This window comes from Sus scrofa, chromosome 2 (assembly GCF_054392235.1).
Source record: "Sus scrofa isolate SSC_HxYL_T2T_F1_AM1 chromosome 2, Sscrofa_HxYL_maternal_Yorkshire_Landrace_v2.0, whole genome shotgun sequence".
NCBI classification, from domain to species: domain Eukaryota; kingdom Metazoa; phylum Chordata; class Mammalia; order Artiodactyla; family Suidae; genus Sus; species Sus scrofa.
Window position 1 is genome coordinate 67,484,482 of NC_139384.1, and position 559,979 is coordinate 68,044,460.

The window sequence follows — 559,979 nt, forward strand, 5'->3', positions numbered from 1 at the left end:
AGGGGTGCCAGCAGCCTGCCCCAAATTCAGCTGCCCCAGGCCTGGCAGTGGCCACAGCCCCAACACTTTCTCAATGAAAGGTATTTGGCAGCGGAGCCTGACACCTCATCACTCTCAGCCTGGAAGCCAGCTTCTCCTGCCAGCTACAGCGGGAGGCACCCCCACTCCTGCTTTTCCCCGGGACCCCAACAGGCAGGCCCAGGGTCTGCAATGCCTCAGGTTGAGGCCTTCCCCTGGGAGCTTCCCTGTCAGCCGCGGGGGGTGATGAAGGTGGACACAGTAAGTTGGGATAAATGCACATGCCTCTGACTCTGGGCCCTCAAAGCATCTCTCCTCTCTTGTTCATCACAACCTATCCAAGGAGAGGCTGGGGTGCTGACATCCAGGGCCTCCAAACCCTGTCTCCAAGCAGAGCCCAGGGGTCCACCTTCAGAGATTGGGGTTTGCTAGATTCTCCCAGACCCTGCAGGCCCTAGGTCTGCCCCCTGGGCAGGGGTAAGTGTTCCCAGGAAAGGAATGGGCTAAATAAAAGTGTGCGTGAGAGCTAGAGAGGTCATGGGTTGTTAGTTGGAGAATTCTCCAGATGGACAAGAGCCTGCAGGCCATGTGCACAGAGTGTGGACCCCAAGGATGTGTTGGGGTCTGGGTGTGAGCCTCTCTCCTCAGGCCAAGCTCTCCCTGGGCCCCCATTTTTGGCACAGAGCTGATACCTCTAAACACTGGACAGGTAAGTGGTAAGGTGAACGGGAGGGGTGGGGGTGAGCAGATGGGGAGTGGGCAGGCAGGTGGCAGAAGGAGAAGTGGGTGGGTGGATGTGCAGAAGACCTGAGCACGCCCTGCACTCCAACTCCCTGCAATCACCTTTTTCCCAGGGCAATCGGCCAGGCACAGTGTTCTCCATTCCAGGCCCCCAAAAATGCCACATAGAGGCCTTCCAGGGGCCCATACCTCCAGGCCAAGGGAGTCTCACTCATGTTTTGTTTGTTTGCTTAGGGCCACATCTGCATATGGAGGGTCCCAGGCTAGGGGTGGAATCAGAGCTATGGCTGCCGGCCCACACCACAGCCACAGCAATGCAGATCCGAACCTAGTCTGCCACCGACACCTTAACTCACTGAGCAAGGCCAGGGATCGAAGTCGCATCCTCATGGATCCTAATCAGGTTCATTAACCAGTGAGCCATAATGGGAACTCCTCATGCATGTTCTTGAGGGAGCTGCTGGGCCATCCATTGAGTCCCCTCTCCTTCCAGGATACACTCCAGGGCCTGGGCAGCCCTTCACCTCTCCTTTGGGGATCTCAGTTTCTCTGTCTGGAAAATAGGGGTGTGGTCAGAAGAGCACCTGCCCTTTGGGGTGTCAGGACCACTTGCCTGGCCAAGCAAGTGATAGAAGCAAGTGATGGTTCCAAAGCCTCCAGCCTGAGAGCCTCGGTGAGCTCAGAGGGCTCAGGACCATGGCCTGGGGCAGCCTGATCACTGTGTGGTCAAGGCGTGGCTAGGCCTCAGCTGGGTGGGACCTGAGGCATGGCAGCTGTGGCCCTGGCTGAAGAAGTCCAGGGCGGGCTCAATTCCTACCTCCTGGGGCAATCATCCCTGCCAGGGCCCCTCCCTGCCCACTGTAGCCCCTGGGCATGTGGCCAGGTGGGAGCCACTGACCACAGCCAGGCAAGGAGGAGAAGGCCAGGGCAGCAGCTGCTACTGTGTTCAGCAGTCAGGGCCGCTCATGAGTCGGCTCCACACACACGTGTCACAGACACACTTCTGTGGGCGTTGGCTGGGGTCCACATGCCTGCCTGAGGAGTGTCAGGAGCCTCATGGGGGGGGGGGGGCCTCCAAGTTGCTTACACACCAATGTCCGTGTGTGCTTCTGGCCTGTTCATGCCAGCCAAGGTGCAGCTGGATCCAGGAACCCCAGCCTCCCTCCTTCTCTCCCCAAGACTGACACCATGAAATGGAAATGAAGCATCTTTAATTGATTCCCTGCCCTGACCCCCTGGGGAACCTCCAAGCACCAAACATGTAAGAACTGTGCCCTCCAGCCCCAGAGCCAAGAAGCCTCTTCCCCAGACCTTCAATGGGCCACGTCTATACCCCTGACTCACACCAGCGACCAGCCTTGCGGCCTGTGTTTCAATAAATAACCCCAAGAACAAAGCTCAGGGTAGAGGGCCCAGTAAAGTGCCCAGCTAGGCAGAGAAATCTAAAGGAGTAGACTATCTGAAATCAGGGTCAAAACACATGAAATCAGAGCTGGCAGGTGAGCTGGGAAGGATTCCCTGGGGGCCTCAGTCGTTTGCCTGCCCCCAGGACGCTGGCTCCCACAGTCAGGACAAACTCCACTTCAGGTCATACAACAATGATCATCTGCCTGGCATTTCCACCATCTGACCTGACTCAACTCTGGGCAGGGGAGCAGGGTGCCCAGATACCTGAAGAGAGAGTGAACATCTGGAGAAGGGGGGGGCATTGGTGAGACTTCCCAAGGACAAAGGAGTCTAGAGCAAGGCAGAAGAGCAAGGCTGGGGCCCAGGTCACTGCCGGGCCCTGCCCCGGCGGGTGCGGAGGGGGACAGAGGCTCGGGCCTGTGCCCGGGCCACCTCACCCATCTCCCTGCGGATGTCACCAAGCGCTGTCGATGGGGACTCCAGTAGCCTCTGGAAGAGGCTAGGCCGGCCCGCTGCTGGCTCCCGGCACTGAAAGGTGACGGCTGTGCCAGCATCGGCCTTCATCTCCCTGGAGAAGCCGTCAGAGGAGCCATCAAAGCAGCGGCCAATGGCGATTTCCTTGGCCAGCCTTGGGCTCTGGTCAGTGACCGTATAGACACCATAGTTGTGACCCAGAGGGTCCAGCGGGGCCAGCATGGAGAAGGCAGCCAGGTCATCAGCTGGTGCAGGTGGGGGGTGCCGGGTCAAGTAATCCTGCAGGAGCCCGTTGACCGCCACACGCCGGCAGCTGCCCTGGGGCATTATGGTCACCAGCGTCCTGTCCACCTGACGCTGGTCGAACAGCATCCCTCCGCACTTGAACTCCACGCAGGCAGCAGACATGCTAGGGCGCTCGGGGTCTCGGACACTGCGGGCATCCCGCAGCCCATAGAGCTGGCCCTGAGTCCGCGGGTGGCTGCCGCCCGCATTGTGGGAGCGGACCATGTACTCCTGGGGGCCCTGGATCTTCACCTTGAGAAAGCAGGCCCGGAACTCCTGCGGATTGGGCCACCAGGCCAAGAGATCTCCAGTCCAGGAGGCCGGAACACCCTCGCGGAAGGGGACCACGTTGTACTCGTACTTGTCCGCCTCCACGCGAGCGAAGCGGAAGTGGTTGGCGGTCACTGGGGCCTCCTGGCACTCTCGTAGGTTGCGCCACGGGTACACGGGGCCGTTGGCCTCGTCCGGGTCGCCAGATCTAGGTTTGGCGAGGTTGATGCGGAAGCCATTGCGTTTGAGAGAGGGGTCATCGTGGTCAGTTCTGCGATAACCGAGCTTGTCCAAGTAGGGCTGGGCCACGCCCACGGTGGCCGGAAGGGGGCGTGGCCTGGACGTGGCGGGCTCCAGCTCCTCCCCGCCCAAGGTAGCGGTAACCAGGGCAGTGTAGGCGTCCGGCCGGTCTGTGTCGCAGAAGGCCGGGAGGCAGGCACCATTGGGGCCAGTGACAGCACTGTCAAAGCGGCCCCAGGCGCGGGGATTGGCGGAGAAGCCTGGGGCGGGCTCCAGGTTGACAAGTGTGACCACCACGCCCTCCACCTGCTCATTGGGCGTAAACTTGTCGTTGGCGTAGGCTCGCACCTTCACGAAGCAGCGGCGGCGCTCAGGCACGTCTAGGTTGAACAGACGCCGTTCTCGGATCTCCACGTTGCCGACCAGGAAGACCCGCTCCTCCCGACGGACCCGCTGGGCCGCCGACCTCTCACGCTGGAAGCCGCTCTCTTCTTCCCACAAGCCCGTGTCAGGGTTCAGCGACCACAGCTTCAGGGCCTCCACGTGGCCAGCCATTCGGATCTGGCTGGCAGCCACACGCACGGCCACCGGCCCAGTCTGCAGCTGCTCTGTGGAGTCGGGGGCCCGGAGGTCCACCGAAAACATGCCGTAGGTGCGCAGTGGAGCCAACTCCCCGTCACTGTCCACGAAGCGCAGGTCACTGGGGGCAGCAGCCGCCGAGGTGAGATCTCGGGGGTCCACAAATGTCACCCGGGCCTCCACAGACCCCACATAGGGTTCACCATCGGCTCTGCGGATGGCGCCTGGCGGGATGACCAGCTCGCCTAAGGGGGCCTCATCTTCCAGCTCTCCGAGAGGTATGGTGTTGCTCTGGCTGGCATCTAAGATGACAGGGGCTTTCTTGCGCATAGCCTTGACCTCGTGGTACACGCCTGCACCTCGAGGGTCAAAAGGCAGGACTCTGACAGTGTCCACAAACTGGCCGCTGGTGTCCACGAAAGTAATTACCAGCCGCTGAGTAGAAGGTGCCACCTCGAGGGTGAAGTCACCCTGGTAGGATGTGAAGCCAATGGGTTCCCGGCCCAGCAGAATCCGGGCGAAGCGCAAGGGCTCGCCAGAGTCAGCGGCCACCACACGTCCCCGGATCAGCCCCCGACGGGGCAGACATTTCTGGCAGCCACATTCAGCCACTATCTTAACTGGGAGGTTGTAGCCAGAGCAACGGATCTTCCGGCTCTCCAAGCGGCGGACAGAGCAGCAGCGGGAGCCTGCATCCCCACACCGGGGGCTCGAGCCTGTGGCACTGGGGCAGAGGGTGTCAGGGCAGAGGCCTACATCCAGGTAGGTGGGGCCACTGCCCGGCTGACTGCAGTCATCTGGAAGCTTGATTAGGTGTTCTCGGGGCTGGGGGTCACAGGCTGGCTGACCTGGGGCTGTGGAGCAAGAAGTCAGCCAGATCTGGGTAAGGGAGAGAGCTCCATCAAAGCCAAGGTTGGGGGCCTGGATTAGGGTCAGAGGCTCAACCAGGGGGCTGTGGAGGCCTAGGATGGGACTGAGTAAGGTCAGAGATCAGTCCGAAGTTGGGGTGCCCTCTGAGGTTGAGTTTTAGCTGGAATTGGGGCTCAGTTTGATATCAGGGCTTGCTCAGGGTTGGAGGGCAGTTATTGAGGATACTCACCAAGCACGGTGAGCCGGGCAGTGCCCGAGCGCACAGCCCCTGCATCATTCCATGCTTTGCAGTGATAGGTGCCTGCCTGGTCTGGGTGAAGCCCATGCAACTCCAGGTGGGCCCCGTACCTATGTGTTCGCCTGTCCAGCAAGGTCCCATTGTGGAACCTGGGTGGAGGATGAGCAACACCATGGGTGCCCTTGGCACGGGGGAGAGGCTGCATCTGCCCCACCCTGCATGCAGCATAGGGAGGTTGCAAAGCAGCACGTATCACAGGAAGCCCATTGCAACCCCAAAGCTGTGCACGAGACCCTTGAGCAGGGGGCAAGCCACTCACCAGGAGTATTTCTTGGGTATGGGGGTGCCTGAGGCTTTGCAGCAGAAGGTCACATTCTGGCCAGCCTCTCGAACTCGGGACTCAGGTTGCTTCACCAGGTAGGGCTTTTCTGGGGGCAAAGGCAGTAACGTTCAGGGCCCTGCCCCCATTCCAGCTTCTCTCAATGATCCTTCCTAAGAGCAGGGCCCCATCCTTTCCCTTACAGTGACGCCTTTTTTCACATGAGCATTTTCTGTTGGCCCGCCCCCTACCCAAGTTCACCCCAAATCTGCTGGAATTATGCCCTTAATGCTTAATCTTAATGCTTCCCTTTGCAACTCCACGTCTCACCTCGCATCTTCTCCAATGACTTACTTCTTTCTCCAATGATCTCACTCGCCATCACATCATTCCGGGTGCTTGGTGTCATCCAGAATGCCCTCCCCAGTTCCTCAGCCCCCTCATCTTTCTTGACTCGAGGCACTTACCCAACTTCTTAAGGACAACAGTGACCACAGCAGATATGGAGCTGTTGGCCTGGGCCTGGGCCATGCCTGCAGAGAAGCCATCCATTTGGGCACTGACGTTGACTCGGCTGCTGGCACAGACTCCAGGCATCCGGAATGTTCCATGGGCATTGCTAGTGGCCACAGTGCCAGGCCAGTCTCTCAGGGAGACCCTGGCTCCTGGCAGTGGACGCCCAGTTGGGGTGACCACTGAGCCCAGGAGGATGTGGTCAGGGCACCCACAAATGTTGAGGCTGCACCCTGGGCAGGGGAGGACACAGGAAGGCAAAGGACACTCTTGACCCCCTCCTGGGGAGGGCTTTCCTGTCACTCAACAAAGGTACCTAGACACCCTCCTGGCCTTGTCCGCCTCAGAGTCCTCAGCATGGATCTGCTTGGAGCTGCCCCTAGTATGAGGGGGACCTTGGGTTGAATGGTCAAGCCTGGGCCAAGGGGTGGGACTTGGGGTCCTAGTGTGAGGAAGATGCCCTGGAGGAGGGAACAAAAGTGGTGACTCTCACAGAACAGAGAGACTCCTTCTAGTGCAAGAGAAAATGTTCAGGCAGGGGCTGGGGGCCCAGCGAGGGGCTGAGTCTTGGGCCCAGAACATCTCCCGCTCGTCCCAATCCTGTGGTTTCTCCATAAAATGGAAAATTCCACTGGAAATTCAGGGCAGAGGCACGGAGAAGGCCGAGCCAAGCAGGGTAGGGTGGGGACCCCACCACCCCATTGGCCACCGTGCTCCCCCACCCTGCCGCAGGCTCTGCTGAGGCAGACTCCAGACCGTGTTTGTGGAGGCCAGACCTGATTGGAATTTCCAGTCGCCTCCTGGCTGGCCTGGTGTCCGGCCCTGGGAGGGCCTGGGCATCGTGTCTGCCAGGGTGTGAGCGCGTGTCAGCGTGGGCGTGGGGGACAGGCGGAGCCTGCGAATGCCACGCCTGTGTGCACCCTGTGTGCATAAGCCAGCTTCAGTGTGTCCACGTCGGCCGGAGCATCCGCACACTCCGCCATACACACAGAGAAAGCACCTCCTTAGATCTGCCCGCGCCTGAACATGATCCCAACGGCGTCCACCGATCCAGATGTACACATTTACCAATGTTCCTCAGGGGCCCAGAAGGGAAGGAAAAGCCAATCTCCATGTGGTCCAAATTCTGGCCCTCCAGGCTCCGCCCCTACAACCAGGCCCCGCCTCCTCACTCTCCCATTAGGCTCCACCCCAACCAGCCCCTCTAGATACTGCCCCACCCCTACACCCAGTCCCTGCCTCTAACCCAACTATCTCCTCCAGGCCCCGCCCCTCCTACCTGGACATGGAGACCTTATACACTTCTGCGCCTCCAAGGGACGCCCGGGACATGCATCTCCAGCGGAGCTTGGGCAGCGGCGGCGGCGCAAGCGACGGCCTGGCCCGCAGCTTCCCGAACAGGGACCCCAAGGGCCCCATGCGCCCCACGTGGCCTCTGCGGAGAGGGCAGGGATGGGGGCATCAGGTGACCGCCCACCCCAGGAATTGCACCTCCTGGAAATCTGGTGACAATGTGGGATTGGAGGAGGCTCCCATCTTGGGCATCCGAAGGCAGGTAATATAGAGAGAAGTCCTGCCCATTGCCTGCATCAGTGCTTCCCCAAGGGCACAGGTCGAAGGCGCAGTTGGGGTACCGCTCCGCCCCCGCCAAAATAAGCCTAGCTGTTCTCCCAGGGTCTCACACACCTCTGGGACTCAAAACACGCCCCCACAGAACAGAGCAGTTATAGGTGAGCAAATGAGGGCAGCGAGAGGGAGGTACGTTCCTGGGGGACCCTTCCAGACCCCTAACTTCCCAAAGCCCCTCCTCTGTCGGTCCCGCCCTCTCCTGGGGCCTTGTTCCTAAAGGGCCCCGCCTCTTCCCGGCCACGCCCACATCTATACGGCCTTGCCGGATACCCAGCACCATCCCTTCTGGCCTCAACCACCTTCGACCGGTCCCCGCCGCCCCCTCAGCCCCGCCCTCACCGAGCGGGCAACGGAAGCGCACGTGGTAGTTGGAGCAGCGGCGGCCGCGGGGCTGCTCGCGGTTGAGGCACCAGAAACCGCGCGTGGGGTTCAAGTGTACTCGCTCGCCGACGTCTGATGGCAGGGCCCAGTCCGTGGTGCGCGCCTCCAGCGCCAGCGGCCGCGGGCACACGCGCGCCGGCCCGTAATAAAAGCGGATCGCGGCCAGGCTCTCAAAGTCACCGTCGCCGCCCGGGTGATCCACGTTGAACCAGGACGTCCACTCGCTGGCCTCTGCAGGCACCGCATTCTCTGGGACCCGGGCCGTAGCCGGTCGGGCCCCATCTGTGCATGCAGGGGCCGGGGTTGCCTCCTGACCACCCCCATCTGCGTGGTAAGGGCCGTACCTGCTGTTTAAGCGGGTCCCCCTCCCCCCAAAAGTGCAGGGGCTAGCCCAACCAGCCCCGATCCAGAGCCCTCAGGGCAGAAGGAGCTGTAAAGGGATCAAGGGAGGTTGGATACCTCTTGCACCGTCCCTAGTTCTGCTGCTCAGTACCTGAGCTGACCCATGAGTGCATGCTGAGACCTTGCCACTGTCTCAACAGCCCTCACCCTCAGGATTCAGAACCCCTGAGGTTTGAGGAGATATAAGGCAGCAGGAAGAGCCAGGGCTAAGACCAACCCTTCCTGACCTTGCTCATCACCCAGCTGAACCCATCAGGCAACCTCTGTTCCACAGAAGCCAGAACATGTCCTGGCCTCCCACAGGTTAGCGTCTGCCTCCATCAACGCCCCAGGGGGTGGTCGCTCTTTTTCTGAGTCAGGAGCAAGTCAAATAGAACCTTCCTAGTCAGGAAGCTAGAGACTCGGGTTCCAGAACTCCTGCTTCCTTGCCTGAACTGGGCTGTTTGTCGTCCCCCCCCTCCCCGCCAATCCACCCTGGTTTCCTCCCTGATATATAGCCTGGGATCTCACTTCTCTGCTCCTAAAACTTAGACCTCTTAGGGCTCCAATTCCAGGGCCTGCCATGCCCAGGAACCAGGTCCATCCTAGGTTCTTCACACAGCTTGTGGCCCCTCCTCTCATCACTGCACCAGCCAGAGCTCACAGAGAGTCCACAGCAGAACCCAGACTCAGACCTAAGCTAACTCACCTTCCCAATCTTCCAGGGCTGGTGATGGCTGGCCAGGGCGCAGTGATGGACCTTCAAGGTCCCATGCAGTTGCTGTGGGCTCCTCAGGGGTGGTTGTGCCTGAGGAAGGGGGGAAGGAGGAAGCATCTTGATAGGGACCTCTGTGAACTCCTGTTTTGCAAGGTACTGCAACAATCTTCCCCCATTCACTGGGGAGAAGCCAGAATCCAGCTCTGGCTGAGCCCAAGAACAGCAGCACCTTCTTCTCCAGGAAGCCTCCCTATGACTCCCCCCTAACACACACACACACCCTAATCTTTCACAGCCCCATGCCCCACTCTGACACTGTCCTGGCTCCATAGATTTGGGAAGTCTGTGTGCGCTCTGCTTCCCTAGAGTAGAACTCCCACTGACTGTATTCAGTGGTCATGAAATGAGTTCAGTTGGCTGTGCCCCTGCCCTCATGTTGATCTGAATTCCCCTTTATCTGTTTGCTGGCTAGAAGTCCCTCCCTCAGTCTACCTTGCATCCCTGTGTTTGGGATCCAAGCTGCCAAAGGGAAATCCTTGGAATCTAGCCTGGCTTCTCTGGCCTCAAGTTGTCTGAGATAGCCAAGTTGGGCAATGACCACTGGCAAGTCCCTTCTCTCTTGGAGTCTCATTCTCCTCATCTGAGAAATGGGCCCAGTCCCCCCACTCCACTGAGTGTTCCAGAGATGGGAATTTCTTTCCTGAATGGGGTGTGTGTGAGTGTGGTTGGGTGGGTGTGGAAGAGAGAAGGCGTTAGGTGAGAGGGGACAGCTCTGACCCCTTCATCCTGGGGCTAGGACTGGATTATTCAGGGTTCAAACGCTGTGGCCGAGACAGGTACCCCGCAGTCCTAAGAATCCAGAAGAACCTGAAGTTCATATCTACATTTGGGGCACCCCTATCATCCCTTGGAAGAATGGAGCTCCAGAGCAAATGAGGTCTGCTCCTGCCCCAGGTGGTCCTGGAGCTCTGCCTCTCCCTTGCCCCCTCACTCCACCCACCACCCCCCCAGGACTGGCAAAGGGGTTGCAGGCCTGAGGAAGAGAATGGGTCCCTTGGTTCTGTCTCCAGACGCGGCTGCGTGCCAGGCCCTCTGCCAGAAGTTCGGACGCTTAGGGAGCTGGGCTGGAGTTTGGGGGCGCCTCACCTCGGGCCCCCGCCAGGTGTGCGGCGGCGACACAGAGGCAGAGCAGTGTCGGCAGTGACGCCATGGCCGGTCCGAAAGTTGGAGGGAGGGTCCCGGCTCCGCTGCGCACTCTGGTCGGACTCCCGCGGGTCTGGCAGCCACTGGGGCTGAGGATGGGGGAGGGACGCGGCCGCAGGCCACGCCCCGTCCAGGCCACGCCCCGTCCAAGCAAAGCTCCCTGGCCCGAGGTGACCGGTGCTCAGACAACCTCTCTGGGCTGCCCCCCTCGGTGCGTCCGGCCGTACCTCCGCCCTCAGGCTGGCCTGCGTCCCCTAGTCGCCGGCTTGAAGTCCCCCCCTCCATTCTCCACGTTGGATCCCAAGCTGCCTGGGGAAGTGCCTCTTGGAATTGAGCCTGGTGCTGTCGGAATCTTTGCGCTTCAGGCCGCCCTTTAGGCAGCTAGAAACCCTCTATCGTGTCTAACTTTGATTCTGTTGGCTTTAGGCCACGCCGAGCCGGTTGAAAATCCCACCCTTAATCACCCTCCAATCTTCTGGCTCGAGTTTTCTCGGAGGCCAGCGGGAAGTCCCGTTTTATGTCTACCCTCCATCCCTCCCGCCTCGGGCCACCAGGGGGCCGGTGGGAAGTTCCTCGCAGAGGTCGCCCACCCCCAAGGCAGACCCTGCACACACAGGAGGCCCAGGCGAGGTGGTGGCAGTACGTCTGTTTATTGGCGCAGTCCCAAGCCGTGTAGGCGAGGGTGGCTTTCAAAGCGCCGCGATGCATTCGGTGCCTGTGTATCCTGGCAGGCACAGAGCGAACTTTCGGCGCACGTCGTCGGGCACGAACCGGCCGGCCACGAAGTGGTGGCGCCCGGAGAAGCGGCCGGCGCAGCGCTTGGGCGCCGCCAGGGATACCAGCACGTCGGGCCGTAGCCCGTCCTCAGAGTCGCCGCCGGTCTCTGGGTCCCAGCCTGAGAGAGGAAGGATGGGAGCCAGGCATCAGGAGCTGGGAGGGCTACTCTCTGTCAGACAAGAGTACTCCCATCCCACTGCCCACTTCCCCTTCTCCTTCAGGCACAGCCTCTGCTCTGACATGAGTCTTGGTCAGACCTGCCTCCCCATAGAACTGAGCCTCTGCCTTCAGACCAGTTTCTGCCCTTCTTTGGAGATGTTTCCCTCCTCCTCTGACCAGAGCCTCTGCCCAGTCTTCCTTCTCCTTGACTCAGCCTCTACCTTCAGACTATATCATTTCCACCTGTTGCCCTTTCCCAATAGACCTATGCCTCTGCCTTCTGACCCCATCCCTCCCTCCCTATCAATCCTGAGGCCCCCCCACACACACACTTAGATGGGAGTCTCTTTCCACACAGGCTTCCAAGCCAGCCTCCTCCCTCTGACAGATCCCCACTTTCTACTTGAGGACAGACTACTGAGGCAAGCCTCCCACACCAGACTTGTCTCTTTGCCCCAGGTTCTTGCCTCTGTCAGGACACATTCTCCTCTCCTCCCAAACTGAGCATCTATCCTCCTCCCTCTGCCTAGAGGCTCTTCCCTCTGACCTGACATCCCTGCCTTCATCGTTAGACTAGATCTTGCCTTTTGATTTGGCACAGCCCTGCCCCTCCCTCACTGGGCTGCAGCCTCTGCCACCTCTCAGATGAGCCTCCACCTTCAGACTAGGGACTTTGCCTTCTCGCCTGCCTCTGACCTGTCTGGAGCCAGTAACTAAAAGCCTCCCTCTGACTTTAAGCCTTCCTTCTCTGACCCTAGCCTCCACTCTCAGACTAGAGCCCCTAATAACCTCTTCTGACCTAACAGGGTGACCCTCTCTGCCTTGTGCTATCCATTCTGATGTGAGCCCGAAGCCTCCCTGCTCTGACCAAGCAGCCCACCTCCTCCCTTAGCCCACCACCCCAGCTCTGTGGCATCCTGCTGATAAGACCCTGGGGTCTTGTAGGCCAGCGGAAGTCCCCTGAGTCTGGCCACCCCCGTGGAGGGTCCGGCTGGCCAGAAGCTGTTTGTTCCGTCTGCCCGTTGCCTAATGGCTCCAACAGGCATGGGGCGGCGGCCAGGATGGGCGAGGCTTTGCTGAGTGAGCTCACGTCTGCCCTGGCGACTGAGCCAGGGTGGGCAGCAGGCACGATGTGAGGTGTGAGGGGGAGGGGACCCAGGGTCATCAGGGCACCAGCCTGGGTCTTTCCCCATCCAAAGGATGGGTATGACCCTCAGCCACACCCAGAGTGCAGGATCCATCCATGCTGGGGAAACTGAGGCTCGGGGTGGCAGACAGACTGGGACCTCAAGAAGCCAGGGTACAGGTGGCCTCCACCCAAGCCCCCCAGGTCTTGACGCACCCCCCTCCACCTGGCATGCCTGAGGGAATGTCCAGGCTCACAAGGGGGATGGACAGTAGCTTGAGCGTGGCCAGCGCACGTGTGCAGGGGCCCCCAACCTCGCTAGGCTCCACACTGGGGCCCAGCACAGCATCCACCACCAGCCTGTAGGCATCGTTGATGAGCTGAACCTGGGAGGACACACAAGGGTCAGAGGGTGGCCTTGAGGCCCTGTCCTCCATTGCCCCCCTCAGGTGCCACCCAGGCTGACCTCTGTGGGCAGATAGGACAGGAAGGGGATGTCCATCTTCTCACACTGGATAGTCAGGTCCCGATGCAGTGGGTCCAGTGAGCGTGTGGGGTAGAAGATGGTTGGTTCATATTCCTGTGGAGAGTGGGAAGGGGTCGGCACTGGGTGGGGGTGCCTTCCAAGCTCTCCACTGGGCCTCTGACCCCAGATCTGGGTCCCAGGCAGTGGAGCAAGCACCGGGGATGTTCTGTAATCTGACATGCCTTAACCTTCCCCCGGGACACTAACAAGAGGAGGAAGTGATTTCTGCAGGGCTGGAGTGTAACACTGGGAGGCTGAGGAGATCCTTGCTACTCACGAACACCCGCAGGTGCCGGGCACAGACCAGCCCCACTGCCCCATTCTGCTCCGGGCCGCACACGACCAGCACTGTCCTCTGCTTCCGGGAAAGAGCCAGCAAAGGGAACACCTGGCAGGGCACAGCAAAAGCAAAGGCATGGGGCTCAAACTCCTCCTTGCTCTAGTGGGGAAACTGAGGCCCAAGTGGAGGAAGGGCTAGGGTTTAGGCCTGGGGGCCAGAGGACAGGAGGAGACGCATTCTGGGAGAGGCATGGGGCCCCTGGGGGGCCTCAGTTTCCTTGCTGGAGAGGCAGAGTCCTTGCCTCAGGCTCTGCCAAGCCAGAGCAGAAACGTGCCTCCAGCCACCACCGGCGCCCGGAGTGCGGTTTGTTTATTCTCGGCCTGAGCTGCAGACATTCTTCCACCTTTTTCCACTGCAGTGGCTGCCCCTCCCCCGCCCATGTTTCCAGGCTTCCATCCCTCCTGGAGGCCCCAAAGTGTGTGTGGGGGGGGCTGGGGAGGGGGGTGTTTTTCCAACTCACCATGCCCTGTCTCTTTCCAGCCATCCCTCTCCATCAGCCTCCATCTTCCCCTCCCTTCTATCTCTGTATCTCTCAGACTATGTCTCTCCCCATCTGTTTCTCTCAGTCTGTCTTTGCCCTCTGTCTCTCTCTCGATCTCTATTTCTCATATTTTCTGTGTCTCTGTGGGCCTGTGTATCGCTCTCTTTAAGAGTCTCAGCCCTGGAGTTCCCATCGTGGCTCAGTGGTTAACTAATCTGATTAGGAACCATGAGGTTGTGGGTTCGATCCCTGGCCTTGCTCAGTGGGTTAGGGATCTGGCGTTGCCGTGAGCTGTGGTGTAGGTCACAAACGCGGCTCGGATCCCAAGCTTCTGTGGCTGTGGCGTAGGCAGGTGGCCACAGCTCTGATTCGACCCCTAGCCTGGGAACCTCCATATGTCACAGGTTCGGCCCTAGAAAAGACAAAAAAAAAAAAAAAAAAAAAAAAAAAAAAAAGTCTCAGCCCTACTCTGACTCTGTGGCTTCAGCTCCCTTTCCTCCCCCAGTCACAGTTTGCTTCTATCAAATGGGAGCAACAGTGGCTCTCTAAACTCCAACCACATGGAGGGAAAGCTATTTCCTTTTTGAGTCTCCTCCCCAAAGTCTCAGCAGGGTCTGGACCCACCATGATCATGCCTATGACCCATCACGCCATGCCCAGACCCGTGACCAAGTCAGGGAGAGTGACAACATCCAGCTGGCTGGGACCGAGAGGCCTCTGGACAGACACAGAGCTTTCAATGCAAAACCAGGCATGAGTTTACTACACCGGGTTTTCTTTTGTGGCTTTGAATGTCATCCTTTTCTTCTCCTCAGGATATATTTCACTTGGAAATAGGAATGTGTGAGTTAAAAAAAAAATGAGTCCACATAAAGATACTGAGTTTTTAAAAAAGTATACAGTGGTAATAAGAAAAAGAAGGGGAGGAAGAGGGACAGGGTTACATGCTGGAGCCCCGGCTCGATCAGTCACTTTTCTAAGTCATTTGTGTTTATTCATTGGTGTCAGTTTATTACCCTTTCTTCAGAGGAGGAAAAGTCAAGCCAGGGTGGTTTGGCAACATGGTGCAAGGCATTGGATAGTGGCCTTGTCGTTGTTATTACTCGAGTCTTTTGCAGGCACCTTGCTCAAGACCTAGGGGTTTGCCCCAGAGCTGGACATAGATCTACTTCCAACCCCCGGGGCCCTGTGAAGACCCGCTGCCCACTCCTGGGTCTTGGTTCCCCTACCCGTGGGAGGGAGTCATTTGGACGTGCCGACTTCAGAAGCTGATGTCCCCTGTGCCCAAGACCCAGGAGGTGGCAGAGGCAGGCAGTCATGTCTGCACCTCAAGGGCCCCAGACTCATCTCTGCGGTAGCCTCCAGGTCTCTGGGGGCCCTCATTTCTGTCCTGACGTTTACTGACACCCTGGCCTGGGCCAGTGATGATCCTCTCCAGACCTCAGTTTACCCATCTGAGTGATGGACTGGAGTAGCCCCAAGCAGAGGGGCTTCTTAAAGCAGAAATGACTATCCTGGTCATGGGGGGTCATGCAGCTAAATCCTCTGCTCTGGTGGGCTGACCTTCCAGTTGGGGTCAAGGTTGAGGATCAGGGGTCAGGTACCTTGGTCACAGCCACAGCACTAGCATGGCCACACCACTCCACCAGCTGCTGCCGCCCAAAGCGATAATCTTCCAGCAGCTCCCGCTCCAGGGCAGCTGCCTCTGCGGTGCTGGGGGTCAGAATGGGGAGAGAAGCTCAGAGAGACAGAAAGACTTAAGAGACAGAGTCTCGGAGCCAGAAGTGTGCCACCCCTGTTCTGGAGCCAGGTCCTGATGCCACCCCCCACCTCTGTGCTCAGAGCCATAGACCCTCCCTCACTTTCCCCAAACCTCTGGCACTCAGCTGAAAGAAAGCCTGCCGGGCAGCAGGAGTTTTGAACACAAGCCTGGGGTGCAGGAGCCCTCTGCTGGTAGAAGAAGCACATGGCAGTGCAGGTTGGTTCTGTTGCCCCCAAAGCATGGAAGATCTAGCATGACCCAGACGCTCCCAGCCCGCAAGGCAGGAGGAAACCAGAAAGGGGAATGGAGCATGAAGGACTTAGTTGATGGGGGTGATGCATAGACTTCAGACAAAGGAAACCATTGAGCAGAGGGGTCCAAACTGGACGGGGGTGCCTGGGAGAGGTGGGTTTTGAAGGCTACAGGAGTTTGGGGAGGTGGGATGTGGGGCCCACAGCTATGAGACTCATTGATGACCTCTCTTTAGGGACAGTGATAAAATTTAAATAATTGTGGCCAGAGAGACAGAGCCAACTTGCTTGAGATGAAGCTCTGTCACCAACTTGCTGAGGGACTGAGGTCCGTCTCATCTCTCTGAGCCTTGCTTCCTCCTTTGCAAAAGTAAATGCAGGACAGGCTGATAATTTTTGAGGCTCGGTGCCTCAAAAATTAAATGTGGGGCCCCTTTATCAATAATTATTAAGACTTTTAAGATGGCAGAGCATTAAACTGAATGTTGGGCTCTTCCAAGAACAGGCTGCAGAGCCTTGGCGGCAACAGAGAGGAAGAGCTGGCATTGAGGATCAGATGTCCTTCATTCTAGAATTGGGTTGGAGCAGCTGGGCAGGGTCTAAACCCTGATGCCAGTTTCCCCTAGAAGGACCCCTTCAAGCTGGGAAAGGGCATCTGCTCCAGCCCAACACTGCAGAGTGTAATAATAATAATACGAATACTAAGGTCTAGGCTCAGAAGAGTTGGAAGAACATACAACCACTCAGAGAAGCAAAATGGTTTACCCAGAGGCATGCAGGAAGCAAGCTGGAAAACTGAGCTTTCCATCCTTGGTGTCTGTCTCCAGAGCCATGTTTGGGGTATAGAAGCAGAGGCAGACGTACAGACGGCAGAGTGTTGTTGGGGTAAATCTTGGGGTAACTTTTTTTTTTTTTTGGTCTTTTTGCCTTTTCTAGGGCCACTATCTGCGGTATATGGAGGTTCCCAGGCTAGGGGTCTAATCAGAACTGTAGCCACTGGCCTATGCCAGAGCCACAGCAATGTGGGGTCCGAGCTGCATCTGCGACCTACTCCACAGCTCATGGCAACACCGGATCCTTAACCCACTGAGCGAGGCCAGGGATTGAACCCGCAACCTCATGGTTCCCATTTGGATTCATTAACCACTGCGCCACAACAGGAACTCCACTGGGGTATCTTTTTTCAGTCCTGTGAGTAGGAAACCATAACTATCTGGTCAATTCTGCAGTGTGACCAGGCCGGGAAGCAGGACGGGCAGAGGTGGGAAGGGAGGACTGCTGTGGGAAGGGGAGTCGGGGGGCTTCCTGTTGGAGCTGGGCTGGAGCACTGTGGGAGGTAATCCAGCAGGCAAGAATGGTGAGGCACAAGGCCCTGTGATAGAAATGAATTTGACAGGTTCAAGGGACAAAAAAGAGGCTGGTATGGCTAGAGAGAAGTTAGTGGTTGAAGATGAAAAACTTGGTCAGAAAGACACTTTGGGGGTCTCACACGGGTGGAGGCTTAAGGCAAGGTGACATGCCTTGTCACCTCGGCAAGCAGAGCCAGACTCAAACCCCACTTCATTTGTGGCTGATGTTGCAGGAGGTCGAAGGACCAGGTAGGGAAAAAGAGTTCATGGTGGGGCCAGATAATGAGCGCCCCAGGGGAGACCAACCCATCTCCCGGAAAGAATATCGCAGGTGCTCCAGGAGCGTGGCTGGTTCCTCCATCTCCACCTTGTGACAACTCTGCGGCCCTAACAGGAGGCTGGGGGAGGACCATCCATTCCTTCTTTTCCTCGGTTCCAAAGCTTTGACCTCCAATTGGAACATTATCTTCCTGCCTAATTAGTCACTGGAGTGATAACTGGGACTCCACAGGCAGGAGGGCAGTTCTGGCTTAGGAGCCCAGGGGTGGGGGCAATAACAGCTCTGGGTAGGAGAGGGGATAGGACAGAGCTGGTGTGGGACTGGGAAGCAGTGCTCAGTTTGGGAGGGTGCCTCTTTTTTTTGGCCATACCTACAGTATGTGCAAGTTCCTGGGCCAGGGATTGAACCAGCACCACAGCAGTGACAATGCTGGATCCCTAACCCACTGTGCCTTGCACAAGGGAACTCCATGAGGTTGCTCCTTGCTTCTCCCAACCTTAGCCCCCAGATGAGAGGAGCTGCAAGGCCCCAGGTTTTCTTCACCAACCCCAGAAGGGCTGAGGTGACCTGGTTTCAAAGGGGACTGGGCCTGACACTCTCAAAATGCTCTGGGAGGGGCCAGTTTGGAGGTTGAGCTCTGAGACCAAGGAGCCTGTGCCAGACACTCCCTGCTTTCTCAGCTCCATCCACTTCTCCCCCCTCGTGGTTGCCCACCAATCTCCACCCAGCATTGCTCACCTGGCTGCCTACCAGTCTCATGCCCCCTAAACTCAACACGAGCTGCAGGGGCTTTGAAAACTTGAACAACAGATTTCACAGCCCCTCCACCCCCCCGCCATCCCAAACCTTCTTCTTCTTCTTTTTTTTTTTTTTTTTTTGTCTTTTTTGCATTCACGGCATATGGAGGCTAGGGGTCTAATCAGAGCTAGGGGTCTAATCAGAGCTGTTGCAGATCCAAGCCACATCTTTGACTTACACCACAGCTCATGGGAATGCCAAATCCTTAACCCACTGAGTAAAGCCAGGGATTGAACCCGCAACCTCATGGTTCCTAGTTGGATTTGTTTCCGCTGTGCCATGACGGGAATTCCATCCCAAACCTTCTTAAGGACTCTCAGAATTCAGAGAATACTCAAATTCCTCACCATACCTACAATGCTCCCCATTATGTCTCCAACCTCAGCCTCCTCTCTCCAAGTTCCACTGCTACTTACCACACAACACCCCATCGCTCCTTGGCTGGCGTTTGAGGCCCCATTGTCCCCCACACTACATGAAGTCACAGCTCCAGCTTCTAGATCATTTTCTTCCTCCTGCCTAGCATGCACTGGGTCTCTAAGCTTCTTTGTCTGGACATCAGCCAGTCAACTACACAGTACCTGCCTGGAGAAGAAGGGCTGAGGGGACAGTGAGCAGGTAGCCGCACAAGAGGCTGTTGGATCTGGTTTACAGTGAGGTCTACTGCCCTGCTTGGGGTCCCATGTCATAAGGACTTAGAGGACACAGGATGACGACTCAGGACAAGGTGAAAGGCACAGCCACAGCTGCCAGCTCCAGATCCCAAATTCATCAACCCACTGGCAAGTGGCGCACGTATTTAAAAACTGCCTTAGCCCCAGCTCAGCCAGTAGCTTCCCTCCACAGGTCTGTTTTCTTCTCTGGAAAAGGGGTTAGTAGCAGATGGACTACCAAGTGAGGTGTGAGCATTTGAGGGGCAAAAAGAGCTCTGCTCTTCCCAGATGTAGGACAAAAACCTACATCTGGAGGGTCCCTGGAAAGATGGAAAGGGGGAGGTGGGCCCTCCTTGGGCTGTGGGGTGATGGGGTAACAACCAGTGGTGCTGATGAATAACTCATGAGGGGCGGGCCTGCTGCGGATGCCATTTCCCTGGCAACGCGGCTTCAGAGGCTTAATCTTTCCAGTGCAATGTGGGACGGGCCTAGGATTCTCCTCGCCTCATCTCAGCCACAGCTCTGCCTCTGATCTACAGTCCCTGGTCCCCCCAGGGCCTCTCCCCGACTGACCTGAGAAAACGCCGCTCCTCAGGTGCCTCCGCTACGTCCGGGCCAGTGGCGCTGCTCATGGCGGAGGCGATCTGGTGCTGCGCAGCACGGCCACGGCTGCCACAGCCTCTTAAGTGCATCCTTGGGCAGAGTGGGTGTCCCCTCTCCTCCCGCCCGCCCTGTGTGTCCGCCAATCACGAGAGGCCGCGAAGGCGCTGCGTGCTGCTATTGGTCGATAAGTGCAAGTGGACTTAACCCCTTTGCGCCAGAAACTGGAGCTGTCTCCTGGGATGGGTGGAATCCCAGGCAGAGAAACAGTCTGAAGGCACATTGATGGGCCACATACCCCTGCTGTGGGATCCTGGTCTGTCCGCCCCCTCTACCCCGGTGTTCTTCTATGCAGGTCCCCCACCCACTCCTGTTCCCCAGTTTGAAGGAGTGGGCTGCTGACGAGCAGAGCTTAAACAAAGGTGGAAAAAGTCCAGGCTTATTTGGTAGCAGAGGCAGGAGGGCTACTCAGGGGCCACCTGATTGGCATCTTCTGCTTAGTCCCCATACATCCTGGGACACCCCCTACCGACGCCCACCACTCAGTCGCTGGGACACAAGCAGGCCAGTCTTCAGAGCGTTTATTCTCTCCGGTGGGGAGGGGGTGGGGTCGGCTGTCCTGAGAGGGGGAGGTTCCTACGTGTACCATATGAAGCCATAGGTGGCGCTGAGAATCTCTTCATTGGTCCGCAGCCCATAGAGCTCACCCATCATTGGGGTGACCCAGCGCGTTGTGTGGAACACGGACTCGCCCACCTGTGGGAGAGTGAGCATGTGTGAGGGTGCAGTTCACCCCTTCAGCCCATGTAGCCTGCTGGGACCCCACCAGGCCTGTTAGCCACTATGCCCACCCCAAAAACTGCTGCCTTCCCCTTCTGGCACCTGCCACCCACCACCCCTCTGCCCCAGGTTTTCTGTAGGAGGCTGTGTTTCTGCAACAGCCTAGACCCCTGCCCTCCTCCCAAGGACCCACCTTCCAGTCCGGCACATCCTTCATGATGATTGCCTCCTCCTCCAAGTTCTCCCGAAGCATCTGGAGAACTCTGCAAGGACAGAGTGGGAGGTGGGGGACAGTCCTGTCCACCCCAAGGGGCCCCAGCCTAGAACCTGCCAGAATAGCCACCGCTCCACCTCCCCATCACCTCCCACAGCTTTCAACCCCACACAGGCCACAGGCTGACCCCTTTGCTTTTCTTTCTTCTCCATGGCAAACTCCGACTGTCCTCCTGCCCCAGTGCCCCCTCTTCCAGAAGCCTTTCCAGTCTCCCTCTTGGGTCTCTGCTGCAAGTCAAACTTAGCGCCCTCTCCAAGCATGACAGCAGCCCTCGGAGCCACATGCAAGGACATGGCTTTGGTCCCCATGGGCATTCTGGCCTTGTCTGCGATGCAGGCTGGGGCACTCAGGCCTGTAACTGCCCGACCCTGGCCCCAGTGGCCCACCTCCGGTCCTTCTCTGCCTGAAACAGAGGCATCAGTGCAATTCGGGCCTCGAAGTCCTCGATCTGCAGGCGCCTGTGAAACCCCAAAAACAACACTCGGATCAGATCACTGTGGGATGGAGGGCAGATGATGCAGCTATTGGACTCGCATGACCCTGGAAAGGGGTTAGGGAGAGAGGCAAGCAAATGGGAAGGACTTGGGCAGTGGGCTCTGCCCACCAGGAGCCCAAGATGGTAGGGGAGGGCAACACAGAGCTGGCACAGGCTGCATCAGTCTACAAGACTGCTGGCTTCACACTTTCTTCTCAATCAAAAAACTTTTTTTTAAATCCTAAAAATAGCCCAGGCTTGATGATTGCAGTGAGCCAAGGGGGAGGTTATTATCAGGCTCTGAACCTCACAAAACCTCATCCCTTTCATCTCAAAATAACCAAGGGGTGTGAGCATCCTAGGCAGTTCTTTTCTACTCCAATTTTTGGCATCTTCCAAACCATGAGCCCCACCTATGGGAGGTGGGGATGGGGGTTGGGAGAGGGGAGTAGAGAGAGCAGTGCCCAGTGATGTAGCCCAGGGAGTCTCTGGCCCTGTCCCCTCATCACCAGGAACCTCACAGCGACACAAGGAAGGGTTGAGGTGAACTTCAGACCCCACCTCAACCCTTCCACCCCTCCCAACCCCAAGGACGCAGAGTGGTAGCCCCCCTCCAGGCTGCTACCCTTGCCACAGCTGCACACTGTGGTCACTACTGTGTCCCCCGGGGAGACTGCCCTGATCTTGCCCATCCAGTGTGAGGGCCCCTAGCATCTACAACCTACCAGGTGCTCCTGAGTTCACTCAACAATGCTGAGTGCTCTCCATGTGCTGAGCCTTCTCCAGCACTTCCCTCGTTGGGAATGAGCAAGTTGAAGGTGGCTGATAAGGACACATGACACAGAGTGGTGGAGGAGTCCAGCTAGTTGGGAGCCAATGAGAAGGAGTTACCTAGCAGGGCGTCGAGAAGCTTGGAAGTGGTCAGTGTCCAAACCAGGCCACTGTCTTGCATGATCTGCTTTTTAAGCCCTTATATCCTCACTTCCTGACACCAGTGACAAAAAAACAGTGAGAGTGCATCTCGGGCCTGACTTTCACCTCTGCCAATGGGTAGTGCTAACCTGGACCCTTGGGGACCCAGTGGTGGACACTGAGGGCACCTAGTGAGCATGTGATGGAGAGCTCTTTGTTCACTAGTCACTTTTTTTTTTTTTTTTTGGTCTTTTGTCCTTTTAGGACCGCACCCACGGCATATGGAGGTTCCCAGGCTAGAGGTCGAACTGGAGCTGTAGCCACTGGCCTACGCCATAGCCACAGCAACGCCAGATCCAAGCCGCATCTGCAACCTACACCACAGCTCATGGCAACGCCAGATCTTCAACCCACTAGCAAGGCCAAGGATCGAACCTTCAACCTTATGGTTCCTAGTCGGATTTGCTTCTGCTGCGCCAAGACAGGAACTCCTCACTAGTCATTCTTCGAGAGTAAAGCCCAGAAATGGACTTGCTGGGTCAGGGCCAGCCCTCCCCGAGGCCTTAGGGGTTGACAAAGGGCCACAAGGTACACTAAGCCCACAGGGACATGTCCTCACCCTCACCAGGGCAGGGCCTACCTGCGCTCACGGTTCCACTTCATCATGCTCCAGTATCCGAAGAGCAAGGTCCCGATGCCCACAGCGAACATGCTGTAGCCTGTGGGGAGAAGGGCGCCAGCTCAGCACTTGCACGTGGGATGGGCCACCTTGTCCATTCTTCTCCTAAAGCATAATCCACTCACCACACAAATACAGAAATCCAAATGAGGGGGAAGGTGAGAGCCCTCACCAGTCCCCTCTCAGGGATGGCCAGTATTGTCTCTAGTGTGTATTTTTTGACTACCTTTTTTTTATCTCTGTGGCAAGTTCACTGGCCCCCTCCCTTGGACACTGCCCCCCACCGCTGTAGACCCACCCATTCACCCACCCTGCAAGACAGCAGACACCAGGCTGTGAGGCTACTGTGACTTCAACACCTATGCCCCCATGCCAGGATTCCCGGAAGGTACAGGCCAGGCCGGGACTGTGGGAGGGCCTGAGAATCTAAATGTTTATGGTTGGGTGGCTCTGGACTTGCCATTTATTAGCAGGCTGTCTGGTTCCCCGACAGCCAGTCAGCCCCCATGTGTCCACAGGCTGGGTCCCAGCTCCAAGGTGATCCTAGCTGCCTGGGCCACCTCCCTGGGTGCTTCCCACAGGGGGCTGGATGGGGCTGCTGGAGGCAAGCAGTGCTCTGCAGGGGCTGCCCAGCCACCCCCATGGCTCCCAGGGTGCTGCTGCCTCCCAACCCAGTGGGATTGAGACCCTTCCCGGGGCCCCAGGAGACAGAAGCTGAGATGAATATTTACTGAGCACCCAAGGGCACCTGCACTGGAATTCTGACTGACAGGCAGTGGGCCTGCTGGGGTCTTCAGGGAGGTCTGGATGCCTGGGGTCTGGCTAGGGCTGGTTCATCCCACATCCCCCTATCTTTCCAGCCTTGGTCTCTTTTCTGGACAGGTTTCCTGGCTGGTGGGATGAACTAACAAGTTCAGCCAGGCCAAGCTCCAGTTAACACCCAGTAAAGGACCAGCAAATGGTAGATAAAGCCTCTCCATGGGCCTCATGGGGGGGACAAAGTGAAGGTCCTTTCTTCTTCAGCTCGGCTCCTGCACAAGTTTCACCTGCTGGACCCAGAGATAAATGAGAAACTGGCTCAATTAGTTCAACCTGCTAAAAACATGAGCTCATGGAGTTCTCTCATGGCTCAATGACTTAAGGATCTAGTGTTGTCACTGCATCAGCTCGGATCACTGCTGTGACATGAGTTCACTCCCAGGCCTGGGAACTTCTGCATGCCATGGGTGTAGCCAAAAAAGAAAAACAAAACAAAACCAAAAAACATGAGCTCAGAGTAAGACATTTCCATGTTACGGGGGACAAGGTGGCAAGGGTACCCTAGTTTCTGTGCTTAGAGGCAGGACCTCTGAGAGGCCCAAACACCCAGGACCAGCTCCCAGTGCACCCTCAGCTCTTACACACTGGCTGCCCACCTGCATGGAGCACTTGATGTTCCCTCGATTGGGTGGGAACGTTTCTTTGCAATAGCAGTAGAGAGGGACCCAGGGGCTTCCTCTTCTGACCCAGCCCCAGGGAATAGACTGTCCTTGTGAGTATCCCTTGCCCCCAATACCAGGCACCCAACTTTATAAGTTCAAGACTAAGGTAAGGTGGCCTTTACAATGACGCAGCTCTAACTCATCTACCCCTTGCTGATAGTGGTGAGGCTGAGGCTCCAGGCCCTCAGGGCGTGTCTGTGCCTCCAAAGCTGCCAGTCTGGTGGGAGAGGCCAATGAAGGGCATGTCTGGAAGGAGATGCGAGCCGTTTGTAAAAAAGACCTAAATAAATAAAAACGCATCGTGTGGTCACGCATCAGATCCTAACACTGTCCAGGAGTTCCTGTCGTGGCACAGTGGAAACAAATCCAACTAGGAACTGTGGGTTCCATCCCTGGCCTCGCTCAGTGGGTTAAGAATCCAGCCTTGCCAGGAGCTGTGGTGTAGGTCACAGACGCGGCTCAGATCTGGTGTTGCTGTGGCTCTGGCGTAGGCCAGTAGCTACAGTTCTGATTCGACCCCTAGCCTGGGAACCTCCATATGCTGTGGGTGCGGCCCTAAAAGGACAAAAGACAAAAGACAAAAAAAAAAAAAGAACTTAACATTGTCCAGACGGCAGCACTCTCCAAACTGAGGCACAGATTCAACAGAGTCCCCAGCAGAATCCCAATCTTGCCCTCACAGTCCCAAAGAAAGTGACAAGCAGAGAGTGAAATTCATATGGAAATACAAGGGACCAGAATAGCTGAGACAATTCTGAAAAAGAAGAACAAAGTTGGAGAACTCTTCAAACTATTACCTCGCAGCTGTGTGTACAAGACAGTGTGCACTGGCATAAGGACAGACTTGTACATCGATGGAACAGAGCTGAGAGTCCAGAAATAAACCCTCACATTTATGGTCAATTGATTTTGGACAAGGGTGCCAAGATAATTCAATGGGGAAAGAACAGTCTTTTCAGCAAATTGGACAACTGGATAGGCACATGCGAAAGAATCAAATGTGCTCCTTCCTCCCTCTATACACAAAAATTAACTCAAAATGGATCAAAGATCTCCATGCAAGAGCTAAAACTATAAAACTCTTAGGAAACAGAGATGTCAGTCTCTGTGACCTTGGATAAGGCCATGGTTTCTTAGATTTGACACTGGAAGCACAAGTGACAAATGAAAAAAATAGATGAATTCGACTTTGTTGAAATTTAATTCTTTTGTGCTGCAAATGACACCATCAATGAGCTGAAAAGGCAACTCACAGAGTGGGAGAAAGTTTTGCAAATCATATATCTGATAAGAGAAAGATATTCAAAATATACTAAAAAACTCAGATACCACCTCACACCTACTAGGATGGCTAAAGTGAGTAACAGTGTTGTCCAGATGTGGAGAAACTGGAACTCCCATACACTGCAGGTGGAAATGTAAAATGGTACGATCAATTTAGAAAACAGTTTGGCAGTTTCTCAAAATGTTAAGTGGAGTTACCATATGACCCAGCAATCCCACTCCACCTAAGAGAAAGGAAACAAATGCTCACACAGAAACCTGTACAGGAATGTTCATGGCAGCAGTTCTTAACAGCCAAAAGTTAGAAACAACTCAAATGACCATAAAGTGGTAAATGGATACATAAAATATGGTCCAGCCATACAAGAATATTATTCAGCCTGAAAAAAAGAACGAAGCACTGAAACATACAATATAAACATTAAAAACATGTTCAGTGAGAAAAGCCAGACAAAAAAATACACATAGTAAACAATTCCATTTATATGAAATGTCCAGAAGAAGTGAATCCATAGAGACAGAAAGCAGATCAGTGGTTGTCAGGGGCTGAGGGAAGAACGTAGTAATGGCTAATGGGTATGAGATTTCTTTTTGGGGTGATGAAAATGTTGTAAACATTTTCAAAGTTCTGAAGATTCATTAGGTGCCATCACTTAGTTGTGATGGTTGCACAACAATGAATAGACTAAAACTCAGTTATGTGTACATATGAAATGGGTGAATTGTATGGTACAGTTCAATAAAAATGTAAAAGACATAAGAAGAAAAGAAAGGGCCACTTGCTGGGTACAGGAGGGAGTGGAGAAAGGAGAGCTGGGCATGAGAGAGGAGGGGAAAAGGTGGTAATAGTAGTTATATTGGGAGCAGTGGACTAAAGGTGGCCTGAGCCACACATTCTGGGATGCTGGCAGTAACTGGAGAGAAGGGGGAGAGCATGCCAAGTTTGCGATCACAGTGCCTTGACAAGAGCACTTTTGAGGCAAGGCTAGAGGAGGGCCTGGAGGACAGAGAATGAGGGCAGGCACAGGACAGAGTAAAGGGCTTTTACTTTTTTTCTTTTTTTTTGGGGGGGGGCCTTACCCACAACATATGGAGGTTCCCAGACTAGGGGTCTAATTGGAGCTGTACCTGTGGCCTATGCCACAGCCACAGCAATGCAGAATCCAATCTGTGTCTTCAAACCTACACCATGGCTTATGGCAATGCTGGATCCTTAACCCACTGAGCAAGGTCAGGGATCAAACTTGTATCCTCATGGATGCTAGTCAGGTTCGTTAACCGCTGAGCCATGATGCGAACTCCTAAAGGGCTTTTACATTTGCGGTTCCCTCTGCCTGGGAAACTCCTTCTCAGAGAGGTGATTCAGCCCACTCTGGCCAGGGACTCTGGCAGGCCTTTCCATTGGCTACAACGGGAAATTATGGAGTGATGTGTCTGTCTCCTCAGCTGGATCCTGAGCTCCTCAGGAAAGAACCCAGCACCATGGATGCACTCAATAATTACTGAATGTAGGTACATAAACAAAGACCACACTCCAGAAGGGAATATCTTCCCTACAGCTCTGCAGCCAGGAAAGAATGGGGTGGGTCTGTATATGCTACAACAAAAGGAGGTGTAATGAGCTGAGATTAGGAGACCCAATCCCAGGCAGTGGTTTACTTAGGGCACATGGGAGGGAGGCACTTCTAGGTCATGAACTGGAAGAGCAACAGGATAAAGGCCACATTTGTGATTTAAAAATAAAAGAGAAGCTGACTGGAGTTCCCGTTGTGGCTCAGTGGATTAAGAATCCAACATAGTATCCATGAGGACATGGGTTCAATCCCTGGCTTTGTTCAGTGGGTTAAGGATCCAGCATTGCCACAAGCTGTACTGGAGGTTGCAGATGCCAGCTGGGATCCAGCAATGCTGTGGCTGTGGTAGGCTGGCAGCTGCAAGCTCTGATTTGACCTCTAGGCGGGGAACTTTTATATGCCATGGGTGTGGTTCTGAAAAAAAAGAAAAAAAGGAAAAAAGAGAGAAGCTGACTGTGGAGATCCCAGGAAGACCCAAGGGCTGGGATCCCTACATAGCCTGGTCTGGATGCATGTCATAAAAGTATACATGGAGTTCCCGTCGTGGCTCAGTGGTTAACGAATCCAACTAGGAACCATGAGGCTGCGGGTTCGATCCCTGCCCTTGCTCAGCGGGTTAAGGATCTGGCATTGCCATGAGCTGTGGTGAGGGTCGCAGACACGGCTTGGATCTCACATTGCTGTGGCTCTGGTGCAGGCCAGTGGCTACAGCTCCGATTAGACCCCTAGCCTGGGAATCTCCATATGCCACAGGTGTGGCCCTAAAAGACAAAAGACAAAAAAAAAAAAAAAAAAAAGTATACATGTATAGACAAACCTCATGCCACACACTCAAGGGGTGTACTGGCTTGTTGAGTTCCCATGTGGTGCGAATTGAGTGCCCATGTGGTGCCAAACCTAGCCTGTAACCTATTTTTCTATAGCCCTCTGGCTAGGAACACTTGGGTTTGTAAAGCTGTAAAGCAGTAAAGCAGTAGCAGCAAAGACCACCTGGCCAGCAAAGCATGAAATATTTATCTGGCTCTTTACATAAAAAGTTTGTCAACCTTGGTTCCACATTACAAAAAAGCCAAGAAAGGGCAGAGAAGGACTTGAGTACATGAATTTTTCACTATCTGAATTAGAACTTTTTTTGCCTATGAATTTTTTTGCCTTTTAATTGAGGCAAAATGTGCACAGGACGCACTTTTAAATGTAAAGTTCAATGAGTTACAACAAAGTATTCTTAACTCTTCTTTACATTTTCTGTATTTCTCCGTTAATCCTGAGTGCAGAGTATGGGTGCCTTTTACTTTCTCTCTTACATTTTACCCAACAAAAAATTTTAAGGATGCATATTCCTGGGATATCCTGCAGGTGGGGCCCCCAGCGAGGAACCACCGCACAGAACATCTTTAAAATTCCCTCAGTATTCCGGGTTTCAGCCCCAGCTTTGCTCTGGATGGCCCTGGTGGGAGGTCACATCCTCTCTCGGGTCTGTTTCCCCACCAGTGAACCGAGAGCGTGGCGGAAGGCTCTCCGCACGGGTTAAAAAATTAATCTGTTTAATTACGAAGTGGGAATAATTAACAGGACTGGCCTCCTGGGCTGTTAACGAGAAAGATGTAAAGGGCTTGGTAAACGCTCGAACAAACTGCAGCAGTTGTTCTTAATGTCACTAGTGAAGGTATCTGGGATCCCGGGGAAAAAGCAGGCGCGCTAGACTCCCCGCGTCCCAACCCCGCCGCGGCGCCCAGAGGGCCTAGACCCTGACACCCCGGCACAGGACGACACTGACCCGACAGTCCTCGACGTGGGAGGTTCCGCTTGTAGTCGATAGGGCCATAGCCCCCTGGTGGGGGCATGTCCTGCTTCACCTTCGATGCCGCCATACTTGCAGTACCTTGCACTTCCGGTCGGGAAAGGAAGTTACACAACGTATGCCTCCACCATAAGGAGCGTGGCGGAAGCTGCCGCGCAGGTCTAGGACCTAGCCGGGAAACCTGGCGCTCTGCTGCACCTACCCCAGCGCGTGGTAAAGCTCCGGCAGCTGGGCGGGACAATGACTGTGCCGCCTAGCTGCAGCCAAAGAGTATCGGCTCCCAAATAGGGCGTGGCTCAATCAATGTCAACGCCCTCAACAGGCTAGGGCGCCAGGGTCTTTGCACCAAAGCACTTCCCATTCACCTTCCCTATGAGACGACGTGCAGACCAGACAATCCCCAAGCGCCGGATGGAGCCAGGTCTCTTTCCCATTTTCTCCCCTTGGGGGGCCTCCTCAGGGTCTGGGCTGGGCACATGAAGTTGGGGGTCGGCTGCTCCTCAGCTTCGGACGCCATGAGCTGCCCCAATCCTGGGCACGGATTCCACTTCTAGTGGTAGGGACCCCTTGATAGTGTCCTCTCATCAGGAACTGAACCATTCGGAGCGATTATGAGTCACAAAGCCCTACGGTCTTAGGGAGCACCACAGGACAGGGTCTGGGGGCCCCCACCCCGAGGCGGGGTGACGCCCGCAGTCACTTCACAAGGCAGAAATTGTTACCTGGGCAATAAAAGGCACCGCGGCGGCGGGGGCCCGGGAGTGGGCACATGGGGGTGCGGGTGTGCAGGTGCCAAGCGCCATGGGTTAGGCCCGAGATCGGAGTCCGGCCGCCCCCCGACAGCAGCCGTCTCCTGCTCCCCACGCGCCCCAGGCGCCACCATGTCGGGCGACAAACTTCTGAGCGAACTCGGCTATAAGCTGGGCCGCACAATAGGCGAGGGCAGTTATTCCAAGGTAAAGGTGGCTACATCCAAGAAGTACAAGGGCACAGTGGCCATCAAGGTGGTGGACCGGCGGCGCGCGCCGCCCGACTTCGTCAACAAGTTCCTGCCACGAGAGCTGTCCATCCTTCGGGGCGTGCGGCACCCGCACATCGTGCACGTCTTCGAGTTCATCGAGGTGTGCAACGGGAAGCTGTACATCGTGATGGAGGCGGCCGCCACCGACCTACTGCAGGCCGTGCAGCGCAACGGGCGCATCCCAGGGGGGCAGGCGCGCGACCTCTTCGCGCAGATCGCCGGTGCTGTGCGCTACCTGCACGACCACCACCTGGTGCACCGCGACCTCAAGTGCGAAAACGTGCTGCTGAGCCCTGATGAGCGCCGCGTCAAGCTTACCGACTTCGGCTTCGGCCGACAGGCGCACGGCTACCCGGATCTAAGCACCACATATTGCGGCTCAGCCGCCTACGCATCGCCCGAGGTACTCCTGGGCATCCCCTACGACCCCAAGAAGTACGACGTGTGGAGCTTGGGCGTCGTGCTCTACGTCATGGTCACCGGGTGTATGCCCTTTGACGACTCCGATATCGCTGGCCTGCCCAGGCGCCAGAAGCGCGGCGTTCTCTACCCTGACGGCCTCGAGCTGTCCGAACGCTGCAAGGCCCTGATCGCCGAGTTGCTGCAGTTCAGCCCGTCGGCTAGGCCCTCCGCCGGCCAAGTAGCGCGCAACGGCTGGCTGCGTGCTGGGGACTCCGGCTAGAAGCCGGGGTTCCCACTATTCCCGCTGCCCCGAGCACTGCGCAAGCGCAGCGTACGCGCAAGAAGCGCGCTTCCGGAGTTCTGCGAAGCCGCCGCGCACCGCTGCGCACGCGCCCTTCCCCTCATCCCAATTCTTTCGATGCCGGGGGCCTCGGTGGCCCTTGTTCGGAATCTAGCTCCTCCTCCACAATCCCAAGAGCGGGAGGGCTCATGCCCTTCCTCTATACCCCAAGAGAAGCCCAGAGAGGGACCCGGACAAGAGGAGAGAGAAATTTTGCGCCATGCGGAATGAGCGACGGCTACGCGAGGGACGGTGCCTGCTTAGAGCAACTGCTGGCGAGCGGTCGTCCGCGGAGAGCCTCGGTCCCCAGCCAGACGCGCATGCCAGTGAGGGAGGGCGCGCTGCAGGTGCTGCCTCCCTTGGAATTTGCAATAAACTCGCTCTTTCTAGCACCTGGCTCTAGCAATGGCCCGCTTTTATGGAGCTTAGCGGGAGGGGATCCCTCCCCGGGGACAGGCTTTCTATTTTAGGAAAAGGCTTGTGGAGGTTCTTGCTCTAAGAAAAAAGGAGTTGGGAGGATTTGAACCCCCGCCTTTTGGGCTTCCCACCTTAGGCAGACTTGAAGGGGCTTTGGAATCATCTCCAGTGTGACGATGGTCCTGGGAATGGAGATGATGAACTGGGAAGCAAAAGGACCCCAGCACCCTTTTGGTGTTTAAGGGTGGACCGGCGAGGGATAGGGGCCGCCTGTCTCTACAGAAACTGAGCATTTCCAAAAGAGGAAATTGAGGCCCAGACAGGTATCACTTGCCCAAGAACAGCTGAGATTTGCACCCGGATGTGTAAGAAGTGCGGCAGGGAGGTGGAGGAAGCTCTCCTTAGTGAGGGCCCCTTGTTTGGTGAGGGTAGAAGTCTGTTGTTTGTTTGTTTGTTTGTTTTGCTAGGGCTGCAGCTGCAATATATGGAGGTTCCTAGGCAGGGGTCTAGTCAGAGCTACAGCTGTCAGCCTATGCCACAGCAACACCAGATCCAAGCCGCATCTGCCGCCTATGCCCACAGCTCGGGGCAGCTCTGGATCCTTAACCCACTGAGTGAGGCCAGGGATCGAACCCACAACCTCACAGTTTCATTTCCACTGCGCCATGACGGGAACTCCAAGGGTAGAAGTCTGGGTGGAGAGTCAAGGGTGAAGTCCTCCTGCTGGCTTCATTCTGTACTCTCTTCATTCGTGCATTTATCGAGTGCCTGCTGTGTGCCAGATCCTGGGACTCAGCCAAGTGGTTTGGATCCATCCCTGCCTCAGCGATGGAGCGAGTAAAATAAAAGAATGTCGTTAAAATAAGATAATCGTAAGTTGTGCTAAATGCCACATTGGGGGTGAGCAAGGAGGGACTGAAGTAAGGACTTTTGAACTGAGCTGAGAAGGAATCAAAGGCTGAAAACAGCAGAAGGAAAGTGTTCCATGTGTTCCTAAGACAGGGTGGAGCTGATGTGTTGAATAATGCCAGGGAGCTCCTGTGGCTGGAATGGAGGGGAAAAGGAGGTGGAGAGGTAAAGATGTGTGTCTGGTGTCTGGACAGGGACCCCATAGGGCCTGAGGAAGATCAGGGGGGTTAATTTGCCCATGATGAGGTCACTGGCTTTGGTGACAGTGGCTACTGTCATTTGGGGTGTGTTGGAAACACCTCCCTAAGCCTTTATCCTACCTGCCTCCACCTGAGCCCAACACCCCTGAGGAGGGTTGTCAACTTGTGGGTCTGACCATCCCCCATCCCTACTCATTCACCCTCCATGGCTCTTGGGTACACTGGTGATTATGTGGCAGATCTCCTCTCACTGCCTTCAATAGACTGTGGTGTGGGTGGGAGGGATGGACTGGGGATTTGGGATTGGCATATGCACACTGAGGTATAGGACATGAATAGCCAACGGGGACCATACTGTATAGCACAGAGAACTCTACCCAGTATTCTGTGATAATCTATGTGGGAAAAGAATCTGAAAGAATGGATATATGTTTATGTATGACTGGGTCACTTCGTTGTATGGCAGAAATTATCACAACCTTGTAAATTAACTACAGTAAAACTTAAAAAAAAAAAAAAAAAGACTGTGACCCCATCCCCTTCATTTGCAGAGAAAGAAACTTGAGGCTAAGTGATGGCAAATGCCTTGTTCTGATCCTGGCTGGGACAAGATGTGATAGAGCTGAGATAGAGAACCTAATCTTGGTTTATGCTAGAAGAGCACCACTTCTCACACAGGTCATGCCTCAGGCTCCCTACCTGGAAAATGAAGATGGGAATCCACCCTCAGTATTGCTGGAAGGGCCATGGCTTACTGGAAGAATGTGCCCAGGGCTCCCACCACACTCAGAATAAAACCCATATTCTTTTGCCTTGCCCCCAAGGTCTGGCCACACTATTCTCCTTTGTCCTTGGCCTGCTTTTCTTGGTGTCACCTCCAGCCTGCTTCCATTCCCTGTACCACTTTACCCCCTTTATTCAAGATTTGGCCTAAAAAGTTCACCTCCCCCGACACCCTCATTCTTTCCCTCCTTGCCCTTGTCACTAGGTGTGATCCCAATGCCTGGGGCATCGCATATGCCTTCTTCTACCCATTGATTAATCTATTTAAGCAGTGGGTTTAGGGATCCTTCTGCTTCATGGCCACAGACCCATGACTCAGTTCAGAGGGAACAAGGTATCAGGGACAAGGGCCAGTGCCCCCACCTGTTAGCTGGAGAAGATGGTTGAGACTCATCCCTTGTCCACTGAAGAACTTGTGCCTGACCCAGCAAAGACTCACTTGAAGGCTGACTATGGAACCCCAAAAGTGGGCTTCTCTCAGCCAGTGTTGGGGCATGGGGTACAAGTGGAGTAGGACAGGCTTGAGTTTGATTTCAGTCATGTTCTCTACCAGTTCTGTGCCTTGCCCAGGTGAGACTAAGCTGGCCATGGCCACTGGGGAGAGCCGTCAGCCCCCAGTCCAGAGGATTCTCCAATAACAAATGGCAAAAATAGTAGCAGTTCCTATTGTGGCTCAGCGGGTTAAGAATCCAACAAGTATCCATGAGGATGCGGGGTCTGATCCCTGGCCTTGCTCAGTGGGTGGGTTAAGGATCCAGCATTGCCGTGAGCTATGGCTGTGGTGTAGCCCAGAGGCTGCAACTCCGATTCAACCCCTAGCCTGAGAACTTCCATATGCTGCCGGTACAGCAGCCCTAGGAAAAAAAAAAAAAAAAAAAAAAAAAACCAAAGGCAAAAAGCACCAAGGAGAAAGAACAGGGTGACATTATTTTATGCACAATGGAATTCAAACTGCTCATAGATCTCATTTTGTGGATAAAATTTTGAAATAGTGTGTCAATCTCTAAAGACTCATTTTAACCATAATTGTTCATTTTGGGACTCTGCAACATCATCCTACAGCAGATACCCAATGCCCTGCCTAGTCTGAAAAGCACACCACTCTGGGATGGAGGCTGGTGATGGCTAGAAGTCAGCCTGACAGGCAAAACCGGCACTCCCCCAGCACTGCGGGTAAAAAGGCCACAAAACTCCTGGCAGAGATGGTGGCTCCAAAGCCAGGTTACCACACCCAGTTGGGAGGTGAGATTACCATGGGAAGTGAGATCTGAAAGCAGCCCAAGAAGCAGGTGACCTATCCTTTTGCTTGCCAGTTAACAAAAGGTCACCCTGCTGTACCTTTCCTAGTCTACAAGCTGCCCCTAAGGTGGGATGAAAAGAATGCGGGGAAACCAGAGCCGAGGGGATGAAAGAAAAATACAGCCAACACATCATCCATTTCTTTATTGTCCTTCAGATTCTAAAATTTCCTCATGACACAATGTATAACCATTGATTCCAGCCTCTTTGTTTATTGGAACTTCTATTCCGGTTTGGTGGCCACCTTTTTTTTTTTTTTTTCAAACATTTATTATCAAAGACTTAGAGTCACAATAAATACAAGTGACAACCTCCTCCCCCCACCAAAACAAACCATCTCCCAAATACCCTACACTAGTGTAACTGTCTATTACACTTTCTTTGTTAAAGATTATAAAACTTCAGCTGTCCTTTTTTAAAAAGCTCAGTCCAAGTTCTTTAGGCAAATGCCATGTGCAGCATAACTAGGCATCAAAGAAAAACCCTATGGTAGAGCAGCAAGGACTGTCTTTCTCATTATTTACACCCGTGATGAGAATTATTTATACAGAAACTCCTTCCTGTGTCTCTGTCCACAGGAGAGTGACATGTGGGACACAGCATGGGTATACTGTCACCTTTCATTCCCTCTGCACTGGAGTGAGCTTTTGCTTCATGAAGGCCTCAGAGTACAGACAGCACCAGAGTCGCACCCCCCACCCCCTGCCTCCTGGAGAAAAGCCACTCTTGACCTTGTCAAAGGTGTGGATCCCCACAGTACATGTGGGACACTGAGGACTGGAATCCTCATGACATGGTCAGGATGGCCAGAGCCAGAGGCAGCTCCAAGTGGACACAAGTTTATCTGTGAGCATCCATGTGTACAAGTGGTTCCACACATATGCAGCCACTTCCAAAGGGGAAGAAGTGAACTTGATGAACCCCACACCCCAGCCCACATAACAGCTGATGTTTTGACTATTTTCCAGTTGGTGTCAGGGGTTCCTGTCACAGATGGGGCAATTACAATCATCATTTGAGACTGGGGGCTCCCATAATCTCTGGTTCTCCTCTCAGCCTACACTCCCAGTTCTGAGGGCTTGGCTTTTGGGCTGGGAGAATACCTTTAACATTGATATCCTCCCCAAACTCAGAGAGGTATTTAATGCCTTTTCTTCGTAAGTTTCATCACAAACCACTCACTTGAGGCTTATCATAGAAGTTACACTGAAAGGGGAAACTAAAGGAGAAAAAGAAAGGGGAGGAGATAGAAGTTTTGAGACAATAGAAATGAACTAGTAAAGATTAAGGCATCTCATCTTCTTGACCCCATTTAAAAAAGTTACATTTACATCACGTGAGTCCTTCCTATGGGAATGTCCCCACAAATTGTAAATGCTTGGCTAGAGGCAGAGACAGGGTCAGGTCCAGCCATCCCGTCCTCTGCCTGCGGTGATCAGTTTGTACTGAACTCACAAGGCCCATTCAACAGCCCAAAGAGAGAAGTCTGGCCAGGTGAGGTGAGAAGATGGTTCCTGAGCATGGTGGAGGCTGAGGTTCTGATGAGGACAGGGGTGGGGGCCAACATGAGTGGCTTCGTTCAGGGCCCTGGAGTCATGGACCTAGTCAGCCCCTGAAGGGATGCAATAACCATGGTGTACCCCCTAGTGCAGCGGTGACCTTGACCCAGACACCTGATCCAGAGTTACTGCATAGAACTGAGGTCAGTTTGCCAGGGGAGACCAGCCAGGCACTCCTTCTTGGAGGATTTGGAAAATTTGGCCCATGTCATTAAACAGAGAGCGCTAACAGCTCAGTGTAGTATAAGACAGGTATTTATTTGCCAGGCACACAGAAAAATTTGAGGAATAGAAATGCTTGCATACTCTTGATTTTTGGTGTAAAAACACACCCTTCTCCCCCCTCCCCCAAAGGTCAATTTTTCCTTTTCCCCCAAATCCCTGGATCTTGGAATGAAAGCCACCCTTCTCCTGCCCTCCCCTCCTTCAGCCCACCTACATTATGCACTCAAAACAAAAATCAATGAGAAATTTAGGGTTTTACACAACAAAAAATTAGAACACTTTGCAAAATCAGGTCTTCTACTGTATGTCAAAAATGTCTTCTAAACACTGATATTCACACAACATGAGAGGGGGGGTTAAATGAGCCTTTATTAGAATGTTGCAGCAGTGTATTCAAAGGTGGCCCTACAAAATAAGGATTTTAAATTAAGTTCCTAACTGCACAGACAGGAAAACCAGGGCTGGGGCTGAAGTGGGGAGCAGTATACCCCATCTCCACAACCGTGTGTGCATACACGTGACACCCTCACATCTGCACAGAATGGGCTCAAGTGCAGCACACACACAACAGCTTCTGCCTTTCCTCATGGACGAATTTTTAAAGATGGGAGAAACCAAAACACAACACAACTAAGAGCAGACCTGATCCTTTGTAATAAGACTGCAGATTCTAGAGAATATTCTTTTTAAAAAGGCAAACCCCTGGCAGCGTAGCCCTGCTTTAAGGGAAGGTTCTAAGCTAGACCCAAACATAAATCCTGTAGTCTGGGGGGTGCAGGGGTGCCTCTCTACCCTGACACACCTGATGAGCACAGGTCAGGGCTTAATATGTTGTCCATCAACATAAGTAGGAAAAGAAAAGGAAAAAATTTAATAAAATACACCACCACAACAACAAAAAAACACAACAGCCAGCCCTTCCAACTTCCCGCTCAGGCTCTGGATGTCGCTGCTGATTCTCTCCTCCCTTCTCCAATGGTGATGCTCGGCTTTTCGGGATCCTGGGCTCTCTGGCTGGGTCTGGGTTGTAGTTTGTTCTTCTGCTAACTGTGGAAAGTTGGGGGTCTCCGGGATAAGCAGCAGCAGAGGCCTTCTGCTTGAGCAAGGGCTGGGTGGTCAGCAGCCCACTCTTCTGGGCATTGGGGCCGTGCTTGGCAGGCAACCCTGGGTCTGCACGGTTTACATTAAACTCCATCATCGTGAGGTGATTAAAAAAAAATTGTCAACCTAGAGAGTGCCATGAAGGAAGGCAGTCAAAGATCAGGAGACTAAGACGGGGAAAAGCAAAAACAAAACAGAATGCTCCACTCAACTTCAGAAGCCCCGGGCGCCATTGCCCGAGCATGTCACAGTGTCTAGGGTGAGCCGTCCGTGTATCCTGAAGGGGGCCGAAGGGGAGGGCCAGGAGCAGAACCAGCCCCTGAGGTCCACTTTTCTGCTGGTGTTGGGCAAACTAAAGGCAAAGAAAGGAAGAAAGCCCATGGGAAAGGTCCCCCAGTAATAATCCTGGTCCACCTATGAAGTGGCCCCTCCAGCCACGAGAAGACTTTGCAGCCAAGATCGGAGCTCTCACTTCCGAAGCACGGCCTGCGCTTGCTGGCCCTCTCGGGGAGCAGGGTGTCTTCCCAAGTAGAGGGTGGGTGGGGCCAGGTGGGAGGGAGGAGGGAGCCTGTTCTCCACTGGGCCTGGCTCGCACTATTTCCATGTGGCCGACTGGGGGATGGAGCGTGGCGGGATCATGTCCAGGAGGTACTCCCGCTGGCGGTCCACAGCTGAGGAGGTCTTGTGCACTGCCAAGCTCGGGCTGACAAATGCAAGGGCCCCACCTGTAACAGAACAGAGCAATGGGCCAGGACAGCCCCAATCAGGGGAAGGCTCCTGGGAGGACCCCAGCCTCAGCTGGGCCCACTGAGCACAGCTGGTACAAATCCCAGCCTTGAGGCTGAAGAGAATAGGTCAGGAAGGATAAATTAGGAGGGTATGACTAACATATATACACTACCATACATAATATAGATAAGCAACAAGATCCTACTGTCTTGCACAGGGACTCAATACTCTGTAATAACCTATATAGGAAAAAAATCTGAAAAAGAATGGATATATGTATATCTGACTCACTTTGCTGTACACCTGAAACTAACACAGTATTGTAAGCCAACTATACTCCAGTAAAATTTTTTATTTATTTATTTTTGTCTTTTTGCCTTTTCTAGGGCCGCTCCTGTGGCATATGGAGGTTCCCAGGCTAGGGGTCTAATCGGAGCTGTAGCCACCGGCCTACGCCAGAGCCACAGCAACGAAGGATCCGAGCCTCATCTGCCACCTACACCACAGCTCATGGCAATGCCGGATCCTTAACCCACTGAGCAAGGGCAGGGACTGAACCCGCAACCTCATGGTTCCTAGTCGGATTCGTTAACCACTGAGCCACAATGGGAACTCCAAAATTTTTTATTTTTGAATTTAATAACTCAGCTGCCTTTACAACATTTCCAGCCTCTAGCATAGTAACCCTACACAGAGGGCAATCAGAGATTCCATCACCTACCAGAAAACTGAAGTGTTTACTGCAGTGCCATTTACTTATGCATTAATTAATTAATTATTATTATTATTTTGGTCTTTTGTCTTTTTAGGCCCGCACCCACGGCATATAGAGGTTCCCAGGCTAGGGGTCGAATCTGAGCTGCTGTTGCCGGCCTAATGCCACAGCCATAGCAACACGCCAGATCCAAGCCGTGTCTGCGACCTACACCACAGCCCCCAGCAATGCTGGATCCTTAACCCACTGAGCAAGGCCAGGGATCGAACCTGCATCCTCATGGATCCTAGTCAGGTTTGTTAACCACTGAGCCACGACAGGAACTCCCACAGTACTATTTAGAACAGTGAAAAATTTTAACTGAATTGTGCAACTGGACAATTCGGTATGACAGAATACTATGCGGCCATTACAACTCATTCTGTCCTCAAAGAGTTTTTAATGATATGGTAACATTCTCTTATTAAAACATTAAGAGGGATACAGAATGGTAAATACAGCATGACCTCTCTGTAGGATACTTCTTGTTTATAATAATTTTGTGCTGGCCTTTATACACACGACAAATAAGTGAAGAGGCAGACTGAGGGAAAGTATCTTAGTTCTCCTGGGGTAGACAATGGCCATTGCCATTATCTTCTTTTTGTATTCTCCAAATTTCCTCAATGAACAAGTATCACTTGTACATTTGGAAATGAAGAAATGAACTCTCATCCTCCAAACAGCATGCTTAGGTTTTGGGCTGGCCTGTGGGTAAGGACTGCCCTGGAGTCCCAGATGCAGTAAGGACTAGAGTCACTGTGTTACCCAAAATTATTTTTGGTGGGTTAATGTATTTTGTGGAACAAAGGCAAACACACCACAGATCCCTCCCAGAGCATTCAAGGTCAGCACTCCAGAGACCTGCTGCCAGGTCCTGCCCAGTCTCCCTCAAACTACCATCATGAAACCCAGGATAAGCAGGAACTCTAGCAGAGCCATTGTGCGAAATTCTGCTCTTAAGCCATATACCTAAGCTTGTATTTGACATTTCCCACTTATTTCACATACTTCCAAATTTCCCACAAAAGGAATTTCTGACCAGACTCTGAGGTCTTAGCTGTAATCTCAAATAGGCTGAGCCAAAGCATATCTGGTTTGTTTACAAATTCTCTCCGCTCTCTAGGTAGCTGGGGATTCTTCTGCAGTTGGATAAACTTCTCTGGGCTCACTCTCTTCTGGAAGGCTCTGATACTTAGGCATGTTTTTAACTTGTGGTCAGCTGCACGCACAACCGGTTTCTGTGTTTTGTTTCCACCAAAAACCCAGCTTTCCCACTAGTGAGATGGACCTCATGAGGGACACAGAGGCCAAGGGCAGTCCCAGAACACTCACTCCAGTGAGAGCTCTCACCGGTCTCCTCCTCTCAGCCCTTTGTGCCTATGTTTCACTTTCCCATTACTGATGGATACAAGAAATATTTAACATTCGGAGTTCCCATTGTAGTGCAGCAAAAATGAATCCGACTGGTATCTGTTACGATGAAGGTTCAATCCCTGGCCTCACTCAGTGGGTCGGGGATCCGATTTTGCCGTGAGCTGTGGTTTAGGTCACAGACGTGGCTCGGATCCCACGTTGTTGCAGGTGTGGCGTAGGCTAGCAGCTGTATTGACACCTAGCCTGGGAACTTTACGTGCTATGGGAGCAAAAAAAAGGGAAGGAAGGAAGAAATATTTAACTTTCATCTTAAGGTCAGTACATAAATAATAAAAGTAGGGAAAATAGTGTGGGGTATGACTGAGGAGTGATCACTTGAGGGTCACCACCTCCCCTGGGTTGTTCTTCAAATGCCATCTCCTCAGAGGCCTCTGCTGCCCACCTCAGTTAAGGTCTCAGCCCCTGTCCCACCCTACCACTGCTTGCATCTCATTCTATTTTGCGCTTTGGGTCACATGACTTGTCCAAGCCACAGGGCAGAACGAGGGTTCCCACAGAGCAGGAAATGAAGGACACTGGGTGAGCAAGAAATGAAGTTAGTGCACCATGAAAGGTACACTGTAACAACAAAAGCAGACATTCTCTAAGGCAGGAAGAGGCAGGAAGTGAGTTTGCAAAATGACCATCTATGTTTATAGGAGTCCACTGCCTCAACTGGTTCTGTCCTACATTTTGGGTCAGAAGCTGAGAGTCTGGGTATTGAGAGTGGAGATACTGAGAGTGATTAGTATTTTCTAGCACTCCCATTTGTTCAGGGTGTCTTATTTAGTGAACAGAAGAGATAAAGAGAGTCAAGAGGCAGCGCTCTCAGGAAGCAGGTCTGTGGGTTCAGGACCATTTCTGTTCACCTGTGCATGTGCACGTCTTTGTTATAAATAAAGAACAGATAGACTCAACCCCAGCAAGATCCCCACTGTGAGCCCCACAGGAGCTGCCCACCTGTACTCAGGGGTGCCTTCTTCCAGTTGGAGGTGGCGTTGCCCTTGCCGGCACTCACAGCTCTTTCGGAATGTCTGCCGGTCCTGCTGACAAGGGCTGTGGCCGAGGCTGCATTCTGCAGTTTGGGTGACTGGCTGAACGTGTGCAGGATGCCTCGGGGTGTTGTGGCGGAGCCCCGGGACAGCTGGCTGGAGGCCTACAGTGGAAAGAGGGGGCAACAGCTCATGTGGGGAAGGGGGCAACAGAAGTCAAGATGCTCACCGCAGCCTCTCCTTGATCTGGCTCACCTCTTCCCACCCACACGGGATCCCTAAAGTCCAAAATCAGGAGACTGGGTAAATTACACTGAGGTGGGAGGGGAAGGAGGAAGGGAAAGAGAGAGAGACAGACACACAGACAGACGCAGGCAGCGTGACAGTCGGCGACTGACGTGGTCACGGTCTGGGGCGTGAGGGCTGGTTGGTGGTGCGGTGCAGGGAGCTCCCAGCACCGCAGTTCTGACCTGTAGCACAGCCCCGTTACTCCAGTCGCGGGCCTCTCCTGAGCGGAACGCCAACTTACGCCGCGGTTTTATGACCTACACAAATGGGGGTTGAAATCGAGGTCAGAACTGTCCAGAGGCTGGCCTAGGGTGACCTAGAATGACCAAAGGGCAGCAGCTATGGCCGCGCGAGGCCCAGTCCCCACGGGATAATTTCCTTAGGGCAGTGCAGCCACCCACTATGTAGGGATCTTGAGAAGATGTGTTTATTAGTGAATTACAAATGACTTCCAAGGACACACACAAAAAAATTGCCAACAAGGAGCTTTGGGTCTATAGGGGATGGGAAAGCAAAGCATTGGGGGGGAAAAAAAAAAGCCAAAAAAAACTTGATTTCAAACTTGCTTCTCTCAATTTAGCTAGAACATTTCTTCCAAACGCCCCTTTTGTTTCTCAGTGTGGCTTTCAGAAAAGTCCTTTTAGACAAGAAGTTCTTGTCAGCCGGCACACTGCAAGTGAAAGCGATAAAAATCTAAAGAAACTGCAAATTAGTATTTTCACCACCAAACACCACCATTAAATGCAATTTAGACGCATAGTTAAAACCAGGCATATTATGGCCGAGTGTAGGAGAGAATGTCAGAACAACTTCCCGCCAAGGGAATGAGGACTCTCTCCTGGAAGGCGAGGCAACCCAGCCCATGTTCTCAGGCTGCAGCTCTGGCTCCCACACAGGACACTCACCTGCTTCAGTGCGGGGTGTGGGGCGGCAGCAGGCTCCGCCTTGGCCTGCGTAGGGGCAGCGCCCTGCTGTAGGAGGCGCTGCTCAATCTCTTGCTCCTGCTGCAGCGCCTTCACGAAGGCAGCCTTCAGGCGGCTGGTGTGCTCCACCTTTAGTGCCTTTTTCTGGTTGGATGCCATGCAGTTCTCACACATGATGGCGCCACCCTTTTCCTCCCGCCAGCGGCACGTGAAGTCCGTCTTGCACTGTGCACACATGTAGGGCTCCCGGGACAGCACAACAGCAGCTGACATCCTGCCCGCTGCAGAGAGAGACAAGTGTGGCTTGCATCAGAGGAACAGGAACACCACAGTCAGAGCCCAATCTCTCCCAGGCTGGACGTGGATGCAGGAAGACAGGGGCAGCACCCTGGGCCACATGGCCCAACAGACATCAGGACACCAAAGCTTCAGGCAACGTTTGCTCATTTGGCAAACATGTATTGGGTGCCAAATGTGTATGGACACTGGGCCAGCCTCAGGGAAGTTTGCCAGCCAAAGCAAAGGTGAAATACTTTTGAAAAACTGGGCTAAGTATCCTTGATAACAACTCCCAAAGATGTTACTGCGATCAGGTTGGCTTCTCTAGACTGTCTTTCCTACCCACAGTGCAATGAGAGGTCTCATGGGCACAGTTTCAACCCTCGTGCACTATGTCACCAACGGAGAGGAAACAGTGACCACTCCAGGCCCCACCTTGTCATGCCGGGCACCCTTGCTAGTGGACAAGTTAACAAAGGACTAATCTCCTCGGTGAGCGCTCATGCCGGCAGGCACTGGGCCTGATGTCTTGTGGGCATCAGGGTGCCCGATTCCCAATGCAAATTCTGAGGGGGCACCCTCACCCACTGTCCTGAAGAAGAAACCAAGGCCAGGGAGATGAAGTGATTTGTGCACGGCCAGTCAGTGTCAAGGCCAGGACGCATACTCAGCTGCCCTGAGAGACGGGAACTCAATGACTCTTTGGTCAGCTACAGGAGGAGTGAGGAAAAGCCATGAAAAGCACCCTCTTAGGTGTGAGGTCAATATTTTCTTCAGTATGTACAGATTTGTGTGTATACAGACACACATATTTTTAATTTTTTTTTTTTTTCTTTTTGGCTGTACCCACAGCATGTGGAAGTTCCCAGGCCAGGGATCAAATGTGAGTTGCCGCTGCAACCTACACCAAATCCTTAACCCAATGTGCTGGGCCAAAGATCGAACCCACAAGTGCCACAGAGACAACACAGGATCCTTAACCTGTACAACAGCAGGAACTCCTCAATGTATAAATTTGTCATGCAATGTGGGGTACCTCTTGTTCCTATCTTTTCTGTGAACAGCACTTAAGAGTTTAACTGCTTCTTTGGTATTATGGATCATGACGCTGAGAGACCCTCAGCCTCCCTCTCTAGCCTTGGGCCTGGCAAAGTTACCCCTACCTGCTGAGGGACTATGTAGGATACAACTATAGCCACATGGCCCAACATAGAGAAATGGCCCACAGAGAAACAGAATGTCACCTGCCCAAGCCACCCGAGGCCCCCAGACTATAGCTAACATCCTCTGGTAACAAGAGCTTTTCTTCTTTCACATGTCCAACCACAGAGGACCTGGTTCCTGCTATGGCCTGTGTGACCAGTGCCAGGAGACACCTCACGCAGGATGCAGAGCCTCCTCTCATTAGTCCCTGCTTCTTTATTTATTTATTTATTTATTTATTGATAACAGGAGAGAGAGACTGACACCTGATGAGAACGAGTGGAGACAGACTAGTCAGGGAGAGCAGATGCCCAGCACCTGCTGGCAAATACAGGCAAGTACAGGATGGGCAGACATCATATCCTAACTCAGGTCTCCTGACTGCTACACTACAATGGCTTTTCAGCAGCTCTTTTAACAACTTTACCTCATAATAAAGGAGACATTCGAGGGATGCAGACACACCCAGGCTGTGTTCAGAGCCCACATCCCTCCCCACTGGGCCTGGCTCTGTGACTCCACAGACCCGAGGTAACTTGACAGGTGGAGTCCACCAGGCCATCCCCTGCCCTGAAGAGGTTACAACTCTGTCTCCTCCTCAACTAAGAATCTGATGGGATCATGTGGGGAATGGATTCAGGCTAGCTGCCCAATAAACGTCACCATGAGTTCAATCTCAGGGCAGAAGACCCTCAGTTCAGCATCTGCTAGAGGACCCCCAAGGGCCAACCTGGCCTCCTGCCTCCTCCTGTTCCAGTAACTGTTTTCAATCACTACTCTATATATGCTCTTTTATTCATAAAACCTCTTAACATGCAGGTGTGCTTTCCAAACTGCTCCCAAGAAGGGTAGTAAAATGAGCCTGGTCCAGGCACAGGAGTCCCTCTCCCATTTTGGTGACTCAAAGCACTCACGACTTTAGAAAGTTCTACCTCTGCAGGACGACCACACTTACCTGAGAGCCCTGCCTGGAAGCAAAGCCTGCCAGCCTCACCTCCTGCAGGCACTCCTCACCCCACTGCCTCCTCGCCTCCCCCCAGTGGCACACCAACATCACAGCGCCGTTGCTGCTTGTCCTCCTGTGCAAGTGCTAGAGTCTCAGGCCTCACCAGGGCCTAGCTCTCAGAAGTAGCCCCATCAGAAAGAAGGTACCTGTGGTATGTTTAAGAAATTATCCAAAACTTCTAAGAAGCAAAGAAATGATGACAAAATGTCGTCTATAAGACAGTTGTGGGTATACCACAGGCCTGCCAACATGTGTTGTGCATCGAAAACAATCTACAGGATGGAAATTTCTATGGCAGGAGATGAACATGACCCTGGGCTCAGGTTCTCCTCACCTTGCGTCTCCAGTAGGTTCTGCACGACCTCCTCCAGGCCGACCAGGTAAATGAATTCGTTGTTGGCAGCGCTAGGCAGGAAGTTCATCTCTGGGGCAGGGGGCTTGGGAGGGGGGATTTCAAGCAGCGTCTTCTCCAGCTGTTTGCGCAGTGCAAGCTTGGCGGCTGCCTGTCGACTGGCTGGAGAATCAGCAGAGGTGACCACAGAGGCCACGCTGGTGGGGGTGGAGTTGGCCTGAGCAGAGGTGGCTGTTGTCCCTTTCAGCGATGCTGGGGAGGGCTTTTGGGAGACAAAAACCTGGTGAGGGTGCTTGGGGGTTTCTGCCCTGAGGAAGGCCCCACTTTTGCACTCACAGCCCAAGTGGGCACCATTAGCTACACCAATAAGTTCTTATAAAAGTGACTCTGAGCTTCTTGACATCAACATGCAGCAGGAAAAACTGCATTAAACTCATTTCTCGGAGATGACCAATCTTATAAATACACTTGTTGAGGTTTAGCTGATATCCACTAAACTGTACCTTCAATATCTGCAATTTCCTACACTTTGCCACCTGAGGACACCCATGAAGGTATCACCAGGACAGGGAGCACCCCTTTGGCAACCACCCCCCTCCCAGGCAGCATGGCCATTGTCCTGTTACTATGGTCTGGATCTCCTTCCAGCACAGGTTTGAGTGGCCTCCTTCCTCAAAAAGCTTGCAGTGGTGGCTCACTACGGCATCAATGGTATTTCCATGAGCAGCTTTGCTGCCCCTGACCTTTCACCTTTCTCAGTCCTCACTACTCCTCCATTACCTCATCAGTGGCTCACATTCCATCGTCTCCTTGCTCCAGTCCACGTGTCCTCTACAAGACTATCAAATACTCTTCCTCAAACTTGGTGCTGACCATGTTAGTGCTCTTAGCTTTGTGGGGTTGAGGACTCTTGTGGAAATTCGGAGGAAAACTGTGTACACCATCTCCAGGAAATCGCACATACCTGACACCTCGTATGCAACACATCATGGGGCTGAGGGAACCCAGGATGCTTGCCCAGGACCTAGTCCAAGCGGTCTCCAGAGTGGAGCCAGACTCGCCAACATAGAGAATGCCCTAACTGCACCCTGTGTTGGCTACCCTGGTCTCTAAGCAGCCAGTTCCTCCCTGTCTCCCTCGCAGGTTCCCCTGGCCCCAAAGGGAGCAGAGCAGCACTTCACCACTGCCTGACTGGTTTCCATCCTCATGGCATGAGAACAAGGTGTGGCACACAGTAGGAATTTGACCAGCATTTATAGAGTGGATGAAACTATCTGCACAGGTCAATCTTTTCGCTCTGCCCAGAACATCGCCATTTAGGTGGCAGGACTGTACTTAAAACTGACTTTAGAGGAGGCAGGGAGGGGACACTGCCCAGAGCCCTGCTGAGAAAGGCGGGCAAGGATGCACCACACCAAAGGAGGAAAAGAAACTAACTTGCACGTCAACAAAAGCCCTTGGAGACTTAGTAATTTCATCTTTCAAAGAGGATCTCACTTGCTTCCCACCTGCTGTCCCTGGTACCATCTTCCCCTCCCCCTGTTGGCTGGGGACAAATCCTCCCCATCTCTGAGGCTCTATATAGAGGTGAAGGGATGCATGGCTAAAAATAGATGTGCTGGTGCTGTGGGGACATCTGCAGCTCTCTATACGTGTCTGTGCCTGTAGTGGGGGAAGAGTGGGGAGGGCTTTGGTACGCCCTCCCCCTAACCCAGCAGCCTCCAGGTTCACTGGATGCCTCACTTGGCCTTAGCTATCCCCCAAAACCCTATGTTCCACAGGCCAGTGGCCCCCACCCCTCAGCCTTCCCATATCTCAGCTCAGATCTGCAACCCTCACCCTCTCAGCAGCTATCCACCTCTGCTAGATGACAGATAGCAACATAAGACTCCTGCCAATGACTTTCACACCCTAACAAGCTCCAAGGAGACGGTACAAACATCCATGGGATGGATTATCCAAGACCTCACCTGGCTCCAAGGGAGCAGGCAAGTCACACCACACCACCCTGGAGACATGAGTATGTCCCAGGACTGTGGGCCATCAGGGGGGCAGCTGCAACCCTCACCTGTGGGATGTTGACGAGCAGACTAGTGTTGGGGACGTTGGCGACACGGATGAGGCCCTGTTGGATGATCCTCTGCCCCTGAATTTGCACACTGGGCACAGATGCCCGGGGAGCCAGAAGGAGTGGCGGCGGCCCTGTGCTGGAATGTTGTCTGATGTTGTGGATTTGCTGTCAGGGTGTGCGGGGGGGAGACAAGACAATGAGAGGGACGATGAGGGAGGGAAGGGAAAGGGCTCCCAATCTGAGAACCAGGAAGGGTCGTTTGAGAGGTGAATGGTCACCTCGGGCTGCCCAAATGCACCCCGGCCCCTTAAGCACTCGCTCTGCTCACCTGGGCCCCCCTGACGAGTGGGGGCATGACGACCTGTGAGCTCGCCTGTGGCCCTAACTTGGAGGATGTCTGCTGTCCACCACGGACCAGGGGTGGTGGGATGACACTGCCAGGCATCCGAGTTGAAGAGGTCTGTTAATGATACCAATCCTCAGATCTCAGATGGCTTTTTAAACAAACAGGTTTGCTATTTATAAAAACACACACTCATTCAAAAAAAAAAAAAAAAAAAAAAAGGTAGCGGTAGAGAAAATAAAAGCTAAAATGCTTATTTATTCTAAACACAAAAGAACCAGGAACAAAGACTCCCGACAAGAGCCATGCAAACCTGGGCTCACTCATAACACGGGGACTCAGGCCTGTTTGAGGGGAGGTGGGCCCCTGGCCTGACCTTTGTCCCATGGCTGGAAATGGGGGCTCTGCTCATCTCATCCTGTACGTCCCAGTATGTGAGCCATGCTGAGATGAGGCCCTGCTGGGCCATACAACTGTCCTCAGGAAGTTGGGCTAAAGGGAGCCCAATCTGCCTAGGATCTTGGTCCTATCCAGTCTCACTAGGGGCAGTCATGGGAGAGGCCATTCCAGAAGCTCTGTGAATTGTTCATGATGTCCATGGGGCCCAATCTGAGTATAGCAATGCGAATATGCTTTACTTGGGGGGCTGCCCACTGGAAGGCCTCACTCCAATCTAATCAGAGGGAACAGGTGGCCTTTTGCAGAAACTGGATCAGAGCTGCTCAGGAGCATAATACAGAGGGAACACTGACCTGAAGAGATGGCTTGCCGGAAGGAATGTTCTGGGTGCCTCGTACAAGCGGGGGAGGGGTGGTCACGGAGCTCCCAGTGGAGCCTGCAGGCTGCAAAAGAGCAGAACAAGTGGGAGATGAGAGGGCCACCAAACCTGCTGCTCCCACATGTAATTCTGACAGAGAAGCACTGCTTTTCTTCCTCTTCCAAAGGGATCAGGCTCTCCAACGTTCTGCTTCCTGCCTGCCAAGTTTGCTGAGGCAGGAACTGACATGTTTGAAATAGGCAAAGGAGAGATTTTCCAGTACCCTTTACCCCCTCCCACTTGAGGGGGGCTGGTGGTGCTTGGCATCACTATGGCTCAGGTGCTGTCCCTGCCGTCCAGGGAACAGGAAGGGCTGATGATAGTGGCTGAGGCAAAGGGCCCTGGGCCTGGAGAGGTTAATCCAAACCTTAGTGAGAAAATGCTAGGTCCAGGTCCTTCTAAAGTCACATATTCTACTAGAGAAAGGATAGTGACAGACTTGGTTCACTTCACCAATTGTTAAGCAACTGACAAGGAAACAAGTAATGAGCAGGCTTTTGTCCATCGGATATTAATAGATGCCAGGCTCCATCCACTTGTTTACTGGGTGGGGGTGGGAGCTCAAACAAATTCCGAGGTCAGACCTGTGAGTGTCTTTCTGTCCTGCTCCCTTAAGGGGATACATGTTCTACACACTGTCAGCTTGTGCTACCCGAGATTACTTCCTGGTTCACCTGACAAAGTGGACAGAACATAAGAAAGGGTAGCTTCATCACAGACCAGGAACCTTCCCACAAGGGGGCACCAAAGAAGCCCAACAAAACAAACGTGACCTTGCCCTACTTGGTGAGGTGCCTTCAGAAGCAGCACAAGGAGTCTGGGGCATCAGGAGAGTTAACAGCAAAAGCCCCAGGACAGAGCCCCTGGGGCCATGCTATGGTGCACCCTGTGACATTCAGTTATTTGTCCACAAAACCACAGCAGCCCCTGTCAGCCAGCAGAGCCATCTACAGAGCCAAGACAGAGCTCTTAACCCAGAAATCTGCCCCCAGCACCTTCAAAGATTGCTCTACATTTCCTTGATGGAGTCTATAGGGAATGAGTTTTACATACTCTGATGAAGAATATTCTATACAAAAATGTACTCTTATATCCTCTACACTAAATCCAAAATGTGAACCTGAGTCTGCAAATTTTCAGTTCAGACCTTGACACTCACGGTCCTGAGGATACCCGAGCCCTCACGACCAGCCTTTCTGGCTCCTGGCGCTGCAGTGGACCAAGGAAATGACCATGGCTCTCCGTCCCTGGTTCTAAGTGATTCTCACTGACCCCTGAGAAGGCAACAGATGTGTACACACCTTTTGCGTGGTGGTTTCCTTTTGTATTTGACTCTGCCGCAACTTTTTCAATAAAACGAGTTTTGCTTCTTCTAGTCTTAACTCTTCTTTCAGTTGCTTAATCATCCTTTCTCGTTCTTCAGGACTGCTCTTCTATATGAGCAAGAGAACAAAGGTTGAGGGGGAGGGCTGGGGGCCGGGGAACATAGGCCCCACTGTTGCCAGCTCCACGGTGGGGTCGTTCCCAGGGTGGGGACAAGGCTCACCATGAGGGCCTCGGTGCTGGTCTCCTTCAAGGCCTCCTTGGTCAGCCCATTCACCCTGGGGCTTGCAGGCTGCTCGTTGTCAGAGAGCACAATTACGTCGGGGGAAGGGGCTCTCCTCTCAGACTTCATTTCACTGTGGAGCAGGGACAGCAAGTTGTTAGAGTGCCCCAACTGTGCCAGACAACATTCCCTAGAGCCCCAGACGCCATGTCTGCCCACCCAGGCTGTCTTCTCTTACTGCACTTATCATGTGGCGGTTCCCACTTGCCAGTCTGTTGCTGAACCCTTCAAAAGCCAGGGCTATTCTTGGTGCCCAATTCTGTGTCCCTAGGACTGAAGACATCTACATGTCCAAAGGTGACACAGTTATTTTAGAAAACACCACAGCTTTCTCTACCATGTGGCTCAGTACTTAATAAAAACACTAGGTCCCAGATCTTGAGCCTGCTACTGGGGCTCCTACCTGCCCATGTTGGAGGCCACCTGATAGTTAGAGTCCAACCCCCACACGAATCAGCCTTTCCTTTACTCAACTCAGTCTCGCCGACAGCCTTCACATCTGGACAGCCCACCTGCCTGCCCCCAGAAGACGAAGGGCTGATCCACATGCTGTCAGCCTACACTCTAGCTCCTGGGCATGGAGTCTCACCACCTCACAAGGTGGCCAAGGCTGCCTGTTGGATAGTCCTTCCTGAGCTACACGTGGCCTCTTCATCCTGCCAGTGACAATGTGATAGCAGCAGTTGCACGTTTTGAAATCAACTAGAACACAGAATACATTTTCTCTCACAGATCTGGGTACTTTCCAATCAACCTGATCTGCTCAGAAACTAGTTCCCAGCCACCACTGCCTATTACCCTCTCTCCCTCTTACCCCAAATCCTACCACCCAAGTCCCCTAGGACATATATTTAGATCTAGTCATGCTAGGCTTCTACTACGGTGTTAGTAACTCCACACATTAGAACCAACAGGTCCTACAGATAGCACTTAGCCCCGAATCAATAGCTCTGTTTGCTGAGGGCACAATGTAAACTTCCTGGCCTCAGCATCTGTGTTGAAGGAATCAAATATATCTATTAACAGGAAAACCAGCCTAGGACTGAATTCATCCGCTAGGTGGCTCTGTGACCCAAAGAATAAACTGAATGAAGTTAACTGGGAGTAATGGCTCTAAGTTGTCCCACTCCTTCCACCTAAGCAGGGGACAGTTATAGACGGAGAACTTGTGTTTTAACATCCCAGGGAACCACCTTTTCTATTCTTGGAGTGAGCCATGTCCTTAGGCAAGGATTGGCACAGAGGACCAGACACTGAGGGTTTGCTGACTCCCCTGCTCCCCCAATATAGCGTTCTCCCCAGCCCTTCCTAAAGCTGCATGGCTGCTGTGCCTCAACACTTTCAGCCCTGATTCAATTTAACCAGTGCAGTTGCTAGATGGTCTTCAACAAGAGACCAGGAGTGAATGAGAAGACTTCCATTTTAAGCTAAAGAATCCCCTCATAGGAGTTATCAGCCAACTTTCTCATGCCCTGGAACTGGTTTTCTTTCTTTCTTTTTTTTTTTTTGCTTTTTAGGGCTGCACTCGAGGCATGTGGGTTTCCAGGCTAGGGGTCTAATCGGAGCTACAGCTGCCAGCCTATGCCACAGCCACAGCCATGCCAGATCTGAGCCGCGTCTGGGACCCACACCACAGCTCACAGCAACATGGCTGGCTTTCTATAAAGTAACTCAGGGTGTTTTACCACGGCCTTATCCAACTAAAAACCAATGCAATTCAGGAACCACCCCTCTTCATGTCCGTGTGTCCCCCTGTTAATTGTCAACTCAGCCCAAGATCAACTTTGGGGGCTCCAATTCCAGGTTCTCTGAACACACTAAGACAGTGAGCAGACACAAGGCTCCAGCACAGGAGCTGCACACAGGCAGAGCAGCAGCCCAGGCAGAACCACATCTAGAGTTACAGACTGCAGGCACTTCTTGAGTAAGAGTGCACTGAGATAATGGTAATAATCCACAGGGACTTATCACGTTTTATCTCACTGAGTTTTATTAGACATCTTCCAAAAGTAAGATGTCTAATAAAACTCAAATTTGCCTGAGGGACGAGGATAGGGTTTGGGACTGAGAGCATGTGGAAGCTGACGCTCCCTGAGATGGCCACTCTGACCACAGCACTCCCAGATCCCATCTTGGACTGAGACTAATCAATAACTCGTCCAAGACATGACATCACCTCCCATCAATGATCACTCAGCATCCCAGCAGCCAGCAGGGAGTGAACTTCCTGTATGCTAATCAGGCCACCAAGAAGTCATGTGACAAAGGCATTTCCCGCTTTGGTCATGTGACCCTTTAACTGTGCCTTCCAACGTGAAAACCATGGCAACAGCCAGTTCTAACCAGTTTGTGACAAGCAGCCTTCATTTTGAGAAGTGAGGTAGGGTTCAGGTGCTGTCAGAAAATGGAGGCGCCCAGCTCGCCCTGGGGCTGCCAGGCTGCAGGCACTTCCTGTGTGGTCCTGGCCCACAGGCGACTGTTGGTGTGTTACAGGGACCTGGTTTACCTCTTCCAAACACAGAAGGGCCACCAGCTCTACTAGTTTCCAACAGGAAAAACTTTCTTAAGCTGAATTTTTACAGCAAAGGTGCTTCAAGTCTCTGAGTACCTTCCCACGGAGTTCTTTTAACTTGGGAAAAGAATACCCATTTGACAAAGGCTCAAAATTATCATAAGCATTCTTTTTTAAAAAAAGTGTTTTAGGAGTTCTCCTGTGGTACAGTGGGTTAAGGATCCAGCACTGTCACTGCTGTGGTGTGGGTTTGAACCCTGGCCCGGGAACTTTTGCATGCTGTGGGTATAGCCAAAAACATAAGAAAAAATAAAATGAAAATCCCTGGAAGCAGGCCAAGCTGTTAGGAAAAAAAATGGTCTCACTCCTTCTCCCCTTGTATGCCGGACACAGCTAAACAAACACAAAAGCTCTGCTATCTGCCAGGAACTTGAAGAGAAGGTAGGAATTAGAAAATTAACTTGAGATAAGATCCCTCCAACCACAGCACCAAACTATCAGCCCATTGCTTACCAATTAGTGGTCATTGCGAGGTTAATATTTAGTGTCCCGCTGGCCCATGCCAGGGGAAGCAGTCTCATCAAGGGAACACAGCTCTGACAGGCCTGGCTATCCTAGGAAGGCACACTTGATCCACATGCGTTCATTTATTTCCTCACTTCTACTTGCTGAAAGCCAACTTAAGAGGCAGGTGCTGTGCCAGATAGTGGGGAGAAGCCCTTGTGTAAAAGCAGTTCCTTAAGGTCCACCAGGAGGGAGAGGCACAAATGGGGGTATGCCCGCAGGCAGGATTGCACCACTACCCACCTCAGCACACAGAGCAGCAGGGCAGTTTTGCTAGAGCACATTATTGCCCTAGATCTGCTTGATCAAAGCCTGCATTTTAGTTAAGGTCCCTGAGATTCCCGCATAAACTAGGGAAATAGCAGAAGACTGTGTGGGCCCAGTAAGGCCTCGGGCCACAAATTGCTCCTCAGGGCTGGCCCAGGGAGACAGTAGGGCCAGCAGCCTACTCCCTGCCAGAATCATCCCACTTCCCCCTCATCTTCTGGGCTGGCTGGATAGGAAGAGACAGGTGGTCGCTAGCTGTTTAGAGGTGAGGTGGAGGGGCTTTACTAAACCCAGTACCAGTCTCAGCTGCTCTCTCAGAAAACACTAGTCTTGGCCCTCCAGACCCCAGCCCCTGAATGAACCCCCTGCTTGTACTCACAGGTAAGTCCTGTCGTGGGCTCCTCCCACCTTCACCATTGGTCCCTCTGAGGAACATCCCTCCACCATGCTCCTGTTTTCCTTGTAAGCCCCAACTCAACCTTCAAGATGCATTTCAAATCTGTGCCCAAAGAAAAGTCCCTGGCTGGCCCAGTCCTCCCACCCCCAGGCCCTGGAAGCATAGTCAACCCTACTCCACGGCACTCATGGGACCCAACCCCTACAGCAGCATGAACGTTAGGGGAACCCTTAGCCCTGCCCCCAAATGTCCATCCTCTGGGCAGGGAGCTCAGGGTGGAATTCTGGGGGCTTCCACTCAAGGGCAACACAAGCCTAAACAGAACCAGCTCACCAGGAACCAGCTCACTCTCACCCTCACCTTCATCCAAGGAAAGTGCCTTTGCCTTCCTACAAGGTGCCATTACGGCGGCCCTATGACAAGTCAGCTCACCCTACCACAGCCTTCCAAGGGTGATGCTGTCATTGCCCATTTGACAAGCAAGTTTCTTCCACCCCAAGCTGGGGCCAGAGGCCATCACAGACACCCATGGTCCCACTTGGAGCCTATTACCACAAGGCTGGAGTCCTGCAGCTTCTGGTGAGGGACAGGGTGTTCCCAGTGTGGCCAACAAGCAAAGGACAAAGAAAGGAAGGGGTCCAGCCCTGGTGGACTCCTGTTTGACCCACCCCCAGAATAGGAGCTAGGCTCCCCATGTCAGCTGGAGGGGCAAGACTCTCCTCCTAGTGCCATTTTGGGTAGGGGAGATGCCATAGGGCTTCCTCCCAGAACAGGCACTGTGTACCAGGCCTGCACATACTGAAAGGTATGGGGGGTGTGTGTGTATGTCGTATTCCCACAAACTTCTCACTTGGTTCTGCCTCTTGCAAGTGAGAAGCCCAAGGCAAGACACTTTCCCTCTGTGTATCTTACAAGGCTGGGGACATTAACTCCAGCCCCACTGCCCCTCAGCATTGCTGGGTGAGGTGAGAGTGTCAAGGAGGCTCAGACACTCTAGGAGGCCATCAGGGTGGTTCAGGCCCCAACTGAAGCAGTAAGAGGCTTCTCACTGTGAATATGAACTTGGCATATAGCAGACAATTGACTGTTGAGGGTAACACTTGAATAACCTGAGTCCCAAGACTCTGACAGATGTTAAGGAAGAGTCCAAATACTCATGGGTGACAAAACACCATACAGAGGACCACCACACTACACCCTTACGAGGCCGTATGTTTGGCCGAGAAGCGCACCATGGAGGCAGCTCATTCCAACTTAGCTGTCCTTCCCCATGCTCACATTCTCATGTTCAATCCCATCCCTGGGACCTGGGCTGCTGTTGCGCCAATCTCTGAGGCCAGGAGTGAGGAATAGAGAGGAAGCAATGATACAACTTCTGAGGCAAGGTCATAGCCTTGAAAGCTAGCTTAATGCTTGGGCCCTCAGAAGAAGTGCTCTGGGGGTGGGCTCTGAATGTGCTGAGACAACCCCAGCATAGGACACCAAGCTAGCTGCACGACAAGAGGGTCACAGAGATAAACATGAAGATGGGCCCAGCCATCACATATGAGGAAGAAAGCCACTGAGGACATCCAGGCCAACTGACATGGGCCTACAAAGATGAGAGCCCAAACTGTACCCAGCTGGGACCAGCCAACCACCAAATCAGACATATGCTACACCAATACAGAATTACTTTAAATCACTCAACTGGGAGTTCCCGTTGTGGTGCAGCAGAAACAAATCCAACTAGTATTCCTGAGGATGCAGGTTCAATCCCTGGCCTCTCTGAGTGGGTTAAGGATCCAGCGTTGCTGTGAGCTGTGGTGTAGGTCACAGATGTGGCTCAGATACCATGTTGCTGTGGCTATGGTATAGGCTGGCAGCTGCAGCTTTGATTCAACCCCTAGCCTGGGAACTTACATATGCCAAGAGTGTGGCCCAAAAATAAAAGAATAAAAATAAATAAACCATTCAACTAATGAGTCCAATAGCCCAGCTCTGCCACCAGGTAGCGAGTCTACACCACTATACTCCACAGCCTCCCTCACACTGTCCCCAACAAGGCTACCCACTATCTATAAAAATATATTTATATTTAGGGCCACACCCACAGCATATGGAAGTTCCCAGGCCAGGAGTCAAACTGGAACTATAGCTGCTGGCCTACACCGCAACTCACAGCAATGCCAGATTCTTAACCCACTGAGCAGGGCCAGGGATCAAACCTGCATTCTCATGGATACTGGCTGGGTTCATTACCGCTGAGCTAGAACAGGAACTCCAAGGCCCCCCTCTCTAAATACTACCATGGGACAACGCAGGAAGAAATAGAGTGGGAAAGAAAAGGTTTACCCAAGTAACCATCCCTGATGAACCCCAAAGCCTCCCAAAAGGACCAGAAGCTGTTCTCTAGACATGGAGGTTGCCCAGGACAGATACAGACTTGGAAGAGATTGGAGCACGGCACAGCAGAAGTACAGAGTTGCTCAATGAATAATGGGAGTGGGAGTTCCTGTTGTGGCTCAGCAGTTAACGAACCTGACTGGATCCATGAGAATGCGGGTTCGATACCTGGCCTCGCTCAGTGGGTTAAGGATCCAGCGCTGCTGTGAGCTGTAACGTAGGTCGCAGACGCAGCTCAGATCCCACGTTGTAGTGGCTCTGGCAAAGGCCAGCAGCTACAGCTCTGATTAGACCCCTAGCCTGGGAACCTCCATATGCTGCAAGTGCGGCCCTTAAAAGACCAAAAAACAAACAAACAAAAAGAATGAAAGAAAAAAAGAAAAAAGAAAGGGAATGAACAGAGGGCTGCACAGGAGAGGAGGGGGCCGTATTCCAGCCTGGGAGCCTCATTGGTGGCTTTAGGCACCATCGGGAGTGGTGTCTAAGTCAAAGTTGGAAAGTAATTCCACACACTTAATCCAATGAGCACCCCCATTCTAGAAATACTTCTAGAAAAGTACTAAAAAGAGAAAAAATATCCCAATTCCTGGGTTAGTCCTACTATCTGGCAACATGTTGCTGGCAGACCTTTGCATACTGGGTTACTCGAAAGACATGCCACAGGAATCTTTCACAGTGCTGCTCATTGGGACCCCACAACAATCCATCCTCCTTTCCCAAGGGGCCTTGTCCACACTCAATGTGATTAGAAAGAGAATTCTGTTGTATGCAGACAGAGGCTGTGCCCTCAAAGCCAAAGACTTGCCTGCCCTGGGAGGTTGGTGGGTCCTGACTGCTACCTGGTTCCTGCCTTGTCCCTGGAGCCCACCTGCTTCCCGCCTGCCCACTGTAGCCCCTCTGAGAGTCTCTTGGCTCCCTTGGGCCCCTCTGCAATTTTGATTCCCTTCTTGGCATTCATTACCACTTCTCCCAGCCCTGTAACTTGACACCCTTTTGGCTGGGATGTCAAGACAAAAGCCCAGAGCCTGCTTTGTGGGGGCCAGGAAGTCAGAATACATTTTGCTTCTAGGCCACAGAGGCCACAGAGGTGAGCAGCTGGGATGGGATGTTTGAAACCCAGCCATAACTCTTCCCGGAAACTCCAGGTCCAGATATTGCTCTGGAAATCTGTTATGGCCCACCCTGCCACAGCTACAGCTGAACATCTCAGAAGAAAAGGAGGGAGCACGTGTGACCAGGGTCTAGCCTCCAGAGCCCATACCCCCCCTCCAGAGTCCCCAGCACAGAGATGAGCAGTCCAAGGGCACAGGCGGCTGCAATGGAAGAGCACTGTGCCATCAGCAAGGCCAAGAGGTATTCAGCCTGTCCTGCTGGGGCTCCTTCTAGGAACACAGGAGCCCAGAGAAGTCACACAGCTGGGCCAGGAAGACTTAGAGGACCTCACCGGGACCTGAAACAGGACAGGGGCTAGCCTCAGGGATGTGCACAGTTAACTGCAGAAACAATACAAGGATGGGCAGAAGAGAGAGCTCCCTGCGCCAGCAGCTGGCAGTGGCTGCATAGAAAGACCTCAATATCAGATGGCAATGGAGCAACCTGCAAGGCCAGCACCCACCCAAGGACGTCACTGCAGCACAACTCTGCCAGCAGGCAAAATGTTCTAGCCAGGACACCACCAGGAATGCTAACTCTCATTTACCATGCTCTCTGCTCAGAAATTTCGGAAGGGGTACTTGTTAGAAATGACAATAAGAGAAATGAAACAATGATCTACATCAGATTTGGAAAAATCGCCCAGAATGTTTGCTGATCCTTTACCATAGCCATCCCTACACCAAGCACCAAGATGCATGCTTCCATATGACCCTCTCAACTGCTCAACTGCCACCCATATCTAAAGATAAGGAAAAAATCTAAAGAGAGTGACTTCTGAGGTCACACACTCATGGCCTGCAGATAATCTGTGCCACAACAGCCCAAGCTCCTACGGACCCTTGGCAGGCCTGCCCAATTCTGGCATGCCAAAGGCTGCCGTGTGCACCTGTACTGCACTGGGATGTGGCCCCCTGTCCTGGTCAGACTAGCTGGGCACCCACGGCCTGCAGGGGGCTCAAAAGCATCTTAGAAAAGGAAGTACAGGCCAGGAGAGGATATGTCCCACATAACTGTCAATTCTAAGGCCTCTAACTTGGGTTATCAAATACCATTTCTGGACTAGGTTGGAGGAGAAAATATTTTTATCTATACTTGAAGGATCCTGGACAGCCAGCAGTATTTGCATAGAGTCCCTGAGGTGATGAGAAAAGTCACTTGTGTGCAGATAATATCACACACGAGAAACAAACACTGCTTTCCAGCTTGCAATAACCACAGCTCTTGTGATAAATCGAAAATGCTCCATTTGCCTGGAGTTTTCTTGCCCTCCCTTAAATACCTGTGTTCCAAACTGCTGGATCCTCCCCCATCACCCCCTGACAAATCCTAGGGGATGTCCTCCCAAGATGGTTCGGGTGTCCCTCACCCCCCACCAGACCTGCTCCAGCTGCTCTGAGCAAAGCAGCTATGAGACTCCACCCACATTAGCCATGAGGAGCAGGGTGGGGGGCTGGGCACTCCTCTATGGCTGCAGGGTCCTGGCCCAGTTTCCAAACCTCAAAAAGCACACTAAGGGCAGCCCTCATCACCTTTTCTGCCATAATTTTAGCTCTGAATGATTCATCTGGCCACCTGCCCTGTAGTCTGAGGTCTCAGGGGACAAGGTCCCAGGGCTGAGGGCTTCTCTTCCTCCCACTGTCTGACTCCAGCAGGCCATTAACCATTGTCCTGCCTGAGATGTGAGCTCAGAGCCCTGAGCCCTGCTGAGAATCTCTGCCTGTGCTTACACTGGATAGCCCATTTAGAACTCGTCTGTGCTCCTCCCAGCACGGTCCTCAGGACCCCTTCAGGGGCTCTGGGCTCTGCCGGGTTGTTGTAACATTGAGATGATATTTGCCTTTTTCTCCAAGTTGGGACAGCTGCACCAAACTGTGCCAAGATTCAGTGTCATCATGGAGTAGACAATGCTCTGGATGAAGTACAAGCTATTGATTTTATTAAAATACAGCACTTGAGTACATGTCTTTTTAATTTTCTGTGACAAGATAAAGCACTCTTGCTGTGTGTACTGAAGCAGAACACTCATCAAAAACAAAACAAAACAAAACAAAAAACACATGTTTGAGCGTTCACAATGTTTGAAGGATGGATGGACAGACATGCTGTTATTCAGACTTTCCCCAAAATGGTTAAAGCATAGCCTGTTCACTTCAAGGAAAACAATTGATAATATGTGTCACCAATGATAATGTCTAAAATTTCAACAAACAAAATGTAGAATTTTGGAAAACTTGTGAGCCCAATAGCTTCCCAACAGATCAAATAATTAATCTGATTTTGTGATATTGAAAAATGAAATGTATATTTGAAAGATCTCTGTAACTCAGTAAACTAATATTCTAATGTCCAATGGCATTACAAACTCAAATATAAGTAAAAGATCATTCAGGGGGAGAAAAGACAAATCTAAAAGAATTCCAAATAATTTGCACAGATGCTCCACCATCAAAGAGGTGGAACATGACTCCCCATCCCTTAGGTGTGGGTTGTAAATAGTGACTTCCTATTTTCTAGAGCATGCAAAGAGAGGAAGAAAATAACTTTACAGTGGAGACACCTGATAGACACCACCTCAGCCAGGTGATCAAGGTCAACATCACAATGCTAAGTCATAATGACAACATATGCCCTGGACACATGTATAATGAGAAGGCACTTCCCCTCTGAGGTCCTCCTCCCCAAAGCCCAGTCCAACCACAAGAAAAACACCAGACAAATTCCTACTGAGGGCCATCCTACAAAACCTGACTCAAAACTGTCAAGGTCATCAAAACCAAGAAAGTCTGAGAAGCTATCTCAGCTTAGAGGAGCCTAAAGAGACATCACAACAAAATGTCACGTGAGATTCTGGAACAGAAAAGATAAAAATCAGGAAATCTGAAAAGACAGTATAGATTTTGGTTAACAGTAACTACTTGTGGGAGTTCCCGTTGTGGCTCAGTGGTTAAAGAATCTGATTAGGAACCATAAGGTTGTGGGTTCGATCCCTGGCCTTGTTTAGTGGGTTAAGGATCCGGCGTTGCCATGAGCTGTGGTGTAGGTCACAGACGTGGCTCGGATCCTGAGTGTCTGTGGCTGTGGTGTAGGCTGGCAGCTACAGCTCCGATTCGACCCCTCGCCTGGGAACCTCCATATGCTGCGGGAGTGGCCCAAGAAATGGCAAAAAGACAAAACAAAACAAAACAAAACAAAACAAAACCCCAGTAACTACCTGTGACATATGTTCCACAGTAATCTGTTAACAGTGAGGGAGACTGGGGTAGGGGGTACAAGAATGATCTTTACAACTTCTCTGTAAGTCTAAAACAATCCTAAAATTTAAAGTGTTTTTTGTTTGTTTGTTTGTTTGTTTGTTTTTTTAAACTGTTCTGTTCAGAGTAGAAGAGACTGGAGTTCCCGTTGTGGCACAGTGGTTAACGAATCCGACTAGGAACCATGAGGTTGCGGGTTCGATCCCTGCTCTTGCTCAGCGGGTTAAGGATCCGGCGTTGCCATGAGCTGTGGTGTAGGTCGCAGATGCGGCTCGGATCCCAAGTTGCTGTGGCTCTGGCGTAGGCTGGTGCCTACAGCTCTGATTCGACCCCTTGCCTGGGAACCTCCATATGCCACGGAGCGGCTCAAGAAATGGCAAAAAGAGAAAAACAAAACAAAACAACAGAGTACAAGAGACTGATGGATGTTAATATAACCAAGTACAAAAACTTGACTGGGTTTCAGAGGCTACAGCACAACTAACCATTAGGAACGGCCACTTTGTGTTTTGGTGCTGCATTAAAGGAACAAACACACAATTATCTAAAAAGACTAACCAAACACTCCTCCCTGCTCCAACTGCTTCTCTGTGTGAGGCTAGATTTTCTTCACATGCTTCAATCCTAATGACATAAGAGACTGAATGCAGAAGCAGATTTTATTTATTTATTTAGTCTTTTTTTTTTTTGCCATTTCTAGGGCCACTCCCTCGGCATATGGAGGTTCCCAGGCTAGGGGTCGAATCGGAGCTGCAGCCACCGGCCTACGCCACAGCCACAGCAATGAAGGATCCAAGCCACGTCTGCAACCTACACCACAGCTCACGGCAACGCCAGATCCTTAACCCATTGAGCAGGCCTAGGGATCAAACCTGAAACCTCATGGTTCCTAGTCGGATTCATTAACCACTGAGCCATAACGGGAACTCCCAGAAGGAGATTTTAGAATCCACCTATTTACTAAAGAGATTTACAAAATAGTTATTTTTTAAACAACAACAAAAAATGTTCATTACACTAACATGTGATGATGGGCTTATTATTGTCATTTTAAACTAATAAGTATTTTCAAATTTTCTAACAAAGTAAATTTTAAGATATTTTCCACATGACCAAATGTTCTCTGGGGGCCAAGAAATGGAAAACGGGCCATGTCAGTGCTTTCAGCAAAGGGTTTCCCATCCCCATGGCAGAGGCCAGTAAGAGCAAAGGCTCCCAAGTGGAGTCCTTCTGGCATGTCACAACCCAAGTGGCTTTTGCTTGCTTCCAAAGTTGTGTTTTGAAAAGCAAGACATACTAAAAATTTAATAGGACTCACCTCATATGTGCATCTTTATTTCCCCTATAAAAATCTATTCAATTACAAGCCAACAAAATTTGGTAACCTTGTTCTTGTGGCCTTGAAAGCAGCAACTGTACAGGCCCCAGTTACCCAATTCACAAAGAACCTGGCACTGCCCAGGGCAGCCTGGACACGCTGCATCCACAGAGCAGGAGGCCTGGTACAGACTTCCCATGGAGGTCAGGCCCCAAAGCCAGCACACCATCCTGCATCTTATGCCTCACTCCCCCAATACCGCCATTCTTCAGGCAAAGGCATCTCCTCCAGCATGTCTACCTCTACTCTCACACGCAAGCATCCAGCAAGCTTCTGAGCCTCACCCAGGTCCAAAGAATCAACTCTCCCTGCTCCAGAGGGTGGTCCATGGCCTGCCCTTCCCAAGCCATCAACCCAGCCCTGTTCCCACCACCACCATAGGCCTCCTTAGGCTCTGACTCCAAGCAAACCAAGGGTTCCAGGGACGTGGACCCCTCAGCAGCTGTATTTCTGGTCTGTGAGCTTCCCGGAACTTGCCACTAGGGCTGTTCTTTCCCACAGAGCCCAAGGATACTGTAAGTCCTCTTTTTTATTTCTGCTTTTCAGGGCCACACCCACGGCATATGGAGGTTTCCAGGCTAGGGGTCTAATCGGAGCTACAGCTGCCGGCCTATGCCAGAGCCACAGCAATGCAGGACCTGAGCTATGTCTGTGACCTACACCACACACAAGAGATCGAACCCGAAACCTCATGGTTCCTAGTCAGATCCGTTTCTGCTGCACCACGACAGGAACTCCACTATAAGTCCTCTTGAAGGAAGAAAATGCTTCGTGCCTAGATTGGTTGTTTTCTTAGAACACCGTTGTGTTAAAGCTACTTCTGAAAGCTGTAGAGGCCCTGCCTTAAGGAACCCTGCATGTCACCAGTCCCAGATCTCAGTCACTATGTCAACTAGGTCTCAGTTCCCCAAGACCCAAAAGATTTTTAATGTGATTACATCACAACTATTTTTAAGGTTTAAGCTCTAAAAATAAGCACTCTTATGTCTTGGGACACTTACGGCTGGGAAGGGGACATGCAGTAACGTCTGGTATGTCTCCCATCTCTCCACCCATTAGATGGTCCCCACCTCCTTCACACCCCACTCCCAGAGGCAGGCCTATCCACGGAGCTGGACTGGCCACAGGGGACTCAGCTCTTGCTCTCACTCTCTCTCCAAGGCTCCTTTCCACCACTGCTGTGATAAAACTTATTAGACCACGCCTGGAGCTTCTGAGGCTTGAGAATGACCACCCTCACTTCAGAGTAGATGGTGGGCTCCAAGGGTAGGGTGAAGTGTCCCAGGCTGCACAGGAGTGTGAGGGAAATGGAACTGTCCGACAACCACATTCTTTTTTTTTACCACTTGCTGCTCCTACCCACTGCCCCCTTCAGGCTCACAATTTACAATTCAAGTGTTCATCTTCTTGAGAAAAAAAAAAAAAAAAAGAAATCTCTTGCAATCAAGTCAACCCTCCTTTTCCTTCCAGGGCACTTTCTACTAACTAAGAAAATACTCCTTTCCTAATGTAACTCCTACTTGCCCCACCTGGGGCCACACACACATGCCCTTGGAAGGTGCCAGGTAGTCACTCCTGTCTCTACCCATTCTAAACAGAGCTCCTTTCAACCCACTTCTTCACTAGGTTAGGTGGCCATGAGGGACAGAATGGGATCCCCTGGGGCGGCACACTCCCATCCCCACCCCCAGTGTTGGTTACGGTTCTGGTACACCTGCTGTCATCATGTCAGAGAAACTGGCTACAAGATAAAAAGCAATGCATATAAAAGCATTTCAGCCTTTGCAGCCAAGGACTGGTCAGACACTCCCTCACATACCCCACAGGAAGAATGTTTAAACAATCCACTAAAGTAGTGAGGGAACCAGTTGACAAGATGAAGAGCCTGTCAGTACATGACAAAGCACTAGCAGGAATATATGTCATGAAAGGGTATCAGAAACTACAATTGTAGAACTATACCAAATAATTTCAAAATAAGGAAATAATCTACTTAATCTGCCAAAAGAAGAGTTCCTAACTGCTCAACAAACAAGCACTTTCAGGTACTTACCTGATGACTATACACAGTAGCGTTCCGGTTCCTGTCAGGGCAGCCACGCAGTAATATCCCCAGAAGGTGGGCACTATCCAGTGAGAAACCATTCCCTCCATAGCCAGAGGAGGGCGCCGTAAAGGCAAGGGGGAAGTAGAAAATCTACGGAGCTCCTTACCTGTCACCAAGCTGCCTCACCCTATGCCCTATGTGAGCTAGGTCACCCTCTCGAGTTAGAAAGAGGGTACCCAGAGTATGTCACTCTGACATCCCCAAAAAATAGAATTATTTTCAGAAGTACAGGTGCACTTCTCAAATTTCAATTATTACAAACCTGGTATAAAATATGGCCCAGAATAAAGATAGGTGGACAGAGAAAGAACTGGGAATGAGGAGCCCTGAAGGAAGGAGAGAGGCAGAGAACCAAGAGGAGACAGAGAGAGGCCACAAAGGTTTGGAGAGGCAGAGGAGTACAGAAAGAGGAACTAATTTCTGAAGGAACATACCTCTCAGTCCCCCACCCCGAGCTGAAATGCAGGCGGGCTATGGATTCCTAGTTGGAGCTGATGGACTTGCTCCCTGAGGCTGCTCTTCTGGAAATCACCCAGCAGCAGACAGAGAATTAGCAAGGGAAAGGCCAGCCCACAACAGGTGCTGGGGAGGGGCTGGGCTCCAGAAAGCCTCCCACAGAGTGCCAGAGCCCCCCATTGAGGGGAGTGATGGTCACACTAAAGGAACAGGCTACAAGCCTTCTGAAGCTCTCACACAAGATAAGACTGGTGAGAAGACTGTACATAGGAGAACTGGAGTGAGGGCCACAACCACGACTACTCTGGCTGTGGGAAAACCTGAGCCCTTTCCAGAGCCATCATGCCCATAGCTGTGTCACATTCCCCCAAATCACTCAAGGATGCACATTCCAGCAGACAGCTGGCCGGCGGGTCAGGCACAGCTGCAGTGAAGCTTGGCTGGGTGAAAAGGGTAGGAGGAGGCTCAAGTCTGCACGCAGCCCTGGAAGACCCTCCACCCAACCCCACCCAGAAAGCTGAAGCAGCAACCACTGCTGGCCTCACCCTCTGTCGTGGAAGAAGGGTGACAGTCAAGCCAACAGCCCAGGACCTCGACTCAGTCCTTTATGGAGACTGGTTAAAACTAAAGACTGACAACACCACATGAGAATGAAGCAGCTAGACCACCACATCTAACATTTTGGGGGGAAGATGTGACAATTCCTTTAAAACAACTCAACATACATCTACCCTGTGACCCTGGCAATTTGACTGCTAAGTATTTAGCAAGAAAAATAATGATCGATGACCATGTGAAGACTTTTATAGGAATGATCACACCAGCCCCAAACTGGAGACCACCTGGTATCTGTGGACAGGTGAAAGGATGACCACCCATATCCACACAGGATTGGCTCAGAAAAATCCTGACACACACAACAGGGAGAATTCCAAATCACGAATGAGAAGCTAGAACCCACTAGGCAAATACTGCATGATTCCATTTCTAGGAAGTTTGAGAAGAGGCAAGATTGGAGAGAGTGGGAGAATACACCCAGTCAGGGAGGGCAGAAAATGTATGGATGGCTCCAGGGAACCTTCTGGGGATAAGATTCTGTATCCTAATAAGGCTCTGATCTACATAGGTGGATACATGTGTGAAAGAAAATCGCAGCAGAAGCTCCCATGGCAGCCAATGGCAGTACCTCCAGGCAGGGCAATGCAACCCCAGTGTTTACTTATCCTTCCTCTCCCAAGAGGCTGCTTATAAAGTGTGCATCCAAATAAGGACTCTCTCTACCTATAACCTATGGAGTCATCTTGGAAAAGTTAAGTGATACATAACCATTTCCCATGGGCTCCATTTCTCTACAAAACAGAAAAGGCCATCCACAAAACCCCACATTATAGGCAACAAGCAGAAGCACGACTGTATTACTTTCAGATTCATTTTCACTTTGGAAGAGGACTCAAGCATTACATGGATGTGGATGAAGTGGCTCCCATACCACACTCACCACTGTGGGTGGCTAAGCCCTGTCTTAATAGCAGATGATCTACCATTGAGATTCTTGACCCTCCAATACCAAAGTCCCAAAAGAAAGATGGGGCAGTGTGATTCTGTCATCGAGAATATCAACTTCAATAAAGGTGCCCTGCACTGTAGGCCTGGTGAACAAAGGGAGCTTTTGATGTATCTTATACAATGTTAAAGCTTGCAAGAAGGAAGAAAGCCAAAATAACTAAAGCCAAGATCAGCTCTAATGATTCAGATGCTACTGTCAGCTCCCAAGAGGCACCAGACCTCAGGGGGGATAAGAATACACATCAGAGTTCCTCCCACCCACATGGTGGGTGTGACAGACCTTTGGTCCAAGTAAAGCCCTGTCCCACAGGAAAAGAGAGGCATGATGAAAAACGGGGAAGGGAAAGAAGGTGACACATAGCTGCCTGAAGGCTGCACACCCCAAAGGAAGCCAGGGGAGGAAGTCACCAGGACACCGGCCCCACACATCCATCAAGGCCCACGTAGTAGGAGCTGAGAAGAAGAAATGGGACTTCAAGTCTGCCCCTGCTCTGCCTGTGAGACTCCAGACGCCCCAGCCCTGTTTCCTTCCAGGTAAAATAGGAAATAGAAACGGTTTACTTAAGGCACCCAATGACTTCCACTCCTGATGAGCCACACCCCTAAAGTCAAGTCTCCCCAACACCCCTGCATGTTCTTTCATACTACAGTATCCCACAAAACCACTAAGTCAGATCCTGTCCTATCATTTCTGCCCCCAGGAACCAGAATGGTACCTGTCACAGACAATCCAGGGGGAGTTGGCATCTCAGCAAAAGGCACACACAAACACGTTTTCAGTGAAGAGTGGTATGGTGGGGGGAGGGGCGGGCCAGTCACGGGACTACTACCCCACAAAGGTCCAGGGCAACCAAGGGGCCCCGTCCTCACCTCCTCACCTTTCAGGTGCAGAAGCTTGAGAAGAGAATCGTTTTACTAAGTTAAATGTTCCTCTACCCAAGGCCCAGGAGGTATTCTCCCCTGTGTGTGTCTCAAGTTATTTCTGAAGATCAACAATTTGTGACAGAGAGTTTCGTCTGTAAGGAGTAGAATCTACTTACCTCAGAAACCAAGCAGAGAACCCAAACAGTTTCCTGTCAGCCCCAGCTCCAGCCTCCTCCAACAGAATTGGGGTGGGGCGAGGGCAACATGTGTTCATGATCTTTGGGGATGGTCTCACAAGGCCAAGAGGCTCAACTTCCACCTCTGTGGGTTTCTGTTTTTCCATGAGCACACTTATGGATGACAGAACGGAAACCAAAGTATTTTAACCTCATTTATTTTTTTCTAACATCCATTTTTTTTTTTTTTTTGGTCTTTTCTAGGGGCACTCCCGCAGCATATGGAGGTTCTCAGGCTAAGGGTCTAATTGGAGCTGTAGCCGCCGGCCTTCAACAGAGCCACAGCAATGCGGGATCCAAGCCGTGTCTGCGACCTACACCACAGCTCACAGCAACACCAGATCCTTAACCCACTGAGCAAGGCCAGGGATCAAACCTACAACCTCATGGTTCTTAGTCGGATTCGTTAACCACCGAGCCACAACAGGAACTCCTCTAACACACATATTGAGGTATAATTTACATACCACAAAATTCATCCATTCTAAGAGTATAACTCAACAACTTTTAGTAAATTTAGAGTTGTACAACTATCCCCCACAATCCAATTTTATTTTATTTTTCTCTTTAGGGCCGCACCTGCAACACACGGAAGTTCCCGGGCTAAGGGATGAAATGGAGTTGCTTCTGTGACTTATGCTGCAGCTTGGGACAAGGCAGGATTCTTAACCCACTGAGAAAGGCCAGGGATCGAACCTGCATCATCATGGATACAATGTTGGGTTCTCAACCAGCTGAACCACAATGGGAATGCCACACTTCAATTTTTTTTTTTTTTAAGGGCCACACCCACAGCATGTATAAGTTTCCAGGCTAGGGGTCAAACTGAAGCTACCGCTGCCAGCCTACACCACAGCAAGGGCAGATCCAGGCCACATCTCCCACCTACACCATAGCTCATGGCAACACCAGATCCTTAACCCACTGAACAGAGCCAGGGATTGAACCCGAGTCCTTATGGATACTAGTATGGTTCATTACTGCTGAGCCACAACAGGAACTTCCACAATCCAATTTTATTTTTGTTTTTTGTCTTTTTAGGGCTGCACCCGCAGCATATGGAGGTTTCCAGGCTAGGGGTCAAATGGGAGCTACAGCTGCCAGCCTATACCATAGCCACAGCAACGCAGGATCTGAACCACGTCTGTGACCTACGCCACAGCTCAACGGCAATGCCGGGTCCTTAACCCACTGAGCGAGGCCAGGGATTGAACCCACAACCTCATGGCTCCTAGTCGGATTCATTTCCACTGCGCAACGACGGGAACTCCCACAATCCAATTTTAGAACACTTCCATCACACCACCAAAAGTTCCCCTGTGCCTGTGAGTTGGTCATCACTGCTCTCAACAACCCCCACCCCAGACAACCATTTGATTGCTGTCTGTCTTTCTGAGTTTCTTTTTGGGACACTCTATAGATGAAATTATACAAATATGTTGTCTCTGGGTCTAGGGTCTCCCCCTTGGCATGGTGAGTCTGAGGTTCATCCATGCACATTGTCAGTAATTCTTTCATTGCTGAAGAATAATTCACTGCATGGATAGAGCACATTTTGTTTATCTGTGGCTATGTGGATTGTTTCCACCTTTTGCCTATTATGAATCACACTGCTCTAGACACCCATGTACCTATGTGTGAACACACTTTCATTTCTCTTGGGTACAATCCTTGAATAGATTGCTGGGTCACGTTATAATTTCATGTCTTTCTTTTTTGGGGGGCCTCTATCTGTGGCATATGGAAGTTCCCACGCTAGGGGGTGAATTGGAGCTGCAGCCACAGCTTACACCACAGCCACGACACCACTGGATCCTTAACCCACTGAGTGAGGCCAGGGATCGAACCCACGTCCTCATGAATACTAGTTGGGTTCTTAACCTGCTGAGCCACAACAGGAACTCTTCATGTCCAGCTTTCTAAGAAACTGTCAAATTGTTCATGCCATTTTATGTTCCTACCAGCAATTTATCAAGGTTCCAGTCTCTCCACATCCTTGCCAAAAACTTGTTCGTCTTTTTTATTACAGTCACCCTTTTTTATGACCTAGTGTATGGTCTACTCTGGAGAATGTTCCATGTGCACATGAGATGTATTCTGCAGTGTTCTACAGAATCCTATTAGCCAAAGTGGTCAACAATGCTCTTCAAGTCTTTGAGAATACTGCTGATTTTCTGTTTAGTTGCTCTATCAGTTTACTGAGAGAGGAGTATTAAAATCTCTATAATGTATGATTGTCTACTTCTATTAGCAGTCCTATCAGTTCATACCTCAGGCATTTTGGGGTATGTTTTCAGGTACATGCACATTTGTGACTGCTATATTTTTTCGGCTGTACCATTAAAAAATGTCCTTCATTGGCTTTAAGAGTATTTTTGGGGCGTTCCCATCATGGCTCAGTGGTTAACGACTAGGAACCATGAGGTTATGGGTGTGATCCCTGGCCTTGTTCAGTGGGTTAAGGATCTGGCGTTGCCATGACCTGTGGTGTAGGTCGCAGATGCAGCTCAGATCCAGTGTTGCTGTGGCCCTGGTGTAAGGCCGGCGGCTACAATTCCCTAGCCTGGGAACCTCCATATGCCGCAGAAGCAGCCCTAGAAATGGCAAAAAGACCAAAAAAAAAAAAAAAAAAAAAAAAAAAAAAAAAGAGTATTTTTGTTTTAAAGTCAATTTTATATTAATACAGTCATTCTAGTTTTCTTATGGTTACTTACGGTATATCCTTACCCATCCTTTTACCTAAGTATCTAAGGGATGTCTCCTAAAGACTATATATAATTAAGCTACTATCTTGCTCTTTTTATATGGTCTGATGATCTCTACCCCCTTTTTATTAACACTGTTTTTTTAAATTAAAGTGTGGTTGATGTTTTTTTTAAATCTCTGCCTTTTAATTGGGATATTTAGATCATTCACATTTAAATGGATAGATTTACATTAGTCATTTTACTATTTGTTTTCTATATACATTCGTTCTTTTTTGTTCTGTTCATCATTGAGTGCCTCCTTTTGTGTTAAATATTTTTTAATGTACCACTAAATTCTGTCGATTTTTTATATCTTGAAGTTCTTCCAATAGTTGCTCTAGGGATTAAAATAATCATTTTATTAATTTATCACAATCTGCTTCAGATTAACACTAACTTGATCCTGGTAAATTGTAGAAACCAGAGGTCCCGTTGTGGCTCAGTGGTTAACGAATCCAACTAGGAACCACAGGGTTGCGGGTTCGACCCCTGGCCTCGCTCAGTGGGTTGAGGGTCTGGTGTTGCTGTGAGCTGTGGTGTAGGTCGCAGATCCTGCAGCCAGAGGCTACAGCTCCAATTAGACCCCTAGCTTGGGAACCTCCATATGCAGCGGGTGCGGCCCTAGAAAAGACAAAAAGACAAAAAAGAAAAAAAAAAAACAAACAAAAAAAACCCCAAAAACAAAAAAAAACCCCAAAAATGTAGAAACCACATTCTAATACAGGTCCATTTCGTTCCTTCTCTTTTGTACTATTATTGTCACACATATTATATCTATATGTTATAAAGACAACAGATTGTTCTATGCCTTTGGTCAATTCCAGAAAGCTGAAATCGTTATTTCTGTCGATTCTATCCAGTGTTAATTTTTTATACGATGTTACGTCTTTTACCTAAGAAATGAGAAAAAAATAAAGTCTTTTATGTTAGCCAACATATTAACCATTTCCAGTGTTCTTTATTTCTTCCTGTGAACTGAAGCTACCAAAATATCATTTCCTTTCAAGCCTGAAGAACCAGCAAGTCTGCTGGCAACAAATTCTCCCAGGCTTTTGTTTATCTGAAAATGCCTTTTTGCTTTCATTTCTGAAGGGCAGTTTTGTTTTGTTTCAGCCCTGCCACGTCATTCGGAAGTTCCCGGACCAAGGTTCAAACCTGCAACACAGCAGTGACAAGGCTGGATACTTAATCCACTGAGCCACAAGGGAACTCCCATTTCTGAAGGGCAGTTTTGATGCATCTAGAATTGAGTTTTCTTCAAGTACTTTTAATGCCATTTGGTTACCTTTTTGTTTCCATTTGATATCTTAGATGATAAATAAGCTGTTAGTTACATTAATGCTTCCCCTGTATGTGATAACTTGTTTTTTTCTTGCCACTTTAAAGATTTTCCCATTCTCTCTGGCTTGCAACAATTTGGCTATGATATATCTAGGTACAGATCTCTTTGCATTTATGCTACATGAGGTTTGTTGAGCTTCTTGGATAAGCTTCGCCTCAAATCCTTTTTTTTTTTTTAGGGCCACACCTGTGGCATATGGAAGTTCCCAGGCTAGGGGTCAAAGCTACACCTGCCGGTGTATATGACAGCCACAGCAATGTGGGATCCGAGCCGCGTGTGCAAAATCTACACCACACCTCATGGCAACGCCAGGTCCTTAACACACGGAGCATGGCCAGGGATCAAACCTGAAACCTCATGGATCCTAGGTGGGTTCGTTAACCACTGAGCCATGAAGGAAACTCCTCAAATATATTTAGACCATTGTTTATTCAAAGAGTTTTTCTGTCTTGTCCCAACCATGCTGCAACCTTGAGCTAATACAGCCACTGTCCCTCCCTACTTGTCCATCTCCAAAACTGTCACTTTAACCAATAAGGCCACTACATTTTACCACTCTAAATTGAGTAAGTCCCTCCTCCCCCATGCAGAGAATCTGTTGGCCCTTACAGCCTGTACTGGCTAAGCAGAACCTCCTTACCAATTAGAGCTGGGGAGAGGGCATGAATGGAGCCCCAGGCCAAATACCACAGAGTCTCATTGCTTTTACCCAGAGTTCATCAGTTTCTTAGATGCAAATCTTCCTCAGATTGCTGTATGCTTCTGGTCAATTTCCAGAGTGCCGAAATGGTTGATTTAGGGACTCAATGCCGTCTTTTTCTTTTTTCTTTTTTAAGGGCTGCACTCATGGCACATGGAAGTTCCCAGGCTAGGGGTTCAACTGGAGCTGTAGCTGCTGGCCTACACCATGAACAATGAGGCTAGGGGTTCAATCCCTGGCCTCGCTCAGTGGGTTAAGTACGGATCCGGTGTTTCCGTGAGCTGTGGTATAGGTCGCAGACTCGGCTTGGATCCCGTGTTGCTGTGGCTGTGGCGTAGGCTGGCAGCTATAGCTCCCCATTTGACCCCGAGCCTGGGAACCTCCATACACTGCCAGTGTGGCCCTAAAAAAAAGAAGGAAAAAAAAGAAAAAAATGCCAAAGAACAATGGAAAGGGGACTGTAGCGAAGGAGAACTCATCCCACTCCTCGTGCTCAAAATCTCCCCAATGTAGCTAAAAAATTGTCTTATTTATTTAAAATCACCAGTCACTTCCTTAAAGAAAAAGGAAATTCTCTTTGCCAGAAGCCATCCGAAACTCCCTCTAGTCTTCAATATGCCCAAATTGAGTCATAAGTACAGGACAGCATGAAAGAAGCAGCTTTGAAAAAGAGTCAAATAGAAATCGTAGAACCAGAATACTATATAGTACTGAATTAACTATTCCAACATTCAACCATGAGTAGATCTCACAAATATGCTGAATGAAAGCAACCAAGGGGTACAAATTATGACTCCGGTTTCAGGAAAAAAAAAAAAAAAAAAAGTACACATGGGCATAAGGTTGCCAGTAATGCACTGCTTCTTTTCTTTCTTTCTTTTTTTTTTTGGCCACACCTGTGGCATGCAGAAGTTCTAGAGATGGAACTTAAACCACAGCAGTGATAATGCCATATCCTTAACCCACTGCACCACCTTGGGACTCCATGTTCTGTTTCTTGATTTGAGCTATAAGGATGTGTTCAGTTTATAGTTTGTGAAATGTATCCCATATCACATGTGTGCTTTCATTATGTAAGCTATACCTCAAATGAAATTCTCTATATGGAGTTCCCTATCATGGCTCAGTGGAAATGAATCTGACCAGTATCCATGAAGACACAGGTTCAACCCCTGGCCTTGCTCAGAGGGTTAAGGATCTGGCATTGCTGTGAGCTGTGGTGTAGGTAGCAGACATGGCTCAGATCTGGAGTGGCTGTGGCATAAGCTGGCAGCTGCAGCTCCAATTTGACCCCTAGCCTGGGAACCTCCATATGCCAAGGGTGCAGCCTTAAAAAGACCAAAAAAAGGAGTTCCCATCATGGCTCAGCGGAAAGGCATCTGACTAGTATCCATGAGGACGTAGGTTCAATCCCTGGCCTCACTCAGTGGGTTAAGGATGTGGTGTTGCCGTGAGCTGTGGTGTAGGTCACAGACATGGCTTGGATCTGGCTGTGCTGTAGGTCAGCAGCTGCAGCTCTGATTCGACCCCTAGTCTGGGAACACCCATATGCCTCGGGTGCAGCCCTAAAAGAAAAAAAAAAAAAAAAGAAAAGAAAAGAAAAAGGAATTCTCTATATGGAGGTTACCAAGGGATGTCCTGAGCTAGATACTCTCAACAAGGATCCAAAGACTGCTTCTAGTAGCAGAAAGAGTAGCCACTCTCTCTAGAAAAGATTACCATTTTAGAATGGCTTATGGGCTGGACTTGATCCTATGATTCCATCAAAATTCACAACTATACTCCTCCAACAAATTAAACAGAATATTCTATATGGGAACTGGAGAAGACACTAGCTCTATATGTAACACCTTATTTTAAATGAAGCTTAAACCTGCAGAGGAATTGTTACCAATACTTCTTTCCCTCACCACAAGTCATGCACCAGGGTCAATTCAAGGTACACATTTGTTACCTAGAGATGCAAAGCAGAGATTATTACCCATTTTACAAATGAAGAGCAGAGATTACCACCCATTTTACAAATGAAGAAGCACAGGCTAAGATAATTTGCCCAACATCTGTGATTGAGCCCCAACTCTGCCTAAAGCCAGGCACTTCCTACAATCTCACATTGCTTCAGGAACATCCTGGGGTATCTCTAGTCCCACAGGAGGACTCTTGCTCTGAGTGCTTGGGTTAATCTCTGTTTCCTGCTCCCCCGAATCCTTTCATGCTCCTTTAACGCTTAACTTCTCCATCACAACTCACTGGTCTGCTCTACAGAGGAGCACAGTGTTTACAGGAGAAAATATATACCAGGAGCCTAGGGACATAAGAGGGGCCTAGCAAATCTCCACAAATGTAGACTCCTCCTTCTCCTCACCCGAGACACTGCTGAGGACCAAGTCAGAGGGAGAGAAAGTAGACCTAAACTTACAATTTTATTTCTAGAATTTAAAAGAAGACTCCGGTTTTAGAACATGCACTTTTAAAAGCAAAGTGAGATAGAAAAGGCCCTTCTGGGTAGCACAAATAAAATCAGAGTAAGATGCTTCACCAGTAGGAGGAGGTTAGATTTTCTCATTTATCTTGAGGAGATTAGAATTTTTAAAGCTAAGACGATCTCTGAAGCCCTTAGGAGGTCAATATTCTGGGTCCCCAAATGAGTTTAACACAAAGACTCCAGGTTGGGGCCCCCCTGTAGGGTCTGTCAATAGAAGAAAGTGAGGAGCAGGCAAGTTCCCCAGACCTGCATTTCCACCCTTCATCCGACTAGGGGCAAAGAGATGTGGGGGAGTTGGCCAGGGCAGTCTGCAGGGGAGACAGGGAAGTAGACAAGGGATGGACCACAGAGAAGCTATAGGGCTTCTCAGAAGGCCAGAGTCACACTGACATGCCCACAGTGGGAGAGCTGGCTCGTGGAACATATGGGTGTGAATATTCTGCAAAGAATGGCTCTCATGAAAGCTCTGAAGGGAGGGGTAACAGCAGTAGCTATGCCTGAAGTTCTCTTTACATGGAGAAATTCTCTTTAATCATTCTTTCTGAGTGAAGAAACAGGGTAGTACATTGACTCTCATTTCTTTCACGCTTTTCCCTTAAGAATCTCACGAAAGCTGAGGATTGGTAAAGTTACTCTTGAAGCAATCAGTATCGATTAGGAAGAAACCAAAGAGCACATCAACCAAAGCCTTGAATAGAGTAGCCCCCTCCTCCGTGATGCACCACCTAGGAGGAGTGGTGACACACTTGAGAGAGCTGAGCTCCCGAGTCTGCCCCTAGTCAAGTGACGCAGGCAGGGTATAGCATTCCCCAGATCTAAAAAGGTGGGAGGCAGAACCAAATGAAAAACTCAAGTCTTCCTACAAACCAAAAGCTTTGAGTTGGACAGCAGGGACAAGTTTGGTGAAGACCTGCTGCCAAGCAGAGGAACCAGAGGATACCATTGCTCCCATCCTGTGAGACCCACATTCTATACTACAGATGCCTGGGCCCCAGGGCCCCAAGAGGGAGGTCCCTTGGCCGGACAGTCAGGGAGGTGCCAGGGCTGGAGCCCACAGCCATCTCCATGACAACCAACCAAAAGCTGCTTCTTGCAGGCCTGGTGACAGCTTCACCCCCACCTCCTCACACCCAGGCCTGTACCTGACATTTCTGGCCCCTCCTGCTCACCTGTTCGAGGTTCGCATGTCCACGGGTCCATCAGCCACCTGCCCTTCGCCTCTGCCCACGGCCACTGCCTCTGTCCCCCTCAGCAATCCTTGGGCTGGGGCTGCTCCTGGCTCAGGTGTCACTCTCATGTCTCCGTCAGCATTTAAATCTGAAGGCAACACTCCTCTCTCCATTTTTATTTTCTTGCTCTCCACATCATCCTCTGCTGGGTCTCGTTCAAGCGCTCGTTTCTGACTCCGTGTTCGGCATGCTTCTTCAGTCATTCTGAACTTTAGGGGAAGGAGAAAATGTGACATTTAAACTTGGTACAAGAAAGTTGCTACTTTCTTACAAACTTTTCATAGTGTCAACTTAGAGTGTTTTCCTCCCCATGTGACAATGACAGAAGTAGGCACCACAAATGAAGGGCTCCCCCCAAACACTCCCAGAACATTTCCTCACTGCCTTGGGGAAAGCTAGGAAAGGAACACACAGCAACTGGCAAGCCAAGTTATGCACTGCCCTGCCTGGAGCCAGAGACCTCTGCAGGGATCTATACAGGAACTAGATGCTTATCAAAAAGACTGGGGAAATTCCTGCTCCAAACTCAAGAGCAAACAGAAGAAAACGGTTCTAGATGAACTCCCTGCCAATGGCATCCTGGGTACCTACACTGGATTGGCGGTATCTGGGATCCAGGAAACAGGGACCACACTGTTCCTGGAGCAGAGTCACAGCCCGGATCCAGCCCTGCACTGTGCTGATATAGTTTGACCCTTCTCCCCTTCATTGAAGAGAGGCCTTCTCATTCCCTGCTCACCTTGGGGGGGGGGGGGAGGAGAACAGGGCCACATTTAACCCCTTGACTGCCGAGGAGGTAAACTCTGAATGGAGTGAGGACTGGCCCATCACTATGCCAGTACCCTGTACCTGCAGCATATACATATCTTAATTTAAAGAAGAAAGAAAAGACGAAAAGAAAAAAAAAAAAAAAAAAAAAAAAAAAAGCTGAGTCAGTTTTTGATCCCATGACATCACTGGGCTCCACATGACCCTTCCCAGGATTCAGTCTGAGAGACAAAGCACTTTCCAGAAAACCGGTCTGAACCGGTTCCAGACAACAAGCTGAAGTGTTGTTAACCCTCACGGAGACAGGAGGGAAGACTGCAGTGTTGTCTGTCTGCAGAGAGACTGCTGGCATTCTACAACGGAGTCTGGTACACAGGTACTCCCTCTTAAAGGGGCCGCTCAGAGCCCAGCCTTGATGTCCCAACGGGACAGGACATGTGAAGCCAGACTTCAACAGTCAGGGTCTAAAAAGCCATGAGCATTCATCAGAGGACAAAAAGAGAATTTAGCTGCCAGGCTCCTGAAGTCCCTGGGTACCAGTTCTCCATAGTACAATCTGCCCACATCTACCAACATGAGGTCCAGGGAGGAGTACACTATTTGAGCCCCTCAGAATCCCAATTCACACCCATAGCGTGCCTATACTGAAGACCTCTCAGCTCTGTGTCTAAGCAGGCAGAGCAGCCTCCCCAGTAAATACCCTAGGGAGCCTGTCTTGGGAAGGATCAGGCAGACCAGTCTCAGAGCCCGCTTTCTGGGAGACTGTGGAGAACACAGAGTAATGAAAGGTCCACTTCACCATATGTGGGACACACTCCCGAGATGACTCATTTGCAACCTTCTTAAAGGAACCAATTTCACAAATGAGCAACAGTGCAGGGCCCTTGCCTTGGACTCAGACCAAAAGGACAGAAAGTGACAGCTGATTCCTGCTACTGGCATAGAAGGCAGAGTGGCTGTCTGACACGTTAGGCCAACATGGCCCAGCCTGGGCACTCAGACATCTGCTCGTATGGGGTCCAAAAGAGTTGAATCAAACAGGTTTTCCCATAGCCATGCCACTCCCCAGGGTGCTCACCATTCCAGGCAAGACTTGAGAACTTTAAAGCTCAAAGGCACAGGATACCAACTTGGCCTCCATCTGCCCCCTCTCCTGTACCACACCTCAGCCCTCAGCCATCCCTCTATCCCTCTGCTCTCACCAAGATCTCCCCAGCCCCAGCCCCACCCCATGCACTACAGTTCTCATCTGGGTCTCCTTGTTGCCTCAGAAGGAAGCAAGGGATGCTCCCATGCCCTTCTTAGACTAAAGTTCTAGTTTCTGGAGTTCCCGTCGTGGTGCAGTGGTTAACGAATCCGACTAGGAACCATGAGGTTTCGGGTTCGATCCCTGGCCTTGCTCAGTGGGTTAAGGATCTGGCGTTGCCATGAGCTGTGGTGTATGTAGGTTGCAGAAGAGGCTCGGATCCCGTGTTGCTGGGGCTCTGGCATAAGCCGGTGGCTGCAGCTCTGATTCGACCCCTAGCCTGGGAACCTCCATATGCCGCAGGAGCGGCCCTAGAAGAGACAAAAAGACAAAAATACATAAAGTTCTAGTTTCTGTCCTTCTCCAACATGCCTTTACCACAAATGCTATCAGCCTGCTTACTGAGTCCATCTGTCCTGTCTCCTCATGAGCTACAGGCCAAGTCACTGCCCTGAATGCCGATCGCCCTCCCCTCCTCTCCCTCACTGTGGGAGGGTGGATCACTTTTCCTTTGGGCACTGCCTGAACAACAGGAGCGCCTCGAATGTTGGGGGAATTGAATGCAGTGATTTCAGCGGCCACAGTGGATTGTAGGTACCTGCAGTGGATTGTAGGTACCTGCATTCCCAGGATCAAGGAGTCAATTGGGAATAAAAGACAAGAGGAGATCAGGACCTCTGGCAAGGAGGAACTCCACTGGAGTCAGTGGAAATTCTGCCCCTAAGGGAGAACCTCCCAGTCTGGCCTGGTGAGGCAGGGAGTCTGAGGTGAATAGGGAGAATGCATCCTCCCCAATACTGCACTCAGACTTCCCCTCAATGCTTTCCCATTCCACCTCTGCTCCAGCCAGGCAGGCCCCACACCCCCAGAGCCAGCACGGCCCCCAGCCTTGTAAGCCCAGACTCACTGAACCCCAGACTGCATTAAGTCATCCCTTCCTCCCAACTGCCCACATGGATAACAGGGGGCTGACAAGGAGGTCTCTGCACATCAGGTCATCAGACCAGTGAGTCAGTGCCCAAGTGACCTCACTTCATCGTCACTGGTGTAGGACAAGCAGATCATAAGGGGCGAGAGTGGAGCCTCATATCCACAGGGCTATTCCCTCCAGCCCCAGCTGCCACTATAGGCCACAGGGGCACTCTGGTTCTGATCTGGGTCCCCACCAGAAGACCTAGGAGACAGCCTGCTGGTGCTGTGTGCACTGTTAGAGCAGCTCACTCTGAAGCTGAGGGGCTGGAACTCCGCCAACCCCAGGCACGCCCAGTGCCTCTGGCAGGCGGGCTGCTGCGGTGGGGGTAGCTGCTGCACCCCTCCCCCACCACACGAAGGACAAGCACAGCTGGAGGGGGCGGGGCCAGCTGTGGGGGGAAGGCGCCTCCTTGGGTGAAGCCTCCTCCAAGAGAAGGCAGTTGCCTCAGTGCCCACATGGGGCCTGCCACTGGCCAATCCCTGGCACCGCCAGGCGATTCCTCCTGGGAAGGGCAGGTGTTGGTAAGGAGTGGCTCCTCCCTTCTCTCAGCAGGAAGGACTAGTGCCCCAACCAAGCATGTTAGGGCTGTCTGCCACCGCCCTGCAGGCAAAGAGGGCAGGGACAGGGAAAAAAAGCTGTCAGGAAGAAACTAGCCTTGAGGAATGAACTATGACCCAGGAATGAAGCAAAAGTGACAATTTCTGCAAAAAGCATTGAGGAGGTGCATTTGAATACTTTCTAAAGAGCAAGTGAAGAGCTTGGATTATCCCAACTAGCAAATTAGGATCTGCTTCAAAACTGCTGGCAAGTGAGGGGAGAAAAATGAAGGGATAGCAGCAGCAACAGCCTAAGTTCCACCAGAGGCCCAAGGAGGAACTGCTGGCTCAGAGAGAGCAGCACCCCCTCAACAAGGCAGGATCTCTAGACGGCTACTGAGTGCAGGGACAGACTCTGTCCTGACAGCACCAAGCCCACTGTAAAAATGCAAAGATGCAGCCAGCAGGGCTGTAAAGCCGCCAGAGGCACAGGCTGCTTATATGGGAAGCAAGGTTAGATCCCAGGTGGCCTCAGACCCTCCTTCTCACTCTCTCCAAATGCAACGTGGCTAGGGAGGCAGGATGAAGCCCGAGTCTTCCTCAGGCCTGAGAACGTAGGGTTCACAAGCACACAGCCCAGACCAATCCCAGGATGATGGGGTTACCAAGTCCCAGGCAGAATGCTATCACAGTGCTTTCGGTCAGATGTAAATTTCAATTGCTTCTACCAAAACATGCTTTATTTTAGTAAAGATGTCACTTTCTAACTGGCCTGAGAACCTCAGGTCAGAAAATCTGTTCTGGAGTTCCCGTCGTGGCGCAGTGGTTAACGAATCCGACTAGGAACCATGAGGTTGAGGGTTGGTCCCTGCCCTTGCTCAGTGGGTTAACGATCCGGCGTTGCCGTGAGCTGTGGTGTAGGTTGCAGATGTGGCTCGGATCCCGCGTTGCTGTGGTTCTGGCGTAGGCTGGTGGCTATGGCTCCAATTAGACCCCTAGCCTGGGAATCTCCATATGCCGCGGAAGTGGCCCAAGAAATAGCAAAAAAAAAAAGAAAGAAAATCTGTTCTAAAACAACTCCAAAAGGGTGAACTACGCTGTGGTATGAACCAATCTTTTTAAAACAGGACCTGGGAGGCCAATACTCCCCACACAGGCCAGGTAAATCATCTCTTGATGATTCAAAGGAGAGAGAGAGAAACTAGGTATAAGTCAGAGCCAAAACCCTGAGATTGCTATTAATACTCTCTGTACTAGGAAATGCCATTTATACTATACTGTTATTAACATGCCAGCAGGAACACTACTAGTAATACTCCTATTTCAGGCATGAAGAAAAAGGGGCTTAAGAATAGGTGCTTGGGAAAAATAACAGAACCAACGCTCTGAAAAGTCAACAATGAGGAGTGCTTTTTCCAGAGCCCAAAGAAGGAAGTGAGTATGAGGAGGGGTAAGAAGGAGGGCGCTGAGTGTAGAGTGACCTCAAGTGGAGCAGAGAGGGTGGCGGGGGTGTGTTGAGGGTAGGGGTGGGACCGATTTGTTGTAAAGAATCACGTGGCTGACTTGGGGACACACTGGGGTAGAGGGTAGCAGGGGGAACAGACAGGGTACTTCTGTGGCTCAGGATAGGAAGGGGATAGAGCAGAGAAGAGACATGACCAAATGCTGGGTGTATTTTAGAAGATACAGACAACGCAACATACAAACAGCTGGATGTGAGGTGAGAAAGGGTTGCTTTGATTGTTTTTGTGTGAGCAACTGGAAAAACGGAATTGACTCTCTGAGATGGGGAAGGAGCAGATCTGGGGGAAGAACGCTGGGAGTGGGAGTGGAATAGTTTGGAATGCAGAGAGGCTTTAAGAGTGTCTGCTGACAGGTAGAGGCCTATACACTGGGCAGGGTGGCATGGAATGAAGGGCCTGTGAAGCAACTAATGCAGAGTTGAGTGACAACAGGGTCCAGAAGCCAGACTCACTAACCACTGGCAGAGCTCTATCAGCCTGCAGCTAGGTGCCCACCACCAGAGTACCCCCAAAGTAGTGGCACGGCACAGAAAAGACTCCAGGCTCTGGTGGTCCCCAAGTTAGGATTGTGCCACCTCTCTGCATGGCCTCCCTGAGGCTAGGAACCTCATCTACCCTCCCCAAGACAGTGGCCTGAGGAAGCTTCCAAAGCCGAGTCCCTGACCAACATACCCTCCAGGAATCTCCCATGTTCTTGAGGGTCAAACCTAGGTACATGGGGAGAGGTAGAGGAGAGAAGAGATAAGCTGTGTTTTGTGCCTGCAATCCCTGGCTGACAGGCACACGTCTTCCCTCCCAGAACAGAGACCCCACTCTGCTCAGGCCTGGGCAACTTCCGAATGCACATTTCTTTCTTTTTTTTTTTTTTTGTCTTTTAAGGGCTGCACCCGTGACATATGGAGGTTTCCAGGCTAGGGGTCTAATCGGAGCTGTTGGCACCAGCCTACTATTCCAGAGCCACAGCAATGCCAGATCCGAGCCGCATCTGCAACCTACACCACAGCCCACAGCAATGCCGGATCCTTAACCCACTTAGCAAGGCCAGGGATCAAACCCACAACCTCACGGCTCCTAGTCGGATCCATTTCCGCTGCGCCACGACGGGAACTCCCGAATGCACTTTTTTTTTTTTTTTTTTTTGTCTTTTGTCTGTTGTTGTTGCTATTTCTTGGGCTGCTCCCGCGGCATATGGAGGTTCCCAGGCTAGTGGTCCAATCGGAGCTGTAGCCACCGGCCTACGCCAGAGCCACAGCAACGCGGGATCCGAGCCACATCTGCAACCTACACCACAGCTCACGGCAACGCCGGATCGTTAACCCACTGAGCAAGGGCAGGGACCGAACCCGCAACCTCATGGTTTCTAGTCGGATTCATTAACCACTGCGCCACGACGGGAACTCCCCGAATGCACATTTCTGAGTGACAGTGGCAGGGATACAGCAGCTGTGTCCTGGAAGGAACTCACACCAAAAACACCAGTTCTCCAGTTTTAAATAAAACCAAACCTCATTAAGGCCGTCAAGTATAAGGATGCAATTTAACTTGGGAAAGAAAAAGTTGACTGTGAAAGCCAGTGTCCCCACCTCCCACCCCCGCCCCACCAGACACAGCAGAGAACAGAGGATGGACCTCAAGGAGCAACTGGCTGGGGGAGCTTGTCATTCTCTGAGCCTCAGTTTCCCCATCCTTACCTCATAAGCGTACTCTGTGAAGAGACAGAGTGGACATTAGTAGTAACCTGAATGAGAAAATCGAGTCACAGAATGGTATACCATTCACATGGTTTTAAAGTGCTAATAACCTACAGAAAGAAATACTAAAAGTTCACTAAAATCGAAAGAGAAAGAAACTGGACAAAAATCCACAAGACTCATCTCTGAAGAGTGGATTACTAAGAAACTTTCAATATCTGTATTAAACATTTCTTTTTTTTTTTTTTTTTTTGTCTTTTTGCCATTTCTTGGGCCGCTCCCGCAGCATATGGAGGTTCCTAGGCTAGGGGTCGAATCAGAGCCGTAGCCACCGGCCTACGCCAGAGCCACAGCAACTCGGGATCCGAGCCACGTCTGTGACCTACACCACAGCTCACGGCAACGCCGGATCGTTAACCCACTGAGCAAGGCCAGGGATCAAACCCGCAACCTCATGGTTCCTAGTCAGATTCGTTAACCACTGCGCCACGACAGGAACTCCCTGTATTAAACATTTCTGTATTAAATTCCTTCTCTTAACAGTGACTATCAGTTTCTTTGTATTCAAAGAAAACAAAGATAAAAAGGAAAGCTAGAAACACTCCCACCTACAGAAGCTGAGAACTGAAAGAACAAGTGTTATGGGGGTGGGGAGAGGGGAGAAGGCCCCGAGGGGAGGGAGGCCTCCACCCAACCCAGCCTGGCCAGAAGGCACCTGTGCCGTATGGCAGACACATGGCCAGCTCCTCCAGCAGAGAGAACAAAGAACCCAAGATGAAGTGTAACCTTCAGTGAAGCAAGAGGGGACACTGCTGCCACTTTCCCGTTTATTTTTGGCAAATGTTTATGCAGCTTAAAAGTCCACCTTCTGTGTCACCTGCTACAGTGACTCCAGCCCTAAGCAGTAAACCCAAAACCCTCAACTCATTCCCACAGCCTAGCTTCTACCTGGGTCACTAGTGGTCCCAAGTGGCCATCAGGACACAGCATCAGTGGGAGCTCACTCTGAGGAGACCCATAGCCCACACTGTCCCAGGACTGCCCACAGCAACAATCCCCATACAGCCTGGTGGGTCAACGTTAAAATTCTTTTGCGGCAGCAGCTTTTCCCCATTCATCTTCACTTTCAGTGTGGAGCAAACAGTACGGGGTCAGTATGTGCTACTGAGTTAAACTGACATTTCTATAAATTAGCTTCATGAAGTGTATGATTCCTAGGGCTGCCTACAAGGCAAAATGTAGCAAACAAGACAAGTGCTTTCATTAAAAACTTCTGCATTCTGACTTTCTGGAAGGCAAGTGTACTGAAATGGAGTCTCACAGATTGAGGTCAAAGGCAGAAACAGAAATCCAGGGAGAAGGTCCAGGCAGAACAGCACGGACCAAGTCACAGAGGAGGGAGAATCTCAGGAAGGCCACAGGTAGTCCTGTGCTAAAAGTTTCCTCATAAAGAGAGCTAATTCTTACTGACTAAAGCTGAGTTCTAAAACCTTAGTTGCCTGAAAACTTAAGATGCTCCAGAAGTACATGTGTTTTCTTTCTTTCTTGGAGCTCCACCTGGCTAGGAACTCCTTGGGCCTTCAAAGACCTAGACCGAGAAGACAAGGAGGACAGACTCTCCCTGCAGCAGTCTTATGACTTGGATGGGGGCGGGCCGTGCCCATACACATGGGGGCAGAGAGATGGCTGCCATTCACCCAGAGCCTCCGTGGGTAGAAGACTAGCCTGTAATCCCACAAAAGATGGGGAAACCCAAGTCTAGTGGGCCTAGAACCTAGATCTAACACTCTTTTTCTACTTGGCATTCTCAAAAGCTGCCCACTGTGGACCACTCTACTGCACAATCTAAAGGCCTTTTGTTAATTCATGTTTAAATGGTTTTCACCTGGAGAGACAAGCACATGGTGGGGCCAAAATGACACTTGCCAGCTGTCCTCAAATGCCACAATGGCAGCCTCACCTCAGAGAATTAAGATTTGCCCTGTCAGGAATTCCCGCTATGGTGCAACGACATTGGTGGCATCTTGGGAGCACCAGGTTCAATCCCTGGCCTGGCACAGTGGGTTAAGGATCCGGTGTTGCACAACTGTGGCTGGGGTCGCAACTGTGGTTTAGATCTGATCCCTGGCTCAACTCCATATTCCTTGGGGCAGCAAAAAATGGAAAAGAAAAAAAGATTTTCACTGCCATGAGTTGGGGCTGTGGAAGGACCCACGGGGAAGCCTGGCCTGGGAAGACCTCGGAACCTTAAGGTATGAGCCCCCTGTTATCAGACATCACTGCCTCCCACAAGGTAATAGGCCATGTGACAGCAGGGCCATGCCATCAATGTTCCTGGTGCATCCCCAGCTCCAGGAGAGTGCCAGCCACACAGGAGGTGCATATCAAACATTTGATCAATAAACAAATATAGGTTTTATAGAGAGGAGCTCAGAAGATCTGGGGAGGGGGCAGACAAGATACTTCAGTCTCCCTTTCAGCACTGGGATTCTCAAATCTTAACCCAAGTTTAATGCTCCTTTGTTGTTAATAGAAATGCCGGGTCTTCTTTTACAGGCAAAACACCTAACACTGACTAAGCATTTACCCTACATGGATCATCTTGGGTGCAAGCCCTGTCTTACTGGTAGGGAAAAAGGCGGGTGAGGGTCACACAGCAAGTGGGTGAGACAATGCTGGGAACTGAAGCCCATGCTCCTCCAAACAGCGCCCACTCCAACACTCAGAGTCCAGCATAAGCCACTCAGAGTCAGGCATAAGGTTTCCAAAGGACACCAGAAGCTCCTCACAAGCAGGAAATCGGACTTAACATTTGACATCTCAATCTGCCCCATGGGGTCCAGATGAGATATTAAAATGTTTATTACAACCTTTTTGAGTGTTATGAGTGAAACCACACCTTTTGCTGTCTGCTTTCAAAGTGCAGTAAGTTCCGCTGGGACACAACATATGCATTCCTAAGCTACCATCTGGTGCAAAATCACACAACAAAAACACAGTGCTTGGGAGTTCCTGTCATGGCTCAGCAGTTAACGAATCTGGCTAGCATCCATGAGGAGGCTGGTTCAATCCCTGGCCTTGCTCTGTGAGTTAAGGATCCAGCGTTGCCACGAGCTGTGGTATAGGCCAGCAGCTACAGCTCTGATTCGACCCCTAGCCTGAGAACCTCCATATGCCATGGGTACGGCCCTAAAAAGAAAAAAAAGACACAGTGCCTGTGGGAACTATGGGGTTAGGGCACAACACCCCAAACCTTCATCAGTGACATAAAAAAAGTTAGGAACCTGATTTTTTTTTTTTTTTCTTGTCTTTTTGCCATTTCTTGGGCCGCTCCCATGGCACATGGAGGTTCCCAGGCTAGAGGTCTAATCGGAGCTGTAGCTGCCAGCCTACACCAGAACCACAGCAGCGTGGGATCTGAGCTGCGTCTGCGACCTACACCACAGCTCACAGCAACGCCGGATCGTTAACCCACTGAGCAAGGGCAGGGATCGAACCTGCAACCTCATGGTTCCTAGTCGGATTTGTTAACCACTGCGCCGCGACGGGAACTCCCAGGAATCTGATTTTTATTTATTTTTTTTTATAAAATCTTTTTTTTTTTTGTCTTTTTGCTATTTCTTTGGGCCGCTCCCGCGGCATATGGAGGTTCCCAGGCTAGGGGTCGAATCGGAGCTGTAGCCACTGGCCTACGCCAGAGCCACAGCAACGCGGGATCTGAGCCGCGTCTGCAACGGAATCTGATTTTTAAATGGCAGCACATGGAGTTCCTGCCTAGCACAGTAGGTTAAGGATCTGGCATTGTCTGCAGCAGCTCAGGGAGCCGGTCTATCTGGTCTATCTCCAGCCCAGGGGTGGGTGCCACAGGTCGCAGGTTACAGCTGCAGCTCAGATTTGATCCCTGGCCCAGGAACTTCCATATGCCACAGGGGTGGTCAAATAAATAAATGCTAACAGGTTAAACAGCTAAGAAACATACAAATGCTGTCTGAAGCCTGGTGTCCAATGCCTCACCCAGGGGAAGATCTGGAGTTTGCTGTGACTGTGGGTGGGGTGCAGTTTCTCAGTTACAGTGACGTGCTGGAGGGAGGTTGTCTGACCCAGAGGGGAGTTGCCCAAAGGGGGCTTGATGCACATCTGGGGTGTGTGCATTTTGCTCTGAGGTACTGGCAGGTGCTTTTTAAGCCGGGAGCAGTTTTCTGGATTCATCTAGTACCAGAGTCAGCAAACTTTTACTTAAAGGGACACAGCAAGTATTTTCAGCTCTTCAGGCCATTCAGTTTCTGTCCTGATTACTCAAGCTCTGCAATTGTGACAGTTTGTTCTCAAATGCATGGCTGTGTCCCATTCAAACTCTAGTTACCCAAACATGCCATCAGCCCATGGGCCACAGCTTCCCAACCCCTAGATCTAGTATTTCTCCTGGATAAAATCATGCATAGCCAAACACAGCATGCATGTCATGCTCCAAATGTGTCCTAATATACCAATAGTGTTGAAACAAATCTGCTTTTCCAAAATAAGCATTATAGCAGAACTGACAACAGAGAAAAATGGTTTCAAAAAAAGGACGTGAGAAGTTTCCGTGTGGCTCAGTGGTAACAAACTCTACTAGTATCCATGAGGACACAGGCTCGATCCCTGGCCTCACTCAGTGAAAGGATCCAGTGTTGCTGTGAGCTGTGGTATAGGTCACAGACACAGCTCGGACCTGGAGTTGCTGTACTGTGGTGTAGGCCACCAGCTACAGCTCTAATTCAACCCCTAGGCTTCCATATGCTGCAGGTGCAGCCCTTAAAAAAAAAAAAAAAAAAAAAGGATGTGAATGTGTAAATTCAATCCAAGCCCAAGACTCAAAGTTAACCCTTTCCACAAGTCAGAAATAATTTAGTTACAGAAAGTACCAAGTGCAGACTGTTTACTATAGGATCAGTCTGTCCCACTACATGAGTCAATTTTACACCATCTTAAAGGTCCCACACTCTCTCAAGAAAAATTGGCCCCTGACAGAAGGAAATTACATGCTATAAACCCAATTTTTGCAGTGGATAAACCTTTAATCCAGTACAGAAACAAGCAGTTCCTGAGTACACGTTCCTGAGCATCAGACAGAAGCTCTAAGCAAAAACACAGAGGTTGAGAATGACCTATTTGGGGGGTATTAAGCCAGGAAGGGAAATTTGAATCAAGCGCACTGGGACTCAACCATAGAGCCAGGCTTCTAGATAACAAGGACTAATCTTTGCCCTTGAGAGCTGGGGAGAGGGGAATTTTCTGTGCCAGGGAAACCCTAAGAAGAGCTCTTTGCCTGGTTTGGGGGGAGGGGCAATTAGGGGACCCTGAAGGACAGAGGTCCACACCATACTGCCCCCACCCAACCCACTCCAGAGCAGATGGGTAGTGTCATCAGTCTGGCACTGAGATTAAGGATGCAAGTGTCCACTGGGCTCCTGATCCAATTGTCTCAAGAAGAATGAAAACTATTAAGTATGGAAATGAGATTCCACGAAGGGACCAGAATCACCAACTTCTAAACCAAGTGAAGGAGCCCAGAGCCCTGAAGGGCCCTGTGTGGATCCTTGCACACCTATGCCACTTCAACCCACACTTCGCCCAAGACAAATAATTTTGTGCCTGGGTGGAGTAGCAGTGTTTTAAAATTACTAGCACTGCAACCATGATCGTTTCTACTACTCCTTTATGGCTCACAGTAATTTAACCTTTCAGAGAAGGGGAAGAACTGCTGTTTATAGTTGTTTACCTGAGTGATATGTGAACCTGGAAGGGAACTTCTATGACATCAAGCTTGGTCAGTTACTAATGACGGGGAACACCCTCTTTCCAAGTTCACAGCCCATCTGGACACTGACAGGCTTCCAATACTGATGCTGCACCAGATGGTGATGTCCAGGGGCCAGTGACCTGGAGTGCCACCTCTTTGGAGGGCAGGAGTATCTCAGGGTTCCCTGACTTCATGAGGGCATGGACCCAGTAAGGACTGTGAGACATGTATGCCAATCACCATCTTGTTACAAGTCAACACTGGAAAAGGAATCCTCCCTGCTGATCCAGAGGAGGAGGGGAAGAATCTGGAAATGCTTCATTTGAGTTGGGCCCCAAGAGTAGAATCTAGATTTGCAGAGATGCAAGAGGGAGAAAGAAATGGTAGCTAAGAAGGTGAAGTGGTGAAAACAATATACAAGTGCATGAAAACCCATCTCCAAAGAAAGTAGGTGAAATTAAATAAAAGTACATACAAACTTTTAACAACTTTTAAAGATGAAATGAGGTTGCTTAGAAGGAACAAACATCCCCCATTACAGAGAGGCCACTTATTCAATGTGAAAGGTTAGCAATGACAACCAGGCCTTCCACAGGCTTTCCTGGGCTACAGGTACCCTGCAAGAGTCCAGGGACTGGAGGTGGAGTCGGGATCCTGACCAGCCATCAGTTTGTGGAGAATCAGGGGAGTTGGAACCTTTAATTGGGTCCTAAAGGACAGAGGAGGGGAGTGCTGAGAGCTGCGAAATGGCAGAGAGTATACTCCCAAAAGCCACTTGCACACACGCAACTTCAATGAGTTGCCTGCAGTCACTTCCTCAATCATGTAAGGTGATGAGCACTGGTGCAGTCCAGTACTCTCGGGGATTTCTCTGCCTCCAGCCCCAGAGAATCATTCTACCTAACCCTTCCAGGAAGAGATACCATTTGCAAGGGAGGTACACAATTTGCAGATACAGGAGTCAAAAGGTAAGGTTAAATTAATTCAGGAGCCTCCTCCTAAAAGGGTACTTCTATCATGCCAAGTGTCCCAAATGCCACACTCAATATGAAATGCTAATGATCCATTAAACATAAGGCCATCACCACCCAGAGAAGTCATGTAGGTAAAGTCAGACCAAGACAGTCATCCTATCAGGTCATCTTCAGTCCTTGGTTCAAAAACCACCCAGAAAAGTTCACATGTGGTGCAGCAGGTTAAGGATCCAATGTCATCATTGCAGGCCTCAGGCTGATCCCTGGCCTGGGAACTTCCACATGACAGCCAAGAAAAAGAAAGAAAAGGAACCACTCAGATAGGTAGGTATGTAGATTGTTAGGACTGAAAAGAGGGAGTTCTTTGTGGCACAGCAGGTTAAGGACCTGGTGTTGTCACTGCTGTAGGTACAGGTTCCATGTTCCATCCCCTGGCCTGGGAACTTCTACATGCTTCAGGTACAGCCAAAAAAAAAAAAAAAAAAGACTGAAAAGAGTTACACACACACACACACACACACACACACACACACACACACAGCACCTCAGGCTTTTACATTTATAAATAAACACACATTTACAATTTGATTTTTTTTTTTTTAAGGTGGAGGACATGTAAATAAACACAGCCTCTAAAATAATGCTTTTGGGGGATATATTTAAAAAAATTAATCTAGAAAGCAGCAACTTTAACACAGTCACCATCAACGCTTCCAAAATAAAATCTTAATGGCCTTCAAATTCCCAAAGGCAAATCCCATGTAGACCTACTCAGTGGAAAAAGGCATTGACAGCATCTCAGTGTAGTACCACTTGTGGGAACAGTAGGCCTGGGGACAAGTCATCTCTAGAAAAATCAATGGTCACTGCCTTCAATGAAGTTCATGCTAAAGTAACAACCAGCCTTCTGGTGGCACACCCAGCCACTCAAACTCACCCAGAGGACATGCAAGGCCAGACCTGAGAGAGCCAAGTCCCTAGACCTCAACAACCATCCTCCCTCCCTGAGTCACGGGGGTGGAGCAGCTAGAGAAAGATGCACAGATCCTGTTTGGGATGCTGGTGTAGGGAGTATGCTTTTATCTTCCCCCAGACACAATCTCCTAAAAACTTCTGAAAGAAGGAATACCACTGAGCAGACAGGCCGCACAGATCCCACTAAGGTGTGTCTGCAACTCAGCCCCATGCCGTGGCCTCTACATGCCCCTTCCCTGTGACGTGAGACACGTATCTACACCTCCACGTCAAAGCCCACAGTAGGACAAAGTACACCTAAAAGGATCACACTTTAAGAAGGGGACAGACTAGCAGCAAGTATTTTTTTAAAACTGCTGATGGCACCCCCGGGCTCACTTTAGAGATAAGGACTTAGATTTTGTGTCTATTTTCTCATAAGTGTTCAGTAAGCACCCAATGCTGCCCACCTGGAAGTGGCCCCAAATGAGTGGCTGAGTCTCTAATGGCTGGGGCCTGAGTCCAAAGCCCAACCCCTGAGGCCCTAGAGAGAAAAACAGATGTTGCCAGAAAGCACGATATAGAAATAAAGGTGCCACCCACCTGTGGAGGGAACTCTGAACAATATAACATGTCCACAGGGAAATGGTGACCAGGGGAACTTTGGTGCAGAATGTCACTGTGAGGGATGGTTGGCCGAGTTTCCCTCCCACTGGAAAGGGCCAGTCCTCTGTCCTTTCCCAGCTCCCAGCTGCCTCCCAGCTGAGCCTCCTTGGCCCACAAAGGTTATGCCTAAAATTTCTATATAATCTGCAACAAGCCCATCGAGTGCCACATCACAAAATGGGAAGCCTTAACCCTTCCAGGGCTGCCTCCCCAGGACCCCTCCAGGACGCAGCCCTGACCACCAGCTCCATTGAGCTGGAAATGGCAGGGAGGTTTGCATAGCAAATTCCAGGAAGGGCCAGAAAAGCCTTCACCATTCCTGGGAGGGAATGTGAGTGTAAAGTAGGAGAAACCAAAGTGCATCTTTTGTAATTTTTATCAGGACACCCAACAATGTGGTGACGCCATCGCCTAGAGGCCTTTCCTAGACTCCTTTGTCAAGCATGTCCAGTGGGGAAAGAACCAGTGACTGCCCCAAAAGGATCAGCGGCATCAGGGAAGCCTACATCTAGGACTAAACTAAGTTTCTGGTCTCAATGAAGCCCATAGGCCTAAGAAACAGTTCCTACTGATGAACAGTTCTTGCAGCTCTTCCTGCAGAGTTGTGAGACCTGGAATTGAAATCCTAATTCTTGGAGTTCTCTTGTGGAGCACTGGGTTCAGGATCCAGTGTTGTCACTGCAGCAGCTTGGGTCACTGCTGTGGCACAGGTTTGATCCCTGGCTGGGGAACTTACACATGCCATAGGTGCAGCCAAGAAAAAAAGAAATCCTACTTTTCTCCTCCACCCTGTAAGTGGAAATCTTTCCCTTTGTCAGGCATTTGTTCTGGGTATAGACACCTACAGCAACCTCCAGGCAAAATAGCCAAGCTGACTTGGAGGGTATCACATGAGTAGTCATTTTATAAAGCATGCTACTCAAGGTAAAAATGACGCCTCACCCCAGCCAAGGCCCTGCCAGCCTCTCTAACCTGTCTATTGTCATCTCCCACATGTCCCCCTACCCCTGGACTTCATTCTCTCAGCTCTAGCCACAATGATATCCTAGCTACTCCTCTGAAAGCCAAGTTCACTCCCACCTCAGGACCTTTGTACTTGCTACTCCCTCTACCTGGAAGGTAGACACACACACAATCACTCTCTTTCTTCCGATTTCAGCCAAAACATCAAAGTGACATTTATTTCCCCTCCACACAGGCCCTTCAGTGGATCTCTACCTCCCTTCCCATTTCATCACCACTTAACATTCTACTTATTCATCTCCCCCAACAAAAACAGAAAACATCTCTTTGTTCAGTACTACAGTCCCAGAGCCCATGACGGTATAGGTGTTCAATACATATTTGTTAAACAGATAAGTACTTTCAAAACTCCCAGCTATGGCAGCCCCTTCCTGGTTAAGTAAGCCAAAATGTCTTCATGTAAACAGAAAATGTAAGGAAAAAAAAAAAAATAAACAAAACCTTAACTTCTAACCACATACAAAAATTATCTCAAAATGGGTCAAAGACCTAACTACTAAAATCTAAACTTACAAAACTCTTAGAAGGCAATATGAGGGTAAATTATGGCCTTTGATTTGGTAACAGATTCTTAGGTGTAACACCAAAAGCCCAATAACAACGAAAGAAAAAAGATAAACTGGACTTCATTAAAATTAATTCTTCTGTGAAAAAGAGTGACAACCCCACAGAATGATAAAAAAATATTTGAAATCACATCTCTGACAAGGGTCTGGTGTCCAGAAAGAACACTTACAACTTGGAGTTCAAGATGTGGCTCAGCGGTAACCCAACTAGTATCCATGAGAACTCAGGTTTGATCCTTGGCCTCGCTAAGTGGGTCAAGGATCCAGTGTTGCCGCAAGCTGCAGTGTAAGCGCAAATATGGCTCAGATCCTGCACTGCTGCAGCTGTGATGTAGGCCAGCAGCTGCAGCTCTGATTCAACTTCCATGTGCCATAAGTGTGGCCATAAAAAGAAAAGAAAGAAGAAGAACACTTAACAAACCCAATTTAAAAAAAAAATGGGGAGAGTTCCCATAGGCACAGCAGAAAATGCATCAGACTAGGAACCATGAGGTTTCAGGTTCGATCCCTGGCCTTGCTCAGTGGGTTAAGTATCTGGCATTGCTGGCAGCTATAGCTCCGGTTCGACCCCTAGCCTGGGACCTTCCATATGTTGAGGGTGCGGCCCTAAAAGGACAAAAGATAAAAGGAAAAAAAAAAAAAAAAAATGGGCAGGAGTTCCCAATAGTGGCTCGGTGTCAACGAATCTGACTAGCATCCATGAGGATGAAGGTTCAATCCCTGGCCTTGCTCAGTGGGTTATGGATCCGGTTTTGCTGTGGCATAGGCCAGCAGCTACAGCTTCGATTCAACCCTTAGCCCAGGAACCTCCATATGCTGCGGGTGCAGCCCTAAAAAGAAAAGAAAAAAAAAAAGGGCAAAGAACTTGAAAAGACATTTCTCCAAAGACATACAAACAGCCAATAAGCATAGGAGAAGAGGGTCAGCAGCATTAGTCATTAGGGAAATGCAAATTAAAACCACACCTACTAGGAAGACTATTTAAAAACAACAACAACAACAACAACAAAAAACAGGAAAATAAGTGTTGATGATGTGGAAAAATTGGAACCACCATACATTGCTGGTGGGAATGTAAAATGGTGCAATGATGTGGAAAACAGTCTGGCAGTTTCTCAAAAAGTAAAATACAAAATTACCATATGACTCAGCAATTCTACTCCTACTTATATATCCGAGAGACACTGCAACAAGAACTTGTACACAAATGTTAAAAAGCAGCACTATTTACAATAGTTTAAAATGAAAACCTTCAGCAGGGATTCTGGAATTGCGTGAGCTATGGTATAGGTCACAAATGCAGCCTGGATCCCGAGTTGCTGTGCCTGTGATGTAGGCTGGCAGCTACAACTCCAATTTGACCCCTAGCCTGGGAACTTCCATACGCCACAGGTGCAGCCCTAATTTAGAAGAAAAAAAAAAAAAAGGCTAAAAAAATAAAAATAAAAACAAATACACTGAGTTCCTGTTGTGGTGCAGCGGAAACAAATCCGACTAGGAACCATGAGGTTTCAGGTTTGAGCCCTAGCCTTGCTCGGAGTTGCCATGAACTGTGGTATAGGTCGCAGACGCAGCTCAGACTGGCATTGCTGTGGCTGTAGCACATTTTTGTAGGTCATTTTCGATCTTCAACACTGAACACAAGGCCAGTCTCTTGGCACATGAGTATATATGTAGCTGCTGAGTGAACAGGCCCCTTGACAGGTAAAATTCAAAGGCGGACACCACTTCCATTAGCCCAAACAGGCAGCCAGCCTTGCCCTCAGTGTGCACGCCAACAACCACATACAACATGGACGTTGTGTAGAGGCTATATAGATGCCTCAAGACTCTCAAGGACCTAGCCCTCTTCCTGCCTTGCTCCTCTCTGTGCCCACTGAGCCTTGGGTAGCAGGAAGGGGGAGCCCCCGGTAATCATAGGCTATGGTTAAACTGAAAAGTGGAACAATCAATGATTTTCTGGGCTGACTTACACCCAAAACAAAAAGTACAGAAGCTGGCATATTTATACATCTTTAAATAATAATTGCTCAAGGGTGTCTGATGTGGACCATCTCCTGCCACAACCATTCACATTCCAACCTTTTCCACCAAGCTCCCTTCAACTACTGGGTTCAGAGAGGCAGGGCAGATAGAACAGCCAAGATGGCATACACAAATTCCCTCCTGAACCCCCAAACTGACTGCTTTGTAATGTTACAGCTATGTCTTCTTTGCTGGCCCTGTGACAGAAAAAGAGGAAATTTTATTCATTCATTCATCAAGTATTTATTGCTTGGACCATGTACATCTTAGTTAACGAAGGACCAGGCAGTGGCTGGGGTACCCAGCCTGGGGTATCTAGCTACCCAGGACCTCAGAGAACCCTAAGCCGGCCCCAATGCTATCAGACAATTCTCTGGGCTGTTGGACAACGGATAGTTACTCATTCCACAGGGCTGCAGATAAACCTTCTCCCAATGTAAAGTTCCAAGATTTTTAAACGCTAATGTCTAAAGAGAGTCTGCTGACAGCCAAACACTAAAGCCACTCTCTAGGTGGCTAACCCACTGCATGCTGCCATTAGCACCAGGCAAAGGGTACCATCAACACCAATGGTCCTCAACTAATTCTAGGAAACCAGCACAGACTTTGAGTCATTTTTGTCTCCAAAAAACTCTGAGGGCCTAGGGTAGGACTGAGAAGGACATAAAATGGTGCAGTCACAATGACAACAGTCTGGCAGTTCCTCAGAATATTAAAGACCCATTACCCAATAATACCACTCCTAGGTATATTTCTTTCTTTCTGTCTGTCTTCTTAGGGCCACACCCATGGCATATGGAGGATCCCATGCTAGGGGTCAAATCAGAGCTGTAGCAGCCAGCCTACACCACAGCCACAGCTATGCCAGATCCTTAACCCACTGAGTGAGGCCAGGGATCAAACCCACGTCTTCATGGATGCTAGCTGGGTTCATTAACCACTGATCCGCCAGGAACCCCTCACTCCTAGGTATTATTTCCAAAGGAATGATGCATCTGCACAAATTTGTGTATATAAATGTTCACAGTACTATTCATAATTACAAAAGGTGGAAACAGCCCAAATTTATCCCAGATGAATGGATAAACTAAATGTGGTCTATCCATGTAATGGAATATTACTTAGCCATAAAAACTGATGAAGCACTGACTCACACTACAAAGTGGATGAAACTTGAAAACATGCTGAGAATGAGAAGCCAGACACACATGGTCACACGGACTGTATGATTCTACTGACATGCAGTGTCCAGAACAGGCAAATCAATAGAGATAGAAAGTAGATTAATGGCTGCCAGGGGCTGAGGAAGAGGGACTGCTAATGTGTATGGGGTTTCTTTTTGGGGTGACGAAAGTATTCTGGAACTAGAGAGGTAATAGTTGCACAACTCTTGAATATACAAAAACATCACTCAACTGTATACTATAAATGAGTGAATTATATAGTATGCAAATTGCCTCAATTAAAAAAATTAATCACTATTTTGTTAGGAAACATTCTAGAAATATTTTCCTGACACCAGGATTAACTGACCATTTCCATACTTTCTTGCTATATGCAGATAAGAAACCTCATAAACTGACCCTCAACCCTTGTCATATATTTGTACTCAGCCCAGCAGGTGAGTCCAAGCAGCCAGTTCTTAGCCCATGCAGCTGTGACACTGTTAGAAAGGAATACACCCCTTGAAAAGTCACCAAGCCAGCTGATCTTAAGAGGCAGCAGCTAACCTACTGAGGAGGCCTCCAAGCTGTCTCTGTGGTCTAAGACGTCTCTCAGGCGTACATTTTTTTCCAGGTAGGCAGCCCTGGCCCAAAATATCACTGGCTGGGCCCTGATAGTAAAAGACAAAACCCCACCTGGGTGTTGGGCTCTGCCCTACTAGGTCCCAAAAGCCCTGGACAGTCTCCATCTGAGAACCCTAAGCAGTGGGGGGGATAGTTCAGCTCCTGCACAGGCAGAGTAGAATGAAGGCAATCAGATCCAAGCACTGGTGCCAGGGCCCTGCACCAAAGATGGCGGTGAAGGATAAAGTCTGGAGTTTCCGTTGTGGCGAAAGGGAAACGAATCCAACCAGTATCCATGAGGATGCGGGTTTGAGCCCTGGCCTTGCTCCAGCACTGCTGTGAGCTCTGGTGTAAGTCACAGACACAGCTCAGATCCTGTGTTGCTGTGGCTGTAGCACAGGCTGGGAGCTACTGCTCCGATTCGACCCCTATGTGGGAGGATGCAGCCCTTTTTAAAAAGTGAGAGAAAAAAAGGAAAAAAAAAGATACATTCTAACCATTTCAACCAGCACTGGGAAATCACAAGAACAGCCAGAGGACAAAGGCCACCCAGCCAGGATTATCCACTGCCCCAGTCATCACAGAGAACAGCTCATTCTACTTGGGCCTGGGCTTTTCAAACGAGTGAGACAGATTCTGAGATGCAAGGGGAGAGCAAGCAGCATTCCTGGAGAAGGTAAGGTGTGGCAACCCTGTGGAGACAGCCCAGCGTGCAATCCCAGGGGGAATTAACCTCCTCCTTCTCCTCTAGAAGCTGACCATCAGCTTCTGAAGTAGGGCTCTGTTTCAAATGTCCAAGGATCTGAATGAGGCCTCTGTTCCACAGATACCAGACTCTAAGAACTCACCTGGCTTCTGGGCATGGGAAGGTGGTCCTACCAGCCGGCCATTGTGGGAGCTATGTCAAAAGGCAACTTCTGTCAATGTACTGGCCAACCTAAAGCAAAAAACAGAGGAAGAAACACTGAGTTTCCAAGGAAAGTTTCTAGAACATACAGTATTCAGCAAGCTACAACTGACAGCTGCCTGGGATTTTAATTTTAAATGTCTCCAATCCCTGGATTTACATAGTGGAATTCTAGATTTCAACCAGAGCCCTGCCTCTGTTACCTTCCACAGGAGGGCAAGCTGAGGAAATCAATTTCCACCAGTCTCTGATGTATGACCCAATAAGGTGCTAACCAATAAACACTAACATCCTAGACACTAAAGATTCCATCTTTAGCAACAGGGATGGAGACAACAGGTGGTTCACAACCACATGCCAACATTCTGAATACACAGAAAATGGTTCAAGGTTTTGATTATAATAGTAATGACATTAACAGCAAAAACAGAAATACTAGCATTTAATAGATGTTTAGTAGTGAGTTCCACGTACTCTGCTAAAATTCAGTACCTCTTTGAACCTCCAGGAAATCTAAGGGTAAGTTATACAATTATCCCCATTTTACAGACAGGGGACCTGACATGTCCTGATATTCAGGAATCTGCCCGAGTCACCCAGGTATCCCTCTCCAGATATGACCTCTCCCCTCCCCCAGTGCCCACCCCCTAACACACAAGGAAATCACCCACAATTTCAGGTAGTGCAGGGTTTGCCCTAAAGAAGCCAAGGGCATGAGGTGATTGGGAACAGACAAACTTCACCTCCCACATAGAAGCAGCTTTACCACCACAGGGAAACTGAAGCTTCACCCAGGGGTCATCTTCAAAGGGCTTACACTGCCCAGGGAGGAAGTGGCTGCCTGTTACATAGACAGGAAAACCAAGGCTAAAGAATGATCAGGAACTCTCCCAGAGTCACAGAAAAAGCATGGCCCCAGGACTTCCCCTCTTCTGTGACATGAGATGTCTGGGGCTCTGGGCATAGAAGCTGAACCTAGTGAACCTGCCAAATCTCAGACTCCCAGGCAGCTGTCAGTTGTAGCTTGCCGAATACCATCGGTATCACTTCTGTTGTCATTCCTTGCACCCACATGACTTCCAGGAGCTTGCTCTGATATGAAACCTTTTTTTTTTTTTTTTTTTTTTTTTTTGCTTTTTAGGGCCACACCTGCAGCATATGGAAGTTCCCAGGGAAGGGGTCAAATCAGAGTTGCAGCTGCCAGCCTAGACTACAGTTCACAGCAACACCAGATCCTTAATCCACTGAGCGAGTCCAGGGATTGAGCCCACGTCCTCATGGATACTAGTCAGATTTGTTACCACTGAGCCACGACGGGAACTCACAACAATTCACAGCTCGTGGATGGTGAAGTAAACACAGGGGAACTTGCAAAACAAGCAAATATCAGTGAACTCTATGGAAAGAACCTTGGGTACCAAGGAACACACAGCATCACCCTCAGTAAGACCCAGGGCTGGCTGCAGCCATCACCAGGGCTAGCTCCTAGGGAGAGGGGCTCTTTCTACCACTCATTTTGGTCCCATTCATGCCAGGAAATGCAGCAGGTGCCATTAATCCTCTGGAGCCCGAGGCCTCTCTCTGCCACAGAGGGGTAAGCCTCAAGTGGGCACCCTGGATTTTCCAAGCACTTGTCTTTGGGATCAAGGTCAATATAAAGAAGTCAGCAATATTTCTACACAGTGAACTTAAAGCACTAAAAAAAAATTGGAGAGTTTCCTGGTGGCACAGTTGGTTAAGGACCTGGCATTGTTACTTAAGCCAGGATCTGGTTGTGGCTTGAGTTGCTACTGTAGGGCAGGTTTGATCCCTAGGCCAGGGAACTTCCACGTGCCAAAGATACCTTACCCCCCCAAAAAAATGATTAATACTAGCATAAACATGAAATACTTGAGGATAAAAATTTTAATTTTAAAAAATTTGCAAGAACTATAACCTGAAACTACAGCAAGACATTCATTACTAAGAGAAATCAAAGACAATATAAATAAATAGAAACACGACTTTTCCATGGGTCAGAAGGTGTCAATTCTCCAGTAAACTGACCCATAGATTCAAAGCCTCAATTAGAAACTGCTAACATGTTTTACAGAAAAAACAAGCAGTTTTTTCATTAATTTCAAAATTTATATGGAAATGCAAAGCATCTAGAACAGTAAAACACTGAAAAGAAGGAACAAATTTGGAAGACTTAACAAACCTGATTTCAAGAAATATTATAAAATTACAGTAACTAAGAGAGTGTGATATGGATGTAAAGATAGACAAGTGGATAAATGAATAGAATACACCCATACACAGACAGACATGATTTTTGACAAAGACGCAAGTACCCTAATTCCATTCACAAGACATACTGGACAATATTTCTCTGAAGTGTTAACACTGCAAGGAGGTCATTTTATTTATGTATTTATTTTTGGCTGAAACAGCAGCATATGCAAGTTCCTGGGCCAGAGAAGACCAGATCCTTAACCCACTGTGCAAGACCAGGAATCAAACCAGCACTGCCACAGAGACAAAGCAAAACTTTAACCCACTACACCACAGTGGAAACTCCAGGAAGGTCACTTTAATCTGTTATCATAATGCACACAGTGCATTTCGGGGCAGCATACATAGGAAGTTTTGTTTTGTGTTTTTTTTTTTTGGGGGGGGGGTCTTTCTGCCTTTTCTAGTGCCGCTCCTGCAGCATATGGAGGTTCCCAGACTAGGGGTCGAATCAGAGCTACAGCTGCCGACCTACACAAAGGCACAGCAAAAGCAACGCCAGATCTGAGCTGCATCTGCGATCCACACCACAGCTCACAGCAACGCCAGATCCTTAACCCACTGAGCAAGGCCAGGGATTGAACCTGCAACCTCATCATTCCTTTATTTTTTTTATTTTTTATTTTTTTGTCTTTTGTCTTTTTGTCCTTTTTGTTGTTGTTGTTGTTGTTGTTGTTGCTATTTCTTGGGCCACTCCCGCGGCATATGGAGGTTCCCAGGCTAGGGGTCGAATTGGAGCTGTAGCCACCGGCCTACGCCAGAGCCACAGCAACGCGGGATCCGAGCCGCGTCTGCAACCTACACCACAGCTCACGGCAACGCCGGATCGTTAACCCACTGAGCAAAGGCAGGGACCGAACCCGCAGCCTCATGGTTCCTAGTCGGATTCGTTAACCACTGCGCCACGACGGGAACTCCAACCTCATCATTCCTAATCAGATTTGTTTCCGCTGCACCACGATGGGAACTCTTTGAGTTGCCCTTCTTGACCAGACTACCTGTCATCCAGTCCGTCAGCAAATCCTACTGATTTTGCCCACAAACACATCTGGGGTCCAACCACCTCTCACACCTCCACCAGCCACATCATCCCTCCCTTGTGAGGACAGAGGTCTGCAAACTGGACTCCCTGCTTTCACTTCTCAGCTCAAACCCCTCCAAAGGCCCTGCACTCACTCAGAGTTAAGCTCCATCGTCTCCTGGCCTCAGAGGTATGCCCACACTCCTCCAGCCATGTTGGCCTCCTAGCCATGCCTAAAACACATCAGGCACCCTTCCACCCTGGGGTCCTTTTATGTTTTCAACAAAATCCCAGATACTCTATCATTTTAACAATTCTTCAATTTGCATCCCAAGTTGAAAATGACCTTTGAAAATGGAAATACCAGGAGTTCCCGCTGGGCACAGCGGAAATGAATCTGACTAGTATCCTTGAGGACGCGGGTTTGATCCCTGGCCTTGCTCAGTGGAGCAGGGATCCAGGTTGCTGTGAGCTGTGGTGTATGCTGCAGACATGGTTCGGATCCCTGCTCTTCCCCCCCATCCCCCTTGCTGTGGCTGCAGCTTCGATTAATCCCCCAGCCTGGGAACCTCATGCAGAGGGTGTGGCCATAAAAAGCAAAAAAAGCAAAGAAATAAAGAGAAGAAAAGAAAACATAACTACCCACCAATAATCCCTGAATGTCAACAAATTCCCAGTCCATATTCAGCGCCACATGATTTCTCAAAAACTTCTATAAACAGCTGTTCTAACGGTAGGTGCTACACCATTTGTGCTAGCTGATCTCTTTGCCTTGATCATTCTCCCCTAGATGGTGGACTCCTCTGTGAACCCCCAAAAACACTGCTCAAATGTCTCCTTTGAAGAGGCTCACTCTGCTTACCCTACCCCATTTCTCCCACAGCCTTGGCCCCTCCTCAAAACACAGCTACCCTATCTATGGACTTTCTCACCCAGCAAGAACATAAATGCTGCAAGGAAAGAGGTGTCCATCTGCCTGGTACCTGATTTCATTTCAAGCACCTACAACAGTGTCCAACACATACTGGTGCTCAATAAGTATTTACAGAATGAATAAGCAGAGAAGATTTAACACTGAAGGAGAAGGAACCAATCTGAGGAATTCACACAGCAACAGCCCCTTGATACAATTAGTGCAAAATTCATAAAGGAGCAGAGACCACTTAGCACCATCAGAACTGGGAACATTTCTGTAAACTGCAATCGCTTTTCACTGATATATCATTAGGGCTGCTTTGCCATCTACCCTGCATTGGCTGGGTTTAGAGAGCTTTTACTGTTTTTATTTCCAACCCATACATTTAAAACAGTATCAAGTAACCCTTAAGTACACAATTACCAACTCATAAGAGACTCTTCTGCTCCCTTGATAAATCATTATGGTTTGGCTTTGACCCTGCACCTGGGTACTCTACTCACATGCATACACACACAAAACCCCGAATCTGCAACCCACCCAAACACAACAATTTCCCAATCTGAGGGAGAGCACTCTCAGTGAGAAGGCAATGACTGGTGATTTACATGAAATCCAGTCACCGCACTCTAGGCAACAGAAGTCCATTGTTGCCATTTCACCCTCTCCAGCTCAGGTAAGTGAGGTCGGCTCCCTTTTAACTTAAGGGAAGGAGGCCCTGGCCAGACACTGGCTGTTGTCTAGGGAGCTCCAGTTCCTCAGAGAGGCTCAAGTTGCAGTGCCTGTGGCCAGTCGAAGAACAGCTCTCAGGGACCATGAGCACCCGAAGGGGAAGCCGGGGCTCTCCAAGAGCCCCCAGAGGGCCCCATATCCCTTCCAAGATCTGGCCCTATGGAAGCGGCACATCTCTAGTCTCCTCCTACCATTATCTGCATTCACCCATCACTTGTGCAATCTCTGAAATTCTTCAATTGTGTCTACACCCAAATATTTATCACCCTAGGTCCAATTCAGTCTTGGAACATGACATTAAGCCATTAAACCAAGGATACCATTCACCTTTTCCCACCCATAAAGCCCACTTTTTCCACACAAAATTAGCACTCCCCATCACCCTAGGCCCTCTATGCTGACAGTCTTAGCAACTGCACTGCTAATTGTCAAGGAGAGAAACTCCCCAGCTGGCCCTATGAGAAAGGGAGAAAAACTAAGGCAGGGCAACAGTGGATTGTATCAAGGAAGCATAGAGGTAACACGCCTCTGACACGTGATGACTGGTTAGAGAGGATTAACCTAGGCCAGGTGTCAGCAAACTACTGCCTGGGCCTCTGCTGAAAGATTATCCTGAGATACAGCCAAGCCCACCAATGGTTACACCACCTTTGGCTGCTTTCACCTACAGGGCAGAGTTGAGTAGTGGTGACAAAGACAGGACAGCCTCAAAAGCTGAAAATATGGACTATGTGATCCTTGAAAGCAGGAGGGAACTGTGGCCTGAATGGGTTGTGCTGAGCATTAAAGGCACAGGGGTGATGCAGGCAGAGCAGCATGCCTGAGACAAGAAGTCAGAGCAGAGGCACAGCAAGAAGGTGCTCTGGTTCCAAGTCAGCCCCAGAGGACAAAGTACCTACTCTCCCCAAGGCACAGAGCCTCATTAACCCTATATCCCCACAGAGTGAGGATAAGCATGACTAGGCAGACTAGAGAGGCAAAGAACCAGCCCCATGAGGGCCAAGGAGCCAACAGTGAGGCCAGCCGCACAAGCCCATCCCTGGCAACCAGAGCTGGCCAGTCTCCACTATCAACCCAAAACATCCACTGGGGAACATGACCTCCAGACCCCAATCTGCCCTTGCCTGTCCTCCCTCAGCCACAGTAACCATGGCCTCACTAGGTGACCATGGCCTCCCCACACCATGTCAATGCAGATGTTCCCAAAGCTCCTTAAAACCTTCCATTGCTTCCCCACACGTCATCACAGTCATTAAGGCACTACCTGTTTAGACCCAGGTGACCGTATGAAGTCATGTGGCACTCACATATGTATGTAGACACATACCATGCTCCAACCACACTAGCCTTGTCTCAAGTCATCATATCCACCATATCTGTCTTCCTCCACTGGGGCTTTGTGCATGCTGTGCTCACTGCCAGGAAGAGTGCTTCCTTCCCCACACTCATCTTTCAAACTCAAAATATCAGTTACTCAGGCCCCTCTCTCCTCCCATCCCCAAGACTACAGCCCCATCACTTGGCTTGGCTGAGCGTGACATCTAACATCAAGCATCCCACTAGATTTTCTCCCCCAAACACTATAATCCACAAGAGGAAGGGCTCTTGCTCATCTCCTTATCCAAGGCCCAGTGAAGCATGGAGAAGAAATGGCAAAATAGTGTTGTCCTCTGCAAGTTATAAACACCCAACCACTATGTTTTCACCACCAACTTGGTGCAAATACGTAACAATAGAAATATAACATCAGGAAGACGAAATATGGAGATAGCCAAGGCCACAGCATCACCACCACCCCTGGGAGGCCCAGAGCTTCCCAGTGGAGGAGCTCTCCCCAACTCCCTCACGTGGCTGTTTGGAGAAAGCCATTTGGAGATTGTTGCAGGCCTCAATGGCCTTGTGTGGAAGGGCCTCCCTTGTCACCTCAGAGAAGTGTGAGCTACCCCAGCACCCAACCCATTCACCCACACTCTGCACTCCCCTCTTCCTTTCCTATTGCCAGGATTCCATATCCTTCCCTTAAAAAAAAAAGTCCTTCCAACAGACCCCCTCCCTCTCAAAGACTTGACTCCACCACTCCCCTCCTATCCCCTGAGCATTGTAGGCATCCCTCCCATTCACACCATCAGACCATCCTGATGATGATGAGTCCTCTTGATGAATCATGCCCAACCTACTGCTCAGCCACAACCCTCCTGACTGATGAAATCTGTCCAGCCTCAGGCCAAATCCAACTGTGAGCCCCTGGGAGCCCACCTAGCACCCCAGACCTCAAGATCATCCTGAAGACCAAGTGACAGGCCATGGCTCCAGGCAGGCTCTCAAACAGGAGCAACTAGTTCTTACTTTGACTACTATAATTAATGTTGTTCCCCAAAATATTTTGACTCTTTATAACGAGGTTCCTTTCAGTGTTTCCACCCTCGCTCCCCAGCAGCTGCCCAGGCAGCCCACTAGTCAGTTCAAAACTTCAGATAAACCGCCATATTTAAAAAGCCCAAGAACTGGAGTTCCTGTCGTGGCACAGCGGTTAACGAATCCGACTAGGAACCATGAGGTTGCGGGTTCAGTCCCTGCCCTTGCTCAGTGGGTTGAGGATCCGGCGTTGCCATGAGCTGTGGTGTAGGTTGCAGACGCAGCTCGGACCCTGCGTTGATGTGGCTCTGGTGTAGGCCGGTGGCTACAGCTCCAATTCGACCCCTAGCCTGGGAACCTCCATATGCCGCAGGAGCGGCCCTAGAAAAGGTAAAAAGATAAAAATAAATAAATACATAAAATAAAATAAAATAAAATAAAATAAAATAAAATAAAATAAAAAGCCTAAGAACCAAATGTTCACATCTAGACAAGTCTGAGGCTTTAGTGTTTGAAGTGTTTAGCATTAGCGCATTATGATATCAAAGAACACCCTCAAGAAAATGCCACAAGAACAAAAGAGGAGATAACTTCTGTGTTAGTAACAAGGACCTACCAACTGGTGTCTCCCCCTCTGTGTATACACACCAATATGTGCCATACTAAGGGAATTCTCTAACAAAGAGCCACAGGAAAATAAGAAATACCTTCACTCTCTGTGCAGAGCACTGGATCAGATAAGACCTCAAATGTTCATGGACAATGCTCCTCCTACACACCCTGCAGACTCCATGAGAGGAAGTACACCCAGACGCCACCCCTCTGGGGACCAAAGAACACCCACGGAACCATGCTGCCAAGATGATGTTACAATGAGCCTTCTAGAACCACACATCTTTTTCTTTTCTTTTTTTAATCCCCTAGTATCTGGCATAAGGTAGGCCATCAAAACACGAATGCCTTTGTACTTTCTCCGTAAGCAAACTCTTTAAGGATGAAATGTTTGCTCTCATAAGGATGCATGATATTTTGAATTCAGAAAAGTCTTTTTTGGAGTTCCATCATGGCTCAGTGGTTAACGAATCCAACTAGGAACCATGAGGTTGGGGGTTCGATCCCTGGCCTCACTCCATGGGTTAAGGATCCAGCGGTGCTGTGAACTGTGATGTAGGTTGCAGAGGTGGCTGGGATCCTGCATTGTTGTGGCTGTGGTATAGGGTAGCAGCTGCAGCTCCAATTCAACCCCTAGCCTGGGAACTTTCATATGTTGCACATGCGTTCCTAAAAAGCAAAACAAAAAAAAAAACAAAATTTACTGTCTTAGTCACTTTTAAGTGTACAGTTCAGTGTATTAAGTACATTCATACTGCAAACAGCTATCACCACCATCCACCTCCAGAACTTTTTCACCTTGCAAAACTGAAACTGTCCCCATTAAACACTAACTACCCATTTTCCCCTCCCTCCCACCCCTAAGCAACCACCATCCCACTTTCTGTTTCTATGAATTTGACTACTCTAGGTGCCTCATGTAAGTAAAATCACACAAGAGTTCCCTTCGTAGCTCAGCAGTTAACGAACCCGACTGGGATCCATGAGGATGCAGGTTCGATCCCTGGCCTCACTCAGTGAGTTAAGGATCCGGCATTGCCATGAGCTCTGGTATAGGTCACAGATGAGGCTCGGATCCCGAGTTGCTGTGGCACAGGCCAGAACTGTAGCTCCAATTGGACCCCTAGCCTGGGAACTTCCGTGTGCCACAGGTGCGGCCATAAAAACCAAAAAAAAAAAAAAAAGGGTAGAATCATACAGTGTTTGCCCTTTTCTGTCTGGCTTATTTCACTCAGCACAATGTCTCTTTGAGGTAGGATGACAATCATTTTAACCTTTTGGGACCTAAATGTGTACAGAACAAAAAGCTCATGGGCCCAGTATACCCACAACCAAACTGTATGGCTCTAGAAACCTGTTTCCCAGAGCAATCAGGTTCCTGACATGCTCCACTATCAAATAGTCCTTCCTCTACTCCCCAAATAAACTGCACAAAAAGGTACTGGAAAGACTTAGAATAATGAGATGAAAGCAGCACCAAGTATGTTACACTTCAGAAGGACTTCAAGTATAGCAAGCCTCACCCCAGCTCTTACCTCCCAAAGCACTCTCTCTCCTCAGGACATACCTATTGCAGCCTCATCTGACGGCCATGAACCAAAGGAGTAAAGAAATGCCTTTCAGATGGATGACAAAGATGATTAACTCGTCTTGGGCACAATCTTCTCCTGTAAGTAGGAGCCAGAGGTATCATAACACGACTCAAACCTATTCCTTTAAGAACCCTAGATAGACTCAGGAACACTTACAACAGGCCCACGAGGGGTGTGAGCCCTTAGTTCTAGACATGTCAAACTCTAGAAAGGGAGACATGGACAGTTAACTCAAATAGTGCACAACCAATCAATGTCACTCAAGAAGGAAATACTGCACACTCCTTCCAAGGTCTGAGCACAAAACCCACCTGTCTTGTGAGGGAGAGTCGGGCCCAAGGAAGTCTTGACAGTGGCCAAGTCCCACGGATGCTGTGTGGAAAACCAGTAACACCAAGTGACTGCACTCGGGGAACTCAACTCGGACAGAGGGAGGCATTTCATTGTCAATCACTTCAGACAGAAATGCCCTGAGCACCCCAATTATCACTGTGGTTAACTCCTCCAGAATAAGAAAAGGGGCAAAAATAATTTCCTGGGGTCCCCCACCTAGTTTGGTTTGGGCAAACAGGGTAGTCTCCTTTCCAAACAGACATGTCTCTATATGACCTGTGACTGCAGACTAGGCAGTGTCATCCTGTGGCAACTAATAAAGGCTCGGAGGCTGAGGGGGCAGCTGAATCTCTAGGACCAACTGAAATAGAAAAACTTTAGAGTGAGGATCACAAAAAGCCCCGAATGCAGATCTCCATCATTTCAGGTAGCCTAACCAGGAGGCTATCACAGCAATGGCCTCAATCCCAAGAGGCAAAATCCAGGCAGCCCCCAGCCACACAGCATCTCAACCACCTGTATCAGCTGTATCAGCATTAATTTTCACGTCAAAAAATAAAACTTTCAGAAATTCCTATTGTGGTGCAGTGAAAATGAATCCAACTAGTATCCATAAGGATTCAGGTTCAATCGCTGCCCCTGATAAGTGGCTTGGGGGTCTGGCATTGCCATGAGCTGTGGTGCAGGTTGCAGATGTGGCTCGATCCTGTGTTACTGTGGCTGTGGTGTAGGCTGGCAGCTGCAGCTCCAATTCTGCTGCTGGCCTGGGAACTTCCATAAGCCTCGGGGGTAGCCCTAAAAAAGCAAAGAAAAGAAAGAAAGAAAAAGAAGGAAAACCTCCAGTCATTCTATTCTTGTGGCAAGTTTTCTTGAGTTTGGTTTGGTTTTGTTTATTTTGTTTTGTTTTTTGGCTGCCCCACGACCTATGGAGTTCCTGTGCCAGGGATCAGATCCAAGCTGCAGTTGTGACCTACATCACAGCTGCAGCAACATCAGACCTTTGAACCCACTGTGCCAGGCCAGGGACTGACCTGCATCCTGGCACTGAAGAGATGTCACCAATCCTGCTGCGCCATGGCAGGAACTCCTCTGGAGTCGTCGTCCCCCCCCCGCCCCCGCTTTTTCTTTTTTTGAGGGCCATACCCGCAGCATCTGGAGGTTCCCAGGCTAGGGGTTGAATCAGAGCTGTAGCCACTGGCCTACACCACAGCCACAGCAATGCCAGATCCAAGATACTTCTGCAACCTACACCACAGCTCACGGCAACACCAGATCCTTAACCCACCGAGTGAGGCCAGGGATCAAACCTGCATCCTTCTCATAGATGCCAGTCAGATTCATTTCCACTGAGCCACGATGGGAACTGCGAATTTGTTTTTTTTTTTTTTTTTTTTTTTTTTAATTTGTTGTTGTTGTTGTTGCTATTTCTTGGGCCGCTCCCACAGCATATGGAGGTTCCCAGGCTAGGGGTTGAGTTGGAGCTGTAGCCACCGGCCTACGCCAGAGCCACAGCAACGCGGGATCCGAGCCGCGTCTGCGACCTACACCACAGTTCACGGCAACGCCGGATCGTTAACCCACTGAGCAAGGGCAGGGATCGAACCCGCAACCTCATGGTTCCTAGTCGGATTCGTTAACCACTGCGCCACGACGGGAACTCCCGAATTTGTTTTTAAAGAAGTAACACCTTGGAGTTCCTGTCATGGCACAGCACAAACAACAAACAAATCTGACTAGGAACCATAAGTTTCCTAAAAAAAAAAAAAAAAAAAGAAGCAACACCTTAGTTATCACACAGGTATAATCTTATAATCTCCTGGAAACGCAAGAATCTTTCACCAATGTACAGGGTGTCCTCTGCTGCCTATGAAGGGTCCAGGGCCCTGGTCACAGGCACAGGGTGGCCGTGGGCCTGTGTGTGCTGAGAAAGTAGAAGTGAAGCACCAGCTGAGCACCTTCTCCAAGTCCCCATCTCTGTGAGGACACTGGCACCAACCCTGATCTGCATATTCATGGACATGGCAGAGACCAGCAAATTACCGTAAGTCTTTCTGAGCACCAACATGAAGGCCATAGGCTGAGCCTAGATGTTACGTCCTCACTAGCCATCTTCAAACAGGTGGTCCCAGTGAATAAGCAGCTAAGTTCAGCACAATCTGGTAACTAGGACAGATGCTTCCCACAAGTTTAAGAACCAGTATTGTACTTTCTGGAACTGGAATAGAAAAGGGCGGACTTGTTCAAGATCATGAAGGGAGGAGTGTTACAGGCTGGTCCCACTGTATACAAATGAATACCTACCTGAGGGGAGAAACTTCATGGTCCTGTCCTACTCACAGTAGTTCACATAGCTTATCCTTGTAAGGTCCAAATAAGACTATTTTCGTCAGTCAGCAGCAAGCAGGATGGCAGAATTATCACCAAAGAAATGCAAACCAGGCACACCATAATGTCTGGAAGAGGACCTCCCTCCAGTTTTCACCTCTAAAGCCCATTCTCCTACTCCCCTAGCCCCTCATCCCTGACCGGAAGGGCCCCTGTGGCACTTGGGCACTTCCTGGGAGAAAGGTTACTGCCGAGGAAAGTACCCACCAGCTGTCCAACTGCAGCCTCAGGTGGCCTCTACCACCTGGATCCTCATGAAGGGTCCCATCATCCAGGCTGGCAACAAGAGACTGGGAATAAATGATTGAGGTCTATGTAAGGTAGTAGTTTCCAGGACACCAGGAAGCAAGGTCAAACCTTCAAGATACCTCCTCGTTGAGTTTGGGACAGAACGGTGGCCTTGGAAGAATTCTGGAAATCCAGTCTGATGGTGGGGGTCTTAAAAAATACAAAACAACCTCCAACCATGTGACACCAAAGCTTCCTAAAAAGCAGAATTCAGTTCCTCTGACCATTTGTCAGGGGCCAGGTCAAACAGTAAAAATCATCTAATAACTTCTAAGATGTGGCTGGAGTCATCCAACAACCATGTCACAGCACTGATGGCCCTGACTGAGGCCACGTATTCAGCCCAGGAGCCCCAAGGCCTCATCATGGCAAGGTCCAGGCCAACAAGGTAGTTCCCAGCCCAGGCTGCTTCATCACAGCCACAAACTCTGATGTTGTATTTTAACAATCACAAAAATTGCATGACTGATTAAAATCCTGCGAAGTTCAAAGGAAGAAACCACAACAACGGCAATATCTATCAGTAAATCACGGCTTGCACTAACAAGCCAATTAAAAACAAATTGAGAAATAACGTGAAAAGACACCACATCTCCTGACAATGTACCCAACAAAAAAAGCACTATCAGAGGACATCAGGAACAGAGGGGCTCCATAGAGAGGGTGTTTCAGGGAACTATCAAACTCTCCTCATCACTTCCAGCCCTTATAGAGTAAACTGAGCCCAAGATGGAAGATGTAGAGCTTCCCCAAGGTCTCGGAGGCAGCAGGGAAGAGGGGAGGGTGGACTATGTGGCGCTTCTCTAGGCCATCAGAGCTTCCCAGCACCCTGAATGGACATTTCCCATCACTTTATCCTCTTGCTGGCTGGGAAGAGTTCTGCTCAACTCAGCCAAAGAGCTAGTATCAAGGGAGCAAGCAGGAAGGAAACTGTGCTGGGGGTCAGACACCTGGAGAAGCCTACTCCAAGAGGAGAGAGGCAGCAAAGGCCAAACCCCCAGCCCCCATCAAGGCTTTAAAAGAGTGAAAGGCCTGCCTCCTGGGATCCAACAGCAAGAAGACCAGAATTTTGAAATATGCTTGGCTTCTGCTACCTTGAGTCAGAATTTTCCTTGCTGGTAAGAGATTTCAGTACTACAACTGATGTGCTATTAAGTACAATGCAAATGTCATGTGAATCTCAGTCTTAACAAAGAAACCTGCAAGGACCAGTCTTGGACTGTGCCCTCAGTGGAACGTTGCCTTCGTGAGACTCACTCCAGAGTAAGCCAGGAACCTCACAAAATGCAAGACTCTGACATACGAAGCCCACATCCAACTTGGACTGAAATGTCTTTCCTCTTTATAAAAACACTAGAGTTCCTGCCTGTGTCAGGCTACACTCCAGCTGGAGGGGCCCTCGCACACACACACACCAGTACATATAGAGCCATCACACACATGTACAAGCAAATGCATGTGTGCACACAGAACCAATATATATATATATATATAGACCACCACATGGCACTTTTCCTCCAGACAAAGGTACACTTCTAAGCTGTCAGTTATTAAGAACACAGATCACATTCCAGAGAAACACTGTCCTAAGTGGGGTTCAGGTTCCCAAGCAGCCCAAAAAGTCCACCTTACTCCAATGTCCTCAAAGCACAGTCCTGCCAATACAACTCAAACCAAGCAAGACATCCCCTGGGAAGTCACCTCAAGTCACAGACCACTAGCCCTCTCTGAAAGGGGGCTGCAAGGCCAGCAAGATCAAAAGGTACAAGGAGAAGGAGAGGAGGGGCAGTGCCACAGGGGCAAGGGGGAGAGGGGTTGTTGTGCAAACCCTCATTCCATACGGCAAATTCAAAGACTGCCAGCTTTGCAGAGGACCTTTCAGCCTCCTCCTAGGCCCACCCCACTGTCGTGCTCTGTCACTTGCCACCTCACACAGACCCAGGTCCACCTAACCATCCAACACAAAGATCCAGCCTGAGACCCAGGTCCTGCAGGTCGGTTCCCAACACCTCAATGACACTGCTGTTAGAGTGGGGGGCTCCGCTGTCCTCCATGATCCAGAACTCCTCATCAGTGCTCATCAGGCTTTGGTGGCACAAAAGAGGGAGGGTCTGACTCTTCATTGAGAAAGCTACCACTGGGCACAGAGATTCAAACCACTGCAGAAAAGCCCAGACAACAATGTCAGGAACAGAGAAAAGTGATTCTCTTGAAGTGATTCTCTTTAAGTAAGTGATTAACACGCTGACAAGAGATTTTGTTACTAAATGAGGAAAAAGAAAACTGTAACAGTGGCTAACAATTATTGAATTCTTTATTTGGTGTGAGGCATGGTGCCAGTACTTTACATGCCTGATTTCATTTAATCCTCATAACCACATAATGAGGTACTACCAATGCTACTCACAGTTCACATGAGGGACTGACTATCACTGATGCCCATACTTGACAGGTGAGAAAACGGAGGCTGAGAGAAGTCAAGGTGATAGGCCAGGGTCTCAAGATTAAAGAAGTTAAATAGGGATCCAGGCACAGGTCAGCCATCTCCCAGACCCAGGCTCAAATCTGAACCGCCTCAAGACAGTCTGACTCTAAAACCATCCTAAGGCTGGATCCTTCCTAAAGCTCTGGGAAATTTTCCTAAAGCAATGAGCAACACACCTTCAATTCCTCTTGTAAGAGCACACTGACTTAACCTTTTACTGAATTGCTGGAAACCTCCTGGAAGATTGAGCCTTGTTGTGCAAACCCTTATTCCACACAGCAAATTCAAAGACTCGAGTGCGTCTTCATCTTCCGTAAAAGGCACTAAAACCCTCAGAGATTGACAATACATATTCTGAGCCACTACCTGCCAGGGTACAAGCCAAGGAAAGGAGCTTAAAGGATCTGATCAACACCGCAGCCTGAGTCATAAACTAGGACTTTTTCATCTTCACGGTGTGAGATGTACGTGCAAGTCAACCATACTCTTAGCACATCTCAGAGCAAACCAGGGATTCTCGGCATAGAGCACGTGTGCAGAATTATCTTCTTTCCTTCCATCAGAACAAGACAGCACTCACACGTGAGGCAAGGAACAGAACAGACACAGACCAGTGAGAAGACAGGTTCCCTGGCCACTGACACAGCAATGAGAGCAAGGACAGCAGAAGACACATGGCCCAGGGGACATGGAGCTTGGAGGACAGCCCAGGTCCTGCAGGGAGGGCTTCCTAAGGTGTGATAGCCAAGGAACATGCTGAGCTACTGCACATGAGGCACCAGGCTGCTGCCCTCATCTAACTTACCAGATTCCTCATTCCTACCCTCGACTTCAAAAATCAGGACCCTGATGTTATCTTGGTCATCACCAGGCAGAAGCCACTCTCGGATGCAAGCCATTTTCTTCCAAATGCCAAATCCCCAAGGCCTCTCTCCTTTCTGAGTCCAAAACCCTCCCTACTCTCAAAACCAGTGATGTCATTCGGCAGGACACCCAACCGTCTTCTCCCCTGAACTCTGCCAGAAAAGTCAGCATTTGAAAACATTTCAGTAATGTATGAAACCGGGAAACTTTCTCAAACTAGGAAGCAGCAGCTGTTGGAATAATTCATGTGGATTTTTCAGAGAATCTTCTTAATCACTCTAGATCTGTCTGGAAGTGTCCAAAACCTCAAGCTGGAAAATTCTCAGAATCCATAAAATGCTGATTACCAACCAGCACCCCAGGACACAAGAATCACATCAAGCCTCTTCCTGGTCCCTCTAACTGCTACAAAGCTCCTTCTCAGGCTATTAAGGGTTGTATCCCTCTAATTTCCATCCGTTATTGCTTCATTCTTGGGAACAGAGTAGAACAAATTTGTATATATGAAACAGTCCCTCAGATACTCTAATCTTTCATCTGCTATTTATCACACTTTCATGTAACACAAAGCACTATTAGGAGTTCCTGTCGTGGCGCAGTGGTTAACGAATCCGACTAGGAACCATGAGGTTGCGGGTTCGGTCCCTGCCCTTGCTCAGTGGGTTAACGATCCGGCGTTGCCGTGAGCTGTGGTGTAGGTTGCAGATGTGGCTCGGATCCCGCGTTGCTGTGGCTCTGGCGTAGGCCGGTGGCTACAGCTCCGATTCAACCCCTAGCCTGGGAACCTCCATATGCCGCGGGAGCGGCCCAAGAAATAGCAACAACAGCAACAACAACAACAACAGAGACAAAAAGACAAAAAAAAAAAAAAAAAAAAAAGCACTATTAGTTTGGGGAGGACGAGACATAAGGACAAATCAAGTTCTTCACTCAGCCCCCAGAGCCACCTGAGAGGTGGCAGGGTCAAAGACACACCCCTCCAGTTCATGAGGGTCCTGGATCCTGATGGTTACACAGGATTGCTAGACTTCAACCACTGTGTTCTCCAAGTGAAGCAAATATCAGCCATCCAGAGCCACAGGCTGGGCTGTCTCACTAATGCTCACCTTCTCCCAGTCAGTAGACACAATCTCGGGCCATCCTCTCCAGGACCCAGCTCACCTCACCTTTGCTCCAACTCAGCACCCTTAAAACTGAAGACCCACTACCTCAAGGCCTGTGTCACCTTCCAGTCCTCACTCAGCTGCCACCTCTGAGACACGCTGCTGCCCCATTCTTCCTCTTTCCCAGGGCACCCTCGCTTATGTAGCAGATAGATTCTCAAGGACAGAAACAGGCCATCTCATGCATCACCAGAACTCGGGGCAGAGGATGGGCCAAGCAAGGAAGGGATCCCAGCCACTGAATGGACAGATGACTTGTCCTCAACCCCTGGTATCCAGTCAACCTCCCACCCCATCTCCACACACAGTGTCTCTGGCACCTGTCTCTGCCTTTTATTCTGCATTAGGTAAATTCAAGGCCATGTTAGTTCATGTCTGCCTCTTATCAACGGCCCTTTTACCTCACTGACTTCCCTGACCGTGTCAAGTATACATGTTCCTCCTCACAAACCTCAGGGCTCTCTACGCTTTTAGGATCAAGTGTAAACAGCCTTCCATCTAAGATCATCAATAATAACACCTTTTTTTTTTTTTTCCCTGCACCTGCAGCATACGAGAGTTCCTGGGCCAGGGATGGAATCTGAGCCACAACGCTGATCTATGCCACAGCTGCAGCAAGTCCGGATCCTTAACCCACTGAGCTGGGCCAGCAGTGACCAGAAACACTGCAGAGACAACGCTGGATCCTTAACCTGCTGCACCACAGCAGGAACTTCAACAATAACCATTTTTCAACTTTCTTCTCCACTAAGATTTTCCATAAACCCTGAGGTCCAAGAGGGTGATCTGCCAACTCCAACCCTTCCTGTTACTCCAGTGCAGGGAACACTCCTTGTGAACAGTCTAGTCCAGCCCAATGAACCTTCTCCACAATAGCTATAGGACCCTGGGACCAAGGAAACCATCTCTTCTCAGAATAGTGTGCATGGAGGGCACAGATCAGACACCCCATCTTTCTCACATCATGGCATATAACAAAAATTATATTTGTATAATGCACTTCAGCAGAATGTGGGCTACTCACAACCTGAGGAGCTGACCTGGAGCTGGAACCATGTGGCCAAAAGTACATCTCTGGCACCCATCTCAGCCAGCTGGCTCTGCTTACAGACTCCTACAGCCAGCATCTCCAGCTCTGGTCATTTCACTGTGTGGTGATGAGCAGCCAGTGCTGCCATTTCACTCCATGAGGCACCTATCAGAGTAGTTTAAGCTCTTAAATGTCAATGGGTTAACTTTTTTTGGAGGGAGGGAGGGCATGCCCAGGGCATACAGAAGTTTCAGGGCCAGGGATCAAACTCAAGCCACAGCAGTGACAACACCAAATCCTTACCTACTATGCTACCAAGTAACTCCTAATAGGTTAGCTTTTTTAAAAACCTTTTGTTTTTTGTCTTTTTAGGACTGCACCCACAGCATATGGAAGTTCCCAGGCTAAGGGTTGAATTGGGACTGTAGCTGCCAGCCTAGACCACAGGCACAGCAATGAAGGATCCAGACCGTGTTTGAGACCTACACCACAGCTCATGGCAATGCTGGAAGCTTAACCCACTGAGCAAGGCCAGGGGTTGAACCAACGTCCTCATGGATACTAGTCAGGTTGGTTACAGCTGAGCCATGACAGGAATTCCTAAGATAACTTTTTTTTTTTAGGGCTGCAGGTGCAGCATATGGAAGTTCCAGCTAGGGGTGAATCAGAGCTACAGCTGCCGGCCTACTCCACAGCCACAGCAACTTGGGATCCAAGCCAGGTTTGTGACCTACACCATAGCTCGGAGCAACACCAGATCTTTAACCCACTGAGCGGAGCCAGAGATTAAACCCTCATCTTCATGGATACGAGTCAGGTTCTTAACCCATTAAGCCACAACAGGAACTCCTCAAACAACTTTTTAAAAAATAGCCAGCTCTGGAGTTCCCATTGTGGCTCAGTAGTTAATGAACCTGACTAAGATCCATGAGGACGTGGGTTCGATCCCTGGCCTCACTCAGTGGGTTAAGGATGCAGCGTTGCCATGAGCTGTGGTGTAGGTCGAAGATGCGGCTCTGATCTGGTGTTGCTGTGGCTTTGGCGTAGGCGGGTAGCTATAGCTCTGATTAGACCCCCTAGCCTGGGAACCTCCATATGCTGCAGGTGCAGCCCTAGAAAAAGGCAAGAAGACAAAAAAATAAGTAAGTAAAAAATAAAGACAGCCCTGAGCGTCCAGAAGCACCCTGAGTTTTCTGCTGTGTCCTGTCCCATCCTCACATTAGAGACATCATGATGACCTCAAAAGACAGTCTTGAGGAAAGAAACCTGTCAATGGACCTCTATAAATAAAAGGAAGAAGAACCTAAAACAAAACAGAAAATACTGGAGTTCCCGTCGTGGCTCAGTGGTTAACGAATCCGAGTAAGAACCATAAGGTTGCAAGTTTGATCCCTGGCATGGCTCAGTGGGTTAAGGATCCAGCGTTGCCGTGAGCTGTGGTGTAGGTTGCAGATGCGGCTTGGATCCCACGTTGCTGTGGCTCTGTCATAGGCCGGCAGCTACAGCTCCAATTCAACCCCTAGCCTGGGAACCTTCATATGCCACGGAAGTGACCCAAGAAATGGCAAAAAGACAAAAAGACAAAAAATATAAAAATAAAAAATTGCCATGGAAAAATAAGGATGAGTGAGATCAAACTAGAAGCTCCAGGAGGGAACACAGATCTATATTCCCCTCTCTTCTGCAAGGAAACCCAAGGCAGGCCACCCCTTCTTTCAGTCCTCAGTTTCCAATTTGTAACATCAAGGGCTGCTGCAACTCTTCTTGAAGTCTGAATGCTGCCTGCTAAGTTCAGCAAAACAGCACACAGAAGCAAGCTAGTCTCAGGTGAGTGTTAAACTTGCCTGTTGCCCAGGGACCAAAAATAGTTACATTTCTAATGCTCTGCCTGACAAATATAAATGGACAGTAAGGCTGCAATTACGTGTCAATCCAGACCCAATCTGCTGATATCCTTGACCAAGAAAGCTTCAAAAGCAGACCAAGCAATGTCTACTACAGACACCTGAGGTTCCTGCCTCCTCCCCAGACTTTAGTATCAGGAAATGTTGCCTGTAAGGTTGAAAGAGATAAAAAGTTTCAACAATAAAAACTTTAAAGGTTTGGGAGGGGAGGCAGCAGAGAGATGACCCACATACAAACTGCTGAGAAGGTCAACTAATCAAACAAAAGTGTTAAGGAAAACACTAATCAAACCCTCGAAATCGCCCAGGCTTCCAGTAGGTATGAGAATCCCAGGGAGGGATCCGACTCCAGAATCCTCTGAAAGAACTGTCTGCCTTTGAAAGGGGTTGGTATTAACCCTTTACATGCACAAGAATAATACAGGAGAGAACAGAAAATGAAGTTCAAGTGTTCTATCAATGATATGAAAGTCCTGAGAATATCAAGAGTCTGCAGTGACTCAACCAATTCAATCAATGCCTTCAAACCAAGGATTCAGTGTGCCATGTTCCTACCTTTCCCAAACCATTGAGCATCTGCAAAAAAACATGTTTCCTTAGTGGATATATTAAAGTTGTTAACAAGCAAAAGTTTTCAGAACCAGCTGGCAGTGAGCCTGCCCAACACACACAAGAAAAATGAAAATCTGATATTACTGCCACAAAAGTCCACCAATGGAAATTCAAGTGACATATTGGCCTGAAACCTGTTCACCTCCAAGGTCATGGTGAGCACCTGCCTCTAAAGTAAGATTGTGTTGAGTAAAGTTTAACAGCCACTGACTCAAAGGCTAATTGCACAAAACAACTAGGATTGGAGGAAATGTTATATTGGGATTATATGCAGATTTAAGACCACAAATTTTTTCATTTCCCTTCCAGATAACCTAACCAAACTTTTGAGGTGAGATCTCCTTACAATGAGTTTTGAAGACCTCCAAATTGTTAGGTTATGGTGGGATTCTGTTAAGGAAAATCTAGCTTTTCCATCTGAGTGTTTCATTGTATGTAGTAATTGAGATGTGAAACCCCAGGGGGGATCATCATGTTGTTATCTGGGCAGAGAAGAATTTTGTCTCAGAGATAAGTGAAGAAGCAAGGGCTGGGATACCCCTGACTACTTTCAAACATTTCTCACTTGCCCTCACAGCCATCCCATGAAGTTAAGGATACAGTCCCCATCTATCAATGGGAAAGCTGTGGCTAGGCAACCTGCCCATAAGCCAAAGAACAGTAAGCTATAGTCAGATCTGTCAAATTTCCAAGCCGGCTAGAGAGCTGTAAGTGCAGAAAAAGGACAGGATTCGGGGCCAGTCCCTCCCATTTGCCACTGCAACCTACTTCCACCCCACCCCAGAGTCCACTCAGGGACAAAGCTAGAGGTACAGGGGCCCCTCCTGGTTCTCAAAGGGAAGACCCCATGAGAGATCTGCCTACCAAACAAACATCTTGCCATCTTACAGATGGAGGAGCTGTCCCTAAAAGTCAGGATGTGTGGTTCAGCAAGCCCAGGGTCAGAAAAACGAGCTGTTATCTCCTTTGCCCTGGTAAGGAACCGCCAATCCAGCCATTCTCAATCTCCAGGGAGGCACCAAGGCTAGTGGGAAAAACCTTCATAGTGTGAAATCAGAAAGACTGGAGCCCAGTCCCAGCTGTAGAAAAATTAGCAAAGTGACCCTATCAGCCTCTGTAGAGACTTCATCTTCTTCCAACCGAAATGTTAAGGACAGGCACATAACAGACAGTGATTAGTTTGTCCCACAAGCATGGAGGTGCTCTACACACGACAAGCAGAGCAGTCATTAATGCTTTGGGGCTCTGCCTCACCTGTTCTAGTTGCAATGGTGCACTCAATGAACTCCAATTAATTGAGCAGGTACACACTAGGGGCTGTTCCATACCACTTGTATTTATTATCTCACTCCCAACTCAGCCATTCAAGGTAGCCATTACTACCTCCTTTATAGAAATGGGGAAGAGGTCAAGTCACTAACTTGGTCAAGTCCCTAATAAGTGGCCAGGTGAAGCTCACACCTAACCTAAGGCAAAGCCAGGGCGGCCCACAACACCCTACAGGGAACTACTGCCCAGGAACTGGCTCACAGCCTCCCCAGAACCAGGAGCCAAGTGGCCATCATTCTGCAGCAGTATTTTTTAAAAGTTTGCTCAGAGGTATTACCTTTAGGATGAATTAAGGGGTTTTTTTGTTTTTCTTTTGTCTTCTTAGAGCTGCACCACGGGCAATCAAAGTTCCCAGGCTAGAGGTCAAAATAGAGCTATAGCTCCCGGCCTATGCCACAGCAGCAACAATGCCAGATCCAAGCAAGCCTCGTCTGCAACCTACACCACAGCTCATGGTAACGCCAGATCCTTTAACCCACTGATCAAGGCCAGGAATCAAAACCACATCCTAACAGAAACTACTTCATTACTGCTAAGCCACAACAGGGACTCCAGGTTGAGCTAGCCTTAAAGGTTTAAACCAAAAGACCTGACCAGCAAGGCAGGTCAAGTGGTGTCAGGTCTGAAGACAGATATGCAGGAGGAATGACTGAAGGAGTCTTCAAACAAATGAAGACTTTCTCTCAAATTTCACACTGCCTCTGCCCCTTTCCCTCCCTGCCCCTGACTGCAGCTGCACCTGGCTATCTCTGAGGCCATGCAAACTCAAAGTCCCATAGCTTCAAAACCTTCCCCCAAACTCCAGTCTCAAATTGCTGGAAGTCCCCTTTCGGGTATCGCCCATCCCTTGCCAGCACATTCTACCTCAGATGCTGGCCTGTGTTCCTTGGAGGGATATTAAGTCTTCAGTCCTTTTCATGTAAGGAATCCAAGAACTGGGAATGAGGGGAACAGGAAAGCAAGGCCCCTGACAAACTCCCCTGTAAAACAAGTACTTTTGTGAAGAAAAGAGAAAAGTGGGTGCAGTGCACTGAAGCTGCAAAGACCCTTTCCCACATACCCTGGAGGGTTCTGGAGGATCCTCAGTCACTTCCTAAGGCTACCTGCAGGTATTCAATTAGAGTAAGTCTCTGTGCCTTCCAAAAGACTAACCTACATTTTCTTCAGACAAAAAGAGGTCAAAAATACAGCCTAAAAAGCAAGGGGAGGGGCAAAAAGCACACGGTTTGACATTCCTCTTGACTAAAAAGTCCTGGATCATGTTTTCCAGAATCCATAAATATGCTAGATCTGCCCCCGGCTGGTACTTTTGTTTATAATAACACCAGTCTCACTACTTCCGCCTCACTGCCACCACTTCAACTCCCGTCTTTTTTTTTTTTTTTTTTTTTTTAAATCTCTACCTTCTTAACATGCTGCCTTCCTAACTCAAGGAAAAGATGTAGTGTTGCAGTTCGCATATAAAATAAGTTTTGTTGGCGTTCCCGTGTTGGCATAGGGGAAACAAATCCAACTAGGAACGATGAGGTTGCAGGTTCAATCCCTGGCCTTGCTCAGCGGGTTAAGGATCCAGCATTGCCGGGAGCTGTGGTGTAGGTCGCAGATTCGGCTTGGATCCCGCATTGCTGTGGCTGTGGTGTAGGCCAACAGCAACAGCTCCAATTAGACCCCTAGCCTGGGAACCTTCATGTGCCACAGGCGCAGCCCTAAAAAGACAAAAAATAAAGTTTGTTGCCTGAAAGAATAGCAATCTAAGGCCAGACTGTCTAACTTACCTCCTAAAACGGCTCAGATAACAGCATCCATTCTAATAAACAACCACACTTAGCAGGCAGCACAGTTCTGTAAGCCTCAAACTATGACACTGCCAACTTGTTCTTCTGGTTCTGCTGCACTTCCCCACTCAACAACTGTTACAAGGAAATCCCAATGATGCTCTATTACCCCAGGATGACTGCTCATGAAGACCTCACCTACTCACTTGTTTCAATAATCTTCCTAGTTTTCTACAATGAGCATAAATTAACTCTATTAACGAGGGGAAAGAAAAGTCTAGGGAAAATAGCCTTGTCTGTTCCATTTGATGGCACAGAAACACACCAAATCTAAACAAGTAGTTCTCTAGATGAGCATTTGAGTTGCCCACACTTTGAGAAGTTAACACATGACAGTCCTTAACTAGATTCAGTGGTAAGGGCATTATAGTTTTGTCTCTCAGAAATTGATATGTTCAAGACTTTGCAGGTCACTTTTTTTTTTTTTTTAAATGGCCATATGCATGGCACATATAAGTTCCCAGGCCTGGGACTGAATCGAACTCACAGCGGCGCAATGTTGGATCCTTTAACCCACTATGCCAGGCCGGGGATAAAACCAACCCAAGCCTCCAAAGCAACATGAGCCACTGCAGTTCTTTCCCTGGCCCTGTAAGTTTTTCCAAGTTTATGAGATTAGTAATGATTTCTCTCCCACTTATCTTACAGTAAACTCCACTGAGCAGGGATGCCTAGCACAGTGCCAGAGGCACAGTTTGCACATTGGTATTTATCGAATAAATCAATACACAAATCACTACTTGCAATGCCAGAAATCTACAACTGATGCAAAGTAAGTGAGAAGAACTATTAAAGAGTTGTGAACTGTAGCTTTTAAAATGTACAGAGTTCCCTTGTGGCACGGAGGTTAAGGATCCAGTGTTGTCACTCCAGCGGCTCAGGTCCCTGTGGCACAGGTTCAATCCCTGCACCTGGGAACTTCTACGTGCTCTGGGTGTGGCCAAAAAATAAAATAAAATGTTGTATTAAATTTAAAATGTTCCTGGAGTTCCCGCTGTGGCTCAGCGGTAACAAACCCGAACTAGTATCCATAAGGATGCAGGTTTGATCCCTAGCCTTGCTCAGTGGGTTAAGAATCCAGCATTGCCAGGAGTTCCCGTCGTGGCACAGTGGTTAACGAATCCGACTAGGAACCATGAGGTTGTGAGTTCGATCCCTGGCCTTGCTCAGTGGGTTAAGGATCCGGCATTGCCGTGACCTGTGGTGTAGGTCGTAGGTCGCAGACGTGGCTCGGATCCCGCATTGCTGTGGCTGTGGCGTAGCATTGCCATAAGCTGTGGTGTTGGTCGCAGACTCAACTTGGATCTGGAGTTGTTGTGGCTGTGGTGTAGGCTGGTAGCTGCAGCTCTGATTTGACCCCTAGCCTGGGAACTTCCATGTGCCATGGGTGAGGGTGCGGCCCTAAAAAATAAATAAATGATCCTTATTTAAAAAAAAAAAAATTAGGAGTTCCCGTCACAGTGCAGCGGAAACAAATCCGACTAGGAATCATGAAGTGGCAGGTTTGATCCCTGACCTCGCTCAGTGGGTTAAGGATCCAGCGTTGCCGTGAGCTGTGGTGTAGATCACAGACGAGGCTCAGATCTGGCGTTGCTGTGGCTCTGGCATAGCCCAGCAGCTGTAGCTTCAATTGGACCCCTAGCCTGGGAACCTTCATATGCCGTGGGTGCGGCCCTAAAAAGACAAAAAATAAAAAAATAAAATAAAAATCATAAAATACAGACACCAAAAAGTTTGTGGGAAAAAAAACTATTACTACTTAACCCTAACCCAAAGATTTTGTTGACATCTTTGTACAAATCCTTCCAGGATTTTTTTCTACCAAGGGCAGCATTACTTTTTTCCTAGCTATCAAAATATAAGATTGTAGGAGCCAACAAATGATACGGCATTAATAGAGATGACTTGACATTTAAAAAAATGATGTCATCTGAGCCAAAATAACAATGCCTCCAAATCATTAATACAGGAGCCATCCTATTCTCTACACCGCATCCAAGATGAGAGGTACTCCTCTGTAAACATCAGCTTCAGAATTTTAGGAGAGTGATAGGGATGAAAGAGAAAGGGAGTTAGGAGAGGGTCTAGCATATCACTCTCAAAAATCCCCAAGCTAAACTGCTTCCTCTAGAAAAAGGTCAACTTTTCTGAGTTATGGGCTACAGAAGCAAAGGGGTGACTCTGCGGCTTGATTCCTAAAAGCCAGCAGGTAACTCTGCTCTCTGAGGACAAAGCAGGGCTGGAAATGGTGTCACCAGGTCATCCCCAAACTGCAAGCAGAGGTTGTGTTTTAGAGGCTCCCAGGAAAAAACTCACAGACTGGCCTTGTAAACAGGCGCATCCCTGGGCTCTGGTGCCCCCAGAGGGCAGGTACAAACCTAGCTCTGCCTCTCCACTCCGCAGTCTTGAGCAAGCAACCTAGTCTCTGGAAGCTTCAGTTTCCTCATCTGTAAAGTGGAGACTATACCTGCCCCTCCCATAAGATTAGTAGGAGTACTGAAATATGCCTGTGCTTGGCACACAGTAGGCTCTTAAATCAAACTGGGGCCAGTAATGATTAGCCCTCCTCCACACTTGTTGTCAGATCTAATAAGATACTGATCTTAGCTAGCGAACTGACCTGGTGCCAGCAAACACCAGTTTACACAAACTAACTTAAAAGAAAACTTGTAACCACTACCAGAGGAAAGAGAACATCAACAGGACAGTGGGTCTGAGGACTGAAGCAATTGAACAGAAGGCTGTGTGTCCCTCAGTTTCTCCGTACTGCCACAGCCAGAAGGTGGTGTCACTGCGAGAAAAAGACACACAAAACCAGAGACTTAACCAGTACTGTGTACTCCAAAGAAAATTGAGAGAAGTAAAAGGGTGAGGAAGAGAGAAAAATTAAAGACTCAAGTGACTCACTCGGACTTTGAGCTAAAGAATCCAAAGCTCTTAAGATAAGGATGAACTACACACCTAAAGGCGTAGGGTCAGATACACAAAATTAAGCAGTCCGTGCAAAATTCCCAGGGCAGGGCAGAAACGTGCACCCAACGTGTCATTCAGTTCCTAAGGGAGGAGTCCCCATTCATTTCTGGGTCCCGGTATTTATGCACACACCAAGTGTCAATCAGCTTTAGGGTAGGGCCCTGCCCATAAGCCTTTCCTTGTTGAAGTGATCAATTCCGACTCTTGGCAATAATCCCTTTAAAAGGCCAGCTGCAGCTGTCTAGTCACTGATGCCGACCCTTTCCAGGTGGGAAAAAAGAAATCAATACAGCCAACGCCTAGATGGGGAGGCAAATTTAAAGTGTAGGGCCCCGTGAAAAGCTGGAACCCAGATGGGGGAAGGGTCCCGCGGCTCCCAGGGTCAGGCAAGAAGGGCGCGGGCAAGGGGGAGGACCGGCCCTGCAGGCGTGGGCGCGCGGGGACTCTTATTCTGACACGGGATCTGCAGCCGCCGTCGCCGTCGCCGCGGGGTTCAGCGCCGCGGCCCCGCCCGCCTACGACCCCCACCTCCCGCCCGGGACCCCCGCCCAGCGCGCCCACGTGCCGCCGCCCCCCTCCCCGCGAGTCCCGGCCGCTAGAAAGCGGCGCCTCGCTGCCCTGCCCCTCCCCCGGCCCCAGAGGGAGCGCAGGAGGAAGGGGGGCGACGCCGCGACTTTCCAGGACCCCCGCCCGGCTCGGCCCCCACGTGCCCGGGCAGCGTCGGAGCGCGGAACTTTCCAGGGCAGCGCGATGAAGACGCTCCCGGAATACAAGGAGTAGAACTCGCTTGCTCTCACTTTTCCGCGCTCACACTGGGGTCCTTCACAGCCCCCCCTGACCCTCCTACCCTGCCCAGCCCGCGCCGCCCCCGCCGCTCCAGTCTCCATCGCACGACCCCAGCCCCCCGACCCCCGCCAAGTTTGGTCCAGAACTTACCCGGCTGCGGGCCGGCCGGGCCCGAGGGCAGTGCGCGGGTTCAAGGAGCCGTGGGGCCGGGGTCGGGGTCGCCTGCGGGGCCGGGCGGCCGAGGGGCTGGGGGCGCCGGGCCGCGCGCGCTCGCTCCGCCTTTGGGGCCGCCCGGGCCCGCGGCGCTCGCTCCGCCGGTCCGCCCGCCCGCCCGCGCCGCCGGCCAGATAATGCGCCCCTCGGCCGCACACATGGAGCCCGGCGCCGGCGTCACCGCCCGGGACATGCGCACCAGGTCAGCGCGCCCGGCCCGCGGCCCCCAAAACACCGGGGAGCTCTTAAAGGCGACGCTGCCCGCCCGCGCCCGACTGGGCGGGGCCTGATGGTGGTGGGCGGGGCCTGGCGGTGGTGGGCAGGGCATGTTGGCCGGCACCTCCCCGGAAGCACCGCCCCTCCCGACTGCGCTCCAAGGGACGCCCTGCCCCGCGCGTAGTTTTCCCACGAGGGCTCTGGCCGGCTCCCGTCGCAGGACCGAGGGGTCCTCGCCAGCTCACCCGCTGCAGAATCGGGCCGGCCGCGCCCAGGGCTGACTCACGACGCGCTCACTGCTGACCTCGCTCCAAATGAGCTGAGAGACCTCAAACAACTCAGCTGCTTCTGAAAACAGAAGTTAGAATGCCACCCTCTTGGGGTCGTCACACAGAAGCTCCCCTCCAGGGGATCGGCTGAACCATCACTCCTCCAGCGCAATAGAGTTCCACAAAGTAAGCTCCATACCCACCCACTTAAGACACTTGGGGGATGACTGCTCTCCCTCTCCAGTTACCTCCCAATCTGCCCCCTGTGCCTCTGGGAAAAGGTGACACCCCCCAAGAGAAGCAAATCTGCACCCCTTCCCTCTCCAGTGATTTGGAGGAAACACAGTCTAACCCGAGAGAGAATGGGCTTTGGATGTGTTCAACTGCCTAAGGCAAACACAATTTTAATAGGGAAAATAAAAATATCCTATATCACAACAAGGCTCTCAAGATTAGGTTCTGAAGAGTCACCCAAAAAGGGCCCTTCCATGTTCTTTTTACAGCGTTAGGCCAAATACTTCATGATGACACACAAAGGATCCTAACTAGTGGCTTTCCCAAATTTTTAAAACAGATCATACTTCATATTCATACACGTGAAACAAATTGCACCAAACATACCTTTACTAGTGAAATGTACTCTGATACTTTCTACTCTATTTTAAAAAGAGAATCAATGTAATTCCAACTCACAATTGGTCTTGACCCCAAACTTTAAAAACACTTAAAGTAGAATTCGTTTTACAAATAGATTTTTGTTATATGCCCACAGCTCAACAAGTTCAAAAAAGCCCATTTTAATTGTGTTAAGTTTCACACCTAAATGGCAACTCTTTGTTGCTAATTCCACCCCCCCACTCACCTCCAAAATTTTCCAATTACTTAATGCCAACATCTGGCACAACCTCCTCAAGAGCAAAAAAGAAGCACTCCTCAAACTAAAAATGATACAAAATACAAACTGTTGACCCCCAAACACCTTCCTTGACCCAGTTTTGTCAGTGATTTGCTTTGCTACAAAGAAATTCAAATGTTCAAGTTCAAAAACCAAACAAAAAGTTTATTCTCAAACAGGTGACTTAGCAAAGGAATGCGGGAAGCTCATAAGCAAAGATAGTTTAAAACAAAATCCATGATTTTCACTCTTAATTCAGCAGCTGTATATTTTGAGAACTGCTTTACGCTACAATAATTAATCAGGTGATGTACATTAAAGCAATACAAGCAAAATATTACCTCACTGCTCCTCACCTGGGTCTTGATTAATGCCAACTTAATTAACTAAAAACAGAGCAAAGTGTGGTCAGGTGGGAGACCCAAGACATGGGACTGACGTAGGGATTTCAGAATCTAAGGTGGCAAACCCTGTGCAAGTCACCAAGGTGACAACCACCCTGTTTTAAAGAGGGAAGCATCAGCTGTGACATATTAATGACACACCCCTATGGACTGAGATGTGCACTGGTGACAGGTGGGCTGCTCCAGAGGACAGTGCCAACTTCTCCAGCTGGAAAAGCAGGGGTGGGAGTGGGGTGAAATACTTACAGAGTTTATTTTTGTGGAGGAAGAAAGGGCCAGCTGCGTAGATGGAAAAATCAACAGTGAATCCAGACCTGTCTGGGGTCCCTGATGCTCAGGCAGGTAAATGTTAAGGCTGCTTGGCCTGAAGACCTGTGCCTATCGTACTGGACTAAATGGTAAATAGCTGAGCTGGCTTATTATGAAATATGATGCAATCACCTTCAGATGCCATTCTAAAACCGAAGAAACTCTAAGAGACAACTAGGGAAACATTATTTCTCTGGAAGTTTTTTCCCTCTGCCCTAAGAACAAGTCAATCAGTTAATACTTAAGGATGTCCATGCTGAGAAAACTCCGATTCAAAAAGATACATGCATCCCAGTGTTCATAGCAGCACTATTTACAAGTGACAGAAAAGCAACCTAAGTATCCATCAACAGATGAATAAAGATTTTATATACAGATGTATATAAACAATGGAGTATCATCCATAAAAAAGAATGAAATGATGCCATCTGTAGCAACATGGATAGACCTAGAGATTATCATATTGAATGAGAAAGACAAATATTGTATGATATCACTTACTTGCAGACTGTAAAAATAGGAGTTCCCGTCATGGCTCAGCGGAAATGAATCTAACTAGTATCCATAAGGTTCGATCCCTGGCCTCACTCAGTGGGTTAAGGATCCAGCACTGCCATGAGCTGTGGTATAGGTCACAGACATGGCTCCAATGCCAAGTTTCTGTGGCTATGGCATAGACCAATAGCTACAGCTCCAATTGGACCCCTAGCCTGGGAACTTATATAGGCCGCAGGTGCAGCAGTAAAAAGAAAAAAAAAAAAAAAGAAAAAAGAAAAAAGATACAAATAAACTTATTTAAAACAGAATTAGGGGGGGTTCTGGTTGTGACACAGTGGAAACAAATCCTACTAGTAACCATGAGGTTGAGGTTCAATCCCTGGCCTCACTCAGTGGGTTAAGGATCCGATGTTGCTGTGACCTATGGTGTAGGCTGCAGACATGGCTTGGATCCCGCATTGCTGTGGCTCTGGCATGGGCTGTGGCTCTGGCGTGGGCCAGCGGCCACAGTTCAGATTCAACCCCTAGCCTGGGAACCTCCATATGCCAAGGGTGCAGCCCTAGAAAAGACAAAAAGACAGGAAAAAAAAAAAAGTTAAGGCTTTTGCGACAACACACTGTAGCCACATAGAGTATAGTAGGTTTGAGCTTTTTTCATAGTTACCCTGTCATGCTTCAGGAGGCACTGCAAGTCCATATGGTACACCAAGGTGATGCAGCAGCAGAAGCAGCAGTGTAAGGCTATGATGAACTAAGGGAACCCACTGAGGAAAATCAGCCAATCCAGGAACCTTGGATCATAAGCCCTCAGTGGAGCCTGTGGCTCCAGTATAGACTGGTTTGCTCATGGGCAGTATGAACTGCCATAGATAGCTATCCAAACTTGGGTGCCAACTTCAAAGGGGGCAGTCGGCCTTGATATTATTCTGTAACGACTATCTTTACTAAGCACCTACAACAACCCAGCCACTTCTTCATGCTTACCATCTCCATCCCACAAATGAGGAAACCAAGGCTCAAAGAGGTTAGGCCACTTGTAGTTAGGCCACCCTCCTGAGGTCACAAAGCCAGCAAGTGGCGGAATCTGGAATTCTGACTCTGAAGTTTCTACTGTACACAGGGCCTCCCATGGCACTTTTACAAAGCAACAAAGACAATGGACAGTAAACCATTCTTGAAGAGCACATTCTTGCATGATATTCTCTTGTGGTGCAGCAGGTTAAGGATCCAGTGTTGCCACTGCAGTGGCTAGGGTCGCTGCTGTGGCATGGGTTCGATCCCTCGGCCTGGGAACTTCCGCATGCCATGGGTGCAGCCAAAAACAAAAATAAAAAAAGAGCACACTCTTGCAGAAGGATCTATCTACCATTTCCTCCTTAAGTTCTATACACATCTCCAAAGCAGCCCCCTGCAGGCAGGCTCCTGTAGGGAACACCGGTGATAATGTGACAGGAAACCATCCTGTTAATCACCCTGCCAGACAGTCCTGAGTTTGTGAGTTCATGAGCTGAGCCTCCAGAACTGCTAAGTGCAGGTCCACTGGTAGCTCCTAACTCTGACAAAGCAAGTTACTGAGCAAAAAAATGAGAACCTGAATGTGTTTTCTATGCTCAAACTGGAACCCAAGAACTCAGCCTGGAGGGCGGGGAACAGGAAGTGAAGAGAAAGCAAGCATCCACTTCCCAAGGGCAGCAGAGCCCAGAGGTGGGAGCCTGATCACATGCACAGTTGCATTACTTGTCCACGCCCACTTCCGGCCTGGGCCTTCCTCTTTACCTCAGGAGTCTGTACTAGAGTGGAAGGCAAGAAAAAGAAGACAGACTACCAGATACTCTCCTCATAATACACTCCCTCTCCCCTGGAGCCTGGGCCCTGAACGAGTATCCACCCCTGCTCTCTGGCTCCACTTCTCACAAACACACTTAAGAAGAACACTGGTCACATAACTGACATATGTGGACTAACACAAATCTGGCCACAACGTAGGAAAGGCAAAATAGCCCTTCCTCAGTCCTAGTACAAGAGGAAACCCTAGCACAGAGGGAACTCTGTCCACCAAGAACCTACCAGTATACAGCAGAGCAGTCTATTTAAAATCTCACTTTTCCTATGCCATAAACAACAGCCAAGCAATACCCTTATCTGACTTTTTTTTTTTTAGATTTCCAACAAGGTGGGAAAGGCTTTTAGAGCCATTTATCTTTTTGCATAATATGCAGTGCCATGAAAAAAAGCCACAGGATTCCAAAAACATACTGCCACCAACTTCAGGAAAAGTAAAGCTGAAAATGCTTCTGGCAATAATCATTCCACACCCTCTCTTCCAGTCTCTCTAAGACTACAGCCACAGCCATCCAGGATCAAGCAGTGCCAAGAGCCAACAATCAACTAGGAAAACACCATAATTTCTGCTTCCTTTCAGAGGGAGGAAACAGAAGCAAGGAGCCCAATGAGGAAATCAGAAAGGTAGTTAAGGTTTCACTTTCAAACTTCCAAGAAACTCCATCCCAAGCTCCCAACATCCAGGGATATTCCCAAAGAAGTTCTGAGATATTCTTTCATTCATTTGTTCATTTACCTGTCTGTGACTGGGATGTAATCTCCTTTAGGGCCAAGTGCATCTGTCCAACTCACTGTTAGGCACCCAGCACCCAGCGTGGTGCACCTGGCACTTCACTGGCATACATTTATTGCTGAATTATTTGCTAGCATAGGAAGTTACAAGAGCCAGAAAATGTCACACTTTCTATTTTTCAATCTAAGTTGCATTTAAAAAAGAAAAAAACAAAAACAAAAACAAAAACAAAAAACAACTTACGGCCACACAGGAAAACCTGTGGTAAGTAAAGCTCCTGAGTGTTCAAAAGTCCTGTATAGGCCAGTTTGGAGGGATAAATTCATATTCAAACGATGCACCAATATAAACAAAGGCAGCCAGGCTGCAGAGAGGCTAAAGCCAAACTTAATACTAGAAATTCAAAATAACAACATCTACTCATTTGGATGGAAGGACTCCATATGGTAGTTATTTCCCAATTCCAAAAGACGTCAGCTTCTTTCTTATCATCAAAATCCCACAGGGATTTAATGCCCCCAGTGCTGTCTCCAACAGGAAGGAAATCCTGACTTCCCTAGCTATTTCAGTTATATAAATCAACAGTTTATCATCCAGAGATAGAAGCTGGGCAGTATTAGGACCCGCATGCCTTTTAGAGCCGCCCACCAACGGATAACCACGTTACATTACATCTAATAAATGTACCTAGATCAATATCATTTCTAACTATCCAAGGGTTTTTATTGCTGTAAGGATCTTTCAATTGAAAAAAAAAGTTTAAAACTTCCTGTTAGATAAAAGAGACTTGGTGGTGGCGCCACCATCCACCAGAGTGAAGTCTGTGGCACACAAAAGGCAGCATAATTTCAAAAGGGATAATAATCTCTTTAAAGTTGTTTATCTTATCTTTTATAATTTTAAAATAATAAGCTTTGCTCCCTTCCCATATAATGGAATAAATGTCCTTAAAAGAATTAGGAGAAATTTAAGATTGGCAGATATTTCTTGGTTTCAAAAGTATCACTGTGTGTGTGTGTGTGTGTGTGTGTGTGTGTGTGTGTGTGTGTGAGAGAGAGAGAGAGAGAGAGAGAGAGAGAGAGAGAGAGAAAGGGGTGGAGAGAGAAGGAGAGACAGAGGGAGGGGAGAGGGGGTATTTCGAGAGAGGGAAGAAAATCCTGTTCAAACTTAGGAGCAGTGCAGTGGGGGCCTAGTTCAGATTTTCACCCACTATTCCTCCCTCACCTAGGTTTTAGTTATCAGAGGCAAGTGCAATCTGTCCCCACATGAATAAGTGAACAAGGCTGGGCCCAATTCACCAGCCATGATTTTAAAGCTTTCAATAATTACTAAGAACTCTCTCTCGAGTTCCCATCGTGGCGCAGTGGACTAGGAACCATGAGGTTGCGGGCTCAATCCCTGGCATAGCTGAGTGGGTTAAGGATCTGACACTGCCATGAGCTGTGGTGTAGGTCACAGATGCAGCTGGGATCATTGCTGTGGCTGTGGCTGTGGCATAGGCCGGCAGCTGTAGCTCCAATTCTACCCCTAGCCTGGGAACTTCCATATGCCAGGGGTGCAGCCCTAAAAAAAAAGCAAAAAAAAAAAAAAAAAAACTCTCTCTCTTCAAAAAAAAAAGGAGTTCCTGTGTGGCTCAGCAGGTTAAGGATCAGGCGTTGTCACTGCAGTGGCTGCTATAGCGCAGGTTTGATCCCGAGCCCAAGAATTTCCAAATGCCAAGGGTGCAGCCAAAAAAAAAAAAAAAAAAAAAGGAAGAAAAAAAAGTCTCACCCCCAGAGATTGAGTTGAGTTAACATCTCCACAACTCCCTGAACCACTGGGATCTCAAGGTGAATTCTGATTTCCTAAGCCACAAACTCAAAATACTATTATTTGTGTGGCAACAAATACCTTTGTATGCCACTTTTCCAGTCTTTTGTCCCCCAATCTGATCCATTACCCTGAAAGAATGGTTCCTTTTTCCAAGGTTCTAATGTATAAGAAGAAATCACTCATCAGGTAACTGCTGCATATCACTCAGTCAAGCAGTCCCAAAATACGGCCTATGATCCTTTCTACTTCACCTTCATCTTCTTCTTACAATTCAAGTTTGTTATAATCTTCTCTCTTGCCTGGGGTCTAATTATAGTAATACATCTCCTTGGCCCTAACTCAAAAATTACCCCATTTTACAGAGAGAAAAATCAAGGCCAAGGCAAACACAAACCACTGCTACACAGAAAATCCATCCCCCACCCTTTTTTTTTTTGTCTTTTTAGGGCGGCACCACGGCTGATGGAGGTTCCCAGGCTAGAGGTCCAATCGGAGGTGTAGCCACCGGCCTACACCAGGGCCAATGCTGGATCCAAGCCATGTCTGCAACCTACACCACAGCTCACAGCAACACCGGATCCTTAACCTACTGAATGAGGCCAGGGATCAAACCCGTGTCCTCATGGATGCTAGTTGGGTTTGTTAACTGCTGAGCCACACAACAGGGACTCCGCAAATCCATCTTATATCTGCTATATGAACACATAAAAATGCTGCTAGACCCAGGTGGGCAGTGGGTTTTGCAAGAGACAAACCAAGTTTCTTTCTCTTTGTTCTTCAGGCATATTTAGCCTTGGCAAAATGTCAAGTGCTTCCTGGCCTGGGAGTCCAGGCCAGAACCCTAATCTCCTGAGCACAGCAACCGCCCTTTATTGTACGCCAATCATGTACTAGGTCCTGTGCTGGCTGCCTCCTGTTCATTATCTCAGATTCATTCATTCACACATCTAGGAAGCACCTCCCAACTGTAGGCAACTTCACACACATTCACAGAGATGAATATTTTCTAACATGCCATCAAATATTTTATAACATGCCAATCTTGTGCCGTAACTTATCCAAGGCCACACAACTAGGAATGACAGACCCAGAATTTGAATCAGGTCCTTCTGACTTCAAAGCTCCCCCTTCCCTAACAGCTCATCTTTCTGGTCCTATGGGTTTCATTCAAATAACAAATATGCGCCAACACTTCTCTGCCCTGTCTCAGGGCACCTTAAGCCCTGAGCTCCCCATCATCTTTCCCCTGCCCCTCAGGGCAGTGCCTTCAGTTGACCAGGAAGAGGCAGCAGAGGAGCAACCAGGTCTGCAACAGCTTCCTGCCTGGACTTGACTACCCCAGGAGCAGAGGGCCCAGGAAACTCTCCAAATGCTTCTCCACAGAAGAAAATAGCTCGAGTTGAAACTTGTGTCCACATGGTCCACCGACAGATTTAGAACTCAAATTATAGCCTCGGCGGGAGTCTTCACAAAGAACTCAAATTAAGCAAGACCCAGATGGAAATGAACAGGAGAGAGACAGCCTTAAGTCAAACTGTAAAGTGAACTGCAGTTCTAGCAGAGTCAAAGGGAAGAACTTGTTGAAACGCTAAATTGAACAGAAGTTCAGGCTGTATTTCAGAACTCTGCTCCAAGAACGTTCTCTCCACGTTTTTAGCCTGAGACTTGTGCGTGGACACGAAGTGGTTACAAGTTACTCAGGTTTCAAACTGAGTTCATTCCTGTCCTTTGGACCATCTCTCAATGCCAGCATTCATCTACTTGGGCTCCAGAGAGCTCTGCGTTTGGCAAAACAGATAAAATTAGCTACTGGAGTGAACTTGGAATTCAGGGTGGGCCATTAAAAAAAAGTACACATGAGATTTGTAAAAGCCATGTAAAAACTTCCTTTGGGCCAGGCTGAAGTCACCCCAAACTTAGAAAAATGAATTCAAATCCCCTGTTCCTTGCCTCCCTTCCACTCTTCCTGGATCTAAGGTGACCCATTTCCTGCTTCTTGCCCTGCCTTTCAAACCAGAGTGGCCCACAAACAAGGATTCTCCAGAGATCAAGGGGTAAATCAACGGGCCTAGGAAGAGAAGACACAGCAGGAATACCTGAAGGAAGGGTTTTCGTCTCCTTTTTGGGGGATAAGGGGGTGGGAAAGGTGAGTTACCCTATGCAGAGGGAGGACTGAGGGATGGGACAGGAAGTAGATCTGTCCCACAACTTGAAAATGTGATAGTGGGCAGCGGAGCGGGCAGGGGCAGGGGCCGGGGTGGGGGTGGGGGGGTAGTTGTTAATGATACTCCAGCCCTGTCCCTCCTGCCTCTACAATGGCCTGACAACACTGTGGTTCCCCATGGCTCAAAAACAGAGTAATAACCAAGATTGCTATTTAGCAACAGCTCCTGCTCCCCCAAATCTAGCAGGTCTTAAATGATGAGGGAAAACAGTGTTTTCTGCCTGTCTCCTGATTTCCCTTCCAGCCACAAAATCTTCCAGGTCCCTGAGGAGGTAAGAGTTCAGAGAATACCCCTAATCTAGAGACAAAGAAGATTGGGGGGGGGGGGCATTTCTGATCCTCTCCTTCCAGAACGGAGAGAAATGGGTACAGAAATTGTGGAACCCTGAAGTTAGGACTCCAAGGAGAAATGAGGGAAGAGTTTCTCCCTTAGCGAATGGGGAGAGAAACCTCAGGAAAGGGGGAATGTCCTCAGGCAAGTAGGAGGGGAAATGCCTGGGAATGCAGGGGGACCCTTCAGAGAAGTGAAGAAATCCACTGTGTCTTCCATCAGAGAGGAGATATCTTGGAAAAGTGGAGGCATATTTCAGAGAAGTGAAGAGCTGTAGGAATGGAACATTTCGAATTAGGTGGGGAACCTCTGAAGAAGCCAGGGACTCCTCCAAACATCATGGCATCCACAGATTAGAAAGTGATCCCCAGAAAGGAAATGATTTTGGAAAAATGAGGAACATTTCCTCAGACAAATAAGGATCCAATCAGATGTATGGGCCTTGGGTGGGGGGGCTTCAGGAAAATGGAAGTATTTATCAAAAACTAAGGGGTCCCAGAGTTCCCGTGGTGGTGCGGGGGAAAAGAATCTGAAGGTACCATGAGGTTGAAGGTTCGATCCCTGGCCTCACTCAGTTGCTTAAGGATCTGGCATTGCTGTGGCTGTAGTGTAGGCCTGGAGCTGTAGCTCAGATTTGACCCCTAGCCTGGGAACCTCCATATGCCACGGATGCGGCTCTAAAAAGCAAAAAAAAAAGTAAGGGGTCCCATCCAAAGTGAGAACAGTTCAGAAAAGTGGGGAACACCTCCAAGAAGGATTCTGACAGAAGCAGGAACACTTCAGATTAGTTGGGGGACACTTGAGAAAAGGAGGGTGTCACCCAAAGAAGCGGGAACAGAAAAGCCAGGAGAGCATCGCAGAAAGGTAGGGGGCAAGGGGGACCTATGAAAAGTGAGAGACACCACAAAACATCAAGGGCAAAAAAAAACACAGAACAGTGGGACAATATCTCACAGAAGCAGGGATCTCCTCAGAGAGGTGGGGATCCCCCAGAGAATTCAGGGGGAGGGTCCCCTAGAAGCAAAGATGTCTCCTGAGAGAGGTAGGGGTCCGTCAGGGAAGCAGGGGATCGCCTATGACAGGGGGTCCCAGAAAGGCAGGAGGTCACTCGGAGAAAGCAACCCCTCGGACAAGCAGGGGTCCCCTTTAAGAAGCTGGGAGGGGGAGTCTCAGACAGCTCCGGTCCTCAGAGAAGGGGCTCCCCAGCGAAGCAGGAGGTTCCCTCAAAGAGACAGGGGATCCTCAGGGAAGGGAGGATCCTCTCAAGAGGCGGGGTCCCTCAGAGAAGCGGGTCCCCTCAGACAAGGGGGTCCACGCAATGGAAGAGGCCCCCTCGAAGAAGCGGAAGCCCCAGAGAAGCCCCGGGCACCGGAAGCCGGGGACCCGCCAGCAGCGACGCCGGCCCCTCACTCACCGAAGTTGCTCGGCGCCTCTGCGGGCGACTGCTGGGGTCCCGGGGGGCCTCGGGTGGCAGGGTCGGGTCCGGTCGGCTCAGGTCCCGTGCGGCAGCTCCCTCAGGTGGCGCCCGCGGCGGCGACGGCGGCGGCGACAAGACGACGGACGGTCGACCGACGGACTGCGCGGGCGGCGCGGGGCGCGTTCGGGCGGCGGGGGTGCGCGTGCGCGCGCCGGGGCGCTGACCCCGGGCGGGAGGAGCCGCCGCGCCGCGCTCGGAGCCGCCGCTCCGTCTCGCCGCTCAGTCTCACACTGAAATTGCCCGCTTCGCCGCCCGGCTTCCCCGGTTGCTAGGCAGATTTCGTCTCGCACACTTCCGGGTTGAGGCGCGTCTCACCGAGTGGCGGCGCCTCAGGCCAATGAGGTCCGGCTAGGGTTCCCGGGATCCGCGCCCCAGAGAGGGCGTGGCCAGCTTCATGACGGACAGCGCCTTGCGGCCAATGATCGCGCGGGCCGGCTGGCCCTCGGGATCGCGCCGGGGGCCTGGGCGGGCCTGGAGAGGCGGGATGAGATGACCGACATGTGGTCTACCAATGGGAGAGTGGATCCGGACTCAGGTCCAGTCAGGGCGCTGCGGGGGCGGGGCTTTAGCTTCAGGGTCGGAGCACCGCAAGAGGCGGGGTCTAGGGGACGCGTCAATCCGTGGCCAGCTCGCTCGGACACTGGAGGGGGGTTCCGTGGGGATGCCTGGCGGCCAACAACTGACTGGACAGGGGGTTCCCCGCAGTGCTCAGCAGGGGCGCCCCACCCACAATGCACCGGAGGCGGCCTGGGCCGGGCGGGCGTGGGGCGGTTACGGTGGGCGGGGCAGCAGGAGGCGCGCTCCGAGGACACTGGGCGAGCTGTGGCCCTGCCTTGTTCCCGAGGGGTTTCATTGCCTCTGGGTTCTTTTCAGGTTAGAGTCACGGGCTCGACCCTATTCTGAGGAGACTGTTACGGATTCTTGCCCCTAGCCTGCGTTCTGAGGGGAACCTGCAAGAATCTTAGCCCTCGCCCCTTCTGAGAAGAGTTTTAGCGATTCTTGCCCTGCCCATTTTTCTGAGGAGAGTTGCCAGGATAAGAATGATTCTGTACAGTCGGGACCCCAGCTCTCTGTTCTAAGAAAACTTCTCGAGATTAGCGCCCCTGTCCTTTACTGAGGAGAACTTGAGGGACCTCAGGACCCACTGCCTTTGCTGGAGAGTATTTGGGGAACATACCCTGCCTCTTTTGTGAGCCCTAGTGGGGGCCTTCTCCCTCTGTGATCTGAGGGGCGGTGGGGGCCGCATGTCCCTGGCCTTCATTTCTGAAGATACCTTGGGAAATTCCTAACCTGTAAGTCCCTCCTCTGACAAGGAGAAATTTGGGACTTAAAGCACACTTTCTCTCTGCAGAGAGGAATTGCAGGAGACTTGTGGTCCCTCACCCTTTTTACTCAAGAATTGCCAGGCGGTTGCGGTCCCTGCACTTTTTCAAAGCAATATTTGAGTGTTGCAGGAGTTTCTCTTTTCCTAAGAAGTGCAACCGTTTGACCCTTCTGTCCTAGAAGAGTTACCCATTTAGCCCTCTTTTTTTGGGGGGGGATTTTTTCCAAGCAGCTGTCCACTCTTCCCCAAGGGTCAAATCTGTGGCTCTTCCTAATTCTGTCCCCTGTCAGGCTCTTCAGCCCCACTTTCCTTCTCTCCTGGGTGGGGCCCTTCCAAAAAGCATTCTTGCCTGCCACCTATCCCCAGACAAAACGAAGCAGTCACCCAGACTCTGATGTCACATGAACCCATGGCCTACTTCTGTCTTCTCCCAGTTTGTCTGAACTCCTCCCCTGACTTACCCCCCAAAGAACCTAAGTTATGCCCTTTGTAAGCAATCAAATAAATGTCCATTGATTCAAAGGTGAAGAAAGCGGCAATGAGAAAGATCCACAATACTCTAAGGATTCAATATGGCAAAACTTTTATTGCCCCCACTTTCTGCACAGAAGTGTGTAAGATGCTGAGATGTCTGAATTATAGGATGGAACTTTTAAGCCAAGATGAACGCAATGAAGGGAAACAGGCCTATTAGACAAGGCAGACTGTTATACTAAAGAGACACCAGGAATATGTTGTAGGAATGTAGAGGAGGAAGTAATTAAATGAGATAATGGATGTGAAAGTGCTTTGTAAACCTTGAAGCAGGGTACCCATGTAGAAAGGATTATTGTTATTGTTACAAATGGGCTGACATTCCTGGAAGAAAAGTAAAAAGTAAATTCTGAGAGTCAGAGTGATGGGAGGTTGGCAGAGAGCCCTGTGGGGCTTGACTCCCTGAATGAGCTCAGCCTGGACCCAAATGGTAAGGCTGACTGAGTCCTTGGCTAGAGAAGAAAGTCACTGGAAACATAAAGACACCGTGTTCCCAGAGGGCCTTGTTTGCTCTTCTGCTGTAGCACTTACCATATTCTGCAAATGTCTAAGGTGATCTGGGTGGACAATAAATACTTGGACTTTGGTGGTTGGCAGAACTGGGTTCGAACCCACGCCTGCAACTCGCTAGCTAGATTACTTTCCCCAGCTATATCAGAAATGAGAACACCTGTCTCCAAAGGTTGCACTGAGGACTGTGAGCTCCTGGTACTCAGAAGATTTTTGTTTCATTCCTGTCACTAACTAGGATGCTTTCCAAGAGCAAGAATTCAGCCTTATTCATTTAAGTAATCTCTCAGTGCTTTTGTAGTTCTGAATTAAACTAGGATCAAAGAGCAGCTCATTGTCCAACCCCTTCATTTTATATATGAGAAACTGAGAGGCCCAGAGGGTAACCGTGACTTGTTCACATCTCTCTGCTACTTTATGGCTAGATCCTAAACTTGCATTTTCTTAATCTCACTTTTGGCCTCTGTGCAGAAAAAATGAGAAGGAAGGAGACCAGTGCCCTTGAATCTTTGTGCAAAGCATGTAAGGACCCAAAGTTCCCTGAACCTTATCTCTCGCTTAGGCAAGCTGTGAGAACGTTCTGGATACAGCTCTAATAGAGTCCCCAGACTCAAGAGCAAAGAATAAATAGGGGCCCTGACCAGGGTCAAGGCCACCTAAATTAACTTTATCAAAGGGAAATTGCAAATGAAGTCAGCGTATTTCAGAGCTACTCTAGGTGATTTCCAGACTGATCCCTGCAAATGTCAGGACCTATAATTACATCTCACCTTTTCCTTTAAAGAATGCACAGAATTTCTCTGATTATCTGAGAAAAGGCATTGCCTAGAGGCAGAGATGTTGGATCAGGGATGTCCGTGAAGTCCAGTACTAGGCATAAATGAGAGTCCTATTTGGCTGGAAAATTGTACCCTCAAAGAATCAAAGGCAAATCATCATTTATCAGAGAGAGGGAAATGCCCCAGCAAAATGGAAAAATGGATGACTTGAACACAGTTTCTGACATTAAAAAAAAAAAGAAGAAGAAAAGGGCATGACCCATACCATGGGCTTTCCTTTCCACAGTGGTGGCAGCGATTGCATCTCTCTGCATCAAGGCGTGTCCCTTCCTGGGTCTGGGAAATCATGTGGGCAAACTGGCTAAGTGACATTCACATCCAAATAGGGATATGGGAACTGAGCCAGGTAAATGCACAGGCAGCAAGGAAGGCAGGGCCTCAACGGTAGTTAGAAAAATGAGGATCTGGTAGGTGCCAGCCTGCAGAGACATTCTCTTGGTTTTGTGGCCTTGGACAAGGAAGAGTGTTCACTGACAATGAAAAATGACAGCTGGTTAATACCGGTGAAAAGGGTACTAAGCACAAATATGAAAGCCCTCTAGTGTCACTCAATGATTGTGGCAGTTCAGGTACACATAGTGAACTGCCCCTCCATCATCACCTCCTAAGATTTCTGGACTGCCTAATTCATTTGGTTTGCCAAGCACTGTGAGGTTCACATGTATGAATTGCTAATCTGCTGAAACTCGCATCCTTTGGCAGGTCCATTGGAATCAGCATTGGTTCTCCCATGGAAAGGGTGGTGAAAAGCCAGTATCTATTTCCGGAGAGAAATAGAACCACCAAATCAAGAGGTTGGCCTAAGTTGTCCTCTTGCTTCCCCAAGAGAAAGTTATATAGCCCTTGATTTATCCAGGGGTAGGGAGCAGAATATAGCTTTATTGGTAATGGTTGGCCAGAAAATCTAGAATTGAGTCTAAATAGAGTTCAGGAGTCCTTTAAGCCAGATATTTTTTATAGATCGCTAGGTCAAAAACCTGGACTCTAGTAAGAAATCTTACCTAGTTCTTACTGACACAGTTAAGTGGAATTTGTGATAACCCTTTTCTTTTTTTTTTTTTTTTTTTTTTTTTTTTTGCCATTTCTTGGGCCGCTCCCACGGCATATGGAGGTTCCCAGGCTAGGGGTCCAATCAGAGCTGTAGCCACCGGCCTACACCAGAGCCACAGCAACGCAGGATCCGAGCCGGGTCTGCAACCTACACCACAGCTCACGGCAACGCCGGATCGTTAACCCACTGAGCAAGGGCAGGGACTGAACCCGCAACCTCATGGTTCCTAGTCGGATTCGTTAACCACTGCGCCACGACGGGAACTCCATAACCCTTTTCTGAAGCAAGAGTGTTATCTGTCTATACCTACATGTCTACAGCCTAGAAGACTTCTAAGGCAAAACAGTGACCTCCCCAATGAGGAAGGAAAACTTTTCTGAACAGGAAGAGTTCATCTCAGACACAGGTGGCCACTTCGTATGCAGAAAGGAGGAGCCAAATCCAGACTTATTGCTGCCCTGGGAGGAGAATACACCTTGAGATTCTGTTAGATCTGAAGGCCTTTAACATCCCAGACGCGCACTTAAATCTGAGTCTAAAACCCAGGTCAAGGCTTTCGTCCTGCTGCATTTCATGCCCTTCTTTTGGAGTTCCCTGGTGGCCCAGCAGGTTAAGGGTCTGGCATTGTCACTGCTGCAGCTTGGGTTGCTGCTGTGGCGTGGGTTTGATCCCTGACCCAGGAACTTTCATGTGCTATGGGCACAGCCAAAAAAACAAAAACAGGCATTCCCATTGCGGCTCAGTAGTAACAAACCCGACTGGTAACCATGAAGATTTGGGTTCAATCCCTGGCCTCACTAAGTGGGTTAAGGACCCGGCGTTGCCATGAGCTGTGGTATATGTTGTAGACGTGGCTCAGATCTGATGTTGCTGTGGCTGTGGCGTAGGCTGGCAGCTGTAGCTCCGATTCGACCCCTAGCCTGTGAACTTCCATATGCCACCGGTGTAGCCCTAAAAAGCAAGAAAATATCACTGCCTTGAGACAACAGCCCTGTACCCAGGGATGGAAGTAACTCCAAGGGGCATGTGTGTATCATGCTTGTGGAGCTCACTGCTTTCATTCCCTCACCATTCTCTCCTCCTTGTCAGGCTGGTGTCTAATCCTGCCACTAAAATCTCTCTCCCAAGTTACCGAGAACTTAATGATTCCCATTCCAGGAATTCTTCTTGGTGTGCATTTTCTTTCTTTCTTTCTTTTCTCCTTTCTTTCTTTTCTCCTTTCTTTCTTTTCTCCTTTCTTTCTTTTCTCCTTTTTTTCTTTTCTCCTTTCTTTCTTTTCTCCTTTCTTTCTTTTCTCCTTCCTTCCTTCCTTCCTTTCTTTCTTTCTTTCTTTCTTTCTTTCTTTCTTTCTTTCTTTCTTTCTTTCTTTCTTCCTTTCCTTCTTTTTAAATTATTTTTAGGGCCACACCTGCAGCATATGGAGGTTCCCAGGCTAGGGGTTGAATAAGAGCTATAGTTGCTGGCCTATACCACAGCCACAGCAACACTGATCCTTAACCCACTTAGCAAGGCCAGGGACTGAACCTGTGTCCTCATGGATGCTAGTAAGATTTGTTTCTGCTGAGCCATGATGGGAACTCCTGGTGTGCATTTTTTCCATTCTCCAGAATCTAGAGGACACTCCCTCCTCCTTGAAATATCTTCCATTGGCTTCCAGGGAACTCGATTCTTCTGATCTCCTGTTCGGGCTCTGTGCAGTTTCTTCCTGGAAATTCTACCGGGATGCTCATCTCTTGCCATTCTTTGCCCTCTGTGTTTTTCAAAGAATAAATCCCTTTCTGGAGAGGGATTCTATGAGAACTCACAGATCTGTATTTCCAGTATGCCCAAGTGCCTGTCCAGGGTCTCCTTCACCTCCAGATTGTTCCACAAGTATGTGACTCAAACATGACCAAATATCAGACCAAATCTGATCTCTCTCTTGCTTGCTTTTTTTTTTTTTTTTTTTTTTTGGTCTTTTCTAGGGCTGCACCTGTGGCACACGGAGGTTCCCAGGCTAGGAGTCTAATCAGAGCTGTTGCTGCCGGCCTATGCCACAGCCGCAGCGACGTGGGATCCGAGCCACATCTGCCACCTACACCATAGCTCACGGCAACGCCGGATCCTTTACCCACTGAGCAAGGCCAGGAATCAAACCTGCAACCTCATGGCTCCTAGTCAGATTCATTAACCACTGAGCCACGAATGGAACTCCTGATTTCTCTCTCTTTAACCCACCTCCTATTGGTTAAACTAGCTGACCTTTGTCATTTTTTTTTTCTGCACCAGTGTCAGTTTCCCAGTGTTCCAGGCTGAAAGCTCTTAAATCTTCAGAGGTCTCTTAAATATCACTCATCCAGCTCAAACTTAGTTACAAAATGTTATGATTTGTCCCCTTACTTTTCTATCTATTCTTTTCTGTTCCCATTTCTTACACCCATACCTGAACTGTTATGTCTAAGCTATCAGACTAATTTCTCTTATATCATGGACCATGTGACACTCGTACTCAAAGAAACTTCCTTCTTTTTTTTTTTTTTTTTTTTTTTTTTTTTTAGGGCCACAGCTACAGTAGATGGAGGTCCTCAGGCTAGGGTTTGAATCAGAGCTGAAGCTGCAGGCCTAAGCCATAGCAATGCCAGATCTGAGCCGTGTCTGTGACCTACACCACAGCTCACAGCAACGCCAGATCCTTAACCCACTGAGTGAGGCTAGGTATTGAACCTCCATCATCATGGATACTAGTCAGGTTCATTAACTGCTGAGCCATGATGGGAACACCAAAAACTTCCTTCTTGGAGTTCCCCTCGTGGTGCAGTGGTTAACGAATCCGACTAGGAACCATGAGGTTGCGGGTTCAGTCCCTGCCCTTGCTCAGTGGGTTAACGATCCGGCGTTGCCGTGAGCTGTGGTGTAGGTTGCAGACCCGGCTCGGATCCCGCGTTGCTGTGGCTCTGGCGTAGGCTGGTGGCTACAGCTCCGATTGGACCCCTAGCCTGGGAACCTCCATATGCCGTGGGAGCGGCCCCAAGAAATAGCAACAACAACAACAACAACAACAACAACAAAAAGACAAAAAAAAAAAAAAAAAAAAAAAAACTTCCTTCTTAAGGAATCTGTATTATATATATATATATATTTTTTTTTTTTTGCTTTTTTTCGGCATATGGAAGTTCCCTGGCTAGGAGTCCAATTGGAGCTACAGCTGCCGGCCTACAGCACAGCCACAGAAACACAGATCTGAGCCATATCCATGACCTGTACCACAGCTCATGGCAACACTGGATCTTTAACCCACTGAGCAACGCCAGGGATTGAACCTGCAACCTCATGGTTCCTAGTCGGATTCGTTTCTGCTGCACCACAATGGGAATTCCTTGTATTGTTTTTTGAATTGGGAAGAAAAAAAAAAACATTAAAAAGAGACCTCCATCACCAAAAGGTAAATGCTGAATCTTGGCTTAGCATTTGAAGCACTCTCCTTGCCCCTCCCTTCACTAGTTTCTTCCTGGGGTGCTTTCTTAGGAATAATACTTTGTGGAGTTTCCGTCGTGGCTCAGCAGTTAACGAACCTGACTAGGATCCATGAGGATGTAGGTTCAATCCCTGGCCTCAATCAGTAGGTTAAGGATCCGGCGTTGCTGCGAGCTGTGGTGTAGGTCCCAGATGTGTCTCAGATCCTGCACTGCTGTCACTCTGGCAAATGCCGGCGGCTACAGCTCTGATTCGACCCCTAGTCTAGGAACCTTCATAGGCTGCAGGTGTGGACATAAAAAAAAAGGAATAATACTTTGTGAGAAGTTCCCTGGTGGCCAAGGGGTTAAGGACTTGGCGTTGTCACTGCTGTGTCTCAGTTCAATCCCTGGTCTGGGAACTTCTGCATGCCACAGCCATGGCCAAAAAATAATACATACATACATACACACATACATACATAAGACTCATTGTGTCTCAGCATGTTAAGAATCCAACTAGTATCCATGAGGATGCAGGTCTGATCCCTGGCCTAGCTCAGTGGGTTAAATGATCCAATGCAATATTGCCGTGAGCTTCAGTGTAGGTCTCAAATGTGGCTTGGCTCTGGTATTGCTGTAGTTGTAGTGTAGGCAGGCTACTGCAGTTCCGATTTGACCCCCATACGCATTCAAACTTCCGTATGCTGCAGGTATGGCCCTAAAAAAAGAAAAAGAAGAAAACATTAAATAAACACTTTGGGAGTTCCCTGGTTGTCTAGTGGTTAGGATTCAGCACTTGTACTGCTGCAGCCTAGGTTCAACCTCTGGTCTGGGAACTTAGATCCCACATCAAGCCACTGCACGCTGTGGCAAACAAACAAACAAACAAAAAAACTTGTGTTGGAGTTCCCATCGTGGCTCAGCAGTTAACAAACCCAACTAGGAACCATGAGGACGTGGATTCAATCCCTGGCCTTGCTCAGTGGGTTAAGGATCCAGCATTGCTGTGAGCTATGATGTAGTTTCCAGACAAGGCTCAGAGCCTGTGTTGCTGTGGCTGTGATGTAGGCCTGAGGCTACAGCCCCAATTGGACTCTTGCCTGGGAACCTCCATATGCCAGGGGTGCAGCCCTAGAAAGACAAAAAGAGAAAAAAATTGTGTTGATTAGTGCATAATTTCCCACACTGAATTCTATGGGACATCAGAATGACCCAAAATATCAGTAGAGATTCTGTGATAAGTTTCCCTGCTAAAGAAAAATTTTTTTCACCCAGAGGATTGCACTAAAACTTTAATACTGGTAATACATGATGTGATGTATTACAACCCCCCTTGAGCACGTGATGGTTCCTTTTCTCCTTTTTCTATGAGTACCCATTAATATCCTGAAGAACTCACATTCAGTAGAATGCCGTTCATGGTCTGAATGGGGCTGGTTTGGCACACTGCCCTTGTCTAAGCCAGCTTCTGCCTCTCCTATTGCATCTTCCTCTCTCAAGAGTTGTATGAAGTCAAGATAAATAGCCTCATTTTGGAGGGAGACAACTGAGGCTCAGGGTTTTGTTTCTGTTTTTGCTTTTTGTTTATGCCATGCCTGAAGCATGTGGAAGTTCCTAGGCCAGAGATCGAAACCATACCATAGCAGCGACCTGGGCCACTGCAGTGAAAACACCTGATCCTTAACCCACTGCACCAAAAAGGAACTCCAAGGCTCAGGGTTTTTTATTCAGCCAGGATCACAAATTAAAAAAAAAAACAGGAGTTCCCGTCGTGGCGCAGTGGTTAACGAATCCGACTAGGAACCATAAGGTTTCGGGTTCGGTCCCTGCCCTTGCTCAGTGGGTTAAGGATCCAGCGTTGCCGTGAGCTGGGGTGTAGGTTGCAGACCCAGCTCGGATCCTGCGTTGCTGTGGCTCTGGTGTAGGCCGGTGGCTACAGCTCCGATTCAACCCCTAGCCTGGGAACCTCCATATGCCGTGGGAGCGGCCCAAGAAATGGCAAAAAAAAAAAAAAAAAAAAGACAAAAAAAGACAAAAAAAAACCCCCAAACAAACAGAATCTACATCTGAATTCTAATTCTGAACAAAAATCCACAGCTCCTATATTTATTTATTTATTTTTTTTTTTTTTTTGTCTTTTGTCTTTTTGTCTTTTGTTGTTGTTGTTGTTGCTATTTCTTGGGCCGCTTCCACGGCATATGGAGGTTCCCAGGCTAGGGGTTGAATCGGAGCTGTAGCCACCGGCCTACGCCAGAGCCACAGCAACGCAGGATCCAAGCCGGGTCTGCAACCTACACCCCAGCTCACGGCAACGCTGGATCGTTAACCCACTGAGCAAGGGCAGGGACTGAACCCGCAACCTTATGGTTCCTAGTCGGATTCGTTAACCACTGCGCCAGGACGGGAATTCCCACAACTCCTATAGAGCCTTTCCACCTGCTGAGACCGCAAGCATGTTGGTAACTAACATGTTTATATAATCCTCGGGGTTTTTTTTGCATTTTGTATTAAATCACTATACAAAGTGAGTAGGCTGGCTTGTCTTTCCTTTTCTTTCTTTCTTTCTTTTTTTTGTCTTTTTTTAGGGCCACACTCGTGACATATGGAGGTTCCCAGGCTAGGGGTCGAATCAGAGCTGTAGCTGCCAGCCTACACCACAACCACAGCAAGGAGGGATCCAACATCTGTGACCTATACCACAGCTCATGGCAACACCAGATCCTTAACCCACTGAGCAAGGCCAGGGAATGAACCTGTGTCCTCATGGATGCTAGTCAGATTCCTTTCCACTGAGCCACGTCGAGAACTCTCTCTTTTTTCCTTCTTCCCTTCCTCCTTTTCTTTCCTCCCTCCTTCGTACTCTCTTTCTTCACTAGATAATGCATTCTCAGAGGATTAGAACTAGGTAGATATACACATAGAGCAGACTACATTTAAACAATAAGTGCTTATTAGTTCATCTGCCTTAATGCCTGCTCAGCTCTCCCCTTCCCGTCCCCTCTTTTTGTAGATAATATCATGTAAGGACTGTCAGAACCAAGAGGAAGTTAAGAAATCAGCTAGTCCATCTTCAATATTTCCCAAATGAGGAGGCTGCAAAGAGGATGTGACTTGACCAAGCTCAGCAGCAAGGCAAGAGCTGAGCTGATCTCTCAGCAGAGGCAGCCTGAGTCTTGAAGGCCACAGAGACTTGCTGCACCATCGTCGTTGTTAAACTCCAGCCACAGAACAGGCGGTATCCTGTCTCCTGTCTTGAGTGGAATTCAGGAGCCCCCAGGGAGCTCTGGGCAGTTATGGGCCACGCCCCGTGGGTCACTCATGTGCCTTTGTGAGAGAAGTTTCCTTGTCACTGCCCAGCTGCTTCCTGCCTCCATGTTAAGGCCTCCAGGCGGGCCTGCGGGGGAAGCAGCCATCAGCGCTCCCTGCCTTTGGCTTCCACCCAGACTGGGCCAAACTCGTCCTTCCTGCTGCTGCTCAGCCTCTGACACATCTGCTCACCAAGGCCCTGGTCCTCTTTATGAGAATTTTTTCTTGGATTGTTGTCAAAGCTTAGACAAGAAAGCCAAGACCCAGGAGAGACATTCCCTCAGACATATAGAATCTATAGAAACGTGTCTGGTCAGCACAGATTCTCCCCTCTTCTTTCCCTATGGCGGGCTTGGGGCTGGCCCCAGGCAAGTGGCAGGGTGAGTTGTGAGGGTGGAATGAAAGAGGATACTTAATGCCTCCATCTCTCAAAAATTCCTCATTCATTGGTATATTCATTAATTCCACTTTTTTTTTTTTTTGGTCTTTTGTCTTTTTTGGGCCACACCTGCTGAATATGGAGGTTCCCAGGCTAGGGGTCCAACCATTGGCCTACACCACAGCCACAGTAATGCCAGATCTAAGCCACATCTTCAACCTATACCACAGCTCACAGCAACGCTGGATCCTTAACCCACTGAGCGAGGCCAGGGATCGAACCCGTCACATCATGGTTTCATTTCCGCTGCATCAGGGAGGGAATTCCTATTCCACAAATATTTAATGGACCCCCCTACGGAGGGCTGGGCACTGTGCGGTTGCACTGTGGGCAAAGGTGCCAGGGATGAGGCATCTCTATCTTACCTTGACCTTCAGACCTGCTGGCCCCACTCCCACAGGTGGCCACCATCATCACTTCCTCCAGAGAGGTTCTAGTCCATGCAGAGATGTATGGTGTCCACTTAGATTTTGTGCACACATAACGCCATGGTGCACGTGCTTTGATCTTTGAATGAAAATTTCTGGTGGCCAGTACTTCTCACCATAGAGGCAAGTTACCATCCTCAGTTAATGGCCTGGGACCATCTTTTGGGTTAGGGTTCAACTTCTAGAATATTCCTAACAGCCAACATTGCTGTTTAGTATAGAAAGTCCTAGAAATCCCTGCATTGGGGCCTGAGGGGAAATGGTCCTTGGATCCTTGGAGCCAGGGATATTTCTGTATGTCTTGGGTTAGGAAAGGCTGAATGGCAAATTTTGCTTAGATCTGGAGAGTAATTTGTCTTCTTTCTAGTGTAGGAGTCACTAGTACCAGTGGTCTGGAAACCACTCCTGGTCCAAATAATGCTGAGGGCCAGGAGTAGGCAGCTTAGGGGGAAATGGGCTGTGACAGGAATTTCAGTGCAAGGGCCCAGGTTCTCCATTGGAGTGGTCAGAGGCCTGTGTCAGATAGGTCTAGATGCCATGGTGAGCAAGTCAACTGGGAAGGAACAGACTGAAAACGAAGTGAACCACGTGACTTCAACCACTGATTATGCTGCTGAAGAAAAATCACCAGGGGGAAGTTCCTCTGTGGCACAGCGAGTTAAGAATCCAGAATTGTGGTATGTGGGTTCAGTCCCTGGTCCGGGAACTTTCACGTACCTTGGGTTCAACCAAAAAAAAAAAAAAAAAAAAAAAAAGTCACCGAGGTAGTTCCCAGGTGGCTCAGTGGGTTAAGGATCCAGCATTGTCACTGCTGCAGCTCGGGTCACGGCTGTGATCAGTTTCAATCCCTGGCCCAGGAACTTCTGCATGATGTGGGCATAACCAAAAAAAGAAAAAAAAAGTAACCGGGGTGTGACACAGTGCTTGGAAAAGACTCTGGTAGGGGCTGGTCTTAGGGGCTTGTGAGCATGTGGATTTGAGGAGAGACTTGAATCTTTTGCTGTTGTTGTTTTTTTTTCTCTTTCTTTCTTTCTTTCTTTCTTTCTTTCTTTCTTTCTTTTTTTTTTTTTTTGGCCACCCAGTGGCATATGGAGCCTCCGGGCCAGGGATCAGATCCCAGCCATAGTTGAAACTTAAGCTGCAGCTGTGGCAACACCAGATCCTTAACCCACAGTGCCAGGCCAGGGATGGAAATTCCATCCCTGCCTCCCAGAACTCCCAAGATACTGCCGATCCTGATCCTGTTGCACCACAGCAGGAACCCCAAGACCTGAATCTTAACAAAGATTCAGCCTGGGGATGAGCATTCTGGCCAGAGGGTATCAGCGGGTGCCACAGTCCGAAGGGCACCAAGCACAGGGCAGAGAGCAGCTGGCAAGCTAGTGGGCAAGAATGTAGGACAGGTCAGCCCACATGGAAGGTCTGGGAGGAAACAGGATTTTATTATTTTTTTCTTCTTCTTCTTTCTTTTTTGGCTGCCCCATGGCATACAGAATTCCTAGGCTGGGATCAGATCTGAGCCACAATTGCGACCTAAGCTAAAACTGTGGCAATGCCAGATCCTTAAATCTGTGCCGGGCCTGGGATCAAAACCTGTCCTGGCACGACAGAGACACTGCTGATCCCGTTGTGCCACAGCAGGAACTCCAGGATTTTATTCTGATAGGAAGAAGTAAGTGCGCTACAAAGCTGTGAGCTCTGTTTCCCACTGGTAAAATTCCTTTTTTGGACTTGGTAACCTTTCAGCTCTTTGGTTTCATGCCTACATCCTTTTATTCAAAGATGTTATTGAGGAGTTCCCGTCGTGGTGCAACAGAAACGAATCCGACTAGGAACCATGAGGTTGCGGGTTCGATCCCTGGCCTCGCTCAGTGGGTTAAGGATCCAGCATTGCCATGAGCTGTGGTGTAGTTCGCAGATGCAGCTCGGATCTGGCTTTGCTGTGGCTGTGCTGTAGGCTAGTGGCTACACTGATTCAACCCCTAGCCTGGGAACCTCCATATGCCGCAGGAACAGCCCAAGAAATGGCAAAAAGACAAAACAAAACAGAAACAAAACCAAAATGCCTTCAGCATCCCCCGCATCACAGAAATGTATCATGTTGTAAGGGGAGGTTTCTTGGACCGCCATATATAGCTTCTGGCCTTTTATTTTTCTTCTTTTTAGGGCCATACCCATGGCATGTGGAAGTTCCCAGGCTAGAGGTCAAATCAGAACTACAGCTTCTGGCCTACGCCACAGCCACAGCAACACGGGATCCGAGCTGCATCTGTGACTTACACCACAGATCACGGCAATGCCAGATTCTTAACCCACTGAGTGAGGCCAGGGATCGAAGCCACAACCTCATGGTTCCTAGTCTCGTATTTGTTTCAACTGCACCACAGCGGGAACTCCAGGTTCTAACCTTTTTTTAGGGGGGTGGTGAGAAATGAGGGGAGCATGTTCGGTGCTCATCTATCATCCTTACCTACAGTGTGGCTGTGAGCCCTGAGGTAAATTTTGAAAGTTGAAAGAAGCCAGAGAGAGACAATATGACCATGGGGTCCTTGTTCTATCATGGGGGCTGAGTTGACGCTGCCCTGGAATCTGTCTGTGTTCAAAGCCCACCTGGCCCTGACTCTGCAGACAAGGGACTTGAATGTCCCACAGCCAGGGCAACTCCAGGCATGGCCTGTGGCTGTTCCAGAACACAACCAGGGAGGGGCAAAATAATCCCTGAAAAATAATCTCCTTAAGTCAAGGTTTTGGGTCTCAGGAAAACGAGATTCTGAGAGAGAAACAGATCCTGTGAATGAAAGATTCAGGTATGGTCCTGCTGGGACTGCCTTCTGTTGGTGCCAGGAAACAGAGGAACTTTCCAGAGACAGGAAGAACTTCTTGGAGAGTTGAACTCCCTTTTCCTGAGGAAAGGGGTGTCTTTAGGAAACAGTGTGGTGGCCTGATAGCCACTGGGCATGGCGTTAGGGATGCAGTATTAGGATTGGTAGCCCAGCTCTGAGACATCTATTCCAATTAGTTTGTGATGGTGTCAGGAGGGCTCTGGCTCTTGGTCACCATGTTATACAAGGGGATTAGTGATGCCATCTCTGTCACTGTCACCCTCTGACCCACACCCTTGCCTCACTTTCAGTCCTGTCTGCACCACCCTCACCCCTGAGTTCAGTTTTGGGAAGTGGGCCTAAATGTGGTGGGAGCAGTAGAACCTGAGGGGACTCTCCGCTGGACAAGAGGGCTCAGTTGCTTTCGCCGTCTGTCAATGTTCTCCTGGACGTGACCCAGGTGTCACCTGTGCTTGAGGTGGCGGTGGGCATGTGTGGCAGTCCCTGCCCTCTGGAATACCACAGGCAGCCCTGATGCTCACCCAGCATCCTGTCTGGAGTAGCCAGACACGAGGGCTGCCCATTTCCTCCCCACAGCCTTAGTGGCTGTGTTGTAGAAGTAGGAAACATCATTAGGCTGCCCATCTCTGACTGGCTAGGCTGGAGGAGGTCTCCTCTCTGTCCTATCACAGATCCCCACACCCTCACCCCAGGTCCCCTGGTCGTCCCATCCTAGTGTGCTATTCCTCTCTCATAGACAAGACAGCACTCATTCGAGGTCCACCATAGAGCTCCTGGTAGAATATTCACTCCCTGAGGGCAGGGACTTTGTTTGATGTGGTTCCTGCTGTGTCTCCAGCACCCAGCATCCAGTAGGTGCCGAGTAAATGTTTGGCAAGTAAATGAAGGAGTGAATAGTGTAGCCTTGACACCTGGAGAACCATGGGGCTCAGGGGCTCTGACCTCACATATTACAGGAAGGGAACTGCAAGGCCCTACGGTAAAAGTCAGCCCACATCCTTGCAAATGAGGACAGAGCCATGCTACACTAGGGTCTGGTGACATTCAGCCTAGACTTCCCAGCCTGCTTGCCCTGCCTGATGGGGACACTGCCCCGGGTGTCCGCGCCCCCTGGTGGCCAAGGTCGCAGCAAGCCGGGCCACCAACAGCAGCTGACAGATGACACAGATGACAGAGTGGGAGATACACTTCCGGTTCACATTACTTCTGAGCAGCTTGTACTTAACCCTTTAGGGAAGCTTTTGTGTTCGGAACCCTGTAGTAGCAGGACATTCTCCAGGGCCACACAGATACTCGCTCTGGACAGAGCTTGCCTAACTCCAAGCTGCACAGACACTAGATGTTGAGAACTGTGGTTAGAAACAATACTCGAGGAATTCCCATTGTGGCTCAGCAGAAATGAATCTGACCAGTAACCATGAGAACACAGGTTCAACTCCAGGCCTCACTCAGTGGGTTAAGGACCCAGCATTGCCATGAGCTGTGGTGTAGGTTGAAGATGCTGGGGCTTGGATCCTGTGTTGCTGTGGCTGTGGTGTAGGCCAGCAGCTGCAGTGCCAGTTCGACCCCTAGCCTGGGAATCTCCATATGCTGCTGGAGTGGCCCTAAAAAGAAAAAAAAATGTCAAAGCAAAACAAAACACGTTTTGTTGACAAAATGACAAAGATCTAGGAATCTGAGAGCTTTTCTGCATACACGACAGGGACAGGACAAATAAGTGCTGACCTGTCTACTGCAAACTCCTAATTTAGGGTAAGAATGTCATGATTTAATTTTATTTTTTCCCAAGCCAAAGCTCAATTTTATTTTATTTTTTTTTGGCCTTTTTCCAGGGCCTCACCCTCAGCATATGGAGGTTCCCAGGCTGGGGGTCTAATCGGAGCTGTAGCTGTTGGCCTACACTACAGCCACAGCAATGCCAGATCCGAGCCACATCTGCGGCCTACACCACAGCTCACGGCAATGTGGGATCCTTAACCCACTGAGTGAGGCCAGGGATTGAACCTGCAACCTCATGGTTCCTAGTCAGATTTGTTCACCGCTGTGCCACGATGGGAACTCCTCAATTTTATTTACACTCATCCCAAAGCACATGATTTGGGGCTAGAGGGCAGGTCTCGGGGGGAGGAGGCCATAGAGGACAGTAGTGGGGTGTAGAAGAAGAGCAGGACAGTGAGCACAGGTGCGTCTCTCTTCCGCTGTCTTCCATGGGCTCCCACATATTCCTGGGCAGAGGTAGAGATGCAGTCTCATTCAGTATTTGTACTTGGATACCACAAGTACAAATGATGAGTCCAGCCAGTCCTGCCACGCCCTGGGCCATGCCTCCAATAATGCCATGCCCACTAGTCCATCTTTCGTCATGGCCTTGTCAATGAGCTGTTCTAGTTCCTCGGCCTGGTTGTTCTGCGGCTCTGTCTGCAGCAGCCCTTGCACACACTTTAGGGCCTTTTCATATTCCTTGAGCCAGTAGTTCCCTACAGCCAGGAAAAGACACAATCCTACTGTTCCTCTTTGTTCCTTTTGGGCAGCAGCTCCTCCAGCAGAGCAAGGCCTTTACAGATGCCACTGCTGTACTTGCACCAGGCATCAGGCATATTCAAACTGTGAGATCTTGAGCTGCTGCCTTCTCAGACTGAAATTTCCTTTCAAACTTCAGCAGATCCTTCACAGACACCAACTCACTCAGCACAGCCTCCATGGCCGCCATTCCCGTAATCCTCAAAACGCAGATGCTACTGTGCCACAGCTTCCATGGCCCCAAGAATGTTGTGATTTGGGAGTTCCCTTCGTGGCTAAGTGATTAACAAACCTGACTAGGAACCATGAGGATGTGGGTTCAATTCCTGGCCTCACTCAGTGGGTTAAGGATCTGGTGTTGCTGTGAGCTGTGGTATAGGTCACAGATGTGGCTTCGCTCCTGCATTGTTGTGGCTGTGGTGTGGGCTGGCAGCTGCAGCTCCAATTAGACCCCTAGCTGGGAACTTGCATATGCTGCAGGTGCAGCCCTTTAAAAAAAAAAAAAAAGAAAAGAAACTGACTAGCATCCCTGAGGATGCAGGTTTGATCCCTGGCCTTGCTTAGGGGGTTAAGGATCCGGCGTTGGCCAAGAGCTGCATCATAGGTCACAGACACGGCTCAGATCCCATATTGCTGTGGCTATGGCGTAGGCCAGCAGCTGTAGCTCTGATTTGACCCCTAGCCTGGGAACTTCCACATACCACAGGTGTAGCCCTAAAAAGCAAAAACTAAACAAAACAAAAAACAATGTCGTGATTTTAAACGTGACATTTGTTGTACCAGCCATAATGCACTCAGAGTATCGTATTTTTCATAAAGCATCACTTTATGAAAGTGGCCCTTTATTTTCAGATCCTTGAAAAAGTATCAAAAACATCAAAGTGCTAAAAAAATGAAATTCACAAAGAAATGAATCTTTCCCCAACCAATTGCCTTGTAATCTCACCATGCGAGCATGAATTTGTGGCAAAATACTTTTTTTTTTTTTTTTTTTTTTTTGGTCACACTCATGGCATGTGAATGTTTGCAGGTCAGGGATCAAATTTGAGCCACAGCAGTGACAATGCTGAATCCGTAACTGCTAGGTCACTGGGGAGCTCCTGTGGTGAAACACTTTTGAACTTGCCAATAATCCACATCCCCCGATCCCAGGACCAGCGTGGAGTGGGGGAGGCTGGGAGATGGGAGGGAGGGGGCCTCTGTTCCTTGTCCCGAGGGGGGTGGGGGCCCCTGCCCTCCTCTGACCTCAGTAGGGGTCAATTTCCACTTGCACCTCTGAACTAACTGGGATTGTATTGGAGAAGAAGCCGGCACAATTTAAATCAAGGAAGGGATGTGAGGTGCTGGGCAGGTGTCCACAGTGGCATCTGCTGGACCTACCCATCATGTGCCAGGACATTCCCTAGTGAAACCCAGCAGCCACAAGGAGAGTGCCCCTGGTAGGTGGTTAGGTGGGAGGGAGCAGAGAATGTGCTGGGACCATTCAGGGAGGCTGGGTGGCAGCCAAGTGGGAGACATGACTGGGGCTCAGGGAGATGGAGAACATGCCAAGGAACTGGCACACCAGATTTCTGAGGATTGAGGTGTGTGTGTGTGTCAAACACTAGTAATGACCCCTTCCCCAGGTATTTGATGCTCAGGCCACCTGCTAGCCTCTGTGAGACTCATTTCTGTCCTCCCCTCAGCACTGTGATCGCTTTCTGGCTGAGTGCCTAACACCTGCTTCCTAACTGTGTTCTGCAGACCCCAAGAGTCTCTCTGTACCGTGTCACTGTGCCGGGGATCCTTCTAGGCAGGGCTGTCAAATTGCCCACACGTTTAGTGGCTAGCAGTTCTGCCTTGGGACCATGGCCCAAAGGAGTCCTCAGAAGTGCCCCTGGGAGCAGTAGGTTAAGGAGCCAGCATCATCACTTCAGCAGCTCAGGTGGCTGCTATAGCTCAGGTTCAACCCCTGGCCTGGGAACTTCTACAAGCCAAGGTAACAGGAAAAAAAAAAAGCGCCCCTGGAAGGGAGCAGTAAGGGCCACCTGGGCATCATCTCAGGGCACAGGGTTGAGAGCAACATAAGGGCCTTGATGCAGCATGGGTGACAGCCTGGTACCATTCACACATAGAAAAAGCAGGGCACAACCCAAGAGAATTGAAAACACGTATTCAAACAAACAAGCAGCACTATTCCACAGCAGCATTATTCACAATAGCCACAAGGGTGAAGCAACCCAAAGCCCATCAATGGATGACTGAATGAAATGTAATCTATCACATTATCCAATGGAACATTATTCACTCATAAAAAGGAATGAGGCACTGGTACATGTTACAACATGGAAAAACCTCGAAGACACAGGCTGAGTGAAATAAGTCAGACACAAAAGGACATGTTATATGATTCCATTTATATGAAATGCCCAGAACAGTCAAATCCCTAGGGACAGAAAGTAAATTAGGGGTTGCCTGGGGCTGGGGGGGAGACGGAACAGGGAGTGACTGTTAGTGGAGAAGGAGGTATCCTTTTGGGGTGATGAAAATGCTCTGAAACTAGACAGAGGTGCTGGCTGTACACAGTAAGTATATTTAATGCCACTGAATTGTCAATGTTAAATGTTAATTTCATGTGACTTTCACCTCAAAATGGGAGGAAAAAAAAGCCTGAAAAACAAAACAAATCCCAGAAGGCTGTCTGTGGCAAGGGCTAGGAATGGGCAGTGCCATGGGCCTTGCATGCCATGTCTCGGGGGCTCCATGTCCTTGAAGCAGGGCCGGACTGAGAAACACCATCATTAGAGGGGAAGAAGATTCAGGTTTCTGCCAGGTCCTCCAGTCCAGCGTATGGGGCTCTGCATCTTCACACTTTGTTGTTACAGCAGAAGTCCTGGAGGCGGCACTGGCTGGGAGTGGAAGGTTAGAGTCTCTGGGTTGGCACACATGAAGGGCAAAGGCCACAACAAAGACACAGTGAGTGATGGCTCCTGCAAGTTATTTTACTTTGAATATATAGGAAAGGAAATCTACAAACAAGAAACTATGTTCTATGGTTATATCTTTTAAACAATGTTTTGTATTTACAATTTTTTTTCCTGATTAAAAGCACCAGCTGAAGATATAGGCTGCTAAAAACAGAAGATATTACAAACTCATTAAAAGACAGTATGCCAAACATACTTACTAAAAACCCTTAAAGGAAAAGAAAACAATACAACCAATATATTTACCCACTGTGCCAGGCAGCCCTTTCTGGTTTCCCTGTCTGTGTTCCCAGTAAGTGGGACGGGGAGTGCTTACCCCAGGGAGAGGACCTTGCCTCACCTGCGGGCAACTGTGGGGATCCAACAGGGGAAGCAGCTATGGCCAGCAAAGACCCCAGCACCTCCTGACCAGCGCCCCCAGGCTTGTAGGTCCTGAGGGAGGAAGTGAGAGGTGCAGAGGAGCAGTCTAACAGCTTTCAACACTTTACCGGTGAGCAGGAATCTTTCTGCTACTCCTTTGCATCCATGTATGCTAAGGGTTTGGAGTTTTAATTTATGTTTCTTCTAAACACTTGCTATTTGACACTAGGTGTAATGTCTCCCTGGGGGCTTGCTTGCTGCCTGTCTTAAATTCTTATGATTGAGTCAGCAACTGTGAGGCACTGAATTTGGACTCACAGGAAGGTATGTATGACAGCTTTATGTAACTGAAAGGTGCTGCAGCCAAGGGGAGGTTCAAAGCTCACTTGCGCGCGTGCATGCGCGCGCACACACACACACACACACACACATGCATGTACACATGGGTTGGCTTCCATAAAGCTAGAGTGGAATATTAAATACCAAGTACTGAATTTTTAACTGTAAACTTAAGAACTTATCCTTAACTTTACATATACATAGAAAACAGAGTGGTCTCTAAAAGCACTTTAACATCAGTTTTGAGGTTCTTATTTCAACTGCTTTACGTACAAAAAGACCTAGAAGCAAAGAAAGGCTTAAATAAATACTCAAACAGGATGTAAAGCGTGATTGAAGAAATGTGGGTCTGGAGAGGTCAGACAGTGTGGAGTCCAGGCCTGCAGGTGCGCTGGTAGCCAGACAGGGAAGCCGCCCTGGGGTAGAGGGGAGGACCTGGGAGGCACCTTCAAGCGGGGAGGAAGACAGAATGGGGACGGCTTGTAGCCAGGTGTTACACCCTCCTTTGCAGGCCTCACAGGCCCAGCCAGAGGTGTCATCGAGGGGGCAGCCCTGGGGAGCATGCCACAGGGCCAGACTCTTTCAGGTAACCCAGGATAACACAGAGAGGGTGGGTCCTCTTAGGACAAAGACTCGGCCAGCCCATCCCTTCAACTGATGGTTCACTTCCATGCCTGTTGCTGGCCCCCAAGTGGGAAGCAGGGCCCTGATGCAGGCCTATGAGGGGAGGGCCCAGAGCAGGGAGGTCTCTGAGAGCCCTGCTTGTGGCTAAGGCACACCCAGGCCTCAGGGCCCAAGCAACTGACCTGAGCGATCCCAACATTCCTTTCGTCACAGACAGTGAGGCTTAGAGAAGCAGCCTTCACAGTGTTGGGTAACAAGACTTAAACCAATAAGCAGCCCTAACTAGCAAAACCACTCAGCACTCCTCATCAGGGAGACGCTCCCAGGTGCAGGAAGCTAAAGGGAGCAGCTGCCTTCACTGTCCCAATGCCACCATCACCTGGGGCACTTCCTCAACTACCCAAGAGGAACACAGAACCATGAACGGCTGTCTGGGCCCGGCACAGCCTCCTGGGGTTCAGCTCAGGAAGCGGTTTCAACGCTGTCCTAAGACCCACTGCAGATAGGTCTCCTCCTCCTTCCCCCTGAGAATAGGGCAGGGGGCCAAGGGAGCCTGCAGGCTGGTGGAGCTTTAGGTGTCTACGAACATTCGCTGCCTAGGAGGCAGCAGAGTTGCCTGAAAGCAAGTCCCTTCGGTCTGGCACCCTGAGTTGGGCTGAGGAAAGCCCTCTCCTTCTCCCCCTCTTCCTGCTCTATTGACGCTGAGAGGGGGAAGGTGGCTGGTGCAAATACAGGAGCGTCAGCTCCAGCCACCACACACGCATACACATGCATACATGTATGGGGTATACAAGCACGTGCACACCCATGGCTGGATAGTGAATCCAGTCAAGGTGCAAATGTTTGGAAGCTAAGTTCCTGGGTCCCCCAGGGCCCCTAAACAGAGGCCCCAGCTGCCAGAAGGAGGGACTCTGGACAGAAAGGCATGCTGGGAAAAGCATTGTGGTGGGACATGTGTTTTTGTCCCTGATGTGTGCAATCACTTCTTCCCTCTAATTTTGAGCCAAAAATTGGCATCTTGCCTCTGGGCACTGGAAGTTGCTGTGAGCAGTGTAAATACTCCAGCCCAGCACAGAAGCCCAGGAGATGGAAGTCATATGGTGATACCCTAATGGTGCTGACTACCTCTGCATGCAGGATCAGGACCTAGCCAGTGGCCAGCACCCCACTCCCCACTCAGACACACTCTCTTGAAGATATGACTCAGACGTGGAAGTAGGACTGGCAGTTCAAGTCCATTTTGAAGGATGGCTCTGGAAAGTCGGCTCCAACATCCCACATGCAAGCCTCAGCACACAGGCTCCTGGTACTCGGCAAGAATGGCCAGCCGGCCTTTCCTGGGAGGATGAGAATCAGCCCTCCACACTCCCCAGGGACTTGGAAGCTCTGGAGACAGTTGGGAAAGAAGCCTGGGGACGGCCACACCAGCACACCTCCAAGGAAAGCTCAAGTGCCGTCTCGGTGCAAGTCGGGAACACACCAGGCCCCATGGAGCCCCGAGAAGCTGAGTGGCCCCTTCCAGGGGCCTCACAAGAGGCTGGCCAGGCTGGTATTGGGTCCATTCTGAGCTTGGAACTGCAAAGGAGGCGGGCCGTCTGTCCACTGCAGGGGGAAAGGACACACAAGTGAGGTCCTTCCTAGAGAGGAGCAGGAGTGTGCTGGGCTGCACTCCTGCGCCTGGAATGCTGCCCTCTTCAGGTTAGTCACCAGCCAGGGCCCTCCATCTTCCACCCCGAATCAGATGGGCCTCCAGGAAGCAGCCTACATCACCCGCTTGGGTGACAGGTGCCATCCTGCCCATCCAAGGAGGCTCCTGAGGCTAGGCTGAGTTAGGGACTGTTGGAGAGGTACAAGGAGAGGGCAGCCAAGTGTGCACTTCCCTCCTCAGGAAGCATGCTCTCCCTGCCAGGGCACTGGGGAACACTATAGGCCAGGTGAGCTGGCCCCGAGGAGCAAACCAGCACCCTTGTTTTGTCCTCCCCACTCTGTGCTCGTACCGTGATGAGGTTGTGTTCGGGGAGGCTGCAGGCTTCAATGTGGTCCTGGAGCAGCTGCTGTGAGAAGTTCTGGTGCATCTGGGCGGCTTCATGGGCATCCATGGCATTCCCGCAGGCCTTGTTCAGGTCTGAAGGTGGCATACGTGCACAGGATGGGCCTGCTTTGGCCTGCCACTGCCCCCAGACCCTCCCCTCGGGTGTGGGTGGAGCCCTAAAGTCACACCCCAGCTCCACCAGTGGGTTCCTGTGTGCCTAGCACATCACTTGCCCTGAGCCCTATTTCAGGGTCAGCAAAGCCCACTTGCCAGAAGCCCTCACACACGTTCCATATCCTTGAAGGTGAATGAGCAGCAAGGCCCACAGGGGCTGAGAGAAGGGCTGGTAGGGAAGTGAGAGCCCTTGGGGCTCTCTGTGGATGCTGGCCCAGTCAGGGCACCCAGGAGCTCACTGGGAACAGGGCATCTCACTGAGGCAGAAAGACTGAACAGATGTACAAAGTCCATCGCAGTTGGGAGCAGTATGTGCTCTACCTCCTCCCCAGGGCCCTGGGTGAGTCTATGGACATCAGTTTCAAAATCTGTAAATGGGAGAGTAGAAGTAACACCACTGACACCTGCTGAGTGCCCTTCCGGTGCCCACAGCACCCTGGCTGGTCCTGCCTGAAAAGGCTGACTGCCATTCCCATTCATGGGAAAGAAACTGAGGCCAAGCATCAGGAGTCCCAGAGACAGAATCGGACTCTGTGTTGATCTCACTACATGAATGAGCCCACTGCCCTCAAACAGGGTCTTCTGAGAAGACTGAGAATGTGCCAGAACTGGGATTATGGTCTGCAGAGGCCTAGTCTAAAGCAGAGGCTGAGAAGGGCTTAACCAGCATCTTCTAAGCCCAGAAGCCCTGATTTCTTACTCACCTCTTAGCAAGGCTGATGACCACAGCTGCACTGACATGTCTGGGATCTTGCTGGCCAGTTGCATGGCGGGCACCACCATGTTGTTACTCTCCTGTCAATGAAGAGCAGCAAAAGAATTGAGGTGGGGGGGGTGCCTGTGGCTGATGGTAGGGACAGCTTGGGTCACACCTGTGACCTCCTCCTAATGCCCGGCAAATTCCTACACCTACCTCAGAGCCTATCTTGGATAATTTTTTGTCTTTTTTTTTTTTTTTTTAGGGTCACACCTGAGGCACATGGAAGTTGCCAGGCTAGGGGTCAAACTGGAGCTGTAGCTGCTGGCCTACACTATAGCCACGGCAATGCCAGATCTGAATCGTGTCTGCTACCTACACCACAGCTCATGGCAACGCCAGATCCTTAACCCACTGAGCAAGGCCAGGGACTGATCCCACATCCTCATGGATACTAGTCGGGTTTGTTACCACTGAGCCATGATGGGAACTCTGAGCCTATCTTAAATGACCCTCTCTGAACTACTCCTTGACCACCTTGGGGAAAAATGAAACGTCTCCACTCCTTGGCTTGGCATATGCCCTCCTCACTGGGGCACAGTCAGGGGCAACTCTATGTGCCTTTGTCTTTCTAACAAGAGAAAAAGGACTGGCAGCAGTTAGCTCTGGACCCTTATCAGGAACTGATTAGAAATACAGATTCAGGAGTCCTCAGGCTGGGAAGAGGCAGCAGTCTGTCTTGGTGGGGACAACGAGGGTTGAATGGACAAAAGAGAGAGGAAGAGAAGTTTCTGTTATAGATATGAGCCCGCTCTTGTGGGAGGCCACCTTGTGCACAAAGGGCTGTGGGGCATCAAAACACATTAACCCTCCAACTCTGATTCCACCATGTGATTCCAACAGCGCCACCCTCCCAATCCCCAGTATGAGCTGAGTGAGAGCCACTGGGGGCTGTAAACATCCATCCTTGACCCTGCAGTGACCAGGAGCACTGCTCTGACTCCACCCAGCCCAAGGACCTCAAGCCTGCTGGCCTAAGTGTTGGGTTCAGGGTGACAATGGGAGAACTTCCTACGGGGCAACCCATTGCAGCCTGAGGAACTCTTGGCATGTAGCCCAGAGACATATAAAGCTTCAAAACCAATTCCTGAGGCCCGCGTTCAAAGCAGCCACGGCTGAACGGGGTATGCCTCCAAAGAGACACTAAAGCCCAATGACTTTATGCTGCCCTATGGCCAGCACCTCAAAGATGAGCTCTAGGTGGGTCTCAAAACTTTTCGAGGAGTTCCCATTGTGGCTCAGCAGGAATGAACCCCGACTAGTATCCATGAGGGTTTGGGTTTGAGCCCTGACCTCGCTCAGTGGGTTAAGGATCTGGTATTGCCATGAGCTGTGGTGTGGGCTGCCCACTGGCTTAGATTCCATGCTGCTGTGGTGTGGCATAGGCCGGCAGCTACAGTTCCCATTCAAGCCCCCAGTCTGGTAACCTCCATATGCCACAAGTGCAGCCCTAAAAAGAAAGAAAGAAAAAAAAAAACTTTTCAAAATTGAACCAAGCTCTTCTAAGATTTCAGAATGCATGGCAGAACAGGAAAAACTACTCTCATCCTATAAGCCTAGGCTGGGCCTCTGGAAGCTGCTGAGAGGGAGTTCCCTTTGGCTCAGGCCTCCTCGTGACAGCTTGGGGGCCACCCACAGAACCTGGTTTTGAAGACTGGTATGATCCTGAGAGGTGTTCTGCATGAGGCCTCCTGCAAACTCGCAATGCCCACGAATGCTCTGGCCCTAGCAGATTTAGTCTCCCTTAGACCTGGAGTTGCTAGGCCTTGGGTTCGAGGACTCTTGGTGGCTTCACACTAGCCACTGTGAGCCAGGCACACAGGGAGCAGCAGAGGTTCCCAAATAAAATAAGCTCTATAATTTGCTTTGAAATTGCAAGAACATGAACCAGGAGCTACAGCTGAAAAGCTGCTCCGCCCATCCTGTCCCACTAAAGGAAGGTTCTGGACAAATGGGAACCAGCAAGGTCCGGGTCTGAAGCCTGGGTCTGCAGTTTGGAGCTGTGTGACCTTAATCTCCTCATCTGGAAATAAGGTAATCACAGCTACTACACCAAGACACAAGGCAGGTGACCTGCCTTCAGTGACAACTCATGCTGAGCCCTTTGTCTAACCCTCAGATGCAAACTGAGGCCACAGTCCTCCTGTGCTCAGTGAGTAGGGTGACAAGGTGTCCTAAGAGTGGAGCTACACTCAGAAGGGAGATCCCAGTACTGGTCCTCCTCCTTTCAGGGTGATGATGCCCCTGGGGTTCAGGCCAGAGCGGCAGGGCATGTCTGCCTCTGCCAATGCCTGTCACATGATTGGGGGGAGGGGGACACACCAGGCTCGTTAAAAACACTCATTCTTTGGAAGCCCTGGAATTTGATCAGATAAAACTTCATGAGCTAAGAAAAGTGCTCTGCATTATCTGTTCCCAATAAACAGCTCAAGTGAGTTGGGCTAAATTACAGTGCTGATACTGCTTAAAAATTCTAATAGTTGGAAGTCCCTGCATGACACAGCAGGTTACGGATCTGGCTCTGCCACAACTGCTATGTGGGTCACAACTGTGATGTGGGTTTGATCCCTGGCTTGGGAACTTCCACATGCTGAAGGCATGGCAAAACAAACCAACAAAACAAACTCATGGCCATTAAGAAAAAGCTCCAACACAGTGGTGCAGAGAAAGATAAGAGATAAAATTATAAAACGGCCTAATAAATAAAACTTATTTAATGGAAAGAGCTGGAAGACAGAAGACACATGATGATTTTCTCCTTTGCTTCTCAGACTTTCTACGATGAACAAGTCATATTTTATATTGACAAATGTTATCTTAACACGATTAAAGACTGGAGTTCCCACTGCGGCACAGAGGAAATGAATCTGACGAGTATCCATGGGGATGTGGGTTTGATCCCTGGCCTCATGCAGTGGGTCAGGGATCCAGCGTTGCTGTGAGCTGTGGTGTAAGTCTTAGATGTGACTTGGATCTGGCACTGCTGTGGCAACTACAGTTCAGATTCAACCCCTAGCCCAGGAACTTCCATGTGCCACAGGTGTGGCCCTAAAAAGCAAAAAAATTAAAGGCCTCATGAGGTTGATGGTTTAGAGTAGGAGATGATGTACATACATCCCCAGATGAGGAGACCTGGAGTCAACTGATTCCACCAGAGACCAGCTGGCCCCGGTGAGGACCAGCCCTAGCCCCAGGGAGTAGTGTCCGTGAAGGTGAAAACACAGGGTGCCCTGAGGACACCATGTGTGATGGGCAGAGATGGAATCCTTGGCATTGTGGCTGAGACGACATACCTCTTTGTCCCCAGGTATTAACACAGGAATCTGTCCTCAGTTTTGCCAGCTCTAGCTCCCTTGAGCCCTGCGGCTTTGCCTGATAACTGCCTGTGGCCAACAATGACTCTGCTGCCCCACAGATACACCCCCCTCAGGGATCCAAAGCTCCCCCAGCCCTGCCCACCCAAGCTGTTTGAGCCAGGGTATCTCTGTCCTGGCTGAGCCCCATGGAGCAACGGGAGATAAGGGGTCACTGAGATGTGACTGTTGGGGGCACAGGATGGGAGGCACTTCACTGCTGGGGTCTCCCTCTCCCCCGAGTAAGCACCACACTGGTCTCCTATCCTTCACCCTAGCCCGACACTCACCCTATGGTTTCCCAACACATAGAAGATGTGGCCCAGGAGGACAAGGGAGCAGGCTGTGAGCCGGTTCAGGTCCTCTGCGTTGGACATCTTCAGGGTTTCCCGTAGAAATCGCCTTCATGAAAAGAACAGATGCTGAGGCCCCATTGGGAAGGCTTTGGAGGAAAAGGCAGCAGTAGCCTTGGGGCTCTGGGCAGAGCCCATCCAGCAGAGGGTGGGGAAAGGGGACCTGAACATGAGCTTTGCGGGTGTAATAAACACCAGGAGGTGCCCTGCTTGGGGCTCCTGCCCTCTCCCAGTACTCACTTGGCCTCATTATAGCGTCCCTGGAAGAAGGAGAAGAGCCCACGCACGTAGAAAGCTGCTGCTCGGAGGCAGTGCGAGCTGAAGGGAGAGTGGAGTGTCACACCTTGGTGGGGTCTTTGTGAAAGTGGCAGATTTATAAGAGAGGAATGGGAATGGGTGTGCAAGTGTTGGGGTACATGGCAGCCTGGGGCCCCACAGGCGCTCATGCCATCCCAAAGACCATAGAACGCATAAAGTAGTTGGTAAAGTGGAACTCGGGGCCTGGGGCTACCTACCTGACAGGGAAGCTGTGGTCTGGATTGATCCTCTCCAACAAACTGTACAGCTGTGAAAGAAATGTCTACAAGTTAGGATACTTCTGCATTTCTAAATATGAGAGTTCAGCCCCAATGTGGCAGTAAATTGACTAGAGCTGCCTACAACTCCCTGACACACCTCAAATCTCACACCTGTGGGCAACCTGCCAGGAGAAGGGGCAGGATCTGTAACATCACTGATGTTTTAGGTTCCCTTTGGCTGTCATATGGAGGGTGGGTCTGGGGATGAGGGCTGAAGTGGGCTGAAGCAATGCTCTCATAGTCCCTTCAGGAGTCAGACATTGGGGCCGGGTTGGGGTAGGGGGAGACGCAAAGGAGCCAAACTCCTCCGAGACCTGCCAAGGCCACACCAGGCCCTCATAACCCTGCCCACTGTGCTTCCTGACTGCTGGAACGGATGGACTGGGCTTTCTGCCCAAAGTATGCAAACCAACCAGTAATCTAGGAATGCAGCTAGGCTTTTTGTAGCCCAGAGATGATAGCGGCCTGAACTAAAAAATGAAAGCTGTGAAGAATTCCCATTATGGCTCAGCAGGTTAAGAACCCGACATAGTATCTGTGAGGATGCAAGTTTGATCCCTGGCCTTGTTTAGTTGGTTTAAGGATTCGGCATTGCTATAAGCTACAGCAGAGGTCATAGATGTGGCTCAGATCTGGCACTGCCATGGCTGTGGTGTAGGCTGGCAGCTGCAGCTCCAATTTAAACCCTAGCCTGGGAACTTCCATATGCTGCAGGTGTGGCCCGCTCCCCCGCCCAACTTCAAAAAAAAAAAGAAAAGAAAAGAAAAGAAAAAGAAGAAGAAAGGGTGGAGACATGTAGCTAAATCTGAGATACTCTTGAGGAAGGATCCCAGGGCTAGGGGAGAATCAAAGGGATGAGGAGGTGCTGCAAGGGGAAGCTAGTGGGAGGGTACTTATCCTGCGAGGGCAAGCTCTGGACTATCTCTCCACCCCAGCTGCCTAGGACGCCAGAACAACCTAGGGGCCTATGCAGATGGCAGTCCAAGCTGTTGTTCCTCAGAACTGAGCTGCGAGGGCTCACTGACATTCTAGAACAGACAGCTCAAGGTAGAAGAAATTGTTGTTTTTTCCCTTTCAATCGCCCTGAGGCATATGGAAGTTCCTGGGACAGGGATGAGTCTGAGCTGGAGCTGTGAACTACTCCACAGCTGCAGCAATGCTGGATCCTTAACGCACTGTGTCCAGCTGGGGATTGAACTGGCGTCTCCACAGAGACAAGCTGGACCATTAATGCACTGTACCACAGTGGGAACTCCAAGTTGTTTCTGAGGGAACCAACAAAACTTGGCTCATTTTCAGTAGGGAGAAGGGTTCATTTCTGTTTTAGACTTAGCTTCCCCCAGCCATGACTATGCTCTGACTGCATGAGACACCTTGCTGGAAGGCAAGAACCCTGGGGTTACTGAGATTTACTGGTGCCCAGGACAATACTCCCCACCCCCCCCCTCCAAATAAGAGTTGAAAGAAAGGATACCAAACATGAAGCATGTCACCTACTACCTCTTGGTGTCTATTTCCTTCCCGTATATACACACTCGCCAGGTTGGTCACGATGAAGGCCCACAGCTCCTGGTGATTGGTGAGCTAGAATGGGAGACAAAACGTGGTAGGGGGCTGAGCTCAGCACAGTCATGTCAGAGAGGCTACTTGGAGGTATCAGAGTCATGTCTTTACTCTTTTCATCCCAAACACACAGACCTTGCCTCCAACATCCAGGAACAACAAAAACTGTTAGTTCTTTTCATTATAAAACCATCATCCATGTTATGGAGAATTCAGGAAACAGAGGAAGAAAAAAAAAAAAAAAAGCCTCCTTTGATCCTGCCCTCAGAACACATTACTGTTTGGGCTATTCTCTACTGTCTCAGTACTGACACATGGGTGGCCCATCCCTCCACACGACAGGTAGTGACCCCAGGATCCCAGCATATGCTGATACAGCAGAGGAACACGCTGGTCCTGCGGGAGGCAGGTCCCTGCCAGGAAGGCTGCTGAAGCTGTTAAGAGGCTAGACGGCTCATGGTGGACAGACCACTGTCCCCAGTACTTCTGGGGAACAAGAATGGCCACAAGAGAGACCAACCTGGATGGGCTGAGCTTTCCCAGTGGGGCTGAGAGAGCATAGCTGTGCAAGAGGCCAAGGGTGCCTAGGAAGCACAGACCACACCTGGAGGACCCTGGAAGGTGTCAAGAAGGTCCAGAGGGTCTCCTGACCAGAGCAAAAATACTCCAAGATATTTATCCCAGGACCACAGAAAAAGTATGTTTGGGGTCAGGGGGAAGCGGGGTTTGGGCTCTAGTCCTGGCTGCACCATCTTCCTCCTAGGCTGGTGGCAAGGACTCCCTGGGGCACACACCATTCATTGGGAATTCTGATGTTGAACCAAAAAAGTAGCAGCCATTTATAGGAAGTGGGATGGGGAAGAACTTCATAGGGCCATGGGCAATGTGGGCTGATCCTGACACACTGCAGTGAGCAGCAGCAGCTGACCAAGGTCCCAAGCAGCTGTGACAGGACTGGGAACCATGAGTGAGAGCAGCTGAACAGGCCATGGCACCGGCTGGAGCCTGCCTTGAACAGCTTCCCCATGGCTGCCCTCTTGAGTTGGCTGAGGAAACCCCGCCCCAAGCTGGCCAGAAACACCCTCGCTCATCAAGCTGTGCTGCCAGTGCTGGCCTCGTCTGCCTCTGAGTAGCCCAAGAAGGCCCTGCATAAATGGTACATCACGGTCACAGCAGGTGTCAGGCTGAAAGTTGTGGAGTCACCTGCTGACCATGGTTTTGTGTGGCTGTTGTCCTCATCACAGACCATACCCGACTGCTTACTGAGAAGCACCGCCTGCCCCATAAAGTGAGGGCCGGCACCTTACCCGCAAAGCTGTGGTGAACTGGGCTTCTGCGTTGTCCATGCAGTTGACAGAGACACAATACAGGCCCTGGAAAAAGAAGGTGCTGAGGGCTCAGAGCCACACGCAGCTTGCCCAGAGCTGCACGGCTGCACCCAGAAGAGCCTGACAAGTGGTGACTCTACTGAGCCAACTATATCTAAGCTTACTTTTTTTTTTCAGGGCCACACCTATGGCGCATGGATATAAGTTCCCAGGCTAGGGGTTGAATCAGAGCTATAGCTGCTGGCCTACACCACAGCCACAGCAACACAGGATCCAAACCATGTCTGCAACCTACACCACAGCTCATGGCAATGCTGGATCCCCGACCCACTGAGCAAGGTCAGGGATTGAACCTGCATCCTCATGGATACTAGTCAGATTTGTTTCCACTGCACCACAACAGAAACTCCCTATATCTAAGCTTTATCTTGACAAACTAGGAGGAAGATGGCCTGTTTAATTATTCCTGCCTCCTGGGACCAAAGTCAAGTTGGACTTGATGAAATGCTTGACAGAATGAGGCCCACTAGGAAGATTCTAAATCTTGCGTGGAGTGATGGATATGCAGTTATTCACTGAAAGGATTCAAGATCCTGACTGGGGTAGTGGTCAGAGGTTACTCACTGGGGTGGGGCCAGGGATGGATAGCCCTCACACACTCACCAGCAGTGTATGCAGCTGTGCTGCATGGTTGGAGAAGAGCCGGGGGGACTGCTGGCACAGCTGACAGACCTGGGAGATCTGCCGGGAGAGAGAATGTCTGATGTCACAGGGTCTGTAATGTGGGACCCAGTGTCCTGGCAGCAGTGGGGAGAGACCCAAAGCTGGTGGGTGTGCCCTTACCCCACAAAGGCACAAAGTCCCAGCAGATGTTCCCACTTGTGAGGATTAGGTGCAGCCTTGACCTCTTTGAGGCCAGTGACCCTAGTCTGTTACCCGTCTTCACCTCCCTTTCCAACTTGGGTCTCAGCCATACAGCACCTTCACCCTACTCAAGGCCCAGCACCCTTTCAAAAAGGTGGCAATCGGGGATTATGAATTACAGGACAGGAGGGGGTGTTAGGATTGTCATCAGAGGATTCTAAATCCCAAGACCCCATGTTCCTTGGGCATGCAAACTTTCAGGGAAAAAACAGTTTATCTGTATCAGATTCTCTGATCAACTGTGTCCAGGCAGGGCTATGGACTGCCAGGTTAAGCCAAATGACATACACAGACATGTCTTGCCGATACACACCGGACACATTTACACTCTCCTGTGTGACACCCTCCACAACCCAGCACACTCAAACCACCCTACCCCTCAGCCTTCCCATTCTGTGTGTGCAGCCTCCAGTGCCTTACCTCCTGCAGGGCAGTGGCCTTGTGTCCTGTGACGAGTCTGCACATGATGATGTGCTCGAGCAGGATCACTTGGAAGGAGGACAGAATGGGGCTGCAGTCGAGCACTGGGGGAGAGAGGCAGGAGTGAGCTCTTGAAATGCAGGTTGAGGAGACAACTGAGGAGACACTGACCTTGGGTCCTGACTGACTCCTGGGCCTTCGAGCCCTCCTGCACACCGGCACCTCAGCTACCTGGGGCTGAGCGCACTTGCTCTGCTAGGCGCTGGCCCAGCATCCAGTCTGTCACTTTACTCAGTTCCAATGGGACCCTCAAACAAAAGGGTTCATCTCCCTGTCCAGGTGAGGAAACAGGCTCACAGCCAGGCTTTGGTGACCAGGGTATTATTCTAAGAGTAAGACATTCCTGGAGGGATTCGTCTTCCATCCGCACTCCACCCTGACCCAGCTGAATGAATGCTCAAGGGCACACTGGACACAACAGGTTCTAGAAAGGTTGAAGATGACTGGGAGGGTGAGACCAGGCAATAGGCCTCAGTGGGGGGTACCCCAGTTTTTGGCTGCCCTGAGCAGCTATCCTCTTATTGGAACCAGACAGCACTTTCCCAACTCATCTGGAGGGAAAGAACCACAGTCCCCTCGGGTATTGGTTCTCTGGCTCTAAGCCTCCTCCCCAGCAGCATTTGGCAAGGGTACAGGGAGTGAATATGGTCAGCAGGGGTGCATGCCAGCCAGGGACACGTGGAGCTCTGGGTTCCTGCTAGTCCCTGATCCCACAGGATGGATTAGTTAAGCAACCAGGAAGAACCCAAGACTTCCAGAGGACCTGCTGTCCGTCATTTCCAATCCCGACCTTACCCTGAGGGCAATCCACGTCACAACGCTGATAACAGACATCAAAAGCAGACACTGCTTTTTCAACTGAGCACTGCTGTCTCAGCAGGCCCCATCCAATGGAGTCCCACTAACCCTCTCAGCTACCTTGTGCAGTGAGGGGGACAGGACAGAGATGGCACCACCTCCTACCCTCCTGCCCTGGGGATCAGGGATCCAGTCTAGGCCTGGCCTGCTCTACCCACACTTGGATTATCCCCATCTAACAACTGGGGTAATTAAGACCCATATGGCAGGGACTTGTGCTGCAGTCTTTCAAGGTCCTTCAGACCCAGCATAGGAGGTGGTGGTTGAGCTGCTACCAAGGGGTTGCTCAACCCACTGAGCCCCACAGAGCCTGACTTACTCTTGAGCTTCTCCAGCTGCATGAGGGCCTTGTCTGTGTATTTCTGTGCCTTCTCTAGGTAGCCGGCTTGCATGGAGTGCATCACAGTCACCTGGTGACAAGATCAGATGACAGCAGTCACTGGGGCCCTCTTCTCTCTCACCTGGGCCCCTGGGCCCTGGCCCATCCAGGGACTCACCAGGTAGACAAGCACGCACATGTGCTCCTTGGGCAACCAGTGGAAGAGGTCAGCAGGATTGCTGGGCAAGATCTCGTCATCATGCAGTGTGGAGATGGTCTGGATGCACTGCTGCAGCTGCTTTAGGCAGGGCTTCACGCTTTTCACCTGCAGCAGACGAACAGCACTGCACACCTGAGTGCCTGTCCGCTTCCACCAGGTGCCAACCACCCCTAGAGGTAGGTCCCCACAGTGGCAACCAGCCAGGTCCTGTCTGCCCATCGACCCCTCAGCCCTTTCTTCCCAGGAGCTCCTGCCACATCCACCACCTGCAAGATGCCCACTCCTAGATGGGTCAGCCAGTTTTCAAGGTAACGGGGCAGGGCCAGATGGGTCACCTGTGGGACTGACGCTCAAACACCACCCAGCACTGGGCCCAACACCAAGGCCAGGGAGAGGCCTATCCAAAGACCCTGTAGCAGCTGCATTTCCTCCTTCCTGCAGTGACCACAAGAGAGCAGGACAGCACTGGTTATCCTGCGGGGTGGAAGTAGCCACTGGAGGCCCTGCAGGTGCCATGGTTTGTCTGTACAAACTGCTCTCTGCACCAGGAAGTTTTCCCAAGGCCCTATAGGCTATTTCTGCGTTAGCCGTTAGCACCCCATGAGAGTGTGCTTTTGTTCCTATGCACTGAGTGAAACGCTTGGCCCAACAGGCAAAGGTGGGTATAGGTAGGGGAACTAAGGAAACCCCTTACCAGTGAGAGGCCGACTTGGCACTTTCTGGGGCCTTCACTGCCACCAGGCTCCGCCTGTGGTCATCACTGTGATAGGGTGGGGAAGGTAGATAGGGCAGCACACCTCCAAAAGGCTGAGACATTCACCCATGTACAGGTACAGCTGCTCCCCAACCATATGAGAATTACAGAGTTGTATCTCAGACCCGGCTGATCCTCTCAGTCCCTACACAACCCCCACAAAGCTGTCATAGCTGGCAGGGTGGGGGTGGACAGACACTGCTTGAGCACCTGTTGTATGCCAGGCCCCATGCCAGAATTCCCAGTCTATTTTCTTGTATTCCCCAAACTGCCCTGGAGGCCTTTTGACCATTCACACAATAATTGGATGTGTGCGAAGTCACAACGACTTCCGCTGTAAGGGCAGGAACAAGACAGGCCCATTCTTGGAGTGCCCTCTGCCCAAAGGGGCAGAGTACTCATGCGAGAGCACTACTGGGCTGTGAAGGAACTGAACCCTAAATGACAGCTGTGCCCCAGAGCTGATGTCTTAGCCAGAGGTCCACCCACCACCCGCCTGCTCCCCAGCAGCCTTCGTGTGAGAAGCACTACACACCTGCCCAGCATCCAGGTAGTGGGTCACCTGGAGCACCAGGAAGAAGACACGCAGAGACTCTTTCTGGATGGGGTTCCCTTGCCAGTTCTCAACTATCTGTCCACAGAGGGTCAGCAGCGGGTGGACTTCCTGCAACTTGCGCTCCATCAGTAGCAGCTGAGGAGGGAGAGGTGCACGTGCTGAGTCCCTTCTGGTACAGGGCTGCTGGCCACCTGCCCATGTGCTGTGGGACTGCTGGCACCTCGAAGGGAGGGTGAAAAGCCAGGCTGGAACCCAGGAATAGGCAGCTCCAGCCCAGGCTGCTCCGTCCTCAGCACAAATTCCACAACCTGGAATTTGAGTTTTGCCTCTGAATCCAGCTGGGGGACAGGGGCCTGCCATGCATGAGGATCTGGGCATTTGAGGGGCCACAGCATGGCGAACAGGCGAGGTCTTGGCAGACCCTGTGGGGACCCGGCCCCTCATCCACCACACTAACCCCATCTCACCCAGCCTCCACTTACCATCCCTTTGCTGAGCAGGAATAGTGCCCTGGAAAAGAGAGGGGTAATCAGGTCTGGGAGGCTCAGGCCATCTCAACATTCACAGGGACCCAACGAGCCACCTCTGGGACAATTAAGTGGATGACAGTGGACCTTGGCCAACTACGTTTGTTTTATTTATGAGAGTGCTCTATTTTGTTCTACACCTTTTTCTTTAGCTTTTCCCTTGCTTACTCATGTGGTTCAAAAGCCCAGAAGACAGGGAGTTTCCATTATGGCTCAGCAGGTTAAGGACCCAACGTAGTCTCCATGAGGATATGGGTTTGATCCCTGGCCTCGCTGAGTGGGTTAATGATCTGGCGTGGCCCCAAACTGGTGTATGTCACAGATGCCATTCAAATCTGGTGTTGCCATGGATGTAGTACAGGCCTGCAGCTTCAACTCTGATTCAACCCCTAGCCTGGGAATCTCCTGTGCAGTGGGTGCAGCCATTAAGAGGAAAAAAAAGCCCAGAGGCAGAAACAGGTGCTCAGAAAATATAGTCAGGGTACAAGATAGCACATCCATCATAATCTCTCTCGATAACAGCAGATCATGGGTTTCACGTCAGTGGACAGCATAGGGTGGGGCAAGGAGAGAAGAGGAGCAAGTGATCAGGCTCAAGTGCCTGAACCCAAATCTGAGCCTCACCAGGCGCCTGCTGTGCCCCAATTCCTTATCTGAACCAGCCATGCCTCATCAGGCTCTCCTAAAGGTTGAGGGGATGAAACTCAGGAAGCCTAGGCATGTCATCAACTTCGCTGCTGTCTGGTCTGTCCCCACCCTTGGGGATGGCGAGGCCAGGAGATTTCTAGTGTTTCTCCTAAATCTATCTTAGCTTTCTAAATGAACATGTACTGCTGTCATCAGCAAGAAAAAATAATAAAGTGAACACATAAAAAGTTTAGGAACAGTTAAAGTAGCAGAGGAGGGAGCCAGAGCAGCCCAGTCTCAGCCCAGCCTCTGGGAGCTCATCAGGGCATGGCCACTGCTTTTAGGATCAGCTGTGGGGCTATGGTCACATAAAGCCAGAGGTCCCCAGTTTCTTCAACATCTAAGTCTTTGCCCTGTCAGTCTGTGTAAAGTTCCCATGTGCTGCGGCTGACATTCCATCAGGTGAGCAACGTTCCAGCTGAGGAGACTGAGGTGGGGTGTGAGGTCATAGTCACACAGTGAGAGATGTCTATGTTCCTGGCCACCTTGCCATTCCTTGTCACCTCATGGTGTGGACACTCTAGGCTCTACTGTCTGACTGTTGAAATTTAAGGCCTAGAACTTCATGTCAAGGTTCCCATACTTTCACATCACTAGGCCCTAAGTCCAGGATCAGAAGTTCTGTGTTGGAGTTCCCGTCATGGTGCAAGGGAAACGAATCCGACTAGGAACCATGAGGGTGCAGGTTCCATACCTGGCCTTGCTCAGTGGGTTAAGGATCAGGCGTTGCCGTGAGCTGTGGTGTAGATCGAAGACAACGTGGCTCAGATCTGGCGTTGCTGTTGCTGTAGTGCAGGCGGGCAGCTACAGCTCTGAATAGACCCCTAGCTTGGGAACCGCCATATGCTGCAGGTGCGGCCCCCCTGCAAAAAAAAGACACACACACACAAAAGTTCTGTGCTAGGTGACCTGTAAGCACCATGTCCTGGTGAAGCCCACCCACGTCACGCACCCACAGTGGTACAGAAGCCTCTCTGAGGACACTTGTGAGTAAATATGTGCAGTGTGCAGCCATCCCACCACCCTGTACCTAGTGGTGGCTACAGCACAAGAAAGACAAAAAGGGCCAGGAATATGGGGCCATGCTATGTGATAGTGTCCATGCCAGGGCAGGAGAGCCAGGGGATGAGAGCTTGTAGGGAACTGTGTGGACTCCTGTTGAGTACTCCAAAGTCCAGAGCCCAGAGTTAGTGATGGTTTTGTCCCAACAACCCCTTGGGACAAGCTTAGATTGTCTTATAGAATCTTCCAGGATTCCAATGCATACAACAAAATAAGAGTACTGTTGCTTGGAGTCTGTCTACTACAGAGGATCTCTTTGGGAAAAAAAAAGACAGACTAGAGGTCCTCTTAAAGGGTGCACAGTGATGCACTGGTAGCCTCTGACCCCTGACCTCAATGCCAGGGCTCTAGTCTCCAGACATCCTAAGTAGTTTCATGTATAACATGAACCTATGTACCTTCTTCTACACGAACGTTCACTTACTCTGTCTCTTGCTGTGTATCTAAAATCTCCTGGGTGCCCCCTAATTGGGGGCCCTGGATGCCAAGCACACTGCCCACACTCTCTACAAGCACCACTCTTGCACCTGCGCCACAAAGGTGATCTGATCAGCCCAGCAAATCATACAAGCCCCTCCTCCCCTTTTTTCTTTTTACAACTGCACCTGCAGCATATGGCAGTTCCCAGGCTAGGGGTCGAATCGGAGCTGCAGCTGCTGGCCTATGCCACAGCTTGCGGCCACGCAGGATCCTTAACCCACTGAGTGAGGCCAGGGATCAAACCTGCATCTTCATGGAGACTATGTTGGGTTCTTAACACAGTGAACCACAATGGTTAACTCCCCATACAAGCCCTTTTTATTTCAAGAGATACCAGAAACATGCAAGTGCTAATAGTGCTGAGAACGCCAGCTGCTCTTCACCCTCACAGCCAACTCAACAACTTACTTCACCAACCAATGGGGCAAAAGCTTCTCAGGGCTGCCTTACCTTTTTTTTTTTCTTTTCCCAATCTTTTTGCCTTTTCTAGGGCCGCTCCCACAGCATATGGAGGTTCCCAGGCTAGGGGTCTAATTGGAGCTGTTGCTGGCCTATGCCAGAGCCATAGCAATACGGGATCTGAGCCACGTCTACGACCTACACCACAGCTCACGGCAATGCTGGATCCTTAACCCACTGAGCAAGGCCAGGGATCGAACCCGAAACCTCATGGTTCCTAGTTGGATTCATTAACCACTGTGCCACAACGGGAACTCCCAGGGCTGCCTTACTTTGCATGTCTCTTACTATATGTAATGGTAGTCATTTCACGTTGAAATGCCATTTCTATTTGTTGTCCAGGATCAAGATGGCCAAACTCTTTCCAAGGAAAAGGAGGAAGGGCCCAGGGTGAGGGTGCCTACCGTGTATACTCGGATCCTACCACCCGGGCGTATTCGGCCCCCACACCTAGGAGGTCACAGGCTGACACCAGGTCCTTCTCAAGTGTGTGTAGTTGCTGAAAAGGAGAAAGAGCAATAGCCCTCACTTCCAAACTGCTTGCTTTACAATACCTGACTCTACTGCTTTGTTGGCAAGTTAAAATGGACCTCCCTACACATCAACAAAATTACCTCAGTGTCAGTTTCGAGCTAAATTAAGCACATTATCTCATCAACATTAATTGCTTTGGGTAAAGAACTCCACTTTACTTACAGTGTACATCATCTAAGCTCAATAGTGCATAGAGCCAACAGTTAACACTAACAGGCGCAGACCCCTCCAGGGCCATGAGAGTATGTCTTCATGCTGCACAGGTACCCTCAGGGGCTGGTCACAAGGGAAGCAGCCAGAGAAGCCTCAAACAAGGAGGGACTCTTTCAGGGGTAAGTGTCTATGGGAGTTTCAAACCCAGCAGCCTCAACGAGCTGAAAGGGGGGGACACCTGTGGGGCCTGGGTTTGAGATCTTGGGTTCTGTGCTCACAGCACCCACCAACTCTGTGACCCAAGGCAGGTGACTCATTGCCTGGCCTGCTTCCTCCTCTGCCAACAGGCACAAGAGCTCACGGGAAGGTTAAAGGAAGACAGTTCAAGTACAGGGCAGGTGCAAGCCTAGGGGGGAGGTAGGAGCTCTGGTACGTGAGCTCTTCTCAGCAGGAAACCTTCGGAGCCAAGTCCTCCTGGCATTTAGGGGTTCCTGGGGTTGGGGGGAGGGGCAGGGGACACTTTCAGGCCAGGGCCCACTCTGTGCACAGGTGGGTGATGAGGCCTTATCATGGAGGGTGAGCAAAAGGTGGCCTGGTAAGCAAGCTGTGTCAGGATTAGGAGAAGCTAGAGGCTAGCCAGTGAGGGAGGTGTGGGCAGGGCCCAGGATCAAGAGGCACTCTTCACTATGGAGTCTACCCAGCCCCCGGCCTGCAGGCTCCTCCACTTAGGCAGGAAAGCCGTCCAGACAGTGCCCCCTGTTCCACCACCTGAGGATCTCAGAGTGCAGGGACCAGGCATCACCTACATTTGAGGAGCTTAAAGGAGGCTGGGGGCAGGGGGGCTGTGTGGAGCCCAGGGTGAGGTTACATACAGCAGGCCCCAAAAGTGGGCTCTAGGAGAAAAGGCTTGACTCCAGCATCCACCGCCCAAGAGGCAGCCCCTTGGAATCTCACCATCTCTCTCAGAAAATAGAGTGGAACTATGGCAAGAAATGTTCCTTAAATTTTGATGAATGCAGGCCAAAGAGAGCACCAGGAGGGAGGGGAACATGAAGACTAGGCCCCGAGTCAGCTCAAGAGGAAAGATACTCTCACCAATCACCCTGGGTGCTGCTGAGTGAGAGGCCTGTGCCAGAAGTACTGCCAGGGACAGTCTGGAGGGGACTTGTGAGCAGGTCAAAGAAATATTCCTATGTCCCTACCAGCTCAGTGTAGCAGCCTGAGGAAGAACCTGTGTATCCCACAGTCTGCTTATTTGTATTGGGGGCAGCTGTGCCCCAAGGTCACGGCCCCAAACAGGCACCCACGCATCTCGGCCAGGCCTGCAGTACTCACAGCAAGCTGGAAGAGCAGGCGGCAGTGCCAGTACGGGGTCTGTTGTGAGATCTGGATTGCTTTCCGCAGCAGTGGCTTTGCTGCATCAACAGAATTCTGAAAGGAAACAGTCAAGTTTGGGGAGGAAAAAATAAGCTGGCAGCAAGCTGGATTCCTTATGCAGCAGCTGCACAGCCAGAAGGCCATTCCTGTTCACACTTACCAAAGGATTTCTAGGTTGCCAATTTGCTTGATTAAAGAAGAAAAGATATTTTATTAGACTCACTGGCTGGGAAGTCTCTGCATTGATCTTAAAATAACTCCCTATTCAACTAAACTGAATGTAGCTTTAGTTCAAAATCCTGAACAGTCAACTAATTGCCACCTTTCCCACTCTGCAACCAGAGAGAGGGGTCAGGGCCAGCAAGCAGGTCACTGCTCAAAGTGGGGAAAGGAAATTTTCAGCTACATCTGAGATCAGGAACCAGCTGAAGAAGGTAAACTATATGCACTTGTTCAGGAACTAATCACCTTTAGCCTAGGAACAAGGCTGTTTTCCAACAATCTTCTGTAGAAAAAGATTCTGCTGGCTTTTGTTAGCATGTGATCACCCACGGATGCCCCACGCCAGGTGCAAGAGACAGTGACAGAAGTGTTAAAAGCCAGAAGGGAGTCTACTCCTGACAGTCCCAATCTGCCATTGTGCAAAAGGAGAAAGAGTTTGCTTTCCAAAACCTTCATAATGTTCTTACCTCTTGACAGTATAATTCAGACAAAAGACTTGCTGCTTCAAATTTAACATCTTCAAACTGTGGGATCTAGTGATGTCCAGTTAAGGAAGTAGAAACAATGCAAAACGGTCAGTTTAAAAGGGGAGTTCCCGTTGTAGCTCAGCAAAAAACAAAACGGACTAGAATCCATGAGGATATGGGTTCAATCCCTGGACTCACTCAGTGGGTTAGATATCTGGCGTTGCCATGAGCTGTGGTGTAGGTCGAAGATGTGGCTTGGATCCCGCATTGCTGTGCCTGTGGTATAGGCTGGCAGCTGGAGCTGTGATTTGACCCCTAGCCTGGGAACTTCCATAAGCTACAGGTGCAGCCCTAAAAAGCAATAAATAAATAAATAAATAAATAAATAAATAAATAAATAAATAAAAGGGTCACAGCTCAGGGTTCTTACATGGCAGAGGCTGGCCCTATAGGCATTTCCCCCCCCCAAACCCCAAGTTCACATATTCCCCCCTCCAACAATCCCTGAGCTTACTGTTAGCTAGGTGTGGAGGCAGGTGCTGGGGCATGAGGAGGAGCACAGCACCCAGGGAGAAGCTGCTGGTCTGAAGGGGCAGCCATGGTTACGCAGGGATGCTCCAGGTGGTCTGTAGGGTCAAAGCCCAAACCCATGAAGGGCATTATAGGTGGGATGGAATTCAAGATTATAACACATTCTATTTATTTAGAAGGTGCTTTCCTTAAAGGGAAAAGTACTAAGAAAAGGATACTTGCTGTGATATCAACCACTGAAAGAGAAAGAAAAAAGGATTAATTCTCACCCAAATGCTTAGCACCTACTTCACTGGCTCCGCTTTGGGGTTTACACAGGTTGTCTTGTCACCAAAGGCTGCAGGTTTAACACTTGCTGCAGGTTTCCTATTTAACGTGGGAAGATGGCCTGCTCAGCCTGAGAGAGTGGGTTTGTTCTCCTTCTAACCCAGCAACCAGTGTGTGTACAGGGAAAGGGAATATGCACTTGCTCCCCTACTGATAGGCTTCCTGTCCTCCATGCTCTGGAGTCCAAGTTGGAGACCTCTTCCATTATGGTAGCAATGCTTCAGAAGTGTAAGGGGCTAAAGATTAAAAAAAAAAAAGAAAAAGAAAAAAAAAAGAAGTGGAAGGGGCACAGAGGGGCCACTACATGTCACTCACTGCAGTACACCAAGAGCGAATCATGACAGGAGGTATCAATCAAAGTTAGAGAGTTGGTCTGTGGGTGTTCATCTTTCTGGGAGAAGTTAACATTTAAAAGATGCTTGAGGGAGTTCCCTTGTAGTGCAGCATGTTAAGGATCTGGCATTTTCACTGCAGCAGCTCAGGTTACTGCAGTGGTATGAGTTTGATCCCTGGCCCAGGAACTTGGAACTTCCACATGCTGCAGCGAAAAGAAATGATGCTTGGAAATGAGCTAAGGTTAGCCTCAGAGGGGAGGGAGGAACTCTCTAGGAAGGACTGGTGTGGGCACCCCCCAGGTGTGACAAGCGGGTAGCACAGATGATTCTAAGATCTGAGCTCAGAGATTCTGGTGGTGCAGCAGGTTAAGGATCCAGCACTGTCATTGCTGTGGCTCAGGTCACAGCTGTGGTATGGGTTCAATCCCTGGCCCTGGAATTTCTGCATTCTATGAGTGCAGCCAAAAAAACAAAAAAACAAAACCCCCAAAAAACCCCACCAGATATGAGCTCACCAACTACAAGCTGAGATGTAGTTCAGACAACAACATGCTCCCTCTTGGGGATAACTGTGACCTGGAGTTTCACGTTCTAACAGACGGTCCCAGGGCAGTCCACCACACACACTCACAACAGTCTGTCAGACCATCCGGGACTCAAGCATACACCTGACATCCTGTAAACATTCTCAGAGCCTTAGCGATTGCTGGAAGGCAGATCCAGAGCCCAGAAGACTCTGATTCGCTATACCCTGTGGGAGAACAGTGTATGTGGAGGTGGGTGTGGGGGGTTGGGGTATCTGGTGCTAGGCCTTGCTGGGTGAGGATGTGGGTATGGGAGTTGCCAGGCAAAGAAGGAAGACAAAGAAGAGCCTGTGAAAACAGTACAGAAGCAAGGGAGGTAAGGCTGGAAGGCACACTGATTCTCTGTGCCACTCATAGAGCAGTGGTTACTGGGTCAAAGTATCCTGATGTCACCCCTGGAGTCTGACCCAGACAGAGGCATAAAACAAAAGCACCCAATCAGATCCAAGTTTTAAGACCATCCTAGATGCAGCAAAGGATGCAGAGGGAGGAGAAGGAGCAAGAGGAGCCAGAGGCCCATGGATCTGATGGCCCCTAGGAAGAAGTGCCACTGAAGCCAGGGGGGCAGCCTTGGGGCTAGAGAGGTTTCTGGGGCTCAATGAGTGGTAGCCAGGGAAGTCACCAAAGAGGCTGGGGAATACTTGGAGTTGGTCTAGAGACCAGCTGCCTAAAAGACACAGGTGGGCCAGTAGGGGGAGCTGTGGGAGTGGAAGAGAGGGACTGAATAACAGAGGGAATGACAGAGCACTGGAGAGCCACTGGGCTCCTGTCTGTTGCCTGTCTGTCTGTCTCTCACACATGCACAGAATCTAGGCAAAAGGCACTCTGCAGCCAGGCACCCAAGGCCGCCCTGCAACAGGATCAGGAGGAGTTCAAGGTCCCCAGAGGGATGGGGCCAGTGCCTGCTGTCAGGAGTATGGCCCCAGAGGTGAGGCTCCTCAGCTGCAGGCTCTCTACAGGGACAGTGAAGACAGGCCCAGTTCCAGCCACAGTGAGGTGGAGAAGTTGGTAAACACAGAAATTAGGGCTTTCTTTTCTTTTCTTTTTTTTTTTTTCAGCCATGCCTGCGGCCCATGGCATGTGGAAGTTCCTGGGCCAGGGAATGAACTAATACCAGAGAAGTGACCCAAGTGGCTCCTTACTCCAGTACCTTACTCCAGTACCTGCTTTCCACAGAAGCCATTCCTCCCCACCAGGAAGGGTGGTTCAGCAAGAGATGCTCCAGAAGGCTGCCAAGTAGAAGGAGGGACAAGACCCCATAGAGGAAAGCATGTGATTGAAAAGCTGGGTTAGGGACACGTAAAGAACTGGTCCAACCTCATGATTCCGCGGTTCCATGATGCAAGCTCCACATGCAAGACCTACCTTAGGCAAGACCTCCATGCTCAAGGGGAGCCCTTTAGAGTATAGGGTGAATAAAGAGAACTGACACACACGAAAAACATACGCCTCCCACGTGAAGCTGTGTGGTTTGCTCTCAACAACCCATCCTGGGTAGCCAAGGCTGAGCGGGCTCATTTAACCCACAATGCACAGCTAAGTTTCCAAGTCAAGCTTGGCCAAGCCTCAGGACTTGGCATAAGGCTGACCCCATCTATGTGTCACTGTCCTCCAACAAGATGAAGAGGGCAACAAGACAAGAGGTGAAACCCCTCCAGTGGGGTGAAGATGTCTTTGTTCTGAGTCTGACCCAGGGATGCTCTCCCTACTGCACAAAGCACACTCTAAATCCAGAGGTGAGGACAGCCCATGAAGACATGTCCATAGTGGGTGGACTGTGAAGGGACAGCCAGTTGCCTACTGCCTGGGGAGAACTCCACCACGGTACTTCTCTACCACCTTGGTCTGTGCCGCTAGGCTCAGGCCTACTCGTGCCCATCAGAGGTGTCCTTATTTGGGGATTTTGTGTGGTTAACATCTGTTGGGTAGACACTTGTGTTGGATCCCACTGACATCTTTTCTCTACGAGCCAGATGTGTCTGTTAATGATTAGTTTCTGTCTCTGCCACTTCCGTCTGTTTTCTGACTGAGGGCTACAGAAAGAGCATCACATCCTCTGGGGCCTTTGGTGACTAATGAAAGAGCAGGGAAATAACATGTCCAAAGGTTTAAGACTCGAGCCTTTAAGATTTAAGACTTGAGCCTTTAAGGAGTTCCCGTCGTGGCACAGTGGTTAATGAATCCGACTAGGAACCATGAGGTTGCGGGTTCGGTCCCTGCCCTTGCTCAGTGGGTTAACGATCCGGCGTTGCCGTGAGCTGTGGTGTAGGTTGCAGACCCGGCTCGGATCCCGCGTTGCTGTGGCTCTGGCGTAGGCCGGTGGCTACAGCTCCGATTCAACCCCTAGCCTGGGAACCTCCATTTGCCGCGGGAGCGGCCCAAGAAATAGCAACAACAACAACAACAAAAGACAAAAAGACAAAAAAAAAAAAAAAAAAAAAAAAGACTTGAGCCTTGAGCCTTTAAGATTTAAGACTGCCTGCCAGTGTGAGAGGCTGTCAGGAGTGCTGCTCTAGAGGCCAAAGGATGAACTTTGAGGCGTAGATCTACATGGGAATTAGCAACACTCCAGTCCTGGAGGAGCTGAATCCTAGTGGTCCTGAGCATCCATTTCCCAGGGCCATGACCTGCCACCATTCTCTCATGCCTGTACTATGGCCCCCACCTTAAACACACACAAATAAGGAATGTTAGATAAAGCCCTATAAATGTGCCTCATCATGGTTCGGAGCCTCTAGTGCCTAGAATGGGCTGACACACAGGAGGTTCTTGGGAAACATTTGTAGCATGAATGATAACTTTCCAGCATCATCAGGAAATGAAGGGAGTTCCCAATGTGGCTCAGTGGTTAATGAATCCGACTAGAAACCATGAGGTTGCGGGTTTGATCCCTGGCCTTGCTCAGTGGATTAAGGATCCGGCGTTGCCGTGAGCTGTGGTGTAGGTTGCAGACGTGGCTCAGATCCTGAGTTGCTGTGGCTCTGGTGTAGGCTGGCGGCTACAGCTCCGATTAGACCCCTAGCCTGGGAACCTCCATGTGCCACAGGAGTGGCCCTAGAAAAGGCAAAAAAAAAAAAGGAAATGAGGGCTTCCTTAAGCACAAATGGCACAGAACTGAGGCTTAGGCCTTTCAAACAGGAAATCCAAATTTCTAAATGGCACCAGACATCTCCTAGTCTTTGAACATCACTGCTTCTTGCTCAGGCATCAAGGTCGATAATGCCTTGAGCTATCCCTAAGATGATCCACTCCTGAAGCCACAGGACTAGCTCCATGTCAGGGTGAGCCAGTCATTTCCCCAGGATCATCAGTCAGAAGCCAACAAAATCACTTTGCTAATCTTTTTAACATTTGCAACATAAATTCATGAATCAGAGATCTATAGATATTAGAAAATATGTCTATCTCAGAGTTCCCATTGTGGCTCAGCAGTAAGGAACCTGAGTAGTATCCATGAGGATTTGGGTTCGAATGCTGGCCTTGCTCAGTGGGTTAAGGATCTGGAGTTGCTGTGAGCCTGAGGGTAGGTTGCAGACGTGGCTTGGATCTGGAGTTGTGGCCAGCAGCTGCAGCTCTGATTTGACCTCTAGCCTGGAACTTCGATATGCTGAGGGTGCAGCCCTAAAAAGAAAGAAAGAAAGAAAGGAGTTCCCCTTGTGGCACAGTGAAAACGAATCTGACGAGGAACCATGAAGTTGTGGTTCAATCCCTGGTCGAGCTCAGTGGGTTAAGGATCCAGCATTACTGTGAGCTGTGGTGTAGATCGCAGATGCAGCTTGGATCCTGTGTTGTTGTGGTTGTGGTGTAGGCTGACAGCTGTAGCTCTGATTCAACCCCTAGTCTGGGAACCTCTACATGCCGCGAGTGCAGCCCCCTTCCCCCCAAAAAAAGCAAGCAAGAAAAAAAAAGGTAAGCATTTGATTACTTGCAGGTAAGATAGCCGTAGACTCATGGGCTAATAAATTAGGAAGCAGAAATTAAGGAGTACCTGACCAGCACAGTTTGGAGCTGCTTTCTAAGTCAGACGAGCAACCACTAAAAAGGAGCCCCACTGCAAATGCAGAGAAAGCAAATATGACATCAACATGGTTGCTGCAGTCAGAAAAGACCATTGTCCAAAAAATGACTTCCTGGATTATAACAAATACCAAACAATCCATTCCTAAAAAGTTACATTTATCCCTCTATAGATTTCAAATCAGGAAAGCCTAAGGATGATGAACTCTCCAGGTTAAGGGATAAAAAAGAACGTAATCAAAAGTAAGAAAGCAGGAGTTCCCGTCATGGCGCAGTGGTTAATGAATCCGACTAGGAACCATGAGGTTGCGGGTTCGGTCCCTGCCCTTGCTCAGTGGGTTAACGATCCGGCGTTGCCGTGAGCTGTGGTGTAGGTTGCAGATGTGGCTCGGATCCCGCGTTGCTGTGGCTCTGGCGTAGGCCGGTGGCTACAGCTCCGATTCAACCCCTAGCCTGGGAATCTCCATATGCCGCGGGAGCGGCCCAAGAAATAGCAACAACAACAACAAAAAAAGACAAAAGACAAAAAAAAAAAAAAAAAAAAAAAAGAAAGCAGGAGATAAATACACATCTAAGTACAGACATGTAGATTGCACAATGGAAGTGCAATGACTGAAATGGAACTGTCTGCTTGAAAAACAGCGAAAATAGACAAGATTGAAAATTCACACAGGATTAGGTGTGCAGCAAGAGGAAAGATAAGGTGAAATGAAATGAAAAAGAACACAATATGACAGAATGTGCCAAAATGGCTTCAAGAATTATCTAGCTAAGAGATTTCTGAGTAAAGTGACATCCCTTATAATCACAAACTATTTAGTCAAGAAGTCCCAGAGCAGTCAAGAATTCTGCGGATATATCCACATCACTGCCAAAACCATAATCAAAAAGGGAAGGCTCTCAGCTGAAGTGTCTTGTGTACCATAATAGTTACTAGATCTGCTGGGCAGACCCAGGGAATGAGGCAGCTAGAATGGAACTCTGAAGGCCTGCAAGAGTTGTTGGCTGCAACATCAATAAGGCTGCCAAGGAAGGAGAGAAACACCATCCAAGCCTCTGATGAGAACCCTTAACAAATGAATTGATGAAGGAGATGGGTGAATGTATTACATACTCCTTTTGGAAACCTTATAAATAATCATCTAACTACACACACACACACACACACACACACACACACACACACACACACACACGTATGCGATTACCAATGAGATTAGGGTCTCTAATAGAGAAAGCAAAAGATAATGAAAATAATAGAAGAAAATAATAGGGAAGGCGAATGTAGTACTAAGTTCAGAGGCCAATTAAAGTGTTACCACATTTTCTAGTAAGCAAGTGGAAGTGATCTCTAAAAATGGTTTGCTATTCACTTGACCCAGAAAATCCCACAAAATCATGCAAATCAAAAGGTTCAACTCTTGGAGTTCCCATTGTGGCGCAGTGGAAATGAATCCAACTAGGTTGCAGGTTTGATCCCTGGCCTCGCTCAGTGGGTTAAGGCATTGCTGTAGCTCCAATTAGACCCCTAGCCTGGGAACTGCCATATGCCGAAGGCATGGCCCTAAAAAGCCAAAAAAAAAAACGGGTTCAAATCTTCATGTTCACTTCAAGAAAACTTGTAAAACTGTCCTGGCCATTAACGCAATGCATATCCTAAAAGTCACCAAGTATCTGAAGGATATCACTTTAGAGAAGCAATGTGTGCCATTCCATAGTTACAATGGTGGAACTGGTAGGAGTGCCCAGGCTAAACAGCGAGGCTGGACACAGGGTTTATAGATCATAAAGGGTGCTGAATTTTTTTTCTTTCCATTTTTAGGGCCAAACTTGTGACACATGAAGTTCCCAGGCTAGGGGTCAAATCCGAGTTGCAGCTGCCAGCCCATACCACAGCCACAGTAATGTGGGATCCGAGCCACATCTGTGACCTACAGCACAGCTCTTGACCAACACCTTAACCCACTAGGCAAGTTCAGGGATTGAACCCGCATCCTCATGGATACTAGTCAGGTTCTTCTTCGTTCGTTCTCTTTTTTTTTTTTTTTTAGGGCTGCACCTGTGGCATATGGAAGTTCCCAGGCTAGGGGTCAAATCCGAGTTGCAGCTGCCAGCCTATACCACAGCCACCTCAACACAGGATCCAAGCTGCATCTGTGACCTACACCACCGCTCACAGCAATGCCAGATCCTTAACCCACTAAGTGAGGCCAGGGATTGAACCTACTTCCTCAGGGATACTAGTTGGGTTTGTTACTACTGGGCCATAACTGCAATTCCCTACTGGTCAGGTTCTTAACCTGCTGAGCCACAAGGGGAACTCCAAGAATGCTGAATTTTTGTTCTACATGGTCAAAAATGCAGAGAGTAATGCTGAACTTAAGGGCTTAGATGTAGATTCCCTGGACATTGAGCAAATCCAGGTGAACAAAGCCCCCAAGATACGGCACAGGACTTAAGAGAGCTCATGGTCAGATCAATCTTTAAGTGAATTCTCCCTGACTTGTGAAGATATCTTTACTGAAAAAGAGCAGACTGTTCCTAAGCCAGAAGAAAAAGATATCACAAAAGAAACTGAAGAAATAAAAAATTAGGCCTGGCAAAAATAAATGCACATAAAAGTAAAAAAAAAAAAAAAATCTTAACCTATAGCACTTAGTAGCTAGAACAGCAAAGGGAATGATCAAGAAGAAAATAGCTCTCAAATATCTGGGAGTCATTTACCTTCCTTTTAAAAAGGGTTTGTTGTGAGTGCCCACTGTGGTGCAGCGCCAGGATGGAGCCTCCATCCTCTGCTGCGCACAGCACATAAAGGATCTGGTATTGCTGCAGCTACGGATGTGGATCAAAACTGCAGCTTGGATCTGATCCCTGGCCTGGGAACTCCATGTGCTGTGGGGCAGCCAAAAAGGGGGTTTTCTTATTACTCTAGATTGGTTCCCTGAAAAGAAACTGGAAATTATTATTTATTTGCTATTTTAGGGCCGCACCCGAGGTATATGGAGATTACCAAGCTAGCGGTCGAATTGAAGCTGTAGCCACCAGCCTACGCCACAGCCACAGCAACATGGGATCTGAGCCGAGTCTGCAACCTATACCACAGGTCACGGCAGGGCTGGATCCTTAACCCATTGGGCAAGGCTAGGGATCAAACCTGCATCCTTGTGGATCCTAGTTGGGTTTCTTAACCATTGAGCCACGAAGGGAACTCTGGCCCTTCACCCTTTAGGAGCAACCCCTGCTGGGCATAATGGGTTAAAGGATCTGGCATTGCTGGAGCTGTAGTGTAGGTCACAGCTGTGGCTCAGATTCAATCCCTGGTGGGGCCATTAAAACAACAACCACAAAAAACAGAACGTGTGGTATATATACACGATGGAATATTACTTAGCCATAAAAAAGAATGAAATAATGCCATCTGCAGCACATGGATAAACTTAAAGATTATCATACTAAGTGATATCTTACTTAGAGAGAGAGAGATGAATGATATCACTTATATGTGGAATGTAAAATATGATACAAATGAACTTATTTACAAAACAGAAACACACTCACAGACTGAAAACAAACTTATGAAGAGTTCTCTTGTGGCACAGAGGGTTAAGGATCTGGTGCTGTCACTGGATCATCCCAGGTTGCTGTTGTAGTGTGGGTTTAATCCCTGGCCTGGCCTGGGAACCTCCACACGCCCCAGCGTGTCCAAAAAAAAAAAAAAAAAAAAAAAGAAAGAAAGAAAACTTATAGTTACCAAAGGGAAGGGGCAGGAGAAAGATAAATCAGGAGTCTGGGATTAGCACATACAAACTACTATATATAAAATAGGTTAATAAGGTACTACTGCAAAGCATAGGAAACTGTATTCAGTATCTTGTAATTTAACTGAAAAGAATATGAAAGTACATGTATATACATAGAACTGAATCATTTTGCTATACACTAGAAACACAGCCTTGTAAGTCAACTACATAAAAAAAAAAAATATAAATAAAACTTATAGGCATACCCACAGCATATGGAAGTTCCCTGGCTAGGGATTGATTGAACCTATGGTGCAGCTACGACCTATGTGTCAACACTGGACCCTTTTAACCCAGTGCACTGGGCCAGGGATGGAACCTGTACCTCCACAGTGACCAGAGGCTCTGGAGTCAGATTCTTTTTTTTTTTTTTTTTTTTTTTTTGTCTTTTTGCTATTTCTTTGGGCCACTCCCGCGGCATATGGAGGTTCCCAGGCTAGGGGTCGAATCGGAGCTGTGGCCACCGGCCTACGCCAGAGCCATAGCAACGCGGGATCCGAGCCGCGTCTGCAACCTACACCACAGCTCACGGCAATGCCGGATCGTCAACCCACTGAGCAAGGGCAGGGATCGAACCCGCAACCTCATGGTTCCTAGTCGGATTCGTTAACCACTGCGCCACGACGGGAACTCCTGGAGTCAGATTCTTAACCCATTGCGCCATGGCAGTAACTCCAAGCAAACCACTTCTAAATGACGAACATATGATTCTTTACCTAGTAGAGAATAAAAGTAAAAAATAAAGGTTGAAAACTGTCTGATATGGAAAAAACACAGAATAAAGAATGAAGATTAAAGAAAGCACGCCTGCATTGCAAAACAAAAGGAGATCACAAACAACCACACAAATCAGTGCAGAGAATGGCACTTTAACTGAAATCTGGACAAACTTCCAGCTGGGGGATGCACCTGACAGAAAGAAGGGAATTTCCAGGTATAACAACATTGGGAGCTATGGAGGGGACCATATGGCTCTGTTGAAGACCCCACAATATTTAGGGTTCTGTAGCATTGAGGGAAAATTCTCCACAAAGATAAGGATTTAAATTATGGGTCCAAAAAATAATTTAAAAATAAGTCCTTGCAGAATAAAATAAATTTTGGGTCCATAAGCCAAGCAGCTACAAGGAGGCATGGCTGCTTCCCCTCCACAATGCTGAGTGGGCAAAATGTGGGAGAAAGATGATATACACAGTGACTATGAAGCTCTTCTAGGAACAGAGTGAATGGAAAGTAAGAAGTAAAACTGTTTCTGCTTGCACATAACATGATACCACATAGAGAAAATCCCAGAGATGTCACCAAAAAAATGTTAGAACAAATCAATTCAGTAAAGTTGCAGGATATAAAACTAATATACAGAAATTTATTGTGTTTGCATACACTGATTGATAAACTATCAGAAAGAAATTAAGAAAATCCCATTTAAGATTATGTGAAAAAGAATAAAATAGCTACGAATAAATCTAACCAAGCAGGTAAAAAAGTGTGCTTGAAAACTCTAATAAGACACTGATGAAAGAAACTGAAGACTACAGAAATGAATGGAGAAATATACTGTGCTTGTGGGTTGGAAGAATATCGTTAAAATGACCATACCACCCAATTTACAGATTCAGTGCAATCCTTCTCAAAATACCAATGGTGTTTTTCACAGAACTAGAACAAATAATTATTAAAAAAACAAAAAACAAAAAAAGCCAAAACCCACAAAAGATGCTGAATAGCCACAGCAATCTTGAGAAAGAAGAACAAAGCTGGAAGTATCATGCTCCCTGATTTCAAACCATACTACAGACCAACATTCATCAAAACAGTACAGTACTGGCACAAAACAAATATATCAACCAATGAAAGAAAACAGCTCAGAAACAAACCCACACTTACATAGCAGTACCCTCTCTGATACCAATCTTCACAATATTTTTTTGCATCTGTTTCCTCAAGCAAGGGAAACAAAAGCAAAAATAAACAAATGGGACTACAACAAACTAAAAAAAAAAAAAAAAGCTTTTGCCTACCAATGGAAACTGTCAACAAAACAAAATGGCAGGCAGACTACTGAATGGGAGAAGATACAGCTGTCCTTCAGTATCTTCAGGGGATTGGTTCTAGGAATTCTTATGCATACCAAAATCCACAGATGCTCAAGTCCCCTAAATATTTTTATTTTTTTTTTTATTGAAGTACAGTCGACTTACAATATTGTGTTAGTCCCTAGTGTACAGCAAAGTGATTTGGTTTTACATATTTATATACACACACATATATGTATATGTATGTATATATTACATGTGCATATATATACACATGTGTACACATGCACACACAGGTGTACACACACACACACACACACCCCTGCATCTTTTTTTTTTTTGTCTTTTGTCTTTTTAGGGCCACACCCAGGGCATATGGCAATTCGCAGGCTAGGGGTCTAATTGGAGCTGTAGCTGCCGGCCTACACCAGAGCCACAGCAGTGCGGGATCCGAGCTGTGTCTGCGACCTACACCATAGCTCATGGTAATTCTGGATCCTTCACCCACTGAGGCCAGAGACTGAACCAGCATCCTCATGGATGCTAGTGGGGTTTATTAACTGCTGAGCCACGATGGGAACTCCAACACCCCGACATCTTCTTTATCCATTTCTCTGTTGAAGGTCATTTAGGTTGCTTCCATGTCTTGGCTACTGTAAATAGTGCTGCTAGGAACACTGGCCTGCATTATTTTTTTCAAATTAAGAGTTTTCTCCAGATATATGTCCAGGAGTAGGATTGCTGGATCTTACATCAACTCTATTTTTAGTTTTTTAAGGAATCTTTATACTGTTTTCTGTAGTGGCTGCACCAATTCACATTCCCACTAACAGTGTAGGGAGGACAGTTCCCTTTTCTCCACAGCCCCTCCATCATTTATTTATTTATTTATTTGCTTTTTAGGGCCACACCGCTGGCATATAGAAGTTCCCAGGCTCAGGGTTGAATCAGAGCCAGAGTTGCTGGCCTACACCAGAGCTCATGGCGATACTGGCCAGGGATCAAACTAGCATCCTCATGGACACTAGTCGGATTCGTTTCTACTGTGCCACAGTGGGAACTACTGCCCGCATTTATTTTGGAAGACTTTCTTTCGATGGCCATTTTTGATTAGTGTGAGGTGATGCCTCACTGTAGTTTTGATTTGCATTTCTCTAATAATTAACAACACTGACTATCTTTTTGGTCATGTGCATGTCTTCTTTGGAGAAATGTCTATTTAGGTACAAGCCCCTTATGTAAAATGGTGTAGTACAAAGAATACAGTTGGTCCTCAACATTATTTACAATAGCCGAAATATGAAACAACCTAAGTGTTCATTGGTGATTGAATGGATAAAAAAAAGATGTGGTATATATACACGAGGGAATAATACTCAGCCATTAGAAAAAGAAATCTAGCCATCTTCGACAACATAAATGGATCTACAAAGTATTTTACTAAGTGAAATAAGCTGATCAAAGAAAGACAAACAATGTATGATCTCACTACATAGGGAATCTAAAAGACAAAACAGCCAACAAAATGAAAACAGACTCATAGATACAGAGAACATATGGTGGTTGCCAGACGGGAGGTGGGTGGTGGGGATGGGTGAAATAGGTGAAGGTAGTTAAGAGGCACAAACCTCCAGTTATAAAATAAGCAACCCATGGAGACATACAGCATTAAGAATATGGTCAATAATACTGTAATACCTGTATGGGGACAGATGGTTCCTAAACTTATAACAATGATAATTTCATACTGCATGCAAATGTCAAATCACTATGTAGTACACCTAAAACTAACACAATATTGTATGTCAACTATAATTCAATTTAAAAAAGTTAAAGAAAAGAGAAATAGGATGAATGGCCCGGAGACAAGAGAAGGGAGGTGACAGGTTTTGTTGTTAATTGAGAGAAAGGAGAGCTTCAGAACCAGTGCTTCTATCACCAGGCCTGGGCAGTTACAGCCTCTAGCCTTCCCACACGCAAGGAAGTCTGACACTTCATTTGATCTCAGCTTCATCACTTCCCTGACATCAATCGGTCACTGGTAGCTCAGGTACTCTAAAGGATTGAACTGATACTCTGAGTGGTTCTCAAGGCTTGCTCCCCAACCTCATTCAGGCCTCTATTCAACTGTTACTCCTACAAATAGAGACTCCATTACTACTGTGCCACAAATAGCTCCCCATCAACTCCCACCTTCACCCTGGTCCACATTTTCCATGGTTCTTCTATCACTCCTTAACCTTTTACGAGACATTCATTATTTGTCTCCCTCACAAAACATGGCTTACATGGGCAAGGGCTGTTTCAGTCATCTGATTCCCAGCAGCTAGAATAGGGCTTTGCACCTGGTGTGAGCTGACTAAATATCTGCTGAATTAATGAAAGAAAAAAACTCACAAAAACAACAATGATTTGTTACCTAGGCATGGAAACTGGTGATCTCAAGCCTAGGTTTGAGCCCAGTTTTGTTAATAATTTGCTTTGTGGCTTTGGGCAAATCATTTCACCTCTCTGGGACTATACTGTCTCATTTCTGAAACAAGGAAGTAGACCATGCAAAGACTAAAGTCCCTTTCCAACTCTTTACAGTCTGCAAAACAAAGATCTGATTATTCTCCTGAAGGCAACTTGTTACTAATTATAGGTGGTTTCAGATTTATCTCAGATGAAGAAATTTCTCTGAATTGAAGTTAATTCTATTCAAGAAATCTCTCCTTTAAGCAGAATAAAACTGGGTAAATGTTAAATGGAGACATGAACTGACAGGAGCTAAGAAGTGTTGCTGTGGGAAGAAACCACAGCCAGAAAGGGCAGAATGACAGCCACTTTTCCACATTCTTTGAGGTACCAAGATCCCAAAAATCAACATGGGGAGATGGGGCCTGCTCTCTGAAGGGGATGGACTAGTGAATGGTGGGGAAAAGAGGAGTCACCAGTGGATATGGCAAAAGCAGGAGGCCCCAGCCCTGGAATCAAGACATCCCTCCCTCAGTTTTGCCTCCTTCTAGGACTTCAAATGAGCAACTCTAGGCTCTGAGCCTCTGCCTCCCACCTATGACTCTCCTCATCAATGATGTGGGGCACAATAACCTCCAGACCCTTCTCAGACATGCGTGTCCTGAGAGAGGATGCCTTCCTAGATTTCTTCAGAGACCTAACTTCAGACTCTCAAGGGATGCCTGGACTGTCACCTGGACCTGAGTCACCTCAGAAGGGCCGGCCTGGAGGCATCCCCATAGGTGCTATCTTGAAAACCTTAAGAATTTGGGGACCCTGTTGCTTCTAAAAGAGACAGCTGTCGGAGTACTCGGAGCAGGGTCCTAGGCCTCTGCCTGTCACCAGACACTTTAAGTAAGGTACGGGACGAGGCCCTCGGGTCCCCTGAGAGGCTGACGTCTTCGGGGTCTTGCTGCTTGTGCGGAAGTCACGCCTCAGGCCCCCGAGAAGTGACCCAGGCGTCCCCGCACGCCAGGGTCGCGACCCGTCAGCCCAAGCACGGAAAGGAGCCCCGCGCCTCCTCCCTCGCGGCCCGGCCCGCGCTCACCGCCTTCTCTAGGTGGCTGCGCGCCTGCTCGCTGTTCTTGGTGTGGTGGTAGAGCACAGAGCCGAGCTGCAGGTGCGTCCGGGCCTCGATGCGCTGCGGCGGCTTGAAGGGGAACACGGCCTGCAGGCAGTGAACACACAGGCGGATCTTAGGCGGACTGGAAGTGCGGAAGTGCTCGGCGAAGCCCAGAAGAGCCAGGTACCACGACTCGGCCGCTTCGGCCTGCGCTGCCTGGGCTGCCGCCGCCTGGGCCGCCGCAGCCGCCTGAGCCGCCATTTTGGCTCCACAACAACAAGCCGCCGCCACAGGGAGGCGGAAGCAGGCGCGTGGGGCGGGGCCGGGCGCTCCTCGCGTCTCTCGCGAGAGCCGCTGTACAAAGCAACCTGGAACATGTAGTTTGTATTTGGAGTGGCCGTGGCTCCGAGAAAGTCTGAGAAAAGGCGACACCTTCTGTTCCTCAGGACTGAGACCGGAGTGTGTCTATGGACTGAAGTTTGCATTCCTGGCGGGAAAACCCTCAGGTGTCCAAGGAATGGCAGGGCATGGCTTGCCGATATGGACTACATCTCCCATCAGGCAATGCGCACTATAACTGGCCCCCCTCCGGTGGCGCCCGAGCATTGTGGGATTGGATGAGTCTCAAGATGGACAACCGGGATGTTGCAGGTAACAGCCCCCGCCTCCCCTCAGGCGTTCGCCTGAATCCTCCGGCTACGCGTCTTAGCTTCGCCCTCCTCTCCGGCCTGCTAAACTCACTGGCCTTTAGCCTCAGCATGTAGACAGCCGGAAGCGGCGGCTTCTGCACCACCCCCGTCTGCCGAGATCCAAGACCTAGTTGCTACCTACCCCCACCCCCACCCCCGCTGATTTGCTGAGAACGCCGGCTTTCCTTAAAAGCCGTCACCGGGATCTGCCCTGTGCCGCTTTTCCGATATAACCACCCTCAGGGCTGCTGCAAGCTCAGCTCCCCGAGCCAGCGGCAACCTTGGATTGTCCTGCTCCTCTCTCTTAGCAGCTCCCGCCTGGCCTGTATCCCACTTTCTGAAGAAGCTGCCTGAACACTTTCGTGCATCTTTCGAGCCCCCAGTTTACCACAAGCCTTGTCTTTCCTTGTCTACCCACCTAGACTGAGGTGCATTCAGCAGATATTCATTGTACTAGGCACTGTACTAGGTAGAGAGGATGCAATGGTAACCAAAACAGGGCCTTGCCTTCCTGAAGGTTACTTTCTCTTGGGGCGTCGGACAATGCACCAAAGAAGAAATATTTACAGAGACTGAATTATGATGATGTGAGGCAGTGGAGGTGGAGGCTGCTGATATGGGTAGTCAAGGAAACCTTTCTGAGTAGAAGATAATTAAAATAAGAAGATGCCAGTTGTAGGAGGACCTGCAGGGTAGAGGGAGACAGCAAGTGCCAAGGCTTCCAGGGCTTGCTATTTAATGAGTGTCAGGGGGAGTTCCTGTTGTGGCTCAGTGGGTTAAGAATCTGATGTTGTCTCCCTGAGAATGCAGGTTAGATCCCCGCCCTTGCTCCGTGGGCTCCAGTGCTGCTGCACTGTAGGTCACAGATGCAGCTAGGATCCCATGTGGCTGTGGCTGTGGTGTGGGTCAACAGCTGCAGCTCGGATTTGACCCTTAGCCCAGGAACTTCCATGCACTGCAGGTGCAGCCCTAAAAAAAAAAAAAAAAAAAAAAGTGTTAGGAATGAAGTGGAAGTGGGGAGGGGAGCCATCTCTGATAGGGCCTTGAAAATCTGCTTTCAGAATTTGGATTTTATTTTTATTTTGAGTCCCATGGGGAACCTTTGTGATGTCGTCTTCATCTGCACAGCTACCACTCTTCTGAAAACAGCATTGTCTTTTTTTGGGGGATGGGGTCTTTTTTTAGAGCTGTACCTACTGCATATGGAAGTTCCCAGGCTAAGGGTCAAATCAGAGCTGTAACTCCTAGCCTACACCACAACAATGCAGGATCTTTAACCTACTGAGTGAGGCCAGGGATCGAACCCAAGTCCTCATGGATACTAGTTGGGTTTGTTGCCACTGAGCCACAATGGGAACCCCCAACACCATTGTCTTTTGCTTGGAGTAAGTAAGCCTCTTCTTTGGTGTCCTTCCTGCCTATGAGTCTATGTCCATTGCGTAGGCAGAATGTCTAAAAAATAAAAGTAGCCATTGGATCTTGTCAGCTTAATACTCGCTGGTCACTTCCTAAAGCCCTTTCAGTAAAACCCAGACTTCCTATCTCCACCCCTACCCCCACCCCCCACTACCCCCACCCCTAGAATCATCGATTTAGGCCACATTGGACCCTTGCTGGTCCTTGAATGCACCAGGCTTCTTCCAGCTTGGGGTTTTGCATCTGCTGCGTAAGGAAGTTCCTGGCCAGGGATGGAACCCAAGCCGCTGCAGTGACAGTACTGGATCCTTAACTCCATATGCCACAAGAGAACTGCATCTCTTTTTAATATGCCCAGATCACTGTACTTGTGGCTTTTCAGGAAGCTGGCTTTTTATCTTTTTGGTTTTGGCTTAAATGTTGCCTCTTCTAACTTTTGTTTTTTTTTTTTTTTTTTTTTCCTGCCTGTCCCAGCACCTATATAGGTGCTCCTCTATTATTCTTTCTCACCTTTTTGGTTTTCAGCAGAGAGCTTTTATCAGGATTTTGGAGCTACTTTTTATGTCAAAAGTCTTTTGTTTTCTAAGCCAGAGATGAATCCCACACGGACAGAGGCCCCATCTGTTGTGTTTAGCACCAGGAACAGTACCTGGTACATAGCTCAGTAAATGTTTGCTAAATAAATGAAGGATCAGGGAGTTGTTTCATGGCTCACCTGGTTAAGGATCCAGCATTATGACTGCTGTGGCTCTGGTTATGGCTGTGCACAGGTTCGATCCCTGGCCTGGGAATTTTCACATGCTGCAAGTGCAGCCAAAAAGAATTTTAAAAATTAAAAAAAAAATACATGAAAAAAACAGACACGTGAATGTCAGTTGCTGTAGGTACAAGTATTGGGGCTGCTCCTGTAGCAGCTGCTGGGCATGCTTGTGAAGCAAAGGTGATTTCTGATGTACTTCTTTCCCCTCCCTAGGAAAGGCTAACCGGTGGTTTGGGGTTGCCCCTGCCAAGTCTGGGAAAATGAACATGAACATCCTTCACCAGGAGGAGCTCATTGCTCAGAAGAAACGGGAAATTGAAGCCAAAATGGAGCAGAAAGCCAAGCAGAATCAGGTGGCCAGCCCTCAGCCCCCGAATCCTGGCGAGTAAGTCTCCCCCTGAGGCTGGATTAGGGTCTTAGAGGATCACCAGCAGAGGGTTTTGCTTGAGAGAAAAGTTGAGATGTCCCTGCATCCAGCCACAGATAATGCAAGGAGGGACACAGTTGCACACTTTGACGAGGCTTGGTGTGGCAGAAGAAAAGCGAGCAGTGTGTGGGAGCCCAGGTGATGGCTACCAACTCTTTCACTCAGTGGTTATTTACTCCTGACTGGTTTTGGGCCGGGGGCCAAATGTCTAGCAGGGAACAAAAAGCCAGATCCCATTTCCACCTTTACGGGGGTCACAGTCAACTAGCCAGGGGGAGTCCTAGTTATACCCCTAAAGCTGCTGGTGGGTAACATGAGGCAGTATGGGGAGTTCCTGTTGTGGCTCTGTGGTTAATGAATCTGACTAGGAACCATGAGGGTGCAGGTTTGATCCCTGGCCTTACTCAGTGAGTTAAGGATCCAGCGTTGCCGTGAGCTATGGCGTAGGTCGCAGACGAGGCTTGGATCTGGTGTTGCTGTGGCTCTGGTGTAGGCGGTGGCTACAGCTCTGATTAGACCTCTAGCTTGGGAATCTCCATATGCCATGAGTGCAGCCCTAGAAAAAGACAAAAAGACAAAAAAAAAAAAAAAAAAAAAACAGACAAAAAAAAATAAAGTGAGGCAGTATGTTTCCAGATGTAGTGGTTGCTGTAGGGATGCAAAGAGGCTCTGCCTTCTGGAGGCACAAGCAGCACCAGGAAGAGCTTCCCTTTGAAGAAGCAGGAAAAGGGCTGAAGAGGGCAGAAAGGGAGGAGAGCCCTTGTATGTCAGGTGGCTTGAGCTACTATGCCAAAGGGGCTGTTTCTGAGCCAGGCAGAGGGTAGCTCAGGCAGCGTTTCCTTCTGACCATCCTGAGAAGCTCTGAGGTTACCAATTTTGAGCAGGGTGACAAGATCGAAGAATTTCAGGCTGGAGATTGATAGAGAGGCAACCCCCTTGTTCTGCAGTCTAAAGTATGAAGCATTTTAATCCTCTAAAGCTTTGTTCAGAACAAGGCAACCCCCTTGTTCTGCAGTCTAAAGTATGAAGCATTTTAATCCTCTAAAGCTTTGTTCCAGCTCTCACCTTTTCTAAGGGTCTGTGGCCTCCTTGAGGTCAGGACTTTGACCTTATTCTCGTTGGAACCAGGCCCTGGCACCTTACTGCACTTTGAATGATCGGTGGGTGGGCTTGTGGGTTCTTGCCCTTGGAGTTATGGAAGGACTTGCACCAAGATGGGAAAGGCCTGTAGGATTGCTTCCAAGAGGGCCCCCTGGAGGCTGCTGGATCCCAGTACCAGGACCCGGCAGCCAGAAGGGAACATTAGGTGCATGGTACACGTAGCTTTGGAAATAAGGTTGTTTTCCCTGTTGTAAAAGCTTTGAACACCTTAGAACTTCTTGCTGCAGAAATAAGAAGCACTCAGGTTGCCTAAAGAGAACCATTTTGTTATATTCTTTTCCCACATCATTGCTTTGTTTCAGTAAATTGGGATCAATCTCATGTGCCGCTTTCCCTCCCCTATTACGTAAAGGAAAAGTTCCCCCTGCTCCCACATTACAATGCTTTAGAACCATTATAGAAGTTTTATTTATTCTCATTAAGATACAAGTTATATACCATAGAATTGACTATACAACTTAGTGATTTTCAGTATATTAACAGCATCGTTCAACTATTACCACTAATTCCAAAACATTTTGTTACTCCAAAAAGAAACCCCATACCCATTAGCAGTCACTCCCCATCCTGCCCCTCTCCCAACTCCTAACAATGACTAATCAACTTTCTGTCTGTGTAGGTTTACCTGTTCTAGATATTTCATGTAATATGCAGCCTTTTCTGTCTGACTTTTTTCACTGGACATGATGTTTTCAAGAGTCATCACTTTGTAGCATGTTTCAGGACTTCATTCTTTTTTTTTTTTTTTTTTTTGTGGCTGAATAATTTTCCATTATATGGATAGACCATGTTTTGTTTATCTGTTCATCAAATGCCATCATTTAATAACTGTGTATTACCCCACTTCCATTTGTACTGGGTAGTTTTCAAGTGCTTGAGATGCTGCTGCCCCCAAGTATTTTCTTGTTTTTCATTGTCTCTGCCTTCTTTCTTTCCCTTCTGAGGGAGGTACACGCAGCATGAGACAGGGCCAGGGTCACCAGAAGGCCCTGCTTGTTTAATGCCTAAGCTAGTTATCAGCAGAACCTTCTCTTTCATATAAAATAACTTTTACTGCATTTTTTTATCCCCAACTTTAAAGACCATTCATACATGTGCTAGAAAATCTGGGAAATAGAAAAGAAAATGAGGAAAAACTAAAATCACTTGTAACCCTGCAATTCAGAGACAAGTGCTGGTGTAATTTTGATGGGTTTCTGTAAAAATTTTTCAGTCGAATATATTTTGACATAAGTGGAACCATACTGTAGATACTGTTTTACATCCTACCTTTTTGTTTTTCGTTTAACATTGTGTTTGGTTACGTTTATTTATAAAACTAGGCAGACATTCATTTGCCTTATGGATGTCCTATAATTTATTTAACCAGTGCCCCCTGTTCACTACTTAGGTTTTTCTTTACTTTGACTTCATTAGAACAGATTTCTAGGAGGATAAAACCTAGTTTTAAAGGAAAAAGTTCAGGCGTTCCCGTCATGGCGCAGTGGCTAATGAATCCACCTAGGAACCATGAGGTTTTGGGTTCGATCCCTGACCTTGCTCAGTGGGTTAAGGATCTGGCTTTGCTGTGAGCTGTAGTGTAGGTTGCAGACTCAGCTCGGATCCCACGTTGCTGTGGCTGTGGTGTAGGCCAGGGGCTACAGCTCTGATTCGACCCCTAGCCTGGGAACCTCCATATGCTGCGGGTGCGGCCCTAGGAAAGGCAAAAAGACAAAAATAAAAAAGGGAAAAGTTCAGATCTGTGGGCTTCCTGAGCTTTTACAAATTGTTGGGGGTGTCTGTATGATGCAAATGGCTTTGAAAGCATCACAGAGGGGGAGTTTCTGAGGTTGGAACAAAAGAGTATGTTACAGTAAAAAAAAAAAAAAAAAGGAAGAGGTAGAATATGTGGTGTGATCACAGCCTTATTTCTTTCCTTCTACTTCAAATCTAAGGAGCAGAGTGAAGAACTATACCAAAGTGTTAATAGTGGCTCTTGTGAGGGGAGACTTATTTTTAGTTTTCTCCTTGCCTTTTTAAAAAAATTTTAGTGGCCTCTACTCCAGCATGTGGAAGTTCCTGGGGCAGGGACTGAATCCAAGCTGCAGCTTTGACCTACACTGCAGCTGTGGCAATGCTGGATTCTTTAACCTACTGTGCTGGTCTGGGAAATGAAACCGTGCCTCCTCAGTGACCTAAGCTGATTAGTTTCTTAACCCACTGCCCCGCAGCAGAAATTCCTCCTTGCTTTCTACATTTCTGTTTTTTCCATATTCCCATTTGCTCATAACAAGCCTTTATCACTTTTATGATAAGGCAAAATGAATTTGAAGTAAACATTTAGGCTCCTGGGTTTGCTTTTGTGGTTTGTTAAACATAAATTTTTCTGGAGTTCCTCCTGTGGCACAGCAGGATCAGTGGCATCTTGGGAGCTCTGGGATTCAGGTTCGATCCCTGGCCCAGCACAGTGGGTTAAGGATCCAGCGTTGCTGCAGCTGCAGTTTAGGTTGCAACTACAACTCAGATCTGATCCCTGGTCCAGGAACTCTGTGTACCATGGAGTGCGCAAAAAAATTTTTTTTCTTTTTTGAAAGTAAAGCATGTTAGCAAAAAGACAAGAGAGAGAAAGTAATAAAAACATGAAGTTCCTGTGTAGTTCTCCCACCAAGAGTTTGCTTTGGGTGTTTTCCCTGTGCACATGTGATACCCACAGAAGTGCTGGCTGACCAGGCCCAGAAGTGTGGTCACACACAGGTATAGACACAGGTCCTGCCTTTGAGAACTTGAAAGTCTAGCTGGGAGGACAGTCGTGGAAGCCAGTGAGAGCCTGGATGATTAGTTAACAATAGGCACGGCAAGTGCTGTGCAGGAGAGCAGGTGCTTTTGAGCCTTCTTGTTGGGGGAGGCCCTCTGGACGTGGAGCGTCAACAGGCAGGTAAGACAACATCAATACAGGTAGTATTGCTTTGACTAGAGTGAGATTGTTCCATCTTACAGTTCTGAAGGCTGCTCGGTGAACTCAGTAGTTCCCTGACATCTTTGGGGGCCTGTTTTAGGTCCCATTAGATGAGAACATGGCGGGGGGGCTGAGACTGGTAAGGTGTGCTTCCCTCCTCTCCTGTCAAGGTTTACCCTCTCTGTTCTCTGTCTTGGGTCTAGAATTGCAAACGCACACAACTCTAATGTCTCCAACAAGTTTGCCAACGACGGCAGCTTCTTGCAGCAGTTTCTGAAGTTGCAAAAGGCACAGACCAGCACTGGTGAGTGAGGTCACCCTGTCCCATGTCATCTCCTCCTAGAGCTCCCTTTGCTCTCTCCCAAGGGTCCCTCAGCACCTCAGAAACGCCAGGTCTCGCCTCAGACTTGTTCCTCTCATCTGCCATTCATTGAGCACCCTCAATGCCCAGGGGGAGAGTGCATACCTTGCCCTCTGGGTGCTTACCCCAAAGGAGTGGAGACAAGCCAGGTTTTGATCCAGGGGTTCAGGGGCCAGGGCTAAGCACGCCCCAGGGATGTGGGACTATGGCCTAAGGTAGAGTGGTGCTAGGTGCAAGGAACAGGGCCCTCTTCTGTATGTGGGGCTGCCTGGCCCACAGGAGTCCCATGGGATATGCCAGATGTGAGAATCACCACTTGTGAGAAGCCTGCACAAGTTGTGCAATTTACCAGTCTCACATTTACTATAGGAAAGTTACTAGTGAAATAGTTGATCTTCAATCTTTGTCAGGTTCCCTAGGTAACAGTTAAGAAAGCCTAAGGGCCAAATTTGCCCACAGAGAGGAAGGAGGGGCTTTGTGGCTCTTTACTGCAGGGTCTCAGGTTGTGAGTTGTGTTTGAAAAATCCCAAATAGGCTGGCTCCAGCCCGTCACTGACAACCAGAGGGAGTGATTGTAACCTGTACGTGGGGATTCAGGTCTTAACTGGAAGAGCTGCTGCATTCTAGGCTGTGGATGCAGGTGTCAGGAGCAAAGTTGCTGACCTCCGTGGGCTGGGTGACCATGACAGGTCGTTCCTCTCTGATCCTCAAGCTTCCTCCTCTGTAAAATGGGATGGCATAGCAAGACAAAAGGAAAAAAGAAAAGAAAAGAAAGATGGGGGTGGCGTCCTCTCTGAGTGCTTCTAAGCACCCACCACCTGCCAGTGCTGTGCTAGAAGCTGAGGACCCAGGCTTCAGGGTCTCAGGGCATGCAGGTTAGGCGTGAAGATGGGGAAACCCATGCCACAGACCTTGAGTGTGGATATCCTTCCTTGCATCCCAAGATCCGCCCCCCAGCGCGCCCATTGCCCCACCTCGTGTGCTCCCCCGCCCTGGGAAGAGGCCACCCCTCATCAGCAGCCTGCCAGGCCAGGTGAAGAACTACGTGCATGCCAAGCAGCTGCCTGTGGCCAGCCGCCCAAGCGTCTTCCAGTCTCCTGATGAGGATGAGGAGGAAGACTATGAGCAGTGGCTGGAGATAAAAGGTAAGGTGCAGGGGCTGTCTCCCTCCTTCCACAGCTGCTTCTCCAGCTCCACAGACAGGATACCTGGTCAGTAGGGAAAGGTGCAGCTAGGGCTGTGGGTTGCTGGGGGCTGTGGTCAGGGAGTGCTGCCAGGCATCCAGGCTGAGCCAGGGGTCAGGGGGAGGCCCTTTAGGGTCGGGGGGGTGGAGAAGGGGTGGGGAGCGGAGCGTGGGGAACGTGGAGGGGCTGCAGGGTGTGGGCTTCATCTTGGGAGCGGTGGGACCCATTGTTCATTCACGTGGGGAGTGGTCTCCACAGGGGGACATTCTCAGGGGAGCGTTCAGTCCTGGAGGAGGAGCTCCTCTATGCAGGTTATCTGTCCCCACTAGTTTGGGTCAGAAGTATGAGCCTGCAGGTTGTGTTGTCCTGCCCAGAGAGAGACAGTCATTGGCCTTTTGTGAGCCAGTTCACTCAGGTGGCCCCATACTAGAGGAGGATAGGGGGTGGTACTCCTACTACATCCAGCTGTGTCCCTATTCAGAACGAGACCTCCATATATACCTTGAGATATATGGAGTCGTGGGCCCGGGCCACCTCTGCTCCAGGATGGCTGGCACAGTCATGTTTCCCCGACAGTGAGGACAGATAGCCTCTAAACCTCTTGCTCTGGATGAGGATGCTGGCTTCAGGCCATGCATCCAAACAGATCAGTGACTAACCTCAGACCTTGTAGTGTTAGTCAGAATGGAGCCACTGAGTGGGGTGTTTCCTCACAAAGGTGCCCGGGGGCTCCAGCATTACTCTGCTGGGAACTGCTACTTTACGAGGGGCAGTGGGTGGCAAGGGTCCTTGAAGCTTATTATGGCCTGCTGTTGATAAGGAAAGCACCTGTGCTTGTAGAGTGACCAAGTCAGGGTTTTTGCTAAGCACGTGGGAGGAGAATTGAGGCTAAGGGGAAAGGAGGGCACAGAATGACCCGAGGACTTCCTGTAGGTTTTCCTTAGGCCACACATTGTACTATTCCCCTCTTCCTCCCAATCTGAGCTTCCTGGCAGTATAGCAACAAGGGGAATAAGGCTGGCCACAAGCTCAGTGTCTAACCCTATTGCCAAGAGGAGCAGATGTTCCTAAGCGCTGACTGACATCATGAAATTTCTCTTGGGAAAGTTCCCATTGTGGCTCAGTGGTAACGGACCCAACTAGTATCCATGAGTACACAGGTTAGATCCCTGGCCCTGCTCAGTGGGTTAAGGATCCAGCGTTGCTGTGGCTGTGGTGTAGGCCAGCAGCTGCAGCTCTGATTCAACCCCTAGCCTGGGAACTTCCATATACCGTGGGTGTGGCCCTAAAAAAAGACAAACACAAAAAAATAGGGAGCTCTCATTTGAGGGATGAAAGCTATATAGTGGCTGACAGCCTCAGAAACATGCTAGCAATAAATATAAAAGGAAGTTTCATGTGGCTCAAAGTGGAGGCTAATACAAAACAAAAATATGTATTTTAGCTCTGTTCGCTGAAAATGCTCCAAGGTAATGATTAAGCCCATTGCAGTGAGTGTCTCTAGCACCCAGATGTAGATCTGGAAATACACTTGCTTACTCACGGAAACCAGGACTTCTTGGAGAAATGGCCGGCTCTAGGTCTGGGCAGGAAGAGTTTGAGGTGATCCTGAAGTGCCCTGTCCCAGCAGATAGCAAGGAGGCCATCAGAGACTCTTGGGGTCATACCCAAAGGCCTCAGGAGCCAGCTTGAAGAGGCTCCACCAGCCACAGAGGGGATGATGGAGCTTCTCTGATGACATTAATTGCATTGGATTGAAACCAACCGATGTCTTTAAATCAGAGTTTGTAATGATATTTTTAAAAAGAATTTGTCACCTTTAAAGGATGAAAGGGGACTGATTTATTATATTGAACATTGGTAAATGAAAGAATTGAGCATTCCAAAAAAGGAAGGGGAGGCTGACTGTTTTCCGACGTCTCCCTCTCAGCCTGGGGACTGTCTTGGCCTTTGGGAGGCTCACACATTTTTCTCCCCCCAGCATGTCTCGCAAAGACTGTCTAGACCGACTCACCCCTCATCATGGTGCTTTGTGCATGGACCCAGGACGCCCGACAACCTCCTGCATTTCACCCTCTTCTCCCCCCACCCCTCTGTCCTTGTGGTCCGTAGAGAGAGTGTGCCTGTTGACTGTGGGGTGTGTGAGTTGAACCCCAGTACTGACAGCCTCCTTAAAGTTTCACCCCCAGAGGGAGCCGAGACTCGGAAAGTGATAGAGAAATTGGCCCGCTTTGTGGCAGAAGGAGGCCCCGAGTTAGAAAAAGTAGCTATGGAGAACTACAAGGATAACCCGGCGTTTTCGTAAGTATTTCTGGGAGGGGAAGGCCACTGCTACTTAAATGTTCTTGCCACACGTTAGTACTTGCAGATGTTCTTGTAAAGCCCTAGTGGCAACTGAGGCTGGCCGGGGCTGGGTGCTTACTTGCGCGGGCTAGATACTGTTCGAGTGCTTTCTAATTCATACCAGAGGTTGCAGAGGGCTCCAGTGTGATGTGGAGACTTACTTTGGGGCCCCATCGAGGCATCTCTGCTCACCAGCTTGCTTTTACACGCCTTCAGAAGCTGCATGGGTCCACCCATCCTTGTAGCTCATCTCCTACTCTCTGTTTTGCAAAATTCTTCTCCAGGTTTTTGCATGATAAGAATAGCAGGGAATTCCTCTACTACAGAAAGAAGGTGGCTGAGATAAGAAAGGAAGCACAGAAGTTGCAGACAGCCTCTCAGAAAGGTAGGTGGGTGAAGGGGAGGTTCTAGGGAGGTGTGTGGACAAACCATGCCCCTTGTGGAATTTGTTTCCTTTCCTGGAGCATGGGGTGGCATCGACAGTGCAGGTCTATATCCCCACTTCCCCGCCCCCAGGTATGCTGGGGCCAGCACTGCCCTCCCTGCCAGTGTTCTAAGCAGTGGGGAAATCTAAGGGTCAGAGTAAAGTCAAGGCCATATCCAGGAGCTCTGCCCTGTGCATGTAAAGAAAGCACAAAAAAGTAATACTTGCTTCTTGGTTCATGGTCATTTTCACAAGTGCTGATCAGCATCTACCTCATGCTGGGCACTGAGGACACCTAGGGACAAATGCAGTGCCTGATGCTTGTGGAGGGAGGGCCGGGAGACAGAAATGGTCAGCTGCTGAGATCTTGGTAGGGTGAGTGTCGGGAGGGTGAGATGGTGGCTGGTCTCCAGCTGTGATGAAGTAAAATCCCAGCCAGGGGGGCAGCAAGGGGGATTGATGTTTAGGCCGAATATGGGCCACATAGTCTGTCACCTGCAGCCCCTTGCCCTGACCTTCCCCAGAGGTGGGCCAGGCCCATCCCCCCATATAACATGGTTCGGGGGTCGGGGAAGCAGCTCCCAGCAGAAAGGTTAAGGTGGGGGTTCCCATCTCTCCTCCAGACCTCCACTCACATTCTATTGCCATGTCCCAGTGTGTGTCCAAAACCCCCAGGTCTATGGGGTGGGAAGGGGGCAGGGCATGGGATGGGTGGGTGGAAGCTCAAGATATGTTATTATATTAACTCTGGTGCTTGGTTCCAGTGCAGTAATCTGATTCCCATTTGCCTGTTTTTCTTTGTATTGTTTCTAAAATAAACCCCTCTTGTTGCCCGTGGGGTTCTTAGCAGAAATTAGGCTGTTGGGTGTGGTGAGTTGAGCTCAGTACTGACAGCCTGCTTAAAGTTTCACCCCCAGAGGATGAAGAGGTCAAGAACCTCGCAGAAAAGTTGGCCAGGTTCATAGCGGATGGGGGTCCTGAGGTAGAAACCATTGCCCTCCAGAACAACCGCGAGAACCAGGCATTCAGGTAAGGAGGGGGACCCACTGGGGAGGTAACCTCTCACCCTAGTCACAGCTCCCCCAACTGAGAGAACAGGCTCAGTTGTGGTGTTGAGGCTTGCTCGAATCCCATGGCAAGAAGTTGGCATGGCCAGGACTCGGGTCCAGGAGTTTCTCACCACAGAGTTTAGCACTGCCACCCAATAGGCATTCCTCAAGTGCACACTGAGGCCCAGAATTGTCTCTGAAGCAGGTGTGTGGGCACTTTTGAGGCCTCGTGTTTTCCAGGTGCCTCATGGAGAAGGTCTCTAGCACTTGGCTTGCTTCCTTTGTGACAGAGGGAGATAGGCTTTTGAGTGGGAACTCACAGAGTTGTTCACTCTGTGTACTTTTAGGGTCTCATCTTTATGACAAAAGAAATGGCAGGAAAGGCTGAATGTCATGCCTCAAGCGGGTACCTCAGGAGGGGGAATCACCAGCCTGTGTGCAGGTTCCACAGAGGGAGTGGGACAAGCATCTTGGACTCCCTGCTGTTCCCAGCCATGAAGTCACAACCACTCCCTTAGGCTGAGTCTGTGGTCACTTGCTCCCACATTCATTGGGTGGGTTCAGCAATGAATGCTCTTCATTGCTGCTCTTTGTTGGGGAAAGCTGGTGTGTGGGTAGGGCAGTCACTGCTGCAGGGCAGGGACCAACAGAGGTTTTGTGAGGTAGACGCTAGATCCGTTGTGAGGGTGATACACTTGTGAAGACACTTTCAGCCACCGGTAACACAAGTCCCTAAGGAGACGTCATGGCACTTAGAACAAAAAATGCTGGAGCCGTCTGGGCTGGTTGATGCGGCAACTCTAGACACCATCAGGGACTTGGGAAGAAGGAAGCAGGAGTGGATACTGGGCAGGCGGCCAGTTGCATCTACTACATGTGAGCGAGCATGAGCTAGACACACAACAAAGTGAAGGGCGTCTGGAGGAACTGCCACCCAGGAGTGAAGCAGCAGAGATGGCGGGCGCTGTGTCATCATGGCAGGGGTGCAGGGTGAGCATTGGCATGGTTGCACATGGGCTGTGGAGCTGGGCAGGACTAGGTCCCAGAGGGCTCAGGTATTCAGTGAGAGCCTTTGGAGGGTCTGTACAGGGAATGACAGGGTCGACTGTGCTGCCAGGAGTTCCCATTGTGGCACAGCAGATACAAATCTGACTAGTATCCATGAGGATGTGGTTTGATCCCTGGCCTCGCTTAGTGGGTCAGGAATCCAGCATTGCTGTGAGCTGTGGTGTAGGTTGCAGGTTCGGTTTGCATCCCATGTTGCTGAGAATGGTGTAGGTTGGCAGTTGTAGCTCTGATTTGACCCCTAGCCAGAGAACTTCCATATACCACTGGTGTGGCCCTAAAAAGCAAGCAAGCAAACAAACTGTGCTTCCAGGGTCATTTAGCCACAGTTGTGAAGGTGGTCACACATACCAGATTGAGGCACATGGGGGCAGAGGGGAACCATCAGATGGGACTAGGTCTGGGGGAGGGCTGTTGAGGGCTTCAGGTGTCCCTGTGTCTGGTACCTGGGCAGCCGTAAGCTTTCGTGGGGGCCGTGGAGTATAAGTTTAATTTAAACAGGAAATTTACTATACTGTCACTTATCTTGAGAAGGGCTTATTAAAAATCTATTTCAGGCAAAGTGGGTGAGGTAATGGAATTTTCTGCAAAGCTTGGATCCCAGGTGGCTCTCTCCTGTCATAAGGGTCCAGGGCTCAGCAGCTGTATCCATGCCTTTCTCCCAAGTATAGAGATGTTTCAACAGGAGTTCCCGTCGTGGCTCAGTGGTTAACGAATCCAACTAGGAACCATGAGGTGGGTTCGATCCCTGGCCTTGCTCAGTGGGTTAAGGATCTGTCGTTGCCGTGAGCTGTGGTGTAGGTTGCAGACACGGCTCAGATCCCGAGTTGCTGTGGCTGTGGCGTAGGCCAGCGGCTATAGCTCAGATTCGACCCCTAGCCATATGCCGCAGGAGCAGCCCAAGAAATGGCAAAAAGACGAAAAAGAAAAGAAAAAAAAAAGAGATGTTTCAACACAAGGATCTCAGGCCTTCCCTGTAGCCATTGCCCCTTGTGGGAGCATTGCTTGCAGGCATCCACCTTGTTGGGTGTGACTTTGTTGGAGGCAAGAGGGTAACGCCAGTGGTAAGGACAGAACCTGAGGGTATCTGGCAGAGAAGTAGCTGAAGGTGACCATTGTGGTCTGGGGGAGCTCATTTCTACCCTAGAGCTGAACCACACTCCATGCATTGGGGGAAAAGTACACGAGGGATGATCAGGTATCTGGGCCTGGGAAAAGCATGTGGCTTCACACCAAGCAGACTGTTTCATCTCCATGTGGGGTCAGGTACAAGGCAGCCCCTCTCATTCCCAAATCTAACAGCCACCTCATGTTCCTGCCACTCTTGGCCCTTCCTTGCTCTCCTGATTTCCCAGCAGCTCTGTGTTTTGGGAAATAATCATAATAGTTGTGCTCATTTTGTAAAAAAAGCTGGAAATACTCGTTCCTTTGACCAGTCATCCCACCTCTAAAATGCCATTCCCAGAAGTGATGTTTATATGTGTATGTATATATGTAACACGGTCGTAGTCATGCAAAATTAGTAATACATTGACCGCCAGCCCCAGTGGACTAAACTACAAATACATCTCCCCAGTGGAATTATGGCCATCAGCTTGGCAAAGGTGGTAGCAGCCTCCACACCGCATGTGGCTTTGACACATCACCTGGGTAAACCACATTGTTCTTTACAACAACCTGGCATGCTGGCCTCTTATAGGTGAGGTAAACAAGGCAAAAAGGCCAGTCAGTGGAGTGCATACACCACCATGCTACATTGCATTCGGACAGGAAAGCCTCATGTGTTAAGAAATTTTTTAAAAATCAGGATACAGGAGTTCCCGTTGTGGTGCGGTGGGTTAAGAGTCTGGCGTTGTCTTTGTGGCAGTGCAGGTTTGATCCCCAGCCTGACACAGTGGATTAATGATCCAGCAATGCCGCAGCTGTGGTGTAGGTCACAGCTGTGGCTTGGATTCAGTATCTGGCCTGGGAACTTTCATATGCTGCAGGTTCTGCCAGAAAAAAAAAAAAATAATAATAATAAATAATAATAATCAGGAAACAGAAAATAGAATCACAGCTTCGTTCGAATAAATCTGCACTGAAAAAAAAGTATGGTAGGAAGGACAGGGTTAACTTTGGTTAACCCTGGGAGTGAGGTCACTCCAAGTAGAGGGGTCTTTGTTGTTGAATCTCGTGCACCAGTGCCTGGGGCCCCCAGTTTGCTGTTACCCCCCCCACCCCCACCCCATAGACAGCTATACCCTTGAGGGGTTCTTAGGTGCTGCCTCTGTGTGAACTGGCAGGTGAAGCCAGGAAGAGGCTTGTGAGCCTAGAGGAGACCCACCCCATCAGGAGCTTCCTGGCTGCCCCAGTGAGCCAGTCCCCCAGTCTGCTTTTCTTGAAGGAACCAAATCACTTTAAATCCAGGTTCTAACTGCCACAAATCTTTTTTTTTTTTTTTTTTTTTTGTCTTTTTTGCTATTTCTTGGGCCGCTCCCGTGGCATATGGAGGTTCCCAGGCTAGGGGTCCAGTCGGAGCTGTAGACACCAGCCTACGCCAGAGCCACGGCAACGCCGGATCGTTAACCCACTGAGCAAGGGCAGGGACCAAACCCGCAACCTTATGGTTCCTAGTTGGATTCGTTAACCACTGCGCCACTATGGGAATTCCCAACACAAATCTTTTTTTTTTTAAATCCAGCTATCTGAAGTTCTTCCCTCTTTGAACAACTTTTTGTTTTTGTCTTAATTTTTTTAAGATGTTTTATTTTAGAGCAGTTTTAGGTTCACAGCAGAATTGAAGGGAAGGTATGGAAGCTTCCCGTGTACCTTCTTAAACCCACACACACGCACAGTCTCCCCCATTATCAATGTCCCCCACCAGAGTAGTATATTGTTATAATTGATGAACCTATGTTGACACATCATGATCAACTGAAGTGTGTCATTTACATTAGAGTTCATTCTTATGTATTCTTTTTCTTTCTTTCTTTCTTTTTTCCTTTTTACTGGCTGCACCTGTGGCATGTGGAAGTTCCCAGGGCAGAGGTCAAGTCGAAGCTGCAGCTGCAGCCTATGCCACAGCTACAGCAACTCTGGATCCTTAACCTGATGAGCCAGGCCAGGGATTGAACCCTCATCCTCACAGTGACAATGTTGGGTCCTTAATCCACTGAGCCACAACAAGAACTCCCTTGATGTGTATTCTATGGGTTTGGGCAAATGTACAGTGACATGTATCATATGATACACAGAATGTTCTCACTGCCCTTAAAATTCTTTGTGTTCTGTCTATTCATCCGTTCTTCCTCCCTAACCTCTGGCAACTACTGATCTTTTTACTGACTCTGTAGTCTTACCTTTTCCAGAATGTCATATAATTGGAATCATAGTATGTTGCCTTCTTGAATGGGCTTCTTTCACTTAGTAATGTGTATCTAAGGTTGCTCTGAGACTTTTTTGGCTTGAGAGCTCATTTCTTTTTAGCACCACAGTTTATTTGTCCATTCACCTTTTGCAGGACATCTTGATTGCTTCCAGATTTTTGCAGTTATGAACAAAGCAGCTGTAAACATCTCTGTGCAGGGTTTTTGTGTGGACATAAATTTTCAACTTTTTTTTTTTTTTTGCTTTTTTTTGCTTTTTTAGGGCCACACCCACAGAAGTGTAAGAAACTGCCAAACTGTCTTCCAAAGAGGCTTGTACCATTTTCATTCTCCCTAGCAATGAATGAGTTTTAGTAGCTCCATGTCCATATCAACATTTGATTTGTCAGTGTTTTGGATTTTGGCCATTCTAATAGATGTGTAGTGATAGTCATTGCTTTACTTTTTTTTTTTTTTTTTTTTTTTTGTCTTTTTAGGGCCACACCAGCGACCTATGGAGGTTCCCAGGCTAGGGGTTGAACTGGAGCTGTAGCTGCTGGCCACAGCCACAGCCACAGCCACTCGGGATCCAAGCTGCGTCTGCGAACTATACCACAGCTCACGGCAATGCTGGATCCTTAACCCACTGAGTGGGACCAAGGATCGAACCCAAGTCCTCATGGTTACTAAATGGGTTCGTTAACCACTGAGCCACGACAGAAGCTCCTCATTATTTTAATACATATTTTCTTGATGACATTATGTGGAGCATCTTTTCATAATCTTTATTTGCCATCTGTAAATCTTTGGTGTGGTGTGTGTTAAGGTCATTGCACCCTCCCTTTTCTATTTATTTATTTTTTGCTACACCCTTGGCATTTGGAAGTTCCCAGGCCAGGGATCAAATCCTTGTTGCAGCAGTGACAATGCCAGATCCTTAACCCACTGAGTCACCAGGGACTTCCAATTCGCCCATTTTTTAACTGGTTTTTTTCTTTTTACAGACACACCTGTAGCATGTGGAAGTTTCCCAGCCAGGGGTCAAATTGGAGCTGCAGTTGGGGTCTCTGCCACAGCTACAGAAACACGGGATCTGAACCACATATGCGACCTATGCCACAGCTTATAGCAGTGCTGGATCCTTGACCTGCTGAGGGAGGCCAAAAGATCAAACCTGCATCCTCACAGAGACAACGTTGGGTCCTTAATCCACTGAGCCACAAGGGGCTTGTTTTGTTATTGTTGGATATTAAGAGTTCTTTGTATATTTTGGGTAACAGACTTTATCAGATGTGTTTTTTGCAAATATTTCTCCTAGCCTCTGACTTGTCTTCTCATTCTTTTGACAGTGTCGTTTGTAGAGCAGAAGTTTTTAATTTTAATGAAGTCCAGCTTATCATTTGCTTTCATGGATCATGCCTTTGTTGTTGTATCTAAAAAGTCATTACTAGAGTTCCCATCGTGGCTGAATGGTTAATGAATCCGACTAGTATCCATGAAGATGCAGGTTTGATCCCTGGACTTGCTCAGTGGGTTAAGGATCCAGCGTTGCTGTGGGCTGCAGTGTTGGTCGCAGACACAGCTCAGATCGCACTTTACTGTGGTTGTGGCATAGGGTGGCAGCTGCAGCTCCAGTTTGACCCATAGCCTGGGAACTTAGAGATACTGCGGCTGTGGCCCTTAAAAGACGAACACTAAAAACGAAAAAAATAAAAAGTCACTGCTGTACTCAAGGTCATGTAGGTATTTTCCCATGTTTTATAGTTTTATCTTTTACATTTAGGTTAGTGATGTGTTTTTAGTTAATTTTTGTGAAAGTTATGAGGTCTATGTCTAGATTCTTTTTGTCATTGTTATATGTGGACGTCCAGTTCCAGCATGAATTTGTTGAAAAGGCTATCTTTGCAACAGTGTATTGCTTTTGCTCCTTTGGCAAGAATAAGTTGACCATATGTATGTGGATTTGTTTCTGGGATCCTTATTCCATTCTGTTGACCTGTTTGTCCCTTTGCTCACCAGTACCCCACTGCCTTGATTACTGTACCCTGCAGCATTTGGAGGTTTCCCAGGCTAGGGTTTGAATCGGAGCTGTAGCCACTGGCCTGCGCCACAGCCAAAGCAACGCCATATCCAAGCCACATCTGCGACCTACACCACAGCTCATGGCAACACCAGATCTCTAACCCACTAAGTAAGGCCAGGGATTGAACCTGCATCCTCATGGATACCAGTCAGATTTGTTTCCGCTGAGCCATTATGAGAACTCCTTGATTACTGTACCTTTATAGTAAGTCCAGAAGTTAGGTAGTGTCTGTCCTCCAACTTTGTTCTTCTTCAATATTGTGTTGGCTGTTGTGGGTCTCTTGACTCTGTATAAACTTTATTTATTTATTTATTTTTTTGTCTTTTTGCTATTTCTTTGGGCCGCTCATGCAGCATATGGAGGTTCCCAGGCTAGGGGTCGAATCAGAGCTGTAGCCACCAGCCTACGCCAGAGCCACAGCAACGCGGGATCCGAGCCGCGTCTGCAACCTACACCACAGCTCACAGCAACACTGGATCCTTAACCCACTGAGCAAGGGCAGGGACCGAACCCACAACCTCATGGCTCCTAGTCGGATTTGTTAACCACTGCACCACGACAGGAACTCCTGTATAAACTTTAGAATCAGTTTGTCAGTAACTTCAGAATAACTGATTTTTTTTTTTTTTTTCTGTCTTTTTGCCATTTCTTGGGCCGTTTCCATGGCATATGGAGGTTGCAGGCTAGGGGTCGAATCGGAGCTGTAGCTGCCAGCCTATGCCAGAGCCACAGCAACACAGGATCTGAGCCGCGTCTGCAACCTACACCACAGCTCATGGCAACGCCGGATCCTTAACCCACTGAGCAAGGCCAGGGATCAAACCCACAACCTCATTGTTCCTAGTCGGATTTGTTAACCACTGTGCCACGACGGGAACTCCTGATATTTTTTTTACTTCATTTTTTTTTATTACTCAAATGAATTTATCACATCTGTAGTTGTATAATGATCATAACAATCTGATTTTACAGGATTTCCATCCCACAAGCCAGACACATCCCCTACCCCCCAAACTGTCTCCTCTAGAAACCATAAGTTTTTCAATGTCTGTGAGTCAGCATCTGTTCTGCAAAGAAGTTCCGTCTGCCTTTTTTTCAGATTCCACATGTCAGTGAAAGCATTTGATGTTGGTGTCTCATTGTATGGCTGACTTCACTTAGCATGATAGTTTCTAGGTCCATCCATGTTGCTAAGAATGCCGGTATTTCGTTCTTTTTAATGGCTGAGTAATATTCTGTTGTGTATATGTACCACAGCTTCTTGATCCACTCCTCTGTTGATGGACATTTAGTTTATTTCCATGTCTTGGCTATTGTAAATAGTGCTGCAATGAACATTGGGGTACATGTGTCTTTGCAAGTTATGGTTTTCTCTGGATAGATGCCCAGGAGTGGGATTGCTGGATCAAATGGTAGTTCTATGTTTAGTTTTCTGAGGAATCTCCATACTGCTTTCCACAGTGGTTGCACCAATTTACAATCCCATCAACAGTGTACTAGGGTTCCTTTTTCTCCACACCCTCTCCAAACTTATTGTTTGTAGACATTTTGATGATGGCCATTCTGGCTTGTGTAAGGTGGTACCTCATAGTGGTTTTGATTTGCATTTCTCTAATAATGAGTGATGAGGAACATCTTTTCATGTGTTTCTTGGCCATCTGTATGTCGTCTTTTGAGAATTGTCTGTTTAGATCTTCTGCCCATTTTCTGATAGGCTAGTTTGTTTTTTTGGTATGGAGCTGCAGAAGTTGTTTATAAATTTTGGAGATCAGTCCCTTGTCAGTTGATTCACTTGCAAAGATTTTCTCCCATTCTGTGGGTTGTCTTTTCTTTTTTTTTAGAGTTTCCTTTGCTGTGCAGAAACTTTGAAGATTGATTAGGTCCCATTTGTTTATTTTTGTTTTTATTGTCAATACTCTAAGAGGTGGATCTGAGAAGATGTTGCTGTGGTTTATGTCAGAGAATGTTTGGCCTATGTTTTCCTCTAAGAGTTTTATAGTGTCTGGTCTTATACCTAGGTCTTTCATCCATTTGGAGTTTGTTTTTGTGTATGGTGTTAGGGAGGGTTCTAATTTCATTCTTTTCCATGTGGCTGTCCAGTTTTCCCAGCACCACTTATTGAACAAGCTGTCCTTTTTCCATTGTATATCCTTGCCTCCTTTGTCATAGATTAGTTGGCTGTAGGTGCGTGGGCTAAATTCTGGACTTTATATCCTGGTCCACTGATCTATATTTCTGTCTTTGTGCCAGTACCATACGGTTTTGATGATTGTTGCTTTGTAGTATAGTCTGAAGCCTGGGAGCCTGGTGTCTTTGGCTATTCTGGGTCCATTGTGTTTCCAAAGAAACTTTAGAATATTTTGTTTGAGTTCTGTGAAAAATGTCCTTGGTAATTTGATAGGGATTTCATTGAATGTGTAGATTGCCTTAGGTAGTATAGTCATTTTGATAATATTAACTCTTCCAGTCCACGAGCATGGTATATCTTTCCATCTATTTGTGTCATCTTTGATTTCCTTCATCAGTGTCTTATAGTTTTCAGAGTACAGGTCTTTTGTCTCTTTAGGTAGGTTTACTCCTAGGTATTTTATTCTTTTGGATGCGATGATAAACAGGATTGCTTCCCTAATTTCTTTTTCTCCTCTTTCATTGTTATGGTATAGAAATGCCGTCAATTTCTGTGTATTAATATTGTATCCTGTGACTTTGCCAAATTCGTGGATGAGCTCTAACAGTTTTCTGGTAGAGTCTTTAGGTATAGTACCATGTCATCTGCAAATAGTGATAGTTTTACTTCTTCCTTGCCAATTTGGATTCCTTTTATTTCTTTTACTTCTCTGATTGCTGTGGCTAGGACTTCCAGAACTATGTTGAAGAGTACTGGCGAGAGCAGACATCCTTGTCTTGTTCCTGATCTCAGCGGAAATTCTTTCAGCTTTTCACCGCTGAGAATGATGTTTGCTGTGGGGTTTGTCATATATGGCCTTTTTTATGTTGAGGTAGGTTCCGGCTATGCCCACTTTCTGAAGGGTTTTTATCAGAAACGGGTGTTGGATTTTGTCAAAGGCTTTTTCTGCCTCTGTTGAGAGGATCATATGGTTTTTATTCTTCCATTTGTTAATGTGGGTATCACACTGATGGATTTACGGATATTGAAGAACCCTTGCATCCCTGGGATCAATCCCACTTGATCATGATGTACAATCCTTTTAATGTATTGTTGGATTCGGTTTGCTAGTATTTTGTTGAGGATTTTTGCATCGATGTTCATCAGTGAAATTGGCCTGTGGTTTTCTTTTTTGTGGTATCTTTGTCTGGTTTTAGTATCAAGGTGATGGTGGCCTCATAGAATGAGTTTGGGAGTATCCCTTCCTCTGCAATTTTTTGAAATAGTTTCAGAAGGAGAGGTGTTAGCTCTTCTCTAAATGTTTAATAGAGTTAGCCATCTGGTCCTGGACTTTTGTTTGTTGGAAGTTTTTTAATCACAGTTGCAATTTCAGTTCTTGTGATTGGTCCATTCATCTTTTCTATTTCATCTTGGTTTAGTCTAGGAAGATTGTACTTTTCTAAGAATTTGTCCATTTCTTCTGGGTTTTCCATTTTATTGGCATATAGTTGCATATAGTAGTCTCTTATGATACTTTGTATTTCAGTGATGTCCATTGTTACTTCTTTTTCATTTCTAATTTTATTGATTTGAGTCCTCTCTCTTTTTTACTTGCTAAGTCTGGCTAGGGGGTTTATCAATTTTGTTGATCTTTTCAAAGAACCAGCTTTTCATTTCATTGATCTTTCCTATGGTTTTCTTTGTTTCTATTTCATTGATTTCTGCTCTGATCTTTATGATTTCTTTCCTTCTACTAACTTTAGGTCTTGTCTTTTCTTCTCTCTCGAGCTGCTTTAGATGTAAAGTTAGCTTGTTTCTTTGAGCTTTTTCTTGTTTCCTGAGGTGGGCTTGTATTGCTATAAACTTTCCTCTTAGAACGGCTTTTGCTGCATCCCATAGGTTTTGGAGTGTCGTATCTTTGTTGTCATTTGCTGCCTGGTACTTTTTAATTTCCTCTTTGATTTCTACAGTGATCCATTGGTTGTTCAGTAGCATGTTGTTTAGTCTCCACGTGTTTGTGTTTTTTGCATTATTTTTCTTATTGTTGATTTCCAGTCGTATAGCATTGTGATCAGAAAAGATGCTTGATATGATTTCAGTTTTCTTAAAGTTACCAAGGTTGGATTTGTAGCCCAGGATATGATCCATCTTAGAGAATGTTCCATGTGTACTTGAGAAGAATGTGTATTCTGTTGCTTTTGGATGGAATGTCCTATAAATACCTATTAAGTCCATCTGGTTTAATGCATCATTCAGGGCCTGTGTTTCCTTATTGATTTTCTGTCTGGTTGATCTGTCCATTGCTGTAAGTGGGGTGTCAAAGTCCCCCACTATGATTGTGTTGTTGTCGATTTGTCCTTTATGGTTGTTAGCAGTTGCCTTATATATTGTGGTGAACCTATGTTGGGTGCGTAGATATTTAAAATTGTTATATCTTCTTCTTGGATTGATCCTTTGATCATTATGTAATGTCCTTCCTTGTCTCTTGAAATATTCTTCATTTTAAAGTCTATTTTGTCTGATAAGAGTATTGCTACTCCAGCTTTCTTTTGATCCCTGTTTGCGTGAAATATTTTCTTCCATTCTCTCACTTTCAATCTGTGTGTGTCCCTAGAAGTGAAGTCGGTCTCTTGAAGATAACGTATATATATGGATCTTGTTTTTGTATCCATTCAGTCAGTCTATGTCTTTTGATTGGGGCGTTTAGTTCATTAACATTTAAGGTAATTATTGATATGTATATTCTTATTGCCGTCTTATTAATTGCTTTGGATTTGCTTTTGCCGTTCTTTTTTCTTTCCTTCTTCTCTTGTTCTTTTCTGCCTATAGAAGTTCCTTTAGTGTTTGTTGTAAGGCTGGTTTAGTGTTGCTGAATTCTCTCAGCTTTTGCTTATCTGTGAAGGTTTTGATTTCTCCTTCATATCTGAATGAGAGCCTTGCTGGGTAGAGTAATCTTGGTTGGAGATTTTTTCCTTTCATCATGTTAAGTATATCATGCCACTCCCTTCTGGCCTGCAGATTTTCTGCTGAAAAATCTGCCGATAACCTTATTGGGATTCCCTTGTATGTTATTTGTTTCTTTTCCCTAGCTGCTTTCATGATTTTCTCTGTCTTTAATTTTTGTCAGTTTGATTAATATGTGTCTCTGGGTGTTCCTCCTTGGGTTTATTTTATATAGTACTCGTTGTGCTTCCTGGATTTGAGTGATTCCATCCCCATATTAGGGAAGTTTTCGGCTATTATCTCTTGAAATATTTCTTCTGTCTCCTTCTCTCTCTCTTCTCCTTCTGGCACCCCTGTAATATGCATGTTGGTGCGTTTAATGTTGTCCCAGAGTTCTCTGAGACTCTCTTCATTTCATTTCAGTCTTTTTTCTCTTTTCTATTCCACATCCGTTATTTCCGCTAATCTGTCCTCCACCTCACTTATTCGTTCTTCTGCCTCCTGTATTCTGCTGTTAGCTGCTTCTGGTGACTTTTTTCAGTTATTGTATTTTACATCTCTTGTTTAAGTTTTATATTTTGTATCTCTTTGCTCAGTGTTTCCTGTATGTTTTCCATCTTTGCCTCCAGTTTATTTCTAATGTCTTGCATCAACAGTCTAAAGTCTTTTTCCTGGAGGCTGGAAATCTCCTCTTTGCTTAGCTGATATTATGGGATTTTTCCTTTCTCCCTCATCTGAGTTATAGTTCTCTGTCTTTTCATTTTTATAGGTTTTTGGTGTGGTGACCTTTTTACAGAGAGTAGAATTGTAGCCTCTCACTTCTGATGTCTGCCCCCCTGTGGCTGAAGTTGGTATGGGGGGCTTGCTGTAGGCTTCCTAATGGGAGGGGCTGATGCTTACCCCCTGGTAGGTGGAGCTGATTCTAATCCCTCTGTTGGGTGGGGTTTAGTCTCTGGATGGGATTAGAGGCAGCTGTGTGCCTGAGGGGTCTTTAGGTAGCCTGTTTACTGAGGGGTGGGGCTGTGATCCCACCTGGATTGTTGTTTGCCCTTGGGCTTCTCAGCAGCAGAGTGAGGGGTAGGGCCAGATTTTCCCAAAATGGCCACCTCCAGAGGAAGGTATGGCTGCTGAATATTCCTGGGAGCTTTGCTTTCAATGTCCTTGCCTCACAACAAGCCATGTTCACCCCTGTTTTCCCAGGATGTCCTCCAAATACTGTAGTGAGGTTTGACTCAGATTCCCATGGAGACTTTGCTTTGCCCTGGGACCCAGTGCACGTGAAAGTCTGTGTGTGCCTTTTAAGAGTGGGGTCTCCGTTTCCCCCAGTCCCGTGGAGCTCCTGCGCACAAGCCCCACTGGTCTTCAATGCCAGATGCCCCAGGGGCTCTTTCTCCCCATGCCAGATCCCCACACATGAGAGTTTGATGTGGGGCTCAGAACTCTCACTCCTGTAGCTGAGTCTCTGTGAACCAGTTAGTTTCCAGTCTGTGGAGCTTCCCACCCAGGAAGTATGTGGTTGTTTATATGGTGAAATTGCCCCTCCTACCTCTTGATGTGTCCTCCTCTTTTTCTTCTGGAATAGGATATCTTTTTTAAGGTTTCCAGTCCATTTGGGTGAAGAGTGCTCAGTCTTTAGTTGTGAATTTAATTTTGTTGTTTTTAGGAGAGAAGTTGAGCTCCAGTCCCAGAATAACTGATTTTGATTAGAATTGTGTTGAATCTAGAAATCATGTTGGGAATAACTGATATCTTGACAGAGTTGGATCATCCTTTCTGTGAACATGGAATATCTCTTCATTTATTTCATTCTTGAATTTGTTCATCAGAGGTTTTTTAGTTTTCCTCGTATAGATTTTGTATATATTTTTAGGCTTATACCTAACAATTTCATTTTGGGGAATGCTAGTGTAAATGGTATTTGTGTTTTTAATTTCAAATTCCACTTCTTCATTGCTGGTATATAAGAACGTCATTGACTTCTGTAGATTAATCTTACATACCGCAGGAGTTCGCGCCGTGGCTCAGTGGTTAACGAATCCGACTAGGAGCCATGAGGTTGCTGTGGCTCAGGCATAGGCCAGTGGCTACAGCTCCAATTAGACCCCTAGCTTGGGAACCTCCATATGCCATGGGAGCAGCCCTAGAAATGGCAAAGAGACAAAAAAAAAAAAAAAAAAACCCTTACATACTGCAACCTTGCTGTAATAGCTTTTTAGTTCCAGGAGGGGGTTTTTGTCTATTCTTTCATCTGTTTTTTCTATATAGACAATTATGTCATATCTTTCCCTTCTCAATCAGTATACCTTCTATTTCCTTTTCTTGTTGCATTAGCTAGTGTTTCCAGTATGGTGATGAAAGGCATTGGAGAGGGAAGAATATTCTTGTTTCTCTTCTGACTGGAAAAACTTGAAGTATGATGTTAGCCATAGGTTTTTTGGTAGATATTCTGTATTAAGTGGAGGAAGTTCTATATTCCTAGTTTACTGAGAGTTTTTCTCATAAATGGGTATTAGATTTTGTTAAATGTTTTTTTCTCTAGTGATTGATATGACCATGTCATTTTTCTTTTTTTAACCTATTGATTTGATAGATTGCATTACTTGATTTTCAAATGTTTAACCAGTCTTATATGCCTAGGATGAATCCCACTTGGTTGTGGTGTATCATCCTTTTCATACATTAGTGGATGAGGTTTGCGAATATCTTATTGAGGATTTGTACATCTATGTTCATGAGAAATGTTGGTCTGCAGTTTTTGTCTGGTTTGGTATTTGAGTGAATTAGGAAGTATTTTCTTTGCTTCTGTCTTTTCAAATGGATTGTACAGAATTGGCATAGTTTCTTCCTTTCATGTTTGGTAGCATTCACTGGTGAATTTTGGAAGGTTGTTAACTACTGATTTAATTTCTTTAATAGCAATAGACCTGTTCAGACCTTCTTGTGTGATTTCTGGCAGGTTTTATCATTTCAGATTTGTGGGCATAGAGTTGTTCATAGTAATCCACAGTAATTTTAATCTCCATAGCATCTGTAGTAATGGCCCCTTTTTCGTATCTGTTATTAGTAATTTGTGTTCTCTTTTTTTTTCTTAGCCTGGCTAGATTAACAGTTTTGTTGATATTGTTTCTTTTAATTTCTACAAATGTTCCTCACTTGGTTTTCTGAAGTGTGTACATGCTTGTACCGTGACCCAGGAGTACAGAGAAGATGCCATAATCACCTTGTCCCTCCATCCCACCTTAGGTACCAACGTTAGTGGGTCTGAGAGTCCTTCCATTCTTCTCCCTGCTTTCATGTTGAAATAATCTGTGGGTTTTTTCTGCTAAAGTTCTTTCATAAAAAGGAATTTACATGGAGTTCCTGTTGTGGCTCAGCAGAAATGAATCCAACTAGGAACCACGAGGTTGCAGGTTCAATCACTGACCTTGCTCAGTGGGTTAAGGACCTGGTGTTGCCATGGGCTGTGTTGTGGGTCACAGATGTGGCTCGGATCTAACATTGCTGTGGCTGCGGCATAGGCCGGCGGCTACAGCTCCAATTCGACCCCTAGCCTGGGAACTTCCATATGCCATGGGAGCAGCCCTAAAAAGGAAATTAAAAAAAAAAAGAAAGAAATTTACAGTGTTCTTGAGCCTGTATGTTGCATTGCAGTATAGCATTGTCCTATGACTATCATTCCAAGTTCATGAATGCAAGTCTAACCCCTTGTTAAGAGCTGTGTGATCTCTGCTGTGTACAGGTTTTGCTGTGTGGAGCTGGGCTGTGACTCTTCCTCTGGTGTGGACTCCAGAGGTAGGACTATTGGCTTAATACGTACATAGTCTGAGAGATGCTGGGCAGATGCAGCAGGAGCTGCAGCCTCTGCCAGCTCTGAACTCAGCACCACCTCCTCTGCACTTGGGGACCTATAGCTTCCAGTAAGGCTAGCTGTGAGCTCTCTGTCTGTTCCAGTGTTCAGTGTCTTTGTTTTGGCTCTTTCCACTGTTGATGCCTTTCAAGGATGCATCAGAAAGGAGCACAGATGTGCCCAGCTGTCAGTTTGTGGACAAATCCAGCCCTCTCTGGCAGCAGGTGTCTCTCAAACCTCAGGATTTCTTTGTTTGTAAGCATCAGTGCACTCAACTAGGACTGCAGGGGGAAAAGCTCCGCAGAACCTGGGGAAGGTCTGAGGGAGGCTGTGCCTTCTCCTTCCAGGCAGGGGATCAATGATAGTGTGACTGGGGTGGAGGCTGTAATTCCCTGGTGGCCTAGTGAATTAAGGATCCAGCATTGTCGCTGTGGGCTTAGGTCACTGCTGTGGTGAGGGTTCAATCCCTAGCCCAGGAACTTCCGCATGCTGTGAGTGTGACCAAAAAATAAAAGATAGGGTAGGGCCTTGGAGTGGCCCTCATCTTACAGGAACAGCGTCATGACAGGCTGTGGGCCTGTCACACTGTTCCTCACGTTTGGGCCAACAGAGCCAGTAGCCACTGCAGCCTGTCAGGGCAGGAAGTCATGGTAGAGACCTCCATGTGACATGAGTCTCAAATGACCCTGGCCTACTTGGGTGTCCCTACACAAAGCCCAAGCTGCTTCTGACCTAAACCAAGGGTAGGGGGCTGAAATCCAATGATGGTGTGTTCTCCTCTCTCCTTTGCAGCTTTCTGTATGAACCTAACAGCCAAGGGTACAAGTACTACCGCCAGAAGCTAGAGGAGTTCCGGAAAGCCAAGGCTGGTCCCACAGGCCCCCCCATGGCACCTGACCTTGGACTGAAGCATACGTCTCCTCCTGAGACCCCCTTGGGGTCCCTGCCCACTGCCACTGCCTGCCCCATCTCATCTGCCCCCTTGCCCACCATCAACCCATCTTCAGCTGCCCCGGGGAAGCTGGCCAGCACAGCCACTATGAAGAGGAAGCGAAAGAGCCGATGGGGGCCTGAAGAGGACAAGGTAGAGCTCCTGCCTGCTGAGCTGGTGCAGAGGGATGTGGACGCCTCTCCCTCACCTCTGTCAGGTGGGCCACCCCCCCTCCCAAGCCTTTTAGGAAGGTCTGATATCTTTCACTAGTGCAATGTTTTCAACATTCATTGTGTTGTAGCATGTGTCTGAATTTCATTTGTTTCTGTGGCTTAATTGTATCCCAGTGCATGGATAAACATTTTGTTTATCCATCCATCAGTTGTTGGAAGATGAGTTGTTTTCACCTTTTGGTGATTGTCAGGAGTGCTGCTGTGAACATTAACATACAAGTACTGTTTGTCTCTGTTTGTTTGTTGTTTTTTTAAATTGAAGTATAGTTGATTTATAATGTTGTATTAATTTCTGCTGTACAAGTGCTATTTGGATCCCTGATTTTAATTTTCTTTGGTACATACCTAGGAGTGGAATCACTGGGTCATACGGTAATTCTCTTTAACTTATTGAGGACTCGCCAAACTGTTTTCCACAGCAGCTGCACAATTTTACATTCCCACCAGCAGTGCATAAGGGTTCCACCTTCTTCGTGTTCTTGCCTTATTATTATTACAGCTATCCTAGTAAGTGTAAAGTGAAGTCACACTGTAGTTTTGATTTGCATTTTCCTGATGACTAATGGTGTTGAGTGTCTTTTCTTGTTCTTATTAGTCATTTGTATAGTTTAGTTGGAGAAATGTCTATTATAGTCCTTTGACCATTTTTTAATAGGGTTGTTTGTCTTTTTGTTGAGTTGTAGGAGTTGTTTTAGATATTAACCTGTACTCAAGATATATGATTTATAAATATTTTCTCTCATTTCATGGGCTCTATTCTCACCTTCTTAAATTTTAGTAAAGTACAATCTACCTTTTCTTTTGTTGCATATGATTTTGGTCCTAAGAACCCATAGCCACATCTAAGGTCTTGAAGATTTATCTCTTTTTTCTTCTAAGGGTTCTGTAGTTTTAGCTCTTAAATTTAGTTCTTTAATCCATTTTGAGTTAGTTCTTATATAGGATATAAGGTAAGGGTCCAGCTTCATTCTTTTGCATGCAGAGATCCAGTTTTCCCAGCACCATTTGTTGAGGAGACTTGTTCTTTCTCTATTGAATGGTTTTAACACCCTTATCAAAAAATCCATGTGGTGTAAAGGGTTTATTTCTCTATTCTATTATACTGGTTTGTATGTCTATCCTTATGCCAGTAGCACACTGTTTTGATTACTGTAACTTTGTGGAAAATTTTTAAAAATAGAGACCGTCAGTCTTCCAACCTTGTTCTTTTTCAGGCTTTGGCTCTTCAAGGTCCCTTGAGTTTTCATATGAATTTTCAGATTGGCTTTTCCATTCCTGCAAAAAACATCGTTGGGATTTTGATAGGGATTGCATTAAATTTGTAGGTTGCTTTGGCTAGTATTGACATGTTAACTATTTAAGTTTTCTAGTGGCTGTGGTGTAGGCCAACAGCAACAGCTCCGATTCGACCCCTAGCCTGGGAACCTCCATATGCCATGGGTATGGCCCTAGAAAAGACAAAAAGACAAAAAAAAATTCCATTTCTAAGTTTTCTAATAAGAGAACACAGGATATCTTTCCATTTATTTAGGCTCGCTTTCATTTGTTTCAACATGTTTTGTATTTTTCTCGTTCACGTCTTGTACCTCTTTAAGTTTATTCCTAAGTGAGTTATTCTTTTTGATGTTACTGCAAATGGAATACATTTTCATTTCCTTTTTAGATTATTTGTTAGTATAGAGAAATACAATTGCTTTCTTTTGTGTTACGTATCTTTTAACTTTGCTGAGTTCATTTATTTGTATAATAGTCTTTAAGGTTTTCTACATATAAGATCATGTCATCTGCAAATAAGAATAGTTTTATTTCTTCCTTTCCTGTTTGGATGCCTCTTACTTCTTTTTCTTGCCTAACTGCTCTGGCTAGGACTTGCATTGCTATGTTGAACAGACGTGGTGAAAGCTGGCATCCTGCTTCATTTCTTACATTAAGGGAAGAGCATGTGATCTTTCATCATTAAATATGATGTTTGCTTTGCGTTTTTATAGGTGCCCTTTATCATGTTGAAGAAGTTCCTAGTTTATTGAGTGTTTTTATCATGAAAGAGTTTTAGATTTCATCAAATGCTTTTGCTGCATCAATGGAAATGATCATTTTTCCATCATTCTTTTTCTTTTTTTTCTTAACAGCCACATTTGCAGCATATGGAAGTTCCGAGGCTAGAGCTCAAATCAGAGCTGCAGCTGCCAGCCTACACCACAGCCATAGCAATGCCAGATCCAAGCCACATCTGCAACCTGGGTCGCAGCCTTTGGCAATGCCAGATCCTTAACCCACTGAGTGAGGTCAGGGATAGAACCCATATCCTCGTGGACGCTATGTTTGGTTCTTAACCTGCTGAGCCATAACAGAAACTCCTTTCTTTTATTCTGTTGTGGAGTATGACACTGACTGATTTTTGTATGTTGAACCACTCTTGTTTGCATTCCTTGAGTAAATCTCACTCCATTATAGTAAATAATTATTTTACCATGCTGATGGATTTGGTTTGCCGCATATTTTGTTGTGTATTTCTGCCTCTATACTTAGAAGGATTATTGGTCTGCCTTTGTTATCAGGGTAATGCTGACCTCATAGAATCATTAGGAGTAATTCTCTACTTTAATTGTTTGGAAGTACTTGAGCAGAATTGAGATTAGTTCTTTTAAATCTGGGATAGAATTTAACAGTTGCACTTTTCTTTGTCAATTGGGCTGATTATTGATTTCAGTTTTCTTACGTACTCTAAGTCTAGTCAAATTTTCTGTTACTTCTTGAGTTAGTTTTGCTAGTTTGTGCCATTCTAAGAATCCGTCCACTTTGTCTAGTTATCCAGTTTGGATAACTAGTTATCTAGTTATCCAGTTACACATTTGTTTATAGTTACTTTCTTTTTTTTTTTTTTTCTTTTAGGGCCGCACACGTGGCATGAGGAAGTTCCCAGGCTAGGGGTCGAATTGGAGCTGTAGCTGCTGACCCACACCACAGCCACAGCAACGCCAGATCCAGGCCTTGTCTGTGACCTGCACTATAGCTCACAGCAACACCCGGATCCTTAACCCACTGAGCGAGGCCAGGGATCGAACCTGCGTCCTCATGGATTCTAGTCAGATTCATTTCCACTGAGCCACAATGGGAACTCCTATAGTATTTTCTTAGAATTCTTTTTATTTTTGTAAAGTCATCAGTAATGCAGTATTCCCCCCTTATCTATGCTTTTCCTTTCTGTTTTTTTCACCATCAACCATGGTCCAAAAATATTAAGTGAAAAATTCCAGAAATAAATAATATGTTTTAAGTTGCATGCCATTTTGAGTAGTATGACGAAATCTTGTGCTGTCCACTCCCCCCACCTGCGATTTGAATCATCCTTTTGTTCAGCATATCCCACCTGTTAGTCACTAGTATTGCTCAGTTATCAGATTGACTGTCATGGTATAATAGTGCTTACATTCTGATATCTCTTATTTTGCTTAATAATGGCCTTAAAGCACAAAAGCAGTAATTCTGGCAATTCACACATGCCTAAGAGAAGCCATAAAGTGCTTTCCTTTAAGTGAAAAGGTGAAAATTCTTTTTTTTTTTTTTTGCTATTTCTTGGGCCGCTCCCGCGGCATATGGAGGTTCCCAGGCTAGGGGTCGAATTGGAGCTGTAGCCACTGGCCTATGCCAGAGCCACAGCAATGGGGGATCCGAGCCGCGTCTGCAACCTACACCATAGCTCACGGCCATGCCGGATCGTTAACCCACTGAGCAAGGGCAGGGATCGAACCCGCAACCTCATGGTTCCTAGTCGGATTTGTTAACCACTGCGCCACGACGGGAACTCCGAAAATTCTTGACTTAAGCAGAGGTTGCCAAGATCTATAGTAAGAACAAATCGTCTATCCGTGAAATTGTGAAGAAGTAAAAAGAAATTTGTGCTAGTTTTGCTTTTGTATCTCAGACTGCAGAAGTTATGGCCACAGTGTGTGTTAAGTGCTTATTAGTTAAGATGGAAAAGGCATGGAGTTCCTGTTGTTGCTCAGTGGGTTAAGGACCCAGTCCACTGTGTGGATGCAGGTTCTATCCCTGGCCTCGCTCCGTGGGTTAAGGATCCGGCATTGCCACAAGCCGCAGCATAAGTTGCAGATGCAGCTTCGGTCGGGTGTTGTGGCTGTGGCATAGCCACTGTTGCAGCTCCAATTTGATCCCTGGCTTAGGAACTTCTATATGTTGCAGGTGCAGCTGTAAAAAGAAAGGGGGAAAAAAAGATGGAAAAGGCGTTATGTTTGTACAGTGTTTTGAGAGAGAGAAACCACATTCACATAATTTTTATTACAGTGTATTTTTATAACTGTCCTACTTTATTAGTTATTGTCATTAATTTCTTTTTTTTTTTTTTTTTTTTTGTCTTTTGTCTTTTTAGGGCCGCACCCGCGGTATGTAGAGGTTCCCAGGCTAGGGGTCTAATTGGAGTTATTGCCGCTGGCCTACGCCAGAGCCACAGCAACACCAGATTCAAGCTGCGTCTGTGACCTACACCACAGCTCACAGCAATGCTGGATCCTTAACCCACTGAGTGAGGTCAGGGATCAAGCCCACAACCTCATGGTTCCTAGTCAGATTCGTTTACGATGCGCCACGACGGGAACTCCTGTCATTAATTTCTTACTATGCTTAATTTATAAATTAGGAGTTCCTGTCATGGCTCAGCAGAAACAGATCTCACTAGCATCCATGAGGACGCAGATTTGATCCCTGGCCTCAGTGGATTAAGGATCCGCCGTTGCCATGAACTGTGGTGTATTTTGCAGACACGGCTCAGATCCCGAGTTGCTGTGGCTGTGGTGTAGGCCAGCAGCTACAGCTCCAATTTGACCCCTAGCCTGGGAACCTCCATATGCCTTGGGTGTGGCCCTAAAAAAGACAAAAAAAAATTATAAATTAAACTTTATCATAGATATGTATGTATGTAGTATGTAGCATCCACTGGGGGGATCTTGGAATGTATCCTCTGCAGATAAAGTGGGACTACTGTATCCCCACTTTCATTTTTTATTTTAATATTTGAGTGTTTTATCTTTTTTCCTTAGGCAGTCTGTCTTAAAAATTGTCCATTTTATTGAGCTTTTCAAAAAAACCAACTTTTGGTTTTGTTTACTTTCTCTCGTGTATTTCTATTTCCTGTTTGATTTATTGCCACTCTAATCTTTATTTCCTTCTGTTAGCTTTAAAATTAGTTTGCTCTTGTTCTGGTTCCTTAAGATATACAGTTAGGGAGTTCCCATTGTGGCGCAACGGAAACAAATCTGACTAGGAATCTTGAGGTTGCAGGTTCGATCCTTGGCCTCACTCAGTTGGTTAAGGATTTGGTGTTGCCATGAGCTGTGATGTAGGCTGCAAACTCGGCTCGGATCTGGTGCTGATGTGGCTGTGGCATAGGCCGGCAGCTGTAGCTCTGATTCTATCGCTAGCCTGGGAACCTCCATATGCCGCAGGTATGGCCCTAAAAAGCAAAAACAGAAACAAACAAAAAAGATATACAGTTAGGTTATTGATTGAAGAGCTGTCTTTTTTAATATCAGCATCTAAAGTTATAAATTTCCCTTTTGGCCTTGCTTTTTGTGTACCCCATAAGTTTTGGTGTGTGTTGTGCCTTTTTGTTTATTCATCTCTAAGCATTTTCTAATCTCTTGTGATTTCTTCTTTGACCCACTGGCTCCTTAAGAGTGTTGATTAGGGAGTTCTCTTGTGGTGCAACAGGTTAAGGATCTGGCATTGTCACTGCAGCAGCTTGGGTTGCTGCTATGGCTTGGGTTCAGTCCCTGGCCTGGGAACTTCCACATGCCGCAAGTGTAGCCAAAAAAAAAAAAAAAAGAAAGAAAACTGTGTTGTTTAGTTTCCACGTTTGTAAGTTTTTCTTTTGTTACTGGTTTCTAGTTTTATTCCATTGTGATTAGAAAAGATACTTGGTATGATTTCAGTTTTTTAAAATTTATTAAAAAAAAGTGAGTCTTGTACAGACAGCATATAGAAAGTCCTCTTTTCTCCCTTAAACTTTAAAGTATATGGATCCATTCTTGTCATAGAAGGCTCAGGAAATGCACAATGATAAGCTCAATAATTGGTACCATCAGTTTTGCACAGTTATCTCCAACTTACCTCTCCTCGACAGCTTTCAGGGACAGCCATCGTATGGCCTTATTTCTCGTTTTCTACCACAAATCCACAAGGGTGGGAGTCTGTTGTCATTATATTTTTCAGATGATATTTGTGACTCATAAATGGCCACCTCATGCTACCTGTCTGACTTTCTCGGCACGCAGGTTGTGCCACCAGCAGAACCCTTTCAACCTCTCTCACTTCATTTTGACTGGAGCTGGACACACAAGCACCTAGATGAGTCGTATGTGTCCTAGCACCAACACCTACAACGATGGACTGGGAGGAAAGATAGCTCACTTAGGTCACAGGGCTGGCCTCTTGGCCCTACCTGCCCAGCTCTGAGAGTGTTTTCTTGCTTAGTGCCTCCCTGGCGCAAAGAGAAAAGCTATTGACTGAAGAGTTTGGGGTTTTTTTTTCCTTCTTTTTTTCTATAGGGCCACACCCAAGACATGGAAATTCCTAAGCTAGGGGTCAAATTGGAGCCGTAGCCGTCAGCCTACACCACAGCTATGGCAACACCAGATCTAAGCCATATCTGTGACCTAGTCCAAAGCTTGCAGCATGCCAGATTCTTAACCTGTTGAGTGAGGCCAGGGATCAAACCTGCATCCTCATGGATACTAGTTGGGTTCTTAATCTGCTGAGGAACTCCTGACCAAAGAGTTTAGATATCGGGGCTCTAGATAGCACCCCTACCCAGGGTTGAAGTACCCAGGGTCAGATTGCTGCTTAAGTGCCAAACCTAGTGCCCACCGTAAAGGAGAGTGCTCAGGTGTGACTGTTTCTCTGATGCACGCACATGCCAGCTCTGAGGTCATGTGCCTGAGGTCCTACCTAAGCTGGTGAAGAAGTGTCCTTCACAGTCTAGGGGACAAGTAAAGGCTCTAAAGTCTCAGGTTCAGGCTCAAGTCCCATTGGCCCACATTTTACGCAGGGGAATCTGGGCAGCTCTCCCCTGCATGCTTACTAATGAAGTGACCCAAGGAGGAAAGGGACTGTGGGCATGCTCCAGACACATGGCAGGTGCTCAGACTTGAGCTCCTTTGTTTTCTCCATGGGGCTCTCCAACTTCCTTCACAGCCCCCACAGACTGAGGAGGGATTGGGAGCATCTGCAGGTAAAGCCCCAGCCCCAACCCCAGTGAGCTGGGAAGACCTGGATCTTTCCATCCTCCCGCAGGGGTCTCTGCACCCTGTTCTGCTTGGCTTTTTCCCCGGGAAGCCACTACCTGAGAGGTGTTTCTTTCCACCACCCAGATGGGGCCATTGCAGCATCTTCATATGAATTAGTGTTGCGGGCTCCAGCCAAGCTCCAAAGCTAAAGCCAAATTAAATGTCAGTTGCTTTAAATATGGTTGGCTGCCTCCCCAGAAGGAGCTGACAGAGCCACACAATTGAGTCTTATGCCAGACTCCCAGCCTGTGTTTCTACACCGGGTGTCTATTCATTGTAGGGCTTTACTTTCAGGAGCTTGTGTGCATGCACAACCAGCTTTCATGTCTCTGGCTTTGCAGATTACCCACTGTCACCTATTAACCATGTGACCTTGAGTGAGGCCCCAGGCCTTATGAGTTCTGGTGTCAGCATCTGCAGTGAGGGTCATAGAGCCTGCCAGAGGGGGCATATGGGGATGAAATTGAGTGCATGTGATAGAGCAGAGCAAAGCCCTCCCAAGGTTAGGTGACATGCATACTAACTGTTCCAACTTAAGGGTCCTGCCATATGCACCAGATGCCACACATCAATACATGGGCTCTGCCTCGCATGCAGGTACAGGGCTGGGCCCATGTCCAATGCTGACCAGCCTGTGTCTTGTTTCTAGTTCAGGACCTCAAGGGTCTCGGCTATGAGAAGGGGAAGCCCGTGGGTCTGGTAGGTGTCACGGAGCTGTCGGATGCCCAGAAGAAGCAGCTGAAGGAGCAGCAGGAGGTAAGGCCATGGGGGGCAGGGGAGGCAGGCTCTATAGGGACTGATGGAGTATTATCCCACCCCACCCTGTGGTGCAGCAGTCATGGTGTATTTTTTCTGAGCCTCCCTGTGCCAGATATATCCCACACAGGGGAGAGGCTCTTGGACAGGCAGATCCCTGTCAATGGCATGCCACCCCTGAGGACCCTCCTTAGCCCACAGTTGGGCCCAGAGCCCAGGCCTTCCCACACTCCCTGGGTAGCCCCTGCAGCCAGTGCTGCACAGTTACTCCCCACTGCACTTGTGGGCTGCTCCCAACTGAATCATCTCCAAATAAGTTTTCCTTACAGTTCCCTCCAGTTTTCAGTCCAGGATAGGCCTGTGTGACACTGGGTGTCCTAAACAATGTGATGGCTGCTCAGTTGATGTTGGGCAGTGTTGGAGTCAGTGTTGGCTCATCAGGGAGTTCCGTGGCCAGGACATAGACAGCTAGAACCATTGGGACAGCTTACCTGAGCCCCCTCCTCCAGGCTGGAAGCCCCATCATGTCACCCTCAAAACCCCTCAGGGGCAGGAGCCCACATTGCCTTCATTTGGTCCACAGTGATGGCGCCCATGATGTTCCAGATTCCAGGCCAGGCTCTGAGCAAAACAAGAGAGGTCCTCCCTGTTCAAAACAGAGATTCAGGGGACTAGAGCATGTCCTGACATGGGACTTAGTGTCTTCCTGAACACTTGCTCCAAGTACTGCTCATGTACCTGCCCCAGGGAGCAGGGGAGAGGGGTGCCCAACATGCACAGGGGAGGTGAGGGGGTAGCCTCCTGCACGTATGGTGCATGGCCTTGCTCACTGGCGCGTGCTGCCCACAGATGCAGCAAATGTACGACATGATCATGCAGCACAAGCGTGCAATGCAGGACATGCAGCTGCTGTGGGAGAAGGCGCTGCAGCAGCACCAGCATGGCTATGACAGCGACGAGGAGGTGGACAGCGAGCTGGGCACCTGGGAGCACCAGCTGCGGCGCATGGAGATGGACAAGACTCGGGGTGGGCCCAGGCTCAAATTACAGTGGTGGGTGGCAGGGGCTGGGTGAGGCCTTGCCTTCAGGGCACTGCAGGCTCAGGAAGCCTCACTCATCTGCCTGGGAGGTGCCTGGAGGCACTGCATGGGTGTCATAAGCCACCTGCCCAGCCTTTGAGGCTTTGAGCAAGAGACTTGCCTTCTTTGTGCCTCGGTTTTTTTTGTGGTAAAAAGATGATCCTCAGCGTGTTCACTGGCATTTGAACATGGTACCCAGAAGGGCTGCTTGGGAGAGCAGGGACCCAGGTCTCTCAGCTAGTTGCCTCATTCCCCATGACCCCAGACTCCCCCCAAGACTCCTTCCTCTCACCTTTACCCCATCTCTGAGCAGAATGGGCAGAGCAGCTGACGAAGATGGGCCGGGGCAAGCACTTCATTGGAGACTTCCTGCCACCAGACGAGCTGGAGAAGTTCATGGAGACCTTCAAGGCCCTGAAGGTAGACCGGGCAGGGCCCCAGGCACCAGTCCCTGCTGTGGGCCTGTCTAGCATGCAGCCTGCGCAGTGTTCCCAGCCCTTCCTACTGCCTCCTTATGTGGCAGGCGCTTGCAGTGGTCTCAGGGCCCCCCTCGCTCACAGGAGGAGTTGGGCCCTCTTGCCTCAGGAGACATCTGCTTATGACAGATGCCATCTGTATAGGGAATTAGCAAATAGTAGCTCAGCTGCTACTTTAGAAACATTCCCTAGGGCTTAAGGGAAATTCTGCTTCCAGTGGAGCCAATTAAGTGCAGTTTATAGGCAAAGCACTTCTCAGGTAGACAACCCCCAGGTACTGGGCTCTCCAGAACGAAAACATTACTCCTATCCTGCCTTTGCACTCAAGAGGAGGTGCAAGGTCTCACGTCATCTTTTGGGGTTTTATAAAACTGCTTTGTACTGCCTAATCTCATTGACCACAGCTTCTTTTTAGCACTCTAGGTAACAAATTGTTCTTGGAACATGGGATTTTTTTCACTGATGAATCGTTAAATCTTGCCCTTGGTAGACAAGACCTGTGTGACCTGTCACCTTGCCTTCTTTGGCTTGGCCACCAGGGAGCTCAGCACTGCTTCTGGCCTTGGGGACCCTAAGAAGGAACAGCTTGATCTTGGGCAAGCAGATGGGCAGGTGGTCCCAGCAGCCAGTGAGGCCATGTAGGGGTGCAGTTTCAGGCCAGAGCTGGAACTGGGAATGTCTGCAGCCCTAGTGGATGACAGCCACCTCCTTGCCCTGCAGGAGGGCCGGGAGCCTGACTATTCAGAGTACAAAGAGTTCAAGCTGACGATAGAGAACATCGGCTACCAGATGCTAATGAAGATGGGCTGGAAGGAGGGCGATGGCCTGGGTTCAGAAGGCCAGGGCATCAAGAATCCAGTCAACAAGTGAGTATGGCCTCCATTGCCAGGGTGGGAGTTGGGGGTGCTGGATGAAAAGTCCCACGTGGAGATACAGGGCCAGGCCTGGGTCCATTCCCATTGGCAGCATGGAAGTCTGGGGTATGGACTCTGGTGACTGGGCCGTTGCGCTCTTCATATTCCCACAGTACCAGGAGTGTCCCGGACATTTGTTACCCAACCCAGCATAGCTCCCTCATTGAGCTGCATTGAGGTGCTGCTGCTGAGCCCAGCTGGGTTGGGCAAAGCCTCCCTACCTCAAGCTCAGACCCCTCACTCTCTTTCCCACCTGCACCAGCCCGCTACCCTGCTCACACTGCCCATTGCCCCCATGCAGGGGCACCACTACAGTAGATGGTGCTGGCTTTGGCATTGACCGGCCAGCTGAGCTCTCCAAGGAAGATGATGAGTACGAGGCCTTTCGCAAGAGGATGATGCTGGCCTACCGCTTCCGGCCCAACCCCCTGGTGCGTGCATCTCTGTCCCCCTATGTTGCTTTTGGCTGGGCCTCCACAGTTCCTCCACTGTAGGTGGGTGGTGGTACTGGTAACAGAAGTATTCCTCTTTCTTCAGTCCAGCTAGGCTCCCCTGCAAACCACCCACCTCCTCCACTTGTGTGCTAGCCTTCCTCCCCTCACCAAAGCCTGCCCTCCCTTCTAGAGGATGTGCGTTCAGCTATTGCTGGTAGGTTCTAGAGGGGAGGAACTGCTATCTTTCTTTAGCATAGCATAACCCCCTCCTCTTTTAATCTTTCTCACTTCCCACAGAACAACCCCAGACGGCCTTACTACTGAGTGTTCTGGAGAAATGCACAAATGTACTTTCCTAAAGACTGTCCCTGGACTGTGGAATGTTCCGGCCTGTGTTCCTGCCTGCCTTTCTCATTGTCTCAAGTGTTGTGCTGTGTATTAAAATCCCAGTGCTTGCCTGCCATGGCAGCCTGGTCTTGCCATCAACAGAAACCCCTCCTCTTCCTTAGCAGCAGGGCTGGGCTGGGCAGGTGGGGACAGCACGCTGCTGTGAAGGCTCCCCAGTTTCTGAGGAATCCTGGAGAACCACCTGGACCTTTGTCTACTCATGGGGTCCCCCATCGACCTGGGTTGAGTTGAGGGAAGGACCTTGGCAGCCAGGCAGCCAAGCCTTGGCTGCCCCTGGGCCGGGTATGTCAGGGACTTCCCAGCCTAGCCCTGTACTGCAGGAGGCTGGGGAGGGGTCTCCAGGTAGGGCCCAGTCCTCCCTCAGACCCACAAAGCAGGTGACCCAGGGCACACCTATGCCTGCCACCTCTCTGGCAGGTGGCATTTACAGGGCCCTCCACACACAGCAGACCAGGCCTTAGCTGCCCAAGCTTCCCCATCTGCCTTTCCTTGGTCCTTCAAGTGTGGTGAACTCGTGAAGGAGGGGAGACTAGTGGGTAGCCCAAACCAAGATGTGTGCTGAGAGCTGGCCATGTCTCTAGAGCCTCGCATTTGTGCAGAAACTCTCTTGGGGTATCAGGCCCCTCAACTCACCCACCCTGCCCCACAGAAGGACCCTGTGAACTCTTGGGGCCTGAGGATTCAAGATGATGTCAGCCTTTGGGCAATTCACATAGTCATTTGGCAAACACCGAGCACTGACCATGAACCACGTGGTTGGGATCCGCCCCTGGACAGCCAGTCTGCTGGGGACATGGCCATGAACCCGTAACACAGTTTGAGACCAATAAATGCCATAAAGAGGAAACAGGACCTGTGGTGGAGGTGGCCTGGTGAGTGTCTAGGGTCTAGGGTCTGGGAGTCTCAGCAGCAGACCTCAGGCTGGGGTGACATACTATCCTATCTCCCCTCTGTGGATGCTGTACTCTTGGCAGGGCAAGGATGTGACATGGAGTCTGCCCACATGGCCAGAGTCCTGAGCATGAAGATATAGCTCTGGGCAGCTAGAGGTTCCAATGATGGGTACCCTAGGTCTCAGTCTCAAACACCTTGCTCTCTAGGTCAGTCACCCCTTTTTTTAATTCTCAGTGACCAGAAGGCTCACCAGATTCAGACTGTGGTTTTTAGCCCCAGCCAGGGGGAGAGGTGGAAGAGGAGGCCTCCAAATGCTATATGAGTGTGCAGGCACCTCACAGATAGGGGTTGCAAGGCCAGACTCCTAGACAGAGCTGCACCAGACACCCCAGGCCTCCAGGGGTCAGAAGTGGGGCTGGAGTAACAGGGAGAACTACCTGGAGGAGGCGTTACTGGGATCTGCTTTAAGAAATGAAGAAATATGCAAGGTTCCATCTTGCAGACAGGAGGGAAGCCTGTAGGATATTGGCACCACCAGAACTGGGAAAGGTCTAGAAGTCTTGACTGGAGATTCAAATCAGCTCAGAGGAACCTAAACTTCAGGCCATAGGCAAGGAGGCACCCGGGGAGGGAGGCTCTCAGGTCAGTGGCCAGAAGATTGTTGTCATCCAGGCTCAGAGATAGGACCCAACTGGCGTGGGGTGGGGGTAGGGGTATGGCAAATGTGAGAGAATATTCCCCCAGCCCTAGACTCAGAGTCCTCCTGGGGCGGGAATCAGGTGGGCACTGTTAACCCTGTTTCCTGCAGCCACAGGCAAAAATCCAAGGCTAGTTTGAGAGGCTGACAAAAAGCTGTCTCATAATTCTCTCTCCACCCTGTAGACCCCTCCCTGGTCCAGCCCTGCCCCTTGCATTCCCCAGTACCCCCCCCACACACTGGCCCCCCATTTGAGCCCAGGTGGCTCAGAACTCTCCCCAGCCCACTCCACCCTGCTCGGTGACCCCTACCAAGCCCCAGCCTTAGCTGCTTTTCTGCTGCTCAGCCCCAAGCCTTAGCTATTCCTCCCAGGAATACCATTCCCAAACTTCTTACCAAACTGGCTCTATCCCCACTTTATAATCTCAGCCAACCCTTGGCACTGTCCCTCGGTCTCCTGAGTTGGGGTTCAGGCTACATGTAAGGAACACAGCACAGAATCACGGAGACCAACGGATCCCCAACCTAGGGCCCTGGCCGTCTGCCTTGAATCGTGGCCCCCACCCCGCCCAGTCAAAACCACACTTGGAAATGTGTTTAAATTTGTCTGTGGCCACTGCATGAAAACTCAAATCCCAGGGAAATAGAACTCTGCACCCAAGCGGATGAGATTCCTCTCTCAGTGCCCACAGACAATGCCCACTTAATCCTGCGCGGGAGGGAGGTCTGGAGAGTGTGAGAGTTTAAAAGGGGACCCATTCAGGATCTGGGTCGAGGATGTGTCGCCGCCGGTGCCTCAGGATGAAGAAAGAAGTGCAGAACGAGGCCCAGAGAACGAATTCCCTTGAAGTGAAGTTGCCAACCAGGGTGCGGGGGGAGCTCTCCAGAACACACACAGAAGTGGAAGCACCCTGAGGCATAGTGTTTTAGCCTTAGAAGAGGGAAACAGGCTGATTGGCGGGGATTGCCACTGGGGACCGCGCCGGCTAGGCAGTCGGGGGCGGGGAGGGGCCACTGCGAGAGGGAGGGGCCCCAGCGGCCGCAGTTGGGCGAGGAAGCTGCGGGGGTCGACCTTTGCGCCAGGCGGGGCCGGGTCGGGTTGGGTCCTTGGCAACTCTTCACCCAGAGGCACCGCCGCGCAGGAGCCAAGCCGCCGCTATGGACGTCCCGCCGCTGGCGGGCAAGATCGCAGTTCTGTCGCTCGGCGCCCTCCCGTTGTCCTACGCGCTCAACCACCTCTCGGCGCTCTCATAGTGCGTTTGGGGAGGGGCCTGGGAGGCCTCGTCGGGGGCGGCTGAGCGGGGGCCGGGGCGGGGGGGTGGTAGGAGGGAGCCGCGGAGGCTAGGGGCAGGATGTGCGGGCGCGGGAGAGCCCTGTGCTCCCGCGCCGCTCCGTCTGGAGAGGATGGGGGGCTGGGTCAGAAAAACCCTCCACCTCCAGTCGGAAATCCCCTTCCAGTCGCCCCGGAGCTGTGTGGTGTGGTTGAGGGCGCTCCCTGGATGTTTGGGGCCTGGGGAGGAGGCACTTTGAAAAGCACAGCCCCCAGCAAAGCAGAGTTTTGGAGAGTTTCTGGAGTTTTCCCAGGGATGTGCCCAGCACAGGCTCCAAGGGTCAAAGTATTGCCCCAGATAAGGCCCCAGTGACCCGGCTCTTGCCACACCACACTCTCTGCTGCACCACCCCTACCAGCCGGTCCCTCCATCACTGGTCTTAGGCCTGGGACTTTCTTCTCTTCAGGGCTGGCCCACCCTGTCCCTAGCCTGTTTCCTCTACATACCTGGACCTCTCCTGTCCCTGTATCCTAACCTCAACTCAGATCCAGCCACCCTGAGAGGCATTCACAAGCCCCTCACACTCCCAAACCCAGCACGACTCAAGACACAGGATAGAGGGAATCTTGACTGGATTTGGCTTCTTGGGTACACATTCCTGGCTTCATCCCCCTGGAGACCGAGTGATCCAGGTTGAACATCATCCTAGATCTCATCCTATAGTTAAAATTAAGAATTACAGATTGGGGTGTTACCTTTGTGGCGCAGCAGAAACAAATCCAACTAGCAACCACCAGGATGTGGGTTTGATCCCTGGCCTCGCTCAGTGGGTTGGGGATCTGGCGTTGTGGTGAGCTGTGGTGTAGGTCTCAGACATGGCTTAGATCTGGCGTTGCTGTGGCCAAGGCATAGGCCGGCAGCTGTAGCTCCGATTTGACCCCTAGCCTGGGAACTTCCATATGCCCCAGGTGCAGCCCTGAAAAGCAAAACAACAACAACAACAAGGATTACAAATTGTGTGCTGAGACCCTGGTCTGGTCTCATCTGATTACCGTAATTGTCACTGTTGGTAGGATGGGGCCAGGAATGGGGATCCTAGGGGTGAGAGGGGTTCAGGAGAAGGTAGGGTCCTGGAGTGTGAGGGAGAATGTGTGAACTTGGATAGGTCTCCTGCCCTCTCTGTGCCTTGGTTTGCCAAGTGTTGGGGGCTGCCCAGAGACCTAGCTTCTTATTTCTGCAGCTGGTTAACCTACCTTATCAGGTTGATGGGAACAGATCAGGGCAGGGGTGGGGTGGAGTTGATAGAAACATTTGGACTTTACCTGGGAGGAGTCAGGAGCTTCAGGCAATGAGGTATACGGAGCTGAGCACAGAGACCCTCTGTCAGGTGTGGGCACTGGGACTGGCCACAGAGGGTTGTGGAGTTGTTGAATGACTGAGAAAATTGAGTCACACACATCAGCAAGACTGGATAGGGAGTTCCCTTTTTGGCTCAGTGGGTTAAGAACCTGACTAATATCCATGAGGATGTGGGTTTGATCAGTGGGTTAAGGATCCAGCATTGCTGAAAACTGCAATGTAGTTCACAGATGTGGTTCAGATCTGGCATTGCTGTGGCTGTAGTGTGCCATAGGCCAGCAGCTGCAGCTCCAATTTTTTTTTTTTTTCTGCAGCTCCAATTTGACCCCCTAGCCTGGGAATTTCCACATGCCGCTGGTGTGGGCCTGAAAAGACAAAGGAGTAAAAAAAAAAAAAAAAAAAAAACGACTGGATAAATCATATATTCAGAAGAGGTTGGAGTTCTTGCTGTGGCATGGTGGCTTAAGGATCCAGCATTACCACAGCTACAGTGTAGGTCAGAGCTGTATCTCAGATTCGATCCCTGGCCCAGGAACTTCCGTATGGCTCAGGCATGGCCAAAAAAGTATAAAAGAAAAGAAGGGGTTGACAGATTCTCCCTCTTTATCTGGCCAACATCAGGCAATGATCGTGTGTGTGTGTGTGTGTGTGTGTCTTTTCTAGGACCACACCTGCGACATATGGTGTTTCTCAGGCTAGGGGTCTAATCAGCCGTAGCCGCCGGCCACAGCCACAGCCACAGCAATGCCAGATCCAAGCCACGTCTGCAGCCTACACCACAGCTCACAGCAATGCCAGATCCTTAACCCACTGAGCCATGACAGGAACTCCAGACAATGATCTTTTTTGAGGAGTCAGGGAGGTCTTCCCTGGAGTAATGTAGATGGGCCATGAACAATGAGTAGGAGTTTGCCAAGTGGAAAGAAGACTTTTGGAAGGAGTTTCTAGGAGGAGGAAATAGCTAGGCCAAGAGCCTGATGATGGGAAAGGGGAGTTTTAGGGAACGGCTCTCCTGGGCCAACAGGTGCCTCCTCTTCTGGAGCTTCCTGGAGTCTGCTCTTGCCCTCACTGGGGTGGGGCCTCAGCAAAGAGCCTGGCCTTCCTGACTTGGTTTTCCTCTCCACAGCTCCCTGGGGGTGGTGTTGATGAGCGCCCTGATCCTGGGTCTGCTATTCTTGGCTATATACAGCTTGTCCCGCAGTGACATTTACTACGACCCACTCTATGCTGGTGAGTTGGTGGGAGCGTCCTGAGGAAGAGTGACTGTCTGGGTAAGGGCCTCCTCCATCAGACTAGCAGTTTTTGAGAGGCCTTCATCAGGCTGGAGAACTTTCATTTATTGGGGAACCTCAAGGGGCCTCCCCCTTCCGACTTGGGGCTCCTGAGGGCAATTCAATGCCTTTCTTATTAGACTGGGGACCCCCCAAAGACAGGGACTGTGCCTCCCCATGAAGCGGGGCTGCTGGACATATGCCTGTGGGATGGGATCTGGGAGCAGTTTTGTGAGGAAGCCTTGCCTGGAATCTGGGTCCCTGATCGGCAGTCTCAGGCCCCGCCCACCCCTGGTCTGTACTCTGCCTACATCCAGCCCAAGCCCCGCCTACTCTCCCTGTAGTCTTTGCAGTCTTCGCCTTCACCTCCGTGGTGGACCTCCTTATTGCTCTCCAGGAAGATGGCTATGTGGGAGGCTTCATGGAGTTCTACACTAAGGAGGTATGTAGGGCGCTGTCTGGGATGCCCGCTGCCCTGCTGCGTGTCTGAGCCTTGCACCTACCTCTGCAGGGTGAGTCATACCTTCGCACAGCACACGGGCTCTTCATCTGCTACTGGGATGGCATTGTTCACTACCTCCTCTACCTGGCCATGGCCGGTGCCATCCGTAAAAGGTGCATGGGGCTGACAGGGTGGCACCTGGATCCTGGGAAGGAAGTTGAGTCCTTAGTTGGGAAGGTCCCAAGCCAGGGTGAAGCCAGAAGTGTCTGAAGGAGAAATCAGGAAGCCTCTCCAGGGCTCTAGGCAGGGGTGGCCAGAAGGATCCTGGTCACAAGTGTCAGTGTTGGTGGGCTCTCTTCTCCTGTACCACCCTGTGCCTGGGCAGCCAATACTGTCCTTGGACCAGATCTGACTATTCATTTCCTCATTCACCTCCTCGCTGTCCCTTCTGTCCTGGGGTGAAATGAGGGATCCAGAGCTGGGGAGCCGATGGGTCTCTGGGGGGACAAGTATCTGCTGGTCACCCCTCTATCCCCTGCCCAGGAAAAGGTACCGGAACTTTGGACTCTACTGGCTGGGATCCTTTGTCATGAGCCTCCTGGTCTTCCTCCCAGGAAACATCCTTGGTAAGGACTTGGCTCTGAGGAATCCTGTCTCCCTGGGCTGGGTCACTGTCCTGTGCCTAGAAGCCTCCTCTTACCCTCCCCAGTGTCTGCAGAGCAACTCCTCCCGCCCCTACACCTCTCCATTCACAGCCTAAACCATCAACCTTCCCCCACTTATCCCTGTTTTCCTCCTGGAGGGGTAGAAGCACATTGCAATTCCTCCCCAGGCTACTGGTCCTTGACCCAAGGGACTTGGCCCAGAATGCTCTTGACACATGAAGGGATTTTTAAAGTGGATTCAGAGGGCAGAGTGAAAGCTCCATAGGTAAGTCTTGGGAGGTGGAACAGAGGACACAGCCAGGGATGTGGGGATGGCTGTGCAAGATGAATACCCAGGGTATTTCCAGGGGGAGCAAAGAACAACTGGAAGTGTAAGAGCTGTGTCCAGAAGGTAAACTGAGGCAGGCCAGGCTGAGGGGCATAGACATCATCTTATAGATCCTGGGGAGTCAGAGATGTTAGAACTTGAGCAAGGATGGCATTTGTGAATCACAGCTTCCAGCCAGGGGCTCTGATGTGGCCCAGCTAAAGGGTGTGGCTAGGAGTTCCTGTTGTGGCACAACGGGATCAGCAGCGTCTCTGGAGCACTGGGTCTCAGGTTGGATACCCCGCTGGCACAGTGGGTTAAGGATCCAGAGTTGTGGCAGCTGGAGCATAGGTCACAACGGGGGCTCAGATCAGCTCTGATCCCCGGTCTAAGAACTCTATATGCCGCAGGGCAACAACAACAACAAAAAGAATGAAAAATTGGAGTTCTGTTGTGGCTCAGCAGTAATGAACCCGGCTAGTGTCCATGAGGACACAGGTTTGATCCCTGGCCTCACTCATTGGGTTAAGAATCCAGCATTGCTGTGAGCTATGGTGTAGTTTACAGACATGCCTCCAAATCCTGCAATGCTGTGGCTGTGGTGTACAGCTCCGATGTGACCCCTAGCCCGGGAACTTCCATAAGCCCCGGCTGTGGCCCTAAAAAGACAAAATAAAATATAAATAAGTAAATAAATAAATAAATAAAGGCTCGTAGTTCCCGTTGTGGTGCAGCAGAAACGAATCCGACTAGGAACCATGAAGTTGTGGGTTTGATCCCTGACCTCACTCAGTGGGTTAAGGATCCGGCCTTGCCATGAGCTGTGGCATAGGTCGCAGATGCGGCTCAGATCCTTTGTTGCTGTGGCTGTGGTGTAGGCCAGCAGCTGTAGCTCCGATTGGACCCCTAGCCTGGGAACCTCCATATGCCGCAGGTGTGGCCCTAAAAAGCAAAAATAAAATAAAATAAATAAATAAATAAGGGGTCCAGCTAGGCCTGGGAGTGCCTCACTGAGTGATACCCTGTCTCTCCTCTATGGCAGGCAAATACAGCTCAGAGATCAGGCCCACCTTTTTCCTCACCATCCCCTACGTGCTGGTCCCATGCTGGGCTGGCTTTAGGGTCTTCAACCAGACCCAGGCATCAACCTGCTGCACCCCCAACATGGTGAGTGCCTTGCCCCCAGATAGGCCTTGTGCCAAATGCCTAAATGCACCCCATTCAAATTGATTCTGGTCAAAGACATCATCTTCTCGGAAGGATCTTCTTGGTCATTAGGGAAGAAAGGATGAGTCTTCCTTGAATGCCAGTTGGATGCCAGACTTCTTATGCCGTTTCTCATGGGGCAGGTGCAGGAGGAGCAAAGAAAGAGCCTTCTGTGGCGCCCAATTGACCTGGCCCTCATCATATATCTCACTTTTGCTGCATTCTTCACCCTCTTTCGGGGCCTGGTAAGTCACTGGCCAACCTACCTGCCTCAACCCCCTTCCCCAGCCTATCCTTTCATCCTTTGTGTTCTGTGTTCTTTTTCTTTCTTTCTTTCTTTCTTTTTTTTTTTTTTTTTGTTTTTTTGCCATTTCTTGGGCCGCTCCCGCGGCATATGGAGGTTCCCAGGCTAGGGGTCAAATCGGAGCTGTAGCCACCGGCCTACGCCAGAGCCACAGCAACGCGAGATCCGAGCCACGTCTGCGACCTACACCACAGCTCACAGCAACGCCAGATCGTTAACCCACTGAGCAAGGGCAGGGACCGAACCCGCAACCTCATGGTTCCTAGTCGGATTCGTTAACCACTGCGCCACGACGAGAACTCCCTGTTTTTTTTTTTTGCTTTTTAGGGCCATACCCTTGGCATATGGAAGTTTTCAGGCTAGGGGTCGAATCAGAGCTACAGTTGCTGGCCTATACCACATCCACAGCAATGTGGGATCCATGCCACGTCTGCAACCTACACCACAGCTCATGGCAACGCCTTATCCCTGACCCACTGAGCGAGGCCAGGGATCAAACCTGCATCCTCATGGATACTAGTCAGATTCGTTTCCACTGTGCCGCAACAGGAACTACCCATCCCCCGTTTTTTTCATCCTTTGTGTTCTTTATCTTGTGCAAAAAGCCACTGATCTCCCATCTGATCATCTAGGGAAGTTCATCGAGTCTAACCTGAGTATTGCATCACAGAGCCTCATTCCAGCTCAATATCTGTGGATTCTTAACCAGAGGAGAGAACCAAGGCTAGGGGAGGAGAGAGCAAGGGGTATGGACCCCTCTTGGGAGGGATGGGAAGGCTTCATGTGGGAGGGATGTTTGTGGTAGACTATTGGTTTGTCTGTTGGCCTCAGGTGGTGCTTGACTGCCCCATGGATGCCTGCTTTGTCTACATCTATCAGTATGAGCCATACCTGCGGGACCCCGTGGCCTATCCGAAGGTGCAGGTGAGAAGGCAGGTGGAAAGAGAGGGCCACAGTCCTGGTGTGGTTAGAGATCCACTGGGCCCCTTTGAAGCATATGCCAGAAACACAAGTCAAACTGGCAGAAGCACAAATAGAATGTATTGTCCTACTAGAAAAGTGTAGGTGTTCCTACTATGGCACAATGCAATCAACAGCATCTCTGCAGCAACAGGACACAGGTTCAATCCCATGCCCTGTACCATGGGTTAAAAGATCTGGTGTTGCTGCAGCTGTAGCATAGGTCCCAACTGTGGCTCGGATCTGATCCCTGGCCCATGAACTCTATATGCCTTGGGGAAGCCAAAAAGAAAAAAAGGGGGGAAAAAGTCTTCAGGTATGGCTGGATCCAGGAGCTCAAGAATGGTTCTCTATCTAGGTTCTGCTGTCTTTGCATGTCTCCACTCCCAGGTGGTGCCTTTGTGATATGGCAGAGACAGACTTGGGTAGCTTCAGGCTTCCATTTGCCCTACTTAGCCAGCACAGAGGAACCCGAGCCCTTAAGTACATCTTAGGCAAGCTCTGATTGGTCAAGTTTAAATCACATGCCCATAGCTGATTATTATGGCCAAGACAACGCTGTGGTGTTCTGATTGTCCAGACCAGGGTCACATGTTACTTCTGGAGTAAGGTGGGTGGGCTCAGTGTGTGGGAGTGGGGTGAGGCGGAACCCAGGGAAATAAAGGAGCAATTTGCACAGAGGTGAGATGTGCAGAGAGCCCCTATTCTGGGCGGAGTGTGAGGCTGGCCAGATCCTCCCTGGGGCCACCACCTGAGGGGTATCAGGAGGCTCAACTGGGGAAGCCATTTATTCCATCAGCTGTGTGCCCCTCAGATGCTGGTGAATATGTTCTATGTGCTGCCCTTCTATGGCCTGGCTATCTATGGCCTCATCTTTCCTGGCTGTTCCTGGCTGCCAGACTGGACCTTGGTGTTTGCTGGAGCCATTGGCCAGGTGAGGTGGAGTGGCATGGGGTAGGGTGGGTAACTGCCTGGGGAAGAAAGTTCCTGCCTACTCATTGATTGCTTTTATGCTCACCCTGGGCAGGGTGATGCTAGGTCCCTGACAGACTCCAGCCCCAGCTCAAGATTCCCTAATGTAGAGAAGAAAGAGCTAGACACATACACTCCCAACCTCAAAAGGTCAGAACTGAAAATAGGGAGGGCTAGAGACTGAGAGGGATTCCAGAGGGGAAAGATTTCTTAGAAGAGGGGGCATAGGAACTGGGCTTTGTTGTATAGGTATGAGTTCTTCAGGCTAGGAAGGGCATTCCAGGAATGGGAACAACATGAGGAAATGTACAGAGGGGGACAGTGTTTTAGCAGAACCATAGTGTAGGTAAAAGTAGAGGCAAGATAAATTGGCAACTCACTCTATGCTAAATGCTTTGACCTGCAGGCTTGGGGACTTGTGCTGAGAAGTGGGGAGGGAGCTGTGGAAGGGGCAGTGGGGTTCCAATCAGAACTGGGGGCTTGTTTCTGGGTTCCCAATGGGAAGTGGTAAAGCAGAGGAAACCAGAGCGATGTCTATTCAATATATTATTATTATATCTCTTGGGGTAGAATTGACAGGATTCGTGTCAAGGGCAGCTATCTGGGATGGGGAAGACCAGGAGGAAAAGGTTGTCTCAGGTCAGAGAGGGTGGAAGGTCCAGCAGATGGAGTGGAGATGGTCCTGGTCAGGCAGGTGGGGAGAGGCCCACAGATAGATGGCTTGGGATAGACAAGACATGTGGGGGAGTTCCCGCTGTGGCTCAGCATTTAAGAACCTGACTAGTATCCATGAGGATGCAGGTTCCATACCTGGCCTTGCTCAGTGGGTTAAGGATCTGGTATTGCCATGAGCTGTGGTGCAGCTGTAGCTACACCTGTAGCCTGGGAATTTCTATATGCTGCAGGTGTGGCCCTAAAAAAATAATATATAGACCTGTGGGGAAAGGGATATTTAGAGGCAGATGGACTGAAGAAGGGAGCCGGATAGGTCAGCAGAGCCAGTGAAATATGGATGGGGACCTTCTGGGCTCCCCAGAGTGGGATGCTGGTGATACTGGAACTTGTTCTTTCTTGGTGTGTGACATCCATCCTCCCTGTGTGGCCACCAGGCACAGTTCTCACACATGGGTGCCTCCATGCATCTACGCACGCCCTTCACCTACCGTGTGCCTGAGGATAACTGGGCCTGCTTCTTCACGTGCAACCTACTGTATGCGCTGGGCCCCCACTTGCTGGCCTTCCGCTGCCTGTGGCGCCCTGCCTTCTTCCTACACCCGCCTCCTGGCCCCCCAGCCCACCACGAGAAGCAGCACTGAGGGGGCCAAGAGACTCCCCAAGACTCTGTTTACATGCCCAGCCAGCCCTGCCCCTAGAAGGCTGTTTTGGGATTTTTAGAGGAGGAGGTGTATCTCTGGGTGACTTCAGTTCTGGCTATGGTGATTTCAGGCCAGTGGGTGGGATGGGGGTGGAGGGGCCCAAGGGCCGGTTGTTCGAGCAGAGAGGGCCACAGCCATACTCAGCTATCACCTCACCCAAACCACACATGGACACCCTCCCAGAATTCATCCATTGTTTCCCCATGGATCCTTTTAGTAAAAGTCCTTTTGATGTATAAAATGTTGCTCTGAGTGTTTCAAGGGGCAGGGGCAAGGGACCCTCTTCTCAGACCCTACAAGGTCCCATTCATCACTGCCGGCATAACCATCAGGAGCTGGAGGTGTCAGATAGCAGAAGTCTGCCTCTGGTTGGTGTGCACAGCCCCATCTTCCAGATGGGGAAAACAGAGGCCCAGAGACCTGCCTGAGGTTGCAATCAGGAGAGAAGAGTCCAAAGTCTAAGCTCTACCAATAAATTTTTATAACAAATAGTGTGGCACAGTCATTAAGCATCCACTGTATACCACGCCAATGGCTAACCTCACATGCTCTGTGGTTGCTCTCACCCCACATTCCAGATGGGGAAACTGAGCCTGAGGGAGGTGAAGGTCCTGGTCCAAAGTCATGCTTCCTGGGTGCACCTGTATTAGGCATCCAGCTCCAGCCCCTTCAACCACAGAGCCCATAACCCTGCCTCTGCTATCTGACTGGCTCATATTTGGGAGAAACTGAAGCTAGGCAGGCAGCCAAGAAGTAGGGGGAAGGGCTCATTGTCTCCTGGTTTGATTTTTGAACTTGAGTGAAGATCCAGGTTTAGGGGTAACCCCTGTCCAGAGTGGATCAGGAGTTTGATCAGACTCCCCTGTTTCCAGCCCCTGCCAACATTTATTAGCTACCTATTGTATGTCTAGCCATTAGATCATCACCAAAGACCCAGCCATCCATATCTCAGATGTGGAAACTAAAGCATAGAGTGAGGGGCAGAGTCAGATTTGGACCCACTGCTGCAGGTTCCCTCCGCGCTGTGTATGACTGTTCTAGGGCTTCCATCTCACAGAGTGAGCACCCTTTGGCTGCTGGAGCCACGGGTCCTTTGATGGCCACCCAGTGACTGATGGGAAAACAGACCTGCAAGTCAAGCCAGGTTACTTAGTCCCGCTGCTCACATAGGGCATCATCAGGCCCTCCTCCATTTTAAACATAAACTGGCCCAAGCAGGGGCTGGAACCTGGCTCTGCACCCACTGTTCAGGGCAGTTTTTCCTCAGTCTGTGACTGTCATCACCTCTCCCTGGAGCAGGTGCCACTACGTCCCCTTTAACGCCCCCCCCCCCCCCCCCCCCCCCGCCACGTCCGCCTCCCTCCTCCCCTTGCAGGCAGACGCCGGGATTGCGCCGCCTGCAGGGACCTGCTCAGTCCTTCCCTAGTGTGCGGGAAGCGCAGTCCCGGCCGGCGCAAAGGGGCCGCTCAGCAGGGGCCGCACCGGCAGGATGGTGAGTGGGGCCAAGGGATCGGTAGGTCCTTCTCTGGGATTCTCTTTCCGTGTTTCTGAATCTACATCCCTCAGTGTTTCTTCAGTCCCTCTCTCACTCTGGTCTCTCCCATCTCTATCTCTCACCTTATATGTCTTTTTCTCCCACTCTCTCCCCTCTCCTGCCTCTCTTTCTCTTATTCCTCTGTCTGTCCCTACTTTTCTCTCCCTCTTTTTTTTTTTTTTCCTGATCGCCTTTCCCAGATATTCCCTCAGAGTCTGTCTCCCCCTACCCCCGTGTCTCCCATTTCTCTGTGTCTCTTGTTCTCTCTCTTTTATCTGTATTAGTCTCTGTTTTTCCCTCTCTATCTCTCTCTCCATCTGTCCTTAACCTTCTCTATGTCTCTCTCCCTCTGGCAGTCTCTTCTGTTTCCCCCTTTGTATCCGTGCCTCAGTCTTTCCTTCCTCTTATCTGTCTCTTTCCTTCTTTGTCTCCATCTCTCCCTGCCTTTCTCTCTCTTTCCCTGTTCTCACCCTCTCTCTGTGTCTTTCCCTCTTTGCCTCCACCACCCCCTCGTCCCCCCAACCCCCATCTGAACGGGTTTGCTGCAGTCTCCTGGCGCACGGATAACCTTGCCGCTGCCGCTGCTCGAGCTCCTCCGCTCCTCCCCTCTCCTCCCAATCCCGGACCCGGGCCAGAGACAGAAGGGGGCGGGGCTCCGAGCCTCGGTTGTTTGGGTCAGGGGGTCAGGCAGTTTGCCCGCGCAGAACTAAAGGAGAGTGAGTGCAGGGGGATGGGCTTTGCTCAAGGGCAAGGGTCTGAGGTCCTGGGAGAGTTGGGGGTGCGTGGGAGGGTCTGCCAGCCTTCTCCTTGGGGGAGTCCTCTGGGACCCTGGCCCGGTTGGGGACCTAGGCATGTAAGAAGTCCTCGCTGCGTGGAAGGAAGGCCAGGGGGCTAGTCTTCTGAAAGGCAAAGGACTGGAGGTTGGACTGAGCTCTCTGTGCCCCCAGGTGTGTGCTCGGGCGGCCCTCGGTCCTGGCGCGCTCTGGGCGGCGGTGTGGGGATTCCTGCTGCTCACCGCCGCCGCGGAGGCGCAGCGCGGCCGGAAGAAGGTCGTGCACGTGCTGGGTGAGTCAGGGCCGTGGAAGCGGATCTTGCCCGCAGAAACCGTGGCGAGGTAGAATCGCCGGGGTACGTGGAGGGAGGGTGCTGGGCGTTCTGATGCCCACAGTCCCCGCCCAGCTCCTCCCGTTCTGAATCCCCGCCCCCTCTCCAATCCTCTTGCGGGACTGATCTCCTGGCCCCCACTCAAGTTTTCTTCCCACATCCCCTTCCCTGGATCCTCCTCCCCAGGTTCCCCTGCCCCGCCCCTAACCTCTTCTTAACCCTCCTTGGTCGCCCACAGAGGGGGCGTCGGGCTCCGTGGTGGTGCAGACGGCGCCAGGGCAGGTGGTTAGCCACCGAGGTGGCACCATCGTCTTGCCCTGCCGCTACCACTACGAGGCAGCCGCTCACGGCCACGACGGCGTCCGCCTCAAATGGACCAAGGTGGTGGACCCGCTGGCCTTTGCTGATGTCTTCGTGGCGCTGGGCCCCCAGCACCGGGCGTTTGGCAGCTACCGTGGGCGGGCTGAGCTGCAGGGTGATGGGCCCGGGGACGCCTCTCTGGTTCTCCGAAACGTCACGCTGCAGGATTATGGGCGCTATGAGTGTGAGGTCACCAACGAGCTGGAGGATGACACTGGCATGGTCAAGCTGGACCTGGAAGGTGATCCACCTGTGGGCAGGATGAGGCGATTTTCTAAGGGAGGAGGGAAGAGGGTATTACAAAGGACAGAGACCAAAACAAGTTGGCTTGAAGGAATTTAGAGTCTTAGTGGGGTAGGATAATGGTTATGATTTGGGGTGATTTTACTACCCCGGGATATTGGCAATGTCTAAAAGCAGGTTGTGGTGCTATTTAGTGGGCAGAGGTCAGGAGTGCTGTGAAACATCCCACAATAATATCCCTCACAGCAAAAAATAATACAGTCTAAAATGTCAGGAGTGAAGATGTTGGGAAACCTTAAGATAGGATCTAGCACAGAGAGATCCAGACACTCACATCACGAATCCCTCCCTCAGCTCTGTTTCCTTGGGTAGGCTTTTCTTGGACAAGTTTCCCCTGATGGAACCCAAAAGCAGTGCCAAGCTTCCACCTTTCCAACTTGACAATTGATTTCCTGTAGTGCTAGCTAAAGTCCCAGAGTTCTCCCTCACTGGCCCAGCTTGAGTCATGTGCCTGTTCTTGAGCCAATCACTGTGTCTGGAAGATGGGATGCTCTGATTGGCTGACTGTGGAGTTGGGAAGTGGGGTTTCTATCCGAAGACTTCCCTCCCATCTGGTTTGCCTTCAGCAGCCCACCTTAGAAGATGTTAGGGGAGATTTCAGAGCCCTCACTTGCTGAACTTTACCACAATGGAAAATGGCAACAATATAGCTCTCCTGTTGGATGTTTATTAATGTGACAGATATGTAGTTGAAGAGCTCTCTGGAGCCTCTCATTTATTTTTCTCCCAAACACTGACAGAGATGCTATTATCAGCAGATGGGCAACTGGTTAGAACCTTGACCAGGGCATGTACCAGTGAGTGGCAGAGCCAATACTTGAACCCTTGTTAGGCTCCAGCTCTTCTCCCTGATCTGTTTGAGCCTTCCTGCATCTGCACCCTCAAGATCCATACCTCAAACACAGACACACAGAATGCTCATGAACTGAACTGACAGTGATTCTGATAAGGGATGAGTTATAAGAACTAAAGATGAAAGGGAAACCAATGGGAACAGTCCCAGGAAATCAAAGACGTCTTGGCCCAGAGTCAAACTTTCAGGATCTCCCAGTGTGGGGGAGTCAGCTCTTTGGGCTCAGGACTTGACCAGAAGTCTCTCTACTGCTGAGAGAATGTCACACAGAACTGAATGGAGGGGGGTTGTGGGAGGTGAGTTTTGAAGGATGAATAGTAGTTCAACAGGTGGAAAGGTGGAAAGAACATGAACAAGTATGTTAAGGGGGAGAGTCAAGTGAATCCCAAGCTTAAGGTAAAGGGAGTCATGAGGGGTGTGAGCTGGGGAAAGGTATCGTTAGGTCTGAGGCCAGAGTGATGGGTGGACTGGAAGGCCTACGCTGAAGTCACATGGCACTCCAGATGTCAGGTGGGTGGGGGTGAGCTGGGGGGCCCGGGTTGATCCTCCTCTGTCCTCTCAGGCGTGGTCTTCCCTTACCACCCCCGTGGAGGCCGCTACAAGCTGACCTTCGCGGAGGCGCAACGCGCGTGCGCTGAGCAGGACGGCATCTTGGCCTCAGCTGAGCAGCTGCACGCGGCCTGGCGCGACGGACTGGACTGGTGCAACGCGGGCTGGCTGCGCGACGGCTCTGTGCAGTACCCGGTGAGCCAGCCCCGGGAGCCCTGCGGCGGCCTGGGCCAGGCCGGGAGCGCCGGAGCTGGCGGCGGAGTTTCGGGGGGTGTGCGCAACTACGGCTACAGGCACAACGCCGAGGAACGCTACGACGCCTTCTGCTTCACGTCCAACCTCCCGGGTGCGTAGTTCCCACCCGCGGCGGGGGGCCCCGCCCACGAGACCCCACTCGTAGACTAGCTTCTGCTTCGTACCATTCCTTCTCAGACTCTTTCCCACTCCGCCCAGTTCTCTCTCTCCCGGCCCTTCCTCTTCACACCAGCTCTCGGGGATCTGGACGCTTCCCTAGTAATGCCCGGATCCCTTCCCAAGTACAGCCTCGGCGCGTCAATCACACATCGCCTGGCACCAACACTACTCTTGTCGAGACTGGAGTCCCAGGCGGCAGGGGAGGAGGTGTTTCTGAACCCTGAGGCTGAGGCCTGGGCTGCAGGTGGGAGGGCGGCCTGAATCTCGAGGAAGCCGGGTCCCAAGAGCAGCCCTAACCACTCCTCCCTAACCCCCCTGCAGGGCGCGTGTTCTTCCTGAAACCTCTGCGGCCCTTGCCCTTCTCGGGAGCAGCCCGCGCGTGCGCGGCTCGCGGCGCGGCCGTGGCCAAGGTGGGGCAGCTGTTCGCCGCGTGGAAGCTCCAGCTGCTGGACCGCTGCACCGCGGGCTGGCTGGCCGACGGGAGCGCGCGCTACCCCATCGTGAACCCGCGCGCGCGCTGCGGCGGCAGCAGGCCAGGCGTGCGTAGCCTAGGCTTTCCAGACGCCGCGCGCCGCCTCTTCGGCGTCTACTGCTACCGCGCGCCAGGTGCGCCGGACCCGGCACCGGGCGGCTGGGGCTGGGGCTGGGCCGGAGGCGGGGGTTGGGCCGGAGGCGCGCGCGACCCCGCCGCCTGGACCCCGCTGCGCGTCTAGGCCTGCGCTGTGGACCGCTGGGGCGCTTGGCGGCTGGCCGAGTGCCCTTCAGCCCCTTGGAGACGAACCACACCTCTGGAGGCTGGCCATGCCTCTTGCGGTCCTTGAACCCTGGCCACGCCCTCTGAGGTTCCTAGAGACTGGCCAGTCCTGGGAGCCAAGTCCCCTGGAGATAGACCAAGACCCACCTTTCCTGGACAGCGGACTTCACCTCCTATCCCAGCTTTCTCCAGGAGACAGGGAACACCTCTGAGAACCCCTGGAGACCAATAGACCTTGAGGTCTCCTGAACACTGGACATGCCTCCAGAGGGCTTCTGAAACTACCCCCATGGTCACCTGGAGGCTGGACCCCCGGGATTATCTGGAGACTGACCACACGTCCAATGCATCTCCCTGGAGATCGAAGGTCAGACCTCCTAAGGTCACCTGGACACCGAACCATCTCCCCATCACCTGTAGAGAAACCAGAAACCTCAGAATTCATCAGTTGACCATGCCCAGGTGGTCACATGAAGACTGTGGGCCTCTTCCTTAGGGTGACCTGGAGATTGGTTACTCCCATTCTCCCCCCTTCTCTCATGAGTCTGCCAAGGTTTCCAGAGTAACAGGCCATGTCCCCAGATCACCATGGAGAACACCCTAACTCCTCTAGTGTCAGGGGAGACCACCTTTGTCTGTCCCTGTTAAGACAGATTGACACGGGCATTCTCCTATGAGGCAGCATGTTTAGGATCCAGCATTGTCACTGCAATGGCTTGGGTCACTGCTGTGAGGTGGGTTTGATCCCTGGTGGGGGAGCTTCAACATGCTGAGGTGTGTGGCCAAACCAAGAAACAAACAAAAAAGGCAATTGACACGCCCTGGCAGCCATGCCCCATCCCTCCGGGGTCTCTCTGGAGGCCTTCACCTGATAGCCCCTTTCCTGGCTGTCACCAAAGAGTCCATCTCCCCAGCCCAGGGACCTGTAAAATCCATGTCATTTTCTATGGAGACAAGCTGCCCCACTTCCCTTTGTTACCAAGGCAACCAGCCCAGCTTCGACCTGTCACCTAGAGTCAGACAGCCCTTCCTACATCAGTCACACCCATGGAGATATTGCCTCCCTCCTCCAGCTGTAACCATGGATACCATGCTTTTCTCATATCACTGGCCTTCACCCCAGAGACCTGCAGCTCCACTCCCACTGTCCTCATCCTGACAAACAGCCATGGAGACCATCCTCTCACCCAGCTGTCCTGGGAATGATCCAACTTTCGGTTCTCCAGCTCTCACCATGGAAACAGGCTGCTCCTTTCTGCAGGGCACCCCAGCTTCTTGCCGCCCTCCAAGCTCTGCCCTCAGGTGGTTTGGACCCCACAGCTGTAGCCATGGAGACCAAACTCTGGTGTCTGAGGTAATACAACACCTGTCCCCGCAAGGCTTTCCCTTCTTGGTAGGGCACACCCCTCCAAACTGTCACTATAGGGACTGTCAACGTCATTCCCATGACAACTGACTTTCCAGTTCTCAGGAACTTCTTGCCATGGGCCAGAACTGTGTCCCTGCACCAAATGGGCTGCCCCTGCACCAAACGGGCTGCCCCTGCACCAAATGAGCTGCCCCTTCACCAAATGGACCCACCTCCAAGCAGTATCCCAGACCTGGCTGGATTACTTTAGCTGCTGGACACCCTTCATTTGCACGCTAATTATATTCCAGACAACAGCTGTGCACGAGACCCCTTGCAACACTCAGATGAGCAAACTGAGGCTCTGGCGTGCCCCTACCCTTTGTGCTGTGCAAGCACGGGGCTCACTCTCTCTCTGAGACCACATCTCCATTCTCACTGAGCCCCTCCCTCCTTTCCTAACCTCTTTCCCATAACATTTCCCTTCTTAGAGATCCAGGAGAGATGGAATTGTCTTTAAACCTCAAAATCCCCTCTGAGTTCCAGGTTCTAAGGGGTGATTCCTGCTAAGAAGTCAAGACTCAAACTCTCCAGTGTTAAGAGGCAGTGTCAAGGGACACTGTCCATGAGCAAGGCCACCCCAGCTTTTGGATACTCTAGATCGAGGTCTTGCCTGGAATACCACTGGGGTTCCTCCTGGAGCCCTCCTTACTGTCACATCCATCTCCAGGAAACCCATCTGAGGGTTTTGGGACTGGGTGTTCCTGGGTTCGAATCTTGCCTCTGTGACCAAGTGACAAAACCCCTGATCCTTTTTCCTTCTCTGTACTAGGGCTGTTCTAAGGTCCCAGTGAGTGCAAAGTGTACAGCAGGGGCTCAATAAATCTTTTTTTTTTTTTTTGATGAGTGAGAAAACACAGCAGCTGGTGAGTAATTACTTCATACATGCACTTTGGTGTACAGAATGTTTTCCATTTGGGGGGGTGTGTGGTGATTCATTTGGGAAATATCTCCTCTCATTCTTTGGGACCATTCCTTCTCCCCAGTCTCCCTCTTCTCTCCCTTACCCCCACCCTGCCCTCCCTCTCTCCCTTGAGCCACCTCCCATAGATCTGGCCCTTCTCAGCTCTGTCCTAATTGGGTCACTAACAAATCCAGTGGTTCTTCTCAGTCCCCTGGGAACAAAGTGTATGAAACTGGAGTTGGAGTTCCTGCATCAGGAAGGCAGGCTGCACATTTTCCCAGGAATGGGAGTGGAGCAGGTGGGGAAATTTGGGCTGAGGAATATTCAAAGTTTCTAGGAGAGAGTTTACGTTGTGGCTCAGCAGGTTAAGAACCCGACATAGCGTCCGTGAGGATGTGGGTTTGATCCCTAGCCTTGCTCAGTGGGTTAAGGATCTGGTGTTGCCGTGAGCTGTGGTCTAGGCTGGCAGCTGCAACTCTGATTCGAGTTGCCAAGGAACTTCCATATGCTACAGGTGTGGCTGCAAAAAGAAAAAAATAAAAATGTCTCTGGGATACAAAGAAAGGGAGAAGAGAAAAAAAGTGTAAATGTCTGATATGGTTGTGGAGATGGGATGGTCAGGTTAACTGCTCATGTTCTAGTATCAGAGGGGATTGAGCTCCCAGAGAGTCAAACCACTCATGTGAAGCCAAGGTCCAGCCCCTTGGTTAGACTGCCTTAGGTTCCAGCTGGGCCTTAGCTTTCTTGACTAGAGGAACAGTGAGGGGCATTTTTCTGGAGACGAGTGCATGAGGTTTCTTTCATCCTGCCTTTTTCCCTGCTGACCTTCTTTCTCCCTTCCATGGGGTTCCAGCATCCTGGCTTGGCCTCCGTTTGGTGAGTTCCCCTTCTCTCATTCTGAGAGAGTCAAAGAGGCTGACCACTGGACAATGAGTGCCAAGGCTCATCTTCCGGGACAACACTTATTGGTCCAGGGGATGGACATGGACTCAGGGAGACCAGTGAGACACAGTCTCTGGGATTTTGATGGACTTTTGGGACCATGGGAACCCTCTTTCTGCTGGGGCCTCTGCACTGTTGGAGTGGAGGTCTTGAGGACCTCTGGAGAAGACCTAAGGATGGCAACTTGGACAGAAACCCTCCTGAAGCTAGATATTCAGAAAAATGTCTTTTTCCTGTCTTCCAGCACCCAGTGCACTTCTCAGGAACATCTAAAATTTCTTACATGTCCTTCCAAAGATGTTTTATGTTCATTCAAATAATCACGCATATATAATTTCCCCCCTATTTTTATATGAATGAAAATATGCAACATATTTTTTATGTTTTAAAACTTCACATAATGTAAAACTCACCATTGTAAGCATTTTTTTTTTTTTTTTTTTTGTCTTTTGTCTTTTTGTTGTTTTTGTTGTTGCTATTTCTTGGGCTGCTCCCGCGGCATATGTAGGTTCCCAGGCTAGGGGTCGAATCGGAGCTGTAGCCACCGGCCTACGCCAGAGCCACAGCAACGTGGGATCCGAGCCGCGTCTGCGACCTACACCACAGCTCACGGCAACGCCGGATCGTTAACCCACTGAGCAAGGGCAGGGACTAAACCCGCAACCTCATGGTTCCTAGTCGGATTCGTTAACCACTGCGCCATGACGGGAACTCCCTTTTTTTTTTTTTTTTTTTTTTTTTTTTTTTTTTTTTTTTTTGTCTTTTTGCTATTTCTTTGGGCTGTTCCTGTGGCATATGGAGGTTCCCAGGCTAGGGGTCGAATCGGAGCTGTAGCTGCCGTCCTACGCCAGAGTCACAGCAACACGGAATCCGAGCCGCATCTGCGACCTACACCACAGCTCACGGCAACGCCGGATCGTTAACCCACTGAGCAAGGGCAGGGACCAAACCCGCAACCTCATAGCCCCTAGTCAGATTCGTTAACCACTTCGCCACGACAGGAACTCCCATTGTAAGCATTTTAAAGTCTTCAGTTAAGTGGCAAGTAGTGCATTCAGTGTTCTGCAACCATCACTTTCATTTTCATCATCCCAAAGAAAATCCCATATCCAGTTAGCAATCACTCCCCATTCCTCCCTCCCCACTCCATGCCTCAACAACAGCTAATCTACTTCCCATCTCTTTGGATTTGCTTATTCTTGATATTTTGTATAAGCGGAATCCTACAGTATGTGTCCTTTTGTGTCTGACTTCTTTCACTCACCCTTATATATCTATAGATAGATAGATAGATAGATAGATAGATAGATAGATAGATAGGTAGGTAGATAAATAGATGGATAGATTTTTTTGTTGTTGTCTTTTCTAGGGCCGCGCCCGTAGCATACGGAGGTTCCCAGGCTAGGGATCTAATCGGAGCTGTAGCCGCCAGCCTACACCAGAGCTACAGCAACGCGGGATCTAAGCCGCGTCTGCGACCTACACCACAGCTCATGGCAACACTGGATCCTTAACCCACTGAACAAGGCCAGGGATTGAACCGGCAACCTCATGGTTCCTAGTTGGATTCGTTAATCACTGAGCCATGGTGGGAACTCTGTACTCACCCTAATATTTTTGAGGTCCACCCACATTGTAGTGTGTATCAGTGCTTCATTCTTTTTTAATGGCTGGATAATATATACTTATCACATCTTCTTTATTCTTTTATCAGTTAATTGACATTTGGATTGTTTTCACCTTTTGGCTGTTGTGAATAATGCAGCTATGAAAATGTGCGTGCCGTATATACTTTTCCTTTTTTTTTTTTTTCTTTCTCTTTCAGCTGCATCTGGAAGAGAAGTTCCCAGGCCAGGGATTGAATCTAAGCTGCAGCTGTGACCTACACCATAGCTTCAGCAACGCGGGATCCTTAACCCACTGTGTCACAGTGGGAACTGCAAAACACTGGGTTTTTTTCGTCTTTTTTTAGGGCTGCACCCTCAGCATGTGGAGGTTCCCAGGGGTCCAACTGGAGCTGTAGCTGCTGGCCTATGCCACAGCCACGGCAACGCCAGATCCAAGCCGTGGCTTCGACCTATACCACAGCTCTCGGCAATGCTGGATCCTTAACCCACAGAGCGAGGCCAGGGATCAAACCCACAACCTCATGGTTCCTAGTCAGACTCGCTTCTGCTGTGCCACGATGGAAACTCCAAAACTTGCTGTTTTGATAGTGATCTCCAACTCTTCTTAGAGGTGGGGTCAATTTCTACCCTACTAGTAACAGATGTACTTGCCTGTTCCCATATATCTTCACCAGCATCTTGTGTTAGTACTTTTTACCTTAGACAACCTAATAGTTAAAAAATATTTCATTGTGGTTGTCACTTGCAATTCAGTTCTTATGTGAAGCAGTTCATCCTCCATTTTGACCTTAGATGCAGGCTGTTGAGAAAATCATATATCATTCTTACTTCAGGTAAATTGTCATCATTGATCTATGCAAGGCCCGTCTCTTCTGAGATTTGTTTATTCCCTTTAATCCTTTAATTTATATGACTTTGTTTGTGTGTCTTGGTGTTCTTGAAAATTGTGTATTATGTTGTTGAGCATATGTTGTATGGGTCACCTGCATTTCCTTTTCTTTGAGCTGTTCATATCCTTTGCCCATTTGGCTATTGAATTGTTGGATTTTTTTCCCTGTTGACTTGTAGGAGCTCTTCATATATTAAGACGAGAATTTTTTTTTTTTTTGGCTGTGCCTGTGGCATGTGGAGGTTCCCAGGCCAGGCATCAAATGTGAGCCCTTCAGCTGCAACCTACAACCATAGCTGCAGCAACACTGGATCCTTAACTCACCACACCACAGCGGGAGCTCCCCCAGGGCAACAATTCTTTTATCTCTAATTTGGAAAATTGCTTCCAAGCTCATTGACTTCGTTTGTGTTGTTTGTGGCCACTATTTCTCATTATAGCTCTAACTTCTCACTATAGCCCATATGGCCCTGAGTGATCCATCCTCTGTCTCTCTGACTCATCTCTTTCTACTCCACCTCTATCACTCCACTCCACTCTATGGACTCTTTGCTATTTCCCAAATGAACCATGTTCCCTTCTGCAAGAGGATTTTTGCCTTTGCTCTTCCCTCTGCCTAAAAATCTCTTTCTTTTTTCCCTTCCTGGACTAATTAATGCTACTCCTCCTTTAGATTCCATTCACCTCCTCTGGGAAGGCTTCTCTGACCACCTCCCAGGAGCCATGTCTATTCATTTCCCTACTCTCTTCCCAGCACCCAGCATCATACACAGCACACAATAGCTGCTCATTGAGTCCTTGCTGAGGGTATGAAGGAAGGGAGGTGTCAGGAGGCAGGTTGAACTGTTAAAAAATTTTATTAAAATGTCCAAGAAGTACATTAATATCCACAGTGTCAGATACCACAGACCCACAGAACACTGCAGCTGACAGCGAAACCAACGGAACCCAAAGCTGTTCACGCGCACACACTCACACGCATGCCACGCACGCGGCACACGCAAACACACACGCATATCTCAAAGGGAAAGACCAAAAGACAAACCACCCACTTTAGAAAAGATCAGAGCCCCCTTTCACCACTGAGCTGGGATGGGGGCAGGGCAAGGGGCTAAGGGGGCCAAGCGCAAGGGGCATAAACCAAGACCCCCCCAAAAAAGTTGCATCCTCAGAGCACCTCCCAACACTCCAAACAAAGGAAAATTCTTTTGTGATATGGATGACTGAAGATGTGTTACTGTTTTTATATTTTTTAAATCAAGAAGAACTATCAAAGCTAGAAGGTAAACCTATATCCCTGGGCTTTCTCAACAATAACCATAAGGTGCAACAGTGGGTTATGTCTAGAGCAGGGAAGACTAAAGACCACGGCCAAGGAAGAGGGTCTAGTTTGCCCTTCTTAATCTCTTCCTAAATCTTTCTGTGTGTTAGAGCATGGTTATGTTTTAATTCCTTCTCCTAACATAGACAGCCGGGTTAGGAGTCAGACAGAGGCAGGACCAAATCCTTATTCCTGTTTTGCAAGCCAGTGCCTTTCTCTTATCTGAGCCTCAATTTTGTCTTGTGTGAAATGGGGAAATAATGGTTTCTAAGTCACTAGGCTGTTGAGAAGATTCAGGGAGGTGGTGTGTAAGTCCTTAGCATGGTATCTACTTCATAGTTGTCAACTATGATTATGACTTCCTGGGAGGGATATAGGCTCAGCCAACACATTTTTTTCTCTACCGAATCCTTAGATGGACCAAATATTTGCTTATTTTTCTCTCCTACAGAGGGCCATTCTTCACTGATTTTTAACACTAATCCACAGATGTTACCCACGCTAGCGGGTTTGAGAGTGGACAAAGGACATGGAGGAAAATCTGTGGACCTTTCCTGCCAGAGATCAGAAAGCTAAATCCTGACTTCTGGCTTGGGGAGATCTTTTACAGGTTGCAGATTCTGGGGAGGAAGGCAAGGTGAATTCTTTGCCACTTAAAAAATTTAAAAATCAAGAGGAAAAAAATACGTGTGGTGTTTCGGTTTTTAACACTATGCATCTCTCTACATGACTGCAGGCAGATGCTACTACTTCAAGTTTTAAGTATTTCTAGTCCACCAGGCAATGAATGGAGACAGGGATGTGGTGGGGGGAGGGGAGGGGCAGGACCCAGGGCAGGGGCACTATCAATGTCTGCTTGGGCACTTAGCTAGAAAACTTGGCACTCCTTGGTCCAGGAAGGAGGTTCTTTGTCTCCCTGAGAAATGGAGGGGGAAGAAATCTGGGCTCGTTGAGCCCCAAACATCCTCTCATCTGTGTGTGTGTATAAAATTCCCACACATGCAGAACCACCAAATCTCAGCACTGGACTAGACCTGGGAGGGCAAGCAATACAGCTTCCCTTCATTGCCCACAAATGGCTCTGACTACTCTGACCCCTAACTCGGAGGACAGGGAGGGAGGTTGTCCTAGAAATATTCCTAATATTTAGTACATAGGAATCTCCACACCCAGTTGATCCACCAAGACTAGGGACCAAACTTGGGCTGAAGTCCAAGGTAAAGGAAGAGCAGTCCTTAAGTTCAAGCAGTGTCCTTCCATGTAATTTTCTGCTCGCAATGCCAATGACCTTCACTAAAGGACTTCAGCCTCAATTTTAAGACATCTGACAGTTTAGTAACTCTGAATCTCAGGTGGTAAAAGAAATTCCTTAATGAGAATCCAAACACACATTCTTGCACCCTCATCAAAGCCTTATTTCAGCAACTGGCAATCAGCCTTGCCAACAAAAGACTAAACAAGTGCAAAGAATGATCTTTGCCAATTGTGCTTCCCTCCTCTGGGAGATGCTCCCAGAGTTCAGCCTGACTAGAACTGACTTTTCAGACACATGGCTACACCTGCCAAGAGGACCTTGTGTATGTAAGAAAAAGGAGAGAGGATCTTTTTACAAGCAGTTATGTATGGGCAGGGGGGCGGGGCGGGGGGGGATGTGGTTTGGGGCTCAGGGGCTTCCAGACCCTCTTGTTTCTCTCTGGGCTCTGTCTCCCCAGGTAAAGGCTCCAGGGGAGGTATGGGAAAAGGGTTGTGCTTTCTTTTGCCTGGTTCTTCAGCAGAAATTCCCTTCTTCCTTCTCCCAGTCCTCCGCAGGGTGTTTCTTGTGTTTTCTGCGCTCCTTGCGCGATTTGTGGTGACGATGCTGGTGGTGGTGTTGGTGGTGGTGGTGGTGTCGCCGCATCCGATGGGACCGTCTGGCTGCAGGGAAGTGAGGGAAGACAGGGAAATGGCAAAAGCTGGTGAGAGGTGGGTGGCCTGATGCGGCAGGCCTCCTCAGGGGGGGAGGGGGGAATGGAGGAAAAACCAGGCAGCCTGGTAAGTTCTCACTTATCTACAGGCTGTATTATCAAGCAGACATTCAGCCAGGTCAATATGTGTGGTCAGGATATGTTTAACTGGAGACTAGAAATAGTTGGAGATTTGTACTGGGGTGTCTGAAGGAAGCCACTTACGCTTGGTGCAGACGATTTGGGGCCAGTCCCATTTGCCATTGCTCCGGCACCGGATGGTGGCCATGTGGTGCTGGGCGAATCCTTCGTCACACTGGTAGCGTACGGTGGCATGGACATTATACTTGGCCTTGCGGGCACCAATGGGTGAGGCATTCTCCACTGTTGGAGGGGGACCACACAGCACTGGGGACAGAGGAATCTCCAGTTAGAGAAGTGGACAGGACTGGAGCTGAACTGGTTTCATCCCTTGTTGAAATGAACCTTCAACAGGTCCTGCCTTTTACCCAGCTGTGACCTCAAAGGGCTAGAAGTGAATATGTCTGTCTTCTTGACCCAGACCAGGAGCCCCTGAGGGACAGGAGCCTCCTGGACACACCCTGCCCCCTAATTCTTATGCATGATGGGAATGAAGGAGATGGGAGGCAAGAATAATCTGAACAAGTGAAAGGAAGAAAGGATTTTAAAACTGGCAAAGAAACAGAAGCAAGAATGAAGAAAAGTATAAAAGAAAAGTGGACATGAGAATCCATTAAAATGTTTCCTTAATATGTAAAGAGCTCTTACAAATCAATAAGACCAATGAGCCAATAGAAAACTAGGCAAAGGAGATAAACAGCAGGTCACAGGAAAGCAAATATATACATATAGCTTATCAACATATGAACAGCTGGTTATTCTCATCCTCAAAGAAGTGCAAACTATGATAATAAGGAGATACTGGATTTTTTTCAGGAATTGGATGAACAAAGAACAAAAAGTTTGAGAACACATGGAGTTGACAAGGGTGCTAAAGAGTGAAAATTGGTCTGGACTGACTCCTACATTTACATACTGAAAACAATGAACCAGTGACTATAAGAGGCAGGAGGGAAGTGGGGGTGGGAGAAGGGGGGAGGGAGGATAGCAGCATACCTGTGCCCTTCTTACAGACATAGGGGAGGTTGTAGTTGCAGGGAACATCATTCCAGCGCCCACTCTCATGTGCAACCATCACCACACAGTCCTCCCCGCCCGCGAAGAAATTGTCGGGCTGGTTCTCCCGCCAGTTCTCATATTGCTGTAAGAATGGGGAGCAGGGGTTGCTCAGGGAACCAGCATCCTGGCCCAGGCTCTGGCACTGGCACTGAGGGACTCCCCTGGCCCAACCACTCAAACTCCTAGGGACTCAGTGTTCCCATCTTTACAATGAGCACTGTTCTGCTTGCCCTGATGGTGGCTGACACTGCAGTCAAAGTCAACCCTCCTCTGGCTGCAAGGCTTCAGTGCTCTCCTCCCTGGGACTTCTGCTTCCTGTATCATTCCCTGATAATCCTCTTTCCACATGGATCACTCACTGTTCCAGAAACAGATGAACAAAAAGGTGACCTCAAAGTGAAAGTCCAGGAGGGCTTCCCTGAGGAGGCAATAGGAGAGGTAAAGACTCAAGGACAAGGAAGATGTGGGCAGGGAACATAGTTCTAAGCAGAGGGAACAGCTAGTGCAAGGACCCAGAGGCAGGGCTGAGATTGTCCTGTCTGGGGAACAGAATAGAGGCCAGAAGGGCTGAAGCTGCTTAATCCAGTTCAGCTGTGGTCACAAAGTAAGCAGGGTCCAGTTCTCATGGTAGAGGAAGGGAGACAGATTTTTTTTTCCTTTTTTTTTTTTTTTTTAAGGGCCGCATATGGAGGTTCCAAGGCTAGGGGTTGAATTGGACCACAGCCACAGCAATGCCAGATCCAAGCCACAACCTACACCACAGCTAGTGGCAACACCAGATGCTTAACACACTGAGCAAGGCCAGGGATCAAACCTACATCCTCATGGATCCTAGTTGGGTTCATTAACCGCTGAGCCATAATGGGAACTAGATTTTTTTTTCTAATTGTGATAAAATTATAACATAAAATTTACTATTTTAACCATTTTTAAGTTTCCAGTTCACTGACATTAATTAGATTTACAAAGCTGTGCAACCATCACCACTGTCTCTTCCCAGAATATTTTCATCACACAAACAGAGCTCTGTACTCATTAAACTGTCACTCACCAACCATCCTCCTCCCAGCCTCTGCAACCACTGGTCTACTTTATGTCTCTATGGATTTGCTTATTCTAGATATTTTGTGTAAATGGAATCATACAATGTGACACCTTTTATGTCTGGGCTTTTTTCACTGGGCATAATGTTTTCAAGTTTTATCCACACTGTAGCATGCATCAGTGCTTTTTTTGTTCTTTTTTTTTGGCCACACCCGTGGCATTTGGAAATTCTCAGGTCAGTGACAGAATCTGAGCTGGAGCTGCAACCTAAGCCATAGCAATGCCAGATCCTTAACCCACTGCTCTGGGCTAAGGATGGAACCAGTGCCTCCATAGAGACAAGATGGATCATTAACCCACTGCACCACAGCAGGAACTCCCTGTTTCTATTATTATTTTTATTTTTATTTATTTATTTATTTTGCTTTTTGCTTTTTAGGGATGCACCTGCGGCATATGGAAGTTTCCAGGCTAGGGGTCAAATGGGAGCTGTAGCTGCTGGCCTTATGCTACAGCCACAGCAACATGCGATCCAAGCTGTATCTGCAACTGACACCACAGTTCACAGCAATGCTGGATCCCCAACCCACTGAGTGAGGCCAGGGATTGAACCCGCATCCTCATGGATACTAGTCAGATTCATTTCCACTTCACCACAATGGGAACTCTTGTTTTTATTTATTTTTTATTAATTTTTTTGGCTGTGCCCACAGCATGTGGAAGTTCCTGGGCCAGGGATTGAACCCATGCCACAGCAGTGACCTGAGCCACTGCAGTGATAATGCCTGATCCTTAATCCAGTGTGCCACAGGGGAACTCATTTAATTTAGTATTCATTGTGTGGACGGACCACATTTTGTTCATCCATTCATCCATGGACGGTCATTTTGGTTGTTTCCACCTTTTGGCTACTGTGAATTATGCTGCTGTGAACATGGATGTACAAGTATCTGTTTGAGTCCCTGCTTTCACTTCTTTTGGGTGTCTATTTAGGAGCAGAATTATTGGTTCATGTGGTAATTCTAGGCTTAACTTTTTGAGGAAGTGCCAGACTGTTTTCCACAGCAAGAGGTGATAGATTTTTTTTTTTTTTTTTATCTTGAGAGAGCTCAAAGCAAGATCTGATGTATGATTTTTTTTTGGCTGCTCCTGTAGTGCATGGAAGCTCCTGGACCAGGGGTGGAACCTGCACCATAGCAGTGACCAGAGTCACTGAGGTGACAATGCCAGATCCTTAACCTCATGCACTACAAGAGAACTCCATGATGCTTTATTTATTTATTTTTTCGGGTCTCACTATTGGCATATGGAAGTTCTCAGGCTAGGGGTCAGATTGGAGCTGCAACTGCTGGCCTACATCACAGCCACAGCAACACCAGATCAGAGCCTTGCCTTTGACCTATGCCGCAGCTTGTGGCACTGCCAGATTCTTAACCCACTGAGTGTGGCCAGGGCTCAAACCCACATCTTCATGGATACTAGTTGGGTTCTTAACCCAAGAGCCACAACAGGAACTCCCTGATGTATAATTTTTAAAAAGTCTCTGTGGGGAGTTCCTTGGTGGCATAGTGGTTAAGGATCTGGTGTTTTTTCTGCTGTGGTTCCAGTCACTGCTGAGGTTTGGTTTTGATCCTTGACCCAGGAATGTTTGCATCCAGTGGGCATAGCCACAAAAAAAGAAAGAAAGGAAGGAAGGAAGGAAGGAAGGAAGGAAGGAAGAAAGAAAGAAAGTCCTGGGAGTTCCCGTCGTGGCGCAGTGGTTAACGAATCCGACTAGGAACCATGAGGTTGCGGGTTCGGTCCCTGCCCTTGCTCAGTGGGTTGACGATCTGGCGTTGCCGTGAGCTGTGGTGTAGGTTGCAGACGCGGCTCGGATCATGCGTTGCTGTGCCTCTGGCGTAGGCCGGTGGCTACAGCTCCTATTCAACCCCTGGCCTGGGAACCTCCATATGCCGCGGGAGCGGCCCAAGAAATAGCAACAACAACAACAACAAAAGACAAAAGACAAAAAAGACAAAAAAAAAAAAAAAAAAAGAAAGAAAGTCCTTATGTACAGGGTTACTTTTGGGGTACTGAAAATATTCTGGAACTAGATCAAGATGATGGCTGCACGATACTATGAGAGTACTAAAGTCACTGAATTCCACACTTTAAACCGATTAATTGCATCAATTTATTATTATTATTATTTTGCTTTTTTAGGGCTGCACCTGTGGCACATGGAGGTTCCCAGGCTAGGGATCTAATCAGAGCTGTAGCTGCTGGCCTACACCACAGCTCACCGCAACGCCAGACCCCTAACCCACTGATCAAGGCCAGGGATCAAACCCACAGCCTCATGGTTCCTAGTCAGATCCATTTCCACGGCACCACAATGGGAACTTCTAAACTGATTAATTTTATATTATGTCAATTTCAACACAAAATTTTCCAGAGCTGCCAGGTAAAGGGCCAGGAGAGTAGGTAAGAAGTGGTGAGGATGGGGAGCTGCTGCAGGCGTCCACCTGAGTGCTGAGGGAGGCTGCACAGGCAGGGGAAGGTAGGGAAGTAGGCTCACTTGAATCCATGGCTGGAGGACTAGACAGAATAAGCTAGATGGAGATGTCAAACCAAGTTCGAGGTTTGAAGCCTCAATCACTGGGTAGACCGGCAGTTTACAGGGCTGGGAAGTCAGGGGTAATTAGGGTTTCACTGAAGTTCCTTTGCCAACTCCAGCCTCTCAGAGCCTCAGGGACTTTGGATTGCCACCTTTGGTGATGATTTTGCACAAGACAGTAAAATCAAGCCAGAGGGCCTGACTTTTGCAGCTTACCCAGAATGCTTCATTCTAGGCAGGGGTCTAGTCAACTCTCTGACTGCAGGGACCCAGGCTCCCAAGCTGCTGCCACTCACCAGCCCCGTGTTGTCCGTCCACTGGAAATCCCTCTCCACAATCCTGTCGTTCAGACCGATCCACGTGTTTTCACGCCCAAAACCTGCAGGGGAGGGGTTTGTGAGGGCTGGGTACCTGTGCCTCTCCCATCCGAGGTTTCTGGCTGGAGGCCAGGTGGAGGGTGTGGGAGGGGAGACCAAACCCCCTCCCTAGCCTGAAGGTGGGCTTGAAGGGATAGCGGATGAAGATGAGAGTAAGGGGGGGTATCCACAGCCCCTCCCCAGTTTCAGGTGTGAGCCAGAGGGGAGCCCCCCCCACCCAGTCCCTAGCTGGCTGCCCTCATACCTAGGGGATGGGGATGGGGCACAGAAAGGGTTAGAATTAGGCTCCTGGCCTTGCCACAATTTGTGGCTTAAACAAAAGGTCAGAGGAAAGAATAAAGACAAATCTGAGGAAATCTGAGGAAATAAGAGAGTAAGGGATAGGAGAGGTGGGAGCAGGGCTGAACACAGCAGGCAGGTGAGTCTGAATGAGCCAGTCAGTCACTGAGGAGGGAAGAAATGGCTGGATGACTGTGTTTGATTACATGTTGGAAACAAAACAAAACAGTGAACCAGGGAATGAACAAAGGAAATAATTAACAGGGGACGGGATGGGGAGAACAAATGGATGAAGAAGGTCAGGAGGGATAACGAGTAAATCAATAAATGCCGGAATTAATGAATGAGACTCTCTTCTTTTTCTCTAAGTCTCTGCACAGCTCTTCCTCATTTCATCCCTCATGTCACAGATGCCTCTCCATCACCCTTTATTTCCTAGCTCTGCTTTAATGGTCATTAGTGCACTTAGGACTAGCTGAATGATCGTATACACTTATTTAGTTAGATTCTTACTTGTTTGCCTATATCCTCTACAAGGACGTCACTCCCTAAAGACAGGACAATGTGTATCTCTGTGCATGGAATGATGCCTGGCACATAGCAGGTGCTTGGTAATACTTGGGGAATGAATGAATGAAGTAAACAAATGGATTGATAAGTGAAGAAATAGACACTTGAATTAATAAGTGGTCAGAGCTTGCATTTATGAATACAGCTTCAGAAAGGTGGTATCTTCAGGACCCTGGGGAGTCGGGGGGGATGCCCTGACAAAGGGATTGCAAAGGTCCGCCTTGCCCACCCCAGAGGCCCTACTGTTAATGAAGCCATGTTCTTCAGGTGAGTGGATGCTGGTCAGGTGGCCGGCTCGACGGCGGCAGTCCCTCTCGGCATCCTCCCATGCCCGTCGATGGGCGAAGTAGCGGTAGCAGTGGCCCTGGAACTTGTGCCAGCCGTGGTCACAGCCCTCAGTGTCTGGGAGGTGGGAAGGGAGCATGAGTGGGCTAGCCTCTGGCCACGGCTTGCCTTGCCAGCCGTAAGCCCAGCCAGCCTACCAGAGAGAGGGCTCAATCCAAGGTCACTGTGGAGCTAGGCCACCCCTCCCCCTGGGCCCCTCCTCCAACCCCACTCTGACCCCCCCCACCCTTTCAGCTCCCTTTTCCCATAGTCACTTCTTTCCTCTGTTGCAGGAAGAGATTCCCTGGGAGATCATTACACTCGGCCCCTCTCATCCCAACTCTGATGTCTCTTTCTCTGATCTGGTCACATCCTGGGAACTCAGGAAATGGTCACAGGAAGGCCTAAAATTTCCCTCCTGGGAAAAAGCTCAAAAAGACTTTCTCCCCAAAGGACAAACAAATGGCCAACAAGCACATGGAAATATGCTCAACATTGTGAATCATTAGGAAACACAAATCAGAATCACAATGGGATACTGTAACCTTAGACCCAGATGGCTATAATGTTTTTTTTTTTTTTTTTTCTTTTTTGGCTGCCCCTCAGCATATGGAGTTCCTGGGCCAGGGATAAGACCTGAACTGTGGTTGTGACCTACGCCACAGCTGTGGCAACGCCAGATCCTTTAACCCACTGCACTGGGCTAGGGATCGAACCTGCATCTCCACAGCAACCCGAACCACTGCAGTCAGATTCTTCTTCTTTTTTTTAAATTAAAGTACAGTTGGGAGTTCCTGCCATGGTGCAGTGGAAATGAATCTGACTAGGAACCATGAGGTTGCGGGTTTGATCCCTGGCCTTGCTCAGTGGGTTAAGGATCCAGCATTGCTGTGAGCTGTGGTGTAGGTCACAGACATGGCTCAGATCTGGCATTGCTGTGGCTGTGGTGTAGGCGGGCAGCTGCAGCTCCAATTCAAACCCTAGCGGCATATGGGAACCTCCAATTCAAATCCTAGCGGCATATGGGAACCTAAAAGGACGAAAGACAAAAATAAAAATAAAAAATAAAAAAATAAAGTGCAGTTGATTTTCTTTGGGGGGGGTTAACATATCTTCTTTTTTAAGCTTAATAAATTTTATTATATTTATAGTTGTCCAACCATCATAAAGTACAGTAGATTTTGCAGTCTGATTCTTAACCCATTGTGCTACAGTGGGAACTCCTAAAAAGAAAATAGGAAGTGTTGGTGAGGATGTGGAGAAATTGGAACCCTCATGCATTGCTGGTGGGAATATAAAATGGTATAGCCACTGTGGAAAATAGTCCAGCAGCTCCTCAAAAACAGAATTACCACATGACACAGCCTTTCTGTTCCTCTGTATACACCAAAAAGAATAAGGCTGGGTGCAAGGGAGAATGAAAAACAGGGGTTGAAACAAAAACTTGTACATGGGAGTTCTGGCGTGGCTCAGCAGGTTAAGAACCCAACTAGTATCCGTGAGGATGTGGGTTTGACCCATGGCCTCACTCAGTGGGTTAAAGAATCCAGCATTGCCATGAGCTATGGTGTAGGTTGCAGACAAGGTTTGGATCTGGCATTGCTGTGGCTGTAGTGTAGGCTGCAGCTACAGCTCTGATTTGGCCCCTAGCCTGGGAACTGCCATATGTTGCAGGTGTGGCCTTTTAAAAATCGTACATGAATGGAGTTCCTTGGTGGCCTAGCAGTTAAGGATCTGGTGTTAACACTGCTGGCGCAGGTTTGATTCCTGGCCCAGGAACTTCTGCATGCCATGGGCATGGCCAAAAAACCCCCAACTTGTACATGAATATTTATAGCAGCACCGTTCACAACCACAAGGATGAAATGATCCAAATATCCAGAGTTCTCTTGTGGCTCAGTGAGTTAAGGATCTGGCATTGTCACTGCTATAGCTTGGGTCGATGCTGTGGTGGAACTTTGATCCCTGGCTTGGGAACTTTCATTTGCCACAGATGTGGCAAAAAAGAATAAACAAACCCTCAAATGTCCATCAAGTGAAGAATGGATAAACAAAATGTGGTCATTCATACAATGGAATATTATTCAGCCATGAAAAGAAACGAAGCACTGACACATGCTGCAATGTGGATAGGCTATGAAAACATCAAGCTGAGTAAGAGAAGCCAGACACAAAAAGACACATAGTATATGACTGCCTTTATATGAAACATCTAAAATAGGCAAATCCATAGAGATAGAAAGTAGATTAGTGGTTGCCAGGGGCTGGAGATGAGGAATGGGGAGTGACTGCTAATGGGGACAGGATTTCCTCTGGGGATGATGAAAATGTCTTGGAACTAGCTAGAAACAGTGGTTGCACAAGACTGTGAATGTACTGAATGCCACTGAATTACACGCTCTAAAAAGGTTAATTCTATATTATGTGAAATTTACAGCAAGAAAATTATTTGCCTCCTGTCCACGGAATCAGAGGAAGCAACCTGGAGCTCCATGTGTGGGGAGCCTGTGGCCCAGTACCCAGCCCCACTCCTGGTACAGTTTTGGGGTCTCGGCAGAGGCTCACCTTTCTCGCAGAGGCTGCCCGCATAGCTGGGGAGGCAAAGGCAGACGAAGGAGTTGACCTCATCAATGCAGGTGCCTCCATTCTCACAGGGACTGGAAATACAGTCATCTATATCTGGAGGGGAAGGTGGGGCTGAATCAGAGGTCAGCCTTACCTCGGCCCTCAGTCCCCACAGACAATCAGGCAGAAGATGCGGTCATGACCTTACCACCTATCCCAGACCTGGGTACAATGGCGGTGATCTGCACAGATGACCCAATGACTCTGAAGGTCAAGGGGGTGGAAACTCACACAAGTGATATGAATTAGCATCGATGAAAGCAGATGCTACTGGGCTGGCTGAAGGCCAGAGTGGGCAGAACATTCCGCCTGACTCCAGAACAGTAAAAGTGGGTCTGGCAAACAGATCCACAGAATGTCAAAGCTGAAGGGTCTTCAGAATGTGGAACCTAGGGAAACTGGGTTCCAGGGCATCTTCAAGGATGTGCACAGAGTCACAAAGCTGTTTGTAGGTACAGGGAGTTATCAGTTGAGCACTTCTTCTACCAATCCCTGTGTGAGGCATGTGTGATGCCAGGCAAGTAATTTCCACTCTGAGCCTTAGTTTCATTTTTTTTTTGCAAAATGGTGACAATAACAGCACCTTCTCAACACTGGTTGTGAGTAGAGAGTCAATGGAAGAGCTCAAGAAATTATATCACATAATTATTGTTATAATTTCATAATTTGTCATCTTTGGGGGGGGGGCATGCCCAAAGCATGCAGAAGTTCTCAGGCCAGGGATCGAACCCACACCACAGCTGTGATCTGAGCCACAGCAGTGAAAATGCTAGATCCTTAACCTGCTGAGCTACCAGAAAACTTCTCTTGGGGCTTTGGGGCTAACAGCCAACAGTTCTGGTGGCAGGTGCTGATACCCTTGCCCACCCATGAGAGAGTAGGAGATGCCCTGGGGCACTTTGCTGGTGGGAGGTTGAGCCTTACCATCCCTTTGTCTCCCCACAACCACCATCAGCACCACTTCTGACCGGTAGTAATGGGAAGCAGCACATCAGAGCCTCAGTATCCAGGTAAAAGCTCACCTGGTTGGTGCTGGGGCTGATTTACTAGAGGCAAGGAGCGAGGGAGGGGAAGGGAGCATCTGAAGCCAGTATTTTGTGATCCGAGTCCTCATGGGGTTGGCTGCTAGGGCAGATTCCAGGGCTTTGAGTCAATCAAGTCTAAGTTCAGATCCTGAGTTTGGGGTACTCACCGATCTCACAGTTCTCTCCAGTGAAGCCTTGGTCACAGCTACAGCCATACATGGTGCCATTGGCTTCACAAGTGCCCCCATGCAGGCAAGGGTTGTTCTCACAGGGATCTGAAGGGACTGCAGGATGGACAGGCAATGCAGGAGGGAGTCAGACTAGCAGATCTGCCTCCCAGGGAATCCAGACCTCAGACCTCTAAAGGCCTTCGCATCCAACCCCTCTCTGTAGAGTGCCCTCTATAACTTCTCAGTAAGTGGTTGCCAGCTTCCTCTCTCATGCCCCTGTGATGATATTACTCTTTCCAGGAACTTCCCCAAAGCATCTGTGAGCTGCCCTGCCTGTAGCAAACTCCTTCCTTGGACTGAACTAGAATGGGCTTCCTGCAGCTTCTCTTAGGGAGTCTTTTCCTAGAACGTGGTCTAAGTGTCCTCTCTAACTTGTCCGCCTCTTCTAGACATACCCTCCTGGTCATTGTGCTTCTCATACTTAGGGGCAAAGAAAGGGACATGGGTTCCAGATGGGGTATGAAGAGCACTGGGACCAGTGGGAACCATCGCCTCCTTCATCCTGTGGCTCAACCTCTTCTGATACAACTTCAATGGTCATACTGTAGACAAGTGGTGCATTATAGCAGTTACAACCATAGGCTTTGCAGTCAGAAAGGTTGGTTCAATCCCTGCCTCTGCCACTCACTAGGGGACGCTGAGCAAATTACTTCTGTAAATTTCAGTTGCCTAATTTACAAAATGGAAATAAAAATAGTTTATCCCTCTCTCCCAGTCCTGACCATAACACCATGTCTGGCTCTGTGTATATTGGACTAGGGCCTTTTGAGGGGTCTTAACATTGCTCAGGAGAGTCTTCCCTCCTCATCTCAGAGGTCCAGATGTCTTGGTGGGTGTTCTCCCTTCTGCAGCCTTGCAGGGGTAGAGCAAGGACCCCCATGTACCCCAGATGACCCCCATCTCTTGTCAGGGCAGTGTCAGCCCTTCCACTGCAAGACACTAGAACTGAGATTTAGAGAAGGGCAGGGCTTGGCTCCAAACCATACAGTGGGACAGAGCCAAGATTAGCCTACCGGGCTCTGGAAGACTAGTTTAGGGGCCTCCCTCCACCCCCTAAAACCTAGAATTTGTTTCTGTTTTGTCCTGGTCTTGGGTCCCATAGGAAACTGAGATGCTAACAAGCTGTCACCTCTTCCCTGGTCTTCTGGCCTCCACCTTCACCCTCCATGGTTGTTCTCCCCACAGCTGACAGAGGGAGCCTATGTAAACCTGAGTTAGGTCATGTCCCTTCTCTGCCTAGATTCCTCCATCGCTCCCTATTTCCCTCACAAGAAAAGCCAAAGTCCTTACCGTAGCCCACAGGGCTCTATGCAATCTTCCAGGATACTTCCCTGCCCTACTTCCGCCTCAATCCCCTTCGCCTACTCCATTCTGCCACCCTGGCCATGATATTCTGCCCACACAGCAGGCGTGGTCCTGTCTCAGGGCCTTTGTACAAACTGTTCCCCCTGCCTGAACTGCTGTTCCCCTAGATCTCTGCACGGCTCCTCTCTCACCTCCTTCAGTCCTGCTCAAATTTCATCCTAATCGCCTCTCCCAAACCAAAACCCACCCTGGCGTTCTTCATCCCTTGCTTTACTTTTCTTTCTTTTTTTTTTTTTCTTCTGTCTTTTTAGGGCCATATCCGCGGCATATGGAGGTTTCCAGGCTAGGGGTCTAATCGGAGCTGTAGTCGCCAGCCTACGCCAGAGCCACAGCAACGTGGGATCCAAGCTGCGCCTGCGACCTACACCACAGCTCACAGCAATGCCGGATCCTTAACCCCTGGAGCGAGACCAGAGCTTGAACCCACAACCTCTTGGCTCCTAGTCGAATTCGTTTCCACTGCGCCATCATGGGAACTCCCCCTGCTTTACTTTTCTCTTTTGTCTTTATCATTTTCCAGCCTCCAATATAATGTATTAGGATCATTTCTTATCCATGCCTCCCTCCTGCGTGGTGATGTTCCACATGGCAGCCACACATAGTCATTTACATTTAAACTAATTAAAATGGAATTAAAGTTAAAACAGTTCCTCGGTCACACTAGCCACATTTCAAGTGCTCAGTAGCCATGAATGGCTGATAGCTATTGCCTTAGATAGTGTAGCTCCAGAACATTTCCATCATTGGAAAAGTTCCAGGGTATGGCTCTAGAATGTCAGCATTCAGAGGACAAGGGACTCGGTCTCAACATGGTTCCTTGAATGCAGCAGGCATTCAATAGATGCTTGCTAAATGAATAATGGTAGCTCCTGCAGCGACTGAAGCTTGTCCCCGGGGTGGTAGCATGTGCCCCCAGGGTGGCCAAAGGGGCTCATGCCTATGTCTGTGTCTGGTGCTACCCCGGCACGTGCATGCACACGCGTGGAGCTGCCAGGCGCGGGATCGTGTAAGCCTCACCAGGTGCCCCGAACTGCTGACACCTGCCCACGGACTGGCGGTGACTCAGTCGCTTGCTGGTGCTGCATTTATTTTTGGCTTCATTAGCATTTCTGCTGCAAGCAGTAGGTGAGTAGACGCCTGGGTCTCCCCCAGCACTGGCTGCCTCCCTCCATCCTGGCTGCCAATGGCTTGAGTCTGGAGCCAAAAAGCAGCAAAGCCCAAGACAGATCCAGCCGTGGCCCTGGGGGTTCCTCTCAACGCACTTTCCTTAGCACCCCGCTATGTGTCTTCCCTCCCATCATTCTGATCACCCCTTTTCTAGTTCCTTTGGCAGTAAGCCTCCTTCCCATTGCCCATCCCCCACAAACAATCTCTCTCTGCTCCCTTCCTGGACAAGCTTACCCCCTCCCAAGAACTTGAGACTTTTTTTTTTATAGGAATGAAATTAGCACCTCATAGCCCAGTGATTGAGACACAGATTGTTGACAGACAGCCAGATTCAAACCTTATCCTTGACACCCCCAGCTGCATGACTGCATATATCACTTGACCGCCCTGTGCCTATAGTCTCCCCATCTGTAAAGTGAGGATCATACCAGAACTTGTTCCGTAAGGACGTTAAAAAGATTAACCAAGATGATTCCCAATAGAGTGCTCAGAACAAGCCAAGCACACAGGCAGTCACTGATAAGCATCAGCCTTTATTGATTCATGCTCCCCTGCCCAGGGTCTGCCTGCCTCCTGGGTACCTAAGAAAAGAAGATGTGGCCCCAGACAGCCCAGGGATGACAAGGTGGGTGATGAAAATCGGCACCTGCGACTTCCATCACCGCGACACTTTGCCTTCAAAAAAAGGAGCAAGTGTAAAATCAGTTGTGTTAATAAGAGTGTTTTGCAACTCAGAAAGTCTTTTAATTAGCTTCTTCTTTTTCTTTTTTTTAAAGCTCACTTGACCGAAAAAACAGCGCAGCACGGCAGGATCTAAAAAATAGAGGGCTGGAATTTGCAGGCTGAGTTGTGGGCAGATCTGGCTCCAGGAGTGCAGGGTGGTGGTGGCTTTCTCTGGACTTTGCTGGAGTCAGAGTAGCTAAGGTGCATGAGGACTTGGGTGCCAAGTGAGGTTTGATCACTGACTAGCTGGTAGTGACATAATTCCCTGAGCCTCAGCTTACTGTCTACAAAATTGGGGTGATGCCCACCATTCTCACCCCTTCCCAGCACCCATTTTCCCTGTGGCTTGAGCCCCCCCCCATGATTTGCACCACTGAATTCCAGATGCAATTCCCACTTACCCAGGAAGCCCTCCCTGCCATGCCTCCACCCTCTGGCCCTACCCTGTGGCAGGGCTGGGGGTGGTGGTGGTGTGTGTGTCTGTGTCCAGCCCTATCTTCCCAGACTGGGGCATCGCTGAAGGCAGTACCCCAGCATTGCACAGCCCTGTCGGCTCAGAGAGGACATGAACATGATTTGTTGACTGTACTCATCCCCCAAACCAAAGTCTGCCCAACGCCTCATCATTCCCTCATTACTCGCTGTGCACAAAACACATCAAATGCAACTTCACCTCTTGGCCTCTGCCCAGGCTGGTGCCATTGCCAGAAATACATCTTCCTTAATTCAACTCTGCCCAATGAGCTCCCGCCTTCAACATCATCCCCTGCTAGAACCCTTCCCAGGCACCCAAGAACAGCCCTTCCTCCCAGCTCTGGGCTAACCCAGCCTCTGATCCCTGAGCATCACCACAATTGCCTGGATGAGACCAGGAGATCTGAACTCACCCTCCTCTGTGCTCCCATTTGCAGGGGTCCCTGGCAGGGCTGGTTCCTCTCCACTTGCTGCCTCCGGCCAGAAGCTCTCCATACCTGGGCTGCCTCCCAGGACCTCCAGCTCAAACTCCTCTGGGCCCAGGGAGGCAGGCATCGGGGTGCTGAGGGAGTCCCAGGGCACTGTAGGCTCCCCTGAGGAAACTGAGATACGCTCGTCCATGCTGGCTGCTGTCGGTGTCCAACGAGGAAAAGCAGGCTCCCCTGAGGGGCTGCCTTCAAGTGGAGGCGCCAAGGTTCCCAGGGTTCCCTGAGTCACCATCTGGCCCTCTGGTTCTGGGTGGGATTGGAAGCCTGAGGAGGCCATGGTGGACGTGGCCAGGACCCCAACATTGTCTCCCAGGTCCTGGGACATGAGGGATGTCACCACCCTTGTATCCACAGCCACTTGAGGACTCAGGGTGGGGCTTTCAGCTTCCTCAACCACATGGGATCCAGGTTCCCAAAGATCACCAGCATCGCTGGCATCCAGTGTGGCTGTGGAATCCATGGGACCCACTGCAGCTCCTCCATCTGTAGCAGCCCAAGCCTCCAGACTTGGGGTGATTGTGGGCCTCAAGGAGACTCCAGGGCCCCCCAAGGGTGCAGATGGAGAGCGGGGGTCTAGCCCTTCATTATGCAGTGAGGGCCATGTGACCTGCATGCCACCCATGGTGGCCTGCAGGCTGGAAGTGGGGCTGTCTGCTGTGTTGAAGACCCCAGACTCAGACCCTGAGAATCCTCTGGCTCCCATGAGCTCAGTGGCAGTCTCAGTGGAAGTGAAATTTGCCACCACATTCCCATCTACAGAAGCATGTGGGCTGGATCTGGAGTGACCAGTAGGGCTGGTCCCCTCAATTTTTCCAAAGTCTGCCCCGGGGGTGTTAGGACTGGCTCCAGCTCTTGAGTCCATGGCTGTCTGCGAAGGGGCCGTAGGACTTCTTGCTCTGTAGCTGCTGAGTGTTGGGGATGTGGCCTCTCCACCTTGTCCTATCAGGCTTGAGGAGAAGGGGAGGGAATACACTTCTGGATAGATGGGATCCTGGGTCTCTGAGGCAGGGGAGGATAGGGCAGTGGCCATGTCCTCACTATGTCCCTTGACCCCACTGGCCTTGGTGGGGAGGGATGTAGGGTGTGATAGGAGCCACAGTTTGGGAGCGCGAAGCATGGCCATGACAGGGAGATCTGGAGAAATGACCATGGGGGATGCCTCCCAAGGGTCAGTGCTGGGGCCTTTTAAGGGGTTGGGGACCAAGGCAGTGGCCTCTGAGGGGGACCAGGGCAGGTATGGGATGGCTGGCCTCACACTGGGACCCTTGGTTTCCTTTAGCTCCTGGTCAAGGGCTCTGCTGGGGTCTGGGATGATGGGTGGGACCACAGTTGGGGGCCACAGCCAGGGCTCTGGGGGGCTCCTGCCACCAGGGGAACCTGCAACAATATCAACGGTAATTATAATTACCTCTCAGCAGCTCCTTCCACTGCGTGTTTCCTTGGCTCCAGGCCTGAAGAAGACGGATCTTCTTGAGGCTTGGTGAGGCCAGAGGACCCAGCTGTGATTTGGAGCTTCCACCCCCATCCCCCTTAAATCCCCAGGATCTCCCCCTTGGACCCCACTCACCAGCTCCAGGCACATCCACCTCATTGGTCAACACAGTCCAGGGGCTTTGACTCTGGCCACTCCCCAAGGCATCTGTGGCTTCTGTGGCCAGGGGAGGCTCCACATAATTCCCAGCAACCTCTGAGGTGGGGGGCTGGACGCTGCCCTCAAGCGCCCCCTTCAGCCCTCGCTGGGTTTCCTGCTGTTGGAAGTGGCGCCCATTCAACCCTTTAAATCGCCCCCTCCTCCTGGGCGTGGTGCTGGCTGCTGTTGCCTCTGTGTGCACACGCACTGCAGTGTTGGCCTCCATGCTGCTGGGGCTGGGAGCCACTGTGCTCAGCCTCACCTCCTCTGCCTCCAGTACAGGCCTTGAGGCTAGTGTGGGACCCCCAGGAGCAGGGCTGGCCATCTCTGGAGACTCCTGCTTCTCTGCCAAGATCAGAGGCTCCTCTTCCCCACTGGACACCAGGGGCTCCTGGAAGTCTGGGGTGACTACCTCCTCCTCCCCCAGGTTGGGCTCCAGTTCGTGATCAGGGGGGCCTTCTGCTGACAGAATCTCCCCCTCATCTCCAGATGATGGAGTGTCTGGGTCTCCATGTTGCGATGTAGGGTGATGAGCTGTGGGAGAAAGAGAAGAGGTTGTGTTAGGCCCAGGAAGTTCTGCCTGAAGTCTACCCACATTCCAGCATGCTGCAGCACAGATCTCTGTATCTCTGTCTTTCTGTGCCCCTCTGTCTCTCTGGCTTGTTTCTGGGAACCTCCATACTGAGAGATGGAAGTATAAAGTTATCGTCCCCACTGTTCAGACTGGGGCCCATAGTCAAGGTCAGAGTCAAGTGGTCCTGGTAGAGTCAAGAGACAGGTGGTGGGAGTTCCCGTCGTGGCGCAGTGGTTAACAAATCCGACTAGGAACCATGAGGTTGCGGGTTTGATCCCTGCCCTTGCTCAGTGGGTTAACGATCTGGCGTTGCTGTGAACTGTGGTGTAGGTCACAGATGCGGCTGGGATTCCGCGTTGCTGTGGCTCTGGTGTAGGCTGGCGGCTACAGCTCCGATTGGACCCCTAGCCTGGGAACCTCCATATGCCGCGGGAGCGGCCCAAGAAATGGCAAAATACAAAAAAAAAAAAAAAAAAAAAAAAAAAAAAGAGAGACAGGTGGTGGGTGAAGCTTAGGCAGTGGCCAACTCTCAGTGGGGCAGGTCAGATCTGGGTCATGGCTTCTCCACCTGGAGGGCAAGTGCCTAATGGGCATGGCCTTCCTACAAAGAGACCCCCCCCCACTTATATGCAAGCCTCAGCTCCTAGGAGTGGAAGTTTGCAGCTTCTGAGGGTGTGGCCCACTCCAAGGCCAAGGGTCACGTCGGTCCCCCTCCATGGGGGTGTGGCCTTGCTCAGTGGGCGTAGAAAGACAAAACATCACTTCCTTCCCAGGGGTGCTCATGGGCTTGGCTCCAGGTAAAAAATGCTCTGGTGGTGGTGGGGGGGTCTTTCAGAGACCTCAGGAGACATATTTCCCACCCACTAAAAGGGACCTCTCTGCCAGGGCTTTGCCTTCTCTGGGGCTTGTCCTCTCCCAGGGCGGGGTTCCTCGACGCGAGTCTCAGCGGCGGGACCTTTCCCTGGGGTATGGTTTACCGCGGAGCAAGTTTTCACCTTCTACCCGGCCTCAACCTCCATTAGAAAGCCAAGCTCCAAAGGGCGTGGCCGTTATCAAGGTCCTTGTCCTTGGGGTGTGGCCACCAAGGGACGCTGCCTCAAGGGGCGTGGCCTCACACACACCTCTGAAGCAGTAGGCATCAAAGCGTTCTCCCGGCGCTGGGAAGCCGGTGCGGTTGGCGAAGCGGTAGACGGTGCGCACGCCCGGGGCTGGGCCCCCGCAGCGCCGACGCGGTGTTTGGATAGGGTAGCGCACACTGCCATCCGCCAGCCAGCCCGGGTCGCACTGGTCCAGGCCCTCATGCCAGGCCAGGTGCAGCTGTCCCACCGAGGCCAGGACTGCGCCCTGGCGGCGGCACTGGGCACGCGCGCCGGCCAGTGTCAAGCGGCGGGCCAGGCCTACGTAGAAGACCTCACCTGCGAAGACACGGGAGAAGGTCAGAGGCATCCAGGGACCCGCCCTTTGTACCTGGGAGGGTGGTCCAACCCCAAATAGCCCTGATCTGGCCGGTTTTGGTTTATGGCTAAATGAGACGATGGCAGTCGCGCTGTGTGCGCCCATCGCCAAAGCATCACTGTCTCATGCAGTGCTAAAAGGGGGCTTCACTTTCTTTTTACAAGTGAGGTAATTCAGGCCCCTGAGCAACTTCAGCTTCAGAGAGAGGGAGGGGCTTCGGGAGGGGGGGTCTCAGTGAGGAAGAAGAAGAGGGGAGTAGGAAGGGGGAGAGGGGGACAGAGGGGGGAGGAGACTCAGAGAGGGGTTGGGGCTTAGGGAGGAGAGGAAAGCTTAAGGCACCGGTGGGCCCAGGTCTTGACTGCAGGTTTAGGAGAGGCAGGGACTTAAGGAAGGATAGGGTTAGGGAGGGTAAAGGGCTCAGGGAAGAGGGTATTCTGCCAGCCTTAGACTTACCTCCTAGTTCACGAGCAAAGCAATAAACATCGTAACGTTCTCGTGGGTCTCGCCTCCCATAGTTCCTCACCCCTGGAAGGCTGCTACGGTCACCATAGCAACCAGGACGGGACTGAGTGATAGGATACCTGACAAGACAGGGTGGGGGTCCTCTCAGATGTGTGCTCCTGGGACTCCCCAAGCACCGTGTTTCTCGAGAGGCTAGCTTTCCATCTCCCTACCCTGTGTACCCCCTCACCGAACTGTGCGGTCAGAGAGCCACCCGGCATCACAGTTGTCAAAACCATCCTCAAAGGCAGCCTGCAGATGCCGCGGGGCTGCAATGGTGGCAGAGCTGAGACGGCAGGCCTCCTGCGCCTCAGTGAAGGTCAGTGCATAGCGATCCTGGGCTGATCGATAGTGGAACACAACACCTGTAGGGAAATATCCAGGACAGGGTGTCTGATTTATGCTGGAATCTTCAATAACAGAACTTTCTCCCGCAAAATGCCCCCACCCACCCAGTCTGATAATAACAGACCCGTTGGCCTATACTGCCCTGTACCGCATCTGTTCACTCAGAACCAGGCATGGAGCTAGGGTGATGGTGGGGAGACAGGTATGCCCCCACTTTATAGATGAGGAAACTGACAATGGCCACAAAGGGCTAGAATTTGTCAAATATTTGCTACATAAAAAGTATTTATAGGGAGTTCCCGTCGTGGCGCAGGGGTTAACAAATCCGACTAGGAACCATGAGGTTGCGGGTTCGGTCCCTGCCCTTGCTCAGTGGGTTAACGATCTGGCGTTGCCGTGAGCTCTGGTGTAGGTTGCAGACGCGGCTCGGATCCCGCGTTGCTGTGGCTCTGGCATGGGCCGGCGGCTACAGCTCCGATTCAACCCCTAGCCTGGGAACCTCCATATGCCGAGGGAGCAGCCCAAGAAATAGCAAAAACACACACACAAAAAAAAGTATTTATAAGCATCAAATCATTGAAATCTTACAACCTTGTGATTATCTCCATTTTCAGAGGAGGAAACTAAGGCTCAGAGAGGTTGAGGGACAGGTCTAAGGCCACATAGCCAGTAAAAAGGGGAGCCAGAATTTATATCCAGGAAGAGCTGACTCCAGAGATAGCATTCTATCTAGTGCTCCTTGGGTCACAGTAGCATGGAGAAGAGTGAGAAAGAGATTCTGCCTTTAATGAATTAAGCACATGCACTGATCTGGGAAGCACAGGCAGCAATGGGCAATCAAATGGAATCACTGAAGACTCCCTGGAGTAGATGACTTGTAAGCCAGGACATAAAATGTCAAATAGGTTCACTGTGACTCAAATTCTGATTTAGGGATGAGAAAGATGGTTGAGCAAGACAAAAAAAATTCAACATTTTGCTCCATCTTATCAAACTGAGAACTCCCAGAAGGCAGCAACTGAGTTTATTATGGCTAGGTCCCTAGCACCAGGCTGACATGTGGTCGCTGCTCAATAAATGTTTGGAGTTCCCGTCGTGGCACAGTGGTTGATGAATCCGACCAGGGACAATGAGGTTGCGGGTTTGATCCCTGGCCTTGCTCAGTGGGTTGAGGATCTGGCGTTGCCTTGGGCTGTGGTGTAGGTCGCAGATACGGCTCGGATCTGGTGTTGCTGTGGCTGTGGCGTAGGCCAGCAGCTGCAGCTCTGATTGGACCCCTGGCCTGGGAACCTCCATATGCCGTGGGTGCTGCCCTAGAAAAGACAAAAAGAAAATGGTAAAAAATATATATATATATTTGGTTGAATGAATGAATAAACCTGGTGGTGGAATTCCCTTCTTTTCACCACTTAGCAGGTTTTTTTTGAGGTTAATTTTGAGAACAAAGGCCTTGGAAAGAGGATGATTGGTTGGCCACCTAAAATATGCAGTGAGATGCTGTTGGGTGGAGAAAGACTGCTCCAGAATATGGGGTGCAGGGACTTTGCCCAAGGCCAACACAGGTTAAGGGAACATGACTTCCCAGCAGGAGTCCACAGGATCTTTTCCATACAACAGTTCATTTACTGCATCATTCATCAAATATCTATTGACCATCTTTTGTGTGCCATGCCCTATCCTAGGACTTTGCTTCAGTAATTTAAAAAATATATACTTTTTGCCTTGTTCACCTTGATCTTGATGGGTTAGGAAAATAAAAACGACAGTGGATATTTCTTTTTTCTTTTTTCTTTTTCTTTTTTTTGTCTATTTAAGGCTGCATCCACAGCATATGGAAGTTCCCAGGCTAGGGGTCGAAATGAAGCTGTACCCGTCGGCCTATGCCACAGCCACGCCAGATCTGACCCACATCTGCCACCCACACCACAGCTCATGGCAGTGCTGGATCCTTAACCCACTGAGTGAGGCCAGGGTTTGAACCTGTGTCCTCATGGATACTGGTCGGGTTTGCTACCACTGAGCCACAACGGAACTCCCGGAGATATTTCTTCTTTTTCTTTTCTTTTCTTTTCTTTTTTTGTCTTTTTGCCTTTTCTGGGGCTGCTCCCGCGGCATATGGAGGTTCCCAGGCTAGGGGTCTAATCGGAGCTGTTGCTGCCGGCCTACGCCACAGCCACAGCAACACGGCATCCGAGACGCATCTGCGACCTACACCATAGCTCACGGCAACGCCAGATCCCTAACCCACTGAGCAAGGCCAGGGATCAAACCCGCAAACCCGTGGTTCCTAGTCGGATTCGTTAATTGCTGAGCCACGATGGGAACTCCAGGAGATATTTCAACAGAAAGAATTTAATACAGAAATTGGTTAAACAGGTAATTGAGGTCTGTTATGTACTTAATATAGATTTTCCTTTTTCTTTTCTTTCAATGTTTTTTGGTTGGTTGGTTGGTTTTTTTTTTTTTTTTTTGGTTTTTAGGGCCACACATGCAGCACACAGAAGTTCCCAGACTAGAGGTCAAATTGGAGCTGCAGCTGTCGGCCTATGCCACAGCCATGGCAATGTCAGAGCTGAGCCACATCTGTGATGTACACCATAGCTCATGGCAACACCAGATCCTTAACCTACTGATCAAGGCCAGTGACTGAACTGTCATCCTCATGGATACTATTTGGGTTCTTAACCTGCTGAGCCACAACAGGAACTCCAATGCATATTTTCAATCTACCTTTTATTCCACTTTATTTTATTTTTGGCCACATTTGTAGCATGTGGAAGTTCCCAGGCCAGGGATCAAATGTGCACTATGGCAGCAACCCAAGCTACTGTAATAGCTTTAACCCACTGCACCATAAGGGAACACCTCAATCTACCCTTTAAAAATAACTTCACTTAAAAAAACCACATATTTATTTTAAAAGTAAATTTGTATTCCTGGAGTTCCCGTCATGGCTCAGTGGTTAAGGAACCCAACTAGTATCCATGAGGACTTGGGTTCAATCCCTGGCCTTGCTCAGTGGTTAAGGATCCAGTGCTGCTGTGAGCTGTGGTGTAGGTTGCAGACGCAGCTCGGATCCCGTGTTGCTGTGGCTCTGGCGTAGGCTGGCAGCTACAGCTCCGATTAGACTCCTAGCCTGGGAACCTCCATATGCCAAGGGTACGGCCCTAAAAAGACAAAAAGACCAAAAAAAATTGTATTCCTATTTTAAATAGGAAGCCAATATTCTTTGTTTTATGTGAAAGTAGGTAACCATGAGATTATGAAATCCTGTAAAGTGCTGCTCTCTCTTAGCTAAGGAGATGTTAAAGAGAAAGGGGTACCATGGAGACTTTCCTCATGGCTCTGTCAGAATAACTGAAAGTGTATCACTGTTCAGGGAGTGATTTCTAAGGTGACATTCAGTGGATGGGATTCCCAGTCCCAGCCTTAGCCCCTCCCCTTCCCCCAACTGACCCGTCACCTCCAGGGGCACCAGGTCCTGCTCATCCTCGATGCCCCTCACCACCTGGCAGCGGTAGAGCCCGGAGTCGCTGGCCCTCAGTGGCCCCAGTAGCAACGTGGCGTTGGCCCGGTGCCGGGGGTAGGCAGGTAGCGACACACGTCCCTGCCAGCCCTTGGCCACTCGAACCACGTTGTCCTTGGCCACTAGGATGGGCAAGTCCTGCCGCTGGCCTGATGCAGTCCGCACCTTGGTCCACTTGATCCGAGGGGCTTCTCGGGCTGCACCTGGCCGTGGCCGCAGGGTGAAGAGACAGGGTAGGGCCACCAACTCTGCCAGTGCAGCCCGCACCGACACAGACCCCACCTTCTGCATGTGGAGCCCTTTCTCGGCAGTGGCGGCAGCAGCAGCAGCAGCGGTGGCGTCCTGTGTGCCTGGGGTGGAGAAGGTGGAGAGAGGGCCTAACTCAGAGGCAAGGACCAGCAGAGACTGCTATTTTCCTGTCTTTACAGATAGGGAGACTGAGGACAGAGAGGTTAGGTTGCCTATGCAACATCATAACGCAGTACACAGATCTGTGATCTGCACCCCAATCTGTGAGCAGAAGGTCAGTAATGGGGTAGAATCCTTTCATAGTTCTGCCTTCAAAGTCCATATCCTGAAGGCCAGGGATGTGACTCTAAGTGCCACTGACTCACTATGTGGCTATGGGAAAGTCACTGTTCTCTGCACCGTGATTTCCCCAAAAGTTAAATGAGAGGCAGCCATTGGAAGGGAAACGGTGTTTGTGGAGTACCTTCTATATAACAGGCACTTTATAAATAGCAATCAGCTCATTTGATTTTCATAACCATCTGCAGAGGTAGCCGTGTCTCATCCTCTTTGGAGAGTTGAGGAAATTGAGGCTCAGAGACATCATCGTATTTGTGTAAGGCCACAAAGCAAATTAGGAGGCATTTCTGAAGTCTGGGTTTTGGACCACCACTGGGGAAATGCAAGGAAGAGGCACACAGACCTTTATTTCTATTGCTCCATCCATGGCAGGCATCACTAATCAATCTTTGCACTATTCTCTCTCTCCCCCCTTTTTTTTCTCTCTTCAGCTCATCTCAGCAAAACAGTGAGAGGCGGGAACCTCTAGCCTCTGCTGGCAAGGACTAAAAATAACCTCTCAGGTGTCTTGTTCGCTTTTGACTGTTCAAAGACTTTTTTCATCTATTCTTGTTTTATTCCCCAGACCAAGCCAGAAAACCAGCAGGACAAGGCTCTCAAGTTAAAAACCTGCCCCATCTTGTCAACTGTCGAGACCCTAACCTCTCCCACCCCAGAAGCCAACTCACCCTGTTCCCCAGCCACAAAGAGCAACATCTGCAGAATCAGGAGGCCTGACACCCAGACAGACATGGCCCCCATCCTGGACCTGAAACAAGATGGAAAGGGAGGAAAGGGTGAACACAACCCTCCTAGACAGTCAACATAAAAGGACCAATTCCCCCCTCTCTGCAGATCTGAAAATGGACTGAGAGGCCAGTGTGTCACTCAAGGTCACACAGTCAGCAATCAAAGGCTGATCCAGGATCTGAACCCAGGATCAGCGACTTCAGAATCCCAGCAGTGAAATCTTTTTTTTTTTTTTTTTTTTTTTTTTTGGCTTTTGTCTTTTCAGAGTGGTATCCATGGCATATGGAGGTTCTCAGGCTAGGGGTCAAATCAGAGCTGTTGCTGTTGGCCTACACCAGAGCCACAGCAACACCAGATCTGAGCCGTGTCTGAGACCTACACCACAGGTCACAGCAACGCTGGATCCTTAACCCACTGAGTGAGGCCAAGGATCGAACACGCAACCTCATGGTTCCTAGTTAGATTCATTTCTGCTGCACCATGACGGGTTTCATTTCAGCAGTGAAATCTTATAGTCAGATTGTGGGTGCAGGAGTAAATCAAACCTGGAGTTGTCCCTCTGCCTGTTCCTTGCTGTGTGACCTTGAGCAAGTAATTTAGCTTCTCTGTGCCTCGGTTTCTTTGCAGGTCAGATGGGGATAATATCAGGTAGTTGGAAGGAATAAATGAGTCAATACAGTCAATACACATAAAATGCTTAGAACTGCCTAGCATGAAGGAGTAAATTTCAGCTGTTATTATTATTATTGACTTTAACATAGCCAAGATCAAAATCCCATTTTTTCAACTTGGGCTTCCAAATCAAATATGGGGCTCCTAGAGGGCAGCAGCCAGTCTCAGACAGCCTGGGATCCCCAGTTCTGGCATCAGGCTGGCCTCCAAGCCAGGCTTTAATCTGGGTTTGCTGACTGACACGATTCTCAGCTTCAATTCCAGGATTTGGTTGTCGCTAAGATTCTATTCCTGGTTTCTGGGATTTTTGAGGCGCTGCCAAGTCCCAGCTGGAGAAAGAGACCTCGCCCTTGCCCACCCCATCTTTCCCATGAATTTGCACTGACTGAGGAAAATGCCTCCTAGGTCCACAGAGAAGTCTGTGGGTCCAGACTTCTATGGGGGTTGTGGCACGAGAGCATGAAGTGGACAAATATTGAGCACTGTCAGCAAGGCCCATTCCAGACACTGGGACACAGACCTCACATTCTTCCAGAGACTAGAAACCTCGGGGTGGTGGCTCCTCCCCAAGGCCTCCTACCCCTCTGGAACCTTGCTCCCCATGCCCCCACCACCAACACCAATGTAGTTCAGAAGGTGGGGCAGGTGGGAAATTAAAAACAGCACCTAAAAATCCAGCCCTTGAACCCTCATCCTGATAAAAGAATAGCCCTGAGAAGGGGAGTGTGAATGGAGTCCAGAATAGGGGACTGTGGGGGACAGCTGCCAGTTCCCAGTTCCCAGAGGCCCCTGAAGGGAGGCAGGCCATGGACCTGTCCGTGGTGCTGAACTCTGGGGCAGCAGGGAGGTGGCACTGCTCACTCTGTCTCCTCCTGGACTTCTTAGGGCAGCACCTCAGAGTCCAGAGAGGGTGAGCAGTCTGCCTAAGACTGCACAGCATGGCAGAAGCCATGTCCTGGAATGGTGCCCTAACTACCAAACTGTAAACCTCAGCAACCTCTGCCTCCATCCAAGGCTGTCCTCATTTCTCCCCCTCAAAACCCTGAGCAAGGGTGGAGCCCCCTGATTCAATGATTCAATGATTCAATGATTCAAAGCCTGGGTGGGTATTACAGGGTGGGGCAGGACTCTGGCTGCACTGCTCCAGGAGAGCCTTAGGAGGGGGCAGTTCAGAGAATTCTCACACATGCACACACACAAATACTCTGTATGATTAAGAGCTCAGACTACATCCACATGACTTGGCTTCAAGCTCTGCCTCTACTCCCTACATGTTGAATGACCCTAGACAGCTGCTTCATCACTCTGTGCCTCAGTTTCTCCACCTGTAAAATGGGGATCACCCGGCACATACCTCATAGTGTTACTGTGAGAATGGAATGAGCTAAGACTTCTCAAGTCCAAGAAATGTGAACTGCTTCTTGTTCACAAAGTCTTGTGTACAAATTCAAATATACAATGGTGGTCCAACAAGGTGACAGCTACAGATTCAGGAGCATTCTACCCTGCTCCACCACACACACGCCCTCCCACACTCACTCCACTCCCTCCAATTGCACCATCATACACCCACACCCCCTCTCTTAAAATACTTCTTCCCCAGGGCGACCAGAGGTGAGCATTTACACAGCTGTCTGGGGCTTGTCCCCTCATTAATAACGCATGAGCCTCATACATATGCAAGTAGGGGCCTGTGGGGCTTTGGGGGAGGGGTGGCCCAGAAGGGGGAAGAGAGAGAAAGAGAGAAAGAGAGAGAGCGTGTCTCCCACTCCCTCACACCCACCTCCTGTTTCAGAAGGCACTGAGTGAGGGTAAGTTTGCCAGCGCGCATTTTTGTGTGTTTGTGCCTGGTTGTGCATTGGAGCGCTATGTTCAGTCAAGAATATCTATGAGGTTGTGCCTTGTTGTGTGTGAAGGTGTACAAGGGCCCAGAGCAGCTCTATGCACTGGGTGGGGTGTAGGGGACCCAATGTAGTCTCTGTATGTACGGGTTCAAGTGTCCCTCAGCAGAGGCTATGAGCACATGTGTGTTTGTGTTACTGGCCTTGGAGTCAGGGCGTAATTGTGTGCATGGGTCTGAGAATGGAACTCCTTGGAGGAGAAAGGAGGCCAGGCTCAGTAAATCATCCCAGGCCACCCCTTGGAGACCTGAACCCTCTGCCAGTGTCTCTCCCATTACTCTCCCAGCTCTGCACACAGACCATGTCTCACATTCCCCTACCCAGGGTCCACACTGCCAATCACATAAAGAGGACCCTTGCTGTACACACAGTACACATGCAGAGCCCCACACTATAGGCTCAGAGCCTAGGAGACACACACTCAGAGATTCAGTGACATTAACAAAGAGAGACAATATGGGCACTTTCAAGGCAGGCAGCATGTCTTCTGCACAAAGACACACACCCTTATATGGGGAGTCTCAGGCTCCCCATATAAATCCCTAGATGAGACCACTCTGTCAGATACAGTTCCTCACACACATTACTACAAACCCCTGACACAGACTGGCTGGATAAATTGTAGCCTTAGTGACTGGTGGGCACACATCATTTTGCAACCTGGTGACGTGGCCCCCCACACAAGTTTCCTGACAAAGACACAACCTTGGTCACTTTGGACTCACAGAGGACCCCAGCCTCTCCATAAACACACACCGTCTCCCAGCATGTGGTAGACACACACACACAAAGTCCCCACCTCCTGGGGGGGGGGCACCTTCCATTTGGGAATGTCCACAAGCCTGCAAGGCTGTTAGGTTCTGGGGTCCCACTGTCTGTTCAGTCCTCCCTCCCTGCCCTTCCCCCACCTCCCCTGCTGGGGCCCAGCGCCAACCCTCTCCTCAGCCTGGCTGTCTCCCATTAATGCTGGTGAGAGGAACAAAGCCCTGAGCACAGGGATGGGGGTTGCTCCTGCCCAGGCTGGGCCTGGGGTCCCAGCCCCCTACTTCCCAGCACCTGTGCCCCTAAACCAATCCAGGACTTCCGCATGCATCCATATGGACAGATGGAAGTGAAGGGATATAGCAAGGGTCTGTTTCTCTCTGTGAGGACATAGCCAGATGGGGAAGTACTGGGGGTGGCTCCTCTTTTGGGACTGGGTGCCCTTTACAGGTCCTGGGGTTCCATAACTGGGGGCTTAAAGGGAGCTCTCACCCAGCATTCACCTGGGAGAGCCAGTGTGCTCCCTGGGAGAAAGGACAGCACCCCAACTCCAGGTCCCAGGGAACAACAGGAACCACCTTGGGATGGGGCCCCCCAGAGCCTCCTCCCTGAGTCAGGATATGGTGACAAGACCTGAGCCAAAAGGACAGAGAGACCGCAGGGCCCCCCTTCCTTGGTCACTCTCAGACCAGACCCCCTTCCATGGGCTCAGACTTGTCTGGGGGGCCCCCTCCCTCTGCAGTCCAGCTTGGAATCCTCCATTCATTGGCAAATTGGGAATCCCCACTTAAAATCTTGGGGTGTCTCAGCTCAGACATCGGGGTTCCCTCTTCCAGAGTGCCCCACACAGCTTGTGGGTGTCCCCAGCTCCTCTCTCAACTCGGGGTACCCCTTTCTAGCCTTGGTTCCCAGTGCCTCCTCCCCAGTTCTAAGACCCACCCCCAGTCCGGCCCCCTCCCCATTGCGGGGTCATCTCTGCATTTCCAGGACAACCTTACCCCCAAATCCGAATCCCCTTGATATTTCCAAGCCCCCATCCAGTTTACGTTCCCTCCCCAACCCGGGGCTCCCCTCCCCCTTCAGCCCCCTCCCCATTCTGGGGGCTTCTCTCTGATCCCAGGCTCCCTCCTCAATCTCAGGCTCTATTTCAATTCCGGAGGACCTCTTCCTCCACGCGGCCCCCTCCCCACGACGGACCCCCACCTGGCTCCTAGCTCGGACGCATCCCGGGGCGGTCGACGGGCACAAAGGACGCTCCGGCTGGGCTCAACACGCGCCAGGTCCACCCCTGCGCCCTGCGCTCTGCTCGCCCCAGCGCCGCCTCAGCGCTTATAAAGGGGCTGCGGGGCTGCTCTGCGCATGCGCCTCTGTCAGCCGGAGGCCTCCGACTGCGCGAGGGAGGGGGCTCTCCCTGCCTAAAACCCCCTCTCTACTCCTACGACCCCTCACTTACCCAGGAGAAGACTGCGCCTGACTCCATCACATTCGCTTCGCCTTAGGTACCACGCTAAGTGTCCCCAGACGCTCCACCATGGGGCCTGCCCCATATTACAGATGGGGAAACTGAGCCCCAGGGAGACAAGTTGCTCCCAAGGTCACACAGAGGGGAAAGGCGGAGATGGGATTCCAATCCTGGCCTGCCTGTCTCTCCAGGGCTCATACCTGAAGCAGATTTGGTTACAGTTATTGTTTTGGCTACAGAGAGGAAGCTGAGGCTCAGAGAGGATAGAATGCCCCATGGATCACACAGCTGGTAAGAAACTTGCAGAATCAGAGCCCAGGTGGGTCACACCCAGAGCTGTTTCTGCCATCTCCAGTCAGACCTAGTATTCATTCATTCATTCCCTTGTCTAGTCAGATTTTTTGGAGCACTGGCTGCAGACCAGGTATTGTTGTTACAGAAATACTTTTGCTTTGAGCAGAGGGGATGTGCATGTCTTTGCAGAGGCCCCCACTCTTAAAAAGTCTACAGTGGAATATTATTCAGCCATAAAAAGGAATGAAGTACATGCTGCAACATAGATGTACCTTGAAAACCTTATGCTGAAAGAAGCCAGACACAAAAGGTCACAGTATGAGTCTGTATTTATGAAATGTTCAGGACAGACAAATCCAGAGGGAGAGAGTAGATCAGTGGTTACCGGGTACTGGGGGAGGGGGGATGGGAGTGACTAAAAATGGGCACAGGGTTTCCTTTGGGGTTGATGAAGATGTTCTAGAACTGGATAGTGGTGATGGCTGCACAATAATGTGAATATACTTAATGCCACTAATTATATGCTTTCATACGGTAAATTTTATGTTCTGTGCATTTTACCACAATGAAAAATGGAAGTGAGGGAGGACAAAAACTTAAAGAGATCAGCTGCTTCCCAGCTTGCCTTCCTTCCCAGGGTCTTAGTCTCTCAGCATTGAGAATGGGCTGCACTGGGTGGAGGGTCTCCACATGCCATCTATGTCCTGCATCTGTGTGTGTGTGTGTGTATGTGTGTGTGCTGAGGGTGGGTGTCAGTCTGGTGGGGGGACAGACAGAGAACAAGATGGTCTTGGCATCCTGGTTACCAAAAAGTGGGTGGGGAGCCTGTCATGGCTCAGCAGAAACGAATCTGACTAGCATCCACGAGGACGCAGTTTCAATCCTTGGCCTTGATCAGTGGGTTAAGGATCCGGTGTTGTCATGAGCTGTGGTGTAGGTCACAGATGCAGCTCGGATCTGTCGTTGCTGTGGCTGTGGCTGTGGCTGTGGCTCCAGCTCCAATTCAACCCCTAGCCTGGGAACCTCTATATGCCATGGTGAGGCCCTGAAAACAAAAAGGGGGGTAGGAATGAATGAAGGATGAGGAAAGTCTTCATAGATGCCAATGCACTTTTTTTCTTTTGGGCCGCATATGGAAGTTCCCAGGCCAGGGATCAAATCCAAGACGCAGCTGCCACCTATGCCACAGCTGTAGCCAAGCCAAATCCTTAACCCAGTGTACCACAGCAGGATCTCCACCCTGGAACATCTTTAAGTGTTAGCCCATCAGACTGCTGTTCTGAGGGTGGGAGTGGTGGCCCTAGGGGCCAAAATGAAACCCTGGGGATCTAGGCTTACTGTCCAATTCCTCATCACAGAAGAGGGATGGAGGTCAGGGAACACACTGATGTGTCTTCAGGTGACAAGTAGTGAGGCAGGAGTCTGGATGTGGTTGTGTGATGTGTGTGGGAGCTGCAGCTTGGCCTTCACAAGTCCAGAGTTCAAAACTCCTCTCTGTCACTCCTAACAGTTTGACTCTGGGCTAGCCATTTTGTCCTTTTTTTTTTTTTTTCTTGGCTGCACCCACAACATGTGGAAGCTCCCTGAGGGTTGTGCCACAACAGTGACCTGAGCCACAGAGTGACAATCCCAGATCCTTAACCCACTGTGCCACCTGGGAACCCCTCATCTTTCTATGCTTTAGTTTCCCTGTCAAAAACAGGAATAATTTGGAGTTCCCATTGTGGCGCAGCAGAAACGAATCCAACTAGGAACCATGAGGTTGCCGGTTCAATTCCTGGCCTCTCTCAGTGGGTTAAGGATCTCGCGTTGCCATGAGCTGTGGTGTAGGTTGAAGACTCGGCTCGGCTCTGGCGTTGCTGTGGCTGTGGTGTAGGTTGGCAGCAACAGCTCCAATTAGACCCCTAGCCTAGGAACCTCCATATGCTGTGGGTGTGGCCCTAAAAAGACAAAAAGACAAAAACAAACAAACAAACAAACAAAAAACAGGGATAATTGGAGTTCTTGTCATAGCTCAGCAGTAACGAAGCTGACTAGTATCCATGATGGTTTGGGTTCAATCCCTGGCCTTGCTCAGTGGGTTAAGAATCCAGCATTGTGGTGTAGGCCACAGACACAGCTCAGATCTGGCATTGCTGTGGCTGTGGTGTAGGCTGGCAGCTGTATCTCTGATTTGATCCCTAGCCTGGGAACCTCCATATGCTGCAGGTGCCTAAAAAGAAAAAAAAAAAAAAAACCCTCCAGGGATAATTAAGAGTAACCACTTTATAGGGTTTCTGGGTGAAGGAAATAGGAAGTAAACACACAAGCTGGGGGCTACTATCATGCTGCTATCCATTTTCCAGCTGGGGAAGCTGAGGCTCAGCAAAACAGGACCACTTGCCTGAGGTTATACAGTATGGGTAAGAGCCAAGTGGGACCCCAGGTCTGTGGTTTCAAAATCAAACTGATCCCCACCTTGACTCTCCCCATCCCTCCACTCCTACCTCCTCCCCACTCCTTGGCTCCCCTGGCTGGTGCCAGGGCTGAGCTTAGCGGGGGCTAGCCTGGGGCCTGGGGGTGGGCTGTTGCTGGGGGCTTGAATGAGGCAATCTTGCCTGGGAATCTGCTGGGCTCAAAGAGCTATTTATAGGCTTGCACTGGGAATGGGCCACCCCCCCCCCCAGTCCTGAATGCCCTCTCTGTCCCCCCTACACTGGGACCCTGGCCAGGGCTGCTGCGCATGGGGGAAGGGAGCAGGGAATGAGGCTGGTGGGCCAGAACAGGAGCAAGGAGGCAAGATCCTCCAAGAGAGCTGGGTCTCAGAGGTGGATAGTGTTCCCCCAGATCCCTCTCACACACCTAAGGTGACACAGAGACAGGGCACATGCAACCACATTCACATCTGTCACGAACAGTGTCACCAACAACCACTGATACAGAGTCATCCCAGACCCACAGTGTCAGCAGAGGCAGCTCATATATAACTATACTTGGCCAGGCCACATAGAAGTCACACGGACCATGCATGTCACCTGGCCACACACAAGTCATGCCTGCTGCACAACCAAACTCACAGCTGTGAGCCTGGCTGCACCTAGGGTCCCTTCAGACTCAAACACACCCATTGCTGTGCATACCCACCGAAACTTTGCCTTCCTGGTAGCCACAAACAGCCCACATTTGACACGTGCTGTTTACACCCAACCGCATTTACAGCTGCAGGCATACCTATGGACAGACAGCACCAGACTGTGATCCCTTGACACCAACGGTCCGCTCGGGACCTGACTCAGTACAGCCACTCATGCTCACCACTCAACATACCCAGTCCCGAGTCATGGTCCTGGGTGTGCCTGTGTGAGCTCAGGCCCGTCCCTTCATGCTTGGCAGTCCCCTCCCATGCTCACTGTCACTGTCACCTCCACTTACCTGGCTTCCAGGCTTCCAGGCTCTCAAGCTCACCTGCTACCAGGACTGACAAGTCCAGTTGGAAACAAGTGAGCATCTGTTAACTCTAAGCTGAGCCCCGTGGGAACAATGCCAACTCCAAATCAGATCTGGACCCGCCCCATAGGGGACTGCCAGCATGGGAGATCCTGTCATCCTCACCCCTACAGACTCTCTAGGCCAGGGCCACGATTATACTTATTTCCCAAGGGGAAACCAAGGGTCAAAGCTATCTGAGGGCCTTTCCTTGTCCCACTCAGAGATAAGAAACCCATAGGAAGTAGGACCCGTCTTCTGCCATGAGCATGGTTGCCTGCCCAGAGAGTCCCTGCTAACCCATACTTGCTGTGTGACTTCTGTAAATCCCTGACCTTCTTTGAGCCTCCAATGCCTCTTCTGAAAAATGCAGAACGCAACTCCTTGGAGAGGACTCCAGAGTTAGATTGGGGTTTGAATCCCAGTTTTCCTGGGTGGCTTTAGCCAAATGACTTTACTGTGCCTCAGTTTCCCTCAGCGAACCAGAGTTGCAGCTCTTGGCTCTTCCACAGTTTCTTCTGCTCCACCCCCCCCGGGGTGAGGGGGAAGGGAGTGCCTAGTCTCTTCTCACTCAGACAAATGAATGGGCCACTTTTGGCTGCCCTTCTGGGAGCTTAGAGCTGCTAATTCCCTGGAGAAACAGGAGGCTCTTTCATGCCCAGGCGCCGGTGGGGTGAGGAGGCGGGAAGAGGCTACGAAGCTGGCTTCATCCCAGTGGACAAGGTGGCTCCATGCCAAGACCAGGAGTGGCAAAGAGGGCTTAGGGCCATGCATATCCTCCCTAAGGAAACTTTGCCAAGTGGCTGTAAAATGGGAGTGACTGGGACCAACACAGCAAGTTCGATGAGCCAGTGGATAGACAAAATGTGGCTTTGAGTTAAACACAGGGTTAAGCCCTCAACAACGGTCAGCCAGTATTGTAATGTGTCAGCCTGAAGAACTCACTGAATTCTCCAGCAGTCTTAGAAATAGAATTCCCTCCCTTTCACAGATGAGAAAACTGAGGCTCAGAGGTGTTGACATATTTGTCCAAGATCATACAACCATGGAGTGAGTGGCCCAAGCAGTATTTGAACCACATCTGGGCCTTCCAGTTTCCATGCTCTTACTAAATTCCTCTGGGGTAGGAAGGTGTTTTTGACATTCCCAGTCCCAGCCCTGAAATGAGCAGAGCCAGGTCTGGTTGGCAGCAGACCATGACTGAATGCAGGAAGTCCTGGCAGGCAGGGGCTGATGGGGCAGCCCTTCCGCTGGTGTCCCAGTTTCCCAGCCAGCCCCCACTCCTGGTGTGGACTTGGGCAGACACTAGTAGGCTGCCAGGAGGACCGTTCCCCTAGCCCTTGAAGAAAGGGGCTGCATCTTAGACCGTTCAGTTAAAGCCAGGAACTGCATCCAGTGGTTGCTCTGTCTCAGAACCCTCCATTCATGCAGATTGGATGGTGTACGACCCTTTCTCAAACACCTTCTGTGACTGCTTTAGGCCCATCAGGATCTGGCTCCACATATTTTATTCAAATTCGTGGTCTTTCATCCAACCAGGCCTTTGCTTATGCTATTCTTTCTGCCTGCCACTCACTTCCCCATTTTTCTCACCCTGGTCAATTCCTGCCCACCCATTAAAGTGCAGGTACAATATCTCCTCTCCCAGGAAACCCTCCCTCCAGGAAGAGCCCCTGCTTCCCCAGCCCTATCTCCCCCTTTGGCTTAGCCCTGGTCTTATGGGGTGGGAGTTTATGTGTCTAGCTCTGTCTTACCCAGATTGGGAGATCCTCAGGTTTGAAGCTGGAACTGAGGCCTCTTACAGTTTGGCATCACTCAGCACAGGGCTGAACAATAGGGAGTGGTGGGAGTTGTTTAGTGAATCAGTGAACCAAACATTTAGCTGTATTATCTGAGGTTTTGTATAATCCAATTTGGCAAACTCCTTTTCATCCTTCAAAATCCACCTCATATTCCCCCAAGAAGCCCATCCCAGGCATCTTTTACTGAGAAGACCAAAGGAAGCCAGTGCTCGCAACATCTTGGCCTCTTCCTCAACTGTTCGTCTGGCCTCTGGGAGGCAGTGAGGTGCAGGGGTTCCCAAGTTGCAGTTGCAGTTAGGGAATGAATTGAGCAGACTTCATTCTGCCGGCAGTAAGACATCATTATAAGAAGTCTCTCGGACTCCAAAACTAGTGCTCCATACCCGCGGGCACCAAAGGACAGTGCTCCGCACACAGTAGGCACACAACTGCTTTAGATGCTATCCTCTTGCCTCCATCTCCGAGCGATACGCAGTTATTGGGCGAGAGCCCTTTAAGAGGCGGGCACTGAGGGGGCGGGGCTCAAGTTAAACTCGGCCTCCGGAGTTAGGGATGGGCGTGCCTGAGTCACACTGCGTCTGCGCGGTGTTCACGTGGTTCCGGATCTGGGTTTGGTTTATAGATCTGTTAGAGAAACTGAGGCTCGGAGAGGAAGCAACCGCCCCGAAACCCACAGGAAACCTGTTTCCCTTCGTTGGACCCACTGTGAAAGGCCTGGCCCCAGGTCATTGTCAGTTTCCCAGTTTTTCCAGAAAGGAGGTGATCCAGGCGACATTTAGGACTGGAGTGGAGAGATAGTGACGGTTCTTGTGCGGTGTTACAGGTGAGGACGTGCACCCTCAGATGTGAACGAGGTCGCGCCCCTGTAGCTGCTTTGGTGCCTGGATTCGAACCGGGGCTGAGCCGAGATCTGAGTCCTCCGAGGCCTCGTGGAGCCAAGATGACCCACTCTTTGGTTTGCCCAGAGACTGTTAGCAAGTGAGAGAGGGAACCAGGCGGGTGCGGGGGGGTAGGGGAGGGGAGGCGGCGGGAAGTGGCGAATGGGGCCCTGGACCTGGGGTCCACAGAAATTGGGGAACCAGTGGTGAAGGAGGGGTGGGCCCGGTAGTGGGCAGGCCCTCGCCGCTGGGCTCAGCGCCTCTCCACGCCTTGATGCTGGTTGTTTCCAGGGTAAGTTCTGTGTTGAATCGTAACTACCGGCAGTTTGGAAAGAAACACCTGTTTGACCAGGATGAGGAGACGTGCTGGAACTCAGATCAGGTGAGGCACTCTCTCCCTGAACCCTCCATCCCCAGTGTGAACTAGAATCAGGGCAGTCAGGTTGGCCAAGGAGGAAACATGTGCTCACTGTGCCCTCCCACCTTCCACGGACTGTGTGAATGAGAGAGGGGCATAGCAGGGCTCTGAACCTGGAGTGACTGTGTACTGGTTTCCCTGTCTGCTTCCAGGGCCCCTCCCAGTGGATAATACTGGAGTTTCCCCAGCGCATCTGTGTCTCCCAACTGCAGATCCAGTTCCAGGGGGGCTTCTCCAGTCGCCAGGGTCGTCTGGAAGGTAATGGGAGGCCCTGGAAGGTGGGGGATTGGAGGGGGCACAATGGCCTCACAATCTGTCCCTTTCTCCTCTTCAGGTTCCCAGGGGAGTGAGGCTCTTGCTAAGATTGTGGACTTTTACCCTGAGGACAACAACTCGCTTCAGATATCCTGCCTTAGCCTCCGGGTGGGGTGGTCTGTGCCTCTGAAAGCTGTGGGTCCTGGTGTGTGACCTTAAGCAAATGGTCTCTACATCTGTCAAATGCGCTAATAATCTGTTCTGTGCGAGAGTTCAGAGGGGCCCACAGCTGCCAGGTTGCCTAGCATGTTGGTGATACCAACCTGGGGCTGGTGGGTGGGAAATAAGGCACCTGTTTCCCTTGACTGCCCTGCTTACACATTCCCTGTGCCAGCTGCTGAGGTAGACCGGCTGAAGGTGACATTTGAGGACACCACTGATTTCTTTGGCCGAGTGGTCATCTACCACCTTCGGGTACTAGGGGAGAAGAAAGTATGAGACCGCTGGGTGGCTCTCTCCTACAGGAAGCCCTCAGAGAAGCACAGCTTAGTCTTTCAAGTTCTGCACAGAAGGTTTATTGGCTCCTCTTGGAAAGGGCCCCCTCCCACCGTCTGTCCAGGAGCTGCCTTTGAAGCCAGGTCTGGGTTCCCCCAGCTCTGGGTTGATCATTTTGTTCCCTGAGTGTCTGAGTCCCTGGCAGATGATGTTCACTCGGCATCGGCGGGCACCAGGTTGCTCTGGAAGAGTTTGAGGATGTGGTTCTCAATCACCTGTTGCACTGGGAACAGGACAGGGGAAAGGTGGGCATGAGCTGAACAGTGGCTGCAGTCACAGGCCAACCCGTACCTCTCTTTAGGGTATGAACAGAGGCTTCTCAGCCCTGGGACCTGGATGGAGGACCTTTCTCATACACAGGGAAATCTAGGCCCTTGCCAGAGTAGAACAGGAAGACAGAAGGCCCCCATCCTAGGAACCTCAATTTCTCCTAAGTTTCTAGAAATGCATTTTTGGAGACTTTTCAGAGTTATAAAAATATTCCTTACCAAAAAAAGTTGTGACTTTTTTTTTTGGTCTTTTTAGGGCTGCAACCATGGCGTATGGAGGTTCCCAGGCCAGGGGTTGAATTGGAGCTGTAGCCGCCGGCCTACACCATAGCCACAGCAATGCTGGATCCAAGCCTTGTCTGTGACCTACACCACAGCTCACGGTAATGCTGGATCCTTAACCCATAGGGCGAGGCCAGAGATGGAACTCACATTCTCATGGATATTAGTCAGGTTCATTACCCCTGAGCCATAACGGGAACTCCAGATTGTAACTTTTATGAAAAGTTGTAAGGGCTGTGAGGAATTACTTCCATCTCAAATGGAATAAAACTCCTTCAAGAAAGGAGTGGGGTATTTACCATGACCTCAAGGGGTTGGTTCTGTTAGGATCTCCCCATTTTCTGAAGTGGGGAGTCAAACTTGGGTCTGCCTATAGCCCCTGCTCACTCCCACCTCTTGCCACAGAAGAGGGCTGGCCTCAGTGACTGTTCATGTGACCCTCTTGGTGTCCTTACCCTGCCAGGACCTCCTCTGGGCCTCTCAGTGCCTATGTGTCCCCCATCATGGCCTTTATCATTGATAGATATCAAACCCCTGCCCCAGCACACAGAGGGTGGGAGAGCTGAGAGCTGGGACTAGCATATGCCCAGGAAAAAGTACACAGTGGCACTTGACGCTTGCTAACATGAACATTCTCGCTGCCAGCATCTGATATCCAAGAGGCATGTCCTGTGTTCTCCTCTGTGGTCATCCCACCTTCAGCACCCCTGTCACCACCCCCATGTGTTTCAGGCCAACCTTTCCGATATCCCAGAGCCACGGCGAGGTCCATTGGGGTGTAGCCAGAGTCTGCCTCAGTGGTGAGATCAGCTCCTCGGGCTGCAAAGCAGAGTAGACGCTGCAAAGGGGACTGGAGACCAGGGGCCTAGGGACCAGGCACCTGGGTGGCGCAGAAAGACTTAGGAGGTCTAGTGACTAACATAATACAGCCACAAGTCTGCTGGTTGCCTGTGTGGCCTTGGACAAGTGCCTGACCTCTATGATGAGATATGGCCAACAGAATCTCCACCTCCAGGGTCTATGAGGCATGAAGAATATGCGTACTCAACTCAGTCAGCCAGACCCCCGTGCTGTCCTACCACTTCCTGTCCAATCAGTCTTCTGGCAAAAGCAGATAGCAACCACCCATCCCAAGAGCTGTTCAGAGCGCAGAGCCCTCCCTGGTCCTCAGGATTCCCGTGGGGCCAGCCTCTATTCCCACTCACCCAGCAGGGCCTCAACACACTTCACATGGTTCCCACGCACGGCGTACAGCAGTGGTGTCCCTCCGTTCTGTTGGGGGCAACCAACATTCTATCTTTCCCAGATTCTCATGAGACCCCACAATTTAATGTGGTTCCCCCTCCTGCTTATCACTTGGCTTATCTAACTCCTCTGGGTCTCAGCTTAGATGCCCCTTCTTCCAGGAAGCCCACCCTGACCTCCCTTGCCTGTACAGATAGCCACTGGGCTCTTGCAGCTAGCTGTGTATTTGCCAACAAAGTGTTATTCACTACATCCGAGCCGATTGTTTATGCATCAGCTAACCCCCTGCCCAAAAAACTGGGAGCTCTGAGGCCTGGAGATGGGTCTGTCTCGGGTTCTTAGCAACCAGTGCAGGCTTGGCACCCTGCGAGGTACCCAGGGCCAGTGGGTGGCACCTCACCCAGTCATAGATGTTGATGTCCACATCACGCTCCAGCAGCAGCCCCACAATATCTGTATAGCCGCCCGTGCTGGCCAGTGACAGGGCGCTCTCCCGTTCCTTGGCCAAGATGTGGGGGTCGGCACCCTGGGGGGAGCAGAGGGGGCAATGACAAAAGAGGGAGCGGAGGGAGGGGGGAGGGCATCCCCTGAAATCCTGGGGTCCCATGGCAGCTCCATCTTACAGACATGGCACCAGCAGACTCAGTTGAGACCCTGGCCTGCCTTCAAGTCCCCAGGAAGCCCCTAGCTGGGCTGGGACGCACCCACTCGAGCAAGAAGCGGACGGTCTCGATCTCTCCGAAGGCAGAGGCCCAGATGAGCGGAGTGAAGCCTCGCTCGTCCGGCTTGTTGATGAGGTTGTCGCCTGGCAGGAGGGGGGTGGTACCACTGGGATGCACCCCTGCCCACTCTCCCCAGTGCTGCGGAAGTAGGGGCGGGGCGGGCGGCTGGGGTCAGATGGGGGGAGGGGGAAGCGCCCATGTGGACATGCTCAGACACACATACAGACACAAGTACACATGTGGAGACTCGGGTCATGTCAGGAGGTCACACTAGCATGCAAGGTCACACAGGCATGGGACACACCGGTGCAGGTGTGTGGGCACACACCTTTCCTCAGATGCTCCTTCAGCTGGCTCAGCTCCCCCTGGGCTGCAAGCTGGTGGATGGACAGGGCTGGGGACCAAAGAGAGGCAGAGTCCTCACCTGTCCCATCCCTGCTCCATGCTTCAGTTTACCCCCTGTCCAAAGTTGCTCCTCTTAGCTACTACCACCCTGCTATTACCCTCCCATTTGGGGACCAGGGGCCCACTTACAGTCCAAGGTTGCTGGCAGGGCGGACACCTCATTCCCCCGTTGCCGGTTGGTGAGGGTTGTGGAGTGCTTCAGGGAGCTGCCTGTTAAGAGAGAGAGGAAGAGACTCAGTTTCCCCTGAGTATGTCTTGGACTTCAGGCCAGACCCTGGGGGCTTGGAACTACCAAAGCTAGTGCCCGATTCCACTATCCACTCAATCCACCCTCCCAGATACCCAGGATGTATATTTTTCCTCCACACCTAGTGAGATTCTGCACAAATAAGACCAAGTCCCCACCCTCAAGGGGCCCATGGATAAACCAAGGAATTGGACAGAAACAGAGAAATAGACTAAAAGCTCAAGTTGAAATGTCTTCAGGGAGTTCCTGGTATAGCACAATGGGATTGTTCCTAATGTTGGGAGTGCTGGGTCGTGGTTTGATCCCTGGTCTGGCACAGATGCATTAAGGATCCAGCGTTGCCGCACCTTCGGCTTTAGGTCGCAACCACAGCTCAGATCTGATCCCCAGCCAGGGAACTCCTTATGCCATGGGGTGGCCAAAAAAGAAAAAAAGAAATACATATTCAGGAGAAATGAAAAGCAGGTGGTAGAAAGAAAGAAGGGCAGGGCGTGCATCCCTTTTAGAGAAAGTGGTCAGGGTGGGCTACTCTAAGGAGGTGACACCAACTGAGAGCTTGGCTAGTGGAAGAAACCTGGGGAGTGGTGTGGGAAGCGCATTCCACACAGAAGACCAGCAGGGACAAAGGCCCTGGGGGCACTGAGTTAAATAAGTTCAAGGATTCCAGTCAAAAGAAATCTTTAGGGAGATCCCACTGTGGCTCAGCGGAAATGAACCTGACTAGTATCCATGAGGACATGGGTTGGATTCTTGGCCCTGCTCAGTGGGTTAAGGATCTGGCATTAAGGTGCAGTGTAGGTCACAGACTCTGCTCAGATCTGGTGTGGCTGTGGGTTGGCTGGCAGCTGCAGCTCCAATTTGACTCCTAGCCTGGGAACTTCCATATGCTGCAGATACGGCCCTAAAAAAAAAAAAAAGAAAGAAAAGAAAAAATTCCTTAGGTCCTCATGTCAAATGTAGAATTATCACCTGATCCAGTAATTCTACTCTGAGGTATCTACCCTAAAGTGTTGAAACCATGTGTCCTAAGAAAACTTGTATATGCATGTTCATAGCAGTATTATTCAGTCACTAAAAGGGGAACAACTCAAATGTCCATCAATGGAAAATAAATGTGGTCCAGCCATACTATAGGATATAATTCAGTTATAAAAGTGATGAGGCACTGACACATGCCACAATGTGGGTGAACCCCAAAAACATGCTGAGTAAAAGAAGCCAGACAGGAAAGGCTACATGTTTTATAGGAAATGTCCAGAATGGGCAAATCCATAGAGACAGAAAGCAGATTTTGGTTCCTGAGGGCTGGAGGAAGGGGATAGGGAGTGATGCTAACGGGTCTGGGGTTTCCTTTTGGGGTGACAGAGATGTTCTAGAACTACATAGAGGTAGAGGTTACACACAGTTGTGAATGTACCATTGTAAGCAATTCTGATTAAAATGATAACTTTTTTTTTGGTCTTTTTAAGGCCACAGCTGCACTGCATATGGAAGTTCCCAGGCTGGGGGTCGAATAGGAGCTGTTGCTGCCAGCCTATGACAGAGCCACAGCTACGCCAGATCCGAGCCACATCTGCGACCTATACTACAGCTCATGGCAATGCTGGATCCTTAACCCACTGAGCAAGGCCAGGGATCTAACCTGCAACCTCACCCTTCCTAATTGGATTTGTTTCTGCTGTACCACGATGGGAACTCCGAAAATGTTAACTTTTATGTTATGTGGATTTTACCACAATTAAAAAAAAAAGAAGTCCCTGTTGTGGCTAAACAGTAATAATCCTGAGTAGTGTCCATGAGGATGTGGGTTCGATCCCTGGCCTCACTCAGTGGGTTAAGGATCCAGCATTGCCGTGAGCTGTGGTGTAGGTCACAGACGCCACTCAAATCTGGCACTGCTGTGGCTGTGGCATAGGCCGGCAGCTGCAGCTCTGATTCAACCCCTAACCTGGGAACTTCCATATGCCATGGGTGTGGCCCTAAAAAAGACCAATCCTCCCCCGCAAAACAAAAACAAAAAATAAATTAACAATCCCTCACTGGGTAGAGAGACAAGACATGTCCTAGGTGATGGGTCAGAAAGACAGAGGTCCCATCTTGAGCCCAACATTCCACCGTTCTTGCATCCCACAAGCAGGAGCACAGGGGAGGTATCCTACCCTGAGGTGAGGAGGTGCCAGCATCTGGTTCAGCAATCCCAGGCTCTGGGGTGCAGGGGAAAAGACTGAGGACCACAGTGTCTGAACTGTCAGGGGCCTCATCCCTGGGGTCTTCTGGGTCCCCAAATTCTGGGGTGGAAGCCTGCTGGGTCAGGCTGAGATCCTCTGCAGGGTGGGTGGGCTCCATGGGGGAAGCTGGTGGAAGGGTCCAACAGGTAAAGATGGCAATAATTATCAACAACTCATTAAGTAGGCACTGACTGCATACACAGGCTTGCACAGTGAGGTTAAGTCAACTTGGACTCAGCCAGGAAATTAAAACCAGAGTCCAACTGCTTCTCAGGCCCACTACTCCCCACCACCAGATCACATGGAACCTGCGTGACTTAAAAGCCCTGACTCTGGGGTCAGCTACCTGGGTTTGAGTCCCTCCACTTTTAGGCTGTGAAAACTTGGGCACATGACTTAACTTTTCTCAGCCTCAGTTTCTTCATTAATAAAATAGGGAAATAAGATCTAAAAAAAAAAAATCATGTCTGTAAATATCGGAGCAGGATACCTGATACACAGGCAGAGCCTAATAAACGTTCGCTATGTTTTTTTTGGGAGTGGGGGTGGGGTAAATTCCCGGAATGAGTGAGGGTTCAATAAAGATGTGATTGTTTGCATCCCACCTGCCCCTCCTAAACCGATCTAGGGGGTCCACTCACCTCCCACGAGCCTCCTCTGTTACCCTACGTCGCAAGCTCGAGTTCCCCCAAACTTGGGGGTCCAATTCACAAACTTTTCTCTTCCAACCGATGTAGGAGGGAGCAAGATGGAGCCTGGACCCTCTGCGCCTTGGCTTCTTCTGCCGGGACAGAGAGCAACTTGATACGCGACCGCTACCCCCACCCTAGCGTTCCCCCCACTGCGCCTGCGCACCCCGCCCCCCAAAAGTGCGGAAGAGCTGGAGCGATATAGCTGCTTCTGGCCCTTTAAGGATTGGGGGAGAGGCGTTGCTTCCACTGGGGCAAGAGCCGTGCAATTGCGCCTGCGCATGCTCGTCCCCGAGGCTCCGGAGGGAGCCCAGAAGGGTCGTGAGGGATGGGCGGGGCCTCGAAGAGCACCCCAGAGTTCCCTGCCCTTGTCTTCCCTCACCGCCAACTCCGCCCGCAGGTTTTTCTAGCTGCAACCTATAGGCTCCGCCTTCGCACAAACTAGCTTTCTACTGTAGGAGAGCCGGATGGAAGTAGGCAGGGCGTCCAGGATTTAAAGGGACGACGCCACTGCCTCCCTTCCCCCCACGCCATAACAGTGTCCCCTCTGCGGTCCTGAGGGCTCAGGAGCATGTGCAGGAATTTGGTGGCAGCAGGGGGGATATAAGAAGGGAGTTTATATGACCCGAACTGGGCAACGTGTAGGGTGTTCCCCCAAATTGTCTGCCTCGGGAAAAGAGTTCCGTGAGCGAGGGAGCACTCGCCCCTCCCTCCGACGGGGTGTCCCTCCTGGAAGTTCAGGGAATCTCCGCCCTCTGAACACCCACCTCCCTTTTTCCCCGAGTCCCTCACTCAGGGCCCCTTTCCTGTCAGGGCAGAGGAAAGGTTGAACAGAGTAGGCCAATTAGTACTGGAACTGATGTGAGGCGCCCTGTTTCGTAGGGAAGGTTTAGGCAGTTATCCCCACCTCCAAACTTCCGGTTCCGGCCCTCCGAATAGGGCCGAGGCCGCTATGGAGGAACCAGAGATGCAGCTCAAGGGGAAGAAAGGTGGTGCGGGGGCCCAGGCGGGGTGGAAGGGTTAGGAACTCGCGAAAGGGCGACCTGACTGGGGACAGGAGGGGGCCAAGGCATGGAAGGAGAGTTTGGGGTCAGTGATTAAACTGCCACGGAATCCCGGCTCGGCCGCTGAGTAGTTTTGAAAACCTTTGGGAAGTCTGTGTCTCGATTTTCTCATCTGTGGAATGGGGAGTATAATAGTCCTCCTCCTTCCTCCCATAAAATTGTTGCGAGAATTAAGTAACCTGATTATTTGTAAAGCATTGCAAGAACGTTTGGGGCGTGGCATTTGCTGCGTATATTGTTTCCTTTGTACTTACACATTCGTTTATGTTTACATTGACTTATAAACTATTTGTAAGTCACATAGTTAGAAATTACAAAATGCTACAAGCTATTTTTAACGTATTAGTATCTATGTTACTTCATCATGTACATTATTACTTATTAAATTAATTGTTTATAAGTCACAAATACATTTCATTCCACATCCTTCATAACAGCACTGTGAGGTGTAAGCTTTTTCTACTGTGCTAATTTTCAAAATGAGGCCTAAGAGGACACACAGTTTGGAGGTGGCAGTCTGGGCTCTGCCCCAGTCAGGACACAGCAGCAAACTGGACCCTCACAAACTGGACAGACCCATGCACAACCTCCCTCGACTCCCAGACACACATGGTTTCTCTCCTTCAGCAGCTTCACTGCCTGAGCAATAGCATGATATCCATCTGTGTAGCAAACCTTGAGGTAGGAACTGTTATCATTCCATTTTTACAGGTGAGGAAACCGAGGCTCAGAGAAACTCCTGCCCTCACAAATCAAGTTTTAGGTATGGACGTAACCTAATAAAGAACGAGAATTTTAAGTACAAGGGAAATAAACAAAGGTTGAGAAGGAGATTGAAGGGATATCTGATTAATCTTGGTGACCAGGGAAGGCTTTGGCCAGAAAGTGACATTTGAGCTGAGACATGAGGGTTGAAGAGAAATGAGGGGTATGTGTGGGAGTGGGGGCAGTGGCAGTGGCAGTGGCAGGAACAACAGGTACAAAATGCTGAGGTGGCAGTGTTCAGATCTGTGCTGCAATACAGGAGTGACTAGGTATTTATGTGTATTTAAATTAATTAAAATTAGGTAAAATTTAAAGGTTTTTTTTTTGTTTGTTTGTTTGCCACCCTGAAGCATATGGAGCTCCCAGGCCAGGGGTCAGATCTGAGCCAAACCACAAACTAAGCTGCAGCTGCGGCAACACGAGATCCTTAACCCACTGTGCCGTGCCGGGGATCGAACCCATGTCCCAGGGCTCCCAATATGCTGCTTATCCCATTGTACCACAGCGGGAGCTCCTAAAATTAAACGTTTGGTTTCTGAGTCACATCAGTCACATTTCAAGTGCTCAGTGGATTTATGTGACTAGTGGCTACCACCTTGGGCAGTATAGACTGTATAATCTTTCCATCATCTCGGAAAGTTCTTTTGGACAGTGCTGAGAGTGCCGAGGACCAGACAAGAGGCCCCTGTGCCTAGGGCTAAGGGCCAGAGGGCAGGGCAGGGCAACAGGAAGCAGTACATACAGGGTCTTCTGGGCCATGTTAAAGAAGGCAGATTTATTTTTCTGGCTTGTGGGAGTCATCAAAGTGTTTCTTTTCCTTTTTTTTGTCTTTTTGTCTTTTGAGGGCCCCATCTGCAGCATATGGAGGTTCCCAGGCTAGGGGTCTAATAGGAGCGGTAGCTGCTGGCCTATGCCAGAGCCACAGCAACACCAGATCCGAGATGCATCTGCAGCCTACACCACAGCTCTGGGCAACACTGGATCCTTAACCCACTGAACGAGGCCAGGGATCAAACCCACAACCTCATGGTTCCTAGTTGGATTCGTTAACCACTGCACCACGACAGCAACTCCAGTCATTGGAGTGTTTCTAACAGGGAAGGACATACCTAATATGTTTATTAGGAGCTCATTCCATTTTTTTGTGAGGATTGGATTATTGGCAGGAGGGAAGCAGGGAGACCAGGCAGGAGCTGAATTTGGGCATCTAGAGGAGAGGTGGCTGTGCCTGGGGCAGTGCATTGATAAGAATGGGTGAGTTTGGTACTTTGTTTTGTAACAGAACCAGCAGGATCTGCAGTTTAATGCAATAGGAAAGGATGGGGCAACCTGCTGACTGCTGTTTATTGAAGTAGCCCCTGGAATGAGGATTTTTGTATAATTATCAAGAGAAACTCACAGGAGTTCCCATTGTGGTTCAGTGGGTTAAGAACCCTGTTAGTATCCATGAGGATTTGGGTTTGATTCCTGGCCTCGTTCAGTGGGTTAAGGATCTGGTGTTGCCATGAGCTGTGGCATAGGTCATAGATACGGCTCAGGTCTGGTGTTCCCATGGCTGTGGTTCAGGCTGGCAGCTGCAGCTCCAATTTGACCCCTAGCCTGGAAACTTCCATATACAGCCCTAAAAAGAAAAAGAGAGAGAGAAAACCTCACAGAGGAGAGGGGGAAATAGGACAGGGATGGGAGGAGGCTGAGTAAGGAGCAACCTCAGGTAAAATCCCACAGAGGGCTTCGGCATGTTCCTGAAGGGGAGCTTACGGGGATAAGTCATGTCTTTGAATTGTTCCATCACACAGCATGGGACATGGGCTTTCAAACTCTTTGGTCAGTCCTGGCTGAGAACCATCCACAGGTGTAAACTTCCAGGCGCTTTTTTCCAGTAGCCATTGGGCATCCTTCAAAGAAGGATCTTGGATTTTGTCACTGGGGTAAAAGGAATGTGAGTGGATCTGAGCAGGTGGCAGCAGTGTCCGCTACAAGTGTGTTTGGGAAGGGAAAGATCATGAGTTTACTGGGCACATTAATGTCATCGAGATCGAGGCCCTTCTGTGACTCCCAGATGGAGTTATTTGGCCCTGCTGTGACCATTTCTTGCAGCCTGTCACTGGGGCCACAGATGATCCAGCTTCTGGGAGGGACAACGGACACTCCTCTTTTTTTTTCTTTTCTTTCTTTTTCTTTCTTTTTTTTTTTTTTTTTGTTGTCTTTTTGCCTTTTCTAGGGCCGTACCCGCAGCATATGGAGGTTCCCAGGCTAGGGTTCCAATCGGAGCTACAGTTGCCAGCCTACACTACAGCCACAGCAAGGTGGGATCCTTAACCCACTAAGCAAGGCCAGGGATCAAACCCACAACCTCATGGTTCCTAGTTGGATTCGTTAACCACTGAGCCATGACGGGATCTCCCAGACACTCCTCTTTGGCTGGACTCACAGGTTGAACAATCAGGGGTCTGATGCTTTGTTTCCTTGACCCCCTGTCTATCCCACCCCACCCCACCCTACCCCACTTTGCCAACTGTTGATCCTGGAACCAGTCACAGATAAGTTCACTGAGAGTGTCTACGTCCTGGCCAATGAGCCGTCCGTGGCCCTGTACCGGCTGCAGGAGCATGTGCGCCGCTCTCTGCCTGAACTGGCCCAACATAAGGTGAGCCCCGCCACCAACCTCTCCCAGGGTCTGCACCTCATCAGCTAGGACCTGCTGAGTGGAGTAGGGGCTGTGGGTGAAGGAGTCAAGACTGGGACATCAGCAAGGAGGCACGTGATCTCTGACCCAGGTTAGAGCTAGGTGGTCAGATCTGGGTCAGATTTGGAGGAAGGGGACAGCAAGGTTGGCATTAGTTGTGACCTGTATGGTGAGAAGGAGGCAGCCATATGAGGACCCAAGAGAAAGATGTGCCAGTAGAGGAAGCAGCCTGTGCAAAGGCCCTGAGGCATCACTGCCATGTGTTCACAGAAAGCCCGGACTGGTAAGGGGCAGGAGTTGTGGGAGGAAAGATCAGGGGCTGTAGGGGGGTGGTCTCTGTAGCCTTGGTGACTGGTGTTCAGGTGCTTCATCTCAGAGAGCTGAGAGGATGGGGGTAGCAGCCCCCCCTGCTAACAGCCCTCCCATCCCCAACAGGCTGACATGCAGCGGTGGGAGGAGCAGAGCCAGGGAGCCATCTACACAGTGGAGTATGCCTGCAGGTGAGTGTCACAGCTTCCCCACTGCCAGGATTACCCTATTACAACCAGTGAACCCTGCCCTGCTAAACCTACCCACCCAGTCCACATGGAGGCAGTATTGACTGACTCCCGTGTGCCTCAGGCAGACTTCTTCCCAGCACTCAGCTTTTCCTCATCTGTCATAGGAGGAGGTGATAAGGATTCTTGGAGATGGGTGGCTCAAGGGACCAGTGTTTCCCACGCAGTCAGAACTACAAACTGGCCAGTGGGGTGAAATGGCAGCTGCAGGAAGGACCAAAACGTGAACATGACTTTATTTATTTACTTATTTATTTTATCTTTTTAGGGCCACACCTGCAGCATATGGAAGTCCCCAGGCTAGCAGTCAAATTAGAGCTGTAGCTGCCAGCCTGCACCACAACCACAGCAATGAGGGATTTGAGCTGCATCTGTGACCTACACCACAGCTCAACAGCAATGCCAGATCCTTAACCCACTGAGCAAAGCTGGGGATCGAGCTCACATACTCTTGGATACTAGTCAGGTTCGTTACCACTGAGCCACAATGGGAGCTCCTGACTGTTTATTTTGTACATTTTTATTTCTTTCCAATTTTTTTGTATTGTGGTATTATGGTCAGATGCATAGAATTTATGTATCTGAACCATTTTTAATTGTGCAGTTCAGTGGTATTAAATATATTCAGAATGCTGTGCAGCCATCCCCACCATTCATCTCCAGAAGTCTTTTCATCTTGCACAGCTGAAACTCTGTCTCCATTAAACACTAACTCCCCATTCCCCACCCCCCCTCCCACCCCCAACCCCAGTTCCTGGCATCCACCTTTCCACTTTCTAAGAATCTGACTATTCTAGGAACTTCACATAAGTGGAATTATACCATATATGTCTTTTTGTGACTGTTTTTCAGTTGGCATAATGTCTTCAAGGTTTATCCATATTGTAGCATGTATGAGAATTCCCTTCCTTTTAGGGCTGAATAATATTCCATTGTATAGCTGGACCACATTTTGTTTATCTGTTCATCTGTTGAGGGACATGTGGGTTGCTTCCATGTTTTAGCTACTATGAATAAAGCTGCTGTCAATGTGGGTATAGCATTTATTATTTTTGTTTGTTTAGCTTTCTCTAAATATTCTGATTTTTTTTTTACCCCAAGTGAAGGATATGTCTGAGTAAAAAGCAATAGTTGGTGTATCTTTCCATTATTTGGAAAGTTTGGCCAGCCTTGCCTCTTGTGCTTCTTTTGGGTCCTGCCTTTGTTCTATTTGTTTTGGGAGTTTGGCGACTTTATTTAGAAGTGCTGTTTGCTCCTGGCACAGGCTGTGGCTTGTTTTGGTGGACGCTGGATACTCCCCAGCTGTTCTTGTCTGTGGCACTGTGGAGTTTGCCTGCCTGTTTCTGTTGTGTGGTCGAAGGTTCCTGGACAGGAAGATTCCAGCCACTGGGGGCACTGAGTCAAGTTCTGCCATCAGCAGCCTTGGCCCCTCTGCTCGGATGGGAGGATGACCCAGACAGATGGCATCTTCCTGAGGATAGTGATCACAGACCGCCTTCTTAGCTCCAGGAAGAATGGAAAGTAAATAGTTTCTTTTGAAGCTGCCAAACAGCTCTTGGACAGCCAAGAGCTCATCAGAAAGTCCCAGGTTCAAGGAAGAACAGGTCAAAGTTATGTATTTTCCCCAGTTCCTCTAGCTGTGCTATGTAGTACAGGAGCCCGGGCCCCAGGTGGCTGCTCACATGTAAAATTTAATGAATTAACATAAAACCAAGTGAAAGATTCGACTCCTCAGTCCCACAAAGCACCTTTCAAGTGCTTAGCAGCCATCTCATTGGATAAAGAACATGTCCATCATGTTTCTGAATGTTCTACTAGGCTGCCCTGGGCTAGGCAGGGGGCCGGTGTACTCTGAGCTCTGAGCCTTTTTCTTTAGTGATATGTGAATTTCTGTAATGCTGAGAGACCATGTTTTCTTTACGGACATGAAAGTGCCCTTAAATTCTTTATGTTCCAAATGCCTTTTGCAGTGTTAATTGTTGGTATAAAACTGACAGGTGTTAAAATGGTGTATTGATTGGAGTGAACTATTCAACAGTGAGCTTACGTTTTAGACAGTAGGAAAGTTGACTGTGTTTGGTGGTGTCAGATGAGCAAGTTAACAGAGCAGGTAACAGCCGTCAATTGCTATCCCCCTTTGATCTCATGGCCATTTTCAAGCAGGTCCCTGACTGATAATAAATGGGAGTGATTTCTTTGTCTTTACTAGAAGGACTTTAAAATGACCCTTTTATTTTTACCGCAGGGGTCACTGCACAGGCAACTTTCTGGCATTAGCAAGTTGTGGCTTGGTGAATGTTTCCCTGTAGTGCTGTTGGAAGGGACACTTTCATTAGTCATTTATCAATGTGGCATAACACTAGAGCTTTGCAGTAGGGCCTCTAATGGTGACTAGGTTAAAATCACCTCTAGAGCTTTTCTTTTATTTTTCCTTTTTCTTTTTCTTTTTGGCTGCCCCACAGCGTATGGAGTTCCCAGGCCAGGGGTCAGATCCCAGCGGCAATGCCAGATCCTTTAACCCACTGTGTCCGGCCAGGAAACAAACCTGCCACCTGGCCCTGCAGAGATTCCGCCAATCGTGTTATGCCACAGTAGGAACTCCATAGAGCTTTTCGTAGTTGACAAGCTTCCTTCAGAGGTAGGAACAGGTTAACTAAGAGGAAAGCAAGATATTTGGGGGGTCATCTCTGCATGCTTATAGCTCCCTTAAAGCATTAGGTGGTCCAAGTGGCCTCTTGCCAGCCAGTGCTCTGTCGCATAGGGAAATCTAAACTTGAGGTCCGCACTGAGCCCTCAGGGAGGCCCACACCAGAATCCCCCAGATGCCTGCCGAGCTCCTGGCCCCTGCAGGCTGAGCTCTGGTTGAGGGGATGGAGAGAGCGTGGTGCTGACTGGGTCCGTCCTCTCATTTCAGCGCTGTGAAGAACCTTGTTGACAGCAGCGTCTACTTCCGCAGTGTAGAGGGTCTCCTCAAACAGGCCATCAGCATCCGAGACCACATGAATGCCACGGCCCAGGGCCACAGGTAGCTCCCAGGCCTGCCCGCCCACCCCTGCTGCTCTCAGCCTCCTTGCTGTAAGAACTTGCTGCTCAGCCGGGAACTGCCACTTCTCGCTCCTTAGACAACTCCCTTTGTTCATCTCACGGTGGCTGGTGACTTCCTCTCGTCCTTTCGCCTCTGTAACAGAAGAGTTCAGTCACTCAGCACCCAGGGTCCTGAGCTCTACTGTGTGCCTGGCCCTGGGCTGGGTGCGGGGGATGCAGCAGTGACCAAGACAGGTGTGCTCATGGTCTTCTCACAGAGAGATGCACAGCAACCAGGTAAACATGGAACAGACAAGAACATTCCAGACACTTGTGGAGGAATAAGAGGGCTGTGGGAGCCTCTCTCAGGAGGCGGCAGAGATGTGAACAGAGGTTCAAATGACATGCATAGATGACTCGGGGTCAGTGTTCCAGGTGCAGCAGTGGCAGAGCAGAGGCCCTGGGCCTGGGGAGCTGGGTGTGTTGGAGGACTATCTGAGGTGGGTGTGGCTGCTCTGCGTGCATGAGAGGGAGACGGGGTCAGGGTGGTGGGTAGGGGCCTCGAGGGCAACAGCAGGGAGGGCGTGTGGAATGGACGGAGGCTTTGAGCCGATGACCAGATGGTCTAAAAATGAAAAGTACTTAGAGCTCTTACATATTGGGGAGAGGGTTTTTGGAGAAGAAACTCTGGTTTTATTTTCATTATAACTTAATAAACGTGCATTTGAACACACAAACACACACACACATGCTGTAAGCTGTCACTTGACCTTGAGGGGTCTGGTTCCTGTAGTGTGGGGTTCTGGCATGCCTGTCTTCCACCAGATATTCAGAAAGGAAACAAAAACTCTGTGTTGCTGTCTGTGATAACTGAGACACAAGAACTGTCAAAAAAACAAAGCCTGGAGATCCTGTCGTGGCTCAGCAGAAACGAATCTGACTAGCATCCATAAGGACCCAGGTTTGATCCTTGGTTAAGGATCTGGCTTTGCCATGAGCTGTGGTGTAGGTTGTTTGCACAACTTAGATCTGACCTGTTCTGGCTGTGGTGTAGGGCAGCGGCTATGGCTCCAATTTGACCCCTAGCCTGGGAACCTCCATATGCCGTGGGTGTGACCCTAAAAGGACAAAACAACAACAACAACAAAGCCTGGACTTCTCTTGTAGCGCAGCAAGTTAAGGATCCAGTGTTAAGGATCCACTATGGCTCTAGTTGCTGCTATGGCATGGGATTGATCCCTGGCCTAGGAACTTCCATATGCCATGGATGCGGCCAAAAAAAAAAAAAAAAGCCTTGTAAATGTGTAAGAAGGAATTTGCAGCAATCTGCCTTCTGGGTAGTGTGGGAAAGGTTCACGTGGGTTCATTTACACTAAATAACCCATCTGGCTGTGGCTGCTCTACCCTGGGTGGGTGACAGTCATTGGGACTGGAGTTCATTGCGTCAAGCCTTTCACAGCACTCTGCATGCAGTAGGGCCTCAAAAAACAGCTGTTACTTTCATCTCAGTTCCCAAGGTGCTCCTCAAAGCCCTGCTGTTATAAAACACAACAAGCCCCTGAAAGATACCAATAACAGCTGGCGTAGTAGCTGCTCACCTGCTAACACCTCTCTTTGCTTGAAGCTCCCAATTCTATGTAAGATCCAGCCACGACCTCTGAAATGGGTGGCTGGTCCCATTTTTTCCGAGGATTCCCTGAGGCTCAGGCCAGGGGTCTCGGGAGAGTGGAACTTTACCCCAGTATGCAATCGAGCCTAGCTGAGCAGCCCTCTTAAGACATTGCACATGTTTTGTTCCAGCCCCGAGGAACCACCCCCACCCTCCTCAGCCTGATCCCAGAAGAGACTTGGAGGTGCTTCAGCCCCTCTGACCCAGGTCAGTGCCAAGTGGGGCTGTGAGCCTCTCTGCTCTGAACTAACTCACACTCTCAGCATCCAAGAAGGGACCTGCCTGACTAACCACTTGGGTTTTCTTCCTCAGCTTGTAGGATGGTTTCATCAGTGGGAGGCTGGAGGGTTAGGGGGCCTTGTGCCTGCCCTCTGCTGCTCAGGGCTCCTGTCAGTCCATCTCCCTTGGAATTCCATGGTGGCCTAGCAGTTAAGGATCCAGTGTGGTTCCAGTTTGACCCCTGGCCCAGAGAACTTCCACGTGCTATGGGCGTGGCCCAAAAACACCAAACAAAAAATCTCTCTCTCAAGCCCATCTCCCTTGTGCTCTCTCTGCCATCTCCCTGCCCCTTATCCAGACCAGAAGGATAAGGCCCTGTCCTGATCCCAAGAACCCTGACCCCCACAGAGAGGGGAGCCCTACCCTGTTACATGCCAGCTGCTTGCTCTACCCACACATTCTCTTAGGTAGAGCCCAGCACTGCAGTTTTCCATCAAATTCTGGAATCAGCAGCAGTTGCTGCTGACTGCCATGTGACCCTGAGCAAGTCCCTCCCCACCCTGGTCTCTGCTTTTCCTTCCTGTCATAGTAGTTCATTAGGCAGCAGAGAAGGCGCTCCTCCAGTATACAGTGATGTATGTTGTAGCAGTCAGCTACTGCTGCATGACAAACTATATCCCCAAAACTTAGTGGCTTAGTGGCACCAGTGGTTTGTCTGCTACAGTTCTGCAATTTGGGACTGCAGCTGGGAAATTTTGCTGGGCTCACCTGGGGCCTAGTCATGCCCCTTGTTGGAGTTCAATGGGGCTGGATAGTCAGAGGTGGCCTCATATCTGGCCCTCGACCAGTATTGTCTGCTTGGGGGTATGGTGAGGAATCTGGTTCTCCTCCATGTGGCCTCTCCAGCAGGCCAACCCAAGCTTCCACTGGTTGGGTGCCCAGTATGCACATGCTCATCCAGCCTTGCCTTGTTTCACAGTTACAGATATACCATTGGTCAAGGCCAGTCACGTGGTCAGGACTAATCCCAGATGGGATGCCTTCAGTACTGGGAGGGTGTGGCACCAAGAAAGGCCTATTCTTGTTATTTTGTGCTCATGCAGGGCAGACACAGGCACAGTGGAGGTGTCCAAAGAACTGACTGAGCCCCCAGCTTGTGTGGCTCTTGGAGCCCCCCACTTTTTTGCTGAGATGGTGCTCTAGGCTGTGGGGGTCTTTTCAGAGGGTCAGGGGAGGCATGGGTGGGGACTGGGCCCCCATAGCCCCTAGAGCAGCAGACCAAGAGCCAAGAGGCAGCAAAATTCACGGGTGTGCAGTCAGAAAGTTCTTATTCGCACCTGCTGTGTGCCAGGCTTAACTCTGGGTATAGAGGTGGTAAGGAATCCCTCAGGCTGTGGAATTGCCTAAGGGATATCGGGGAGGGCCTGGGGCCAGAGGGGCTGCCATGGGGGTCAGCAACCCACCCCATTTCCCCACCCAGTGTTGCCCACTAGCCCTAGACCCACACCCCACCAGCTGTCCCATCCTCCTCCCTGTGCCCCGGTCCCTCCCACCCTGGAGCCTCAAGGATGCCATACTTCTGCTCTCTCTACACCCTCTGTTCCAGCCTGGAGCCTCCCAGCCCACCATGAACATCCTAGGTCATCTGCTGTCCCTCCACTATTGCATCCTCTTGGAATAGAGTGTTCTTTGGCTCCTCGTCATCCCACCTTTGTCCCTACAGACCATGCTCTGCTTCCCCTACCTGAGAATTGCCACCCCAACCCTCTTCTCTCAGAGCCTCCATTCCCACTTTTCCTGAGTCTGCTCACCCTCGGTGATGTAGGTGACCTCCACAGGGTCAAATCTTGGCTTCCCCTGCCTCTCCAGGGGCACATATCCCCATTTTGTAGAAGAGGAAACAGGCTCAGAGAGGTGAGGCAGGGTCACCACCCATGATGGGAAATGACAGAATTCACACCCAAACCCTATAACCCTCAGCACTTCACCTCTGCCCCTGGCTCCACCTAGGATCCTGCCATCTCATCAGGGGCTACCTTGCAGCCCTGGGGGTGTCTCAGAACTCTCTTTGACCCTTGCTTCTTGCCCCCCAGCCAGTCCAAACTGGGCCCTTGGACACAGCCTTGAGGAACTTGGCACGGACCGAAGACAAAGCAAGTATGGCCAGCGCATTCCTCCTGTTTCCGCCTGGAGCTTCCAGGCCAGCCATGGGTGTCCTGAGACGAGGCTTTGCTGCCCCTGGATTCTTACCTGCCCCCTCATTGGCCGTGGACACGGCCAAAGCAGTGGCTCCTTGAACCAATAACTGCCACCACTACAGCCCTGATCACGCACCTGCTTGTGCTGGAGCTGTCACAAGAGTCATCTTTCATCCTTACAGCCCTGTAAGGCAGGTGTCACCCCAATACAGATGGGAAAAGAGAGTCTCCAAGAGGTGGCATGATTTGTGCAAGGTCACACAGCTAGGGAAGAGTAGATCCCAGGCTAGTTTGATCCCAGCCCTGCCTCTGACATGCTGTGTGGCTTGGGGACTGGTGCTAACCCTCTCTGGTCCTGCCTTTCTCCATCTGACAAAAAAGCCTGGACTGGACCCTCTCTCCAGGCTGAGGCAGACATTTGTGTTCCTGCCTGCCTTGACAATGTTCTGCTTTGAGCAGAAATGCCTACCCCAGCTCAGGCTATATGGAAAAGCCACCCTAAGTCCAGGGGTGGACATGGGACCCTGTACTGGCTCATCAGAGCCCCCCATCTCCCAGGTCACAGTGATTAATTTGAGATGGGCATGTGGTCTAGTGAGAGGTCTTCCCCTAGAATTTTGCTGGAAAAGTGTGAAATGTACCATCTTCTATTGGGGTTGTTGAGCTAGGCAGATGGAAGGGGACACCTGAGAACTTTTCATGGGGCCCTGGATCCAGCTGTACCTAACACTAGAAAATCTTGATTCTTCAATTTCATGATTCCCTAAAGTTACTATATATGCCAAAATTGCTTTGAGTGTATTTCTGCTGACTTCAGAAGAGCCCATGCTGGAGTTCCTGTCATGGCTTAGTGGTCAACAAACCCGACAAGTATCCATGAGGACTCAGGTTGATCCCTGGCCTTGCTCAGTGGGTTAAGGATCCGGCGCACTGCTGTGAGCTGTGGTGACATCCAGTGCAGCTCGGATCTGGCATTGCTGTGGCTGTGGCGCAGGCCGGCAGTTATAGCTCTGATTCAGCTCCTAGCCTGGATACCCCATGTGCCGCAGGTGCGGCCCTAAAAAGACACACACACACACACACACACACACACACACACACACGAGCCCACGCAGGTGGGGCCCTAAAAAGACACACACACACACACACACACACACACACACGAGCCCACGCAGGTGGGGCCCTAAAAAGACACACACACACACACACACGAGCCCACGCAGGTGCGGCCCTAAAAAGACACACGCACACACACACACACACACACACACACACGAGCCCACGCAGGTGTGGCCCTAAAAAGACACACACACACACGAGCCCACGCAGGTGCGGCCCTAAAAAGACACACACACACACACACACACGAGCCCACGCTGATCCCTGCAAGTTCCATGGCCCACAGCTTGTACATCTTGAGACCAACTCTGTGCCACCACTGCCCAGCAAAATGTATCAGGAAGATCAGAATGGAGTTGCTGAGGGTAGAGCCAGGGTGGGTCCCTAGCTCACCACTGTGGGAGGATCCCCCAGCAGTGTGAAGTGGTTGGGAGGGAGCAGTGGCAAAGGCCAAGGACACCCTAGGGGAGACAGAGAGGCTCCTGATGGTGTCAGGGCTGTGGAGGAGCCTGAGGGCCTGGGAGAGGGTTCAGGGACACAGGAGGTGTTGAGAAATAACTGCCTCCCACCATCAGGAAACAGGGTCAGCCCTCTTCCTCTTCTAGCATATACTGTGGGCCTGTGTGCCACCACCCTGCCTTCCCAGCTCAGTTTGGGGAGAGGGAAGAGCCTCAGGTTCACTCTATTTTAGACCTTGACTGATGTGTTGTCCACTTTGAAGGCACCTCCCTCTCTTTGTCCACTCTGAAGGCACCTCTCGTCCATCTCTCCTTCTGTCCAGCAAACAACCACCTTCTCTGAGCTAGGCTCTGCCTGTCCAGGGGATGCCCTAGTGAGCCAACCCTGGCCCCAGGACTCAGACCCACTGGACAGACAGGCAGCTAAGTAAGGGAATTGCATATATCTCATGGGTGGCCTTGGACTGGTCAGGCACTATGAGAGGCACTTATGGGGTGCCCTAGACCTTCCCAGGTCTCTCTGTCTGTCACTCACAGCCCCTGAACATGACCTCAGCCAGCAACCAATTGTCCTCTCAAAGACTATGTTCAGAGTTCCTGTTGTGGCTCAGCGGGTTAACAACCCTGGGATGGGGTTCGATCCCAGACCTCACTCAGTGGGTTAAGGATATGGCATTGCCACAAGCTGTAGTGTAAGTCGCAGGTGGGGCTGGGATCTGGTGTTGCTGTGGCTGTGGTATAGGCGGGCAGCTGCAGCTCCAATTTGACCCCTGGCCTGGGAACTTCCGTATGCCACAGGTGCGTCCATAAAAAAGAAAGGAAAAAAAAAAAAAGGCTATGTTCAGGACTCGAGGTTGTCAGATCCCTTACCACCCCAAGTCCTGGGGCTCCTGGAGGTGCTGGTTAATTTGCGTTTTATTTGCATCTTGCCCTAAGCGCTTGGTGAACGTCCCGCTCTTGCCGGCCGTCAGGGGGCGCAAGAGGCAAAGCCTTGGCCCAGCACTTTACCTCCAGACAGTCGTTGCCCGCTGTTCTGGCTGATTCTGGAGGGTGCATTGTAACCCTCTGCCTTGTTTCACCTCTTAAGTCCTTGCTCCCATTTTTCAGAAAGTGAACTAAGGCTCCACAATGTCAGTTTACCCAGCAGACCTTGCATCTGCCCCCACATGCTGGCAGCCTTACCCATTCCCTGGAGTATGGGAGAGTGGGCATTCCCAGACCTGGCTCACTAGGACTTGCTCCCAGAAATAGATTGGCAGCTGGGAGCTCCCTGTGCTATAGGACATTCAAGTAGGAAGACTAGCACTACTTGAATGAGGTGAGGGTAACCTGGAAGGGATCCCTTGGTCAAGTGTGGGACCTCCCTCCCAGTTTCCTTCAAATCTGTGGATGGAATAAAAGGAGGACCGCGAAGGTAATGACTTGCCTCAGGTTGGTCCACAGTGGTCAGGACGGGACTCAGATTTGAGTTTTGGCTTTTTGTTCTTAGCCCTGACCCAAGTCTTTTTTTTTTTTTTTTCCTTTTTAGGGCCATACCTGCGGCATATGGAAGTTGCTAGGCTAGGGGTCAAATCAGAGCTACAGCTGCCAGCCTACACAACAGCCACAGCAACAGTATCCAAGCCGCGTCTGTTACCTACACCACAGCTCACTGCAATGCCAGATCCTTGACCCACTGAACAAGGCTGGGGATCAAATCTACATCCTCATAGATACTAGTCAGGTTTGTTAACTACTGAGCCACGACGGGAACCTCTTGTTTTTGTTTTAATAAAAATATCCCTTTAACTTTTTTTTTTTTTTTTTTTTTTTGCCACATTCATGGCATGTGGAAGTTCCCAGGCCAGGGATCGAACCCATGCCACTGCTGTAAGCAGGGCTACAGCAGTAACAAGGCCAGATCCTTAACCCACTGAGCCACGAGGGAACTCCACAAGTCTTGGTTTTTTGTTTCAGGCCTTCTCTGTATTCTCAAAGGGTCCTGCTCCTGGGAAGTCCCTTCTGAACCCTGCCTCATCCCCCAGCAAGGCCACTGGATGCCCCAAGATTGGTCCCCATGCCCCTACACTACTCAGACCCTCTCCAGGACTCCAGTTCTTCAAGAACCCCATGGAGACACTCCTTTGGTGCCAAAATATATGGCCCAGCCACATGGCCCAGCCCCAAGCAGATCCCAGGCTCTGGGAGAGGGAGCTGGACACAAACATCCCTGGGCCAGAGCTGAGGTGGAAAGAGGGATGGGGGTATCAGAATACCAAATGGGAGGGGGTAAGGAAGGCTTTTGGAGGAGGAGGGAGTATTGGAGGTGGAACTTGAAATGCTCCCTCCCCCATAGGAAGGGATACTATTGTCCTCCCTTTTCACATGAGCAGACAGGCTCAGAGGGGTGAAGTGACTGGCCTGAGGTTGCACAGCAAGTGGGAAGTAGAACTGGGATGGGAACCTAGGGCTCTTGAACTCTGAACCTCTACCCACTGGATCACACTCTCTGCCATGGCGGGTCCTTCAAAGCCCTCGCCTGCTAACATTCTGGGAGAAGATCCGGAAGAGGGAGGCTTGCGGGGAGCAGTTTCTTTCTTTTTTTATTTTTTGGCCACACCCATGTCATAGAGAAGTTCCCAGGCCAGGGATTGAATCCAAGCTGCAGCTGTGACCTATGCCACAGCTGCAGCGGTGCCAGATCCTTAACCCACTGCACTAGGCCAGGGATCGAACTATCACCTCCACAGAGACAAGCCAGATCCTTAACTCACTGCATCACAGTGGGAACTCTGGTGAACAGCTTCTTTACCTCCTCATCTTCCCACCCCTGCCTCTACCTGCTCCTACCTTCCCCATCTTCCAGGCCCCCTTCCCAGATGTCCCTCTCTGGCCTTTTCTACTCTCTTCTCCCCTAGTCTCCCTAGATCTAGTCTCCTTTTCAACCCTCCAGCCTCTTACTCCAGCAACTAAGGGTGTATGAGAAGACTGAGGACAAGGCTCTTGATTGCCTCAGTAGGGGTTGGGGGTCCACATGGGGTAACACAGCCAGTGATGGGGGAGGGCATAGGTCAAGACAGGGGTAAAGGCAAAAATGAGGAGCTGTTATAGGAAATGATGTGCATGATAGAAGGTGGTATGGATCAGAATGGGAAGGGGGTTTGGGAACATGAGTGGTGGAAGAAGCTGACATGGCAGGGGCAAGTACATGGGAAGGAGCCCCAGTGCTGGGAGGGGGCAAGAGGTGTGGCTGATAGTGGGCAGCCCCAGATGGCTCAGCTCAGGCTGCTCCCAGCGCTGCTCCAGCTGCCGCCCTCATGTAACCAGAGCCTGCCTGTTGCATCAGAGGCAGGCGGGCGGTCTCAGGTAAACAGAGCAGCCCTCGAGGGGCCCAGGGCTCCCCAGCCACCTCCACACTCCCCAAGCCTTGTTCTGTACCTTGGATCCCAGGCAGAAGCCCCCAACCTGGCCTGGGTGCAGGTGTGTCCTTGGGACACCTGAATGTGTGGTGCTGGGCACTGAAGGGCTGCAAAGGTGGGGCGGGGGAGACAGGAGCCCCGATCCCACCTTCTTTTTTTTGGGGGGGGAGGGCGGGAGGCTGTACCTGAAGTGTGTGGAAGTTCCCGGGCCAGGGATCAAACCTGCACCGTAGCTGCAACCCGAGCCACAGTAGTAACAATGCTGGATCCTTGCCCCACTGCACCAACCGGTGAACTCCAATCCCACCTTCTTATGACATGATATGAACCCTAGTTTATGTGTCCAAAGAAAGCTGTGCCTAGGCTAGAGGTCAAAACTGCCTATGTCATAGATGGGGAAACTGAGGTGTAGGGAGAGGCACGAGCCTCTCAGGGTTTCTGATCCCTTCCTCAGATTCCCGCCCCCCCCCCGCCCCGCCCCGGAATACCAGTATCTCCATATGCTCCCCCTTGAATCCAGAGATCCAATCATCTGCTGTCTTCCGAGCAGGTGAACACCAGGCCACCATTGCAACGCACCTGCTCTCCTCTTTCATCTGCCCCAAAGGGACGTTGCCCCCCAACCCATCTCTGAGCCTCTCTTTGCTCAGCTCATTATACTTCCACTCACCGCTCTGACCTCATCTTCCACACCAAAGAATGCTCTTCACCCTTTCTCTGTACATTTTCAAGTCCTGTTCCCTCTTGGAAAACCCTTCTACCAGGGATAAACTCCTACTTATGCTTCAAGGCCCAGTACAAATGCCCCCTCTTTGGGAGAAACCTTCTCTGACCCCTCTGGCCCAGGCCTGACCCCACAGGGATGGAAGAGTGTGTGGTAGCTCTGCCTCCTTACTGGGGGCTTCTCCAGGATTGCCCAGTCCAAAGTCATCGTCATCCTGTAATTCTTTTCACCTGAGTCACTCACTAATCCTGCTCTGATCCCCCTTGGGTGGGGAACTCTTCTGGATGGTGTTGGGATCCCAGAGAGAGGGTGGATTTAGAGATCTAGGCAGGGGTCCAGTCCTGGAAGCCCCTTCCCCAGCTGACCTTTGAAGTGGAAGAGGGTGCCTAGCAGCCGAGGGGTCTGTTACCCTCCTGACGAAGGACGTGGGTCACAGACCCAGCTGCAGGAAGCACAGTTGGACGAGGCTACAGAGAGACCCAAGAACCCCCAGAGCCCCCAGAGCCCCTTTCTAAAGTCCCTCCATTTGAGTGAGAGCAAGGGTCAGGGTTGGCTTCTAGAAGTTCTTGGTCCCTGGGGCCTCAGAGTCTGGGGTCAGAGATATATTTCACTCAGGTTGGGGTAAGTCCAGGGTAGAAGACTGCAGGGGTTAGAGACAGAGTCCGAATTAGGGTCAGGGTCAGCAGTAAGGTCAGGGCACCCACTGACAGCGGGGGAAGCCTGGCAGGTTTGATCCAGTCCCCCCAGGCCCCCCTCCCTTATTCTACCATTCCCTCACCTCGGCGTCTTCCCGCGTCGGAGTTGCGGTCGGCCCCAGAGCTCCCGGGGGCCCGGCCACGCCCAAGTGCCCGCCCATCTCAGCCCACGGGCCTGCCCTCTATGTAAATTTATGCCCCGCCCAATCAGCTCCCGGGGGGCGGGGCCGCCTGCTCTGAAGGCACCTGTGGCCGCCGGGAGCTCGGAGTTCTGTGCTGCTACTGCTGCTGCCCGGTGTGTGCGCGAGCGTCAGAGCGAGTGTCCAGGTGGAGCAGGTACGTTTCGCGTCTGGCCGAGGCTAGTCCCGTGTCCTTTGAGTTGCATCTGTGGGCTGCGTTGAGTTTGAAGGTCTGAGTGTGCTGCTGTGCCTCAGAGAGTTGTGTCTAAGAGGTGCGCGTCGTAGGATTGTGAGTTTGAGAGGCTGTGTGTCCCAGGGGTTGTGTGTCCTAAGGGCATGTGTACGAGGGGTGTGAGTCCGAGGGGTATGTTCAAGGTTTGTGAGTCTGAGAGGTTGTGTTCTGAAATGGTGTGTGTTCCAGGGGTTGCATGCCCAGGAGTTATATCTGAAGGACTGTGTGTGTTGTCTGAGGGGTTTTGTCCAAGGGCCATATGAAGGTTTTGATGTCACTTAGGGAATTGTGTGTCTAAAGTTGTGGTGCCGTGAGCCCCTGGTATGCGTCTTTAAGCTCCAGTGTACCCCCTTCCTGGAGCATACCTCTTTGTGCATCCTGGAGGCCCGTGTGCACAGCCACAACCCCATGCCTTCCTGCTGTGGGTGTGCCCTCGTGTGTCATGGTCTCAGATCTGTATGTGGCATGACATCCCTATGTCCCTGTGACCTCCATGACTGACACCCACCCCATGGGTTTTGCACCTCATGCAGCAATCGCGGGGCCTCAGCTGGGCCCATAAGATGCCTCTGTGGCTGGGGCAGGACAGTGGGCGCAGATCCCTGAGCAGAAGACCAAAGCTGCTGGGACCACCTCCTCCCCATGCCTCAGTGTTCCATCTGGGACTTGGGTATAGGAAAAATAGTCACAGCTCTCTGAAGTTGTCAGCATATGACAAGCTGGTTGCTGTTTTACTTTCACAGTCATGGTCCTCACCCTCTGCCTCTCTCAGGGTCAAGGGAGGCAGATGTTGCCAACTGGGGTCCCTGGCTATTCTCAATCTGCAAGCTGCAGACCCAAGAAGTCAGAAATAGCTGAGACCTTATGCCTGGCCTGGCTGGGCTTCTGAAGATCAGACCTCTGGGCATTTGGTGTCTGGGATGAGAACTCTCAGACTCTTGGGGTGGAGGAAACAGCATTCAAAAAAGTATTTAGGGAGTTCCCGTTTTGGCTCAGTGGTAACAAACCTGACTAGGATCCATGAGGACATGGGTTTGATCCCTGGGTTTGATCAGTGGGTTAAGGATCCAGCTTTTCAGTGAGCTATGGTGTAGGTCACAGAGGTGACTCAATTCTGGCGTTGCTGTGGCTCTGGGATAGGCCGGCAGCTGCAGCTCTGATTCGACCCCTAGCCTGGGAACTTCCATATGCTGCAGGTGCCACCCTGAAGAGACCAAAAATAAAGTATTTAGTCTTGGTACAACAAGTGTGTGGGGTTAGATTCAAAAGGCCAAAGGACCTAGAAAGAAGTCAGCCTTGCTCCCTCCTGTCCCCATACCTGCCTTCTACCACCTGCGTGAGTCAAGGAGTGAATCTTGGCCTCTAGGGAATGGAATTTTGGGACATTTGGGGTGAGAGCAACAGCTGGAAACTGGTTACCTTCCAGGAGGGAAGACTGAGTCCAGGTGGGCACACCTAGGCCCCTCAGAGAGAGGTTGAGCTCAAGACTGCCCCTTAGCCCCCAGGAGAACAAAAGCCAGGAGTGATGGGCTCCAGTTTCGTCTCTCCCCTCTCTGTGTGACCTCAGACAGATTGCTGCCCCTTTCTGAGCTCTCTGGCTGCCCCTGTGACCTGAGCAATTGGAGCCCGATCTTACTTCCCATCTCCAACTAATGATTGATTTCATTAAATCATTACCCAACCAGGCAGACATCTGGAAAATGCAAATTAGAGAAGAAAGGGAATTAAAATCATTTGTCACCCTAACTCAGATGCAATGAGTATAGACATGTTGGGGGTCTGACCTTCCGGAAGATTTGAGGCACACATGCACCTGGAGACAGATGTCAATTTTCCGAGACTATTTATCATACCCTGGGATCCCATTTGGGGTTGGAGAGTTCACCCGAGCCCTGACCCATGAATCTGCATAGAATGTACACAGAGGATGTGTCCCATTTCTTAGCATCCTAAAAGGCATCCCTGGGCCTACATCTTGGGGGTTTGCCAGGCTGCCCCTTGCTCCCAGTTGTGTCTGAGATAACTCTGGAGTGAGTGTCTCGGACCTAGTTGGCACCCAAGCCCACTTCCCAGACTGAGGCAGCGGTGAGTTTGGGGCATAGCTAGATAACCCTGGGGTATAAGTCCACACTTGAGTGAGGATCTGGGGTCCCGCCGTGTGGCCCTGGGAAGAAGCCTGCTTCTTCCTGTGTAAAACCGGGCAGCTATCTCCGCTTCAGTGGGCTCTCTGTGAGTCAGGCTGGTCCTGTGTGTAAATGAGGGGAAGCATGGGCCTGGGCAGACAGTAGGCACTTAACAGGAGGTGCCATTCAAACTATGACCAAGTGGACATGTCTACAGCGAGCTGCGTCCAGGCCCACCCTCACCCTATCCTCCACCGAGGGCCAAGCAGGCCTCAGGCCTATTGGCTTCCCTGTCCTGATCTCCTTCAGGTTCAGGTTCACCAGAAATTGAGGTGGGGTCCTTGGAAGGAACAATCCAGGCAAGTTGTCATAATGAATCACTGTTGTGGGCATGGGCCTGCCTCTGTCCAGTTTCCACAACCATAGCTCACACCATCTCCCACTAGACACTGTCCTGGCCTCAGGATCCCATAGGACTTCTCTCCACAGTAGCCACAGTTCTGAAAATCCTGAATGGTACCACAGACCACCCGTCTGCTCATGCACCCTCCATGGCTCCCCATTGCTCCATGGCCCACTCTCTCACCCTGATCCCAAGGCCCCTTGCAGCTTCCCTGCTCTTCTCTGCCTCCAGATGCCCCTCTCACCCATACCCAGACATAGCATCCACCTCTGCTGTACCTGCTATGCACCCAGCACATTCCTACCCCAGGGCCTTTGCACCTGCTGTTCCTTCCACTATGTAGTCTCTCACCCACATCCCTTCACGGCTGGTGTTCTCTCATCCTTGGGGTCCCCTTTTCAGAAAACCACTTCTGGCCAAAGCAGCTCCCTCTGCTGCCACCTCTCCCACCACCTCCTTTTATTGAATTTTATTGTCAAAGTCCTCTGTCCCTGACACATTTATGGGTCTATTGTCTCCCCCACCAGACTGGGCAATGGAGAAGGCAGGGCTGGTCTGTCCACTCAAGGTGCTCTGCCCTGTATCCCTGGCACCTTGGTGAGCTCCCAGACATTTCTGGAGGAAGAAAGTGGGGGAGAAAAAGAAAGTGGGGACCAGGGATGCCCCCAAAGGCCCCATCTTGGGTTCCCCACTGGCTGCGTCTTGGGTCTGACAGGCTATGACCCGAGTCCCTTCCGCCTAGCACTGACAGATGTGCTAATTTCCCAGGCAGGGAGCCCTGGACCTCTGGGGATGAATTTCTGGGGCCCTACAGGGAGATCTTTCTCTAGAACAAAGAGAGAGAAACCTCAGGCCGTTCCTGCAGCTACCATGGGAGACTCAGGTAGCCCAGGGCTATGACCTGTGTGAGATTGCAGAGTTGGGTTCTGGAGGTAGAATATCTCCCAGCCCCAGGGGTGGGGGTCCCAAGCCCCACGGGAGGTGGGATGGGATGGTGAGTCTCCATTTGCAGTGACCATGATGGAGAAACTAGCCTTCCTGACAGGACCTGCAGGGGACAGTGAAGGCATCCAGGTCTTGCATGTCCTCAGGACCCAGTTTACTTCCAAGGTGGGCACTGGAAATTGAGGTGGGGTCCTTGGAAGGAACAATCCAGGCAAGTTGTCATAATGAATCACTGTTGTGGGCATGGGCCTGCCTCTGTCCAGTTTCCACAGAAAGTGAGCCCCTCAGTCTGAGAGAAGCATGAGCGCCATCCAGTGGGCTGTTGCACTGTTGGCTGTTTAGAGTGGGGGGTTCTCAAACTGGCAGCCTGTGGGCCAGATGGGGCCTCAAATTTGTTTTGTGAGCCATGAGGTGTTTAAAAAAGAACTGAACCTGATGTTTCTTCCATTTGTTAAGCAGTTGTTTGCTCATTCATTCAAGGAAGGGTGATTGTGCGGAGTTCCCGTTGTGGCTCAGTGGGTTAAGAACCTGACATAGTGTCCGTGAGGATTTGGGTTTGATCCCTGGCCTCACCTTGTTCAGTGGGTTAAGGATCAGGGGTTGCCGCAAGCTCAACCTGTAGATCTGCCATGCAGATCGCAGATGGGGCTCGGATCCAGTGTTGCTGTGGCTGTGGTGTAGGCTGGCAGCTGCAGCTCTGATTCCACTCTCAGCCCAGAAACTTCCATATGCTGCAGGTTCAACTGTAAAAAGCAAAAAAAAAAAAAAAAAAAAAAAAAAAAAAAAAAAAAAAGAAGGGTGACTGTGGACCTACCGTGTGCCAGGCCTTGAGACGGCTCCATCCCTGCTCTCATGGAGCAGACATCTTAGTGGAGCAACATGATCATCAAAGAAAGTGGCAAAGATGCACTAAACATATCTGGTAGGATTAAGTGCCATAGGGGAAGAGAAATCTGGTCTGATGAAATTGGCTTCTAGAGAGAGATTTCTGCCCAGCCTTGAAGGACGTGGAGCAGCTTCTCAGACCTGGATGAGTCTGAGAAGGGTGTTCCAGGGAAAAGGCAAAGGCCTGGTGATGGGAAAGTGGCAGGTCTGGATGGGGCTGGTGTTTCAGGTACCTAGAAAGGGGCAGACAGTGAGTTGGGAATTGGCTGGTAGATGAGGCCTTTTTTTCTAAAGTGAAGGGACAGCGTGTCTTTGTGGTACAGCAGGCGGAGAATCCAGCACTGTCACTGCAGCGGCTCAGGTCGCTCCTGTGGCACAGTTTCAATCCCTAGCCAGGGAACTTCCACATGCCTCAGGCACAGCCAAAAATAAATAAATAAATAAATAAATAAATAAATAAAGTGGAGGGACAGGTGGGTGGGTACATAAGGAGCCCCCAGGGCCCATTGTGCAGATGGGGAAACTGAGGCTTGGACCACGTCAGGCAATACATGTACAGTGGGGCTGGGATATGAACTCTGGTCTCGCTGGGCCCACAGCCCCAGCCAGGTTCACATGCCTCCCAGCACGTGGCTATGCTGGGCCCTCCCTGGGGCAACCTGGGGAGGGGTCTGTGAAGGTGGGTCAGGGGGTCCCCTACTGGGCCTCAGTTTCCCCATGAGTGCCAGAAGGACCGATGGACAAAAGGACCCACAAAGGGGTTTCTGGAATTCAGAGTCGCCTGAGGGTAACACACCCACCCTCAGACCCTCACAGTCCCCAGGAATACCCCGCAGATCCCACAACACCTTGCCACCTGCACCAGTGTAGCCTGTCATCCCTGTGCCGTGTCCGTACATGTGATCCCTGAGATCCTCACCCCCCCACCCTCAGAACCCCCACCCCGTAACCCATGTCTCTCTCCTGGGAGGTGCTCCCACCCTGCCTCAGGCAGTCAGAGGGTGGGTGGTACCTCTGTAGGGTATGGAGGTCTTAACCCGTGCAATGGGTGACTAGCATGGATTTGGGGAGTCTACATGTGTTTGAGGGGGCTTGTATGTTTTTGAGGGCATGGTGTATTTGGGCATTATCTTATGTATTGGGAGTTGTGTGCATTTGGGGGGTCAGCCCGTGTTGGGGGACTCTGTGTGGGTCAGGGGTATGCATGTATTCGGGGGATTGGCACGTGTTGGGGGCTTTGTGTGTGTCTGAGAGGTCTTTGTATGATCGGGCATCTGTGTGGGCAGAGGGATCGGTGTGTGTTTGGGACCTGTGTGTGTTTGAAGGGTCTCGTGGGCTTGGGAGGGGTCTGCGTGTATTGTGGACTGCGTGTGTTTGCAGACTTATGTGCAGGGATCCACATATGTCTGGAAGTGATGCATGTGCTTAGGGGTCTCCCTGTGAGAGGAGTCTCCCAACCCCCCATCTGTACACATGAGGAAAGGGCTTTCTCCCTGACCCCGGGTCCCCAGCACCCTTCTTGGGTCTGCCTGGGGGCCCTGATTCTGAGCTGGGCACCCCAGGGCTCAGGAGAGGTGACCCCAAGGCTTTCTGGGAGGGGACAGGCAAGTGATGGCAAAAGCTGCTTGCATATGGAAGGTGGGGTGTATCATTTCCAGAGCACCTACTGCAGTCCCCCCCAACTTGGGGAAGTGCCCCTGATTCTCCCCATATTCTGGGGTAGGAAACTGAGGCCCAGAGAAGTTTGGCCACATGGGAGTTGCTGCTAAAGCCTACCCTCTCCCCAGGGCAGGTGAGGGGCTCCAGGGGCCCCTGTGGGTTGAGCCAGCTCCTAGGTCACCCACAGTGCCCCCCACCTGGGCCACCATCTCCGCAGGCTCCCAGGGGAGGAGGCGGCCCAGGGCCCTGGTGGCTGTCGGGGGGAGGGTCGCCAGCAGCTGGGGTCAGAGCTGCTGGAGCCCTCAAGAGAGGGGAGGGGGGGTCCCGACTTTCCAAGGGGCTCTTCCTGTCGCCTGTAATGAGGTACTTGGGGAGCAGGTGATGAAACCACTGCCTGGGTTGCGTGAGGCGGGGCCGCCGGCCTGATTTGCTGCAGGGCCCAGGAGCAGCGCCCCCTCCCCGCTTCGCCGCGTCCCATGGGCCCTCACCTCCCCCCACCACCCACCTGCCTCTCACTTCTCCTTTCCTCCTCTCCTTTCCCGGCCCGGGTCCCCCACCAAGCTGAGGCCTCTGGGCTCAAGGGTCTGGCAGCGTGACTCTGCCACTTGTCCCTCCATTAAAGCCCCACTGGGAGCCAAGAAGGGGAACTTGACTATTCTAGGTCTTTTCTCTCAAATCCTCACTACAAAGTCTTTGAGATCAGGATTCTGTGACCCGTTTTATGGGGGAGGAAGTGGGGGTCTGATGTTGCCTAGAGTGTCGCAGTGGGTGTTGCCATGGTCTTGCAAGATGGCATGCTGAGGAGTTCCCTTGGTGGCACAGTGGTTAATGAATCCGACTAGGAACCATGAGGTTGTGGGTTTGATCCCTGGCCTTGCTCAGTGGGTTAGGGACCCAGCGTTGCCGTGAGCTGTGGTCTAGTTTGAGCTGTGGTCTAGTTTGCAGACGCAGCTCGGATCCTGCGTTGCTGTGGCTCTGGCATAGGCTGGCGGCTACAGCTCCGATTTGACCCCTAGCTGCGGGAGTAGTCCTAGAAAAGGCAAAAAGACACACACACACACACACACAAAAAGATGGCATGCTGACTCAGCACCGCCAGTTCTAAGGCCCCTCTTCCTTCTGGTTCCTGGAAGCTCAGAAGGCAAGGTCGATAGACCCCTCCACGGCCCCCTCCTCCCCAGTTGGTGGGAGAATGATTCTCACTCCCATTTACAGGTGAGAAAACTGAGTCCTTCCACACGGAGAGGCCAGCAGTCAAGGGTCAGTGGGAGGATAGGAGTCCTTCTAGCCCCCATCTCCATCACCAGAGGGCTAAGAAGCCACTTAGAGGGAGGTGACCAGCATGGTCTGAAGGACCCCAGGGGTATTTGTTGATGGACGTAGTGACCACAGGTATCACCTTAGAGAGTTTATGATGCTCCAGAAACTCATGAAATCTTCCTTCATCCCTTTAGCTTTCCCTCCCAACAGTGCTCAGACCTGAGATCCCAGGCTCCCTCCCAAACCCAGGCATCAGAATGTCCTGTCTCCTGGGTCGCCAAAAAATCTATTTCCTTCTGCCTCCCTGAAGCCCCTGTCCCAGTTCAGGCCTCACATCTCCCACCTGGACACCTGCCCCAGCCTTTCCCTGTCATCTCACTCCTGCCCAGAGAGATGCTGTTCTCATGGCAGCCTTGAGCATAGGGAGCTTTGATAAAAAGTCAGTTGGCTGAGATAAATCACATAGAGGAAAATGCAAAAATCATTGGAGTGGGGCTAAAAATTTTGCACAAACTGAACACACCTGTGTAGCCAGACTCTGGACCAGGGGACAGAATACCCCAGCCCCTGGACTCCTGCTGTCTTATCACAGCTTCTGTTTGGGGTGGCCACTGTGCTGATATCCATCACTGTGGGTGAGTTTTGCCAGTTTTATAACTTCACATAAATGGAATCACAGAGTGTGTCCCCTCTGTGGAGTCCAGGATTGTTGAATCAACACATGGTTAGGGAGGTTTACCTGTGTAGTTACATGGAGCTGGAACGCATCCTTTTTCTGTGCTGTATAGTAGTCCACCATAACATTTATCAGAAAGTATTTACAAATTCTCCCATTGAAGGCATTTGGGTCATTTCCAGTTTGGGGGCTATGACAAATGAAACTGCTGAGAGCAGTCTTTTCTGTGTCCTTCGGTTAAACAAGGACTCTTTACTCTAAGGTGAATACTGAGAAGAAGGATCAGTGGGTCATAAGATAGATACATGTTCAGCTTTAGTAGATGCCAGACAGTTGTCCCGAGTGGATCTACCTCTTTCTCCTCCCACCAGCAATGCATGAAAGTGCAAGGGGAGTTTTTAAACTATAAAATTATATCCTGACCCTCCCCTGCTCCCAAACTCTCTATGGCTCCCTATTGCCTTCAGATTAAAGCCCACACTATTCACTGTGGCCCACAAGGACCTATGTGATCCAAACCTCACAACTCTCCCCCTGCTACCATTTCCTTCCCCTCTTTCCCTTGCTTGTGCTGCCCAACCATACAGACATCTTTGCTTTTTTCCAAATGCCAAACTCATGATCACTCTGGGCCTTTGCCTTGCAATTCCCTCTACCAGGAACACCCTTCCACAAGATCATCCCACATCTGATTCTTCCCTTTCTTGTCTGTGTCTTTCTTGTTCTTTGGGTCTCAGTTAAAATGTCTTCTCAGAGTTCTCGTTGTGGCTCAACGGAAATGAATCTGACTAGTATCCATGAGGATGCAGGTTCAATCCCTGGCCTCGCTCAGTGGGTTAAGGATCCGATGTTGCCGTGAGCTGTGGTGTAGGTTGCAGACATGGCTCAGATCTGGTGTTGCTGTGGCTGTAGTGTAGGCCAGCAGCTACAGCTCCTATTCAACCCTTTGCCTGGGAACCTCCATACGCTGCGGGTGCAGCTGTAAAAAGACAAAAAATGAAATAAATAAATAAAATGTCACCTCTTCAGAAAGGTCTTCCTTGAAACTCCTGGCCAGTAACATTGCCCCTTTCATGGTCAATACTTCTCTCTTTTTAGACTTAGGTTCCAACCTACAAGAGTTTCCTAAAAATGACTCGGGCAGTTTTCAGTTTTCAAAGGTCCCAGTTAGTATAGAGAGCATTTCACTTTCCAGTCCTTTAAGGTTTGATAAAACCATAAGGACCTGTTGTCATTTTAATGGTAGGTCTCAAGTCACTTTTTTTTTTTTTTTCCTTTTTAGGGCCACACCCATGGCATATAGAAGTTCCCATGCTAGGAGTTGAATAGGAGCTGTAGCAGCTGGCCTACATCACAGCCATAGCAGTGCCAGATCCGGGCTGCGTCTGTAACCTACACTGCAGCTCACGGCAATGCTGGATCCACTTGTGAGGCCAGGGATTGGACCCACATCCTCATGGATATTTGTCAGGTTCGTTACTGCTGAGCCACAATGGGAACTCCCCAAGTCACTTTTTAAATCTTCTCTGGTCATTGATCTACTTAAGGTTTCTTTCTTTCTTTCTTTTGTTTTTTTTTTTCTTTTAGGCCCACACCTGTGGCATATGGAGGTTCCTAGGCTAGGGGTCCAATCAGAGCTGCATCTGCTGGCCAGCACTGCAGGACCAGAGCCATGCCTGCAACCTACACCACAGCTTGTGGCAATGCCAGATACTTAACTTACTGAGTGAGGCCAGGGATTGAACCCACATCCTTGTGGACACTAGTCAGGTTCATTACCACTGAGTCACAACGGGAACACCATAAGCTTTCTACTTCTTTTTTTGCTATATTTCTTTGGGCCGCTCCCGCGGCATATGGAGGTTCCCAGGCTAGGGGTTGAATCGGAGCTGTAGCCACTGGCCTACGCCAGAGCCACAGCAACGCAGGATCCGAGCCGCGTCTGCAACTTACACCATAGCTCGCGACAACGCCGGATCGTCAACCCACTGAGCAAGGGCAGGGACTAAACCCGCAACCTCATGGTTCCTTGTCGGATTCGTTAACCACTGCGCCACGAGGGGAACTCCTCTACTTCTTTTGAGGTCAGTTTATCGCAATGATTGGCACATTGTTGATACCTGATAAATGGGGTGCAAAGAAAGGGGTTGGGAGGTGCCGGACTCTTGGTTTCAAATGCTGCCCGCACCCCCTATGGCCATCTACTCAGGTCCGCATCCAGCCTTTCCATCAAGTCTCAACTACGTGCTTCCTCCTCCAGCATGCCCTCCTGGATTTCTCCTGCCCCATGCCCAGGTCGATGAGTCCATCTGTCTCCTGGGAAGATGCCGCAAGCTCTCTGCTTTCTAGCTGGACATTGATGGGGGTAGGGGGGGATAGGTGCACAGGAGAGGCCTCTCCCAACCTCAGCCTCTCTCAACTTCAGCCTCCCCCCTCGTGCCCTGCACATTCAGCACGCATCGCTACCTCCCCCCAGCAGTTCCGATCACACCAACATCTGGAGAACGGGCCGCCAGGTCTGTCTGCGGCTCGGGGTGGGGATTTGCATGTGAGTACAAATATATATGCACACCCTGGGCCTTCCGCCTCCGCATTCCTTGGCTGGCCCTTCACACCTGGGCCTGAGACAGGTCAACGCTGAGTGGCTGGATTTGCATGCGCGTGTATTTCTGGGTAGGGAGTCAGCTGGGGGAGTCTGAGAGGAAGTTGTTGAGGGAAGCTGGGGGAGTTCAGATGTGTCCCTCTTGGCCTGCTCCATTCACCAAACCAAATAATTCCCAGTTGCTCCTGTGTCTAATCCTAGGGGCTTCCAGTCTCAGGGGGAGAGAGAGGTGGATATACAAACCCTCTAGCCCCACAGGGTCAGAACTGGAGGGGAAGGACAGGGGCCACAGGGCAGGAAGGGCTCCCTGGAAGAATGGATTTTTGGGGGCTGGTTTTTGAAGTGTGAATAGGAGTTGGCCAGGTACAGAAGGGGCAAAAGGGCTTTTCAGGCAGAGTCATTTTGTTGAAAGTGGAGAACGGGGGGCAGGAGTAGATGGGGGCAAGGCCTTAAATGCCAGGCTGAAGACTGGAACTTCCTTCTTCCTATGGGCAGTGGGGAGCCATGAGGTATGTGTGAGTAGGAAGGGGCATGATCAGAGCTGTATACTAGGTGGATCCCTCAAGGACCAGAGCAGGGGATGAGTTTGGTTCCTGGGTGAGGATTGGGGGTTCCAAGTTCATCAAAAGTCAGAAGGCTCGGAGTTCCCATCATGGCGTAGAAGAAACGAATCCGACTAGGAACCATGAGGTTGTGGGTTCCATCCCTGGCCTCTCTCAGTGGGTTGAGGATCCAGCGTTGCCGTGGGCTGTGGTGTAGGTCATAGACGCGGCTCAGATCTGGCGTAGCTGTGGCTCTGACATAGGCTGGTGGCTGCGGCACCAATTGGACCCCTAGCCTGGGAATCTCCATATGCTGTGGGTGCGGCCCTAAAAAGACAAAAGACAAAAAAAAAAAAAAAAAATCAGAAGCCTCAAACCCCTTCATGAGCCCATCTGTACCTGTCAGGCCTGGCTCCAGAGACGCCAGAGGACCTGGTGGCTTCTAGAGAACCCCAAAATCCGAAGTATAGTGACAAAGTGCACCATGCAGGCATAGCATAGAGGGGGCCTCACCCCTAGTCTCTGCCCAGATGGAGACAGCCCTGGCCTCCGAGGGTCTCTTATCATCTCTACCCCTGCTCCCATGGCCAAGTTTTTAAATAATAAATCAAACCCTGTCCCTTCTTGCTCAAAACCCTCCCGTGGCTCTCCATTGCTCTTATACCCAAACCTCCAGCCCTCCCTGAAGCTCAGAGGACCCGGAGTGGCCCTTCCTCTGCAGCCTGTCCCGCTCTGGCCTCCTCACTCCAGCCTTGTGGATGCATCACCTTCTTCTTCCTCCTTTGCACCTGCCTTTCCTTCTGCCTGGAACTTACTTCTTGTCTTGGCCCTCAGATCTCAGTTCAGAGAGAGCCCCCTGGCCACCTGACCTTCTGACTCTTGGGGCTCCCCCATTATGTGAACCCTGCCCTAGCCAGGATGTCCTTGTCTAAAATGGGGACAGATCGAGAAGGGGCAAGACTTGGATCTTCCAGGCCCAGAGACTCGTGTCCAAGTCCCATGTTCCCATGGGACTCCAGGCATGGGTGGGTATTTCCGGAGTCATCTTGGCACCAAGACCTCCGGGCCAGTGCCCTCCTTCTGTCCCTAGGGACCCGTCATGGCGGGGATAACACATCCCAGCCGTGGGAACTAGCCCGATTCCGGCCAGGGATTAAAATTAGCCCCAGAGGTTAAATTTAGGAAGTCAAGCTGGAGCTGGGGGGCCAAGGTGGGGGCTCTCGCCGGCCTGGGCTCTGCATAGCTGTGACTGCTCAGAGATCAGGCCCAGAGAAACTGGAGGGAGTGTCTGGGGTCCCATAGCAGGCCGTGTGGGACAGGCTGGGACATCTCATACTCACAGACCTGGGTCTCTGGGAAGATGAGATGTCTCCCCTCAGGCTGGGGTTTGGGAAGCAGGTGTGGCGACTCCCAGAGAAGACCCATATCTCCCTACACTTCCCAAGAACTCATTCTCAGGCTTTGTGCCAGGTACTCTGTGTTTCATACCCACCCCACTCACAGAACAGCAAACTGAAGCCAAGGGAGAGGCCTCCCTTGCTGAGGACCGCCCTTCTGGTCAGAGCCTGGCTGGGATCTGAGCGCAGGCCTGCTTCACCCTGGGCAGGCCTGCAGCATGGCCTCAGTCACCTATGACATGGGAGGGCTAGAAGGTGGAGAGTGGTCATAGAGGTGACAGAGGGGGTCTCAGGTATCGGGGGACCATGGCCTGACTGTAGGGTGGTGCAGGTGCTGCAGGACGATGTGCTACCCTCACTGAGCTGCCCATTCTCACCCTTGGGCCCCCCACCAGGGAGATCCGAGATTCCCATAAGGAGGATTCAGGGTTTCTCCCCAGGTTCCGTAGGCCCAATGCTTTCCTCCCCAGTCTGAGGTTTCCCAGCCCAAGTCTTTCCAGGGTATCCCCCCTCCTCCTGCTGGAATGTGGGGCAGGGGTGGGGTTTCTGTTATGCTTCCTACACCCACAACTTTTTCAAACAGAAATCTATAGTCACCGAGGGGGAAAAGTTAGAAAATTTAAATGATTAAAAAAGGAAAAAAAGAAAAAAAAAAAGACAAAAGGACCACACACTGTATGGTTCCATTTATAAGAAGTGTCCAGAACAGGCAAATCCATAGAGACAAAAAACAGATTAGTGGTTGCCAGGGCGAGAGGGAATGGGAAGTGACTGCTAATGGGGCTGGAGTCTCCTTTTGGGAGGATGAAAAATATCTGGAACTAGATAGAGGTGATGGTTGCACAAGGTTGTGAATTCTCTAAATGCCACTGAATTGCACATGTTAAAATGGCGAGTTTTATGTTATATAATTGCATCTCAATTTCTATTTTTATTTCTTTAGCCACACGTGTGGAAGTTCCCGGATCAGGGATCGAACCCACACTGCAGCTGCATCCTGCGCCACAGCTGAGGCAACGTCAGATCTTTAACTTGCAGTGCCACAAGGGAACTTCCACATCTCAATTTTTAAAAAAAGGAAAAAAACTCATAAATTTCCCCCCAGCAGTGACTCCCAGCTTTAGCATTTCCTTCTAGTCTTTCTTCACATCCTAATGCCATATTTATTTATTTATTTTTGGCTGCACCCTGCGGCATGTGGAAGTTCCTAGGCCAAGGATCAAACAGGTGCCACAGCAGTGACAACACCAAATCCCTAACCCACTGAGCTACCAGGGAACTCCTCAATGCATTTTTTTTAATTTTTGGTTTTTTTAGGTTTTTTCTTTGCTTTTTAGGGCCACACCCATGGCGTATGGAAGTTCCCAGGCTAGGGGTCAAATCGGAGCTACAGCTGCCAGCCTACACCACAGCCACAGCCACAGCAACGCCAGATCTGAGCTGCGTCTGCAAACTACAGCGCAGCTCACAGCAATGCTGGATCCTTAACCCACTGAGCGGGGACAGAATTGACTCTGCATCCTCATGGATACTAGTTGGGTTCATTACTGCTGAGCCACAATGGGAACTCCCCCATATTTTCAACATGTGTTTTCTGGTAACCATAGCCTTCAAACTTGCTCATTGAAGCGCTGCTGTGGGGTTGAATGAGTTGAAATGTGTTTGCTGCATGGACCAGTCTAACTTTCAATCGCTCGGCATCCCTGAGCACCCCTGGGTGCCAGCATCAGATGGCCCTCCAACCTGGCCCGTTGAGAACTTTTAGGCTAATGCCAGTATTCATGACAGCAGCACATAGGTGGCAGGGCAGATCTGAACACTCTATATGGGTTAGCTCATTTTATCCCCCAGCAGCCCTGGCAGTGCATGGCACTATTATCACCTCTCACAGACGGGGATCTGGGAGGATCAGGCTCCCTCGAGGTCCCACAATCACCTGCCAGCTTATTTTGCTTTTAAGCCTCAGGTGGGACATCTGTACTTCTCAATCTTTCCCCCTTGGTCAGCCTTCTCCTTATAAGGCACTGGTCCAAAGGTGTTCAGTGACCATCTGCTACATCCTGGGCTGGTCAAGGGTCGGGGCTAAGGGGGTGACCCATGCTGCCTTGATTTCCCTTATCATCTCCCTTTCAGTGCCTGACAGGGGCAAGCAGAAGATGAGGGTAGGCTGGGCTGCCTGTCCCCACTCTCCACCCACCCACTCTATCCTCTTCTTCTTCCCTCCAACCCCCAGACCAAGGTTACTCCACCCAGCCTGGGACAATGGGGAGGAAAAAAATTCAGATCTCCCGCATTCTGGACCAAAGGAATCGGCAGGTGAGTTCATTGGGTGGAACAGTGGTTGGGAGAAAGGTAATCCTAGCAGGGGGTTAAGCCTGGGCAAAGGTCTGGCCATTCGGGGAGAACTGCAAGGGAATGAGGAGACCTGATATAGTGTCAAGAGTTTGAGATGTAGGAGTTCCCTGGTGGCTCAGTGGGTTAAGGAGTCAGCATTGCCACTGCTGTGGCATGGGTTTGATCCCTGGTCTGGGAAATTCCATATGCCATAGCTGCAACCAGGAAAAGAAAAAAGAAAAAAAAGAGCTTGAAATGTAGCATTTACTCATTCTCATGATGATTTATTCATTTATTCTCCCTGATGAGTAGAGCCCCAGTCGCAGAGGAGATGGAACTCGACACAAACACATCCACCTCAAAGTGCTGGACCAGGGGGAGGCATAGAACTGAGGAAGCTCAGAGAGGGAGTGTGACCTCTGCCTGGAGGCTAAGGAAAACTTCCAAAGGAGAAGGCATTTGGGCTGGGTTTTGAAGTATCAATAGGAGTTTCCAGGCTGGGAAGTGAGGAGTGGTAACAGCCAGAAAGAACAGCACATGCAAAAGTATGGAATCACGAGGCATGTTCAGGGAACAGTTAGGCCCCTCCACCTCCCCTCTAACCACCCCAAATCTTTGTTTTTGCCCACCCCGCCTGTGACTCCTGGGTCCAGGTAACATTTACCAAGCGGAAGTTCGGACTGATGAAGAAGGCCTATGAGCTGAGTGTGCTCTGCGACTGTGAGATTGCCCTCATCATCTTCAACAGCGCCAACCGCCTCTTCCAGTATGCCAGCACAGACATGGACCGCGTGCTCCTGAAGTACACGGAGTACAGTGAGCCCCATGAGAGCCGCACCAACACCGACATCCTCGAGGTACCACTTGGGACCTTCCTCCCCAGCCCCACAAAGCTCAGCACACTATGCTCACTCAGATCCTAGGGACTCATGCTTTGCACAAAAGATGAGCATTGCAATTTGGCTTTGCTGCCGGGAAAAGCTGATCTGGGGTAATGGAGGGCCCCTTCTAGGGGCAGCTGCCTGGACAGTAGAAATAAAAACCATTGTGCCCCTCACACACATCATCTCACTCACTTCTGTTACCCATTTGGTGAGTACAGAAACAGAGAAGAAAAGGTACCACAAAATGATCAGACCTTGCTGAGGTCTAGGATTTTTTTTCTTTTTTTTGGGGGGGGGAGGCTGCACCTGCAGTATATGGAAGTTTCCCAGCTAGGGGCAGAATTGGAGCTGCAGCTGCCAGCCTATGCCACTGCCACAGCAACACAAGATCCGATCTGTGTTTTGACCTACACCACAGTTCACAGCAACCCCGGAAATTTAACCCACTGAGCGAGGCCAGGGATTGAACCCCCATCCTCATGGATACTAGTCAGCTTCTTAACTGGCTGAGCCATGACAGGAACGCCCCAGGAATGTTTTTTAAATTATTTTTTTGGCCATGCCCATGGCATGTGGAAATTCCCAGGCTACGGATTGAACCCATACCACAACCGTGACTATGCAGGATCCTTAATCCACTGAGCCACTGTGGAACTCTGGAATGTTTTTGTTTGAGCTGCTGTGTCCTCAGGAGAAAGAGGCAGAAGCAGCCCCTGAGCTAGCTGGTTCAGCCCTCACACCCACCACCCAGGATGAGTGAGATCACTGATGCTTTGGAAGTTGAAATCTTTACCCAGGACAGGAAGCAAAAGCCACAGGGGGAGTTCCCATCATGGTGCAGCAGAAGCGAATCTGACTAGGAACAATGAGGTTGCAGGTTCGATCCCTGGCCTCACTCAGCAGGTTAAGGATCTGGCGTTGCCATGAACTGTGTTGTAGGTTGCAGACGTGGCTTGGATCCTGTGTCGTTGCTGTGGCTGTGGTGTAGGTGATTTGACCCCTAGCCTGGGAACCTCATATGCTGTGGGTGCGGCCCTAAAAAGACAAAAGACAAAAAAAAAAAAAAAAAAAAAAAAAAAAAAAAAAAAAAAGCCACAGGGCTGGAGAGAGCAGTGGGCTAGGACTGTGCCTGGGAAGGCCTGATGTGGGAGACGCTGGCAAAAAAGAGGCAGGGGTCTAGGATGTGCAGGTCACCTGTCTCAGAGAGGTAGCAGCTTAAGAGGGCCTCTAAAGGAGTTACCATTGTGGTTCAGGGGTTAAGAACCCGACATATTATCCATGAATATGTGAGTTAGATCCCTGGCCTCGGGTTAAGGATCCAGCATTGCCGTGAGCTGTGGTGTAGGTCGCAGACATGGCTCAGATCCCGTGTTGCCATGTTCCGGCAGCTACAGCTCCGATTGGACCCCTAGCCTGGGAACCTCCATATGCTGTGGGTGTGGCCCTAGAAAAGACAAAAAGAGAAAAAAATAGAGAGAGAGCATCTGTAAAGTTGCCCTCAGGTGCTTAGTCAGCTAACATTTATTAAGCACCTACTGCAGGCTCTGAGGTTGCACAAGAGTATGAAGTGGAGGTACCGAATCACACTCAGGAGTATTAGGTTAATGCCAGTAGGCCTGCGTAGATCTCAGCCCCTGCTATGTGACCTGGGCCTCTCTGGTCCCAAGCCAGGACCGTCCCTCTCTCACACAGTTGGAACTTACTACTTGATGACTCACTGGGGTTTGGGGTCAATGGGATTTGGCTGGAGCAGACTGTACCTGCACTCTGCTTGTCCCCGGAGCTGGGTGGGATAGGTCCTCCCCTCTCCCATAGAACCAGGTTCCTTGGCCAGGACTGGGGGAATGTCACCCTGTTGTCTCCCCTTTCCACAGACACTGAAGCGGAGGGGGGTGGGCCTTGATGGACCAGAGCTGGAGCCAGATGAGGGGCTTGAGGGGCCAGGAGAGAAGCTACGGAGACTGGCAGGTGATGGAGGTGACCCAGCCTTGCCCCGACCCCGGCTCTACGTAAGTGACTCCCTGCTCTGCAGTGAATGGGGCCCACCCCCAACCTCCCAGGCCCAAGTGTCTGAGGCTGAGACCGAGAGTGAGAGAGAGAGAGAGAGAGAGAGAGAGAGAGAGAGAGAGAGAGAGAGAGAGAGAGAGAGAGAGAGAGAGAGAGCAGGGGGGGGGGAGACCTAAAGCCAGGCAGCCTAGAGTTTGAGGGTAGGTCTCTACCTGGGTGGGCAGGGAAGGCTTACTGGAGGAGTGGACATTGTAGCCGGGGCTTTGAAGTGTGGAAAAGAGTTCAACAGGCAGACAGTTCCTTGTTTCTGTGATTCATCAAACACCCTGGCAAGCCTCCTCAGGCCAAACCTATGCTGAGTAAGAAGCCTCTGGGCCTAGCTGTTAAGGAGTGACAGAGGCAGACATAGACTCCCCCAGCCATGTGAGGTTAGGCCAGAGGGAGCAGTATTGAGGGCTTCTAGAAGGCGAAGGCTGGCCCTGAACTCATTAGGATTTTCTTTCTTAGACGTGATGCCCACATCTCCACATTCCCCCAACCAACCCTGTCCTCTTTGCCCTCAGCCAGCAGCCCCTACTATGCCCAGCCCGGACATGGTATATGGGGCCCTGCCTCCACCAGGCTGCGACCCCAGTGGGCTTGGGGAGGCCCTGCCTGCCCAGAGCCGTCCATCCCCCTTCCGGCCAGCAGCCCCCAAAGCTGGGCCCCCAGGTGAGCATGGGGCATGGGTCCTGGGGGAGGAGGAGTGGAGGTCCAAGGGGGGCTTTGCAGGGAGGAAATATTGGTTCTAGCCGTGCTTGGCTGTGGGCATCACTCTGGACCTCAGACTGCATTAGATGACGTGGCCGCCTGCCCTCTCTCTGGGGTTCTCCTGCTCCCCAGGCCTGGCACACCCTCTCTTCTCACCGAGCCACCTCGCCAGCAAGACACCACCCCCCCTGTACCTGGCAACGGATGGGCGGAGGCCAGATCTACCTGGTGGCCTGGCTGGGGCCCGAGGGGGACTAAGCACCTCGGTGAGTGAGGGGAAGGTGTGACAGGGCCATGGGGGCAGGGTGGCCTGGGTGTGGGCCTCAGTTTCCCCCTTCCCCTGTCTCCCTGCAGAGAGGTCTCTATGGTAGCCTGCAGAGCCCATGCTCCACTGCCACCCCAGGAACCCCACTTGGGAGCTTCCCCTTCCTCCCTGCAGGCCCCCCAGGTATGCACCCCCTACCTGCCCTGCTGGGGGAGCCATCCATACACCTGCCTGCAGTGGGGTCCACTCTCCCCCACTCACCAGAACTGAAAACTGGCTGGTGGCGGGGCATCAGGTTTGGGCAAGGGGCTCCCTGAGGTCAGGGCCTCGGTTTACTCCTCCTTTTCCTCCAGAATATGGCCTGGGAGACCCCCCTCCGCCCCCAGGCTTGTTGCAGCCCCCCACCCTGGCCCCTTGGCAACCCTCCAGGGGTGATGGGCCCACAGCCACCCCTACCCAGTCCAGGTAAGTGCCCCGACTCTCTCCTTGACTCCCTCCCAGTTCTGGTTCGCGGTGGGGCCCCTCCAAGTCTTTCAAAGCCCCGGACACTGCTGACCCCTGGCGGCCACTTTCGGTTCTGCACTTAGCCCCTACAGACTGGTCCCCATGGGAATGGGCGGCTATTTTGGGGGCCCCAAGAGGGATCGCCACCCCCTCCTTTCCCAGGGTCCTCCTGTCCAATCTCTGCCCAGGCCATGCCACCTCCCTGGCTTCCCTCTTTCCCTTGAAGAACTCATGGCCTCCCTTCTCTCTTTCTCTCTCTCCTTGCAGTGGGGGCCGCAGCCTGGGAGAGGAAGGCCCCCCGGCCCGCGGCGCCTCCTCACCCACCCCTCCAGTCAGCATCAAGTCCGAGCGCCTCTCACCGGCCCCTGGAGGCCCCGGCGACTTTCCAAAGACCTTCCCCTACCCCTTGCTCCTGGCCCGGCCCCTGGCAGAGCCCCTACGGCCTGGGCCCCCCATGCGCCGACTGCCCACGGCTGACGGCTGGCCTCGGTAGTAAGCCCGGGGGTGACACCGATCCCGCCCACCACACCAGGACATGTGGGGTCCCAACCTCCCTCCCTGCATCTTGAAGACCCAGCATCTTGAAGACCTGCATCCTGAAGACCCAGCAGTTACGACTGCGGTGGGAACCTGGAGAGGGGAAGTCTGGCTTCGGGCCCCGGATGGGGGGCTCCTTTCCCCCTTCCAGTGGGTATAAGTCCATCAATAAAACACACGTGGCATCCATTGATGAAACTGTCAGTACTCAGAGCCACACCTCTGCCCAGATCCTCCCATCTTCCCCAGAGACCTCAGTCTTGCCTTGTCTTGGTTTGGGGTACCCACTCCAGAGTCTGACGGTGAAAGGTGAACTCCAGTCTGGCATGCCAGTATGAGGATGGAGGGAGGGGGGAAAGTAAGGGAAGGAGCCCTGTAGGAGGCGCCAACGAGCAGGTGACGCCTTGGGTAGCAGCTGCTCAGCTTGCTGGGTCACTAGCGACCACGTAGAGGGTGAACCTTGAGTGGTTCTTCCTCAGGAGTCAAGAATGTACTATTTACTCTAAAACTCCTGGGGGTGTTGGGTGGAGCTCAGGCTGGGTCACAGTTGCTTGCAGTAAGAAGCAGTCGGGAACCATGGAGGTCTGGTTGTGGCTCGCCAGCCCAGCATAGTGTTAGTGAGGATGAGGTTCGATCCCTGGCCTTGCTCAGTGGGTTGAGGATCCAGAGTTGCCTGCAGGGTAGGTCTTGCAAGCAGCTCGGATCTGGCGTTGCTGTGGCTGTGGCATAAGATCCAGCTGCAGCTCAGATTCCACCCCTATCATGGGAACTTCCATATGCCGCAGATGCAGCCCTAAAAAGAAAGAAAAAGAAAAAAGAAGCAGCGGGGAACCATAAATATTGGACTACCAGCTTTTCAATGGGCATATCCCTTGCTTGATCTCTTGACTCAACAATTTTGTTCCAGCAGAGGGAGGCAGGGGCAGGCATTTATTATCCACTCACTTCTGGGTGGTGCAATGTCCCTCCACTTTGGCCTGTCCTGTGTGAGGGCTGACTTGGGGGTCCGGGGGCCAGAGGGAGCTCCATCTGTTCCCTTCAGTCATTCCCCAGGTGGTCTCAGTAGGATCTTTATAACGCTCAGTTCTGACCCCTGTCCTTCCCAAACTCCTCAGTTGCCCCCACTTACTCTCCCCTGCCTTGAGGTCCCTAGAAATACTTGTTCCAAGCCAGGGCCATGCTAGTCCTTCCTCCTGGGCTGCCTCCTGCAACCCCCAACAGACCTCCTTTTTTAGACTAGTTCCTACCCTCCAAGGCCCAGCTCCATGTCCCCTCCTCTAGGAAGCCCTCTTCACTGCCCCAAGCTGAGGAATGGCTCTGACAAAGGGTTTGCTTAGTACAATGACCAATTTGGAGAGAAATATGAAAAAACATGTGCTGTTGGTATCAGCATTCATAAGATTTGTGTCCCTTTCTCCGCCCTGCCCCCATCATTCTACAATGGTCCAAAGCTGATTGGTCCAGCTTGGCTGGGGGCAAGTGAGTCAGCTTGATCAATAATTTCAAGATCTTGGTCCCCTCTTGTCACCCCAGCACTTTTTCAATAAATCCAATGCCTTGCCATCCACCATTAGCCCACAGAGACCTGGACGTGGAGACAGAAGCAAAATGTGTACAGGCTTCAAGATCAATCACCCCCTGGGAGTTCCCATTCTGGCTCACCAGGTTATGAATCTGGCTAGTAACCATGAGGTTGCAGGTTCGATCCCCAGTCTCGCTCATCGGGTTAAGGATCAAGTGTTGCCATGAGCTATGGTGTAGATCACAAATGGGGCTCAGATCTTGCTTTGCTGTGGCTGTGGTGTAGGCTGGCAGCTGTAGCACTGATTTGACCCCCTAGCCTGGGAAGCTCCATATGCCGCAGGTGCAGTCTTAAAAGCAAAAAAAAAAAAAAAAAAGCAGGAGGCCAAGGGGGTGGCAGAGGGACATCCCAGGGTATGTTGTTCAGAGGTGCAGCCACCAGGACCTGCAGATGGCTCAGATATAGGGGTAAAGGGAAGAGGGCCTCAAGGGCAACTCACAGCCCCTCTTGCCCAGGGAAGCCTGCAGAGAATGCAGAGCATGGGGTGAACCGAAGGCCCCTGTGGAGTGTTTCAGTTAGGCTGGAGAGCTTTGTCACCCGATTAGACTCATATACGAAATCCTCCCCACCTGCATCCTTCTCTCCCTTCCCACCCTCAGAGGAGGGGTGAGCCCCTGTCTCCACCCCAACCCATGACAGTGGACTCTGGGGACTCTGGGGATCTGGCCAAGCACACAGCCCCTGCCACCCCAACAGCACCATCACTGCATGCACCATGGCCACCACGGTCATGCAAATTTCCCCACCTGGGTTACCCTTCTGGGGAGCCCCTTCCTCTGGTCACAAGGACCCTGGCCATCCACATGAGGTGGATGGACTGCCCACCTGGTGTTCCCCCACAGTGTCATAGTCACAGCTCCCCATCCAACCAGACACAAGACCAGAGACTTGGGAGGATGAGAGAGGCCAAAGCAGCCAGTCCTCTGGGGGACACTGAGGCATGGCCAGAGAGGGCCTCTTTTCAGCCTCTGAGAGATCTTACTCCCATGGTGGATAAAAATATGAGCCAGTCCCTGAAGCCAGCCCACAGGCCAAGTGTAGAGTTGCATAAAAATGTGGGCTGCTTTCAAAGCCTGGAGGGCCAATAGGTATGCTTCTACTGCTTCATCTCTGGGAGGCTGCACTCTCACCACCTGCCGTTAGGTGGATCCCAAAGGTGCACTTTGGACTTTAAACTCCTTAAAATTTTAAAATAAAGGGGAAATAAGTAAACAAACAAATAAATAGAATGTATCTTGGCTTCTAGGGAGTCCACCCCACGTTTTCAGTCTCTGAGCCTGAGGAACCAAAAAGGGCTGTATCACATGTCATGGGTGTGTGATTATACAAATATGGCTTGGGGTGTCTTGGACCATAAGGGAACCGTGGGTATGCTACCAGGTTCTGGAAAGGCCTCGGGGTCCAGACCCTAGTTTTCCTGGCTGGGGTGGGGGGTGGTAAGAAAGGAGGATTGTGTGGAAGTCACCTACTGCCAGTCTCTCTCAGGACACCATAGTGGATATTAACTAGGGCCAGCGTAACCATCAGTGGGGTCCCAAGTGTCCTAGGAGATTGGTGCCTGGTTGGAAACAATGTAGGCAGCATGGCCTGGGTACAAACACAATGGTGGAAGTTGGAGAGCTGAGAGATGCATTTTTGAGAGAAATAAATAAAGATGATGCAACACTGTGAGAGTGTAGACCTTAGTGTAGTCAGAGATTGTGAGTCGTTGGTATAGGCAGACATATGGGATTGCCAGTGAGGATCAGGGAAAATGGAATACCCAGCATAGAACAGAGAATTTGGATTCACCCAGTGGAAAACAGACAATGAAGAATGTCCAGCAGAGTTCCCGTTGTGGCTCAGCGGAAACGCATCTGACTAGCATCCATGAGGACACAGGTTCCATCCCTGGTTTTGCTCAGTGGGTTAAAGGATTTGGTGTTGCCCTGAGCCATGGTGTAGGTCACAGATGCAGCTCAGATCTGGCGTTGCTGTGGCTGTGGCGTAGGCCAGTGGCTACAGATCCCGATTCAACCCCTAGCCCAGGGAACTCCATATGCCACAGGGACAGCCCTAAAAAAGACAAATAAAATAAAGTAAAATAAAATAAAATAAAATATGGAAACCTTAAAAAAAAAACACACACCAAAGAATGCGTAAAAAAAGAATGTCCAATGGAGAACAGACAACATGAATATCCAGTGTAGAATAGAAGGTGAGAAACAATCAATGTAGAACCAGAACTGAGATGCTGAGCAAAGAATAAAGGATGTGGGACATCGACCAAGAGAAGACTTTGGCATTTGCTGTGCATGAGATGGGAGCTGTGGATGGTTATGAGCAAGGGAGGGACATAGTCTGGCTTAAATGTTAATGGGTGACCTCAAATGGCTAGGGGAAAACAGTGGACTGTGGGGATGGGGCGAGAATGGGAAATGGAAGCCACAGAAGACCAGGCAAGAAGAGACTGAAGGTCGGAGATGATGGAGGCCGGACTGGGTGGAGGCTGTGTAGGAAGCGAGGCTGGATAGGACAATGGTTACACTTGGAAGGTGAAGCCATCAGGAGAGTCTAACAGATCAGGCATAGATTGTGAGTGAGACTTCAAGGCCAACTTCAGAGTTTGAGTATAAACACCTGGGCCAGGGGCAGAGCTGCCTTTTCTGCAATGGGGAGGCTGCAGAGGGAAGATGCAGAGCTCCTGGGGTCCAAGTGTGTGTCAGCTCCCATGACTCAAGACATGGGGCTGCTGTGCCACCTGGACTCATAAACCCTACGTCCAGGGGCAAAGTCAGGGTTCAAAGGAGAGCCTTGGGCCTCTCAGAGCCTCAGTGTCTTCATCAATTTAATGGAGACAATCATCCCACCACTCTAATCTGCTGGAGGGAGCACTTGAGTGAGCTCTGCCCTCAGCCTGGCACATAGTGGGCCTGCAGATAATGACCCTACTCTTTTTTTTCTTGGTCCTCTTTTTCTGAAACCCTCCTCCAAACTTCAGTTTCCCTGGGGCCCATCTGGATGTTGTAGTCCTGAGGGGCATCTCACCATCCCCATGTAGGTCCTGGGAAATCCCAGTGACCCTCACTACCACTGTCACCCATGCTCTCTCAGGCCAACACACTGAGTCCAGAGGACCAAAGTCACAAAGAGCAAATCTCCTGCAAACAGACACGCACATGTGCTAATAAACAAGACAAAAACACCCACAGAGACAAGGCAATCAACAATACAGGATCTACTCACAGGCCCCATAAAGACTCTCAGACATTTTTTTTTTTTTTGTCTTTTTGCCTTTTTCCAGTGCCACTTCCCACGGTAGATAGAGGTTCCCAGGCTAGGGGTCTAATTGGAGCTGTAGCCACTGGCCTACACCACAGTCACAGCAACGCAGGATCTGAGCTGCACCTGCGACCTGCACCACAGCTCATGGCAACGCCGGATCCTTAACCCACTGAGCAAGGCCAGGGATTGAACCTGCAACCTCATGGTTCCTAGTCGGATTCGTTAACCACTGTGCCACAATGGGAACACAAAGACTCTCAGACATTTAGTCAAACGCATACAATATGTCCAGATTTGGAGTTCCCATCATGGCTTAGTGGTTAATGAATCCGACTAGGAACCATGAGGTTGTGGGTTTGATCCCTGGCCTTGATCAGTGGGTTAAGGATCCGGCGTAGCCATGAGCTGTGGTATAGCTTGTAGACGCAGCTCAGATCTGGCATTGCTGTGGTTCTGGTGTAGGCAGGCGTCTACAGCTCCGATTAGACCCCTAGCCTGGGAACCTCCATATGCCACGAGAGCAGCCCCAGAAAAGACAAAAAATAAATAAATAAATAAATAAATTTTTGTTAATTGGCTGCACCCAAGTCATATAGTTTCCTGAGCCAGGGATCAAACCTGAGCCACAGCAGTAACCAGAGCCACAGCAGTGACAATGCCAGATCTTTAACCCTCTGAGCCACCTGGAAACTCCAGTTTTCTGTTACATGAGCCAAAATTTTCCCTTTTGCTGGAGACTTTTTAAGTTGGATTTTTTCTTCCCCCTTGAAACCAGAGTTCTGGCTGATGGAAATGAAAAAGGCTTTTGCCAGGTGAAAAACAATGAGAAAGGAGCCACTCCAAGATGGAAGATGGCATTTACAGAGGACTGGAGATGTGAGAAAGCATAGATGGTGGCTAGCTGTATTATCTGCATGTAATAGCGTTGGCAGTAGATTGCAGGCAGGCAGAGGGGTCTGAATTCAGTTTGAACAACTGGGAGTCTATTCAGTGGGAGCCACCGAATTCTTTTTTCTTTTTTAACAGCTGAGCCTGAGGCATATGGAAGTTTCCAGGTTGGGGGTCTATTCAGAGCTGCTGCAGTTGGGGGCCTGTGCCACAGCAAGGGTGGAGTCCTAGCCACGTCTGCGACTTGTCAGTAGCTTGCGGCAACGGGCAAGGATCCTAAACCCACTGAGTGAGGCAAGGGATCAAAGCTCCATCCTCAGGGACACTATGCTGGGTTCTTAAGCCACAGAGCCACAACTGGAACTCTTTTTTTTTTTTTTTTTTTTTGCCACCAGATGTTCTTAATCAAGGGAGTTCTGCAGTACGTGGGTAAATGAGTGTATTCGCCTCAGACTTGCTAAATACGTGCAGGTGAGGAAATTGAGTTTTAGAGACAGCGGCCACACAGGGGTCGCAGAGACAGTCTGGACTCAACCTCTGCCTAAGCTCACCGAGCGCCTTCGAACTACAACTTCCGACATGCAACGCGAGCGACTCCTTGTCCCTAGTGATTTGCCCCGGCTCCAAGCGTGATGATTGGTTGGATGGGCTGCTTGTCATACCAAAGTAGTGTTCTGAATGGCCGAGTTCCGCAAGGAGCTCGGAGCTTCAGGCCCGTGGGTCCCAGCACCGCGCTCCCGCCGGCAACATGGTGAGCCGGCATCTCCTAGCATGGGGGGCGCCCTGAGGGCCTGGGATTCCGCCAAGGGGATCCCGGGAGACATTGAGGAGACGGGGAACCTTTTGTGGGGGTTGAGTGCTTTGAGGAACTCTGGGTCGCGCTGAGGGCCATGTGTCCCTCTTTGGAGTCAGGATCTCGCTACGGGACCTATGAAGGGTTCGGGGATTGTGCAAGGAGACTTGAAGGCTCTGAGCAATTCTGGGCTTCTGACGAGTCCCTGGGGGGGCCCTCTAGGAGACTGGTTCTGCTGAGGGTTCGTCCATGGAAGGTACTGGGGATCTGAACACATTCAGAGCCCCTCGAGGGAGATCTTGGGTCCTGCTGGGCCCACTCTGGGGATGTTGTCCTGTGGGAGCTGTGGGGGCCGCGCTGACAGGGTCCATCGGGGGTACCTACTCGTATGAGGTGTGCAGAAGGACCAGGGAGAATCCTTAGAGGAGGGGGCCATGACAAGGGGCTCTGGCTTCAGAGTAGGTGAGGATCCCAGAATTGGAGACATCACATTTGAAACCCTCAGGTCTCACGCAGTTCTGGGTCCAACCCATTGCGTTTATTCTTCAAGCTTAGCCTGGCCCCTGTGGGCTGGGCTGGTGCCAGAAGAGGGAGGAACCGCCCCCCCCCCCAACCTCCCCGCCCCAACCCCGAGTTTGGACTGGACAGAGGGAAAGATAGGCTGGAGGGGTGGGAAGGCAGCTTCATCTTGGTTGGGTTGGGGGTGGGCGTCCCAGAGAAGGGACGTTTTAGGTGGGTCTGAAGTAAGAGCATTGATGGAACTGGTTGATGAAAATGGATGATGTTCCAGGCCTGGGTTCTGGACGCTGTGAACGGTGAGAGGAAGGGCTCTCAGAAACGGAATGGAGGAAAGTCACATTGATGTTACTTGGCAAGATTCTGGGATCATAGGTCCATTGAAGGGGCTTTAAACAGGGAAGGGACATGGGCTGATGGGAGGTTCCAGAGATTTTTGGAGATCTGCAGAGCGTGGACCCAAGACTGGAGGCTAATGGGGGTGGCCCTGGATAGACCTCTGGAGCCTAGGTGGAGGAATGAATGCCTGCCTTCCCCCTTCCCTTCTCATACTCCTTCATCCTAACATCCATCCTTCTGAAGCCTCTACTTCTCCCTCCTTTTTCTCCCTCTCCTTCCTACCGTCCTTCCTCTCCTAGGTATTGGGACCGCAGTTTGAACCATAGGTCTCCTCCTTGGGAAGGTGTCGGAGAGTAATGGGGTCAGTGATGGAGAACTGGGGGCCCTGGAGGGCCTCTGAGGGGGGCTGCTGGGGGTTGGGGGAGAGCGCAGGGCAATGAGGCAGGGTGGTCCTGAGCTGGGTCCGCGGGGCCTTGAGGGCTGAGGAGCGGAGTTGGACATTTACTATGAGACTGGGAAGGACCTGGGCTGCCTGGAGGAGCCCACAGTCATGCCCACGGGAGTGATGGGTGGGTGCTGGGGCCTCCGGGGAAGGGGCTGGAGGAGGCATGGTCTTCCAGCTCAGCAGAGAGGTCTGAACTGGAGGTGCTGTTGGGCTGGAGTCGTGCTGGGCTGGGTCGGTGGTGAAAACCCTGCCAAGGCACAGGTCACAAGAGAGAGGCACCTGGAGAGCAGCTGGTGGGTTTCCGGGGGCGGGGGAGGGGAGAGTAGAGGAGGGGTCCTAAGAGGAAGGGCGGGGCCACTTAGAAGGTCCTCCCACTGGGCTTGGAGGGGCCCAACCTCCATTAGTGCTATTGGTCATTAATGGCTGCTAGCCAGTCTGCACTTGGATGGGAGGGAGGCTGAGTAGAGGTCAGAAAGATGACAGCCCAGCCTCCTTACTGGAAAAATGATCCCGTTCTCAGTTTACAAGTCATAGGCAGAGCGAAAATATCCTTCTAGTCAGTTATTTTAACGATAGATTGATTTCTCAGCAGTCATTCTGAATTACAGCGCTAGGCCTGAGAGCCCTAGAGCTTTTCTTTTTTTTTTCGTTTTTTTTTAGGGCGGCATCTGCACATTTGGAAGTTCCCAGGCTAGGGGTTGAATCAGAGCTGCAGCTGCTGACCTACACCACAGCCACAGCAACACGGGATCCGAGCCGCATCTGCGATCTACACCAAAGCTCAGGACAACGCTGGATCTGTAACCCACTGAGCAGGGCCAGGGATTGAACCCGCATCCTCATGGTTGGGTTCATAACTACTGAGCCACACCGGGGAACTCCAAGCTTTTCCTATTAAAGTTAGCTTATTTTTGACTGATTAAAGGATAATCTTAATAATTAGTTTTAATATTAACGTAATCTTTATTTCATTTTAGTTGTTAATTATAATGCCACAATACTAGCAGACAGCCCTCTTGAGCGCTTAATATTATGTAATTACTGATAGTAAATCGATATTTACTGCATTTAAGCAGGAAAACCCAGCTTAAGTTTCAGACTGATTTTGACAAACATTTCTTCTAAAACGTTTTTGGTTTTTTTTGTTTGTTTGTTTTTTGTCTTTTCTAGGGCCGCTCCTGCGGCATATGGAGGTTCCCAGGCTAGGGGTCTAATCGGAGCTGCAGCTGCTGGCCTACACCAGAGCCACAGCAACATGGGATCCGAGCCATGTCTGCGACCTACACCACAGCTCACGGCAACGCCGGATCCTTAACCCACTGAGCAAGGCCAGGGATGGAACCTGCAACCTCATGGTTCCTAGTCGGATTTGTTAACCACTGCGCCACGACGGGAACTCCTCTAAAATGTTTTAAAATAAGCACATGGGGGAGTTGTTGTGGCTCAGCGGTAACGAACCCGACTAGTATTCATGAGGATGTAAGTTCAATCCCTGGCCCCATTCAGTGAGTTGAGGACGGATGTTGCCTTGAGCTTCGGAATAGGCGTAGGTCGTTGGGATCCCGTGTTGCTGTGGCTGTGGGTAGGCTGGCAGCTGCTGCTCCAATTTGACCCCTAGCCTGGCAACTTCTGTATGCTGCCAGTGTGACCCTAAAAAGCAAAAGCAAAGAAAAAGAATTCCTGATTTTAAAAAGTCATACCACTCAAATATGTAAGTCTTTGTCCTGAAACAGGTAGTGGGCCAGAGACAGCTTTCCTCGTTGGTTGATTATAGAGGAAGGGAGAGGGAGAGAGGGTGATTTAAATTATCAAAGGTAATTAAAATGAGAAAGACTTGGGGGTCGGAGCACCAGGGTGACTGCTGAAGCTGGAAGCTCACCTGAGACATTGTTGGTGCGTGGGTGGGACAGTGGGGTAAGAGCGGCTTTCACTGAATATGCCCTGCTTCTGGTAGGTGCAGAAGGTGGTCTTGAGAGGACATGAAGCAAAATAGGATCCCCTCATTCCAGATGAAGAAACTGAGGCTTGGGGAGTCTTTAAATCCTTGGGGAGACTTTAAATCCTTAGCAGAGGCAGAAAGTGAGCCCCAGTCTCTGCTCCAACGTATGCTCCCCTCCACCCTACAGCCCAGCCAGGTGGTGGGGACCCGCGCTTTGCTGGGGCTCCCAGGGTTGGGTCTGAGCCCACCCCAGAACCACTCCCCAAGCTGCAGCAGGAGCCAGGGAGGGCCTCCCTCCCCCATCTGGCCCCAGCGTCTCTATAAATAGCCGGGGTTCCAACGGCCGGCTTGAGCTTGTGACCCTCTGGCCGGCACTGCCCTTCATGTCTCCTCCCCTGCAGGCGGTCCTTGGAGTGCAGCTGGTGGTGACGCTGCTCACCGCCACCCTCATGCACAGGCTGGCCCCACACTGCTCCTTCGCGCGCTGGCTGCTCTGCAATGGCAGGTGAGCCACACCTCCTTCCTGAATAGTGGGAGGAGCCCCAAGAGCCCCGCCCTCCCTGGGTTTCCGAAGCCCCACCTCACGCCCTGGCTGGGGAGTTTTGTTTTGTTTTGTTTTTTTTGTCTTTTTGCTATTTCTTGGGCCGCCCCTGCGGCATATGGAGGTTCCCAGGCTAGGGGTCGAATCGGAGCCATAGCCACCGGCCTACACCAGAGCCACAGCAACGCGGGATCCGAGCCGCGTCTGCAACCTACACCACAGCTCACGGCAACGCCGGATCGTTAACCCACTGAGCAAGGGCAGGGACCGAACCCGCAACCTCATGGTTCTTAGTCGGATTCGTTAACCACTGCGCCACAACGGGAACTCCGAGTTTTGTTTTTTTTAAAAAAACAACTTTATTGAAATATAATCAGTAAAACAGTAATCTGCAAATATTTGAGGTACACAGTTGGATCGATTTTGACAGATTGTAACAGCGCCGAGACGATCTCCACACTCGGAAGAGCAGCTGCTTCCCCCACTCCTGCGCCTCTTCCTACTCTGGCTGTAGATTTGTTTCCTGAAACTCTTTTGGTCCTGGTTTGGGTCTCAGACCCTTTCTGAGAGTCTGGTGGAAATTGTGAATTCTCTCTCCAGCACAATGCACACACCGGTTCCACCTAGAGAGTTAGCCAGCAGATTCTGAGGTGTCTAGGACCCTTGTGACACACCCCTAACCAACCCCCGGCCACCTCCCTGGCCTTCCATGGTCTTTACCCATCCTGTCCCCCGGCTTTTTTGGGGCCAGGCTTCCCACTGACTACAGTTCCAAGTTTTGAGGTTCACTGCTTTGATTCTCCCCCTTCCCCAAGTTTCCCTGACTGCCTGTCTCTGTCCTCAGTCTCTTCCGATACAAGCACCCTTCCGAGGAAGAACTTCGGGCCCTGGCAGGGAAGCAGAGACCCAGAGGCAGGAAGGAGCGGTAAGTGAACCCCCAAGCTCAGGTGAGGGGCTCCCTTCCTTGGGAGGCCATGAGGGCACAGGGACTGCCCTGCCCGCTTCCAGGTGCTGCTCTGTGCATAGAAAAATCAGGGATGCCCCAGGCTGAGGAGATGGTCACTGTCACTCATTGGTTGGCATCTAACGCTTTTTGGAAGTCAGCCCCGTGGGTGGATGTTGGCCATATCTGGGCCTGCAGAGAACGCCCAGGTTGGGGGAGAAGGTACCTTCTAGGCCAGCTCCTCCTGTGCTCTGAAGGTGACACTGTAGAGCCTCCCAGGCTGGGGAGGGCTGTCGTGGCTCACTGGGGAGGGAAGAACAGAGGATGCTGCTCTGACATGTCCCCCCTTCTCCCCAGATGGGCCAATGGCTACAGTGAGGAGAAGCCGTTATCTGTGCCTCGAGACACCCCATTCCAGCTGGAGACCTGCCCCCTCACAGCTGTTGATGCCCTTGGTAACAACCCAGCTGGGTCCCCAACTCCTCTCCCTTGACCCACATCCTGGTGGGGTTGGTGGGAGGAGCATCCCAAGCAGGCTAAGCTGGGGACTGAGCTACATGCTCCCCGCAGTCCTGCGCTTCTTCCTGGAGTACCAGTGGTTTGTGGACTTTGCGGTGTACTCGGGTGGCGTGTACCTCTTTACAGAGGCCTACTACTACATGCTGGGCCCGGCCAAGGAGACCAACATTGCAGTGTTCTGGTGCCTGCTCACCATCGCCTTCTCTATGTATCCTCCCTCTGGGCTCCCCAGGTAGGGGAGGCAGTGGCATGTGGAAGCTGGACCCGAGGTTCCTTGTCTCCCCTAAATTGGTGTATCAGTTATCAACTGCTGTGCCATCAACTCCCCCAAAACTCCATGGGGGTCAAGCAGTTGCTCTTTTGTTTTCCTGGGCTGGGCTCATCTGGGTTGCCTCATCTCTGCTCCACATGGGCCTACCTTCCAGCAGGCTAGAGCAAGCTTCCTTGCCACAGTGGCCAGGAAGGAAAAGGGATGCTGTCGGTCTCCTGAGGCTTTGCCTGCTCCATCCCTGTCCATTCTCCAGATCAAAGCAAGTTAGCAGGCCAGCACAGATGGAGGGACTGGCAAGGGACTCCCCCTCTGCAATTTTTTAAGCTGTACAGAGAGAGCAGAGGCAAAATTGACTTTGAGGACCCAAGTCAGACAAAATGTTCTTGTGGAATGGGAAGCCCATCTTGGAGCCCACACTGATTCCTGAAAGCGCCAAGAGTCTTTTTCAGAGACTCAGATTGGTAGATTGGAGCTATAGCCTTGTTATCTCTGATAGCCTCTCAGAGGAATGGGAAACTTATGAGCTATGAATGCAGGAAGGAGGCTCAGTGGGTCAGGGGGGCTTGACCTGAAGAGACAGTGTTAGTGGCCATTCCTAACTGACCACAGGCCGTGTGATGAAGCCAAGCGGAAGGGCTGGCTCAGGCCCGCCCACATGCCACTGACACAGGTCCAACAGCAGTGAGCCTTGTGTCCTGGGCTTGCCCAGGGGCTCTTGATCACTCTCCTGCTCCCTGGGACTTCAATCCTGAACTTCCACATCCGTGCTCTGGAGTTTGGGGGACCCTGAATGGGGGAAGGGCCACCACAGGCACTGGAGGCCTCCTTAGCCCTGCCCGCAGCAAGGTGTTCCTGACGGTGACCCGGCTGTACTTCAGTGCAGAAGAGGGAGGCGAGCGCTCCGTCTGCCTCACCTTCGCCTTTCTGTTTCTGCTCCTGGCCATGCTGGTGCAGGTGGTGCGGGAGGAGACACTCGAGCTGGGCCTGGAGCCAGGTACGTGCAGTCTGGGGCCTGGGGGCGCCACCTCCATCACTCCCTTGTGTGAACTGACAAAGGTGGGGTTTAAGTGGCTTTTCTACCTGCACGCAGTTGGTGAAGGAAGGGACCCCTGGGGGCCTGAACAGTCTCCATGGGTGCTTGCTACCCTAGATGCCCCTTTGGGCTTTGAGGACAAGAGGATATCCTGTCTCACTGTCTCTGATAGATGCCTGTGGCTGTAACTTCACCTGGGCACTTCTGTTTCCCTCCAATCTGTCCTCTACCCAGTGGCCACAGTGACTTACTATTTATTTATTCTAAAAATTGGGGGGAGGAGTTCCCTTTGAAGCTCAGAGGGTTAAGCCCCTGACTAGTATGTGGGTCCGATCCCTGGTCTCACTCAGTGGGTTAAGGATCCAGCATTGCCACAGGCTGTGGGGAAGGTCTGGAGATGCAGCTCAGATCCTGCGTTGCTGTGGCTGTGGTATAGGCTGGCAGCTGCATCTCCGATTCAACCCCTCGCCTGGGAACTTCCTTATGCTGCAGGTGTGCCTTAAAAAGAAAAGAAAAAAAAAATTGGGGGAAGGAAATAGATAAACGGTATAAAATTCATAAACTACAGGAGGTTATAGAGTGAAAATCACCCTTCCACACTGGTTGTCCTTTGCAAAGGAAACCTAGGGCACCAGATTCCCATATTCACATAAAATAGTAGTGTACATGGCTCTACATTCTGCTTTTTCCCTTAAAAATAATTAATATTGGAGTTCCCGTCATGGTGCAGCAGAAACAAATCCGACTAGGAACCATGAGGTTGTGGGTTCCATTCTTGGCCTCGCTCAGTGGGTCACGGATCTGGTGTTGCTGTGAGCTGTGGTGTAGGTTGCAGACATGGCTTGGATCTGGCATTGCTGTGGCTCTGGCGTAGGCTGGCAGTTACAGCTCCAATTAGACCCCTAGACTGGGAACCTCCATATGTCATGAGTGTGGCCCTAACAAGCCAAAATAATAATAATAATAATAATAATAATAATAATAATAATAAATATTATTATTATAGTAAGTGAAGTAAGTCGGAGAAAGACAAGTATGTGATATCACTTATATAAGTGGTATAAGTAGAATCTAAATAAATGATATAAATGAACTTATTTACAAAACAGAAATACTCACAGACATAGAAAACAAACTTATGGTTACCAAAGGGGGTGGTAGGGGTGGGGGAGAGATAAATTAGAAGTTTGGGATTAACATATACACATTACTATGTATAAAATTGATAGGAGCTCCCATCATGGCACAGCAGAAACGAATCCAGCTAGGAACCATGAGGTTGCATGTTAGATCCCTGGCCTCACTCAGTGGGTTAAGGATCTGGCATTGCTGTGAGCTGTGGTGTAGGTCATAGATGCGGCTCAGATCTGATGTTGCTATGGCTGTGGTGTAGGCCAGCAGCTATAGCTCGATTGGACCCCTAGCCTGGGAACCTCCATATGCCATGGGTGCAGCCCTAAAAAGCACAAAAAAATAAAATGAATAAAATAAATAAAATTGATAAACAACAAGGACCTACTGTATAGCACAAGGAACTACATTCACTATCTTGTAATAACATGTAATGGAAAAGAATCTGAAAAAGAACATGTGTTTGTGTGTGTGTAACTGGATCACTTTGCTGTATACCTGAAACTAACACAACACTGTAAATTAACCATACTTCAATTTAAAAAAATATTGGAGGTTGTCCCTATATGCTACTATATACAGTAACAGTATGTTACAGTAACATAGTAACAGTAACTTGATACTACATTTTGTAACAGCTATACAATATTTCACTTTATGGATTTTTTTTTGTTATTATTTAACCAGGCCCCAATTTATGGACTTAAGTCTTTCTGCTATTAAATGTTGTTACACCAAACCATGTTGTTATACAGTGTTGTACAAGAACAGACTTGTGTCTGTGACTCTGTGCAAGAAAGTACATTTTAATAATGTTGCAGAATTGCCCTTCAGGAAGATATGTATAAACATCTTCTCCAATGTATTTCTTCAGACTTTTTCATCTTGAGTAATGTGATGAATGAAAATATAAGTGAGGTTGAGCATCTTTTCATATGTTAAAGAGCCATTTCTATTTCCTTTCTGGAAAAGGTTTGTTCTTTTGCTCAGTTTTCTACTAGGTTATTGACTATCTTACTGATTTGCAGTTCTTTATATATTAAGGAATTTAGCTTCTGTGTGTGATAGGAGTTGTAAATATTTTTTCTTAGTTTCCCATTTTTCTTTTGACTTTCTCTACTTTTTTTTTTTTTAAATGTCTGCACCTGTGGCCTATGGAAGTTCCCAGGTTTGGGGTCAAATCAGAGCTGTAGCTGCTGGCCTACACTGCAGTCATGGCAATGTCAGATCCTTTAACCCACTGAGTGAGGCCAGGGACCAAACTTGCATCCTCATGGATACTAGCCGGGTTCTTTTTTTTTTTGGCTTTTTAGGGCTGCACCTGCTGCATATGGAGGTTCCCAGTCTGGGGGTCCAATTGTAGCTACCGCTACCAGCCTACACCACAGCCACAGCAACGCAGGATCTGAGCTGCATCTGCGACCTACACCACAGCTCATGGCAACACCACCAGATCCTTAACCCGCTGAGGGAGGCCAGGGATAAAACCCAAAACCTCAAGGTTCCTAGTCAGATTTGTTTCTGCTGTGCCATGATGGGAACTCCCGACCCCCACATATTCTTGATTAACATATATTCCCTGCCTCTATGTGTCCAATAAATTCAAATCTCCATCTTTTCTAACTTTTTTTCCCCAACATATCCCTCTGGGTTGGTGGAAGTCTTAATTTCTCCAGGTAGTTCTGTCAGTGTTTTCTTTATATATTTTAAGGCTAAATGACAAGGTGTTTTACAAGTTTAAAATTGTTACATCTTCCTGGCAGATCAGCCATTTTTTCATGATGTATTGACCCTTTTTGAGTCTTAAATAATGCTTCCATCTTAGTTCAGTTTGGTATTAATATCATCTTTCCAGTTCCTTCCTTCCTTTTTAATTTTTTTTTCTTTTTTGGCCACTTTACAGCATATGGAATTCCTGGGCCAGGATCAGATCAGAGCTGCAGTTGCAACCTATGCCTATTCAACAGTGGCAACATTGGAGCCTTTAACCCACTGTGTTGGACCAGGGATCGAACCTGCATCCTTGTGCTGCACAAATGCTGCTGATCCCATTGTGCCACAGCAGGAACTCTGTTCCTCCTTTTTTCTTTTCAAACCCAAATGCTCATAGATACTAGTTCTTCACCTGCTGAGCCACAACTGGAACTCACTTCTTTTTTTATTTTAATTAAAAACAATTTTTTTTAAGGGCCATGCCCACAGCATATGGAAGTTCCTAGGCTAGGGGTCAAATGGGAGCTATAGCTGCTGGCCTACACCACAGCCACAGCATTGCAGGATTCAAGCCGCATCTGCACCTGGCCTACATCACAGCTCACAGCAACATGGAATGCCCAACTTCCTTTCTTTTTAAAATTGAGATATAATTGAAGTTCCCACTATGTCACAATGCGTTAAGAATCTGTAGTGGCTTGGATCTCTGTGGAGGTACAGGTTTGATGCCTGGTCCACTGCAGTGGGTTAAATGATCTGGCATTGCTGTGGCATATGGATTCAATACCTGGCCCAGGAACTTCCATGTGGCATGGGGTGCGGCCATTTTAAAAAATTTGATTTATAATTGACATATAACATTACTAGTTTCAAGTGTGTAACTAGATTCAATATTTGTGTATATTGGAAAATGCTCACAATAAGTCTAGTTAACATCCATTACAGCATAGTTACAATTTTTTTTTCTTGCGATAAGAACTTTTAACATCTACTCTCTTAGCAACTTTCAAATATACAGGAATTTTCTTGTGGTGCAGCAGGTTAAGGATCTGGTGTCATCATTGCAACAGCTTGGGTCATTGCTGTGACTCGGTTTGATCCTTAGCCTGGGAGTTCCCATTGTGGCTCAGTGGGTTAAGGACTCAACATAGTCTCCATGAGAACTTGGAGTTCGATCCCTGGCCTCACTCAGTGGGTTAAGGATTCAGCATTGCTACAAGCTGCCAGCAGATATGGCTTGGATTGGATGTTGCCATGGCTGTGGCATAGGCCTCAGTTGCAGCTCTGATTCGACCCCTAGCCCGGGAGCTTCCATATGCTGCAGGTGTGGCTGTTAAAAAAAAGAAAAATATGGAGTTCCCGTCATGGTGCAGCAGAAACAAATCCGACTAGGAACCGTGAGGTTGGGGGTTTGATCCCTGGCCTCGCTCAGTGGGTTAAGGATCTGGCGTTGCCGTGAGCTGTGGTATAGGTTGCAGACACAGCTCAGATCTGGCATTGCTGTGGCTGTGGCATAGGCCGGCTGTAGCTCCGATTAGACCCCTAGCCTGGGAACCTCCACATGCCTCGGGTGCAGCCCTGAAAAGACAAAAGACCAAAAAAAAAAAAAAAAAAAAAAAAAAGAAAGAAAGAAAGAAAAAAGAAAAATACAGCATTACCTTTCTTTTGATTAGCATTTGTTACATATACATATATATTTATTTATTTCAACATCCCTTTACTTTTACCCTTCTAGTGACCTCATGTTGAGGTATGTCTACTTTAAACAACACATATACAGATATTTTCAATTGACTTGACAGTCTGTATCATTTAATTGCAAAGTTTAATCCACTTACATTTATTATGATTTCTGACATATTTGCCTTGTTTTTACTATTTTACATTTTCACTTTGTATTTGTTCCTTTTCTGTTGTTGCTGTTGACAGTGACTGCCAGCTCAGTTGTCCTCTGTTTTAGGTGATCTGTTATAACTTCTGACTGCTTTGTGATCTCTTAGTTTTTGGTATTCTGCAGTTTCACCACAGTGTGTCTAGGTATGGTTTTCTTCGTATTTATCTGGTTTTATATATTCGGTGTGTATCATCCATTCTGCAGACTTCTCAATCGTTCTCTTCCAATATCTCTTCTCTTTCATTCTTTTTCTTCTCTTCCTTTGGGGCTTTGACTTATAATGGACTTTCTATGCTATCCTCCTTATTTCTTTTTTTTTTTTAGTTTATTTTTTATCTTCCTTTCTTTTCTTTTCTTTTCTTTCTTTCTTTCTTTTTCTTTTTCTTTTTTTCTTTTTTATTTTTTTTATTTTTTTTGGTCTTTTCAGGGCTGCAACTGCAGCATATGGAGGTTCCCAGGCTAGGGGTCTAATTGGAACTGTTGCTGCTGGCCTACACCACAGCCACAGCAACTCGGGATCCAAGCCACATCTGCAACCTACACCACAGCTCATGGCAACACCAGATCCTTAACCCACTGAGCGAGGCCAGGGATCAAACCAGCAACCTCATGGTTCCTAGTCGGATTCCTTCCCGCTGTGCCATGATGGGAACTCCATCTTCCTTATTTCTTAATCTTCCTCCATATTTCCCACCGTCTTATTTTTCTGAGTTGGAACCCTAGTGATTTCTTCAGATCCAATTCATTAGTTCCTCCTTTGGCTGTTTCTAATATGCTTTTTAACAATCTATCACTTCAATAATTATATTTTCCCTTCAAAAGGACTTAATTGATTCCTTTGCAAATCCATCTGGTCATCTGAGGTAGTCTCATGTCACCTGATCTGCGATTCTACTTTTATTTGCCTCAGTCATTTCACACAGAATTTGATAATGCTGATTTCTGAAATCCTTGGGATCTACACTTTTTTTTTTTCTTTCTGTTGACTCGCCTTTATGGTGATTTGTCTCCTTGTGTGTTTGGTGATTTTGGCTGTGAGCTCAAATTTATTTGCTTTTACTCCATGGAAAATGTGGGGGCCTGAACTGAGAATTGTTTCTAGGACTTTAGTTTTCTCCTGGAATCCTCCAGCTTCCAGGAAGCTCAGACTCAGTGCCCTCCACCCCCATGTCCCCCAGTCCAGTCAATGGTGTCTGCCTAGCACATTCTGAGCTGCACATAATTGGACAACAAAATTGTCCTCATGCTTGTCACAGGGCCTGGCTGAAGCTAGTACATTCCTACCTGGGGAGCAAAAGGCTGTCTTGGGCGGGGTGTGGACAGAGTGGGCTCTGAGGCCCCAGGGGTCTACCGGACACCATCCTTTCTTTGTTTTTCCCAGGCCTGGACAGTATGACCCAGAACTTGGAGCCACTACTGAAGACACAAGACTGGGACTGGGCGTGAGTCCTGAGAAAGGAGGGGGGACAAGGCAGGCTGCTACTTGCAGGCATGATGCTGACCTGCCAAAGGGACCCCCTGACCTTTCTCTTTTCTCCAGTCTCCCGCTGGTCAAGCTGGTCATCCGGGTGGGGCTGGCGGCGGTAGGCTCCATGCTGGGCGCCTTCCTCACCTTCCCAGGCCTGCGTCTGGCCCAGACCCACCATGATGCGCTCACCATGTCAGAAGACCGGCCCATGCTGCAGTTACGTGGGGCATCGGGTGGGTGAGGGGTTAGGGAGCCTAGGGGGAGGGGCTGGGGGGATGGTGGGTACCCATGCCCACGCTCTCTGCACCCTTGCCCCCAGGCTCCTCCTGCACACCAGCTTCCTGTCCCCCCTGTTCGTCCTGTGGTTCTGGACCAAGCCCATTGCGCGGGACTTCCTGCACCAGGCGCCCTTTGGGAGCACTACGGTCTCTCTGTGCGTACGGGGTGGCGCTGGGAGGCAGGGCAGTTGGGGTCCCCCCCGGGGTACTCCAGTCTCTGAGGCTAAGGGAGGAGCCGTGCGTCCTGGGGGAGGATCCTGAGGGGGAGAGCAACCTCACTAGCCCCCTGGCTCCTCTCGGCACAGGCTGTCGGACTCGGCTTTTGACTCGCTGCGCCTCTGGGTGCTGGTGGCACTGTGCTTGCTGCGGCTAGCAGTGACCCGTCCCCACCTGCAGGCCTACCTGTGCCTGGCCAAGTCGCGCGTGGAGCAGCTGCGGCGGGAGGCTGGCCGCATCGAGGCCCGCGAGATCCAGCGGCGGGTATCGGCGGCACCCCGGACAGGGAGGAGGGAATCCTGGGCTCTGGGCAGGGCTCCCGGTCCCTCGGGGGTGGGGTCACCCGGACTCCGGAGGTCCCTGGCTGCAGCCACTGCTACCTGCCCACCAGGTGGTGCGGGTGTACTGCTACGTGACGGTTGTGAGTCTGCAGTACCTGACGCCGCTCATCCTCACCCTCAACTGCACGCTGCTGCTCAAGACGCTGGGTGAGAAGAACCTGCCTGGGCGGGGGCGGAGCCTTGGGTGGGGCTCGAAGGGCGTGGGTGGGGCCCGAAGGGGCAGGGGCGGGGCCTGGGGCTGGCGGGTGAGGATCAGTACAGGTGGGAGTCTCTGTGGCCTGAACCTCCACGCATTACTCCCTCCATCCTCCTCCTCTCGCAGGTGGCTACTCCTGGGGTCTGGGCCCGGTCCCCTCGCTGTCTCCTACCCCATCCTCAGCCCGCGATGGCCCGGTTGGCCCGGAGGAGGACGAGGTCCAGCAAACTGCTGCCCTGATCGCTGGGGCCCTGGGCAGCCTGCTCACGCCCCTCTTCCTCCGTGGCGTCCTCGCCTTCCTCATCTGGTGGATCGCCGCCTGCCAACTGCTCTCCAGCCTCTTTGGCCTGTACTTCCACCAGCACCTGGCGGGCTCCTAGCCGTCTGCAGATACTCCTGAGGTCCCAAGCTCTGGTCCTGGGCCAGCGGGACATGGGCCGCCCCCTCAGTGTCCCCAGGAGCAAGGCGGCCCTGGGAGTCTCTGCTGTGCTAGCTGTGCCACTCCCCTTCACCGCAGTGCCTGATTCTGTACCCCAGCCCCCTTGGACCTCGAGCTTCTGCCTCAAAACTGACTCCCCAGGCCCAGCTGCAGAGGGTCCCGTGGCCAGCTATTGTTCCCAGATTGCATGTGCCCAGTTTGCAGGGTGGTAAGGGTTGGGGGAGGGGGACACTCTTCTAAACAAATAAAGGAGCAAGCTGCTTTTTACAAAAAGGATTCAGGAGTTCCCCGTCGTGGCTCAGTGGTTAACAAACCTGACTAGCATTCATGAGAATGTGGGTTGGATCCCTGGTCCTGCTCAGTGGGTTAAGGATCCAGCATTGCTGTGAGCTGTAGTGTAGGTCACAGATGTGGCTCAGATCCCGTGTTGCTGAGGCTGTGGCTGTGGCTTAGGCTGGGAGCTACAGCTCCAATTCCACCCCTAGCCTGGGAAGCTCCATAAGTGGCCCTAAAAAGACAAAAGACCAAAAAAAAAAAAAAGGTTCAAATGGTTTGGGAGGCAGCTTCCCATAGGCTCTCGGGTCACCTGAGTGCACAGAGGTGGGGGATTGGGACTTCAGTGTTGAGTGATGGGGATGATGGAGGGTGAGCGTAGCAAAGGCCTGGGAGGAAGAAGGGAGGAGAGAAGAAAAGGGGGTGAGAAGAAATGTACAAAAAGTGAGAAGTGAGAGAAACACCTGGCAAGGGAAGTTGAAGTTGGTGAGCCTATGATGCAGGGCAGGAGGCCATGGTGGCTACAGACCTCTTCCACTGATATAGGGGGGCTGCTCTTTTATTTATTTAGTCATTTTAGCAGTGCTTGCAGCATATGGAAATTCCCAGGCCACAGGAGTGGCCTAAACCACTGCAGTGATAACACTGGTTCCTTAATCCTTAACCTGCTGCACCACAAGAGCACTTTCATATCAAGGTCACACACAGCCAATGGGCCCATCATTGAGTCCATGGTGACCCAGGGAAGGAGCAAGTGCGGCCATCACTGACTCTGGCATTTTCCTGTAGCTGTGGCCACCTAGTGGGAAACTGATGTGTGTGCATGTGTGTGTGTATTCTAACCTACACGTTTTTAAACCAAATCCAGCTGACAGAAATTTTTTTTTTCTTTTTCCTTTTTTTTTTTTTTTTTTTTTTTCAGAGCTGCACCCATGGCATGTGGAAGTTCCTGGGCTAGGATTTGAATTGAAGCTGCAGCTGCCGGCCTACGCCACAGCCACAGCAATACCAGATCTAAGCGTTATCAGCATTGTGGCAATGCTGGATCCTTAACCCACTGAGTGAGGCCAGGGATTGAACCTGCATCCTCATGGATACTAGTTAGGTTCTTAACCTGCTGAGCCACAATAGGAATTCCCAGCTGAGTAAATTTTAAAGATCAATGATTCATGAATCGGGCTGTATGCAATCTAACAGATAGAAAGGAATTCCTGATGAGTTGTATACAATGAAAGACTTTATAAGGCAGAAGGAAGCAGGAACAAGGAAGTTATACTAGCAGAAAGCAGACTGGCTGTGGCAAGGTCACTGTCCTTCAGGGGATGGCAGAGTATCTCAGGTAGATGACCTCACTAGTGCTGATCAGGCCATTTCTGATTGACTGGTTTCAAAGTCTATTACTGGGAGAGCTCAAACTGTAATTAAGCCTTGGTTTGGTGACATGGGCCTTAACATAAGTGACTCCACTTTGAGCTTGTTGTTCTTTTTCAAAATGTAAATTATGTGATCTTTTAGCATGTGTAAACTGTATACTAAGAATAAAAAAGATAAAGTGTTCCCTTGTGGTGCAGTGGGTTAAGTGTCTGGGGCTGTCACTGCAGTGGCTCCAGTTGCTGCTATGGTATAGGTTTGATCCCTGGCTCAGGAACCTCCATGTGCTACTAGTGCAGCCAAAAGAAAAAGAAAAAGATAAGGTGTAGGAGTTCCCACTGTGGCACAAAGGAAATGAATTCCACTAGTATCCCTGAGGATGTGGGTTCAATTCCTGGCCTCAACGCCGGCTGAGGATCCAACGTTGCCTTGAACTGTGGTATAGGTCACAGATGTGGCTTGGATCCTGCATTGCTGTGGCTGTGGTGCAGGCCGGCAACTGCAGCTCTGATTTGACCCCTAGCCTGGGAACCTCCACATGCTTTGGGTACAGCCCAAAACAAAAACAAAAACAAAACAAAACAAAAACAAGAAGCCATTTCCCTCCCCAGGGTGAAAGCCAAGGGCTTAAGTGATAGGCCCTGGGGCTCAGGTGGCTGCCCGGGGGGCACACATGACCCAACTCAGGCCTTTCACTTTGCTTCAGGTCCCTCCCCTGTCACCTGAGAAGAGAGGCTCCCTCACCAACCTCTGTCCCAAGCCCATCTGCCCCACTGGTTTGTATATCTTAACCACCACCAATGGAGCATGGTTCCACTTAGGAAAGTGAGGTTATAACTAGACACCCAAAGAAAGCACTAGCAGCTCCAAGAATGGGAGTTGGGGGTGGGGGAACACAAGGAATGCAGTTTTCCTGGTGGCTGGACAGGTGTTTAACCTTTGAAACTGTGCTCCTGTTATGTGGATAAACATGAAGTATGTTAAAAAACAAGGCTTATGGCAAACTAAATGCATCATCTTATGTTGATCCTTTTCTTTCTTTCTTTCTTCCTTTCTTTCTTCCTTTCTTTCTTTCTTTCTTTCTTTCTTTCTTTTTTTTTTTTTTGTCTTTTGAGGGCTGCACCTTGGCATATGGAGGTTCCCAGGCCAGGGGTCTAATTGGAGCTGTAGCCACTGGCCTATACCACAGTCACAGCAACGCCAGATCCGAGCCGTGTCTGTGACCTACACCACAGCTCACAGCAACGCCAGATCCTTAACCCACTGAGCAAGGCCAGGGATCAAACCTGCAACCTTATGGTTCCTAGTCAGATTCATTTCCACTGCACCATGATGGGAACTCCTGTTGATCCTTTTCAAAATCCCAGTAAAAATACAGAGGCTGCAGAACCTTCCGGAAAGTGGGAATTAAGGGAGGAGCCTCAATTGACTGCCTGGTCCATGGGTGCCAAACTGAAAGCCCAGCCGGATTTAGCTGTAGAACCTTCCAGAGGCACTGAGTGTCCTATTTGGCTAGGCTGAGGGTCAGAGTGGAACATAGAGGCTGCTGATATGGAAGCTTGTTTGGAAAGTTCTCAGGTGCCTGTGTCCCTCCCACAATGCCACTGGGCAGCCAGAAGGAGGAAGCTAGGCTTGACAGGGGGTGTAGGGGCAAATGGGATTGGGTGACTACACATAAAGATAAATGGAGACAACCACCATTCCTCATCCTGTGTGCATATTCCAGAGACTTCCAGGCATGAGACTTGAAGACATCTGGGAAATATGACTGGTCCAAGAAGAAAGATCTAAAGACGCTGGTACAATGGAATTCTTATCAGCTGCCAGTTGAGTTGTATCTCTTCCCCTATACAGCTGGCCTTGCAATCTGCCTGTCCTAGTCCCCATTCTTTGTCATGAGCCGGTGTCCAGAGTGTCCAGGGATCTGAGGAAGTATCTAGTTTGGAAAGCAGACCCAAAGACTAAAAAAAAAAAAAAAAACAACAACAAGTTGGGGAAATTGATTTTCCAGGGAGAAGGAAACTTATAAAACAAACAAACGGTCCAGAATATTCTCAGAAAGAAGAGATTGTATTCATGAAACAAGAATAGACTACTATAAAAATGCTAAAGAACTTTTTTGTTCTGTTTTTGAGCTCTTGGAAGATAAAGTTGTGGAAATCTTGCAGAAGAAATAAAAAGCTAAAATATACGTAAAATAAGAGAGGGCCAAAAGGAAATGAAAGGATCAACTAGGAAGAACTTTCCAAATAACGAGTATTCTGGGAGGAGCGATCCAAGGAGACACTGCCTGGAACAACACAGAGGACTGTGTTCCAGAAGGTTCCAGGTACCTGAGGCTGGGTGACAAAAGCTGCATCTCAAGGCAAGTTCCAGAATGAAGCTTCCAAAAAGGACACAACAGGTGACATCTAGTGGCTCAGGAATCAGAGATGATGCAGCATTATCCCCAGCACCCCAGGAATCACCAGGGACTTCCTGACTGCTCAAGCCTGGCTGGCTTCTGAGCCAAGGGCACAGTCCCTTGTGCACTGGTGCCTTAGGCCACCTGGCCCTTTGCTTGCTCAGCCAGGGCTCTGTGTGTAGTGCCCTTCACTCTCAGAGCTCAACACCGTGTGGCTTAGGGACACATAGGAGGGTGGAAACACCAAGAAGAAAAGGAAGAAGTTGCCTTAAGAATCTAAAAACAGGGAATTCCTGTCATTGTGCAGTGGAAACGAATCTGACTAGGAACCATGGGGTTGTGGGTTTGATCCCTGGCCTTGCTCAGTGGGTTAAGGATCTGGTGTTGCCATGAGCTCTGGTGCGGGTCGCAGATTCGGCTCAGATCTGGCGTTGCTGTGGCTGTGGCTGTGGCCAGCAGCTGTAGCTCTGATTTGACTCCTAGCCTGGGAAACTCCACATGCCACCAGCGCAGCCCTAAAAAAGCAAAAAAAAAAAAAAAAAGAATGTAAAAATAGAGTTACCCTATGATCCAGCAACTACATATATATACACACACATGCATCCACAGTATATGGAAGTTCCTGGGTCAGGGATTGAATCCAAGCTGCATCAGCAACTTAGGCCACATCTGCCTCAATGCCAGGTCCTTAACCCACCGTGCCACAGTGGGAACTCCATTTTGTGACACATTTTGTAATTTTTAAAAATCTTTTTAGGGCCACACCCATGGCATAAGGAAGTTCTCAGGCTAGGGGTTGAATCAGAGCTGTAGCTGCCAGCCTACACCACAGAGACAGCAACTCAGAATCCGAGCTGTGTCTGTGACCTACCCCACAGCTCAAGGTAGCACCAGATCCTTAATCCACTGAGTGAGGCCAGGGATTGAACTCAAATCCTCATGGATACTAGTTGGGTTTATTACCACTGAGCCAAGATGGGAACTCCCACATTTCATAATTTAAAAAAGAATCTTCTAAGAATGAGAAGAATAAGGTGGAACCACCATCAGAGAAAAATAGGGAAGTTGGAAGGAGGTTGTCAAGAATGTTGGGCACAGCCAAAAAAACAACAGAAGAGGAAAAAGAAAACCCTCAAACAAATCAAACTTTCAAGTCAAGAGAAGTCAGCAAAGCAGAAAATTGCAAAGAGACATGTGACAAACCCAAGGACTTGTGATGAACCACACACCTCCAGATGGTCACAGTCCCAGGGGCCTCCACCCATCAAGCCCACCCATTGTCCTCAGGCCTCCTTCCCTGGCTGTCCCCTCTCTGCCTGTGGCTGTCCAGTCACTGCCCACTTCCCTGGCCACCCCTCGTGCCTCCCTTCCCCTCCTCCCTTAGAGGTTCCTCTTCCTTCCTCTCCATCCTTTCATTGGGCCTCATGTGTTCCCCAGAAAAACCCAGTTTGGCAGCTTGATCCAGTGGGTCCAGAGGTCCTGAACCTTCCCCTCCAACTCCCTCAGTTCCTCCGGCTGAGAGAGGAGGCTGTGAGGGATTCCATCCCCACCTGAGACCCTTCCTTCCTTCTGTGGAGCCACTTCCCTCAGGGGAGCAGAGACTTTGCAGGGTACCCAGCTCCCAAGAGAAAAAACCCACATCTCCTGTGCACAGATGCTGCTGGAGCAAAGCCAAAGGAGGTGACAGGGACAAACAGGGTTGAAAGTTGGTGAGAAAAGGACCAGTTATCACTGGTTTCATCTGTTGGGGCTGCTGCAACAAAGGACCAAAGGCTGGGTGGCCAAAAAATGACAGAAATTGATGTCTCACAGTCCTGGAGGCTGGAAGGCCCAGATTAGGGTGCCAGCATAGTTGGGTTCCAGGGAAGGCCTGCTTCTGGGCTGTAGAGGCCACTTCTCACTGCATCCTCACATGGTGGAGACCAGAGAAGGGAGGGAGACAGATTTTTTTTTCTTCAGGGCCACACATGTGGCATATGGAAGTTCCTAGGCTAGGGGTCAACACACGGAGCAAGGCCAGGGATCGAACCCGCATCCCCATGGATACTAATCAGGTTCTTCTTCTATTTTTGTCTTTTTAGGGCTGCAGGTGAAGCATATGGAAGTTCCCAGGCCAGGGGTTATATCAGAGTTACAGCTGCTGGCCACAGCCACAGCAACTCGGGACCCAACACCCCAGGTAGGGTATTTCCCTCCTCAATTGTCCTACAGGAGTCTCACCTGCCTCCCCTCAGCAACTCAGCATGTTCTAAAACTTTGAACAGCCTTGAAGAACCACCTCCCCACCAGGGGTAGACACGAGTCTGGGAACCATGACTCAACCATTCCTGGAGGTGAATAAGGCCGAAGCACACAGGGGCTCTAAGGGTCCCTGCATGAAGGTGCATGGTTGGCTTCTCACCAATGTCTTGGTGTCACACCTATACCTGTCTCTTGCTAAAGCACAAACAACACAAAATTCTTTTTTTCTTTTTGTCTTTTTAGGGTCGTATACACAGCATATGGAAGTTCCCAGTCAAGTTGGAGTCAAATCAGAGCTGTAGCCACTGACCTACACCACAGCCACAGCAACGCAGGATCCAAGCCACGTCTGCGAGCTACACCATAGCTCACGACATTGCTGGATCCTTAACCCACTGAGCGAGGCCAGGGATGGAACACGCGTCCTCATGGATACTAGTCGGGTATACCGTCACTATGTTATTCCTGATGGCAGAAAGCTAATGGGGGAATGAGTAAATAAACTGGGGAAAAACTTTGTAACTGCTAAGATCATGAAAATTTGAGTTCTTCTTACAAGGAAAACTCTATTACAAGAAGAAACAAACAAAAAAAGCAGGTAGTGTTAAATTGTGCAGGTAATGTTAGATAGTCAAGCCACGAGTAGCTTAATGTGGGATCTCAGTTTCCAGGGATCAAAGCCAGGCTGCAGCAGTGAAAGTGCCAAGTCCTAACCACTAGACAACCAGGGAGCTCCCTGAGCCACCACTTTTTAAACTGTCAGATTATGGAAGGTCAAAAAGACTGGTGACGAGCCGCTGGCGTTTCTGCCCTGAGTTGTGTCCCCACCCCCAAATTCCTATGTTGAAGTCCTAACCCCCAGGATCTCAGAATGTATTTGGAGATAGGGTCCTTATAGAAGTGATTGAGTTAAAATGAGGTTGTTAGGGTGGGCCCTGGTCCAATAGGACCAGTGTCCTTACAAGAAGAAAAAAAATTTTTTTCTTATGACTGCATCTGCAGCAAATGAAAGCTCCCAGGCCAGGAACTAAGTCTGAGCCGCAGCTGCAGCCTCCTATGGCAATGCTGGATCTTTTAACCCATCACACTGGGCAGGGGATCGAACCCTTGCCTCTGAATGACCCAAGGTGCTGCAGTCACATTGTTTTTTTCTTTTGTTTTTTGGCCACCCTGGCCAGGAATCAGATCTGAGCCACAGTTGCACCCTATGGCGCAGCAACACCGGTTCCTTTAACCCACTGTGCTGGGCTGGGAATCGATCCTGCATCCTGGTGCTACAGAGACACTGCTGATCCTGTTTTGCCATATGGGGAACTCTTGCAGTCACATTCTTAACCCACTGTGCCAGAGCAGGAACTCTCAACTCTGTCTTAAAGAAAAAGTAACTTGTGTTGCTGGAAGGTAAGAGGCAGTTCAAATTCAGGTAAAACTGAACCAGCAGCCCAGATAAAGTCACCGAGAATCTAATTTCTCTCCTCATCTCTGCTCTGCTTTCTTTTCTTTTTCTTTCTCTCTCTCTCTCTTTTTTTTTTTTTTTTTTTTTAGGGCTCCACCTGCAGCACATAGAAATTCCCAGCCTAGGGGTTGAATCAGAGCTTTAGCTGCTGGCCTATGCCACAGCCACAATGCAGGATCCAAGCCGCGTCTGCAACCTACACCACAGCTCACAGCACTGCCAGATTCTTAACCCATTGAGCGAGGTTAGGGATCGAACCTGCATCCTCATGGACACTAGTTGGGTTTGTAACTTGCTGAGTCACAACAGGAACTCCCATCTTCTTTCTTTTTCTTTTTGGCCGTGCCCATGGTATGTGGAAGTTGCCAGGTCAGGATTTAAACCCGCGCCACAGCAGCAACCCAAGCCACTGTAGTGACAACACCAGGTCCTTAACCTGCTGAGCCACAGAAGAACTCTCTCAGCTCTGCTTTCTGCAATGGCAGCTTTACCCTGGGGTTGCTTCCTACTTTGTGTTCACAAGATAGTGCCAAAAACTACCCCAGATTGGGGTTTCTTCCCCTGGAACCAGTGGGAAAGGAAGGTGCATGCTGAAGCTGTCCCTGGAAGAGGCTAGGAAACATCTACATGACTGAAAATTGAGGTGGATGGACTTCCCCTTACGACAGAGTGGGTTAAGGATCTGGTGTCACTGCTGCGGCGCAGGTTTGATCCCTGGCCGGGGAACTTCTACACGTGGAGGGCATGGCCAAAAAGAAAGACAAGGAGCTCCTGTTGTGGCACAGTGGAAACGAATCACACTAGTATCCATCAGGATGTGGGTTCAATCCCTGGCCTCAATCAGTGGGTTGGATCTGGCATTGCTATGAGCTGTGGTGTAGGTCTCAGATGAGACTTGGATCCTGCTGTGGATCTGGCATTACTGTGGCTGCAATTTGACCCTTGGCCTGGGAACCTCCATATGCTTTGCGTGCAGCCCTTAAAAGCAAAAAAAAAAAAAAAAAAAAAAAAAAAAAAAAAAAAAAAAGACAAAACAAACAAAAAAGAAATTGAGATAGGTGTTTGGGGCAAGCTCAGACCTCAGGAGCCACCTGCCATGTTGTCATGGCAACAGCTCACTAACAACCTACCTACTTATCAATCAATAAGGGTTGGGATCTCATCATAGGCCATCTCCCAGGGAAACACTAAACTGCCGCTAAACAATGAGGCTTTTCTTCTTCAGAGACTGATGTGCAAGGCATTTAGTTGTAGAGTAGCTCAGTGGAACATGCTGGCACTGCACACACACACAGGCATATGCAACCACCCAGACCCCAATAGCTCCCCAACCCCCTCCCCCTTCCCCCACATAAGGAGATTCCTGCTGCCTGGGAGCTGGGTGGGTCCTACAAGTCTTTCCAGACAATCAGCTGCAGGTGAGGTGAGCCTCAGTGTTCGCTGGAAGACCTCTGGTGGCCTTATGCTCCTGCCCCTGCAGACTGTGATACTCTCCCCCAAAGCCAGTCATGCAGCAGACACAGCCCATCCCCACTGAGGTCCCCAAAGGAACAAGTGTGTGTGCACAGGTTCTCTCCAGAAGAGACACAGAAACTGGTAATGGGAGATGTCGCTGTGATGGGAAGAGTAGGCAGACACATACTTTCACAGTAAAATCCTTTGTGCACTTGCAAATCATCGTCAGGATTAACAATCCATAGAGCAAGTTGGAGATCCTGCTGTGGTACAATGGATCAATGGTGTCTTTGCAGTGGCAAGGACATCAGTTTGATCTCCAGTCCAGAGAAGTGGGCTAAAGATCCGGAGTTGCCGCACCTGTGGCGCTGATTCCAACTCCAGTTCCGATTTGATCCTTAGTCTGGAAACTCCATATGCCATGGGATGGCCAAAAAAGAAAAAAAATCCATACAGCAACTACATATATAGGCTAGGGGTCAAATTGGAGCTACAGCTGCCAGCCTATGCCACAGCCCCAGCAAGATCCAAGCTGAGTCTGTGACCTACACCACAGCTCATGGCAACGCCGGATCCTTAACCCACTGAGCGACGCCAGGGATTGAACCCGAAACCTCAAGGTTCCTAGTCAGATGGTTTCTGCTGTGCCCCAACAGGAACTCCAATATATTTTATTTTTAATTTATTTTTTATTTTTATTTTTTGTCTTTTTAGGGCCACACCCACAGCATGTGGAGGTTCTCAAGCTAGGGGTTGAATCAGAGCTGTAGACACCAGCCTACACCACAGCCACAGCAATGCGTGATCCGAGCCGTGTCTGCAACCTACACCACAGCTCACGGTAATGCTGGATCCTTAAGCCACTGAGTGAGGCCAGGGATCGAACCTGAATCCTCATGGATGCTAGTCAAATTTGTTTCCACTGAGCCACGATGGGAACTCCAACAATAACATTTAAAAAAAAATTATTTAAGCCTTTGTTCAAAAATCTGTCAAAATAACTTCAACCCTGTTTTTGGTTTATGGGGGGAGAGGGTTAGAGCTGAAGAAGAGACATGGGCAAGAGAAAAAGTCATTTTAATTTTTATTAAATATACTCTCTTGGCACAAATCTTTAAAATATATAAACATTATATATAAACAAAGTATCTTCATGGCATCAAAATGTAACTCCAAACCAGGCCAGGCCATCAGTGAGAGGAGTGACTGCCAGGGGCTTGGGCCAGTTGTGTGCAGGGCTGGGGGTGGGGGGGCAGCTGTGCTGCTGAGGCCCACTTGGCTGGGAGCCTCCTTGGGGAGGCACGCTGGGGCTGGCAACCCCTCCCTGCTCCTGCCCAGCCTGCAGCTCAAAGGAGGGCGCTGCCCAACTGTCCATGTGGTCTCACCCACCTGGGGTGGACCCTCAGTCCCTGCTGCTTGGCCCAGAGAGCCCAGGGCCCCTGTTCCATCTCCCTGGGAGGGGTCTCAGGGGAGACCTGGGGACCCTCAGCAATGGGCAAGGCTGGGAGAGGAGGTGGGCTGGATGCTACCCAACAGGACAGCCATCACAGGCTGCTTGGGTCCCCAGGAACAGGAGTCTGGGGACAAGATGGGGGCTGGCTGGTGGAAACATGCAGGAAGAACAGAAAGAGGGGCCTCACACCCACAAAACTAAGGCAAGAAAAAACAGAAAAGGGACAGAATGAAGGCAGGAAAGGAAAGTCACAACTGGAAATGCATGTAGCAGTAAATCGCCCCCCCTCAGCCCTTTCACACCTCGTGGCTACTGAGGCCACTGTGAAAACCGACTCTCTGGGCCCCGTGGTCTTGGCATCAGATTGGACTGGTGAGGGTTTATTGTATCTAGACCCAGGACCAGCCAAATTGAAAAACAAAACAAAACAATCAAAATCCAAACATCATTGTCATTAGGAAACAGGTATTTCCGAGTCCCTGTGATACCCAACGGGACCCAGGGAGACTCCTCTGTGAGACCAGCTCCCTGGGGTACACTGACACTTCTGAGCTTCCCGCCTCCAGGCTAGACGCTGTCTGGGGGGCTCTCACTTTGGTGGGAAAATCAAGGCTGCCAGCTGCCTCCATATTCTCCAGTCACTGGAACCCAGACCACCCCATGGGCCTAGGACTGTCCCGTGTTCTAGCCAAGTAACCACCCAGGTGAGGAGTCAGGGACGTGCCAGATGCCATGGGTCCCCCCTAGGAGTCCCCATACCTACAGGCAGAGGGTCAGGGCCAGGGGCCCAGCCTCCGTTAGTACAGCCAGCAGAGTGAGAACGGGAGCAGCCTGGCCAAGAGGAGGCAACCTGGCAACCCAACTCCATTTTGGGTTTTGCTCAAACCCAAACTCACCGTGATTCTTCAAACTCTGTTGCCTATAAGAGCCATGACCCTCCTGGGAACATCACAAACTAGGTAGAGGGGCAACAGAGGGGAGGACCCAATCCCAGGGGGTGTCCCCCGATAGAGGATGGGATCTGAAGAACTCTCTTGGGAGAAGGCTGCTCCCGAGCGGTAGGCTCTGGGGATGGAGGAGTCGTGTCACCTGGGAAGCAGTGGAGAAGGCAGGAAAGGCGAGGTGGGCAGGGCGGGTAAGAGGCTGCATTTTGTAGCCACAGCTGAGCAGAAGGCTGGTCTCTCCCTCACACTCCCTGGGGCTCCCCGTCCCCCTGCCCACAAGCACAGACTCAGAACAAGAAGGGGCCGGCGGGGTCTGCCTCTGAGCCCAGTAGGGCTAGTCACTAGAACCAAGAGTCTGTCCAAGGTCACAGAGTACACCAGGAGGGACCCAGGAGGCAGTTCTGACCAGTCCTGACTCAGGGCGTTCAAGATAATTCCCTCCGTGGGCAGCCCCAGCCCTGCTGAGGCTACTAGAGAAAAGCGCATGAGCCTCGGCCCCCCAGTCCCAACAATGAACTTCAACGGCCACTGGCTTTTTCCTCCGACGGGCGTGCACCGAGCCCAGGCCCTTCAGGTCCCCCTGCTTGTTCCACAAGGCGCATCTGCACGGCTCCCAGGTGGAACCCGGCGCACTCTCATTCCCTAGGCTCCGAAACAGAAGGGGTCAGCGGTCCACCGCGAACTGAAGCTCGAGAGCAGCCGACCCCACCAGCCCCTAGCTCTGCAGGTGCCGCAGCAGGATCTGCATGAGGTCGAAGGTGGTGAAGCTGATGCCCACGGCGATGGGGCCCTTGAGCCAGTTCATGCTCAGGCCTTTGTAGAGGCCGCGCACCACGCCCTCCTCCCGCACGATGGCACGCATGGTGCGCACGATGGAGGTGCGCTGGTGGCCTGTGACGCCGGCCGTCTGCATGCGCCGCCGCACCACGTCCAGCGGGTAAGAGGCCGACTGCCCGATGAGGCCCGCGCAGGCCCCGAAGATCATGCGCTCGAAGGGGTAGGGCTGCAGGCGGCCGCTGTACTCTGCCGGGGGAGGGGTGGAAGGGGCCGTGAAGGGGGCGCACCCACCTGCGCACTGTACCCAGGGGCGCTGGCGCCCACCCTTGCACCTCGCACTCACAGGCGCCTGCTGTGTCACAGTTGCGTTTCAAGACCTGATTGGCTTGCCTGGGCCTTCAAACCCGGGCCATGGGCCTCCTTACTTCCTCATCTCCTGGTCACTCGTTTTTAATCAAATTTGAGAAAGAAGAGATTTTTAAAAGACAGAAGAGCGCAAAAAATTATATAACCAAGTCCGAAGACCCAGAATAAGCTCATACCCAGTCTCTCGTTTCCTGTCTAGTCAAGAAAAAAAATCTCGCTGTGGCCGGAACCCTCTGCATTACCCACACTGCCCGATGGGGGGCACTGGAAGAGTAGCCGGTGGAGAGTAAAACCAAAAAAACAAAACAAAACAAAAAACCACGAAACCTTAGCGGTTAGCGAACCTGACTGGAATTCATTGAGGACGTGGGTTCAATCCCTGGCATCGCTCAGTGGGTTAAAGATCCGGCACTGGCATGAGCTGTGGTGTAGGTTGAAGATGCAGCTCTGATCTGGCATTGCTCTTGCGTAAGCCGGTGGCTACAGCTTCGATTGGACCCCTAGCCTGGGACCCTCCATATGCCATGGGTGCGGCCATAAAATGTCAAAAAGACAAAAAACAAAAAACAAAAACACCCTCGGTCTCACACGCACACAAGGTGAGGAGCTCCCCAACGTCAGCTGATCACAGAAAACCCCTGCAAACAGCCTCACAGTCTCTCGAAAGGGGGAGTTCCCCCCCTCCACTATTTAAAGGATTTATCAGAGCTGCACTACTCCGATGCACAGGTGACCATTCGAGCTACTTCACGTAACAAGGAAACAGCACAAAGGCTTGTTTCTGATACACACAAGTCCATATAAAAGGGTTTCCAACTGCGGTGAGGGGTCCAATCCAGACTCCTAATAAGGAGGCTTCAGGGGGATCCGGGCTGGGGGTCGGAGGCCAGGAACAAGGGACCTTGGCTTTACCTGGAACATTTTCCTTCAACCAAAAAATATCTGGGAGTTCCCGTTGTGGCCCAGCGGAAATGAATCCGACTAGGAACCATAAGTTTGAGGGTTCGATCCCTGGCCTCGCTCAGTGAGTTAAGGAGCCGTCATTGCTGTGAGCTGTGGTATAGGTTGCAGATATGGCTTGGAACTCACATTGCTGTGGCTGTGACGTAGGCTGGCAGCTGTAGCTCCAATTCGACCCCTAACCTGGAAACCTCCATATGCTGGTGGGTACAGCCCTAAAAAGAAAAAAATATGTATCTTGGAGCCAATAAGGCAGATCATTAACGCTTGATCATATCAGGTAGCAGGTATGGGTAGGGTTATATTTTTCTTTGTACTTTTCTCGATTGCACAAGGTTGCTCTGAAAATGAAGCATTAAAAGTCATGAATCCAGCTTCCTCAGGGCTGGCTTGATATGTATCTGCTCCTGAATCAGACACTAGGCCCCCAGCTGGCCCCTCCCAGGGAGTCTTAATGCTCCTGTGCCTCCAGGTCTGTGGGACCCAGGAAGGTGATGCCCTGGCTCCCTGCTCCCTTCTCACCTCTGTGCAGGCTCTTAAGTGTCTCGTAGGTGAAGAAGCTCAGGCCAGCGTAAGGGATGACCCCCAGCACAGTGGGAATGAATCCATGATAAAGGGTCTTCAGCCCCTCTTCTCGCGAGATGCGGATGAAGACGTGAAAGATGTTGCTGTACCTGCAGGGCAGAGTGGTGCTGGAGCCTGTGGGGCTCAATTCACTAATCCTCGCCTCGCCCCAAGGATGCCTCGCCTCATCCAGGGGGCAGGCCTGGATGTTGACAGAACCACCTTGCAGAAGTTCTGGCATTCAGTGGGGCCATGCATCCCAAGGCCATATGCCACCTTCACCACTGGGATCACTCTGCTCTGCTCAGCCTTTGTCTTTCACTTGGAATTTTTTTTTGGAGGGTTGGGGGGCTTGCCCTTATCATGCAAAAGTTCCCAGGCAGGAATCCAACCCACATCATAGCAGGGACCCCAGTTATAGCAGTGACAATGCCCATACTGGATCTTTTACTTGCTAGGCCACCAGAGAACTCCAACTCAGATTTTTTCTTGCTGGTACCCCAGGCATGCATAAGTTCCTGAGCCAGGGATCCAACTGATGTCATAGTAGTGACCCAAGCCGCTGCAATGACAATGCAGTATCCTTAATCCACTGAGTTACATGGGAACACCAACTCAGATACATTTGTAACATGACTATGCCCAACTCAGACTGAAGACTTTGGGTTTGATGGAAGTGGAAATCACCCCCAAGCTGAGAGATCCAATTATTGCCTTTCTGGAACCGCTGCAGAGCCACACGCCCAGCCCGCCCTCAGCAAAGTCAGGGTGGCAGAGCCCCAGCACAGCCTTATCTGCAGCTGGATGCGGACGTCCAGACCCAAACCTCAGGGGCCCGATGGAGGGAGTCACCCTGCGAGCCCCACTAGACAGAGCCCCCTGTGCTGGTGAAAATGTCACAGTGGTAGGACTCACATTTCCTTCGGGGTCACGGCCATCCTTGCTCTGACCAGGTCCAGCGGGTATGTCAGCGAGGCAGCCGTAGTTCCAGCCAGTGCGCCCGCGAGGAGGCGGGGCCAAGGGGGCAGAGCTCTGAAAAGGGGTTGAAGGGGGGAGAAGGTGAGACCCTAAGGGCTTCGGTGCCCACAGGTCTGAGGGGGAGGAAGGGAGGAATGGGCATGAGGTGGCTTCCTTGTAGGGAGCTGATGGGGGGCTGGGGAGGGGGGGGATGTCTCTTGGTGGGCACCGTTTTGGAATTCCCACGGCTGCTTGTATGAATGAATGAACAACGTGCAGCTTCCCTACCCACTGTGGGGCACAGCTGGGATCAGGTTCTGAGGGCAGGCCGGGTAAATAAGAGAAGCTCGGACATGGTGAGCATGTGGAAGACAGAACAGGGTGCCTTGACAGAGGTGAGAGGGTTTTCTCTCTTTCTCTCTTTTTTTTTTTTTTTTTTTGCAGGGGGTGGGGTGGGGGCCCTCACTCTCCGCGGAAGCCATAGTATCTGCCCAGGATGCGCTTGTACTCCTCGTGCGCGCTGAACTGGATGGCGGCGTAGGGCACCACGCGCACCATGGTGGCCGAGTTTCCACGCCACAGGCTGAAGAAGCCTTCGTTGAGGTAGGTGAAGTAGAGGAGCCGGAAGGCCTCCTAGGAGGGGGAGAGGGGCAAGGTCAGTGCCCTCTGCCTCTGCCTCCGCTGCCTGCGGAGCATCGCCTTTGCTGGCAGAGCCCTGACCTCCCCGCCTGCCTTATTTTGTCCAGCCCTGCGCCTGGGGGTGACATAATAATCCAGCCCTGCCTTAGCCCCTACCCCACATTCTCTGGACTCTGCGCTAGGGCCCCCACCCCACCCCCTAGTCCTCTTGACTCCCACAGTTGTAAAGTGAGCCAGGGGAAACCAGGTTGGTCAAGCAGACAGAGAGTCCTACAGAGGATGTTTCATTGGCGTTTGGTAGTTTACCTTTTAAAAATATTCTTTCTTGGAGTTCCTGTTGCGGCTCAGTGGTTAACGAACCTGACTAGTATCAGGTTCGATCCCTGGCCTCGCTCAGTGGGTTAAGGATCCGGCCTTGCCATGAGCTGTGGTGTAGGTCACAGATGCAACTTGGATCCAGTGTGGCTGTGGTGTAGGCCGGCAGCTACAGCTCTGATTGGGAACCTCCATATGCCACAGGTTCGGCCCTAAAAAAGACCAAAAAGAAAGAAAAAGAAAACTTTCTTTTCCTTTATTAAGAAGTAACACCTGCTTTGTATTTTAAAATAAATCAAATATGAAAGCTGAGTTTAGACTGTCAAGTTCCCTCATCATGGCCCCAAGGATAATGTGGATCTCCTGTCAATTCCCAGGGTGGGCTATGTCTAGGCAGAGCTTAGGTTGTAGACAGGGGGCCTTGGCCTTGGCGCCTGGCAGGCCTGGAGCTGGCCGGGGGTGGGGGTGATGAAACCAATGGGAAAAAGCACCTTGACAAGCATTTTCCTAACCCCACCACCCTCCTCCTCTGCCTCTGCCAGATCAGTGGGGAAGAGGTGAAGGCTCCAGAGCTGGGGGTCCGTGACCTAGTGGCTTACCTTGGCGGAAAATCTTTTCGAGGACACTGGAAAAAAAAACCAAAAATATAACAGAGTGATAGATACGAACGAGGGGCCTCCTGAGTCTGTGTGACCCCTACCTAGGGGTCTGGTCTGAGCGTGGGGAGTGAGAGCAGCTCCTGGGAATGCCCCCAGTCTACTAGGGTTGCAGAGTCACCCTCCTCCCAGGAAGCTCCCCCTCCACCCCACTCCCATGCCCACCAACTTCTCCCCAGGAAGGGCAGCCCAGCTGCCACGTGACCTCCTAGGACAGTGAGGGTTTCCGCACGGCCTGTGGGAGGACTCTAGGCAGCCCCCACCCTGGATGGACCCCGATTCTACCAGACCTCTTTTGGGGAGGCCCCTAAGCCCCCAGCCATTTTGGGGGCCAGCCAAGGGGCTCCACTCTCTCAGAACAAGGCCCTGGGATGTCTGACATCTGAGGGCTGCCCTCTCTTATTGATGGCCCAGCACAGGCGGCCCTAACCCGGCTCTCCGGCCCTCCGTGGCTGCGTGGTTCACCCCCTCTCCCCATGGTGAGCTCTGCCACCAGGGGCTGGAGCTGCAATGGCCATGAGGACCCAGAAATTTATATAAACCATGAGGTCTTGGTCTTGCAGCCCTCCTCCTCACTTCCCCAGCACCTGCTGTATTCCTAGGACACCCTTGCACTCCTGGCTGGGTGGACATGGGCACACCTCCTACCCAGCTCCCTGCAGGGCATTAGTTCTGATAACAACAGTGCTGCATGCCCGCCCTTCACTATGTCAGCTCACTCCTCCTCCCTCTCCTTGGGGAGGAGGTTGATATCAATGTTTCCTTGTTATAGATGAGGAAACTGAGGTCCTGAGAGGCTAAGGGGGAACAAGTGGGAAGGGCCTGGCTGGAGTCTGCAGTCCCCTCCTCCCAAATGGCTGAGGGGCAGGGGACCCAAGTTGTGATCATCCTCCTGCCTGGCGTGATGCAGGCCCTGGTCACCATTTGCAGGACAGAAAGGCTCCTTTTCAGGGACGCCCCAGCATCTGCTTAACCCTAAGGAAGGAGGGAGATGGCTTCTTTTTTTTCTTTTTTTTTTTTTAGGGCCGCACCCATGGCATATGGAGGTTCCCAGGCTAGGGGTCGAATTGGAGCTAGAGCTGCTGGCCTAGGTCACAGCTACAGCAATGCCAGATATGAGCAACATCTGAGACCTATACCACAGCTCATGGCAACGTTGGATCCTTAACCTACTGAGCGAGGCCTGGGATTGAACTGCATCCTCATGGATACTAGTCGGGTTCATTAATCACTGAGCCACCAAGGGAACTCCAAGATGGCTTCTCGAACTGGGTCCTCCCAAAAGAGATGTCCATGTCCTCATCCCTAGCACCTGTGGACTTGACCTTAATAGGACACAGGGTCTTTGCAGATATAATTGAATTAAACTGAAGTCCCACTAGGGTAGGATGGGTTCTAATCCAATGACAAGTGTCCTTATAAGAAGAAGAGAGGAACTAGACAGAGAGAGGGGGAGGCAGAGACCGGGGGGGGGGGGGGAGGCGGATTCAGCCCCAAGTCAAGGATGCCTGGAGCCACCAGAAACTGGGAGAAGCAAAGAAGGACTCTTCCTCAGGGACCCAGAAGGAATCCTAGAGACATGTTGAAATTGGACCTCTGGCCTCCAGAAAGTGAGAGAATAAGTTCCTGATGTCCTAAGCTGCCTGGATTGTGGTATTTTGTGATGCCAGTCCTAAATGCTAACTAACTTTCTAAGTGGATTCTAAAGAGGCATGTTAAAAACCAATTTTCAGGGAGTTTCCACTGTGGTGCAGTGGGTTAGTGATCTGGCTTGCCTCTAAGGAGGCGCCGGTTTGATCCTCAGCCTGGCACAGTGGGTTAAGGATCCAGCATTGCTGGAGTTCCCACCGTGGCTCAGCAGTTAATGGACCTGATTAGCATCCATGAGGATGCAGGTTCGATCCCTGGCCTTGCTCAGTGGGTTAAGGATGCGGCATTGCTGTGAGCTGTGGTGTAGGTCACAGATGTGGCTCGGATCCAGTGTGGCTGTGGCTGTGGTGCAGGCCGGTGGCTACAGGTCCGATTCTACCCCTAGTGTGGGAACCTCCATATGCCACAGGTGCAGCCCTAAAAAGACATAAAAGAAAAAAATTCAGATCCAGGAGTTCCCGTCGTGGCTCAGTGGTTAACAAATCCGACTAGGAACCATGAGGTTGCAGGTTCGATCCCTGGCCTTGCTCAGTGGGTTAAGGATCCGGCATTGCCGTGAACTGTAGTATATGTTGCAGACACGGCTCGGATCCCACATTGCTGTGGCTCTGGCACAGGCTGGTGGCTACAGCTCTGATTAGACCCCTAGCCTGGGAACATCCATATGCCACAGAAGCGGCCCGAGAAATGGCAAAAAGGCCAAAAAGACAAAAAAAAAAAAAAAAAAAATCAGATCTGGCATTGCTGCTCAGATTCAGCTGGCTCAGAAACTTCCATATGCCGTGGGTGTGGTCAGGAAAACAAACAACAAACAAAAAAAACCCCAATAACCATCCATTTGCAGTGCAGTTTTCGGAGGTGCCAGTGGAGGAGGAGAGTGATTACCTGGCAGCTTCTCTAATGCATGGGACAGATAGTCAGGCAGCATTTACCTTGGAAGATGATTTTGGTTCGGTCCAGGGGAGCTACTGCTGTTTTGGCAAGAGCACCAGCCAGGGCCCCCGAAAGGAGGGAGCTGAGAACTTGCCTGTGATCACTCTGCAAAAAAACACACACACACACAAACACATGGTCTGTCATCAAAGGTGTCTGCCTGGTCACTTTCCTGAGAGGAACATCTCTCTTCTCCCTCTGGCCCAGGCACATGGTGGCCAGAGTGACACAGCCTTGCTGGGCCCTGGGCAGGCTGGGGTGAGCTGTGGCGGGTCCAACAGCCAGAAACTGATGGGACATAATGAATAGGCCACAAGAACCATCCACGTGAGAGGTAACATGCTAGCTGGGCTGTTCCGTGAAGTTCCCAGTTCTTAGAGATGGCCTATGACAGGACTGACTCCAAACATGAGTCACCCCTGACCTGTCCTTCTTGCAAGCCTTGGTTCCACCCATTGCCTATGTGTGAAGTACTTTTGCACTGCAGTATTTCAGGGTAAGGTATCCTTGTGATCTGAGGGGTGGGTAGGCAGGATCAGGCAGGCAGACTCTGACTCTGAGCAGCTAACTGCCTGTGTGTGTGTGTGTGTGTGTGTAAAAGCATGCATGAATGGAACACTCAGAAGCACCTGTGAAAAGAAGTAGGGGGCCTGGGGGAACCACAAGGGGGGCAGGGTGGCTGACACAGGGAAAGGAAGGGGGCACAGGGAAGACAGGAGAGATGAAAAGTGGGTGGGGCTGGACCCCACAGAGTGTGGGGGGCCTGGCAAGGAAGCTGGTCATTGCCTAAAGAGAAGCAGAGGAGCGTGGAAGGTGAACAAGCCATTTAAACTGGAACCAGAGAACAGGCAACTCCTCCAAAACCCAGGATGGAGACGACAGAGGCTGGGTCCAGGTGAGGCTGTCAGAGGGGAGGGATGAGGGGGTATCTGGGGGAGCATTGGCAGCCTGGGTCCGAGTAGACATAGTGGGGTCCAGGGCAATGCCCTGAGTTTGCTCAGCGCAGCAGGTGGCTGGGGGGGGAGGGGCTGGGTCTGTCCACACTCCTGACCTGGCTCTGGGCCTGTCTTGACTGATTGCAGTGACTGAATGGCCGCTCTGGTCTTCTGTTTCTCATCTTTTTTTGTTTGTTTGTTTGTCTTTTTGTCTTTTTCTAGGGCTGCACTCGCGGCATATGTAAGTTCCCAGGCTGGGGGTCTAATTGGAGCTGTTGCTGCCGGCCTTCGCCAGAGCCACAGCAACGCAGGATCTAAGCCAAGTCTGCGACCCATACCACAGCTCACGTCAACACCAGATCCTTAACCCACTGAGCAAGGCCAGAAATCGAACCTGCAACCTCATGGTTCCTAGTCGGATTTGTTAACCACTGAGCCACGAAGGGAACTCCTGTTCCTCATCTTTGACACAGTGAGGCACTGTCTCCTGGCCTGGGTCCCAGATATTATCCCAAGTGTCCTGGATGCTCCCAGGGGCCCTGTTTGCTCTCCCCTAATGTCCCTGGAGCACCCTCCACCAGCCCAGCCCACCTTTCCCTAAAAGAACAAATTCCCACAGCAGGTGGGATTCTGTCTTCTTGCTTCACAGAGGCTTCACTGTGGGGTTCTATCTTCTTGCTTCACAGAGGCCTGTCACTGGGGACCCCTGCCTTTCCTGTGTCACACAGCAAGGTTCTGGGCGGCTGGTCCCACTGGCTTTGAGGGATGTGGACATCAGATACCAGAAGGCTCAGTGGTGCTCCTGGCATCGGCTCCAAGGCCTAACTGGCCCTCTGCGAATCAATGTGGTCACCACTCACCTCAAGCCACGGTAGCGGAAGGGATGCCCCATGTCACTGGGCGCTAGAGGCGGAGCTGATGTGTCCCTTCCATGTCCCTCACCAGGTTACTTCCTGTGGAACCTGCTGTTCCTACAATCACAAGGCTAGCTGTGCGCATAGGTAACGCACACATCCTTGAACCCTAACTCTTGATGTGGTGCTCTAGGGACTTGCTGTGAGCCCACTTCTCATGCTTAGTGGAGGAGGTGGCTGCTGCCTTTGGCCGAAGCTTCCAGGGACTCTTAAATGACCACAGGCAGCTTATTCTTTAAAGAGTTTGGTGTAGGCACCACTGAGCAAAGTCTCCATATCCATCACATGGAGAAATCCTGCAAAGGAGGCATGGGCCAGGCAGCCTGGTAGGGAAGAAATGGGTGATTCACCCGAGCAGTGAATACCATACGAAGATGCCCAACTCCTTAACCAATGAAGTGAGACTTTGGAGTTCCTGTCACAGCGGAGATGAATCCGACTGTGAACCATGAGGTTGTGGGTTCGATCCCTGGCCTCGCTCAGTGGGTTGGGGATCCGGCATTGCCATGGGCTGCAGTGTGGGTCGCAGGTGCGGCTCAGATCCCGTGTTGCTATGGCTGTGGTGTAGGCCTCCAGCTGTAGCACCGACTGGACCCCTAGCCTGGGAGCCTCCATATGCTGCCGGGGTGGGGAGCCAAAAAAAAAGAAGTGGGACTTTGCAGAGTGACTTCTCTGCTCTGGGCTGGCCAAGTGGGTCCAGACTGACGTGGGTCGTGCCAGCCAGCATGTGTGTTCCAGCGCATGCTGGCACGGGGGCGGGGGGGGGGCTTTGCTAAGCATGTCTGTTTGTTGGGATCCATCCAGCAGCCTAGTGGGGGGAAGGCCACGTCTCCCTCATACTCTGCTGGGAAGTTCACTCAACTTGCTCTGGGGCTCACCCCCTCCCCCCAGTGTGGTGATGGTGGCCTTGGGAATCAGTCCTTCTGCCCGCCTGGCACTCCACAGGGTGACCAGGAATTCAGGGAAAGGTCAGGAGGGCCAAAGGATGGTGCTGATTTGGCCTTTGAGCCTGTGGACTTTGAGAACTGCCTGTGGGTGCCTGAGCCAAAGTGGCAATAAAGATGGGGCTGGGTCTGTCTGTGTTCTAGGTTCAGCTGGGAGAACTTCTACCCACTTCTACAGTGAACAAGGACAGGGCTGATCCGATTTCTTTATGAGGGAATAAACAAACCTTCTGTCTTCAATTGAAGGGCATAATTAGTAGATAAACGTCAGAGCTGAGAGTAAACACAGCACTGGGGCGCCCTCTTCTGCAGTCCACCCCACCTTTGGCTAATGCTTTTTTTTTTTTAGGGCTGCACTTGCAGCATATGGAAATTCCTAGGCTAGGGGTTGAATCGGAGCTGCAGCTGCTGGCTTGCACCACAACCATGCCAGATCCGAGCCACGTCTGCAACCTACACTACAGTTCATGGTGACGCTGGATCCTGTAACCCACTGAGCAAGGCCAGGGATCGAACCTGCATCCTCACGGATCCTAGCTGGGTTCTTTTTTTTTTTTTTTTTTTTTTTTTGTCTTTTTGCCATTTCTTGGGCCGCTCCTGTGGCATATGGGAGGTTCCCAGGCTAGGGGTCTAATCGGAGCTGTAGCCGCCAGCCTACGCCAGAGCCACAGCAACTCGGGATCCGAGCCACGTCTGCGACCTACGCCACAGCTCACGGCAACGCCGGATCGTTAACCCACTGAGCAAGGGCAGGAATCGAACCCGCAACCTCATGGTTCCTAGTCGGATTCGTTAACCACTGCGCCACGACGGGAATTCCCCTAGTTGGGTTCTTAACCCGCTGAGCCACAGATGGAACTCCCTTGGCTAATTCTTTTGTGTTGGCAAATCTGAGCAAGCAAAGGGGCTCAAGGACACCTTTGACCTCCCAGCCAAATGTGGGCGAGGTTTCTGGCTTCTCGCCAAGTGGAGGGGCAGCTGGTTTCACAGCACAAATAGGGCTATAAAAATGGAATCAAAAGCAGCCTGTCACTGCTCCCCCCTCATTGTAAATGGGGTGTGAGCACAGAATAGGGAGCCGGTGGGAACGCCCATGGAGTACTTGCCTTTGAAGAGACAGGCGAGTGCAGGACAGACTCAGCATCCTCACGCAAACGCACCACGCCTTCCTTCACACCATTACCCATTCCAGGCCTGCTCAGGACGGTGGGGAGACTCCTGGGAGCAAGAGGGAGGAGGTGAGAAGGCAGCCTGCTTCCCCCACCATGGGCCTGGGGCCTGTGACTCATCCTCAAGTCCCCCAGAAGCCAGCACTGCTCCAGTGGTACCCTTTTCCTAACCTGGCTTCAGTTTCCCTGCAGGAGAAAGACACTGGAACCTACATCACAGTGACACAGTCCCCTCTACAAAAGCTCTTCTCATTGGCTTTTTTTTTCCAGTCTTTTTGGTCTTTTTGTCTTTTCTAGGGACATAACCAAGGCATATGGAGGTTCCCAGGCTAGAGGTCTAATCGGAGCTGTAGCCACCGGCCTACGGCCAGAGCCACAGCAACGTGGGATTCGAGCCACGTCTGCAACCTATACCACAGGTCTCGGCAATGCCAGATCCTCGACCCACTGAGCAAGGCCAGGGATCTAACCTGCAACCTCATGGTTCCTAGTTGGATTCGTTAACCACTGCGCCACGGCGGGAACTCCCTCATTGGCTTTTTTTAGCTCATCATCATAAACAGGCCTTTGAGTCTATTTAAAAAAATTTTTTTTAATTTTAATTTTTAAATTATTTTTATTTTTATTTTTTATTTTTTGGGGTCTTTTTGCTTTTTTCTAAGGCCACTCCCCCGGCATATGGAGGTTCCCAGGCTAGGGGTCTAATTGGAGCTGTAGCTGCCGGCCACGGCCACAGCAATGCCAGATCCAAGACATCTTTGACCTACACCACAGCTCAGGCAACGCCGGATCCTTAACCCACTGAGCAAGGCCAGGGATTGAACCCGCAACCTCATGGTTCCCAGTCGGATTCGTTAACCACTAGGCCACGACAGGAACTCCTTTTTTTTTAATTTTTAATTTTGTTTTTTGGCTTTTTAGGGCAGCACCCACAGCATATGGAGGTTCCCAGGCTAGGGGTTGATTTGGAACTGTAGCTGCTGGCCTGCACCACAGCCACAGCCATACCAGATCCAAGCTGCATCTGCGACCTACAGCATAGCTCACGGCAACGCCAGAGCCTCAACCCACTGAGCAAGGCCAGAGATCGAACCTGTGTGCTCATGGATGCTAATCAGATTCATTTCCACTGAGCCATGATGGGAACTCCTCTATTTTTTAATGTAATACCAACTGCCTAGATTGGCTCAGAGAGGTTAAGCTGCCAGCAAGGTTACACAGCAGGAGGTGGGGTCATGGCAGGCTGGAGGGTATGGAGGCTGGAGAGCCCCGTCTGATCTGGAACCCAGTGCCCTCTGGGCTTTTGCAAGCTTGGACCTAAGAGAGATTCTGTGCATAGAAATACTTTTAGAAAATTAATCTTTCTTACTGCATGGCCAAGCTTGTAGTAATGGGTCCTAATACTTGAGGATTCCTCCCTGGCAACCTGGAAGCCAATAAGTTAGGGGTCCCTGAAGAAAGAGAACCAGGAATGGCTCTCTTGACATAAGAGAAGCCATTTTGGCCCAAGCCTTTTTTTTTTTTTTTTTTTTTTTTGGTCTGTTTAGGGGCACATCCTTGGTATATGGAGGTTCCCAGGCTAGGGATCAAATTGGAGCTACAGCTCCCAGCCACAGCAATGCTGGATCCAAGTTGCGTCTGTGACCTATGCTGCAGCCTGCAGCAACGCCAGATCCTTAACCCACTGAGCGAGGCCAGGGATCAAACCCGAATCCTCATGGATACTAGTCAGGTTCTTCTTTTTTTTTTTTTTTTTTTTTTTTTTTTGCCATTTCTAGGGCTGCTTTTGTGGCGTATGGAGGTTCCCAGGCTAGGGGTCTAATCGGAGCTGTAGCCACCTGGCCTACGCCAGAGTCACAGCAACACAGGATCTGAGCTGCATCTGCAACCTACACCACAGCTCATGGCAACGCCGGATCCTTACCCACTGAGCAAGGCCAAGGATCGAACCTGAAACCTCACGGTTCCTAGTCGGATTCATTAACCACTGCGCCATGACGGGAACTACTAGTCAGGTTTTTAACCCACTGAGCCACAACAGGAACTCCTTGGCCTATGCCATTTTGTGATTTAAGCCTGGCAGCAATGCTTGCCCTTGAATAGGTCTCAGTAATTAATGATCTTTTTTTTTTTTTTTGTCTTTTTGCCTTTTCTAGGGCCGCTCCCGTGGCATGTGGAGGTTCCCGGGCTAGGAGTCGAATCGGAGCTGTAGCCACCTGGCCTACACCAGAGCCACAGCAACACGGGATCCGAGCCACATCTGCGACCTACACCACAGCTCACGGCAACGCTGGATCCTTAACCCACTGAGCAAGGCCAGGGATCGAACCCGCAACCTCATGGTTCCTAGTCGGATTCGTTAACCACTGTGCCACGACAGGAACTCCAGTAATTAATGATCTTACGGGAACAAAGGAATGCTGGAAGAAGAGAAAAAGCTGCCATACAATAGTGCAGTGACAGGAGTTCCCGTTGTGGTGCAGGAGAAATGAATCCAGGGAAACGAATCCAACTAGTAACCATAAGGTGGCGGGTTCAATCCCTGGTCTGGCTCAGTGTGTTAAGGATCTGGCGTTGCCCTAAGCTGTGGTATAGGTTGCTGATATGGCTCCCGGCAGCTCTAGCTCTGATTTGATCCCTAGCCTGGGAACCTCCATATGCTGTGGATGCACCCCTTAAAAAAAAAAAAAAAGGGCAGTGATAAAGCAGAGTCCTGGTTCCTCCTCAAGGGATATAAATAATAATATACCTATGAGTTCTTCAAGAATTAAGCCCACTCCCCTGCTGGTGGAGGATGGGATCATGATGTTGACCCTCCTGACTTCAACTATAGCTTGGACTAGAGAGCTCCCTGGTGGTCTAGTAGTTAGGCGTCAGTGCTTTCATCATGGTGGCCTGGGAACTGAAATCCTAGTTCAAAGCTGCTGAATGCTGTGGCCAAAAAAAGAAGAAGGAAAAAAGAAAAAAGCTTGGACTCTACCTAACTTTGCCCCAATTCTATGCTGAATTCTCCTCTGCTCAAGCCCCTTCATGAATATGCATGTACCCTTAGCTTAAACCTTCCCCATTTTGCTGTTTGGGGAGACACTGCTTTGAGAATGATCCTTGGTATTCTCCTTACTTGCTGCAAGTAATGATAAATCCTTCCTTGTCTCCATCTGTTTTTTTTTTTGTTTTTTTTTTTTTTTGCTGCACCCCTGGCTTATGGAAATTCCTGGGCCAGGGATCAGACTCAAGTTGTAGCTATGACCTACACCACAGCTGCAGCAATGCTGGATCCTTAACTTACAGTGCCAAAGAGAGAACTCCTCTCTCCCCATCTTTTTTTTTTTTTTTTGTCTTTTTGCTATTTCTTTGGGCCACTCCCGCGGCATATGGAGGTTCCCAGGCTAGGGGTCAAATCGGAGCTGTAGCCACCAGCCTACGCCAGAGCCACAGCAACGTGGGATCCGAGCCGCGTCTGCAACCTACACCACAGCTCACGGCAACGCCAGATCGTTAACCCACTGAACAAGGGCAGGGACCAAACCCGCAACCTCATGGTTCCTAGTCGGATTCGTTAACCACTGCGCCACGACGGGAAATCCCTCTCTCCCCATCTTTGACTTGGTTGTATCTATTGGCTCAACACTCACCAAGAGGCAAATCCAGTTTTGGGGGTAACAAACCTACCTTTAACCTCTCAGTGGAAGTGCATTCAAAGCAAAGCTCAGCCAACCACAGGGAGGGGACTGGAAAGAAAAAAGATGAAGGGCTGGTATCGCCAAGATACCCCCAGGCACTGATGTGCTTGGAGGTCTCAGATCCTAAGCTTTAAAATTACCCAGTGCACTAATATGCTTTCCTATAAAATGATGCAAATGAGGCAGATGTCCCCCGAGCTGACTATGGAAGCCCCTCCTGTCCTCTGGGTCCTCCCAGGCACCCACTGGTATGGAACATCCTAGAAAGCACAAGCAGGGTTCTGTTCCAAGTGGCCTCTGCCACTGTTTCCACCTATAACAGTCCCTGAATCCGGAGGAATGGCTGCTTTTAAGATGGAGCAGGAATCTTAAAGATGATCCTGGAGTACCCTGTTTGGCCAAGGAGTAACCAAAGCAATGCAGGACACAAAAAGGCAATCAGAGAGCTCCCAGTGACCAAAACAGGAATACTGCGAGAAAGAAAATAAAAAAAAAAAAAAAAGGATGGAGTTCCTGCTGTGGCACAGTGGGTTAAGAATCTGACTGTATCCTAAAACTACACACAAAAATTAACTCAAAATGGGTTAAAGACCTAAATATAAGTAAGACCAGATACTCTAAAACTCTAGAGGAAAACATAGGCCAAACACTCTCTGACATAAACCACAGCAACATCTTCTCAGATCCACCTCCTAAAGACAATAAAAACAAAAACAAACAAATGGGACTTAATTGAACTTAAAACGTTTCTGCACACCAAAGGAAACCCTAAACAAGAAAAGACAACCCACAGAATGGGAGAAAATATTTGCAAATGAAGCAACTGACAAGGGATTAATCTCCAAAATTTATAAACACCTTCTGCAGCTCAAAACCAAAAAAACAACCCCATCAAAAAATGTGCAGAAGATCTAAACAATTCTCCAAAGAAGACATACAGATGGCCAAAAAAAAATACATGATAAGATGTTCAACATCATTAATTATTAGAGAAATGCAAATCAAAACCAATATGAGGTAATACCTTACATCAGCCAGAATGGCCATCATCAAAAAGTCTGCAAACAATAAGTTTGGAGAGGGTGTGGAGAAAAGGGAACCCTCATACACTGTTGGTGGGACTGTAAATTGGTGTAACCACTGTGGGAAAGAGTATGGAGATTCCTCAGAAAATTAAAAATAGAATTACCATTTGATCCAGCAATCCCACTCCTGGGCAGAGAAAACCATGACTTGAAAAGACACATGTACTCCAATGTTCATTGCAGCACTATATACAATAGCCAAGACATGGAAACAACCTAAATGCCCATCAACAGAAGAGTGGATAAAGAAGAGGTGGTACATATACGCAAAGAAATATTACTCAGCCATTAAAAGGAAAGAAATAATAGCATTTGCAGCAACATGGATGGACATAGAAATTATCATGCTAAGTGAAGTGAGTCAGACAGTGAGACACCAACATCATATGCTATCACTTACATGTGGAATCTAAAAAAAGGACACAATGAGTTTCTTTGCAGAGCAGATACTGAGTCACAGACTTTTAAAAATTTACATTTTCCAAATGAGACAGGTTGGGAAGGTAGGGGGGTGTGCTGGGGGTTTGGGATGGAAGCGCTATAAAATTTGTACAACTATAAATGTAATAAAATTCAGCAAATAATAAAAAAAGAATCTGACTGTAGCAGCTCAGGTTACTGCAGAGGCCAGGGTTCGAGCCCCAGCCCGACACAGTGGGTTTAAAGATCTGGCTTTACTGTAGCTATGGCACAGGTTGAAGCTGCAGCTCAGATTTCCTTTTCTCCAAACTGCAGTCCAACCACGAGAAAAACACCAGACAAATATCAGTGGAGGGCCATACTAAACCAAGAAAGTCTAAGAAACTGTCTAAGCCCAGTGGGTCCTAAAGAGACATGATGGCTAAATGTAAAGTGAGGATCCTGGGATAGAAAACAAACATTAGGAGTTCCCGTCATGGCTCAGTGGTTAGTGAATCTGACTAGGAACCATGAGGTTGCAGGTTCGATCCCTGGCCTTGCTCAGTGGGTTAAGGATCCGGCATTGCCATGAGCTGTGGTGTAGGTTGCAGATGTGGCTTGGATCCCGTGTTGCTGTGGCTCCGGTGTAGGCCGATGACTACAGCTCTCATTAGACCCCTAGCCTGGGAACCTCCATATGCCATAGATGCGGCCCTAAAAGGACAAAAGACAGAAAAAAAAAAAAATTTTTTTTCTAAAAATAAAAGAATAAACGTTACGTATATTAAAAAAAAAAAAAAAGGACATTAGGGAAACACTAAGGGAATCTGAAAAAAGAATGGACTTTAGGGTGTCCCCATTGTGGCTCAGTGGGTTAAGAACCTGACTAGTATCCATGAGAACGCGGGTTCAATTCCTGGCCTTGCTCAGTGGGTAAGGGATCTAGCATTGCTGCAAGCTGTGGCATAGATTGCAGATGTGGCTTTGATCTGGTGTTGCTGTGGCCATGGCGTAAGCCAGCAGCTGTAGCTCCAATTCAACCCCTAACCTAAGAGCTTCCATATGCCACTAGTGTGGCCCTAAAAAGAATCCTCCCCCCAAAAAAAGTATGGACTTTAGTTAACAATAACATATCAGTATTTGTTCATTAGTTGTCACAAATACGCCACTTTAATGTAAGACGTCACTTGGGGAAATTAGGTGCATGCGGTGTATGGCAACTCTGCATTATCTTTGCAATTTTTCTGTAAATCTAAAGCAAACAAAGAGAAACTAGGCCCTAGGGATCTGTTCAAGCCACTTGCTGGGGTATCAGTCTTTGGGGTGCGCTGTGACTACATCACCACCCCCACCACATATCCCAATGCTGGTTAGCACCACCGCTAACATTATAGACCCAGGAGAATGGTCCCCACATCTGGGTGCCTAGATGTGGATGATGCAGCCTTTCTTAGGGCCAAGTCAGGCCCTAAGTTTTGTTTCTTCTCTTTTCTTTCTCCCTTTCTTTCCTTTTCTTTTCTTTGTGGGGCTGCACCCGTGGCATATGGAAATTTCCAGGCCAGGGGTTGAATCAGAGCTGCCAGCTGCTGGTCCACACCACAGCCACAGCAATGCCAGATCTGAGCCACATCTGTGACCTATGCTACAGCTCAGGGATCCTCAGCCCACTGAGCGAGGCCAGGATCAAACCCGCATCCTCATGGATACTAGTTGGGTTCGTAATCTGAGCCAAAAAGGGAGCTTCCTAAGTTTTCTTGGATGTGGACATATTTTGCAAAACTGTCAATCCAGCTCTTTGGTCCCTACCTCGTATGTCTAGAGTCTATTGCTCCACCCCCCGCCCCCCCAGGATGGCTCCTGCTCCAAGCTCTCTAGGAAGAAACAGAGTTTCTGCAGGAGGACGGTGCAGGCTCAGACCCAGGCTGCTGACTGCTCACTAAGCCAGTCTTCACCCACTGGCCCGCGCCAAGGGCCTGCCCTAGGAACTCTGTACTTGGCTCAGACGGGGCTGCAGTGTGGCAGACTTGGACAGAAACAGTTGTCACACAAACCAGTGCAGACCTACAACAGCATGTCACACAGGGAAGGCATCTGCAGGGGACAGAACAGTGGCCCCCAAAGACATGTCTGCCTTTGGGAATGTGACATTATTTGTAAAAAGCCTTTGCGGAGGAGTTCCCGTCATGGCGCAGTGGTTAACGAATCCGACTAGGAACCATGAGGTTGCGGGTTCCGTCCCTGCCCTTGCTCAGTGGGTTAACAATCTGGCGTTGCCATGAGCTGTGGTGTAGGTTGCAGACGCGGCTCGGATCCCGCGTTGCTGTGGCTCTGGCGTAGGCCGGTGGCTACAGCTCCGATTCAACCCCTGGCCTGGGAACCTCCATATGCCGCGGGAACGGCCCAAGAAATAGCAACAACAACAACAACAACAAAAGACAAAAAAAAGCCTTTGCGGAAAGAATCTGAAGATATCATCCTGGGTGAGAGTGGGTCCTAAAAATCAATGACAAGTGATTGACCTGATAGGAGATAGAAAAACAAGACACAGACAGGGAGTCCATGTCAAGATAGAGGCGGAGGAGTTCCCTCCGTGGCACAGTGAATTAAGAATCCAACTGCAGTGGCTTGGGTTGCTGTGGAGGTGTGAGTTCAATCCCCCGGCCTGGCACAGTGGGTCAAAGGATCCAGGGCTTAGCAGAAATGGATCTGACTAGCATCCATGAGGATGCAGGTTTGATCCCTGGCCTTGCTCAGTGGGTTAAGGATCTGGCATTGCCATAGCTGTGGTGTAGGCCGGCGGCTACAGCTCCAATTCGACCCCTGGCCTGGGAACCTCCGTAAGTCGAGGGTGTGCCTCTAAAAAAAAAAAAAAAAAAAGATAGAGGCAGAGATTGGAGTGATATGATACGCACAAGCCACAAGCCAAGCAATGCCTGAGCATAAAAGCTGGAAGAGACAAGGAAGGATCCTCCTCTAGAGCCTTTGGAGTGGCTCTGGAGGAGGATTGATTTGGGACCTTTGACCTCCAGAACCATGAGAGAATAAATTTCCGTTGTCTTAAGCCAGTTAGTGGTGATTTTGTTACAGGGTCAAAGGAAACTAAGATGAAAGGCCCTTTTTGGAGGAGAACCTGGGGTGCCCCAGGTCTCTACAACCCCGAGCAGAGCGGGTAGCCAGGGCTTATCCTGCCACGGTCAGGCGCTTCCTGACAGCTCCCGGGATTGCAGAGTGAAGAGGAGGAGATTCTTTGGGGGGGGCGGGGAGGGCCTTCAAGACTTTGTCCCTCAGGCCAAACCCTAAATTCCTAAGAAACAAAGAGCTTTTTGCCCTTTCAAATCAGTTAAAAACAAAACCAAAACCAAACCAAACCAAACCAAACCAAAACAAAAAAAAAAAAAAAAAAAAGAAAAAAAGAAAAAAGGCAAGAAACAGCCAGATCACTGGGAAGGAAAAAAAATAATTTTGTTTTGTCTTTTTTATTTTAGGGCCACAACTTCAGCATATGGAGTTTCCCAGGCTAGGGGTCAAACTGGAGTTGTAGCCACTGGCCTATTCCACAGCCAGAGCAATCCCAGATCCTAGCCGCGTCTGTGACCTGTACCACAGCTCACGGCAATGCTGGATCCTTAACCCACTGATGGAGGCCAGGGATTGAACTAGTGTCCTCATGGATGCTAGTCAGATTTGTTTCTGCTGAATCACGACGGGAACGCTGAAGAAAAATAATTAAAAAATATGACGGATACCAGACCACACTCATAAGAAAAAAGGTGGGGAATTCCCTGGTGGCTCAGCAGGTTAAGGATCTGGCATTTGTCAGCCACTGCTGTGGCTCTGGTTATTGCTGTTGGCATGGGTTCGATCCTTGGTCTGAGAACTTGCTCGGCCAAAAAAAGGGAAAAGGTGGGTTTAACTCTCAGTGGAGGGCTGTTGGCAGGTGTGAGGACAGTAATGCAACCGGTAGGTGAGACAAGTGGCCATGGAGGGAGGCTGTGGAAACACCTCTCTGCAGGTGGTTTGGCAAGTGCCTTGGAATGTGTGCTGTGCCCATAACAGGTAAGCATGAAGCCTTGTGGGCAAGTAAGGGCACTACTAGGTGCTGATCCCAGTGAAGGTGAGAAGGTCTGGATGGGAAGCCAAGGGGGAGTGAGGAGAGGGTGACAGGGAGAACATGTGACCTGAGCCCTCATGGGAGGATGTCAAACAGCCTGTCACTAATGGGTGAACCCACCTGGACCCTGGCAAGGACAAGAAACAGTCCAGTTGTTTATAGAGTGCTGACAACAGGGACTCCCAGACTTGGGAGGTGACAAGGGCGGGAGTGGGGCTGACTGTGGATGTACAGATTCTCTTGCAATTAGCATTTCCCCACCCCCTACTTACTTACTCATTAATAATAGAGAGAGGACATGACCCACATGTGGCCACCCTCCACTGCACTCAGGCACCCCCTCCATGCTCCCTACTAGCCCCCTTCCCTGAAACTGCCACATGATTCTGATTCCTCCCCCTGCTTTGAGAGCCCTCCCCGCCTCCCACTCACTCAATTGGGGCTGCCACTGCCCACACACAACACCCAGGCTCAGGAAAGTCAGCAGGCCCCCTCTGCCACCAGGGTGAGGACACCATGGCCAGGACTTCTCAGAGTCCAGCTCGCTCGCTGCCCAGATGGAGCACCCATGTCTGTGCCCAAGAACACAGGCTCCTTTGGACATAGTCTGGAGCTCCTCACTGGTGAGATGGTGAACAATGGCCCACATGGCTGAGGGTGAAGCCCAGAGTGGCCTCAGCTGGTGCTGAAAACCCAAGTGGCTGGAGTCCCCTCCCTCCTTCCTCCAGCCCCGCTGACTCCCTCTCTCCAGGGCAAGAGGCCTGGGCTCTGTACCAAGGCAGGCAACTGGGCGAGATGATTTCTATTTTTCTTTCTTTTGCTTTTTTTTAGGGCCACACCTGCAGCATACGGAGGTTCCCAGGCTAGGGGTCTAATCCAAGCTATTGCTGCAAGCCTATGCCAGAGCCACAGCAATGCAGGATCTGAGCCGCGTCTGCGACCTACACCACAGCTCACAGCAACGCCGGATCCTTAACCCGCTGAGCCACCAGGGAACTCCTTTCTTTTTAAATAATTTTCATACATTTGTTAGCTGACCAATTATTTAAGAGATCTTTTGACTGTAACCTACATTCAGAAATATGCTTTGCTGGAGTTCAGTGGATTGATAGCTTGATAGCTCAGGGGGTTAAGGATCTGGTATTGTCACTGTTGAGGGGGAAAAAAAAGGAAAAAAAGAAATATGCTTTGCATCGCACACTCACTTATACTCAGACACTCCTGCCTACATGTCCTAAGTGCAAGAGGAGTTTCAGGAAGTAACAGGTGGCTCATTTAAGCGCAATTTACTCTGCCATTTCCCACCTCCAGTTAATTTTCAGTGAAGTTAATCACCACCAACTATACTGATTTCATGAATAGGGTCTCAAGCAGCAGACTGAAGGAATATTGTTAAAAGCTAAGGTTTGGCAGATATGAATCTATGTGGCCACACACAAACATATACACACATTATTTAAGCCCTAACTTCTGGATTTCTTTTTAGGGTAGTAATATAAAATATTCTTTAGATGAATCAAGTTAGAAAACTGTAAAGTGAATCCTAGGACAGGATGTGCAGCTGGCAGAACTGGGGGAAGCGTTCCCTGGGGATCTCAGAGGAACCGGGCTCAAGAGTCACCCTTGGGTGACTCACAGCAGAGAGATGCTCTCTGTGGTCAGGAGTGTCCTATGTTCACTGAGGCTCTGGAGCTCAAGGGGAGAAGCCAAGTTATGGCCCAGTCCTGCGGATGAGGGTGAGGGTGAGATCGGGGCAGCCACTTGCTCAGGGAGACAGTTTTGCTTCTTGACATGCAAACACACCCGTGGCTGGGACTGCTAGGCAGAGGTAAAACCCAGACAGTCCTCATATGCATCATTCGGGAGAAGAACACAGACAGACCTTTGCTTTTGCTTCAGCATCCACACTTGACCTTCTTAAGATACAAGTCACAAGTTCAACGATGTATTTATATAAAATAGTATCTGGGGTGGGGGAGGGAATGGAACATTAGATGAGGCCAGTTGGAAAAGTTTGCTCCTGAAAAAACTCGATCTTTTGAAAAATAAGGAGAGCTCAGAGGTCTGGCCCTTGGTGTCCCCCAAGGCCACCCCCAACCCTCCGAGGCATGGACGTCCTGCTGCCATACCCCTCTCTCAGCTCCTGTGTTGGAATCTATGACCTCCTGTGATACTGTGTGTCTGGTGCATGACCACCTGGATCTCATGGACCAGAAGGACACATCCCCACTCCTCATGCCGGTGACACTGCCTCTGAGGGTCTCTGTGTTCAGCCCAGGAGCCCACCTCTCAGTCCCACATTCCGGATGCCCATTCACAGGGGACCTGTGCTCGCCCTGAATGCTCTGGTCTCCTCCCTCATGGATAATAGTCAGATTTGTTACCTCTGAACCACGACAGGAACTCCGTAAATCAACTGTATTTTAATAAAAGAAAGTCCTCAGTAAAACAATAACAACAAAAACCCAAAACAAAACCCCGAACCCTTTAGGTAAGAGAGAGAATATACACAGGGACATGGCATAATGGTAGAACTCTGACTTGCTGCCTCTGCAATAACCAGCCAGGGTTACTCTTTTGTGATCCATCCAAAACAGTTGGGTCTGGGTACTTGACTGTAGCCTCTCTAGTTATTGTTCCTGCTTCCAGCTCAAGACCAATCAAAAAACAATATGCTTCTCATCAGCCACCCCCAGCTTTCTCCTGCCAACAGCGTGCAATAGGTATACCTGGGCCTTCCCTGCTCCGCCATAAAGCTCCCCCCACCCACCTGTCTTTGAGTCTCTGCCAAATGCAGTGGTGGCAGCTGAACCCCTGGCTCTAGCGAGCCTGTTTTCTCATTGGTGGCCTCCATTTATTTCCATAGGTAGCTGCATGAATGAAGAGAAGAGGCAGCTCTTCCTTACAGCAGAATTTCAATTAATCAATGTATAAGGAATGATGGACAGAGAAAACCACCAATAAGCAAATGCCAATATTCATGACTGCCATCAAGAACCACAGGTGGGTGGATGCTAAAATGAGGGAGTGAAAATATGATGAGAAGTGGGGTATGTCTGTGATCTCTAAGCAACTCTCCATAAGACACTTAATAATTTCTCTTAGCAGAGAAACCTGACAGATCTTACACCGACCAAGTGATCAAGGTCAGCACCACTAGTGATAAGGACACAGCAACAGCTCGTACCCCTGACACAATGCAGCAGGAAGAACACAACATCACATCTGTGGGATTTGTGCCAAAGATGCGCAGCCCCAATCCGATCATGAGGAAACAATAGACAAACCGCATGGAGGCACGTTCTACAAACAACTGAACCGTTCTCAGCAGTGAAGGTTGTGGACAAGGAAAGACTGAGGAACCATCACAGATCACAGATTGGCGGTGACTTAGGAGACACAAGGACCAAATGCAACATAGGAGCCTGGACCAGAATGAGAACATTAGGGGAAAAGTTGGTGAAATCAGAATTCAGTCTGGAGATGGGTTCCTAGTGTTGCATCAATGTAAATTTTCTGGTTCAGGTAACAGTATCCTGTAAGATGCTAACAATGGAGGCAGCTGAGTGAAGGGTATCACGGATGCTCAGTTATTTTTGTCATTTTTCTGTAAGTCTAAAATTATTTCAAGATACAAACCAAAAAAAAAAAATAGCTTTGAGAAAACCAGGTGCCTCTGGGATGTGCCAGTGGTTTCAGAGAAACACATTTCGGGTATTTGCGGCTATGGAGGGGCTGACCTGGTAACTTGACTCCTCCCTGTCTAGTTGGCACCCCGGGGCCTCCATGTTCTGGGCTGGGGAAGGGTACTGGCAGTCATGGGAAGCCGTGTGGGGGATTAGTGCTGCCTGGATTGAGGGGAAACGGGTACCCTTCTTGGCAGGTGCACCCTGACCCTGGCCTCTCCTCAGGCCAAGGCCTTCACACTCTGCCTCTGGCTGTGCATGTGGGGGTGAGAATCGGGTGAAGGCAGATGCTCAACACAAGGACACAATACAGTACAAAGCAGCTATTGTTTATTAAGTCCCTTTGTCCCTGTATTCTCTAATCTGGCCAGCCCTAACCAATGTGCATGTGTGTTGCCTTACAGATGGGGAAGCTGAGGCATTGTGAGTCCTAGCCAGAAACTGCTATAGTGACAATCACCACAGCTAACAACTGGGGGCGGGGGGTTGGGGGCGGGGGGGAGAGTGTCCATAGTCACTGGTTTCTTTCCCCACTTTGCCCATGAGATGTGGGAAGCTTGGCCAGACAAACGGCAGAAGGAACTCCAGGAGTTCCCTCGTCGCTTAGCGGGTTAAGGATCTGGCATTTTCACTGCAGCAGCTTGGGTTGCTGCTGTGGCGCAGGTTTAGTCCCTGGCCTGGGAATTTCCATGTGCCATGGGCACAGCCAAAAAAACAAAAACAACAAGAGAAAACCCAAAACAAAAAGAAGGAACTCCAGCCTTGACACAGGGCTCCAAAGCCATTGCCAAGTCTTCCTCCAGAGAGCCCGACCCTCAGACAAGCTCAACACCATTTTATCTTGAGTGATTCTTCTAGAGAAGTGCCCTGTAATAAAGATTTCGCTTCACCTTAAAGAACAACAAACAGCACAGGGGAGAGAGGAGCGAGGGTCTGGCTACACTCAGATGGCTCCTGAACACAACTCTCAAAGCTGTGCAGAACACGAAGCTAAAGGGCTTTGGTTGCTGCTGTGGCACAGGTTTGATCCCTGGTCTGGGAACTTCCAGATACAGTGGGTATGGCCAAAAAAATTTTTTTAATTAAAAAGAAAGTCTAAAATCTAGGACCTAACCTCGGATAATGAGGTGCAAGGGGAGACCAGATGCTAGGGACAAGGAGGAGAAAACCACCCCACAGAGGCGGGCTGGGCGGATGATGCTGTATTTGAAAATGCTGATGGGACATCCAACTGGGAAGAGCTGGAGTAGGTTTGAGCCTCAGCCACCCCATCTTCTGAATGTAGGGCCTCATGTAGACCACCCACTGCAGTGGAGATGAATTACCAACAGTGGGCAATGACACATGGTGGTACTTGATAAAATAGATAAGGAAGCAGGAGCCTCTTTTCTTTGGTTTGGTTTTGTTTTTTGCTTTTTAGGGCTGCACCCGAGGCATATGGAGGTTCCCAGGCTAGGAGATGATTCGGAGCTACAACTGCAGGCCTACACCATAGCCACAGCAAGGTGGGATCTGAGCTGCATCTGCAACCTACACCACAGCTCATGGCAACGCTGGATCCTTAACCCACTGAGCGAAGCCAGGGATTGAACCCATAACCTCATGGTTAGTAGTGGGATTTGTTTCTGCTGCACCACAATGGGAATTCCCAGCAAGAGCCTCTTGAGACCCCCCAGTGTCACAGCCCACAGATCCGAGAGGGGTGACTGCAAAAGCAGCCTGCTCTGACCTGGTTGATGAGACCTTTACTGCCCTTGTTCCCGCTGTCAACACAACTCCTGGCTTTTTTCAGTTTCACCGGTTATTCACTGAATCTTCCTTTTTTGCCCCAGGATCTCATCCATCCATGAGCCTGAGGCCTTCCCCGTACTGCAGAACACCCCCACCCCTCCATCTGGGTTGTCTGATGTGTTTTCTCGCCATTAGCCTGGTTTGTGGGGTTCTGGGAAGAACACGGAGGTGGGGAGCCCTCGCCATCACATTATCTAGGGACCCTGAGAGCACAGACTTAATCCAAGGGAGATGAGCCTGGGCTTCTTGGTTAAAGTGGGGTCTGCCAGGTGTCCCCCTGTCAAGTAACCCTTTTCCCTTTCCACATTCTTCTCTTTGGAACCAAGTCTTTGGGCAAGAGGTGGTGGGGGGCAGGGGGCAGTAAGCTAGAGGTGGAGAGGGAGAATGGACATACACAGCTCAGAATTCTTCCACAGAACAGAGGTCTCTTCTCTGGTCCCCACCTCCCTGTCTTACTCAGTTATTCAGTCATTTATCCAGATCTGTTTACACTCTGGGTTCAACAAGATCCTCTGTTACTTATTTACTGCTCTGATCGTCCAGCATTGGCCATGTGGTCTGAGCTGTTTTCCATCCACCGGAGGGGGAGGGGGCAGGTCTGGAGCAGGGGCGGGGATGGAGACCTTGAGGATGACGAAACGGCGGTCCAAAAGATCTGGGCAGCAGCAGGAGCCAAAACAGGGCATGCTCAAGGGACGAACATCAACGTGCACCTATGGGCCCTGAATCTGACGGTGCAGATGCAGGGGCGAGGCCAGACAGGGTGAGTACTCCAGTCTGAGGTCGAGTGCTCCTGGTCCTCACTGCTCCCTCGTCCTCCCTCTGCCCCAACCTTCACTGTGCTGCCTTGGCTCATGTGACAGCTCTCTGGGTGCACTTAGCCACCCCCCGCCCCCCAGCACCTAGGCAGTGGGAACTGAGTGGAATTCACGCCTTCAATCTTGGTAAGAGGACTTGAGACAGGAGGAATGGTGCCATTGGGCAAGGCCAGGTTGGGAGGCCCATGAGCAGGGACTGAGAGTCCTTGAATCCTGATACTTGGGGTACCGGTCCAGGAAAGGACAACCATAAGGACCAGCCTGGTCTGATAATTAAAGGGCTGTGGTGGGCTGATGGTGGCCCCTAAAGATGTCTGGGAAACCCCCAGAACCTGTGGATGCTACCTTACATGGCAAAAGGGACTTTGCAGGATCTTGACATGGGAAAACTGTCTTGGAATATCAGGATGGCCCCAATATCCTCACAAGTCCTTAAGAGAGGGAGGCAGTAGTGTCAGAGATGGAGATGTGATGATGGAGGTAGGTTTCAGAGAGATCTGAAGATGCTGCACTGCTGGCATTGAAGGTGGTAGAAGGGGCCACCGATGGAAGCATGCAAGTGGCTTCCAGAAGCTGGAAAAGGCAAGGAAAACAGATTCTCTTCTGAAATCTCAAGAAGCAACACAGCCCTGAAGACCCATTTTAGATGTCTGACCTCCAGAACTGGAGGACAACAAACTTGTGTGGCTTTTGGCCTCAACTATCTGGCAGATTGTTAACAGCAGCCACAGGAACCTGATGCAGGCTGTCACAAAGAAGCAGGGGCAGTGGCCCTGTGCGACAACTCAGGGGAGTCACAAGGAGGTCAATTCCCAGTCAACATAAGATAATGAGAAAGCCAGGGCAGCCCGGACCACCCATAGCCCAACCTCTGCCCCTTGGGGAAGGTGGTCATTCACATAGATAGATGCTCAGAGCCTCCTCCATGCCAGGCCCTGCTGGCTTTGAGGGCACAGCAGTGAACAGGCACCTGCCCCCATGCAGAAGCAAGACAATTCAGGGAACTGAACTGGCACCTGTGATGAAGGAAGCAAACAGGGAGACGGACCAAGTGATGGGAGCCTAGATTTGAGACTGGATGGTCAAACTAGCATTCCTAAGTGGGGTGTGGGTGCTGAGGCTGGAATAAACAGAGTAGGGAGCAGGGGTGTTGGCAGGTGTTTCCTTCCAGGCAGTGAGACAGGATGTGCAAAAGACTCCAGGGCAGGAATGAGTCAGCCAGTGAGAGAGGAGGGTGTGGATCCAGAGAGGCAGTGGGGAAGGAGGGGACGGTGCAGGGAGGCCTAGAGGCCACCCATGGGGTCACTCAGGTGAGATGGGGTCTGATGGAGGGAGGTTGAGGGTGACCCAGGAGCCCACTCCCCAAGTTCCGCCTGAGACCCAGGAGGGGTGGGGTTGTTTTCTGGGACCAGGAGGCTTGTGGGGCCGAAGTGGAGCCCAGCAGGGCAGTGGCTCCTGTTGCAAGGGCCCCACTCTTGGCAGATCCTTGCCCAAATTGAGAAAACGTTGTCAAGACCTCTGGTACCAAGTGGTCCCAATACACCACCCAGAAGGATATGAGGGAAAACATACAGCATACCTAATTTTTCTTTTTTTTTTTTTTTGTCTTTTTACCATTTCTTGGGCCGCTCCTGTGGCATATGGAGGTTCCCAGGCTAGGGATCGAATTGGAGCTGTAGCCACCGGCCTACACCAGAGCCACAGCAACTCGGGATCCGAGCCGTGTCTGCAACCTACACCACAGCTCACGGCAACGCCAGATCCTTAGCCCACTGAGCAAGGCCAGGGATCAAACCCGCAATCTCATGGTTCCTAGTCAGATTCTGAGCCACGATGGGAACTCCCAGCATAGCTAATTTTAATTAAAGTTTAATTAAAGACACACCCAGTGGATTCACACTGGACATGACCTGGCATCAGTCCTTTTCAGAGGTGCTGTTTCTTCTCACCCACTCCCCCCATGCTCTGTCTCGTTGCCCACCCTTACCTACCAGGCTGGTCCTAATGGCTATTCCTGTGGTTCCTTATGGGTCCAGTGGTAGAAAGCCACACTCTGGCCTCTCCTGTCACCTGTCAGGGAAGTATCTCCTTGTGTAACCTGGAAGGCAGAGTCATGAGTTCAAGGCTGGCTCTGTCCTTTCACTAGGGGAGCGCCCTCAGGGAGATGGCCCAGCTCCCAGGGCCTGGGCTCGCTGATACCCAGTTGGGGTGAGTGAGCCGAATGAAGAACCATGTTCTCCCAACTTCATCCTGCCAAGGTCTGCCTGAACTTGCCCAAAGAACCTGGAGCCCTCATATACCAGGAATACCAGTTAGGGCTGTCGCTACAGAAATCACTCTGTAGGGTCCTCAACTAGCCGAACACAGAGTTACCATGTGACCCAGCAATTCCACTGCCAGGCCATCCCCAAAAGAACTGAGAACAGATGTTCAAACAAATCCTTGCACACCGTGTTTAGAACAGCACTAGTTGCAGTTGCCACAAGACAGAAACAACCCAAACATCCATCAACAGGTGAGTGGATAAATAAAATGTGGTCCAGCTATGAAGTGGATTATTACTCAGCCATAAAAAGGGATGAAGCACTGACACGTGCTACCCTGTGGATAAATCTTGAAAACCTTATGCCAGGTGAAAGACATCAGACACAAAAGGTCACATGTTGTACAATCCCATGTAAGATGAAAGGTCCATAACAGGCAGATCCATAGAGATAGAAAATAGATTAGTGGTTGCTAGATGCTGGAGGAGGGGGAGGTTTCCCTTCAGGATGATGATAATGTTCGTTTTGAAGTACACTACGATCATACTAACTGCCACTGAACTGTACACTATAAACAGGGGAAAATGGTGGAGGTTCTCTAGTGGCCTAGCAGTGAAGGATCCAGCATTATCACTGCTGTGGCAAGGGTCTGATTCCTGGCCTGGGAACTTGCACATGCCACAAGCGAGGCCAAAAAAATAAATAAATAAAAAATAGAAAAATAAAAGGGGGGAAATGGTAAAGTTTAAGTTGTATGTACTTTATGGAAAAAAACAAAAACATAAACGAAACAAAACAAAAAAACAAACAGCCCCAGGCGTTCCTGTTGTGGCTCAGCAGAAACAAATCTAACTAGTATCTATGAAGATGCAGGTTCGCTCCCTGGCCTCACTTGGCGGGTTAAGGATCCGGCGTTGCCGTGAGCTTTGGTGTAGGTTGCAGATGTGGCTCAGATCCCTTGTTGCTGTGGCTGTGGTGTAGGCCAGCAGCTGTAGCTCTGATTTGACCCCTAGTCTGGGAACCTCCATATGCCGAGAGGCTAAAAAGACAAAAACCAAAAAACAAACAAACAAAAAAACAGCCGCAGGCTCCCATCTGCCCTGGGAGGCCCTTCTCTGATCCATCAGGATCCCAGGGTGGCAGGAGCCCAGTCACACCTTGGGCCTCCCTTCCTCACAGACCCTACCCTTTCTACTAATCTATTTGGAGTCAGATTAACTAGGTGCCTGCTGTGTATGCGCTCTGGGGAGGTGGCAGTGTCGAGGGGGGAGGGAGTGTGGGCAGATGACCCACATGGGAATGAAAGTGAGTGGAGCTCAGAGGGGTGGGGCAGGAGTCTGTCCTGGGATCATCCGATGCGAGAGAAGCAGGGAAGAGGCCCCCCACACTGCACACCTTCCCCAGGGAGTGAGCTCAGGCTGATCAGGGAAACAAAGACAGGTCAAGTGTGTGTGTGCGTGCTGTGGGCCATGGAAGACGCTGCTTGCAGGAAAGGACAAAGCATCCCCACTGCCCCCCACCCCCTGCACTGCTGCCGGACCTCCCACCTCTGGACCTCAGCTGCTGCACTATCCCAGCCAGGGCCCCCCACAACCGCATGCCTCCCCCAGGCCTCTCCTCAGTGTTTGTGACCCTGGGCTGAGTTTGGGTCACCTGGGAGCTCAGAACACCTTCTCTCACAGTGATGATGATGATGATGAGCCCGCTCTGTGGATGCAACCCTGATGGCCACCCACGGGAGAATGAGTTTGCACAGATGGTCCAGGCACACAATGGGGACCATATGACAACATAGGACAAGCTGCCGACATGTGCAACGACAGGGATGGATCCAGCAGGCAGAGCAGTGGAGAAAGAAGCCGATACAAAAGACTGTGTACCAGATCTAAGTAAAATCCAAGCCCAGTAACACAACGTGTTCTGTCCACACAATGGAATGTCACTCAGCTTTCAAGAGGAAGGACCTTCTGGAGTTCCTGTCATGGCCCAGCGGAAACAAATCTGACTAGGAACCATGAGGTTATGGGTTTGATTCCTGGCCTCGCTCAGTGAGTTAAGGATCCTGCATTGCTGTGAGCTGTGGTATAGGTTACAGACGCGGCTCAGACCTGGTGTTGCTGTGGCTGTGGTGTAGGCCAGCAGCTGTAGCTCCAATTGGACCCTTAACCTGGGAACCTCCATGTGCCACAGGTGCAGCCCTGAAAAGGAAAAAAAAAAAAAAAAAAAGAAGAGGAAGGACATTCTGACACATGCTGCAACATGGATGGACCCTGACCATATCATGTTAAGTGCAATAAGCCCGTCACAAAAGGACAAATACTGTATGATTCCACCTCCATGAGGTCCCTAGAGTATCAGATTCGTAGCAACAAAGAGTCACGGGGGTGCCAGAGGCTGGGAGAGGGGGCTGGGAAGTTAGTGTTTAATGGGGACAGAGTTTGGAAAGAAGGAAAAGTTCTGGAGATGGATGGTGGTGATGGCTGCACAACAGTGTGAATGTACTTCAAGCTACTGAAGGGCACACTACGAAGAAGTCTTATAAGATGGTATATTTTATGTTGTACGTCTTAACCTAATTAAAAAAGAAATTCAAGCACAGACAAAACACATCTGTGGTGATAAAGATCAGAACGGGGTTAACTTTGGGGGCTACGACAAGAAGCGGATGTGGAGAGGCCAGCTGAGGGCTTGAAATGCTCTGTATTCTGATCAGATTTCACGTATGAACAGATGTTCAAATTCCTTGAGCTGTACACTTATGAGTTATTCGCTTTACTGTACGTAAGGTGTAGTGCAATAAAAATGTTTTAGGAGTTCCCGTCGTGGCGCAGTGGTTAACGAATCCAACTAGGGACCATGAGGTTGCGGGTTCGATCCCTGCCCTTGCTCAGTGGGTTAATGATCCGGCGTTGCCGTGAGCTGTGGTGTAGGTCGCAGACACGGCTCGGATCCCGTGTTGCTGTGGCTCTGGTGTAGGCCAGTGGCTACAGCTCCGATTCGACCCCTAGCCTGGGAACCTCCATATGCCGCGGGAGCGGCCCAAGAAATGGCAAAAAAAAAAAAAAAAAAAAAAATGTTTTAAACAGTAAAACAAAACAAAAACAAACCTTCCGGACTCCTCCCAGGCTAGGTGACCCTGAGTGTCGTATTCCTAGTTCCCAGAGGACTATGCTGGTACCTGGGGGGCGAGGTGCACTGTTTGCTACTGCTCGCCTTCCCCACCTGTGGACAATACCTGCTGAAGACTTTGGCAATGACTCAAAATGGAAAGGAGATGTTTTGAGTAGGTGGTAGGTGGGTCACAGGTGCAGTGCACACCTGGCCCCCTTCTGGAAACTGCACCCTGGGCAGCCACCCACTCTGCCCTCTATCACCTTGGAGAAGGGGGCGCTGACCCTCCCCTTAACTCCAGGTACCCAGGTGACCCTGGTCAGGTCACGAGAGCTCACACTCCTGGGTTTGGGGTGCTGCGACTTTTTCTTTTTTCTTTTTTTTTTTTTTGTCTTTTTGCCTTTTCTAGGGCCGCTCCCGAGGCATATGGAGGTTCCCAGGCTAGGGGTCGAATTGGAGCGGTAGCCGCCGGCCTACGCCAGAGCCACAGCAACGCAGGATCCGAGCCAAGTCTGAGGCCTACACCACAGCTCACGGCAACGCCGGATCGTTAACCCGCTGAGCGAGGCCAGGGATCGAACCCACAACCTCATGGTTCCTAGGCGGATTTGTTAACCACTGAGTCAAGACAGGAGCTCTGACTATTATTACTATTATTTTTTTGTCTTTTTGTCTTTTTCTAGGGCTGCACCCATGGCATAGGAAGGTTCCCAGGCCAGGGGGCTAATCGGAGCTGTAGCTGCCAGCCTATGCCACAGCCACAGCAACACCAGATCCTTGACCCACTGAGTGAGGCCGGGAATCGAACCCTCAACCTCACGGTTCCTAGTCGGATTCGTTTCCGCTGAGCCACGACAGGAACTCCTGGGTGCTGCAACTTTCGAGGGAGCTCCCTGTGCTGGAAGAGTCTTCTTTCTCCAGGGAGGGGAAGCAATAATGCCCAAGGGCAATCAAGCAGAGCCAAGGCCAGGAGCGGGAGACAGAGGCCTGCAGACTTGGGGTGTCCTGGGACCCAACAGGGTGGAAAGAACCCAGAAGGTGCACTCGGGCTTTTCCACCCTGGAGCTCATGAGGCCAGTTTGGGATGGATTTCTCTCCTCCGAACCTCCCAGAGCCCTGAACTATTTATTTCCCTGACACCCCTCCAGCCCTATGCTGTATTTCCAACTACAGATGATGGCATCCTGTAGGTGCCCTTAACAAGTACCCACGAACTAGGATGTAGGTGCCAGAGTCTTCCTCAGGGATGGGTATGAACCAGGGGCCACGTACGGAAGGGCCACCCCACACGCCATGAGTGAGTGATGTTTGTTTTTGCAGCCAAGCCCCAAAGAACAAACATTCATCTTTTCCTTCTTTTTTTTTTTTTTTTTTTTTTTTTTTTTGTCTTTTGTCCTTTTAGGGCCACACCAGCAGCATATGGAGGTCCCCAGGCTAGGGGTCTAATCTGAGCTACAGCTGCCAGCCTATCTATGCCAGAGCCACAGCAACGCCAGATCCGAGCCATGTCTGTGACCTACACCACAGCTCACGGCAACGCTGGATCCTTAACCCACTGAGCAAGGCCAGGGATGGAACCCGAAACCTCATGGTTCCTAGTTGTATTTGTTTCCACTGCGCCATGGCAGAACTCCCATTCATCTTTTCACAGACGACACTTCACAGTACGACACTTCAAACAAAAAGTAAAGTGAAGTGTGGCTGAGGGAGGAGCGTGATGCAGTAATACAACTTACTGAACAGCACTGTCTTAAGAAACATGAACCTGGGGTCACAGGATTTTAGGTAGCCCAGCCTATGAGCCCCATGTTGTAGGTGCTCCATGTCGGCTGTCCTAACACACATACACACAGAGACACACAGGCAGCACCCTGACCAGGGCCACTAGTCATGTCAGCATGTGCTTGGGGGCACCACACAGCTGTACGCTCCACCCCATAGGACAAGGTAAATGTTTGCACAAACAAGAGGGGAAGATTTTTCTTTTCTTTCTTTTTCTTTTCTTTTTTTTTTTTTTTTTTTTTTTTTTGCTTTTTTAGGGCCACACCCATGGCACATGGAGGTTCCAGGCTAGGGGTTGAATCAGAGCTATAGCTGCGGGCCTACCCACAGCCACAGAAACGCCAGATCCTAGCTACATCTGAGACCTACACCACAGCTCACAGCAATGCTGGATCCTTAACCCACTGAGCAAGGCCAGGGATTGAAACTGCATCCTCATAGATCCTAGTCAGATACGTTTCCGCTGCACCATGAAAAGAACTCTAAGAGGGCAGTTTCTTGGGAAATGGAACCTATAAGCAGCCATGGAACAGATCCCGTAATCTCTTGGTAAATGGAAGCCAATTATCATCCTATCTGCCTGCTGATAAAGGCTGTTTTCTTTTCCAGTTAATGGACCTAATAGAGGGGAAACAGTTTACATAATGGCCATTCCCTGTCAACCCTGACCCAACTGGCTGCTGTATGTTTCTCCCCGCTGCAGGTCCTTCTGTATGTAAGCCTTTCAGACACACTCTGGTCATTGCAATCCTGTGCTGCAGCCTCTATGGGTCAGACACCCACTTCCTGAAAGATTCGGAATAGTCTATGGGCAATCACTGTCCTTGGTCATTGCAGACAGTATGCTGCCTACCACCTGTGGCCAACTGCATGTGCAGTGACTTAAAACAAACAGGCACTCCCTCGGCTAAGAGGGTGCACTTGGGTAACACTCTTACCCCAAAGCCTTGTGTTCCTAACACACGGAGCCCAGCACAGTGCTCGCATTTACTCAATTATCTGCTGGGTGAGTGAATTAATTCTGCTCTGGCTACACTCCTCATCCTATTCCCCATGCCTAGCAAACTCCTCTGCATCCTTCAAAGCCCATCCTAAATGTCCTGGCCTCACCTCCCCAATGTTAACTGCTCTGTCATGCACTGAACACTCTGTGGTTCCTGCTGTGCTGGGAGGGGCTGCTTCCCACTCAGCTTCCCCGGGCTAGCCTGGCATCCTTGGAAGGCAAGGGCCTGGGTCACACTTACTTGTCTGTGCCTACCAAAGAGCCAGAGGTATACACGTAAAGACAGGAATGTCTTCCTGCCCTTTAGGCATCATATACCCAGGAGCAGGAGTGCACCCCTTCTGTCATTGTATGCCTCATTCCTCAAGCGGGAAGATGCCCAAGAGGCTCCTTGCCATGCCAAGCTAAGACACAGTCTAGCATGTGAGTTTGGATGTGTTACTAAACCTTCCTGGGCCTCAGTTTCCTCCTCTGTCACTACCTTCTGATGCTGGTGCTACTCAAGTGGGTCACCAGTGTTGCTAAGTATCATTCTCCCTGACAAGAAGTCAGATGGAGGTGACATCACTTGGCCCTATTGAGCAGGCCTCCCCAGCTCCCATGACTCACCATTTAGCCTGCACGCCTCCAGGCTGGGGCCTCCAAGCAGGCTGAGGATTGGTCTGTGGCATCCAGCCCGACTCTGCCTCTTCCAGGTTCATCTCTCCCCAAATTTGGCTAGCAGCACCCCACTACGCATCAAATGATGGTAGTTTAGGAAGTGCCTGCTTTCCACCAAGCACTCAGCCGTGCCCATTACAGCTGGCAGCACAGTCTCCAACTCCAGCATTCAGGGATAATCAACATTTGGCTCTGACCAATGTACTCCAGACAAAAGGGGCTCACATGCTCCAAACCTGCCTGTTCTTCAAGGCCTGGCTCTTATGCATCCCATCACTACGGGGAGGCTAAAGCAGCCACTGGCTAAGGTGAGAGCAGCAACGCTGCAAGCCACGTGCTCCCCCTCATCCCCTCCCCTCTCATGGCTACAGAGACCTGCCTGAAGCAGGAGAGGAACAGGGTCTCAAATAACCCCCCAGCTCTACACCACTCTGCCAGGTATTTCCAGGAGTGCCTGTCCCACAATCTCTAGGGACACTAGTGCATGAAGGAAACAGGGTGCATGATACTGAATCCTCTCACACAGATCATGCTTATGTTCTTAGCTATATACATATATTTTTTGGCCAAACCCCAGCATATGGAAGCTTCTGGGCCAGCAATCAAATCTGAGCCACAGCTGTGGCAACGCAGAATCCTTTACCTATTGTGCTAGGGCTGGGGATCAAACCTGTACCACCACAGAGACAATGCCAGATCCTTAACATGATGTGCCACAGCAGGAACTCCCTTAGCTATACTTTTATTTTGTTTTATTTTACTTTTTTTTTGCTTTTTAGGGCCACACCCGAGGCATATGGAGATTCCCAGGCTAGGAGTTGAATGGGAGCTACAGCTGCTGGCCTATGCCACAGGCACGGTAATGCAGGATCCGAGCCACGTCTGCAACCTACACCACAGTTCACGGCAATGCCAGATCCTCAACCCACTGAGCAAGGTCAGGGATTGAACCCGCAATCTCATGGTTACCAGTTGGATTATGCCACTGGTTTCCACTGTGCCACAATGAGAAGTCCTTATTTTACTTTTTTGACCACACTTGTGGCATGTGGAAGTTTCTGGGCCAGGGATCGAACCCGTGCCATAGCAGTGACCCAAGTCGCTGCAGTGACAATACCAGATCCATAACCTGCTGTGCCACCAGGGAACTCCAGCTGTACTTTGTTTTTTAGGGCGACACCACAGCACATGGAAGTTCCCAGGCCAGGGCTTGATTTTGAGCTGTAGTTGACAGCCTACTCCACAGCTAGCAACGCCAGATCCGAGACGCGTCTGCGACCGACACTGCAGTTCACAGCAACAGCAGATGCTTAACCCACTAAGTGAGGCCAGGGATCGAACTCACATCTTCATGGATACTAGTCAGGTTCAGTAGCGCAGAGCCACAACTCCTGTACTTTTAATTCTTTAATTTTTTGGGGGGGGATGGAGGGATTGTCCTCACTCACAGCATGCAGAAGTACTGCACGAACCCATGTCACAGCAGTGACAACACTGGATCCTTAACCTGCTGAGCCCCCAGACAACTTCTTTAATTCTTTAATTTTATATGAAGTTTTACATAACACTAATGAATTGATTAATTAATACTTAATTGAGGGAGTTCCTGTCCTGGATCAGTGGCTAAAGAATCCGACTAGCATCCATGAGGATTTGGGTTTGATCCTTGGCCTCGCTCAGTGGGTTAAGGATCCGGTGTTGTCGTGAGCTGTGTGTAGGTTGCAGGCATGGCTTGGATCTGGTGTTGCTGTGGCTGTGGTATAGGCCAGCAGTTGCAGCTCCGATTAGACCCCTAACCTGGGAACCTCCATATGCTGTGGGTGCAGCCCTAAAAAGACAAAAAAAAAAAAAAAATCTTAATTGAAACATACATATTCACTTTTCCAACTTATCCCATGGCAAAGGCATGCAGCCCAGAGATAAGAGCAATGGCTCTGACATCTGTCTGGAGCTCTGTGCTGGCAAGTTTCAATGGAAACTTTGATACAACTCACAAAATAGGTCTCCCATCCTGGTCCGCATCTCACAGCTGGGGAGACACAGGTGATCTGAGGCTCTGAGCTTGGGTTTACTGACTATAGCTTGCCCACAGCAGCCGGCCTTCGATGTGAGGCCCTCTCCTGCATCTCTTGCCAGCACCAAGGACTAGGTCCTTCAACTTAGTCTGTTCTCTGGACCCTCTCGTGCTCCCCAGCCCCTTGGCCATCTCTTGGGTCCCATGACATCCAGGCTCACAGACTTCCTCTGTTTTTTTTGTTTGTTTGTTTGTTTGTTTTTTGTCTTTTTGCTATTTCTTGGGCTGCTCCCACGGCATATGGAGGTTCCCAGGCTAGGGGTTGAATCGGAGCTGCAGCCACCGGCCTACACCAGAGCCACAGCAACGCTGGATCTGAGCCATGTCTGCAACCTACACCACAGCTCATGGCAACACCAGATCGTTAACCCACTGAGCAAGGGCAGGGACCGAACCCACAACCTCATGATTCCTAGTCGGACTTGCCAACCACTGCGCCACAACGGGAACTCCCAGACGTCCTCTGTTCACAACACTTTGCCACCTGGCTAACTCCTTGCTGGCTCTCATGTCTCCAGGAGCTTTCCTAGCCCCTGGAATTAACACCCCCAGCCTCTGCTCAGGATCAATCAATTATAACACCCCCAATCATTTGGGGAAGGTCTGATCCATGTCCATGTCCCCTATCTTTCTGAGTCTGTGTTTCTGCCTTCTCTGCATGGTGGGATTGTATGGACTATGGAACAACTATGTTGTAAGGCTTCAACTTTGTGCCACTCTTGGAGGCAGTGCTGGTGGTGGTGTTCCAGGATGCTGTATATACATTTATGGCAAACAGTGGCTGAAAGCATGGTGCTATGGGTGACTTGTTTGAAGGAGGACAAGAATCTAGATTCAGGACAACCTAGGTCTGTTCCAGCTTCCCCGTGTTCTCCATATATTCTTTGAGAAAAGGCCCCTGAAGCCTGGAACACCCTGAAACTGGGATGATCTTGGAGTTCCTGTTGTGGTGCAGCAGAAACAAATCCAACTAGGAACCATGAGGTTGCGGGTTCGATCCCTGGCCTCGCCCAGTGGGTTAAGGAGCTGGTGTTGCCGTGAGCTGTGGTGTAGGTCGCAGACGTGGCTCACATCTGGTGTTGCTATGGCTGTGGCCGGCAGCTGTAGCTCCAATTAGACCCTAGCCTAGGAACCTCCATATGCTGCAGGTGTGGCCCTAAAAAGCAAAAAAAAAAATCTGGGATGATATAAAACCAAGCTCATAGCTTGGTAAGCACATGCCAAGGGGAGGCAAGGAGCAAAAAGAAGACATAACGTTCATTTGTCCAGGTCCTTGATAGCTCTGAGCAGATGCCACCATTTTCCAGCAGGGAGGCGGGTGAGCAAGGGAGTCAACAGAGGCTCCACACATACGCCATCTGGAGGGGCTGGGAAGTGTGCGCTGACCTACCAGCCTCATCTCGTCCGAAACAGCAGAGGCAGCTGAATAAGCCCTTCCCTGAATAACGCCCTCACAGGAATGCAGGCTTCACAGCTGTAGGGGTTGAATGAGGTCTCCCCAAGTTTCTGGCCACCCAGAACCTCAGAAAGTGACCTTATTTGGAAATAGGGTTTTTGCAGGTGTAATGAGTTAAGGATATCAGGATGAGATCATCTTGGATTTGATGGGTGTCCAACGATAGATGTCCTTTTAAGAGGACACACACACACACAGGAAAGAAGGCCATTTGGAGACGGAGGCGGGGATTATGGTGATGTGGTCGCAAGCCAAAGAACTCAAGGACTGCTGGCAGCCACCAGAGCCATGGAAAGATTCTCCTTCAGGGGCCCCAGTAGGAACCACCTCTGCTATCTTGGTTTTGGCTGCTGTGACAAAATACCACAGACTGGTACAACAGAGATGTATCTCTCACAGTTCTGGAGGCCGGGAAGTCTAAGATCAGGGTGCCAGCAGATTTGGTATCTGTTCAGAATGCTCTTCCTGGTTCACAGATGGCCACTTTTCTGTGTCTTCACATAGCAGAAGGGGTGAGGGAATTCTCTGAGGCCTTGTTCATTCATGACAGCTCCACCCTCATAACCCAATCACTGGCCCAAACCCCACCTCCTAATACCATCGCACTGGGGATTAAGTTTCAACATATGGATATTAGAAGAGACACAAGCATTCATTCAGCCTATAGTACCTACAAACACCTTGATTTTTACTTTTTTTAATTTATTTTTATTTTGTCTTTTGAGGGCTGCACCCGTGGCACATGGAGGTTCCCAGGCTAGGGGTCTAATCGGACCCACTGGCCTACACCACAGCCACAGCAATGCCAGATCCGAGCTGCATCTGCAACCTATACCACAGCTCAGGGCACACCAGATCCTTAATCCACTCATAGAGGCCAGGGATCGAACCCGCAACCACATGGTTCCTAGTCAGATTCGTTTCCACCGCGCCACAATGGGAACTCCTTGATTTTTATTTTTATTTTACTTTGTGGCAGCATCTGTAGCATATGCAAGTTCCTGGGCCAGGGACTGAAACTGAGCCACAGCTTCAACTCATGCTGCAGCTGTAGCAAAGCTGGATCCTTCTAAGCCACTGTGCTGGGCTGGGGATCGAACCCCACATCTCTGTAGCGACCTGAGACACTGCAGTCAGATTCTTAACCCACTGCGCCACAGTGGGAACTCCCAACACCTTGATTTTCAACTTACGAATTCCACAACAGTGACAGAATAAAAATTTGTTGTTCTAAGCCACCCAGTTTGTGGTAATTTGTTATGGCAGCCCCAGGACTTTAATACAGCAGGAGTCTGAAACCAAACCTCCCAAGTGTGTGCTGTCCCTTGCCTAGTGATCAGTTCATGACCACCACTCTCTAGATTTCATAGGCTGTCCTGCTGGCAGAGTTTCAACAGAAAACCTGGCTTCTCTTGATCTTTGCTGAGACTCTAGAACCCAAGCACTCAGCTCTAGCAAAGGGTATCCAGTAAAGAAAACAAATGGTGGAGTTCCTGCTCTGACACAACAGGATGGGCATCGTCTCTGCAGCACCAGGACACAGGTTCGATCCCCAGCCCAACACAGTGGGTTAAGGGATCCCACTGCCACAGCTGTGGTGTAGGTTGCAGCTGTGGCTCAGAGCTGATCCCTGGCCCAGGAACTCTATATGCTGTGGGGTGGCAAAAAAAAAAAAAAAAAAAAAAAAAAACAAATGTTGAGGCGTTCTCACTATGGCACAATGGGTTAAGAATCTGACTATAGCAGCTCAGGTTGCTGCAGAGGCATGGGTTCCATCCCTGGCCAGTGCTGTGTGTTAAAGGATCTGGTGTTGCCGCTTGCCAGTTGTGCCGGTTTGCAGCTGCAGCTTGGATTCAGTCCGTGGCCTGGGAACGTCCATATGCCAAAGGTGTGGTCATTTGAAAAAAAGAAAAAAGAAAACAAATGTTGACAAGCATATTTTATTTTATTTTTGTCTTTTGTCTTTTTAGGGCTCCACCTGAAGCACACGGAGGTTCCCAGGCTAGGGGTCTAATCGGAGCTGTAGCCGCCAGCCTACACCAGAGCCACAGCAATGCAGGATCCAAGCTGCGTCTGCGACCCATACCACAGCTCACAGCAACGCCAGATCCTTCTTAACCCACTGAGCAAGGCCAGGGATCGAACCAACAACCTCATGGTTCCTAGTCAGATTCGTTAACCACTGAGCCACGACGAGAACTCTGACAAGCATATTTTATTTTATTTTTATTTATTTATTTATTTATTTATTTTTATTTTCTTTTTTTTTGTTGTTGTTGTTGTTGTTGTTGTTGTTATTGTTGCTATTTCTTGGGCCGCTCCCGCGGCATATGGAAGTTCCCAGGCTAGGGGTCGAATGGGAGCTCCGGTTGCCAGCCTATACTACAGCCATAGCAACTCGGGATCCAAGCCGCATCTGCAACCTACACCACAGCTCACAGCTGGATACTTAACCCACTGAGTGAGGCCAGGGATGGAACCCACATCTTCATGGATACTAGGAGGATTCATTTCCACTATAATACAATGGGAATGCCAACACTCTACTTCTTAAACTGGGTGTTAGTTTCATTATTCTTTCTACCTTCTTTCTTTTCATGTGCACATTACATACTTTGATTATGAAGAAGTATTGCACACTAAAATAAAAATTACAATGCATTTTTTTTCTTTTTTTTGCTCTTGTAGGGCCGCACCCGCAGCATATGGAGGTTCCCAGGCTAGGGGTCAAATTGAAGCTACAGCTGCCAGCCTACACCACAGCCACAGCAATGCCCTGATCCTTATCCTTAACACTGGATCCTTAACCCACTGATCGAGACCAGGGATCGAACCCCCAACGTCATGGTTCCTAGTCAGATTCGTTTCCGCTGTGCCATGACAGGAACTCTGAAAATACAATGCATTTTTTAAAAATGCTGGCTGGCAAAACCCAAACAAGCTAACGGCTTTGATCACCTCAATATTCCTCTAATGTCTAATTACCAAAACAGAAGAGGAAAACAGAAAATGGGATGACACGTGGGAAAAGGCCTGCTGCCCCCCAGCTGATGCCCTCCACCTGGTACCAATAATGGGAAACCACTGACAGCTCAAGATGACTTCCCAAACAGATTTTACACCTGACTTGTCTCAATCTCATCTGACCCCCTCATTGTTCTGGCAGATGCAAGTGAAGAATGAGAAAAAAAATAACGGCCAATATCTCAGACCTTCCCTCCTGGGACTCCGGGTGATGCCTGCATCTTTTTCTTTAGAAAAGATGGCCTCCCCAAGAACATAAAATGGGAAAAAGAAAGTCTATTCAGCAAGCATTGCTGGGAAACCTGGACAGCTGCATGCAAAGCAATGAAACTAGAACACACCCTCACACCATGCACAAAAATAAACTCAAAATGGCTGAAAGACTTCAATATACGACAGGACACCATCAAACTCCTAGAAGAAAACATAGGCAAAACACTCTCTGACATCAACATCATGAATATTTTCTCAGGTCAGTCTCCCAAAGCAATAGAAATTAGAGCAAAAATAAACCCATGGGACCTTATCAAACTGAAAAGCTTTTGCACAGCAAAGGAAACCAAAAAGAAAACAAAAAGACAACCTACAGAATGGGAGAAAATAGTTTCAAATGATGCAACTGACAAGGGCTTAATCTCTAGAATATATAAACAACTTATACAACTCAACAGCAAAAAAACCAATCAATCAATGGAAAAATGGGCAAAAGACCTGAATAGACATTTCTCCAAAGAAGATATACAGATGGCCAACAAACACATGAAAAAATGCTCAACATTGCTGGTTATAAGAGAAATGCAAATCAAAACTACCATGAGATATCACCTCACACCAGTCAGAATGGCCATCATTCATAAATCCACAAATAACAAGTGCTGGAGGGGCTGTGGAGAAAAGGGAACCCTCCTGCACTGTTGGTGGGAATGTAAACTGGTACAGCCACTATGGAGAACAGTTTGGAGATACCTTAGAAATCTATACATAGAACTTCCATATGACCCCGCAATCCCACTCTTGGGCATCTATCCAGACAAAGCTCTACTTAAAAGAGACATGTGCACCCGCATGTTCATTGCAGCACTATTCACAATAGCGAAGACATGGAAACAACGCAAATGTCCATCGACAGATGATTGGATTCAGAAGATGTGGTATATATACACAATGGAATACTACTCAGCCATAAAAAAGAATGACATAATGCCATTTGCAGCAACATGGATGGAACTAGAGAATCTCATACTGAGTGAAATGAGCCAGAAAGACAAAGACAAATACCATATGATATCACTTATAACTGGAATCTATCCAGCACAAATGAACATCTCCTTAGAAAAGAAAATCATGGACTTGGAGAAGAGACTTGTGGCTGCCTGATGGGAGGGGGAGGGAGTGGGAGGGATCGGGAGCTTGGGCTTATCAGACACAACTTAGAATAGATTTACAAGGAGATCCTGCTGAATAGCATTGAGAACTTTGTCTAGATACTCATATTGCAACAGAAGAAAGGGTGGGGGAAAAATGTAATTGTAATGTATACATGTAAGGATAATCTGACCCCCTTGCTGTACAGTGGGAAAATAAAAAAAAAAAAAAAAAAGAAAAGATGGCCTCCCCCACCTCTCCCCAACCCCTTCACCCCCTGTCCCATAACCCCAAGGTTTCCTTCAAAGCTTGGCAGAGGAGGGACTCAGATATTTCTAGGACTGAACTTTAGACCTCGAAAGAGAAACAGAAATCTAATATTTCATCACCATGCCACAGGCCAGAACACCTAAGAGATACGTAGGAAGACTGGAGAGACCAGAACACTTGATAACAACTGTCCTGGGCTCTGGGGGAGGAAACAGGCATTCCAACTTCACAGCTGAGAGAATACGGATGACAGCACAGATTCCACAGAGGAACATTAACCATTTAAATGGACATGTCCTTTGGCCTGGCCACTCCTGGGAAGTTGCTGCAGTTGGATGTTAAACTCCATGAAGACAGAGAGGACTGAGCGCTGCTGGAGCCCCATACATGTTCACTATGTAGTTATTTGCTCCTGCAAGGTTCTATCTATTCATTGCATCTTGGTTTGTAAAAGCAGACTAAGAGTGACAACTTAAAAAGCTGCCAGCAAGGGAGTAGTTATAAAATCATCCACCCTTTTGATAAAATCTTATACAAATTTACCAGTGGTTTAAAAGGGGTGGTGAGGGGGGATATACACCCCTCCCCTAGAGCCATTAGACTATCTCTGGAAGGGAACATTATTAGATAGGAGGAATTATTAACAATGAGGGCCCCCAGAGGGGGATGGGGTACAGCCCTATGGAGAGACCTGCGAGGTTTTTACTCCTATGTACTGTTTGATTTTATTTATTTTTTTTACTAAGTACATCAATTACTTTGTCAAAGTTTATTCATATATTCACAATGTGTTTGTATACACAACATATGCACATACATACATATATAAAATGTGTGTATGTGTATATATGTACATCTACATATATATACATATACATACACATACAAACACAAACACGCACACAATTTAAATGACTCCTTTTGAACTTGGACAGAAAACCCCGATGGCTTCAGTTTCCACAGGAGAAGCTGAAGGTGAAAAAACCCTCCAGAACATTCCAGCATCATCTTTGCAGGGGAAGCCAGGAGAGAGGTAAGAAATATTATGCAAGCATTACAGGAAACAGCACATTACTGCTTTTTTGACAACAAAACCTTCTTCCTTGTTGTACACTTGCAAATCACACACCAGAGAACTTGAAAAGTTCCAGAAAAATCTTTATCCCCAGCACCATGCCAGGCTCCAGTTTTGTAGTTATCTCTAAGCAGCTGAAACATTAGCTTTCTCACTGTGAAGAGTGTTTCCTTACTCTCTTGGTTCATCAGCTTCCAGGACCCAAGGAGCTCCCCCTGGTCAGCGAGGGGTCTGCAAGATCTGGCCAGGCAAGTCCCCACCCCTACCCCCACGCGACCCTATCCGCTGGGCCAGTGGCACTTTGGGTGTTGAAGCCCAGTTCCAACAACGCCCCGCCTCCACTAGCTACAGGGCTCTGAGACACATGCTCAGCAAACGACTGGGGCCACCCCTTCCAGCTCAGTCTTTCCGGACCTAGTCAAAGTCATGACTCCTAAGGAACAGCTGCAAGGAGGGTGGGGGGTCCCCTCCCCTGCCAACTCCACAAAGATGAACACAACAGATGGGCAAAAATGGGGTTGGCCCACAGAGAAGGGTCAGCAGCCATGCTCAGGAAGGTGTGGGCAATGCCTCCCCAATTAAATCGCTTTAGATTTGTTGCTGGTAAAAAGGAGATAATTCCGGTTTGTCTGGCTGAAGGGATTATTCTAAGCCCGGAAATCACTTTATAGACCGCCATAAATGAAAAAATATCTGGGTAGGCTTTTCTTGGGGATTGTGTGTGTGGAGGGTGCAGTGATCCTGAGATAGCAAAGCTTGGGTGAATGTTGGAAAACCTGGGGAAATTGGGAAGGACTAGGGAGGGGGCACAAATACACCTGTGTCTGAACGGAAGTAAGGGTGGGTGCACAGACTAGGGATGTGCGAGTGATGAGAGGGCTGCAAGGGGCAGAGGGCAAGTGTGTGCATGTGTTGGGGGAGTACCTGAGGGCAATGACCCAGATTACTTAAGGGAGGGAGCAGTGAGAGGGTCATAGTCCTGGGTATGAGAAAGCTGGTGAGGAGATAGGAACGGGTCTAGATGTGAATGGGGGACGGTAAGTTTGGGGTGACAGGCTCAGGTATGGGTGTGGAGGTACAAGCCCAGGTGTGGTATCGAGGGGGACGGAAAGGAGGGTGGAGACTACCCAGTGGTGTGGGGGTGTCATCAGGGACGGACTGAGACGACATGGGAGGCATTCGTGAGCAGGGGCGAGTGTCGGGTGTGTAAGGGGGAATATGAGTGGGAGCATAGACTCAGATGCGTGAGGGGGTGCAGGCTCAACTGTGCGGGGAGCCTGGGGGCATGGCCCCAAGGGGGTGGGGGATGTCAGCAAGGCGGACAGTCTTAGGTATGTAAGGGGAGATGTCAACGAGAATGGATGTGATGTCAGGTGTGTGGGGGCTGACAGTGAGTCTCACATCCGGCTGGGGGCCCTCAGGGGATACCAGACGCGGGACGTGGAGGTCGGGAGGGTGGGCTTTAACCTCTTCCAGTCCCGGTGATGCTGCTGTCACGCCCCGCCTCGTCTGCCCTCGTTCCAGGCCCATGACAGAACTGTGCATCGCCCTAGGTCGGCCCGAAGGGCGCGGGCCCCCCTACGCCTGCGCCACCCCACGCCCCCCGTGCCCCCTCACCGGCTGGGAAGCGTCGCCGCCGCCGCTGCCGCCGCCACCTCCACCGCCACAGCCCCGCCTCGCGCACTCTCGGCGCGCGCCGCGGGAGGGATCCACGCTGTACTCCGATTGGCTGCCTGCTGGCCAACCATCTCTGAAGACGGCGGATATTGGTGAGCATGAAGCGGACGGGCAGCCCTTGCAGCCAATAACTGGGGGATAGAGGCGGGGCTGTTGGGAGAGGCTGCGGGTCCCGGGGGTGCCCTGCTGGGTGTGAGGAGCTGGGAGGCGAGGGCCTGTAGGCAGGCGAAGATTGGAGCCCTCGGAGAAGATGGGCAGCCCCAAGGACCAATCGCTTGGGAGAAAGGGCGGGGCTCCAAAGAAGCTGGCGCGACTGGCAGCGAGGAACGGAGGGCGTAGCCCGGAGGGCGACGGAGATTGGCTGCGAAGCCAAAGACAGGCAGGGCCGGCGGCCAGTCGCGAGGGCCGTGGGCGGTGCGCCCTGGACCAGACTTTGGAGCAAAGGAGGTGTAGAGTTTGGCCCTGAGCACTGTGGCCCGAGGTGGCCTTGGGAGTCTGGCGTAGGGTCCCCTCAGGCTGTGGCAAAGTCAGGCTCTCTGGCCACCCAGTGCAGAAGCAGGACCTCCAACTTGAGCGGCGAACTTGGCCACTAATAGGAAATACCCACTATTCCCCTGCAAAGGATACGGAGGGGGCAGAGAGTCTCGCTGGAAGTCACTCAGCTGTCCTCCACAGCTCCGGGTAATGGCAAAATGTGGAAATAGGTGGAATCTTACGTGCTTTGTGATCTTCTGGAAATGTTTGACTTCTCCGAGTACAAACTTGCTCCTCACAGGACTGAATGACATCCCTGTCAGGCCACTTCCCTGCTAAATCTTTGGTGAATTAACTGAATCCTAACCAGAATCCCATGAGGTCAAAGCGACTACTGGCTCCATTTTACAGAAACCAGAACACAGAGAGGTCAAATCCTTGCCCATGCTCACACAGCACTTCAGCAGGCCCAAAGTTGCCTGGTTTTTGGAAGTAGGGTAAGGCCGTGCCAAAGGACAGCCATGGGGGACCTGAGTGACACAGGTTTGAATACTTGTCCAGCCACTAGCTGACATTACAACAGATATGGTGTACGAGTCCCTGAGACCTTATGTTCTGAAGTAAAAGACTTTCTTTAGCCTCCCAAACTCAGTCTCAAAAAACTGACTCAAGAGTTAATGATTAGGAAATATTGTTACGGCTAAAAAACTAGTTAAAACAGGAGTTGCTGTTGTGGCTCAGTGGTTAATGAACCTGAGTAGTATCCATGAGGATGGAGCTTCAATCCCTGGCCTTTCTCAGTGGGTTAAGGATCCAGCATTGCTGTGGCTGTGGTGTAGGCCAGTAGCTACAGCTGCGATTTGACCCTAGGCTGAGAACCTCCATATGCTGCAGTGCGGCCATAAAAGACAAAAAGACCAAAAAAAAAAAAAAAAAGAAAAACAAAACTAGGAAAACAGTCTCCATTATATTATGTCCTACCTTGACCCACTAACTTATTACTAATGGTTACTTTCTTTTCTTCTTCTTCTTCTTTTTTTTTTTTTTGTCTTTTTTGTCTTTTCTAGGGCCGCTCCCACGGCATATGGAGGGTCCCAGGCTAGGGGTCAAATTGGAGCTGTAGCTGCCGGCCTACACCAGAGCCACAGCAACGCCAGATCTGAGCCATGTCTTCGACCTACACCACAGCTCACGGCAGCAACGGATCCTTAACCCACTGAGCAAGGCCAGGGATTGAACCCGCAACCTCATAGTTCCTAGTCAGATTCATTAGTCACTGAGCCACGACAGAAACTCTAGTTAGAGTTATATTGCACCTGGTGTTTTCTTTTCATCTGAAACACTTCCTTAACACCCCCTTCCTTTTGTGAGCAATCTTCACTTCAGAGAGAAGGTCAAGGTTCAATAACCCCAAAGACCACCAGAGACTGTCACCAGACCACCTGACTCTGGCCTTGATGACTTTGAAATGATCTATGGAGGGAGAGGAACACAGGCACCCAAATCCTTACCAACAGCCCTGTTTTCTCAGGCTAAACCTATAAAACCCCTTGCTATCCCCTCTCAAGGCAGGACACAGTTTTGAGGGTGTTAGCCTACTGTGGCCTCCTCTGCCTCGCAAAGTAATAAAGCTGTTCTTTCTGCTTTGCCCAAAACTCTGTCTCCAAGTCTTAATTTGTGCTGGTGTACAGAGGCCACATTTCGGCTATTCAACCTTAGGCAATGCACTTGTGAACCTCAGTTTCCTCAAGGGACAATGATTCCTACACCTGATCTTTCCTCTCTGGGGCTGCTCCCCTGGGAGAACTTACATTCCAGCCATCACCTTGACCTTCTGGTGAAAGCATTTGACCCTGCACAGATCACATCTGGCCTGTGAGCCCCAGCTTTTCTGTGAGGTGTGGGGTCATGAGATTCTTTGCAGATAGTTAGGGAGACACTTGCAGTCCAGCACCAGGCTGTGTCACTGGCACCTCCCCAAAGCCTACCCTGTTCTCTGACTCACAAAGTGCACCCCTTTAATCTCTGGGGCATAGAGGATTACAAATATTCCCAGATACTGGCTCTTATTTCTTCTAGGTGTGGGCGGGTGTTGGTGGAAATCGAGTTAAGAACAAGAGAATCCTGGGAGGGAGCAAGGCTGAGCTAGACTGTAATAAGTGCTCACAGTTTAGATCTGGACAATCCCCCGGCTAAGTTCTCAATCCATAACTTTGCAAAGGGCCCATCTGAGGATACAATGAGGGCTCACAAGGGGAAGTCACTAGCTTGAGGTTACCATCAGATGCCTGATATTCCCATGATGTTCCCACCTGAGTCTCTGCTCAAATAGCTCCCAACTGTGGTTTGCTTCCCTGCAATTTCCAGGCCCTAGTCTCCATCCTGCCCTCTGGAGAAGAGATGGAAGCTGAGTCTGGTGAACACCTACTGGGTATCATATCCTTGCAGGGCTCAAATATCATCTTATGGAGTTCCTGCTGTGGCACAACAGGGTTGGCAGTGTCTTTGGAGCATTGGAACACAGGTTTGCTCCCTGGCCCAGTAGGTTAAGGATCCAGCATTGCCACAGATGCAACTTATGTATATCACAATTTCAGCACAGATCTGATCCCTGGCCAGGGAACTCCATATGCTGTGGGATGGCAAAAACAAACAAATAAAAATCCCAACCAAGAAACAAACAAAATCTCATGACCTGACTTCCAGAGAGGGGTGTTGGTGGCCCACCTTGCAGGTGGGAAAACTGAGTTTTGTGCAACAAGTGTCTCTTACTGGAAGGGCCCTGGGTTTGAATCCCTGCTCTTCTTGACTTGTTGATCATAGGACCTTTAGCAAGTGACTCAAACGCCCTGCTTCAGTTTCTCCAAGGAGCTTCCGGGGTTGATAGGAGCATTAATGAAATGAATGGAAGCAAACCACAACCGTGCTGATCTGCAGTGAGTGCTTGCTGAGTGTGGGCTGGATAAACTGTTCTTTTCCAGGGCCTCCGTTTCCCACTCTCTAAATAGCACTTGATGGAATGCGAGCAGAGAGACCAACTATGGGTGTGGTCTGCCACCCAAATAGGGAGATATTTATCCTGCAGGAGTCCTCACCTTCGGTGCTCACCTGTCAGGTCTTGTGAGGGAAGCGGCAAGCTCCTGGAAAGTCCCACAGTACCCCCGGGGACAGTGCCAACTGAGGCAAAGGTCAGGCAGTGGCCCAGCGCTGGGCTGCCTCTCCGGATGGTGCCAGAGGTGCTGGCTGGGCTCTGGCTTCTGTTCACTTGTCAGCAAGGTGGCACTGGCCAGTCTCCCAGCCATCTTCCAACAGTGGCAGGCTGTGCCTCTTGGCACCAGCAACTGACACCCTCCCACCATGGGCACCCCGGCTGTACTTGGTCAGGGTTTCCTGGGGGAGGGAGCGGGATCCCAGCTCTTCCCCATCCTCCTGGCTTCCCCTAGGCCAGACACTGATTCTCTGCCTTGCCCTGCCCCCGCCCCCAGTTTCTTCCACTTCTTGAGGATCCCAGGAATCATCTGACACGATGGCCACAAGCCAGGCCTGGGCACAGTGACAGGGCTTAATCAACCAAGGCTAGAGAGCCATTTGCCCAAGGTCAGGGCAATACTGGCAACAGAGGAGGGGCATGAAGGCAGGCCAAACTGGGTTCTCATCCCACTGCCACCCCTCAAATGCCTGCTGGTGAAGCTGTTTCTCATCTGGAAAATGGAGTTCACAGGCCCTGCCTCTCAGAGATGTGTTTTCAGTGAAGAGGTAACAGTGTTCCTTCCCAGGACCCTGGCTGGAGCGATACATCCTGGATGGACACCCTGGTCTCAATGGACAACATCAAGCCTGACTAGTTTCAAGGCAGTCCCACTCAGCCTCCCAGAGGCTCAGGGAGGTCAGGCCACTCCTCTAAAATCACACAGCAGTAGAGACATAACTGAAAGTCCTGGCTCCTCCCTTGTAGCGGTTTTCCCCTCAGCCCATGCTCCTGTGTTATCAACGATAGGACAACAAGTACTCCTTAGGGGAGTGTTGTGTGTGAGGCATCCCCTGAGCCAGGCTTTGCTGAGGGCTGTGGTCCTGGGCTGTGACACACTTAGCACATTTTCAGGTGAGGAGGCAGAGGCTCACTGGAAGTGGCAGAGGAAGGACTAGAACAAAGGCCTTCCTGGCATCAATGAAATGTCAGTGAAATGCGGGGTCTTCAGCTGGAAGGAGGGGGCCTCACCCAGCCTGGGCCAAAAAGGCCCTGACCCAAGCTCACTGAAGACACCCTCTGGCAAGCTGGGGAGGATTGATAAGAGCCACCCTTCCAGGAAGAAGCCTGCTGCTCTAGGAAGGCTGGAGCCCAGGGGAGGAGACAAGGGCTGCAGAGGTGGAGGCCTTCCCTCCAACTACCCTGTGTACTTATCCATTTATTCATGTGTATGTTCAAAAACATTTAAGGGGGAGTTCCTATCATGGCACAGTGGAAAGGAATCTGACTAGGAACCACGAGGTTGCAGGTTCCATCACTGGCTTTGCTCAGTGGGTTAAGGATCTCTCGTTGCCATGATCTGTGGTGTAGGTTGTGGATGCGCCTTGGATCCTGCATTGCTATGGCTGTGGTGTAGGCAGGTAGCTGTAGCTCTGATTTGACCCCTCACCTGGGAACCTCCATATGCCACAGGTGCGGCCCTAAAAAACATAACAAACAAACAAAAAAAACATTTATGGGGAAGCTGGAGCAGAGTGGGGAGGCAGAAGCCTGCCCACATGGAGCTCATGGGGGCGGGGAGCATAGGGCAGACAAACAAAAAGCACACAAGCCAGGCAACCTCAGATGGAGTTAGAGGTCAGAGATACAGCACAAATTGTAAGGGGAATGGGGTGTGAGGGCAAGGGAATGGTGGGGAAACCTCTCTGAGGAGGCAATGTGTGAGCTGGCACCTGGTGCCAGGAAGGAGTTAGCCATGGGGAGGGCTGGGGAAGGATGCTCCACGCAGGGCACAGCATGTGCCAAGGCCCTGAGGTCGGGGTAGGGGGAGGGCGGTAGCTGGTGTAACTGGAAATCTGACTAAAGGGGAGCATGGGGAAAATGAGGTTGGGAGGTAGGCAGGTCCTGGAGGACAGTTTGGTTTTATGGGGAGGGCAATGGGGAGCCACAGCAGATTGAGAGCAGAGTTGAGGCAGGAATTACAAACAGGGCTGGCACTTCTCAGGCTTCCCCAGAAATGGAAGCACCCCCATCCTGCCATGAGACAGATGAAGAAACATGAGGCTCACAGGGTCTGAGGATGGCTCTAAGGTCACAGGACTGATTCAAGGTCACATGGGTGGCCAACCTAGAAGTCAAGTCAGGGCCACCTGGAACAGATATAGGATCCTTCTACACATTGGCTGAGTCCCCAGTGAGGGAGGTCAGGCTGAGTGATCAGATCAGAGGTTCTCATCAGCCCCACTGAGCTAGCATGGCGCCCCTGCTGGGGGTAGGGGAGATTTTAACACCACAGGGAAGTGGGACCAGGGTGATGTTCCCGTAATAGCTATTCACATGGGCCAATTTCCATAGAAACCAGGAGCCTTCTGGGAAAGGGTTTGAGCTGATATCAAGGACAGAATTCACTCTTCAGTCTAGAAGAGATGAATGACAAGCAGGGGGTTGGGGGCTCCAAGAGGAAAGAGGGTTTCCTAATGTGTGGGCTGGAGCCCACCAGAGGCTTGAGGCTGCCCTGACCCTGACTGGGCTATGCAGGTTGTTCGAGCTGCCAGGTGACCCCAACATGGCTCCCAGGGTGAATGCAGAGAAGAAGAGCTGGGGTGTGCCAGGTACTGCTGCCTGGGGACTCCCCAAAAACACTTGTGGGGATGGGCACTGGGGGTGGCAACAGTGATGCCCATCTCACAGATGGAGAAACTGAGGCTAAGAGAGGGAAGGCGGGCTGCCAGGGAGTGAGGACCTTGACGTGCTCAGCCAGGAGAGGGTAGGACAGTTCTCCTGGGGTGAGTCAGGTGCTGAAGCTAGACACTGGGTGTCTCCCATGTGCCCAGCTCTGCTCCCACACCCCTTGGAGGGGGCTCTCTCCCCTCCCCATTCCCCATAGGATCAAATCAAGGCTCAGGGAGGTTACATCACCAGCTCAAGACCACAGAGCTGAGGTGGATGAGATAGTGGGCACCCCAGCCCCCTCAAGGCAACGCACATTCAGAAACAGTGACCTTGTTCATAGATCCCAAGTCTGAGGATGACCCCGGCAGCCCACCCCTCTGAGGTGACAGTGAATCATGTTTCCCAGGTTGTTTCCCTTTGCTTTCCTCAGCAAACCCATGGCCGCCCCAAACATGCACCCCACCCCAGTTCCTTGGAGCCACTGGCTGCAGCCCCTATGCCCCACAGCTATGGAATAGACTCCTCCATTGTTCAACCAACAGTTTTATTACCAGGCAACACTGGCTTGCCTGGGACACAGAGTGACAAACAAGCCTTGGTCCCTGCCCTCTGTTCAGCACAGCCAGGCATCTGTGATCCATTTCACAAGTGAGAGAAACAGTAGTAGGAGTGAGAACGGGCATGTAGCAACAGAAGTGGGATCCCTGCCCTGCTTTGAGGTTGGCCAGTATGGTTTCCCTATTTCAGGCAGACCTTTGGCCCTAAGCAATGTTCAGGGACCACTTCTACTAGGAGGCGGTGTGGGGTAGGGCGGCACAGAACAAATGATCCTGATGCTTGCAGCGGTGAGGGGACCAGCATGCAGGGAGGCTGGGAACCAGGGGCTGCTTTCTGCTGTGTAGGTGCCTCCCTGATGCTCCCTTCCCACTCTCTGGCCAACACTTGGTACCCATCAGAAAACACCTCTTGTTGATGGGGGAGAGAATCTAATCCTGCCCCCACCCCAACCCTGAACTGTTTCTGAGTCACGTGACTCACCCAGAGTCACAGCTCAGCCTGAGCCTGGGGTCATGGTGCCAGGTTGCCCTTCTGGCCAGTCCACAGCTCTCGGAGTTCAACGTGGCAGCCCAGGTCCCGCAGGGCGGCCTTGGCCACGTCCTCACAGTCACGGTGGGCGGCACGGGCCTGAGAAATGAGGGCCTCAGCCCCCAGGTCCAGGATGGGCTGTGAGAAGGCTTGCCTGCGGGCCACCAGGTTTCGTATCAGCATGCAGGCCTGTTTCTAGAAGGGAGAACAGAAGATGGCTGGCTGTGAGCTGGCAGGGGGCTGGGGCACTCGAGGATGGTCCACACTGACCTTGGGATCCTCAACATAATACAACATGACTGCAGCCAACATTCAGCAGGGGCTGATGCTATGACTCATCAGGCTAGATTCATGCCTTCACTTCATCCTTGTGGAAGTCCTGGGAGGCAGGACTAATCCTCCCATCTCCCAGGTGAGGAGACTGAAGCTCAGGATAGCCAAGTGCTTTGGTGAGTGTGGCTGATCCCTCAGGTTTGGGACCCAAAGTCTCCAAGCAATATCCCCTGATGCTGGCAAGAGCCTGGCCAGGTGGCAGGGGAGGAGGGCAGGGAGACAGTGAGAAGAGTGGGGTTGTACTCAGGGTCCAGCTGTCAATTATAGTGTTACTCATCCAGTCAACATTTGTGCTCTGTGTATCTGCCCAGAGTGGGTGCTGAGAAGCATCCCACCATGGCGTCCACCACCAGTGAGACAGCAGACGAGAAGCAGGTGAGTGTGAGGACCTGCCTGGCCAGAGTGGACAGGAGACGGGCCAGCCAAGGAAATAGCATCCTGGAGGAGGGACCAGCAAGAACGAAGGCCTGGTATGTCTCAGGACTGACAAGGAGGCCCCTGTGCCGGGAGGGTATGAAAAGTGGGAGGCAGGGAGCGCCCTGGGGGCCACTACAGGGAGGAGTGTAGGTTTCTGGTAGGGCTGTGCCTTGCCCTGTCTACACTTCAGCTTTACTGACTCCACAGCAAGGTGTGGACAGCGGTTTCACACACAAAACAAAAAGCAGCAAGAGTTTCCTTCGTGGCTCAGCAGTTAACGAACCTGACTAGGATTCATAAGGACAAGGGTTCGATTTCTGGCCTCGCTCAGTGGGTTGGGGATCCGGCGTTGCCGTGAGCTGTGGCATAGGTTGCAGAAGTGGCTCGGATCCTGAGTTGCTGTGGCTGTGGCTCAGGCCAGCAGCTGTACCTCTGTTTCGACTCCTAGCCTGGGAACTTCCATATGCTGTGGGTGCAGCCCTAAAAAAAAAAAAAAAAAAAAACCCAAAACACACAAAGCAGCAGCCTAAGGTAGGGCAGGGAACCTTCCCCAAACCTCAGGAGATCCCCATCTGCTAGTCCCCCCCAATATCCCTACTCCTTCCCCCCAGATCTCCCTAAGAGACTGTCAGGAATGGAAAAGATAAAATGCAAGAAGAGAAAGGAGGAGTTCTCTAGTGGCCTAGTGGTTAAGGGTCTGGAATCGTCACTGCAATGGCAAGGATTTGATTCTTGGCCAGGGAACTTCTGCATGCCTTGGGTGTGCCAAAAAAAAAAAAAAAAAAAAAAAAGCCAAGGAACAGGAAAGGAGAAAACAGTGGGCAGAATTCAGCATTTCTGGAGGTGGGAAGTAGGTGTAGGACATCAGGGGCTAAGAAAGAAGAAGACCATGAAGGCTTAATTCATGATGGGGATGGAACAGGGACGAAGAGGCTCTGCATCCTACACCAAACCCTCCTAACCTGCATTCTGGCCTCTTGCCCGACCTGCCCACCAGGCTCCTGTCTCCTCTTCCTGTCCCAATGCCTACCTGAACGCCAGCCTCCTGCGGGTGTGCCTTCATGGCCTGCAGTGCAGCCAGGGCCCCACCGCCCTCCATGATGACCCGGCTGTTCTCTGGTTTGCGCAGAGCCAGGACACACAGGGCTGCGCAGCTCTGCTCACACACCTGTGGGGTGGGTCACAGGGATGGCTGAGGGGAGGCAGACAGACTCCCACCATCATCAGCTCCCCAGGTGAATGCCCTGCAACCTCACCTGGACAGACCACTGTCAGCCTGTATGTGTAAAACTGGACCAGAAATAACAGAAATGATGCCAGGGTACATCATCCAAGCTCTTGGGGTGACATTCTGGCCCCAGGTTCCTTGCTTGCCCCCACCCTAGCCCTCACTCACCCTGCCCCCACCCCCTTTTCTTTTCTTTTCTTTTCTTTTTTTTTCTTTAACTTTGTTAGGGCTGCACCTGTGGCATATGGAAGGTCCCAGGCTAGGGGTTGAAGCGGAGCTGTAGCCGCTGGCCTACGCCACAGCTACAGCCACGCTGGATCCTCAACTCACTGAGGGAAACCAGGAATCAAACCCACATCCTTACGGATCCTAGTCGGGTTCGTTAACTGCTGAGCCATGAAGGGAACTCCCCGCCACTCTCTTACTCACCCTAGACCTGGCCCTGCCTCAGATGGGAAAGACCCCTGTGTAGATGTAGATACTGATCTGGGACTCCAGCCATACTGCCTCACCTCACATGTCCCCCCACCCCCATCCTGCCCTTAAGTGCATACCTGGGGACTGGCCAGGTGCCGAGTCATAGCGGCCACAATGGACTCTGTTCCGCCAGCACGCACAATGGCATCCTTCACATCATCGTTGCCTGCAATGGCCCTCAGTGCACTCAGCACTTGCTTCACAAGGTCCTGAATGGGGGCAACACACGGGTCACCTCCAGCTCCCTTCTTCTAAGCAGCACTAACTACTTGGTTTCCAGATTGTGGCAGGGGGGTCTCAAGGGAGGATCTGGGGCTGCTTTAACGTCTGCTCTCTGAACAACAAGTGGCAGGGAACAGCAGGGCTGTCACTTGCTATAAAGAGAAGGCAGGGGAAGCTCCAGGAGGTGGATCTGGAGGCTCTGGCCACCTGTATCCAGGCCAGGGGTTTGGATGACTTTGCTACTCCCTCCACCCCCCACCACCACTGAAGGGCATGTGGCTCAGGCCAGCAGCCACAGCACAGGTGGGCCTCACTCCAGCATCACACATCTGAGCTGGGGTCAGTGCCAATCTCTGACCACCCACTCTGCTCCTCCCGCTCCTGGTTGAAAATTCAAAGGTGCTAAAGTACAGTGAGAGGGGGCGGGTGGGTTTGTTTTCCCCCTAAACTTTAAAGTTCCTTCTCATGGGTCAACTGAACTTTGATTCTGGGCTCAGTAGCCAGGGCCAGCATGTTCTGACTCAGCCTGCGTGGCTGAGCAGGGCCCAAAGGGACAGAATTCACTGCCCGTCCCCCTCCCACTCCTCCCCGCCCCATGTCGAGAGAAATGACCATTGGAAACTTGGGCAAGGGGACTTTGCCCCTTAAGACAACTCTGGATGCCCACCTGGTGGTCATTGCAGTCCGCGAGCAGGGCCACCAGGACGTTGAGGCCCCCAAGGTCGACAACCTCCTGGCAGAACTCATTGCGGACAGCCAGGCGGGACAGGGTGCTGCAGAGCTCACTCAGGATGCTGGGGTTGTCAGGGAATGCTGCAGAGAGGGAAGAAGGAACCGCCGGGATGAGGCGGGGGCGAACCAGCCTCGGCTCAGAGCCAGCTGTCCTGGGAGAAATGGGAATCCTGAATTCCACTCCACCAGGGAAGCCGGGCCACTTTTCCTGGCAGGATGCCCACCTGCATTAGGAAGGCTCCAGTGAACCCCGGGGTGGGGTGGGGTGGTGTGGAGGTGGGGGGCCTGCATGGGCCTGTGGCGCCCCCTGCTGGCTGCCAGGGAAGATATGGGAATGTGTCTCCCCCTTTACCATGTCCCAGATAAATTCCAGACTAACTGATGATCTCGACTAAAAAAAGAAAACCATAAGAGTGCTAAAATAAAACATCTGAGACTATTTTTATGATCTTGGGTTGGGAATGACCTTTCTAAGTGCAACAGGACACCTAGAAGCTGCAGAGGGACATATGGATAGAGGTGACTGGGGCAAAATTGGACACAGATGCTGAGGATAAAGCTCAGAGGCACCAAGGAGGAGACGCCCAACTGAGACTGATGGTGGGGAGGAGAGGGTTAGGGCTCTGTGGCAGGAGTGGGGGAGTGGAGGAGTGCAGAGAGCCATGATGACACAGAGCTCAGTGATGGTCAGTTTGTATGTCCCTGTGGACAGGCCATTGCCTTTAATGACTCCATGAACACTACTCCGTGGAGGTATTCTCCAGATGTGGTAACATCTGTGACCTGCTGACTTTAAGTAAAAGAGATGACCCTTGATGGTCCGGGTGGGCCTCATCCAATCAGCTAAAGGCCTTAAGAAGGAAAATGAGGCTTCCCAGAGGAGGAGGAACTACCTGAGCCTCCAGCCTGCTTCACAGATTTCAGGCTCAAAAGCCCCACAACCAGTTCCTTGCAATAAACCTCTCTCTGTATGTACACACACACACACACACACACACACACACGTATATATCCTATTGGTTCTGTCTCTCTGGTAGCACCCTAACTGGTCTGAGCTCCTATAAATAAACACAGAAGATGCAAACTAACCCTAGGAAAAGCAGCCCAATTTTGCAGATGGTCAGGACCAGTTTTCGCCCTCTCTGGAGGTGTGGAGGGGAGTGTGAGGCAGGCCCACCTCCCCTGCCTACAGTGCCAGAGTCACACACATGGGCCTGGCCACAGAGCCACAGGGCAGGCTGGAAAGGGAAACTCCTTTCTCTAGCACTTTCTGTGCACCAGGCCCTAGTCAGGCCTTTTCCGGTAGATGCAGTGGACTAGGGACAGGGGCTTTCACACACAAACATCAGTGTTGTGACTGTGATTGGCTCATCAGAGTCACCCCTGAGTTAGGCACATGGACATGCAGAAGAACTGATGGCCAAGTGTAAACCAAGGTGTAAACTTCTGCCTGGGAGTGGCCATGGTGCCAGCAACACCCTCCTATCTTTGGGAGTCAACAGCCTTATTTTTCTCCTTGAGGAGCCACTCTTCTCCACTCTTAGTCTGTGTTATTGCACAGGGCTGAGCCCCCTCCCCAAATGGCTCTGAGATGAACATGGGACCTGGTCCTGGCCAGTGAGTGCTGGCTTGGAACTCTACTGGAACAACCAGGAGTAAGGACACTGCTCTGCTAGGGCTGCCATGCAGATAGGACCACACTGACAGACAAGCACAGCCTGGAACCAGCCATGCCTGAAGCAGTCATAACCCTCCCTGACTCTCACTCTTGCCACATTGGCTCCTACCTTTGGCAGCCTCAATGAGCACCTTCAAACCTCCATTCTCCTGCACAATCATCTTGGCATGGTCATGGGCATGGCCGAAGGGCACACGGATGTCATCATCAAAGGTCATGACCCGTAGGGCCCAGCAAGCCTCCCTGACCACATCAGCACAGTGCCTGTGCCGGGAAATGGCACCGGTCAGCAGGGGCAGCACACCAGCCTTCACCAGGCTCTGCCGGTTCTGCTCATGCTTTAGGCAGGCATGGCGCACACAACGGATCCCAGAGCTGGTCACATTGGCTGAGTCGGCATTCCTAGCCAGTGTGGCCACCAGCAGCTGCAGGCCCTGGGTGTCCAGGAGGTCAGGCTGGCCCTCAGTCAGGGCTGACAGGGCATTGAGGGCCTGGATCAGGAGGCCGGGGTCACCTGCTGCGGCCAACTTCCAGGTAGCAAGGAGGATGGGGTAGGCCCCCTTCTCGGCTGCCAGGAAGCGACAGGCTTTGTGCTGCTTGCATTGTTCACAAAAGCGGGCAAGGTGGGCTGATGCCTCCTGGGGGTGAGAGTGGGCCACGGACTCCTGCAGGTCATCCAGGGCCTAGGGAACAGAGGAGAAACCTCAGTGTCAGCTCAGTCCAAAGAGGGTCACAGTGACAGTGCTGCACCCCTGTGAGATTCCCTCCCTGAGATTTGGGCCTTGGCGGAAGTTCTGTGGCAGCTTCTACACCTGTTTAAGAGTCTTAAGCTTGAGGAATTCCCATCATGGCTCAGGTGCTAACAAACCTGACTAGCATCCATGAGGATGTGGGTTCAATCCCTGGTCTCGCTCAGTGGGTTAAGGATCCCTTGCTGTGAGCTGTGGTGTAGGTTGCAGATGTGGCTCAGATCCGTTGCTGTGGCTGTGGTGTAGGCTGGAAGCTACAGCTCCGATTCAACCACTAGTCTGAGAACCTCCATATGCTGTGGGTACAGCTCTAAAAAGACCCAAAAAAAAAAAAAAAAAGTATTAAGCTTGAGAGGCAACAGAGAGAGACTGGCCTCGCCATCTCAGTGTCCCTACCTAGGAGCTACAGACACGGTTGTTTTACCTATATTCAACTCTAAGCCCCTTGGGGAAAAATGTAAAATGAGTGAAGACAATTTGAACAGGACAGACAAGTCTAGCTTCCATTCAATGCCATGGCCTTAGGACCTGCCTCAGCTTGAGCTCAAGATGAACACATGCCCCTATAGCATATGACATCATTTGCATCCCAGCCCTAGGGAGGCTGGGTCTACAGATGCCATCAGCCCAAAGGGCTTTGATTTGGTCCTGATTGCCATGGAAGACAAGAATGCCTGTCGGTCAAGTCTCACTGAGTTCAGATTTGTAGATTTAACTGAGTATATGTTATGAAACAGACTAGTAAGAAATAGGTTAAAATCAGGAGTTCCTGTCATGGTGCAGCAGAAATGAATCTGACTAGGAACCATGAGGTTGCAGGTTCGATCCCTGGCCTCGATCAATGGGTTAAGGATCTGGTGTTGCCATGGTGTAGGCCGGCAGCTCCCATTAGACCTCTAGCCTGGGAATCTCCATATGCCACAGGTGTGGCTCTAAAAAAATAAATAAATAAAAATACATAAATAAATAGGTTAAAACCAGAATACGTTACTTGAATGGACATTTCTTTTTTTTTTTTTTGGCTGTGCCTGTGACACATGGAAATTTCTAGGCCAGGGACTGAACCCATGCCAGGCTGTAACCCAGGCTGATACAGTGACAATGCCGGGTCTTTAACCCACCATGCCACAACAGAACTCCTGAATAGACATTTCTTCAAAGATAACACAGATGGCCACTAAGCACATGAAAAGATGCTCAACATCACACAAATCATTACAGAAATGCAAATAAAACCCCACAACATGACATCATCACACCCATTGAAGTGGCTACTATTAAAAAAAACCCCAAATGAATAGAGAATAACAAGTGTTGGCCAGGACTTGGAGAAATTGGAACCCTGTTGCCCGGGTGGTGGGAAAATAAAATGGTACAGTTGCTGTAGAAAGCAGTACAGTGGTTCCTCAAAAAATTAAACCAAGAGATCCAGCAAGAGATTCCACTTCTGGGTACATAACCAAAAGAACTGAAAGCAGAGTCTCAAAGAGATGTTTGCCCACTCATATTCACAGGATTATTACTACTAATTTTTTTGGCTTTTTGTTTTAAATTTTTGGCCACATCCATGGCATGCAGAAATTCCCAGGCCAGGGATCAAACCGGTGCCACAGCAGTGACCTGAGCCACAACAGTGACAACACCAGTTCCTTAACCTGCTAGGCCACCAAGGAAATCCATCATCAGCATTTTTTGTTTGTTTTGTTTTGCTTTTTTGCTTTTTAGGGCCACACCCGTGGCATAAGGAAGTTCTCAGGCTAGGGGTCAAATCGGAGCTGCAGCTGCCAACCTACACCACAGCTCACGGCAACGCCAGATCCCCAACCCACTGAGCGAGGCCAGGGATCAAACCCACATTCTCATGGATAGTAGTTGGATTCGTTTCCATTGCACCACCATGGGAACTCCCTCAGCAGCATTATTAATAGCAATCAAAAAGCAGAAGCTACCTAAGTGTCCATCAGTGGATGAACGGATAAGCAAAATGTGTATTAGGAGTTCCCTTGTGGTTCAACAAGTCAATGATCTCGGGTAGTCACTGCTGTGGCTCTGGTTACAGCTGTGGTGCAGATTCAATCTCTGGCCCAGAAACTTTCACGTGGTACAGGTTCCATCTCTGGCCCAGAAACTTTCACATGCTGCAGGTGCAGCCAGGAAAAAAAATGTGAGAGTTCCCCTGGTAGCTCAGTGGTACCGAACCTGTTTGGTATCCATGAGGATGTGGGTTCAATCCCTGGCCTCGTTCAGTGGGTAAGGATCTGGCATTGCCATGAGCTTGGTCTCAGACATGGCTCAGATCCCATATTGCTATGGCTGTCGCGTAGGCTGGCAGCAACAGCTCCAATTAGACCCCCTAGCCTGGGAACTTCCATATGCTGTGGGTGCAGCCCTAAAAAAGACTATATACATATTTTATACATATATATGTAATCACACAATGAAATATTATTCAGCCATAAAAGGAAGGAGTGGCTCATCGGGTTAAGAACCCAACTATTAACCATGAGGACGCAGGTTTGATCACTGGCCTTGTATGGTTGGTTAAGGATCTGGTGTTGCCACAAGCTGCTGCATAAACCACAACTGTGGCTCAGATCTGATCCCTGGCCCGGGAACTCTGTTATACCGCATGGCAGCCAAAAGGGAAAAAAAAAAAGGAAGGAAATTCTGACAATACTACCACATGGATGAATCTTGATGACATTATTCTAAGTGAAATAAACCAGTTACAACAGGACAAGTACTGAGGGAGTCCCCTTAGGTTCACACCCAGGGCCACCTCCTTTATCCTCCTCTTTTGTCACTATGCTTTCTGGCTGCAAGGTGAGTCATTTTTTTTTCCCTTTGGATCTCAATTTTACCATCTGTTAAATGGGGATAACAACCCATCAGAAAACCAGGGATAGAGTTCCCACCGTGGCACGGTGGCTTGGGTTGCTGCTGAGGTCCAAGTTCGATTCCTGGCCCAGCGCAGTGGGTTAAAAGGATCCAGTGTTGCCACAGCTGTGGCTGGGATTCAACCCCTGGCCTGGGAACTTCCATATGCTGTGAGTGTGGCCATAAAATAAAAAAAATTCAAAAAAAGCAAGCAAGCAAACAAGCCAGGGATGACACGATCTACTTCAGGTTTGCTTAAGTGCTACAGGGATAGGCTGTAACATGCCAGTAAAGAGTTGGTGCTCAATAAGTGACAGCCTTGGTGTCCCCAACGTGGCTCAGCGGTAACGAACCCAACTAATATCCATGAGGATGCGGGTTTGATCCCTCGCCTTGCTCAGTGGGTGGGGGATCCAGCATGGCTGTGAGCTGTGGTATAGGTCACAGATGCGGCTTGGATCTGGTGTTGCTGTGGCTGTGGCATAGGCCAGCAACTATAGCTCTGATTGGACCCCTAGCCTGGGAACCTCCATATGCCACGGATGCAGCCTTAAAAAGACAAAAAAGGAGTTCCCGTTGTGGCGCAGTGGTTAATGAATCCGACTAGGAACCATGAGGTTGCGGGTTCGGTCCCTGCCCTTTCTCAGTGGGTTAACGATCCGGTGTTGCCGTGAGCTATGGTGTAGGTTGCAGACGCGGCTCGGATCCCACGTTGCTGTGGCTCTGGCGTAGGCCGGTGGCTACAGCTCTGATTCGACCCCTAGCCTGGGAACCTCCATATGCCGTGGGAGTGGCCCAAGAAATAGCAAAAAGACAAAAAAAAAAAAAAAAAAGTGACAGCCTTACTATGATCCCACTCTTGTCCTGGGATTCCTGTTGATTTTTTCTGAGCAAACTCAGTAGGCAGGAGACCACAGAGGGGCTCCTTCAAGTCATCCTTCACCTCAACACCAGGACAAACATGAATGCTGTCCGCCCCTCAGGCCCCAAGTGCTAGCCACTCCCTGTCCATCCCATCAGCTCCAATCTCAGAATGTGGCACTTGGGTGGGAGGGCAGAGCAAGGTGGCCCCCCAAGAGGCCCTCAGGCATGGACTCAGGAAGCTTTGGCTGCAAACTTAGGCTCACCTGTGCTCCCTGGGCAGGCTCAGATCTTCTAAGTCTGTGCCTGCCATTTGGGAACAAGGAAAGAGGTGCCCCCGACAGAGTTTTGGGGTGACATGGGCCCATACCTGTAAGACCCATGTGGGCTGCCCTCTCCTACCTGCAGGATGTCATGTATAGGCTCCTGGGCTCCATCTGCAGACACCTTCGGCGTCATCTTTACAATGTTGCTCAGATCAACCCCTGCGGCAGAGGGGGGAGTTAGGAAACAAGTGGCAGCCATCACCCCTATAGGCCTGAGTCACACAGCATATCTCTTCAGCTGGGACCACCCTACTCTGGAGGCCGTCAGAGATCTGCCCAGCTCCCTACCCTACCCCCGCCCTCTTGGGCAGGGCCCAGCAGCCACTCCCATACCAGGATGCAGGGCAGGGTCTTTGCACCTTAGCCCCGTCCAGTCAAAGGAAGCAGAGGACTTGCGAGGCTGCACAACAGCACTGCAGTAAGGGACACACTCTGTCTAGTGGGCTGAGAGGGGAGGGGAACCCATGGCCTTCTCCCTGGGGGCTCCCATTGTTCTTCATCCAGGCGGCATCTCAGCCCTTACCGGCACACCCAAAGGAAGCCCCCACTGTGCAGAACACATCTAAGTGCCCCTCCAGCTCCTATCCAGTGTCTATACCCTACTCGGTGCCCAAGAGGCCAGCTTCTGACCTCTAAAGCTGGATCCCAGGGCTCCCTTGCCCTCCAGCATCTGAGTGGGCTTGACCAATGGGAAGCGGGACTTGAGATCAGGGGCAGGAGTGGGAGGGCAGTGTGTTCATTTCCAGCTTCCTGTCTCTGCCTCTGTCAGGTGACCTTCATCCCCAGCTATAGCCTGTTGTGGAGCGGGGAGGTCCTGGATGTGGCTGGCAGGGTCTCCTAACTTTGCCCACACTATCGCGGAGAATTCCCTCTTAACTGCTCTCCTCCACGGCCCAGCCTGCGAATGCCACCTGGTGACCAACATTCCTTCTGCCTCCATGAACACAAGCTGGGGTGCAGGTGGGGCAGGGAGGTAGGTGGCCCTGTTTCTTGGGAGGTGGTCAAGAAAAGTCTCTTCAGGAGTTCCTGTAGTGGCACAGTGGGTTAAGAACCTGATTAATATCCATGAGGATGCAGGTTCAATCCCTGGCCTTGCTCAGTGGGTTAGGCATCCAGCATGGCCGTGAGCTGTGGTATAGGTCACAGATATGGCTCGGATCCAGCGTGGCTATGGCTGTGGTGTAGGCCAGCAGCTGCAACTCCAATTTGACCCCTAGCCTGGGAACTTCCCTGTGCGGCAGGTGTGGCCTAAAAAACAAAAAAAGAAAAAAGAAAAGTCTCATCAAAGAAGTGACAGTGTAAACGAGACCCACTTTGAAGGACCCAGCCCTTGGATGTCAGGGTGAGGTCCAGGCAAGTAGAGTGTGGGCAGCACTGAGGTGGGAGTGGGTGGCCAGCTGCCTGGGGCAGAGTGCAGAGAGGGGACAGGGCCAGGCCTGTCATGCTAGGAGAGATGGCGTCAGGGCAGGACATCACTCCTGCAGGTTAAGAGCTGTAGACTGGAGGCGACTGTGTGGCAAAGAGCCCGACCATCGCTGAGACCAAGCTCCACTGCCCTACCTTGTGATTCAAACTGCTTCACAGCCTCTTTCACTGCCTCCTCTGGCCCCATCTCAAACTCCTCGATGTTCTCACGAACAGCCGCATCAAAGGTCTCTTGAGTGATGCGTTTGGAGGCCATCTTTAGCTCCTCCGTGTGCGGCCAAAGGTGCCCAACAGATGCTCCCAAGCTGAGAAGGTGAGAAGAAAGCTTCATTGAGGGTGAGATGGCAACTGAGAACCTGGCTACCATTTAGGGAGCAGCTACAAGGGGCCAGAGCCTAAAACCATCCTGGAAAAATTCTTATGACCTGAGTCACAGGAAAGGGTGATATCTCAATACCCACAGAATGTCTAAAAGTACAGAAGAGGCAGGTAGTACACCAGATTTTACTTAAGAAATGGAGAATGGTGGCGTTCCCATCTTGGTTCAGTGGTTAACAAACCCGACTAGAATCCATGAGGATGCAAGTTCTGTTCCTGGCCTCACTCAGTGAGTTAAGGATCTGGCGTTGCTGTGGCTGTGGTGTAGGCTGGTGTCTACAGCTCCGATTCAATCCCTAGCCTGAGAACTTCCATATGTAGAAAGCATGGCCCTAAAAAGCAAAAAAAAAAAAATTGTAACGTGACAATGGGTGGACAGTATCTAGGCCCACTGTGTGATTTCAGGTCAACAAAAGAGAAACACAACTAAACTTGCCCCCCAACAAGCACAAAATGCACTTGTGAAGTCATCTTGCTGAAAACTCAGACCCAAATCTCAGTCCATCTTGCTGAATGCCAGCCCATATGGGATTTAGCAGTTAAAATGTAGCTAATACAATCGAGAGACTGAATGTACGTTGTTGTTATTTTTTTTTCTTTTTAGGGCCACACCTGTGGCATATGGACGTTCCAGGGCTAGGGATCAAATCAGAGCTACAACTGTCAGCCTATGCCACAGTCATGGCAACAACAATCCAATCCACATCTGTGAACTACATTGCAGCTTGTGGCAATGCCAGATCCTTAACCAAGTGAGCGAGGCCAGGGATCAAACCTGCATCCTCATAGATACTATGTTGGGTTCTTAACCTACTGAGCCGCAACAGGAACTCCTGAATGTACTTTATTTTTAGTTCATTTTAATATAAATAGCTACGTGTGATGAGTGGCTGCCATACTGAGCAGCAAGATTCTAGAGCTGTTGACTAGTTTATAGGAAATTGAGGACAAAGAGACAAGTCAACCAATATCAGAGGGATATGATCTGCAAAATCCCCACAAAGGAGGCAGCCTCAGCTACAGGAAAAATACCTAGGGCTTTCAACAAATAAACCACAAAAACAATGAAAAGGCTTGGGGGTCCTTCAATAGATGAACGGACAAAATGTGGAGTGTCCATACAATGGAGTATTATTCAGCCATAAAAAACAAAGCCCTGACGCATGTTACGATGTGAACGAACCTCCAAAACACACTGACTAAGAGTCAGGATTCATATAGCCCACAATGTTGTATGAACCCATTCATACGAAATGTCCAGAACAGGCAAATCCACAGAGATAGAAAGTAGATTAGTGAGTGGTTGCTAGGGGCTGAGGGGTGAACAGGTAGGGGACTAGGGAATGACTACTAATGGGTACAGGGTTTCCTTCTGAGGTGATAAAAATGTTCTGGAATTAGTGGTTAAGCAACTTTTAATCACTACAGAATTCCCATTGTGGCTCAGTGGAAAAGAGCCTAACTAGTATCCGTGAGGATGCAGGTTCAATCTCTGGCTTTGATCAGTGGGTTAAGGATCTGGATGTGATCTGTGGTGTAGTTCAAAGACACAGCTCAGAACCTGATTTGCTGTTTCTGTGGCTATGGTGTAGGCTGGCAGTTATAGCTCCAATTTGACCCCTAGCCTGAACTTCCATATGCCGTGGGTGCAGCCCTAAAAAGACAAATAAACAACGCCCCCCAAAAAAAACCCCAAGTTGCACGCTTCACGTGGGTGAATATTATGGTATGCAAACTACAGCTCAATGAAAAAGTTCTCTTTGGAGTTCCTACTGTGACACACTGGGATTGGTGGCATCTCTGGAGCACAGGGATGCAGGTTAGATCCCTGGCCCAGCAAAGTGGGTTAAGGATCCGAGGTTAAGACCACAGCTCAGATCTGATCCCTGGCCCAGGAACACAACATGCCATGGGGCAGCCAAAAAAGAAAAAAGAAAAATAAAGAGAAAAGTACTCTTCTATTTAAAAATCAAAAACAATTGGAGTTCCCATTGTGGCTCAGCGGTAATGAACCCAACTAATATCTATGAGGATACGGGTATAATTCTTGACCTTGCTCAGTGGGTTAAGGATCCAGCATTGCCATGAGCTGTGGTGTAGGTCACAGACACGGCTTGGATCCAGTGTTGCTATGGCTATGCATAGGCCAGCAGATATAGCTCTGATATGCCCCCTAGCCTGGGAACTTCCATATGCTTCAGGTGTGGCCCTAAAAAAGCAAAAATAGGTAAGTAAATAAATAAAATAAGAAAATAAAAAACCAAGTTCTCAAATCAAATAAAAAAATAAAAAACAAGGAGTTCTAGTTGCAGGGCAGTGGAAATGAACTTGACTAGTTCTAACCCTAGTTGTTAACCCTAACCTTAACCCTAACCCATGAGGATGCAGGTTCGATCCCTGGCCTTGCTTGTGGGTTAAGGATCCGGCATTGTCATGGCGGTGGAGTAGGTTGGTTTGGATTCGACCCCAGGCCTGGGAACTTCCATATACCGTGGGAGCAGTCCTAAAAAGCAAACAAAACAAAACAAAAAACCCCACAAACATTACTTTAAAAAAATAAAAAACAAATGGAAAACTTTATAAGTCAACTATACTCGAATAAATTTTTTTTAAAAAAAGAATAACTTAAAAAAAAAAAAGGGAAATCCAGCACAGGTACACACTGGAGTGCAAGGGATAGTATCAGTAGTTACATGACCCAGCACCTTGGACAGTGCCTTTTCCTTTAGGAGGTTGGGGACAGATCATAGAGTTAAATGAGACAAAAGCTTCAGTAAAAGAACCAGTGATCTTGACAAGATGGTCACCAGGGTGCAAGCAGTTTGTTAACAGCTAATATCTGCCACTCATTCTCTCTCTTCTTTTATCTTTTTAGGGCCGCACTCGAGACTAGGAGTCAAATCAGAGCTACAGCTGCACAGCCATAGCAACTCGGGATCCAAGTCACATCAGCTCCCGGCAATGCTAGATCCTTAACCCACTGAGTGAGGTCAGGGATCAAACCTACATCCTCATGGATACTGGTCAGGTTCTTAACCTGCTGAGCCACAACGGGAACTTCCACCCTCTCTTTGTAGTGAGGAGGGACCAGCCTCAGGCCAAGAGCCTAACAGAGGTTAACAACTTTTAAAATTTCATTTGTTTTATTATATCTACCTTGTTTATTGCAGCAAAACTACATTTCATATCTTGGAATTATGTCAAGTTTTCACTTAAAATACATCACTTCTTAGAGTTCCCGTCATGGCTCAGCGGAAACAAATCTGACTAGCATCCATGAGGATGCAGGTTCAATCCCTGGCCTTGCTCAGTGGGTTAAGGACCAGCGTTGCTGTGAGCTGTGGTTTTAGGTCACAGACGAGGCTCAGATCCCAAGTTGCTGTGACATAAGCCCTAGCCTGGGGAACTCCATATGCCACGGGTGCGGCCCTTAAAAAAAAAAAGACCAAAAAAAAAAAAAATCACTTCTTCTTTTTCATTTGGGGCTGCACCGGAGGCATATGGAGGTTCCCTGGCTAGGGGTCCAATCAGCTGTAGCCAGCCTTCGCCAGAGCCACAGCAACACAGGATCTGAGCCTCGTCTGTAACCTACACCACAGCTCACAGCAACACTGGATCCTTAACCCACTGAGCAAGGCAGGAATCAACCACATCCTTATGGATACTAGTCAGTTTCATTAACCACTGAGCCACAATGGGAACTCCACATCACTTCTTACAAGAAGAGTACAAGGTGTGCTGTATAGGGTACACACAGAAGGGTCTCTTACTTCACCAATTACCATTTTGCCATGTTAACTTCTCTACATGAGTGAGTGAGTGCCTATGAGAGTGTGACATATACATCGGCTGAAAGCACTCTCCAGGCATTCTTCAGATCCCTTCCCTCCTGCAGATGTCAGCATGACTCTCCCGAAAAAAGGATTATAAATTCACAGAATGACTGAAATTTAACACAAGAAATTTAACATGGATACAATACTGTTTTCTAACATACAGTACATGATGGATTTTCTTGATTGTTGTAATATTGCCTTTTAAGACAGTTTGTGTTTTTTTCTGGTCTTGGGTACCATTCCAGAATTATGCATCACCAAAAGCACAGAAAGTGTGTTAGGAGGACAAAGGCACAGCGGGTACTAGGACAGTGACATGGGAATGTGAAAATTTGGGCCATGTGAGAAACAAGCCACTAAAGCCCTCACTTCTCTTTGTGGAGGTAGCACAGGATGTGAGTATTCCATCTGTGTTTGTGTAGATACTTTGGGCGGGGGTAGGGGAGGGAGGATAGTCTCCAGGATCAGCCAGGGGGGCTCAAATTCCAGGCCCTCCACTTAACCTCACTATTGGTCAAATCTCTCATGTGTGACGCAGGAACAAGCACAGAATCTACCTCATAGAGGTGCAGTGAAAATTCACACAATCAGTTCCTACAAAGCACTAAGAACAGGACTTAGCACAGAGCTCAATAAACATCAGTTAGCTGTTCTTTTCCTTTGTTGCTTAAGAAGTAATTCAGCCAGTTCATGGGGGGCGGGGCACCAAACATCTTCCCTCACTCCCTCACAGACATCCCCCCTCTCTATTCCCGTGAAGAATCAGGGAGCCTGGTTACGGGTTGTTAAGACTTTCCAAGATCAAAAGTGAAGGAAAAGCTTAAGGATGTTCTGTTTTAAGATAAAGAGTTTCTGGAGTTCCCTTGCAGCACAGCTGGTTAAGGATCTGGGGTAGTCACTGCAGCGCTCAGGTTGTTTCTGTGGTGCAGTCCCATCCCTGGTCCGGAAACTTTCTTTTTTTTTCTTTCTTTTTTTTTTTTTGTCTTTTTGCTATTTCTTGGGCCGCTCCCGCGGCATATGGAGGTTCCCAGGCTAGGGGTCTAATCGGAGCTGTAGCCACCAGCCTACGCCAGAGCCACAGCAACGCTGGATCCGAGCCGCATCTGCAACCTACACCACAGCTCACGGAAGCGCAGGATCGTTAACCCACTGAGCAAGGCCAGGGACCGAACCCGCAACCTCATGGTTCCTAGTCGGATTCGTTAACCACTGCGCCATGACGGGAACTCCTGGTCTGGGAACTTTCACTTGCTGTGGGTGGGGCCACACACATACAAAAAAGATAAAAAGTTTCTCGTGGGGAACCTGGACTGTTGGTAGTGGAGAGTTCCTGGTCAGCTTTGAGGGGTGGGAACTTCTGGGCTGAGTGCTGCTAGAGGGACCCTGCTCCTGGCTCAGCCATCAGACATTGCTTTCATCACCCTGGCCATGCTTCAGACCAAATGCGCCAATGGTGAGTGGCCTTTCCATCACAGAAGCACAGCCCTAAAGGGAACATCACTGCGTCTACTTTAAGGATGAAGAATCTGAAGTTCAGAGAAAGGAAGAACCTGCTGCAGGTCCACAGGCAGTAAGAGGCTTGGATAGGACCCTATCACCCTTTCCTGTCTCGTTAACACCTTCCCTCCACCTGGGTCCTCTGCAGAGCTCCCACCAGTCCTCCTAGACTGCCTCTTCCTGGGAACCTTCCCTGACCACTCAGACAAAGCCGGTGTACTTTTGGCTCCTTCTGCCCCAAGAACTTCCCTCTGTCCAGACTTAAGAGCCCTGAGCTGCAGGGGTCAGTGTTTGGCTCTGGGACCAGCCCTTAGGCCAGACCTTCAGGGTCCCCTAGATCCAGCCCAGCGCTGGGAGCCAGACTGAAAGTTCAGATCTTGGAGTTCCCATTGTGGCTCAGTGGCTAACGAATCCAACTAGGAACCATGAGGTTGCGGGTTTGATCCCTGGCCTCGTTCAGTGGGTTAAGGATCCGGTGTTGCCGTGAGCTGTGGTGTAGGTCGAAGATGTGGCTCAGATTCCACGTTTCTGTGGCTCTGGCATAGGCCAGTGGCTACAGCTCCAATTAGACCCCTAGCCTGGGAACCTCCATATGCCACAGGAGCGGCCCTAGAAAAGACAAAAAAAAAAAAAAAAAAAAGAAAGAAAGACAGAAAGACAGAAAGACAGACAGACAGACAGACAGACAGACAGAAAGGAAAGAAAGTATAGATCTGGAGCTTATGAGAAAGATGGTGCCTGGGAATGGTCACCTGGGAGCCACCTGGGGAATAGCCTCAGCCAGAAGAGGAGAGACAAAGCATTACCAGCTCTGGTACTGCATCCAAGGCATGTTAGGGGGAAGGGAGTCATCAAGGCTCCCAACTGACAGCCAGCTTCCCTTTTAAAGCCACAGTTCTGCTTATCAAAAAAACTGTCCTGATGAGCCAAGGACTCTGCATGATTCCTCTCCCTTCACCTGCCACACCCACCCTGGTTCAGGTGGCCTCACCTGCTTTCTCCCTGCCATACCCAGAGCCTCTACTCTCCACAAGGCAGCCAGAGAGAGACTTGAAAGCTCAGGGACCACCTCACTCACCTATTCAAAATTCTGCAGTGGCTTTCCAACCTTTGAGAACAAGACCCATGAGTTCCCTGGTGGCCTAGCAGTTAAGGATCCCATGTTGTCATTGCTATGGCTTGGGGCACTGCTGTGGCAGCGGGAGTTCTATCCCCGGCCCAGGAAGTCCCGCATGCCATGGGTGCAGCCAAAACCAAAACCAAAACCAAAGCCAGTCTCCTTACCAGCACTTTTCCTACCGGGACCTTCTCACCTGTGCTTCCCTGCTTCTTTCTCATTCTTCCCAGCTATCCAAGGGACAGCCTTCATAATCACTCTGGTCAAAGCATCCCCCGCTCTCCCATCACATCACTCTTTTATAATTTTAACATTATCTCAACATGGAGCGAAATAGTTCATTTATTTATTTGCTTTTGCTGTCTAGCCTCCTCCCCCAATGAAATTTAACTGCATGAGAGCTGGAGCTCCTTTTGTTAAACACCTTCCTCCATCCCCCCACCCCCACCAGCCTAGCATGGGGACGGACATGCAACAGTCACTCAGTACATATACAGGTGCTGAAAGAATGAATAAATGAAAAGAAAGCGAAAAGCAAGGAAGTGGGTAATTTTGTCTCCTGGCGGCTTCCGTAACAGTCTTTCATTACCCAAAACCAAGTCCTTGAAGGCCGCGCCACGGTCACTAGTCCGACCCCACGGCGTCCACTCCCTGCCTTGCGCGCGAGGGGGCTCGGCAGTCGCCACTTCTCACCCGGTCTTCCCGGCCACGTGGGAAAAGGGTGGGGTTCGCGGCTGTCACCAGCTGCAGCGCCGCTGGTCCCTTTCGGCCGCCGTACGCGCGCAGGCGCGCTGGCGCCGCCTCGCCTCGGCCCCTCTCAGCCTGGAGAACCGCTCCCTGGGTGACCAAGGGTGATCGCGGGTACAGGTAAGGCCAAGAGAGCCAACAGGTGTGAGGCAGCGGCGTCTCTGCCACCTTTTCCGGCCTGCTTCCCGTTACCGCCGCCGCCGGCAGACAAATTTTTTTGCCTCGGGAGTATCCGCCCCGAAGACCAGGCAGTGCGCCTGCGCAGAAGGGTTTGGCGACCGCTGCCTGCGTCCGTGCATCCCGGCTCGGTGGCGGCCTGCGCCTGCGCGGCGCGGCGCTGCGGAGACCGTTGGCTCATTTGCATGTCCCCGCCTCGCGCGGTGGCGGCGGCGGGTGAGGAGCCTGAGGCGGTGGCGGGGGCGGCTCCGCGCGCGGTGGGCTCGGGGTGAGGCCCGGGCCCGGGCGTCGTCTGCGGGTGGACCCCGGGGTGGTGGGGCTTGGGCGCAACACCGGGAACCCTGGGTCCCCGCGATGGCGCAGCGGGCTCGGCCCTTGGGCTGCGCGGCGGCCGCGTCAGCCTGGGGGGCGGTCTGCGGCCTCCCGGGCCTGACGCCCCCTTTTCTTCATCTTCGGAGGCTGAGAGGAGGCGGGCCGCTCCCGAAGGGGTTTATTCGTTCGTTCATTCATTCAGCCTGAGCCTGGAACAGCCCCTCTAGTGGGACAGTAACGGCGGCGGGTCGCTGAATTCGGCTGTTTGCTTTTTTTTTTTTTTTTAACCGATTCCATCCCCACAGCAACTCCTCATCATGAGCTGCCCATTCTATAGGTGGGGAAGTGGAGGCTCAGAAAGGTTAGGTCACTTGAATTGATCCCGGGCCACCTGGCCGGGAGACCCTCCCCTTCGATAGCACAGAGCAAGGGGTGCCTCAGAAAAAGGGCTGAAGGATGGGAAAAGGAGGTGATGATTATAAGAAATGAGTATAAGGCAGAAACAAGTTTGGGTTTTGAGGTTGGAGATTTCAAGATGGAAGGGATATCTTGGTGGTAAAGGACATTGCTACTGGATTCCCCTGTTTTGTTTTTCAGTCTTTTTCTACTCAGCCTTTAGGGCTTTGTCCCCACCACCAGGGCCCTGTGTGCCAGGTTCCAGTCTGGGCTACCTGACCTTGCATGGGTCACTGAGTCTGAATTTCCCTTTTGCATTTTTGTATAATTTTATTCATAATAGGACCCACTTCTTTCCTGGGTTGGTGTGAGAAGTAAATGGGCTTGTGGGATTCCCTCCCCTGCAGCAGGACCTGGCACAGAGTAAGCTCTGTCAGTAGGTCATTGTCACTGGTCAGGGACTTCTCCACTCACTCACTGAGAATTCTCTGTCAGAGGGGAAGTCTGCTCTCAGAGTTTCTTTGCTCTGTCTGTGAAATGGGAAAACAGAAATGGGAAATATCACATCTTCCCTAACCACCATTTGCAAGGTTAGGTTTGTCCCTGCTCCCCTACACTGTTGTGTTCAGTTTTATGTATTGCTTCGTGCAGTCCTTCAGTAACCCCAGGAGACAGGACTGCTTTTATAGAGCTGCTTTTAAGGGATTCTGAGGAAATGAGCTTAGAGAAGCAAAATAAATTGTCCGAGATCAACATGCTTGTCTTGCTCCTTCTCAGCTAACACACACCTCTGAGGTTCATGAGGGCAGAGCTCTTCTTAAAATAATCCAGCCTCCCTTTGAAATACCATGTCAGATTATGGATTATTGCCTTTTACTTTGAGGATTAGGTAAAATAGAGCAGGCTCTGTGAGCATTAGTTGTCACTCCTAGTGTCTTTTTTCCCCTTCTTACTGCAGGTCAGAGAAACATGGCAACAAGGAGAATTGCACAGGAGACTTTTGATGCTGTATTGCAGGAAAAGGCTAAACGATATCATATGGACCCCAGTGGTGAGGCTGTAGGTGAAGCTCTTCAGTTTAAAGCTCAAGGTAAACTGAACTGCTTATTTTGAGGGGCTGGAGGGGATGGGGCCTGTGTTTAGGGTCAGAGCAAGAGGATTTCAATGCTTTGGGCAAAATGCAAAAGAGCCTGCCTTCGTATTTGTTAAGAGAAGATAAAATTTTTTCCTGGTCCACTTGCCAATTCATTATGTAGAAGGAAGTATTGTTATTATTTGGAGCTTCTTCTCTCCGGGCACTGGCCCCCAACTAAAGAGGGTCCTTAAATCAATCTTCTGGCTCTGTACCCACCATAGCTACCCTGCTACCCAGGTTTGAACTTCTTTTTTTTTTTTTTTTTTTTCCCCTTTTCTTTAGGGCCATACCCACGGCATATGGAAGTTCTCAGGCTAGGAGTCCAATTGGAGCTGTAGCTGCTGGCCTACGCCACGGCCATAGCAACTCAGGATCTGAGCTGCGTCTGCGACCTATACCATAGCTCATGGCAATGCTGGCTCCCCGACCAGCTGAGTGAGGCCAGAGATCAAACCCGCATCTTCATGGATACTAGTTGGATTCATTTCTGCTGAGCCACAACGGGAACTCCAAACTCATGTGGATTATTGCAATAATCTCCTTCTGAAAGATCTTTTCGTTTCTGGCTTCATTCCCCTCAAATTTGCTCTCCCCACAGATCTATTAATGTCAGTCTTGCTGGGCCAAGGCTCTGCTTGGACTTTTGGGGCTCTGCATTTTAGGTTTACATCTTCAGACATGTGCAGGAGCAGCAAGGTAACTGGTGTGTGCAAGACAGAGGGGCGTGGGGGCTGTGGAGCTGCTGAATGTAGGCTCTGCTTGAAAATACTCCCTTTGCAAAGTTTTGAAACATCATGCCAGCAAAATAAAAAATGGTGCCCACACAGGTTGCAGGACAATGTGGGGGTCTCCCATGGCACCCGAGGCTCCCAGCCCCACTCCCTTGCCTCAGGCCTGTTTGTTGTGAATCCCTCATCCCAGCTCTGCATGGTTAATTCCCTCACCTCAGGCACTAAGACCCAGTTCACAGGTGCCTTCTCCCAGGAGGTCCTAGTAGTCCTTAAGATTGATTTTACACAGTATGCTTGCTCCTGTGCTGTGGGCTGGCATCCTCCAGGCCTCCTTTGGGCCTGTACTGCTTGCTGCTGCACCAGTTGGTGAGCCAGCCTCAGCATAGAAGAGGCTTCCTCAGTGTTGGCTGGATGAGTCTTGAGTGCTTAGGGTAGGGATAACTATTGTTAGGTGTTTTGAACCTGGAGAAACTGAGGCTCAGAGGCTGTTTCCAGCTTCTGAGTTTTCAGAAATTAATGAGTAGCACACAAAACATTCCTGTTACAAAAAAATTAGAAAAATTAAGTAGTTAAAAATAGGATGTGACAAGCCTGTTTGTAGCTTCCTTATCCCTCAAAAGTAATCATATTTGTGGTATTGTGTATATCCTTTAATTCTTTTAGCCATTTATGAATCGTGAATAATTATGTGTTTATATATATATGTACATATACACACATGTATGGAAATTTAAATCTTGTTTATTTTTACCTAGAGACCCAAACACCAATACATATCTTAGTTATCTCAAGAAAGTTCAAAGGACGGGGAGACTTTGAAACCAGTAGGATGCTAGATGATTCTGGGACCATCTCTTTGTCACAAAACTGCGAGGTCCATTGGTCAGCCTTTCTCTGTGTCTCTGCTCTACTCTGCACTTTTCTCATGCCTTGTAAACCAAGTCTTTGGAAGATCCTGTTGTGCAGAATCCAGCCACCACCCTATCTCTAATGCTACTGCCCTAGCCACAGCATCAATAACCATCAATACTGGATTATCTCAGTGGACTTCTTGCTGGAACATCAACATTCACTCTTTTTTTTTTTTTTTTTTTTTTTTTTTTTTTTGCCGTTTCTTGGGCTGCTCCTGCGGCATATGGAGGTTCCCAGGCCAGGGGTCCAATCGGAGCTGTAGCTGCCAGCCTACACCAGAGCCACAGCAACGTGGGATCTGAACCGATTCTGTGGCCTACACCACAGCTCACGGCAAAGCCGGATCCTTAACCCACTGAGCAAGGCCAGGGATCGAATCCGCAACCTCATGGTTCCTAGTCGGATTTGTTAACCACTGCGCCACGACGGGAACTCCAGCATCCACTCTTGTTCCTTGTGGTCTGTTCCCCATACAGCAACCAGTGAGGTTGTCTCTTTGCTCTAAACCCCCTAAGGCTTTCTGTCTCATTCAGAGTAAATGCCAGAGTCCTCTTAAGGGCCTGGCTTGCTCTGGTATCTGCTCCCTTCTCTTTGCATCTGCTGTTGTAATAGTTCCCTAGTTTTGCTGCACATAAGAATCATTTGGGTTTTTTTAAAAAAAAACCATAATGCCCAGGTCACACCTCAACCTGATTAAATCAGTATACCTGAAGGTCCCCAGGAACTTCAATGTACAGCAGAGTTTAGGTCCTGCTTCCTTACCATTTTGCCCCTCCTTCCCTCTGTTCTATTCTGGCCACAGTTGTCCCCTACTCATCTTACCTCAGGGCTTTGTCCTCACACTCCCTCTACCTGGAAGGCTTTCCCCATAACTGCACGTTCTGGCTCTGCACTTCAGGCCTCTGCTACTCAGATACGTTGTTGTCAGAGCTGCCCACCTTTACCAGCCTGTCTAAAAATGGTTTTCCCTCTTCACGTTCCCACCTGCTTGATATTTCTTATTGGCACTTTTATTATATCTGAAGGATTTTTTGTTAATTGTTTGACTTCCTCAACTGACAAGTCCAGGAAAGTAGGGACTTCGTTGTCGCCTTTCCCTGCTGTAACTTCAGTGCCTAGAGCAGTGCCTACATACAATAGATGCTTAGTAAGTACTTGTTGGACAAATAAACTTGGATTTATACAAAGCCTTAGCTTCCTGTGGCCTTTCGGCCTATCTCTACTTCTTGGCTTCTCTCTCTCCCTTTTTCTTTTTCTTTTCTTTCCTTTTTTGCTTTTTAGTGCTGCAGTTGCGGCATGTGGAAGTTCCCAGGCTAGGGGTAGAAATGGAGCTACAGCTGCTGGCCTGCACCACAGCCACAGCGACATGGGAACCAAGCCGCATCTGCCACCTACACCACAGCTTCCGGCAATGCTGGATCCTTAACCCAGTGAGCAAGGACAGGGATCAAACCCTCATCCTCATGGTTTCTAGTCGGGTTCATTAACCACTGAGCCATGAAGGGAACTCCCTCCGTTTTCTTTTTTTCCCCCCATGATCTCTCTCCCTTTTCTTTACATTTGACTTTCCAACTAGATGGTAGATTCTGTTTCAAAAGCTAGAAAGTAAGAAAGGCACTCTGTGCAAAGTCTCCCTGAGGCCCACTGTGGGTGTTCCCGTACAGCTGTAGTTTACTTCTATTCCTAGCTTCTTACAGTTTCTTTGCATGAATGAGCAAATGCAAATATAGTTTCCTATTTTCCTCATTTCTACACAGAGGAGGACAAAAGCACACACTGTGCAGTTTCCACTGTGGCCTCTGTTGTTGCTTGTTTAACTTCTGCCTTCCCTCTTATTTGCCTCAATCTCTGTTTTTTCAGGTATTGGTTGGCTCAGTGGACCTTTCCAAGGGAGCTATCAGCCAACTTTGGGTCAAGTGCTTGGCCAAGGCCCAGGCAGATGTGGTGGGGGCAGTGTCAGATGTGGCACCAGCCTCAGAGGCACTGTGGGCCAAGAGTTCCTCGTAGGAAGCAGGAAAGGCAGGCAGCCTCTAGAAAAACTGTCTGTTCTGTGAGACAGACAGTTGTGTGATAGAAGTAGAAATACGTAAGTGTTCTGTTTGCAGTAAAGAAGTCTGGGTTATTTGGGGACCAAATACCCTTTCCTGAGTCTAAAAGAGGGCCAGTTAAACAGAGCCAGAGCAGGAGATCTGAATGAGTAAGGGGCATTGCTGCCTAGCCTCCATGGACTGTCGTCAGGGCAAATGCAAGCCCAGTGCTTGTAGGTCTTCTGTTTTTGTAAGTAGTAATCTAGAATTTTAAGTGAAATCACATGCATTTTGTTTTAAATTTTATTGAAGTATACTAGATTCATAATGTTGTGTAATTTCTGCTATACAGCAAAGTGATTCAGTTATACATATATTCTTGTTCATATTCTTTTCCATTATGGTTTATCACAGGATGTTGAATGTAAGTTCCCTGTGCTATACAGTAGGACCTTGTTTATCTATCCTATGTATAATAGTTTGCCTCTGCAAACTCCCAAGTCCCAAACTCCCTGTCCTTTCTTCCCCTCTTGGCAACCACAAATCTGTTGTCTGTGTCTGTTTTATAGGTAAGTTCATTTGTGTTATTTATTTATTTGGGTCTTTTTGGGGGGAAGGGGCATACCCACGGCATATGGAGGTTTCCAGGCTGAGGTCAAATCAGAGCTGTAGCCACTGGCCTATGCCACAGCCACAGCAATGTCAGATCCGAGCCACGTCTGTGACCTATACCGCAGCTCATGGCAACGCCAGATCCTTAACCCACTGATTGAGCCCAGGGTTGGAACCTGCATCCTCATGGATGCTAGTCATAGTCATTTCCACTGAGCCACAACAGGTCATTTTTGGCCACCCCCCAGCATATGGAGCTCCCAGGCCAGGGATCAGATCTGAGCCACAGTCGTGACCTAAGCTGCAGCTGTGGCAACACGATTCCTGATCCACTATGCCAGGCCAGGGATCAAACTCATGTCCCAGTGGTTCTCAAGATGCCACTGATTCTATTGCACCACAGTGAGAGCTCCTATTTTTTTATTTTGTTTTTTTCTTTTTATGGCTGCTCCTGTGGCATATGGAAGTTCCCAGACTAGAGGTCAAATCAGAGCCACATCTGCATCCTATGCTGCAGCCTGTGGCAATGCTGGATCCTTAACCCTCTGCTGCATCACAGTGGAAATTCCCAATTGTGTCATATTTTAGATTCCACATATAAGCGATATTGTATGGCATTTGCCTTTCTCTTTCTTACTTTCTTCATTTACTTATTATAATACTCTCTGTCCATCCATGTTGTTGCAAATGGCATTATTTTATTCCTTTTTATGACTTGAGTAGTATTCAGTTGTATGTATGTACCACATCTTCTTTATCCACTTAGGTTAATTCCATTTCTTGGCTATTGTGAATAGTACTACTATGAATATAGGGGTGCATTTTTTGCCGCACCCAGGGCATATGTAAGTTCCTGGGCCAGGTACATGTATCTTTTTGAATTATAGTTTTATCCAGATGTACGCCCAGGAGTGGGATTGCAGGATCATATGGCCACTCTATTTTTAGCTTTTTGTCGTTTTTGTTTGTTTTTCCTTTTTACAGCTAGCCACACCTCTGATATGTGGAAGTTCCCAGGATAGGGGTCAAATCGGGGCTGCACCTGCCAGCCTATGCCACAGCCACAGCAACACTGGATCCAAGCCACATCTGTGACCTATGCCACAGCTTGTGGCACTGCCAGATCCTTAACTCACTGAGTGAGGCCAGGGATCAAACCAGCATCCTCATGGACTCTTATGTCGGGTTCTTAATCCACTGAGCCACAATGGGAACTCCTATTTTTAGTTTTTGAGGAATCTCCATACTCTTTTCCATTGTGGCTACACCAGTTTACATTCCATTCAACAGTGTAGCAGGGTTCCCTTTTCTCCACACCCTCTCCAGCATTTATTATTTGTAGACTTTTAAATGGTGGCCATTCTGAAACCAGTGTGAGGTGGCACCAAGAAGTTTTGATTTGTATTTCTCTAATTGGTGATGTTGAGCATCTTTTCATGTCTGTTGGCCATCTCTATGTCTTTGGAAAAATGTCAGTTTAGGTCTTCTGCCCACTTTTCCTTTTTTTTTCCTTCCTTCCTTCCTTCCTCCTTTCTTTCTTTCTTTCTTTCTTTCTTTCTTTCTTTCTTTCTTTCTTTCTTTCCCTTTTTAGGGTTGCACCTGTAGCATATGGAAGTTCCCAGGTTAGGGGTCTAATCAGAGCTACAGCTGCTGGCCTATGCCACAGCAACACAGTATCTAAGCCATGTCTGCAACCTACACCACAGCTCATGGCAATGCCAGATCCTTAACCCACTGAGCAAGGCCAAGGATCAAATCTGCAACCTCATGGTTCCTAATCAGATTCATTTCCACTGCGCCACGACGGGAACTCCTTCTGCCCATTTTTCAGTTGTTTTTTGTTGTTGTTGAGTTGTATGAGCTTTTTGTATGTTTTGGAAATCACATGCATTTTATTTTTATTTTATTTATTTTATTTTTTGCTTTTTAAGGCCACACTTGTGGCATATGGAGGTTCCCAGGCTAGGGATCAAATTGGAGCTGTAGCTGCCAGCCTACACCACAGCTACAGCAGTGCCGGATCCTTCATCCACTGAGTGAGGCCAGGGATCGAACCTGTGTCCTCATGGATGCTAGTCAGATTCTATTTCTCTGAGCCACGACAGGAACCCCCCCTGAAATCATATGCATTTTAAATGTTGGCAACAAATGTGAATTTCTAAAATGTACTCTGATAAAGTACCCCTGCTGGCTAGTGATCTGTGAATCATCTGTTTGTAACCTCAGGTCTAAAGTACCTTTGTGTTTCTTTTTGGGTTTTTTCTTTCAGATCTTCTAAGGACGGTCCCAAGAGCCAGAGCAGATATGTTTGATGACATTCACAGTGACAGCAGGTATACTCTGGGTGGGTCTATAGCTCATCCTCGAGACACTGGGAGAGAAGGCCTAAGAAGTGATGTATTTCCAGGACCTTCCTTCAGATCAAGCAACCCTTCTGTAAGTGAAGACAGCTACTTTCGCAAAGAATGTGGACGGGATCTGGAATTTTCTCACACTGACTCCCGAGACCAGGTCTTTGGCCACCGAAAATTGGGACATTTCCGTTCTCAGGACTGGAAATTTGCACTCCGTGGCTCTTGGGAACAAGACTTTGGCCACTCAGTTTCTCAAGAATCCTCCTGGTCACAGGAGTATAGTTTTGGTCCCTCTGCATTACTGGGGGACTTTGGCTCCTCCAGGCTGATTGAGAAAGAGTGTTTGGAGAAAGAGAGTCGGGATTATGATGTGGACCATCCAGGGGAGGCTGACTCTGTGCTCAGGGGCAGCAGCCAAGTTCAAGGCAGAGGCCGAGGTCTAAACATTGTTGATCAGGAAGGTGCCCTCCTAGGAAAGGGGGAGACGCAAGGCCTGCTCACGCCTAAAGCGGGGGTTGGGAAACTTGTCACACTGAGAAGTGTGAGCACAAAAAAGGTACCCACTGTAAGTCGTATCACTCCCAAAACTCAGGGCACTAACCAAATCCAGAAAACTACCCCAAGTTCTGATGTGACCCTGGGGACAAACCCAGGGACGGAAGATGTCCAATTCCCCACTCAGAAAATCCCTTTGGGGCTTAATCTGAAGGATATTCGGCTCCCCAGAAGAAAGATGAGCTTTGATCTCATAGATAAATCTGATGTTTTTTCAAGATTTGGGATAGAAATAATCAAATGGGCAGGATTCCACACCATAAAAGATGATGTTAAATTTTCCCAGCTTTTCCAGACTCTCTTTGAACTTGAAACCGAAACCTGTGCTAAAATGCTCGCCTCATTCAAATGCTCTTTAAAACCAGAGCACAGAGATTTTTGCTTTTTTACTATCAAATTTTTAAAGCACTCTGCTTTGAAAACACCCAGAGTTGATAACGAGTTTTTAAACATGCTTTTAGACAAAGGTGCTGTGAAGACCAAAAATTGCTTTTTCGAAATCATAAAGCCCTTTGATAAATACATAATGAGACTTCAAGACCGGCTTCTGAAGAGTGTCACACCCCTGCTCATGGCCTGCAATGCCTATGAGCTGAGTGTCAAGATGAAGACCCTCAGTAACCCCTTGGACTTGGCCGTTGCCCTGGAGACCACTAATTCTCTCTGCCGGAAGTCTTTAGCTCTTTTGGGACAGACATTCTCTTTGGCCTCTTCTTTCCGACAAGAGAAAATCTTAGAAGCTGTTGGCCTCCAAGATATAGCTCCCTCTCCTGCTGCATTTCCAAACTTTGAGGACTCTACCCTGTTTGGGAGAGAGTACATCGATCACCTAAAGGCTTGGCTGGTCAGCAGTGGGTGTCCACTCCAGGTCAAGAAAGCCGAACCTGAGCCAGCTCGAGATGAGGAGAAAACAGTTCCTCCTGCTAAACCTGAAATTCAGGCCAAGGCTCCAAGTGGTCTGAGTGATGGTAAGGAAAGCAGCAGAAGTTTCTGTTTGTTATGATTGATTAAGTTTCCTTTTTTTTTTTTTTTTTTTTTTTTAGGGCTGCACCTGCAGCACACTGAGATTCCCAGGCTAGGGCTTAAATAGGAGCTGTAGCTGCTGGCCTGTGCCACAGCCATAGCAATACAGGATCCAAACCATGTCTGCAACCTACACCACAGCTCATGGAAACGCTGGATCCTTAACCCACTGAACAAGGCCAGGGATCAAACCTGTGTCCTCATGGATGCTAGTCAGATTCGTTAACTGCTGAACCATGACGGGAACTCTGTGTTATGATTTATTTTTCATGTTTCCTTGTAATGTTTCTTACTCTCTTTGAGATTTGTACATGGAAGTTCTTTAACCATTTGGAAGAAAATCAGAATTTTAGCAGAAAACTCACAGTGACCAGAATATATGCCTGCCATTCATTCTATAAGCGTGTGAGCATGTATTAAGAATCTTCTGTCCACCAAAGAAGTCCTTAGACTTTCTGGGTCACACACTCCTTTGGGAATCTGATGAAAAACTATGGTCCTTGGGAGTTCCCATCGTGGCTCAGTGGTTAACGAATCTGACTAGGAACCATGAGGTTGCAGGTTTGATCCCTGGCCTTGCTCAGTGGGTTAAGGATCTGGCGTTGCCATGAGCTGTGGTATAGGTTGCAGACGCAGCTCAGATCCTGCGTTGCTGTGGCTCTGGCGTAGGCTGACAGCTACAGCTCCGATTAGACCCCTAGCTTGGGAACCTCCATATGCTGCAGGAGCGGCCTTAGAAAAAGCAAAAAGACAAGAAAAGCTGTGGTCCTTGCCAGAGAAAAATGCACATATGTTTGTACACAGTTTTGCTTGCACTTTCTGGTGTGTTTGTACCATCCTGCAGCCAAGGTTAAGAGGCCTTATGCCACCCCTTCCCTGTGTTCCCCGCACCCCCCAGGTATTACTAGAAGGGGGAATAAATGCTGGGCACTGTCTCCAAGGACTCCTCAGGCTCCTGAGTGAAAGAAATCACAAAACCCAGCCCCTTCTGTGCTGGGATTAAGAGCTATGTAGGAGAGGCCTCAGCCTGCACAGGAGGAGCTGGGGAGTCAGGGAGGCAGTGTTTTGAGGACAGACACCTTTTCACCTGTTTACTTTTTTAGATTGGCTAAAGTTCGAGAGCTAACTTAGATATACCTGGTAAGCTGCAGTTGATGAATTGGCTTACTTGGAAGGGGAAAGACCAAGAAGAAGGTAATAGAGATAGAAACAACTGTTTTGTGTCCCTTTTCCCTCTCCCTTAGCTCCCAGGATGAATGTTCTCATAACCCAGACATCCCAGAGGTCATGAGCATGTGTAGTCGCCATGTAACCAGCAAGGAAGTCCCTTTTCCTCCTGATATAGTTCTTAGCTTCCATTGCCCCAGCCGACTGGGGAAGTCTTGTTTTTCCCTGACTTTCTTCAGTCCTCTCCAGCCTTGTGCAACAGGCACTGGGTAGGTCCCACCATGATGAGTGGCCACACCTCCCAGAGAGGGAGCCTTCCATAAGTGGTTTCGAGGCTTAAGCAGGACCCCTCTTCCCTATACCTGCCCCAGAGTAGTGGGATAGAAAGTCAGTATAACAATGATACTGAAAGGGCAAAAAGACCAAACAAACAATGATACTGAAGAACTTTGTAAGAAAGATGAAAAAGTCCCCCATAACCTAATGTTGCCCACCCCTGTCCTCTGACCGTGCTGCTGTACAGGCTTGCCTGTAGCTGCAGTCTTGCCATGCTGCAAACAGTAGAGTCTGCTCTTTTATAGGATTATCAAGGCTCTTTTCTGTGTTTTTATAGCAATTGCTGCATCTTGATATTGACTTAATGTAAATTTACTTCATCTCTCTTCCTTGCGGTTGGACTCACGCTGCCTTTTACAAGAGGCTTCTGAGGCTGAGCAGAGCTGGATTCCCATGTAGTTGGCATCTGCAAGCCTTGTCTTCTTGTTTGATCAGCAGGTAGATGGCGCCAACACCCACATCTCAATGGGACACTGCCCTGCCACTACTTCCATTACTGTTAGAAGTGCTGGGGAAACATCTTTGATTGGATATATTGATTATTACTATTATTTTCATTAAACTTTTTTTTTTTTTTTCTTTTTGCTATTTCTTGGGCCACTCCCGCGGCATATGGAGGTTCCCAGGCTAGGGGTTGAATCGGAGCTGTAGCCACCAGCCTACGCCAGAGCCACAGCAACATGGGATCCGAGCTGCGTCTGCAACCTACACCACAGCTCACGGCAACGCCAGATCGTTAACCCACTGAGCAAGGGCAGGGACGGAACCCGCAACCTTATGGTTCCTAGTCGGATTCGTTAACCACTGTGCCACAACGGGAACTCCTAAACTTTTTTTTTTAATCCTTCTTTAAGGAGATGTTCTCAGAATGATTGCTGGGCCAAACCTAGGACCCACTTTCTGGCTCTGGGCTATGATTATCCCTAGAGATGATTGCAGCAGTGGACAAATTTCATTGTCTTTGAAAGCTTCTGACTTTGAACCTCTTACTCTTTTGTAAAATTATATAAATCTAGCAGTTCTATAAAATGAGAGCCAACATCAAAAGAAAAAGGAAAGTAAGGAGTTCCTGTTGTGGCACAGCGGAAACAATCCCACCAGGAACCATGAGGCTCCGGATTCCACCCCTGGCCTTGCTCAGTGGATTAAGGATCCAGTGTTGCTGTGAGCTGTGGTGTAGGTCGCAGATACAACTCGGATTCCGAGTTGTTGTGGCTGTGGTGTAGGCCAGCAGCTGTAGCTCCAATTTGACCCCTAGCCTAGGAACCTCCATATGCCATGGGTGATGCCCTAAAGAGCAAAAAAAGAAGAAAAAAAAAAAGGGAAAGTAATTTCAGAGGGGAAATGACATGACAATTGAAGGATTGACTCCTCTTTTGTTAAGATCTGATATGGATGTTTAAAATACCATTCCACAGAACAAACTGGAAAACCTCTCCAGTTCGGGGTAATTTTTGTTGAATGAATGAAAAAATAGACCATCTGTGCTATTAAAACTTTTAAGTATCAGAAAACTAAAAAGTCCTAGTATTTAAGGTCATAACACACTTCTGTGTTGCTGGTAGCATTACAAGTCAGGAGTTCCCGCTGTGGTACAATGGGATCAGTGGCATCTCTGCAGTGCCAGGATGCAGGTTTTGATCCCTGGCCCGGCAGAGTATGTTAAAGGATCTGGCATTGCCCTAGCTGTGGCGTAGGTCACAACAGTGGCTCGGATCTGATCCCTGGCCCGTGAACTCCATAGGCCGAGTCGGCCAAAAAAAAAAAAAAAAAAATGCAAGTCATATTGAAGGAAATTCACACCTTAAAAAATGTTTTCATACATTCAGCAAATATTTTCTGTCAACACCTACCTTAGGACCATTGACTTCTTTAATTGGAAATTTTTTCTTTGTTAATTTATATGTTTTCTGATTACAAAATGTGTGTTTATTTTTTATAGAAAAAGCACATAAAAAATGAAATCTCGAAGGTCCCATTGTGGTGCAGTGGAAACAAATCTGACTAGTAACCATGAGGTTGTGGGTTCCATCCCTGGCCTCATTTGGTGGGTTGAGGATCCGGCATTGCCATGAGCTGTGGTGTAGGTCGCAGACGCGACTTGGCTCTGGTGTTGCTGTGGCTGTAGTGTAGGCCTGCAGCTATAGCTCCGATTCAACCCCTAGCCTGGGAACCTCCATATGCCGCAGGTGCAGCTCTAAAAATCAAGAAAAAAAAGAATTCTCTGATAAACCTACCACCCATAGATAACCTCTGTTAACTTTCTGGTGTATTTCCTTTTTTCTTTTTCTTTTTCTTTTTTTTTTTTTTTTGGCATATTTCTTATCTTTTTTTTCTTTGTGTATGCATCTTTTCTTCCTTTTTTCATGTTGGGAGTCTAGATATACTTTTACATATTTTATACCTAGATACATTTTATGTCTTTCTATTTTCCCTTAATATTGTGAACATTCAAGTTAAGTTATATGCAAAAAGTGTTATGGAATTGCTATTTACCATTTCCTCTTATGGAATATGTACATGCATTTCTCTGTACAGTCATTATAAGTTTGTAACTGTTTTTTAGCGATTATGCTGTTATAGCTTTTGGGAGGATGTTTTGCATATTGGTTTCTAGAATAACAGAAATGCTGTTATGTTAACATTTTCAATGTTGGTCTCTAGTGAATGAGGATTTCCGTTGCTGGTGCCTGCTTAGGTTCCATCCTAAGCCCTCAATTCTGTCCTGGTCTTCTAGGCCCCATGTGGTCCAGTGTGTTTCTCAGAAAGCCCTTCTGTGTGTTCCAGAGGTCCCCCAGCGAGCAGATCACAAAGTGGTGGACATCATTGACCAGCTGGTCTCACGTGTAGTCGGAGGCAGCCTGTCTCCCAAAGAGAGAGCTCTTCTCAAGGAGGACCCTGCTTACTGGTAAGTCTTTAAATGTTGCTCTTTAGAATCCCTCCTATAAAAAGCACATGGCAGTGTTTTTGTTGCTCTGATGGTGTCCAGAGCAGAGGGTAAGATGCTTGTTTTGAGCTTTGCTGTCAATGGGAAGAGCATGAGGGTGGACAAGTTCACATGGGTTTAATCCTCCTGCTTACCTGCCATGTGGCCTTCTCTCATCCAGACATGGAGCTCCTTGGCCCTGCTGTGTTAGTTTGAGGATGAGGTGAGAGGTGCATATGCAAAGAGAGTATAAGATGAGTATGTCACAGAAATTATTTGTGACTGATGGCTACTGTTTGTTAAACTGTCTTTTCCTTTTGCCTTACTGCCTCTTCACTTGAACAGCTTTTTAAAATTAAGGTTTTCACCATAAATACAGAACTTGCTTATTAGAGAAGATAAAGAACAAAAGGTGGGAGAAGCCACCTGTGTGCCTGCTGACGTCCACTGACATTTTGGGGCATTTGCTTCTGGTCTTTCTGCTCATGAAAGGCTGTTTGGTTTTTAATGATAGTTGTGATTATCCTGTGATATAATATGCCCTATTCCTTTTAAATAACACAGGAAAATGCTCATATCCTTCTCTGTAAACATTTCAGATGGCTGCATTTACTGGTCCATAGAGTAGGTGGTCATTTTGTTTAGCCATTCTATCTTTTTTTCTTTTTATGGCTTCACTGGCAGCCATAAGGAAGTTCCCAGGCTATGGGTCATATTGGAGCTGCAGCTGCTGGCCGATGCCACAGCAACACTGGATCCAAGCTGCATCTTTGACCTATGCCGCAGCTTGTGGCATCGCTGGATCCTCAACCCACTGAGGGAGGCTGGAGATCGAACCTGAGTCCTTGTGGATACTAGTCAAGTTCTTAACCTACTGAGCCATAACAGGAACGCCTAGCTATTCCTCTCTTGTTAGATTTTTTTTTTTTTTCCTGGCTCCGCCCAAGGCATACCAAAGTTCACTGGTCAGGAATCAAACCCGTGCCACAGCAGCATCATGAGCCATAGAAGTGACAACTCTGGATCCTTAACCCTTAACCTGCTGAGCCACCAAGAAACTCCCTCTTGTTGGATTTTTAGAGTTTTTTTTTTTTTTTTTTAATGCCCCCACCTGTGGCATATGAAGTTCCCAGGCCAGGTATTGAGTCTGAGCCACAGTTGTAACCTACAACACAGCTGTAGCAGCAGTGGATCCTTTAACCCACTGTGCTGGACTAAGGATTGAACCTCTGTCTCTGCAGAAGCCCAAGTCTTGGCAGTAGGATTCTTAACCCATTGTGCCATAGCAGGAACTCCTAGAATGTTTTTGATTGTATACTATTTTTAATTTTTTTCTGTGAATTGCTTAATGAATCACATTTTTGGCATGTGTTTAGGATTATCTCTAGATTAGATTGCTAGAAATAGAAAAGTTTATACTTTGTGTATTTGCTTTTGTTTGTTTGTTTGTTTGCTTTTTATGGCCACAACTGCAGCATATAGAAGTTCCCAGGCCAGGAGTTCCCGTCGTGGCTCAGTGGTTAACGAATCTGACTAGGAACCATGAAGTTGCGGGTTCGATCCCTGGCCTTGCTCAGTGGGTTAAGGATCCGGCATTGCCGTGAGCTGTGGTGTAGGTCACAGACACGGCTTAGATCCCGAGTTGCTATAGCTCTGGTGTAGGCTGGCAGCTACAGCTCCGATTAGACCCCTAGCCTGGGAACCTCCACTTGCCACAGGAGCAGCCTTAGAAAAGGCAAAAAGACCAATTAAGATCTTGGAAATGAAAAATGTAATTGTTAAAATAAAAACCTCAGTGGTTGGTCAATAGAATAGACCTGGATGAAGACAGATTAGGTTCCTAGACTTGGAGACTTGATCACCTGTGAGTTCCTTTAGAAGGAATTGCCCAGAGACTATAAGGATAGGGTGATACCAAAAAAAAAGTGCTTTTAAAAAAACTAGTAGACTTAGTGTTTTGGTACATATGTTTGAATACTTAATTCAAAGTTGGACTTGTATGGGAGTTCGCATTATGGCTCAGCAGGTTAAGAACCCGACTAGTATTCATGAGGATGTGGGTTCCATCCCTGGCCTTGATCAGTGGGTTAAGGATTTGGCATTGCCACAAGCTGCGGCATAGGCCGCAGATGCAGCTCAGATCTGTTATTGCTGTGACTGTGGGGTAGGTCTGGAGCTGCAGCTCCGACTCAACCCCTAACCTGGGAACTTTCATATGTGGCAGGTTTGGCCCTAAATGGGGAAAAAAAAAAAAAAAAAAAAAAAAAAAAAAAAGGAGTACTTATTTGTAATTTACAAAAAAAAAAAAGTAAGAAAATAAATCAGTTGAACTAAAGGCAAAATGTTTCTGCCATGATCCAGTCTCATGCAGTCACTTTTTAGTTCCACTCCTTGGAGGTAGTCACTTTTAGTTCTTTAAACTACTCTTAACATTTACCTCTGTATCTCTAGAGATAATATGCCTGTGTTGCTCGTTTTTGTTTTTGTTTTTGTTTTGTCTTTTTGTCCTTTTAGGGCCACACCCGCGGCATATGGAGGTTCCCAGGCTGGGAGTCGAATCGGAGCTGTAGCCGCCAACCGACGCCACAGCCACAACAACTCGGGATCTGAGCTGCATCTTTGACCTACACCTCAGCTCACGGCAACGCTGGATCCTTAACCCACTGGGCAAGGGCAGGGATCGAACCTGCAACCTCATGGTTACCAGTCTGGTTCATTAACCACTGAACCACAACGGGAACTCCTTGTTTTTTTTTATTTTAATTACTTTAAAAAAGTAATTTTTACTTTATATTTGGAGTAAGTTGATTTCCTGTATTGTTCTTTCTTCATTATCAGTTGTACAGTATTACTGTTGTACGTATGAAGATAGATGGGAATTTTGCTCACTTTCCTCCCCAGTGTTTGAGGATTTCTTAGTCATTGATCAGAGGATGCTCTTTTTGCTAGGTCTTAACACAATAATGTGTTCTTTTTATTAGTAAGTGAAAGGTTCAGTTCTTAGAAAGCAGATAGGGAGGGTTTCCATTATCTGTACCTGCTGGGGTCTAGCAGAGATTTGAGACTCCCTCTCTTCATGGGGAAGGGTAAACACAAGTTTGTTCACAACCTCACAGCCAAGCCTTGTGGACGGAACTGGCCACTGCTTTTTCCCAAGGTGGCCTACCCCTTCTGGTGCACTAAAATATCAGTAATACAGACAGACACTTCCTCATTTGAAGGATTGAAAGGTAGACTTCCTTTGCTTTTTTTTTTGTCTTATTTTTAGGGCCGCACCCATGGCATATGGAGGTTCCCAGGCTAGGAGTCTAATCAAAGCTACAGCTGCCAGCCTACGCCACAGTGACAGCAACACCAGATCCAAACCATGTCCGTGACCTACACCACAGCTCACGGCAGTGCCGGATTCTTAACCCACTGAGCGAGGCCAGGGATTGAACCTGCCACCTCATGGTTCCTAATCAGATTCGTTTCCACTGCACCATGATGGGAACTCCCGACTTCCTTTGCTTTCTACAAAAGAGGTTGCAGAGGAACAAGCTTATAGAATGATCCCAACAGTTCAACATGTCGTGCGTTGTTTTCTCCCAGCTTCTAAATTGTCTCCTGGGAGTGGGATGGCACTTACCTTTTCTGGATTATGCTCTCCAGGGATAGTCTGCCATGTCCACATGTTGAGAGACTTGGGAAGAAGTAGGTGGCCAAGAATCTCTCTAGTTTAACCTTTAGCAGGATTGTCCAAAGGCCTCAAAATGAACAAAAAGTCTAATTGATGCTTCGGGGAAAAACTAAAATCTCACGTTATCTACACATGCAAGGGAGTGGAGTTCCCTGGTGGTTCAGCAGGCTAAGCATCCAGCATCGCCACTGACGTGGTTCAGGTTTGATCCCTGGCCCAAGAACTTCCATATGCCATGGGCGCAGCGAAGAAAAAAATTTTTTTAATAAACATGCAAGGGGAAGGAGGGAAGTGGATGTTAGGGCTCTTGTCTTATTTATAATAAGGCTATGTAGCTAGTGAGTAACTCTGGACAGTGACAGAGAATAAGAGCTTTAATGCTTATTCCCACTAAAAGCATAGAAATAGGATTTATAACTTCCATGCTACTATAAAGGGGAGAGGAAAGAAAAAAGAAAATAATTCAGTCCAATGATAAAAAAGAAAGAGGAGTTCCCATTGTGGCTCAGTGGGTTAAGAACCTGACTAGTATCTATGAGGATGCCAGTTTGATCCCTGACCTTGCTCAGTGGGTTAAGGATCTGACATTTCAGTGAGCTGTGGTGTAGATTGTAGATGCAGCTCAGAGCCTACTTTTCTGTGGCATAGTCCAGCAGCTGCAGCTCCAATTCGACCTCTAGCCTGAGAACTTCCATATGCCACAGGTGCGGCCCTAAAACTGAAAAAAGGAAAGAGAAGAAAAACAAGAACAAAAAAATGAAGAGGAAAGAGCAGATGCAAAACAAGAGTTTGAATACATTCAACTTATTAGGAATCCATGTTTCCATAGGTTGCCGCTACCTTTACTAGCCTGACGCTGGGGTTTAAAAGCACCAGGTTTTGCTTCCTCTCAGAGTCACTTAAAACACGGGAAATGGAAGGAGTTCCCGTCATGGTGCAGTGGTTAACAAATCCAACTAGGAACCATGAGGTTGCAGGTTCAATCCCTGGCCTTGCTCAGTGGGTTAAGGATCCAGTGTTGCCGTGAGCTGTGTGTAGGTCGTGGATGCAGCTTGGATCTGGTGTTGCTATGGCTCTGGTGTAGGCCGGCGGCTACAGCTCCGATTAGACCCCTATCCTGGGAACCTCCATATGCCGCGGGAGCGGCCGTAGAAAAGGCAAAAAGACAAAAACAAAAACAAAACAAAAAAAAAAAACAACACAGGAAATGGAAAACGAAGATGGAAGATTGCATACCGAGCAAATGCTACCAGAAAGAAAGGAGGTATGGAAATGTTACTTAAGACTAAACAGAAAAGAATTCAGACGGAAAAAAAAAGTTACTAACAAGGGAAAGTCATGGAGCTACAACAGCTGGGAATCTTACTGCTGGAACCGTGCAGCTATGAGCTACCTAAACAAGGTTTAGAAATAAAAGGGGGATAAGATAAATCCTTATCATGCTAGGAGACTTGACTATAATTCTCTGAAGTAGATAGATGTCATCCAAAAAAGGTATGGGAAACTTAGCACGCAGTAAATGGGTATTAGCAGAGATGCTGTGTTAATATTTGTTGACCACTTAATGAATGCCAGGCAGTATTCAAAGCATTTTCAAGGCCAGGGATCAAACCCATGTCCTCATGGATGCTAGTCTGGTTCGTTAACTGCTGAGCCACAACAGGAACTCCTAGAAGCCTGTTTTATTTTGGTGTTGCTGCTTTCAACTTTTATGCATTACATAATGTGGCTCACCTGATCTTCCTTTCCTGAGATGTACTGTAATTTTCTCCATGACCTCATTTAGAAGGTTTTTGTGAATGTTCACTTTCAGTTTGTGTTAGAGTGAGTACTGTTTGGTAAGTACGGCAATATTTCATGCGGCTTTTGGATTGCCTGATGGTAAGATCACATATTAGATGAAGTTCCTAATTACCAATGACAGAAGCTGATTGGACATGAGGTAGCAGTGCACAAGATGTTGGCAGCACTGCATGATGGGGGCAGCTCCGTTTGAAGCTCCTGTTGATGCTCTCTGCACAGTCAAGGTCTGGCTGGATCTGAGGAAACAGGCTGCATGCTGGCTCCTCTGCTGCCCTAAATGCTGTTGTGGACAACAGCAGTATCCTGCAAGATTGCACCCTAACAAGCAAGGGTTCCCACATAAGGGAAATTTGACAAATATGGGTGCTCTGGCCTCGCTCAGTGGGTTAAGGACCCAGTGTTGCCATGAGCTGTGGTGTAGGTCACAGACATGGCTTGGATGCCGTGTTGCTGTGGCTGTGGCAAAGGCCAGCGGCTACAGCTCTGATTCGACCCCTAGCCTGGGAACCTCCATATGCCGTGAGTACAGCCCTAAAAAGCAAAAAACAAAAAAATAAACAAAAAACCCACCAAAATCCCAGAGACTAGAAGGGAAGGGTTTATAGAGATGAAAGAAAGTGCTAATGAAATGGTCAACAGAGCAAATGTGTAGAAGTCTCTCTCCATTCTCCTTTTTAACCCATTCCTCAGAGCTAGTTCTTAAGTTTGCTTTCTAATCTTTTAACCTATGCGAAAAAAGCAAATATTCATGAATGTTATATACACGAAGCAGTTTCATATGGTACGTATTGATGTTGGTATTCTTTTTTTTTTTTTTTTTTTGTCTTTTTGCTATTTCTTTGGGCCGCTCCCGCGGCATATGGAGGTTCCCAGGCTAGGGGTTGAATCGGAGCTGTGGCCACCGGCCTACGCCAGAGCCACAGCGATCCGAGCCATGTCTGCAACCTACACCGCAGCTCACGGCAACGCCGGATCGTTAACCCACTGAGCAAGGGCAGGGATCGAACCCGCAACCTCATGGTTCCTAGTCGGATTCGTTAACCACTGCGCCACGACGGGAACTCCCTGATGTTGGTATTCTTAGAGCTTGCTCTCCACTGGCAGTATTATGGATCTCTTCCTGTAACTCCTCTTTTCTGTACTGTTCTTTTTGTGATTCTGGCACGTGATTTCACAGCAGTCGCACACTGGCCTCAATGCAGTTAAAATGTCACTGAGTGTCCTCCACTTGAAGAGCAGCACCTCCTGAAAGTGGTCCAGGAGCAACACATGCCGCTCCCTGGCATTGGACTGTTTCCATGGTTCCAGGGTGACTGGTTTGTATTGTACGACCACCAGGAGCTGTGAGCTTTTTCTTGGCTGCTGCTGATGGAAATTGAGCAAGAATCAACCAGTGCTCCATAAAAGTTCCTGGTCACCCTATGGTCACTCTGAGCAGGGGCAGATGACCAGGGTCCAGTTCTGGGTCCTTGGTGGGTGGAGCTGGACAGAGCCTCTCTGACAGCAGGGAGGCCACCAGGTAGAAAGGAGTTGCACACGTGTATTTATAGCAATAATTTGGTCATGCTGGTGTATTCACAAATGTCTTGCTGTGCCTGTTTTGTTACATAGGTTTTTGTCTGATGATAGTAGTTTGGAGTACAAATATTACAAGCTGAAGCTGGCTGAAATGCAGCGGATGAGCCAGACCATGCCAGGAGCAGATCAGAAGCCAATGGCAGCAGAGTGTGCAGTCCGGGCCATGCTATATGCCCGGGCAGTCCGGAGCCTCAAGAAGAGGCTCCTCCCGGGACGGCGACGGGGGCTGCTTCGAGCTCAAGGGCTCCGGGGCTGGAAGGTGAGGAAAGCAACCACTGGGACCCAGACCCTCCTCTCCTCAGGCACCAGGCTGAAACACCATGGCCGTCAGGCTCCAGGCTCCTTGCAGGGAAAGCTGCCCCAGCCAGATGGAAATGCTGCTGCCAAGGACTGCCTGCCAGATCCAGCCGGACCCTCTCCTCAGGACCCCAGCCCAGAAGCCTCAGGCCCATCCCCCAAGCCAGCAGGTGTAGATGTCCCTGAAGCCCCTCAGAGCTCCTCTCCCTGCCCGTCTTCCGATGGTGAGTGCTTACGCCTGTCCCTCTCCTCTGAGCCCCAGTCCCAACTCTGGTTGATCTCCAGGGGTCTCTGCAGAGATGGGTGGCTTTAATGGGTTGGGCAGCAGGCAGTAAGGAAAGGGACCTGGCCAAGATGGTGCACACACAGAGGCACACTCTCTCCTCTTGCTTCCTTGAGGGGCCAGCCCTAGAGGCGTGCTGCACCCTTCCCCCTGTCCTGAGTGTGGAGCTGACACGAAGTGCTGCCAGCAACTCTGCTTCCCTTCAAGATCTTCCTGCTGGCCAGTAGGGTGTGCCATGTGCCCATGCTTGGGCCTTTGAACTCCTTGATCTGTTTCTTTCTGTTCTTACTGCTTCCTTAAGAACATTCCGTAGGGATGCCCTTGTTCTTATTCTGCTGCCTCTTTTCCTGCCAAGGTCTCTTACTTAGGGTTAGTCGACCCTCAGTTTCTTCTTTTGTTTCTCCCAGCCATTACCTTCTCCTTCCACACCAGGCCTGCCCTCTGGCCAGTGATTCTCATTTAGCACTAGTCCTGGGAATGGAGAGGGGGAAAAAAAAATCCATGCAACGGCTGTGTTTCTCTAGCTATTGTTATATAACAAGGTGCTCCAAATTGTAGCTTCAAACGAGGCATCCAGTGTTGGCTTTGAGAGAACTGGGCTAGGCTAGACCTGCAAATGTGTCTATAGGCAGTGGCAAGTTGTCTGGGACTATTAGCTGAAGTGATGGGGATGACTGGACTACATGCCTGTCACCCCCCAGCAGTCAGACTGTGTTTGTTCACCGGATGGTTGAGTTTGGGCATCCAGGAGAGGCAGAGGAGGTGCTTGAGGCCTCTGAGGCTCAGGCTTCTTGTTTCTGTCACCTTCTCAACCAGCAAGAGTCCCAGGGCCAGCCCCAATTCAAGGGGAGAAAAGAGTCCATCTCTGCTGGACAGAGGTGCAGAGTCATATGGCAAAGGGCAAGGCTACAATGAAGGACTGTCTTTGTAATCAGTCTCTGCAACCTTACCATGGGAACTGGCAGCTCAGAACCAATGCATGACAGTCGTTTTTGGGTTTTTTTGTAGTTGACACGAAGACCATGGAGACTGCAGAGAAACTGGCCAAATTTGTTGCTCAGGTGGGACCAGAGATTGAACAATTCAGCATAGAAAATAGCACTGACAACCCTGACCTGTGGTATGTACCCACTACACCCATTTGATTTGATTATGTTCACCCTATGAATGTCTTTGAGAGCCCGTAGGGCTGCCTGCAGATGGCCTCGTGCCCTGGAGGGCGTCCTGATATAAATCATGACTTTACTTCCACTGAGCTCAGGGCTGTTAGGGAGAAGCATCTGTTTTGGGTTGCTGGGAGACCTGCCCTCATCTGGGGCATTAGGGAAAAGCCTTCCCTGGAGGGAAATTTAAACAGGTTCCAAAGGGTCAATGGACATTGGCCAGGGAAAGAGGGAGAGAACACCCTGGCAGAGGGGCTGATAGGATCCCCAGAACCTTTGCAGCGGCAAAGAGGAGGGTATGTCCTCGCCTGTGAGTCTGAGGAGGAGTGGGGAACTGTCTTTAGTCTTGCTGGCTGCTCTGGGCATTGTGCTGCTCATGTGGCATGATGGATGGATGGATGAGTCATGGTCCTGGTGTGAGCAACAAGCATTTCCATGCAGTGGTGACCTGGCACCCTGTGCCAGGAGGGGGGGTGCCATTATTCTCTTCATTCCTCATCTGGGGTGGCCATTCAACTCTAGAGAGCCCAAAGGTGACAGAACCAGGATCCTACTCTGCCTGAGGGAAGTGAGTTCTTCTTTAGGGAGAGGCTGCCTGAGGGCCATGTGTTCCTGGTACTGAGCCATAACCCTCCTGGGCTCCCCTTGGAGTGGGTGGGGTTCCCGTGCTGCGTGGATTGTGTGCTGCCTGGACCTTTGCCCCACTCCCAAAGTGCTAGAGAGTTGTGCCTTAGTTTGTTTAAGGATATGGTTAAAATTTTTACATTTCCTGGAGAACTTCTGGGACTCAGTAGTGACTAAGCGCTCATGAGTCTGAGGAGGGGACACTGTTCCTGGTCTTTCTTGTTTGGGACCTTTTTCGATAGTGTAGATTCCCCTCCCTGAGGGCCACTCTCCTAGGAGTGTCATGAATGCTTGTCTCACTCCCCAACTTTTGGCATGCCTTTGAGCCAGTGGGATTGGTGAGAAATTTCTAATTTTCTCAGTGAAAGCAAAGCCTTTTTGTAAACTTGTGCCCTCTGAATACATTTCTGTAAGCCGTTCATATCACTTGCCCTTTTTTTAAAATTTATTTTTTATTAGAATGTAGTTGCTTTACAGTGTTGTGCCAATTTCTGTCATTTGCCTTTTTTTTTTTTTTTTTTTTGTCCAAGCCTGTGGCATGTGAAATTCTGGGGCCAGGCCACAGATTGAACCTGCGCTACAGCAGTGACAATACCAGATTCTTAACCCCTGAGCCACAAAGGAACTCCATTTGCCCTTTTTATTTTTATTTCTTTATTTTTTTTGTTTTTTATTTTTTGTCTTTTGTCTTTTTAGGGCCACACCCGCAGCATATGGAGGTTCCCAAGCTAGGGGTCTAATTGGAGCTATATCTACCACAGCCACAGCAATGCCGGATCCGAGCTGTGTCTTCGACCTATACCACAGCTCACGGCAATGCTGGAGTCTTAACCCACTGAGTGAGGGCAGGGATCGATCCTGCAACCTCATGGTTCCTAGTCGGATTCGTTTCCACTGCACCACGATGGGAACTCCCACCCATTTTAAAAATGAACAAACAAATAGTATTGTCCTCTTAAAAAAAAAAGTTTTGTTGAGGTAAATTGCCATGCCATAACTGCACGTATTTTGTGTAATACATTTGAATGCATGTTTACACTCATGCAACCATCACCACCAAGATGATGAACATCCATGAGCCAAAAGTTTCTTTGTGCTCTTTGTCATCCTTCCCTGCAGGCAGCTGCTAACCAATGCTCTCTCACTGTAAATAGTTTGCATTTTCTATAATTTTGTGTAAGTGTTGTTTGTTTTCTCCTTCTTTCTGGCTTTTTACTCCAGATAATTATTTGGATTCAGCCATGTTATGTGTGTCCATAGTTCATTCCTCTTTACTACTGAGTGTATTGCAGTGTATGACTGGACCACAGTTATTTACCCATTCAGCTGTTGATGGCAGTGAGATGTTTCTGGTCTGGGACAATTACAGATAAAGCTACTATGAGCAATTGTGTACAAGGTCTTTCTACTTCTCTTTAGTAAAATACTGAGGCAGGGAGGCCTCACATGGTGGGTCCATGTTTAACTTTTGAAGAAACTGCCAAACTGTCTTTCCAGGTGGCGGCACTGTTTTGCATTTCCAGCATCTTGGAAGAGAGTTCTGGTTCCTCCCATCCTTACCAGCACTTGATAGTGTCAGTCTTCTTCATGTTAGTGTCGGGGAATGTTGGGGAGGGGTGTTGCACTGTGTTCTCATTTGTGTTTCTCTGAGGAGAAATGGTGCTGAGCATTTTTGCACATGCTTGTGTCTTTCTTTAGTGTTTGGATCGTTGGCCCATTTTTTCATTGTTGTTTATTTACTTATTAATGAATTTTGAGAGTTCATTGTATATTCTTAATACAAGTCCTTTATCAGACATGTAATTTGTTGATATTTTCTCACAGTCTGTGACTTATTTTCTCATTCTAGCAGTGTCTTTTCGAGGGGAGAAGTTCTTAATCTTTGTCCTTTTCTTTTTCTTTTTTCTTTTTTTTTTTTTTTTGTCTTTTTGCTCCCGCAGCACATGGAGATTCCCAAGCTATGGGTCAAATCGAATCTGTAGCTGCCAGCCTATGCCACAGCCACAGCCACAATGCGGGATCCGAGCCTCGTCTGCAACCTATACCACAGCTCACGGCAACGCCAGATCTTTAACCCACTGATCAAGGTCAGGGATTGAACCTGCAACCTCATGGTTACTAGTCGGATTTGTTAGCCACTGAGCCATGACGGGAACTCCTCTTTGCCCTTTTCTTGATTGGACTTTTTTTGATTTATTCTTTCTCAGTATCTAAAAGCTTTTAGGGGTGATATAATTGTACCTGTTTATTTCTTAGTGGGATATTTATCTTTCACTTGCTTATGTAATGTTCTGCAATACAGAAATTAAAAAAAAAAATTCTTAGATTGTTTTTTTGGTTGTGCCCATTGCATATGGAAGTTCCCAGGTCAAGGACTGAACCTGCACCACAGCAGCAACCCCAGCTGATGGATGCATTGACAACACTGGACCCTTAACCCACTCTGCCACAAGGGAACTCTCAGGAATGTTTTATGTAGTCAAATTTCTTGTTTTTTTTTTTTTTTTTCTATTATTTCACCTGCATACTCAGTTGTAGTTAGAAGGAACCTCCCCACACCCAAAGGCATTATGTATTTTCTTCTACAACTTGTGTGGCTTGATTTTTACATTTAGATCTCTCATCTTTGTGGGGTTGATTATTCAGGAGCAGAGAGTACTGCATAATTCCAATTTAAATATTTTTCTAAAAAGGTGCCTAGTTGTCCCAACACCATTCAGTTGAAAAGATGTTTCTTTTTTACTGAGGTTTGAGAGGCCACCTCTGTCAGATACTGTGTTTCTGGCCTTTCTTGGTCTGTCTGTCCATAGACCAGTACCATACTGTTTTTACTATACAGGCTTCACATGCCTTTTAATAGCTGATGGAGCTGAACCGCTTGGTGATCTTGTTGAGGTGTTTCCTAGATATTCTTGGATGTTTATGTTTCTATATGAGCTTAAGAATCATGTTCAGTTCCAGAAAAAAAAAAATGGTGCCTTTACTGGGATACTTTTGTACATTAATATGTTAAGTAGAAGAGAATTGACATTATTATGAGGTGGAGTGGGCTTATCCAAGAACAAGGGCTGTCGTTCCTTTGGCCCGAGTGTATTTTGTGTGTTTTTAGTTTCTTACACCAGCTGCAGCTCTAAGCTGTGGCTTGGACCATTGCCTCCAAGGTGCAGAGATGCCTTATTGCCACCACATTCACGCAACTTTGCTGCAAGATATGAGGCAGGAAGTGCTACGGGTGACACACCTTCCTTTATCTCATAGCTAGAGGGAGGGAGGAACCAAAGAGTCACAGTGAGCACATGCAGACCCAGAGTGACCGGTGATGTAATTAGAAAGAGATGAGGTAGGGCCCAGGTCAGATCTCCTGCAGCGTTAGAGCTTGTTCTGGCATGTTCCCTTGTACCTGCGTACCTTGTTTCTCCAACTCCCTCCTCTTAAGAGCAGTTAGGCCTCTTATGTTCTGGCTCCTTTGTTAAATTACTAATTCTCCTTAACTTTGTATCTCATGGCAAAGCAGACCATCAACCATAGCTGGTAGAAAGAGGTCATGAATTTGCATTTTTGTCCCACCTCCAGCTTTTTCAGGTCTGTTTGGACAGTTTCAGCAAATTGGAATGTTTAGAGAACCTTCTGGTTACCATTGTATTTCATCTTTATCCCAGGTTTCTACATGACCAAAATAGTTCAGCTTTCAAATTCTATCGAAAGAAAGTATTTGAACTGTGCCCATCTATTTGCTTTACATCATCTCCACTGAACCTACGTGCCAGCGAGAGTGCCGATTCTCAGGAGAGCCCTCTGGAGCCCATGGAAGGGGAAGGAGAGTTTGAGGATGAGCCCCCTCAGCATGAAGCGGAGCTAGAGAGCCCAGAAGTGATACCTGAGGAGGACGAGGAGGACGAGGAGGAGGAGGAAGACGAGGAGGGAGATGAGGAGGCCCCCACTCCAGGAGGGGCCTCCAGACTGGCAGGAGAGTCCACCAAGTCTGAGGGCTCTGAGGGCAGCTCCCCCGCTGATGGTCTCCTGAGTGAGGTGGCTGAGGACGGCTCAGTTGGTACACCTGCCCTGTCACAGGCCTCCTCAGGGGCCTGCTTCCCCCGGAAGAGGGTCAGCAGCAAGTCATTGAAGGTTGGCATGATTCCTGCTCCCAAGAGGCTATGTCTCATCGAGGAGCCCAAAGGTGAGTACCTAGCCCACAAAACAGTGCCCCCAGCACAGTCTTCTGTTTAATACCTGAGGAAGAGTCATGGTGCTTGGTGTGGGCCATGGAAAGTTGTGGAAACATTGCCTGAATGTTTTGAAGAATTTATTGGCCCTCAGCCCAAGTTCAGCTGCAAGATGACCAGCTATGGCCCTTGTCACCCTTTCTGCCTGTGATTACTCTGGCTAACCTGGATGTTACTTTCCAGAATCTCTCCCCAGGACCAACACAACATGGGGTTCTTTGGTCTTGCTTTTTTAACCTAAAATAGTCCTACTGGTTTTTCACACAATCCAAAATGTTCTTGAGAAACTGATGTTTCCAGTTGGTCTAAAGTTGGCACTCTAAGGAGATGCTGTGTTTGGTTTCTGGCACCCCACATGCTGCTTGTTTTTTTCCATTACTACTCAGACTCTTGCAGGGGAGTCCTGGCTGTGGAAGGAATGGGCCTGGGTCATCTCAGCTGTTTCCTGCCTGATATTTTGGGGTGCCCAGCTTTCTGAGCCCTTGCAAAGCCCCTAGGGTAGTTATACCTGCTTAGTGACAGTGAGGCGGGAGGACATGGAATGGGGCCAGTATTGGGCAGTAGTTAGTTGGACCTTTGCTCTCCATTCTTTGCCTGCTATGGCTGTGGAAGTCCATCTCCTGCTGGCCTATGGAGAGAGTCAAGGTTCTTGAGGTACAGTTTATTAGCAATAAAGTACACCCTTTTCAAGTGGACAGTTCAAGGAGTTTTGGCAAAAGTGTATAGACATGAATCACCCAGTATGGCCAAGCCAGAGCCTGTCGCAGAAATATCTCTGTGTCTCTGTGGTCGCCTCTCCTACCTGGCCCTGGCAGCCATTAACCATCTTCTGGCCTTGGGGTTTTGCCTTTTTTAGACTGTCAGGTGAATCACATCATGTGCTGCCTTTTATTGGGCTGCCTGCTCTCCACCCATGTTTGTGCATCCACCCAAGCCTTGGATATGTTTCTTGCGTGGGGCTGATACTCCAATACTTGCATGTGAGGCGATTTTGGTAAACAGTGTTCCACTGTGTGTACAGAAACTGAATTCTATGTTGCTAAGACCATGACGTTCATACTCACTGTTGTCAGTATAGCTTTTTCTGCTAAGGAAACAGTTCTTGTGGTTCATGTTTGGAAACCTTGACATTGCAATAGATTGCTAACTGTTCTACCAAACTCTTATGTCCTTCAGAATGATCACAGAGGGTGATAGCACATCAGAATGCTTGTTAATAAGGCTTTCATATAGGAATAGTGGAGTTCTTTCTATTTTAGAAGCTCTCAGTTATTTGGGTAGTTGATGAAACAGTATTGGACCCACTGATCTCCCCTTTGTCAAATACAATAATAACAATTATAGTAACATCATTTAGTGCTCTATATGAGAAGCTTGGTTGTTTTTACCAGAAAGTTCTGTGTGGACTTTAGTTCTTTATCTGAAACAGTCACAGAGACACAAGGAGGGCACTGTGGGCAATGGTTCATTTGCTGAAGCAAAGTGTAGTGCTTTGGTCATGGAAAATGAACCACATGTCAGGTCCTTCATCATAAACGGAGTCACGCTTGGGTAGCCTCTCTCACAGTGAGGCAGCCCTCAGTTGAACCTGTGTGTTCTACCTCTATGGTACAGCTCCTAGCCACCTTCTTTTGGTAGAGGGGCTGTTACCCAAAACGGCAGCACCCTCATCCTCTCTCTGAATAATTTGGGGGAAGCACAGAAATTTGTATATATACATTTTTTTTTTGTCTTTCAGTTCACGAACCAGTTCGAATTGCATATGACAGGCCTCGGGGTCGTCCCGTGTCCAAGAAGAAGGTGAGTGTGGCTGTGAATCCTCACATGTGACATAGTCAGAGTTTTCCAGAGTTTCGAAGGACACTGTGGCCTGTGACTAAGCTATAGTCATGTTTCAGGCCAAGTGTCAACATACAAGGCACAACACATAGCCTTTTCTCTTTGGGGACTTTTTTAAACTGTTCTGGGAGGTCTCTTGTGGTGCAGCAGGTTGAGGATCTGGCATTGTCACTGCAGCAGCTTGGGTCGCTGCTGTGGCGCAGGTTGGATCCCTGGCCCAGGAACTTCTACATGTTTTGGGCACCACCCCAAACAAAACACTATTCTTTTTTTTTTTTTTTTTTTTTTGTCTTTTTGCTGTTTCTTGGGCTGCTCCCGCGGCATATGAAGGTTCCCAGGCTAGGGGTCGAATCGGAGCTGTAGCCACCGGCCTGAGCCACAGCAACGCGGGATCCGAGCCACGTCTGCAACCTACACCACAGCTCACGGCAACGCCGGATCGTTAACCCACTGAGCGAGGGCAGGGACCGAACCCGCAACCTCATGGTTCCTAGTCAGATTCGTTAACCACTGCGCCACGATGGGAACTCCCAAAACACTATTCTGCTTTGCCCAAAGCACAGGAGGGAGTAATTAGTCTATTTAACGGATGGACGAGGCCTAATATGTACAACGGATTGAAGAGATGAACAAGATAATGTCTCAGCCATTGAGAAGTTCAGATATAGTGAACTAGAATTGTGATTAAAAGAGTGCACATCTGGCTAGTAATCTGTGTGTGTGTGTGTGTGTGTGTGTGTGTGTTTTCTTTAGCTGGTCAGCACCTCCTATATGCCCAGCTCACCTAGAGACAACAGTGAACAGGGCTGGCAAGGACAAAAATGTGCAGGACCAGGTCATGGGGTTTGCTGTCGGTGCAGAGGAACAGGTCAAAGAAAGACGGGGAATAATTTGGGTTGGGGGCGGTACCCTTTAACCAGGGAGGCCTAGGAGAAGCCCCAGGAAAGCAGGGAGCCCTTTGTGCTTGGAGTGGAGTGATAGGGGTGGGGAGGTGACCCAAGTCACGTAGGGCCTGTAGATGGATGTCAGCATAGACATCCATCTACAGGCCCTAGAATAGGCCCCAAGAATAGAATAGGGCCCCAAGAATAGGCCCCTAGAATAGGCCCCAAGGGTGGGGGTTTAGATGAGCAGGGGTTGGGTGAGAGCATCCTGGGGGGGTGTAGGTAGAGTGGGGGCATCAGGAGGGGTGAAGGTGGAATTGGCAGGCCTTGCTGGTGGATTGGATGTGGAACAGAGAAAGCCAGGAGCTCAAGGTGACTCTAGGGTTGTCTGTCTGGGCAGTTAAGAGAATGGAGCTGCCATTGACTGAAATGGAGAGCCCCTGTGCGGGGGCAGGACATTGGAAGGAGACAGGGGTGCACTCCCTACAGCTGGGTTGACACGTGTTGGGGCAGGTAAGGCTGGGCAAGGTCACCAGGGGTACATGTGGGGACATCACGTCTTTAGAGTTCAAGGAGGTTAGCTGGGAACCAGGTGAGGTCTCTGCTGATGTCCAATGGTGAGGAAAGCCCATGTGGTGGCTCAGACCTGTTCTGAGTACATTGCATTGGTCTCAATGGCCAGATGGAGTGTCAGTGTGACCCCAGCTACAGCTGGGAGCAAGGACCTTCCTGTGACCAAAGCTTGTGTTCCTAACAGGTGTGCTGGGTTTTAAGCTGAGCCAGCACCCGTATCCATCTCATGTCCTGGGTGAAACCACAGCCTGGTGAGATGGCAGCTGTTTCAGGCTTAGCCTGGCCATCTAATCTTAGCATGTGAATCCTGAGGTTCTGTCTGTCTGTCCGTAAAGGGGAGCAGATTGCACCTACCCTGCAGGTAGGAGATACGTTGAGGAGAAAATGAAGTGAATGTTAACCTGGGGTGCAGCTGGAGTCCTGCATACATGGGTCTTTCTGTGGGGTAACCACAGGCAAGGAAGAGGCCTCCCCTGCAGCTCCCTCCATACCTCAGCTTGGCCTGTGGTGCGCAGTGCACCGCTTTTCTCCAGCCCCAGGAGATGAGGCAGGGTCATTCTTAGACATAAATTGAACACTCAACAAAGATCCGTCCAACTGAGCTGACTCCTGTTGCTCCCATTAGTCCCACCAGAGCAGCTTTCCTGAAGCAGGTACCAGCCTGCCATGTGGGGACCTGTGGCCAGCCTTTCCCCTGCCTTCTCCACCCTCTTCTCTCCTACACTTGTCCTCTGCTCAGACCCTTTCCGCTGCCCCCAGCTGTCTTGATCAGGACAAAGGAGCCTTCTCAATCTTGTGTTCAGTGTTTAGTAAATGAATTAAAGAAACACAGGCTCAGGTGGCAGGGACTGTGAGCCCCTAGCTGCCCGCTGACCAGTTCCAGCACACAGTGGGTACTAATGAATATTCATGAGTGGAAATCCCCTCTGGGCAGGCTCCTCCTTCAGAGGCCTCTTGACTTTTTTTTTTTTTAACGGCCAAACCCATGGCATATGGAGGTTCCCAGTCTAGGGGTCCAATCAGAGCTACAGTTGCCAGCCTGCACCACAGCCACAGCAACTGGGATCTGAGCTGCATCTTCGACCTACACCACAGCTCACGGCAACGCCAGATCCTTAACCCACTGAGCAAGGCCAGGGATCGAACCTTTGTCTTCATGGATACTAGTCAGGTTCGTTAACCACTGAGTCACGGTGGGAACTCCTTTTTGTTTGTTTTGTTTTGTCTTTTATCTTTTTAGGGCCCTCCTGACCTTTTTTTCCTCCAAGCCTTTTATTATTTTATTTTAATTTTTTGGCCGCACCTGCCGTGTATGGAAGTTCTCAGGCTAGGAGTTGAATCAGAGCTGTAGCTGCCAACCTACACCACAGCTTGTGGCAATGCCAAATTCTTAACCCCCTAAGCAAGCAAGGCCAGGGATTGAACCCTCATCCTCATGGATACTAGTCGGGTTCATTACCGCTGAGCCATGATGGGAGTTCCTCCAAGCCTTTTAGTTTGTCTTCCCACAGCCAGCTCTGGAGCCCAGATCTCCTCTAGGGCTTCTTACCTCTCCACCCATAAAATCTGTCACAGAAGCCTCCTCCTTACCAGCTGCTCCAGCTCTCAGTGAGGTCTGCCCTGTCTAGACATGGACCCCAGATCCAAGTAAAACCTGGTCCCTGCCCTTGGGGTGCTCTTAGAGCTCAGACCTGAGAAGAAGCAGGCAGACAGACTGGTAGATCGGTCAGGTTTGCTGAGCAATGCCTGAGGGCAGTCAGGGAAGCTTCCAGGATGTAGTTACTACTCAGAGTTCTGGAAGCTCATGGAATGAATGAAGCAATGCGTGGCCACGAGGTGGGAGTTGAACAAGCAGGACCCTTTGAGCTGATTTTCTGCACAGCCTCTCTCAACTGCCTGTCTATCTCTCTCCTACCTAAGCCCTGCCTCCCTCTGACGCCTGCACCCCAGGGCCCTTCCTGCCTCAAGGCCTGTGCCCTGTTCCCCTCAGCCTGGGATATGCCCTCTCATCATCACAGGGCCACCCTCTTTATCCAAGTCTCCACTCTGGGCTCTGCCTACTGACCCTTTGATCCCAGGACCCGCCATCCCCTCACAAAGTTTAATTCACAGTCTTAATACTGCAACAGGAGTAATCACACGAAAGCCGGAGAGGCTGGCCTGGCTTGGTTCTGCAGGGGCACCTCCAGCTGGTGACCTCTAGCCTTTAGAAGTCTCAACCCATCCAGGGAGTTTGCCAACCACAGCTTGACCTTAAAGATCTGGGGAGTCAAGAAGGCTCAAGAGGTGTTAGTGCTGGATTATGTCCTGAGCAGACCCTCGATCCTAGAGCTTTGCTGCACCCCATGTGCCACACTCTTCTCTCTCTTCAGAAACCCAAGGACTTGGATTTCGCCCAGCAAAAGCTGACTGACAAGAACCTCGGGTTCCAGATGCTGCAGAAGATGGGCTGGAAAGAGGGCCACGGCCTGGGCTCCTGTGGGAAGGGCATCAGGGAGCCCGTCAGCGTGTACGCGGCAGGCGCCAGGGGCCGGGAGTGGGCATGGCAGCTATGCCTGGGGAGATGAGGCTTTCTGTGGGATTCTGGTCCTAAAGTCCTTTGATCTGCAGCCTGGGTTTTGGTTTCCCTCATGTTGAACATGGCTTAAAGCAGGTCATTGACATATGCGGGTGTTTGCACAGCTCCTTGCTATGCTTGCATAGACATGATCGATCCCTGGCATTTGGCCACATTCATTATTGTCATAAAAGCTAAGTGGTAATTCTGGGTAGTTATTGCTAAGAACCACTTCCGTTTCCCAGAAACCCTTAGGCAGACTAGCCAGGATAGAGCACAGCCCAGAGTTTAAGCCCCGTTAACATCCAGCAAGCATTTCAGTTAAAACCGAGCTTAGCACCTGCTGGGGAGGCTTGCTGCTATAGTCAGGGGCTAGCTTCTGAGCATGCTCCTCAGAAGGACCACATACCCGCACAGGTGAGTATCCCTTGTTCCCCATTGTGAATTGTGTCTTTACTTTCCCTTTTTCTTGCTGTCACTGTTGTGTGTCCCCCATACCTCTGTCCCATTCTGATGGCTTGGGCTGTTTTCGGCCTCCTGGTGGCCAGGCCCTGGGCTCAGATGTGGCTAACTCTCCATTTTGCTCCTTAGGGGAACTGCCTCGGAAGGGGAGGGGTTGGGTGCCGACGGGCAGGAGCACAAAGAAGACACATTTGACGTGTTCCGTCAGAGGATGATGCAAATGTACAGACACAAACGGGCCAACAAATAGGTATGTTTGTGAGCTAGTGTGTGGGGCATTCTGCCTAAACTGGCATTCTGGTACACAGAGAAGCTTCCTCCAGAAAAGTTGGTGTGCCCCACTTCTCAAAAACCAAACACCAAAGTACCACCCGCCCCCACCCCACACACAAACCCCCAGAAAATTCTGTGAGGAAAACAGAAGGAGTGTTTGAATGCGGATGTGTCCCACCTCTCACCTTCCAGGTCTGGCTGAAGGAGCAAGCCCTGTGCTCACCAAGCACCGTCCCATGCAGCCCCCCGTGGGGCCTCAACTCAGGCTCCCAGGTGCAACTGCACGTGGCCACCTTGTGGAAACAAGCCGCCACAGGAGTGGCCTTGTGTCTTGCATGTGTAAGGGTGACCTGGAAGCTGGTGGTGCAGAGGATGCCACTCTGCCTCATCCCTTTCTGAGGGTCTTCAGATCCTTTTCCTTCCAAAGGCCCTTTGGCCTATACCCTCATCTTTCTCCTCTCATTTTAGTTGCCCTGCCCACATGTAATTTCCAACTCAGTTTTGAACAAAATCATTCTCTCCCTGAATAGATGAGAACCATTGGTGAGAAAGATAAGGCTTGAAGCAGCAATTACTCTTAAAACGCCAACTCTGTCCCGGATCTGCCCTGGAACCAGTGCCCAAGTAGGTTTGGTGTGTACATGAAAACAAACATCTCTGCAGTTTCTGGTGCAGAGGTTCCACCTGCTGGCTTTTCTGTTTCTTAAAAAAAAGAACGCACCATTTCCAGTCTGCTTTTGCCTTTCCCCCTCTTCCAAATGCTTTTGGCAGCAAGTCTTCTCGAGGTCTCCCCTGGTTCCCCCAGAAGATGGGGGTGCTCTTTAAGTGCTCAGGAACCAAGTCCTGTCAATTTTCCTGTTCCAGGATGTGTTGCTCTTGAAAAGTGATCAGTCAGCAAACTCAATGCTGAAACAATCACAGATCATATCTTCTCAAATTTAGATAAGGAATATAAATCAGTAGTAATAAGTCTGCTCTGGTACCATAACCTGTCGGAGTGCTGAAGCTCTTTGAACAAGTGGAGATACTTGATTCAATGAATGTGTTAGTTATGGAATTTCATCTCTTAAATGCATCCCAAAAGACTTAATGAAATTTCAGCAGTGTATTCAGCAGCTATATTCAGTGGGGAGTAATCATTACACTGATGAAACTTTCCCCAAATTTACTTGTCTCTCTTTAGAATCCACAAAGCAAACTACAGATTTTTGTTTTTTTAAACCACATATGGATCTCTCCTACAAAGGGGTGGGAGGTGTAAACTCTTTAAGACTCTTCATTTTCTGCATGTGTGGCAGTGTAAAGAATTGTTTTATTAGGGCCTTTGTACAGAGCAGAAAGGATCCTCTTGGGGTGGGCTCTGCAGCTGTTTGCTATTTCAAGGCATGTGATTGCCACCCCTTCCAGCTTCTCGTACTCTGCTTCTTGCAACTACATGTGAAATTTGCAGGCTGTGGGGACCTCTCAGCCCTTCCTCATAAAGCAGTAGTGTTGAAGTTTTAAATATATGCTAAAATCTGGAAAACTTGGAATCTTGCTGATACTACAAGCTTGGGGGACACAGCAGTGAGTTACCCTGACAGCCACTTTTATTGGCTGTTAGGAAATCCTTGCTTTCTCAAAGTCGCAGATCTCCTGGGCTGTAATCCCAGGCTCTTCTAGATCCATCTTGCCTGTCTGGTCCACATTTACCAGCAGAGACAGCATCATAGGCCTGAGCCAGCATCTCACATACCCACCTGTTGCCACCTTTCTTCCTGTCAGGTGTAGTCCCCAGGTCTCTGCTTGCTTCTGGTCACTTTTGTTGCTTTGGCAACTGACAGATCCTGATAGCCCTGGACATGCTAGAGGTGCCTCAGCAGAATTGAAACAGCCTGCTGGGGAGGTGTGGCTTGGGGAAACCTCAGCTATAGGAGTTTACCTTCTTTTCTGATCCTTCCAGCAGGCTTCCATGTTTGCTGTAGGTCAGGCAAAGTGATAGAACTCTGAAAATAGGGCCTCTGTCTCCCAGGCCTTTCATAGAGCACCTCTTGGCCCTGAGCAAGGCTTGCATCCCCTAACGTGGGTTCTGGCTCTTTCTTTCATAGCTCTGATCATCATATTCACTTTGTCTTAGTATGCTCATTCTTGGCTTTCTCTGCTTTAATTTATAAGTAAAATACTTGAGGAATTCCCAGTTCCCACAGCCTCCGGCCACCCCTCCTCCTGGGGTGTCCTGTTTGAGCTGACACTATGAGCCTTTGGCAAACATCAAAGGGAACACCTACTCACTGAGCCTGGAAAGTCCTGTAAGCACTCAGGTGATGCTTCTACAGAGATGGCATTGAGACAGTGAAAGCGTGGGAGCTGGGGTGGAGTGTGATGGTGCATCTTTGTGCCACCTGTCGGCCAGGGACCAGCACGCTGGCCATCTGTGCCCACCCTTGCTCTCTCCGGCAAAGGCCACTCTGCAGGGAGTGTGCGTGTGAGTGAGCGCGATGTGCAGTTGCATAGCCTTGTCAAAGTCACAGTATCTTTTCTGTCATTCTAGTTCCAGGGTCTCTTCCATGAGGACGACAGGCATCCGGAAAGTGCTAACTCGCCACTTTGGGTGCTTACTGTCTCTGCCTTGTTTCCATCACTGGAAATCATATAAAGAATTTTAGCATTTTTGGTCCTTGGTAAAACCTAGAAGACATTTGTGATGTTATAAAATGGAAGTTTTGGGGGTTTTTTCTTTTTTTTTTTTTAATCTAAGAAGTTGTGAATGTTGTTAATCACTTAGCAGTTGAAATAAATGTAGAGGAAACCCAACTTTCCATGGTCTCCATTGATGTGTTTTAATTTTTTTATTTTTTGTCTTTTTGCCTTTTCTAGGGCCATTCCCGTGGCATATGGAGATTCCTAGGCTAGGAGTCTAATCAGAGCTGTAGCCACCGGCCTACACCAGAGCCACAGCAATGTGGGATCCGAGCCGCGTCTGCAACCTACACCACAGCTCATAGCAACACTGGATCCTTAACCCACTGAGCAAGGCCAGGGATCAAACCCACAACCTCATGGTTCCTAGTCGGATTCGTTAACCCCTGCGCCACGACAGGAACTCCACCATTGATGTGTTTTTAAATCAGACTGGTCAGGAGTTCGAATTGTGGCTCAGTGGGTTAAGAACCAGAGATAGTGTCTGTGAGGATGCGGGTTTAATCCCTGGCCTTGCTCAGTGGGTTAAGGATCCAGCATTGCTGCAAGCTGCAGCATAGGTCTCAGATGCAGCTTGGATCTGGTGTTGCTGTGGTATGATGTAGGCTGGCAGCTGCAGATGTAATTCAACCTCTAGCCCAGAATTACATGCGTAGGTACGGCCCTAAAAAGAAAAAATTAAATCACACCGGTAATGGAATGAGTGGTAGATGTTGTAAGACCTACATAGAACCAGATCGTAAACACTGCTGCCTCCCAGGCATGCCCTCTGCCTGCCAGGGCCTCTCTGCCTGGCTTGCCACAGCTGGGGGTCTGATAAGTCACCAGAAAAGCCTAGAGGGTGTCAGAGAGCAGGTAGTGATCAGGGCCAAGCACAGTGGGTGGGTGTACCCTGTTCTGTGTGTTGCGGGCGGATTGTTACTAAGTACAGGAGTCTGCCTTTGAGAGACTGTCTGGACATGGGAGCTTTATCTGGGCTGCCCACAATTCACCTGCCCACCTCATGGCCTTTCTTAATCTCAGGGTCCGGGTTCCAGCTGCTAGAGTTGACCAAGACCCACCTGGGCTTTTCCCTGACTGAGGAGCTGGCCTATGGAACCTCTTCAGAGCTCCCTGCTGTTCCCATATGTTGTCTGGCCTGTGTCTGAGTCTTCCATCAGCAGCCCCTTGGTCCTTCCAGTGAGGAGGGAGGGTAAAGAGCACACAGGCAAGCCTGGCACGTACAGGACTTCAGGGGCCTCCACCTGAGCATGGCACAATGGGCAAGAGCCCCATGGTGGTATGCCCAGGGAAGCAAGGAGCCTAAGAGGCTTTGGGGGGCTTTGTTGACAGGAAGCTAGTGTTGAATCCCTGACCCTCCCTTCTCACTGTGTCCCAGAGGATACTTAGGAGTGACAAAGGACACTCAGGAATGACAGGGACCCATATGATCAAGATGGGAGCTATTGTGAATACAGTACCAAGAATCTCACACATTTGCCATCATCTTCAAGAGAGCCCTTGAAGTGGGTGTCTGCCCATGGGCCTCAGTGCCACTCCCTGAGAAAGTCACTCAGAACCTACAAGATGTTGAAGCTGGTGGTGAACCCATCTCTACCTCCCTCTTGAGAGACCCTCTTCCCAGCTCCTCTCTATCATTGCTCAAGTCTGGGGAAGGTCATTTAGACCAGTACACAGGGAGTGAAGTTCTCCAGACTAGGACACCATCAGACCTTGACCTCAGGCAGATCTCTTCACCTCAGGCCTCAGTTTCCCCTCTGCAACCTGGGAAGGATTTCTTCCAGTTCAGAAGGTAAAATTTCCTCTGCTGCCTTGTCATTTAGAGTTAATTGGAACCCAGACATGCCATTTTCAGCCTTGAGGGCCTGTCCCTTTCTCCCCCTAGCCTCCCCTCACCCTGGAAGCCTGGATTCCCCAGGACCTCAAGAGACAGAGTTCTGCCGGCAAAACTCATCTCCAGTGTTAAAGCAGGCCTTTGCCGTGCCTACACACGGACCTGTGTAACGTGTGTGCATAATACATGCAAACACGCATGTTCAAGCAACAGCAGTACACTTTCTTTGTAAAAGATTTTTTTTTTTTTTTGGTCTTTTTTTTTAGGGCCACACCCTCAGCACATGGAGGTTCTCAGGCTAGGGATCGAATCAGAGCCGTGGGCATCAGCCTATGCCACAGCCACAGCCACGTCAGATCCAAGCCACAGATTAAACCAGAGTCCTCAGGGATACTAGTCAGATCTGCTTCTGCTGAGCCATTGACAGGAACTCCTGTAAAAGATTTTTAAAAATACAAAAGCCAGATAGATACAGAGCAGAGCACAGAAGTTTCCCCTCCTTCCCATTCCCATGTAAAAATAACAAAAAAATCATGTAAAAGACATTGGAGTTCCCATCGTGGTGCAGTGGTTAATGAATCCGACTAGGAACCATGAGGTTGCAGGTTCGATCCCTGGCCTTGCTCAGTGGGTTGAGGATCCGGCATTGCCGTGAGCTGTGGTGTAGGTTGCAGACGCAGCTTGGATCCTGAATGGCTGTGGCTGTGGCATAGGCCAGCGGCTACAGCTCCGACTGGACCCCTGGCCTGGGAACCTCCATATGCCGTGGGAAGCGGCCCTAGAAAAGGCAAAAAAAAAAAAAGACAAAGGCATACCATGCATGCTGCCTGGAGACTCACTTCCTCATGTGGTTGGAGGTCTTGACAGTCTGTCCACGTGAGTAAAATTTTCAAGTACTGTTTGTGAATAAGTAATGCCTGAGTAAGGTCAAAAATTAACAGAAGTATGTTCTATGGGAAAATAATTTTCCGCAACCCACAGCACCCAGGTCTCAGATCCCTTATGTGTAGTTGATATATATACATATGGGCATATTTTAGATAGAACCCTTTTTTAAAAATGCAAATTGTACTTCGATGCACATTTTATCCTGCTTGTTGCTTTTTATTACTAAACATTTTTTCAAAAAAAAATGTAAGTATATCTATGTAATGGACAGTCATTTATCTCCCCACCCATAGCCATATTCATTGTTGGCCAAACAATGGCCCCAACATTGTAGAACACCTTTATGGATAAAGCCTTAGACATGGTGTTTCTGAGACCAAGGGATCTCCCTGGGGTCTCCCCACCTCACTGCCTCCCTCCACAGCTTTCCTGTACCTTCTGACTTTGGGAGCAACCCTGGGGGCATACCTGTTAACCCATAGCCATGGCTGTCTCACCAGTGTGTGCTGGAGCTTGGACCCAGGAAGTACTCCACCGCAAATGAGACCATGGCCCTGATCCCTTTGGATTGTGTTCCTGCGCTCTATTTAGGACATGGATCTGGCTGCCCCTGCCTCCTCTACTTCCCCCAGGCTCCCCTACTTTAACCCTGTCACCCCCCCCCAAAAAAAACCTGACCATTCTAGAGCTGACAAAGCCATAGCAGGTGACCTTGTTCCCAGAGGGGCCTTTGGCCTGGGCAGGGGACCCTGCTCCTCCAGGCCTTGACTTCCCCTTCTATCCAATGAGTGCATAACACCCATCCAAGGAGCATCAAAAGGGCTGGAGAAGGGCCAGTGGGTGAGGGTAGGGGGGCTGTCACATCAGGTAGTGGGACTCTGCCTTGGATTCCTCCAGTGAAATGGGGTAGCTGATTTGCAGGGTTATACATGGTACCTCTCCTAGAGAAGGTTTAGAGGAACTGGTTTTGTTACTGATCCACAGCCCCTCCTCCTGGGCCTCTGTTTCCCCACCTCTGAAGCAGGCATTGTCCATGAGGATCCCCAACCCCGTTTACAGTGTGTCCTGCTCATCTTGCCCTGGCCAGCCCAAGGTGGGGGTCATACACCCAAACTGCCCCCTTTCTACTGAGGAGGTGCTGAGACCTAGGGACCAGCCCTTAGGAGACAGGTAAATTGTCAAACTCCCATGTGTTTGTGGCATGGGGACGGTAGGATGGGAGTAAGTGTGACAGTTACTGCTGGGGCTGGGGCCAAACTCCAGCCCAGGTGGACAACTCTGCTGGCTGACCCATCCTATTTTACAGATGGGGAAACTGAGGCCCAGAAAGGGGAAAGTTTCACAATGAGCTCTTCAAAATCTCCATGCCTGGAGTTCCGTTCATGGCTCCACGGTTAATGAACCAGAATAGGATCCATGAGGATGCGGGTTTGATCCCTGGCCTCACTCAGTGGGTTTAAGGATCCGGCATTGCCGTGAGCTGTGGTGTAGGTTGCAGATGCAACTCAGATCCTGTGCTGCTGTGGCCGTGCAGCTGTAGCTCTGATTCAATCCCTAGCCTGGGAAACTCCATATGCCATGAGTGCAGCCCTGAAATACAAAAAAAAAAAAAAAAAAAAAAACAAAAAAACAAAAAAACAAAAAACCCTCCATGCCAGTTCAAGCCTCAGTTTCCCCATCTTGGTAGAGCTGGCATTGTGCTGCAGCAAGCAACAACCATTCAAACTCATTATTGGGATCTAGAATTAAGCCCCGGCATCAAGTTTTGGCTCCTAGTCTGGGATTATCAAGTGTTGGAGAGACTCCTTCAGAAACTGTCTCCCAGGGAGTTCCCATGGTGGCGCAGTGGTTAATGAATCCGATTAGGAACCATGAGGTTGCGGGTTCGATCTCTGGCCTTGCTCAGTGGGTTAAGGATCCGGCGTAGCCGTGAGCTGTGGTGTAGGTCTCAGACTTGGCTCGGATCCCACGTTGCTGTGGCTCTGGCGTAGGCCGGTGGCTACAGCTCTGATTAGACCCCTGGCCTGGGAACCTCCATATGCCCGTGGGAGCGGCCCAAGAAATGGCAAAAAAAAAAAAAAAAAAAAAAAAGAAAGAAAAGAAAAAAAGAAACTGTCTCCCAGACTATATACTGTGACAAATCTCCTTCTGATAGTCAGTAGCCTCACTGCACTCTAACCCTCACATCTAGCAGAAGCTGGCCCATTTCCCAGTGAAGAAACTTAGGCCTGGGAGTCTGACTCCAGACTCACACTAGACACCAGGATTTCCAGTTGGTCTCATCTGGTTTTGAAGACCCTCATATATTCACACACGTGTGCGCATGTACATGCATGCATGCACACACACAAAGACAGACGTGTGCACATGTAGGCTCAATGCCTCATATATGCAGACCCACATGCACACACACACCATTTCTATTTCCCACCAAGCCCATGCTCACCGTCCTGAGAACTTCGGCACTCAAGAATTGTAGCTCCACCATGAATCTGCTACCAGCTGCTTCCTTTAAGACCCCAGGAGGGGGGTCTCCTGAGCTGAGCTTTTCTCTTTGCTTAATTTTTCTCCAAAGATTCCTCCGTTTGGACTTATGGGAGGACTTATTCCAGTTCCAGGAATTCCTGGTCCAGGTGTGAGGTGTGAGTTTTCAGCTTTTTTTTTTTTTTTTTTTGGTCTTTTCTGAGGCCACACCCATGGCATATGGAGGTTCCCAGGCTAAGGGTCTAATCAGAGCTACAGCTGCTGGTCTACACCACAGCCACAGCAATGCCACAGCCAAGCCGCATCTTCCACCTACACCACAGCTCACCGCAACGACGGATCCTTAACCCACTGAGCAAGGCCAGGGATTGAACCTGCAACCTCATGGTTCCTAGTCGGATTTGTTGACCACTGAGCCACAACGGGGACTCCCGTGTCTATATCTTGATAACTTGCTTTTGCCCAGGGGCAGCTCAGAGCAAACAGAACTCGAGGGTTTGAATCCTCAGTCCTAATATGTCCTCCCTGTGCTGTGTGACCTGGGGTGAGTGATCCACCTCTCTGAGCCTTATTTCCCGCATTTATAAAATGAAAGAACGGTAGTATCTAATGCCAGCTTCTGAGAATCAGCGCCAGTGTGCTGCAAAGCTCACAAATGTTCACTGTACTCTTTCCACCGTTCTATGTCACTGGGAGCCTGTCATTGAGACTTCCTGTCGGCCTGCTCCTCCTAAAAATAACGTTCCCAAGTCCTTATCTGAATCCTGTGATGTGATGGAAGGATCACAATGAGTGATCTTGGAAAATGCACTTCATCCCTTGGAACCTCAGTTTCCTCATATGCGGAATAAGGATATTAGTCCTCTCCTGGAGCACCAGCCCAGAAGTCTGTGTGAACAAGGAATTTGGAGAAAAGCAATGGAAGCAGCTAATAAATACCTGAGAAGAGGCATTCCCTCTGACCACAAGCCCAGACAAATGTTAGAATTGCTAATGCCCAGTGCTTGCCTGCATTGGCAGGGACAGCACCTCCCTCCTTACTGGTGTCCATGAGGACCACCCCAATTTTTTTGTTTCTTATTGATGTAAAATTCATGAGTGAACAGTAACATTTCATATGTTCACAGTGTTGTGCAAGCCCTATCTCTACCTAGTTCCAGTACATTCCCATCACCCCAAAAGGAATCTCCGCATCCATTAGTAGTCATTCCCCATACCCCCTTCCCCAGGCCCTAATAATCTCTAATGTGTTTTCTGTCTCTATGGATTTGTCCATTCTAAGTATTTTATAGAAATTGATCATACACTGCGTGGTCCTTTGTGTCTGGCTTCACTTAACCTAATGTTTTCAGGGTTCATCCACAATGTAGTAGTGTCAGTGCTTCATTCCTTTTTATGGCTGAGTAATATTCCACTGTATATCTGGGCCATATTTTGTTCATCTCTTCATCTATTGGTGGACATTTGTATATTTCCCACCTTTTGGCAATGGTGAAAAATGCTGCTCGGAACACACGTGTATAAATTTTGGCTCGAAAATCTGTTTTCAATTCTTTTGGATCTGTACCTAAGGGCAGAATTACTGGATCGTATAACAATTCTACATTTACTTTTTTGAGGAGCTGCCAAGCTGTTTTCCATGGGTTTGCTCCATACTCCTGTATCTTCGCCAACTGATCTGGGCCAATATCTTTAAAAGCCACGATCCTCTCCCTCATGGAGCAAACCCACTGTGGTCAACCCAGGGCATGATTCTCCATGTCCACAGATGTGAGGCAGAATCCTGGGAACAAAGCAAATAGAGGGATGGTAGAGAGAAATTAAGAGGTCTTCCGGGAATTTCCACTGTGGCACAGCGGAAACAAACCCAACTAGTATCCATGAGGATGTGGATTTGATCCTTGGCCTCCCTCAGTGGGTTAAGGATCCTGCGTTGCTGTGGGCTGTGGTGTAGGTCGAAGATGGGGCTCGGATCTGGCATTGCTGTGGCTGTGGTGTAGGTCAGCAGCTGTAGCTCTGATTTGAGCCCTAACCTGGGAAATTCCGTATGCTGCAGGTGAGGTGCTAAAAAAAAAAAGAAGAAGAAGAAGAAGAAAGAAAGAAAGGAAAGAAAGAGAGAGAGAGAACTTTGGATGTGAAATATGATGAAAATTTTCATAAAGAATTTAGACCCCAGAGGACAAACTCCAAAGCATGATGTGATTTTTGCAGAATCCGAAAGGATGAAATTGCAAAGGGTGATGTGATTTTTGTATAAAATTTCTAAAATGTAGACAGATTCCCCCACATACAGAGAAGGGTCTGCTCCAAACTGTCTGAGTCATGGGAAAGTGGTGGAGGCGGGGCGGAAGATCTTCCTTTCCTTTCTGCAGCCGTGTGTGCCTGGGAGCTGGGAGAGCGCATGCCTATGCAGTTTGAAAAGAAAACCCATTGATGAATGTTCAAAGGAAGTAAAAATGATGGAGCCTGTGCTGGCGGCAATTGTCAGTCTTTGTTTCAGAGGCAGCTGTGGTTTTAGGAGAAAAAAGCACCAGATGTGAATCTAGAAAGTCTCTTCCCGTGTCAAATAGGTGATTGAACATTGCTTCCTCCAGGACTGCTTTTTATAGGCTGCCATGAATGTCCCTCCAGCATCTCTCTGACAGTCTCTCTGTAGCCTTTGTCCATCTATCTTTTGGTTCACTCAGTCACTCACTCGTTCATTCTTCTATTCATGCCCTCACTCATTCCCTTAGTCCCTCCGTCATTCATTTCTTCATTCATTCATTCCCTCATTTACCTATTCATTCCCTCATTCAGGCATTCCCTCATTCATTCCCTCACTCATCCTCTAACTGATTCATTCCTCATTCACTCACTCATTCATTCATTTTTTTTCACCCACTCATTCATTCACTATAGATTTGAGAAACACTTAACTGCTCCTTCCTGGTGGAATTTTCCAGCCAAGCTCTAAAGCCACAATGAAATTACAAACTCAAGTCAGTGATTTGAAGGAAACATCCAAGGTACAAATAAAAGTGCCATGCTGGGGCCTGGTCTGGGAGGTAACATTTCACTGGAGACCTAAAGGATGACTAAGAGGATGCCAGGATAGAGAAAGGAAGGCAAAGGCCCTGAGGTGCACATGATCTCAGCTCAGAAAGAGGAGGGAGAGGAAGAGAGCCTGGAGGGAGAAAAGGGTAAGGGGTTTCTGGGGTGAGAGACAAGTATAGATTTTGTCCTAAGGCAATGAGGAATCATGGGAGGCTTCAGAGCATGGCAGGGGCACAGCCCTGTTTATACTTTTTTTTTATTGTGGTAAAAATTATTTAACATAAATGTTACCTTTTTAAAATGTTTAATTGCATGGCATTTAATACATTCGCAGTGTTGTACAACCATCACCTCTATGTAGTTCAAGAACATTTTCATCATTCCAAAAGGAAGCCCCATCCCCGTTAGAATCAGTCCCCCTTCCCTATTCCCCAGCCCCTGACAAACATTAATCTGTTTTCTGTCTCTATGAATTTGCCTATTCTGGACATTTCATGTAAATATGATATGTGGCCTTTTATTTTATTTTACTGATTGATTGATTGATTGTCCTTTTAGGGCTGCACCAGCAGCATATGGAGGTCCCAGGCTAAGGGTCGAATCAGAGCTACTGCTGCTGGACTACGCCACAGCCACAGCAACACTAGATCTGAGCTATGCTTGCGACCTACACCATGGCAACACCAGATCCTCAACCCACTGAGCAAGGCCAGGGATCACACACACGTCCTCATGGATACCAGTCAGGTTTATTAGTCACTGAGCCACAACAGGAATTCTGGCCTTTTTACTCTGACTCCTCTAATATATCCTTTTTTTTTTTTTTTTTTTTGGCCCAGCATGTGGAAGTTACTGGACCAGGGATCAAACCCCAAGCCACAGCAACAACCCAAGCCACTGCAGTGACAATGTTGGATCCTTAACTCCCTGTACCGCAAGAGAACTCCCTCCAATATATATTTTTAAAAGAGCAGCATGGAAGAGCAGGAATGGAAATAAGCACTGTGCTGCTCCATCCACACCTCTCATCCCTCTCTCTGTTTAACACCAGGTACCCGTGGGATTGATAGGGGCTCCTCTGGGCTGCTGGAGCACCCTTTGCCTGCATGCCCAAGAGGGGGCCAGACATGCCTTGAGTTGACATCCCCCAGGGTAGCCCTGACCAATGGCATAAGGGGTTTCCAGATCCCCCAGCCAAAGGATAGAGCCAAAGTTGCCCTCCAGAGACTCTGCTGGATGCACACTATTTTTCTCTTTCTTTCTTTCTTTCTTTCTTTCTTTCTTTCTTTCTTTCTTTCTTTCTTTTTTTTTTTTTTTATGCACACTCTTATTTGTTCTCTCCTACCTCCACCTGGAAGGCAGCTATGCTCACCACTATGCCACCAACACGCACTCTCCTCCCTCCACCTGCTTCACATCTTCCCTCCCGGTCCTCCTGAGATTTTCTTTAAAAAAATCATTTGCCCACAAATCCCTGTCTTAGACTCTGCTCCAGGGACCAGCCACAGAGGCAAAAGGCCAGGGCAGAGGGTGTCATGTCCTCCAGGCCAATGTGCACACCACTCCTGCCCCCAAGTGGGCCAAGAGACACAGAGCCAAACACCCCGTCTCCTGGTCAGCCAGCCGTTTGACAAAACAACCCCAGGAAGGATTTTTCTGTCAGGTCCATTGGTGCATCGGTGGTAGTCTCTCACTAAGGCTGTGTCAGAACAGCCTCAGTCTCAGGCGGTTATCTGAAACAGGGCTGCAGACAACGTAGCAGGTTCTACCCCAGCCCCGAGCCCAAGGGAAGTCACTTCCAGGGAACCCGGAGCCAGTCTTCCCTTGCTGGGAATGGCTCATCTCTGCCGCTGCCCACCCTGGAACCTCTGACTCCAGAGCCCAGACTGAGATGTCCACTCTCTCATCCTTCTGGCCTTCAGGATTTTTTGTCTTTTCTTCTTCTTCTTTTTTTTTTTTTTTTTTTTTTGGCCACCCCGAGGCATATGGAATTCCCAGGCCAAGGATCAGATCAGAGCTGCAGTTTCGACTTTTGCTACAGCTGCTGAAACACTGGATCTTTAACCCACTGTGCTGATACAGGGAGCTGGGGATCGAACTGCATCCCAGTGCTCCAGAATCGCCACTGATCCCTTTGTGCCACTGGAGGAACTCCGGCCTTCAGCATTTCTTGGTGGATTGTTGAAGTGGGCAGGAATGGCTGGTTTCAAACTGCAAACCTCAAAAAAACCTTCCCAGAAGTTCCTGCGGTGGTGCAAAGAAATTGGCGGCATCTCTGCAGTGCCAGGATGCAGGTTTGATCCCCGGTTAGCATAGTGGATTAAAGGATCTGCCGTTGCTGTTGGTGAGGTTTAGGTTGCAAATGTAGCTCTGATCTGAGCCCTGGCCCAAGAATTCCATAGGTTGCAGGGCAGCCAAAAAGAAAAAAACTATTCCATATCCTATTCAGGAGGAGCCAAAGGTTGAGTGTCCTAGATAACATCGGTTATTTTATAACACCAGGCACAGAATAGGGCTCTCATCCTGCACTTCCTTTGCAACATAGACAGGCACAACCCATTATACAGATGAGGAAATGAGGCCCAGAGAAATTGTTTAACAACCCTTATTATACCACTTGCTTATAAGTGCTGTATCTGCGAGAACTCTTTAGGCTGCAGAAAGCCAAAAGGGAACTGATTGGTTAATGGGATTGAAAATGATAGCTTCAGGTTCAACTGAATCAAGGTGCTTAACCAACCTCACCAGGGCAGCACATTTCTCCATTCCTTGGCTCTGTTGTGCTTGCATCTGCCTCATTTCTGGGCAGGTAAAATGATGGCCAGCAATTCTGAACTGAGAATTACACACTTAAGCAACATAAAAGAGTTCTGCTTTTGGAGTGGCGCAATGGGATCAATGTCTCTGGAACTCCGGGATTCAGTTTCGGGGGCAGGTTTGATCCCCAGCCTGGAACAGTGAGTTAAACATCTTGCATTGCCACGTAGGTCATAGCTGCTAGTACTAGTTTGAGAATTCCATATGGTGGCCAAAAAAGAAAAAAAATATCTGTTTTTTCTGATACTATAGTAGAAGCAGCAAGATTGCATTTTATTGACCCAGCCTGGGGCATATATGCTTCTCTCCAAACAAATTACAAAGAGCCAACGAAATACACTGATTGACAGGGCCTGGGAGACTTTGCTGAGAGGAGAGAGGGTCAGCCCTATACACACCAAGATGCTGTTCCCAGAAGGAGCAGGAATATAGGCTGCAGGGCAGAGCCAGGATTGCGGCCCAAGCCTTCACCCTGAACTGTACTGATCTCAGCTGCTTTTGACTAAGTACATCCACCCTTCTGAAGCCTCCTGCTTCAAAATCACCATCAATCAGGCTTGGGGAGGTCCCCTGGGGCCTCTCACCATTGAATCCCATTCCCTGCTCTCTCCCCTTCTCTGAGCCTCAGTTTCCTCCTCTGTAAAATGGGTCATAAGGAGGGAGCATTTTGCTCTCAATGAACAGTCAGAGATTACACTGGGTTTACAAAGACCAAGATCCACAGGGAGTCCCCGTCGTGGCTCAGTGGTTAATGAACCCGACTAGGAACCATGAGGTTGCATGTTCGATCTCTGGCCTTGCTCAGTGGGTTAAGGATCAGGCGTTGCTGTGGCTGTGGTGTAGGTGGGCAGCTACAGCTCCAATTAGACCCCTAGCCTGGGAACCTCCTTATGCCAAGGGTGCGGCCCTGGAAAAAGACAAAAAAAAAAAAAAAAAAAGCAAGATCCACGTTAAGGGTGCAAGGAAAAAGAGTTCCCATTGTGACTCAGCAGTAACAAACACGACTAGTATCCATGAGGACGCTGGTTTGATCCCTGGCCACACAGAGTGGGTTAAAGATCCAGTGTTGCCATGAGCTGTGGAATAGTTGGATCCAGCATTGCTGTGGCTGTGGCATAAGCTGGCAGCTTCAGCTCTGATTCAACCCCTAGCCTGGGAACTTCCATAGGCCACAAGTGCGGCCCTAAAAAGCAAAAAAAAAAAAAAAAAAAAAGTGCAAGGAAAGGACTTTTCTGAGGGCTGTTAGGGTCCATGTTGGGAGGGGTGTCAGGGGTGTCAGGTTCAGGACCCAGCAAGGATGATGTCAGGTTCTTGGGAGCAGCTGAGGTTGTAGCAGAGGCTGAGCACATGGCTGCCAGCCCAGCCCTGGGAGGCCAGCCTCTGAAGGCTGCATTCATCTTCCCAGGAAAGTCACAATTCTCTCCTTCCCTTCAGCCTCTCCCCAGCCCCCTTCTCCGCCCTAGTTTCTTGTTTACCCATTCAGGGCCACAATTTATTTTTGGATGTCCTCCTCTTTGCTCTAGTGGCCACCTGCCAGAGTCACATTCTGGCCACAATGGGAGAAGGGAGGTCAGAGAGAATCCAGCCTAGATGAGAAATGGCAGGCTCTCCAGGGAGGGTCTCTCTCAGGCCTGGCCCTTTGTCTTTTGTTTATCCTCATAGAGAGCAACCAGCAGTGCCTGCAGCTGAATTTCCCCATTTCTCCATACTCCTAATCAACAAAGAGGCTGACATGCTATTTACAGCACTGTCTTTGCTGTGGACATAAACAATGTCACTCAGAAATTGACATGGGGATTTCCCATCAAGGCTCAGCTGGTTAAAAACCTGACATATTGGGAGTTCCCAGCGTGGTGCAGCAGAATCTGACTAAGAACCATGAGGTTGCAGGTTTGATCCCTGGCCTCACTCAATGAGTTGAGGATTCAGCGTTGCCATGAGCCGTAGTGTGGGTCACAGATGCAGCTCAGATCTGGTGTAGCTGTGGCTGTAGCATAGGCCAGTGGCTACAGCTCCTATTCGACCCCTAGCCTGGGAACCTCCATATGCCGTGGGTGTGGCCCTAAAAAGACAAAAAAAAAAAAAAAAAAAAAGAACCCAACATAGTGTCCCTGAGGATGTGGGTTTGATCCCTGGTCTTGCTCAGTGGGTTAAGTACCTGGCATTGCTGCAAGCTTCGGCTTAGGTCCCAGCTGTAGCTATGATTCAACACCTAGCCTGGAAACTTCCATATGCCACAGATGTGGCCCTAAAAAGAAACAGAGGGAGAGAAAGAGAAAATAAGAAAATGATATGGATAAGCCAGACATGGTTTATGTGGGCTGTGAAGTGTCCAAATATATATTCCTTCAGTTCATAGGGCAATTAGCAATGCACTCATTTTCATTTTTAAAGTTATATTTATTTTATACTGTTTGTTAGACTTTATAAAGTTGAATTCATCCTCAGCCTCCAACTTTAATTTGGCAAACTCCTATTCATCTGTCAAAACCCAACAGACGCCCACACGAATTCTACATCTTTCCTCTGTAAGAGAGGAATCCTCTGACACTATGGTCATTTGTTTATGACTCTGTCTCCCACTCTGGGTTCTGTTCTAGCACCCGGCTCAGTGCCTGGGATGTAGTGGGCACTCACTAAATACGAAGCTTTAGGGGAATATTTTTTAAAAAATAGCTTTATTGAGAAATAATTCACATATCATTCAATTCACCCATTTAAAGTGTATAGTTCAATGGTTTTTAGGATATTCACAGATATGTACAACCACCACTGTGGTCAATTTTAGAACAGTTTTGCCTCCACCAAAATAAACCCTGTGCTCCTTTCAGTCACCGACATTCCTCCTTCCAGCACCCCTGGCAATCACTAATCTACTTTCTGTCTCTATGGATTTGCCTCTTATGAAAAATTTGTGTAAATAAGATCACAGAAACAGGATCATACTACATATGGCCGTTTTTGTCTGGCTTCTTCCATTGAGCTTGTCTTCAGTGTTCATCCACATTGTAGTATGTATCAGTGCTTTATTTTTTGATGGCTGAATAATATTCCATTGTGTGGATGGACCACATTTTGTTCATCCGTTCTTCCACTGATGGACATTGGATTGTTTCCATCTTTTGGCTGCTGTGAAAAGTGCTCCTGCAAACACATACGTCCAAATATTTGTGTGGACTTATGTTTTTACTTCTCCTGGGTGCATCCTGAGGACTGACAGAAAATGTTTAATGGTTATATTGAATCCTGTTAATCTGCAGTCACAGAGTCACCTGGGTTGGGTAGGTGAACAACATAACAGGCTTTGAAATCCAGAATGTGGGCTGGAATCTGCCCCCACTGTCTCACATGTGAAGGGTAACACAGAGGCTCCTGGATCCCACAGATCACCTTGTAGGGGTCTGAGGTCCCCCTGAGTAGAAAGCACCCTTTGGAGTTCCCATTGTGGTTCAGCAGGTTAAGAAACCAACTAGTATCCATGAGGATGTGGGTTCAATCCCTGGCTTTGCTCAGTGGGTTAAAGGACCCAGCGTTGTCATGAGCTCCAGTGTAGGTTGCATTTCAGCTTGCATCTGGCAATGCCGTGACTGTGGAGTAGGCAGTAGCTGCAGCTCCGATTCAACCTCTAGCCTGGGAACTTCCATATGCTGCGACCATTAAAAAAATAAATAAATAAAAAATAAATCTTAAAAAAAAGAGAGAGAGAAAAGAAAGAAAAAGAAAAAGAAGCCACCCTTTCATTGTCAGCTGCTGTGATCACTTTCTCTCTCTTGGGTCCCTCCAAAATGAAGTTTTCCTTGAGGCCAAGTGGTCCACCCCTCAGGGCTTTTGGTATCAAGGACAGCCCTGTCCATGGGGCTGGAAACACCCAGATCTGTGACCCAGATCAGGTTTTGGGGTTTTGGAGCGGGGTTGATCTCGCAGCACACTGCCCTGAGTTTATTTTGGTGAAGGATGGCAGGTTAGGTCAGCACGTTGGGGGCGGCCTCTGCCCAGGACCATGAAACTCGAAGCCTCGCATGCATGTCCTTGGCCTGCAGGTGTCTTGGTGGCATCTGAGGCTGAGAACCTGGCCTGTGTCCAGTCAGGAAAGGCCAAAGTAGGCTGAGTTCTTGCCTCCATGTCAAGGGAATCCCATCTCTAAAAAGCAATCCCTGTCTCCCCCCACTGCCAGGCCTGTATCAGTGAGGGCTCTTGAGAGAAACAGAATCAACATGATGTATGTATATTATAAATATGAAGAGATTTGTTTTAAGGAATTGGCTCATATGATCGTGGGGGTTAGTAAGTCTGGAATCTGTCTGGCAGACTGTCCAGCAACGCAGGATCCCAGCCGTGTCTGCGACCTACACCACAGCCCAAGGCAACGCCGGATCCTTAACCCACTGAGCAAGGGCAGGGCTCAAACCCACAACTTCATGGTTCCTAGTCAGATTTGTTAACCACTGAGCCACGACGGGAACTCCGAGACATACATCTTAACCATCAGTGTGCTTCCGTGTCCCCACTCCACAGCCAAATACCCACAAGAAAGCCACTTCCACCGAGAAGACTTCCGTGATGTACCCTGGCCACAAAGGAAAGAAAGTGGTGGTGCGGCGACTGTCTGCATCTGGATGGAGGGAGCCAGAAAGGCAGCAAGCAGGGAAGGCAAGTGGGGTGTCTGTGGGAAGGCAGCAGAGATATCAGCAAGGGCAAGAGCTCCAAGTCCAGCCAAGGATCTTGGTTTTGCCACAGGCCATTGTGAGCCATAGTAGGTGTTAGAGTGGGGGAGAGGTATGGTGATACACCAACCATTGAGAAGCTTGTCACTGACTGTTATGGGTCTATGGGTAGGGGGGCACCTGGGGTCAGGGCTCCAGTCTAGAGAGGAAATGGCAAGATCTGGGCTTAGGGCTGTGGGAACGGAGTAGAGCCAATTTAAGAGCTTCCCATAGTTCCCATTGTGGCTCAATGGGTTAAGAACCCAACTAGTATCCATGAGGATGTGGGTTTGATCCCTGGCTTTGCTCAGTGGGTTAATGATCTGGCACCTGTGATGTAAGTTGCCGGCATGATTTGGATCTGGCGTAGCTGTGGCTATGGGGTAGGCCGGGGGCTGCAGCTCTGATTTGACCCCCTAGCCTGGGAACTTCTATATGCCGCCACGGGTATGCCCCCCCCCAAAAAAAAAGAAAGAAAAGAGGTTCCAGATACAGTACGTATGAGTTGCTAAACCATCATGCTGTGCTCTGGCCATGAGTTCGGTCCCCTGCTTTCTTCCAGGAGATATGTCAGAAACTATCTCCTTAGGGAGTTCCTATTGTGGCTCAACAGGTTAAGGACCCAGTGTTATTTCTGTGAGGATGTGGGTTGATCCCTGGCCTTGCTCAGTGTGTTAAGGGTCTGGCGTTGCCACAGGCTGTGGTGTAGATCACAGATGTGGCTCAGATCTGATGTTGCTGTGGCTCTGGTGCAGGCCGGCAGCTGCAGCTCCAATTCATCCCCATATGCTGTAGTTGTGGCCATAAAAAGAAAAAAAAGAAAAAAAAAAAAAGAAACAACTTCCTGAAGTTCCTGTCTTAGAGCAGCAGAAATGAATCCTACTAGGAACCATGAGGTTTCAGGTTCAATCCCTGGCTTTGCTCTCTGGGTTAAGGATCTCTAGCGTTACCATGAGCTGTGGTGTAGGTTGCACTTGCAGCTCGGATCCTGCATTGCTGTGGCTGTGGTGTAGGCTGGCAGCTGTAGTTCCAATTCGACCCCTAGCCTGGGAACCTCCATATGCAGCAGGTGTGGCCCTAAAAAGCAAAAAAAGAAAAGAAAAACTACATCCTTAGGCTGCACAAGGTCAATGACCTTACCCTGAATGTCTGTGGCACCCATGCCTCCCATCCAGTGTGGGACCCCTGGGGAGCTGTTGTCTAGAGACAGCTGTCTTCTCTCCCTGCTCCCGGTGGAAAGCCAAGCCGTCTCCCCTGACAGACAGACTGGCAGGGAAAATGGGCTCCATCTTGAGATTCTCCAAACATGCAAACCTTCATCATACCCCAGGGCCTTTGCCCTGGTGGTTTCCTCTAACTAAAATGCGTTTCCTCTCATTTTCCCTATGGCCAATTTCTCCTCACTGAAGCTCAGCTTAACCTTCACCTTCCAGAGGAAGCTGTCTTCACTATTGTCAGTCTCTGTGATATCACCTGTTTTACCTCCCAGGGTTTGAAACAATTTTCTTTTCTTTTATGCTTCTCTCTCTGGAGTAAGGAACCCCCAGGACTTTTTCTGCCTTGATTCCTGCCACGTTCACAGTACCTACAACACTATCTCTCAGGGAGTTCCTCTGTGGTGCAGCAAGTTAAGGATCTGGTGTTGTCACTGCCGTGGCTCAGATTGCTGCTGTGGCATGGTTTTGATCCCTGGCCTGGGAACTTCCATATGCCAGGAATGCAGCCAAAAAATAAACAAACTGGAGTTCTCATTGTGGCTCTGTGTTTAACAAATCTGATTAGCATCCATGAGGACACAGGTTCGATCCCTGGCCTTTCTCAGTGGGTTAAGGATCCAGCATTGCCATGAGCTGTGGTATAGGTCGCAGATGCATCGCAGATCCTAAGTTGCTGTGGCTGTGGCGTAGGTCTGCAGTTACAGCTCTGATTGGACCCCTAGCCTGGGAACCTCCATATACCTCAGATGTGGCCCTAAAAAGCAAAAACAAACAAAGAAACAAAGAAACAAACAAACAAACCAATACTGTCTCTCCATAACTGCTTGTTGAGTGAATAAATAAGAGCCACATCCCCTTCTCATCATTCTTTCACCCTTTAAACCATGACTCATAGATTCCTTCCCCTTCTCCCCCCAGAGCTTTGATGTCACCATGGAAACGCTGATCCACTGCTTTCCTGGTCTTTTCCTATTGGTTACTTGAGCCATTCCTGCAGACTTCACTCTCACTCCTTCCAGTCCATCCCCCCCAGCACCTGCAGAGGAATCTTTTTTGTTTGTTTGTTTCCTTTTTCAGCTGCATCTGTGGCATATGGAAGTTCCCAGGCCAGGGACCAAATCCAAGCCTCAGCTTCAGCCTACACCAGAGCTGCAGCAACTCCAATCCTTAACCCGCCGTGCTGGGCTGGGGCTGGAACTGGTGCCACCACAGAGACAAGCCAGATCATTAATCCACTGTGCTACAGGGGGAACACGATTCTTTTTTTTTTTTTTTCTTGTCTTTTTTTCTTTTCTAGGGTGGCACCCAAGGTACATGGAGATTCCCAGGCTAGGGGTCTAATTGGAGCTGTAGCTGCCAGCCTACACCAGAGCTACAGCAACTCAGGATCTGAGCTGCATCTGCGACCTACACCACAGCTTACGGCAACGCCGGATCCCCAACCCACTGAGCAAGGCCAGGGATTGAACCTGCAACCTCATCATTCCTAGTTGGATTTGTTAACCACTGAGCCATGACGGGAACTCACTTTTTTTTTTCTTTTTTTTGACCACACTCACAGCATGGCGAAATTCCTGGATCAAGGATAGCACCCATACCACAGCAGTGACCTGAGCCACAGCAGAGACAATGCCGGATCCTTAACCACTTGGCAACCAGGGAACTCCAGAGGAATCTGTTAAAGGTGCAACTTTGGCCATGGGCCTCCTCTGCTCTTATATTCCCTAAGCCTCCCAATTTACCTCAAGAAAACATTCCAACACTTCTGCCCATTTTCCAGAGCCATTCGGATTCATTCTCACTCTTTTTCAAACATAGGTTGTTTCTGCCTGGTTTGCTCTTCTTCACCTCTCTGTTTGGTGAACTCCTATTCACCCTTCAACTCAAATGTCTCCTCCTCTGGAAGCACCCCTCAACTCCTCAACCAGAGCCCTCACTCTTCTCTGGGAGTATCTGTGTCCAACTCTATCTCCAAAAGTTTGGGGACCTGGAGGGAGGGAGGCTGACATCACCTATGAAAGATGGATCATATTGTCATCACTTATTATTTATTTGTTTATTTTTGTCTTTTTAGGGCTGCACCCAAGGCACATGGAGGTTCCCAGGCTCGGGATCGAAATGGAGATGTAGCCCCTGGCCTACGCCACAGCCACAGCAATGCCAGATCTGAGCCTCCTCTGCGACCTACACCACAGCTCACGGCAACACCGAATCCTTAACCCATTGAGCAAGGCCAGGGATCGAACCCGCAACTTACCGTTTCCAGTCTGATTCGTTTCCATTGCACCACAACGGGAACTCCTGTCATCACTTAATGAAAAGACCAGTACACAGGCCATCATTATCTCTGGTAAGCCTGTAGTCAGATGTTTGAAAGTCGTATTCTGAGTTCACCTTTTCTTGGTTTCCATGTTGGGTCCAGACTGTCAATCACAGACATGCATCTGGCTAACAGCCAAGGGGAGCTGGGACAGATGCCTCTTGGACCCCTTCCTGCTGTACGACTCCATCTTTGTAAGACCTTTTTACGTTTCCACGTGAACTCAAGAGTTCAAACCTGCTCCTGCAGAGACCCCAAACATGCCCTCTCTTCTGCTGTTTGGACTAGATTTGAGGCGTTACGATTCTCCTAGAAGTTGGGAATCTTCTCCAGTTTGTTGAGAATTGTCAACTCTCCTCCAAGGAGTGTGAAAAAACTTAAAAGCCCCATGTGAGCAAAGGGGAATTTTTGGGACATCCATAGAGTATTCAGTTCCTCTCAGGAATGTCCTGCCTCCCTTGACACTTAGTTGCTCTGCAAGACTGGTGATAGGTGGAAAGCCAGGCATTCCTGGAGTTCCTGTCGTGACACATCGGAAGTGAATCCAACTAGGAACCATGAGGTTGCGGGTTCAGTCCCTGGCCTCGCTCAGTGGGTTGAGGATCCAGCGTTGCTGTGAGCTGTGGTGTGGGTCGCAGATGCAGCTCAGATCTGGCATAGCTGTGGCTGTGGCTATTCAGCAGCTACAGCTCTGATTCGACCCCTAGCCTGGGAACCTCCATATGTCAAGGGTGCTGCCCTTAAAAATATGAAAAGACAAAAAAAGGAAAAAAAAGAAAGCCAAGCATTCTTGCAAGAGGTGGTATTGATGACATGGCAGGATCTTTCCTAAGGCGCAGTGCTTACAGCAGCCCCACTAGGGGCTTGTCTTACAGATGAGAAGTTGGAAGCTCATGGAGACCAAGGGGCAGCATGTCCACCTGATGGTGCCTCCCTCTCCGAGTGGGGGGCAGAGTCCCAGCCTGAACTCTGCCCCAGCTGCTGTGGGACATGGGACATCACTGAGCCTCACGTTCCTCACCTGAGCAATGGGAACCACAATCAGACTCGGTGAGGAGGTGCTGTATTGGTCTGCCCCAGGCAGCACACAGTAGGGCCTCAATTCACATAGTACTGTTACATTATTACTTTTTTTGGATTGTCTGTTGGTGAAATATACATAACAAAATTTACCATCCTGGAGTTCCCATCATGGCACAGTGGAAACGAATCCAACTAGTAACGGTAACATGGCAAGTTCGATCCCTGGCCTGGATCAGTGGGGTAACGATCCGGTGTTGCTGTGAGCTGTGGTGTAGGTCGTAGACGCAGCTCGGATCCTGCATTGCTGTGGCTGTGGCATAGGTTGGCAGCTGTAGCTCTGCTTGGACCCCTAGCCTGGGAACCTCTATGTGCTGCGGGTGCGGCCCTAAAAAGCAAAATAAATAAATAAAATGTACAATTCTAACCCTTTTTAAGTGTACCATTCAGTGGCATTGAGTACATTCACACCATTGTACAACCATTCCTACCATCTATCTCCAGAAATTTTTCTTCTTTTCTTTTTTTTTTTTTTAATTGAAGTATAGTTGATTTACAATGTTGTGTTTTTGGGTTTTTTTTTTGTTTTTTTTTTTTTGCTTTTTTAATTGGAGCTGCAACTGCAGACATAGTTTTTCTCCTGATATTAAAGGAAAGGCTTTTAGTTTTTCACCATTGAGTGTGATGTGAGCTGTTGGCTCTTCACACATGGTCTTTATCCTGTTGAGGAAATCCTCTTCCATTCCTAGTTTGTTGAATGTTTTTATGAAGAAAGGGTGTTGGATTTTGTCAAATGCTTTTTTGCATCCACTGAGGTGATCATGTGATGTTTGTCCTTCATTCTCTTAAGGTGGTGTCACACTGATAAATTTTCAAATGTAGATTAGTTTTCAAATGTAGATTCTGCCTGTGGTAGAATCTCACATAAATAGAAGCACCAGTTCTGCAGCATAATGGCTGTGAGATTCATCAGCATGGTTGTAGGTTGGCTACTGATTCTTTTTCATGGCTGTATAGTATTCCATAGCATGCCTCATATACAGTGACTCCATCCTTCTGTGAATGGAATTTGGTGGCTTCTAGTTGTGGTCACCAGGAATGGTGCTGCTGGGCACATCTGTGTCACATTTCTGTAGGGGAAAGTCCTAGGAGTGGAGCTGCTGGCTTGGGCATGGTCTCTCGCAAGTGAAGAGTGATTTGATCCCAGTCCTGCCCCCATCACGCCATGGTTTTTCATGTACACACATTTAAATAGGCCTCTTGTGTTGAGTCTTGGGGCAGCTCCTAATTTTTCCCAGTATCAGAAATATCACCAAGCTGTGCATTGCCATGCAAAAGCTTCACAGCTGCTTCTCAAGGAATTTTTTTTTTATGGCCACACCTGTGGCATATAGAGGTTCCTAGGCTAGGGGTAAAATCAGAGCTGCAGCTGAGGTCTGCACCACAGCCACAGCAACACCACATCCAAGCTGCATCTGCAAACCGCACCACAGTTTGTGGCAACACTGGTTTCTTAACCCAATGAGCAAGGCCAGGGATTGAACCCACATCCTCACAGAGACAATATCATGTCCTTAAACAGCTGAGCCACAATAGGAACTCCTCTCGAGGAATTCTTGATGCCCTTTGCCCACTGCCATATGACCTTCCCTCTAGAAATTCCCTAGGGGCCAACTTCACAGAGTTGCTAAATGCCTATTTCTCTTCAAATCTTTTACTTCTGGATACAAAATTAAGAGCTACCAAAACTGAGCCTGGAATGAATTTTCTGAACTTTTACGTTCATGTTCATACCATTTGTTTATAAATATTATGGTGCCATGCTGTGTGTGGCTCCATGCTAGGTGATGCTGGATTCACTAAGCCTCAATCCTTAAGATATCCCCAGTCTGGGGAGCCCATGGGATCAGGGCTGGTCTGGAGGGAGGGATTGGGGCTGGAGGACCCAAGAACATGGAGCTGGACCCTGCCAGGGAGGTTAAAGAAGGCTTCCTGGAGGAGGGGGCAATAACACTGGGTGTTGAAGGATGAACAGGAGTTCAGCAGATGGGGAAGAGCTGGCAATGACCCTAACAGAGGGAATTTGCAAGACCATGAGTTCAAGGACATAGAACAAATATGGGGAACTATGAGCAGGTAGGCACAGAGAGGCAGCCAGGGACACTGCTCAGGGAACCCCATCCACAGAGTAACCTCAGGAGAGGTAGCTTCTGCAGAAGCAATAGATAGCCCTCTTTGAAGTCAGCCTGATATGCTTCATCCCAACTAGCTTCCATTTCAACTTCCTACAAGACTGAAGATTAGGGAAAGGGAGTTCCTGCTGTGGCTCAATGGGTTAATGATCCAGTTTGTTTCTGTGGCATTGCCAGTTCACTCCCCATCCCACTGCAGAGGGTTAAAGGATCCAGCCTTGCTGCAGCTGTAGTGTGGGTTGCAGCTGTGGCTTGAAATCAGTCCTTGACCCAGGAATTTCTATATGCTGTGGGTGGTGGCAAATTTCTCTTATGGGAAGCACATCACATTGTAAACGAGAATCATCTCTGTGCCTCCAGAGCAATAATAGAGCACCTACTACATGCCAACCCCTCTCTTCTAGAAGCAAGAACAGCAGATCAGGAGGGTTCAGGCCTTTGGATTTACCTTTGGCTTCAGGCCTGGGCGGGTGAGGCCACCCCTTCCTTGAATTAGCTCATTTCATCTTCACCCCAACACTTAGGAGTCTGATCTGCATGTACCGAACCTCCAGGAGAGGATGTCTGCCCCAGAATTCACAGCACTGGTACCTCCAAGGAAAAGCAGAGCTGGCGACCTCCCACAAGGACCCATCTCCCCAACCCCCAGTTCAAAGTGTCAGGGGGATGAGATCCACCCTAAAGCCCCAGGACCTGCGGGAGGGTGCACCTGGAGTAACTTCTCCACCTCAGGGTTTTACATGATCATTTTCCCTTAATTATAAAAAGATTGAGCAATTTCCTGACAGAGAATCAAAGAAGCAGAAAAGAAAACAAATAGAGAAAGACACAACCTCTCCCACAATAGCTCAGGGTAGATAATCTCCCCTGGCATATACCGCCTCCCGGCATTTAAAAAACAGCCTTGTTGGAGTTCCCATCGTGGCTCAGGGGAAACAAATCTGACTAGCATCCATGAGGATGCAGGTTCAATCCCTGGCCTCACTCTGTGGGTTAAGGGTCTGGTGTTGCCGTGAGCTGTGGTGTAGGTTGCAGATGCGGCTTGGATCCTATGCTGCAGTAGGTCTGATTAGACCCCTAGCCTGGGAACCTCCATCTGCCATGGGTGAAGCCCTAAAAAGATTTTTTTTAAAAAGGTCTTATTATATTTTTGTTATTATCCGAGTAATGTGACTCTCCAGGAGAGTAAGCAACAGACCAGATAAGGAGAGAGGAAAAAAAAAAAAAAAAAAAAAGGCAGAAATTACGTATCATTTCCAAAACAAGAACTCTTACTTTTTTTTTTTTTTTTTTTTTTTTCTGTCTTTTTGCCCTTTCTAGGGCTGCTCCCGCGGCATATGGAGGTTCCCAGGTTAGGGGTCGAATCGGAGCTGTAGGCACCGGCCTACGTCAGAGCCACAACAACGCAGGATCTGAGCCGTGTCTGCGACCTACACCACAGCTCATGGCAACACCAGAGACTTTAACGCACTGAGCAAGGCCAGGGATGGAACCTGCAACCTCATGGTTCCTAGTCAGATTCGTTAACCACTGCGCCACGACGGGAACTCTGAGAACTCTATTTTAATGGAAAGAATTTATTTTTCTTAGTATGCAGTAACACTTCATATCTACTGCATATGATTTAGAAAATACAGATAAACCAAAAACAGAACAATTTCTTTTCATCCCTCCACCCAGAGAGGAGTAGGGGAATGAAACTTCAGTTTTGTTTTGTTTTTTTTCATACTATGAATACTTATGAGATGAAGAACAGCAAATGGTTGTGACCAAAGACTCTAGACCCAGACCGCTCAAGTTCAAATCCCAGATCTGCCCACTGGCTGTGTGACTTGGGATAAGGAGCTTCATCTCTCTGGGCCTCAGCTTTCTTATCTCTACAACAGGAAAGATGATCATCACGCTAATTTCCAAGGTCCAGTGAAGCTTGAGATAAGGCACTTACTGTGTCCAGAACATTTTTTACAACTTAATTTTTTTTTTTCTTTTCTGTCACACCCGAAGTATGTGGAAGTTCTGAGTCCAGGGATCGAACCTGTGCCATATCAGCGACCCAAGCTGCAGCAGTGACAATGCTGGAGCCTTGCTATACCGCTAGGGGAACTCCCCAATTTGATTTGTATACTTCTTTCCTCTGTTTACACAGATAAGATATACGCACCACGTAAACAAAGACACACACACACACATATATATAAGTAGCAACAGCTAATAGGAAGAGAAAGGCTGGCAGCTCCACCCAGCAAAACCCAGCCGAAAGCAAGTTAGGGCAAGAGACAAGCTGACGTCCAGCTTCGGCCTGATCCCACAGGGGGACCTGGAGCATGAAGAGCACCCCAGAGCTTGGCTAGCCCAGAGGCAAGAGGGCTGGGCTAATACATCCAAGTTCACCCTCACAGGGGCTATTTTGTCTCTCCATTTTACATGAGAGGAAACTGGGACCCAGACAGGGGTAAGTGACTTGTCCAGGGTCTAGACTTTATCCATGACATGAATGCATCAAGTGATTAGGAAAAAACTAAATTTAAAATTTTTTCCTTTTTGTTATTTTATTGTATTATTATTTCTGTGTGTCTTTTGTGGGCCAAACCTGTGGCATATCGAAGTCCCCAGGCTCCGGGTCAAATCTGCCACAGCCACAGCAATGCCAGATCTGAGCCGCGTATGCCACCTACGCAGCAGCTCATGGCAACGCCAAATTTTTAACCCACTGAACAAGGCCAGGGATTATACCCGTATCCTCGTGGATACTATTTGGGTTCATTACCGCTGAGCCACAAGGGAACTCCTTTTGTTATTTTATTTTATCTTTTTTTTTTCCTTAGGGCCGCACCCGCCCTGAGGTTCCCAGGCTAAGGTTGAATTGGAGCTGTAGCCGATGGCCTACACCACAGCCACAGCAACGGCAGGATCCGAGCCGCATCTTTGACCCACACCACAGCTCACAATGACACCGGATCCTTAACCCGCTGAACGAGGCCAGGGATCAAACCTGCGTCCTCATGGATGCTAGTCGGGTTCGTTAACTGCTGCGCTACAATAGGAACTCCTATTTTATTTTATTTTATTTTATTTATTTATTTTGTCTTTTTGCCATTTCTTGGGCCGCTCCCGCGGCATATGGAGGTTCCCAGGCTAGGGGTCGAATCGGAGCTCTAGCCGCCGGCCTATGCCAGATCCACAGCAATGCTGGATCCGAGCTGCATCTGCAACCTACACCACAGCTCCTGGCAACGCCAGATCGTTAACCCACTGAGCAAGGGCAGGGATCGAACCCACAACCTCATGGTTCCTAGTCGGATTCGTTAACCACTGCGCCAGGACAGGAACTCCTCCTAATATATTTTAAATTCAAAAATAATATTCACTAAGTGTAAAAAATTCAAATTTGCAGAGTCCTGTTGAGTAAAGAGAGAACCTCCACTATGCCCTTTGGAGAGTAGTCTGACATTTATCTAGGTATAAATATACAGATGCAGAAATTATACATATTTTTCTTATTTTTAAGAAATGTGATTCTACTCTACATATTAATCTGCAAATTGTTTTGTTCATACTCCCTGTTGTGAATATATATACACATTTCTTTCTTTCTTTCTTTTCTTTTTAGTGCTGCACCCTTGGCATATAGAAGTTCCCAGGCTAGGGGGTTGAATTAGAGCTGCAGCTGCCAGCCTGCACCACGGCTTATGGCAACACCGGATCCTTAACCCACCGAGGGGGGCCAGGGATTGAACCCAAATCCTCATGGATACTAATCAGGTTCTTAACCTGCTGAGCCACAACGGGAACACATGTGCACGTTTATACATATAGATCTATCTCATTTTTTTCCCCAAATGGACCACTTTAATCCCCCACTGAAATTTTTTGTAATAGTTTTTCAAATTTTTTGTGAAATGTAAATTTATATTTTGGTTTTTTAAAATTATTGCAGTATGGCTTATACCCAGGAAAAGTGCACTAATTTTAAGTGTGGATTTTGGTTAATTTTTGATATGGGCACACCCAGGTAACCACCACCCAAATCAACCTGGCACATCTCCTGGTGCCCTTCCCAGTACATCATGTTTCAAACAGCTGTTTGTGTTCCACTATCTTCATAGAGGTTGTCCCCAAATTTCTTTTTGTCTTTTTTTTAATGGCCGCACCCACAGCATATGGAGGTTCCTAGGCTAGGGGTCCGATCAGACCTATAGTCACCAGCCTACACCACACCCACAGCCACAGCAAGGAGGGATCCGAGCCTCATCTACAACCTACACCACAGCTCCTGGCAATGCCGGATCCTTAACCCACTGAGCGAGGCCAGGGATTGAACCTGCGTCCTTATTGATACTAGCCGTGTTCGTTAACAGCTGAGCCACAACGGGAACTCCAGGTTGTCCTCAACTTTAAAAAATAATTTTATTGTTTTCTAGTTTCTGTTATTTTCACTAAGTGATTTTTTTTTTTTGGTGGGGGAGGCCGCCCTGTGGCATATGGAGTTCCCAAGCCAGGGATCAGATCCGAGCCACAGTTGCTACCTATGCTACAGCTGTGGGAACACTGGATCTTTAGCCCTCTGTGCTGCCAGGCCAGGACTGAACCCCTGTCCAAGCACTCCACATAAGCCATGGACCCTATTTGCCACAGTGGGAACTATGTGATTTAATCTCTCAGTGTTGCAAGTCTTTTTTCTCCCTTTCATTTAAATTTTGTTTTTGTTTTCAAGTTTTTTTTAATTGAAGTATAGTTAATTTACAATGTTGTGTTAATTTCAAGTGTACGGCACAGCAATTCAGTTACATATTTTTTATATTTATATATTCTTTATATTTATGTATCCTCTCTATATAAATATTCTTTTTTCAGATTATTTTCTCTTATAGGTTATTATAAAAGATTAAGTATGGTTCCGTGTGCTATACAGTAAGTCCTTGTTGGCTAGATTTGTTTTTTATTTTATCTATTTTTTTTGCCTTTTTTTTTAGGGCCCACCCGAGGCATATGGAATTTCCAGGCTAGGGGTTGAATCAGAGCTGTAGTCACTGGCCTAGGCCACAGCCAAGGCAACGTGGGATCCAAGCTACATCTGTGACCTACACCAGCTCATGGCAACGTCGGATCCTTAACCCACTGATCGATGCCAGGGATCGAACCCACGTCCTTATGGATAATAGTTGGGTTCGTTAATCACTAAGCCATGATGGGAACCCTAAGAAAAAAAATTAATTAAAAAAAGAAGTTCCCATCTATTGACCCCAAACTCCCAGTAAAATTTTTAATTAAAAAAATTTTTTTTGGCCACCATGCAGCATATGGAGTTCCTGGGCCAGGAATCAGATCCAAGCCACTGTTGCGACCTAAGCTGCAGCTGTGGCAACACTGGATCCTTAACCCACTGTACCAGGCGAGGGATCAAACCTGCATCCCAGTGCTCCCAAGATACCATCGATCCTGTTGTGCCACAGTGGGACCTCCTAAACTTCTTATTTTAAAATAACTCTAGATTTACGTGCATTTGAAAGAGATAAGACAGAGTCTTGAAAGCATATGTTCATACAAAAACTTGTATGTAGGGAGTTCCCGTAGTGGTGCAGTGGAAACCAATCCGACTAGTATCCATGAGGATGCAGGTTCAATCCCTGGCTTCACTCAGTGGGTTAAAGGATCTGGTGTTGCCACGAGCTGTGGTGTAGGTTGCAAATGTGGCTTGGATCTAGCACAGCTGTGGCTGTGGGTGTAGGCCGGCAGCTGCAGCTTAAATTTGTCCCCTAGCGTGGGGACTTCCATGTCCCTCAAGTGTGGCTCCAAAAAGCAAACAAACAAACAAACTTGTAGGTAAATATCCGTGGCAGCATTATTCATAATAGTCAGAAGTGGGAACAATGCAAATGTATCCAAGTGATGAATGGGTAAATAAAAAGTGAAATATCTGGGAGTTCCCGTTGTGGCTCAGAGATAACAAATCCAAATAGGACTCATGAGGACTCAGGTTGGATTCCTGGCCCCACTCAGTGGGTTAAGGATCGGGCATTGCCGTGGCCATTGCTATGGCTGTGGCATAGGCCAGCAGCTGCAGCTCCAATTCGACCCCTATTCTGTAAACTTCCATATGCTATGGGTGCGGCCCCAAAAAGACAAAAAAAAAAAAAAGTGAAATATCTATACAATAGAATGTTATTTATTTATAAAAAGATATGAAATACGTATACATGCCACAACGTGGATGAATCTTAAAAACATTGTGCTAAGCGAAAGAAGGCAGATATAAAATAAAAGGTCACATGATATATGATTCCTTTATATAAAATGTCTAGAATAGGCAAGTCTATATATAGACACAGAAAGTAGATTAGTGGCTGACAGGAGCTTGGGGAAGGGGAAAATGAGAAGTGATTAAGAGGAACAGAGATCCTTCTGGGGGTGATGAAATACTGGAACTAGTGGCAAGGTTGTATGACTGTGAATATACTAAAAACCACTGAACTGAATAATTTCAAAGGGTGAATTGTATGGCATGAGAATTATATCTCAAAAAAAAAAACTGTTGAAAAAAGGAAAGTTACAGAGAGAATTGAGGAATCCTTCATCCCACTTCCACCAACGGGAACATCATGCATGATATAATCCATTATCATCCCCAGGAAATTGATGTGGATACAAGCAACAGATTTTACTCAGATTTCTCCAGTTTTACATGCACTCATGTGGGTGCCTCATAGAATTTTCAAGAAATAATCATACTAATGACAGTCGTTTGAGAGTCAACTGCACAACAGCCCTATTGGGACCCAATCCCACCACAGCTTGGCAAGGTGGGGACCATCTCCCAGAAGAGGCTCAGAGTGTAAAAAGGTGAAAAAAAAAATTTTTTTTTTTTGGCTTTTTAGGGCCACACCTGAGGCATAGGGAAGTTCCCATGTTAGGGGTTATTCGGAGCCACAGCTGCTGGCCTACACCACAGCCAAAGCAATGTTGGATCTAAGCCGTACTTTTTGATCTATGCCGCAGCTTGCGGCAAAGCTGGATCCATAACCCACTGAGCCGCTCAGTGGGTTAAGGATCTGGTGTTACTGTGGATGTGGCATAGGCCGGTGGCTACAGCTCTGATTAGACCCCTAGCCTGGGAATCTCCATATGCCGTGGGTGCAGCCCTGGAAAAGATAAAAAGACAAAGAAAAATAAATAAATAAATACATAACCCACTGAGCCAGGCCAAGGATTGAATCTGCAGTCTCATGGATACTAGTCAGATTCTTAACCTGCTGAGCCACAATGGGAACTCCAGAAAAAGGCAAAATTTTTTTTCTTTTTCTTTTCTGGCCATCCCACAGCATATGGAATTCCCAGGCTAGGGGATCAGATCCCAACCACAGTCGAGACCTAAGCCGCAGTTGCAAAAATGCCAGGTCCTTAACCCACTGTGCTGGGCAGGGGATTGAACCTGCATTCCAGAGCTCCCAAAACACTGCCAATCCCTTTGCATCACTGAGAACTCCAAAAGGTGAATTTTTGTACGTGATATAAGGTAGGGATCAAGGTTCGTTTTGTCCTACATGGAAATCCAGTTGCTCAAGAAAAATTTCTTTTTTTTTTCTTTTTTTTTTTTTTTACTGGCATATGGAGCTTCCCAGGCTAGCGGTCAAGGAATGGAAGCCACAACCTATGCCATAGCAATGCCAGATCCGAGCTGCATCTGCAACATATACCACAGCTCACAGAAACGCCAGATCCTTAACCCACTGAGTGAGGCCAGGGATTGAACCTGTAACTTCATGATTCCTAGTCGGATTTGTTTCTGCTGCACCATGACGGGAATGCCCAGAAATATTTCTTAAAAAGTTTATCCATGTGCAAGCTCACATGGGCAACCAGGGATGAAGCAGGGATTCCAACCCAGAAGTATCTGACTCAACCTGGAACAGTCTCCAGGTCCCCTGTGGGCCTGTCCTAACAGCTAGCCAGCCTAGCAAGCTTTGCATGGTCAGCAAAATGGAATGACTGTTTTAGAGCATTTGCCAGAGGAAGCAGGGTGGGGAGGCATAGGCCAGCTCTAACTCGCTTCCTTCCTGCAAGGATGGTGAAACATCTCACTCAGTCTCCTGCCCACCCTGACCCCACCTTTTACAGTTTTTTTCTCCTTTTCCTGCCTTCTTTGGGGGGGAAGGTGGATGTCTGTATTGTATGTGTTGTCTCAATATGGAAGGCCCACCATGTCTCTGCCAAGAGGAAGTTCAAGTTCATGCTTATATAGGGCACTTTCATTCATGGGGAGAGGTGAACATGAGCCTCCCAGGCCACCCAAGTCTCAGCATCCCCCCAACTCTTTCCAACTTAGGGAGAGGTTCCATCAAACACCCATATATCCAGGAGTCTCCCTAGACTTCTCTCCTCCCTCAGCCTCTAGAACATTCCTCCCTTGGCCAAATTCTCCCCCTGCTTCAGGCAGGCCATCTCTCCCCTCACTGGCTCTGGGGATGGTCAGGAAGCAGGAGGCTTGGGGGCCACAAGTGGCACCTGGTAAATGTTGAATGCCGCCATGGTTATATTCCATGCCTCCTGACACCAATACCCCTGCAGTCTTTCTTCCTACAGCAGTCCCTGGAAGCTTTCCCAGGGAAAAACCATACTGAGGTGCTCCTCAGCTCAGAACTCACCCATGGCTCCCATCATCCTAGAATCTTACTTCCTCCCTGCAGCAGCTGCCTCCCCCACCTTGAGGCCCAGTCTCTGCCCATCTCCTTGGCATCTCTTCTTTCTCCTTCTCCCCTTTGTTCACCCTGCTCCAGGGTCAGCACCGTCCTCAGTGTTCCTCAATCATTCCCAGCTCCTTTCCACCTCAGGGCCTTTGCATGTGCTATGCGCTTCACCTGGGATGCTCTTCCTCCTGATCTCAGCTTGCCTGACTCTTACTCTTTCTGCTCTTTGTTCAAATGTCACCTCCTCCGAATGCCCCCTCCCTCATGCTCTTCCAGTCAGCTCCCCTCTCCTGTTTGATTTCCTTCTCAGTGTGTATTTCCAGGGAGCTCTCCTTACTTGTGTATTTACCTCTTTTTTTTTTTTTAGGGCCAGACCTGGAGCATATGGAAGTTCCCAGGCAAAGGGCTGAATTGGAGCTGCAGCTGCCAGGCATGGCCACAGCCACAGCCACAGCAACTCAGGATCCAAGCCACATCTGCAACTCAACCACAGCTTACAGCAACACCAGATCCTTTAACCCACTGAGTAAGGCCAGGGATCAACCACGAACCTGACTAGTATCCATGAGAATGTGGGTTCAATCCCTGGCCTTGCTCAGTGGATTAAAGATCTGGTGTTGCCATGAGCTGTGGGATAGGCTGGCAGCTGCAGCTCTGATTCAATCCCTGGCCTAAGAACTTCCAAATGCCAAGGGTTTGTCCCTAAAAAGGAAAAAAATCATTTGAAATAAATTCCTGTTTGTGGGGGTAAACTGACTCAAAACCACAATTAGGTTTGTTTGTCTCATTTTGGTTTTGTTTTTAGCTTTTTTAGGACTGAACCTGCAGCGTATGGAAGTTCCCAGGCTAGACAGAGGTCGAACTAGAGCTGCATCTGTGGGCCTATGCCACAGCCAGAGCAACACAGGATCTGATCCTCATCTATGACCTACACAACAGCTCACGGCAATGCCAGATCTTTAACCCACTGAGTGAGGCCAGGGATCCAACCCACATCCTCATGGATACTAACTGGGTTCATTACCTTTGAGCCACAATGGGAACTCCTGTCTCATTTCGATTTCAAGTTTTTTGGGTTTCTCCTTCACACTTTCATTGTTTTGTTTTGTAACCATGAAAACCATTTACATGATCCCAAAGTCACATTTGCAAAGCAAGATAAACTCAGAGAAATCAGCTTCTAGCCTGTCCCTTTCATCCTGTTTCTTCATTTTATTTATTTATTTATTTATTTAGTCTTTTTAGGGCCTCACCCACAGCCTGTGGAAGTTCCCAGGCTAGGGGTCAAATCAGAGTTGCAGCTGTCAGCCTATCCCACAGCTCATGGCAACACTGAATCCTTAACCCACTGAGCAAGGCCAGGGATCAGATCCACATCCTCGTGGATACTAGTGGGGCTCATTACCACTAAGCCACAAGGGAGGCTTCCATAGAGAGCTTTAACTCATTGTTTTTTATAGTTGTGTACTCCACTAGCAGATTATGGATAGTTCATCCTGTCGTCCCCTCTAGGTCATTGCTAGTCTCTCTCTGCTTGTTTTTGGTTTGTTTGTTTGGGTTTGTTTTGTTTTGGTCTTTCGTGTTTTTTTTAGGGCTGCACCCATGGCATATGGAGGTTCCCAGGCTAGGGGTCCAATCAGAGCTGTTGGATTTGAGTTGTATCTGCGACCTACACCACAGCTCACAGCAAAGGATCCTTAACCCACTGAGCGAGGCCAGTGATCGAACCCGCATCCTCATGGATCCTAGTCGGGTTCTTTAACCGCTGAGCCACGAAGGGAACTCATAGTCTCTCTCTGTTAATGCCAGATTCCTAGAAGTAGGATTTTTGGTGCACTGGTTCCAGCATTGTCACTGCAGTGACTTGGGTCACCACTTTGGTGGGTGTTTGATCCCTGGCCCAGGAACTTTCACAAATAACCCAGAGATGGGGAGGGTCTAGCCAGGTGTTGGGGTGTGGGGAATGGAGGTCTTTTTTAAATGGCTGCAGGTTGAGCAAAGCCAGTCCATTTCATTCAGTCACTTTTGATTATCAGTAGTGGTTTGGGGGCCCCAAAAACAGACTCCAGGACAAGGACTTGAGGGCCCTTGGATTACATGGGACGTGACCCCAGGAAGCCATTGTTGGGGGATGAAGACCTAAGACAGGGAGGGAGGGAGTTCTCTGGGCAACTGGAGCTCAGTCCCACCGAGAACCTTGGTGAGACAGCATAGAGCACATGGCAGAGCGGTCCTAGCTCAGGGCTGATTTCACAGTGGCCAGGGCTTCTCTGGCATCACTGACCTGGCACTTCTAGCCAACCCCACAGGTGGGCAAAGTGAGCCATGGCCAGATTAATGGCATTGGGAGCTGGCAGGTGCAAGGGGCACAGAGGAACCTCTGTCAACAGCTGCTGTTCACACCTCATCTCAATGAATCCTCACCTGACCCTGGAGCTGTCATCAATGCCCTGTTGTGTAAAATGACTGAGGCCCAGAGAGGGTGTGTGCCCACCCCCATCACACAGCTAGACTGGGACAGGCCAAGGTTCCCTCGACCCTAGAATCTCTGAGGCAGGCCTGTTCTCAGCAAAGCCTGAAGAGCTTCCCCCCGCAGTGTGTCCTGCCCCCAGATGACAGGCACCTGCACAAGGTCCACAGCCACCACTGAGAGATGGTTATCATGGAAGAGGCCCTGTGGTCTCCAGCCCATGGGCTCCAAGGAATTGTCTCCCAAGAGGGAAGGCCATTACCTCCTTGGTCCTTGGCTTGGCCCATGGCCAACCTCGCCCTCAGAACAATTTATCTGTATAAGACAAAGATGTCTTATACAGTCCACCGTCTGTATCCATGGGTTCTGCATCCTCAGATTCAAAAAAACCACAGATCAAAAACAGTCTGGAAAAAAAAATTTCAGAAAGTTACAAAAAGCAAATCTTGAATTTGACTTGTACCAGCCACCAGTAACATAGTATTTTGGTTGTGTTAGATACTGTAATCTAAAGATGATTGAAAGTGTATAGGAGGATGGGAGTTCCCGTCGTCGTGGCACAGCGGAAATGCATCCAACTAGGAACCATGAGGTTGAGGGTTCGATCCCTGGCCTCACTCAGTGGGTTAAGGATCCAGCGTTGCCGTGAGCTGTAGTGTAGGTCGCAGATGTGGCTCGGATCCCGTGTTGCTGTGGCTCTGGTGTAGGCCAGGTGGCTACAGCTCCGATTAGACCCCTAGCCTGGGAACCTCCATATGCCACGGGTGTATCCCTAAAAAGACAAAAAGACAGAATAAACAAATAAATAAACAAAGTATACAGGAGGATGAATGTAACTTACATGCAAATATGATGCCATTTTATATAATGGACTTGAGCACTCGCAGGTTTTGGTATCCAAGGAGGATTCTGGAACCAGCTACTCCCCCTCCTCCTGATACAAAGGGATGACTGTAAGACATATTATCCCAAAGACAATCAAAAGTCTGCCCACTTTTCTCTACCTGATGTCTACCTACACTGCCCGAGTTTCTTCCCAGGGGCCTAAGCCTTTCTTCCAACCTTCTCCTCCTCCCTACTTTGGCTGCTGGGGGGCTTCTCCAAATCCTCCAGTGTACAGTGTGATTTCATTGTGGCTGAGAAAAAAAGAAAGAAAGAAAACAATCTAGAGTGAAATAGGAGTTCCTTTTGTAGCTCAGTGGTAATGAAACTGACTAGTATTCATGAGCACGCAGGTTCGATCCCTGGCCCTGCTCAGAGGGTTAAGGATCTGGTGTTGCTGTGAGCTGTGGTGTAGGTCACAGATGAGGCTTGGATTCTGCATTGCTGTTGCTGTGGTTTAGGCTGGCAGCTGCAGCTCCAACTTGACCCCTAGTCTGGGAACCTCCATATGCTGCAGGTGTGCCCGCTCCCCCCAAAAAAGAGTGAAATAGACGATCATGTTAGTAACGGTGGTTTCTGGGTGTTGATTTTTATTTTAAATTTCATTCACTCAACAGATATTTACAGAGCACCTTGTGTGTGCCAGCCCTCCTCTGCCAGTGTTTCTCTCTTTTTTTTTTTTTTTTGTCTTTTTCTAAGGCGGCACCTGCGGCATATGGAGGTTCCCAGACTAGGGGCCGAATCAGAGCTATAGCGGCCGGCCAACACCAGAGCCACAGCAACATGGGATCCAAGCCGAGTCTGCGACCTACACCACAGCCCACAGCAATGCCAGATCCTTAACCCACTGAGGGAGGTCAGGGATCGAACCCGCAACTTCATGGTTCCTAGTCGGATTAGCTAACCACTGCACCACCACGGGAACTCCTACCAGTGTTTCTTAGCAACAGTGAGCACAGGCACATCATAGGTGAGTAATAAAAATTCACTCAGGAAATTAAATGCTATAACGAAGGGCCTACTTAAATTATTTACATTATGCTTGTTTGTGTCTTCTGAAACTATTTTTACACTGGCATATTACTTTGGCAGTCAGAAGAGAAAACACATAAAGCTAATTCCATTAGAAAAGGTATGTGTGTATGTTTCATGACCTCTCTGCTCCTGGACATGGCTGTTTGTCTTCTCAGCCGCCGCTTCTTTCCTCTAGCCTGGTTCCTCCTGGCCCCTCATTGAGAGTGTTGATACATCCCAACTCCTGGAGTTTGGGGCTGGGCTGAGCTCTGAGAAAATATGCAATTAAAATGAGATAGAGAGGCGGTCCCGCTGTAGTGCAATGGGGATCAGTGTTGTCTCTGCAGCACTGGGACACAGGTTCAATCCCCAGCTGGGCACAGTGGGTTAAGGATCCAGTGTTGCCACAAATGCAGCTTGGATCTGATCCCTGGCCCAGGAACTCCATGTGCCTGGAGGTGATCAAAAAAGAAAAATAAAAAGGAAATGAGATGGAGAGATTTCCAGATGGGGGAACTCAAAGGCTCAGAGAGGTAAGCTGACCTGTTCAATGTCACACAGCACATAGGTGTCAATGGAAGATGTCTGCCCCCAGAGCTCCTTCTGTTCCCTGGAATGGGCTCAAGCCAAGCCTAGATCCCTTCCTCCCTTGAAGCCATTTTTTTTTTTTTTAGGGCCACTCTTGCGCTTGCAGCCATTTTATTAGGCTTATATGATGGTGCCTTTAATTCTGATAGGGGGAGTTGTACCCCACATGAAGCTTGGCTTCTCATTGGGGTATGGGCCGAAATCACTGGTCTTTTCTTTTGTCTTTTTTGTTGTTGTTGTTGTTGTTATTGTTGCTATTTCTTGGGCCGCTCCCGCGGCATATGGAGGTTCCCAGGCTAGGGGTTGAATCGGAGCTGTAGCCACCGGCCTACACCAGAGCCACAGCAACGCGGGATCCGAGCCGCGTCTGCAACCTACACCACAGCTCACGGCAACGCCGGATCGTTAACCCACTGAGCAAGGGCAGGGATCGAACCCGCAACCTCATGGTTCCTAGTCGGATTCGTTAACCACTGCGCCACGAGGGGAACTCCTGGTCTTTTCTTTTGTATACACCTCACATTGGTGCTGCTGGTTCCTCAAGAAGCCTCAGTCCCAGGCCTGGGGATGCCAGATCAAATGCATTTGCTTTCTGCTCCATGGGATCAGGTCTGGGCCTCTGTTGGAAAAAGCTGGAGGGCTGCATGGAGGAGAGAACATAGAGTTGGGGCCTGAAGAGTGAGTTGAAGTGTGCTAGGTTGAGAAGTGGAAGACCAGCTGGCTGGATGCATGGATAGAAGATGGAGGTGGATCATGAATGATGCCTGAATCTCTGGGAGAGTAGGTAGACGGATGAGTAAGTGGGTGGATGGATGGGTGGGTGAGTAGATGGGTAAGTGGTTGTGGATGGTGGGTAGATGGATGGGTGGATGGAAAGATGGATGGAGGATGGATGGATGGATAGATGGGTAGATGTATGGAGGGGTGGGTGGACAGATGGATGGATGGGTAGGTGGATGGACAATGGGCAGGTGGGTGGACTAGTGGATGGGTGAATAAGACAGGGCAGCCTACTCTGAGCCACTGGCCACCTGGCCAACCCTGTGGGGGGCCCATCCTCCCTCTTGTCTCTGCTCTTCCCCCTGGAGGGTGCCCCCCAAACAGCAGAGGCCCATCCTCAAGGACTCAGCCCAGCCCACCTGGGTCCCAAGGTGCGACAAGAGACCCCAAGATGTGAGGAGACACCCTTTCCCCAGAATCTGAGTTCCCCTTGTCTGTGCTCACTTTTGGATTTGTTATAAAAGAGAATTAAAGAATTTTGAGACTCGGGGACCACAATTCCCAGAATTCCGCATTCCTGTTTTAGCATCCTAAAAATGTGACAAAGGATCCAGTCCCAATTGCCCCCACTACATTCATCACATGTCAACATTTTGGGAGGTGGGAGAGTCCCCGTGAGTCTTCTGCTCTTGGGCATGCCTCAGACTCAGTTTCTCCAGCTGTAAAAAGTGGCTGTGGAACTGTAATACAGTTGTACAATTGTATTATTAATAACCATTTCTCTCCATGGTATAATGTAAGGTCTATAATGTCTTGTTTATCATATCACCTAGAATGGTGTAATGCCTATATTGAAGAATCAATAAGATGTAACAAATTGTGAGGACATATTTATATAGTTACACCGTTTTTAACCAATTTATGCATTTTATATTTTACTTATTTTCAGAGGGTGTATTATTTTTGTTATTCTTACCAGTTAAGTTATTCTTTTTATTATGCTATATAAAATATTTAATGGTATATAAGGCTTTCTTTATAAATTTTAGTTGCATAATATACACAATTTTAATATAGTGCCAATTTTTAAAGAAAAATTGAAATGTAATAGATAATACTAAATAGTAAAGATGAAAGCCATACAAAATGGGATAAAGTATAGAATAAATCTCCTATTTGTCTCAGCATATTTTCCATTCCACTTCTCCAGAGGGAGTCACTTAATCTGTTTCTTAAGATCCATGATATAATAATCTGTGTGAATGTAATTGTGTTTAAATATATGTATTTTATTCTGTAAAAAAAAATAAACAAAAAATTAAAAAAAAAAGTGGCTGTGAAAGCTCCCACCCGGGCCCAGCTTCTGTGTTTAATGTTCTGATGTCACAGTCTGAAAGACCTGAATCATTTTTCGAGGCGGGGTCCTACATTTTCCTTTTGCACTGGGTCCTGTAAATCGTGCAGGCTGTGCCACTCCCGTTGCATCCCTCAACAATCACTTACTCTGCGCCAGGTGAATGCAGGCAAAGCCAGGTCGTGACTCTCCTCCCCAGAAGTGTGTAACCCTTCCTCCGAGGCTTCCCAGCTAGAATATGTCAGAGCAGGTATTCAAAGCCAGGACCCTGATGGCAGCCTGAAGGTTGTGTCTCCCCTGTGTATGCAGCAGGTGCTCAATATGTGACCCATTCTCTGTCCTTCAGTGGTCCCCCTCCTCCAACCCAGGGCAAAGCAGGCTCCTCTGTGACCTCTCTTGGGGGCAACAGGATCCACTTGCTCCGGAAACCAGATGTTTCCGTCCTGTTGGAGGCCTGGGATTTCAGAGATAACACCAAGGCCAGTGTCAAGAGTTTTTGAGAGACAGAAAGAGGAAGACCAGACAAAGCAGAAAGGAGGTTACTGAGATGGGCTTCTTCCCTGAGGCCCTGGGAGGGATACCAGCTCAGATCCTGTGGCCATCCCCAAAGATATAACGATAGCTAATAACAATGTCATTTGTTTATAAAGCACAGCCCATGCTCATAAGTAAGTTATCTGCTTCATGATAAGGAGGAAAATATTAGAATCACCCTCCTCAGTCCATTTTTACACAGAGCCCAGGCAAATCTTAACAATGTAAAAGGAAATCCTATCCCCCCCTCTTGCTCAAAAGCCTCCATGGCTCCCCAGTTCACATTCTTCACTGGGGCCCAGAGGCCCCAACTGTGCCCCCAACTCACCCTGCTCTAGCCACACCTGCCTCCTTGATGCTGCTCCAAAGAGCTGAGATCGGTCCCACCTCAGGGCCTTTGCACATGCTGTTCCCCCCGAATCACCACCTCCCCCGTGTGTGACCGAACTCAGAACAGTTCATGCCAAGCACTACCTTTGCCTGCTGCTTTGCTTGGTTTTCTTTCCCTCACAAAATGCTGTCAGAATTCACCCCATGCTGTCTGTTTGTTATCCATTTTGTCCACTAGAGAGCAGTGGAGCCTCCGACAGTGCTGGCATGAAGTAGGTGCTCAAAAAATGTGTGTAACAAAAAAAGAGGAGTTCCCACCAAGGTGCAAAGAGATCAGTGGCATCCCTGCAGCACCAGAATCTAGGTTTGATCCCCAGCTGGCTATAGGTTGCAACTGAGGTTTGGATCTGATCTCTGGCCCAGGAACTCCATGTGCCATTGGGCAGCCAAAAGTGAAGAAACAAAACAAACAAAAAAAGAACCCTCATCTTTTTTTTTTTTTTTTTCTTTTTCAGCTCCACCCATGCATATGGAAATTCCTGGGCCACTGAGGCTGAGCATAGGTTGTGGCTGCAACCTATGCCACAGCTGCAGCAATGGATCCTTAACTACTGCCCCAGGCCAGGGATCAAATCAGCACCTCCACAGAGACAAGCCAGATCATTAACCCACCACACCACATGGTGAACACCAAGAACTCCCAACTTAGGAGTTCCCGTCGTGGCGCAGTGGTTAACGAATCTGACTAGGAACCATGAGGTTGCGGGTTCGGTCCCTGCCCTTGCTCAGTGGGTTAACGATCCGGCGTTGCCGTGAGCTGTGGTGTAGGTTGCAGATGTGGCTTGGATCCCGCGTTGCTGTGGCTCTGGTGTAGGCCAGTGGCTACAGCTCCGATTTGACCCCTAGCCTGGGAACCTCCATATGCCGCGGGAGCGGCCCAAAGAAATAGCAAAAAGACAAAAAAAAAAAAAAAAAAAAAAAGAACTCCCAACTTAAAGAGGAGAAAACAGAGGTCTAGGGAAGCCCCCAGTTCATCCATGGAAATGGACTATTGGAACTTTCAAGTCTGAGCCCAGCTTGTATTAAATCTACCTACTGGCAAGTGAGTGCCCTCCTCTCCCTCTTACAGGTAAATAAGGCTCTGAAGGGTTTAAGGAGCAGGGCCTGGCTGGTCAGATCCAGGTTCATGTTCGAGGCCAAGCTTTTCCATTAGGCCTGCTCTTTTTTTTTTTTTCCCCCTTGTCTGTTTGGCCTTGTCCATGGCATACAGAAGTTCCCAGATGAGGGATCAAATCCATGCCACAGCAGTGACAATGTGGAATCCTTAACCGTTAGGCCACCAGGGAACTCCTTGGCCATCTTTTAGTTTGGGGAACTGGCTTAAGTCCCCTGAGCCTCAGTTTCCTCTTCTATAAAAATAAAGTTAGGGAGTTACCATTGTGGTTCAGCAGGTTAAGAACCTGACATAGTGTCTGTGAGGCTTTGGATTCGATCCCTGGCCTTGCTCAGTGGGTTAAGGATCAGGAGTTGCCGCAAGCTTCAGAGCAGATTGCAGATGCGGCTTGGATCCTGTGTTGCTGAGGCCATGGCATAGGCTGGCAGCTGCAGCTCTGATTCGACCCCTAGCCTGGGAACTTCCAAATGCTGCAGGTGTGGGCTTAAAAAGAAGAGAAGTTAGAAGTCAGAACAAGGAGGTCGTGGAGTTCCCATCGTGGTGCAGTAGAAACGAATCCAACTTATAACCATGAGGTTGTGGGTTTTATCCCTGGCCTTGCTCAGTGGGTTAAGGATCCGGTGTTGCTGTGAGCTGTGGTGTAGGTCGCAGACGCGGCTGGGATCCTGCGTTGCTGTGGCTGAGGCATAGGCTGGCAGCTGCAGCTCCGATTGGACTCCTAGACTGGGAACCTCCATATGCCGTGGGAGCAAAAACAAAAAAAACAAAAAAACAAAAAAAAGAAGCCCTAAAAAACAAAAACAAAAAAAAAAAGAAGGGGGCAGCCTGTGGGGTCCTGCCTTGGCTGTCACAGCAGGCATTTCCCTCCCCCTTAGTGCCTTCCCACACTGGGCAATGACAGAGCCCTGAGAGGCCTTGGCCAAGTTGGGACTCTGAGGGGCCCTCAATCTGGGGTGGGGGCAGAGCCATCGAGCTGTGGCGTAGGTCGCAGATGCGGCTCGGATCCCACGTTGCTATGGCTGAGGCGTAGGCTGGCAGCTGTAGCTCCAATTTGACCCTCACCCTGGGAATTTCCATATGCAGCAGGTACGACCCTAAAAAAGAAAAAGAAGAGGAAATGAGGGCGGGTGAAAGTTCAGAGAGGGGTCCAGCAGCTTGACCAAGGGCCATAAGGCACTGGATCCACCCTCTGAAGCCTCCAAGAGAGCCATGGAGGTGCTGGGGCAGGAAAGTGAGCAATGCAGCCAGTTAAGGGATCCCGGGGGTGAGGAGGCTGGTTTGGGGGCGGCCCAGAGTGGTGAATCCTGACTCTAGCCTATGCCTGGGGACCAGGAACGGCCTGTCCTGGCAGACCCAGAGAGGAGGATGCAACATCTGAGTCACCCGGTTCCTGCAAGAACATTCGGCACCCAGCGGCCCTGTGTAGGCTGTTACCAAGCAGGAACACTGCCCCCGGAGCCCCTCCACGCAGCCCTCCCTGAGGCCTCCCGCTCTCTGTTCCCACAGCTGTTCCTCGAGGCCACAGAAGGAGAGTAGGAGGAGAGGGCAGGCGGAGGGGAGGCCATGTAGGCTGCTTGGCCAGAATTCGGGAGCTGTGGGGAGGGGAGATTCCCTGGCTGAGGGTCCAGCATGTCCTGGGACTGCCAAAGCCTCTGGACTGTGACTGGGATTGGGACACTGAGGTTCAGAGAAAGTTAGGGTCTCTCCTATTCTGCCCATGTAGAGACACCTGGTTCTCTCCTAAGAGTTGAAACCCTGTCTGGAGTCTACTGTGTAAATCTGATCACATCCCTCCCTCTCTGGCTCCAAACTCTCCCATGGCTCCCCAGTACCCTCAGAATGAAACCCATACAACTCATTACCACCCAGGAGGTCCCACCTGATTCCTGTGACCCTCTTAGCCCTTAGCGCCCCCACCATACTCTCCTGCCATGTACTCTGTTCTCACCACCCTGGCCTCTGCTGTTCCTGAAATACACCTAGCCCATGCTCACCTCAGGGCCTTTGCACAAGCTGTGCCCTCAGCCCAGACCACTCTTGTTCTGTTATTAATGATCCCTCAGGAAAGGTGCCGAAAGAGGAGGGTGTGTACCCAGGAACACATATCAAGTTGATGGGAATAAGGATTTGCATCCAGGCCTGTCTGATGACCCACCACTCAAGCCCTCTCTCTCTAGCTGTGTCACGTTTAAAACAGGACTCCAGGGAGCTCCCGTTGTAATTCAGTAGGTTAAGAACCGGATGTAGGATCCATGAGGATTTGGGTTCAAACTCCGCCTCGCTTAGCGGGTTAAAGATCTCACATTGCCAAAGCTGCAACATAGGTCGCAGATGCAGCTTGGATTTGACCTCTAGCCTGGGAATTTCCATATGCTGTGTGCAGCCTTAAAAAGGGAAAAAAAAAAAACAAAAAACACCAACAACCCAGGACTCCAGGATGGAGTTCCCTGGTGGCCTAGCAGTTGAGGATCCAGCATTGTTACAGCCATGACACAGGTTCAGTTCCTCACCCAGGAATATTCTGCATGCTGCAGGCATAGCAAAACAAAAACAAAACCAAAAATGGGTCTCCAGACCAGTCCATAGTAGAGATGAATAGTTCTCAGCCTCTCCAGGTTTTGCTACGCAAAAGGTGGGTGCCAAAGACCCTCAGTCCTCAGGCCCAAACCCCCTGCTTAGGGAGCTCCTGGGCCAACCTGACTCTCACGTTTCCCAGTGTCTCTCTTGATGTGGCCGTGATTTTTCTGCCCCATTTTCCGCCCTTCACATGAGCGGATGGTGGAGCCTTCAAGGACGACACAGCCAAAAATAATCAGGCCCCGACCTACCTCCCAAAAGTGGGGCAGCCCCGCCCAGCCACCTGGTACCTTGGAGGTAATTAGTGCATGTGGCAAATGAGGGTAATTAGGTCTGTGGGAATCAAACCACAAATCCAGGTTTGGAGTTTGGAGGGGGCTCAAGTGCCACCTCCCTCAACCCCCAACCCACCCTTGTTCTGAGAAGTCAACTCCATAACCCAGTGCTGAACCCCCTTCTCCAGCCTATTCATGCCTGGGCCTCAGGGGGCCTGGCTCCGTTACTTCCTGGGGACTGTTTTTTTAGTGAGTTAACTTCGGCCTTGGGCAGAAAGTGAACTGGATCTGAATTAAGGTGGGGTCACTTTCAAGCGATGAAAAATCACAAATATTGAGTCATCAAACTCAACTCTGGCGTGACCCCTATGCATCAACCCCGACACTGAGCGATGCCAAACCCAAGTGAGGGCTCAGCCCAGCCCTGGAGATACCCTCAGGCTGGGGGAATCAGAGCTGAAGAGACACCCCCAGCTTCTGGGGTCAGGGTTGGGTTAGAAGGAGGGAGGGAGTTGGAAACTGTTAGTGGGAGAGGAAAGACGGCTCTTTGAGAAGAGGGTGTTGAAGATAGAGTTTTGAGGAATGAATAGGAGTTTGCCAGGAGGATGAGGTCTAGTGGCTGGCCAAATGAGCAAGCCTGTGGGAATAGGGAGAAGAAGAAGGTGGTGGTTAGAGAAGCAAATAAAGGACAAAGAGCTAAAGATTTGGAAGATATTATGCCAGGTTGGACCCATTTCTGTCCTCAAGAGTTCATGCTTGGTTGGCACCCTTCAAACTCTAAAAAAGAGAATCTTAGGAATTTAGCTCAGGAGCAAAACCACATGCCCTGACAGCCAAGAATAACTATAATGCTTATGACAACAAGCATTCATTAAGCTCCTAGGGTCATGCCTTCTTCACACAAGGACACATTGGATCCTTACGGGAAACCTCAGAACTGGGCACCATTTTTATGCACCTTTTTTTTTTTTCCCTTGGCTTTTTAGGACTGCACCCACAGCATATGGAGGTTCTCAGGGTTAGAGATTCCAATCAGAACTACAGCTGCTGGCCTACACCACAGCCACAGCAACATCAGATCCACATCTGCAACCTACACCACAGCTCACGGCAACGCTGGATCCTTAACCCACTGAGCGAGGCTAGGGATTGAAAACACAACCTCACGGTTCCTAATTGGATTCATTTCTGCTGCTCCACAATGGGAACTCCTCTTATACCCCCCCCTTTTTTTTTTTTTTTTGTCTTTTTTCTATTTCTTTGGGCCACTCCCGCAGCATATGGAGGTTCCCAGGCTAGGGGTTGAATCGGAGCTGCAGCCACCGGCCTACACCAGAGCCACAGCAATGCTGTATCCCAGCCACGTCAGCAACCTAGACCACAGCTCACGGCAACGCCGGATCATTAACCCACTGAGCAAGGGCAGGGACCGAACCCGCAACCTCATGGTTCCTAGTTGTATTTGTTAACCACTGCACCACGATGGGAACTCCTTATGCCTATTTTATAGAAGGGAAAACTAAAGTACCAGGAAAGAAAGTGACTTCTCCTTTTTTTTTCTTATGGCTACACCTGCAGCACATAGAAATTCCTGGGCCAGGGGTCAAATCAGAACTGCAGCTGCAACTTACACCACAGCTTGCAGCAACACCAGATCCTCTAATTCACTGAGTGATGCCAGTGAGTAAATCCACATCCTCACACAGATAATGTTGGGTCCTTAACCCGCTGAGCCACAATAGGAACTCCAGAAAGTGACTTCTTTCAGGTCATCCTGAGGTAGGAGGCAGAGCTGGGATTCACTCCCTTGTTCATGCAACTCTAGAGGCCACCAAGGACCAAGATGTGTTCCTGGGGACCTCTTCCTGCTAGAAATATTTACAGAGTTCCTGCTGCAAGTTAGGCTTGCTTTAGATGCAATGACAGGACCATGGAAAAGTAGACAGTAACCAAACCATGCCATAAACAGATCTAAGCAGCCATTGTGACGCACACACCATGAGGTTGAACATGTGGCTTTGGGGAAGAGTGACAGACCTCTGCTGCTCTGGTAGGACAAGACCCCTCCAAGGGTGAGAAACAATATAATTTCAGTCCAAAGGCTAGGTCAGATTTAACTGGCCAGAAGTCAGAGTCTGACCTATAAGAGCCACCCTGCAAAGGCAGTTCTAGAACCGAATAAGCTATTCTGGTCTCTACCTGGTTCCTCCTATAACAGGAAGCTCATTTCCTCATGTCCTTCCTCAGCCCCAAAAGAGAGCTGTATTTTCTAGTTAGCCACCTTAGGGTGGTGGCCTCTGCTCACCCCACAAGGACCTCTCCAGTACCTTGGAAGAAAGGTCCAAGAGCCAGGCAGAAGAGGGCTCAGGCTGGGGTGCGGGTGGCAGCTCAGGGCAGCCCCCTACCCATCTATACCCAGGGAACAGTGAGAAGCTGCTGATTTTGCTTGCAGCCTTCCTGCCCCCCACCCCACCCCTAGCTCTAGGAGCATCAACCCATTCTCCAAGTTAGAAAACTGAGGTCTACACTGACAAATATATTCCCTTGGAGTTCCCTGGTGGCTCAGTGGGTTAAACATACAGCATTGTCATTGCTGTGGCTCAGGTTACTGCTGTGGCCCAAGTTTGATCCCTGGCCTGGGAACTTCTGCATGCCTTGGGCATGGCCAAATAAAAAAAGACTTAAAAACCAACAAACCACTCCCTCAGTTTGAACTTGACTAAGACAATTTCAGGTCAGGGCTGCTCAAGGTCAACCGCATCCCAGTCCTTCCTGGAGGCCTGTGAGGGGACCCCATTCTCCCTCATGCTGCTGCCAGCCCTCCTGCCCACTCAAGGAGTAAAGGCTGGCCAAGCTCCTTGCCTGGCCACACCCCTAGAATGGCCTCAGGGCCCCAGATCAACAGCCAGCCAGCACTCGGCACATGCCAAGCATCTTCCAGAAGCCTCGGCCCTGCTGGCACCTTTCTAGTTACTTTTTTTGTATGTGTGTGTGGTAATAAGGAAAAGTCACTCTTTGCACAGAACAGACGGTATTTTCTTTGTTCCTTACAGTGTTCAAGCATTTTGTGGCTTCGGGCCTGAGAGCGAAGCCAAATCCTTTGCTTATTCAGATGCCGTGTGAAGTTAGAGGCAGCTGGGGAAACTGAGTCTGCGGCTCCCTTTCTCTAGCGGGGATGAGCAGTCCCTCTCACGCTGAGTAAGGCTGGGGCTCGAGGCTGGGGCTCCAGGATGGGCCTGCCCTGGCTACTGTCAAACCAATAAATAAATCAGGGATCCCTCAGAAAAGGCTGGGGTGGTGGAACAGAGGCGAGCAAGATCTCTTCCAAGCCCAGGATAGTCAGAGGAGCCTCCTGGAAAGGAGGCAAAGGGGCAGTGGAGCTGAGCCTGAAAGGGCAAAACAAAATATGTACCTTCAAGAAGGGCATTCCATGTGGAAGAAACAGCTTGGGTTTGCCCACCTTCTGGCCTGGAAGGAGGAAACCTCAGATCTTGGCCTGGGAATAAGTTTCTAGAAATTATACAAACTGGAATTCACCTAAAGGTAATTTGAAGGGAGCTACCAGCTCAGCTGTGCAATTCTTGTTGGGGTGGGGATGGGGGCAGACAAATATACTAGAACAAGGAAAGGAGGAGTTTCTGTTGTGGCTCAGCAGGTTAAGAACCCAACTAGTATCCATGAGGATGTGGGTTCAATCCCAGGCATTGCTCAGTGGGTTAAGGATCCCTCGTTGCCACAAGCTGCGACATAGATCACAGATGTGGCTCTGATCTGGTGTTGACTATGGTTCTGATTGGACCCCTAGCCTGGGAACTTTCATATTCCTTAGGTTCAGCCCTAAAAAGACAGGGGAAAAAAAAATGGCAAACACTTCTGAGGTTTGAGAAAGCTCACAAGTGAGTCTCCAAGCTTCAGGGAAGTGCAGGTTCTGAGGAGCCTCAGTGCTCTGTCCAAGAACTCGGTGGCACTGTGTGACTTTGGAGGGAGGAGTCTCCAGGGAAAGGGCAGATAATAGGATTGACAAGGGGGCCCCACAGGCAGGCTCGGATCAGGGGAGACTGAACTCAGTTCCAGAAGGACCCTCTCCCAGCAAGCGTATGAAGGGGTGGCTTCCCTCTGACCAGAGGTGGCAAATGCAGGCCTGTGGGCCTCCAGGCAATTTTCTCATTTGGTGGGACCTGGACAATGATGTTCCTTCCACCTCAGTCTTTGGACCCTATAACACAGCAACAATAATCCTAACCCAACCTCACTAGCATTTCTTTTTCTTTCTTTTCTTCTTCTTTTTTTTTTTTTAGGGCCACACCTGACCCACAGCACATGGAGGTTCCCAGGCTCGGGGTTGAATCAGAGCTGCAGCTGCAGGCCTTCACCACAGCCACAGCAACCTGAGATCTAGGCCCATCTGAGACTTACACCACAGCTCACAGAAACACCAGATCTTTTTACCCACTGAGCGAGGCCAGGGATGGAACCCACATCCTCCTGGGTACTAGTTGGGTTTGTTTGGGGTGAGCCACAACAGGAACTCCCCTCACTAGCATTGTTACAGTTGTTTGGGGGGATCAGGGTGGGATGGGAAAGCAGGCAGGGATTCTGAGCAGGGCATCCTGTATCAAGCCCCTTAAGTGCCTACTGTTTGCCTCTCTCTCACCTTCTTCTAGGCCCCTCTCCGCCCAAGTCTCTTTGGTTTTCTAGAAACACGCACTGAGCTCCTACCGTGTGCAGACGCCTGGACCCACAAGGCGTCAGATGTGCGCTGCCTCTGGATTCCCATCAGGTGAAGAGGGACTTGACCCCCCATCACAGGCAAAAGCAGCAGTGATGGGGAGGGTCCGGCTCACTCTTGAACAAAGGATGAGGCCACATTCTATTCTGTCCACCTAGGCCTGTCTCTGACTCCCTCCTCCATCTCTCTGTCTCTGGGTCTGGGTCTCTGTCTCCACTGCATCCCCTGTCCCCTTCTGTACCCATCTTAATATCCCGTCCACAATCCTCCCCACTTCCTCCCTGCTCCCACCCCTCCCTCTCCCCCTCGCCGCGGAGGGCCGGCAGGGGGCGCTGCGGGACGGCCTCGGCCGCCCGGGGAGGCGGGGCGGGCGGCGGCCGCGTCGGGACCGGCCGCGATGGGACCGGAGGCGGCGCGGGCGGCGGCGGCGGCGCAGACAAAGGCGCGGGCGGTGCGGCGGGCGGCGAGGAGGGCGCGGGCCCCGGAGCCAGCGAGCGAGCGGGGCGCCCGGCTTCGGGGAGTCGGCGCCGTGGGGCCGCACCCGTCTCGCGCCCGGACATTTGCGGGGCGCCGAGCCGTCAGGGTGAGCCTGGATAGCTGAGCCTGCACTGGGTGCAGGGGGTTGGGGGCGCGAAGTTCTGGGACTGGGGACAGGGCTCGGGGGTCCTCGAAGTTCCGAATACGGAGGCTGGGGGCGGATCAGGGAGCCCCGAAGTTCCAGGGCTTGAGAGGGCACAGGAACCCCGAAGTTCCGGAGTCGGGGTCGAGGAGGGCACAGTACGCCGGGTTCCCCAAATTCCGGACCTAAGGTGGAGGGGAGGCGCGAGGGGACGCCGAAATTCCAGACCTGGGGATGGAAGGGTGGCAGGGGTCCCCGAAGTTCAAGAGCCAGGGACAGCGGGGAGGATCCCCTAAGTTCTGGACCTGTAGTTGCAGGAGGTAGATAACACGTCCCCGAAGTTCTGGATCCGGAGTCAGGGGGAGGGGGGGAGGCGTAGCAGGGATCTTGGAAATACCAAGGTCCGGGATGGCACTTCCTGCATTTGGGGCGCACATGGGGCACCCCGCTTCTGACGGGTGGGGATTCGATTCTGAGCGAGTATCTCCTCAGATCCCCTGGGCTGGGGTTCCTGGGGTGGGGCTTCGCCCCCTCACGCGATTGTGGATCCAGTACACCGGGCGGGGTCAGGCCCCCCTTTGGGAGCCCCGCTGCCGGCAGCAGCGGCGTCCGAGGCGCATGACTAGTTGGTGAGTAACTTTCCCCAACGCCTAGAATCGCTGCAGGAGCATCCGGGCAGGGAGGCCCGAGTTTCTGGGACCCCCTGCGCCCGGAACCCTGGCTCAACCCGGGACCTAGCCCCAACCCTGGCCAAAGTCGCTGCCCCTCCCCCACCCAGGGGCTCCGGTTTCAGACCCTGTGACCGGGACAGCAGCTGCCCAGGACAGAGGAGGGGGGCATTCCCCCTCTGACCATGGAGGCTGCTGGGTCGGGGCCTCTCTTCCCTTAGTTTGCCTCCCCCTTCCCCCAGGTCCTCCCCTAGGACTCCCCCCCCAACCCCAGGGTGTTCAGATTAAGTGGTGAGAGGTGATGCGGACTGAGTGGTGATTGGAGGCCACCACCTTGAACCTGTTTAGCCACATCTTGTTTTTTTAACTAGGCTGAGGGCTCCCTGGGGGCTTTGACTCTGAGGTGTGCCTCTGCCCTAAGGTGGAAGCTGAGGGGTCTCTTTGTGGGTCCAGAAGGGGACTGGTTTACCAGTAGGCACCTGCCAATGCCCCACTTTTTGATGGAGGCTCTGCTTTGGGAGTGATGGATGAATGTGTCAGGAAGTACTACACAGGAGTTGGCCTTGGCCTCCTCAGCCCAACCCAGAGATTAAGAAGACTTCACTGGGGGTCTAATAACCAAGAAGATGAGAGGTTTATGCTGATAGGAGCCACTTGGCTCCTATCAGAGGTAGTCTCCTGCCCAGGGTGTTGCAAGGGCTTCTTCTAGATGGGGAGAGTTGGGGTCTTTTTGCTGAGAACTTTGAGCTTGAAGCTCTGTGAATAGTGAACCTGGTGGTGGGTCCTGATGTTGGACATGCTTGGCCTCCCTCAGCCTGGCCTGGGGGACACTCACAGGCCCCCCTTCTCCCCGCAAAGGCCAAACCAGCAGCTCCTACCATTCTTCTGGCTGCCCCTTGGAGCCCACAGACCAGCCTGACCAATGTCCACAGCCAGGTGAGCCTCTGCCTCTACCAGCTTGACCCTTAGTCTTCTGAGATGGGGGGCATTGCCTGGCCTCCACTGAGCACCCTCTCCCCACCAGGGAGCAGCCCATCTTCAGCACTCGGGCGCATGTGTTCCAGATCGACCCGGCCACTAAGCGGAACTGGATCCCTGCGGGCAAACATGCACTCACTGTCTCCTACTTCTACGATGCCACCCGCAATGTCTACCGAATCATCAGCCTTGGGGGTGCCAAGGTCCTGGTGGGGCCTGGGTGGGGTGCCAGGTGCCAAGGATCCCAGTGACAGGGGTGGGTTCAGTTGCTGCTTTGCTGTGTGCTTTGGGAGCACGGGGTGGTGGGGGGGTGCCCTGAGTCTTTCTGGGCCTCAATCTTCCTCTTGAAATGGCCAAAGACCTCTGAGGTGCTAATACAAAGTGATACCCCCCGGGGAAGGGGTTCATGTTCATTATTACCAGTTCCCATCAACCATGAACTTTGCTTACCCTCCCCCCCAGGCCATCATCAATAGCACTGTCACCCCCAACATGACCTTTACCAAAACCTCCCAGAAGTTCGGGCAGTGGGCAGACAGTCGCGCCAACACTGTCTATGGCCTTGGCTTTGCTTCTGAACAGCATCTGACACAGGTGGGCCTGTGGGGGTACATGGTGGGAGGAACGGGGCTAGGGATGGGTCTTCTCTTGGGTGCTGGGGGACCCTGGACAGATGGCTGGGCCTCCATTTTTCCAGCTGCAGAATGGGCATACAGAATTGGACAAGCAGAAAGAAAACAGAATTAGACAAGCCAGTGGCCCCTTCCCACTTCCCTGGTTCACATCCCAGCTCTGTTGCCTGCCTGCTCTGATTTCAGAAGCACCTGCCCCTCCCTGGATGCCTGGGATGTGCTTCCTCCCCACACACGCTAGCACTACCTTCATTATCAACTTCCTCTACCCTCAGCTGTTCTAGGGTTCAGTATTATCTCTTTTTTTTTTTTTTTGTCTTTTTGCCTTTTCTAGGGCCACTCCCGTGGCATGTGGAGGTTCCCAGGCTAGGGGTCTAATGGGAGCTGTAGCCACTGGCCTACGTCACAGCCACAGCAACTTAAGATCCAAGCCGTGTCTGTGACCTACACCACAGCTCACTGCAATGCCAGATCCTTAACCCACTGAGTAAGGCCAGGGATCGAACCTGCAACCTCATGGTTCCTAGTCAGATTTTTTAACCACTGCGCCCCAATGGGAACTCCTCCCTGTTCAGTATTGTCTTACCCATTGTTTCCCTGAATGGTTAGTGTTCTCTGAGTCCTGTTGAGCTCATGAGACTTTTCTTCTAGAAGCATTTGTTTTCCTTTCTTTTCTTTTTCTTTTCTTTAATGGCCCCACCTGTGACATATGGAAGTTCCAGGCTAGGGGTCGAATCAGAGTGCAGCTGCCAGCCTACGCCACAGCAATGCCAGATCCAAGCCTCATCTGCAAAGTACACCACAGCTCATGGCAATGCCGGATCCTTAACCCACTGAGCAAGGCCAGGGATCGAACTCTCATCTTAATGGATACTAGGGTTCAGGTTCAATCCCTGGCCCGTTAACTTCTATATGCTATGGGCTTAACCAAAAAAAACCCCTTTTTTTTTCAAACTAAGGAAATTTATTTTGAAATAAAAAAATATATATATATATAGTGTATCCTACCCTAGCTGGAAAAGTGGTAGGTAAATGTAAACTATGGCGTAACAAAAATGAGATCCGGGTGATTGCTTTCTCACTGGCTAGGGGTGCCTCTCAGAGGCTCCAAGGCCAAGACCTGCTTTTTCTTGGTGATAAAAGGATATTCAGGAGTTGCCTCCATGGCTCAGTGGTTAACGAATCTGACTAGCATCCATGAGGATGCAGGTTCGATCCCTGGCCTCATTCAGTGGGTTAAGGATCCGGCGTTGCCATGAGCTGTGGTATAGGGCGCAGATGAGGCTCAGATCCTGAGTTGCTGTGGCTGTGGTGTAGGCTGGCAGCTGCAGCTCCGATTATGCCCTTATCCTGGGAATCTCCATACGCCATGGGGTGGGGTCCTATATAAAAGCAAAAGCAAAAAAAAAAAAAAAAAAAAAAAAGATATTCACAAGTGTCTCAGGCATGAAAGACAGATTAGCTGAAACAAGCCTGATTGAGAGGAAAAGGAGATCCCTTTCTCAAGATGGCTTAGTATGATACACATCCATGAACATCCCAGCCCTTGACACCCACTCTACTCATTGAGCATCATCCAAGCTTTCTTCCCACTCTTCCAGTTCATGAGATGAGGGCGATGCACTCAGTTCTAAAGTTCCTTCCAAAGGAGCAGAGCTAGCACTGGGTGGGTGTTCTGTGGTGGGGCCCTGTGGGAGGGGGCTGGGAGTTTGTTGACTTTCTGTTCTTGTCCCCCCTTCCTCAGTTTGCTGAGAAGTTCCAGGAAGTGAAGGAAGCAGCAAGGCTGGCACGGGAGAAATCTCAGGATGGGGGGGAGCTCACCAGTCCAGCTCTGGGGCTTACTGCCCACCAGGTCAGCACTCTCCATCCCATGTCTGCCAAGAACTCAGCTGATATTGGGGGGTCTAGGTGCTGTACCGGTGCCCAGGACCAAATGCTCACAGATGATATAAAGCTAGATCAGTGCAAGGACCATGGAAGAGGGGTGTGGGTGCTATAGGAACATGTCAGCATGGTCCTAGGGGGTCTGTCCTAGCCTCAGATTAGAATTAAAGGAACTCCTGTTGTGGCTCAGCAGAAATGAGTCTGACTAGTATCCATGAGGACGCAGGTTTGATCCCTGGCCTTGCTCAATGGGTTAAGCATCCAGCATTGCTGTGAGCTGTGGTGTAGGTCGCAGATGCAGGTCAGATCCCGTTTTGCTGTGGTTGTGGCGTAGGCCAGTGGCTACAGCTCTGATTAGACCCCTAGCCTGGGAACCTCCATATGCTGCGGGTGTGGCCCTAAAAAAGACAAAAAAAAAAAAAAAAAATAGAAGAAGGCCAGAGAACCAGCTCACATGGCAGAGTTGAGACATGGAAGTTGAAACGGCTAAGTAGAGGAGCAGAGTAAAAAAAAACTGTCCCTGGGCATTTCCCCCACTAATTTATTTATAATTTATCGACCACCTACTGTGTGTCTCACCCAGGGCTGGGCACTGGGGTTAAGGAGATGAAAAAGTTGGCTGGTCCCCCAGGGCTATGGTCCTGGCAGCAAGGGGATTCATAATTAATCCAGCCTGATGGAGTGAGTTTCCTGTAGGAATCTTAAATTGATGTTGAAATTTGGCCCCAGGGAAGGTCAATGCTATGAGGGAATAACAGGGAGGCTTCAGATTGCAAACCCCGCCTCCCCTTTGCAGATTTTGAGTATCTCCCTGTGTTTAGGCTGGCCCGCCTCAGGGTTGCTCCCCTAGGGAGTTGGTGAGAGCCCAGCGGGCCATGTTGGGGCAGGGCCCAGAACTCCAGCCCAGAGGGCAGGGGCTCCATGGACGGTAGGTGAGGAGGGGAGAGGCGCAGTCAGATCCCAGACCTGGGAAGGGTCCCCTGCCCTGTCACGACCCGAGCGATTAACATCAACCCTGATCCCAATAATGCCCTTCTAACCAGCCCTTGACTGAAGCCACCCCCACTGTGTCCTTACTTCTGCCCACACCCTTAGGTGCCCCCGAGCCCCCTCGTCAGCGCCAACGGCCCCAGCGATGAGAAGCTATTCCGCAGCCAGAGCGCGGACGCCCCGGGCCCCACTGAGCGTGAGAGGCTCAAGAAGATGCTGTCCGAGGGGTGAGGCGGGGCACAGGGGTGAGGCAGGACGAAGGGGAAGCGGGGGAGAGGAGGTTCCCAGAAGCTGTTGAGACTCGTTCAGGCGGCGGAATCTAACAGTGGACCCAAGGCTTGGGGTCGGGGAGGAGACACCCAGATTATGCTCCTACAAGAGCCAAACCCAGTCCTGCATCTTCCATATCTCGGGCTAACCCCGGCCGTCCACGCCTCCTCCAGCTAATTCTAAACCCACGGGTGCCTCCCTACCCCCACCTCATTCTGTCCACGCCCCCCTGGGCTGATCCTGCTCGGCATTCCGACTGCGTCTCTCAAAACTGACCAGCGCCTCCCCGCCCGCGCAAGACCCCGCCTCCCCCGGTACCTTCCCACCCTGTAGCCTCGAGGTATCTTGACCCCGCCCATAACTACGCCCCCTAGCACAGCACCGCCCTCACCCGGTCCTCCGCCCAGTGAGGCCCCGCCCTGCCCTCTGCTGACTCCAGTGTTCCCGCAGCTCGGTGGGCGAGGTGCAGTGGGAGGCCGAGTTCTTCGCGCTGCAGGACAGTAACAACAAGTTGGCGGGCGCCCTTCGAGAGGCCAACGCCGCCGCCGCCCAGTGGAGGCAGCAGCTGGAGGCCCAGCGCGCAGAGGCCGACAGGCTGCGGCAGCGGGTGAGGGAGCCCCTCCCTCCCAGAGACCCCAAGTGGTCCAGGCCACTGTGAAGTCCCTGCGCCCTGTCTGTCTCGGGTCCGCTGGCTGGCTGTGTGATCTCCGCAGGTCTCTTCCCTGACCTGAGCCTTAGTTTTGTGCTCTGTAGTATGGGTCTGAAATAATGTGAGCCTCAGAGGGTTGTCCTACCTTTAGGACCCTAAAGTCTCATCTGCCAGAGTCAGGGTGGTGGCCCCAAATAGAAGGGGTGAGTGCCCAGTCATGGGCTTGACTGATCAGGAGGCATATTCCCCACGGGTCAGCAGAGTACAGACTGGGGGTCAGGGAACTGACCCTCCTATCTTTGCAGGTGGCTGAACTGGAGGCCCAGGCTGCCACTGAGCCACCCACAGTCACTGAGAAGGAGGGGCCGGGCCAGTCTCTGGAGCAACTGGAGGCACTAGTGCAAACCAAGGACCAGGTGTGTGAACTGTCTGTGTGCATGTGTGTTTCCTTGGACTTTGCCTTCCCTGATCTCCTATGGGGGAGCCAGGACCCTCAGAACAGATCCTGGGAACTTCTCCACCAGGAGATCCAGACGCTGAAGAGCCAGACTGGTGGGACCCGAGAGGCACCAGACACCACCGAACGTGAGGAGACACAGCAGAAGGTGCAGGTGTGTGTGGTTGCTGTGAGGGTGGGATGACTGCCTAGGGCCCCCAGCCCCTGGTATGGGACAGACATGGGATCTCCCTTTCCTGGTGGGTTCTGGGCAGCTATGTGCTTCCCTGAGCCTCAGTTTCTTCATCTATGAATGCAGTCAGGAAGACATCTAAGGTTGTGAAGGATTCAGGTGACCAGGTACATGGAGGGATTGAGTCACAGTGGGTGGTTTATAAGCAAGTTATTAGTATAATATTTCATCTCATTCCTTTCATGCAACCAGCAGTTTTGAGTTTGTTTTGTTTTTTTTGTTTGTTTTTTGCTTTTTAGGGTCACAGCTGCAGCATATGGAAGTTCCCACGCTAAGGGACAAACCAGAGCCACTGCTGCCAGCCTACCCTACAGCCACAGCAGTGCTAGATCCGAGTCACATCTATGGCCTACGCAGCAGCTTGCAGCAACGCTGGATCCTTAACCCACTAAGCAAGGCCAGGAATCAGACCCACCTCCTCATGGATACTAGTTGGGTTCCTAACCCACTGAGCCGAAGCAGGAACTCCCAACAAGCAGTTTTTGAATCTCTGTTGAATCTCCATTCTTGACCCCATCAAATCCTCACACATCCCCAGCCTGAGGTTGGGAGCCTTCATTTGTACCCATGTGCGGCTGGCCTGGCTTTCACTGAAGACTTTATCTGAGAAATGTTCCTGGGGGCATGTCCTGTGAGTCCAGCAGGTAGAGAACTTAGAGGATCTCTTCTGCCCCCAAAGAGAGAGAAATTGGGAGAGGGATGCTCCCTGTTTTCTTCTGGGCAGAGTGTTCAGCATGTGCAAAGGCCCTGGGGTGGGGTGGGGGAGTCATTATGTTCAAGAAACCACAAGGAAGCCAGCAAGGCTGAGTTGGAATGAACAAAGAGAGGAAAGAGGGCTATGTATTTCATTCCCAGCGTGATAGGTGACAGGAGAGTTTTGAATAGAAGAGGAAAGTGGTCAGTTCAATGATGTTCAAGTTGGCAGGGGGACCAGGGAAGCCAGGTGACATAGAAGGTTTGGCCCAGAGTGGAGGCTGTGGGGATACCATTGAGATGCTGGACCCTTCAAACTTGCTGGGGCCCCCAACCCTGCTTGCCCTCTCCCTGCAGGACCTGGAGACCCGAAACGCGGAACTGGAGCACCAGCTGCGGGCAACTGAGCGCAGCCTGGAGGAGGCTCGGGTAGAGCGGGAGCGGGCACGGGCCGAGGTGGGCCGGGCCGCGCAGCTGCTGGACGTCAGGCTCTTTGAGCTGAGTGAGCTGCGGGAGGGCCTGGCCCGCCTGGCCGAGGGCGCGCCCTGAGTCTGCCTCCGGGTCTACGTGGGGGCAGGGGTGCCCACGGGAGCTGGTTTTACATGAACGATTCCCGCCTGGGGCACGGGCCAGGCCGCAGGCGGCACAGTGGGCCATTCACCTTGACAGGGACTGGGGCCCAGCTCAGCCTGGGGAAGGCCTGTCCACCGTACTCTAGTCAGCCCCGGCTGTTCACAGCTCGGAGGCTGTTTTTGAGCTTTTCATTGTGTAGAATTTCTAGACTCCCTGGGGTGCATACCAGTGCCCACATTACATTTCTAAGCGTGGCTGTGTGTGTGTGGTGTGTGAGCCATGGGTACCTGACCGCCGTCACTGGGCCCTCTGTCCGCCCTCAGTCTGTATAGGGCTTGGTAAGCCATTTGGAGGGCTCTGCCCATGTTTTCTGGACCAGTTTGGACTAAGGCAGACCCTGCTTAAGCCTGCCCCCCTTCGCTCTGGCCATAAACCCCCAATGCCACCAGGTGGGCGGGTGGGGAAGCTCCTAGAACATGGCTGTGTTCGCTAGCATGTGATCTCGCCTAAACCTCACATCTGCATCTGCAGAGTAGGGCACTTGCTGTTCCCATTTTCCAGATGAGGCCCATATAAGGGGCTTCACCAACCCAAGGTCACCTAGCTGGAATGGTCAGCCCTGCAGTTCAAAGCTTTGGGGCTGGTCCAGCAGAATGAAGAACTTGAGGGGAGGGGTGGGGGCGACATGATGTTCTGAGGGGCTGGAGAACCACAGGCGGCCACACCCTCCTCCCTCTGCCCCCTCTCCCTGAGAGTCCTACCAGGAAAGTCAAAAGATCCATTTATTGAGCATCTCCTGCAAGTGACACGCCTTCGCTCTGTGGCCCCACTGCACACCCAGGGTGACACTGGCTTGGGGTCACTGTATGTGGACTTGGGCCCAACCTCATGGCCAGTGTTCTTTCCTCCTCTGCAGGCTGCCTCTTGGCCAAGGCTCTGAAAAGGGGCCACCAGGGGCTACAGGATGGAGGGGCCGTGCACTGCACAACGTGGGTGTCCGTGGGCTCCACCGAGGGAGACTGGGCACAGTGGGAGTGGTGTGGAACTCAGGCTGGGCCCTGAGAGGGTGCTGGAGATGAGTGGGCCCTGGGCTGGGCCCTGGGTGGACAGCCCCCGTGGCCAGCCCTGCCAGCCTTCTGCCGCTGCAGTGCCTGCTCCACTTTCTCCTTGAAGCGCCGGTTCTTCTGCTTGATCTTGGCCAGCTCCGCCTTGCGCTTGGCCTCCAGGTCCGGATCCTGACACAAGGAGGACCAGAAGGTGGCTAAGCTGATCATCCCCGGGGAACCTTCCCCTCCCCTCCCCCAGCCAGCTCAGCCCTCACCTTCCCCTCCAGGATCATCTGCTTCCGCTTGTTAATCTCCTTCTTCTCATCAAAGTTGGCCGCCTCCAGTTTCTGGGGGGCAGGGAGAGGCCGTCATGGGGGGTCACCATCCTGAAGGACACGCCCTGGGCCCGGAGGTCCAACTCCCGTCTCACACCAGCCCCCTCCCCGACACTCACAATCTCGCACTCCCTCCGCACCACGTTGACCTGAGTGAGGATCTGCAGCACCTCGGCTTCCTCCACTGAAAACTCCTCCAGCTTCTTCTCTGTGGGGACACCAGGGGCCCAGAGTGGGGGAGGGAGGGGTGCAGAGGAGGGTAGACAGGGACAGGAATTTCAACCACATGGTGAGTTCCCCTTGTGGCAGAGCATGCAAGACCATCTGGGGTCATATCAGATAAAGGGTCAGGTGGGCAAGATCTAGGGTTTCAGACTTAAGGAAGGGACAAACTACTCTTTTTTCGTTGTCAGCGACACTATGAATTTGGTTAGGAGTTTTGTTTTTTGTTTTTCCTGAAAACGGTGTCCTTTAAAGTCATGGCCTTTCTGAATCTTAGGACCATCTATGCAGTGACTGAAAATGACCCAGAGATTCTTGGTCTTGGCAACATATTAAACCACCCACCCAAGGGAGGTTTTTGAACATGTTCAGGCCTTGTCCCTGGGGCTTCTGACTCATCCATGGAGACGACCCACAAACCCCGGTCTGAGAAACCAAAGTCCCTTCCCACCAGATGCTATTACAGAGCTTCTCTTTCAACAACTGGGCAACAGAAACTTCTTTGGGGGTTGTACAGGAAGGGAAGCGTGGTTTCAGCCTACCCATGTGAGCAGGCTAGCGGGCATCTGATGGGGTGATTGGGCATCTCACCCAGAGGCCCCACCTCCCCCAACCCTGCTCCACTCACTGATTTGCTCCTCAATGGCGTGTACCAGGTGGATGTCATATTGCGTCACCAGCGTGATGGCCTGTCCCTGCCGCCCTGCGGAGACACATGCAAGCCATGTGCTGGAGGCCAGGATGAGGGGCCAATAAAAGCAGGTCCTGACCCCTTGGCAGCTCAGGGTGCCTCTTGATCAGGGAAAACAAGGCAGGAGCTTGGTGGGCAGGTGGGTAGAGATGAAGGAAGCCTAGGGCATCAGAGCTCAACCCCCTGCCCACCCTCTTTGTGGCAGGCAGGTCTGCCCTGGGGATCTGCAAGACTCCAGGGAGAGGCAACTCTCCTCACAGCTTACCCTTCACAGCAGCTTGTGATGTGGTTGATTTCCCTTTTTGGTGTGGCCTTCAGGGAGCCCAGGCCAAGTCATGTCAGCAATAAGCCCTGACAGGCTTCACCCAGACCTCTGCACACTACTTTCTCAGTTCCCTGTTTCTGTAAGTGACCAGTGCTTCAATGGCACAGACAGTTGACTAGGTCCAAGACCTTCAGAATGGCCCCAAACAGGTGTCACAGTTCAAAGTTTTGGGGCTGGTCCAACGGAATGGAGAACTTGAGGGGTGGGGTGGGGGATGACATGATGTTATGGGGTGACAAGATCTTGTTACCCACTGTTTTCTGAGGCAGATGTGCCCTGCCTAGAGAGCTGATGTGACCTGCCTGAGGCCACAGGGCAGAAGAGAAGGGCCAGGCCCAGTCTGGCCCCAGAAACCATGTCTCCCCCGACTATTCCAGCAGTGAGAGAACCTCACAAACTCTGTGCCCCTCCTGAGTGGGGCTGGGGAGCAGACACAAAGATGCCTCCTAGCCAGAGTCACAGTGAGGGGTTGAACTTGGATGCCAAACCCTACACAGCAGCAGCACAGCCACTAGGACTCGTACACATATTTGCTGCTGGGCCCTGACTAGCAGCCCTGGGGTGAGGCAACAGGGAGCGGTGGGGACTGGGGCAGTGAGTGCTGTCCCCAGGGATAGCGCATGTTGCTCAGTTAGCGCTGCCTAGACCACATGGAGGGGACAGAGCACCCTCTGCGGTTTAGAAAGAACGATTCCCCCAACCTGCCTCTAGGATCTCTCACCTGTGGGCTGTGGCCCTCCCATGTCCCACCAGCTCATGACTTTGGCTCCTCATGGTGTGGGCAGGTGGGAGGGACAGGAGCCCAAAGGCCACCCCGCCCTGTCTGCTCACCTGCGCGGGCTGTCCGGCCAACTCGATGGATGTAGATCTTCGGGAGCCCAGGGGTGTTGTGGTTGATGACCACCTGCACTGTGGGAATGTCCAGGCCCCTGTAGGCAGAGGCCAATCAGCACCTCTGTCCACGTGGGGACAGCAAGTTTGGGACTCACCCAAGGTCACTCAGTAGTGAAGCTGGGGCTGCCTGACCTGAGCCCAAAGCCAGCCTCCCCCTCTGACCCTTTTCTGGGATGTCATGGGGGAGAGAGTACCCTGGAGGGGCTCACCGGGAGGCCACATCTGTGGCGATCAGGATCCGGTAGATGCTGGATTTGAACTTGGCCAGGGCGGCAAAGCGCTCTTTCTGTGCCAGATTGGGGAGACAATTGAGGGGTTGGGGAGAGGGTGGTCAGGTAGCATCTCGACACACATGTGAGCACTTACATGTGAGGCCTGGGGACAGGGCAGAGGCCAGGACAGTTGCTGACCTCACGAGGCTCACAGTCCAGAGAGGGAGAGATCCTTGAGGATGCCAGAGTGAGGCTGGCGGGTGGCAGGAAGAATGTTCCCAGGCAGAGGAAAGGGCCTGGGCAAAAGCTCTGAGGATGGGAAGAGTCTCTGGGGCGAGACTGGCAGGTGAGGGCCACCTACGGGGCTCTATGGGGCCACCCGGCACCTCACCTGTTTCATCATGGAATGCAGGGCCACGGTGGGGAAGTTGAATTTTCGCAGCATCATGCACAGGATTTGGCAGGTCCTGGCAGGAAGGACATGTGGTCAGCCCATCCAGTGCCAGGGTCCTGGGAAGGCACTGTCCCTCCCACCCCCAATACCCTAAGCAGGTGGTCCCGCATAGCTGGGGAAGGAGTAGCAGGGGTGCAGTGTCCTCCCTTCCCCTGACCTAAGCCAAGAAGCGTGGGCCCTACATCCAGACTTTTTTGGTAGCCAATATATTGGTGGGGGGCGGTCAGCCAGTTAAGTCTCCTGCGTGCACTGTGGGCTGCCCTTCTACTCTGACTCATACCAGACTGGACTACAGTTTCTTGACAATCTCCCCAAACACATCAAAGGATTCTGACATTCTTTTTGGGGGGAAGGGGGGGTGCACTTGTGGCATATGGAAATTCCCAGGCTAGGGGCTGAATTGGAGCTGCAGCTGCTGGCCTATGCCACAGCTCATGGCAACGCTAGATCTTTAACCCACTGAACAGGGCCAGGGATTAGACCCAAGTCCTCAGGGACACCACTGGGTTCGTTACCACTGAGCCACAATGGGAACTCCAACATCAAAGGATTTTGAAATTCCTGGGCCTGGGCAGAAGACAGCCCAGGTGTTGGGGCTGATATGCCGGGACTCAGAGACACCCTGAGACCATGTGGACAGGCTGTTCCAGGGCCTTTCCAGATGCTGCAAGGGTCTCCCGGGGAAAGCCTGAGGTCCCCGGCCCTTCCAGTTAAGGGTAGGTCTGAGGAACCCCAAATTCTGACTCCGCCATCAAAAGGGATGACCTTAGAAAATTGCTTGACCTCTCTGAACCTCCTTGAGCGAATCCCCCAAAACTGCTAGTCTGAGCAAAGGCCCTGGAATGCCAAGATTGGCTGTGTGCCTCACACCTGCAACCTGGGGCCAGCTCTTAGGCTTCTGTGAAGGGCTGTGTGTGGGGGGGTGTCTGGGGGACGAGAGTGGTGGGCCTCCCTGTGCTCACTTGCACGTGTTGGTGAAGATGATGATGGACCAGTCCTCGTGCTCGTCCTGGAAGTTCTGGATCAGGTGGACCAGGTAGGCATCCTTGACCTTCTCGGGCACTAGCAGGTAGCGCTGGTCCAGCTGTTCTACAGTACGCACCCTGGGGATAGGTGGGCCGGTTCCCATTCTGTTGTTGAGGCCAATGCCCCGCCCCACCCATGGGCAATAATCTCTGTTGGATGTGAGCCCTCCCCACCCCCACTGCCTGCCTTGTTCCTCCAGGAATGTGGCTGTGGACTCACGGGGCCTGAGCCTCCCAGAAGAAGGGCTGGTTGGTGGCAAGGCTCTGCAGCTCCCTCAGCGTGTCAGTCAGTGTTGCACTGAAGAGCAGCGTTTGCCTGCGGGCCGGCACGGCTGCCAGGATGGCCTCCAGGTCCACGGTGAAGTCAGTGCAGCCCTGCTCCAACAGCCGGTCGGCCTCATCCATCACCTGGAGCACAGGGGCGGGGTGGGCATCTGGGGTCAGGGCGCTGTCCAAGGCCTGCCCACACATCCAGGCGCCCCCCCCCCCACGTGCCTCCTTCTTGTTTTTATCTATCACACCATCCCAACCCATCCCTAGGGCCACACCCGAGGCATATGGAAGTTCCCAGGTAGGGGTCAAATCGGAGCAGCAGCTGCCAGCCTAGGCCACAGCCACAGCAACCTAGGATCTGAGCCACATCTATTACCTACACTGAAGCTCACAGCTACACCAGATCCTTAACACACTGAGAAAGGTCAGGGATCAAACCCATGTCCCTATGGATATTAGGCTCATTACTGATGAGCCACAGTAGGAACTCTCTCCTTTCCTGGTCTTGGACGTGGGTCCTGGAGCACTCTCCCTCTGTGTCTTAGAGGCCATCTCAGTTCCAATGTCACCCCCTCAGAGAAGCCATGCTCCCGATTATCTTCGCTAGTACAGGCCCCCTCTTGTTGGTCTCTGAACTGTCTTTTTTTTTTTTTTGCCTTTTTTTTAAGGGCCACTCCTGCTGCATACAGAGATTCCCAGGCTAAGCGTCTAATCAGAATTACAGCTGCCGGCCTACGCCTTAGCCACAGCAATGCAAGATCCGCACCACATCTGCGACCTACACCACAGCTCATGGCAATGCCGGATCGTTAACCCACTGAGCGAGGCCAGGGATTGAACCCACAACCTCATGGTTCCTAATCGGATTTGTTTCCACTCCCCTGAGCTGTCCTTGTCACCATCCCTAACGTGGTACTGGATGGCTTGCAGACACGCATTTCACAAATGAATGATGAATCAGTACCCCAGGCCAACTCACCAGGAAGCGGATCTTCTTTATGCTGAAGGTGTTGGAGCTGCGGAGGTGGTCAGCAAGGCGCCCTGGTGTGGCAATGACCACGTGTGGTTTTCTGGACAGCTCCAGGGCCTGTGCCACCATGTCTGTGGGTGGAGGGCAAGAGGTGGGGCTGGGAGGATAGTCTGAAGCCTCAGGGTTTCCATGCCCAGAGCCTCCCTGGGCCTCTCATACCCATGCCACCAACGATGATGCAGTCTTTCAAGCCCAGAGGCTTCCCCAGGACCCGGAACTGCTCTGCAATCTGGTAGGCCAGCTCCCTGTGGGTGTGAAGGGGCCAGGATGGGTCAGATAGGGGTTTTGTGCCTGCCTCTCATTCCTATTCCACCTCCTGACTGGCCCTCTCCTGTTCACACACCTTCCACAGCCCCCAGTCCCCTTAGCACAAAGGTTCTGATACTGAGTGTTGGAGGCTCATTGTGCCCCTGCCCTCTAACCAGGTCCCAGAACAGCTCATGGCTCGTCACCTGCCAGTCCCACTCAAACTGGCCCTGTCTCTTCCCATGTCCTCAGCAATGACACCACAGTCTTCAAAGCCTGAGACCCAAGTGTCAGTACCCCCTCCTCAAGGGCTGGTCAGTGTCCAGGTCCCCTCCTCTCTGCCCCCAGCTCCAGCTCCGCCCAGGCCTCTTTTCTGCCCATGTCCCTACTTCCTGATCTTCCTGCTTGCCCTAAATCAAGCCTCATGCTCAGCACTTTCCACATATCATCTTGTTTAATTCTTCAGTACCCCTAAGACATGGGCTTAATCTCTGTCCCCATTTTGCACAAATGCAAAGTGCGCTTGCCCAAGAGAACACAGCTGGTTAGCTCCCCCAAGAGGCCTATTGGGGGCCAGAAGCTCACCTTGTGGGTGTCAGGACGAGGCAGAAGATACCATAGGGATCTTCAGACAGCTTCTGCAAGATGGGCAGGACAAACGCTGCTGTCTTGCCGCTGCCTGTCTTGGCACAGCCGAGGCAGTCCCGACCTGGACAGAGGGCAAAGCAGCATCAGAGGTATAACAGATGTTCCACTGGGCCCAGTGTATAACAGCTAAGGTCTAATAAGCAGTTACTGTATGCTCAATACTGGCGTGTGCTCTTTCTGTTTCAGGATTCTGATAACTTACTGTTTTAGCAACTGACAAATTTTAGGAGGAAGAGGCCATTACCATTCCCACTTAACAGAAGGGAGAACAGATCTCAAAGCTTTGCCCAGGACACACTGCCAGTGAGTACAAGCTGGACTAGAACCCACATGCATCTGACCTGAGATGTCTGCTACTAATCACTACCTCATTTTGACTCCTTCCCAGGGATAGAAGCTTGGGAAACCCAGAATGTTCTCCAAAATCTGCATCCTATGCTCCCAAATGATGCCTTCAGCTTTATTTAATCTCTCAATTTGTCCATCTGAGGCTTCCTAAAAAGCCAGAGGAGTGAGGAGAAAAGCAGTCTACAGACTAGAGTCCTAAATTTACCTAGGTTTACCAGTTGTCGGTACCGGTAATACCGACAACCTCAGTTTCCATCTATGAAATGGAGATAGTAATACAAACTACCGAATTTTCCCAGTGTTATCTACCAGTCACTCATCAAATCATCCCAGCGCTCTGAGGCTATCTATGAGAGCTTCAGAAATTACACCACTTGTGTGCGGAAACACGGCGAGTCAATCGTACAGCCTAAACGCCAACACTGAGTAGTCGACTCCGAGAAACCAGGCTCGCCCGTGAGGCCCCAAAGCTGCCCCTCGACCCACGGTACCGGTGTGGGCAAAAGGGGCGAGAAGGCAAAGTAAGGCGACAGGAGCGGGGAAACCTCCTGTAGAAGAGGCCTAGGTACACTCACCCTCCAGGATGGCGGGGATGCAGCCGAGCTGCACGGGCGTGGGCTGCTTCAAACCCAGCTGCCGACATTGTTCCACCAGCCACGATGACAGCCCGAGCTCAGCAAAGCCAGCCATCCTCTCAGTCAGCCCGGCACCCCTGTGAGCCGTGCTTCCGGCGCTTGTCGATGACGTCAGGGAAGCCTTCGCGTTTATTGGATCTACCTTTTGCGCGGCTCCACCCTCTGCAGTTTACTGCCATTCCTAGGCTCATTATATCCTTACCATGTTTTCCCCGAGCCCGCAGACTCGAATACAACTACAATTCCCGAGATGCCCTGTGAACGCACGTGCGTCTCCCGCCCCTTTAACTCCTCTTTAAGCTCATTTCCAGGGAGCCGAGTAAACTACATTTCCCGGAGGCTCTGCGGTGGCTCTGTGCTTCCGGCCGACGTGTCTCTCAGGAAGAGGAAGGGGTAAGAACACAGCGACATGGCGCCACCGGCACCCGGCCCGGCCTCCGGCGGCTCCGGGGAAGTAGATGAGTTGTTCGACGTAAAGAATGCCTTCTACATTGGCAGCTACCAACAGTGCATCAACGAGGCTCAGCGGGTGAAGGTGGGCTAGGGGATGCTAGGGGCGGAGGCGGGGGCGGAATACGCTTCCTGTTGGCCACGGGTCGTGCTCTGATTTTAAAACCCTTTCTTTCCTCGTCCCGTTTTTCCTCTCACACCTCTTTAGAGCGCGATAAGGAATTATCCCTGTCCCATGACAAAACCCAAAGCAGCAGCAGTTTATGATACTTCTCACTTTGAGCGCTCTTAGCCTGGGAGGCGTTTGAGTAAAAGAGGGGTTTCTTACCGCTATGGTAATAACAATGGCGAGGTTATTACGCTATAGTAATGATAATAGTAACAGTAATTCTTGTTGGTTCAGCGCCCACACTGTGCCGCCATACCCTCAATACCTGTGAAGTAGGGACGTTGTTTATCCTCATTGTCCAGGTGAGAACTCCGAGGCTTTTCGCAATGTCACCCTGTCCCATTAACCAGATTATTTCTCTCCAAACATGCCCATTCGTTCACTCCTCATGGAGTATCTGTATAAGCCAGGCAGAGTGCTCGTGCTGGGCTCAAAGCAGTACAAAATAGACAAAACTCCCAGCTCTCTTGGAAACCTCAGCTCCCAAGGGAGACAGAGAATTAACAAGTTAATAAACAAGATGTCAGGAGATGGTGTGATGGGGAGTGGTGAGGGGGCTTGGCTGTTTGAGGGCTGAAAAATAGAGTCCAGGGCCCAGGCAGTGAGCGGGTGACAGGAGAGGGAGCAGAAAGGACCTTAGGCAGTACTTTTGGGGAAGGGTCACGGATATTACAGTTACTTTGAGAGTGAGCCATTGGAGAATTTTTTTTTTTTTTTTTAAGGGCTGCACCTGCGACATATGGAGGTTCCCAAGCTAGGGGTCTAATCAGAGCTGTAGCCGCCAGCTTACACCACAGCCACAGCAACTCGGGATCTAAGCCTCGTCTTCGACCTACACCGAAGCTCACAGCAACGCTGGATCCCTAACCCACTGAACAAAGCCAGAGATCGAACCCGCAACCTCATGGTTCCTAGTTGGAATCGTTAACCACTGAGCCACGATGGGAACTCCAGGGTTTAGTGTTCTGAAGAGAGAAAGCTTAATTACAACTTGAGCCCTATGGGGGTGAGAGGAGATGAGAGTACTGAGTCAGAAATGGGGGTGGGGGGAGTTCCCACTGTGGCACAGTGGGTTAAGAATCCAGCTGCAGGGGCTTGGGTCACTGCCATGGCTCAGATTCAGTCCCTGGCCCAGGAACTTCCATATGCCGTGGCGCAGCTATAAAATAAAATTGAAAAAAAATTAGAGATGGGGGTGGGAACTGCTTTGCATGAGAGTGGTCAGATCAGGCCAGATCTCTCTGTCATTTGAACCTGAGACTGAACCTTGGGGAAGGATCTAACCCCATAAGTTGCTGCAGAGGTGGCCGAGGCAGGAGTGAGTTCCAGGTGATCAAGGCCTAGGAGGCTGGTATAGCAGAAGTGGGGCAAGTACAGCGGGAGAGACAAAGAATGAGGTGGACAGAGCCTTAGGGGGCGGCAGCAGCAGGGGTTTGGGTTTTATTCCAAACATGTTTGGAGGCCATTGTGGGAGGCCATCGAAGCACCAAGCAGGGGAGTGGCAGATGTCTTCAGAGAGGCACGCAGAGCCTTCGGAGGAAATTGGATTCTGAAGTAGAGAAAGCTTGTTTTCCCTTCTGGCCATTTGCAGGGAACCTCATGTCCCTGAGCATTATCTATGTAATGGGGGTAGAACTCCAAACAGATTTCAGGAAGGTTAGGATTTGCTGAAATAACGTGTGTACAATCATGTTCGCTTTCCATTGCCGCTGTGACAAATTAGCACAAACAATGGCTTAAAAGAGCACACATTTATTATCTCACAGCTTCTGTAGGTCAGAAGTTCAGCAAGGTTCTCGCCAGGCTAACATCAAAGTATTGGTCTGGCTACATCTTTTCTGGAGGTTCTGGGGAGGAATCACCTTCCTAACTTGTTCCAGTTGCTGCCTCTTGACCAGGGGCCACTCTTAGCTCCTAGAGGCTTCTCTCTAGTCCTCAAGCTCGCACATCACCCTTCCATCTCAGAACCAGCCATAAGGTTCTCATGCTTGGAGTCTCTCAGATTTCCCCCTCTCCTTCATCCCTTTAGTCTAAAAGTCTTCTGCTTGGAGCTCCCGTTGTGGCTCCGCAGGTTAAGAACCTGACATAGTCTCCATGAGGACGCACGTTCAGCCCCTGGCTTGGCTCAGTGGATTAAGGATCTGGCATTGCCACAAACTGCAGCATAGGTTGCAGATGCTGCTTGGATCCAGCATTGCTGTGGTTGTGGTGTAGGCCGTCACTGCAGCTCCAATTCAGCCCCTAGCCTGGGACCTTCCGTATGCCGCAGGTGTGGCCCTAAAAAGAAAATAAATAAATAAGTGGTCTTTGCTTTTAAGAGCATCTGTGATTAGACAGGATGTTCCCATGTAACCTAACATAGTCTCCCCATTTTGGGGCTCATAACGTTCATCACACCATTGAAATCCCTTTTGTAATGTCAACTGTTCACAGGTCCCAGGGATTGGCGTGGACGTCTCGAGGGGAGAGAGGGTACAGGGATGTGTGCGTGTCTCACTCTGCTTAGCACCACGGTTATGGGCCTCCACGCTGGGGTAGTGTATGTAGCTCACAAGAAGATTGAGGCATTCCTGGGCTCGGATTCTGGCTCTTCTAGGTTCTCTCTGCAGCCAAGCCTGATTCACTGCACCTCTCTAAGCCTCAGTTTCCCATCCTGTCACATGGGAACAGTGACATTCATTTCAGTAAGGTCTCTGTGAGATTCATTGTTATACTCATGTTCTGCCTTTTGCTTTCTGCTGAATGTCTGTTTTGCTTCTGTTATAGCAATATGTTCTTTGGTTTTTGTTTTTGTTTTTTTCTGGCTGCACCCAGATCCTTAACCCACTGCACCACAGAAGAACTCCTCTTTGAGTCTTACTGTATCATAATATGGAAACTTTACCTCCCTGCTGAAAGAACCAGCATGAGAGTGACGGAAAACAAAGGAAACCAGATCAGCAGTCACCTTGCTAGAGGCGCACTTGCAGCCCAGCCTCTGAGCCGAGGGACCTGCACCCTCTCTAGCAACATGATAAAGATGTGCCGGCCCCAAACCAAGATGTTCTCCGTGAAGAGTAGAAGTCCTTTCCCTGCTGAGCCATTTGATGTGATTAAATTCTGGTCCAGGAGTTCCCATTGTGGCTCAGTAGGTTAAGAACTGAATTAGTATCCATGAGGATGCAGGTTCGATCTCTGGCCTCGCTCAGTGGGTTACGTATCCAACATTGCTGCAAGCTGGGGTGTAGATCGCAGATGTGGCTCAGATCTGGGGTTACTGTGGCTGTGGTGTAGGCCAGCAACTGCAGCTTCTATTCCAACCCTAGCCCAGAAACTTCCATGTGCCACAGGTGTGGCCCTAAAAAGAAAAAAAAAAATAATAAATTCTGTCACGCAGGCTACCTAAACCCTCCTAGGCAGCCTCCTGGGTTGAATGGTGTCCCTGAAATGGTATGTCCATCTGGAACCTGTAAATGTGACTTACTTGGAAAAGGATCTTTGCAGCTGCAATTCGGTGAAGGATCTCTGCATGAGATCAGCCGGGATTTAGGATAGGCCCTAAGTCCAGTGACCGGTGTCCTTCTAAGAGGAAGGCAGGAAGAGGTTTGAGGTAAACAGAAAAGATGGAGGCAGAGGTTGAGGTGATGTAGCCTCAAGCCAAGGACTACCTGGAATCACCAGAAGCTGGATGAGGCAAGGAAGGATCCTCCCATGGAGCCTTTGGAGGGAGCATGGCCCTGCTGACACCTTGATCTTGGACTTCTGGCCTCCAGAACCATGAGAGAATAATTTTCTATTTGAAGCCCCCTGGTTAGTGGTTAGTTATAGTGACCCCAGCAATCTCAGACAGGCACCACCAGAGGTGGCTCTAGGTAGAACACCTGGTGAGTGATAGTGTTGGCACTGACATGTTTCCCCACTGTGCCCACAAGATGGCAGGCACTGCACAGGCGTTGGGGATGAAACAGTGGAGAAAGCTGGAAGCTGACCATCTAGGGTGGCCAGGTGACTGATGGCCACACGGGCAGTAAGGGGAGGGGACGTGCCTCCTTGGACAGTTCTCCTTGCCCTTAGGCCTGGCTGAAGGTAGTCTGGCACCACCCTGGGGTTGGGCATTGGTGGAATTCCAATTCCTCGTGGAATTCCTGGTTTCTGAGAGCCCAAGTGATCCTGAGGAGCTGTCAGGACTGGGGACCAGAGCGCTCACCTGGTGGTATTCATCAGAGACCTCGTGGTTCCCTGGTCTGAACATCTGTCCTTGTTCTTACACCTCCCAGAAGTTCTTCACTCTCTGGTTGATTGAGAGGGCCTTGAATGTCTGCTGGTGGGGTCTTGGTGACACCTTGGGAGTCCTGCAGAGTCCCTGGTGGTGCCCGTTTTACAGACAGGGCAGCCAAGGCTCGGAGTTGCCTCTGGGACCCTGGTCTGCCATGGGGCATCCTACCACGTCCTCGCTTCAGAGACTCCGAGAGCCAGCCTTTGTCTCTTTTTTTACTGAAGTTGGTGTGGGAACCCCAGATGGGTCATCCTCACCAATGTTCTCCTCTAAGGGCCATTTGAGAATCACTTATTTAGAAGACATCGTGTTCCAAATGGTGGCCAGATTCCCAGCTTGGCTACCGAGGCCCGAGCAAGCTGCAGAGACCCCGCGGGGAAGTTGGCCTGAGTCAGGCTGGGGCTAGGAGCCAGGCTTCTTGTTTGCAGTCTCCCTTGGCCTGGGAGGAGGACACGTTCACCACCCACACCCCCTCAGGCTGGGAAGAAGAAAGCCTGGTGACTAGGAGTCTGGTTCTCAGCCTTGGGGGGAAGGGCAGTGGTGGTGTGCTCCCACCGGTGGGACTCCGGACCCTTTGTCCCTGCTCCGTGGCAGCTGGACAGGCTGTTCTCTCTGTGCTCTTTTCCCAGGCCCTGTGGTTTGGAGGCTGTTGGTGTGGCAGCTCCAAGGTGGCCGGACCCCCTGCCCCTATCACTTTCCTCTCCCAGCTCCCTCGTGGCCTGTCCTGGTGCTCCCGCGCCCCCTGGGCTGAGCTGCTCTATTCCCACCCACCCGAGGCACCTCAGGGTCTACAGGAAGTTGTCCAGAACCCTGGGGTATGGTCCAAAGCCATTCTCTCTAGGAAGGGACCCTTGCCCGCCCACAGCCTCATTGGGGCCCTCCTCGTGGTCCCACAGTGAACCCTGTATGAGGTCACCCCACTCCTGCTTCTGGATTCTGTACAGTGACTGGGCTGAGGGGTATGGTCCATGGACCTTGTTCCGGAGCACAGGGCGGTGCCCAGGGTCTCACCCAGCCTGGCTAGACCCCCAGACATTACACTGGGGCACCCAAGCTGAGCCCTCAGAGAAAGGTCCTCTCAGTGAGGCACACCTCCATCTCTTTTGTTTATCATGTTTAAAGGGTATTTTAAAACAAAAGTAAGATAGGAACAAGCAGCATGAAAGTATTTGTTCCAGGAAGTAAAGTCCCATCTCTTCTTCAGCATCAACCATCCATCTCCAGATGGAAATCCTCCCAGGCCTGTTTTCTCAACTTTTACAAACTCTAGGCACCATGGCATCACTGCCCTCCTACCACACCTCATGTCCTCGGACCATCTATACTGTTGAGCAGCCTCTGTTTTGATCTGCTGCACCCTGGGGTCCTTCTCCCTTGGCGTACATGGTCATGTGTCCCGTGGTCAGAAGCATCAGCTCTGCCCTGGCCTCTGTTGTGTGGCTGGAATGGTTTCAGCACTTTTGGTGCCCCCATCCCTCACCTGGACGGACAAGGGTGATGATTGAGCCTCCTTTCCCAGGAGAACATCAGGGTGGGACCAGATCAGGTGCCTGGCATGCTGCATGCCCTCAATGGAGGCTGTTCTCCGGCTCCCTAAGGTCACAGGCAGCTGGGAGCCAGGGCTGGGACTAGGGCCCAGACTCCCATCTGGAAAGCTGCCTGCTCCTGGCCTCTGAGGGCCTATTAGGCACCTAGCCCTGAGAGTCCTGACCTGCCTCTGTTTCCACAGCCATCAAGCCCCGAGAGAGATGTGGAAAGGGATGTCTTCCTGTACAGAGCATACCTCGCACAGGTGAGCATGGGCCCTTGCCTGTGACTGCCATCAACCCGGGGAGAGAGGAACAGACTGCTGGCAGAGGTGGGGACCACAAGTAAGGGGCCAAGTCACTGATGCCATGGAGCACCAGGCCAGAGGGATGGTGCTGGGATTTCTTGCTTTTCTTTTTTTCACTTAATGAATTTTACTTGTTAGTATGCTTCTGAGTTTACGGAATAACTGAGCAGATGGTAAAGAGAATTCAAAATTCTATCCCCCCACCCCTGTTCTTTAGGCTGCTTCTCTTATTAACATTTTAGGTTGGTGGGGTGCTTTTGTTACAAATGATGCACTGATATTGCTACTGTTTTTGTTTCTGTTTATTTTGGGGCATTTTAGGGCTGTACCTGCCGCATATGGAGATTCCCAGGCTAGGGGTTGAATCAGAGCTGTAGCTGCTGGCCTACGCCACAGCCACAGCAACATTGGATCTAAGCACACGTCTGCGACCTATACCATAGCTCGCGGCAACACCGGATCCTTAACCCACTGAGTGAGACCAGGTATTGAACCTGCATCCTCTTGGATGCTAGTCAGGTTCATTTCTGCTGAGCCACGATGGGAACTCCAACTCTGTTATTAGAGTCAGTGGTTTCTAAGGTGGCTTGGGGGGATTTTTTGTCTTTTTTTTTTTTTAAGGACCTCTGCTGTGGCATATGGAAGTTCCCAAGCTAGGGGTCAAATCAGAGCTATAGCTGCCGGCCTACACCACATCTGTGACCTGTACCCCAGCTCACAGCAACACCAGATCCTTAACCCATTGAACGGGGCCAGGGATCTAACTCGCATCCTCATGGATACTCTTTGGGTTTGTTACTGCTGAGCCACAACAGAAACTCTGACACTAGGGTTTTTAAAAGGCAGCATTATCCTGGTAATAGGGCAAGCATATATCCCCCTGTTCTAAAAATAATCCAGGTGGTGAAAACAGGACTGCATTGTGCCCCACCTTGTTCCCACCCCAGGCCCACAGTACAGGTGTGGCCACCAGCCTCCGTGCTGGCCTTGTTCCCCAGCCATGGCCCTAGGCAGCTCTGTCGTGGGCACATGGTTCCACAGATGCCCCCCCCCCCCCGCCTCACATTAGGCCTCAGGTGGCTTCCTGAGGGTCTGTTTGCATCTTTCCCTCTGCAGAGTGTTCTGGAGCCTGATGGGACTTCCCTCTTGTGAACCAGGCCCATCTTACTCCCCCAACCTCTGGGGTGATATTCAGGCAGTGTTTGTGGCCTCCAGCAGAGTAGGGTGTCTGAGTGCACCCCTCAGTCTCTGGGATATGTTCATATATACATGTCTGTATGCACACGTGTATGAGCACTTTATTTTTATTTTTTATTTTTTGCTTTTTTTAGGGTCACACCTGTGGCATATGGAAGTTCCCAAGCTAGGGGCCTAATCACAGTTGTAGCTGCCTCTGGCCTACACCACAGCCACAACAACGCAGGATCTGAGCCATGTCTGCCACCCATGCCACATCTCATGGCAATGCCAGATCCTTAACCCACTGAGTGAGGCCAGGGATTGAGTCTGAGTCCTCATGGATACTAGTTGGGTTCGTTAACCACCGAGCTATGACAGGAACTCCCCGTACAGGCGCTTTAAAAGATGAGTGCGTGTAGATGGCAGTGTAAACACTGAAACTGTCTAGAGAGAAACACAGTGAAAAATGGGTCCCTGATTCCAATTTCCCTCTTGGCAGTGACCTGCCTGCTGGGTATTCCTCAGTGGGGTGCCTATTTTGCTCAATAGAAACACACCCCCACACCCCTTTGCCCCTAATGACACCCCCCCTGCACAAATTGGCCTCACCCTGTCACCTCATCACTAGGGGCTGGATAATGACCCACCAGGGTCTCCAGCTAGAGCAGCAGGCAGAGTGGCCCAACAGGTAAGAGTGATGCTGTGTTGGCTTCCACAGTGCACTCCAGCAAAGGTGGCACCTGTGGGCTGAGGGGTTCCCTGTGGGTGGTGGACGCCAGCCTGGAGTACTGAGGCTCCTCCAGGGTCTTGCTTGTGTGTTCCCGGGGCCTGAGAACGCAGAAACTCTATGAGGTGGTTGGGTGGAGCTGACAGGGTGCTTGTTTTGACCACAGAGGAAGTTCGGCGTGGTCCTCGACGAGATCAAGCCCTCCTCGGCACCTGAGCTCCAGGCCATCCGCATGTTTGCTGAGTACCTGGCTAGCGACAGCCGGCGGTGAGGAGGGGTGGGCGTGGGGGGCCTGGGCGGGCAGAGGATGTTGGTTGGCATCCCTCCTCTGCCCTCTCACCTCTCTGAGCCTCACTTTCCCTCACCTGCACAGTGCTGGGTAGTGATGGAGCCTGCTTCAGAGGGGCTTCCGGGGGGATCAGAGATGAGGACTTGTGTACAGGTACTGAGGGACTGCTTCGAGGGCCTCCTTGTTGCCACGAGGGCCTCCCCTGAGATACAGGGTGGGGACCTCCAGCCAGTCTTGCAGCCATTGCTGCTCACCCACAGTGCAGGCAAGGGAGTGGAGGGTGAGAGGGGACACCAAGTCCTTCCCCTGAGCTGGGTGTCTACCCCGCGCCACAGACCAGCAGTTGTCAAACTCCCTCAGGCAGTGGCCAAGAGACGGGGGTCAGGGCTGTGGGGACCCGGAAGCCCTAGGTATCCCAGGACCAGGCCCGCCTGTGCTCCGCCTGCTCAGTATGGGGTCTGAGACCGCGCACAGACCAGCTCTGCTGGCCTCAGGTGGTTCTTACTCAAGCAGGTGGGAGCCGTGTGGCCCTGGCTCACTTGGTGGAACACCAGCCTGACCCAGCAGGCCCTGCGGCCTTTCTGCACCTCAGTTACCCCATCCCCCTGGGAATGGGCTGGTCATGAGGGCTCCTGAGATTGCAGGGGTAAAACACTCCCTAGACAGTGGCTGGGATAGAAGGCTGGGGCCACACAGCCCATGACAGGGAAATGCTTTGCTCTGTGAGCTGACCCCCCCCCCCACCTGCCTGTCCCAGCCCCAGGCTCTTCCACTACCCAGGCTGCTCCTCACAGCTTGGGGATGCCGCACAGGGGGTCCCTCCAATCTCTGCCCTGTGGAACTTCTTAGACCAGGATGTGGTTGTGACCTTGTTGATACTATGCTTCCCTCATGGGCCGCTGCAGCCATCTTGGGTCCCAAATGTGAGTGAGTCTGCTGTGCCCCCCACCTCTGCTCCTCGTGAAGGGCAGTGCCCTATGAGCCACCTCTAGTGATCAAGCCCCTTCGTCCACAGAGAAGCTTGAGGGGTTTACTGTGAGCAGTGGCAGCTGCATAGGGCCCCCAAGAGACATGTCCATGTCCTGACCCCCCAGAACCCATGAACCTGACCTCACTGGAAATGGGGTCTTTGCAGAGGAAAGTGGTTAAGGATCTTGCGATCTCGGATATAAGGTGGGCCCTAAATCCAGTGACTGGCATCTTCATAAAAGACAGAAGAGGAGACGCAAAGGGAAAGGTCATGTGAAAACAGAGGCAGAGTTGGGGGAACAGACACAAGCCGAGGACTGCCTTGGCACCAGAAGCCAGGAGAGGGCCTGGGGCAGATCCTCCCTCGGAGCCCCCGGAAGGCTGGAGGCTGGAGGCTGCCAGCACTTTGGTTTTAGGCTACTGGCCTCCAGAACTGTAAGGATTAAATTCCTGTTGTTTTAATAGCACCACCCTCATGCCCCTGCCACACACGTGGTGCTTTGGGACAGCAGCCCCAGGATAGGCAGCTTCCTGGAGCCATCACTTCACCCTCTCTGCACTTTGCTTGTTGGGGTGACAAACCCCATCCTCCTTTTGGGAAGATAAGGAGCCCCAAGCCCTCCAGGAGCAGGGGCTGCTGTGAACATTACAGGCAAGACCCCTCAGGCAGCACGCGGCCTGGAGCAGTGCTTGGGAGGGCAGAGTGGCTCTCGCTGCCTCCATCCCAGCAGCACAAACCACCGTCCCACACAGACTGCCCAGCAGGCAGGTGTAGAGAATGTGCCAGAGCCTGTGCAGATAAAACAACACGTTCCAGTAACACACATACCGCTAACATCACAAGGATAAGAGTAGACGTCGTGTTCACACCCTGTGTGCCAGGAACCGGGCACGAAGCTTTGTGAGGTTCTCTTGGGACTCCTCACACCAACCCTGTGTGACCTTTGTACACAGTCCTGCCATGCAGAGTGGGGAACAGGCTTGATGTGAAGTCATTTGTACATCAGGCACCTGTTTGGAGGGTGCGGAGAGAGTGACAGGCATGTTCAGGGCCCTCAGCTACCCGGACAC

At 50.0% G+C, this 559,979-nt stretch overlaps 21 protein-coding genes, 1 long non-coding RNA gene and 1 pseudogene across 172 annotated transcripts in view; 12 read left to right on the forward strand and 11 right to left on the reverse strand.

Annotated features, from left to right (window-relative positions):
* Nucleotides 1-1,953: 1,953 nt before the first annotated feature.
* Nucleotides 1,954-10,543, reverse strand: CILP2 (cartilage intermediate layer protein 2). Of its 2 annotated transcripts, none has more exons than XM_013987500.3 (8): nucleotides 10,210-10,543; nucleotides 9,055-9,153; nucleotides 7,923-8,195; nucleotides 7,234-7,389; nucleotides 5,909-5,974; nucleotides 5,442-5,550; nucleotides 5,114-5,271; nucleotides 1,954-4,868 (listed from the first exon to the last, which is right to left on the reverse strand). In XM_013987500.3, the coding sequence occupies exons 1-8, from the start codon at nucleotides 10,271-10,273 to the stop codon at nucleotides 2,533-2,535; spliced, it is 3,261 nt and encodes a 1,086-aa protein (XP_013842954.1). In that variant the 5' UTR covers nucleotides 10,274-10,543; the 3' UTR covers nucleotides 1,954-2,532. The 2 variants fall into 2 exon arrangements, with proteins under 2 accessions (XP_013842954.1, XP_003123618.1); XM_003123570.5 differs by having other exon boundaries at nucleotides 5,909-6,187; nucleotides 10,210-10,489.
* Nucleotides 10,544-10,897: 354 nt separating this feature from the next.
* Nucleotides 10,898-19,458, reverse strand: YJEFN3 (YjeF N-terminal domain containing 3). Of its 6 annotated transcripts, none has more exons than XM_003123556.6 (6): nucleotides 19,342-19,458; nucleotides 15,280-15,388; nucleotides 13,132-13,242; nucleotides 12,795-12,908; nucleotides 12,564-12,714; nucleotides 10,898-11,161 (listed from the first exon to the last, which is right to left on the reverse strand). In XM_003123556.6, exons 1-6 carry the CDS (start codon nucleotides 19,398-19,400, stop codon nucleotides 10,956-10,958), a joined length of 750 nt encoding a protein of 249 aa, XP_003123604.4. In that variant the 5' UTR covers nucleotides 19,401-19,458; the 3' UTR covers nucleotides 10,898-10,955. The 6 variants fall into 6 exon arrangements, with proteins under 6 accessions (XP_003123604.4, XP_084868405.1, XP_084868408.1 ...); XM_085012279.1 differs by having other exon boundaries at nucleotides 12,555-12,714; XM_085012282.1 differs by having other exon boundaries at nucleotides 12,545-12,714.
* Nucleotides 19,459-19,929: 471 nt separating this feature from the next.
* Nucleotides 19,930-28,802, reverse strand: NDUFA13 (NADH:ubiquinone oxidoreductase subunit A13). Of its 5 annotated transcripts, none has more exons than NM_001244646.1 (5): nucleotides 28,605-28,802; nucleotides 22,450-22,528; nucleotides 20,809-20,880; nucleotides 20,342-20,411; nucleotides 19,930-20,124 (listed from the first exon to the last, which is right to left on the reverse strand). In NM_001244646.1, the coding sequence occupies exons 1-5, from the start codon at nucleotides 28,696-28,698 to the stop codon at nucleotides 20,005-20,007; spliced, it is 435 nt and encodes a 144-aa protein (NP_001231575.1). In that variant the 5' UTR covers nucleotides 28,699-28,802; the 3' UTR covers nucleotides 19,930-20,004. The 5 variants fall into 5 exon arrangements, with proteins under 5 accessions (NP_001231575.1, XP_084865572.1, XP_084865573.1 ...); XM_085009446.1 differs by having other exon boundaries at nucleotides 19,933-20,124; nucleotides 22,450-24,501; nucleotides 27,737-28,712; XM_085009447.1 differs by having other exon boundaries at nucleotides 19,933-20,124; nucleotides 22,450-24,488; nucleotides 27,725-28,712.
* A 707-nt stretch (nucleotides 28,803-29,509) lies between these two features.
* TSSK6 (testis specific serine kinase 6) lies at nucleotides 29,510-30,331 on the forward strand. Its single transcript, NM_001287411.1, has one exon. The coding sequence runs from the start codon at nucleotides 29,510-29,512 to the stop codon at nucleotides 30,329-30,331; it is 822 nt and encodes a 273-aa protein (NP_001274340.1).
* Nucleotides 30,332-34,128: 3,797 nt separating this feature from the next.
* On the reverse strand, nucleotides 34,129-135,754 carry GATAD2A (GATA zinc finger domain containing 2A). Of its 26 annotated transcripts, none has more exons than XM_085012201.1 (14): nucleotides 124,606-124,643; nucleotides 124,362-124,433; nucleotides 96,667-96,755; nucleotides 75,245-75,513; nucleotides 49,604-49,736; nucleotides 49,359-49,490; nucleotides 47,993-48,082; nucleotides 47,226-47,357; nucleotides 46,895-47,062; nucleotides 44,809-45,088; nucleotides 41,969-42,267; nucleotides 41,246-41,320; nucleotides 40,744-40,939; nucleotides 34,129-37,609 (listed from the first exon to the last, which is right to left on the reverse strand). In XM_085012201.1, exons 3-14 carry the CDS (start codon nucleotides 96,679-96,681, stop codon nucleotides 37,479-37,481), a joined length of 1,920 nt encoding a protein of 639 aa, XP_084868327.1. In that variant the 5' UTR covers nucleotides 96,682-96,755; nucleotides 124,362-124,433; nucleotides 124,606-124,643; the 3' UTR covers nucleotides 34,129-37,478. The 26 variants fall into 26 exon arrangements, with proteins under 26 accessions (XP_084868327.1, XP_020939083.1, XP_084868325.1 ...); XM_021083424.2 differs by having other exon boundaries at nucleotides 124,362-124,457; nucleotides 124,590-124,643; XM_085012199.1 differs by having other exon boundaries at nucleotides 124,556-124,643.
* A 28-nt stretch (nucleotides 135,755-135,782) lies between these two features.
* On the reverse strand, nucleotides 135,783-152,965 carry LOC100625515 (mitochondrial fission 1 protein pseudogene; annotated as a pseudogene).
* A 2,076-nt stretch (nucleotides 152,966-155,041) lies between these two features.
* MAU2 (MAU2 sister chromatid cohesion factor) lies at nucleotides 155,042-192,627 on the reverse strand. Of its 6 annotated transcripts, none has more exons than XR_014837377.1 (19): nucleotides 192,343-192,627; nucleotides 177,918-177,935; nucleotides 177,169-177,234; nucleotides 176,438-176,533; nucleotides 174,820-174,914; nucleotides 171,683-171,710; nucleotides 171,180-171,335; nucleotides 169,849-169,995; nucleotides 169,671-169,761; nucleotides 168,434-168,537; nucleotides 167,753-167,830; nucleotides 167,069-167,134; nucleotides 165,692-165,782; nucleotides 164,136-164,185; nucleotides 163,861-163,938; nucleotides 163,558-163,669; nucleotides 159,862-159,952; nucleotides 158,949-159,076; nucleotides 155,042-158,553 (listed from the first exon to the last, which is right to left on the reverse strand). XR_014837377.1 is itself a non-coding variant. In XM_021083431.2 (19 exons), exons 1-19 carry the CDS (start codon nucleotides 192,616-192,618, stop codon nucleotides 158,479-158,481), a joined length of 1,839 nt encoding a protein of 612 aa, XP_020939090.1. In that variant the 5' UTR covers nucleotides 192,619-192,627; the 3' UTR covers nucleotides 155,042-158,478. The 6 variants fall into 6 exon arrangements, 5 of the variants coding, with proteins under 5 accessions (XP_020939090.1, XP_020939089.1, XP_084868348.1 ...); XM_021083431.2 differs by having other exon boundaries at nucleotides 165,699-165,782; XM_021083430.2 differs by having other exon boundaries at nucleotides 165,696-165,782.
* Nucleotides 192,628-192,961: 334 nt separating this feature from the next.
* On the forward strand, nucleotides 192,962-233,111 carry SUGP1 (SURP and G-patch domain containing 1). Of its 4 annotated transcripts, none has more exons than XR_014837373.1 (14): nucleotides 192,962-193,008; nucleotides 195,436-195,607; nucleotides 199,949-200,049; nucleotides 201,051-201,251; nucleotides 203,468-203,591; nucleotides 203,918-204,018; nucleotides 204,963-205,086; nucleotides 221,291-221,646; nucleotides 229,615-229,716; nucleotides 230,566-230,743; nucleotides 231,109-231,215; nucleotides 231,992-232,137; nucleotides 232,487-232,616; nucleotides 232,917-233,111. XR_014837373.1 is itself a non-coding variant. In XM_085012196.1 (14 exons), exons 8-14 carry the CDS (start codon nucleotides 221,385-221,387, stop codon nucleotides 232,941-232,943), a joined length of 957 nt encoding a protein of 318 aa, XP_084868322.1. In that variant the 5' UTR covers nucleotides 192,962-193,008; nucleotides 195,436-195,607; nucleotides 199,949-200,049; nucleotides 201,051-201,251; nucleotides 203,468-203,591; nucleotides 203,918-204,018; nucleotides 204,963-206,096; nucleotides 221,291-221,384; the 3' UTR covers nucleotides 232,944-233,111. The 4 variants fall into 4 exon arrangements, 3 of the variants coding, with proteins under 3 accessions (XP_084868322.1, XP_020939088.2, XP_084868323.1); XM_085012196.1 differs by having other exon boundaries at nucleotides 204,963-206,096; nucleotides 229,610-229,716; XM_021083429.2 differs by having other exon boundaries at nucleotides 229,610-229,716.
* Nucleotides 233,112-235,642: 2,531 nt separating this feature from the next.
* TM6SF2 (transmembrane 6 superfamily member 2) lies at nucleotides 235,643-244,992 on the forward strand. Of its 9 annotated transcripts, XM_021083432.2 has the most exons (11): nucleotides 235,643-235,871; nucleotides 238,375-238,478; nucleotides 238,864-238,961; nucleotides 239,031-239,134; nucleotides 239,505-239,587; nucleotides 240,976-241,100; nucleotides 241,283-241,384; nucleotides 242,275-242,367; nucleotides 243,218-243,337; nucleotides 243,431-243,525; nucleotides 244,485-244,992. In XM_021083432.2, exons 1-11 carry the CDS (start codon nucleotides 235,777-235,779, stop codon nucleotides 244,768-244,770), a joined length of 1,305 nt encoding a protein of 434 aa, XP_020939091.1. In that variant the 5' UTR covers nucleotides 235,643-235,776; the 3' UTR covers nucleotides 244,771-244,992. The 9 variants fall into 9 exon arrangements, 7 of the variants coding, with proteins under 7 accessions (XP_020939091.1, XP_020939092.1, XP_020939093.1 ...); XM_021083433.2 differs by lacking the exon at nucleotides 243,431-243,525; XM_021083434.2 differs by lacking the exon at nucleotides 239,031-239,134.
* A 1,172-nt stretch (nucleotides 244,993-246,164) lies between these two features.
* On the forward strand, nucleotides 246,165-252,889 carry HAPLN4 (hyaluronan and proteoglycan link protein 4). Of its 2 annotated transcripts, none has more exons than XM_021083436.2 (5): nucleotides 246,165-246,264; nucleotides 247,233-247,350; nucleotides 247,628-247,990; nucleotides 249,468-249,800; nucleotides 250,190-252,889. In XM_021083436.2, exons 1-5 carry the CDS (start codon nucleotides 246,241-246,243, stop codon nucleotides 250,579-250,581), a joined length of 1,230 nt encoding a protein of 409 aa, XP_020939095.1. In that variant the 5' UTR covers nucleotides 246,165-246,240; the 3' UTR covers nucleotides 250,582-252,889. The 2 variants fall into 2 exon arrangements, with proteins under 2 accessions (XP_020939095.1, XP_020939096.1); XM_021083437.2 differs by having other exon boundaries at nucleotides 246,165-246,243.
* Nucleotides 252,890-257,231: 4,342 nt separating this feature from the next.
* On the reverse strand, nucleotides 257,232-288,163 carry NCAN (neurocan). 5 transcript variants are annotated; one of them, XM_021083438.2, is made up of 15 exons: nucleotides 288,034-288,163; nucleotides 283,435-283,514; nucleotides 282,109-282,528; nucleotides 278,495-278,669; nucleotides 278,257-278,384; nucleotides 277,470-277,763; nucleotides 275,712-276,308; nucleotides 274,070-275,521; nucleotides 269,865-269,981; nucleotides 268,613-268,726; nucleotides 265,967-266,125; nucleotides 264,794-264,876; nucleotides 260,795-260,939; nucleotides 259,883-260,065; nucleotides 257,232-259,628 (listed from the first exon to the last, which is right to left on the reverse strand). In XM_021083438.2, exons 2-15 carry the CDS (start codon nucleotides 283,505-283,507, stop codon nucleotides 259,483-259,485), a joined length of 4,086 nt encoding a protein of 1,361 aa, XP_020939097.1. In that variant the 5' UTR covers nucleotides 283,508-283,514; nucleotides 288,034-288,163; the 3' UTR covers nucleotides 257,232-259,482. The 5 variants fall into 5 exon arrangements, 3 of the variants coding, with proteins under 3 accessions (XP_020939097.1, XP_084868300.1, XP_020939098.1); XM_085012174.1 differs by lacking the exon at nucleotides 268,613-268,726; XM_021083439.2 differs by lacking the exon at nucleotides 265,967-266,125.
* Nucleotides 288,164-294,437: 6,274 nt separating this feature from the next.
* Nucleotides 294,438-296,793, forward strand: NR2C2AP (nuclear receptor 2C2 associated protein). The gene is made up of 6 exons (XM_021083440.2): nucleotides 294,438-294,577; nucleotides 294,677-294,831; nucleotides 295,023-295,113; nucleotides 295,302-295,407; nucleotides 295,484-295,551; nucleotides 295,783-296,793. The coding sequence occupies exons 2-6, from the start codon at nucleotides 294,794-294,796 to the stop codon at nucleotides 295,900-295,902; spliced, it is 423 nt and encodes a 140-aa protein (XP_020939099.1). The 5' UTR covers nucleotides 294,438-294,577; nucleotides 294,677-294,793; the 3' UTR covers nucleotides 295,903-296,793.
* Nucleotides 295,964-302,209, reverse strand: RFXANK (regulatory factor X associated ankyrin containing protein). 9 transcript variants are annotated; one of them, XR_014836438.1, is made up of 10 exons: nucleotides 301,999-302,140; nucleotides 301,289-301,483; nucleotides 299,477-299,530; nucleotides 299,012-299,092; nucleotides 298,806-298,871; nucleotides 298,460-298,615; nucleotides 298,156-298,281; nucleotides 297,716-297,782; nucleotides 297,249-297,329; nucleotides 295,964-296,182 (listed from the first exon to the last, which is right to left on the reverse strand). XR_014836438.1 is itself a non-coding variant. In XM_021080054.2 (10 exons), exons 2-10 carry the CDS (start codon nucleotides 301,473-301,475, stop codon nucleotides 296,112-296,114), a joined length of 834 nt encoding a protein of 277 aa, XP_020935713.1. In that variant the 5' UTR covers nucleotides 301,476-301,483; nucleotides 301,999-302,140; the 3' UTR covers nucleotides 295,964-296,111.
* A 757-nt stretch (nucleotides 302,210-302,966) lies between these two features.
* On the forward strand, nucleotides 302,967-315,015 carry BORCS8 (BLOC-1 related complex subunit 8). Of its 9 annotated transcripts, none has more exons than XR_300545.4 (7): nucleotides 302,980-303,035; nucleotides 306,410-306,522; nucleotides 306,997-307,061; nucleotides 310,033-310,143; nucleotides 310,241-310,439; nucleotides 311,943-312,018; nucleotides 314,124-315,015. XR_300545.4 is itself a non-coding variant. In XM_085009430.1 (7 exons), exons 1-6 carry the CDS (start codon nucleotides 302,999-303,001, stop codon nucleotides 312,011-312,013), a joined length of 531 nt encoding a protein of 176 aa, XP_084865556.1. In that variant the 5' UTR covers nucleotides 302,980-302,998; the 3' UTR covers nucleotides 312,014-312,018; nucleotides 314,124-315,015. The 9 variants fall into 9 exon arrangements, 6 of the variants coding, with proteins under 6 accessions (NP_001431926.1, NP_001431927.1, XP_084865556.1 ...); XR_014836353.1 differs by having other exon boundaries at nucleotides 314,128-315,015; XM_085009430.1 differs by having other exon boundaries at nucleotides 310,306-310,439.
* On the forward strand, nucleotides 314,281-340,996 carry MEF2B (myocyte enhancer factor 2B). 5 transcript variants are annotated; one of them, XM_085009812.1, is made up of 9 exons: nucleotides 314,281-314,419; nucleotides 335,759-335,841; nucleotides 336,513-336,716; nucleotides 338,618-338,752; nucleotides 339,314-339,461; nucleotides 339,633-339,766; nucleotides 339,855-339,948; nucleotides 340,119-340,230; nucleotides 340,537-340,995. In XM_085009812.1, the coding sequence occupies exons 2-9, from the start codon at nucleotides 335,788-335,790 to the stop codon at nucleotides 340,760-340,762; spliced, it is 1,107 nt and encodes a 368-aa protein (XP_084865938.1). In that variant the 5' UTR covers nucleotides 314,281-314,419; nucleotides 335,759-335,787; the 3' UTR covers nucleotides 340,763-340,995. The 5 variants fall into 5 exon arrangements, with proteins under 5 accessions (XP_084865938.1, XP_084865937.1, XP_084865940.1 ...); NM_001444995.1 differs by lacking the exon at nucleotides 314,281-314,419 and adding an exon at nucleotides 320,839-320,958 and having other exon boundaries at nucleotides 340,537-340,996; XM_085009811.1 differs by lacking the exons at nucleotides 314,281-314,419; nucleotides 339,855-339,948 and adding an exon at nucleotides 317,722-320,958.
* Nucleotides 340,997-347,242: 6,246 nt separating this feature from the next.
* On the forward strand, nucleotides 347,243-361,828 carry TMEM161A (transmembrane protein 161A). The gene is made up of 12 exons (XM_085012261.1): nucleotides 347,243-349,323; nucleotides 349,835-351,077; nucleotides 351,958-352,038; nucleotides 352,414-352,511; nucleotides 352,627-352,783; nucleotides 353,689-353,840; nucleotides 359,999-360,059; nucleotides 360,158-360,301; nucleotides 360,405-360,518; nucleotides 360,669-360,843; nucleotides 360,971-361,067; nucleotides 361,243-361,828. The coding sequence occupies exons 2-12, from the start codon at nucleotides 350,956-350,958 to the stop codon at nucleotides 361,494-361,496; spliced, it is 1,455 nt and encodes a 484-aa protein (XP_084868387.1). The 5' UTR covers nucleotides 347,243-349,323; nucleotides 349,835-350,955; the 3' UTR covers nucleotides 361,497-361,828.
* An 888-nt stretch (nucleotides 361,829-362,716) lies between these two features.
* SLC25A42 (solute carrier family 25 member 42) lies at nucleotides 362,717-420,266 on the reverse strand. Of its 15 annotated transcripts, XM_085012271.1 has the most exons (11): nucleotides 420,206-420,266; nucleotides 402,496-402,602; nucleotides 388,604-388,662; nucleotides 384,869-384,980; nucleotides 380,969-381,074; nucleotides 378,330-378,355; nucleotides 377,722-377,942; nucleotides 377,243-377,409; nucleotides 376,735-376,851; nucleotides 375,778-375,929; nucleotides 371,827-374,175 (listed from the first exon to the last, which is right to left on the reverse strand). In XM_085012271.1, exons 8-11 carry the CDS (start codon nucleotides 377,332-377,334, stop codon nucleotides 373,868-373,870), a joined length of 669 nt encoding a protein of 222 aa, XP_084868397.1. In that variant the 5' UTR covers nucleotides 377,335-377,409; nucleotides 377,722-377,942; nucleotides 378,330-378,355; nucleotides 380,969-381,074; nucleotides 384,869-384,980; nucleotides 388,604-388,662; nucleotides 402,496-402,602; nucleotides 420,206-420,266; the 3' UTR covers nucleotides 371,827-373,867. The 15 variants fall into 15 exon arrangements, 13 of the variants coding, with proteins under 13 accessions (XP_084868393.1, XP_084868394.1, XP_084868397.1 ...); XM_085012270.1 differs by lacking the exon at nucleotides 402,496-402,602; XM_085012272.1 differs by lacking the exon at nucleotides 388,604-388,662.
* LOC100511007 (uncharacterized) lies at nucleotides 419,563-421,675 on the forward strand. The gene is given in 2 exon segments (NR_045043.1): nucleotides 419,563-419,625; nucleotides 420,142-421,675. It is a non-coding gene; the product is annotated as an uncharacterized LOC100511007 (long non-coding RNA).
* Nucleotides 421,676-427,124: 5,449 nt separating this feature from the next.
* On the reverse strand, nucleotides 427,125-446,853 carry ARMC6 (armadillo repeat containing 6). Of its 10 annotated transcripts, none has more exons than NM_001243930.1 (8): nucleotides 446,532-446,797; nucleotides 439,146-439,315; nucleotides 437,662-437,744; nucleotides 433,287-433,455; nucleotides 431,030-431,175; nucleotides 430,218-430,349; nucleotides 429,466-429,603; nucleotides 427,125-427,880 (listed from the first exon to the last, which is right to left on the reverse strand). In NM_001243930.1, exons 2-8 carry the CDS (start codon nucleotides 439,264-439,266, stop codon nucleotides 427,668-427,670), a joined length of 1,002 nt encoding a protein of 333 aa, NP_001230859.1. In that variant the 5' UTR covers nucleotides 439,267-439,315; nucleotides 446,532-446,797; the 3' UTR covers nucleotides 427,125-427,667.
* On the forward strand, nucleotides 446,627-484,279 carry SUGP2 (SURP and G-patch domain containing 2). 49 transcript variants are annotated; one of them, XR_014837352.1, is made up of 13 exons: nucleotides 446,627-446,978; nucleotides 448,429-448,560; nucleotides 455,157-456,764; nucleotides 461,110-461,230; nucleotides 468,342-468,829; nucleotides 469,897-470,008; nucleotides 474,335-474,852; nucleotides 476,637-476,698; nucleotides 478,022-478,134; nucleotides 480,567-480,703; nucleotides 481,343-481,463; nucleotides 482,017-482,110; nucleotides 484,017-484,279. XR_014837352.1 is itself a non-coding variant. In XM_085012185.1 (12 exons), exons 1-11 carry the CDS (start codon nucleotides 446,948-446,950, stop codon nucleotides 481,461-481,463), a joined length of 3,258 nt encoding a protein of 1,085 aa, XP_084868311.1. In that variant the 5' UTR covers nucleotides 446,627-446,947; the 3' UTR covers nucleotides 484,017-484,279. The 49 variants fall into 49 exon arrangements, 19 of the variants coding, with proteins under 19 accessions (XP_084868311.1, XP_084868316.1, XP_013846756.1 ...); XR_014837346.1 differs by lacking the exon at nucleotides 478,022-478,134 and having other exon boundaries at nucleotides 468,342-468,567; nucleotides 468,640-468,829; XR_014837359.1 differs by having other exon boundaries at nucleotides 446,627-446,705.
* A 48,134-nt stretch (nucleotides 484,280-532,413) lies between these two features.
* Nucleotides 532,414-540,906, forward strand: HOMER3 (homer scaffold protein 3). 4 transcript variants are annotated; one of them, XM_021083466.2, is made up of 11 exons: nucleotides 532,414-532,590; nucleotides 533,119-533,255; nucleotides 534,153-534,230; nucleotides 534,319-534,475; nucleotides 534,735-534,866; nucleotides 536,649-536,756; nucleotides 537,884-538,005; nucleotides 538,499-538,655; nucleotides 539,003-539,113; nucleotides 539,222-539,308; nucleotides 540,437-540,906. In XM_021083466.2, exons 3-11 carry the CDS (start codon nucleotides 534,217-534,219, stop codon nucleotides 540,626-540,628), a joined length of 1,080 nt encoding a protein of 359 aa, XP_020939125.2. In that variant the 5' UTR covers nucleotides 532,414-532,590; nucleotides 533,119-533,255; nucleotides 534,153-534,216; the 3' UTR covers nucleotides 540,629-540,906. The 4 variants fall into 4 exon arrangements, with proteins under 4 accessions (XP_020939125.2, XP_013846780.3, XP_020939126.2 ...); XM_013991326.3 differs by lacking the exon at nucleotides 533,119-533,255 and having other exon boundaries at nucleotides 534,109-534,230; XM_021083467.2 differs by lacking the exon at nucleotides 533,119-533,255 and having other exon boundaries at nucleotides 534,319-534,528.
* A 510-nt stretch (nucleotides 540,907-541,416) lies between these two features.
* On the reverse strand, nucleotides 541,417-549,117 carry DDX49 (DEAD-box helicase 49). Its single transcript, XM_003123539.5, has 13 exons — nucleotides 548,977-549,117; nucleotides 547,991-548,114; nucleotides 547,319-547,404; nucleotides 547,109-547,230; nucleotides 546,077-546,264; nucleotides 545,794-545,934; nucleotides 544,769-544,844; nucleotides 544,375-544,451; nucleotides 544,103-544,200; nucleotides 542,884-542,958; nucleotides 542,153-542,241; nucleotides 541,974-542,045; nucleotides 541,417-541,887 (listed from the first exon to the last, which is right to left on the reverse strand). Exons 1-13 carry the CDS (start codon nucleotides 549,089-549,091, stop codon nucleotides 541,699-541,701), a joined length of 1,452 nt encoding a protein of 483 aa, XP_003123587.1. The 5' UTR covers nucleotides 549,092-549,117; the 3' UTR covers nucleotides 541,417-541,698.
* A 316-nt stretch (nucleotides 549,118-549,433) lies between these two features.
* The window catches only part of COPE (coat protein complex I subunit epsilon), a 17,462-nt gene continuing 6,916 nt past the window's right edge, over nucleotides 549,434-559,979 (forward strand). Inside the window, exons 1-3 of the mRNA XM_003123536.5 lie at nucleotides 549,434-549,571; nucleotides 555,640-555,702; nucleotides 557,817-557,917. Coding sequence (XP_003123584.1) covers nucleotides 549,446-549,571; nucleotides 555,640-555,702; nucleotides 557,817-557,917 — 290 coding nt within the window. The 5' untranslated portion in view covers nucleotides 549,434-549,445. The remainder of the gene's footprint in view (nucleotides 549,572-555,639; nucleotides 555,703-557,816; nucleotides 557,918-559,979) is intronic.

Bases quoted from the DNA above. Each gene is read 5' to 3' on its own strand.
- RFXANK (XM_021080054.2), bottom strand. From the start codon at position 301,475: ATGGAGCCCACCCACCCTGCAGAGGATCTCAGCCTGACCCAGCAGGCT. The intron at 298,561-298,805 runs GTGTGTGCCCAC...CCCTCCTGCCAG, and splicing joins GAAGGAGCATCTGAGGAAAG to GCGACAACCTCATCAACAAG. The intron at 296,183-297,248 runs GTTGGCCTGAAA...TCCTGTTCCCAG, and splicing joins GGCTCTGGGATATCGGAAAG to TGCAACAGGTGATTGAGAAC.
- NR2C2AP (XM_021083440.2), top strand. From the start codon at position 294,794: ATGACCCACTCTTTGGTTTGCCCAGAGACTGTTAGCAA. The intron at 294,832-295,022 runs GTGAGAGAGGGA...GGTTGTTTCCAG, and splicing joins TGCCCAGAGACTGTTAGCAA to GGTAAGTTCTGTGTTGAATC. The intron at 295,408-295,483 runs GTAATGGGAGGC...TCTCCTCTTCAG, and splicing joins TCGCCAGGGTCGTCTGGAAG to GTTCCCAGGGGAGTGAGGCT.
- CILP2 (XM_003123570.5), bottom strand. From the start codon at position 10,273: ATGGCGTCACTGCCGACACTGCTCTGCCTCTGTGTCGCCGCCGCACAC. The intron at 8,196-9,054 runs GTGAGTTAGCTT...CGGTGCCTGCAG, and splicing joins AGCCCTGGAAGATTGGGAAG to AGGCCAGCGAGTGGACGTCC. The intron at 5,551-5,908 runs GTAAGTGCCTCG...CTTTGCCCCCAG, and splicing joins TGTTGTCCTTAAGAAGTTGG to AAAAGCCCTACCTGGTGAAG.
- SUGP2 (XM_085012179.1), top strand. From the start codon at position 446,948: ATGTCCCCGCCTCGCGCGGTGGCGGCGGCGG. The intron at 468,830-469,896 runs GTGAGTGCTTAC...GTTTTTTTGTAG, and splicing joins TCCCTGCCCGTCTTCCGATG to TTGACACGAAGACCATGGAG. The intron at 470,009-474,334 runs GTATGTACCCAC...TCTTTATCCCAG, and splicing joins ACTGACAACCCTGACCTGTG to GTTTCTACATGACCAAAATA.
- YJEFN3 (XM_085012279.1), bottom strand. From the start codon at position 19,400: ATGAGCAGCGCCACTGGCCCGGACGTAGCGGAGGCACCTGAGGAGCGG. The intron at 15,389-19,341 runs GTCAGTCGGGGA...TCTGACCCCCAG, and splicing joins GAGGAGCGGCGTTTTCTCAG to CACCGCAGAGGCAGCTGCCC. The intron at 12,715-12,794 runs GTCAGCCTGGGT...GTGTCCTCCCAG, and splicing joins TGTCCTATCTGCCCACAGAG to GTTCAGCTCATCAACGATGC.
- SUGP1 (XM_021083429.2), top strand. From the start codon at position 192,975: ATGAGTCTCAAGATGGACAACCGGGATGTTGCAG. The intron at 201,252-203,467 runs GTAAGGTGCAGG...GCCTCCTTAAAG, and splicing joins GCAGTGGCTGGAGATAAAAG to TTTCACCCCCAGAGGGAGCC. The intron at 230,744-231,108 runs GTGGGCCCAGGC...ATCTCTGAGCAG, and splicing joins GGAGATGGACAAGACTCGGG to AATGGGCAGAGCAGCTGACG.
- ARMC6 (XM_005652913.3), bottom strand. From the start codon at position 446,090: ATGAAGGCTGTCCCTTGGATAGCTGGGAAGAATGAGAAAGAAGCAGGG. The intron at 437,745-439,145 runs GTAGGGCAGTGG...CCTCTGCCGCAG, and splicing joins GAAGCAGTTTGAATCACAAG to GGGTTGATCTGAGCAACATT. The intron at 431,176-432,881 runs GTAGGAGCCAAT...CCCTCTCTGCAG, and splicing joins GCTCATTGAGGCTGCCAAAG to CATTCCCTGACAACCCCAGC.
- HAPLN4 (XM_021083436.2), top strand. From the start codon at position 246,241: ATGGTGAGTGGGGCCAAGGGATCG. The intron at 246,265-247,232 runs GTAGGTCCTTCT...CTGTGCCCCCAG, and splicing joins TGAGTGGGGCCAAGGGATCG to GTGTGTGCTCGGGCGGCCCT. The intron at 249,801-250,189 runs GTGCGTAGTTCC...ACCCCCCTGCAG, and splicing joins CTTCACGTCCAACCTCCCGG to GGCGCGTGTTCTTCCTGAAA.
- MEF2B (XM_085009811.1), top strand. From the start codon at position 320,817: ATGCCCCGCCCAATCAGCTCCCGGGGGGCGGGGCCGCCTGCTCTGAAG. The intron at 335,842-336,512 runs GTGAGTTCATTG...TCCTGGGTCCAG, and splicing joins TGGACCAAAGGAATCGGCAG to GTAACATTTACCAAGCGGAA. The intron at 336,717-338,617 runs GTACCACTTGGG...CCCTTTCCACAG, and splicing joins CCAACACCGACATCCTCGAG to ACACTGAAGCGGAGGGGGGT.
- DDX49 (XM_003123539.5), bottom strand. From the start codon at position 549,091: ATGGCTGGCTTTGCTGAGCTCGGGCTGTCATCGTGGCTGGTGGAACAA. The intron at 544,845-545,793 runs GTGAGCACAGGG...CCTTCCTGCCAG, and splicing joins ATCTTCACCAACACGTGCAA to GACCTGCCAAATCCTGTGCA. The intron at 542,242-542,883 runs GTGAGTGGAGCA...GTGTCCCCACAG, and splicing joins CGCCATTGAGGAGCAAATCA to AGAAGAAGCTGGAGGAGTTT.
- GATAD2A (XM_021083423.2), bottom strand. The intron at 47,358-47,992 runs GTCAGTGTTCCC...TATCATTAACAG, and splicing joins CCGGCAAGCCATCTCTTCAG to ACCTCTTCAACTCGGATGCC. The intron at 40,940-41,245 runs GTCAGAACTGCG...TTTCCACTGTAG, and splicing joins GTAACGGGGCTGTGCTACAG to GCCTCCAGCCAGCTGTCCCG.
- TSSK6 (NM_001287411.1), top strand. From the start codon at position 29,510: ATGTCGGGCGACAAACTTCTGAGCGAACTCGGCTATAAGCTGGGCCGC.
- SLC25A42 (XM_021083444.2), bottom strand. From the start codon at position 384,949: ATGGGTAATGGTGTGAAGGAAGGCGTGGTGCGTTTGCGTGAGGATGCT. The intron at 381,075-384,868 runs GCAAGTACTCCA...GTTTTTTTGCAG, and splicing joins ACTCGCCTGTCTCTTCAAAG to AGTGATCACAGGCAAGTTCT. The intron at 374,176-375,777 runs GTGAGAAGGGAG...CTCCCCCGGCAG, and splicing joins ACTTAAGAGCCTGCACAGAG to AGTACAGCGGCCGCCTGCAG.
- MAU2 (XM_021083430.2), bottom strand. From the start codon at position 192,618: ATGGCGGCTCAGGCGGCTGCGGCGGCCCAGGCGGCGGCAGCCCAGGCA. The intron at 171,711-174,819 runs GTAGGCACCCTC...TCTCTTTTCCAG, and splicing joins GTAGGATCCGAGTATACACG to GGCACTATTCCTGCTCAGCA. The intron at 168,538-169,670 runs GTAAGTCAGGCT...TCTCTCCCCCAG, and splicing joins GCAGCTGGAGAAGCTCAAGA to TGCTCGACTGCAGCCCCATT.
- NDUFA13 (NM_001244646.1), bottom strand. From the start codon at position 28,698: ATGGCGGCATCGAAGGTGAAGCAGGACATGCCCCCACCAGGGGGCTAT. The intron at 20,881-22,449 runs GTAGGCCCTGCC...GGGGTTTCACAG, and splicing joins AAGTGGAACCGTGAGCGCAG to GCGCCTGCAGATCGAGGACT. The intron at 20,412-20,808 runs GTGGGCCACTGG...CTGTCCTTGCAG, and splicing joins CAGGCAGAGAAGGACCGGAG to AGTTCTCCAGATGCTTCGGG.
- TM6SF2 (XM_021083432.2), top strand. From the start codon at position 235,777: ATGGACGTCCCGCCGCTGGCGGGCAAGATCGCAGTTCTGTCGCTCGGC. The intron at 235,872-238,374 runs GTGCGTTTGGGG...TCCTCTCCACAG, and splicing joins CACCTCTCGGCGCTCTCATA to CTCCCTGGGGGTGGTGTTGA. The intron at 239,588-240,975 runs GTAAGGACTTGG...CCTCTATGGCAG, and splicing joins CCTCCCAGGAAACATCCTTG to GCAAATACAGCTCAGAGATC.
- BORCS8 (XM_085009429.1), top strand. From the start codon at position 302,999: ATGGAGGAACCAGAGATGCAGCTCAAGGGGAAGAAAG. The intron at 310,144-310,305 runs GTAGCTCCCAGG...CCTCTGTAACAG, and splicing joins GCCACGGCCCAGGGCCACAG to AAGAGTTCAGTCACTCAGCA. The intron at 310,440-310,967 runs GTAAACATGGAA...GTCTTCCACCAG, and splicing joins GAGAGATGCACAGCAACCAG to ATATTCAGAAAGGAAACAAA.
- NCAN (XM_021083438.2), bottom strand. From the start codon at position 283,507: ATGGGGGCCATGTCTGTCTGGGTGTCAGGCCTCCTGATTCTGCAGATG. The intron at 278,670-282,108 runs GTCAGTTGGGGG...ATTTCCCTACAG, and splicing joins GGTGCCCCTGGAGGTGACGG to GTGTTGTGTTCCACTATCGA. The intron at 269,982-274,069 runs GTGAGTTCAGAT...TCCATCCTGCAG, and splicing joins AAATGGGAGCACAGAGGAGG to TCCCTTCAGATCCCTGTGAG.
- TMEM161A (XM_085012261.1), top strand. From the start codon at position 350,956: ATGTCTCCTCCCCTGCAGGCGGTCCTTGGAGTGCAGCTGGTGGTGACG. The intron at 352,784-353,688 runs GTATCCTCCCTC...CCCTGCCCGCAG, and splicing joins CTCACCATCGCCTTCTCTAT to CAAGGTGTTCCTGACGGTGA. The intron at 360,060-360,157 runs GTGAGTCCTGAG...TCTTTTCTCCAG, and splicing joins ACACAAGACTGGGACTGGGC to TCTCCCGCTGGTCAAGCTGG.
- HOMER3 (XM_021083466.2), top strand. The intron at 538,006-538,498 runs GTGAGGCGGGGC...GTGTTCCCGCAG, and splicing joins AAGAAGATGCTGTCCGAGGG to CTCGGTGGGCGAGGTGCAGT. The intron at 539,114-539,221 runs GTGTGTGAACTG...CTTCTCCACCAG, and splicing joins TAGTGCAAACCAAGGACCAG to GAGATCCAGACGCTGAAGAG.